At 37.5% G+C, this 576,716-nt stretch overlaps 1 long non-coding RNA gene, 1 other non-coding gene and 1 pseudogene across 2 annotated transcripts; 2 read left to right on the forward strand and 1 right to left on the reverse strand.

Moving 5' to 3' along the window:
- Positions 1–122,327: 122,327 nt before the first annotated feature.
- Positions 122,328–122,430, forward strand: LOC112441224 (U6 spliceosomal RNA). The gene has a single exon (XR_003029171.1). It is a non-coding gene; the product is annotated as a U6 spliceosomal RNA (small nuclear RNA).
- A 42,228-nt stretch (positions 122,431–164,658) lies between these two features.
- On the reverse strand, positions 164,659–164,773 carry LOC112441230 (U6 spliceosomal RNA; annotated as a pseudogene).
- Positions 164,774–199,845: 35,072 nt separating this feature from the next.
- Positions 199,846–480,024, forward strand: LOC134731202 (uncharacterized). Its single transcript, XR_010113372.1, has 3 exons — positions 199,846–199,884; positions 385,535–385,659; positions 479,829–480,024. It is a non-coding gene; the product is annotated as an uncharacterized LOC134731202 (long non-coding RNA).
- Positions 480,025–576,716: the final 96,692 nt, after the last annotated feature.

Genomic DNA, 576,716 nt, shown 5'->3' on the forward strand with positions numbered 1-576,716 from the left:
ATCTATATTTATGAAGGACACTGGTCTGTAAGTTTCTTTTTTGTTCTTGACCTCTTAAAGATGTGCTATCAAGATTATGCTAGCCTTATAAAATGAGTTGGGATGTGACTGTTTTTTAAAAGTGTATAAAACTGGTCTTATTTTATTCTTACATGTTTCATAGAAGTCACCAGGAAATTATTCAGAAATGAGAGGGCCATTTAAACACCACCACCATGATGGCTCTTTGAACCTCAGGTTTTGTTTGTGAGATTTTGTTATGAGTTTAATTTTAAAATATAGATAGGGTTATTAAGACTTTTTTGTTTCTTCTTGTTTTGGTAAGTTGTATGTTGAAGGAATTTTTCCATTTTATCTAAGCAGTCAAGTTATTTTGTATAAAGTTGTTCATAGTATATCCTTATTATCCTTTAATGACCATAGAATCTATAGAGATACAGATAATTTGTGTTCTTTCTTCTATCTCTCAATAGCATAGCCCTGGATTTATTTATTCTACTAACCTTGGTAAAAACAGTTCTGTTGTCTTACTGATTTTTTTCAATTATTTGTTACTAATTGTATTGATGTCTCCTATTATCTGTATTATTTCCACTATTTTACTTTATATTTGTTCTTTTTTCCTCTAGCTTCTTAAGATTAAAGAACAGATTACTTATTTTATGCCTTTCTTCTCATCTAATATAAGCATTAAGGATATAAATTTTCCTTTGAAGACTGCTATAGCTACCTCTCACAAATTTCATTGTATATGTTGTAGTTATCCAGTTAAAAATGCTTTCTAATTTTACTTGTGATTTCTTCTTTGATCCATGGATATTAGATAGCTATTACTTAGTTTTAAAATATTTGTTTCTTTTTCTACATTAATTATTATTATTGGTTTCCAATTTAATGTAGTTGTCGTCAGAGAAAATAATCTATGTAATTTCAATCCTTTGAATTTATTGAGGCTTTTTGTTAGTGACCCAGCATATGTTCCATTTTTCTGAATGTTTTACATGCACTTAAAAAGAGTATGCATTTTACAGTTGTTGAGGATAGATTTCTATAAATGCCCATTTTGTCAAATTGGTTGGTAATGTTCAAATCTTCTCTATTCTTACTGATATCTTTTCTGTTTCTATCGTCAGTTACTAAGATAGGGGCATTGTAATCTCTAACAGTAATTATTGCTCTATTTCTCACATGTAAACGTGTCAAGTATTGATTTGTGTAATTTAAACCTATGTTATTCATTGAAAAATCATTTAGGATTGTTATGTCTCCCAGATGAGTTGACCTTTCAATCAATATGAAAAATCCTTCTTTCCTTCTGGTGGTATTCTTGAAGCCAATATTGTTTGATTTAAGATAGCCACTACAGCTTTCTTAGGCTTAGTGTTTGCATGGTGTATTTTTTCAAATGTTTTAATTTCAATCTGAGTGTATATTTTTATTTAATTGCAATTGCTATAAACAATATATAGTTGAGTCTTGCTTTTTTTCCCTAGTCTGACAATTTCTGGTTGGTTGTGTGATTTCATGTTGTTTGGCAGAAATGACATTTTTCACATGACTTAAGCAGGAGCAGAACTCAGATTGGCTAACTGTTAATTTTTATTTAACTCTTAACTTAGACATTTTCTTCATGAGGTCAGCAATGGTGGCTCACGCCTGTAATCCCAGCATTTCCGCAAGCCAAGGTGGGTAGATTGCCTGAGCTCAGTTTGAGCCTGAGCAATATGGTGAAACACTATCTTTACAAAAAATATAAAATCATCCAGTTATGGTGGATAATTATCCAGTTATATAGCTAGGAGTACCTCTAGTCCTAGCTACTCATGAGACTGAGGTGGAAAAATCGCTGGAGCGTGGGAGGTGGAGTTTGCAGTGAGCCAAGATGGCACCACTGCACTCCAGCCTGGGTGACAGAGTGAGATGAAATCATCTTCACGTGACACCACCAATGACCCTGAGACATTGGTAGGTCTCATTTCTGTGTGTTCCAATTTCATCCTGGACCTCTTCCAACTGTAACACTGTATCACCCTACATTATAATTGTCTGTTACACATACTAGATTATAAAAATTTTGGGAAGAAACCAAATTTTGTTTATTGCTATAACTTTGATGCCTAGCACAATTCCTGGCCCAGAGTATGGGTTCAGCTTGTATTAGTTGAGTAAATCGATGAATTTTAGAATGCCTTAAGTAAGCTAACCAAGTAACATTCAGTATATATGCACGTATCTACAAGTATATCTGTGTGTGTGTGTATATGTGTATATGTAATTTTTTGAGATCTGAGATGAATGTAGATACCCTAGGCGACATTGAAGAGGAGATGAAATATGAATATTGGGTCATGTAGTATGAATAAAATATTTAATCATAGATGAAATAAGTTGCATCAAGCCATTCAACATTTTCCCTTAAAACGCAGTAGTTTCTCAGTATGGAGATGCCTAAAAATTTTCAAATAAAGCTATTTATATACCCTTATGGGGTATATATCCAAAGATATAAAATTAGTATATTGAGGTATGTGTATGTGTGCTCCCATGCACATTGCAGCACTATTCACAATAGCCAAGATATGGAATCATCTTGTATCCATCAATTGGTTGGTTGATAAAGAAAATTAAGTATATATACACAATAAAATACCATTCAACCTTAAAAAAAATTCTGTCATTTGTGACAACATGGATGAACCTGGAGGATGTTATATTTAGTAAACTATGCCAGGCATAGAAACACAAATATGGCCTGATCTCACTTATATGTGGAATCTAAAAAAGCTAAACTTGTAGAAGTAGGGAACAAAATAGTGGTTACCGTGGGCTGGGGTATGGAGGTTGGGATACAAGGGATATAAAATTTCAGTTATTTAGAAGAAATAAATTCAAGACCTCTAGTGAACAACATGGTGAATATAGTTAATAACAATATATTGTAGTCATAGATTTCAAAACACAATATATACAATAAACATATACAACTTGTCAAACAACAAATAATTTCTTTAAAAATGCAGTTTTTCAAAAACTGTTCTAGGCTTCATGAAGGTGGAACCCAAGTCTGTGTTTATTGCTGGCCTGGCACAGTGTGGGTTTATTTTTCTCTCTGTAAGTCTGTCTGTCTGCTTAAGATACATATACGTATATATATGTATGTATAAATATATATAATTTAAAAAACGAAAACATGTTAGAGATATGAGATCTACAATCGTCTTATATTTTTCAGTAGGAAAGTGATGTTTGGAGAGGTAAGGTCACTTTCCAAGGCCACACAGCTAGTTAATAGTAGGAACGGGACTTGTAGGCTCCTAGATCAGCACTTGTCTCACTTCAGCGTATATACCTCTTGTGATTAAATTTTCTAGAGTAGTTCTGCAACCCTAATGTATTAATATTGACTTTGGGTTTCACTCATGGTTTTGATGAAGTAATAGAAACTGGATTTATCCTTCCACTTGAAACAACCAGAAAAATTGGATAAAATATATATAACAATGGCTTTTGAGGTATCGAACATCAAAGAACAGGGATCCCTGTGAAATGGGAAACAAATGATGTTTGTCCTACAATTTCCCCAGCTTACTGCTATGAGAGTGCTTCCAGACCATAGTATAGAGATGAGGAAATCAGGCAGAGGCATGTGCAGGGTGATGCAAAGAGCTGAGAAGATAGTCTCGAGTATGAAGTACTTAAGATATCCAGAGTTCCCATGACAAAGGACTGAAGAGGAGAGAGATACATGGACAGCTCCAAAGTTCTACAGAGGATCACACTTGACCATTGAGCAGAGTACTGATCAAAATGTGTGTGAGGAAACCTGAGGTGGAGAAAGACCATCCAAATAATTAAAGGGAAAAAAGTACCAGGTGTCCACAAAAGTACCAGAAAAAGCGCTTGTTCCCACCAGTCAGACTGGAAAACCTACAATTCATGTAGGTTTTGAGTAGAGTATACAGATGAGATATGACTCAGTGCTGGGGAAGAATCAGCTCTACGTAGTACTGCTCCAGCCTTGCCTAGTAAATCTTGAAAGCAAGACTGAAAAGGAAGATTGATTCCAAGTAACTATCACAGAATCAATATTATAAAAATCTAGATGAATACAAAAATCTTCAATTAACAAGGCAAGTGTTAGGATCTGGCAGAAAATGACCATGCAATTGAAAAAGTAGGAAAATACAACCCATAAAAGGAGAAAAATCCATAAATCAAAACTGACCTATTCCTGACACAGATGTTAGAATTAGCAGATTGGGACATTAAAACAGTTATTATAATTGTTTTCCATACATTCAAAAATTCAGTAGAGACATGGAAGATATAAAGATTGAAATTCAATATCTAGAGATGAACATCATAATGTGTGTAGTGAAAATACACAAGAGAGAAATAGTGACAGGTTAGACATTAAAGAAGAAAAGATTAGTGAACTTGACATAGGAATAGAAACTATCCCAAATCAAAGAGTGAGGAAAATACTTTAATGAACAGAGCATCGGTAATCTGAGATGTCCTCAAGTTTCCTAATATATGGGTAATAGCAATTCTTGAAGAAAAAAGTGAGGGAGGTATAGAAAAAATTTTGAAGAAATAGTGGCCAAAAATCCCCCAAATTTAATGAAAACAATAAGCTGATCAATTCAAGAACTCCAAGCATAAAAAAACATAAAATCGCACAAATTCAGTACATGATCAGTTTGCTCAAAACCACTGATGAAGAGAAAAATCTTAAAAGCAGGCAGAGAAAATGAGACACACACCGGGCAAAGATTAAAAAAAACAGCAGACTTCTCATAAACAATGCAAGTAAGAAGATGATAGTGGAACAATATCTTCAGAGTAATAAAAGAAAAAAAACTCAATCTAGAATTCTACACTCAGAAAATATATTTAAAAAATAAAAGCGTGGCCAGGTGCAGTGGCTCATGCCTGTAATCCCAGCACTTTGAGAGGCATAGGAGGGCAGGTTGCCTGGGCTCAGGCGTTCGAGACCAGCCTGGGCAACATGGTAAAACTCCATCTTTACCAAAAAATACAAAAGTTATCCAGGCATGGTTTGCGTGTGCCTGTAGTTCCAGCTACTTGGGAGGCCGAAGCAGGAGAATCTCTTGAACCCAGGAGGTGGAGGCCATAGTGAGCCGAGATTATGCCACTGCACTCCAGCCTGGGTGTCAGTGAGACTGTCTCAAAAAAAAAAAAAAAAAAAAAAAAAGGAAGGATAATGACTTCTTCAGCTATTTAAAAGCTAAAAATAATTTATCACCAGCTGATTTGAACTATAGGAAATATTAAAGGAAGCTCTTCAGGCAGAAAGTAAATGATAATGAAAATACAGATTTACACAAAGGAATGAACATCAGATATGATAACTACAGAGAGATATAAGACTTTTTTATTTGAATCTTTTTAAAAAGTAATTAATGGTTAGAAATAAAAAATACGTAGTATGGGATTTATAATACATATCAGAGCAAAATATGTAACAATAGCACAAAAGCCTAGAGAAGAGAAATGGAAGCATACTATATATGAGGTGGTATAATATTATTTGAAGGTAGACTGTGATAAGTAAAAGATGTATGCTATTATCCTTAAAATAAATACTAACAAAAACTCTATATAAACAAAACCAAAGTTATAGCTGACAAAAAGCCAGCAACGGAGATTAAATGTAATCATAAAAATAGCCCCCAAAAGACAGAGAAAAATGTTAACAAGGAATAGATCAAACAAATAGCAAGATAACAAAATCATATCTTACCATATCGATAATCATGTTAAATATGGGTGATCTAAACATACCAATTATGTGGCAGAGATTCTCAGGAAAAACCAAGACCAAATTATATTTTGTGAATAAAAACGTGTTTTAAATATCAAGACACAAACTGGTTAATAGTAAAAGACTGAGAAAGATAATGCACTGAGGAACAAAGCTTATAAAGATAACAAATAGATCCATAGGATAGAAGTGAGTCTAAAAACAGACTCACATATACAGAGACAATTAATTTTTGACAAATGTGCAAAATAATTTCAGTGTAGAAAGGATAGCTTTTTAAACAAATAGTGATGGAAAAATTGACTATCAAAATGCAAGAGAACGAACTTTATATTTTATACCATATGCAAAAATTAATTCAAAATGCATCATAGGCATAAATGTAAAGCCTAAAGCTATACAACTTCCAGAATAAAGTTTTATAGCTTTAGGTTAGGTAAAAGTTGCTTAGATATAATACCAACAGCACTATTTATATAAAAAAAGATAAGTTGAACTTCCTCAACTTAAAACTTTTGCTTTTTGAAAGAAACTGTTAAAAAATGAAAAGACAAGCCAGAGACTGGGGAAAGATATTTGCAAATCATATATCTTACATGAATTTGTATCCAGCATATGTTAAGTACATTGAAAACTCAATGAGAATGGTTAAAATTAAAAATACTGGCCATACCAAGTGTTGGCAAGGATGTGGAGAACTAGGACTTTCATATATTGCTGGTGGTAATGTAAACCAATTTGGAAAACAGTTTGGCAGTTACTAAAAAGTTATACCCAATCTTACCTCATGATTCAATTGTTACATTTCTAAGCATTTACTCAAGAGAAGTGAAAGCATAAATCCATACAAAGACTTCTGCATGAATGTCCAGAGCAGCTTTATTTTTATTAGCCCTAAATTGGAAACAACCTAATTGTTCATCTATAACTGAATGGATAAACAACTGGTGGCATATACATACAATGGAATGCTATTCAGAAGTTAAAAGGAATTAACTCTTTCTATGCACAACATGTAACTTGAATAAGTTCCAAAATAAGTATACTGAGTAAAACAAGCCAGACCAAAAAATAGTACATAATGTATGATTCCATTTGTGTACAAATAGATAATGTAGGCTGGGCGCAGTGGCTCACGCCTGTAATTCCAGCACTTTGAGAGGCCAAGGCGGGTGGATCACCCGGTCAGGAGATTGAGACCATCCTGGCTAACATGGTGAAACACTGTCTCTACTAAAAATACAAAAAAATTAGCCGGGCGCGGTGGTGGGCACCTGTAGTCCCAGCTACTCGGGAGGCTGAGGCAGGAGAATAGCGAGAACCTGGGAGGCGGAACTTGCAGTGAGCCTAGATCGCGCCACTGCACTCCAGCCTGGGTGACAGAGCAAGACTCCGTCTCAAAAAAAAAAAAAAAAAAAAAAAAAAAAAAAACCAATTAATCTAGAGTGACAGAAAACAGATCAGTGGTTGCCAGGAATGAGGAATGGTAGAAGGTGAGATTACAAAGGTACACAAAGAGTTCATTGGGGGTAATGTTTATTAGTTTGATTGTGGCCATGGTTTCACAGGTATATACATCTATGATGAGATTTATCAAATTTTACACTGTAAATGTGTGTCATTTTTATATGCTAATTACATCTCAGTAAAACTTTTAAAGAAACTGTTGATATGGGGCAACTGTCATGAGACACTCATTAGTTATATCCCTGCTTAAGATGAGAGATTCATGCTAGGCAAAAGAGAAATGTAACCATGTCAATAAATATTTTCATTGCTTAAATATATACATGGAAATAAGGCTAAGTTATATTGCCCAAAGATGAAAAACAGAAAAATGTAGGTTCAAGAAGCTGAAACCTTGGGACCCATTGGCACTTTGTTAGTATGTAGAGTTGAAACCATGCATTTTCATGTTAGGGATGAACAAAATTGTGGAGTTGAATTTTAAGCCTTGAAACTAAAATAGCTATCACTGGGAGCTGTGTGGAGCTCAATTATAAAGGAATTGGACTGTAATTGTAAATTGCTGAATATGGTAATTATTGTGACAGATGTACAGTAATTAGTTTGTAACACTAAGACTTTTATTTTGTGATTTTTGTAATATCTTCCAAAAGAGGAGAAGTAGCTATAGCTGGGGAGACTTGGAATTGGACTCTGTTGTGTTTTTAGGATTTATTTTTCTACAGCAAGCCAGGGCTTGTATGTCAACAGGCAATGCTGGTGACAAGGCTTTGGCTCAGGAATCAAAGAGAGTGCATGATAATGAAAGAGGTAAGATGATATAATTGGGCAATAAAATTTATGATTTTTTAGTGGAGTGTCAATACACAAAGGAACAATATTGCTGATTTACTGGTAATAGCCAACACGTAAGTTATCCTTGCAATTAAGCAAAACTTTAAATCAAGTTCTCCCAGAGTGTTCATGGTCTCAAAAAATAGAATATGGAGTAGTATCAAAATGAGGAATTTGGGAGTTGGGCAAATTTTAGTTGAAATCCTTGGTTCACCACATACCAGCTATTTGATCATTGGTATGTTACTTGTATATATTTTTAACCTATAAATGAAAATGATATAATAAATACCTTTGTAGGGTAATAGAGATAACAGAGATAATATATGTGAAATTCCTAGTACTCCAGGGCATTTACTTTAAAATGGGGATTTGCTCTATGCTGTAAAAACCATCTGAAAGGTGAATAACACAACATTTTCAACCCCTACTCTGAATGGTTCCTGTAAGAATTAGAGATACTCTCTGTCAAGTGTTCTTGTATAATGTCTTGCACATAGTAGATGCTTGATAAATGGTAGCCAGCATGCATATTATTTAAGACACTTGGTTAAGAATCTTGAAGTAGGAGTCAGAAAACCTGGTCCTAGTTGCACTTCTGCCACCAAATAGTTGTATGCCCTCACACAACTCATTTGTCACTTCTCCTTTCTGAGCTAATGACCATTAATGCCCCTTCTACCTTTGCAACACTATGACTTCCTTTTTTTCTGTTCTTAACTGTTTAATTATGATAAATAAAACAATACAGACCCAGAATAAAAATTCCAACAGTGAGTTCAGAAGGAAGTATAGGTCTCTTTGATCTGCTCCACTCCTTCGTTTACTACTATGAAATATTTCTTATCTATTTCAGGAAATTTCCATGCTATCACTGTGTGTGTGTGTATGTGTGTGTGTTTACTTTTATACAATAAGATACAATATTATTGTAAACATACTGTTCTGTATCTTAATAGATTTTTCCCCAAGTACCAATTTCTCTTGAAGAGCTTTCTACATCAGCACATATACATCTGCCATATTTTGGCTCATAACAATGACAATAGTAATAGCTATAGCTGTGTTATATTCCAAATAAATAAAATAGCTGTGTTATATTCCAAATAAATGAAACTAATATTTAGTTAGCCCTTTAGTAACAGACATATAAGTTATTTTTCTTTGGTTTTAGAAAAAATGCAACAAAAATTTATGTGTGCACATTCTTTTTTTTTGTATATTGGTAAGATTATCTGTAAGATGAATTTTCAGAAGTTGAATTGATAAATCAAAGGGTGTATATAATGGCTGGGTGCAGTGGCTCATGCCTGTAATCCCAGCACTTTGGGAAGCCAAGGCAGGTGGACCACTTGAGCCTAGGGGTTTGAGACCAGTTTGGGCAAGATGGCAACGCCCTGTTTCTACAAAAATACAAACGTTAGCTGGGCATGGTAACATGCTTCTGTAGTCCCATCTACTCAGGAGGGAACACTTGAGTCCTGGAGGCGGCAGTTGCAGTGAAAAAAGAAAAAAAAGAAAAGATGTGTGTAGGAAAAGTTTGATCAAAATTCTCAAATTGTTCTCCTAAGAGGATGAACACATTAATATGGCCAGTAACTGTGGAGGTGTAATTATTTTCCCACGCACTAACACTATGGTAACTTGTTTTTTTGCAGAGAGTAATTTTTTCATTGACAGTATTCAGTTCATTCTCCATTGGTCACTTTTATTTTTTTAATAGAAATGACTTGATTCAATAAGTATTTAATCTCATATGGCTTAATTGTGTGTGAAGTATGGTACTAGATGTTTGGAGAAGTCAAAATTCATTCGATATAGTCTCTATCCCTGACTACATACTAACACTATTGAGGGAGGTTTACATACTCTGGCCTCAGATTACCTTTCCCACCTTATCTATTTATAATAATTTTTGTGACCACTGTAGAACCAAAAATGAGAAAGTTTCATGAATATTTTAAGGGAGTCCTGAAGTTTCATGAATATGTTAAGTAGGTGTGGGAATTTCCGTGAATATATTAAGTAGGAGAATTGTTAGCATGGACACTACAACCGCAGATCACAAACCCCTGCCTTGTATGCAGTCATTTGCCACCGTCTGTATTCTTTTCACTGATATGGGCTAGTGGAAGGAAATGATATTAAAAATTTATAATGCCTCTTTCACAGCTCATCCATAGTGGCTGACCCACTATTTCAGCTGTGTACAACTAGATTATAGCATTTCTGTGTCATTGTGGAAAGAGATCCCTATGGAAAACAACAGCATTACAATGAGGAGAAATGTGCTATAATTGGGACAATAAGGAAAATAGTAAACATAGATGAAGCTTCTGGAAGAGAGAAATGGATGACAGGAGGAGTGGACAGGAGGAGTGGGGAGGGGTGATAGGCACTGCGGGAGATGAGTTTGTTTGCTGAAAGCTGACATCCATGTGGGAGAGACAACAACAGTAATAATTATTTAAAAAACAAATATAAGACCAAAGAATGGCTACACAGAAGTTCCTATAGGTCGTGTGTTAGGTTTATAATGTTAATCTCTATTACTTTTGGCTTGAGTGTGCCTCATGAAGTGTTCTGGATGAGAAACGGATGCTTTATTAAACACCTCACAGTGAATAATAAGAGCACCAATCTCCCCTCTGCCCGAACCCTTGCCCCTAGGGTGACATGATGATAATCAGACCAACTGTCTTACACACGCAGCTGGATAACCCGTAGGTGAGGAAGGAGGAAAAAGGATTTTTCTCTTCTTATAACGGGGAAGCAAGAAGTTATCCCCCATTGCTCCTGAAAGAGTTTCCTCCTGACTCAACTCCTTTGGTATGCAAATACAGTCTCTGCAGGAGTTTGATAGCCCCTTGCCTTTAAGCTTCTCTGACTTAGAACTCTGGCTTGTTCCTCCTAGAAATGGAAATACTTAGGAATATTTCCCTCTCCAGTCACCTTCTGAGGTAATCCATGTCTTGGGAGGTAACAATTCAATTAATAAGAGAAGTTTTATTATTCAATTTATTCAATTTATTATTCAATTAATAAGAGAAGCAAATGGCTACAGATCTAATTTTTATGGCATGTAGAAATGTTTCCAGGAGAAGTAAAAGCAAGCTTTTGTACATCTTACAGCATGCTTTTTTAGCTCAGGAGGCTATGTGTTCTTGTAGCAGGATAAGCCGCGGGCAAAACTCCTCAGACACTGAGTTAAAGAAGGAAGGGGTTTATTCGGCTGGGGGCATCGGCAAGACTCCTGTCTCAAGAGCTGAGCTCCCTGAGTGAGCAATTCCTGTGCCTTTAAAGGGCTCACAACTCTAAGGGGGTGCCCATGAGAGGGTCGTGATCAATTGAGCAAGCAGGAGGTATGTGACTGGGGGCTGCATGCACCGGTAATTAGATCTGAACAAAACAAGATAGGGATTTTCACAGTACTTTTCTATACAGTGTCTGTAATCTATAGATAACATAACCAATTAGGTCAGGGGTCAATCTTTAACTACCAGGCCCAGGGTGTGGTGCCGGGCTGTCTGCTTGTGGATTTCATTTCTGCCTTTTAGTTTTTACTTTTTCTTTCTTTGGAAGCAGAAACTGGGCATAAGACAATATGAGGGGTGGTCTCCTCCCTTATTCTTACAAGAACACTGAGAAATCCTGGGAAGTTTTATGTCTCCACACTTTGGTAGGACTGTTCCCTGACCTGCAGTGGCTGAGGAACAATTCTGCTGTCCAAGCTATCCCTTTACGTAGGTGCACTGTTTCACCCACGTCCGTGTGAAGAGACCACCAAACAGGCTTTTTGTGAGCAATAAAGCTTTTTAATCACCTGGGTGCAGGTGGGCTGAGTCCGAAAAGAGAGTCAGCAAAGGGAGTTAGGGGTGGGGCTGTTTTATAAGATTTGGGTAGGTAAAGGAAAATTACAGTCAAAGGGGGATTGTTCTCTGGTGGGCAGGAGTGGGGGGTCACAAGGTGCTCAGTGAGGGAGCTTTTTGAGCCAGGATGAGCCAGGAAAAGGAATTTCACAAGGTAATGTCATCAGTTAAGGAAGGCACCAGCCATTTTCACTTCTTTTGTGGTGGAATGTCATTAGTTAAGGCAGGAACAGGCCATTTTCACTTCTTTTGTGATTCTTCAGTTACTTCAGGCCATCTGGGCGTATACGTGCAGGTCACAGGGGATGCGATAGTTTAGCTTGGGCTCAGAGGCCTGACACACTGTTTTGTGGATGAGCAGGGATTGAGAGTTGGCAAGCCTACCTAAGCCTAGCACCAGTTTATAGTCATTACATGCCTTGGGGTAAAGGAAGGAAGTCTGTCTAATTTGGAGGGATTTGGAAGGGTTTGTAGAAGAAATAGTTCTAGAACTGGCTGTTAAGAATGGGCAGGAATTCACGAGGTCAGGAGATCGAGACCATCCTGGCTAACACGATGAAACCCCGTCTCTACTAAAAATACAAAAAACTAGCCGGGCACGGTGGTGGGCGCCTGTAGTCCCAGCTACTCGGGAGGCTGAGGCAGGAGAATGGCGTGAACCCGGGAGGCGGAGCTTGCAGTGAGCCGAGATCGCGCCGCTGCACTCCAGCCTGGGCGACAGAGCGAGACTCTAGCTCAAAAAAAAAAAAAAAAAAAAAAAGAATGGGCAGGAATTGTCAAGCAGAAAGAGGGGTTGGGAAACTTTCCACCTAGAGCAGTACTTCTTAAAAATTTTCAATAGAGGCCTCCTGAGGGCCAAATGGAGTGACAACAAACCTTTGTGGCGGAGGGGGGGCTGCTGCTACTGGTAGCAGTGGTAGACAGAATAGTTAGAACCATGCTTACCATTTCTTTGAAGTTTCATTTGAATTTTGCATTCAACTTCCAATTTAGAAAATGAAGTTTTACCCGTATATCTTTATGATCAAAGTTAAGCTATAACCTAGTATCTCCCTCTTTCTCGTGTCCTCCAGGAAGAATACATCCTTGATTTAAGAAACTGGAACCTAGATGGATCATCAAAGCAGAGCCATGAGGATAGGAAATTTAGGACAAATTTAGAGAAATGTGACTCAGACGTTGAGTTGGGATGAAATTGGGTGTGAGGGCTTGTGTAGTTGGCAGTGATGTTGGAAAGGTAGATTGGCAGGGCAGCAACTTGGACAGGTCCTTGAATGTTTTAGTAAGGAATTGGAATTTTACTCTTTGGGCACTGAAAATCCATTAAAACTCTTGGAAAGAAAATTGTGGAATCACTTCAATCAAAGGAGGCAGAGAGTGGCTTGGAGGCAAAAGATTTCTCAGGAAGCTACTGAAGGTGAGAGAAATGTGGACATAAATTAGGACCTTGACTGTTGTGGGGAGAAAAAAGCAAGTGCAGATCCAAGATGAACTGGGAGATAGAACCCACCTTGGATATGAGAGATCAGGGCAAACTGAGTAGAAGAGAATGTCTAGGTTTCTACCCAAAGCAGCTGAGAGGATGGTAAGTCTTCAGCAGAAACAGGCAGCAGAGTAGGTTTAGAGAGATAAAGAGGTGTATTCTGGATGTGTTAGAACTGAGAAATCGGTAGAATAAGCAAATACCTGCAAGTAACCTGTGCATGTATGGAAAGGGGCACCTGAACTCAGTGGGTAGGTTGGTAGTTTCCCATCCAAGAGGCAGTCAAATGCAATGTAGTTAATGTGTATGGATTCAGAGAATGGTTTCTGTTCTTGGTATGGGGAAATGATCACCACTGACATTTATTTCATATGGCCATATGGCCACCTTCTAGTGGTGACTCTAAAATATTTATTATAGGTGAAAAATGGCTGATGGAGCTGGCTTATAGCCAAAAAGTGTTAATTTGTCCATGTTGTCACTTATAGATAGTCAACAAGTGAATAAAGAACAGAGACTATATTCCTGATAATGCTTCTCTTTCAGTAAGGACCCAAATTGAGCTGCTAGCTCCTGCCAGCTCACATGTTGGCTTCATTCCTAAGATATATCCCATCCACAGGTTATTAAAGATTTGGAAACTAGTGGGAGAAAGGGAAAACTGGAGAATACTGAAATTTTAACTTCTTGAAGACTCTTGACCTCCTACCCTTGATGGGGTATACTCCACTGCAAGAGTACTTTTTCTTTGCCCCTTTTTGCCTCCCCTCACCTTGATGTTTAAAAGTACCAAGTAGTATTACTTTAAGATCACATAAAATTATATCCATGATATATTTGCATTTCTAAATGTACCAGGTAGATCTTAAAAGATCTTAAAGGTAGAGGTAAAAATCAGCATTCCCTCCCATCCCTCTCAGATGTTTTCTCATGGGTTTGAAATCTGTAAAATATAATTTCCTTAGTAAATATTAAAAATGCCTATTCTAAAGGAGTGTTATCTTTACTTTCATTTGGCATGATTGCAATAGTAAAGTCTGCACCCTGTAATCTAAGTTGAAATTTTTATATTGAGAATTCCCCCATTCCTCATTAACAAATCTAGTCCTTATAGGTTAAGACTGTTCATAGCACTTTGGTGCTTATCTCTTCAGATCTTTTATATTTACCCACATACATTGATATGGTTTGGTTCTGTGTCCCCAGCAAATCTCTTGCTGAATTGTAATTCCCAGTGTCAGAGATGGTGCTGGTGGGAGGTGATTGGATCATGAAGGTGGATCCTTTGTGAGTGGTTTAGCACCATCCCCTTGGTGCTATTCTCATGCTAGTGACTGAGTTCTTGTGAGATCTAGTTGTTTAAAAGTGTGTAGCACAGGTGGCTGGCAAGATGGCTGAATAAGAACCGCTCCGCTCTGCAGCTTCTAGAGAGATCAATGCAGAAGGCAGGCGATTTCTGCATTTCCAACTGAGGTACCCGGCTCATCTCATTGGGACTGGTTAGACAGTGGGTGCAGCCCACGGAGGGTGAGCCAAAACAGGGTGGGGTGTCACCTCACCTGGGAAGCACAAGGGGTTGGGGAACTCCCTCCACTAGCCGAGGGAAGCCATGAGGGACCATGCCATGAGGAATGGTGCATTCTGGCCTAGATACTACACTTTTCCTGCAGTCTTCACAACCTGCAGACCAGGAGATTCCCTCAGGTGCCTACACTACCAGGGCCCTGGGTTTCAAGCACAAAACTGGGCAGCTGCTTGGGCAGACACTGAGGTAGCTGCAGGAGTTTTTTTTCATACCTCAGTGGCATCTGGAACACCAGAGACACAGAACCGTTCACTCCCCTGGAAAGGGGGCTGAAGCCAGGGAGCTGAAGCCAGGGAGCCAAGTGGTCTAGCTCAGCAGATCCTACCCCTATGGAGCCCAGGAAGCCAAGATCCACTGGCATGAAATTCTTGCTGCCTGCACAACAGTCTGAAGTTGACCTGGGATGCTCAAGCTTGGTGGGCGGAGGGGCATTTGCCATTACTGAGGCTTGAGTAGGCAGTTTTCCCCTCATAGTGTAAACAAAGTCACCGGGAAGTTCAAACTGGGTGGAGCCTACCGCAGCTTGGCAAACCCACTGTAGCCAGACTGCCTCTCTAGATTCCTCCTCTCTGGGTAGGGCATCTCTGAAAGAAAGACTGCAGCCCCAGTCAGGAACTTATAGATAAAACTCCTATCTCCCTGGGACAGAGCACCTGGGGGAAGGGGTGACTGTGGGCACAGCTTCAGCACACTCAAATGTTCCTGCCTGCCGGCTCTGAGGAGGGCAGCGGATCTCCCAGCACAGCACCCAAGCTCTGCTAAGGGACAGACTGCCTCCTCAAGTGGGTCCCTGAACCCCATGCCTCCTGACAGGGAGACACTTCCCAGCAAGGGTTGACAGATACCTCATATAGGAGAGCTCCAGCTGGCATCTGGCAGGTGCACCTCAGGGATGAAGATTCCAGAGGAAGGAATAGGCAGCAATCTTTGCTGTTCTGCAGCCTCCACTGGTGATACCCAGGCAAGTAGGGTCTGGAGTCGATCTTCAGCAAACTCCAGCAGACCTGCAGCAGAGAGGCCTGACTGTTAGAAGGAAAACTAACAAACAGAAAGGAATAGCATCAACATCAACAAAAAGGGATGTCCACAAAAAACCCCATCTGAAGGTCACCAACATCAAAGACCAAAGATAGGTAAATCCATGAAGATGAGGAAAAACCAGTGCAAAAAGGTTGAAAATTCCAAAAACCAGAATGCCTCTTCTCCTCTGAAGGATTACGACTCCTTGCCAGCAAGGGAATAAAACTGGATGGAGAATGAGTTTGACGAATTGACAGAAGTAGGCTTCAGAAGGTGGGTAATAACAAACTTCTCTGAGCTAAAGGAGCATGTTCTAACCCAATGCAAGGAAGCTAAGAGCCTTGAAAAAAGGTGAAAGGAATTGCTAACTAGAATAACCAGTTTAGAGAGGAACATAAATGACCTGATGGAGCTGAAAAATACAGTACGAGAACTTCATGAAGCATAGACAAGTATCAATGGCTGAATCGATCAAGTGGAAGAAAGGATATCAGAGATTGAAGATCAACTTAATGAAATTAAACCTGAAGATAAGATTGGAGAAAAAAGGATGAAAAGGAATGAACAAAGCCTCCAAGAAATATGGGGCTATGTGAAAAGACAAAACCTATGTTTGTTTGGTGTACCTGAAAGTGGTGGGGAGAACGGAACCAAGCTGGAAATCATTCTTCAGGATATTATCCAGGAGAACTTCTCCAACCTAGCAAGACAGGATGACATTCAAATTCAGGAAATACAGAGAACACCACAAAGATACTCCTTGAGAAGAGCAACCCCAAGACACATAATTGTCAGATTCACCAAGGTTGAAATGAAGGAAAAAATATTAAGGGAAGCCAGAGAGAAAGGTCAGGTCACCCACAAAGGGAAGCCCATCAGATTAACAGCAGATCTAATGGCAGAAGCCCTAGAAGCCAGGACAGCGTGGGGGCCAAAATTCAATATTCTTAAAAGAGTTTTCAACTCAGAATTTCATATCCAGCCAAAGTAAGCTGCATAAGCAAAGGATAAATAAAATCCTTTACAGACAAGAAAATACTGAGAGATTTTGTCACCACCTGGTCTGCCTTACAAGAGCTCCTGAAGGAAGCACTAAATATGCAAAGGAAAAACCAGTACCAGCACTGTGAAAACACACCAAATTGTAAAGACTATTGACATTATGAAGAAACTGCATTAATTAATGGGCAAAATAACCAGCCAGCATCATAATGACAGGATCAAATTCACACATAACAATATTGACCTTAAATGTAAATGGGCTAAATGCCCCAATTAAAAGATACAGACTGGCAAATTGGATACAGAGTGAAGACCCATTGGTGTGCTGTATTCAGGAGACCCATCTCATGTGCAAAGACACACATAGGCTCAAAATAAAGGGATGGAGGAATATTTACCAAGCAAATGGAAAAAAAAAAAAAAGCAGGGGTTGCAATCCTAGTCTCTGATAAAACAGACTTTAAACCAACAAAGATAAAAAAAAAAGGGGCATTACATAATGGTAAAGGGATCAATGCAACAAGAAGAGCTAACTATCCTAAATATACATGCACCAATACAGGAGCACCCAGATTCATAATGCAAGTTCTTCAAAGATCTAGAATCAGAAATGCCATTTGACCCAGCAATCCCATTACTGGGTGTATACCTAAAGGATTATAAATCATTCTACTATGAAGATATGTGCACACATATGATTGTTGCAGCACTATTTACAATAACAAAGACTTGGAACCAACCCAAATGCCCAACAGTGATAGACTGGATAAAAAAAATGTGGCACATATACATCATGGAATACTATGCAGCCATTAAAAAGGATGAGTTCATGTCCTTTGCAGGAACATGGATGAAGCTGGAAACTGTCATTCTCAGCAAACTAACACCAGAACAGAAAACCAAACACCACATGTTCTCATAAGTGGGAGTTGAACAGTGAGAACACATGCACACAGGGAGGGGAACAGCACACACCAGGGCCAGTGAGGTGTTTGGGGGCTATGAGAGGGATAGCATTAGGAGAAATACCTAATGTAGATGTTGGGTTGATGGGTGCAGCAAACCACCATGGCCCATGTATGCCTATGTAACAAACTTGCATGTTCTGAACATGTATCCTAGAACTTTAATTAAAAAAAAAACTGTGTAGCAAATCCTGCTTTGCCCTCTATTGCTCCTACTCCCACCATGTGATCTATGTATTCCCCCTTTGCTTTCTGCCGTGATTGTAAGTTTCTGGGACCTCCCCAGAAGCTGAGCAGATGCCTCCATGCTTCCTATATAGCCTGCAGAACCATGAGCCAATTAGGCCTCTTTTCTTTATAAATTACCCAGTCTCTGCTATTTCTTTATAGCAGTTTGAGAATGGACTAATACACATATATTATATGTAAAAACACATTATTTCTAAAAAGAAACATGGATAATATTATACATATTTTTCTACCTCTAGCTTTAAAAAAAATTAATACTCATGGATATTCTCCATATCAGAACATATAAATTTCCCTTAGTGTCTTTATTACTTATGTATTGTTCCGTAGTAAAGATATACTATCATTTAATTATGCACTTTTTGAAAGACATTTAGGTTGTTTACAAGTAACTGCATTTAAAACAAGCATCAGCTACTAAGATGCTAGTCATGGTGTAAATTAAGTCAGCTGGTAAGTGAAAGATGAATGTATTTTACATTTCTACTTTAAAAAATTTGCTTAGCTTTTTTGTTTAAAATATTTGTGGCCAGACTCTTTGGCTCACACCTATAAGCACAGCAAAAAGAGGACAAGGTGGGAGGATAGCTTGAGCCAAGGAGTTCAAGTCCAGCCTGGGCAACATAGTGAGACTCTGTTTCTACAAAAAATACACAAATTAGCCAGGTGTGATGGTGTGCATCTGTAGTCCCAGCTACTCAGGAGGCTAAAGTGCTTGAGCCCAGGAGGTTCAGGCTGCTATGAGCTGAGATTGCACCACTGCACTCCAGCCTGGGCAGCAGAGGGAGACTCTGTCTCATTTTTTTTTTTTTTTCTCACATCATTGTGATAGCAAAGATGAGGGGAAAACAATTACTCTTACATCCTGCTAGTAAGAGTGAAAATTAAAGCACTTTTGCTAGCACGAAATTTGGCAGTATGTACCAAGAGTTTTAAAATGATTTATTTCCTTTGATCCAGGAATTCCATTTCTAGTGATTTATCCCAAGATAATAATCAAAGTTGTAGAGAAGATTCATGGATATGGATATTTAATATTCTCTCTTATAATAGAAAACATATGGAAATAAATATTGAACAACAGAGATAAATTATGTTACATTTATATGACTGAATTATAGTTTGCAGCCAATAATGCTTTCAAAGATTTAATTGCATGAAAAATGCTTATAGTAAAATAGCAAACAAAAAAGCTGATATGTTATCTCATGAATTTTTTTTTTAAGTTAGAAACTATATCATCTTTATTTTTATACAATTTTTCAACCTTCTATCCCTTCCCCCGCTCCTCCCTCTGGTAGCCCCCAGTGTCTATTGTTGCCATCTTTGTCTATGAATACCCGATATTTAGCTCCCACTTATTAGTGAGAACATACAGTATTTGGTTTTCTTTTTCTTTTTTTTTTTTTAACTGTACTTTAAGTTCTAGGGTACATGTGCACAATGTGCAGGTTTGATACATAGGTATACATGGGCCATGATGGTTTGCTGCACCCATCAACTCATCATTTACATTCGGTATTTCTCCTCATGCTACCCCTCCCACAGCCCCCCACCCCGCACCCCCTGACAGGCCCTGGTGTGTGATGTTCCCCTCCCTGTGTCCAAGTGTTCTCATTGCTCAGTTCCCACCTATGAGTGAGATGTGGTGTTTGGTTTTCTGTTCTTGTGATAGTTTGCTGAGAATGATGGTTTCCAGCTTCATCCATGTCCCTGCAAAGAACACGAACTCATCATTTTTTATGGCTGCATAGTATTCCATGGTGTGTATGTGCCACATTTTCTTAATCCAGTCTATCATTGATGGACATTTGGGTTGGTTCCAAGTCTTTGCTATTGTGAATAGTGCAGCAGTAAACATACATGTGCATATGTCTTTACATAGCATGATTTGTAATTCTTTGGGTATATACTCAGTAATGGGATCACTGGGTCAAACGGTATTTCTAGTTTTAGATCCTTGAATTGCCACACTCTCTTCCACAATGGTTGAACTAATTTACACTCCCAGCAATAGTGTAAAAGTGTTCCTATTTCTCCACATCCTCTCCAGCACCTGTTGTTTCCTGACTTTTTAATGATTGCCATTCTAACTGGTGTGAGATGGTATCTCATTGTGGTTTTGATTTGCATTTCTCTGATGACCAGTGATGATGAACATTTTTTCATGTGTCTGTTGGCTGCATAGATGTCTTTTTTTGAGAAGTGTCTGTTGATATCCTTTGCCCACTTTTTGATGGGGTTGTTTGTTTTTTTCTTGTAAATTTAAGTTCTTTGTAGAGTCCGGATATTAGCCCTTTGTCAGATGGATAGATTGCAAAAATTTTCTCCCATTCTGTAGGTTGCCTGTTCACTCTTAAGGTAGTTTCTTTTCCTGTGCAGAAGCTCTTTAGTTTAATGAGATCCCATTTGTCTATTTTGGCTTTTGTTGCCATTGCTTTTGGTGTTTTAGTCATGCAGTCTTTGCCCATGCCTATGTCCTGAATGGTATTGCCTAGGTTTTCTACTAGGGTTTTTATGGTTTTAGCTCTAACATTTAGGTCAAAATGGTCTTTAATCCGTTTTGAATTAATTTTTGTACAAGGTGTAAGGAAGGGATCCAATTTCAGCTTTCTGCAATGTAGCTAGCCAGTTTTCCCAGCACCATTTATTAAATAGGGAATCCTTTCCCCATTGCTTGTTTTTGTCAGGTTTGTCAAAGATCAGATGGTTGTAGATGTGTGGTGTTATTTCTGAGGCCTCTGTTCTGTTCCATTTGTCTATATGTCTGTTTTGGTACCAGTACCATGCTGTTTTGGTTACTGTAGATTTGTAGTATAGTTTGAAGTCAGGAAGGATGATGCCTCCAGCTTTTTTTTTTTTTTTTTTTTTTTTGCTTAGGATTGTCTTGGCAATGTGGCTTCTTTCTTGGTTCCATATGAACTTTAAAGTAGTTTTTTTCCAATTCTGTGAAGAAAGTCGTTGGTAGCTTGATGTGGATGACATTGAATCTATAAATTACCTTCAGAAGTATGGCCATCTTCACTATATTGATTCTTCCTATCCATGAACATAGAATGTTCTTCCATTTGTTTGTGTCCTCTTTTATTTCATTGAGCAGTGGTTTGTAGTTCTCCTTGAAGAGGTCCTTCACATCCCTTGTAAGTTGGATTCCTAGGTATTTTATTCTCTTTGTAGCAATTGTGAATGGGAGTTCACTCATGATTTGGCCCTCTGTCTGTTATTGGTGTATAAGAATGCTTGTGATTTTTGCACATTGATTTTGTATCCTGAGACTTTGCTGAAGTTGCTTATCAGCTGGTGGAGATTTTGGGCTGAGATGATGGGGTTTTCTAAGTATACAATCATGTCATCTGCCAACAGGGACAACTTGACTTCCTCATTTCCTAACTGAATACCCTTTATTTCTTTCTCTTGCCTGATTGCCCTGGCCAGAACTTCCAACACTATCTTGAATAGGAGTGGTGAGAGAGGGCATCCTTGTGCCCTGGCCAGAATTTCCAACACTATCTTGAATAGGAGTGGTGAGAGAGGGCATCCTTGTCTTGTGCTGGTTTTCAAAGGGAATGCTTCCAGTTTTTGCCCATTTTCAGTATGATATTGGCTGTGGGTTTGTCATAAATAGATCTTATTATTTTGGGATACATTCCATTAATACCTAGTTTATTGAGAGTTTTTAGCATGAAGGGCTGTTGAATTTTGTCAAAGGTCTTTTCTGCATCTATTGAGATAATCATGTGGTTTTTGTCGTTGGTTCTGTTTATGTGACGGATTACGTTTATTGATTTGCATATGTTGAACCAGCCTTGAATCCCAGGGATGAAGCCAACTTGATTGTGGTGGATAAACTTTTTGATGTGCTGCTGGATTCGGTTTGCCAGTATTTTATTGAGGATTTTTGCATCAATGTTCATCAAGGATATTGGTCTAAAATTCTCATTTTTCATTGTGTCTCTGCCAGGCTTTGGTATCAGGATGATGCTGGCCTCATATAATGAGTTATGGAGGATTCCCTCTTTTTCTATTGATTGGAATAGTTTCAGAAGGAATGGTACTAGCTCCTCTTTGTACCTCTGGTAGAATTCGGCTCTGAATCCATCTGGTCCTGGACTTATTTTGGTTTGTAGGCTATTAATTATTGCCTCAATTTCAGAACCTGCTATTGGTCTATTCAGAGATTCATCTTCTTCCTGATTTAGTCTTGGGAGGATGTACGTGTACAGGAATTTATCCATTTCTTCCAGGTTTTCTAGTTTATTTGTGTAGAGGTGTTTGTAGTATTCTCTAATGGTAATTTGTATTTCTGTGGGATTGGTGGTGATATCCCCTTTATCATTTTTTATTGCATCTATTTGATTCTTCTCTTTTCTTTATTAGCCTTATTAGCAGTCTATCAATTTTGTTGATCTTTTCGAAAAACCAGCTCCTGGATTCATTGATTTTTTGAAGGGTTTTTTTGTGTCTGTATCTCCTTCAGTTCTGCTCTGATCTTAGTTATTTCTTGCCTTCTGCTCTGCTAGCTTTTAAATTTGTTTGCTCTTGCTTCTCTAGTTTTTTTTAATTGTGATGTTAGGTTGACAATTTTAGATCTTTCCTGCTTTCTCTTGTGGGCAATTAATGCTGTAAATTTCTCTCTACACACTGCCTTAAATGTGTCCCAGAGATTTTGGTACATTGTGTCTTTGTTCTCATTGGTTTCAAAGAACATCTTTATTTCTGTCTTCATTTTGTTATGTACCCAGTAGTCATTCAGGAGCAGGTTGTTCAGGTTCCCTGTAGTTGTGCAGTTTTGAGTGAGTTTCTTAATCCTGAGTTGTAATTTGATTGCACTGTGGTCTGAGAGACAGTTTGTTGTGATTTCTGTTCTTTTACATTTGCTGAGGAGTGCTCTACTTCCAATTATGTGGTCAGTTTTGGAATAAGTGTGATGTGGTGCTGAGAAGAACATATATTCTGTTGTTTTGGGGTCGAGAGTTCTGTAGATGTCTATTAGGTCTGCTTGGTGCAGAGCTGAGTTCAATTCCTGGATATCCTTGTTAGCCTTCTGTTGCGTTTATCTGTCTAATATTGAGAGTGGGGTGTTATAATCTCCCATTATTATTGTGTGGGAGTCTTAGTCTCTTTGTAGGTCTCTAAGGACTTGCTTTATGAATCTGGGTGCTCCTGTATTGGGTGCATATATATTTAGGATAGTTAGCTCTTCTTGTTGAATTGATCCCTTTACCATTATGTAATGACCTTCTTTGTCTCTTTTGATCTTCGTTGGTTTAAAGTCTGTTTTATAAGAGACTAGAATTGCAACCCCTGCTTTTTTTTCCTTTCCATTTTTTTGGTAGATCTTCCTCCATTCCTTTATTTTGAGCCTATGTGTGTCTTTGCATGTGAAATATGTCTCCTGAATACAGCACACTGATGGGTCTTGACTCTTTATCCCATTTGCCAGTGTGTGTGTTTTAATTGGGGCATTTAGCCCATTTACATTTAAAGTTAATATTGTTTTGTGTGAATTTGATCCTGTCATTATGATGTTAGCTAGTTATTTTGCCCATGAATTAATGCAGTTTTTTCATAGCATCAATGGTCTTTACAATTTGGCATGTTTTTACAGTGGCTGGTAGCAGTTGTTCCTTTCCATATTCAGTGCTTCCTTCAGGATCTCTTGTAAGGCAGGCCTTGTGGTGACAAAATCTTTCAGCATTTGTCTGTAAAGGATTTTATTTCTCCTTCACTTATGAAGCTTAGTTTGGCTGGATATGAAATTCTGGATTCTGGCTTGTAGGATTTCTGCTGAAAGATCTGCTGTTAGTCAGATGGGCTTCCTTTTGTGGGTAACCCAACCTTTGTCTATGCCTGCCCTTAACATTTTTTCCTTCATTTCAACCTTGTTGAATCTGACAATTATATGTCTTGGGGTTGCTCTTCTCGAAGATTATCTTTGTGGTGTTCTCTGTATTTCCTGAATTTGAATGTTGGCCTGCCTTGCTAGGTTGGGGAAGTTCTCCTGGATAATCTCAAGAGTGTTTTCCAACTTGGCTCCATTCTCCCCATCACTTTCACGTATGCCAATCAAATGTAGATTTGGTCTTTTCACATAGTCCCATATTTCTTGGAGGCTTTGTTCATTTCTTTTTACTCTTTTTTCTCTAACCTTGTCTTCTTGCTTTATTTCATTAATTTGATCTTCAATCACTGATACCCTTTCTTCCACTTGATCGAATTGGCTATTGAAGCTTATGCATGCATCACAAAGTTCTCATGCCATGGTTTTCAGCTCCATCAGATCATTTAAGGTCTTCTCTACACTGTTTATTCTAGTTAACCATTAGTCTAACCATTTTTCAAGGTTTTTAGCTTCCTTGCAGTAGGTTTGAATGTGCTCTTTCAGCTCGGAGAGGTTTGTTATTACCGACCTTCTGAAGCCCACTTCTGTCAACTCATCAAAGTCATTCTCCAGCCAGCTTTGTTCTGTTGTGTGTGAGAAGCTGCGATCCTTTCGAGGAGAACAGGTGCTCTGGTTTTTAGAATTTTCAGCTTTTCTCCTCTGGTTTCTCCCCATCTTTGTGATTTTTCTACCTTGGGTCTTTGATGTTCATGACCTACAGGTGGGGTTTGGTGTAGATGTCCTTTTTTTTTGATGTCTGTGCTATTCCTTTCTCTTTGTTAGTTTTCCTTCTAACAGTCAGGTACCTCAGCTGCAGGTCTGTTGGAGATTGCTGGAGACCCTGTTTGCCTGGGTATCACAGTGGAGGCTGCAGTAGAGCAAATATTGCAGAACAGCAAGTATTGCTGCCTGATCCTTCCTCTGGAAGCTTCATCCCAGAGGGGCACCCACCTATATGAGGTGTCTGTTGGCCCCTACTGGGAGGTGTCTCTCAGGCTACACGGGGGTCAGGGACCCACTTGAGGAGGCAGTCTGTCTGTTCTCAGAGCTCAAATGCTGTGCTGGGAGAACTACTGCTCTCTTCAGAGCTGTCAGACGGGGACATTTAAGTCTGCAGAAGTTGTCTGCTGCCCTTTGTTCAGCTATGCCCTGCCCACAGATGTGGAGCCTATAGAAACAGTAGGCCTTGCTGAGCTGCAGGGGGCTCCACCCACTTCAAGCTTTGCAGCCTCGTTGTTTACCTACTCAAGCCTCAGCAATGGCAGACGCCCCTCCCCCAGTCAGGCTGCCACCTCACAGCTGTATCTCAGACTGCTGCACTAGCAGTGAGCAAGGCTCCGTGGGCATGGGACCCACCGAGCCAGGCACAGGAGAGAATCCCCTTGTCCGCCAATTGGTAAGACCTTGGAAAAAGTGCGTATTTGGGCAGGAATGTCCTGTTTTTCCAGTTACAGTCTGTCATGGCTTCCCTTAGCTAGGAAAGGGAAATCCCTACACCCCTTGTGCTTCCTGGGTGAGGTGATGCCCCACCCTGCTTCAACTCACCCTCCATGGGTGGCACCCACTGTCCAACCAGTCCCAATGAGATGAACCAGGTACCTCATTTGGAAATGCAGAAATCACCTGTCTTCTGCATCGATCACACTGGGAGCTGCAGACCGGAGATGTTCCTATTCAGCCACCTTGGAACCAAGTCTTCTATCTCATGAATTTTAATATTTTCTGTGTTTTTCAGTTTTCCTTAAGAAACATACATTTTTAATATAAAGATAAGTATTATAATGATAATTTATGCTAGAAGGGAGAACAGACAGGAATGTCTTTAGCTCCTTCCTGCTGACATAGAAGTTAATAAGATGTCTAGTGGTGTCTTCAAACAGGGGTAGGATCATTTTGTTTCAGTTTTTGTGGTGAACTGGGATAGCATACACAGGATATGCCCCCTGGGGAAGGGAGATTTCACTCTAGATAGGAAGGTGAAGGATCCATTAGATGACTGTACTACATAAGGTGATGGTCAGTGAATTGGGGTTTCTTTTCTTTTCCTTTCTTCTTTCTTTCTTTCTCTCTTTTCTCTTTCTTTTTCTCTTTCTTTCTCTCTTTTTCTCTTTCTCTTTCTTTTCTTTTCTTTTCTTTTCTTTTTCTTTTCTCAGTCTCTGTTGCCAAGGCAGGAGTGTAGTGGCACGATCTCTGCTCACTGCAAACTCTGCCTACTAGGCTCAAGCATTCCTCCCACCTCAGTCTCCTGAGTAGCTGGGATTATAGCCATGCACCACCATGGCCAGCTAATTTTTGTGTTTTTAGTAGAGATGAAGTTTCACCATGTTGGCCAGGCTGGTCTTGAACTCCTGGCCTCAAGTGATCCACCTGCCTCGGCCTCCAAAAGTGCTAGGATTACAGGTTTGACCTACCATGCCCAGCCTCTTTTGCATTTTTCAAATGCAAAGGACATGCTTCTCCAATCTCCTGACAGCATTCTCAAACAACTGGGACAGACAGAAGAGAAAGCCCCGTCCACCACTTTGAAGATGGTTTTATAGATTTGTACTCTAAGTGCAAGCACATTTGAGAAAATTGCTGTTCAAACTCCAAAGTTTTGAGACTTAATAAATATGAGAGAAGCTGTTTTACTCTTTAAAATTAAAAATTCAAGGAAGGCAGAAGTCTCATAGTTGTAGCAGCTAAGAAGTAGTGAGGGGGCATAAAAGTTTACATGGGGGTTATTTTATTTGAAACATAAATTCTATATGTTATCTATATCATATTATTATTTTTTAAAGATAAGAAAATTTTGATCTGTAGTTCAAATAAAGTTGTCAATAGTTTATGTTTTTGGACTATGCAATAAAGACACCTACCATTACTGATGGCAGCATGCTCACATATCAGTGTTAACTTTTTGTGGTGGTCAAAAAGGCCTGCAAGTTGAGTAAGCAAATCTAAACATATAAATAATGCTAGTGAATTCTGATGTTAGTTATCAATAAAGTGTAAGACTGATGAATATAGTATATGTTTTTCCAATTTCCATCTCTTCATCTAGTGGTGTTATGTGTCCTAACCTCCTTCCCCCTCCCTTCTTCCTTTTCTTTTTTATTTCTCCTCCTCCTTTTCCTCCCCTCTTTCTTCACCCAAACTGTGATTTGCATGGAAAGTGAAAATCATAACACCTCAGTCTTGGGGCAGAGGAATCAGAATCCTTTCCTGGCATCTTTTGAGTAGAAGTTTGTCAGAAAGCTTTCTTGCTTTTCTGGTCGTTAGCTGAAGGATATAAGCCTAGAATTGCTTATGGCTGTATTCACAGGATTATAGAAAAAGCACCATATATTATAGGGAAGAACAGCCCTCCCAAAGTGCTGGGATTACAGGTGCGAGCCACCATAACACAGAGGAAAGCATAGATGACAGATGACACACTGTCTCTCTCAATCTCTCTCTCTCAATCTCTCTCTCTCTCTCTCTCACACACACACACACACACACACTAGGGTAAGGGGTGGGGGCTGAATTCAATTAAACCATTCCTGAGACCTCCCCTGCCACTCTTTTTCTTTCTGTAGTTTTAGTGGATTTCTATCACTTGCAGTCAGAGTTCTATTTTGATGAACATGTTAGGTTAGCAATCAGAATCAGATACAGTGGTAAGTATATGGAGTTATCCTGAATTACATTTCATTGATTTCCAAAGTAAACATGAGTATGTAAGGAGTGAAGCAGTAGGCACTCTGCAAACGAAATGCCAAACTTCAGTTTCTTTGAAATCATTTAGCTTTGGGGAAGAGCTGGAGATGATTAGGACAGGGAGTTTGACTTATAAATAAGAAATGAGAAGGGAGTAGTGGTACCCTTTTACAGCACAGAAGCTATGTCTTGAAAAGGAATAAAAAGAATTAATTTAGAATCCTAGGCATCCCACTTTTCATCTGCTGTCAGAAATGGAAATGTGATTGAATACGTTATAAAGTGATAATCCAGAATTTGCCCTTTTCATATTGTAAGCAAGATGAGTTCATGGATGGATTTCTTGTCTATCAATTTAGGTAAAGAAAAACATCTTTTTTCTGTATCTCATATCAGGAGAGTCCATCGACACTGTGGGATACCACTCTCCTTTGCTCCACAAACATCAGTTGATTTTTTTCATCTTTCTTAACAGTGTAAGAATTTTACTATACAAATAAACTCTCATACCTTGGCATCACTTAGGTAGACTTCTATATTTTAAAACTACATTGAATGTATTGGAGATTAATATGTCTCATTTCAAAATCTAAGTGCCATCGCATTTTTGCTTTTATTATTAAGTGACACATGGGAATTATCCACATTTATTGGGTACATTGTGATATTTCAATACATGTGAGTGCTGTCAGTTTGAAAGGTCAGTAATTTGCGAGCAATCAAGACAAGTGATGGTCCTGTGTGTACTCAGTGGAATTCTGAATTTTTGGAATGATCAACATCTCAGTTTCTAGTTTGAGAGCTTGGTCTAATTTTCCCCTGACTAATGTACAAGTGGTATTTTAACCATTAACTCATCTCCTGGAGGTGTATCAGCTATACCTCCTATGTGTAACTGGTATAGAATGTGGCAGCAATATTTATTACCTAATGAGTTTTCCAGATTTTACATAGAAGGAAGCAGAGATAAGGTATTTATTTTAGAGCAAAGACACCTATAATCGTACTCTAATTCCTTAACTTGTACACTGCCCCTCTTTTTGTTGGAAAGTAGATTGATAAAAATTTTAAATAATTTTGGGTCATAATGTTGGCATATATTTTTTAAAGACCCCCTCCCCACCCCCATATGGGTATGACCTAAATGGCTGCATGGAGAAAAAGCCTTTGCATAATCTGTGTCAATCAGAGGTTGGCAAATTTTCAAAGCTGTGGATACCTCTTCTTCCACCAGTGTCTGTTAATACCTGCTGTTGGCAGAGAGAGTTGCCCTAAAAATGATGGTAGTGGGTGAGGAGTACTTTCTCCTACTGCACTCCTGAGATGAAGAGAAGAGCAGTTGAGTATGACCTCGAATAAAGCAAAATTGCGTTTAGAATGAATACTCACTCGCTCCTCCTGGGAGCGGACAGTGAGAGGCACCAGGAGCCGTACAGAGTGATTGCACCTGTGCTTCTCTTCAGGCAAAGCAGTTGTGCATTGTGGGCTCTCTCATGTCACCTTTGGCTGACCTTGGCAGAGACTAGTGATTTCCTCCTGTATTTTTAAACAGTTTTATTAAGATGTATTTGATGTATGACAAACTATGTGTAAAGTGTAAAATTTGGTAAATTTTGATATAAGCACCTACCCTTGAAATTATCACCACAATCAGGATAATGAGCAAAAGTATAAGCCCTAGAAATGTTCTCACACAGCCCTCTCATTAGCTGTTCCCTGTTTCCCCTATCTCCATCCCTAAGCAACCACTGATCTACTTCCTGTTCTTATAAGATTAATTTTCATTTAATAGAATTTTATACAAATAGAATCATCCAGTATGTAGTCTGTTTTTGTCTGTCTTCTTTTACTTAAGGATGATTATGTTGACATCTATCCATATGTCAGCATGTATCCATAGTTCAGTCTTTTTCATTACTGATTAGTATTCCATTGTATGTATATGCCATAGTTTGTGTATCCATTCACCTATTGATGGATATTTAGGTTGTTTCCAGTTTTTGTTCATTACAGATAAAGCTGCTGTGAATAGTTGTGTACCAGCCTTTGTATGGACGTACATTTTCATTTCTCTTGAATAAATACGTAGGAGTGAAGTGTTGGGTCATATGGTAGGTGCATGTCTAACTTTTTCAGAGGCTGCCAACATATTTTCCACAATTGTTGTACCATTTTACATTCTCACCAATAGCATATGAGGGTTCCAGTTCCTGCACCTCTTGCCAGCTCTTAAAATGATCAATTTTATAATTTAAGCTTTCTAATAGGTGTTTAGTGGTATCTCATTGTAGTTTTAATTTGCATTTCCCAAACGCTCCGATTAAATAACTCTTTCACACTGCATTCAAGCTGAAGGTAGCCTTTGAAAGAGGCATTAAATGCCACTCTAGGGAAGGTTCCTACCTGTGGAAACTAGAGGGGTAGAGAAAAATGGTCACAGAAAGAAAGTAGGTTAAGTAGCAGATGGCCCTTGGTTATCCTAAGTGACCCTGGGCAAGTTAATTCCTAGCTTATTTCTTCTTCGTGTAAGCTGTGCTGCAAACTTCAATGGATTTATGTAGTGCTTTCTGTCTCTCTCCTTGTGCCTATCTCTGTCTCTCTCCCTCTCTTTCTTTCTCTCTTTTTGTTATAATACCAGCTTATAAAGCATAAGCAATTGTGGTAGCCTCATTACTTCCCACTTCACAGAATCACAACCAGCTGATAGCTGCATGAATGAGAATTAGAATGCTAATAAAGTTGCCATTGACTCCTCTCTGGAGAAGCAATCCTCTCCTACCCTAACACTGAGGTTCTCAAAGCTGAATTCAGAGATACATAAAGGGATGTCACTAATATGAAGTTTGGGTTCAGACTCTGCTCCAATAATGCCATTTTCTGGAATATTCTCCCTGTATCAGTGCAGTATTTAGTAAGGTATTTGGGAAACACCCTGCCAGGCTGGGGTGCTGCAGCCCAGTGATGAATCCCTTGCTGTTTGTCATCTGCCCATTGTCAATTCCACATCCTAGGAAGATGAAACACATATTCTTTTTGCCAGGTTCTTGGTAATCTAGTCTAAGCAGAAGACTTTGAAAAGCTCAATAACAGTAAACCCTTATTCATGTCATCTCAGTTAATTAGGAATCAGCCATCAGGCTGACAAAGACCTAGGCTGAAATTTACTTCTGCTTTAAAAAGGCTTTCTTCATACACAGTGAAAATTAATTGGGTAAACAGAATGTCAGGTGAATGAAGGGGGGAAAAAAGCTGAAAAAAAAAGGCATTTAATTACTCTCATGATAAAAGCAGCCTTTTACAAACAAATAAGAGCAATCTCAGAGCGTTGGAGAGTGGTAAGGACTGCCTGTTTAGAGCCCTGAGTGCCCGCTTTGGCTTTTTTCTGACAAATGTGTCGTTGAAGCACACCGATTTTCCTTCCTGGGCCTCAGTTGATTCTTCTGTAAAAGCAGAAGTTGTTTTCCATAGGCTTTTATAACTTAATACAATGATAACAATTGATGTGTTTAATTGAAATAAACCCTGGGCCTTCATTGTCAGGTAACTCATCCAAATATTGTAGTAGAAAGCCCTGTTCCCTTCTAGGATATCTCGATATAATCACTGCAACCTCAGAATGTCAGTCTGTTGGTCTCTCCCAGTTCCAGTCTGCTCTACTCACTTTGCCAGTGGTCTTTCCAAAAGTCCATTTTAACCCTGTCTCTTCCTCTTGGTAGCCCTCAGCCCGTAGGATGAAGTTCAAACATTTTAGCAAAACAAATAAGAGCTTTCACAGTATCTCCCTACTTGGCCTTGCTCATCCTCCACACAGACTGTGGGTGCCAGCCATGATGGGATATGCGGTTCCCAGGATGATTACTGCCCCATCAGACTCAGTGTGTTTGCATATGCTGTGCCTGTTTACTTGGGAACAGCTACCAGTCCTGTAAATCTGAGCTCAAGACACTGATCTTCTGTAAAGCCTCCCTTGAACTCCTGAGAATTGCTGATTCCCTCATCAGTGCTTCTGCCCATTGCAGTCACGAGGTGGCATGTTTGCCTCCTCCAATAGATTGTGGATTCCCTAAGCACAGGGATTTTTGTCATGTTCATCTTTGTATTTTTGAAATCTGGTATGGGGTTACAAAAGTGTTTATTGCATGGGTGAACGAAAACAGCATTTGAAAGTAATACAGAGGCAATTCTACAACTATTTCAAAATTGTGAAATTTCCTCATTTGAGATTGGCTTTCCACTGATAATTTGAATTACTGAAGGGTACAGACATTTTAGACTTTCTAAGAACATTTTTTTTTTGAATTTGCAAAATCTGGTTTAATTAAGATCTGTGAAGGAGAGCACATTGTGAAAATACATATGCACAGGAACCGAATCAATGCTAGACAAACAATGTATTAGTTTACAATATAATAGGATAACTACAAGTTCGAAGGCTCAAATTGAGTCCATCAGCTCTAAATACAATTTTATATTTGGCTCAAGTGGCTGTTGAATATCAAGTGGTGCTGAGTTCCTCCAAAGCACCTAATGACCCCCAAGCCTTGGAAGGAGTTTCACCACAGTCTCAGAAAAAGTCCCAGTCATGCCTTTAACTCTTTAGGCCCTTGGGAGTCATTGCAATCCCAATACAAACGCCAACCAGGGATTTCCAGTGGCCACAAATTATTGCAGAGAGATGTCTGGTCTAAACCAGACTCTTACAGCTATGGAGGTGTGAGATTAGCCCTTAAAGAGTGGTGTGGCATTAGCATGGTCTATAAAAGCATGTTAAGAAATAGCTCCTCAGTGATTATGTACCAGCTACTAGTTACTATTGATCAGGAAGAATCTGCCTTGAAAATTGCATTTAGGATAAAGAGTTTAGTTAGTGAACCTCTGAGACTGGATGTAAAGAAAAATCCTTTAGAAAATGCCATCGGCAATTTTTAAAAATTTTGTTTTTGTTGGACCATGATAATAGAGGCTGGTTTGTTTCATGTTTTATTAAGCAGAACTACAGCCATGTTCCTGTGTCCTCGTTATGAATTATAATTGAGGCTTCTAGAAGTGCATGGGCTTCTTCAGAGTCTGTAAGTTTTTGGCCTCTGATGATGTTTAGGTAGAGGCTAGAGGCCATCTGATACCATGGCTGAAAAGGGAATTTATGCATTGGGTGGGGGGTCCTTTCAAGTTAAAGATGTATTTTGATCAGATGAACTTCCGGATTTATAGATGAGAAGAGTGAGGCTAAGAAGGGTACTTCATATTTATTGAATGAATTCAGGATTTCTCAGTCTAGGCACTACTGATGTTTTGGATTGGGTAATCTTTTGTTGTCATGAGTCAGCCTGTGTATTGTAGGATGGTTAGCATGATCCCTGGCCTCTACCTAGTAGATGCCAGTAGCACCCCCATCTTCCGTTGTGACAAAGGTCTCCAGATATCAACAAATATCCCCTGGGAGGCAAAATTGCCCTAGTGAGAACTACTGAATTAAATGAAAGAATTAATAAACATGTAAGGAAAGCTGAAAGACTTGATTAATTCCATGTTTGAGTTTTTATTTTTGATTTTTGGTGTTAAAATTAATTAGATTGAATAAACATACATTGCACATCTGCCTATGAAGCAACAAATGAAACAGTGTGCTACATACTGTGGAATTACGAAAACTTGAGAAGAAATCCACTGTCTCTTTAAAACTCATACAGACATCTTGGGACAGAAAAGCAGTGTGGATAAAGTTGATGTCGCACAGTGGTAAAGAGTATAACACTAAAGAATGGAATGTAGTTAAGATCACAGAGTCTGGAACCAGAATGCCTGGGTTTCAAATACAATCCTCCATACACTCTAGTTGTTTAACAGGGGGCTAAGTTACTTAATAGCCCCATGCCTAAGTCTTCTTATCTGTAGGATGGAAATGATAATCATGACCACATCACTGTTGTAGTGAGGATTACATGAGTTAATAGGTGGAACGTGTTTGGGAATGATGCCTGCCACATAAGATGTGCTATTATTAATAAATTTTTTGGTGACTTAAAGATACTGTTCAATGAGAAATGTACCATTTTTTATAACCCAGTAAGAAAGAAAAAATATTAACAATTGCAATTAAAAAAGACATCAATTATGACTCATCTTGATTTCAGAGATGTAAAAATATGAACAAAGTGCATCTTAGATTTGATGTAATGCAAGTGTTTAGTAGTATCTTGGCTTTGTATTAAGACACTGTATTTGAATTCTTTTGGTGCCACTTTCTGAGTCACCTTGAATAAATTCTTGAACTTATTTGAGCTTGTTTTCTTATCTGTAAAATGGAAATAATAATAGCGATCTCATAGGGTTGTAGCAGATATGCAAGGAGATCGTATGTATAAACTGTCTTAGCAAAAACTAAGTACTCAATACTTGGTAGCTATCACTATGGATGTGGAGGCATGGGAAACTGGAAACCTAGTGCTTGGCATGTGAAGTGTTTAATAGGAGGTGCTCATAGATAAGAGAATGGTGTCTTCAAGAAAAGCATGAGTGTCCTCTGTCAGTTCTAGACAATAGGAAAGACTTCTCTTCCTTCACCCCATTATTTGTTGAGTTCTTACTTAATTTATGTGTTACTCTCAGTACATGGTGGTGTAGCTTTAAGACATGTGTCAACCAGGGATGGCCAAGCTGAAGACTTACCTGTTATATGGGAGAAAGACATATGTGATTGCAGAGAAAGTGAGGAAAACCAACATTTATTTAGTGCCTTGACATGTCAGAAATGATACTATGTGCATTGTTTGTTCCTCACAATAATGCTGTGAGGTGAGTCTTATTTTTGCCATTGGCAGATGAGGTAACTGAGTTTCATAGAGGTCACACATGTAGCAAGAGGCAGCGCTGGATTTTCTATTCAAGTTTTTCTGACTTTTAGTGCCCAAATCGTTCCATAGTGTGAGTAAAATATTTCCATAAGAATATAAGAGAGTAGCTAATTAAATGCTATGACATAACATAGGATGTGAGAAGAGAGAGAGAGTACTTTGAGTTGAACTGTCAGAGGATGCTACAATGAAAAGGGCACTTTGAAGAAAATATATGATTTAATTAGGCAGAAGAGAGAATCCTAACTTGTTCCCAAGCATTCCAAGTAGAGAGTGTTTTGAACGAAGGTTGAGATAAGCATGACATATTAAGTGGTAGCAAGGAGGCTAAGCTGGCTGGACCAGAGATACTGTTAGTTTAGGGAGTCCAAGGAGCATGTATCTTATGTTCTCTGTACCTCCAGCACCTAATACAATGATTAGCACATAGTAAGAACTCCATAGTGATTGGTTAGGAAATACTGTTAAATTAATAGTGGAAAATAAAGCTGAAGATATGATTTAGGAACTCAGAATGTCAAGCTTACAATTTTGGACCTAGCCTATTGGTACTGATAAGTCATTGCATGTTTTTGCATAAGGGAGTGGTAATAATATTTGTACTTACACAGTGCTAACTATTTATCAGGTGCTCTTCCAAGTTCCTTAACCATAGTACTTTATTTACTCTTCATAGCAAGCCTATGAGCTAGATACTGTTATATTCCACACCATTTTTCAGATGGGAAACTGAGGTATAGGGAAGTTAGAAAACTTGTCGAAGGTCGGGCCGGGCGTGGTGGTTCATGTCTGTAATCCCAGCGCTTTGGGAGGCCGAGGCGGGCGGATCACCTGAGGTCGGGAGTTTGAGACCAGCCTGACCAACATGGAGAAACCCCATCTCTACTAAAAATACAAAAAAAATTAGCCGGGCATGGTGGCCCATGCCTGTAATTTCAGCTACCTGGGAGGCTGAGGCAGAAGAATTGCTTGAACCCAGGAGGCAGAGGTTGCGGTGAGCCAAGATCGCACCACTGCACTCCAGCCTGCGCAACAAGAGTGAAACTCGGTCTCAAAAAAAAAGAAAACTTGTCGAAGGTCATACAGCTAGTAGGTGACAGAGCTGGGTTTTGATAAGTGGTCTGGTTTCTGTGTTCATACTCTTAACAACACACTATACATCCTTTTAGTAAAAATGGTTTCCTTAAGCTGTCTTTCTCCAGGGTCTATTTTCCAGGTTTCCTTAGCAACCTATCAATTTATAAGTCAGTGGCATGAGTGAGCACTTACATAAAGACCTGTGGCTTAAAGTTAAAAAGTTCCTGTCTTCAATGTGTTTTTCCCACTGCCTATCTCTGTCATGAGTTTTCCTTTTGCCTGACAAAAACAGGAAGAACACAGTAGTAATTACCATTTTCTTAAGCATGTTAGCACTTTGTTTGTTTGGTTTTATTTATTTATTTTTTGTTTTTTGTTTTTTGTTTTCTGTTTTTTGAAGGGAGGAAGTCTTGCTCTGTCATTCAGGCTGGAGTGCGGTGGTGCAATCTCGGCTCGCTGCAATCTCTGCCTCCCGGGTTCAAGCAATTCTCTTGCCTCCGCCTCCTGAGTCACTGGGATTAGGCACACACTACCATAGGCACACGCTACCATGCCCAGTTAATTTCTTTTTTTGTATTTTAGTAGAGATGGGGTTTCACCATGTTGCCCAGGCTGGTCTCGAACTGCAGTCTGCCCGCCTCAGCCTCCCAAAGTGCTAGGATTACAGGCGTGAGCCACTGCGCCTGGCCATGTTAGCACTTTTATTAGATAATTAGTGATCACAGATATTATCTAAAATCAGAGAAGCTTCCACCACAAATGCCAAATTTATTATCATTTCTTATACTGGTATTTAGATATCGCTAAATTTCTGAGTCCAAATGGAAACTCATTTCTGAAGTCACATGTCATCTTGAAGGTGTGGGAACTAGGCAGTGAGGCTTTACCTGAATAAAATGATATCTTAGAAAACCCAGAGCTTCCAGAAGGTATACGATGAGCAGAGCTGTGGCTGGCACGTAGCAGGGGCTTCATCATACTCATGTATTAGATGAATGAGTACTACCATAGTATAAAAGGAGCAGGAATTTAGACCTGGCTGTGGATTTCAAAACTGTCCCCTGAATCTATAGGCTGTGTGACCTTGGGCAAGTTATGTCATCTTTCTGAGTCTTGGTTTTCTCACTTGGTCAATGGAGAGAACAATAACTACCTTACAGAGTGGTGGGGGAGGATTTAATGAATCAAAATCAGATCATTGTATATGAGTCACCCAATAAACTTGTATGGAAACATTAGAATTAATTTTTTTTTAGTTCTCTGTTAGAGCAAACCTCAGTACCTCTCTTTTTTGCTGTGTAGCCAGTGCCAAAACAGTAGTTACCACTCTGTTATTGCACCTTAGTAATCTAACGTATAATATTCTACATGCCATGATAATCTGACTAGGTATGTAAGGGGTCTATACCTAATTGTTACTACTACTGTTAGTTATTCTTTGGGAAAACATTTTATTATATCAACATATGACAGAAGTTGATGACAGAAGTTTTGTTTTTATTGGTGCCTGATGAAAACGGATTCCATTTCTAATCTTTGGAAATTTTGACACATCCTGTGCTAAAACCAAAGGGAAGAGGCAGTGTGCAAAAATGGGGAATGAACAGTATTAGGAAGCAGATTCAGTCATTTCATCTATAGCTGGTAGAACCAAGACAATTGAAGAGACTGTCAAATGTAACATGGTTCAGGTGTTCAAATCCCAGCTCTGCTGTTTATTAGCCATGAAGCCCAAACTCAACCTTTTACAGAATGGATGTAAAAATTAAGCAACTAATATAATGTTTGGCACATGGTGGGAAATTCTGAATGGCGGTTCCAGTTTTCATTTAAATCAGAACACATTTATTATTTTAATCATTTACTCAACATGGAGACTCCACAGACACCTGTTAATAAAGAGGCCAACATGTTGTATGAAAGGGGCTAGAAATATAGGCAGAGGCCAGATCATGATGACCCCTGAAAAGCATGATTTCTGGGGGTAATGGGGGTAATTGAAGGATTTTAAGGGAGAAAACAATATAAATCTATTAATTTTTCAACTTATTTTCACAATAATTACCTCTATTCCTCTCTCTCCCCTCCTGTCTTAGACTTTCTCTCTTCTCACATTTTTATAATATTCTATAAATTTGTTAAACTTTAATTCTCATTAATTTGATACCCAAAGCAACATAATGGTATATGTATTATTATTACCCTAATTTTACCAATTTAAAAATAAAGGCTTGTAGTTTGCCAAGACAACAGATAGGACAAACTGTGCAAACCTATGGTTTTTGTTTTTGAAGCGGGGTCTCACTCTGTTGCCCAGGTGAAGTGCAGTGGTGCAATCTCAGTTCACTGCAACCTCTGCCTTCAAGGTTCAAGTGATTCTCCTGCCTCAGTCTCCCAAGTAGCTGGGATTACAGGCATGTGCACCACGCCCAGCTAATTTTTGTATTTTTAGTAGAGACAAGGTTTCACCATGTTGGCCAGGCTGGTTTCAAACTCCTGACATCAGGTAATATGCCTGCCTCGGCCTCCCAAAGTACCTGGGATTACAGGCATGAGCCACAGCACCCGGCCTAGCCTATGGTTTTTAATTGGTAAAATGAGGGCAACACAGCCAGACCCTGTCTCAAAAACACCACCACCACTACCACTACCACCACCACCACCAACAAAACCCTCACAAAAAAACCGAAGATGACATAGCTAGTAAGAGGCAGAATATAGACTTGAACAAAAATCATAGTATTCCAAGTTCTGTTTTTTCTGTACTCCATCACCATGATAGGAAAATAAAAACCAATATGGAAACTGTGTCATCTACTCACCAGGGAAAAATATAGAATAGCTCTAAATGCCTTGCTTCCAGGACATAAAAAGTAACCGTTAGACTTGGAATAACCTTATTTTTGAGTTTTGTTTCACTACTATTTATTCATTGATTATTCTCTGTCTTCCTGATGGCTATCATTTGATTTACAGACCCACTGAGAAAAGTCATTTCAAAATGTTATTATTTTGGAAAATATCACTGTGTTTTAACCTTGCCAATTTTGCCCCCAGCCCCAATGCCTTCAAGAATGTGTATGTTCTAGAACTATACCTTTTGTAGACTGTTTCTGCTCAGGTTAGCATCACTACTAAATCCTGGTTAGTTTTTCATAGGGTTTGTTGTACAGAAATGACTTATATCTTGGTAGCTATAGTTCAGTTTCAACTCTCCATCTATGTTATTAGAACTGGATAAAAACCTCTGGAATTGTTGAGTCCATTCACCTCATTTTACAGTTGGAGAGACTGAAGCTTAAACAGGGGAGTAGAATAACTCGGGGTGTGAGAAGAGGTTGTGGCAGAATTGAGAATCGAATGCAGATGACTTGGTCCCTGGTTGCCCTTGTTACCCTAAGTTTGGGCTCGGAGGCAGCAGCATCAGTAAAACCTGGGAGTTGTTAGAAATGCAGAATTTGAGGTCCCACTCCAGACTTCTGAATCATAATCTGAATTGTAGAACTGTAGCAAGATACCTGTTTGCACATTGAAGTTTAATAAGCACTGTTTTAAATTACATTGGGTTTTTGTTTGTGTAGGTGTTTGCAGGTGTGTGTGTGTTCCAGGCGAGGGCAAAGGACATTCAGGGAGGGAGAAGAGGAAGACAGAAGAAGGGAAAAAGAGGGAGAGAGGAGGAAGTATGGGCTGGAGGTAATGAAATGCTCATATGATCTTTAAACACTTGATAAAGGGGACTGGAATTCAGTAGTGAGCTTTAGGAGGGATAATAATCTACAGGGCATCTCTACATAGAAGATAGATAAAGCATGGAGGAGACTATCCAGAGAGTAGGAAGTAAATACTATTATCATATTTAGAAGCTGGCTGATCCAGCTTAAAGAGCCACCAAGGAAAGGCTAGAAATTAGCATGAGGACCTCAGGATCCCAGAAGCTAAGGAGAAGTGTCTTAAGTTCTTTGACTAATGCTGTTATATAACAAAGAAAGGTTAGAGAGATAAAAACTGAAAATTCCCTCTTGTGTTTGATAGCCAATAGGCCACTGAATGTTTGGCTAGGAGCCCTAGCTAAAAACTGTGTCCTCTCTATTCTTGAAATTTTCACTGGGCAGCTGTGTCAAATACAAATCTCAGGCCATTTTTGATGTTGATGGTAGAAACTTGAGCCAGCAAATGCCTCGTCTGCCATGCTTTGCGGCAGCCTGCTCTTGGCCCCTGTCCTGCCTATCTCGGTCTCTCAATTCTTAGCTCTTGACTTGTTTGTTGGTTGCTGGACTCTACTTCCCATCTGAGTCTTCACCTGTTCCTTTGTGCGTTCCCTCCTTCAGACCACCAGTGCCTCCTAGCTTAGGTATTGCTTGGACTAATTTCCACTACAAGATTGTTTCTATTCCTCTCAACTCCTAGCACATATTCCTAGAGTTGAAATTATTCTAGCTGTTAAATTACAACACAAAATAACTGGGGGCACCAAACTGTTTACATCTCAGTTTAATGTTAGAACATCTCCCTAAGAGTAAGTTTAAAATAAGCCCTGGGGAGAAGATGGGCTTCTAGAAAGAAGTCCAGATTTGCCCTTGGTGACAATGCTTAGCTGATGTATCAGGAGGGAAGTATTAAAAATTTAAGCAATTAACCCAGCACTTTGGGAGGCTGAGGTGGGTGGATCACGAGGTCAGGAGATCAAGACCATCCTGGCTAACAGGGTGAAACCCCGTCTCTACTAAAAAATACAAAAAATTAGCCAGGCATGGTGGTGGGTGCCTGTAGTCCCAGGTACTCAGGAGGCTCAGTCAGGAGAATGGCAGGAACCTGGGAGGTGGAGCTTGCAGTGAGCCGAGATGGCACCACTGCACTCCAGCCTGGGTGACAGAGCAAGACTCTGTCTCAAAAAAAAAAAAAAAAAAAAAAGCCATTTACTCCAACACAATTGTCTATGCAGAATTTTTAATGTGATTTTTCAGTATCAGCACAATTCTGGAAAGAAATAGAAAACATTTTACAACTTTTAAAAACAGTTGGTAGAATTCAGACTTCTAAAAAACAGAATTATTGAAAGTTATGGCATAAAGTTTCCAATTGCTGACTTCCTTCCCTTTTTTAGGCTAGATTGCCTGGAATTGGAGATACTAGTGATTTATTGATGTCAAAAACATTGCAGAGCTATGAAAAGTCAGGAGGGGGAAAGATATCAAAAACAGGTGATAATAACCAAATAAAGCCACATTCATTGGTGCCAGCTAAAAACAATACTTCTTTGTGGCAGGCACTTACTGGGTTCCTTTACAGGAAGGAAACCAAAATATTTCACTGAAACTACCTTTGCAAAAAGTATGACAGAGAAATCTAACATAGCTGACTCCATTTTGCTTTTAACTTCACAAGCTAACTGTCTTTGGTATCAGGTCACCTAGCTATGGGAGGAATTGAGTTTATAGTTTAACTTTAAAGCAACGATGATAGCCCCTTCTCCAAACAAGCCCCCTCTAGGGATAGAAACTGCCTTTGTAAGACTACTGAAAGGCCTTAAGGTTAGGATTATGGGAGAGGTCTGAATTCTGCCAAGATGTAGGCATAAAGATAGCCAGCCATTGTTCCCTAGCTTGCTTTTCTGTAATTCCTTACTGCTCAGGAGTCATGTACCTGGAGTTCACAAGATTTGAAACTTCTTCAATTGCTCTAATAATATCACTATGGTCAAAACCTACGATTAGTCTTTGAGATATTTTTCAGACTTTTACATTCAAGTGGACCAACTGATGTCATCCAGGCTTGGACTCATATCCAGAGGCTGACTCAGCATGCAAAAACAGTTTGGAAACTTCCATGATTTCATCCCCAACCAATCAGCAGTACCCATTTCCTAGCCCCTTCCCTGCCAAATTATCCTTAAAAGTCCTAGCCTTGGAGCTCTCAAGAAAATGGATTTGAGAAATGTGTCCTGCCCTTCTGCTCAGCTGTCTTGTAATAATTAAACTTTTTCTCTGCTGCAACATCACTGTCTCAGTGCTTTGACTATTGGTGCCCCAGGCAAGAAGAACCCAGTTTGGCAATTACATCACCCCTAAATATTTTTCTTGACATAGTTCAAGATGGCTGTTAAGAAGGGCTGTAAATAAAAGACTAGCTAAGACGCTGTTTTTTGTCAGGGGAGATTTGCATCTGTAGAGAAAATCTGCATTGATACAGCCAGGTTTTCTCTGAGGGCCTTGTTGGATCCAGGAAAGATTAACTGAGAGTCTGACACCTTTAAATATCTGAAAGAAACATTCACCATCTATTATCTCTGAGATTTCATCTACATAATAAGACCACCTTTGCTAGCTAGGCCTCCTTTTTTTGTCCCCTTCCATAACCTGTTTTTCCACCATAACTTGTTTTGCCATGATACAAGCCCCATTCTTTCTGTAACCTGTTGTCCAAAACACACCCCCAGGATGGCTAAATAGTAGAAAGGAGCGATTTACTGGTGATAATTAGTTTGCAAACTTGGAAAAGATAGCCTCCGGACTGAAGGTGCTCTTTCTTTGAAGAGGGGAAGGACAGGTTAAGTTTTATGCATCACAGGGCCTGTATCACAGTAGAGTCATAAATATTCAGCATGTTTGGGGGGAGTACTACACATATTTGTGGGAGGATGTCAAACACATTTGCAATGGGTAAACATATGTAACATACATCCCATGTTCACTTTGAGGTCGGGAGAGGGGATAGTTTAGCATTAAAATTAGATTGAATTTGCTTGTTTACATCAAAAGGTGAATTATAGAACACAAAGACAGTTTGTGCACACCCTCTATAAGCTGACCCAAACTGGCTTAAGGTTTGCAATTGCTTATCAATAAAGAATGTTTGTAGGGCTGGCCCTCAGTTCAATCATACCTGTAGTGGTCTGGGTTGTAAATCAGGTCCGATGAGTTGTCTGATAGCTCCTATTGTTAGAGAATTTAGCAGGAATGTAGTTTTTTGTGTAGCCCTAGAAATTTAAGGAGTTGCCATGCTAGCTGCCCTGAACCCTGGATCTGTAGGTAACTTTTGTTTTTTTAACCTTAGGGTCTGTCTTAGTTGACAAAGGGGCATCTATTTTTGTTTCTCAGATAACAAAACTCAAGATGGTACATAAGCTTCTAAATCCCATTGAAGAGTGGGCTAATTACTCTCTAGGTCTTCCTATACACACTAGTAAGTTTCTACGTCTTTCCTCCCGTTAATCTGCCTTTTGTCAGTTGATTTTCAGTAAACCTTCTTCTGCCAGTGAAGGGGAAGTTTTCCCTTGGTTCCTATAACACATTAAATTACCTCTTTTAGTCCTCCTGACAGCTGTATGGAGTGGATATTATTATCTCCACTTTGGAGATAAGTCTCAGCAAAATCACTATACCTAGCTCATTTGTAGCAAGAGACAAGATACAAACTCAGTATGTATTGATTCTGCATATAATGGGAAATTTAAAAACCTGGCTTACAGTTAGTGGAAGAAAGTATTATAAAGAAGTATTTTCATATTTCCTGTATAAAATTTTATAAAGCAGATGCCTATTATATTTCACCAGAGGTAACGTAATTCTAAATCTGTTATTGAAAGACAAAGCTGCAAGACTGAGCCTTGAAGCTAGATAGTTCTAGGTGACAAAAGAGAATTTCTAGTTCCTGGGCCAGCTGGGTCTGCTCTCAGTTCTGTACTTTTGCTTATGCTTAAAGAGCCGTCAGTAAACCTGAAATATTTCTCTGCCCTGCTCTCTAACTGTACATCCAGTCACCATGTGCAATGACTGCCCTCTCAAGGTTATCTGTGAGGCCACTTAGGTGCCATAAGCCTCAGCTTCTCCATCAGTCATTTAGGAGTAATAGAACTAACACATAAGGTCATTCAGTGTTTGAATGGCATAAAGCTACAAGTTATGTAGTAATTTTGATAATGAGTGAAGGAAAAATATAAAACATTGAAGATAGTGGCTGGCCTTGAAATCCCACCAGAAAACTAGCTCATATTTTTTTAAAACCAAATATTGTTTTATTAAATGAAAACACATTTATATGTATTAGGTGAATTCAAAGATAAAAAATGAAAAGAAAGTAGCTGAAACTAAAGGAAAACTGGCTTTCTGAAAGACATACAAAAATGTGTGTTTAAAACTGTTTTACAAATGACTAACAAATTCACTGAGTTTCATAACTGTTTGTCTTATTTGTGCAGATGGCTCTTAGTATAAGTGAGGCAACTCAATAATGAGGGACATTTGAGACATTTTAGGTTACCCAGCTATACTTCAGATCTTTTCATCATCTCTCTTATCCAGTTAGCTTATGTTTCTCTTGAAGCAGTGATTATAAGCATTTTAACAGAATGTCTCTCTGTGATACTGTAAAATATATGTTTGGTTTTTGAACCTATTTCCTGGCATACAACTCCTAAATCCTTAGAAACTCCAAAGTGATGTATTTTTGTATGCTAATGCTAGACTGATGGCTGACAGCCCATAGGTAGGTTCAGGATGGGGGCTGGTTACCTGAAAAATCAAGGCATGATTAGAGGGTTGGGACTTTTAGCCCCATCTCCCCCCACATCCATTGAGTGGAGAGAGTTTGAAGGTTGAATTGATCACCAATGACCAACAATTTAATCACTCTCACCTACATAATAAATCTTCCACAAAAAACCCAAAGGGCCTGGGTTAGGAGTGCTTCCTGATAGCTGAACACTTAGAGGATTTTGGAGGATAGTGCACCTTGGGAGGGCATGTAAGCTTCAAAACCCTTCCATCATACCTCACCGTATGTGTATCTTCATCTACCTCCTTTGTGATATCTTAATAATAAACCAGTAAATATGTTTCCTTGAGTTCTGTGAGCTTTAGCAAATTAATCATACCAGGAGAGGGGCTTGTGGTGTCAGAGATGTTCAAACCAGAGCAACTCCTTCTTGAATAGGGGCTGGTAAAATAAGGCTGAGACCTACTGGGCTGCATTTGCAGGACATTAGGCATTCTAAGTCACAGGATGAGATAGGAGGTCAGCAAAAAATACAGGTCATAAAGAACTTGCTGACAAAACGGGTTGTATTTAAACAGCAGCTAAAACCCACCAAAGCAAAGATGGCTATGAAAGTGAACTTTGGTTGTCCTCACTGCTTATTATATGCTAGTTATAATACATTCCCATGCTAAAAGACCTCCCACCAGTACCATGACAGTTCACAAATGCTGTGGCAATGGCAGGAAGTTACACTTTGTGGTCTAAAAGAGGGAGTGTGATAGTTAATATTGAGTGTCAACTTGACTGGATTGAAGGATGGAAAGTATTGTTCCTGAGTGTGTCTGTGAGGGTGTTGCTGTCCCAAGATCCTTGGGGTGTCTCTTCACCAGCTGAAAACCTCTGTGTCCAGAAGCACCTTCTGCCTGGGTATTGCTGGTGCCTGCTAGGCTTGTTCTGCCCATTTGTTCAGGCAGGCTGCGCTCAGCTTGTGCTACTGGTCCAGATCCCACACCTTCCAAGGGTGAGCCAGGCATGGAGCAGTGAGGGGTGTGTGTATGAGCAAGCATGGGATCTGGCCACTGTGCACAGCCAGGCATACCACCTGCTGTGGTGGAGTGGGCAGTTCCAGGCACCAGCACAGGTGCTGGCTCTGTGCAAGGTTACAGCTGGACCAGATGTACCGCATGCGGCTTCCACTGTGGGTACCTGTGTCTGGACAAGGGGAATTCAGTGGCTCCCAGAAGCTTGGAAACACCAGGAACCACAGAGCCCCAAAGAGGGTGTCACAGCCCTTGCTCAGGGAGCCCCTGGGTCTGGATTCTCTGAAAGGCTGCAGCTCTTCTTTCCTTCTCATTGCCTGCAACATAGTGAGTGGTTGGGGGTGGGGGCATGTTTCAGCTCTCTTTATGTTACAGCTCTTTCAGTCCCATCATTTGGTAGGTTCCAACTTATTGTCCTGTGTCCAGGAAGAATGTGGTACTCAGACAACTGGAGGGGTGGGCAAGATGCAGGGGAGCTTCATTGAGTGACAGAAAAGCTCTGAGGAGACCTACAGTGGGTAGCTCCTTTGTGCAGGCAGGTCATCCCAATGAGTGTCCAGCTCTCAGTAGAGAAGAGACCCGCATTGGGTAGCTCTTTCCACAGGCAGGTTTTCCTGAGGAGTCAAGGAGACCTGAAGTGGGTAGCTCCTTCCCACAGCTGGTAGTCCCAGTGTCTGCTTGAGTCTGGCTGAGTCTGGGATTTTTATGGTCTCAGAAGGGAGGAGGTGTGTGCTGATTGGTACATGGATGGCCATGGGCAGGCCTGAAAAAAGCACCATAAGTTCTTACTCCCAGCCACGAACTACACCCTGAACTGACAGCCTAGATCCCAGGCTTCAGACGGTCCTTGGTTTCACGGTGGAATTCCACCAGGCATCCACCCCTGTCTGCCTCCTGCCATCAACATGCTGTCCATGGTGCCCAGTCTGTGCTGAGAGGCACCTGTAGGCCTGTGCTGAACCACCCTCAGCCCCTCACAGCCTCCTTCCTGTGCTCTTGGGCACCCAAAGTCCAGAGGGGGCTGAGTTGTCAGGGGGCTGGCATGTCAGTGCCACCCTGAACTCACACACACGCAGCCCATGTTGTGACAGTGCCACAACTTTCCTTCATCCCAGAGCAGGCTCTGAGGGTGGGAAGAGGCCAGGGAGAAGGAGCAGGCACTTTCAAGCCTGCAGGGGCAGGGGGCTTCCTGGGTCTCCGAGAGTATAGAGATGGCAGAGTTCAGCGCCACTGCTGGGTGGCTTCAGCTGCACCTGGGAGCACAGGGCTCCTGCCCCTCCAACTAGGGACAAGACTATTGGCTCTTCCTGGCTCCTGCAGGCCAGCAGAGCATGTAGGCTTGGCCATGCCTCTCTGGCTTAGGTGGTGTCTTCACAGAGGCCACTCCAGATGCCATCATTGCCAAAGGAGATTAAAATTTGAGTCAGTGGACTGGGAGAGGCAGACTGGCCTACAATCTAGACGGGCACCATCTAATCAGCTGCCAGTATGGCTAGAATAAAGCAGGCAAAAGAAGATGGAAAGAGCAGACTTGCTGAGTCGTCTGGCCTTCATTTTCTCCCATGCTGGATGTTTCCTGTCTCAAACATCATATGACAAATTTTTCAGCTTTTCGACTCTTGGACTTACACCAGTGGTTTGCCAGGGGTGCTTGGGCCTTAAGCCATAGACTAAAGGCTGCACTGTTGGATTCCCTGGTTTTGAGATTTTGGGACTTGGACTGGCTTCCTTGCTCCTCTTATTGCAGATGGCCTATTGTGGAACTTCACCTTGTGATCATGTGAGTCAATACTCCTAATAAACTCTCCTTTATATACTCATCTATCCTATTAGTTCTGTCCCTCTAGAGAATCCTGACTAATACAGGGAGGAACCCTATAAGGTCTTAAGAAGGGGAATTCTAGGAATTGCCCAACCCTTTCCTGGAAAACTCATGAATAATCCACCCCTTATTTAGCATATAATCAAGAAATAACTGTAAGTATACTTACTTGAACAGCCTATGCTGCTCATGTTCTGCCTATGGAGTAGCGATTATTTTATTCCTTTACTTTCTTAGTAAACTTGCTCACACTTTATAGATTTGCCTTGAATTCTTTCTTGTGTATGATCCAAGAACCACCTCTTGGTGTCTGCGTTGGGACCCATTTCTGGTAACAGTGGGAACCCCAACTTGAAGCTAATATGTCAGAAGTTCCAGCAGCCTGGACTTAACAACTGATAGGGAGGGGGGTTGGTCTTATGTTACTAAGTCCTCAGCCTTTGGGATCTGAGACCATCGCCAGGTAGGTAGTGTTGGGATGGAATTGGAAGACACCTAGCTTGTGTTTGCAGAGGAATTGCTTGCTTGCTTTGTGTATGGGGACTTGTACACATTTAGTCACAGAAGTCATCTATGTTGATTGTTGTGGTGTGAGAGAAGAGAGGAAAGATTGGAGATTTTTAATCTCACTGTGCTTGATTCTCTATAATTACAATTTATTTAATAAATAGTTATTTAGTACTTTGTAAATATAGCACCTGATATTCAGAACTGCGTACACTGTGATAACTCACACTGCAAAATTAAATAATTCTAACTTTATTGAATAATTCAAACTTGAAGCATTTGGAACAAACATTAAATTATTCTGAGCCTTGGGAGGAATGCAGCTATACAGCCTGAGTTTTGTGGCATGAAGCTGCAACTTCTGCCTTTTTTTTCTTTAAATAATTAGGAAGACCAAATGGCACCAGAGGTAGAGCCTCCTTAAATTACTACCCCTCTTCATGGAGTAATAAAGTAATCTTTCTCGGAATGTGGTAATCTGTAACTAATCAAATTGCTGTAAAATATTGTGGTCTCATGTAGAAAACATAATCCTGTTACAATTTCTTTGTCTATGCCCACGTAAGTGTAATTTTAACTTCTCCACTTGGGAATGCTGACCTCATTCATTTGGAGTCAATGTTTCCTGGATGGCAATTTTCAAGCTTTGTGCTTGAATAAATTCTATATGTAATCATATTTTCTGACCTTCACTATTTAAAGTTAACAACACAAAATTTGTCTTTTGCATGGGCTCGGTTTCCTATGTAAGTCTCATGGGGATAGAGACTGTGTTTTATCCAGGTTTTTCATATTTAGACAACAGAGGGAGCAGTGGCTTAAGAGGCAAAAAATAATACATGTAATTTTGGGTTTCTTAGAGACTCTGTGTTAAGTAAGACATAGATGACAAATTAGGCAAGGCCTGAGATATTTTTGTATTCTTTTAGGTACTACGTGTCAAATGGAGAAAGTTGTTAGCACATGATGGATGTTGGAGATTTAAATTTCCCTCCAGGGCCATAGTAGGCTCTGGCTTTGATTGCTGCTAAAATAGGTGCAAGTTTTTGTAGCCATCTCACTATGTAGATACACTCTTGGTTTGGTTAAAGCTTCATAACTAGGCCATAACAAGTAGGCAATGAATAATGAAGACAGCTAAAACAGGATTTGATGGAAAGGCAGAGGAGGAAGAGTTGGTATAAGAAACAGATTTGGGAAAGTAATAGGCAGGTGCAGAGGCTCAGAAACTGACACCCCAAAGTATAGTGCTTTGACACGTGAAACTGAAGAAGTCTCAAGGTGGTCTCTGACTCCCCACCATCTCTCCCGAAGGACAGAATAAAGTTGTTCTCTGAAATTTCTTTACCTGCCTAAAGTTCAGATCCACCAAGGAGAACAATCATTTTTTTCTCCCCTTCCTATTATGTCATTGCCTGCTGCAGAAAGACCAAGAATGTAACCACACTTGAACAGACCCTTTCAGGAGATGGTGCCTCTCTCTCAGGATCATTCAAATTCCAAAGAAAAATATTTACAAGTTAATCTCTGTTCCCTTATCCATTTGTTTTCCCTACTAATTATTTGTTGGTCCTCAAGAGAATTCCTCACTTTACCCCATTCCACAACCCATTTTTTCAGGATCCAAGCCCACATTCTTTCTGTAACCTTAAGATGATATATAAGCTTCTGTTCCCCCTTGGGGATTGAGTAATCACTCTGTGATTTTTCCCCTGTATACACATTAATACATTTATTTGCCTTTTCTCTCAATCTGCCTTTTGTGACCTGATTTCTCAGCAAAACTTCAGGTGGTGAAGGGAACATTTCTCTCTTAGCCCCCACAGTTTTGGTGCTGTGAGCAGGATACCAGATCTCTACTCTTTTAGCAGCTGTAATGAAGGAAACCCAGGATCTGACTAGCCCACATAGGTATAAGACTTTCTTACCAACCGGGGTCCCGACCTCTTTCTCTGTGATACCTGGTCAAGCATATGGTAAAAATCTCTCTATTTTTCCGCCACAAGTTTTAGATAATGGGAGAAAAGGATTTATGTAAACCGGTCTTGGGTGTAGTGACACCGATGTGTTTTTTGTTACTTTTGGTATGAATATTCATATTATTTGATTCCTTTCTTCCTAGAAATACTCCTTTCCTCTGTCTTTGTGTTTCTGTGTTGTTTTGTCATGAAGAGGAATACTGAATGGGATTCCCCCTTGTCGTTTTTTATGTCCTTGAGAACTTGCCTTGTGACGAAGTGGAAGCATTCTCTCTTGGTCTCTGTCATTTGGGAAGTGTGGTTTTTATTTTTTATTTCTTATCCCTAATGGTGAGTAATTCAAGAGGTGTGATTTTTAGATCATGCCAGGTGGCCAGTCTGAAAATGCCTGGGAATCTGAGACACATAAACACACTTTTTGTTCTCAATGTATTAAGCTCTTGGGAGAGTTAGTTTTACTAAGAAGTCCCATCTGTAAAAAGTTTTTGTTGTCTCAATACTCTTGTTGTCTGGTAAGTCTGTGGCAACAGGAGTCTTGCTATCTTAGCCTATTCTTGGAGATAATTGTTTTTGGGAAAGATCTTATGAGATTGTTTCTTCTATACCCTCTCCAGGAAACACTTCTAAACCTAGAAAATTATATCCTGGCCTTTCCATGAGGACGCTAATAGATTGAGTCTCTGTTGGAAGAAGCACACCATTATAAGTTCTAATTATCAATGGCCAGAAGATAGCTCATTTAAATTAAAAATACTTCTAAACTAAGAAGAAAATAATTTAAAAAGCTGTTATTCTAAATAATTGCCTTATCTATAGTTATTAAAAAATCAAATAAAAAAAGATTACACATAACAGTGTCATGGCTAGCTTTAGAAATTCTCTTGACTAAATTAACAAAAATCTGACCTAAAACAGAGTTAAAAGTTAAAATCCTTCAGAAACTCAAGCTGCCTGCTTTCAATAGAGGTTCACAATGTGGGCTGCTCCGTCTTGTACTCACTAGTTAAATCTCTGTGCATTCACAATTGTGGCCTGGGTTTGATTCACAGTCTGGAAATTAGGTTTTTTAAGTTTTACATTTGTGTAACTTCACTTTTTGGGGCACTATAATAATTAATTCACTGATCCTTTTCTCTTCCATGGGCAGTTTTTACTTTCCTGTTCCTTCTCTGTGGGGACATAAAAGGCTTTTGGTCCTTTGTGTGTAGATGGTCAACCAAGAAGATGAGACCCTAGAAAATATGGCCAGAGAGATGTGGGCCATACCCCATTTGCAGCTAGTGAAGCTTTCCTTTCTTCAAGCTGTCTTCAGATGGTTCTATACCTTGTGAGGACTGCCTTACACTTCTTTGGCAATGACTTGTGCATCCTTGGTTAAATCATAATCTTGGTTATGACGTATTGGTTTCACTTGGGAGACCACCTTAGGTAAAACGTTCAAAAGCCAGGAATACACCTTGTTTGTCCTGACTAAAATCTGATAGTAAGAGAATTAAAGGTATTTTTTTTTCAAAGAGGTTTGTGGTCAGAAATTAGCTTAATTAAAAGCTGATATTCAAGCTATGTAGACACACACACACACACACATTTTAAAGACCTTTCTGCTTTTTTCTTTTTTACTGTTAAAATTTTTTTCAGTCAACTAAACTACTTCAACTTTTGAAAATTGTGTGCTTGATCCCTCTATTCATTTACTTTCTTAAAAATTGTTCTCCCATTTACTTCTACTTCCTACTCTTTTTTTCCTTTTTGCTGTCTTAAATATTACATGAAGGGATCTAATATTTCAGATCCTTTGCAGTGGCTCATGCCTGCAATCCCAGTGACTTAGGTGGCTGAGGCAGGAGGATTATTTGAGTCCACGAGGTCAAGAGCAGCCTGGGCAGCATAGTGAGACTGTCTCTACAAAAAAACACAAAAATTAGCCGGATGTGGTGGTGCATGCCTGTAGTCTCAGCTACTTGGGAGGCTGAGGTGGAAAAATCACTTGTAAATCACTTGCAAATTACCCAATCTCAGGTATTCTGTTATAGCAGCACAAAATGGACTAAGACAGAAGATAACAATAGAAGTTGAGGCTGTAGTGAGCTGTGATCACATCATTGCACTTAAGGCTGGGTGACAGAGTGAGATCCTATCTCCAAAAAAAACAAAACAAAACAAAACAAAAACAGGAACACAGAAAAGGGTTCCACTCACTCCCTTTTTGCAGTCTTCGGTCTTGCTGTGGAGTCTAAAATGTCATGGGCAGATTCTGCTCTGGCCTAAAACTCTGTCTTTCATGTTGCATTATGTAATCTCTGGCTTTTGGAGGTACCACATATTACTTTATACTGTGGAAAACACTTTAACTTTCTGTGTGTGATAATTGGTGAATCACTGGAAAGAGCTATGGTTTTAGAGGTGGCTGGCAACAATTGTTTACAGTAAATGGTTATTACTGCATGGGACTACTTGTTTCTTTGTGTGCTTAGATTTTAAAAGGTGCAGTTTAAACACTTAAAAATGTCTTTATAACAAAGTACACTTCATAAGCATTGCAGGACCTGTTCTCATGGCATTTCCCTCTTTTTGGGAACCTGAGATTCAGTGTAAAGTTGGACTCTTTAATTTTTAAAGATCTAGATACTCTAGATACTTTGCCTTTCAACTATACCTGCTTTTCATATATTTAAATTATTAGGCCCTAAAAACTACAAATGTTTTGTTGGCCCTTTTCCTTATTGGGCTCTGCCCTGAGCTCAATGGTCCAGTTAAAAAACAGACTAAATTAAAAGCTAACTATTTAAGTAAAATTAGTATCTTTATAAAATTCTATGGTAGATTCCTATTATTTGTAAATTACTTTAACATTCATTTTTGATCTTCCTTAACTAGCCCACCAAAGCTCCTTTAAAAAGCTAAAATCTTCTTTTTGCAGCCATGTAAGACAGATAAACTTAGCCTTTTTCATTTATGAAGACACAGTTTGACTCCCACTGTCCTTTTAAGCTAGTTAGTTTTAGTGATTATGTATCTAAAATTTTAAAATCAAAATGATGAAGTCTTTGTGTCTGTGTCTCTATGTGTACTGTATATATATGTATATGCCTGTAATGCTAACATGGTAACAAATTAACTTATGTATAAATGAATCCACATAAAACAAATAACTAGCCCAAATACTTTTCAAGTTAATGTAGCTTTAATAATTTTTGGTAAAGACAAATAGTTTTAAACATGTTAATAAAATAAAAACATCTTCAAAATTTAATGTAGACATTTTCTTTGCCTAGGTCTATTGGTCAAACAGGTTTATACTATCTCTATGAGCTTTTTAAGGTCATAAAACTGTTACTTCTATAATATTTTTGATACTTAATTTGTCTGTGAGATTATGTCATTAAACTTGAGACTTTAAATTCTGAGTTCTAGATGAGTGGCCATGGTAAGATCTGGGGATGGCATCCGGACCCTATTTTCCCTGACCCAAATGTGCCTTCTGGCCATGCTGGGAGGGGTTGGACCTGCCAGACAGTTTCTCTGTAGCCCTGTCCTTTGTTCTATACTCTACATCTAATCAAAAATTAAAATTACTTCGTAGGTTTTCACTAAAAATTAAGGCTACAAAGAGTTAACATTATAATTAACATATAAACATTAAAACTAGTAAGTATAAAAAATGCATATACAACATATATTTAAAAATTAAGATGTGTAAAAAAACTTTGTAAATTGTATGATTTTGAACTTGGTTGGAGGTATACTCTTGCTGAGTACCCTACAAGAGCAAGATGTAAGAAGGTGCTATTATTTGAATGTGTTTCTAAGAATGCATGTGTTAGAAACTTAATCCCCAATCTGATAGTGTTGGGAGTTGGAGCTTACTGGGAAATATTTAAGTCATCTGGGTGGAACTCTCATGAATAGATTAATGCCATTATGAAAAAAGCTTGTGGAAGTGGGTTCATTCTTCTACACTCTTGCCTTAGCACCTTCTGCCATTTGATGATGCAGCAGGAAGACCTTTGTGAAATGCCAGTACTTCGCTCTTACCATTGACAACCTCCAGAACAGTGATCTAATATGTTTATGTTCATTGTAAATTACCCAATCTCAGGTATTCCATTACCTGAGATTGGGTAATGTACTAAGACAGAAGATAACAGTAGAAAATATCTGCTTAGCTAACCTTTCTCATATTTGAGTTGTGATCATGCAGTTGGCATAATTCTCCTTCCTCTTGGTGCCAAAGGTCAGAAACCTGGGGAGAGGTTGCTTCAAACTCTTCTTGGTGACTGGCAGAGTCAGATGCTTGGCTTTTGTGGAATGAATGACAAAAAACATCAGTTTGAGGGACAACGGAAAGAGAATTGCCAGAAGTTGGAAAAGAGAAAACTGATTATTAGAGGCGTGACTCTCCCATTAAGTAGCTATGCGATCTTGTGGAAATAATGCTGAGCTCAGCTTCCTAGTCACTGAAATGAAGGAAGTCTTACCTGCCTAATGTAAGAATCACACAAGATGATTTCTGTGAAAGCACTCTATGAACCTAAAATTGTCCTATAAAGTTAGCCACCTCTCTTTGTGACTAGTTGGGCATCATTCTAGGGTCAGGTAGAGTGTTATTATTTCATTGCTGTTTATATTTCTTTTAAAACATGGAATTATGTCTACTAGGGATTAGGCAATGGATCGTTTTTAACATTTTCAGTTAAATGACCCTATACTTTCCTGAAGTCTTGTTTCAGTGTGGTCTCCAGAAAGTTCTTCATAAACTCTGAAGGCTAATTTGTCAGAGCTGTATTATATTTATATTTTGATGTAGTATAATTTGTTTTTCTATAATCCCACATCTTTCTTGATGTTATTATGTTGGTCAACTATTAAAAATGGATACTTCTCTTGTAATATCTATTCAGAAACAGCAAAAGGGCATCATAGAGCAAACATTAGACATCGGGGTAAGATGACAATAAACCTTCTTCCCCAGATTTCTAGGTGTCTCTGGTGGGTTAATTAAAAGTTGATCACAGTGTTAATAAGTAAGAAAAATGGAGGTTTAAGATGGAGAGATGGGGATGGGTATTTAGGTAGCTCTTAATTATAAGTTGAGCTAGAACAGTCTGTTAAGTTTTGGCAATTTGCTTAACAAGGAACTTAAAATGGAGAACTTGAAGAAGTTACCTAAGAAAGAAGTTCATTGCAGTAATACAGGATGAAAATGCCTGGTCCAGTGAAGTGAGAAATTTCTGTAACAAAATGAACTCCTCAGGAAGATATAAAGAGTGAATTTGTTGTGCTTCTAGTATTATGGGAAATGACTTATTGACAAAGCAGAATTTATAATTTAAACTGATTATACAAACCAGCTGTAAAACCAGACAAAAGTGTGCAGATTAAAAGTTAATTAGCTATACTGATCCCTGAGGTGTTGCCTGTGTCTATGTGGGGTTGTTATGAAACATTGATATTGTATAAATTTGTGAATTTACTGGTCATTGAAGTACAGAAAGTCTTCTGTCCAAGTCAGCTTTGTACTTGCAAAGAGAAAGCCAAACCATTGGAACAGGTTTTCTTCCCTATTTTGCCTCCTCTGCTTGTTTCCTGATTGGCAGATGGACAGATTTGTGAGTGTAAATGAAAACCACTCCTACAGCTACTGTAGAGAAAGAGTAGCTTATGATAGTAAAGTATTTTCTCATCTCTCTGCAGGTGTAGGGATTTTACACACAGCCATAACTTGTTCTGTAATGATATCAAGCTTTTTCTGAGGTGCAGAATCTTCTGTCTCCTACAATTATTTCCTTTCCATAACCTTTCTTATATTATCCACAGAAGTTAACCATACTTTTTCATCTCATGAACATCTTTTCTTAAAAAAATCTATTTCCACTTTTGGCAACTTTATACCACAATCATAGTTTTATGCCCTTTTGAGCAAAGAAATTGAGGAGGGGGATGCATCCCTGGATGGCCAAGGGATCATATAACAAACTGTGATCCTTTAATTACTGTTTAAATATCTGTCTGAAACCGTGGCATTTCTGGAGCCAGCAACAACGACAACAACAATGAAAGAAAAGCAGAGTACCACCTAGATTAAATGGTGCAATTTCACCTTTCTGTTCTCTCCTAGTTAATTTCAAGGTGAAACTCAAAGGGACCATGAAAAGATGGAATAAAAATAAGATACTTCAAGCCCATTTTAGTTTTGTTTACTGAACTCAATATCTCTTGAAATGGAAAGGCAGAATCCAGGTGTTAGCATCATATTGTCCTGGGGAGATGTGAGAGTGGAGGTCATGCAGTAAAAGGGCACGAAAGCATGCATACTGCATGAGGGATTAATTGCCAGGAGCATATGAGAAGAATCATGGCACTTAATACCCAGAGCCTGAACAAATACCAATATGAGAAAATGGTCACATATCTGCAAACACAGGAGGGCTCTAAATCAATAAATAAAGAAGAGATTAGCTTATTTTTTCATAAATAATACAAGATGCTGTTGGAGAAGATCATCAAAGATAAACTGCCTTGTGTAGCTTGACCTAAATGTTTTCAAGTTTAAATTCTGAACAATGTTCATAGTAATTGAGACCCTGTTACAAGAGTAGGGGAGGGGTACCTTGTGGTATTTCCAGGTTTTGCAGTATACCTTCCAGTCAAGTTTGCTTGTTTTTTGAATCTGTAGCTATAATGCTGAATATTGAAGATTTAAGTTTATTATCCAGGGCCCGAGGCTTATTAGATCCTAAGCACTAAGTGGGAATTCAATTAGGTTCTCTCCATCCTATTTACTAAAGCAGAAAATTGAAATCGTTAGTCTTAGAACAGTGTTTCTCACTTGTGGGTAGGGAGGGGGCAGAGACAGCCTTTCTTCAGGAAAACATCTCACTCTCCCAGTGGGTATATGAAAATACATATTTAAAATTATAAAATTTTAAAATTGAAATACCACAAAAAGTCATTAGTTTTGTAATGAAAACTACATCAGAAAAGCTAAAGGAAAGTTCTTGGTTGATGAGGATACATAGAAAATAAACTCTCCTTTGCCTCTCAGTAATTCCATTATGGAGATGAGAACAAGACCTCTGGACATACGCAAAGGAGCAGAATCTCTGGAGAAGAGAGGAGATGTTTATGTTTATCAAGAGAGGGCATAGGTTAAAACATATTGAGAAGCATGGTCTTATAACAGGGTCCAATGCAGCAGGTTCTGTAACAAGAATGTTACGCTTATGCTTCATTTAACTGGAAAATTCAATTTAATAGAGACCTCTTGAACATTTTGATTAATAGAAAATCAACTGTCACCCATTTGGGTTTTTTTTTCCTTTTCTTCATTAACTACTTTTGGGAATGTATAGACCCTACCTTCATGCAAAGGTCTGTTTGAAACCTGAGGGATTCCTTACAACACTTCTGAATTCTTCCAGTGCCAAGGGCATTTTGCTGGTATAGAAGAAAGAGGAATTATTGAGAACAGATGGCCCTTTTGATTTGATTTTTAGCAAAACGGGGTAATAGAGTGCTCACTAATGCATGAAATCTGTTACATCTATTCTCTTGCTTTGCTTGGAGGAAGAACACAAGTAAGAAATGTCTTTTCCTTCATTTTTTTCATTTCTCACTAAGCTTGTTAGGAGAATAAATGACATTAGGAATTCTGTGCAAGTATTACATTTGTTCCTGCTTTTTAATCTATCACTTTTTAAGGTTAAAAAACTATCAAGGGAATTTGAGAAAATGAAGAAAAGGATATAAACCATGTTATTATCAGAGAGTTTGAAGAATAGTGATTTCAACCATGTTTTTCTTATCCTCAAGATCGCCTGCCAAAATAAAAATGCAGATTCCTTAATATAGGATTAATTACTCAAGAATTGTTATCAGGCAGGTTCACAGGTAAAATGCAGCATTAACTTTAATAAGCATGTTTTTCTTTTCCATTTACCTTTTTAACTTGAGGAATATGCTTTTAATAAAAATACTTTGTAAATGCCCTTTCAATGATTGTATTTGCTGTAATTGGCAGAAATGTGGACTCTGAGGTATATGTCAACCATAGGGCATTATATATAGCAGGGACACTATACTTAGGAGGGCACTGTGCTTGTTGCTGGGTTTCCCAAGTAGAAATAATTTGGAGAAATATGGAAGAGGCCAAACATACCAATGCAGAAGTTAAGGAATCTAAATTCAAAAGCTGAGGCCAAAAAACTTATATTACACACACACTCAGGAGAGAACAAGGGGCCCAAGTTACCATATGAGAGATCTAGATCAATATTTGTTACTAGTGTCTAAGGGATGCTAATAGCTCTTTTATGAAAAAGGCCACTTCTATGAAGAGTCAAGTAATTGTTAACTTTCCTGGCCTAGAAATGGCTTCCAGGAATATTCCTAACACTTACTTTGTCAGCCATCATGACATGAAGATGCAGGAATAGATATCACATCACAGTATGAATGGGTTCTACTGGCCCTGGAATTATATGGCAAGGCTTACTGGAAGGAACTGGAAGGTACTCTGTAGAATGTTCTTCTAATCATCAGACATGTAACACTGTAAGCAGGGGAGTCAGTTCTCATTGATGTCTATTCAAAGCCATCATAATATAAAACACCATTTTATACATCATCCTAGAAAAAGGGATGTTACTATTGTTCTGTCAAGAATAATACTACAAAACTGTCATATGAAGAGGTGGTCAAAGAGTAAGCAGCAAAAAAAAAAAAAAGGCATGAAGAAAGTATTATAGAAGTGGATCAGGCATTTACTCAGTAAACATAGTGTGTTATTTCTCTGGATTTGGTGATGTTTGGGGTATCTGTCAATTTTTTAAAAATTTTCAATTTATTCTGATTTCTTTTTAAATCTAAATTTATATTGAGTTTTATGCCCAATTTTCTATTTATATATTTTTTTCATTTTTCAAAATGACCCCCCTAACTACATAAGCTTTAGGCCTCCAAAAACCTTGATTTGTAATTGTGAATATATTATCCTAGCTTATAATGACAAATCCTAGACTTTTGTCTGCTAGATGTGTATGAAAAGGTCTGAACACACCCTGAGGAGAGCATTTCTCAAGTGTCTCTGAGGCAGTCTATTCTGTCAGCATCCTCATGGTTCTCACAATTTTTTCCACATTTCCTGATTGTCTTCACTTATTTTAAAAATCTTTGATTATTGTGGGTACACAGTAGGTGTATATGTTTATGACATACATGAGATATTTTGATATAGGCATACAATGCATGATAATTACCTCAGGGTAAATAAGGTATCCATAACCTTAAGCGTTTATCCTCCTTTATGTTACAAACAATCTGTTGATCAAAGAAAATAAGAAAATTACGAGACAAGTCACAGTCATTTTAGGAAATTTACTTGCCAAAGTTAAGGATGCACCCAGGAGACATGTCTATGCCTTTGTCTGAAGAAGATTTTGAGGGCTCCAAATTTAAAGGGGAAAGGGTGGGATATTGAGAACCACACAGTTTTTACATAAATGAAAGGGGGCAGAGGAAAAATGTGGGGAATCTGCATTTTAAATAAGATAACACAGACAAAATAGGGGAATAATCAGATGTGCATTTGTGTTTGGTGGGTGGGGTGACTGCACCTGTAAAGATAAGCTGTCAATCTGCATTACCATGGTGAAGTTTTAACAGCTCACCAGGAATTTCCTTGTGGGCAAAATATCGGGGAGACATGTAGCCTTTCATCTTGTAACCATCTTTTTTAGGAACCAAAAGGGGGAGGCAGGTTTGCATGACCCAGTTCCCAGCTTGAATTTTCCCTTTGGCTAAATGAGTTTGGGGTCCCCCAATTTAATTTCCTTTCACAAATCCAATTATACTCTTAGTGTATTAGTCCATTCTCACACTGCTGTGAAGAAATACCTGAGACTGGGTAATTTATGAAACAGGTTTAATTGATTCACAATTCTGCATTTCTGATGAGGCCTCAGGAAACTTACAGTTATGGGAGAAGGCAAAGGAGAAGCAGGCACCTTCTTCACAGGGTGGCAGGTTGGAGTAAGTGCAAGCAGAGGAAATGCCAGATGCTTATAAAACTATCACATCTTGTGAGAACTCACTCACAATTATGAGAATGGCATGGGGCAAACAGCCCCTGTGATCCAATTGTCTCCACCTGATCCTACCCTTGACACATGGGGATTATGGAGATTACAATTAAAGGTGAGATTTGGGTAGGGACACAGAGCCAAACCATATCATCCTGCCCCTGGCCTTTCTCAAATCTCATGTCTTTTCACATTCCCAAACCAATCATGCCTTCCCAACAGTACCCCAAAGTCTTAACTCATTTCAGCATTAACTCAAAAGTCCATAGTCCAAAGTCTCATCTGAGACAAGGCAAGTCCCTTCCGCCTATGAGCCAGTAAAATCAATAGCAAATTAGTTACTTCCTAGATACAATGGGACTACAGGCATTGGAGAAATGCTCCCATTCCAAATGGGAGAAATTGGCTCAAACAAAGGGACTACAGGCCCCATGAAAGTCCAAAATCCAATAGAGCAGTCATAAAACCTTAAAGTTCCAAAATGATCTTCTTTGACTCCATGTCTCACATCCAGGTCAGGTTGATGATGCAAGAAGTGGGCTCCCACGACCTTGGGCAGCTCTGCCTCTATGGCTTTGCAGGGTATAGTCCACTTCCTAGCTGCTTTCACAGGCTGGTGGTTGTGGCTTTTCCAGGTGCACAGTGGAAGCTGTTGGTGGATCTACCATTCTGGGGTCTGAAAAATGGTGGCCCTCTTCTCACAGCTCCACTAGGCGGTACCCCAGTGGGGACTCTATGGGGGCTCTGATACCACATTTCCCTTCCACACTGCCCTAGCAGAGGTTCTCCCTAAGGGCCCCAGCCCTGCAACAAACTTCTGCCTGGACATCCAGGCATTTTTATACATCCTCTGAAATCTAGGCGGAAGTTCCCAAACTTCAATTCTTGATCTCTGTGCACCTGCAGTCTGAACACCACATGTAAGCCACCAAGGCGTGGGGCTTGCATCCTCTGAAGCAATGGCCTGAGCTGTACCTTGACCCCTTTTAGCCATAGGTGGAGCAATTGGGATATAGGGCACCAGGTCCCAAGGCTTCACACAGCAGAGGGGCCCTGAGTCTGGCTCACAAAACCATTTTTCCCTCCTAGGCCTCCAGGCCTGTGATGAAAGAGCTGCTGTGAAGGTCTCTGACATGCCCTGGAGACATTTTTCCTATTGTCTTGGTGATTAACCTTTGGCTTCTTGTTACTCATGCAAATTTCTTGAGCCAGCGTGAATTTCTCCCCCCAAAATGGGTTTTTCTTTTCTATTGCATCGTCAGGCTGCAAATTTTCCAAACTTTTATGCTCTGTCATCTCTTGAACGCTTCGCTGCTTAGAAATATCTTACATCAGATACCTTAAATCATTTCTCTCAAGTTCAAAGGTCTACAGATCTCTATGGCAGGGGAAAAATGCCACCAGTCTCTTTGCTAAAGCATAGCGAGTGGGACCTTTACTCCAGTTCCCACCAAGTTTCTCATCTCCATTGGAGACCAGCTCAGCCTGGACTTCATTGTCCATAGCACTATCAGCATTTTGGTCAAGGCCATTCAACAAGACTCTAGGAAGTTCCAAACGTTCCCACAGCTTCCTGTCTTCTTCTGAGTCTTCCAAACTGTCTTGACCCCTGTCCATTGCCTAGTTCCAAAGTCGCTTCCACATTCTCAGGTATCTTCTAACAATGCCCCACTACCTTGGCACCAATGTACTATATTAGTCTATTCTCATTGCTATGAAGAAATACCAGAGACTGGGTAATTTATAAAGAAAAGAGGTTTAATGGACTCACAGTTGCACATTGCTGGGGAAGTCTCAGGAAACTTACAACATGGAAGAAGGCAAAGGAGAACCAGGCACCCGTTTCACAGGGTGGCAGGTTAGAGTGAGTGCCAACAGGGGAAATGCCAGATGCTTTAAAACCATCAGCTCTTGTGAGAACTCACTTACTATCACAAGAACAGCATGGGGGAATGGCCCCCATGATCCAATTATGTCCACCTGGTCCCACCCTTGACACATGGGGATTATAAGGATTACAATCAAGGTGAGATTTGGGTGGGGACACAGAACCAAACCATATCACTTAGTTATTTTGAAATGTACAATAGATTATCTTTGACTATAGTCACCTTGTTGTGCTATCAAATGCTAGATCTTATTCTATCTAGTTATATTTTGTACCCATTAACTATCCCCCACCACCCCTCCCCCACTATCCTTCCCAGATTCAGGTAACCATCATTCTACTCTCTATCTCTGTATTAGGCTGTTCTTGCATTGCTGTAAAGAAATACCTGAGACTGGGTAATTTATAAAGGAAAGAGGTTTATTTGGCTCATGGTTCTCCAGGCTATACAGGAAACATGGCACCAACATCTGCTTGGCTTCTGGGGAAGCCTCAGGGAGCTTTTACTTATGAGGGAAGTTGAAGTGGGAACAGGCATGTCACATGGCAGGAGCATGAGCAAGAGAGTGGAAAAGGATGTGGCACACACTTAAACAACCAGATCTCATGAGAACTCACTCAATATCATGAGGATAGCACCAAACCATGAGGGATCTGTCACCATGACCCAAACACCTCCCACCAGACCCCACCTCCAATGTTGGGGGTTACAGTTCACCATGATATTTGATGGGGACATATATTCAAACTATATCAATCTCCATTAGTTCAATTGTTTCACATTTTAGCTCCCACAAATAAGTGAGAATATAAAAAGTTTGTCTTTCTGTGCTTGACTTATTTCACTTAAAGTAATGACCTCCAGTTCCATCCATGTTGCAAATGACAGGATCTCATTCGTTTTTATTGTTGAATACTACTAGGTTGTGTACATGTATCAAATTCTCTTTATCCATTTATCTGTTGAAGGACACTTAGGTTGCTTCTAGATCTTGACTGTCATGAATAGTACTGTAGTAAACATGAGAGTGCACATATCTCTTCAATATAATGGTTTGCTTTGTTTTGGGTATATACCTAGCAGTGGGATTGCTGGATCATATGGTGCTCTATTTTTAGCTTTCTGAGGAAGCTCCAAACTGTTCTCCATGGTGGTTGTACTAATTTGTATTCACAGCAACAGAATGTAGGCTTCCTTTTTCCCCACATCCTCACTGGGATTTGTTATTACCTGTCTTCTGACAATTTTTTGTTAGTAAGTCTGGGATGGATTTTGGCTCTGACAAGGCTCATGATTAAGTAGCTCATCCAATATTTGGTCCTCGGTGCAGTAGAAAAGGATTAATTCAATGTAATTTATCAACAAGGAAATAAATCTTGTTAATTCAAATGAGCCTAAGTAAATCTTTCTTGTTCTTAGAGGCAATAACTGAATAAAATAAAATGGAAAAAGATATAAGGACACCCATCCATTAATAAAAGGAGTAGTCTCGTTTGCATTGGTTACTGATGTGTTTCAGCTGAGTCTAATCTTAACTATCATTTGAAATACATTTACTACAGCAACAAAATAAGAGAGTACACAAGTCATCACTCAGCTGCCATTTGCCCTCAGAACATAGTGGAGCCATAGTACTTTGGTTCACAGTGAGTAATTTCTCTTTGGGGCTTGGTGAGAACTCAGATTCTCTTAGTACAGATATCAATCTTAATTGAATGTACATAATGACAAAACACAGACAACAGAACAAAGAAGAAGGGCAGCTAAATAGCTCTGCTTGAGTGAATTATAACTCGACATTTTCTGGAGGGGAGATGCCAGTGAAACAACTATGTTAACATTGTCATGCATCCCAGGGTGATGGGAGGTGCTCTACTTCTATTAATGACAGGCTCTGGAAGTCATAACTTCACATCAGCATTCTGAGTTCTCCCATGCTGGTGACTGTGCACACAAGGACTGAGCACCAATGAGCCCCACTGTGCTGTGAACACAATATTAAGGTAGCTGCCTCTGCTACACTTTTGTTTTCAAAGCCTATTCAGAGCTTCCATTTAGCCTCCCATACTTATGTCTCTGCTAAACAACTCCATTCTTTTGAACCATTTTTATTTTCTTGCTTGTGTTGTATTGGTTATCACAGTGCTTGGCACTGAGTAGGTACTCAAACGTTTGAATCAATGATCATGATAATTTATATTAATGATAGCAAATGAATTAAAGAAAGCAAATGTTAAATGATAGCAAACGTTATTAAAGAAAACTATGAAAATGATATAACAAGGAGCGGCAATAGCAGCTACCATATATTAAATGCCAGAACTTTTCAAGTTGTCTTTTTTGAGTCTTCACAGAAACTTTGTAAGGTAGTTGTAATTGCTTCTATTTTACAGTTCTGAAAAAATTAGAATCAAAGAATTTAAGTAATGTATCCAATATTACCCAGGTAAGATTATCTAGATATATCTTATTTTGATGGAGGAGTAGACCTAAGTACTGCTTATTTCTATATTCATTTTTTGTAGAATAAAATTATGCTTTATATATCATATAAGTAACCACATTTAATACACTATTCATATGTGCGTGTGTATATATGTATATGAATCTATTATCTGTCTCTCTTAACATATGAGCTCAAGAGGGCAGAGATGGTTCTTATTTCATATTTGTATTTCAAAATCCTTGCAGAATCTACTTAAAAATTCACCAATGGATCTTTGTTCGTTTCCTCTTTGAAAAGTCTCTCCGGGAATTTTATCTGTTGCTTGAGACTAGCAGAATGTGCAATTGCTTTGATTTAAGCCATATTAGTTCAATTGTATTTAAAGTATTTAATGCCAAGCACTTACTGTCCAGTACAGCGCAGAAAGAAATCAAATTAGAAATGGTAGGTCTCTTGTTTTTAGTACAAAAATGGGCATACATTAACTCTGTAATTGGAAAGAAATGGACTCATTAAATTGGCTACAGCTTTGAAATCGACTGTCAGTTCATGTGCCCAATGGTTAAGCTCTTGAAAAGTGTCTATCTTAGAGTAAGTTTCTCTGACAACACAATATGAGTTAAAATCTTAAAGGCAGTGGGTTTATTTAGGGATAAATCCTAGGAGCAGAAGTGAGGGGGGAAGGAAATGACTGGGGAAGAAGAGAAGCCAATACAATGATGCCAATGCAATGGCCACTGTAATGAGGGACTGGTTGCTTAATCCTGTGGGGAAAATATTAATATGTCTAATAACCATCAACCTGAGGGAAGAAAGGAGAAACATCCATCAGCTCCTCTTCTCTTTGGTCAGGGATGGCTTCGTATGGTGTTAAATCTTCTACACTTCTGGATTATGGATATGTGAGCAAGTCGAGGTAGGAAGAGGGATTCTGGGTAATAATCAAAACCTGCAGAAACCTGGTTGTTGGGGCAGTGGTTGGAATGAGAGAGGAAGCCAAGATGGCTTTCAGTGGTTTTCAAGAAGTGTTAGATACACTTGGGTAATTAAAAATGCTTTTATCAAGATAGATTTACACCTAAGAAATAAAGAAAAAAGCAGGATAAAAAGTGTTCTTTTTTTGTCATCACATTAATATGAAGGGCAAATCACCACTAGCTTTTAGGGAAGAAGAAATTACAAAAAAGTATTATGAAACAAAAAAGTTTCTGATAATGTCCAGCCTATCCAGAAGACAATAGTGTGAATCTATTAGCTATGCTATTCTCTTACCTTCTATATTAAAATAATTTTTGCATATAAAGTTTTTGTCATAATCAGTGAATAATCAGTGATGTTCTGAACATAATGCTTTTGTTAATGTTGATATTATTACCTATTCTTGTTTCACCAAGATGAGCCATTAACTTGGTGTAGGCAACATCTTTACTTTTTTCATTGAAGTAAAAGTTGACAGATATCTGCTGCTTCTTTATGCTTACAATATTAACTGTTTTCCAGTCTAGTATTTTAACTTAAAAACTAATATTTTAAACTAGTACATTAAAATAAAACACTTGACATACATGTGAGTTCATAGAGTGTAATTTCTGTACATTTGAAAAATGCAGTGATATGAAAATTGGGGTTACTTTTGAAGGTCAGGGTATTACCTTGCATCATGCTATGTGAATGTTAAATTGTTTTTATTTCATGACCTATCAGCCTTCTTGAGCAGCACTGCTTTCTAATATAGGCTAGTGATTGAAATAATCTGTCTAGAGCTTTGACTACTGGCTGTGAGATCTCTACAATATCATCTTTGGTAGGAAGCCTGAACTACCATTGTAAGATCTTAAGTATGGTTCCCTGGAGGACTGGATGAAGCTTACCACAAAACTGTTAGGCTTGGAAATGTTTTCACAGAAGGCAAGGGAAGATAAAAACCAAGAGAAAACAGTAACAAAAGAAATAGCAACCTCATATGAATGATAGAGAAGATAATTCTGAAAAATGGAAACTTGAAATTTCAGATCACAAAATATACAATACCATGTAGAATCAATAAAATTACATCAACATCTAGTCACAGTAGTGAAAATTAAAAATGTCAAGGAAAAGAAATAATATCAAAAGCTATCAAAGGGGAAGCAAAGATTGCCTTTAAAGAAACAGAAGTTAGACAAAGGATAGATGCTAGATAAGGAAGAATGGATTTGGAAAGAAAATAGGATAATATTGTCCGAGTGCTGTGGGAAATTCATTCTTAGCCTGGAATTTTATGCCTAGTTAAATTATCACACAGTGAATGAAAGTAAAGGCATTTTTAGGTGTGCAAAGACTAAACCCACAATCTCTCACTTAAATAACTATTTGAGGATAAATTTCACTAAAGAGAAGGAATATGATACTGGGGTAAGCACAGATATGTATAAAACTTAACTATTGACCATAAAAATGTTACCTACTTGAGCCTCTTTTTATGTTGAAAGATAATTATAAAACTCTAAGCAAAAATAGACTAGGAGTGTGAAAGCATGCTATTGTTCTTGTAATATTTGGAAAGAGGATAGAAATATTGAATAATTTTACCCTTTGTTAAAAAAAACTAGAGAATGTAGGTAACATATGTTATAATTGAAAGTCAATCTTGAGGATAAGGATATTTTAGTTAAGCAAACACCAGCATATATTCACTATATATCTGTGTGTTTTTACTTTGTGACCATAATTAATTTCACAATGTAATTTATCATCCAAATTGGGACATTTTTGAGAGTGACAGGTGGCATAGTGAATAATAAAGCTAGGGAACAGGCATGAACTTGTAATATCCCAAGCACATTAAGCCATATAGTTAGTTAGGCACGGTGGCTCATGACTGTAGTCCCAACACTTTGGGAGGCCAAGGCAGGTAGATCACCTGAGGTCAGGAGTTCGAGACCAGCCTGGCCAACATGGTGAAACCCCGTCTTTACTAATGATACAAAAATCAGCTGGGTGTGGTGGCTTATGCCTGTAATCCCAGCTACTCGGGAGGTTGAGGCAGGGGAATTGCTTGAACCCTGGAGGTGGAGGTTGCCGTGAGCTGAGATCGTGCCATTGCACTCCAGCCTTGGCGAACTGTGGTAAATACAATTAGTTTTCCTCCATAAAAATCATCAAATTTCTTGAGCCTTCATGCAAATTGATGCCCCCTCCTTCTCCATGCCCCAATCTTTCTGTAACATCTCTTCCTTTTTTAAAAAATGTTAAGTAACTTTATTAGAAAGACTGACTAGTTCTGTAGATAGACACGTGAATGACAATTTTCTTCAACTTTTATTTTAAGGCCAGGGTATATGTGCAGGTTTGTTATATAGGTAAACTCATGTTTTGGGGATTTGTTGTACAGATTATTTTGTGGCCCAGGTATTAAGCCTAGTACTCATTAGTTATTTTTTTTTTCCTGATTCTCTCCCTTCTCCCACTGTCCACCCTCTGTTAGGCCCCAGTGTCTGTGTTCCCTTCTATGTGTCCATGTGTTTTCATCATTTAGCTCCGATTTATAAGTGAGAACATGTAGTATTTGGCTTTCTGTTCTTGTGTTAGTTTGCTAAAGATAATAGCCTTTAGCTTCAGCCATGTTCCTGCAAAGGACATATCTGTTCCTTTTTATGGCTGCATAGTATTCCACAGTGTATATGTACCACATTTTCTTTAGCCATTCTACCACCAGTGGGCATTTAGGTTGATTCCATGCCTTTGATATTGTGACTAGTGCTGCATTAAACATATGTGTGCATGTGTCTTTATGATAGAATGATTTATATTCCTTTGGGTATATACCCAACTTTGGGATTGCTGTGTTGAATGATATTTCTGTTTTTAGGTCTTTGAGGAATCACCACACTGTTTTCTGCAATGGTTGACCTAATTTACATTTCCACCAACAGTGTATAAGCATTAACTTTTCTCTGCAACCTCACAAGCATCTGTTATTTTTTGACTTTTTAATAATAACCATTCAGACTGGTGTGAGATGGTACCTCACTGTGGTTTTGATTTGCATTTCTCTAATGATCAGTGATGTTGAGGTTTTTTTTGTATGCTTCTTGGCTACATGTTTGCCTTCTTTTGAAAGTGTCTTCATTTCTTTGGCCCACTATGAGTTCCTTATACATGCTGAATATTAAACTTTTGTCAGATGCCTAGTTTGCAAAACATTTCTCCCATTCTGTAGGTCGTCTGTTTACCCTGTTGATATTTTCTTTTGCTGTGCAGAAACCCTTTAGTTTAATTAGATCCCATTTGTCATTTTTTGTTTTTGTTTCAGTTGCTTTTGGTGTCTCCATCACGAAATCTTTGTCTGTTCTTATGTCCAGAATAGTATTGCTTTGGTTGTTTTCCAAGGTTTTTATAGTTTTCAGTTTTACATTTGAGCTTTTAATCCATCTTGAATTAATTTTTGTTTATGGTGTAAGTAACGGGTCCAGTTTCAATCTTTTGCATATGGCTAGCCAGTCATCCCAGCACCATTTATTGAAAGGGTAGTCCTTTTCCACATTGCTTATTTTTGCCTGCATTGTCTAAGATCAGATGGTTGTAGGTGTGTGGTCTCATTTCTGAATTCTCTGTTCTGTTCAATTAGTCTATGTATCTGTTTTTGTGCAAGTACCATGCTGTTTTGGTTTCTGTAGCGCTGTAGTAAGTTTGCAGTTGGATAGCATGATGCCTCCAGCTTTGTTCTTTTTGCTTAGGATTGCCTTGGCTATTTGGGCTCTTTTTTGGTTTCATATGACTTTTAAAATAGATTTTTCTAGTTCTGTGAAGAGTGTCATAGTTTAATAGGAATAGCATTGAATCTGTAAATTGCTTTGGGCAGTATGGCCATTTTTATGATATTGGTTCTTCTTATTCATGAGCATGGAATATTTTTCTATTTGTTTGTGCCATCTCTAATTTTTTTGACCAGTGTCTTTTAGTTCTCCTTGTAGAGATCTTTCACCTTCCTGGTTAGCTGCATGCCTATGTATTTTATTCTTTTTAGTCAGTTGTGAGTGGGATTGAATTCCTGATTTGACTCTTGGCTTGACCATTGTTTGTGGATAGGAATGCTAGTGATTTTTGTACATTGATTTTGTATCCTGAGACTTTGCAGAAGTTGTTTATCAGCTGAAGGAGCTTTTGGGCTTAGACTATGGGGTTTTCTAGGTATAGGATCCTGTCATCTGAAAACAGGGATCATTTTACTTCCTCTTTCCATTTAGATGCCCTTTAGTACTTTCTCTTGCCTGATTGCTGTGGTCAGGACTTCCAATACTATGTTGAATAGGAGTGGTGAGAGAGGGCATCCTGGTCTTTCTCTGGTTTTCAAGGGGAATCCTTCCAGCTTTTGCCCTTTCAGTATGATGTTGGCTGTGGGTCTGGCATAGATAGCTCTTATTATTTTGAGGTATATTCCTTCAATATCTAGTTTACTAAGAGTTTTTAACCTGAAGGTGTATTCCATTTTATTGAAGGCCTTTTCTGCATCTATTGAGATTATCATGTGTTTTTTTTCTTTAGTTCTGTTTATATGATGAATCACATTTATTGATTTGCATATGTTGAAGTAACCTTGCCACAGTGGTTTTCAAACATTTTCCAGGCAACAGCCTTATATATACAAATGAAAATGTGCTGTTTTGATGAACATAAGTTGATAAGGACCTCATGACATTTGTGTTCCTCATAGTTTCATTAGCCCCACTTTATCTCTTAATTCAAATAACAACAGAGAAGAGGATTGAACTGGTCACTGACAAGCAAATTAATTTATTGCTTTCAGTAGGTTCCTTCATGGTCAGTCAGCTTTGGTCAGATTGTGGATAGGGCCAAAGGCAGGAAAGTGAGGGTCATTAACACAGTTCATTCTCCATTCAGAAGTTGACTTACACATCTACAACCATCTTTCTGTAAAAGACTTAAACTTATTTTCTTTATTCCTGAACCTTGGATCTGGTTTACATGATACTAATTCAACTTGGAGTGAAATCTTAAGCTATTTTGCCTACTAAATATAGGGAGTTTGGAATCATTTCACACCTGATTTCTCATTTTGAACTATAAAAGTCTAATCACTTTGATTGACAATAGTGCTTGCAAAAGCATACCAGCTACTTGAATAATTTTTTCTTCCTTTCAGTGTGAGTTTAATAATAATAATCATCATCATCATCTTTATAGATAAGGATTTTGAGCCATGTGTTTTTTGTACACCGTTTTCCACTGCTGCATAAACTGGGTTAGCCTTTCATCTTCACTTGTCTTTCTTAAGTTTCCCAAGTTTCTATGGTTTAGAGAGGAGAAACATTTCTTTGTGTGAATGCAATAAAGGCAGAATTCACTTTTATATTCTACCATGTCATCATTACATAATTTAGCTTGGCAAAACCCCCAACATTCCTAGGACCTCCTGAGCCCAGTTGAGCACATATCTGTTGTGGATAATGACTATTTTCTCAGTTCAGCTGAAGGTGTTATTATTTCACATTTCTGCTGAAGTGCTTCCAAGGAATGAATGAAGCTTCTTGACCTTGCCCCTTTTTCTTTGTCTTTAGGCTCCAGTTAGTAGTTGCTGCTAGGAGATGAAGTGAATTTCACAAGAAAGACATAAGAAGCCAACAACTGGTAATTTATCATTAAGGAGGTGGCAGTAAGTTATAGTTATAATGTGAGACAAAATTAATGTGGATTCATAACATCTTAAATGTATGCACAGTGCAAAAAATTTTGCTTTTGATTATTGTATCAGTGGTCGTGTGCTCATTCTGGAGAAAATGAAGTGCTCCTTGGAAGGACATGAAGTAGAAATGTTCACCACTTTGTTTTGGTTGCTGTAAGGAGAGGCATCTTATAACAGACAGATTGTTTATAAATCAAGGTCTAGCATGAAGAAGATAATCAGATATTCTATACTCTGAGGAGGAAAGAAAGAGAAAGAAGTGCCTGAAGGTACCATTTTTCTTTCTTTGCAAATAACAGAGATACTGGATGGAGGGGCTAATGAAAATAGGGCACCCATCAGGTGCTGCTCCCTCCCAGGAGGTAAGAGTCAGAGATGATGGGCTGGGCCTGGCCTTTGATCTAGGGGTGGAGGCAAGAGGATCCTTTCTGGGAATTCAGCCCATCTCCTAATGACCTTTCAGCTCCAATGCTGCTGTGTTGGATCTAATAACACCTGGAAACTCTCTATCGTCAGAGAAGCTTCTAGGGGCTCTTCTTGCTCCAGGAGAAGTCCTGCCTGACTGAGCTAGAGCCAAAGGTGAGGGCAACAGATTCTGCTTGCCTTGAAAGCTAGGAAGCAGCATCTCAAAATACAAACTCTCATTTATTAAGTGCTCGTTATCTTTTATGACTGTTTTCAGTGCTTTAGTTATATTGACTGATTGCATCCTAATGATAACTCTGTGAGTTAGTAATTTTATGTCCATTGTATGGATGATAAAATTCAGGAGACTCAGAAATCTTTTATGCCTTATTTATGGTTTATTAGTAGAAATAAGCCAAGCTGGAATTTGTACGTTGGTCTGGTTTTACCAATGGTACAGGTTAACCACAACTCGAAACTGTTCAACCACATGTCAACTAACAGAAGGCAGGGGAGCTAGTATATTTAGGCCCCAGGGCTTGACCCTTTGTGCTTATCTCTTCTCTGCCTATACAGTCCCTAAATTTATTTTAGTCTGTTTCATGATTTGTACTTCTGGTCTGGCCTCTTCCTGGGCTCTATATTCAAATCCCATTTTACAGAGGGGTTGAATAAATTGGTCAAGTTGTTGCAGGTGTTTAGAAATGGAGCTTACACTCAAGTCTAGGTTTATCTGATATTCAAATCAGTTATGTATATATTGCTTTAAATTGCTTCCAGGTTTCAACATCACATTTTTAAAGTTGTATACAGGATCTAGCACTATGCCCAAATCTCAATTGGTAATTAAATTGTAATGGTTGAGTGAACAAAAGAAGGAGTAAATGTAGAAATAAGCTTAAGTTTGAGGAAGCTCATTAGCCAAAAAAAGGGGGACATGAGGCATGCTTTTTTCTCATGTACTCCATTATTTTGTCCATATAGCAGCCGTATCTTATGGGTAAGCCGTTGTACATATTGAGAATAGTAGCTTCTGTGCTTTTTGGGCTGAATTCACCACCAGAGCTCTGAATACATTTACTGAGTTCCAGCATCACCCATCTGGTTCTTGGTTGGCAATCTTCACATCTGTGTCTGGCCTGTGCAACGCAGTGTGTCCTAACCTGAATTCTTCATCTTCTCAAGCCCCTGCCTGTCACTATTTTTCTCCATTGACTTCAGTCCCCCAGCTTGAAGTCTTGCCTAATTTTGGGGACTTCTCCCTTTTCCTTGTCTTCCATATCAATCACTTGCTAAGCTCTGCTGAGTTCTTTCTGAATGATGTCTTCCTTTCACCGTTCTGTTCGTGTTGTCTCTTTTCTCACTCTGGTTTCATTATCTCTTACCTGAAGAACTCTCATTGATGAGCTCTTCCTTACGGAATACAGAACAAACATGTAATCTGGAACTCCAGGCCTTTCACCACTTGACTCAAACCTCTTATTGTCTGCAGTTCTGTTGTACATCCTTTGCCTTAGGGCAGCACTTTATATAAACTGCATTCCAGAGAGCAATAAGAGATTGACAGATCATTCCTCCCTGCCCCCCTGCCCCCTTGCTCTGAGGGGTTGCTGTCAAGGAGAGGAAGCTGGGTAGGTGGGCCTCTGGCCTCCTATCCCTGTTCCAAACAGAGCAGCTCCATTTTGCTTATTGGGATTCCACATAAGATTTTATTTAAACTAACTGTTTGTTATATATAAAGTTTCGGTGCTGCAAAAGAAATAGCACTTGAATATAAAATTTTCTTGCAATTCTCAGCAAGGCAAAGTACTTCTATAGAAGTGTGCGTCCTTACAGATGCAGCAATGATGAACACGCACTTGGACAAGGGAGGGGAAGTGGTTCTTATCCCTGACACATGTGGCCCTTGCTGCTGTGTCATTCCCCTGTTGGCTAGGGTTAGACTGCACAGGCTAAACTAATTCTGATTGGCTAATTTAAAGAGAGTGACAGGGTAAGTGGTTTGGCGGGAAAAATGGTTATGACAGAGCAGGTAATTGGAATGAGTCAGGGTGGAGCAGGTAATCGGAATGAATCAGGGTGGAGTAGGTAATCAGAATGAGTCAGGGTGGAGCAGGTAATCAGAATGAATCAGGGTGGAGTAGGTAATCAGAATGAGTCAGGGTGGAGCAGGCAATCGGAATGAATCAGGGTGGAGTAGGTAATCAGAATGAGTCAGGGTGGAGCAGGTAATTGAAAAAGGTTGCTTTATGAGGAAGTTAAGTTTAAAAGTAGAAGGCAAAGAATTGAGCCTACTGACATATTGATTCATTGAAAAGAAATTTAGAACTCATATCTAACAGTTTTCATGAATTTATCAAATTTGAAAACTACTGATCTTTCAGAAAAATGGAGTCTGCTGTTATTTGCAGTCCATGCTCCGCATCTTCTGATTTCTGGGTGCTTGTGTTCATGTTCCCCAGCATAGTTTCCACACATGGAGACTTTAGAACCTTTATTACTGAGGAGAAAGCAAAGCCATCAAAGCAAGGTGGGGGTGCTGTGCACAGAGGACATTAACCTAGAGAGGGATGGGGAGCATTCTGAGGGTAGAGCTGTGAAGGGCCTTCACGGCAGCCCTTGCCATCTTCTCTTAACTACTTTTCCAGCCTTATTTTTCACAACATTCTTCATGAAAACATACTTTAGCCATATAGAACTTATTTCTCTTCCAACTACATGTCCTTTCATCTCATTTATACATGTTGGCTAATGTGGTGCCCTATTCCTGGAGTGCTCAGCCTTTCATCTCCACATAGCCAAAGTGTGCTCATCCTTCCTGGCCTAGCTTAAATTACCTCCCACAGAAAGCCTTCTCAAGCCACATCTGAATGTAATCTTTCTCTCCAGCCATATCTTTTTATATATCCCTCTGTTATTTTACTTAGCACTGCCCACATGGAGTTGCCTATTTAGTTATTTATGTTCAAGGCTCAGTCTCCCGACAATACTGTGACCTCTGGAAGGCATCCCATCATTTTGAGTTTGCAGATGTGTGCCAGTTGTCATGGCCATCTTCAAATTGGCTAATTTAAATAGCCAAATTTGATAAATTCTTTCACGAGTAGCTGAACATATTGGACTGCTTACATCTATTGTGAACATAACATGGGCACAATAGCATATTTCAACCTTTCGAGAACTCCTGGAGCTGCTAATTTAATTTCCTGTGGTTAAGGGAACAACATTTTGCAGTGAGCCACACAGTCATTCAGAGGCAATAAAACTCCCTCTCCTTCCAGCTATATTTATAGCATGGTCAGGGAAGAACATTCTTCCCCTAGTGTCTAGAAGGTTTCAAGGAAGATGTGGGCATTATTAATAAGCCTTGTCAAGGTTTATGCCAGCTCCCTTTTGGAGACAATGATTTGTACTTTATTCTAAGCATGAAGTTTCTTTCTTTTCTTTTTTTGGTAAGATTTATATCTGATTCTATCTAGTAAATTATCTTTGCCAGGCATAGATTTTTCTCACTCTGCAAAGGGTTTAGAAAATTTGTAACACAACTCTTATTTTCCAATTTGAAAAAATCCTGATGTTCATGTTGGTGTTCTTGTTGGTATCTGTGAGACAGAGACTGTGTTAGAACCTGTTTGATGAACAAAAATGAACACAAGGTGTATGGCTGACAATAACTGAATAAAAATATTACCAGTGGAACATGGATGACATAAACTTTGAATAATAATGATAAAAATTTAACCTGCAGACTAAGGGAAAAATTAACTAGAAGGGTGACTTTTCTGCTTGAAACTCTAATCATTAAAGGGGAGCTAGTAAAGATTCACTATTATAATGATTGCTTTAATGATAGATATAGGGAGGTGATTTAGTTGAGGAAAATCTATTACTTATGTTGGGCTTTTACGTCTGCTATGCTTTGAAATCAGTCAGCAGATATCAAATGCATGTCCACTAAGTGTGAAGCACTGAGCAAGCCTAGAGGGTGGACCTTCGTATGAGCAGCAAAATCATGGTGGACCTTGGTATGAGCAAGCCTAGATGTTGGACCTTCGTATGAGCAGCCTGTGAGTTTCTTAATAGCAGACTATATTAATTCATGCAACAGATATTTATAAAGTATCTTCTACATGCCAAGCACTGTCTAGGTGCTAGTTGGCAGGCCTTTGTAAAAGAATAAATTACTAGATTGTGTGTTTTGGGGGGAAGACATTTTAAAATTCTTCTAATATATCTCTATGAAGTATTTACTGTGTGCTGGTGAAGGCTGGTGGGTGAAGAAGAGAAAACTGCATTCACAATAATGCTGAAGACTGAACTCTGATCTTTTTTCCATCTTGCCCAAATTCCTATTTAAGGGTCCTGGAGAGTCACACCCTACAAACAGTAAAATATCCTTAAATTTTTTTAATTAAATTTAACCTGGTATAATATGGCTTACTTTCCAAGCTGACTCTGGTATAGCATCATGTGACAAATAGCAGACCCTTTTATCTTAACTGAAGTATTTAGTCTTTAGACAAAACTTAACTCTCTTAACTAGTATCAACTAAAGGATACTTAAAATTGGCTGGGCGCAGTGGCTCATGCCTGTAATCCCAGCACTTTGGGAGGCTGAGGCAGGAGGATAACCTGAGGTCAGGAATATGAGAGCAGCCTGACCAATATGGAGAAACTCCATCTCCACTAAAAATACAAAATTAGCCGGGCGTGGTGGCACATGCCTGTAATCCCAGCTACTTGGGAGGCTGAGGCAGAACAATAGTTTGAACCCAGGAGGCGGAGGTGAGCTGAGATCACGCCATTGCACTCTATTGCACTCCAGCCTGGGCAACAAGAGTGAAACTCCGTTTCAAAAATAAAATAAAATAAAATAAAAAATCCTTAAAACCCACCAATGACTTGTAAGCTCTAACTTCAAAATGTCCTTTTTGGGCCAAACCAATGTATATCTTCCATGTGTTGGTTTATGGTTTAACCTGCAATTCCTGTCTCCCTGAAATGTATAAAACCAAACCATAGCCCAACCTCCTTGGCACACTTTCTCAGGACCTTTTGAAACTCTAACCCCTGGCCGCCATCCCTCATATTAGCTCAGAATAAACTTCTTTAAATATTTTGGCAGAATTTGGCTTTTTCCATCATCAGTGCTATAGTGCTAAGTGCTCTGTTGATTTTATTTTTTAACTCCTTAGGCTTAAGTATCTAATCAGAGCAGGCCATAGAGTAGGTACTAACCAAATGTTTGTGGGAAAAATGATAAATGAACAAACTGTTGAAAGATACTTTCCAAAAAAGAGTAAATTCTATGTGTTAAAGATTGTTGTTCAACTCATGAGGGGACCAGGCAAATGTGATAACTGATGCAAAAGAGAGTACAATCAAGGGCACACTTATATATCAGAAATATTTAAATAAATAAATGGTAGCAAAACTAATTTTTCCTCAGAATGGGAAGGAAGACAGTTGAACCTGTAATGGACAGAACAGAATTTGCATGTCTACAGACAAGAATTTATCTTGCATTGCTATCAGTTACTTACAATTTACAGTGGCAAAATAGCTCAAAGATGAAGAGAAAGTATAATAAGGTATCTTGGAGGAGTGTCCTCTAGACAATGCATATGTTCCCTTGGAACAACAAATTTTTTTTTCTACAGAATGGATTGAGTGGGGTGCGATTTCCATAGCTTCCAAAGTACAGGGAACCTGTGAGTAATCTGTCACAAATTGTTGAATACCAAATTGCTGTTCTCATGTAGTACTGTTACTGGTGGGTCTATATTCTTGGAGTCCCCAAGATGGTAGTGGGCCACTCCCAAGATGGTGGTGGGCGGCTCCCAAGATGGTGGCAAGCCTTTTGTTCTCTGATCTGGGGTTCTTGGCCTCAGGATTCCAAGGAATGAAACCTTCAACCATGCGGTGAGTGTTATAGCTCTATTAGAAGCCATGGGTCATGGAAGAGAACTGTGAACCCAGAGACTAGTGTTCAGCTTGATTAGGGTGAACCTAGGCACTTAGTCATGCAGGAACAATGGCAAGCCACTAGCCTGATTGGGAGTGGCAATGGGTGCCTCACTGGATCAGAAGTGCAGTGAACACCCTGCCGGATCTGGAGGGGTGGAAGTCAGCAGTAGGTCTGCAACGGTGGAGATCAGCAGTGGCAGACAGTGAACAAAAGCTCAGCTTGAGCCAGAACAAACATGGACCAGAAGAGTGTGCAGTTGCAAGATTTAATAGAGTGAAAACGGAGTTCCCATACAACGGGAGTGGACCCAAAGGGCATTGCCACAACTGGCTTGAATGCCTGGGTTTATATATCCTGATCATTGTCCTTCCTCCTGTGCTCTCAGGCAACAGATGATTGACTATTTCTTTACCTCCTGCTTTTAGCCTAATTGGTATTTTAGTGAGCTCTCTTTACTACCTGATTGGTAGGTGTGAGCTGAGTTACAAGCCCCATATTTAAAAGTGGGTGCAGTCACTTTCCCCAGCTAGGCTTAGGAATTCTTAGTTGGCCTAGGAAATCCAGCTAGTCCTGTCTCTCAGTACCATATTGGAACTTATTTTGATTTCTTTATAAGGAATGAATTTTACTTTCCTGTGAGATAATGTGGCAAACTAATTCACATTATTTTTGTCATTATTTTGACATTATTTTAAAGCATCTCCACGTACATTATTAAATTTGTGTAACAACTCTGTGAAGTAGTCATGGAGAGGATAATTATTTGTTTTGCAATAAGCATAATGAAAGAGGAAGTGGTGGTACTGGGACTCACACCCCCATTTTCTGATTACAAGCCTCTTGCTCTTCCTATCACAAAGATGACACCAGCAATAAAGTGTGAACAAATCCTTTATGTTTATTTATGTTGTAGACTTTGGCCTAGAATTTAATTGGGAACAGAAAATCATCACATCTCTTTATCTTATGGATAGGTATGCAAAAAAGTGCATTTCCTAATTTCTTTACTCCAAATCTTTCTTAAAATGACCATGGATAGAAAATGCTTGAATGCCATCATTCTTCCATAATTATTCTATGACATAAGCCAATAGTCATTGAGGACCTTCCAACACTGAGCACTAAATACCTTCTAATTTTATTTCCTAGTTCTAGGAACTAGGAAATGTATTTTCTAAATCAGGTCTCTCTCTAATCCTTACTATCTGGGGCTGTATTTTTCATTTTCATCATCATCATTATTAACAACATTTGTTAAGAGGCTTCTTGCCATATTTTTTTCAGACACTGCATTAACTAAAATATGTTATCTCATTCTTTACAATAATCTTAAAGAAGTGTATTAGTCCATTCTCACACTGCTATAAAGAACTACCTGAGACTGGATAATTTATGAAGAAAAGAGGTTTAATTCACTCAGGATTCTGCAGGCTTAACAGGAAGCATGACTGGCAGGCCTTAGGAAACTTACAATCATGGCAGAAGGCGAAGGGGAAGTAAGCACCTTCTTTACATGGCAGGAGGAGAGACAGAGAGTGAAGGGGGAAGTGCTACACATATTGTGAGAACTCAATTCACTATCACAAGAACAGCAAGGGGGGTCCCCATGATTCAGTCACCTTCCACCAGACCCCTCCTCCAACACATGAGGATTACAGTTTGACATGAGGTTTGGGTGGGGACACAAAGCCAAACCACGTCAAGGAGAGATACTTTTACACCCATTTTATAGATATCAAAACTAGATCTTAGGGAGGGTTATTAATTTAGTCAAGAAGACAGAAAATGAGAGGTTAGATATTAGTTATGACTATCCTAAATTATTATGTACAATGCAAATCATTGTACATTCTTTAGGCTTTGTCCGGTGATATGCTGTTACTTTGTGAATGATTATCAATGATAAGAGACATGAAATGCTAACACAGTGATAAACATCCGTTAAACTCAAACATTCACAACAAAAGGCCAGGAGACTGATGCTTGAATCACATGAGTACCATAGGAGAGAATGAGAGGAGACTGCATTGCATTTTAGACTCTGGGAAACATTAGTAGTAGAGCTGGATGATTTTTTTATCATAATAAACCTGTGCTCAGGCAAGGCTTTTTTCCTCCTTCATCATTTTTCATGAGAAAGCTTAGGATTCTCAGGTGTACATTTGTATTCTTCCTCCATCACCTCATATGTGTTCCCTATAGCATGATGTCTGTGGTTTAATTACTCAAGCAATGGGGTTCCTCTAATTTCTCCTAGAAGATAGTTTCCCAATCTAATTGTCTTCTATAGTTTGCCATTTCCCTTGATGGGCAGCCTGCATTCTCCTAGGCTTAATTTTGTTTTCTTATTTTGGCTTCTTTCTGTTATAAGTATCCCCATTTGGGCAATAGCATTTTTTGCTTAAAGTTCTTTTTTTCTTTTTTCTCCCCAAACCAGGGGTTATCAAACCATACTCTGGTCTTTGTCACTTGGCTGAACAAGTGTTGTCCTCTTTAACTTAATCTTGCCCTTTGAAGTCAGTTTTCCCATTTCTCCCTTACCCTTTCCCTACTTTCCTTTTACCCACACAGGAAAGTAAAGAGCAATTGTGTTGAAGTCCATTAGAAACAACAAAGCAGGTTGGGCATGGTGGCTCATGCCTGTAATACCAGCTACTTAGGAATGGGAGGCAAGAGGATCGGTTGAGCCCAGGAGTTCGAGACCAGACTGAGCAATGTAGTGAGAACCATGTCTCAACAAACAAACGAATAATCAAGCAGAAAGCCAACAAAACCTCCAAACTGCTAAACATTTTGAATTATGAAGTTATGAAATAAAACTCTACTTCTCTCCATCTTTTTCTCTGGGGCCCCATTCAGAAGGCAGAAGGGTCTAATTTAAAAGTCTACTGTATGCTTTGCTTTATTCTTCCTGTAAATTTTAGACTGTTAAGATGAAGACTGAAAACACTCAAAATAAGTATGTTCTGTTCCCCATGTGTTCCATTCTTTGATGAGAAATAGTTCCCTAAACCCCACTGTACCTCAGTCTTCTTATCTGAGTAATAATATGTCCTTTAACTTAACATGGAAAAACCTTGTTATCCTTGGCCTCTGGGGAGCTTCCTGTCTTCACGCAAGACATATCTTTAGCCACTTTCAGATCAGAACTTTGGTTTTCTGATTGCCCTGCACATGAACTTCTGCTCCCCTACTGATTTGAAAACAGATTCCTGGATCCATGCTCAGGCTTATACTGCTTTTCGCATAGGTTCTCCTAACCTATTCCTCTGGTGTCTATCACATTTGACCTGCTTCATCTGCTCTGGATCAATAGCAACTGGACACAAATCATCTTGTGTATGGTCCGAAATAAAATCTTTTATTAATGTGATTGCTCCTGAGGGCACTGGGAAGTTGTCTTCATTTGGAGTTGGGAGACATGGATTCAAGCTCCAGCACTGCTGTTTATGTCTTATGTTATCAAAGCAACTTTCTAGTTTCTAGGAAGCTCTGTTTCTGCGTAAGTAAAATGGGAGTTACAATAGCAACTGCTTAACATATTTAATTGGAGCATAATTCATGCCAAAATATTATCTATTAATGTGTTTGATATGGTTTGGCTGTGTCCCCACCAAAATTTCATCTTGAATGGTAGCTCCCATGATTCCCACATGTTGTGGGAGACGATTGAATCATGGGAGTGGTTTCACCCATACTGTTGTCTTGGTAGTGAATTTCTCATGAGAGCTGATACTTTTATAAGGGGAAACCCCTTTCACTTGTTTCTCATTCTCTCTCGCCTGCTACCAATAAAAGATGTGCCTTTCACCTTCCACCATGATGGTGAGGCCTCCCCAGCCACATGGAACTGTGAGTCCATTACACCTCTTTTTCTTTCTAAATTACCCAGTCTCGGGTATGTCTTTATCAGCTATGTGAAAACGGACTAATACAGTGTTAATTATTTGGAAGTTTATTTTCTGAGATAAAGACCATTAACCTATTCAAAATGTCATATAAATAATTCCTTATGATCTGGAACAAATTCTTAATACTAGGGGTTCCGCAGGGGCTTAGGGCCAAAATCACCTAAGGGTATATTAGTATTATGATCTTGGTACTTGCTAACTCAGGATTCTAGTTTTCTTTCTCAGATACTTTTCTAACAAAAAATGTGTTTTAACTACATTTCTTATTCCAGATATTTTGATTTTTCTTCCTGTCACATTGCTACACATTCTGAAATGAGACAGGTCTTCAACATGAAAATTTGTGGTTGCTTTGCCTCTCTGAAGATACACAGTTATGACAACTAAATTTTTTTCATTTCTTCATTAATGGGTATATAAACCAAACCATAGCAAATTTACTCCATTACTTTTCTATTAAAACATTGGCATTTGATAACTTGTTTTAGAGTAATTTATTTTTCTCAACAAATTTGCTCTAAAATATGCAAACAGTTGGCACATGACACTGCCATATCATTTATTATTGTAGTTGACTGTCCAGCTTTTTTTTTTTTTTTGGCTATGGTAATTCATTTGGTGTGTATCTCAGATGGATGTCTTCTTGTCTTTACATGTGACGCATATTTTCTCCAATATAATCTTTCAAAAGGATATTTCATCTCAGATTTATTTCTGTTAGAAATATGACACTTTATCCCAGAAATGTTGGTGTATTTGATTTTAATTGTTTATGCTCTCTCTGTTTTGTTACAATCACAGATGAAAGGAACTCTGGAAAGTAATTCAATCAGTTGTTCTCTCTTAGGCAAGAAGGTGCCCAGTAGAACCATTTACAGGATCTATGCAGGGAGATCTGCAAAAAGGACAATTTCACTCTTCTTTTGGGCAATCACCTTTTTAAAAGATGAAATTTGCAATTCGAATGCAGTTTTCATCCTTTTAGAAAAAAACCCAGTTTTTCCTTAAATTAAAATTAGCTGTGCCCATTGAATTGCATGTGTTGTCATAAGTGAGGTTTGGCTATCATCTAGTTTTATGTTTAAAGTGCTTTCTTACAGCTTCCACTGATTGCTGTATTTTGTTTGCTTTTATTCTGTAGTGATTTTCAAAATATCAGCCCAGTTTTAAAGTATACCTGAGGTTCTGCCTGCTTGAAATCAAGAACGAAATTGTAGCTTGTGACTCTTCCCTGTGAACTGTGTATAATTAATTTCATTTTTACCTTTCTTGTCCCTCCCTAGAATGTATTCTGCTTGGCCCTTGTTAATTTGATCTGGAGTTATAAACCAGTTTATTATCCCACTTTCATGATTGCTTACTTACTGTCCTGTGGAGTCAGCATACTCCCTATTTTTTTCCCTACTGGTCATTCTCCCCTCTGCCTACTTAATTCCTACTAAATTTATTTTTGCTGATGTTAGAGTCATGGAATGCTCTTATCTGCAAACTTCTTGATTTGTCTGCAAGTGTCATTATTGAACACTTAACATTCTGTCTTCTGGAGGACAGACAAATCTGGATGGCCCTAGAGAATAATTTTCTCTTCCCTTCCCTAATTAGGAATTTGTCCTTTACTGAGGCAATACTCTTCTGAAGATTCTGCTTGATGTGTCAGGTGATAGTGTCCTCCCCTCTACCCCGCTCCTTCATTGACTGGGGGAAACAGGAAATATTCCAAGCCATGTGTGACCTTTCTGAATTATTCTGCCTGATATTATTTGGCATTTTGTTTGTTTGTTTTTTTCCTGGTCTCAGGTATTTTCCTCAAATGCATGTGATGATTAGTACTCAGGTGAAGTTTTGAAAGGGACCCTTTGCAAATCTCCAGAAGTTGTCCTGTAACTCTCTCCTCTCTGGTTCCCTACGTTGTAAATTCTTTCCACCTTGGCCTGCCTGAGTTCTGAACTCCCTGAATATCCTCTCAACTGACAGAGATGGCTGAACTCTGTTTGAGTACACCTTCCCTGAGTACACCTTCCCTGTGCTACAGTCTGAATACTCTCTCCAGGCAGTAAATTTGATGATCATAGGGTTCACCTAGCTGGTTTCCCCTTTTAGAAATTAATATCCTGCCCAACCCATTGTCCAATGTCTAAAACAGTTGCTTCATAAATTTTGCCTTTTTTTTTTTGAGACGGAGTCTTCCTCTGTTGCCTAGGCTGGAATGCAGTGGCTTGATCTCGGCTCACTGCAAGCTCTGCCTCCCAGGTTCACGTCATTCTCCTGCCTTAGCCTCTCGAGTAGCTGGGACTACAGACGCCCGCCACCATGCCCAGCTAATTTTTTTGCATTTTTTTTTTTTTTTTTTCAGTAGAGAAGGGGTTTCACCACGTTAACCAGGATAGTCTCAATCTCCTGACCTCCTGATCCACACCCCCTCAGCCTCCCAAAGTGCTGGGATTACAGGCATGAGTCACCCTGCCCGGCCAAATTTTGCCTTTTTTAAGGAGGTGTGAGGATATAGTTAGTTGCTGTTATTCCATCACATTCAGATATGAACATGTCTGAGTTGTGACTGTCAATACTAATCCTACTACAGTAGGTACTAGGGGCAGAATGGTGGAGACAGCTCCAGTGTTATTCTTACCTGTGCCCCTTGAAGGTTCTATTTCCAAGTGTCTTCCTTCTGTGGACACTTAAATTTTTCCACATCATTGGTCTGGCTGTGTCTCTTCAGGCCCTCTTTCCTAGTTTCTACTTCTTACTACCAACTCATCCATCTTTATTTGAATAGCTTAAAGGAAACTGAAATAAAAAGCAATGCTCCAAGCTTAACTTAATCATCTTTTAGGCTTACGTTGATTTCACTTTCTCTGTTCAATAAAAGTCGTACTACTATGTTAGAGTCATCTTTATCTCTAGCCCTTCACTTTCTATATCCCATTATAACCAACTCAGTCATTCATTCAGCAACTATTTATTGAGCACTGACTATATATTAAATACCCCTTTAGGCTCTGAAGATGTTCAATGAACAATACAGATAAAATCCCTGATCTCTTGTAGTTGATCTTCTTATAGGGGAAGGCAGACCATGATGAAAACAAATTATGTAATATGCCTGAAGCTAATATCCACTGTGGAGAAAAATAAGCCTAAGGGAAGGATAAGAAATGGAAGGGACAGGAGGTTACACCTCAAGGAACTAGAGAAACAAGAACAAACCACACCCAAATCCAGCAGATGAAAAGAAATAACAAAGATTAGAGCAGAATTAAATGAAATTGAAACAACAACAACAAAAAAATACAAAACATAAATGAAACAAAAAGCTGGTTCTTTGGAAAGATAAACAAAATTGATAGACCGTTAGTGACATTACCAAGAAACGAAGAGAGAAGATCCAAATAAGCTCAATTGGAAACAGAATGGGAGGCATTACAACCGATATCACAGAAATACAAAAGATCATTCAAGGCTACTATGATCACCTTTACATGCACAAGTCTAGAGGAGATGGATAAGTTCTTGAAAATATACAACTCTCACAGATTAAATGAGAAAGAAATAGAAACTCTGACCAGAGCAGTAACAAGTAGTGAGATTGAAACAGTAATAAAAAAATTTCCAACAAAAAAAAGTCCAGGACCAGATGGATTCACAGCTGAATTCCATCAGGCATTCAAAGAAAAATTGGGACCAATCTTACTAAACTATTCCAAAAGATAAAGAGGGAATCCTCTCTAAATCATTCTATGAAGCCAGTATCACAGTAATACCAAAACCAGGAAAGGATATGACAATAAAAGGAAACTACTGACCAATATTCCTGATGAACATAGATGTAAAAATCCTCAACAAAATACTAGCTAACCAAATCCAATGGCATATTAAAAAGACTACATACCATGATCAAGTGGGTTTAATACCAAGGATGCAGGGATGATGTAACATATTAAAGTCAATAAATGTGATACATCACATAAACAGAAACAAAAATCATATAATCTCAATAGATGCAGAAAACAAAAATTATATGATCATCTCAATAGATGCAGAAAAAGCATTTGACAAAAATCTAGCATCCTTTATTATTAAAACTCTCAGCAAAATCGATATAGAAGGCACATAACTTAAGGTAATAAGAACCATCTATGACAAACCCACAGTCAACATTACACTGAAGTGGGAAAAGTTGAAAGCATTCCCCCTGAGAACTGGAAGAAGACGAGGATGCCCACTTTAGCCACTTCTATTCAACATAGTACTGGAAGTCCTAGAAAGAGCAATCAAACAAGAGAAAGAAATAAAGGGCAACAAATTGGTAAAGAAGAAGTCAAACCGTTGCTGTTCACCAATGATATAATTGTATATCTAGAAAACCCTAAGACTCATCTGAAAAATTCCTAGATCTAATAATGAATTCAGTGAAGTTTCAGGATACAAAATCAATGTACACAAATTAGTAGCACTGCTATACACCAACAATGACCAAGCTGAGAATCAAATCAAGAACTTTACCCCTTTTACAACAGCTGCAAAAAAAAAAATAAATAAAAATAAAAAAAAGAATATACCTAACCAAGGAGTACAAAACACTGCTGAAAGAAATCACAGATGACACAAACAAATGGAAACACATCCCGTGCTCATGAATGGGTAGAATTAATATTGTGAAAATGATCATACTGCCAAAAGCAATCCATAAATTCAATGCAATTCCCATCAAAATACCACCATCATTCTTCACAAAATTAGAAAACACAATCCTAAAATTCATATGGAACCAAAAAAGAGCCCACACAGCCAAAGCAAGACTAAGCAAAAAGAGCAAATCTGGAGGCATCACATTATCTGATTTCATACTACAAGGCTATAGTTATCATAACAGCATGGTATTGGTATAAAAATAGGCACATAGACCAATGCAGCAGAATGGAAAACCCAGAAATAAAGCCAAATATTTACAGCCAACTGATCTTCAACAAAACGGACACAAACATACAGTGGGGGAAGGACACCTTGTTCAACAAATGTTGCTAGAATAATTGGCAAGCCAGATGTAGAAGAATGAAGCTGGATCCTTATCTCTTGCCTTATACAAAAATCAACTCAAGATAGATCAAAAGCTTAAATCTAAGACATGAAACCATAAACATTCTGGAAGATAACAGAAAAAAACCCTTCTAGACATTGGTTTAGGCAAAGGGTTCATGACCAAGAATCCAAAAGCAAATGCAACACACAGATACATAGATAGGACCTAATTAAACTAAAAAGCTTTTGCACAGAAAAAGAAATAATCAGCAGAGTAAACAGACAACCCACAGAGTGGGAGAAAATATTTGCAAATTATACATCTGACAAAGGACTAATATCCAGAATCTACAAGGAACTGAGATCAATCAGCAAAACAAAAACAAAAACCCACAATCCCATCAAAAAGTGGGCGAAGAACTGAACAGACAATTCTCAAAAGAAAATATGCAAATGGCCAACAAACATAAAACAACGCTCAATATCACTAATTATCAGGGAAATTCAAATCAAAATCATAGTGAGATACCAGCTTACTCCTGCAAGAATGGCCATAATTTAAACATCAAAAAATAATTGATGTTGGCATGGATGTGGTGAAAAGGAACATTTTTACACTACTGGTGGGAATGTAAACCAGTAGAACCACTATGGAAAATAGTATGGAGATTCCTTAAAGAACTAAAAGTAGAACTACAATTTGATCCAGCAATCCCACTACTGGGTATCTACCCAGAGGAAAAGAAGTCATTGTATGAAAAAGATACTTGCACACACATGTTTATATCAGCACAATTCACAATTGAAAAAATATGGAACCAGTCTAGATGCCCATCAACTAACCAGTGAATAAAAAACATTATGCGCGCACACACACACACACACGCGCGCACACACACACACGCACACACACACACGCACACACACACACACACACACACACACAAACACACCATGAAATACTACTCAGCCTTAAAAAGGAATGAAATAATGGCATTTGCAGCAACCGGGGTGGAGTTGGAGACCATTATTCTAGGTGAAGTAACTCAGGAATGGAAATCCAAACATTGTATGTTCTCATTTGTAAGTGGGAGCTAAGCTGTGGGGATGCGAAGGCATAAGAATGATATAATGGACTTTGGAGACTTAGGGGGAAGGGGTGGGAGGTGGGTGAGGGTTAAAAGACTACACATTGAGTACAGTGTACACTGCTTGGTTGATAGGTGCAACAAAATCACAGATTTCAACACTAAAGAACTTTTCCATGCAACCAAACACTCACCTGTTTTCCCCAAACTATTGAAATTTAAAAAATATATATATAAAAAACCCCCAAAACAAAAAACTAACATTGAGGCTGGGTGTGGTTGCTCAGGCTTGTAATCCCAGAATTTGGGGAGGTCAAATTGGGAGGATTGCTTGAGGCCAGAAGTTCAAGACCAGCCTGGGTAATGTACGGAGACCCCCATCTCTACAAAAAATACACAAAATTAGCTGGGTGTGGTGGTGTGTGTTTGTAGTCCCAGCTACTCAGGAGGCAGAGGTGAGAGGTTTGTTTGAACCTAGGAGTTCAAGGTTGCAGTGAGCTAAGATCATACCACTGCAATCCAGCCTGGGTAACAGAGCAAGACCTTGACTCAAAAAATGAAAAACAAAAACAAAAAACCCTACAAAATCCTAACATTGATCCAGGAAGGAAAGAACAAAAAATTTCAATTTAGATATATTAAGTAAGGTCAATTTGAATCCATTTGGTTTCAAATTTTGATTGTATTATTTATAAGCTGTGTAACATAGGATAATTTTCTCATCTGAAAAATGGGGGTAAAAATATGTGCATATAAAATAGTGTATATATACCTAAATTATATATAAGTTGCATGTGTATATATATTATAGAGTTATTAATTACAACAAAACACTTATAACAGTATGTGGCACATACTAAGCACTTAAATAATGATGATGATGATCATGACACATGGTTGGAAGACAGGACGATTCTTTCTTATCAAATATAAAATCAATCTAATGTTAATTTTTTTGAGACCATCTGGCTCTTACCCAGGCTGGAATGCAGTGGTGTGATCACTACTCACTGCAGTCTCGAACTCCTGGGCTCAAGCGATTCTCCCATCTCAGCCTCCCGAATAGCTGGAACTACAGGTATGAGCCCCCACGCCTGGCTAATAATTTATTGTAGAGTTGAGGATCTTGCTATGTTGACTAGGGTGATCTTGAACTCTTGGTTTCAAGAGATCCTCCCTCTTTGGCCTCCCAAAGTGTTGAGATTTCAGGTGTGAGCCTCTGCAACTGGTCTGAAAGTGATCTGTATAAATATATTATTAAGGTCTGACCCGTTTTTGGAGGGGCTAAAAAAATCAGCAAGGGAAGGGTTACCTTTTTTGGGCAAAAGATTCAGCAAGGGAAGTGCTACCCATTCAGCAAGGAAAGGGCTATTTTGAAGGTCACTGTTTCAGCTCAAAGCCTACCTATTAGGTCTAGGGCTTGGGGCTGGGGTCATGGTGAGGAATTACCATGGGCTTGCTGATCTTTGCTTAATTGTGCCTCTAGAGTTGTCAGCTTTTTGTCATTTGGTGATTTTATGACTCCTATGAAGCGAAAGAAAGGAAAGGAGGGATAGAATAAGGGCAGGTGAGATACAGAGCTGGTCTAAAAAACACAGAAGTGAGAGTTTTATCTGAGATTTCACTGAAGCATGAACTAAGGTAAGATAGAAAATGAGTTTAGTAATATTCATGAAATATTTATGTGGTACTGAGCCTTTGCCAGCCCCCATGTTGAGCTGTAGTTACAGAGACTAATATAATGACATTCTTTTTTTCAAGAAACTCATAATCCCATAGTGAAGATAAGCACATAAACAAATAATTATAATTTGGAGGGCTGGGACTGAGCTATGGGCATGTGCACGTTGGACAAAGAACAAGGCTTGGTGTGTTCAGCTTCATTATGGTGTCAATCGAAGGTCATCAAAAGCTCTTCTCAGCTGGAACTCTCAGGCACCATTTTCACTAATGGTTTTAGTTTTGGGGGAAGAAACTCAAGTCAGAAATTTAAATAGTAAAATGTACTTGATACTTTTAGGCTTTTCAGAGTTGATGCTTCAAGAAACTTCTGGATTTACGATCTAGGTTTCAGCAAGCTTGAATCTGTGTATTTGGAAAATGGGACAAGAGCAAAGCCAGCTTCTGTCATACAAAAGGATCAGCCTCTTAGAACTGTGATTCTAAGAGTGTAAATCACTTTGCTTTCCTACATAAGTATACTAACTTCGTAGACAAAGCAACAACTTCTCGGTAAAACAAAGAGGCAACTCAGACACCCAGTTTGGCTTTGAGAATTGTATTCAGAAAGTCAGTAATTTATTTCATAAACATTTATTAAATTTTTCCTATGGTCCAGGCACAGGGTTAGATGGTGGGAACAGAATTCTTGTTGAGTTGTCTTGAGCTGTTTTATAGACAGTTGGGTTTTACTTTCCTTACTTCATGCTTCAAGCAAATTAAGCTTTCTTTACTCCAGGTATTAAAGAAAAGGAGGCAACTAACTGTAAATGTCATAAAATCAGACAGTGGCACCAACTTCTTCCTGCCAAAACCAATACTCTTGGTGTCAAGGATGAAAATATCATGACCTAGTTCTTTCCCTTGGCACACTGGGACTAGTGACAGAAATTGTCTTTTGGTTCCTATTTAGAATATGCTGCTCCTCTGGTGGAGTTAAATATCAGGCATATGTACAAACTGGGAGCTAAATTTCCCTTACATAGAAACAAATCAACTTTTCCTATTAGGATTGCTGGCAACCCCACGTTTAGGATGAACAATTAAGAGGGCATATACTCTTTTTAATTTAGAAGCTTGAACAAGTTGGCATTTTTTGCTGATGTTCTACTGGTTTAAATTTCTGTTTGGGGAAAGATTCATTATACATAATAATTTCTTTCAAGAAAATGTGTGAATTTGAGATACGGTCAAAATTTAGTTACTCTCTAATTTGTGCCTATAGTAGCCACAATCATGTCAACTAAAGCCGTGATATTTTGCAAAACCTGTATTTTGACATGACCATTGTTCTAAGGACAGTTGTACTCCTACAAAGCTACTTTTACTGAATGCTATCCTTGGGCTAGCTTTGCATTATGTTAAATTGTGTCACAACCACTGTGGTTTCAAGAATGAGGGCCTCTTTTTTTGTGTATAAAAAATACCAGATTACTATCATTAGTGGCAAGAAGCCAATATGAATATAATGCCACTTTGAAATTAATGTTTTGTTTATTATGTGTATGTCAGGCATGTGTGTGAGATATTTAAGCAGGCTATGACAATGGTTGGTGCACAGAATATGGATTATGCGGCCCCCTGCAATAATTCTGCAGCTCCTTGAAGTCCTTAGCCCGCAGGCTGGGAGCTGCAGCACCACTGCAAGACTGCTCCCCAGCTTTGTTTGATTCTCCTGTCTTTTTAGAGCTTTTTAATAACCAACTGGACCCATAATGTGATAGTTACAGATTCTATGCCAAGAAAAGCATGCCTAGCCATTAGAGGAAATAAAAAATCCAATGAAGCAAGAAATGCAACTTGACTGCTTTGGTACAAGCCAAAGCAATAACCATTTAATGTCCAGTAAATTTAATTGCGAAGATGACTTTTTTTTTTTTTCCCTAGTAGCAGTAAATGTGATGACACATTAGCTTGTGTTTTTGTGGCCAGCTGTGAAAAGCTATTTGTCGCCTGGCTGGCTGGGCTGCCTGTTCTGTTTTGCTGTCTAAGGCACTGCTGACCAGTCCAGAAGTAAGTACACTCAATTGATCCCAGTGAAGTTCTAGAAGATCACCTTCTTCGTAATTGCCTTTTAGGAAGAGGAGCACATAAAACTTATTTAAACTTTGGGTACTAAGGTTTCACTGATTTAGAAAATAATACCTGACTTAATTTAGTTTTAAATAATATGAAGTCCTGACTATAAAGTTTATTTTCAGGCTGGGATGCGGGTGGCCTCAGAGTAGCTAAGTTGACTAGACATTAGTCTCTACCCTCATGTTTAAAATCCCAGAGTAAGGATTTTGTTTTAGACAGCCTGGAGATACAGTTTTATCAAACCGTGGATCTTCTTGTTCTGGATTATGTATTCAGGGTAGCCATTCACTTCTCTTTTAGCTTGAAGGAGGTGCAGGGCTCTTTGCTGAGAGCTATGTTTAACTGGGGAAGGAGGCATGAGTACAGTAACTGTGGAGAGGTGTGGAGAGGGAGGGGAGGAGAAGACAAGGGAGCAGGGTTAACAAGGGGGTAGACTCAGCCAGTGACACCTGGGCATGTTACATTCCTATGGATTCTGCTTTACCACTGCCAGGGTCACTTGGAGATATTTTTGGGCATAGTGAATCTGTCTTCCTTTTTAGAGGAAGCAACAGGGATAATTACACCTAATTTTGAATACTGCTCTCCTACTTGATACATGTGTGAGATTCCACATAGGTACAATGATGACAGTGCTATTTCATGAGGGTATGAGTGTACAAATGGCCGTCATTTTCTGAGTTCTGAGAACTGATTATATTTAACATTTTCAAAATGTGGCAAATTAGAATTTTCTGTTGCTCTCATTCCCTTTTGTTCTTTCTCCTTCTTATCCCAGGTAGAGAGAAGCCCTTTTAGCATAATAGCACAGGGAGATTATGTGATTAGAGGCATTCAGTATAAGCAGGATAAAGGTATCCTTGTTTTGTAGATGCCCCATTATAAAGATGTTACAAGAGCTGAGCCTACCTGGGCAGGGAGTGTGGTAATTAAGGGATTGAATTTTTGTGTCAGGTTACCTGGGTTTGGGTCCTGGTTTTATCTCTTACTAGCCGAGTGACTTTGGGTCAGCTACTTACTCTCTCTAGATCTTAGCTTCCATAAAATGGAGATAACAATAGCATGCCTGTCTCCTTAAGTCAGGCCTATTTCCTTGATCAAGCCTGAAGCCATATGGAACTAGTCCTTGGAAAGAGAGAAGAGGGAGAAAGACCAAAGACAAAGGGATTCTGACTGGCCAGCTGTAGCTAATTTGATGGGAATACAAAGACATGTATATACCATCTTCTAAAGTCCGTGTGGCCACAGTTGGACCTCTTTTTGGGGTGACTTGGGCAAATGTTGATGTTGCTGGTTGAGTGCTTGTGGGGTGAGAGGCTGTCCCATGTTACTCTCCCCTCACTCCAGCAATGTGTTCTTTCTGCTCTTTGAACACAGCGTGACTCCCTCAGGTATCTGCATTGTCTGCTCTCTCTTCCAGGTATATTTTTCCATCAACTCTTTAAAATAACTTTTTCTCTCATCACTCACAACTTACCTTATGTTGGTCCCCCTCAGAAGACCTTCTCTGAATAATTGTTAGGGCAAAAACTAAGTCAATTGATTTAACAATGGGATTTTGAAACACAATGTCCCTTCATAAATAGCAGTCAAGGCCTGTGGAACATTTTGACTCCCTGAGGTCATTTAGAGACCTGGCTTCCTCCATCTTGTGTCTCTGCCATTTCTTGGACATTGTCCTCATCCACAGTCAAAGCTAGACAAGCAACTGAAGCAGAAGTTGCACACATCACTTTCACTCACACTCCTTGGCAAGAACTTAATCACATTACCACACCCAGCTGCAGGGAGGCTCCAGCTGGACAAGTGTACTTTCATTCAGATGTTTTCACGTGAGCCTCAGATGGCCATACTCCATACCAAAGGAAACTTCTGTATGTCAGAAGCATGAACTTTATCTGGTGTCTTATTTCCCCAATTCCCCAGGAATTATGCCTTACTGGGCTTCTATATTATCTAGATTTATTTTCTAATTTTAATTAACACTCACAGGTTTCTGGCTTTGCCTTTCTGGAATACTCCTTGACACGCTAGACTTCAAAGTCAAATTACCTTCATATTGTTAACCTGGAAATCTGGTCAGGCCTTATAAAATCCAGAGGGCCACTCACTTGCCTTTGTCTTCCAGATTTTTGTCTCTTTAGTCATAGCTAAAACCAAGGTTGCAATTCTACTGCCTGTGTGTTACTTTTCTGTGTTCCCTCCTACACCCAAGCACAGAAAAGGCCACACAGTCCTTCTTAATCTGCTGCTTCCAGCAGCCTTTACAAACTGATCTGAGTTGGCCGTTTGCAACCTGGCTCTAACAACTTAAGGTTTTGGTGACATTTCACCAAGAATATGTCCATTTGGGTAGGAAGATGCCTTGTTCATTCAGAAGGATTTCAGTGTCTGGAATTACAAATGTCTCTTAGGTTTGCAGGGTTTGAGATCAGCTTCAGTTATTTTAGTTAACTCACATGCAATGCACACACCACAAATAATTACATAAATACTGGCTCAGCACCTTCTATGTTGTCTGGAATACAATAGCTCTATAAATATTTGTTGAATGAATTAATACATGAACAAGCTTCATAGACACATTCCTACCAACAATCTTTTCGATGAATGTTTATATTTTACAACTGCCTTGGTCACAATGATAGGAGAGCTCTATAGTAGTCACCTGTATAACAAACTGGCTTGGCAAAAAAATCACCAAGCAACATTCAGGGCTATTTGGAACCATTAAATAATAGCCCTGTCTTCTGAACAGCAGGGTAAATAGTTTTCCTCACAAGAGGAGTCTATAATTTCTCTTCTTTTCTGCTCCTCTCTTTCATTAAAATTAAAACCTGAATATCTCCCAGTGGCATCCTAATGGTTATTGATATTTTGTGTGATTTCTTTGTTCAGTATAGAGGTTATTTCATGTCATGACTGGTGTGAATCCTCTTTTAAATAGAGTAGCATTTGGTTTAGAGTAACTTTTAATATTTCATCTGTCTTTGGATGGGAACAATTGGCTCACTTGCCTCTAGTTTCAAAATAAAACCTGAACCAATGCATGCGAAGACAGAGGCTATCTGAATCTATGATTACAATTCAAGAAATAATTGCTGAGCACTTTTAAGGGGTCACACATGAGTTACGTAGTACCAGAAACTTTCACATATGCTCTCTAGTTTATGTCACAGACAATCTCAATTTCTTTCCTCTTCTATAAATTATCTAACTTTTGTACAAAATTTGTAGTATTGACCTTTTATTTTGGTGTTGTATAAACCTGTTTAAGAACATACTTATAATTCTAGTAATTACTTGATTGCTTATTTTATAATTGATTGGTTACTTTCCATGAAGAACTTGTTGAAAACAGGATGGTCTTATTCATATCATCTATTGCTTTAGGGCCTGACACAGGGCATAAATTCAAAATGTGTCTTTTGTTCCCTCTTTTTCTATTTTTTTTTCATTATATTGATGCAAAGAAGCTCTTTTAGATAAGTCTCACTCTGTCAACCAGACTGGAGTGCAGTCACACAATCATAGCTCACTGCAGCCTTGAACTACTGGGCTGGAATGATCCTCCCACCTCAGCCTCCCAAATAGCTAGGGCTACAGGCATGTACCACCATGCCTGTTTAATTATATTATATTATATTATATTATATTATTTTATTTTATAGAGATGGGGTCTTACTATGTTGCCCAACCTGAAAAAATGTGTCTCTCGAAAGAATGAATGAGTGAAAAATACAAGAAAACATCCTATACTTCATGGTTTCTCTTTATTCTACTAAATTTAAGGTGTACCATGTGTTCCCTTATGATGCCATCTGTTAGGATTTTACTGTACTTAAATATGTTTGACAGTGGAGAAAAGATCTAGAAGCAGGGGAACTGCATAGTTTGCAAACTAGTCTCAAACAGTTGCTTGAATGATGATAGAAAACACAAAACTCCTGGGTCAGAGACAAAGGGCTTCATTATTCACTGTGAAGTCAGTAGCAGGAGTATCAGCATAGTTGCACCATTCCTAATAGCTCTAAATTCTACAGGGCAACATAGAGGACTAGGTAGGGCCTTTATGCTCATTGGTATGTACCTCATGAGAGGAGCCCTGAGATTAGGGAATCCACTGCTTTTATAACAAGCTGCAAGAAAACTTTTTTATTTTTTATTTTTTTATTTTTAGACAGGATCTCACTCTGTTGCCCAGGCTGGAGTGCAGTGGCAAAATCATGGCTCATTGCAGCCTTGATCTCCTGGGCTTAGTTGATTCTCTTGCCTCAGCCTTCCAAGTAGCTGGGACTACAGGTGCATGACACCAGGCCTGGTTAATTTTTGTATTTTTCATAGAGATGGAGTTTAGCTTGCTATGTTGCCCAGGCTCATCTCAAATGCCTGGGCTCAAGCAATCCACCCACCTCAACCTCCCAAAGTGCGGGGATTATAGACATGAGCTACTGCACCTGGCAAACTTTTTTTTTTTTTTGGACTGGAGGGAAAGCACATCACCGTACAGGTCCATGTACAGAATTCCTTACTTTTCAGAATTGCTGATTGCACAAAACATCCTAAGAAGTGGCACAATGGCACTTCCACAGAAGTAAAAGAATGGTCAAGACCTTGTAATTTGGCCTATGCAGCAAGACATGTAGGGAGTGCAAGGTGCCTATGGCAAGTTGACTTCACCACCAAGGAGCTGGAAGAAACTTTTCATTAGCATAGTTACATTGTAGAGAAGATTGAGGTTCTGAGAGGTAAAATGACTTGTCTAAGTTTACACTGATGGCTTGCCAAGGACAGAAACCCATTTTTTACACACTCCAGATCTAACATTCTTTCCACAATACCACACTTGCCTCTTTATATTACTTTTGTTAGTTATTTACTTACAGCTGTAACTCAATTTTCAACTGCTAAACAAGATTTCTTCAGTGGTTTCTTTACTTCATACCTTAAAAAATTAGTGTTATGATCCTGTGGTATACCACCTCACAAAGCATTTGTTGAACACATGCAGCAAAAAGGCTCTATGGAAAAGTGTTTAATCCTTAGATATGTCTAGGAAATTAGTGCATACTCCACTGAAGATTCACAGTGTAGGAGTTTAAGAACACAGACTCTGGAGTCAGAAGTTTGGGTTCCAGATCTGCTTGTTGGATTTATGATCCTGGGTAAGGTATTTAAATTTTATGAGCCTCAGTTTGCTCAGAAATGTAGCTGATAATAATATCTAGTTTCAAATTAGATGAAAAAATTAAGTGAATCAACATATTTAAAGTGTTAGAAATATTGTGTGACATATAAGCTTAATATGGTCCAATAATGTAGCCATAATTAATGCAGAGTAAAGGCTCTGATAACTCTAACATGAAGAAACTCACCTAACATTAAATCAGAAGGTTGTGACTATGGAACAGTAAATTAATTTTTTGCATTACTCATCTAACATTTCCTGCATCTATTACTCTGAAAGACATGCTTAAGAAAATTTACTAGAGAAACCAAAGGGCTCTGCATCACTTAGAGATTGTTAGCCCAAGGAATTGTACACACAGAGGAGCTAAATTTCATAAATAACTTCCCTAATATTCTTGAATTGTCATATTAAACACAAAGAAGAGTTTTGCTTTTGTGATGTCCTTAAACTTGGATCAGCTCTCTTCGCAGTTTCTGAGATGTGTTAAAACATCACCACTTATTGATTTAACTGTATTCCACCAAAGAGGTTGATTTCATTCTGCCACTGCAGGGGAAATTCTTCTGACAGCAGGTTCACTGACTCTTTATTAAGAGGGTGTGCAGCTGATAATCTGAGCAAATATACCACTCCAGAATGCTAAATACTCTTCCCAGACACAGGTAAACATAGGTGGAGTCAACAGTCAGGCATGTCTGCCCTCAATGACAAAACAGCACTCTGAGCTTTGGTTGGTACAGATTCCCTGCCTGGAATTTAATAAATATTGTGGGCTCTGTGTACCCCAACATTTTAGGAAAATCTTTTTGTTTAGAAAACTGTTAGTTGAAAGTCAAACACACAAGAAAGCCTTTGTTGGTGCTTCAGAGCTGTCCTTTACTAAGTCTAACTGCTTTCAGTATTGGCTTACAAGAGCTAATTATGCATACCTCTTCCCAAGACTGTGTTCAATGATGCCTTGTTGGTAGCTTGAAATCAGCCCTGATGGAAGTTGATATACCACAGAAATTAGCAAATGTGACAAATCATTTTGTTTCTCCCACCCTCATAGCTGGTTTATCAGCCCACCATGGCCTCATACCCTCAAATATGTTTGGGTGTTTTCATAGTACTTCTTATCACTGGATCACACTGGCATTATATCAATTGTTTGCCTTGCCCACTAGACTTGAGAGCAAAAACTTTATTTTCATTTCTGGCATATATTTTGCATCTAGTACATTAATTAAGTATTCAGAAGAGGTGCCTACATCCATAAATTAATTAATGATACTGTCAATCAGTCACTTGTATGGGATGATTTTTCTGCGAGAAATGGAAAAAATCATGTAGGTATATGTGCTGTGTTATTAAACAATGTGGTCAGCTCAGTTGATGTACTTATTCTTGAATTGCTTTAGAGTGTCTGGAATAACTTCAAGGATAATTAGTATGCATCTTTATCCCCAGAGTAGAATTCACCTGATTGCTAAGGCATCACCCTGTGTGGCCATTTGGTGGGAGGAAATCAGAGCTAAGCCTAATTGCTTTCCCAGGTTACTAACCCCTCTTCTTCTCTCCAGGATCTGGATGGAAATGCTTCTTCCTTAGAAAGAAATTGAGGTTACAGCTTTTGGTAGAATCACATATTGTTCATTTGGGCAGAATATCCCGTGTCAGTACAATCTAAACTAGGATCACCTATTGAAGACTTTGTGATCAAGAATTACTATTTTTAAGGTTTAAAGAGGCTGCTGTTGACATTAACTATAATTAGGAATTGGCATTTTAAACTCAAATCTGAACATAAAACCCACTGTTTGCTCTATAAATACATTACATTTATAGATTAAAAAACAAAGGTCCAAAGAAGGAAATGACTTATCCAATTATACCATTAGGATGGATGGATGACCTTATAACTGTAGTTTTATGGTCCTTTACATGCTGCATGCCAATAATTGTAGCCATTACTCTTTATGATAGTACCTTTGAAAGAAGCTTAAACAATTCTGATGACAACAGAAGAATTTCTGATAATTTACAAGTAATAAAAGCAACCTTTTATTCTGTGCTCACTGTGGTCCCAGGCCTATGCTAAGTGGTTTACATCAGCACAACAGCCCTATAAGGAATAATTGCCCTTTTTTAACATGAGAAAATTGAATCCCAGGTAGGTTGAATTAGATGTCCATAACTGCGTAGTTACTGAGAGGCAGATTGGTGTTTGCACCCAAGTGTATTTCCCTTCAAAGTTAAAGCTTTTAACCCATGTAGTATATGATTTTCCTTTTCACAAGATCTTTGAATGACAAGTTACATATGCATATATGTGCATGTTATGTTTTTATATTATTTTATATATATGCATGATATTAGATATATATTTTTATTTTTAAAAAAGATGAGGTTTAAGTTAAATAATACTAACATTATAGAGAAGTTCTTTTAGAAATTATCATTTTCTTCCAGTTTACAATTTTCCTTCTTTCTATTCTTTTTGTCAAATATCCTGAAAGTGTATATAGTATACATTTTGGACATAATGTAGGCAATAAAGGGAGCCATAAGATCACTAAAATAAAAGTTGAGATGTTGATGATCTTTCTTATCTCTATGTGACTTTGGTCTTATTACAGGAAGTATGGGCCAATTTGTATGGATTTAACATGCATAGTGAGAGCAGAGCTTTTTGGACTCAGACCTAAATTCAAATCCTAGGTCTTGTATTTACTTGCTATGTGACTTAATGCAAATTATTTAACTTCTCTGATCTATAGTTTACTCATCTATAATAAGGAAACAATGTTATCTATTTCATAGTTCATTGTACAGATTAAATGGTATAATGTACATGAATGCCAAAAGTAACAGATTAGTGTCAGTTCAAATGAACTATTTTTCCTATAAAAAATAGTTCAACATGATGTCCTTCAGGTTCATCCAGGTTGTTTCAAATGACAGGATTTCATTCTTTTTAATGGCTGAATAGTATTCTATTGTGTATATACATCCAGTTTTCTTTATCCATTCATCCATTGTTGAATGCTTAGGTTGATTTTACATATTGGCTAATGTGAATAGTACTCCAGTAAACATCGGGATGCAAATATCTCTTCAACATACTGATTTTCATTTTCTTTGGATATGTACTGAGTAGGGGATTATTGGATGGTATGAGAGTGCTATTTTTAATTTCTTGAGGAACCTCCATACTGTTTTTCAAAATGGCTGTACTTATTTACATTCCCACCAGCAGTGTGTAAGTGTTCCCTTTTCTCCACATCCATGCCAACGCTAGCTATCTTTTGATTTTTCAATCATTGCCGGTCTGACTAGAGTGAGGTAATATCTCCTTGTGGTTTTGATTTGCATTTCCCCAATGATGGGTGATATGAGCACCTTTCAAATCTCTGTTGGCCATTTTTATATCTTCTTTCAAGAAATGTCTGTTCAGGTCTTTTGCCCATTTTTTAATTGGCTCTTTTGCTGTTGTTGAGTTATATGAGTTTCTTATATATTTTGGACACTAACCCCTTATCAAATATATAGTTTGCAAGTATATTCTCCCATTCTGTAAGTTGTCTGTTTGCTCTGTTGATTGTTTCCTTTGCTGTGCAGAAGTTTTTAGTTTGATATAATCTCATTTGTCCAATTTGCTTTCACTGCTCGAGATTCTGAGGTTTCATTCAAAAAATCCTTGCCTAGACTCACGTTACGGAGCTTTTCCACTATTTTTTCTTCTAGTAGTTCTGAATCTTACGTTTAAGAATGTAACCATTTTTGGCTGGGCGTGGTGGCTCACGCCTGTAATCCCAGTATTTTGGGAAGCTGAGGTGGCGAATCACAAGGTCAGGAGATTAAGTCCATCTTGGCCAACATAGTGAAACCCCATCTCTACTAAAAATACAAAAATTAGCTGGGCGTGGTAGCGCATGCCTGTAGTCCCAGCTACTTGGGAGGCTGAGGCAGGAGAATCGCTTGAACCTGGGAGGTGGAGGTTGCAGTGAGCCAAGATTGCGCCACTGCACTCCAGCCTGGCGACAGAGCGAGACTCCACCTCAAAAAAAAAAAAAAAAAAAAAAAGAAGATGTAACTATTTTTATTTGATTTTTGTAAGTGGTGAGAGGTAGGGATCTAATTTCATTCTTCTGCATAGGATATCCAGTTTTCCCAGCATCAGTTGAAGAGGCTGTCATTTCCCCATTATGTTAAGTAAAATAAGCCAGGCACAGAAAGTCAAATATTGCATGGTCTCATTCATATGTGGAGTCTAAAATTTTGTTCTCATAGAAGTAAAGAGTAGAATAGTGGTTATAAGAGGTTGGGGAGGGTACTAAAGAGGAAGGGAGGGGGAGATATTTTGTCACTGATTACGAAGCCACAGCAAGATAGGAGGAATAAGTTATGCTGTCCTATTGCCCAATAAGATGATTAGCGTTAATAATAACATATCGTGTATTTCAATATAACTATAAGGGAGGTTTCTGAATGTTCTCATCACAAAGAAATGATAGATGTTTAAAGTGATGAATTAGCTAATTACTCTGATATGATCATTACGCAATTTATATGTGTATTGAAACGTCACATTGTACCCTATAAATATGTTTAATAATTGTCAATCATAAAAAATCAAATTCAAAGAAATTCAGAACTACACTTCTCAAAAATAACCTCTAAGTGTTAGAGTGGTGGTGAAGTATATCCTTAGAACACAGGAAAATACCTTAAAAATCCCTTTCATTGCTGATACTCTCAAAATCTACCACCTAACAAATAGCTGTTCCTCAAAATTCTCACTCTCTTAATAATAAAGAATTTTTTTTACCTTTTTCTCCTGAGAGCTTCCTCTCTTTTTTAGTGTCATATTCCTTCCTCCTTCTCCCTTGCACATTGCTTTAGTCTGAATCCTCATAACAAAACTCATTTTCCCATTATCTGGATCAGTACGGCAAGGCAGCTTAGCACAGTGGTCAACAGCCTGAACTCTGGAACTGTTAAATTAATAATTTCTGGATTTAATTTCAAATCCTGTAAGTTACCAGCTATGACTCATTTGTTCCTCTGTAAAATGGATAATAGCACCTACCTCATAGGGCTATGGTAAAAATTCATATATTAAAAGTGACTGAGACCAAAACTTATCATACAGTAGGAACCAATTAGGTATTATTTTTGTTTTCCAAAGGCACCTACTAATAACAAATGAGAAAGAAAAAATTCCAAAACATTTGCTGTGGTATGGCAATATCAAATATAGAGGAAACCAGACACGATCTCTTTACTTCTCTGGTACCCTGTGTTAGAGTGCAAAGCTTGTGATGGAGTTTGAGTAGGGTTTCTTTCTTCTTCCCCTAATATAAGAAATGACTAATGGCTTACGCCAAGGAGATGGAGGTCAGTCTTTTGTCCTGATTCTCTTACAGCAGTCACAGTATTTCAACAGTCTGTCCAACAGTTTGGCATTCCTCACACCCTTTCCTGTATTCATTTCAATAAGCCCTGACATGTCCAAGCTCTGTAATCATAGTAGAGGAAAACCAGAAAAATTTACTTCTGCCTTCTGACAAGTTATTCAACTTATTTATTAAGACATTCCACATACATTTATTGAGTACCTACCATGTGCCAGGCATTAAAGATAACTGAAAGAGCAAATTCAACACTGTTGTTACTTTATGGAGTTGATAGGGTTTAGGACACATTTCCCCCAAATATGGTACATTGGCATAGTGAGTATTTTAAGCTGAAGGAATCTGAGAAAATGGCAGAAGCAGAAAGGTCACTTAGACCTCTTCCCTGCCCTTCTTCCCAGCTGGTCATAAAACCTAGCAAGGGTTTTCTGACCCTCACCTGAAGTATGTCTTAAAATACTCACGTGAGAGGTACCCTCCCTCTTAGAATGAAGGGAGGATCCTTATCTCTGAAGACACAGGAACACAGAGTAGAATCTGAACAAAGAGTCCTTGCTAAGTTTCCCCAGTTTATTACTATTAGATCATACTTTTTGCCCTACAATATTGCTCCATGACTAGTCACTCTTCATCAAACCTACTATTAAAAACACCAAGGCTTAACAATTTCTTCAGGTGTTCATTTCCTTATGGAGGCTCCTGGGTCAAATAAAACGTAAATAAAATTGAATGCTTTTGTATTTTAAATTTATTTTTATTTTTTATTTTTCCATAGGTTATTGGGATACAGGTGGTGTTTGGTTACATGAGTAAGTTCTTTAGTGGTGACTTGTGAAATTTTGGTGCACCCATCACCTGAGCAGTATACACTGTACCTTATTTGTAGTCTTTTATCCTTCACCCCCACTTCTACCTTTCCCCCCAAGTCCCCAAAGTCCATTCTATCATTCTTATGCCTTTGTGTAGCTCCCACAAATCAGTGAGAACATACAATGTTTGGTTTTCCATTCCTGAATTACTTCACTTAGAATAATAGTCTCCAATCTCATCCAGGTCGCTGCGAATGCCATTAATTCATTCCTTTATATGGCTAAGTAGTATTCCATCGTATATCCACTCATTGATTGACGGGCATTTCGGTTGGTTCCGTGATTTTTCAATTTGCAATTTGCATTTGCAAATTTTGCTGCTATAAACATGTGCAAGTATCTTTTTTGCATAATGACTTCTTTTCCTCTGGGTAGATCCCAGTAGTGGGATTGCTGTATCAAATGGTAGTTCTACTTTTAGTTCTTTGAGGAATCTCCACATTGTTTTCCATAGTGGCTGTACTAGTTCACATTCCCACCAGCAGTGTAGAAGTATTCCCTGATCACTGCATCCACACCAACATCTATTTTTTGATGTTTTTATTATGGCCATTCTTGCAGGAGTAAGGTGGTATCACATGGTGGTTTTCTTTTGCATTTCCCTGATCATTAGTGATATTGAGCATTTTTTCATATGTTTGTTGGCCATTTGTATATCTTCTTTAGAGAATTGTCTATTCATATTATTAGCCCACTTTTTGATGGGATTGCTTGTTTTTTTTTTTTCTGGCTGATTTTTTGTTTGTTGTAGATTCTGGGTATTAGTCCTTTGTCAGATGTACAGATTGTGAAGATTTTTTTTTATCCACTCTGTGTGTCATCTGTTTACTTTGCTGACTGTTCCTTTTGCCATGCAAAGCTCTTTAGTTTAATTAAGTCCCAGATATTTATATTTGCTTTTATTGCATTTGCTTTTGGGTTCTTGGTCATGAAATCCTTGCCTAAGCTAATGTCTAGAAGGGTTTTTCCAACGTGATTTTCTAGAATTTTTATAGTTTCAGGTCTTAGATTTAAGTCCTTTATCCATCTTGAGTTGATTTTTTTTTTTTTTTTTTTTTGAGATGGATGATTCTCACTCTGTCACCCAGGCTGGAGTGCAGTGGTGTGATCTAGGCTCACTGCAACCTCCACCTCCCAGGTTCAAGCGATTCTTCTGCCTCAGCCTCCTGAATAGCTAGGATTACAGGCACCTACCACCTTGTCAGGCTAATTTTTGTATTTTTTTAGTAGAGATGGGATTTCACCATGTTGGCCAGGCTGGTCTTGAACTCCTGACTTCAGGTGATTTGCCTGCCTTGGCCTCCCAAATTCTGGGATTACAGGTGTGAGCCATGGTGCCCAGCTTGAGTTGATTTTTGTATAAGGTGAGAGATGAGGATCCAGTTTCATTCTCCTACCTATGGCTAGCCAATTATCTCAGCACCATTTGTTGAAAAGGGCCTCCTTTCCCCACTTTATGCTTTTGTATGCTTTGTTGAAGATCAGTTGGCTGTAAGTATTTGGATTCATTTCTGGGTTCTCTATTCTGTTCCATTGGTCTATGTGCCTGTTTTTATACCAATACCATGTTGTTTTGATGACTATGGCCTTATAGTATAGTTTGAAATCAGGTAGTGTGATGCCTCCAGTTTTGTTCTTTTTGCTTAGTCTTGCTTTGGCTATGTGGGCTCTTTTTTTGGTTCCATATGAATGTTAGAGTTTTTTTTTTCTAATTCTGTGGAACATGATGGTGGTATTTTGATGGGATTGTGTTGAATTTGTAGATTGCTTTTGGCAGTATGGTCATTTTCACAATATTGATTCTACCCATCCATGAGAATGGGATGTGTTTCCATTTGTGTCATCTATGATTTCTTTCAGCAGTGTTTCATAGGTTTTCTTGTAAAGGTCTTTCACTGCCTTGGTTAGGTATATTCCAAAGTATTTTACTTTATTTTACTTTTTTGCAGCTATTGTAAAAGGGGTTGAGTTCTATATTTGATTCTCAGCTTGGTAGCTGTTGCTGTATAAAAAAGCTACTGATTTGTCTACATTAATCTTGTATCTGGAAACTCTGCTGAATTCTTTTATCAGTTCTAAAAGCTTTCTGGAGAAGTCTTTAGGGTTTTCAAGGTAAACAATCATATATCATCTGCAAACAGTGACAATTTGACTTCCTCTTTACTGATTTGGATGCCCTACATTTCTTTCTCTTGTCTGATTGCTCTGGCTAAGACTTCTAGTACTACATTGAAGAGAAGTCATGAGAGTGGGCTTCCTTGTCTTGTTTCAGTTCTCAGGGGGAATGCTTTAAACTTTTTCCCAGTATTATGTTGGCTGTGGGTTTGTCATAGACAGCTTTTATCCCATTGAGGTATATCCCTTGTATGCCGATTTTGCTAAGAGTTTTAATTTTATTGAATGCTTTTTCTGCATCTGAATGCTTTTGTTTTGTATTGTTAGTCTGTCTTTTGTTGTAAGAGCCAGTTATGAGTCCAGGATAGGTAAAGGGGAAGACATTTTTTTCTCCCCTATGAGTTTATACTGTGAAGAAGGAGATAAGACATTAATTAAATTATCTCCCAAATAAATGCATATTTACAATTTTGAATAAGAGCTGATAAGAAAACTCATGATAAATGAATGTCAATATTAAGAGGACCTGAGCCACAGACATAGCAGTAGTAGAGTCTGACCTTTAAATTGAGCTGAGAAGAATGAATGGTCCTGGGTCCAAGGTGAGGTTTGGTGCTCCTTTCTGGGCTATTTTGGGGTTTCCTGCTGATAGCCCACCCTCTCCACCAAGGGACAAAGTGCTTCATTAAATGGGTCCTGCTCCCCGTGCCACCCAACTGGGTGAGACCCTTCAACATGGGTTGTCAGACACCCTATATAGGAGCAATCCTACTGGCATCAGGTTGGTGCCCCTTGAGGTCAGAGGTCCCAGAAGAAAGAGCAGGCATCCATCTTTGCTGCTCTGCAGCCTCCTTGAGTGACATCTCCAGGCATGGGAGTGAATCAGATGAATAAGGCCTTAAGTGAACCCCCAGCAAACTGCAGCAGTCCTACAGGAGAGGGACCTGACTACTGAAAGAAAAACAAACAAGCAGAAAGCAACAACAACAGCATTAGCAACAACAACAACAAAAAGGCCCCCTTAAAAAACCCCATCCAAGGGTCAGCAGTCTCAAAGACCGAAGCTAGACAAACTCAAGAAGATGAGAAAGAATCAATGAAAATATGCTGAAAACCCAAAAGGCCAGAGTGCCTCTTTTCCTCCAAATGGTTGCAACATCTCTCTATCAAGGGTGAAGAACTGGAAGGAGGATCAGATGGAAGAATTGACAGAAGTAGGCTTCAGAAGATGGGTAGAAAAAAACTATGAGGAGCTAAAGGAGCATGTTCTAACCCAACGAAAAAGAAGCTAAGAACCTTGATAAAGGGTTAGAGGGCTTGCTGACTAGAATGAACAGTTTAGAGAGGAAATAAATGACCTGATGGAGCTAAAAAATACAGCTTGAGAACTTTGTGAAACATACACACATCAATAGCCGAATTGACCAAGCTGAAGAAAGGATATCAGAGTTTGAAGAACACCTTACTGAAATAAGACATGCAGACAAGAATAGAGAGAAATGAGTGAAAAGGAATGAACAAAGCCTCCCAGAAATATGGGACTATGTGAAAAAACAACCTACAATTGATTGGTGTACCTGAAAGTGACAGGGAGAATGGAACCAAGTTGGAAAACACACTTCGGGATATTATCCAGGAGAACTTCCCCAACCTAGCAAGACAGGCCAACATGCAAATTCAGGAAATACAGAGAAAACCATTGAGATACTCCATGATAAGATAAACCCCAAGACACACAATCAGCAGATTATAAGGTTGAAATGAAGGAAATAGTGTTAAGGGCAGCCAGAGAAAAAAGTCAGACCACCTACAAAGGGAAGCCCATCAGACCTACAGCAGACCTCTGAGCAGGAACTCTACAAGCCAGAAGAGATTGGGGGCCAATATTCAACATTCTACAAGCCAGAAGAGATTGGGGGCCAATATTCAACATTCTTAAAGAAAAGAATTTTCAACTCAGAATTTCTTATCCAGCTAAACTAAGCTTCATAAGTGAAGGAGAAATAAAATCCTTTCCAGGCAAGCAAATGCTGAGGGATTTCATTACCATCAGGCCTGCCCTGCAAGAGCTCATGAAAGAAGCACTAAATATGGAAAGGAAAAATTGGTACCAGCCACAGCAAAAACACACCAAAATATAAGACTAATGACACTATGAAGAAATTGTATCAACTAGTGTGCAAAATAACCAAATAGCATCATGATGACAGGATCACATTTGTACATAACAATATGAACCTTAAATGTAAATGGGCTAAATGCCCCCATTAAAAGACACAGTCTGGCAAATTGGATAAGGTGTCAAGACCCACCAGTGTGCCATATTCAGGAGATCCATTGTACATGCAAAGACACACCCAGGCTCAAAATAAAGGGATGGAGGAATATTTACCAAGCAAAGTGAAAGAAAAAAAAAAAAAAAAAAAAAAAAAAAGCAGGGGTTGCAATCCTAGTCTCTGACAAATTTAAACCAACAAAGATAAAAAAAGACAAAGAAGGGCATTACATAAAGGTAAAGGGACAATTCAACAAGAAGAGCTAACTATTCTGAAGATATATATATGCACCCAATACAGGAGCACCCAGATTTATAAAACAAGTTCTTAGAGACCTTCAAAGAGACTTAGACTCCCACACAATAATAGTGGGGGACATTAACACCTCACTGTCAATATTAGATCAATGAGACAGAAAATTAACAAGGATATTCAGGACTTGAACTCATCTCTGGATCAAGTGGACCTAGTAGATATCTACAGAACTCTCCCAAATAAACAGAATATACATTCTTCTCAGTGCCACATGGCACTTATTTTACAATTGACCACATAGTTGAAAGGAAAACACTACTCAGCAAATGCAAAAAAACTGAAATAATGACAACCAGTCACTCAGACCACAGTGCAATCAAATTAGAACTCAGGATTAAGAAACTCACTCAAAACTACACAATTTCATGGAAATTGAACAACCTGCTCCTGAATAACTCCTGGGTAAATAATGAAATTAAGGCAGAAATAAAGAAGTTCTTTGAAACCAATGAGAAGAGACAAGGTACCATAATCTTTGGGAGACAGCTAAAGCAGTGTTAAGAGGGAAATTTATAGCACTAAATGCCCACATCAGAAAGCTAGAAAAATCAACACCCTAACATCACAATTAAGAGAGCTAGAGAGGCAAGAGTAAACTAATCCAAAGGATAGCAGAAGACAAGAAATAACTAAGATCAGAGAAGAGTTGAAGGAGATAGAGACATGAAAAACCCTCCAAAAAATTAATGAATCAAGGATCTGTTTTGTTTTTGAAAAATTAACAAAATAGACCACTAGATAGATGAATAAGGAAGAAGAGGTATATAATAATCAAATAGACACAATAAAAATAATAAAGGGGATATCACTACTGACCCCACAGAAATAAAAACTACCATCAGAGAATACTATAAACACCTCTATGCAAATAAACTAGAAAATCTAGAAGAAATAGATAAATTCCTGGAAACATACACCCTACCAAGACTAAACCAGGAAGAAATTGAATCCCTGAATGGACCAATGACAAGCCCTGAAATTGAGGCAGTAATTAATAGTGTACGAACAAAAAAAAGCCCAGGACCAGATGGATTCACAGCTGAATTATACCAGAAACACAAAGAAGAGTTGATACCATCCCTTCTGAAACTATTCCAAATAATTGAAAAGGAGGAACTCCTCCCTAACCCATTTTATGAAGCTAGCATCATCCTGATACCAAAACCAAGAAGAGACACAACAAAAAAGAAAACTTCAGGCCAATATCCCTGATGAACATCAAAGTGAAAATCCTTAACAAATAAAATACTGGCAAACCGAATCCAGCAGCACATCAAAAAGCTTATCCACCACGATCAAGTCAGCTTCATCCCTGGGATGCAAGGCTGGTTCAACATATGCAAATCAATAAACATAATCCATCACATAAACAGAACCAAAGAGAAAAACCACATGATTATCTCAATAGACACAGAAAAGGCCTTCAATAAAATTCAACATCTCTTCATGTTAAAAACTCTCAATAAACTAGATATTGATGGAATGTATCTCAAAATAATCAGAGCTATTTATGACAAACCCACAGCCAATATCATATTGAATGGGCAAAAGATGGAATCACTCCTTTTGAAAACCAGCACAAGACAAGGATGCCCTCTCTCACCACTCTTATTCAAAATAATATTGGAAGTTCTGTCCAGGGCAATCAGGCAAGAAAAAGAAAGGGTATTCAAATAGGAATACAGGAAGTCAAGTTGTCTCTATTAGCAGATGACATGATTTTATATTTAGAAAACCCCATCATCTCAGCCCAAAAACTTCCTGAACTGATAAGCTACTTCAGCAAAGTCTCAGGATACAAAATTAATGTGCAAAAACCACAAGCATTCCTTTATGCCAACAATGGGCAAGAAGAGAGCCAAATCATGAATGAACTCCCATTCACAATTACTACAAAGAGAGTGAAATACCTAGGAATACAGCTAACAAGGGATGTGAAGGATCTCTTCAAGGAGAACTACAAACCACTGCTGAAGAAAGTAAGAGAGGACACAAACAAATGGAAAAACATTCCATCCTCATGGATAGGAAGAATCGATATTATGAAAACAGCCATACTTCCCAAAGTAATTTATAGATTCAATGCTATTCCCATCAAACTATCATTGACATTCTTCACAGAATTAGAAAAAAAAATTTAAATTTCATATGGAATCAAGACCCCATATAGCCAAGACAATCCTAAGCAAAAAGAACAAAGCTGGAGGCATCATGCTATCTGACTTCAAACTATACTACAAGGCTACAGTAACCAAAACAGCAAGGCACTGGTACCAAAACAGACATATAGACCAACGGAGCAGAACAGAGACCTCAGAAATAGCATCACACATCTACAACCATCTGATCTTTGGCAAACCTGACAAAAACAAGCAATGGGGAAAGGATCTCCTATTTAGTAAATGGTGCTGGGAAAACTGGCTAGCTATATGCAGAGAACAGAAACTGGACTCTTTCCTTACACCTTATACGAAAATTAAATCAAAATGGATTAAAGAGTTAAATGTAAAACCCCAAACCATAAAAACCCGAGAAGAAAACCTAGGCAATACCATTCAGGACATAGGCATAGGCAAAGACTTCATGACAAAAACTCCAAAAGCAATTGCAACAAAAGTTAAAATTGACAAATGGGATCTAATTAAACTAAAGAGCTTCTGCACAACAAAAGAAACTATCATCAGAGTGAACAGGCAGCCTACAGAATGGGAGAAAATTTTTGTAATCTGCCCATCTGACAAGGGTCTAATATCCAGAATTTACAAGGAACTTAAACATATTTACAAGAAAAAGACAGCTCCATCAAAATGTTTACTGACACTTCTCAAAAGAAGACATTTACACACCTAACAAACATGAAAAAAAAAGCTCAACATCATTGAGCATCAGAGAAATGTAAATTAAAACCACAATGAGATACCATCTCACACCAGTCAGAATGGCAATTATTAAAAAGCAAACAATAGATGCTGGCGAGGCTGTGGAGAAATAGGAGCACTTTTACACTGTTGGTAGGAATGTAAATTAGTTCAACTATTGTGGAAAACAGTGTGGTGATTCCTCGAGGATTTAGAACCAGAAATACCATTTGACTCAGCAATCCCATTACTGGTTATATACCCAAAGGAATATAAATCATTCTAATATAAAGACACGTGCACACGTATGTTTATTGCAGCACTATTTACAATAGTGAAGACATGCAACCGACCCAAATGCCCATCAATAATAGACTGGATAAAGAAAATGTGGTACATGTACACCATGGAATACTATTCGGCTATAAAAAGGAATGAGATCATGTCCTTTGCAAGGACATGGATGAAGCTGGAAGCCATCCTTCTCAGCAAACTAACACAGGAACAGAAAACCAAACAATGCATGTTCTCACTCATAAGTGGGATTTCAACATTGAGAACACATGGACACAGAAAGGGGAACAATACACACCAGGGCCTGTTGTAGGGTGAAGAGTGAGGGGAGGGAACTTAGAGGACGCATCAATAGGTGCACCAAACCACCATGGCATATGTATACCTATGTAGCATGTTTTGCACATGTATCCCATTTTTTTGTTTTTAGAAGAAATGAAAAAGGCAATAGAGCTAGGATGACCACATGTCCTGGTTTGCCTGCGAACAGTCAAAGTTTCTGCCCATTTTCCTAGCTTGAAAATACCTTGGTTTGGATGGTAAATTATGTGGCCACTACATGTGCCTCAGTGTAGTGATTGAAAAAGCCTTTTAGATTTGTGGCCTTTAGATCTGGAACTACATTGACTGAGTCAGTATCCAACTCTGACATTTCTTATTGGTGTGACCTTGGGCAACCATTCTGTTCCTTAGTTATATCATCTCTAAAATGAGTTAATACTATACCAACATTTAAATTGTATAAGAATTGAATTATTGATATATATATAAAACAGTGCCTGGAACACCATAGATGTTTAATAAATGCTATCATTGTTGCACATTTATTTACTTTCTCTTATTCTAATGGTGTTTTGAATAAGCATTTAGAAAATTATTATTGCATTCCAGTGAGTTTGCATTTTACAATGGGAAGGCAGGGTTAGTTCAGATGCCCCACGGTTATAATGTGGAATGTCAGTTAATAGAAGCCATCACCACTTCAGTGCATGCTGGGTGTCAGGCTCTGTGCTAAGTAGTTTACAGATGGTTTTTTCCTTACTCTTCCCCAACAATCTCTGAGGGGTATGCATCATGGGTCTGGTTTACAGATGGGAAACTGGGTTTGAGGAGGTTAAGAATTTCTCCAGTTGAACAAAGTAGCAAAGTAGAGATTTGATTCCATCTTCCAGATCCATGATCCAGTCTCGAAACCGTTATATTCCATGCCCCTCTGATGCCAACCTTAGAGACAAGGCAGTGTTAAGCTCTTCTTAGGAGCCAGCCAACACTTCTAATCCATTTGTCCAAACTTCCCCTCATTCAGACATATTTGTATTTTTAGTCTGTAGCATTCCCGGGGGCAAGAAGGGAGAAATACATTCTTTAAGTCTCCTATTCACTGTTTTACAGTAGGAAAGGCCTAGCTTAACTGACTTAAAACTACTTACTCTTACTTTCCTAAGGGGTTGTCTTGTCCTTTTTAATGAGAATTTTGGGTTCTGTTTATGCAGAATGGTCACAATATGATTGGTTTTGAGCATGTCCTCTGTCGACCTCTTCTTTTTCTTACTGAAGAGCTGAACCTTTTCCTTCTGTCCTTACATGTCAGTCCCAGATTCTCAGCCCTATTTCTGTTCATGTTGGGAGTATAAAGTGTGTGGTTTATAAAGTACAAGACTGAACAGATGCACTTTGTTTTATACCTGAAAGATTATGTACGTGAGACTATTAAAAGGTTATGTCTTATGAACTCAGCTGGAGAATCACAAAATCGCATTTCTTTTGCAGTGGCTCTTTAATCTATTTCCACTGAATAATGGTGTCATTGTCCTTGGATCCAAGCAGGCCTCGGGTGAATTCTTAGTTCTACCATTTACTTACTGTGTGTACTTCGGCAAGCCCTTCTACTCTCAGAGCCCTGGTTTCCCCATCTGGACACCCACAGATGGGAAAGGGATGGCTTGTACCTGTGAAGTATCATTTAAAGTCACTTCACGGCCACTCTCTCAGTAGCCCTGAGCTGTTGGGTAGGAAAACTGGGAAGCTAACTCAGAGTTTCTGTTTCCACGTCCAGAACCAGCTGGTACAAAGAGCATGGGTTTGACAAGACCAACCTAAATTTGGAACCCACCTCTAGCATATTTAGCTTTTTGTAACCACTCCAAGTCAGCTCCTCAGTGTAAAATCTCCATACAAATATATTAGTCTTTGAAATAATGTTCACCAAAATATGTCTACATCTTCATTCCTAGGACCTATGAATATGTTAACTTACATGGCAAAAGCAACTTTGCAGATGTTACTAAGGGAAGGATCTTGAGCTGGGAAGATCATTGTGAATTATTCTCTTGGTCTGATATAATCACAAAGGTTCTTATAAGAATGGGGTAGGCAGGTCAGAGTCAGAAAAGAAGATGTGATAATGGAAGCAGAAATTGGAGGGATGCAAGGAAGAGGCATGAGCCAAAGAATGCAGGTGGAAAAGACAAGGAAACAAATCCTCCCTGGGGCTTCCTGAAGGAAAACAACTCTGCTGATACCTTAAGACTTCTGACTCCAGAGCTGTAAGATAATCAGTCTGTGCTGTTTGAAGCCACTAAGTTACGGCAACAACAGGAAACTAATACAGGACATTTATAATCATGATAATGTTGATAATGACAGTCATAACTGATAATAATACTTCACATGTTATATATGTCCCAGGAATTTTTCTAAGTTTTATAGATGTATGTTTTACATATTATACACTATATATTATATATATTTATATTTTGTACATTTCTATTTTACTTTGATACATATTTCATATGTGTATATATATGTATATATATTTATGCAATTCTCAGAACAATTTTCACAAAATAAACATTTTGCAGATGAGGAAACAGGCATAGAGAGGCTAAGTAACATTCTCAAGGCCACATAGCCAGGAATGGACAAAGCTGACATTTGAATCTCGTCAATTTATAAAGCACCTACAGAAGGCCTGGCACATAGTGCTTCCCAATAAATGGAGGGCACTATTATTGATATTCCTACTACATGACATTTCTTCTAAATCTGTAAGAATGCTCATATTGCAGCAATGACTGGCTATGCTAAAGCTTTCTTCTCATGCTTACAGACACAGACTCCAGAGCTATGGGCCCTTCTAATCCCAGGCTCAGGTGAAACCAGTCCTGCCCTTTCTCTGTGAGGGCTCACCCAGGATAGAGGAGATGTGGGAAGGTAGTTGTTATCATCCTATGTCAGCTATTGTATTGCACTTGCATTCCTACCTCTGCATTCTTCCTCCTTTGGAAACCACAAATTACCCAGCAGAGTCCTAGTGACAGAATGATGGAACTGGGCTGGTGCCTGCAGCTGGGCTAAGTCAATAAAGGTGATAATGAACAGTAAGCAGAATTTGAAGAATGACTTGGAAAATTGCTGCTATTGATATTTCTGGCAGCCATCTGCTGTAAAACCAGACTGAAGTGGGTTGTTCCACAAGGCAAATCCTTTTGAGACAAATGATGGCAGTAATGATGAGAGTTCATATTTGTGCAACTTCTAAAAGTGTTTTTAGGTAATATATATATTTAGGTAATATATATTTTTAGGTAATATATATTACCTAATTTTAGTTCTCAAAAACCCAGTGACGTAGGACCCATTTCATAGATTAAAAAAAAAAAAAAAAAAAGACAATCAGAGGGGTTAATTTCATTGACCCTGACTGCCTGGCTTGGTTGTGGCTGCAGAAATAAAGTAATTTTTGAATTTTTAAGTAAGGACATACTTGGGGTAACCTTTGTCAATGCGCTTGACTTGGGACTGTATGGCCAGCAGATGTTCTCTTTACCCCTCACCAGGATAGAGGTCAGGATGGCTTTGGCTCCACTTCTGACAACCCCAGGTCAGAGCAGAACAGAGCTGTGTTTGTTGGGAATTGTTCCTTCTCATAAAATGAGATACCAACATCCTACTCTGCACCTTTAACCTCCTCTCACTGCTCAGCTTACTCATGCTGGCTCCAAGTTCAAGTCCTCTGCTGCACACAGCTGTGGATGCCCTACACTCTTCGCAGTTCCCCCACTGCTGCCTTTGTACCTCACCAGCTTCCAGACCTGTGTGCCACAGGTAGTGGGACACATGATAAACATTTTTTGAATGACCAAATGGTCTGGAAGAAAAAGGCTCCAGAGGCACAATTTTCTATTTATGATCCTGTTTAACATTTTTATGGAGAGCTATTTTCAAATCACTGCCCCTTTGTTTTAGTCCTGATTTGTAAGTTTTATTTCACAGTTACATAAGAAACTTGAATTAGTTATCAACCTCGTGATGCAGCCACGATGTTCATCCTTTTAAAATCATAGCTTGTTATAAGAGAAGGAAATCATAGCACTCAGCTTAGAAAACAAGCTCAGAAAAGGCAAGTTCAAGGTCATGCAATTAGTTATTGGTAGAGCCAGGATAGGAAATAATACATATTTCTTATACAAAAAAGAAACTACCTTCACAGATCATATACACATACGTGATTTTGTTTAATCCTCAACAAGCCTGTGAAGCTTAGAAAGATTAAGTAACTTGTCTACAATACACGGTTCATAAGAGGAAGACAAAATGGGGGCTAGACTTGGGTCTTTGTGAGCTGAGTCTCATTTGTTGGGGAACAAGCTCTCCTGACTTTTCCTCATACTTTTATTTATAATTTGTTCTAGTTTCCCCCTACATCTTCAGTAATCAGTCTTTAATTTACACATCCTGTTGTCACAGAACCACTCTCTTACCGTTTTGTTAAATATGATTTCTAGCTAGCTAATACGATTTTGAGCTACTTACCCCCTGCCCTGTATACTCAGAAGTTTAAAATTTGCTAAATTATTTGTCTGAGGTAATAAATAGAAAGAGTGAGGAAGATTGAGGTTTTTTTTTTTTTCTTGAGACAGAGTCTCAGCCACCCAGGCTGGAGTTCAGTGGCCTGATCCTGGCTAACTGCAACCTCCGCCTCCCAGCTTCAAGTGATTCTCCCATCTCAGCCTCCTGAGTAGCTGGGATTACAGGCACCTGCCATCATGCCCGGCTAATTTTTGTAGAGACAGGGTTTCACCATGTTGGCCAGGCTGGTCTTGAATGAAAGAGCAAGTTTTATAACCTTCTATCAGAGTGTTGCTACACTTGTTGTTACTTGCTAGTTTATCTGTCTGTTTTATAGATAACACTTTCATATATATTGCTCTCTTGGATCCTTGTAACAACCCTTAGAGGTAGGTATTGAATTATTATTCGTATTGTCCAGATAATAACACTGAGGTCCAAAGAACTTCACTGGCCAAGGTCACAGTGCCTGAGGTCATGATGCTAAGAAAGTGCAGGGCCAGGGCCTGCTATACCAGAGTTCCACTCTCCATCCTTCCTTGTAATGCCTGTGTTTCCACATTGGCTCCTGATGCAGGTGTGTGCAAGGGAGGGCGGCAAGTGTACATTCTAGGTATGCAGAAATGGTATGTGCATGCCAAGAATATGCATCTTGGTGCCTCGATTTACCCCGATGCTGATAGAGGAGAAGCTGTATTCTCTTTAAGCCTTTGGGAAACACCAAGCACAGTAATCCACAAAGGGTACTGGGTGGGTGGGTATATTCGTCACAGCTTGGATTGTCATAACAAAATTCCACAGACTGGATAACTTAACAGAAATGTATTTTCTTATAGTTCTGGAGGCTGGAAGTCCTAGATCAAAGTGTTGGCAAGTTTAATTTTTCCTGAGGCCTCTCTCCTTCACTTGAAGATGACTGTCTTCTCATTGTGTCTTTACATGGTCTTTTCTCTGTGCATGCACAACACTTTTGTCTCTTCTTCTTATAAGGACATCAATGCTAGCTCCAAATACAGGAACATTCGGGGTTAGGGCTCACCATATGAATTTTGAGGGGACACAAGTCATAACAGTGGCCACACATGGTTGAAATGCATAAGGTTCAGAAAGGGTACATCCTTCTTTGTCAATGCCTGTTTAGGCTGCCAAATTTATGGGCTTGGATGAGTTGTTTTTGAAGCCTCTAAGTCACTTTGCTTTTCCTCCCCAAATATTGTGCTTAAAAGCATGCTATTTTCAAATTGAAATGAGAGAGCAAGAAGAAAGAAATGCTGCCATAAATCTCCAAGCAAAGGAAAAAAATTAGTCTATGGAGAAATGAAAATAAGTAAACTGAGAATTCTCTCAGACCTGGAAAAATCAATTGTTACCACATCGTCCCTGACAGTGATCTAGTTGAGATCAATTCAGTTAAAGTTAATAAAACCTGCATGAGTTCCACTGTAGCAGATTGTCAATTTTCTTACTAGTCCTGTGAGCTATGGGTGCCAGCTTCCAAGACGAATATAAATGAATGCTGGGATTTCAACCATTACAAGGGGATTTGTTAAAAAAAAAAAATTCTCAAGTTCTTTCAACTGCTCAAGACAGTAGTCAGCTTCATGAGTCAAATTGCTCCCAGAGGCAGCTTATTAGAGTCCACATGGAATGTACTGCTTCCCCAGAGGTTAAACACACAGCACAGAAGGAGGCCGCATGGGCACTGTCTGACTTTGATGAATGATTGCAGCATGGTTTCACTGTCGTCGTCTTATTTTATTTTTGTAGTTTACTGAGGACACATTCCAAGTGGCAGAACTTTTGTTGAGCCTATTTGGGCAGGTGTTTGAGTTGTGCTCTTGTACCTAAAGTTTAAGGCCAGTGTTCCAGGTCAGGCTCCCACACATATCAGAAAAAGAAGGGTCCTAACTTTTATTCATTTCTTACTATACATAGACTGCTAGTTGCTTAAAAAAATTCTTACTCTCTTCTTCTTGGGAAACAGCTGGACTACACTTTCCACCTTCCTTTGTAGTTTAATTATATGTAGGCCTGTAATTGAATTTTAGCCAATGGGTTGTACTCGTAGAGTTGCCAGATAAAATACAGAGTACCCAGTTAAATTTAAGTTTTAGATAAAAAACATATTTCTAGTATAAATATGTCCCAAGTACTGCATGAGGCATGCTTATATTAAAAGAAATTGTGTTGTTTATCTGGAATTCAAGTTTAACTGGACAAAGTACAGGATACCTGTACTGCATGTCTATTTGCTAAATCTGACAGTCCCAAATAGGAGTGAAAGTAACAGGCTCTACTCCCAGGCATGGCCCATGCAAACCTTCTCTATGTGCTCCCCCTCGTCCTTCTCCATTTAACCTGGCTGGATGGAGACAATATTCAGGAAAACTTCGTAAGTCATATATTTGAAGATGGGAGGACCACTATCAATCAGTTTGGGTTTCTTCTGGAATGGGATCCTTTAGTTTGGTGCATTCATGACTACCTGAAGGACAGGCACCCACTAACTCATTCACTCTCTCTGTTCTATTATGTGGGCAAGAAAGAAACACTTACTGTATCTGAGTGATAAATGTTGGATTCTGTCTTCTTCAGCAGCTAGCCTACCCAGCTGATACATTTAGTATATGACAAGAGCCACATGTATAAAGCAGCAATTAATCCTCCCCACAACTTCCTCAAGCTGGTATTGTCCTTGTTTTATCCATGGGGTTAATAAGGCCCAGAGATATTAAGCAACTCACCAATTTATCAATTGGTTTATTATCAGTTATCAATTTATCATTGATTTATTCTAAATATAATTATAAAACAGGTTACCTTTAGAGATTATTTGTGATTATTTATGAATTTGAATAAATATTCCTTATAATCTGTAAGTCTTCACATTTAAGTGAGCCTCTAATTTTATTTTTAAATTAATTATTTGATCTTAGAGGACCATTCAAAAGACTCAAAAGGGAATACATTGAAAAATCAATCTCACTGTTACCCCTTTTCCCCAGCCAACCAACTTTCTATCTAGGAAGTGACATTTCTGGTGTGTGTGTGTGTGTGTGTGTGTGTGTGTGTGTGTATTTTCATAGTCTGTGCATATATAAACATTTACACACACACACACAGACACACACACTTCTATTTCAACCCAAATGATTGCATCCTATTGTGGAAATAATGAAAAAAAAATCCCACTACGTTAGAAAAAACAGAAGCTATTTATTCAGAGCTTGGAACTTGGTCACCATGACTGTGTTTGACAGAGGCTCAAAGGCAGGCAGGGCAGTGAGAAAACTTTATAGTGAAAAAAGGGTAAGGCTTCAGGTGTGCCCTGAATGGAGGCTGTTGACATGAGAAAGTTGGAGGTTAGCTAACTAGAGGCAGGGTATCATCTGTGATTGGTTTGGAGAGCATATTTGACCTACTCTGGTCCTAAGTTGGAAGTCAGGCTAAAAGTTTCGGAAGCTGGTAGTCATTGAGCAAGCTATGACTGTTCTAGGACTATTGCTACAGAAATTGTGGTTTGACTTCCTGGGATGAAGCTTGTAGGTAAGGGTTTTAATTGTCATATGTAGTGTGGCCATTGTCTATTTGTATATTCAGTATCTTGCTATGCATATTATCTGGATGTTGATTTTTAAAAATTAGGCAGTAATATTGACCTTGTTGGTGTATAATTCTATCAATTTTAATACAAGGATTGATTCATGTAACTATTATCTCAATCAGCATACAGAACAGTTCTGTCACCCAGAAAGACTCCCTCTTGCTAGTATAAACAAACTGTTACTGAATTTTCTAGCTCAACTACCTACTGAATCTGTTACACCATATGATGTCAGTATCAATTTATTTCAATTCAACAATGAACATATTTTTCTATCTGATTACATAGTTTGATAAATGAAAAACATATGTTACTAAATAGTACCAAATAGAGATAAAAATATTAAATGTTGTGACTCTGGAAGCTTGGGAGGGGAAGAAGCTCTCATGGTCACTATAAAGGTGTAAGGAGGGATGAATGGGTGTAATCTGAAGAGAATCAAGTGCCTTCAAATATACATCTCATTGCGTGAATATAAATAGATCTGTGTGATTCTGTTTATTTTGCAATGATATCAAAACTGTGTGTCATGCCTTGCGCTAATGATGGCATATGGAAGTTAAGGTAACATTTTTACCTTCTACAATTTACATTACTGGAGAAGCTTACCAACCAACCACCTAACCAACCAACCAAACAGTGTGTTCAATGCTATGACAGACACATGAAAACAGTGTACTGAATCTAGAAGATGGACACAGGTGGAGCAGGGAAGACTTTATCTAAACCAAGGGGATCCCCCTCTCTTATCTCCTCATAGCAACTATAATTTGGCAATCATCCACAGATAAAAGTGCCATTGTGGGAACTTTGAAAGTCAGATAGGAGATTGTAAAACCTCCATGGAGCCCAAGACAGAGGAGGGCTGGCCAACTGTGGTTCTGACTATCACTAGCTATGGCCTTGTTCCCCTGTAGACTCAGCTATATCCTTGTTAGGCCTTGGTCTTATCACTAGAATCATGTGGCAAAGGCTCTGGGAAAAGTCGCACCCACCTGTGCCAAGGGAAACAGACCCCCTGACCTCATTCCCGGCTGTAGATCCTGAAGCAGCCCTGTAACTTGGCTTCAGCTCCTCTCAGCTGTGATCTGAGAGCAATCCTGTCCATGGGGACCTGATGAGAAACACTCCTGTTCATTCCCCCAGGAACAGGCCAGCCCACCTTGATTCCACGGTAAATCTTGAAGTGATCTTGCAACCTAGCTCCATCTTCTTCCAGCTATACTCCAGGAGCAGTCCTGCCCACTCAGTGACCCTCTGGGAGACATGCTCATCTGTGCCTCCAGAGTCAGGCCTGCTGAATTTAGTCTGACCATATATCTTGAAGCAGCCTTATTTTTCAGCTTCAGTCATACTTTGCCTCAGTCCAGGGAGAGTTCAGCCTTCCAAGGAACCTGGCAAGAGGCATGTCCATTCATGTCCCTGGAAGTAGGTCTGCCGACTCTAGTCTCAGTTGTGGACCCTGATGCAGCCCTGTGACTCAATTCCAACCCCTCTCAGTCTGGAGCCAGTCCTGCCTGCCCAGATATCTACCCAGTGACCCAGAAGGAGACCTTCCAGTGACTTGGAGGAAGTCACATTTATCCACAATAACAGCTCTTTCAGCTGTGGACCCCACTGCAGAACAGGCTAAAGTGCTACTTGATCATGATCCTAAAGGCAATCCCATCACATGAGGACCCACCAGGAGAAAGTTTTTACTTATTGAAATCAGTTCTATAAAGACTGAAGGAGATATTTGTTCCTTCAAATGTACAGGCACCAACACAAGGCTACATGTACAATCCAGAATCAGGCAAGCATGACACCACCAAAGGAAACTAATAGAGCTTGAGCAACCAACCCCGAGGAAATGGATAACTATGAGTTGGATGAAAAATAATTCAAAGTAGTCATGTTAAGGAAGCTCAATGAGATGCAAGAGAACACAGATAGAAAACAAAATCAGGGAAACAATGCATTAATAAAATGAGTAGTTTAATAAAGAAATAACAAGTATAAAAACAACCAAATGGAAATCTTGAAGCAGAATGATAAAATGACAGAATAGAAAATACAATACAGATCTTTAGCAGCATAGTCAATCATGCAGAAGAAAGAACCAGTGAACTCAAGGCAGGACATTTGAAATTAGCCAATTAGAGAAACAAAAAGAAAAAAAAAACGAGTAAAAAAGTGAAGAAAGCATAAGTGACCTATGAGACACCATTAAGTGAATAAATTATGAGTTTTGGGAATTCGAGAAGAGAGAGAAAGGGGCAGAAATCTTATTTAAAGCTACAAACTTCCCAAATTTTGGAAGAGATATGGATATTCAGATTCATAAAGCTTAACCCAAGCCAATCAAGCTCAACCTAAAGAATAATACCCCAAGACACAGTTTAATTAAATTGTCAAAAGTGAAAACCAGAAAAAGTTTGAAAGCATCAAGAGAAGAAATCATCGCACACAATGGAACCCCCATAAGTCTATCAGCGAACTTGTTAGCACAAATTTTACAGGCCAGAAGGGAGTGGGTTGATATATTCAAAGTGGCAAAAGACTCAAACTAACTGCCAAGAATAATATATCTGGCAAAACTGTCATTCAGAAATAAAGGTGAGTTAAAGATATTTCCAGATAAATAAGAGCTAAGGGATTTCATCACTACTAGATTTGACTTACAAAAATGATAGAGTTTTTTCATTGAAATGAAAGTTTGCTAAGTAACAACATGAAACACAAGAAAGTGGAAAATTTACTGGTAAAGGTAAATATATAGTTAAAATCAGAATATTCTGATGCTGTAATGATGATATGTAAGTCACTTTTAACTCTAGAATAAAAGTTAAAAGGCCAAAGTATTAAAAATGACTATAGTTCCAATAATTTTTAATAGATACACAATATAAAAAATGCAAAGTATGACATCAATAGCATAAAATATGTGAGGGAGAGGAAAAAGTGAAGCTTTAAGTGCAGTTGAATTCAAGGTGTTATCAGTTTTAAGTAGAATGTTATAACTATAAGATGTTTTATGTAAGGTCTATGCCAACTACAAAGAAAAAGAAACTCTGGTAGATACACAAAAGACAGAGGAAAGAAATGAAAGCATACCACCACAAAGTGTCAACAAATCACAAGGGAAGATAACAAGAGTGAAAGAAAGAAATAAAGACATTGCAAAACAATCAGAAAACAATTAAAAATGACAATAATAAATTATTTCTCTCAATAATTACATTAAATGTAAATAAATTAAATTCTTTAATCAGAAGACACAGAGTGACTACATGGATTAAAAAGCAAGCTCCAACAATATACTGCCTAGAAGCAACTCACTTTAGTCTTAAGGAGACAAATAGGATGATAGCAAAGGGATAGAAAAAAAAATATTTCATACAAAAAAAAAAAAACCCAAGAGAGCAGAGGTACCTATTCTTGTATAATTCAAAATAGACTTTAAATCAAAAACTGTCATAAGAGACAAAGAAGGTCATTATATAATGATGAAGGCATCAATTTACTAAAAGGATACAATTGTAACTACATATACACCCAACATGAAAACACTTAAATATATCAGGAAAATATTAACATAACTAAAGGAAGAAATAGACAATAGTAAGAATACAATAATAGTAGCAGATGTCAACATCCCACTTTCAACAATGAATGGATCATACAGACAGAAAATCCATAAGGAAACGGCAGTGCTCACTTTGGCATCACATATATTAAAATTGAATGATACAGAGACTAGCATGGACCCTGCACAAAGATGACATGCAAACTCATGAAGCATTCCACATTTTTTTTGACCATCAGAGGAATGCAAATCAAAACTACAGTGAGATATTATCTCACCCCAGTTAAAATGGCTTATATCCAAAAGATAGGCAATAACAAATGCTGTCAAGAATGTGGAGAAAAGGGAACCGCTGTACATTGTTTGTGGGAAAGTAAATTACCACAACCACTATGAAGAATATTTCAGAGGTTCCTTAAAAAACTAAAAATAGAGATATCATACTATCCAGTCATCCCACTGCTGGGTATATACTCCAAGAAAGGAAATCAAGATATCAAAGAGATATCTGCACTCCCAAATTTGTTGTAGCTCTGTTCACAATAGCCAAGAATTGGAAGCAACCTAAGTGTCCATCAACAGATGGGTGGATAAGGAAAATGTGGTACTTATATACAATGGAGTACTATTCAGCCATAAAAAGAATGATATTCACTCATTTGCAACAACACAGATAGAACTAGAGGATATTATGTTAAATGAAACAAGCCAAGGACAGAAAAACATATTCTGCATGTTCTCACTTGTTTATGAGATCTAAAAATCAAAACAATTGAATCCATGAAGATAGATAATAGAAGGTTGATTACCAGAGGCTGAGAAGGGTAGTTGCGGGATGGTGTATATGTGGGAGGAGGGGATGGTTAATGGGTATGAAAGTTAAAATTAGTGAATAAGGCCTAGTATCATATAGCACAATAGGGTGACTATAGTTAATAATAATTTAATTGTATATTTTCAGATAACTAAAATATGCCAGGTGCAGTGGCTCACACCTGTATTCTCAGCACTTTGGGAGGCTGAGGCTGGCAGATCACTTGAGGTCAGGAGTTTGAGACCAGCCTGGCCAACATGGCAAAATCCCGTCTCTACTAAAAGTACAAAAATTAGCTGGGGTTGGTGGCACATGCCTGTAGTCCCAGCTGCTCGGGAGGCTGAAGCAGGCGGATCACTTGAACCCGGGAAGTGGAGGTTGCAGTGAGCTGAGATCGCACCACTGCACTCCAGCTTAGGCAACAGAGTGAGACTGTCTCAAAAAATTAATTAATTAAATAACTCAAAGAGTATAATTGGATTGTTTGTAACACAAAGAATGCTTGAGGGGATGGATACCCCATCTTCCATGGTGTTAGTATTATGCAATGCATTAAGTGTGTATATAAAAACATTTCATTTACCCCATAAATATATACACCTACTATGTACTCATAAAAGTTAAAAAATCCAAATTATGATGAAAATAAAATATAAGGAAACAGCAGACTTGAATAACAATACAGGCTAAATGGGCCTAACAGACATACACAGAACATTCCATCTAACAGCAGCAGAGTACACATTTTTTTCAAGCACACATGAAAAAATTATCCAGGATAGAGATCATCTGTTGGGACACAAAACAAGTCTTAAAAAAGATAAGAAGATTAAAATCATATCAAGTATTTTTTTCTATCCACAATGGTATGAAACTAGAAATAAATACCAAAGAATCTTAGAACATTTACAAATATCTGGAAATTAAATAATACACTCTTGAACAACCAATGGGTCAAAGAAGAAATCAAAAGGGAAACAAAAATTATCTTGAGACAAATTAAGAGGGAACCACAACATATCAAAACTTACGAGAAATGTGCAAAAATAAAATACTAGCAAGCTGTCTTCAACAGCACATTAAAAAGATCAAATGCCACAATCAAGTGGCATTCATTGCTAGGGTGTAAGGAAGTTTCAATATATGCAAATTGATCAATGTGACAGCACATAAACAGAACAAATTATAAAAATCATATAATTATCTCAATAGATGCAGAATAAGTATTTGACAAAATTCAACATCTTTTTTTATGATAAAAAAATTAGGTATAGAAAGACTCTACTTCACATAAGAAAGGTCATATATGACAAGCCCTTAGCTAACATCATGGTCAATGGTGAAAACTGAAAAGCTTTTCCTCTAAGATCAGGAACAAGATAAGGATGCCCAGTCTCAGAACTTCTCTTCAACATAGTATTGGAAGTCTTAGCCAGAGCTAGCTTATAAAAGAAAAAAGAAATAAAAGTCATCCAAATCAGAAAGAAGCTAAATTATCTCTGTTTAAGATAACATAATTGTATATACAGAAAACCCTAAAAACTCTACCAAAGCCTGTTAGAATTGATAAACAAATTTAGTAAAGTAGCAGAATACAAAATCAACATACAAATATCAGTTGCATTTCTATACACTAACAACACACTATCCAAAAAAAGAAATTAAGAACATAATTCAATTTTCAGTAGAATTAAAAACAATAAGATACTTAGGAATAAGTTTAACCAAAGAAGTGAAATATATATAATATATATACTGAAAATATATACACTGAAAACTATGACATTGATGAAAGAAATTGAAGTCACAAATAAATGAAAAGATATCCTGCATTCATGGAGTGGGATAAGTAATATTGTTAAAATGTGCATACTACTCAAAGCAACCCACAAATTCAATTCAATACAATACCTATAAAAATTCTGGTGAAGTTTTTCACAGAAATAGAAAAAAACAATTCTGAAATTCATATGGAATCATAAAAGGCCATGAATATCCAAAGTAGTCTTGAGAAAGAAGAGCAAAGCTGGAAGGCATCACACTACTTGATTTCAAAATCTACTACAAAGGCATAGTAATAAAACAGTATGGCACTGGCATGAAAATAGATACACAGAATAACGAATAAGCCCAGAAATTAACTCACACATATACAACATATATGTGAGTTATAATATATGTAATATAATTTTTGACAAGGGTGACAAGAATGCACAATGGGGAAAGGATAGTTTCTTCAATAAGTTGCATTGTGAAAACTGGATATCGACATGTAAAAGAGTGAAATTGGATCCTTATCTTACACCATATACAAAAATTTACTAGAAATGGATTAAAGACTTAAACATAAGACCTGAAACTGTAAAACTTCTAGAAGAAAACATGGGAAAATCTGTTTGACATTGATCTTGGCAATGATTTTTTTTTGGATATAACACCAAAAGCACAGGCAACAAACACACGGATACATAAATGGGAACACATCAAACTAAAAAGCTTCTACATAGCAAATGAAATAATAAAATGAAAAGGCAATCTACAGATTGGGAGAAAATATTTGCACACTATCTGACCTATTAACCTCTTATCTGTTAAGAGATTAACATCCAAAATGTATAAAGAACTCATACAAATGAATAACAAAAAAGGTGACCTAATTAAATTGCTGGCCGGGCACGATGGCTCACTCCTGTAATCCCAGCACTCTGGGAGGTGGGTGGATAACCTGAGGTCTGGAGTTGGAGACCAGCCTGACCTACATGGCAAAACCCTGTCTCTACTAGAAATCCAAAATTAGCTGGGTGTGTTGGCAGGTGCCTGTAATCCCAGCTACTGGAGAGGCTGAGGCAGGAGAATTGCTTGAGCTCAGGAGGCAGAGGTTGCAGTGAGCCAAGATCGTGCCACTGCATTCCAGCCTGGGCAACAAGAGTGAAATGTCTCAATAATAATAATAATAATAATAATATGATAAAAAATCGCCAAAGGACCAGAATAGGTGTTTTTACAAGGAAGACATACAAATGACCAAGAAGTATGTGAAAAGTGACTCAATGTCACTAATCTTCAGGGAAATGCATATCTCAACCACAGCGAGATTTCACCTTACATTTGTTAGGATGTCTACTATCAAAAAAAAAAAAAAAAGCAAGGAGTGCTGGTGAGGGTGTGGAGAAAAGGAGCCCTTGTACACTGTTGGTGGGAATGTAAATTAGTACAGCCATTATGGAAAACAGTATTCTTCAAAAAATTAAAATGAGAACTAATCACAGGATCCAAGAATCCTTCTTTTAAGTATACATCCAAAGAAAATAAAATCAGTATCTGAAAGAGATACATACCCTCCATGTTTATTGCAGCATTATTCATAATAGCTGAGTAATGGAAACAATTTAAGTGTTCATGAATGAATGAATGGATAAGGAAAATGTTGTATATACAGTGGAACACTATTCAGCCTTAAAAAGAAGTCCTGCCATTTTGACAATATGAATCAATTTCAAGGACATTATACTAAGTGAAATAAGCCAGATACAGAAAGACTACATGATCTTACTTAAATGTAGAATCTAAAACATTTGAACTAACAGAAGCAGAAAGTAGAATGGTGGTTACCAGAAGATGCAGGGTGAGGAAAATGGGGAGATGTTTATAGAATCCAAACTTTCAGTTATAAGATGTATAAACTTTGGGGACCTAATGTATAGCATGGGGACTGTATTATTTACTTGACATTTGCTAATAGAGCAGATCTTAAGTGTCTTTTTCACCCTTCATCCACAAGTGGCAACTATGTGTGTTGAAAGATGTATTATTTAATTTGATTGTGGTAATCATTGCATAGTGTATACATATATCAAGTGTATATCTTGAATATATGCAAATTTTATCAGTTATACCTCACCAAAGCCAGAACACAATAACGCTGTAGAAAAAAATAGAATTTTGCCAAAGAGAAAAGTGGTGTGTGGAGAAAGATGTGCAAAGGATACCAGGAAAGGAAGTGTAGAATGTTCAACACAAAGCATAGAGTGAACAGGACTATCAGGCAGTATGTGAGGTGTTTTGCTAATTAATATTCTGGATGCTTTTTCCTCTTTGAAGGCCATAATGATTTCAAACAGAAGATCATCATGACCATTGTGAAGCCATCTCTGACTTAGCCAGGCAGAGTTAGGGATGCCTTTTCCTGTCCTCACTGAATGTTCTACAAATCGTTTCTACAGCAACTATCTTACAGGGTTGTCTTTGTTTGTAACCAGAAGGCAGAGGAGCACATGGGAATTGATGTCAGACAGACAAGGGTTTAAATGCCCATTCCAGCATTTAGTAGCCTTTGTTTCCTTGGGCAAACCACTTAATCTGCAGAATTTACTTGTTGCCACATTGTAAAGTCAGAGTGAAGATTAAATGACATAATTAATGCAGAGTGCTTGACACTTAGTAGGGCTTCAGTAAATAGGAGCTATTCTGGTTTGCAATCTCATCTCCCTAGCTGACTAAATTCCCTGGGGCAAGTACAGACTCATTGCATGTTAGTAGCCCACCTCTATCAAGTATCTGTCACAAAGGATGTGCTCAGTAGTATTTGTGGAATGACTCCATAAATCAGATTCAGAGTTTAGAAAGATCAATTTTGGCTTTGGTTAATAGATTTTAGGGATGTAAGTTTAGAAGTTAGTTTACCCAGCAAAAAAATAATCATACTTTATTTTAAGCAAAAAGACTAGTTTGTTAATTTTATGTGTCAACTTGGCTAAACTATGATGCCCAGATACTCGGTCAAATACAAGTCTAGATGTTGCTGTGAAGAAATTTTTTAGATGTGATTAACATTTAAATCAGTAGATATTGAATAAAGCAGATTATCCTTCATAATGTGGGTGGACCTCACCCCATTAGTTGAAGGTGTTAAGAGAGAAAGACTGAGGTCCCTCAAGGAAGAAGACAATCTGCCTCTAGACCACCTTCAGACTTGAGCTGCAACATCAAGTCTTCTTTGGGTCTCCAGCCCATCTACCTGCCCTGCATATTTTAGACTTGCTAGCCCATACAATCACATGAGCCAATTCCTTAAAATATTTCTATCTGTATATATGCACATCACCTATGTACATCCTACTTGTTCTGTTCCTCTGAAGAACTCTGGCTAATGTAGATACTATTATCCCATTTATAGATGAGGAAACTGAAGCTTTGGATCCCTTTCCTAATAAAGAGTAGAGCTTATGTCTCAAAATTATTTCTTTCTGATTTCAAATCTGGGTCATATCACTGATTTCTGTATGATGCTCCCTTCCCTCCTCCACTTATTTTTGGAAGAAAAAGAAAGAAGAGTGAAGCTAATAAAGGAACATTATGAAGGGAAGAGGCCGGCAAGACTCATTCTCTGGACTAGACTGAAGACAGACCAAAATCGGCAAGCAGCACTGAAGGCAGCTTCCAGTTGCCCTTGCTCCTCATCTGTGCGGGATGCTCCCACCAGTGCTGATATGGTTTGGTTATGTGTCCCCATCCAAATCTCATCTCAAATTGTAATCCCCACGTGTTGGGGGCAGACTTCCCTCTTGCTGTTCTCGTGATAGTGGGTGAGTTCTCATAAGATCTGGTTGTTTAAAAGTGCATGGCACTTCCTCCTTCGTCCTCTCTCTCCAGCTCCACCATGGTAAGACATGGTTGCTTCACCTTGGCCTTCTACTGTGATTGAAAGTTTCCTGCAGCCTCCCAGTCATGCTTTCTGTTAAGCCTGCAGAACTGTGAGTCATTTAAACCTTTTTTATTCATAAATTACCCAGTCTCAGGTAGCTCTTTATAGCAGCGTGAAAACGGATTAATACAAGCACCATGACAGTTTACAAATGTCATGGCAATGCCTAGAAATTACTACCCATTTCCATGGTAACAACCAGAAGTTACCATACATTTTCCACCAATTTCTGAATATCCTGCCCCTTTATTTGCGTGTCATCAAACGTGTATTTAAATACAACTGCCAACCACCCATAGGCTGCTACTCTCAGCACACTGCCTATGGATTAGCCCTGCTCTGCAAGGAGCAGTCACAGAGCTGTAACACTGCCACTTCAATAAAGCTGCTTTCTTCCACCACCTGCTCACTGTTGAATTATTTCCTAAACAAAGCCAAGAACTTGCCTTGCATTGTTAGTAGAGAAGGGGAAAGAATCATGAGGTAAAAGAAAAAGGATAGGGAGTATAGACAGCCTTAAAATGAGCAACCTCAGTTTCATAAGATGTCAAAGTCATCTGCCTGGCTTTCTAGGGTAATTGCAATTTGACATGTCCATTGCTATAGAACCACACTACATAGAAATCCATAGGTCCTCTTTAATCCTATCAGACATATCTCCTTCCAGCCCACATTCTAGTTTTTCCCCATTATAGCACCTTGCTTATTTTCTTTATATTGTTTATAATGTCTTCTTATGATCTTACTTAATTATTTAGTTTATTTGTTTTATTGTCTTCCTCCCCACCAAAATGTACATTCCATGAAGGCAGGAATCTTTTCTATTTTCACCCACTGCTTATCTTCAGCATCTAGCACATTGCAGAAGCTGAATGAATGAATGAATGCTATGTTCATCCTTATTTTCCTATCTTCAACCCCTGTTTTTTTCCTTCCCTTCCTAATCTTACCCATTCTTCAAAACCCACCCTAAGCTCCCATATCGCTGAAAGCCTTCCTTGATTATGCTCTGTACCAGCCACACCTGCCTTCTTTTGGTGCCTGCAGCATACATTGCTCTTCATGATTCTGAGCTTTTATTAACACTCTTCCCTTTACCTAGAATGCTCTCCAGCTTCTGTCCTCTCCTTGTTAATCTGAATCAACTTGAACATCCCTTATTTTCCAGGAACCTTTTCCTGACTTTTAATATTAAGTTAATGGCCCCGGTTACACACTGTAGTAGATAGCTTCCCATCCCTTTCTATGTCTCCCTGATCCTTTCTTCTTCACAATAGCTGATACACTTAAAATAACTTTCTATTACTCATCACTTTGAAATAACTTGTTCATTGTACACCTCACCCACTATATTTTAAATTCTATAAAGTAGTTCAGTTTCTTTTCTTTTGCTGCTATATCTACAGTAACAATTCTCAGTGCTTGAAACAAAGATGACTTAAAGAAATATCTATTGGTTGAATAACTGGAAAATGTTCATTGATGTGACCATTACAGAACTCTAAGAACTGCTATGTGCATGGTGATTCAAAGTAAAAATAGCTATCAATTAGTAAGCGGTTTCCCTGTACCAGGCACTTTCTACATGTTTTTGTGTCCCAATTTATTTTATTATCACAAATATTGTTGTCATCCTTATCTCACAAAGGGGGAAACTGAGGGACAAGAAGTTGTGGAGCTTACGTTGTATAGATGGTGAATGGCAGAGACAGGATTCCAGCATAGGCATCCGCTCCAGACCTTAACTGTAACCCCATGCACTAGTGCTTACAATCTTGCTGGGAGGCAGGCAAGAGATTAAGGAGATAATTTACAGTCTGAAGACTCATTATCTTAGTTCATATATTCGCTCAACAAATATTTGTTAAATGCCAAGTTTTGTGTTAAGCACCAGAGATACAGCGGTAAAACAATCTGATATGGTCCCTACCCACACCAGTATACTTCATTACCACTTGCTGTGGTTCTCATTGGCTCACATTAGAACCACCTGGGGAGCTCTAATTGACTTTATTTAATTAGCTGGCCTGGAGCCTAAGTCCCTATGTTTTATAAACTTTGTGATGGATTCTAATATGCAGCCTGTGCTGAGAACCACCTCTTTAGTACTTTGTGCCAAACAAAACCAATATCATAATCATCCGGGAAAGTTTTTAAAATCCAGAATCCTGTCCTGCCCCTACCTCCTCCTACTTTCCTGACCAAATGACCCCATAGCCACTGAGATTAGGACCCAGGAATCTGTATTTTTAAAAGCTCCCTTTGTGATTCTGGTGCAGCTGGCCAGCAGACCCACATTTCAGGAATATTAGAACAGTTGCCAACATATAAAACAAAGGTTTTTAGAAGAAAGAGCTTACAAAGGGCTATGGTGGTCAGGGCTGTATTTATAAACCATATCACTTGAACATGTCTTGAAGGGAAGGTAGGATTTAGGTATGTGGAAAGAAATAGAAGCTTTCACTCGCGGTAAATATCACACATAGAACTATCATATGGTGTTTTATTTTAAACGTTTATTTTATAGCCTTTCTACTCAAAGTATTATCTGAGGACCAGTAGCATCTGCTTTGAATTCTACCCCAGAAACTGCATTTTTAACAAGATACCCAGGTGATTTGTATGTATATTAAAATTTGAGAATCACAGTTCTCTATGTCAGCATTGGTCTTTCCCACTCAAACAATAAGCTGTATGGTCCTTGAGGGCTGGAGCATGACTTATTAGAAGATTTATAGAAATAGTATCCTGTGAAGTACATTATTATTATATCCATTTTTAAGGAATGGAAACTGAGGCTTACAGAAGTCAAATGATACTTGTTGCTTCCTGGTGCTCTTTCTACTATAAGCTATGGATTTTTCTTCTTCTTCGCTATTCTCCCTAACATCCACCATTATGATAAACATAAGATTTCAGGTTCAGAAAATTCCTGAAAATCATAGATTCTTGAAATAAGTTGGAAGTAACCTTAGAAGTAATATTGCCATACCTTGTCACTTAAAATTGAAGACATTATGGACTAGAAGTTTAAGGACCCTGCTTGAGCTCACAGAGCTAGTTTGTGAATGATACAATGAAACTAGTGTTCATATCTCTGACTCTGCACCTTGGTGCCTACCATCTCATTTTTACTCCTGCTGATGCTTCGTATTTCCCGTTAAAAAGGTAGTTTTTTAGAATAGCCTGTTTTTCAAACCCATTCTGACACAGAGTGAAATAAGCACTTTGGGTGGAAAACAGTTTTAAAATATACCTGGGTGGAAAATTACCTTCAATGAACTGTACTTAGAGTCACTGTATGGTTTCTAGTTATTCCACAAATGCAAAAAGAGAGGGGCCTCCCTTATATAAGTATGTCCTATTCTGAGCTTCCTTGTTAGCCCATCTGTTTGATGAGCTCAGCCACCTGGATTCTTTCTGGCCTTTTCACTTTTCATCAGAATGTCTTCCAGCCTTAAACATGTGGTGAGTCTTTGGCCTCTTGCTAGCATGTAGAAAATTGTGGTAATGACTATTTTTTTGGAGAACAGACAGTGCTCTCATTTGTGCTCACCTTTGAATCTGACCTGTCAGCATCACATGTGCATCAAAGAGGGTAAATTGCCTGTTATAACAAAGGCTGCTCCAGCTGGCTCTACAAAACCAAGTGTCAGACCCAGTCTTCAAAAATGTTAAAGGAATTGTCCTTCAAATCAGAGCCTGATTCTCAGCCTGTAAGAACTCTTTCATTCCAAATTTGTTTCTCCATCTTCCTTGCTTTTCCTTAATGCATTTTGAAAGCATGCGATCAACTTGAAAGGTCAAAGTGCTCAAATTCAAGACAGAAATGAGAGCTGTTGCTCTCTCATTTGCTTTGTACTTGTGAAATTTCCTATACAAGTCTCTTATTTGCTTTGGTGTTCCTCAACAGCCAGCAAAACTCTTTCTAGGTTTACAATGAGTAGTTTGACTCCCCACTGCTTCCCTTTAACCAAAAGTGGAAACAATTAATATTATTCTAATTGGATAAAATTTTTAAAAGGGGGAGAATATCTTTGTGAGTAAACAAGGAAGAAGGTCATTACCACAATCAAGTCAGTACCCAGGATTGATTGATCTGCTAGCAGTGCCATTCAACTGCTTGATGCCTTTGGTATCAGTCTTTTTAGAATAAAACTCCATTTATCCAAGGAAGTCTCCTCTAGTTCTCCTATTCTTCTGTATAGAACACGGAGAGAAGTAGATTCTTGCATATATTACTGAATACCTAAAAATAGTGAAAATTAAAAAGGATGTTGAAACCCTAAGGATTAGGTCCACCATTTTGGTGGGTTTGCTGCTCAAGGGGAGGAAGGAAAATTCCTCTTAGCTGGCAAGTCCATAGAATACCAGTCTTCACAAATAAAAATGATGGAGAAAGAAAAGGAAAAAAAATAAAGAAGCAAAGCAGTGGGCAGAAGTGGGACGACGGTGGCTAGTCTCAGGGTACTAGAGGTCATTTGTTCTAACTTAGAAGAATCCTCTGAGGCTCACTTGGCACATGTCAGTCTGACTTGACACTCAATCCAAATAGCTTGGTTATCTAGTTTCCCAGTCTTCAGGAGATTTAAAGCAACAAATGGGAGAGCATGAAAGAGGCTGTTAGAGGCAGGAACACTGACAGTAGCCAGAAAGGACACTGCCAACTCTAAAGGCAGAAAGTGGAAATCTGTGACATGCAGGCTGAGGAATTTAAAAAGCACAGAAGTTGAAACTCAGCCAGCATTAGAAGAAAGTACAATAACTAAGGTTCCCAATAATGACCCACAGTCTTCTATAAATATTGAATAATTTCTAGTACACTTTAAGACAGAGAAAATGTAATATCTTAAGAAATGTTTAAAAATGAAGTATTTTGAGGCATAATGAAAGCTTCTTTATTGATTTGGAGAAGTCACTGCCATTTTTTTTTTATTATGCTTTAAGTTTTAGGGTACATGTGCACAATGTGCAGGTTAGTTACATATGTATACATGTGCCATGCTGGTGCGCTGCACCCACTAACTCGTCATCTAGCATTAGGTATATCTCCCAATGCTATCCCTCCCCACTCCCCCCACCCCACAACAGTCCCCAGAGTGTGATATTCCCCTTCGTGTGTCCATGTGAACTCATTGTTCAATTCCCACCTATGAGTGAGAATATGCGGTGTTTGGTTTTTTGTTCTTGCGATAGTTTGCTGAGAATGATGATTTCCAATTTCATCCATGTCCCTACAAAGGACATGAACTCATCATTTTTTATGGCTGCATAGTATTCCATGGTGTATATGTGCCACATTTTCTTAATCCAGTCTATCATTGTTGGACATTTGGGTTGGTTCCAAGTCTTTGCTATCGTGAATAGTGCCGCAATAAACATACGTGTGCATGTGTCTTTATAGCAGCATGATTTATAGTCCTTTGGGTATATACCCAGTAATGGGATGGCTGGGTCAAATGGTATCTCCAGTTCTAGATCCCTGAGGAATGGCCACACTGACTTCCACAATGGTTGAACTAGTTTACAGTCCCACCAACAGTGTAAAAGTGTTCCTATTTCTCCACATCCTCTCCAGTACCTGTTGTTTCCTGACTTTTGAATGATCGCCATTCTAACTGGTGTGAGATGGTATCTCATTGTGGTTTTGATTTGCATTTCTCTGATGGCCAGTGATGGTGAGCATTTTTTCATGTGTTTTTTGGCTGCATAAATGTCTTCTTTTGAGAAGTGTCTGTTCATGTCCTTTGCCCACTTTTTGATGGGGTTGTTTGTTTTTTTCTTGTAAATTTGTTTGAGTTCATTGTAGATTCTGGATATTAGCCCTTTGTCAGATGAGTAGATTGCGAAAACTTTCTCCCATTTTGTAGGTTGCCTGTTCACTCTGATGGTAGTTTCTTTTGCTGTGCAGAAGCTCTTTAGTTTAACTAGATCCCATTTGTCAATTTTGGCTTTTGTTGCCATTGCTTTTGGTGTTTTAGACATGAAGTCCTTGCCCATGCCTATGTCCTGAATGGTAATGCCTAGGTTTTCTTCTAGGGTTGTTATGGTTTTAGGTCTAACGTTTAAGTCTTTAATCCATCTTGAATTGATTTTTGTATAAGGTGTAAGGAAGAGATCCAGTTTCAGCTTTCTTCATATGGCTAGCCAGTTTTCCCAGCACCATTTATTAAGTAGAGAATCCTTTCCCCATTGCTTGTTTTTCTCAGGTTTGTCAAAGATCAGATAGTTGTAGATATGTGGTGTTATTTCTGAGGGCTCTTTTCTGTTCCATTGATCTATATCTCTCTTTTGGTACCAGTACCATGCTGTTTTGGTTACTGTAGCCTTGTAGTATAGTTTGAAGTCAGGTAGTGTGGTGCCTCCAGCTTTGTTCTTTTGGCTTAGGATTGACTTGGCGATGCAGGCTCTTTTTTGGTTCCATATGAACTTTAAAGTAGTTTTTTCCAATTCTGTGAAGAAAGGCATTGGTAGCTTGATGGGGATGGCATTGAATCTGTAAATTACCTTGGGCAGTATGGCCATTTTCACGGTATTGATTCTTCCTACCCATGAGCATGGAATGTTCTTCCATTTGTTTGTATCCTCTTTTATTTCCTTGAGCAGTGGTTTGTAGTTCTCCTTGAAGAGGTCCTTCACATCCCTTGTAAGTTGGATTCCTAGGTATTTTATTCTCTTTGAAGCAATTGTGAATGGGAGTTCACTCATGATTTGGCTCTCTGTTTGTCTGTTATTGGTGTATAAGAATGCTTGTGATTTTTGTACATTGATTTTGTATCCTGAGACTTTGCTGAAGTTGTTTATCAGCTTAAGGAGATTTTGGGCTGAGACAGTGGGGTTTTCTAGATATACAATCATGTTATCTGCAAACAGGGACAATTTGACTTCCTCTTTTCCTAACTGAATACCCTTTATTTCCTTCTCCTGCCTAATTGCCCTGGCCAGAACTTCCAACACTATGTTGAATAGGAGTGGTGAGAGAGGGCATCACTGTCTTGTGCCAGTTTTCAAAGGAAATGCTTCCAGTTTTTGCCCATTCAGTATGATATTGGCTGTGGGTTTGTCATAGATAGCTCTTATTATTTTGAAATACGTCCCATCAATACCTAATTTATTGAGAGTTTATAGCATGAAGGGTTGTTGAATTTTGTCAAAGGCTTTTTCTGCATCTATTGAGATAATCATGTGGTTTTTGTCTTTGGCTCTGTTTATATGCTGGATTACATTTATTGATTTTCGTATATTGAACCAGCCTTGCATCCCAGGGATGAAGCCCACTTGATCATGGTGGATAAGCTTTTTGATGTGCTGCTGGATTTGTTTTGCCAGTATTTTATTGAGGATTTTTGCATCAATGTTCATCAAGGATATTGGTCTAAAATTCTCTTTTTTTGTTGTGTCTCTGCCTGGCTTTGGTATCAGAATGATGCTGGCCTCATAAAATGAGTTAGGGAGGATTCCCTCTTTTTCTATTGATTGGAATAGTTTCAGAAGGAATGGTACCAGTTCCTCCTTGTACCTCTGGTAGAATTCGGCTGTGAATCCATCTGGTCCTGGACTCTTTTTGGTTGGTAAGCTATTGATTATTGCCACCATTTCAGAGCCTGTTATTGGTCTATTCAGAGATTCAATTTCTTCCTGGTTTAGTCTTGGGAGCATGTATGTGTCGAGGAATTTATCCATTTCTTCTAGATTTTCTAGTTTATTTGCGTAGAAGTGTTCGTAGTATTCTCTGATGGTAGTTTGTATTTCTGTGGGATTGGTGTTGATATCCCCTTTATCATTTTTTATTGCATCTATTTGATTCTTCTCTCTTTTTTTCTTTATTAGTCTTGCTAGTGGTCTATCAATTTTGTTGCTCCTTTCAAAAAACCAGCTCCTTGATTCATTAATTTTTTGAAGGGTTTTTGTGTCTCTATTTCCTTCAGTTCTGCTCTGATTTTAGTTATTTCTTGCTTTTCTGCTAGCTTTTGAATGTGTTTGCTCTTGCTTTTCTAGTTCTTTTAATTGTGATGTTAGGGTGTCAATTTTGGATCTTTCCTGCTTTCTCTTGTGGGCATTTAGTGCTATGAATTTCCCTCTACACACTGCTTTGAATGCGTCCCAGAAGTTCTGGTATGTTGTGTCTTTGTTCTCGTTGGTTTCAAAGAACATCTTTATTTCTGCCTTCATTTCGTTATGTACCCAGTAGTCGTTCAGGAGCAGGTTGCTCAGTTTCCATGTAGTTGAGTGGTTTTGAGTGAGATTCTTAATCCTGAGTTCTAGTTTGATTGCACTGTGGTCTGAGAGATAGTTTGTTATAATTTCTGTTCATTTACATTTGCTGAGGAGAGCTTTACTTCCCACTATGTGGTCAATTTTGGAATAGGTGTGGTGTGATGCTGAAAAAAATGTATATTCTGTTGATGTGGGGTGGAGACTTCTGTAGATGTCTATTAGGTCTGCTTGGTGCAGAGCTGAGTTCAATTCCTGGGTATCCTTGTTGACTTTCTGTCTCATTGATCTGTCTAATATTGACAGTGGAGTGTTAAAGTCTTCCATTATTAATGTGTGGGAGTCTAAGTCTCTTTGTAGGTCACTCAGGACTTGCTTTATGAATCTGGGTGCTCCTGTATTGGGTGCATATATATTTAGGATAGTTAGCTCTTCTTGTTCAATTGATCCCTTTACCATTATGTAATGGCCTTTTTTGTCTCTTTTGATCTTTGTTGGTTTAAAGTCTGTTTTATCAGAGACTAGGATTGCAACCCCTGCCTTTTTTTGTTTAACATTTGCTTGGTAGATCTTCCTCCATCCTTTTATTTTGAGCCTATGTGTGTCTCTGCAGGTGAGATGGGTTTCCTGAATACAGCACACTGATGGGTCTTGACTCTTTATCCAATTTGCCAGTCTGTGTCTTTTAATTGGAGCATTTAGTCCATTTACATTTAAAGTTAATATTGTTATGTGTGAATTTGATCCTGTCATTATGATGTTAGCTGGTTATTTTGCTCGTTAGTTGATGCAGTTTCTTCCTAGTCTCGATGGTCTTTACATTTTGGCATGATTTTGCAGTGGCTGGTACCGGTTGTTCCTTTCCCTATTTAGTGCTTCCTTCAGGAGCTCTTTTAGGGCAGGCCTGGTGGTGACAAAATCTCTCGGCATTTGCTTGTCTGTAAAGTATTTTATTTCTCCTTCACTTATGAAGCTTAGTTTGGCTGGATATGAAATTCTGGGTTGAAAATTCTTTTCTTTAAGAATGTTGAATATTGGCCCCCACTCTCTTCTGGCTTGTGGGGTTTCTGCCAAGAGATCTGCTATTAGTCTGATGGGCTTCCCTTTGTGGGTAACCCGAGCTTTCTCTCTGGCTGCCCTTAACATTTTTTCCTTCATTTCAACTTTGGTGAATCTGACAATTACGTGTCTTGGAGTTGCTCTTCTCGAGGAGTATCTTTGTGGCGTTCTCTGTATTTCCTGAATCTGAACATTGGCCTGCCTAGCTAGATTGGGGAAGTTCTCCTGGATAATATCCTGCAGTGTGTTTTCCAACTTGGTTCCATTCTCCCCATCACTTTCAGGTATACCAATCAGATGTAGATTTGGTCTTTTCACATAGTCCCATATTTCTTGGAGGCTTTGCTCATTTCTTTTTATTCTTTTTTCTCTAAACTTCCCTTCTTGCTTCATTTCATTCATTTCATCTTCCATTGCTGATACCCTTTCTTCCAGTTGATCGCATCGGCTCCTGAGGCTTCTGCATTCTTCACGTAGTTCTCGAGCCTTGATTTTCAGCTCCATCAGCTCCTTTAAGCACTTCTGTGTATTGGTTATTCTAGTTATACATTCTCTAAATTTTTTTCAAAGTTTTCAACTTCTTTACCTTTGGTTTGAATGTCCTCCCGTAGCTCAGAGTAATTTGATCATCTGAAGCCTTCTTCTCTCAGCTCGTCAAAGTCATTCTCCATCCTGCTTTGTTACCTTGCTGGTGAGGAACTGTGTTCCTTTGGAGGAGGAGAGGCGCTCTGCTTTTTAGAGTTTCCAGTTTTTCTGTTCTGTTTTTTCCCCATCTTTGTGGTTTTTTTCTACTTTTGGTCTTTGATGATGGTGATGTACAGATGGGTTTTTGGTGTGGATGTCCTTTCTGTTTGTTAGTTTTCCTTCTAACAGACAGGACCCTCAGCTGCAGGTCTGTTGGAATACCCTGCCGTGTCAGGTGTCAGTGTGCCCCTGCTGGGGGGTGCCTCCCAGTTAGGCTGCTCGGGGGTCAGGGGTCAGGGACCCACTTGAGGAGGCAGTCTGCCGGTTCTCACATCTCCAGCTGCGTGCTGGGAGAACCACTGCTCTCTTCAAAGCTGTCAGACAGGGACATTTAAGTCTGCAGAGGTTACTGCTGTCTTTTTGTTTGTCTGTGCCCTGCCCCCAGAGTTGGAGCCTACAGAGGCAGGCAGGCCTCCTTGAGCTGTGGTGGGCTCCACTGAGTTCGAGCTTCCCTGCTGCTTTGTTTACTTAATCAAGCCTGGGCAGTTGTGGGCGCCCCTCCCCCAGCCTCGCTGCCGCCTTGCAGTTTGATCTCAGACTGCTGTGCTAGCAATCAGCGAGACTCCATGGGCGTAGGACCCTCCGAGCCAGGTGCGGGATATAGTCTCGTGGTGCACCGTTTTTTAAGGCCGTTGGAAAAGCGCAGTATTCGGGTGGGAGTGACCCAATTTTCCAGGTGCTGTCCGTCACCCCTTTCTTTGACTAGGAAAGGGAACTCCCTGGTCCCTTGCACTTCCCAAGTGAGGCAATGTCTTGCCCTGCTTCAGCTCGTGCACTGTGTGCTGCACCCACTGACCTGCGCCCACTGTCTGGCACTCCCTAGTGAGATGAACCTGGTACCTCAGATGGAAATGCAGAAATTGCCCGTCTTCTGTGTCGCTCATGCTGGGAGCTGTAGACCGGAGCCTCATGCTGGGAGCTGTAGACCGGAGCTGTTCCTATTCGGCCATCTTGGCTCCTCCCACTGTCATTTTTTCTTCCTGACATTTTATTTCTGTATTTAACACATATTTTTTGAGCTCATAGTCTGTGCCAGGTGGTGAGCAAGTGAATGTGTAGAGAGACATTGTAATTCAAGTGAGCGATGGTAGTAATTTGTACTAGATCATGGGTAAGACTGAAAGAACTGGACAGATTTTAAGGATACCATACAAGGAAAATGTGTGATTGATTTTGTATGGGGAATAAGGGTGGGAGAGAGCCTAAGGATGACTCCTAGGTTTCAGTTCTGCCCAAGGAGGAACTCTTGGAAGGCCAAGTTTGGAGATTCGAGCCTCTTGAGTTTGAGAGGTCTTTGAGACACCCTTTTCAGCCCTCAGGTCTCAGATCATTTGTCACCAGTTTGTCTTCTTTTCATTTTCAGACTTTAAGTATAAGAATTTATATATATATACATATATATATTATTAAAAAATGATTTCAACTTTTAGATTCAGAGAGCAGTGACCACTTCTTGAATTCTTTCTCTAAGTGCTCATCATCCTTATTCTGGCCCAAATGTTGCCAAGTCCCTAGACCCTTATCTCTATTTTTTACATGATGTGAGGCATGTTAGACTTTTTTTTTTCTGCACAAAGTGGAGGCTTAACAATTATGCCATGAATGCATAATGAGGAACAAATAACTCCTGGTGAGCTCTTCTAGTGATGTTTCAGAGGTGAGGTTCTGATAACCCCTCTTGGGATGGCCTTAGGATTTGAACATCAGGTCTATCAAATCTACTGTAACAGTCTTGTTCAAATTCACAGGCAGGGCTGTATAATCCAGGGTCCAAACAGGAGAGGAACACATTTAAATCGGGTTTAAATAGGGACTATTTACAAAGATGTGGGAGAATGTAGGAAAACACAAGGGACAGTTCAGTGAAGCAGCAAGCAGCAGCAGAGCTGTTTCCTCTCTCAGCTCTGAAGGGTGGTGGAGAGTCTAGCAGAGATGCTCGCCTTGAGGGGAATCCTGATCTTTGTTGGTGGGAATAACTGGCCTGAGGTGACCTTACAGCAAGGGAGCCAGGTGCCCTGCCTCACTCTTTCTTCTCCCTCTTCTCCCTCTGCTTCCCTATTGGGGCTCCCCACTTAGCTAAATCCAACAGGAAGCCAGAGGGACTTCTTTATGTAATCCCTACACGTTGGCCTTCAGGGTGGAGAAGGCTGGAGAGTGACTTAGAGGGGAAATGGAGGATGTCTAGTTCAGCACAAAAGATAACATTTAGGCTTGACCTGAAGGACTGAATATAGTGTTGCCCAGTGAGTCCAGGCAAGAAATAGAGTTTAATAAGCTTATATTAATAGACAATACTATGGAGTTTTGATGAATAATTCCTAGATGAGAGACAACAAGTTGTTAAGGATAGAGCACTAGAGAAAGAAATTTTTTTTTGGTCATTCGGTGGCTACGGACTGCAATCTGTTTTCACAGCAAATGGGAATATTATTTTCTTACTTCGTATGGCTGGGGAAAGGATCAAAGTAGAAAATATGCATAAAATTCTCTTCTAAGTTGTAAAGCATTATGTACAATTCATTATGTAAAGCAGAAAAGACACTGGAAGTGCCAGTTACTAGCTGATCATGCCGGTCAATTTTCTTTGCCCCAGTTTGCTTATCAGCAAAATAAGATGATAATACATACATCATGAAGCTTTTTATGAAGATTAAGTAATATACATATAACACAAACTCTAACACATAATACTCACACAATAAAAGATTATTATTTTGTACCCATTTCTCTTTTTCGCCACTTATGTCACTAAGTTCCCTGAATGTAACTGTAATATACACATCTCTGCATTTCCCCTAGAACCTATTGTAAGGCTCCCTCCACCCCATCATGGCCTTTAGAAAAAAAGTGACCTTATTTGGCACTTACAAAATGTAGGGACCTAGGGGACACTTGGATTGCACTTGTAAGCACCATAGACATCGTGGAAATATTTTATAGAAAACTTCTAGGACCTCCTACTGCTCAAGTCAACTGGGGCAAGACCATTAAGATTTGAGATATTCCTGTAAATGTCATCATGTCTGTAATTAATGAATTATATAGCTAGGGGTAAGAATTCTTCATGCTAAGTAGATAACAAGGTAGCAGAGGAGTTTGACAGGGGTAAAGAGGAGAGAGATCTGCATTTCTCTGATAGTCAGCAATGGTGAGCATTTTTTCATGTGTTTTTTGGCTGCATAAATGTCTTATTTTGAGAAGTGTCTGTTCATGTCCTTTGCCCACTTTTTGATGGGGTTGTTTGTTTTTTTCTTGTAAATTTGTTTGAGTTCATTGTAGAATCTGGATATTAGTCCTTTGTCAGATGAGTAGGTTGTGAAAATTTTCTCCCATTCTGTAGGTTGCCTGTTCACTCTGATGATAGTTTCTTTTGCTGTGCAGAAGCTCTTTAGTTTAATTAGATTCTATTACCATCTCACATCAGTTAGAATGGCAATCATTAAAAAGTCAGGAAACAACAGGTGCTGGAGAGGATGTGGAGAAATAAGAACACTTTTACACTGTTGGTGGGACTGTAAACTAGTTCAACCATTGTGGAAGTCAGTGTGGCCATTCCTCAGGGATCTACAACTAGAAATACCATTTGACCCAGCCATCCCATTACTGGGTATATACCCAAAGGACTATAAATCATGCTGCTATAAAGACACATGCACACGTATGTTTATTGCGGCACTATTCACGATAGCAAAGACTTGGAACTAACCCAAATGTCCAACAATGATAGACTGGATTAAGAAAATGTAGCACATATACACCATGGAATACTATGCAGCCATAAAAAATGATGAGTTCATGTCCTTTGTAGGGACATGGATGAAATTGGAAATCATCTTTCTCAGTAAACTATCGCAAGAACAAAAAACCAAACACCGCATATTCTCACTCATAGGTGGGAATTGAACAATGAGAACACATGGACACAGGAAGGGGAACATCACACTCTGGGGACTGTTGTGGGGTGGGGGGAGGGGGGAGGCATAGCATTAGGAGATATACCTAATGCTAAATGATGAGTTAATGGGTGCAGCACACCAGCATGGCACATGTATACATATGTAACTAACCTGCACATTGTGCACATGTACCCTAAAGCCTAAAGTATAATAATAATAAAATAAAATAAAGTAAAATAAAAAAGAGGAGAGAGATCACATGGATTTTTCTCACTGAAATTGAAAAAGGCAAGTAATACATTGCTAAGAAATAATGAAGCAGAACCAGAACCTGGCCCACATGAGGTGAGTAAGGAATTCATTTAAGGTGCAAAATTTAATGTGCCAAAAAACTAAGTAATAAATATAAATAATATTTAATGCAATATTTTAAAGAATGAAGTCAACACATTATGACCCAGTGGCTAGCTCCTGTGTTTGTAAGTAAAATTCTTCTGTAAACGGGGCCGGGATTAGGATGAGACAAGTGATCCAGGGTTATAAAGTACAGGGCAGATTCTGCCTTTATTTAAAATTTTGATATTTTGTCCATCATATAGCTGTTTGCATTAATTTTAATAATTTTTAAAGTATTATATTAAGGTATTATTTATCTTGATTGCTAAGTTTTTGGTGGGCCTTAAATTTTGTACCCATGGTGAGTGCCTCCCATGCTTCACCCTAGTTCTGGTCCAGAGCAGAACAGAACTGTCCTTTACTGAGTGTCTTTTATATGCCAGGAATTTAACATGCACTATCTTATTTAGTCCTCTCTATACCCCATGAAATAACTATTGCTATCTTAATTCTCTACATGAGAAAACAAGCCATGAGACTTCTCATGTGAGTTGCTTGCCAAAGGCCTCACAGCTAAAATGGCACGTCTGTCTCCAAAGCTCATTCTCTCCCCACTCCTAAAGCATGATTGCCTCTAACTGCTTCTCTTACATTGAAGCCACTCACACCCGAGCTTGGGTCTCTGCATAGGTGGTATCTGTAACTGACAACTTTCACTCTTTTCCATGTGTGCCTTTGCCAGACAATACCACATGGCCAGAGAAGACTTTATATGCTTTATACTGCTTCCTACTTTTCAGCAGCTAGAAGGAAAATACCAGATCCTTTTAGCTGCAATATCCTGCCTGCCAAAGGGGGAAAAGCGAGGCAGCTGTTCCTGCAAGTACATGCTGTGCCTGTTATCCAAATGGGCATCAGCAGGCTGTGTGCTGGAGCTCAACAGGAATGTGGGTTTTATGGTTTGAAAGCAGATTAGACTCTGAGGAGGCCTATCTTATAGCTGGTCCATTTAACTTTTTCAGAGTTCAATGGTGCTTCAGTGCCCACATTAGTCCCAGTGGTTAGAATATGGCTGAAGGATCTGCCTTTGCCCAAGGATATACCAAACTCCCTGCAGTGGCAATAGTAAGAAAAGCGTGGATGGCTTCCAGTTTAAAATTTTATTATCCCCTTTAAAAAAAGGCACTGGAAAAACAAAGTGTCTGAGAGAGTTAGAGACATCTTATGGCAAGAATATAGGAGCATTTTTAATTTTTACTACTTTTAAGATTGATAAACTGATTAATAATTGTCATAATTATGTGTCACCTTATAAAGCAGAACAGTGCCAGTGATTTGAAAGAGGTGGAATCCAACCTTATTTTCTGTTTCACTGTAGATCACAGACCCAGGTCTCTATGAACCATAAAACTATGTTCTGCCCTTCTTCTGTATCTTCTATATGGGTGCTATTTTGAGATGGTACAAAGACTGTCCCCTTCTGCTCTCATTTTTTGATCACTCTTTCTAAACTAACAATATTCAAAAAACATTGTCTTAGAAAATAAGAACAGACTGATGCTGAAAGCAGTGTACACATTAGGTATCCAGTAAATATTTACTGAATGAATGAATAAGTGATTCCAAGAGAGGATGTTAGCCCTGCAGTAAAGCACAACAGATGGAGGCACGGACTGGCAGAACACTCATGGTAACACAAGTTGAATGTGTATATACATATATATATATGTATATATATATATGAATATGTACATATATATATATATTTTCTAAGTTATGGGTATAGAAGGAATGCAGATTTGATCCCATCTTAGTTCAGCAGAAGACTAGAATTAAGCAGACCAGAAACAAGAACTGTGATTGGATCTGTGGTCCTGATGATAATGTAAGAAGTAGATTCCACTGGCACTTGGTTACGAATGAAGCCAAGCACCACTCAGGCATCTTGTCCGAAGATAAACACAAATCTGTGTAAAAAGCAACAACAAAAACCAAGCAACAAACAAGCAACCCTCCATCCATGTTTATAAAAACAGGGAAAGAGGAAATTAACCTAAATACTCAGAGGAAGCGCATATCACTGTAAATGACTTATTACAGAAATCCCTAAAACATTTGGAAAACTTGAAAAGGTCGGTGTGATGTAGTAAGACAAGACCTTTATGAAACAGAAGCAGAAAGCTGAAAGGAAGAATCTGTTAAGATGCCATATAAGATGAGAATGACTTGTAATGGCAATGGAGAGGGATGAAGAAGATAAAGAATAAAAATAAAAGTAAAATTAGGTCGGAAAATTAAAGTGCACACTGGAGGGATGTGTATTTCTTTTTTTCTTTAATTTTATTTATTTTATCATTATTATACTTTAAGTTTTAGGGTACATGTGCACAATGTGCCAGTTAGTTACATATGTATACATGTGCCATGCTGGTGTGCTGCAACCATTAACTCGTCATTTAGCATTAGGTATATTTCCTACTGCTATCCCTCCCCCCTCCCCCCACCCCACAACAGTCCCCGGAGTGTGATGTTCCCCTTCCTGTGTCCATGTGTTCTCATTGTTCAATTCCTATCTATGAGTGAGAACATGCGGTGTTTGGTTTTTTGTCCTTGCGATAGTTTACTGAGAAAGATGATTTCCAATTTCATCCATGTCCCTACAAAGGACATGAACTCATCATTTTTTATGGCTGCATAGTATTCCATGGTGTATATGTGCCACATTTTCTTAATCCAGTCTATCATTGTTGGACATTTGGGTTGGTTCCAAGTCTTTGCTATCGTGAATAGTGCCACAGCAAACATACATGTGCATGTGTCTTTATAGCAGCATGATTTATAGTCCTTTGGGTATATACCCAGTAATGGGATGGCTGGGTCAAATGGTATTTCTAGTTGTAGATCCCTGAGGAATGGCCACACTGACTTCCACAATGGTTGAACTAGTTTACAGTCCCACCAACAGTGTAAAAGTGTTCCTATTTCTTCACATCCTCTCCAGCACCTGTTGTTTCCTGACTTTTCAATGATTGCCATTCTAACTGGTGTGAGATGGTATCTCATTGTGGTTTTGATTTGCATTTCTCTGATGGCCAGTGATGATGAGCATTTTTTCATGTGTTTTTTGGCTGCATAAATGTCTTCTTTTGAGAAGTGTCTGTTCATGTCCTTTGCCCACTTTTTGATGGGGTTGTTTGTTTTTTTCTTGTAAATTTGTTTGAGTTCATTGTAGATTCTGGATATTAGCCCTTTGTCAGATGAGTAGGTTGCAAAATTTTTCTCCCATTCTGTAGGTTGCCTGTTCACTCTGATGGTAGTTTCTTTTGCTGTGCAGAAGCTCTTTAGTTTAATTAGATCCCATTTGTCAATTTTGTCTTTTGTTGCCATTGCTTTTGGTTTTTTAGACATGAAGTCCTTGCCCATGCCTATGTCCTGAATGGTAATGTCTAGGTTTTCTTCTAGGGTTGTTACGGTTTTAGGTCTAACATTTAAGTCTTTAATCCATTTTGAATTAATTTTTGTATAAGGTGTAAGGAGGGGATCCAGTTTCAGCTTTCTACATATGGCCAGCCAGTTTTCCCAGCACCATTTATTAAATAGGGAATCCTTTCCCCATTGCTTGTTTTTCTCAGGTTTGTCAAGGATCAGATAGTTGTAGATATGCAGTGTTATTTCTGAGGGCTCTGTTCTGTTCCATTGATCTATACCTCTCTTTTGGTACCAGTACCATGCTGTTTTGGTTACTGTAGCCTTGTAGTATAGTTTGAAGTCAGGTAGTGTGATGCCTCCAGCTTTGTTCTTTTGGCTTAGGATTGAGTTCACAATGCGGGCTCTTTTTTTGTTCCATATGAAGTTTAGGGTAGTTTTTCCCAAATCTGTGAAGAAAGTCATTGGTAGCTTGATGGGGATGGCATTGAATCTATAAATTACCTTGGGCATTGTGGCCATTTTCATGATATTGATTCTTCCTACCCATGAGCATGGAATGTTCTTCCATTTGTTTGTATCCTCTTTTATTTCATTGAGCAGTGGTTTGTAGTTCTCCTTGAAGAGGTCCTTCACGTCCCTTGTAAGTTGGATTCCTAGGTATTTTATTCTCTTTGAAGCAAGTGTGAATGGGAGTTCACTCATGATTTTGCTCTCTGTTTGTCTGTTTCTTAAAGAAATATGAAAGAAAGACACAAGCAAAAATTAAGGAATTGCATGAGAGAACAGAATTGAGCCTATGAAGTATTTTAAAAATACTTAAAGTTCAACTTTTCAAAGCCTGAAAAGCAAAAGGGAAAACCGAAATGGACAAGTTTTTAATGAAAAAGACAGAAGGTTTCAAATTTTAGAAAAAAAAACACTCTATGTGACTTCATGACAATAAATTGGAAAGCATCGGTGAAACGGATGAATTTTGCCTGAGAAAAATGTATTGTCTTGGCTCAAAAACAAGTAGAAAACTCAAGTAGATCATTAACCAAGATCTAAATGAATAAAAGTTATCAAAAAATTATATCCAAAAAGGTTTATTCAGCTTAAAACTTTGAAAAAATACTCTTTTGCAATATACTTTTATTAGATAAACTGTTTAAAAGCTTAGAAAAATATGACAAAATATCCAAATCATTTTATAAAGGTCCATATGCTTATTCACAAGTCTGGCAAACATAGCACATGCAAAAAAGAGAAAAACTTTTTTGAAAGAACTTTATAAAAACTAACAGGTTGAATTTGAATGCATGTTTAGCAAATAATCTGTCAGTCGCATTATCTCAAAAATACAAGATGATTTAATTGCTGATCACTTATAAGTAAATTCTTCATATTAATATTTGATAGAACAAAGTAGGTGATAATTTCAATAAATGAAGAGATGGCACTGATAAAATTTAACATCTAAAACTTTTAGAAAACAGAGGATATAAGAAAGCTATCAGCAATAGACAAAAATTACCTACCTTAAACCAACAATATGTTTCACTCTTTGATGATTTATTAAGCAAATATTTATTGAGCACCTACTGTGTACCAGGTACTTTTTAGCTTCTGGGGATATACCAGTGAAAATAACAGATAAACACTCTGTCTTAAATTGAAACCTAAATTGGAATGAGATGACATTCAATACAAAAGAAAAATCAGTAAAATATTTAGCATGTTTATATCTTAAGTGTAACAGTAAAAGTAAGACATGAAAGGTGAAATTGGGAATGTCTGGACACTGCAATTTTAGATTTGGTGGCCGAGGAAGACCTCATTGAAAGGTTTATTGGAGTAAAACTTACAGGAGGTGAGGGAGTGAGCCTTTTGGGCATCTGTACAAAATGCATTTGAGGCAGAAGGAATCAAATATGTGATAACTGGAGCTGAGCAAGCTGGGGTGAGAGCAGAATGAAATGACGTCAGAAAAGTAATGGAGATAGTAGGGAACAGATCATGTGTGGACTCGTAGACCATTGGAATGATTTTGACTCCTACTTCCAGTTAAATAGACTACTGCAGAAGGCTGAGATAGGATAACTCTGACAGCTGTGTGGAGATTAGACTAATATGGGCATGGGCAAAAACAGGACAACTCATAGGGACTTTTGCAGAGATCCAAGCATTGTATGACATGGACTTGGACCGGGTGGTAGCAATGGTGATGGTGAGAAGCCATTAGATTTGAGATATATTTTGAACGGAAAGCCAAAAAGAATTTCTGAAGGATGGGGTATGGGGTAGGAGAAGAGACATTGATAATGATTGTAAAGTTTGTAGAACTAGAGGGCTGGAATTAATTGCTGTTTTCTAAGATGAGGAAAGAAATGGGTGGAGCTTGTTTAGGGGATAATATCCAGAACTCCGTTTTGGAAACCTTAGGTATGCTATAGTTATTAGACCTCAAGAAGAGACATGTGTAGTTGATCATACACATCTGGAGTTCAGAAGAGAGGTCTGGGTTAGAGGTTAAAAATATTGAATTATCAGCATATTGGTGTCACTTAAACAATGACATGATATAGTCAAAATAGGATGAAACTTTAGAGAAATATCCACTTCAATTCTGGTTTTACAGAGACAAAATAAGCATGTCCTCACAACTTTATTAGTAGGATTTTGGAAGTAGTCTCGAAAGACATTAAAGGTATAACTATCGGTTAGCAGTAAAAAATTCTAAACAATACTATTTGTTTCTGTCACAGCGTATACTCTTGGACTCTTTTTTTTAAACCTCTCTGTCTCTTCAATCTCCTTTGAGACTCATCTCATCGGTGTATTGAATATATATACAAGGGTTTCTCAGGATTATCTTTCAATTTTCTTTGTTTTCAGAGATGTGTAGTAGGGTTGCATTGAGGTGGTGGAGTCATCACTACTGTTTCCACACAAGGAACTATGAGCTTTAAAATTAGGCAGTTCCAGGTCAAAAGTCCGACTCTGCAATTTGTGAGTTTTTAGCTTAGTTATTCTCTTAGCCCTATGTTCCTGATCTGAACCATAATATATCTGTAGTGGCAGTAATGCTATATATCTCTCAGGGGTGTTTTGAAGATTAAACGAGACAGTGTATGGAAAGTAAATGGGTAGGCTCTGGGTAAAAGATCTGTACATGTTTATTAAGTAAGTGTATAAATGACAAATTGTCCCAAACTTGAAGGAGATAGTCCTGTTGATAAATACTTACATGTTCACTGGATGATAACAGAGTATATTACTTAAGATATAATATGGAAAATCTCCAACCTGTGTTCTCTATTTAAAATAGAGTCTTTTTTCTTTCTCCTAGAGGATCTGCCTTCCTTTTTTGAATTTTAGAGCTTACATTCTTAGTGAGGATGTCCTAGACATCTCCCTCTGCTGGGACATAGTCAGAGCTTGAAAACAAAAGAAGAAATCTATGGAGAGAAAAGGAGCTGTCGAGCCTGCTGCCTGAGGGAAACCTTGCCTTTTTCTTGACATGTTATGGTTAACAATGCCTGTGAGTCTCATTTCATATTGTGAGTCTCCTGAGCAGTAGCAGTTTCTCCCAGTGTTTCAGGATTTAAATTGGGCTGTCTGTACCACATGGTTTATAGATGAGTCCATGGTTTATAACACAAAGACATAATTGGAAACAGAACAATTTGAATCTTATTGGTTGGCTTTTTGCCCAGGCTCTGATAGTGTTGAGGATGAAGGGAGGTAGCAAAGTCTCACTGGAAATAGAGGCTGCACATTCATTTATTCATTCAACAAACACCATCTGGCCAAGAGCAGGTTACCAAACTATTACTCTCAATACAGCTTGTGGCTTCAAGGGCTTTAGAAGACAGATTTCCTTTGGCACATTCAACCTGAGGCTTATGGTTGGGGATAGCAGAAGTATTTGCTATTCTCTGGCATTGCTGTCCCATTCCTGCCTGAGCGCTGACAATGGCATAGTCGGTGCTTGCCCTTTGCCCTCATTCCTGTAACTCTAAGTAGAGACATTAGCAAGTTCATCAGTATATAATATGCTTGCTATTCAGCCCAAATTACAAACTGCATAGTGATGTCTCTTAATACTCATTCCACGTGCTAATATTAGTGACTTGGATTTGGAGCAGTGATGAATTTGCAGTGATGAATTTGAAGTAGTGATGAAGAAAAATGGGCACTTAGCTTCATATGTATGAATCTGTGTGCATAATTTTGCTTGTTTCTTTCTTTTTAGATTTCACATATGAATGTCTGTGTAATCTCAAGTAGACAGATGCTTTTCATGAACCTGAGTCATTTCCTTAAAATTTTTGGTACTTCCTATTGTTACCTACTGTGTTTGAGTACCTTCAGCTGCATGCTTCATACATGGTATATACAGAAATACCAATTTAATGAACATTGTCAATGTTTAAGATCAAATATTGATTAAATAAGAAAAGAGAGAAGGGAAAGAGAAGGAAATAAGATGTGTATAGGGAATTAGGTGGATAGGATGGGAGGAAGTGATGGCAGAAACTCTCAAGTAGTCTGTGAGTGGGTGGAGAAGGAGATTGATTCTCCTAGTGTTTCTCAGTCATATCTCAGACTGCTAAGCTTATGAAACTCAGTACTATGGAAGAGAAGTATATTTCTCAAGGAGCTGAGATTCGTATACATCTATCATTTCTGCTCAAAGTTTAGGATTCTAAGATTCTTAGATATTAAGAGGCCACGTCACATAATTTTAAGATGAGACTTTCAAGAGGACATTTTCCCCATTAATGTTCCAATAATGGCATTCTGAGCATCTAAAAAGATCTACAGCCCCTATGGAGTTTTGAGCATCTGGAATGGTCTATATCCCCTCATGCATAAATGGTGTTCAGTAGTTCTTTTTGGATGGGTGGTCAGGGGTTCTGAAGGGGTTGTGGCAGATGTTAGAATGCTATAAAACAACTTTAAGTGTTACATTGAACCAGGTGACTTAGGTAGTTACCAGTACTTAATGATAGCCCACCACTATTTGCTGAACACCCACCACTGTGTGCCAAACACTACCTATCACACAAGTGTTCCATGTAAATGCTACAGCAACCTGATCAGTTAAGACAGTTTCTAGATGAGGAATATGAGGTTTAGTAAAGTTAAGTGGCCATTGTCAGAAATGCAGTAAATTATAGAGCTAGGAAGACTCTCTCTTCTGCATTGTGCCATCTCTTATATTTACTTAGCCTGGGAATCACATCAAGCTGCCTCTGTGCTTGTTAATGAACCAGAATGGACTGTTGGTTAGGGGCAGATTTAAAGACATTTCCATGCACACTTCCATCGTCATTCTGCTGCATTAAACTAGCTATCATTGATGTACTAGACAGTGTGCTAAGGACTTAATATGAATTATTGCATTTTATCCTTATAAGTGCTACTTCTACATTCATTATATGGGGAAGAAAAACCTACAACTTTATGCTGAGAGGGAAGTAAAATTTGATTTTTAATTATAGCTAAAAAGTGAACAAAAACCTGTTGGAAGACAGTTTTCCATGGAGCTTATGTTTCTGTTCATGTAGTCAGCAGAGGCATGGCTGCCTTTGTTCTGGACGATCTTGTCAAGGATGTTTGTATAGTGAACAGCTTTGGAAGATAGAGACAGTATTTACCTCTGGAGCAAAGGCAAGAATACTTAATGTTTAGGATAATAAAAGAAGATAGAGTCTTCCTTTGGAGCATAGAGCAGGCATGCTTACTATGTAAAAGATTTGGGTTCCCCAAGCTCAGAGTTCCTCTCCTGTAACACAACCCACTGTATGTACAGGTGTCAACAGACCTCAGCCCTTGAGCATTGTCACTTGGAAAACTGACAAAAGATGTTCTGTCTACTGCTATAGCTGTAAAAAACTCTACTTGGTCTCTGATACTTTGTCTTATAGATTATGCCAGCATCCATACAACTGGCAAGCGAACTTACTAGCTTGCAAGTAGAGTAAAAATCTTAGCTCCTTTATAGCTCCTGACAGAACCTGGACTCAAATTCAAGTCAGGCTTCCAAACCCATATTATTTACCACTGTACTTTTGTGCTAGAAGTTATGTGTTTGGAGGTAAAGTTACAGAAGTGGAATAAAATCATCTTGCCTCCTCCCTCCTCATGGAACCATCTTTAAAGTCAAATTGTTTTTTTGGCTGGGGTTGGGGAGAAGGCAGTTTAAACTTTATCTTAAAGCCATCTCTGTTTCTGTTTTTCTGTCCTTATGCCATTTTTAATTGTTTTGGACTCTGACAGTGAGCTCGCCCTTCAATAACTCGATGAGGTGTGGAGAAAGGAGTCTATGTGTCTGCTGGCTCTGTATGGATAAGATAGGGACTTTATCTGGGGTCAGGGCAGAAAAAATAATAGATAAGCTTTCACTTTGTTGTCAATTTCACTTTTCTGCATAACACAAATGGAGGGATGGGTCTAAATTAAAGTCATTGGCTTCTCATGCCCATTACTTTACAGTCTGATAAACCAGTAGTTAAAGTCTGAACTTGTCCTGTTAGCTGAATTTACCAGTGATACCTTCCATATGTATACTTTTTTTTTACAATTTGCAAATTACAAAAAAGCAATAGTTGTCTACTTAATCATAGTAATCATTTTGAGAGATAGAAAAATTATGCTCTAAGGTTAAGTAACTTGCCCAGAGTTACACAGTGCCAGAATTAGAACTTACGTCTAAATCTACTGAATTTCTGCTCAGTGTCTTCTCTGTAACAATCTCTCTTACTGAATTCTTTAATACTAGCCCTCATGCCCTTTATAAGGTTGTCCATGCTTTACTAAGAAATCAGCCCTCTGCTAACCTCAAATGAGCAGCTATGAAGATAATTTTATTCTAAAGGGAATTGATTGAAACCTCATCTCTTCAATGGCCCAAACTAAAGGAGAGCATGGAGGTAGAATTTGGATGTCAGGGACCCCACAGTAAGCATTGCATATATACTGATGGAAGCACATATTAATTACATTTCTCTCTATAGAGTTATGTATACCATCTCTGTCTCCTATCTTTGTATTGTTAAGATTGGCACGTATTTTATTGGCAATTTTATTCCCGCCACATTAGAATGTTGTCAGATAATTTTCAGAACAAATTATCTCTAGATGTATATCTTGAGAAGCTTTCTTTTTTCATCTTTCTTTAATTTCCTCAAAAATTTACTATATATGATGTGAAAAGTACTGTGCTAGTTGTTGAGGGAACTGTAATGATAAATAACAAGTAATCCCTTTCCTTGAGTACTTTACATTTCAAAGGCAATTTCAGATATATACTCAACCAGCAACAACTCAAAGAAGAATGAAATAGTGTTGTAGAGAAAAGTGTAAATCACTGTATCAGTGCAGAGAAATGTTAAATGATGTCCAATTAGTGTTACTGGTAACAGCTTTGTGAAGCAGATGCTTCTGAACTGAGTTTTCTTGGATGAGTAGAATTTTGGTAATTACAGAAAGAAAAGAGCCTATTCCTGGCAGAAGAAACAGGATAGATGTGTGGATGGAAAATGAAAGTGAATGTCATGTTTCAGGGAAAGGCAGAAGTACAGGATTCCTGGGCAAATATAATGGGTAATGAAGATGGAGGAGTAGGATAGGGCTAGAGTGAAGAGCTTTGTTGTTGTTGCTCTTTGTTTGTTTTGAGACAGAGTCTTGCTCTGTCACCCAGGTTGGAGTGCAGTGGCGTGATGATGGCTCACAGCAGCTTCAACCTCTTGGATTCAAGTGATCCTCTCACCTCAGCCTCCCAAGTAGTTGGGACTACAGGTGTGCCCTACCACACCTAACTTTTTTTTTTTTTTTTTGTAGATGCAGGGTCTCCTTATGATGCCCAAGCAATTCTCCTGCATTGGCCTCCCAAAGTGCTGGGATTACAGGTGTGAGGCATCATGTCTGGCGTTAAAGAGTGAAGAGCTTTGAATGCTGTTTAAAGACACTAGATATTAACTTGTAGGCTATGAGGAGTCATTGAAATTTTTTTGGGAAGAGGTATAGCATGATTCATACTCTTTATTTTATGTTCCCTGTTAACACTGTGACACTACTAATTACATGAATTGGCCTCATTTTGCAGAAGCAGAAACTAAAATTTAGAAAACATAAGTTATTTTTCTCATGTCATAATAGTGGTGACAAAGTAAAGACCTAGCCAAGTCATCTTCCTCCTACCCTGCAGTTACCCAACATAGAAAATGACAACTTTAGTAGGACTTTTCATTACTATTAAAACATAAAAACAGAGTGTTGAAATAAATTACTTAGTATAATTGCGGAAAGAATTATTAGCAGTCTCTTTTCATTTTCTAATACAGGGTTTCTCACATTTTAGGGTTCAAATAAAACCTTGGAATTTTGATTCAGTAGGTCTGGAAAGGCACCTGAGATTCTGAATTTCTAATAAGATTCCTAGTGATCGTGATGCCTTTGATCTTTGAACCAAGTTTTTGTAGCAGTTTTATAAAACGTTTCTTGTCCGTTAGCCCTACTTTAAAGATACACACGAACTTAAATTCAACATGCTGTCCTCAAATACACTCAATATCCTTTCCCTTTCATGTGTTACTCCAGCTGGTTTGTGTCTCTGAATTGTGAAGGACAATCGAAGTTGAATATTTTGGAAAAGCAACTAACAGCGTCTGACCCATTTTAGGGACACAGGATTTCTTATTTATGATCATTCTTTTTCTCTACAACTTATATAACCCACTCTCTTCTTTCACTGACTCTTTCCCATTGGAAATATGAGTTAAGTGTTTTAGGAATGAAAGCAGTAAAAAATTAGGATATCTTTTTCTTCAAAGAAAGTTAAAATTTAAAGAGCCTTATGAATTGCCATTTCTAAGCTAAGCTCAGTTGGTGATTTGGAAGTTCAGAAATTAAGCTATGATGCTTCAGGCAGCTTCTACCTTGTAATATCTATGCCCTCTCAAAGCAGCCCTCAGCCCTCTGCAGGTTTCTTCTCCCTGTATCATCTCTATGAATTCTGATGGGCAGGGCTGTCCGCTGACTGTGCTGACAACATCATAGCTCTCAGCCTAGTGTTCTCTTTACCACTAGCTTTCAGTTGTTATGCATCCCCCTTTCTCCTCCTTTTTCTCTTTATGCTTTGAAGCCTGCCTCATTATTTTTCTTTGATCTCTTGTTTCCCTAACTTCTTTCTATTGCCTTTTTGTTAGTTGTCATGGGAATAGTATTAGCTGGGAGGGCTGAGTCGGTGAGGCTATAGGCAGACCTAGTTAGTATTCACAGACCTATAGAATGTCTGTTGGACCTGAAGAAATCTGAGTGATCTCTTGGTCAATCTCTCATGAGACATAGAACAAAAAATCCTGAGACTCAGAGAGAAGCAGACTTTTCCAGAGAATCCAAGCCTCCTGATTTTATTAGACACATAAACTCTTCCCTCCTCATAGCCACTTTTACTCACTGATGTGGAAAAGGGAATGAACCCATGGCCTTAGAGCCCTTATTGTGGTTCACAAAACTAGATACTTTACATTTGCCATTCTAAGCCTAACAAAAATCCTATTAATTACTGCCTCTGTTTCACAGGTGAAGAAACTAAGTTTCAGAGAGGGCAAATAAATTTTTAAAGCCCATTCAGCTAATCAGTGGAGAACCAAAATTAAATACAATATTTTTAATAGAAAAAATAAAACCTATGAATGCAAGCATTAAAAAAAAAAAGAGAAAACCCATGTCCTTTCCACCATGGTGGACTATAAAGCAGGTTATAATACTATTTTCAGTAGCCTAATCTTTTTTGCTTAATATATTAAATAATTCTCTTGAATTCTGTATTCTTTTGGGAAATTGGGCCAAAGATTTTGATGTGTTTCATTTTTGGCACCTGTCAAGATGTATGGATACTCAAATCCATAGAACATATTACTTTCATCCCTCTGTCACATTACTGCCCAAGCCAACACATTGTGGCAAGGCAAACTTATTCTGAGCCTAGCAGGTGGTGTTGTGTTGAACAAGGACTTCGTGTTTGTTAGAGAAGGCCTCTGCCCTCAAACATTATATACTCCAGTTGAGTCAAGAAAATTAAAACACAAGAAAATATATGTTGGTGTGCACTCTCCTATAACCCTTATATAGTTTGATGAGGAAACTTTGTGCCTGGGAAGCAATGATATCTGTGTGTTTGGCCTATAATGATCTCCTATTTGGTCTTTCTCCTGCTCAGCATAAGACTGTGAGGCCTGACAGAGAACTAGTACTAGGGAGCCTAACAGCCAAATGAAGGTTCTGTAGATCAAACAGGGCTGGTAGGGTTCCTGCCAGGTATTCAGCTGTGACGCTACAGAAGGTACACCTTACAAATAGACTTTAAACAAGAACTACTATATATCTGCCCTAACAAAGCCTAAAAACAAGACTTTCCAGGACAAAACTGATCAGGCAGTGAAATAACTACTTTCTAAAACAAAATTCAACACTTTACAGGAAGACAAATAAACAAAGTGCAGATTCTTAGCATTGCAGTATCAATGTCCTGCAAACAACAAATTACTATCTATATGAAGAATAAGGAAATGTGTCCCAAGATTAGGAGAAAAAAGTTAATATAAAGAGACTCAGATATAACACAGACATTTAAAAGAGTAAACATAACTTTAAAATAACTATTATAAATATATTAAAGGACCCCATAGACAAAGTGTGTGAATTGTAGGACTGTCCACAGAGACATATATGGAAATTGAAAATTGAGTGAAATAGTCTGAATACTACCAAAGGATGAAAAAAAAGTATTAAAGAGCAAACTAATCCAAAATGTGTGAAGGAGGAAAATGGCAAAGATAAGAGTAGAGATTAATGAAGAAGAAAATGAATGAACTGTAGAAAATATCAACAAAAGCAAAAGTTGAGCCATTAAAAAGATCAACAAAATTGACAAGTTTCCAGCTAGCTGAATCATGAAAAAATGAGAAAACAAACAAATTTGGTAATTTAGTGCATCTAAATGAAAGTGTTGGCATCACTAGAAATTCTATACAGGCAATGAGTAGATAGTAAGGTACTAGCATAAATAGAATGAACAACTGTAGGCCAATAATTGGATAACTTGGATAAAATTGATGAATCCTTGAAAGATACAAATTCCATAACTGGCATGAAAACAAATTTAAAACTTGCCCTACATATCATTAAATAAGTTGATTTATAGTTAATAAACTTCCCACCAAGATAATGCTAGGGTAATATAGATTCACTAGTAAATTCTATCAAATGTATTAGAAAAAATAACACCAATCTTTAATATTAATCAATTATTTAAAATATTCAGCATCCAGTAATGATAAAACTAGCAAACTAGAAACTAAAGGAAGCTTCCTTAACTAGATAAAAGTTATGTATGTAAAACCTACAGCTAATATAATATTTAATGATGAAATATATAAAACTTTGAAAATGTAAGGATGTTTACTATTTTTATTGATATACAATTATACATATTTTGATACATGCATATAATGCATAATGTTTAAATCAGGATAATTAGGATATCCATCATCTCAAACATTTATCATCTCATGTTGGGAACATTTCAAATATTCTGATCTAGCTATTTTGAAATATACACTAGATTATCATTAACTATAGTCACCCTACTGTGCTATCGAACACTAGAACTTACTCCTTCTAATTAACTGTATGCTTGTACCCATTAACCAATCTTCATTTCCACTCCTCTTTCTCAGCCCCTCGTAGCTATCATTCTAATCTCTACCTGCATGAGACCAAGTTTTTTATATTCCTCATGTGAGCAAGAACATGTGATATTTGTCTTTCTGTGCCTGACTTATTTCACTTAATGTAATGACCTCCAGTTCCATCCATGTTGCTGCAAATGACAGGATTTCATTCTTTATTTTGTGATTGAATAGTATTCCATTGTGCATATCTACCAAATTTTCTTTATTCATTTATCTCTTGATGGATGCTTAAGTTGATTCCATATCTTGGCAAAAGTGCTATACTATAATAAACGTGGGCATGCAAATATCTCTTTGATATATCGGTTTTCTTTCTTTTGGATATGTACCAAGCAGGGGGATTGGTAGATCATATGGTGGACCCACTTTTAGTTTTTAGAAGACTCTCCATACTGTTTTTCATAGTAGCTGTACTAATTTACTTTCCTACTAGCAGTGTACTAGTGTTCCCCTTTCTTTGCATATTCACTAGCATCTGTTATTTGTCTTTTTAATGGTAGCATTTAACTGAGGTGAGATATTTCATTGTGCCTTTCATTTGTGTTTCTTTGATGATTAGTGATGTTGAACATTTTTTTCATATGACTGTTGACAATCTGTATGTCTTCTTCTGAGAAATGTCTATTCAGATACTTGCTCATTTTAAATTCAGATTATTATTATTTGCCATTGAGTTTGAATTCCTTATATATTCTGGTTATTAACTCCTTGTCAGATGGTTAGTTTACAAATATTTTCTCCCATTCTGTAGGATATCTTTTCACTCTGTTGATTGTCTCTTTTGTTGTATAGAAGATTTTTGGCTTGATATTATCTCATTTGTCTATTTTTTTGTTGTTGTTGCCTGTGCTTTTGAAGTTTTACCTCAAAAATCTTTGCCCAGATCAATATCCTGTACTATTTCTCCATTTACTTTTCAGTAGTTTCATAGTTTCAGGTGGTATGTTTTTATTTGATTTTTAGATATTGTGAAAGATAGGGACCTAGTTTCATTATTTTGTATATGGATATCCAGTTTTACCAGAACTATTTATTGAAGAGACTGTTCTTTCCCCACTGAATTTTTTTTTTTTTTGGTCAAAAATCAGTTTGCTGTAAATACATAGATTTATTTCTGGGTTCTCTATTCTGTTCTATTAGTCTATGTGTCTGTTTTTGTACCAGTATTATGCTGTTTTAGTTAGAGGGTGAGGATGTATATTTTAGGGTCAGGTAGTATAATGCCTCTAGCTTTGTCCTTTTGCTCAGGGTTGCTTTGGCTATTTGGGTCTTCTGTGGTTCTATATAAATTTAGAATTGTTTTTCTATTTCTTTGAAGAATGTCATTGGTATTCTGTTAGGGATTGCATTGGATCTGTAGATTGCTTTGGGTAGTATAATCATTTTCCCAATATCAGCTCTTTAATTTATGAATGTGGGATGTCTTTTCATTTTTTGGTGACCTCTTCAGTTTCTTTAATCAATGTTTTATAGTTTTCCTTGTAGAGATGTTTCACTTCCTTGGTTAAATTTATTTCTAGGTATTTTTTCTGTAGCTGTTGTAAATGGGATTGCTTTCTTGATTTCCTTTTCACCTAGTCATTGTTGGTGTATAGAAATGCTACTGATTTTAGCATGTTAATTTTGTATTTTGCAATTTTACTGAATTTGTTTATCAGTTCTAAGAGTTTTTTGGTGGGGCTTTCAGGGTATATATAAGATCATGTCTGGTAACAGAACAATTTAACTTATTCCTTTCCCATTTGGATGTCATTTATTTTATCCTTTTGCTTTATTGCCCTAGCTAGGACTTACCATATTATGTTCTATGTTGAATACATGTGGTGAGAGTGGGCATTCTTATTTTATTCCATTTCTTAGAAAACAACCGTTTTCTGTTCAGTATAATGTTAGCTGTAGGTTTGTCACATATGGCCTTTATTGTGTTGATGTACACTCCTTCTATACTTAGTTTTTTGAAGATTTTTTAAATTATGAGTGCATGTGAAATTTCATCACATGCCTTTTCTGCATCTATTGAGATGATCATATGGTTTTTATTCTTTGTTTTGTTGATATGATACATTACATTTATTGATTTGCATATACCAAATTCTTGTATCCTTGGCTTAAATCCCACTTGATCATGGTGAATAATCTCTTTAATTTGCTGATAGATTCAGTTTGCTAGTATTTTGCTGAGAATTTTTAGATCTGTGTTCATCTGGGATATTGGCCTATAGTTTTTTTTGTTTTGTTTTGTTTTCTTTTCTGGTTTTGGTATCAGGGTAACATGGGCCTTTTAGAATGAGTTAGAAGAATTCCCTCCTTTTCTGCATTCTGGAAGAGTTTGTGAAGAATTGGTACTCATTTTCCTTTAAGTGTTTAGTAGAATTCAGTAGTGAACTCATCACGTTCCACACTTTTCTTTGATGGAAGGCTTTATTTCTTTTCCTTTTTTGTTCTTTTTCTTTTCTTTTTAAGACAGGGTCTCATTCTGTTGTCTAGGCTGGAGTTCAGTGGTGTGATCATCGTTCACTCTAACCTCAAACTCCTGGGCTAAAGCGATTCTCCTGCTCTGGCCTCCCAAAGTGCTGGGGTTACATATGTGAGAAACTGCACCTGGCTGGGAGACTTCTTATTACTGATTCAATCTCATTACTCATAATTGTTTTGTTAAGATGTTCTATTACTTCTTGGTTTAATTTTGGTAGATTGTATGTGACCAGGAATTTGTCCATTTTTACTAGGCTTTCCTATCTGTTATTGTTATCCATAGTACTCTCTAATGATCCGTTGTATATCTGTGGTATTAGTTGTAAGGTCTCTTGTTTATTTATAATTTTATTGATTTGGATACATTCTCTTTTTTTCTTGGTTAGTCTGGCTAAGGGTTTGTCAAGTTGGTTTACCTTTTCATAAAACCACCTTTTCACTTTGTTGTTATTTTGTATTTTTTTTATGTCTCACTTTTGTTTATTTCTACTCTGATCTTTATTATTTCTTTCCTACTATTAATTTTGGTTTAGGCTTGTTCTTGTTTTTCTTGCTTTTTGAGAGGAATTATTAGGTTTTTTATGTAAATCTTTTTACTTTTTTGATATAGGCATTTGTTGCTATAAACTTTCCCCTTGATACCACTTTTGCTGTATCCTACGGGTTTTGGTATGTTGTGTTTCTATTTTCTCCCTTCCCCCTTCCCTTCCCCCTTCCCTTCCCCCTTCCCTTCCCCCTTCCCTTCCCCCTTCCCTTCCCCCTTCCCTTCCCCCTTCCCTTCCCCCTTCCCTTCCCTTCCCCCTTCCCTTCCCTTCTCCCTTCCCTTCCCTTCCTTCCCTTCTCCCTTCCCTTCTCCCTTCTCTCTTCCCCTTTCCCTTCCCTTCCCTCTTTCTCCTTTCCTTCCCTTCCACCTTCCCTTCTCTTCTCCCTTCCCTTCACCCTTCTCTTCCTTTCCGCCTTCCCTTCCCCCTTCCCTCCCCCTTCCCTCCCCCTTCCTTCCCCCTTACCCCCCTTCCCTCCCCCTTCCCTCCCCCTTCCCTCCCCCTTCCCTCCCCCTTCCCTCCCCCTTCCCTCCCCCTTCCCTTCCCCCTTCCCTCTCCCTTCCCTTCCCCCTTCCCTCCCCTTCCCTCCCCCTTCCCTTCCCTTCTCCCTTCCCTTCTCCCTTCCCTTCTCCCTTCCCTTCTCCCTTCCCTTCTCCCTTCCCTTCTCCCTTCCCTTCCCTTCTCCCTTCCCTTCCCTTCTCCCTTCCCTTCTCCCTTCCCTTCCCTTCTCCCTTCCCTTTTCCCTTCCCTTCTCCCTTCCCCTCCCTTCTCCCTTCCCCTCCCTTCTCCCTTCCCCTCCCTTCTCCCTTCCCTTCTCCCTTCCCTTCCCTTCTCCCTTCCCTTCCCTTCTCCCTTCCCTTCCCCCTTGCCTTCCCTACTCCCTTCCCTTCCCCCCTCCCCCTTTCCCCTTTTACCCCTTTCCCCTTTCCTTCCCTTCCCCCTTTCCTTCCCTTCCCCCTTCCCTTCCCTTCCTGTCCTTTCCCTTCCCTTTCCTTTACTTCCCTTCACTTCCCTTCCTTTCCCTTCTCCCTTCCCCCTTCCCCCTTCCTCCCCTTCCCTTCCCCCTTCCCTTCCCCCTTCCTTCCCCTCCCCTTCCCTTCCCTTCCTTTCCCTTCCCCCTTCCCTTTCCCCCTTCCCTTTCCCCCTTCCCCCTTCCCTTCCCTTCCCCCTTCCCTTCCTTTCCCTTCCCCCTTTCCTTCCTTTCCCTTCCCCATTCACTTCCACCTTCCCTTCCCTCCCCTCCCCTCCCCCTCCTCCCCTCCACTTCCCTTCCTCCTTCCCTTCCCTACCCTTCACTTCCCTTCCCCCTTCCCTTCCCTACCCTTCCCTACCCTTCGCTTCCCTTCCTCCTTCCCTTCCCTTCATGTCCCCCTTCACGTTTTTCCCACTTCACTTCCCCTTCCCCTCCCCTCCCCTCCGTTCTCCTCTCCTTTCCTCCTCCTTCTTTCTTCTTTGATACAGCTTCTCACTTTGTCATCCAGGCTGGAGTGTAGTGGCACAATCATGGCTCACTGTAGCCTCAACTTCCTGGGATCAAGTGATCCTCCTAGCTCAGCCTCCCTAGTAGCTAGGACTACAGGTGTGTGCCACCATGCCCAGCTACTTTTTGTATTTTTTTGTAACAGGGGTTTGCCATGTTGCCCAGGCTGGTCTCAAACTCCTGGGCTTAAGCAATCTGCTCATCTTAGCCTCCCAAGGTGCTGGGATTACAGGCTTGAGCCACTGCAGTCAGTCTATTGTCATTATTTCAAGAAAATTAAAATTTTCTTCTTAATTTCTTCATTGACCAACTAATTGTTCAGGAGGCTGATGTTTAATTTCCATGTATTTGTACAGATTCCAAAGTTCATTTGTTACTGATTTCTAGTTTTATTCCATTATGGTCAGAAAAGATACTTGATATAATTTCAATTATTTTAAATTTCTTGAGATTTGTTTTGTGACCTAACACATGGTGTATCCTGGAGAATATTCCATGTGCTGAAGAGAGAAATGTATATTCTGCAGCTGTTGGATAAAATGTTCTGTAAATGTCTGTTAGATTTATTTTGTCTAAAGTGCAGTTTAAATCTAATATTTCTGTGTTGATTTTCTGTGTAGGGTATCTGTTCAATGCCGAGAAAGTGGTGTTTAGGTCCCTAACTATTACTGTATTGGAGTCTAGCCCTCTCTTTTTATCTAATAATATTTGCTTTACATATCTGGGTGCTTTGACGTTGAATATATGTTTATAATTGTTATATTATCTTGCTGAATTGATCCATTTATTTTTATATAATAACAATTTATTTGTCTCTTTTTATAGTTATTGACTTAAAATCTGTTTTATCTGATATAAGTATAGCCACTCTTGCTTGCTTTTGATTTCCATTTGTGTGGAATATCTTTTCCTATCCCTTCAATTTCAGTCTATATGTCTTTAAAGGTGAAGTGAGCTTCCTGTAGGCAGCATACAGTTGGATTATTTAAAAAATGTATTCAGCCAGTCTATATCTTTTATTGAGGAATGTAATCTGTTTATACTGTTTATTGAGGGTGAGGATGTACTCTTGTTATTTTGTTAATTGTTTTCTTGTTGTTTCTATCTTCTCATTTATTTTTTAATCTCGTTTATCTTTTTGGTTTGCCGGTTTTCTGTAGTGACAAACTTTGATTCTTTCCTCTTTATCATTTGTATATCTGCTCTACCAGTGAGTTTTATACTTTTGTGTGTTATTATGATAGTGATTATCATCTTTTTGGTTCCAGATGCAGAACTTTCTTAAGCATTTTTTATACTGCCAGTCTAGTGGTGACAATTTTCCTCAGTTTTTGCTTGCCTGAGAAAGAGTTTATTTCTTCCTCATTTTTGGAGGATAGCTTTTCTAGGTATGGTGTTCTTGGCTTGCAATTGTTTTCTTTTAGTATTTTTAATATATCATCCCATTCTCTTCTTGCCTGTAAGGTTTCTACTGAGAAATCTATCATTAGTCTAACGAGGATTCCTTTATATTGACTTAATACCTTTCTCTTGATGTTTTTTTTTTTTTTTTAATTCTCTTTGCCTTTGAGTTTTGACAGTTTGACTATAATGTGCCTCAGGGAGGACCTTTTTGGGTTGAATCTACTTGGGGCTTTTCAGCTTCCTGGATCTGGATATCCATATTTCTTCTCAGAATTGGAAAGTTTTCAGCTATTATTGCAGTAAATAGATCTTCTATGCCTTTGCCTATCTCTTTTCCTTCTGGCATTACTATTATATGAATGTTTTTTACTTAATGGTGTACCATAATTCTTGTAGGTTTTCTTTACTCTTTTTTATTTTTATTTTTTTATCTAACTGGATAATTTTAAATGACATATCTTCAAGTTCAGAGATTCTTTCTTCTGCTTTATCAAGTCTGCTTTCGATGGTCTTGATTGCATTTTTAATTTTATTCATTGAATTCTTTAACTGCAGGATTTCTGTTTGGTTCTTCATTATGGTATCTATCTTTTTGTGGAATTTCACATTTATGTAAAAATATGGAATGCTTTACAAATTTGCATGTCATTCTCATGCAGGATACATGCTAATCTGCTAATCTCCTCTTTATCATTCCAGTTTTAATATATGTGCTGCTGAAGTGAGCATAAGATGTTTACTCTTATCATGACAATTCAGTATTTTACTAAAGGTAGTAGCCAGTGCAATAAGTCACAGAAAATAAATAAAAGGCATATGTAGGAAAAAGGCAAACAAAAATTTGGGCAACATGCTTGTGTGTATTAAAAATTCTAAGAGTTTAAAAAATGTGCACTAGAACTAATAAAGAAATTCAGCAAAGTCACAGTATGCAAAATGAATAGACAAAATCAATTGTTTTATAAACTATCAATAATTTGAATATGAAATTAAATAAAAATAATACAATGTGTAATAAAAATATGAAAAATTTAGTAAATGATATGTAGTAACTCTACATTTAAAACTATAGAACACTGCTTAAAAGTTAAGAAAGACCTAAAAATGTGGAACAATGTGCTATACTAGGATTGGGAGACTTAGTACTGCATTGTTAATTTGGTAATTCTTCCTAAACTGATGTATAGATTCACTGTGACCACAATCAAAAGCTCATGTGGCTGTTTTGGTAGAGATTGCTGATTCTATTTTGAAATTTATAGGCAATGCAAATAATCCAGAATAGACAAAACAATTTTGAAAAAGAAGAACAAAGTTGGGTAACTTAAGTTTATTGACTTTAAGACTAATCATAGAGTTACAGTAATCAGAGTTTAGAAATATATGATTCACACTTATGTGGTTATATAATTTTTGACAAAGTTACCAAGGTAATTCAATGGGGGTAGAGGTAGTCTTTTTAACAAATGGTGCTGAAATAACTGGATATTTATATAGATAAAATAAATCTTATCTTTTACTTTGTATAGCACATAATAATTTATATAAAATTAATTATGGACTTCAATGTAAATATTAAAATTATGAAATGTCTAGAAGAAAACATAGAAAAATGTTATTATTACCTAGGAATCAGCAGACATTTCTTGTCTAGTACTCAAGAAACATAAAAAAGTAAATAATTTTAGCAAATTTTACTTTATCAAAATTAAAACTTCTATTCTTAAACAGCACGAGTAGGTAAACAAAAACACAAGTTTCAGGCAGGTGGAGTATATTCGTAGTTCATACTATTGAAAAATGACTTATCTCCAGAATGTACAAAGATTCCTATAAAAATAATAATTTAAAAATTAAAGTCAAGAAAACTGGATGAAAAACTTAAATATTTCACATAGGAATATTTTTAAATGGCAAATACACTCATGAAAATGTGTTTGACATTAATTGTCATCTGAGATATGCAAAGAGAAAATATAATGAGAAACCAGTAAACATCTACTATAATGGCTAAAATTACAAGGGATGATAGCACCAGATGTTAATGGTGATATAGAGCAACCAGAACTTTCATACATTGCTATTTGGAAGTGTATTAGTCTATTTTCATGCTGTTGGTAAAGACATACCTGAGACTGGGCACTTTACAAAAGAAAGAGGTTTAATTGCACTTACAGTTCCACATGGCTGGGGAAGCCTCAAAATCATAGCAGAAGGCAAGGAGGAGCAAGTCATGTATTATGTGGATGGTGGCAGGCACTTGTGCAGGGAAACTCCCCTTTTTATAACCATCCGATCTCATGAGACTTATTCACTATTACGAGAACAGCATGGGGAAGACCTGCCCCCATGATTCAATTACCTCCCACTGGGTCCCTTCCACAAAACATGGGAATTCAAGATGAGATTTGGATGTGGACACAGCCAAACCATATCATTCTGCCCCTAGCCCCTCCCAAATCTCATGTCCTTATATTTCAAAATCAATCATGCCTTCCCAACAGTCCCTCAAAGTCTTAACTCATTTCAGAATAACTCAGAAGTCCACAATCCAAAGTCCCATTCGAGATGAGGCAAGTCCCTTCCACCTATGAGCCTGTAAAACCAAAAGCTGGTTCAGTTACTTCATAGGTACAATGGGGGTACAGGCAATGGGTAAATACAGCCATTCCAAATGGGAGAAATTGGCCAAAACAAAGGGGCTACAGGACCCATGTGAGTATGAAGTCTTGCAGGGCAGTCAAAGCTTAAAGCTCCAAAGTGATCTTCTTTGACTCCATGTCTCACATCCAGGTCATGCTGATGCAAGAGGTGGGTTCCCATGGTCTTGGGCAGCTCTGACCCTGTGGCTTTGCAGGGTACAGCCTCCTTCCCAGCTGATTTCATGGGCTGGCATTGTCTGTGGCTTTTCCAGACACATGGTGCATGCTGTCAGTGGATCTACCATTTTGGGGCCTGGAGGACAGCAGCCCTCTTCTCATAGCTCCCCTAGGCAGTGTCCCAGTAGGGACTCTGTGTGGGGATTCTGACCCCACAATTCCCTTCTGCACTGCCTGAGCAGAAGTTCTCCATGAGAGCCCCACCCCTGCAGCAAACTTCTCTCTGGACATCCAGGCATTTCCCTACATAGTCTGAAATTTAGGTGGAGGTTCCCAAACCTCAATTCTTGACTTCTGTGCATCTGCAGGCTCAACACCACATGGAAACTGCGAAGGCTTGAGGCTCGCATCCTCCAAAGCCATGGCCCGAGCTGTACATTGGCCCCTTTTAGCTATGGCTGGAGCAGCTGGGATACAAGGCACCAAGTCCCTAGGCTGCACACAGGACTGGAACCCTGGGCCTGGCCCAAGAAACCACTTTTTCCTCCTAGAACTCTGGGCTTGTGATGGGAGGAGCTGCTGTGAAGACCTCTGACATGCCTTGGAGATATTTTCCCCATTGTCTTGGGGATTAACATTTGGCTCCTCATTACTTATGCACATTTCTACAGCCAGCTTGAATTTCTCCTCAGAAAATGTGTTTCTCTTTTCTATTGCATTGTCAGGCTGAAAATTTTCTGAACTTTTATGCTGTGCTTCCCTTATAAAACTGAATGCCTTTAACAGCACCCAAAACATCTCTTGAATGCTTTGTTGCTTAGAAATTTCTTCTGCCAGATACCCTAAATCATCTCTCTCAAGTTTGAAGTTCCACAAATCTCTAGGGCAGGGGCAAAATGCCACCAGTCTTTTTGCTAAAACATAACAAGAGTAACTTTTACTCCATTTCCCAACAAGTTATTTGTCTTCATCTGAGAACACCTCAGCCTGGATTTCATTGTCGATATCATTATCAGTATTTTTGTCAAAGCCATTCAACAAGTCTCTAGGAAATTACAAACTTTACCACATTTTCCTGTCTTCTTCTGAGCCCCCCAAAACCTCTACTGTTACCCAGTTCCAAAGTCACTTCCACATTTTTGGGTATCTTTTCAGCAGTGCCCCACTGTACTGCTACCAATTTACTGTATTCATTTTCATGCTGTTGATGAAGACCTACCCGAGACTGGGCAATTTACAAAAGAAAGAGGTTTGGTTGGACTAACAGTTCCACATGGCTGAGGAAGCCTCACAATCACGGAAGAAGGCAAGGAGGAACAAGTCATGTCTTACATGGTTGGTGGCAGGCAAACGGAGAAGCATTTGTGCAGGGAAACTCACCTTTTTATAACCATCAGATCTTGTGAGACTTATTCAGTGTCACCAGAACAGCATGGGAAAGGCGTGCTCACATGATACAGTTACCTCCCACTGGGTCCTTTCCACAACATGTGGGAATTGAAGATGAGATTTGTGTGGGGACACAGCCAAACCTTATCAGGAGGGTAAAATAATTCAGTTACTTTGGAAAAGTTAGGCAAATTCTTATAAAATTAGACCTAGACATGCTCTATCACTCTGCAATTCCACTCCTAGGTGTTTACCCAAGAAAAATAAAAGCACATAAGACCCCTCTCCCCACACAAAAGACAAAAGACTTGCATACACACAAAATATTTGCATATATGTGTTAAAAATAGCTTTATTCATAATAGCTGAAATCTGAAAAGTATCTAAATGTTCATCAATAAGTGAATGGAGAAGCAAATTATGGCATATTCTTTTTGTTTTGTTTTGTTTTTCTTTTTTTTAAATTTTTTTATTTTTTATTTTTTATTATACTTTAAGTTTTAGGGTACATGTGCACAATGTGCAGGTTAGTTACATATGTATACATATGCCATGCTGCTGCGCTGCACCCATTAACTCGTCATCTAGCATTAGGTATATCTCCCAATGCTATCCCTCCCCACTCCTGCCACCCCACAACAGTCCCCAGAGTGTGATGTTCCCCTTCCTGTGTCCATGTGTTCTCATTGTTCAATTCCCACCTATGAATGAGAATATGCAGTGTTTGGTTTTTTATTCTTGTGATAGTTTACTGAGAATGATGATTTCCAATTTCATCCATGTCCCTATAAAGGACATGAACTCATCATTTTTTATGGCTGCATAGTATTCCATGGTGTATATGTGCCACATTTTCTTAATCCAGTCTATCATTGTTGGACATTTGGGTTGGTTCCAAGTCTTTGCTATTGTGAATAGTGCCGCAATAAACATACACGTGCATGTGTCTTTATAGCAGCATGATTTATAGTCCTTTGGGTATATACCCAGTAATGGGATGGCTGGGTCAAATGGTATTTCTAGTTCTAGATCCCTGAGGAATCGCCACACTGACTTCCACAATGGTTGAACTAGTTTACAGTGCCACCAACAGTGTAAAAGTGTTCCTATTTCTCCACATCCTCTCCAGCACCTGTTGTTTCCTGACTTTTTAATGATTGCCATTCTAACTGGGGTGAGAAGATATCTCACTGTGGTTTTGATTTGCATTTCTCTGATGGCCAGTGATAGTGAGCATTTTTTCACGTGTCTTTTGGCTGCATAAATGTCTTCTTTTGAGAAGTGTCTGTTCATATCCTTCGCCCACTTTTTGATGGGGTTGTTTGTTTTTTTCTTGTAAATTTGTTTGAGTTCATTGTAGATTCTGGATATTAGCCCTTTGTCAGATGAGTAGGTTGCGAAAATTTTCTCCCATTTTGTAGGTTGCCTGTTCACTCTGATGGTAGTTTCTTTTGCTGTGCAGAAGCTCTTTAGTTTAATTAGATCCCATTTGTCAATTTTGGCTTTTGTTGCCATTGCTTTTGGTGTTTTAGACATGAAGTCCTTGCCCATGCCTATGTCCTGAATGGTAATGCCTAGGTTTTCTTCTAGGGTTTTTATGGTTTTAGGTCTAACGTTTAAGTCTTTAATCCATCTTGAATTAATTTTTGTATAAGGTGTAAGGAAGGGATCCAGTTTCAGCTTTCTACATATGGCTAGCCAGTTTTCCCAGGACCATTTATTAAGTAGAGAATCCTTTCCCCATTGCTTGTTTTTCTCAGGTTTGTGAAAGATCAGATAGTTGTAGATATGTGGTGTTATTTCTGAGGGCTCTGTTCCGTTCCATTGATCTATATTTCTGTTTTGGTACCAGTACCATGCTGTTTTGGTTACTGTAGCCTTGTAGTATAGTTTGAAATCAGGTAGCGTGATGCCTCCAGCTTTGTTCTTTTGCCTTAGGATTGACTTGGCGATGCGGGCTCTTTTTTGGTTCCATATGAAGTTTAAAGTAGTTTTTTCCAATTCTGTGAAGAAAGTCATTGGTAGCTTGATGGGGATGGCATTGAATCTATAAATTACCTTGGGCAGTATGGTCATTTTCACGATATTAATTTTTCCTACCCATGAGCATGGAATGTTCTTCCATTTGTTTGTATCCTCTTTTATTTCCTTGAGCAGTGGTTTGTAGTTCTCCTTGAAGAGGTCCTTCACATCCCTTGTAAGGTGGATTCATAGGTAGTTTATTCTCTTTGAAGCAATTGTGAATGGGAGTTCACTCATGATTTGGCTCTCTGTTTGTTATTGGTGTATAAGAATGCTTGTGATTTTTGTACATTGATTTTGTATCCTGAGACTTTGCTGAAGTTGCTTATCAGCCTAAGGAGATTTGGGGCTGAGACTATGGGGTTTTCTAGATATACAATCATGTCGTCTGCAAACAGGGACAATTTGACTTCCTTTTTTTCCTAATTGAATACCCTTTATTTCCTTCTCCTGCCTAATTGCCCTGGCCAGAACTTCCAACACTATGTTGAATAGGAGTGGTGAGAGAGGGCATCCCTGTCTTATACCGGTTTTCAAAGGGAATGCTTCCAGTTTTTGCCCATGCAGTATGATATTGGCTGTGGGTTTGTCATAGATAGCTTTTATTATTTTGAGATACGTCCCATCAATACCTAATTTATTGAGAGTTTTTAGCATGAAGGGTTGTTGAATTTTGTCAAAGGCCTTTTCTGCATCTATTGAGATAATCATGTGGTTTTTGTCTTTGTTTCTGTTTATATGCTGAATTACATTTATTGATTTGCGTATATTGAACCAGCCTTGCATCCCAGGGATGAAGCCCACTTGATCATGGTGGATAAGCTTTTTGATGTGCTGCTGGATTTGGTTTGCCAGTATTTTATTGAGGATTTTTGCATCAGTGTTCCTCAAGGATATTGGTCTAAAATTCTCTTTTTTGGTTGTGTCTCTGCGTGACTTTGGTATCAGGATGATGCTGGCCTCATAAAATGAGTTAGGGAGGATTCCCTCTTTTTGTATTGATTGGAATAGTTTCAGAAGGAATGGTACAAGTCCCTCCTTGTATCTCTGGTAGAATTCGGCTATGAATCCATCTGGTACTGGACTCTTTTTGGTTGGTAAGCTATTGATTATTGCCACAATTTCAGCTCCTGTTATTGGTCTATTCAGAGATTCAACTTCTTCCTGGTTTAGTCTTGGGAGGGTGTATGTGTCAAGGAATTTATCCATTTCTTCTAGATTTTCCAGTTTATTTGCATAGAGGTGTTTGTAGTAATCTCTGATGGTAGTTTGTATTTCTGTGGGATTGGTGTTGATATCCCCTTTATCATTTTTTATTGCATCTATTTGATTCTTCCCTCTTTTTTTCTTTATTAGTCTTGCTAGCAGTCTATCAATTTTGTTGATCCTTTCAAAAAACCAGCTTCTGGATTCATTAATTTTTTGAAGGGTTTTTGTGTCTCTATTTCCTTCAGTTCTGCTCTGATTGTAGTTATTTCTTGCCTTCTGCTACCTTTTCAATGTGTTTGCTCTTGCTTTTCTAGTTCTTTTAATTGTGATGTTAGGGTGTCAATTTTGGATCTTTCCTGCTTTCTCTTGTGGACATTTAGTGCTATAAATTTCCCTCTACACACTGCTTTGAATGTGTCCCAGAGATTCTGGTATGTTGTGTCTTTGTTCTCCTTGGTTTCAGAGAACATCTTTATTTCTGCCTTCATTTCATTATGTACCCCGTAGTCATTCAGGAGCAGGTTGTTCAGTTTCCATCTAGTTGAGCGGTTTTGAGTGAGTTTCTTAATCCTGAGTTCTAGTTTGATTGCACTGTGGTCTGAGAGAGAGTTTGTTATAATTTCTCTTCTTTTACACTTGCTGAGGAGAGCTTTACTTCCAAGTATGTGGTCAATTTTGGAATAGTTGTGATGTGGTGTTGAAAAAAATGTATATTCTGTTGATTTGGGTTGGAGAGTTCTGTAGATGTCTATTAGGTCCGCTTGGTGCAGAGCTGAGTTCAATTCCTGGATATCCTTGTTAACTTTCTGTCTTATTGATCTGTCTAATGTTGACAGTGGGGTGTTAACATCCCCCATTATTAATGTGTGGGAGTCCAAGTCTCTTTGTAGGTCACTCAGGACTTGCTTTATGAATCTGGGTGCTCCTGTATTGGGTGCATATATGTTTAGGGCAGTTAGCTCTTCTTATTGAATTGATCCCTTTACCATTATGTAATGATCTTCTTTGTCTCTTTTGATCTTTGTTGGTTTAAAGTCTGTTTTATCAGAGACTAGGATTGTAACCCCTGCCTTTTTTTATTTTCCATTTGCTTGGTAGATCTTCCTCCATCCTTTTATTTTGAGCCTATGTGTGTCTCTGCAGGTGAGATGGGTTTCCTGAATACAGCACACTGATGGGTCTTGACTCTTTATCCAATTTGCCAGTCTGTGTCTTTTAATTGGAGCATTTAGTCCATTTACATTTAAAGTTAATATTGTCATGTGTGAATTTGATCCTGTCATTATGACATTAGCTGGTTATTTTGCTCGTTAGTTGATGCAGTTTCTTCCTAGTCTCAATGATCTTTACATTTTGGCATGATTTTGCAGTGGCTGATACCGGTTGTTCCTTTTCATGTTTAGTGCTTCCTTCAGGAGCTCTTTTAGGGCAGGCCTGGTGGTGACAAAATCTCTCAGCATTTGCTTGTCTGTAAAGTATTTTATTTCTCCTTCACTTATGAAGCTTAGTTTGGCTGGATATGAAATTCTGGGTTGAAAATTCTTTTCTTTAAGAATGTTGAATATTGGCCCCCACTCTCTTCTGGCTTGTAGAGTTTCTGCCAAGAGATCCGCTGTTAGTCTGATGGGCTTCCCTTTGTGGGTAACCCGACCTTCCTCTCTGGCTGCCGTTAACATTTTTTCCTTCATTTCAACTTTGGTGAATCTGACAATTATGTATTTTGGAGTTGCTCTTCTCGGGGAGTATCTTTGTGGTGTTCTCTGTATTTCCTGAATCTGAATGTTGGCCTGCCTTGCTAGATTGGGGAGGTTCTCCTGGATAATACGCTGCAGAGTGTTTTACAACTTGGTTACATTCTCCCCGTCACGTTCAGGTACACCAATCAGATGTAGATTTGGTCTTTTCACATAGTCCCATATTTCTTGGAGGCTTTGTTTATTTCTTTTTATTCTTTTTTCTCTAAACTTCCATTCTCGCTTCATTTCTTTCATTTCATCTTCCATCACTGATACCCTTTCTTCCAGTTGATTGCATGGGCTCCTGAGGCTTCTGTATTCCTCACGTAGTTCTCGAGCCTTGGCTTTCAGCTCCATCATCTCCTTTAAGCACTTCTCTGTATTGGTTATTCTAGTCATACATTCGTCTAAATTTTTTTCAATGTTTTTAGCTTCTTTGCCTTTGGTTTGAATTTCCTCCTGTAGCTTGTAGTTCGATCATCTGAAGCCTTCTTCTCTCAGCTTGTCAAATTCATTCTCCGTCCAGGTTTGTTCCATTGCTGGTGAGGAACTGCGTTCCTTTGGAGGAGGAGAGGTGCTCTCCTTTTTAGAGTTTCCAGTTTTTCTCCTCTGTTTTTTCCCCATCTTTGTGGTTTTATCTACTTTTGGTCTTTGACGATGGTGATGTACAGATGGGTTTTTGGTGTGTATGTCCTTTCTTTTTGTTAGTTTTCCTTCTAACAGACAGGACCCTCAGCTGCAGGTCTGTTGGAGTTTGCTAGAGGTCCACTCCAGACCCTGTTTGCCTGGGTATCAGCAGTGGTGTCTGCAGAAGAGCGGTTTTTCATGAACCGCGAATGCTGCTGTCTGATCGTTCCTCTGGAAGTTTTGTCTCAAAGGAGTACCCGGCCGTGTGAGGTGTCCATCTGCCCCTACTGGGGGGTGCCTCCCAGTTAGGCTGCTCAGGGGTCAGGGGTCAGGGACCCACTTGAGGAGGCAGTCTGCCCATTCTCAGATCTCCAGCTGCGTGATGGGAGAACCACTACTGTCTTCAAAGCTGTCAGACTGGGACATTTATGTTTGCAGAGGTTACTCCTGTCTTTTTGTTTGTCTGTGCCCTGCCCCCAGAGGTGGAGCCTACAGAGGCAGGCAGGCCTCCTTGAGCTGTGGTGGGCTCCACCCAGTTGGAGCTTCCCAGCTGCTTTGTTTACCTAAGCAAGCCTGGGCAATGGCGGGCGCCCCTCCTCCAGCCTCGCTGCCACTTTGAAGTTTAATCTCAGACTGCTGTGCTAGCAATCAGCAAGACTCTGTCGGCATAGGACCCTCTGAGCCAGGTGCGGGATATAATCTCGTGGTGCGCCGTTTTTTAAGGCCGTCAGAAAAGCGCAGTATTAGGGTGGGAGTGACCCGATTTTCCAGGTGCCATCTGTCACCCCTTTCTTTGACTAGGAAAGGGAACTCCCTGACCCCTTCTGCTTCCCAGGTGAGGCAATGCCTCGCCCTGCTTCGGCTCACGCACACCATGCGCTGCACCCACTGACCTGCGCCCACTCTCTGGCACTCCCTAGTGAGATGAACCTGGTACCTCAGATGGAAATGCAGAAATCACCCGTCTTCTGTGTTGCTCAAATTGGGAGCTGTAGACCGGAGCTGTTCCTGTTTGGCCATCTTGGTTCCTCCATGGCATATTCTTACAATGAAATACTACTCAGCAATAGAATAAAGTAAGTTTTGATAAATTAAATGATGAGTGAATCTCAAAGTATCCTGATCATGAAGAGCCAGGCAAAATATGCAAAAATTGTACATTAGTGTAAAATTCCTGAATAGACAAAAACAATAAATGTTGATAGAAACAAGATCAGTGCTTGCTTCTGGAAAAGTTTAGTGATTTGCTTACAAGGGATCATTCTGAGGTAATGAAAATGTTCTGTCTTGATGGGTGTGTATGTCACACAAATGTATATTTCTATCAAAACCTTCTATGCATATATTTCAGATCAGTATATTTTACTATATGTAATTTATACCTCAATAAAAAAAAAATCATGCTAGTGTCAGCTAAAACATCTTACTAGTTAAGCAGAAAGTTTCAAGCCTGCTAGAGAATTCTTTACTTGCTTCAGGGATGAAATATGAATTATAATCATTTTTACACCAGTCAATTGAGACTACTACTTCCAAAGTTATAAATAATGTAGATGGAATGAAAGAATTAAGGGGGTAAGGAAGAGATAGACATGGACAGAGGGAGATGAAAAGGTGGTAAATGTGGTTTAGTGAGGGTAAACACAGCTCTGGTGGAATTTAATATTCCTCCTGACATGTGTTTATTTTCTTCTCTTTAGGGATCTGTGGCCTTTCTATAAAAACAGAATGCTAAAGCGGGTGAACTTTCTGTCTCTCCCATCTATCTCATGGTGAGGAAGGAAAGGGATGATTCATGGAATGCCTCTTACTCTTTAGGCTTGGAGGATCCTTTCCCCACATTTTGCTCAGTTGTCAATGCATATTATTTAGGAGAACATTTATTAATGTATTAGATATCTGTTGTGCTGCTGTTACAGGCATCAGCTCATTTGTTATACTAAGGATACAACAAATCAGACAAAGTCCTTGTTCTTTTGAAGCTTAAACTCCATTGCAAATCAAAGGACAACAGTGAGCAAACATGCTAACATGTACTATGTATGTGGTGTTAGTGCTTGCAGAAAATAAACCAGAATGAGGAGAACAGGAAGTGCTGGGATGGGGCAAGTAGCTTTTTATACAAGGTGGTCGGGATGCCTTTGTTTCACATGTCTTTTGAGAAGAGGTCTTAAGTAAATGATGGAGTATGTGGTATGGCCTCTAATGGGAAGAATACCAGGCAGAGAGAACAACAAGTACAAAAACCATGAGGTGGGAATATGTTTGGTGGTTTGAAGAATACCAAAGTGATAAGTGTGGCTGGGGAAGAGTGAATAGAAGAAAGAGTGGTAGGAGATGAGGTCATTGGAAGGACTTTGGAGGAGTCTTTGTTTTGTTTTTCAGCAGATAAGATTTTTCTTGGGGTTTAATGAATAACTCTGGCTACTGTGTGAATAATATATGATACAAAACAAGGATAGAATTAGGGAGACCAGTTAGAAGATTACTGCTTCTCTAGACGACGACGATGGTGTCTTGGGCCAGGCTGGGACTTGGGTATGTGAGGGATATCTAAAGTATACTTGCCTATATGATGGGTCATCGTCTTCTAGGCACCTTGTTGAGAGCCATCTTGCTCCAACTATTTCCCTTCCCAAAGCAATCTCTCCTTCTCATAGCTTACGTCTAGCAAGAGAAATTTCCATTGCAGGTGGACTCCTGAGAACCTAGCTCAGTTTCTCCAGAGGGTTCACAATGTAATGGCCATACACAGCACAAGGATGATTCAGGAGCTGGGGAAGACAGCAAGACACCAGGACACATGCCTTCCCTGGTCTATCCTTTCTCCCACTAGCCCGGGTTTCTGCTTTGTCACTTGATGGCACTCACACTGTTCAAATTTCTTAATTTTGTGTGAAATAAATGTGATGAACTCTCATTATGAAAGTTCAGCCTTATTTCTCTGAAGGAGGATGGTTAGCATGAAAGAAAGATAAAAAGATCCACAAAAGATTCATTGCTTCTCTGGAATGTAATAGATGAGGAGCTCCTGAGGGGGCCTGTGGGATTGAAATATAACATGAATGTTAAACAGTCCAAGCTTGATGAGATTCAAGCAGAGAATGGTTTTATGTTTCACTGCTGTCTTTAGTATACTCTGACTCATCTTTCTCTCAAAGTTCTTGATACCATCGTTAGAGGTTATGAAGTTTCTTGATCACATTCAACTTCAAGAGTAGGCTCACTTTGGTTATTAAGCCTCATTCTGTTGTAAAGAGATCCTAGTCTAAATAAAAATTTCAGTCTCATACCCAGTTCAGATCTTCCCCTGTCGTTCTACCCCCTTCCCTTTCCCACTCCAGCTCAGGCCTGATCTGTGGCTCAGCTGTAGCAGTGTGTTGGAGATGGATCAAAGTCTCAGCAAGAGCCAACTGTTAGCATCTCTTTGCAATTCCAAGTTCAGTGTTGTCAGGTTGGTGGATTAAATCAGCCATGGTGGGAGTATTTGCACCATGGAAATTGGCAACCACTACAAACCAGGGTGTTTTCCGCCAAGAGGGCCAGCAGCATACCACTGCTCAGAGGCGAGTAGTGGGGAAAGAACATTTAAAAAAATTGTCCTTTCCATCCTTCTCATCCTTTTCTGGCTCTTTCTTGTTCTGGGTAGGGGAGCGGATGAGATTTAAAACACAAAGAATATGTCGTTTAACTGGTGCTATTGCAGTCTGGCTGTTGATGCTGTCTGAGTGGCAGACATACATTGCTGGCTTTCGCTTGGAGAACCAGTGTGGGCTGCTAGAAAGAACTTGCAGGATCTCCACATACACAGTTCTCTGGCATGGGTGATGGGTTCCTTGGCTGACGTTTTGAGACTCTCCTTAGTTTTTGACCCCCTGCCGTAAAAAATGTAGCCTCTTTCTAACAGAGTTTCTTCATCTAAAAGGCCTTCTTAAGTGTATAGATTACATGTAAGATAGTCTAAATTCTACTTCCCTTTATAGCACCAGTCTGGTCTGTAAGAAACACATGCCTCCCGGTTACAAGGCAGGACAGGAGCCAAGGCTACCTCACTGCTGCCTTCTCTATTTTCTTCCTGACATCCAGGACCACCCCCACCACCATCTTCCTATGCTTAAGATTCTCCAGGTCACAAGTAGGTACCATCTCTATGTTCCCATATATCCCAGGTGATGGGGCTTTGTTGTGCTCCTGTGACCTTCCTCACTGTGATCCTGTCTGCTTTGAGGGCAGCCCCAGGCTGAGCCCACAAATCCTGTATCTCAGCAGGCCTCTAGCCAGGCAGTGAAGGTGGTCTCCCCTCTTTAGGAACCTCGGTGTCTATAGATGATTGTCTGAGAGCTGACCTCACACTTGGCCTGGGACATATGGAATGTCACTGCTTTCACAACCCTCTAGTCCAGCATCACACACTCAAACTTCTTTTCTATTTTTATTCTTCTGCTTATATATTGGCTCTAGAAGCTTTCTGCATGTTCACCATGCAAGGACTATATTTCAAACCAAAAAACAAAAACAGAATAAATCTACCATTCCAAAAGTAAATTTAAGAGTTATCTACAGTCAGTGAAATGGGGGCTCCAGAGGTAAGTTTGGCTGACCCCAAGTGCATGCTTGCTCTTTAGGCAGCCTTGCATCTCAGTCTGACTTTGCAGCAGCTGTGCTTGAGGTGAGCAGAACAGCTTGTCATAACTTAACCCAGACAGGTTTTTAGGCAACCTGGGACTTCAGGGGTCCAGGCTAGGGGAAAAGAAGAAAGGCTGAACAAGGGCAGGAGGAACACATTCCTTCTGGAGTGTGCCCAGGGATGTCTGGCAGCAGTCCCTGGTGTGCTGGCAATAGTAGCAACAGCAGATTCATCTGTCACCCACAGCTTTAGGGAATACCTTGCCATGCTTCAGGCAGTGGATTAAGCTCTTTTCTGCACTATATCATTTACCTTTCTCACAATCTCCATGAGTCAGGTACTATTACTTTCTCTGTTATACAGATGAGGAAACAAATGGGCAGAACATTTAGGTAATGTGCACAAGGTTGCACAGCTATTATGTGGCACTACTGTGGTTCAGTCCAATGTGGGCTGCCTCCACTGTTCGTGCTCTTACCCACTCCCCTTGACTGCTCCTCTGGGTTAGTGGTTAGAAACATATGTTTTGAGTTCAGGTGAGATTTGAGTTTCTGTGTGATTACAGGTGAGTTGCTTAAAGTATAAATGTTAGTAATAATTATTAACTGCACAGGGGAAAAGGGAGTGGTAACTCACCTCAGGTCCTATGCTATATTGTTCATTTATCCATTCATTTATCTATTTATCTTGGTATTTATTTACATATCAGGTTATTTACTCATTCATTAATATTTATTGAGCACTAACTGTGGCCCAGGCCCAGCACTGAGCACTTTGCATATCATGTAATTAGTAATCACACTTTTACACTACAGCATCTATTGCTCACCCAATTTTATAGCTAAGAAAATTGCAGTGGTTAAATTTTTATCTTTGTTCAATTCCAAAGCCAATGTGCTTTTTTATGATAGTAAGATGTTCAAATGCAAAACTTCAATTTGTTTGTTCATTTTTGTTCCTGTTATTATTCTAAGGGGTTGTGTTGGACAGAGAGCAGAAAGAGGAAGGGATCTCTAACAGATAAGGGCTCCATTAGCACACAGAAAAGATAGGAAAATACCCAGTGAGGCTGTCCAGAATACAAAAGGTGAGTATGAAAGATGACAAGCTCCCAAGCCTTTGCCAAGCACTGTTGAGAGGTGGCTGCAGAAGTCAGGGGAAGGTGAGTTCCCCAAGCCATCCCTGTCTTTGCTAAATCACTATCTGTCAGGGCCCAGCAAGAGGGAGAGAAATGCTTCAAGGAGGTCAGACTTCTCAAGGTTCCCTGATGTCTGCAGGCAGAGCTCTCAACTGGCAGGGATGCATTTTGCAAGGCTCTGTGGATGCTGAGAAGTGGGCATCAGACAGAATTATAACTCCTTTTCTACTTTCACATGGGATTTAAGTGGAAAGAAATGGGAAAAGTGTCCAGGACAATCGCCCTTCCAGCACCTAGTGTCCAGACAGGAAACTTGATTGGAGACTAGAGGTTTATGTTGCTGTGAGGACATTTCTCAAAGTCACAGGGGTTCTCAGGCAAGGTGAGGAGGCTTTATCATAGCACAGGAGAATACATCAGCTAAACCCCTCATCAGAGAAGCCGGGCCCCTCAGCCACAGTGCCACATGAGAAAACAACTCCTCTGCTGCCTTCCCACCTCCTTTCATTCAGTTTTCTCCTGTGGTGCCTAGCCCGCCAAGGCCTTCTCAATAGGGCACTGTTTTTCCAACTGTGCTCTGGGCATTTCCCAAAGTTGTCTCCATGGCCACAGGAGTGACAGTTGAAGGCAGAGAGGAGCCAACAGGGCCCAGCCAACACCTATAGCTCAACAGAGACACTCCATTCCTTTGGTTTACATATTATGGGCTTTGGTCTAAGGTTTTGTTGGAGAAAAGCCTTTTATTATCCAACTTTCCCCACCAACAGTAAATCTAGACCAATAATGTGTGTTTTTTGTGCCTTTCTTAGGGCCTGATACATAGCAGATACAGTCATGCACCGCATAATGATGTTTTAGTCAAAAATGGACCACATATACAATGGTGGTCCCGTAAGATTATAATGCCATGCTTTTACTGAATGTTTTCTATGTTTAGATACACAAATACTTACCATTGTGTTACAATTGCGTACAGTATTCAGTTAAGTAACATGCTTGTAGTCTAGGAGCAGTAGACTATCCCATGTAGCCTGGGTGTGTAGTAGGCTATACCATCTACATTTGTGTAAGTACAGTGTATGATGTTCACACAATGATGAAGTCACCTAATGATGCATCTCTTGGAATGTATCCTGGTTGTTAACTGACATGACTGTACTTGCTAAATAGTAGCCATCATTAATAGTAGTGCTGCATGACATCTACCCTCAAGGAGCTTACAAATGTCAGAGGGTACAGATGTATTCCTCTTGTTCTTTCATGAGAAGCCATGCTAGGCTTTGTTTGCTCCTCTCACTCTTTATTCTCCTTCCAGAAGCTGTAATTCATCTCTGCTTGCCCTCTGTAATCTGGAATCCAAATGGAGGCTCTCCTATTCAAGTAACAGCCTGTGATAAGATAATGAGACCATGGATGGTAAAGTGCTTGGTTAATTGTAAAAGGCTGTAAAAGTATTTGATGTTGGCCCAGCGCCATGGCTCATGCCTGTAATCCCAGCACTTTGGGAGGTGGAAGCAGGCAGATCATGAGGTCGGGAGTTCGAGACCAGCCTGATCAACACGATGAAACCCTGTCTCTACTAAAAGTACAAAAATTAGCCGGGCATGGTGGTGTGCACCTGTAATCCCAGCTACTCAGGAGGCTGAGGCAGGAGAATTGCTTGACCCTGGGAAGCGGAGGCTGCATTGAGCCAAAATTGCACCGCTGCATTCCAGTCTGGGCAACAGGGCAAGACTCCATCTCAAAAACAAAAAAACAAAAATTGATGTCGTTACCCTTATTGTATTTTCAAGAGGAAACTGAGTCACAGTGAACACTCCTAGTGGAAATTTGGAAGAATTCCTTGGAACAGATGGACTGTAGTCCTCAAAAGCAGCACCTGTTCCTCAAGCATTTAGTCTGGGACACTGATGAGAAGTCGGTGTGGTGAGGTCTTTTCCTAAAGGGGGTGTATTAGTTTGTTCTTGCATTGCTGTAAAAAATACCTGAGACTGGATGATTAATAAAGAAAAAAGGTTTAACTGGCTCATGATACTGCAGGATCTAAAGGAAGCATAGTTGCTTCTGCTTCTGGAGAGGCTTCAGGAGGCTTCCAATCATGGCAGAAGGCAAAGGGGGAGCAAGTGTCTTACATGGCAGGAGGAGGAGCAAGAGAGAGAGAGCAGGAGGGAGGAAGTACTACACAGGTTTACATGACCAGTTCTTATAAGAACTCACTCACCATCACAAGAAGAGCACCAAGGGGATGGTGCTAAACCATTCATGAGAATCCACTCCCGTGATCCGGTCACCTCCCACCAGGCCCCATCTTCAACACTGGGGATTATAATTTGACATGAGATTTGGGGGGGGCACAGATCCAAATCATATCAGGGAGCTTGCCATGAAGCCTTAAATCACCCAACCCTACTTGCTCATGGCTTCAACTCAATAGAATGACTTCTTTTTCTTCCCTCTCATACTTCTATGAGAAAGATAAATGGCAAAAGACAAGATTGTATCAAATATTTATGTATTATTTTCATTTTTGCAAGCATTAATTTTCAAGGGTAGTTTTAGGATATACCTCATGATAGTTCATTCAGTGCACATTTATGAGATGGTGCCAGCTTCTCTCCAGGCCATAGGATGGATGCTGGAGGAAGATGAAAGGGGAAAGTCAACTCAGACCCAGGCACTGTTGTAGGAGCAACCACAAACATATAGGAAGATGAATCCAGTGCAAAGGGATGGCCAGGGACACATGCGAAGTACAGAGCTCCCAGGGAAGCTGGAGGAAGCGGCTGACTGAAACATATTTTCGCTAGTACCAGTTGCAGCCCCAGGCAAAATTGTGAGATGAGATAAGTTTTTGTTTTTTTTTTAAATCCCTTTCCCTTCCCTCTTTTTCATTTCTTACAAATGCCAGTGCCCTTGTGCTTTTTGTACATTCCCCTGTAACTCAAAGATACTCTGAGGTCCTTTGGGCACATGCCATTTATTTATTAATTAAATCAACAACCATCAAGGGCCTGCTCTGTGCTGGGTATTGGGCACTGTTCTCACCCACCATGTAGGAAACAGCAGTGAATGTGATAAACAGGTTTCTCTGCCTACTTGAAATGTATCCCCCAGGAGAGTGAGATAGAAAATAAACTAATAAAAAAAAACAAATTAAATTGCATGCTAAACATTTTTAAGTAGGAGTAAAGGCCATGCTGAGCATGACTGCAGGATGTTGTAGCATTGAGAGATGAAATGGCCACCTCAGACAGAATGGTCAGGAAAGGCCTCTCTGAAGAGGGAACATTTGAGCAAACACCTGAATACAAGGATCTAGGAACCCAGTGTTCTAGAAACAGAAAATGTATAAGGACTCCGAGGCAGAAGTGAGTTTTGTGTTTGAGGAATAGAAAAAAAGACAATGTGTTACAGAGAGAGGAAGCACAAAGGGATGAAGTTAGAGAGGTAGACAGTAATTTGAATGTGATAAAGTGCAGTGAAAAGCCATTGGAGGGTTCAATGCCTGCAGCAGTGCAGTGTTTCCCCTTTTAGGACATTTGCCTTTATGTATTTTACTTGCTAAACAAAGTGTGCCTGAGTACTTTTTGAATGCTACCGCAGATTCCCGTACAGTGCCAGGCAGATAGCAAATGCTCAGTGAATAGTTGTTCATCGATTGAGCAAGGATCAAACCAAAAACTAAAGCCACAGATGCCTGATGGTAGAATATCAGACATTTCACCCAAGATAGAATACCTGGGGGGATTGTAGTCCTTCAGGCTTCAGTAGTACAGTAGCCTGTACTACTTCAGATTGTACTCTCAGGGGGCACACTGTGAACGGCCATTGCCCATGGATCACAAAAGCCTGGCTCTCATTTCCTTTTTCACAGGCCTTAGGCATTCAGCCTTCTCTTTGTTCTCTTTCTAGCTTCCCCCCATCATTTGGGCCCCCCTCTCCCGGCATCCCTGGCTACAGAGTCTCCCCTGCTCCTCGTAATTCTGCTGACCCCATAGAAAGACATAGGCCTGCCTCATTGAATAGTAGAACTATTAAGAACTGAAAGGAAAACAACACAAACAGCAAAGATGGGAACATGTTGTGAGGAGTCTTTCCAAAATGTTTCTTCTCTTTTCTTTTGGTAGATTTGGGGAGCCTGTCTTCATTTATTCCTTTTGCAATTGTCCTGGTTACACAAGGGTAATAAACTGGGGAAACCTTCATCTTTTTAATTCAAATGCTATTTTTCATTAAATTGTCCCTGAAGGAGATTGACAAAGGGCTTAGGCTGTTCTTGACCCTGTGTTCTGCAGACGTTGGCTAAATATGCTGCAAAAGCTTGCCTGCCATGTGATTACATGAGAACAATTCATTCTTTCCTTCCTCAAAACCGGAGAAAGCTCAACCTTCCATCTGGATTCTAAACAGTTGTCAAAGATTCACTCTTCAATTCTCCTGTTTTTGTCAGCAGGAAAATGGTGGGAAGTATTGAAGAAATATTAAAAACACAATCTGAACCCAACACAGAAAACACTTTTCACAAAAGTAGAAGATAAATAAAAGTTTTATTATTGAATAAGCATTAGCACAAAAAGTGATGCACACCACAGGCAATCTGCTGAAGAGATTACAGAGGCAGAAAGAAATCTCACTGTTTTATACAGCCAAATGGGTACAACCATTCCATTTATGTTTTTAAGATAAATGTGCTAATTTTCTCCTATGTTTATAACTGCAGGTAGGTTGTGCGATTAGGAGTCAGTTGACAACTGAAGTTAGGTCTATCTTCTTCCAGAAAAACTGAGACATAGGGCATTTTTCTTGATGATTATATTTCAAAGAGATGGCTGTCATGTCTTTGAAGAAACGTGTCTGAGTTGTAAGATTGGCAAGAACTTTATTTAACATTTGCCTTATAATAGGCATTTGGGATCCTTTTGAGGCCAGTTTTGCTAGGTTAAAGAGTAGGTCTCTTAGACATATTCCAGAATTGGGTGCTAGCTCAAACATGTGACCTTTCTACCTTGCCAGAAGTTCAAAATTTTAGTGCTTTCACAGAGTTCTTACTACAAGTATTCCAGTCAGTCACACACAATCCCTTTTAGAACTATTTCTAGAAAATATATTGAAAAGCAATATTTGCTCAATTTGCTGAAATAAAGATGACAAAATCTCTTTCCTTATCATTTCTCTCCTCCAACTTAGGAGAGTAATCCGAGGACAGTTTCTCCCAGGAAGTTTCCTTCTTCCAACTATACAGGACTAAACAGATAAACAGGACTCTGAATCTCAGATGGGAATCCCTGAGTGCTTGGACTTCCGAGGATGAAGATCTGGATCTGAATCCCGACTCTTCCCTCACCATTAGAATAATTAATATGTTGGGGCTTCACTTGTATCATCTGTCAAAGGAGGATAATAATTGTTGTGCCCCTCACACGTTTTCCATCTTTGCACAGACAATTTCCCTTCTTTGTATGGGTTTCCACTGAATGCTTTCTTTTATAATACTTTACACTTCATTTTAAGCTCATTGTGCCTATAGCTGTTAATTTGCCTGTCTTGCCATACTGTTAGGACAGGGGACTTATTTATTGCTTATTTTTCAGGGCTCCTTATAAATGGGATTTAAAGAACTTGTGAAAGCTTGAATGAATCTGCTTGTTTGTGTGGTCATAAGGTGGAACATTATACCCAAGTAAAGTTCCTGGCACACATGGTGCCTCCTCTGCCTTTCTTTGGAGCTAAGACCTTTTGAGCTGTGCTTCTTTCCTCTACAAAAACATCTTTGAGCATTTCCTTACCCACCACTGGTGCTCTTATTCCTTAGACTACAAATACCCTAAGATGAAGTAGATTCTTCCAAAACAGTCATTATTGATTCAAATGCCATTTGCAGCCAGGAAATTAGCCTATCCTCTTCCAGAAGGTTTTCTTTCAGCCAGGAGCTTGAATAAATAGGTTTTCCTGCTTATTCATCTATTAACAAAACAATCAAATTAATATCTTATTTCAGGAACATTTCATTTAGTCAAAATATTAAGTTAATTTTGAAAAGGAGAAAAAAAGAACACGAGGAGAGAGAGTTTGGGTAAGTTATTTTCTCAGCCTGCAAGCTTTCCCTGGATGGTATTTTTCCATATCACTGGCTTGCTGGGGCAGTGGAGAGGAAGGCTCAGTGAGGTGATGCTGACACTTGCAAGGCCCAAGAGAACGATATTTCCACCATGAGATTTGCTGTTTGGAAATACAGTTACTGATCATTCTGATATTGTAAATACTGTTTGCTAGCTTCTTCCTGAACTACAGGTAAGTGCACACTTACTTTAAAGATTAGTAGGAATATTTAAGAGGTTCTGGTCCCACAGGATGTTCAAGAATTCAAAGGAACAGATGAGCATTTGCATAATCTTCCATGTAGAAGACAGCAGTCAGAGTTAATTTTTAATTTATTTCCCTCCAGAGAAAATATCTCCTGATAACTCTTGATTAGCAGACAATGAGGTTCAGTAAAATCATTTAGAAGTTTGGAGCAAAAAAAAAAAAAAAAAAAAAAATCCAAAGTTTCTGATGATAAAGGGAAAGTAAACATCCAAGAAAGGACCTTTTTAAAAAAATTCCAAACTTGGGTGAATGAATGGTATAGAAATACAAGGTTTGCATTGTAGACATCACCAAATAGCGCATTTGAATTTGCGGAGCTGTCTCTCCTGCTTTGGTATAACCCTGTTCTACAGCTCATTAAATTAAAAAATGCAAGAATAGGTCTTTAATTACTTGAGAAGATATTGCTGGTGATTTTTTCCTATCTCTAGTTATAGAAATTCTTTCATGTTTTAAAAATAGAATAAATTAATCTTAAGACTATTCCACAATTTTGGCTGCTGTGTCTGTGCAAATGACTATTTTGGAGAAGAGCAATTAAACTCTAGCCTTTTTCTTTCTTTTAAAAATATTTTTTGTGTGTATATTTGAGATTTACCAACATGATGTTACAGGATACATACAGTCAAATGGTTACTATAGAGAAGCAAATTAACATATCCATCATCTCACATAGTTACTTTTTGTTGTGGCGAGAACAGCTAAAATCTACTCATTTAACAAAAATTCCTAATATGATGTGATATTTATTAGCCCTCTTCCTCATGTTGTACATTAAATCTCTAGACTTGTTCATCTAAACAGAGATAGCAGATAAATCGGTGGTTACCAGGGGTGAGGAAATGAGTGGACAGGAAATGGGAAGATGTAGTTCAAAGGATATCATAGCTTTTATCCTAGAAAATTTCAGTCTCCTATTACCTCACTCCCTATAGAAGAACAAGCCTTGTCAACAGGACCATGCAAATATTAGCAACTAATACTTGCAGAATGTTTTATCATTTAGAATATATATTTATATGCTTATCTTACCTAGCCCTCTCAGCAGCACTGTAAGAAATATATTATTACATATTGAGGGATTAATAATAGTAATGATAATAACAACGAGAAGAAAATAAGAAGATAATAATTTGCCCAAAGTCACATACCCATGGGGAGAGCTGGGCTGTAAACCCCTTCTTAATGTTCTTTCCATTGTATGTATTTTTTTTAGAGTTAAAGACAAATGGGTGAGACTAATCCAATGGGAAAACTTTCAGAATTCTGAATTTCAGAGTTGTAAGGAAATTTAGAGATCACTATCCAAAACTCCCTTAGAAAGCTAAAGATAAAAATAATTGCTACATCCACATAGACTGTTAATGGAATAGCCTGGCCTTTAAGCAAAAAGTCCTGTCATCTGATTTCCTGTTGTTTCTTAATATACCGATTCTCCTGCTCCAAATTTATGTGCGTAGTAACATGTGGTGCATCTGTATGTGTTTGTTATTTATTTATTTATTTATTTATTTATTTTTGAGACAGAGTCTCGCTCTGTCGCTCAGGCTGGAGTGCAGTGGCGCGATCTCGGCTCACTGCAAGCTCTGCCTCCTGGGTTCGCGCCATTCTCCTGCCTCAACCTCCCTAGTAGCTGGGACTACAGGCGCCCGCCACCACGCCCGGCTAATTTTTGGTATTTTTAGTAGAGACGGGGTTTCACCGTGTTAGCCAGGATAATCTCTATCTCCTGACCTCGTGATCCGCCCGCCTCGGCCTCCCAAAGTGTTTAATATTTATTTTTAATCTTGCAGTTTTACTTCTCCATCAGGAATATTCTAGGAAGCCAAAAGGACATTTTCCATTAGAAGAGAAAGCCTAGAAAATTTGCACCTTACCTACTTAGAATGCTACAAACTTAAGTTTTATATTGATACAGACATCATTTTCCTATTTTGGCTAAAGAAATGAGGTGTCTGGGTTCTCAATATATTATACACACACTTTTCTCCTCTGTCTTTGTTCCTGTTGCATCACTTCTCAACTTTTTAACTTGATTCTGCTGATGTTTTCAGTATTTTCACATAAATTGTGCTGAGTGTCAGATGTGGGTCAGTGGATATTACTGTAAAAATAATATCTATATGAAAACTCCAATTTGTGGGGTAAACAAACAATGAAATGCTCTCATTTTTTTTTCCTTTTTTTGGTGGTTGAGTCAGCTTGTATCCACTCCAATACTGTCCCTGACCTTTTCCTAGCCAAGTGAATCCATAAATTAGTCAAGGGGGGAACACTGATTTACTGGGAGTGGATATGCTTCACAATCAGTTTGAATTTAGAAGGTGTTGCTGTCCTGTACTGTCACAAAACACACAGTATAAATTATTAAGCTGGGTCCTCCAGAGGTTTGAAAGAGGCATAAGATGAGGCAGTGGCTTCTCCTAAAGGCCGTGGACCCTTGAGGTGCTGAAGAGTGATACAATCCTTAACATTTTCACAGACCGAAAAAAAAAAAAACAGTAGCCACACATTTCAGAATGAACTCAAAATATATGCCTGCAGCTTTCCCCTACCCCAGCCTTTTCAAGTAAGAATTCTTTTATTTCAGGCAATTGCTAACCCTGGGCCTCTGTGGTGCTGGTCAGAAAAGTGGGTAGAGCTATAGTCTGGAAGGGGGCAATTCAGAGAATGGGTGGAGGAAGGGAGACAGACAAAGACAGTGACAGTGATCCAGGGACAAAGAGAGAAACAGAAAGAGCACCTCAAGCTGAGTTTGGAGCAAGTGCAGGGGAGTTTACACAAGATTATATATAGAGTTAAGACCACAGCAGGATATGAGGACACAAGCAGGACATGTTTTCTTCGGTGTGGAAAAAACTGAGGGGAATTTTAAGAAAGGCTTGCTGAGTGTTATCAATGACTTCTTTTACTCCACTTATGGAAATTTCATATAATATTTAAATTGTTTACAACATATTTTGGCTTTTTCCAGATATAATACTTATGTTTTGAATCTGGCATTGTTCTTAGATAGGCCACTAAATATATAGGTGATGAAACACCCAATCTGTTTTCAAAAGTATGTAGATACTTTTGAAATTAATAAAATAAAATCCATGTAAAAGTGGTATTAAAATCATCACAGTTTTACATTATTATGTATCTGCTAAATTAATATATAATGTATTTCTATCACGAGGAAAACTCAACAGTTTTTATTTTTAAAAATCTTTTTAAATTTTTATTTTAAGTTCTGGGGTACATGTGCAGGATGTGCAGGTTGGTTACATAGGTAAACGTGTGCCATGGTGGTTTGCTGCACCTATCAATCCATCATCTAGGTATTAAGCCCAACATACATCTGCTATTTTTCCTAATGCTCTCCCTCCCTCCATCACAACCTCCGACAGGCCCCAGTGTGTGTTCCCCTCCCTGTGTCCATGTGTTCTCATTGTTCAGCTCCCACTTATAAGTGAGAACATGTGGTGTTTGGTTTTCTATTCCTGTATTAGTTTGCTAAGGATAATGGCTTCCAGCTTCATTTATGTCCCTGCAAAGGATGTGATCTCTTTCCTTTTTATGGCTGCATAGTAGTCCATGGTGTATCTGTAACACATTTTCTTTATTCAGTCTATCATTAATGGGCATCTGGGTGGATTCCATGTCTTTGCTATTGTGAATAGTGCTGCTATGAGCTTACGTGTGCATGTATCTTTGTAATAGAATGATTTATATTCCTTTGGGCATGTATATACCCAGTAATTGGATTGCTGGGTCAAATGTTATTTCTGGTTCTAGATCTTTGAGGAATCATCACACGGTCTTCCACAATGGTTGAACTAATTTACATTCCCACTAACAGTGTAAAAGTGTTCTTATTTCTCTGCAACCTTGCCAGCATCTGTTGCTTCTTGACTTTAATAATTGCAATTTTGACTGGCATGAGATGGTATCTCATTGTGGCTTTGGTTTGCATTTCTCTGATGATCATTAATGTTGAGCTTTTTTTTCATATGTTTGTTGGCCGCATGAATGTCTTCTTTTGAGAAGTGTCTGTTTATGTCCTTAGCTCAGTTTTTAATGGGGTCGTTTTTTTTTTTTCTTGTAAATTTGTTTAAGTTCTTTGTAGATTCTGGATATCAGACCTTTGTCAGATGGATAGATTGCAAAAATTTTCTCCTGCTCTGTAGGTTACCTACAGAGTGGCGGAAAATGATGATAGTTTTTTTTTTTTTTTTTTTTTTTTTGCTGTGCAGAGGTTTTTATTTATGTTTGAAAAGAGCCCTCATACTCAAAAAGGGCTAAAAGCAACTGTGATATTGATTATGAAAAGTCTGTAAATCTGCAAAGCCCTGTGTAAATGCAAAGGCTTCTTACTATCAGTCTTGACAACATGAGGCTTGCTTAGAGTAAATTCAAGTGACAGGATCTGTACTTAAGAAAAGTGGTCTCATTAATCCTAGAAAGCAAACAATAATTACGGAATGGGAATAGAGTCCTAAGGAAGGAAACAATATTTCTGTGACAGGTGGTCAGGGCTGCCTTTGGAGAGGATATGAGCATGGAGTTTGGTCTTCAAGTATGTGGCAGACAGAGTGGGGCAGTCTAGGAAGACAGGTGTGAGCAAAGGTGGAGAAATTTACACAGAAGGAACATCGTTATTGCCATTTGGGTTACTTGTGCCTGAATAAAGATGCAACATCCTCAGCAGAAGTGATTGTCATAATGAGACCAACGTGGGTCTTTGCTCCTGAAAAATTGCAGCTCTCTGAAGTATAGCTTGGAGTTTTGGTGAGGATTGGAATAACTGGAACTCATTCACTTCTTGGAGAAGGCGTGAGTTGGTGAAATCACTGAAATACTCATCTGGTCATATCTAGTAAAGTGTAAACTATTCAGGTCTTGTGCTGTGTAATTCCACCCCACCTTTTCAAGAGGAAATGTACAAAAATGTTTGTTGTATTGATGGTAATACTGAAAAGCTGGAAACAATTACAATGCCCACCAACAAGGAGACGAATATGTAAATTGCATTATCCTTTTTCAGTGGAATATATGCAACAGTTAATGAACAAAAGTTACTCATCAGCATGATTAATTAAATTTCAGGAACACAATGTGCAATTAAAAAAGCAAATGCAAAATGACATATACAATATGAGGCTATTTCTATAAAGTTTGAAAGTGTGGAAACAGGGCAACATTGTTTATAGAGGTAAACCTAGAAAGTCAGGGTCTAAAAGCATGCAAGTGCTTGAAACACAGAAACTTCTTTATTTTAATTTTTTTTCTTTTTGAGACGGAATCTTGCTCTGTCGCCCAGGCTGGAGTGCAGTGGTGCGATCTCGGCTCACTGCAAGCTCCGCCTCCCGAGTTCACGCCATTCTCCTGCCTCAGCCTCCCAAGTAGCTGGGACTACAGGCGCCCGCCACCACGCCCAGCTAATTTTTTGCATTTTTAGTAGAGACGGGGTTTCACCGTGTTAGCCAGGATGGTCTCTATCTCCTGACCTCATGATCCGCCCGCCTCGGGAAACAGAGCAACTTCTCCAGGGACAGTAGGAATGAGATCAGGAAGGAATACCAAAAAAACTATTCTTTAAAAAAGTCTACTGCAGGTATGTGAATTTGATATATGGATTTTCTATACGTTTATGTATAGTTTAAGTAATTTGCATACAAAGTTATAAAGTAAATAATATCAAATGATTATTAAAAATAAGTGGTCTTTTGTTTCTCAGTTTCACACATCTTTGTTTCTATTCCCTAGAGGCAACTGTGCTGAAATTATTCTGGTATTTGTGTCCATATTTTTAGATAACATGCTTTTACTACTTTTTTTTTTTTAATAAATTTAGACATTGTCTATTGTCATCCTAACTTTAGCCTCCAAGAGCAGCCTCCCACCCCATGTCTGCTCTCCCCATCCTTTTAAAATAGATCTCGCAATTTGGGATTAAATAAATATTGTGTTTGCTTTATTATGACCATATAAATATGTTTTATGACTGAGTCCAGTACTATTTCTTGTGGAATACTATCTTTTTATTTCCCTATTTTTTATTTTCTCTGTAGTTACTCATTGCATTACGTTTTCATTTACTGATTTTCTATATACCTATTGGTAATTTTCTCAGGTTTATAGAATGCCTGTTCAGAATTTTTTTTTTAAATGCTCTGACAGACAAAATAATCAGTTTCTTTATTTCCCTGGAGACCCCCTCCTGCAAATCTATATCTTCCTGCTCCCATACAACTTACTGCCTCTTTAAGTCTGGTTTGTACTTCTCTTACGGGGGCCTTCCTCTGCCAAAAGTTTGTATTAGAACTTTTGTTTCCTGGATTCTCTGCCTTCCTTCCTCTATAATTATACTCCTGATTTGGTAGAACAAATCTTTAATAGCTTCCTGAGAAAAGACACTTTGGAAGTAAAATTGCTGAGATCTTAGTCATTTGATTGATAGGTTGGCTGGATAGAGAATTCTAGTGGGAAATCATTTCCCTTTGAGTTTTTGAACTCATAGCTCAATAATATTAAAGTTTCCATGTTTATTGCTGAAATATCTGTTGCAATTTTGATTTCTGATTTGTGTCAGTATGAATTGTTTTTCTCTTCTGAAAGTTTTTAGGATCTGTTCCTTAGCCTTGGAGCTCTGAACTTTCTTAGTGATGTGAGTTAATGGGAACACTTTTCCTTTATGTGTTGGGTGCTTTGGAACTCCTTCTGTTGTAGACAAGGAAAACTTTCTTGTATTAATTTTTTTTGATAAGTTTTTTTTCTTCATTTTTCTTGCCTTACTTTCTGGAACTCCTGTTGTTTGGATATTGGACAGCCTGGATAAATGCTCTGATTTTCTTTTTATTTCTATTGTATATTACTTTTAATTTTTTATGTATTTAGTTTTTTATAAATTATTTTATATATATATTTTTTCTATTGTATATTCCTTTTACTTTTTTCTATTGTATATTACCTTTACTTGTTTCTTCCAGGAGATTGTCTCAATTTTAATCTTCCAATACTTTTGTTGAATTGTTATTTCTGATATTATTATTATCATTTTAGTTCCATGAGGTGTCTTTTGTTCTCTGACAATTGTGGTATCTTTTACTTGAGGTAAAAGATGTAGTGTCTTATATCTCTGAGGAAAGCAATTTTTTCCATTCTTCCCATATTATTTTCTTTTCCTATGACTTCACTATATTTTTCTTTTTTCCATTTAATTTTCATTTTAATGACTGCTGGTATCAGTGTTAATGTTTCTATTTTAGTGTGAGGTGTTCAAAGGCTAACAGTTCTCTGATGGAAGACTTGTTAACCAGAAGGCTTCACAAATGCAATGGTTGGATAGCAAGGCAGCCAGCTCAGTTGGAGGTCCCCAAATATAACTCTCTAGAGATCTTTTCCTTGGGATTGCACAGTTTCTGCACTCTCTTGCTTAGATGATATAGTCTGGTTTCAAACACCTGGGATGAGGACATTGGAGGGAGCCATGTGTAGACTCTCATTTAATCCTCTCTTTCAGTCAATTGCTTCTTGCTTATGCCTGCAAGTCGAGTCACTGCGGTCCAGTTTCTCTGGACCCTAAGACCTGTTCCCCTTCTTGGTCTGGGATACTTACGTGCCTAGCTGAGTAAAGGTAGGAAGGGGTCCTATGTGTCTTGTTTTTAGGTTTATGCCCTACCACAGGCCTTTGTTGGGATTTCTGGAGGGAAGGAGAGATCAATTCACATGTTGAATAGTAGATGTGAGTAGGGGTAGAGCAAGTTACCTAACCTCTCTTTCCCTCACTTTCCTCATCTGCAGGATAGGAGTAATAATGGTACCTGCCTCATAGAGTTATTGTGAGCATTAAATGAGTTATTATGTGTAAAGTGCTTATAACAGTGTTAGACTATGGGGAGTTCTCAGTAAGTGTTCCCCATTGTTATTTATTAATATTACTGTTCAGAATGCCAACAACTTTCTACTTGGCTTTTTGTACATCTCTTGATTAAAAAATACAAAACAAAACAATACACTTTGGATCAGAGCACTGAACAAGAAACTAGAACCATGTAAGACACAGAGTAGGTTCTCAATAAATGTTTCCTAATTTTTATTGTGTCCATATTTTCTTTCCCCAAGTAGATTCCAAGCACCTCTGTATACCCTGAGGTTCTGATTTAGTGCTTATACGTACTAGCTATTCTCACAAGTATATGGATTGAACCAAACTGAATTTGTAGTGGGACTTCTTTTGGAAAACAGAGATACACTGCAAATCTTGATTTAAATGTCAATAAATTCAGTTAAAATATGTAATTATTGACCAAAATTTTAGCAGTGGTTCTTCAAGATAAAAATATTTTGAAGGATCTTTTCTTTTTATTACTTTTTTCCCCTTCTGTGAATGCCATAAAAGAGTTCAGTGAGCAAATATTGCATTGTGTATGCTGTGGTTCTTCAGGTTTCATGCATTTCTTGGGATGAATTTGTTTTAGTGGTGCCTGCTCATCAGGATGCTGAATTTTCTTTCTTATATTTAACCTCCCTAGCAAATTTGAGTCTGTGACAATGTCAGAATGTTTAAGTTTTCCCAATTTGAGATATTAAGTGAGAATTCATTCTTCATTTACTCTTAGGAAATTGATACTGTTTTCAATCCTGGCTCAGCACCTAGAAAGATGGTTATTTTGTTTTGAGTGTTTTGCAGACTAAGCCATGTAGGTATGTACGTAGAACTCAGCACTGGTAGGTAGGTTGATGCAGCCCAGGGGCAAGGTGGATCCTACTTTGAAGACTCCTACCAGGAACCCTGTGACATAAGATTAGACAGCTCAAGGATATGGGCTCTGTAGTCTCAAGAACCCACAAAGGAATGGAATCTGAGACTGTGTGCCAGTGCATGTGGGGGTCTCCCTAGGGGAATCAGGGGAAGATCCTGGACTGAACACCGTGCATGATTTGCCTTTTGCTTTCTCGTTCCAATGTATGTAAAACATAAATCGAGAAATATAATTATATTTCTATAGTCAATTTCAAAACATTTGGACAAACTTGCACAGATAACCTTTCTCCCCTCAGCCCCCTGTTATCTTGTGGAACTGTATTTGGAGGTTATTTTAAATTACTTTAGGACATAATGTTCTTGTCTTGACTGCTTTTCATGTCAAGTAAGGTTCAGGGCAGCTCAACTGATACTGCGAGGGCTCATATTTGGGAGAGAATTAAAGATTCTAGAGGCTAAATTTATTTAAATATCTCAATCCAGTCCTTATCCCACCATCACTTGAAAGTTTTACCAAGCTATGTGTTCTCTACTTTGTAGATGCTCTGTTTCTGTGCTTAAATCTGCCTGAGCAAACTGTCTGCATGAAATGAGAAACCAAGCCATCCTAGATAATTTTGGAACATATCTTTACGTGAATCCCCCTTTCTTCTACTCTAAGAGTACCTTTTGGCATGGAGCAAATAAATCTTGAAATTATTTAAAACTTTGATCATTAGACTCTTTGGTCTAGGCAAGCCCATTCTTAGTTTAATAAAATAACTTAGGCTGATTTTACGTTAGAGGAGCTTAATTTTTCTCTCAAGTCCATAACACTTACCCACCCTGAATCGTAAACACTAGAAACTTCTTTCTTTGGCTTTGAGTTTCTGGAACCAATCTTGACTTTAGGACATGGTATCTGCTTTGTAGAGAGCTGGCAAAGAGTTAATGTGCTTGTAATTTTCTGGGCCTTTCCCTGGTGACTTGGCTGGCAACTTTAAGAAAGTAAACTAAAAACCTGAACAACGAAGCTAAATGGACGAACTCACAAAGTTATAAATGTTTATAGGTGTTGGCAGTTATGCAAATGTTTGACACATACTTTTTCTACAATAGACATAAACAATAAGTCATGCCACTTCTAAAAAGCCATGCTTCCATATGACACTAACAATGGGGTGGAGATGGCACGCAAGAAGACACTTCTATCCATCATGAAGGCAACTGACTATAAGTGGCAGAGCTCATATGCCCAAAGGAAAGGCTGTCCTACTTTATTTTTGCTGAGAGTAAAAGATTATTACCTTTTGCAGATGCAAGTTTGAAGGGAGTAATAGGCCTAGTTATGGAGGCAGAGGCAACATTTCCCAACCTCAGTAAAGGACAAAGCCAAATGTACCCTCATTTATTTTCTGACTTTGCTTTCTCCAAAGATTAGATGTCCTTAAAATTACAAATTAACTTAATAGTCTTAAACGAAGGTAAGAATTACTGGAATGCGAGACTTACATATATTTTCTTATCATCTAAAGGAGTTGAGCACTCCATGTTAAGTACAAACTACTAAAAAATAAGAGAATTATCCAAACAATATAATGTCTAAGGGGGAATATCCACTGCATTTCAGATTAAAATTGAGGTCTGTGCAACCAATTTATAGGCCTGCAATATTTTAGAGTCCCTTTCAATGCTAAGTAATTCCCCACTCTCTAGAATGTCTGAACTTTCTTCTTATTTACCATGTTTTCAGTAAGAAGTACTTTATTCATGCTTCAAAAAATCATTGATGGTTATGGAAAAAAAAAGACATTCTTTGGATTTCTATTGATGAGAAGTTTAATCTGTAACTCAAACAAAGGCAAGCCACATTGTTCTTCCTCTGAAAAGGTTTTTTAATGCCAATGTCCAAAGATTACTCAGTGATTCCGTGGGCACTCCAAGCACTAGAAGCATATGTACATCCGCTCAATATCCCTAATCAATGTGGCACTTGAATTAAGCTAATTTATTCAGTGCGAACTTGACCTTGAATTGTAGAGTACTGTTTTAAAGTTGTATTAAGGAACTTTACCTACTAGGAAGAATTCTAATTAGTGTATGATGAGAAAAGGCGCTTAATTTGGCTCATCGACTTGTCATTGTTCAGAAAATGATGATATTGTTTGGAAGTCATATAGAGGGTTTCACACTAAATACTCATTTGGATAAATGGATAACCAGGTATACTTTGCAGTGGGAGTATTGAGGGCTGGAATTCCTAGTTGTCTTGCTCATCCATGAATGAAATTAAACAATGCTGAAGATTTAAATACACCCTATACTTGAAAGCACATCTTTGATAGAAGTCCAAATTATTTCCATTTTTTTTCCTCTGTCATCTAGACATTTGCATGCAATAAGCAGCTATTTAAAAAGAAGTCCAATAGTCTCACTGTTAATTTTCATCCATCCATCTATACATTCAAAAACATTTATTTAGAATCTACCAATGGCTTGGTGGGGTTTGGTGTTTGAAACACAGAAGTTAATAGGGCATACTTCTGTTTTCTAGAGGCTCTTAGACTGACATATAAACAGGAAATTAAAATGTAGTGTTGCAACTGGGATGACAGGTAAGCCAGAGTTCTGTGGTCATCTCAGTGCATCCCAAATGAGGTAAAGTAGTGTATCCAAGGTTATTACAAATATCTCATTTATTGCATTTTTTATAATTGTAAAGCTATGTTTATTATAGGATATAATGTAAATATAAGAACATATTGGCACTATTATAACTATAGATAACTTATATAAATTCAACTGTCTATTTTTAACATTCCTATTAATAGTCACAGATATTTTCTTTGACTTCTAATCTAAGGAGAGAGAAGAAAGACCCTCTTCAAAGAGTCCCACTTGCAACACTCATGACTCTTCTTCAGAGTTCTTGTTACTAAGACAATTCCACATTAGTCTGTGAGATTATTTGATTAATGTTTGTCCCCACACTATGTTATAAACTCTTATCAGGTCAGAGACCTAGTCTCTTTCTAATTCATTTTTGCATCCAGAGCACCTTGCAGTGTGCTCTTCTCACAGCAGATACTTAATACATTTTTGTTGGATGGATGGATGGATGGATGGGTAAATGAAAGGATGAATACAGAAAAACTGGAATACTAGGAGGTAGAACTCTCTTGCAGAAGTGATGTGGCCTGGATAGGGAATGACACTGGGGCTACAGAAATAAGAGATAGGAAAGTAAAGCAGGACTTGCTTTTGATGAAGTTTCTGAAGTGAGGGAGAAAAAGGCGACAAGGATGACACCGAGATATATGGTCTCAAGAATGGTAATGCCCTTCCTTGAGACGGACTGATAAATTGTATCCTAGTACAATAAAAGGACTTACAGAGGTAAAGAGCAATGGTCAGTAACTGGCAAGAAATGAAAGAGAATGAGAAAGGCTCTAAAACATGGGGATCAGATGTGTTCCAAAGAGCCTTCAGGAGAATTACTAAGAAACTGCACCTTGATTTAGTGAGGCATTTAGCAAATCCATTTGTATTAGTTTCCTATGATTGTTATAACACATTTCCAGAAACTTAGTGGCTTAAAACAACAACTCTTTCCAACGTTCTAGAGGCTAGAAGTCTGAAATCAAGGTGTTGGCAGGACCACACTCACTCTGATGGCTCTAAGAAAGAATACTTCCTTACCCCTTCCCGCTCCTGGTGCCTCCTTGTATTCCTTGACCATGGCAGAATAAGTCCAGTCTTTGCTTCCATCTTTATATACAGATAATCTTTGACTTAAAATGAAATTACTTTAAAATAATCTCATTACAAATGGAAAATATTGTCAGTTAAAATGCATTTTATACATTTAACCTACTGAATATCATAGCTTAGTCTTGCCTACCTTAAATGTGCTCAGAGTACTTACGGTGGCCTACAGTTGGGCAAAATAATCTATCAAAAACATGTATTATAGTAAAGTATTGAATGTTTCATGTAATTTGTTGAATACCATTCTCAAAGTGAAAAACAGAGTGGTTGTATGGGTACACAAAGTACAATTTCTACTGAATGTGTATTGCTTTTCCATCCCTGTAAAGTTGAAAACTTGTTAAGTTGAACCATTTTGAGTCGGAGACCATCTGTAAAGTCTCCTTTTATTGCTGTGTCATCTTCTTATAAGGACACCAGTCATTGGATTTTGTGCCGATCCTAATTCAGTATGACTTTATTTTAACATAATTACATCTGCAAAGACCCTACTTCCAAATAAGGTCACATTCAGAGGTTTTGGGTGGAAATGAATTTTTTTGGGGGGACCTTGTTGAACCCACTATACTATTTACCGTATTCTTGTGAACAAGACGGAAAAGTATGAGCTGAATGAAAAGCTTTACCAAAAGTTTTGACTGATGGATGTGTGTCAGGTGTTTTGTAATGAAATTTTGAAGAGCTTTTGGACCACTACTGTACATATTTCATCTTTGACTTGGATGTGGAGAAATAATTCATATGGCAGAAAGTAAGGAAACACCTTTAGAGTCCTGACTCAGCCAGTTACTGGCTATGTGGCTTGAGCAATACACACATCCATGTTTCAGACTAGGCAATTCTAAATCTCTGGGTTCAAATACCAAGTGATTCTGACTTAAATGTAAGATACTTCCTTTTAACTACATAGTTGAATTAATAAACAGAGTAAGTTGTGAGGGGCCAAAAATGAAGAGGGAAGTTCATAGAGGTTTAACATGTGAACCTAGGAGTCCAAGATATGACTGACTGGGGATTGAGTGAAACAGGTATCAGTCTTGGTAACTGGAGGGCTTGGAGACAAGATGAGGTACCGTGAGACAGAGCATTGGAACTGAGTCCTTTCCCTAGCCACACACATCTCAGGCCATCAGAGCTATTACACCTTAAGTAAAAAGATGGATCAAAAAAATCTCCCAACAAGGAAGCTGGTCTCATACCCTTAGGGAGCCCACTCCCCTGTACATATCAATCAGCCCCCACACAGCAGAGTGCAGCATGAAGGATTCAGCATGGCTCAGTGCTGGACTAGAAGTGTGAGTTCTCTCACCTAAGTCTCTGGTGAGAAAGAAACCTTCCTCTGAATTCACAATAATGACCCTTAATCTTTTACAGATTTGGAATCATCTGAGAGACTGACACAAAAATGGTGAGTGACTTCTCTGAGCTACCTAGAAGAAGCAATGTAAAAACCATTCTGGAGTGACACTATTTCAACACAGGCTGTAAAAAAGACCCTGATATAAAGTCTTAGTGAAAATAAACTCATAATAAAAAATGTAAAGCTCCCCCCAAAACAATCTACTATGAACAAGAATTAATAGGCAAACATACACACACAAATGGCAGTATTAGATTCCTAAACCCTTTAGATAATGACACAATGCAATGGAAGCTATAAAATATGTAGTTTATAAATAGTGTTTTTATTTAAAAACAATATTAGATTTACAGAAAAATTGTAACTATAGTACAGAGAGTTTATCTAAACCCACACTCAGTTTCTTCTATTATTAACAATTTGCTATAATTAATGAACCAATCTCTCTGTATTATTACTATTAGCATTATTAAGTAAAGTTGATACTTTGTTCAGATTTTCTTAGTTTTTACCTAATGTCTTTTTGTGTTCGAGGATCCCACCCAAGATACCACATTACATTTGGTTGTCATATCTCCTTAACCTCCTCTTGGCTGTGACAGTTTCTCAGGCTTTCCTTGTTTTTGATGACCTTGACAGGTTTTTAGATATACTGGTCAGGTATTTTATAGAATGTCCCTAGGATTTGTCAGATGTTTGTCTCATGATTAGATTGGGCTCATGTTTTTGGGGAGAACACTACAGAGGTAAAGTACATTTTCATCACATCATACCAGGGGCACATATTATCGTCAACATCACTTATCAGTATTAATATTGACATTAATCACTGGGCTGAAGTAATGTTTGTCAGATTTGTACAACCTTTTTTTTTTTTTTTTTTTTTACCCTTTTCATACTGTACTCCCTGAAGCACATCTGTATGCACAGACTGCATTAAGGAGTGGAAAGGTATATTCCACTTCCCTAAGGACAGAGTATGTATAAAAACATGTTGAGTTCATCTGCATGGAAAAATATGCCTATTCTCCATTTATTTATTTAATCATTTATTCATATCAGCAACAATACATGGATATTTAATTTATATGATAGATTACAAACCAGTACTGCTTTATTAATTTTGTTGCTGAAATTGTTCTAGCTTAGGCAATCAAAAGCTTTTTCAGCTGGCTTCTGTGTCTCTTTCTCATGCCCTCATCATGTAGTTTTATTTGTTTTAATTTTTCTTAGCGTATTTTTACTTTTTGGCATTGCAAGATGCTCCAGGCTTATCTTGTACATTTTCTGTTCTAGTTCTAAAATCACTCATTTCTCCAAGGGGCCATGGTTCTTTCTATTGCAAATGGCATTAGAAACCAAGATCTTGGCACTAGGTGTGCTCATTGCTACATGGTTATTATTGCTTCTTGTTCTTTCAGCTGACAGAGAAAAGAAATATATGTATCCACACTTACCCATGTATATAAATATTAATATAGCTATTTACATATGTAACATCTATATTTATATTAACCTAAGCATGAGTTTATACTAATGTCTACAACTCTAGTCCATTACCATATAGATCATTCTAGCCACCTCCTTTTGTTTGTAAGTAATTTCCATCTTCAACAATAAGAAACCTGGCTCCCACTATCCACCATCTTTAATCTTTCAATATATGGTGATATCAGGATTGTTAGCTATGGGAAACAACTTTATCAAATAAAGTACAGTGCTTACATAGGTTCTAGTAAAATACATATTGTTAAGTGATTGCATAAATAAATGACATTAAATATAGTAAAAGAACCCATTGAGTGGGCTAAAATGCATATTAAACTCAGAGAATTGGAATTTAAAAAACTGATCTCAGCAAATTTCTCAGAACATGTCTATCAGGGAGAAAGAAATGGAAAATGAAAGAAGATACATGACATCAAGGATAGAATAAGAAGGCTCAATATTTGTTTAATAGGGATTTCAGAAATAGAATAAAGTGAGAATGGGAAAGAAGAAATATTTTAAATCATGGTAAAGACTTTGTCCAGAATTTATAAAATAGATGAATTCTCAGAAAATATAAGAAAAATTTCCAAGCAAAAGTCAGAGAAAGATATCCTCACCTTGATGTGTATTGTCAAACTGACAAATACTGACAAATCCTAAATGCAATCAGAGAAAGATTGATTACCTAAGAAAGAATTAAAGTTTGTTTGTCAGCCAGCTTTTTCAACAGCAGTGTTAGAAATTAAGACTGCAAAAGATTTTCTATGTGCTGAGATAAATAACCATCAGCCTAAAACTCTACACTTTAAGTGCAAGGTCAAAATAAACACATTTTCAGATAAACACAAACTGAATTAGTTTACCACTAATAGATACTCACTGGAAATGATTCTACAGAGTTTACTTCATGTGATAAATTTACAAAAATGCATACTTTTCCTCTTTCAGGAAGGAGAAAATTAAACTCAAAATGAAAAATTGTGAAGCAAAAATATTGACAAACATGGAAATTTATAAAATAAGCATTAACTGTTTAAACATTAATAATGAATAAAGTTTAGAATAAGTAAGTTATAAAACATTAAACTACTGGATAACAATAAGCTGTAAGGTGGAGGGTGATTGCAGTAAAGCATTCTAAGAACCTTAAATTTAGGGGAAGTGAATTTGATTTTTTTAAAGTTGAGAATACATGTTAAACAGAAAAATAGATTATCTAACTTTCAAACAGTGAGAGGACAAAAGAGGAATAAAATACATGTGATCAATAAAACAGATGAATAAGAAATAATAAGTAAAAAGGCACAAAATAAAAACCTAGAATTAAATCCAAGTACACAATGATAATACTATGATTAATCATACTTAAAATACCAATTAAAAGACATGCAGACCTTTCAGCAGAATCCCTACAAGCCAGAAGAGATTGGGGGCCAATTTTCAACATTCTTAAAAGAATTTTTTTTTAACCTAGAATTTCATATCTGGCCAAACTAAGCTTCATAAGTGAAGAAGAAATAAAATCTTTTTCAGATAAGCAAATGCTAAGGGAATTTGTCATCTCCAGGCCTTGCAAGAGCTCCTGAAGGAAGCACTAAATATGGAAAAGAAAAAACTGTTACCAGCCACTACAAAAAACACACTGAAATATACAGATCAGTGAAACTATGAAGCAAATTCATAAACAAGTCTGCAAAATAACCAACTAGCATCACGATGTCAGGATCAAATTCACACATAACAATATTAACCTTAAACGTAAATGGGCTAAATGCCCCAATTAAAAGACACAGAGTGGCAAGCTAGATAAAGAGTCAAAATCCATTGCTGTACTGTATTCAAGAGACCTATCTCACATGCAAGGACACACATAAGATCAAAATAAAAGGATGGAGGAAATTTTACCAAGCAAATTTAAAACAGAAAAAAGTAGGGGTTGTAATCCTAGTTTCTGACAAGATAGACTTTTGTTGGGAATAGGCCCCCAAAATCTGGCTGTAAACTGGCCCCCAAACTGGCCATAAACAAAATCTCTGCAGCACGGTGACATGTTCATGATGGCCATGACGCCCACACTGGAAGGTTGTGGGTTTGCCAGAATGAGGGCAAGGAACACCTGGCCCACCCAGGGAGGAAGACTGCTTAGAGGCGTTCTTAAACCACAAACAAAAGCATGAGCGATCCGTGCCTTAAGGACATGCTCCTGCTGCGGATAACTAGTCAAACCCATCCCTTTATTTCACCCCATCCTTTTGTTTCCCATAAGGAATACTTTTAGTTATACTTTTAGTTAATCTGTAATCTGTAGAAACAATGCTTATCATTGGTTTGCTGTCAATAAATATGTGGGTAAATCTCTGTTCGAGGCTCTCAGCTCTGAAGGCTGTGAGACCCCTGATTTCCCACTCCACACCTATATATTTCTGTGTGTGTGTCTTTAATTCCTCTAGTGCCACCAGATCAGGGTCTTCTTGACCGAGCTTGTCTTGGCAGACTTTAAATCAACAAAGATCAAAAAAGACAAAGAAAGGCATTACATATTGGTAAAAGGGTCTATTCAACAAGAAGAGCTAACTATCCTAAATATATATGCATCCAATACAGGAGCACCCAGATTCACAAAACAAGTTCTTAATGACCTACAAAGAGGCTTATACTCCCACACAATAATAGTGAGAGATTTTAACACCCCACTGTCAATATTAGATCATTGAGACAGAAAATTAACAAAGATATACAGGACTTGAACTCAGCTCTGGACCAAGCTGATCCAACAGATACCTACAGATCTTTCCACCCCCAAACAACAGAATATACATTCTTCTCAGTGCCACATGGCACTTACTCTAAAACTGATTACATAATTGGAAGTAAATCAGTCCTCAGCAAAGGCAAAAGAACTGAAATCATAACAGTTTCTCAGACCACAGCACAATCAAATTAGAACTCAAGAGTAAGAAACTCACTCAAAATTACACAAATACATAGAAATTGATGAAAGTGACCCTGGGTAAATCATGAAATTAAGAGAGAAATAAGAAGTTCCTTGAAACCAGTGAAAACAGACAGGGTACCAGAAACTCTGGAATGCAGCTAAAGTGGTGTTAAGAGGAAATTTGACAGCACTAAAATGCCCAAATTAAAAAGCTCGCAAGATCTCAAATTGACATCCCAGCATGACAACTAAAAGAACTAGAGAACCAAGAGCAAGCAAACCCCAAAGCTACAGAAGACAAGAAATAACCAAGATCAGAGCAGAACTGAAGGAGATAGAGACACAAAAAACCTTTCAAATAGCAATCCAAGAGCTGGTTTTTTGAAAAAATTAATAAAAAAGATGGACTGCTAGCTAGACTAATAAGAAAAGAGAAAAATCAAATAGACAAAAATGGTCAAGGGGATATCACCACTGACTGCACAGAAATACAAACAACCATCATAGAATACTTTAAACAGGTCTATGCAAAAATAAACTAGAAAATCTAGAAGAAATGAATCCATTCCTGGACACATACATCCCCTCAAGACTGAACCAGGAAGAAGTTAAATCCCTGAATAGAACAATGACAGCTTCTGAAATGGAGGCAGTAATAAATAGCCTACCAGCCAAAAAAAGCCCAGGACCAGATGGATTTACAACTGAATTCTACCAGAAATACAAAGAGGAGCTGATACCATTTCTTCTGAAACTATTTCAAACAATTGAAAACGAGGGACTCCTCCCTAACTATGAGGACAGTATCATCTTGATACCAAAACCAGGCAGAGATACAACAACAACAAAAAAGAAAACTTGAGGCCAATATTCCTGATGAACATCAATGCAAAAATTCTCACTGGCAAACCAAATCCAGCTGCACATCAAAAAGCTTATCCACCACTATCAAGTTGGCTTCATTCCTGGGATGCAAAGCTGGTTCAACATACGTAAATCAATAAACGTAATTCATCACCTAAACAGAACCAAAGACAAAAACCACATGATTATCTCAATAGATGCAGAAAAGGTCTTTGATAAAATTCAACATCACTTCATGTTAAAAACTCCCAACAAATTAGGTATTGAAGGAACATACCTCAAAATAATAAGAGACATCTATGACAAACCCACAGCCAATATCATACTGAATGGGCAAAAGCTAGAAGCAATCCGCTTGAAAACTGGCATAAGACAAGAATGCCCTCTCTCACCACTCCTATTCAACATAGCATTGGAAGTTCTGGCCAGGACAATCAGGCAAGAGGAAGAAATTAAAGGTATTCAAATAGGAAGGGAGGAAGTCAAATGTCTTTTTTCGCAGATGATATGATTCTATATCTGGAAAGCCCCAGCATCTCAACCCAAAAGCTTCTTAAGCTTATAAACAACTTCAGCAAAGTCTCATGATACAAAATCAATGTGCAGAAGTCACAAGCACTCCTATACATTAACAGCAGGCAAGCAGAGAGCCAAATCATGAATGAATTCCCATTCACAATTGCTGCAAAGAGAATAAAAAGAGTTAACAGCTGGGGTAACAGGGATGTGAGGGACCTCTTCAAAGAGAACTACAAAACTCTTCTTAAGGGAGCCAGAGAGGAAGGACACAAACAAATGAAAACTATTCTATGCTAATGGATAAGAAGAATCAATATCCATGAAAATGGCCATGCTGCCCAAAGTAATTTATAGATTCAATGCTATTCCCATTAAACTACCATTGACATTCATCACAGAATTAGAAAAAAACAATTTTAAAATTCATATGGAACCAAAAAAGGGCCTGTATAGCCAAGACAATCCTCAGCAAAAAGAACAAAGTTGGAGGTATCACCCTACCAGTATTCAAACTATACTGTAAGGCTACAATAACCAAAACAGTATAGAACTCACAGACCAATGGAACAGAATAGAGAACTCAGAAGTAACATCGCACATCTACAACCATCTGATCTTTGACAAACCTGACCAAAAAAAGCAATGGGGGAAAGAATTCATTTAATTTTAATTTTAATTTTATTTTATTTTATTTTATTTTTGTGAGATAGTCTTGCTCTGTTGCCCAGGCTGGAATGCAGTGGCTCAATCCTGGCTCACTGCAACTTTTGCCTCCCAGGTTGAAGCAATTCTGCTGCCTGAGTCTCCCAAGTAGCTGGGATTACTGGTGTCCGCCACCATCCCTGGCTATTTTTTGTATTTTTAGTAGAGACAAGGTTTCACCATGTTGACCAAGCTGGTCTCAAACTCCTGACTTCAGGTGATCTGCCCACCTTGGCCTCCCAAAGTGCTGGAATTACAGGTGTGAACAACCATGTCTGACCAGGATTTAATAAATGGTGCTGGGAGAACTTGCTATTCATTTGCTGAAAATTGAAACTGCACCCCTTCCACACACCTTACACAAAAATTAACTCAAGATGGATTAAAGACTTAAATGTAAAACCAAAAACTATAAAAACCCTAGAAGAAAATTTAGGTACACACAAAGATTTCATGATGAAATCACTAAAAGCAATTGTGACAAAGGCAAAAATTGACAAACAGGATCTAATTAAAGAGCTTCTGCACAGCAAAAGAAACCAACATCAGAGTGAACAGGCAACCTACAGAGTAGGAGAAATATCTTTGCAATTTATCCATCTGACAAAGTTCTAATATCCGGAATATACAAGGAACACAAATTTACAAGAAAAAAAAAAACAACCCCATTAAAAAGTGGGCAAAGGACATGAACAGACATTTCTCAAAAGAAGACATTCATGCAGCCAACAAACATATGAAAAAAAGCTCAACATCACTGATCGTTAGAGAAATGCAAATCAAAACCACAGTGAGATACCATCTCATGCCAGCCAGAATGGCCATTATTAAAAAGTCAAGAAACAACAGATGATAGTGAGATTGCAGAGAAACAGGAGTGCTTTTACACTGTTGGTGAGAATGTAAATTAGTTTAACCATTGTGGAAGATGGTATGGCGATTCCTCAAAGATCTAGAACCAGAAATAGCATTTGACCCAGCAATCCCATTACTGGTATATACCCAAAGGAATATAAATCGTTCTATTACAAAGATACATGCATGTGTATGTTCATTGTAGCATAATTCACAACTGCAAGGACACAGAATCAACCCAAATGTCCATCAGTGGTAGACTGGATAAAGAAAATGTGGTATGTGGTACATATACACCATAGAATACTATGCAGCAATGAAAAGGAATGAGATAATGTCCTTTGCAGGGACATGGATGAAGCTGGAAGCCATTATCTTCAGAAAACTAATGCAAGAACAGAAAACCAAACACTGCATGTTCTCACTTATGAGTGAGAGCTGAACAATGAGATCACGTGGACACAGGGAGGGGAAAAACACACACTGGGGCCTGTTTGGGGTGGGGTGTGGGGAGGGAGAGTATCAGGAAAAATAGCTAATGCATGCTGGGCTTAATACCTAGGTGATAGGTTGATAGGTACAGCAAACCACTATGGCACACATCTACCTATGTAACAAACCTGCACATCCTGCACATGTACCCTAAAACTAAAACTAAAGATTAAAAAATACATAAATTATCAAAGTGAAATTAAAATACTGCTACATGCAGATTATAAGAGATTCATGTAATTATAATGACACAGAAAAAATTTTAAAGGATAGAAAATTATACTAGACAAATACTATCCCAAAGAAAGCTGATACAACTATATAAATATGACACAAAATAGTGTTTACAGGAAAAAGAGAATATTCAGGATAAGGAATGATAACATATCCCTTATCCTGTGCATAAGGAACACATCACTGGGAAGATAAAAACATTCCGATGTTATGTGTAGCTAATTAAAAAGAGTTAAATTTAGTAAATACACTATAACATTCATAGATTTTACTCATAATTTTTAAAAACAGGTAACACTTATTGAGATTTTACTATAAGGTATACACGGTTTTAGTTGCTTAATATGCATCAACGTATTTAACTGTCATAACAACTTTATAGATAGATTTTATTATAATTGCCCCTTATATGTATCAACTACTTTAAAATAAATAACAACTTTATACAATATATTATTATTTGCTTCACTTTGCAGATAAGGAAACTGAAGTATATAAGGGCTAAAAAGATTGCTCAAGGTCTCAGCTTGCATATGGTAGAACCAGGCTTGGAATGCAGCAAGTCTATACTGTAAACTACTATAGAATAATGCTTCTCAGTAAAAAAAGCAAACAAAAAATGATAAGGTTAAGGTTATATACATTTTGAGTAACATAGTCAATAGTTTGTTCTAATGAACATTTACTAACTTTGTACTCTAAAGAAAGATTATTTCCAATTACACATGGTTCATTGATAAATATTGACTGTGTGTTAGGGCATAAAGTAAAACTTAATGAAAACCAGACATCAATATCTTATAAACCATGTTTTATGATTGCAGTATATTTAAGTTAGAAATCAATAATTAAAAGCTAACTACCCTCAATAAAATAGATTTTTCAAATACATGTTGCTAAATAATAAGTTGATTAAATAATGATTATTAAATTTAAAAATATTTAGATTGTAATGAAAATAAAATACTATAAAAATGTATACAGATACATTATATTTACTATTATATTTACAATCTAATCCTCAAAACTAAATGCCATGTATACATATCACATTTTCTTTATCCACTCATTGGTTGATTTCATATCTTTGCAATTGTGAATTGTGCTGTGATAAACATGCACATGCAGGTATCTTTTTGATATAATAATTTTTTTCCTTTGGATAGATACCCAGTAGTGTGTTTCTGAATCAAATGATGAATCTATTTTTAATTCTTTGAGAAATTTCCGTATTGTTTTCCATGAGATTGCACTAATTTACATGCCCTCCAGTAGTGTGTAAGTGTTCCCTTTTGACCATATCTGTGCCAGTATCTATTTGTTTCCTGACTTTTAAGTAATGACCATTCCGGCTGAGGTAAGGTGGTATCTCACTGTGGTTTTAATTTGCATTTCCCTGATGATTAGTTATGATGAGCATTTTTCATATGTTTTTTGGTCATTTGTGTATCTTCTTTTAAGAAATGTCTGTTCATGTCATTTGTCCACTTTTTAATGGGATTTGTTTTTCTTGCTCATTTGTTTGAGTTCCTTGTAGGTTCTGAACACTAGTCCTTTGTCAGAGGCATAGTTTGCAAGTATCTTTTTCCATTCTGTAGATTGTGTATTCATTGATTATTTGTTTTGCTGTGCAAAAGGTTTCTTTTTTTAAAATTAGGTCCCATTTACTTGTTTTTGTTACACTTGGTTTTGGGGTCTTAGTCGTAAATTTATTCCTAGGCCAATGTCTAGAATAGTTTTTCCTAGGGTTTCTTCTGGAATTTTTATGGTTTCAGGTATTAGGCTAAATCTTTAATCCATCTTGAATTAATTTTGTATATGGTGAAACTTATGGATCTAGTTTCATTCTTCTACATACAGCTAGCCAGTTATCCCAGTACCATTTATTGAATAGGGAATCCTTTCCTCATGCTTGTTTTTGTCAAGAATCAGATGCTTGACAAAAACATCTGTCAAAGATCAGATAACCTGTCAAAGATCAGATGGTTATAGGTGTGCAGCTTTATTTCTTGGTTCTCTGTGCTATTCTGTTGGTATATGGGCCTGTTTTGTACCAGTACCATGCTGTTTTGGTTACTGTAGCCTTATAGTATAGTTTGAAGTTGGATAGTGTGATGGCTTTGACTTTGCTCTTTTTGCTTAGGGTTGCTCTGGCTATTAAGGCTCATTTTTGGTTCCATATGAATTTTAGAATAGTTTTTTCTAATTCTGCGAAGAATGACACTGGTAGCTTGGTAGGAATAACATTGAATCTGTAAGTTGCTTTGCACAGTATGCTTATTTTAATAATATTGATTCTTCCAATACATGAGCATGGAATATTTTTCCATTTATTTGTGTCATTTCTGATTTTTACAGCAATTTTTTGTAGTTCTCTTTATAGTGATCTTTCACTTACTTGGTTAGATGTAGTCCTACATATTTCATTTTTTGGTGTGTCTGTTTTAAATGGGATTGTGTTCTTAATTGACTTTCAGCTTGAACATTATTGGTGTATAGAAATGCTACTGATTTTCGTACATTGATTTTGTATACTGAAACTTTACTAAAGTTGTTAATAAGTTCTAGGAGCTTTTTGGCAGTGTCTTTAGGATTTTCTAAGTATAGAATCATATTGTCAGCAAAGACAGATAGTTTGTTTTTGTTTTGTTATGTGCATGCCTTTTATTTATTTCTCTTGCTTGATTGCTCTGGGTAGGACTTCCAGTGCTATGTTGAATAAGAGTGGTGAGAGTTGCCATCTTTGTATTGTTCCAGTTCTCAAGGGGAATGGTTCCAGCTTTTGCCTATTCAGTATGATGTCAGCTGTGGGTTCTTCATAGATGGCTTTCATTGTTTTGGGGTGTATTCCCTTGGTGCTTAGTCTTTTGAGGCTTTTTATCATAAAGGGATGTTGTATTTTTATCAAAGGCTTTTTCTGCATTGAGATGATCATATAGTTCTGCTTTTAGTTCTGTTCTTGTGGTGAATCATATTTATTGACTTGCATATGTTGAACCAGGCTTGGATCCCAGGAATGAAACCAATTTGATTGAAGTGAATTAACTTTTCTATGTGCTGCTGGATTCAGTTTGCTAGTATTTTGTTGAGGATGGTTGCCTCTATGTTCATCAGGGATATTGGACTAAAGTTTCTTTTTTTTATTGTGTCTTTGCTAGATTTTGTTATCAGTCTGATGCTGGCTTCATAGAAGCTGTTAGGGAGGAGGCCCTCCTCCTCAATATTTTGGAATAGTTTCAGTAGAATTAGTACCAGTACTTCTGTATAGATCTTGTGGAATTTGGCTGTGATTCCATCTGGTTCAGAGCTTTTTTTGTTTTCTAGGTTTTTTTTTTAAATTTATTACTGCTTCAGTTTTTAACTTATAATTGGTCTGTTCAAGTTTTCACTTTCTTCCTGTTCCAATATTGGGAGGTCAAATGTTTCCAGGAATTTATCCATTTCCTCTAGATTTTCTAACTTGTGTGCATACAGTTGTTCATAATGGCCTCTGATGATATTTTGTATTGCTGTGCAGTCTGTTGTTATATCATTTTTGTAATTTCTGATTGTACTTATTTGGATAGTCTCTTTTTTTTCTGTGTTAATCTAGCTAATGGTCTATCAATTTTACTTATTATTTTGAAAAACAAAATTTTTGGTTTTATTGATCTTTTGTATGTATTTTTGTGTCTCAGTTTTATTTAGTTATTTATCTAATTTTAGTTAATTATTTTCTTCTGCTAGCTTTAGGGTTTATTTGTTCTTTTTTTTTCTCTAGATTGTACAGGTGCAACATTAGCTTGTTAATTTTAGATCTTCCTAACTTCTTGATGAGGCATTTAGCATTACAAAACTTTCCTCTTAACACTGCTTTAGATGTATCCCCAATATTTTGTAAACTGTATCCTTATTTTCATTAATTTCAATTTAAAATAATTTCTGCTTAAATTTTATTGTTCACTCAGCAGCAAATTGTTTAATTTCCATGTATTTGTGTAGTTTTGAGAGAACTTTTTGATGTTGACTTTTATATTTAATATGCTGTGGTCTGAGAGTGTGCTTGGTATGATTTGAACTTTTTAGAATTTATTGAGCCTTGCTTTATGACTGAGCATATGGTCATTCTTAGACAACGTTCCATGTGCAGGTGAGAAGAATGTATACTCTGTGGTTGTTGGGTGTAGTATTCTGTAGATGTCTATTAGGTCCGATTGGTCAAGTGTTGTGTTTAATTCCAGAATCTCTTTGTTAGTTTTCTTCTTTGATGACATGTCAAATGCTGTCAGGAGGTGTTAAAGTCTTCCACTATTATTGTGTGGCAGGCTAAATGTTTTCATAGGTGGAGAGGACTTGTTTTATGAATTGGGTGCCACATTGCTTGCACATTTTTATTTAGGATAGCCAAGCCTTCTTGTGAATGGAGCCCTTTATCATTATGTCATGTTCTTCTTTGTCCCTTCTGATTGTTGTTTTAAAGGCTGTTTTTTATCTGATATACTTCCAGTTGCATTATATAGTTCTTGTAATGAAGTTTTCAGTTCCAGAAGTTCAGCTGGGTTATTTCTTAAAAAGGCTATTTTGTGTTTGGCTTCAGATCATTTTGCTAGATTTTTTGGATTGGGTTTTAACTTTCTCCCTAATCTTGATGAGCTTTCTTACCATCCAGATTCTGATTTCTATGGCTATTATTTCAATCATTTCAGTCTCATTAAGGATCTTTGCTGGGGAGCTAGTGGGTGCATTTGAAGGTAAGGGAACACTGGCATTTTGAATAGCTGGGGTTCTTGTGCTGAGTCTTTCTCATCTAGGAGGGCTGGTGTTCTTTTAATTGTGGTGTAATTTGAGTACAGTCAGTTGTATTCAATTCTAGATGCTTCCAGAGGGTCAAGGGTCTGTACAGGATTTTTATTCGTTACTGGATTCTTGCCCTTGGTTATCACAGGGTGCATATTAGCAGAGTATTTTCTGGTGGTGTAGTTTGAGCTTCCTTCCAGTAGATGGCACTTAGGACTAATGGCCAATAGATAGGCTCTTAGCTTGGTGACTCTTGTATTTCCTCACATTCACAGGCATGCTTTGCATTTGAGGTGGGAGTGAGTTGACCCTCTCACCAGTCTCCTGGGCCTTGGAGGAGAGCACACTGATTACTCGTGCTGCACCACATTTATTTTGTTAGGTGCTTTAGGCTGTGTGCTCCCTCAGATGGAGGCCCTGGCAGAGAGATAGGGTACATCCTTTCTGGGCTGGCCCTGTGGATGGAGAAATGCCCACTCCCATCATGAGCCATGAACCCATTTATCTTACCCCTCTCAGTACTCTGAGAATGAGGGCTCCTCCTCTGCTCAAGTGTCAGCCGCAGATCTTGGCTTGGCACCCTTGAGCTGTACAACATAGCCCTGGGGTGCTGGGTCTGGCCTGCAGCTTGGGGTTGAGCTCCAGCTGTGCTGGGGCATCTAAAGTGCTCCCAGGTCACCAGGAAAGTACTCAGATGGAGCAAAGCATTCAGGCTGGGCAATGGAGGCTGCACTGTGCACAATGCTCCTGTGACGGCCAAGAGGGGGCCCCGGGATGGGCTGACAGGCAGAAGGGCCTATAGAACAGACATGCTTCAGTCCCATGGGGATGCTGATCCCACTGTCTCCTGGCCTGGCAGTCAGTTGGGGCTAGAGCTTCTTAGAGGGAGGGGGAAGCTCTGGGGGATGGGTGCTAATGATCGTACTTCCCCGAAGCTGTCCACATGCAAAAGTCCATGGGCTCTTTGCTGCCTGAAGCCTTGTCTCTGCCTACTCTCTGGGAAGATCTCCCTGCCAGCTCAGATGCCCATGGGGCATGTGGGGTCCCCCGTAGGTAGGATCTCAGAGGTCTGCAGTGATAGTAGGCTGTGCCTCAGTTCCTTCACTCACCCCTTCCCCAGGAGCCATTCAGCTACCCTGTGCAGGATTCCCAGCTTCCTCTCTCTCTATTTTTAGAATCTGCATCATCTCACCATCCAATAAGTATTTTCTCTCTGAAGATCCGCTCAAGTAATTTTGGTTTACCTGATATTTTGTTCTCTCTCAGTGGGAGTGGCACTTCTTGGCTGTGTCTAGTTGGCCATCTTGTCCCCCTCTTCCATATATGGCTTTCATTATTTTGACGTGTTTTCCTTCTGTGCCTAGTTTGTTGAGGGTTTTTATCATAAAAGGATGCTGGATTTTATCGAATACTTATTCTGCATCTATTGAAAATGATCATATGATTTTTGTTTTTAATTCTGTTTATGTTGTGAATCACATTTATTGACTTGTGTATGTTGAACCATCCCTGTATCTCGGATGAAAGCCACTTGATTATGGTGAATTACCTTTTTAATGTGAAGTTGGATTTGGTTTGCCAGTATTTTGTTGAGGATTTTTGCATCTATGTTCATCAGGCATATTGGCCTATAGTTTTCTTTTTTTGCTGTGTCCCTTCCTGGCTTTAAAAAAAAAAAAAATCAGGATGATATTGGCTTTGTAGAATGAGTTAGGGAGGATTCTCTTCTTCTCAATCTTTTGGAGTAGTTTCAGCAGGATTGATACCAATTCTTCTTGGAATATCTGGTAGAATTTGACTGTGAATCCATCTGGTAGGACTATATTTTGGTTTAGAATAATTTGCGTGTGTGCAAATGGGTACCTGCATGAGGATATTCATTGCATAAACATTTGTAAGAACAAAATATTGGAAGCAATTTAAGTGTCTGTTACAAAAAAATAAACAAATTGAGGTATCACATAAAATGTTATACTATTAAAAATTAAATATACTAGAGTTACATATATTAACATAGAAAAATGTATTTCAAAAATCCAATGTTTAGTGAATAAAAGTTGCTGAATGATATGATTATACATAGTTTGAAATGTTTAAAACTCACTCTATATTGTCCATTATACATTATAAATTATATAAACTTGCCTAGCAATAATAAAAACCACATTTAAGATATTGACTCTGAGATAGGAGGAAAGAGAAGAGTGGATTTAGGGGGCCTGAACAGAACCTGTTACATTTTATTTTGAATGATTATATCTCAGGCAAATATGTCAACCTGTTAAGTTTTGACAGAGCTATTAGGTTGGGGCAAAAGTAACTGCAGTTTTTGCCATTGAGAGTTTGTGTTTATTAAGTGAATGTAAAAATGAATAATACAAGTGTGGATGGAATTTTAAAAGGTTGAGAGACGAAAATAATTCCAGATTAGAACTTGGACAAGGGCAGAGGCATGAGGCAGTGATGTGTAAGGCAGGTTGAGATGTCAGGGAGTAAACTACATGCTCTCAGAGACAGTGTAGTTCAGAGAAAACCAGTCAGAGAGAAGGCTTAGTTCTAGGTTCAGCTTTGCTTTTTCTTAACAGTAATTAACCTCAGTCCTCATGGTCCTCATCTTTGAAATGATGATAGTAAAAGTGTTTACCTTTCAGCGTTGTTTGAAAATTTAATAAGAAGTGCAGGGAAAGTCTCAGCACAGTACTCATTACTTGAACTTCCTCCACAAGTGCCTGCCCTTAGTGCTGAGTAGTGGCCATGGGCAGGAGAGGGAGTATGGAGGAGGGGCAAAGGTAACCTGGCACCAGATCTTTGCAGATCTTGAAAGTCTTCAGACTCTATTCTGAAGACAGTGAAAAACCATTGATGATATTTTAGTAAGAAAATAACCTGAGGAGGCCCCAGTGAAGTGGCAGGTGTGAGGGCTAAGGGTCTATGTGAGAGACCTTTCTAGAGGAACCCAGTCAGAGTTTGATGGCAAATTATACAAAGGGAGGGAGATGACAAAGTGAGCAGATGACATTGGAATTTCAAGTATAAGTGAATTTAAGAGAAAGGTGCCAATAGCATAAATAGAAAAGGGAGCATACAGTTGTTTTAGACATAAAATTGGTTCTATAAGAAACTTCAAAAATTGGCACCATTGGTCCAAATTTCCTCTCCCCCACCTTAAATCCATCAACACTGTAGGAATCTTCACTGAAGCCTTGTAAACACTCTTTCTCTGCAAGCACTGTAATGATTTGTGTCCAGAACACCTCACTTTAAATCCTGGCTCTGCTAACATACTTCCAGTATCAGTTTGCTCATCTGTTAAATGGGTATAATAACACCTAATTCATAGGGTTCTTGTGAAGATGAAATGCACTGTGTTCCAGATCCATAATTCTGCATAGGAATGTGCCCTGCGGCTTTAACAAGAGAAGAGGATGAAGTGTTGCCAAGAACTCTAAAGTGAATGCACTTCTAGTTTATTACAGGTTTACAGAAAGATGATGAAATTTTGTGGTTGAGACAGTAATGAAGAGGTTCAAAACAGCAATTCTCCTTTTATACACCATAGCTATTTAGCTTGAGCAAGTTAAAGCACCAGTGAATAATTTATTGCAAAATATGCTTTACAATGTGTACAATTTAATCAAAGAAAAGCTCAAAAAGGATCCACTTCAGAAAGAGATGTACTAACTCAGGCTATAGGTATAGTGTTTCTATTTAGAACATCCCTTGAAACATTGAAACATAGATGAATTAAGGACAATTGATAGTCACTTATTTGACAAGCAGCACTTTTAGTTTCTGATGGGTCAAGAGTTAATTGCTCAGCAGGGTTTTGGTGTTCACTGGCTTTAATCCTAAGAGCTGAGTAAGAAGCCACTGTAGCCCTGCATTAGGAATGGATGTGCAGGCTGAACAATCCATGTCTGGAAGGCCAGGGCTCTTCTGGCTGGGATTCAGATGGGCACATACAGATATGGCAACGTGCAGTTTGTTTTCTAGATGTTGGGTAGGTATAAAAGCTCAAATGATCATGATTTTTATGAGTTGGTAAATGCTAAGGGTCTGTGATGGTAAGCAGTACTTTCCAGGTTTATTGTAATTGACTTAATATCACAAAAACATCGCCTCAAACTTTTTCACTCTCCTCTGAGCACCTACTGGTCAGACATTTCAGCACTGCAATACATGAATAATTACACATTTGTGTGTTTGCTTGTATTTTATAATTTTTTATTTTAATTTTTCGGGGTACATTTTAGGTGTATATATTTATGGCATACATGAGATGTTTTGATACAGGCAGGTAATGCATAATAACTACATAATGGAAAATGGGGTGTCCATTCCCTCAAGCATTTATTATTTGTGTTACAAACAATCCAATTATATCCTTTTAAAAAATATATTTCCAACTTTTAAGTTCAGGGGTACATGTGCAGGATGTGCCAGTTTGTTACATAGGTAAACGTGTACCATGGTGGTTTGCTACACAGATCATCCCATCACCCAGGTATTAACCCAGCAGCCATTAGCTATTCTTCCTGACCCTCTCCCTCCTCCCACCCCCACCCTCCAACAGGCCCCAGTATGTGTTGTTTTCAAATGTGCAATGAAGTTATCATTGACTACAGTCACCCCGTTCATCTATAAAGTACTAGGCCTTATTCATTCATTGTTTCTTTGCACTTGTTAACCATCCCCACTTCTCACCCACCTCTCTACTACCCTTCCCAGCCTCTGGTAACATTCCTTCTACTCTCTATCTTCATGGGTTCATTGTTTTGATTTTTAGATTCCACAAATAAGTGAGAACATGTAATGTTTGTCTTTGTTTCTTTTCTTTTTAATTATATTTTAAGTTTTAGGGTACATGTGCACAACATGCAGGTTTGTTACATATGTATACATGTGCCATATTGGTGTGCTGCACCCATTAACTCGTCATTTAACATTAGGTATATCTCCTAATGCTATCCCTCCCCCCTCCCCCCACCCCATAACAGGCCCCAGTGTGTGATGTTCCCCTTCCTGTGTCCATGTGTTCTCATTGTTCAATTCCCACCTATAAGTGAGAACATGTGGTGTCTGGCTTTTTGTCCTTGTGATAGTTTGCTGAGAATGATGGTTTCCAGCTTCATCCATGTCCCTACAAAGGACATGAACTCATCATTTTTTATGGCTGCATAGTATTCCATGGTGTATATGTGCCGCATTTTCTTAATCCAGTCTATCATTGTTGGACATTTGGGTTGGTTCCAAGTCTTTGCTATTGTGAATAGTGCCACAATAAATATACATGTGCATGTGTCTTTACAGCAGCATGATTCATAATCCTTTGGGTATATACCCAGTAATGGGATGGCTGGGTCAAATGGTATTTCTAGTTCTAGATCCCTGAGGAATCGCCACACTGACTTCCACAATGGTTGAACTAGTTTACAGTCCCACCAACAGTGTAAAAGTGTTCCTATTTCTCCACATCCTCTCCAGCACCTGTTGTTTCCTGACTTTTTAATGATCTGCCATTCTAACTGGTGTGAGATGATATCTCATTGTGGTTTTGATTTGCATTTCTCTGGTGGCCATTGATGATGAGCATTTGTTCATGTGTCTGTTGGCTGCATGTATGTCTTCTTTTGAGAAGTGTCTGTTCATATCCTTTGCCCACTTGTTGATGTTTTTTTCTTGTTTGTTTTTTTCTTGTAAATTTGTTTGAGTTCATTGTACATTCTGGATATTAGCCCTTTGTCAGATGAGTAGATTGCAAAATTTTTCTCCCATTCTGTAGGTTGCCTGTTCACTCTGATGGTAGGTTGTTTTGCTGTGCAGAAGCTCTTTAGTTTAATTAGCTCCCATTTGTCAATTTTGGCTTTTGTTGCCATTGCTTTTGATGTTTTAGACATGAAGTCCTTGGCCATGCCTATGTCCTGAATGGTATTGCCTAGGTTTTCTTCTAGGGTTTTTATGGTTTTAGGCCTAACGTTTAAGTCTTTAATCCATCTTGAATTGATTTTAGTATAAGGTGCAAGAAGGGATCCAGTTTCAGCTTTCTACATATGGCTAGCCAGTTTCCCCAGCACCATTTATTAAATATTCAATCCTTTACCCATTGCTTGTTTTTGTCAGGTTTGTCAAAGATCAGATGGCTGTAGATGTGTGGTATTTTTTCTGAGGGCTCTGTTCTGTTCCATTCGTGTATATCTCTGTTTTGGTACCAGTACCATGCTGTTTTCGTTACTGTAGCCTTGTAGTATAGTTTGAAATCAGGTAGCATGATGCCTCCTGCTTTGTTCTTTTGGCTTAGGATTGACTTAGCAATGCGGGCTCTTTTTTGGTTCCATGTGAACTTTAAAGTAGTTTTTTCCAGTTCGCGTGAAGAAAGTCATTGGTGGCTTGATGGGGATGGCATTGAATCTATAAATTACCTTGGGCAGTATGGCCATTTTCACGATATTGATTCTTTCTATCCATGTGCATGGAATGTTCTTCCATTTGTTTGTATCCTCTTTTATTTCATTGAGCAGTGGTTTGTAGTTCTCCTTGAAGAGGTCCTTCACATCACTTGTAAGTTGGATTCCTAGGTATTTTATTCTCTTTGAAACAATTGTGAATGGGAGTTCACTCATTATTTGGCTGTCTGTTTGTCTGTTATTGGTGTATAAGAATGCTTGTGATTTTTGTACATTGATTTTGTATCCTGAGACTTTCCTGAAGTTGCTTATCAGCTTAAGGAGATTTTGGGCTGAGATGATGGGGTTTTCTAAATATACAATCATGTCATCTGCAAACAGGGACAATTTGACTTCCTCTTTTCCTAATTGAATACCCTTTATTTCCTTCTCCTGCCTAATTGCCCTGGCCAGAACTTCCAACACTATGTTGAATAGGAGTGGTGAGAGAGGGCATCCCTGTCTTGTGCCAGTTTTCCAAGAGAATGCTTCCAGTTTTTGCACATTCAGTATTATATTGGCTGTGGAATTGCAATAGATAGCTCTTATTATTTTGAGATACATCCCATCAATACCTAATTTATTGAGAGTTTTTAGCATGAAAGGCTGTTGAATTTTGTGAAAGGCCTTTTCTGCATCTATTGAGATAATCATGTGGTTTTTGTCATTGGTTCTGTTTATATGCTGGATTATGTTTATTGATTTGCGTATGTTGAACCAGCCTTGCATCCCAGGGATGAAGCCCACTTGATCATGGTGGATAAGCTTTTTGATGTGCTGCTGGATTCGGTTTGTCAGTATTTTATTGAGGATTTTTGCATCGATGTTCATCAGGGATATTGGTCTAAAATTTTCTTCTTTTGTTGTGTCTCTGCCAGGCTTTGTATCAGGATGATGCAAGCCTCATAAAATGAGTTAGGAAGGATTCCTTCTTTTTCTATTGATTGGAATAGTTTCCAAGGGAATGGTACTAGCTCCTCCTTATACCTCTGGTAGAATTCAGCTGTGAATCCATCTGGTCCTGGACTTTTTTTGGTTGGTAAGCTATTAATTATTGTCTCAATTTCAGAGCCTGTTATTGGTCTATTCAGAGATTCAACTTCTTCCTGGTTTAGTCTTGGGAGGGTGTATGTGTCCAGGAATTTATCCATTTCTTCTAGATTTTCTAGTTTATTTGCATAGAGGTGTTTATAGTATTCTCTGATGGTAATTTGTATTTCTGTGGGATCGGTGGTGATATCCCCTTTATCATTTTTTATTGCGTCTATTTGATTCTTCTCTCTTTTCTTCTGTATTAGTCTTACTAGTGGTCTAACAATTTTGATGATCTTTTCAAAAACCAGCTCCTGGATTCATTGATTTTTTGAAGAGTTTTTTGTGTCTCTGTCTCCTTCAGTTCTGCTCTGATCTTAGTTATTTCTTGCCTTCTGCTACCTTTTGAATGTGTTTGCTCTTGCTTTTCTAGTTCTTTTAATTGTGATGTTAGGGTGTCAATTTTAGATCTCTCCTGCTTTCTGTTGTGGGCATTTAGTGCTATAAATTTACCTCTGCACACTGCTTTGAATGTGTCTCAGAGATTCTGGTATGTTGTGTCTTTGTTCTCATTGGTTTCAAGAACATCTTTATTTCTGCCTTCATTTTCTTATGTACCCAGTAGTCATTCAGGAGCAGGTTGTTCAGTTTCCATGTAGTTGAGCGGTTTTGAGTGAGTTTCTTAATCCTGAGTTCTAGTTTGATTGCACTGTAGTCTGAGAGACAGTTTGTTATAATTTCTGTTTTTTACATTTGCTGAGGAGAGCTTTACTTCCAAATACGTGGTCAATTTTGGAATAGGTGTGGTGCTGAAAGGAATGTATATTCTGTTGATCTGGGGTGGAGAGTTCTGTAGATGTCTATTAGGTCTGCTTGGTGCAGAGCTGAGTTCAGTTTCTGGATATCCTTGTTAACTTTCTGTCTCATTGATCTGTCTAATGTTGACAGTGGGAAGTTAAAGACTCCCAGTATGATTGTGTGGGAGTCTGAGTCTCTTTCTAGTCTCTAAGGACTTGCTTTATGAATCTGGGTGCTTCTGTATTGGGTGCATGTATATTTAGGCTAGTTAGCTCTTCCTGTTGAATTGATCCCTTTACTATTATGTAATGGCCTTCTTTGTCTCTTTTGATCTCTGTTGTTTTAAAGTCTGTTTTATCAGAGACTAGGATTGCAACCCCTGCCTTTTTTTGTTTTCCATTTGCCTGGTAGATCTCCCTCCATCCCTTTATTTTGAGCCTATGTGTGTCTCTGCACATGACATGGGTTTCCTGAATACAGGACACTGATGGGTCTTGCCTCTTTATCCAATTTGCCAGTCTGTGTCTTTTAATTGGAGCATTTAGTCCATTTACATTTAAGGTTAATATTGTTATGTGTGAATTTGATCCTGTCATTATGATGTTAGCTGGTTATTTTGCTTGTTAGTTGATGCAGTTTCTTCCTAGCATGGATGGTCTTTACTATTTGGCATGTTTTTGCAGTGGCTGGTACTGGTTGTTCCTTCAGGAGCTCTTTTAGGGCAGGCCTGGTGGTGACAAAATCTCTCAGCATTTGCTTGTTCTATAAGGTATTTTATTTCTCCTTCACTTGTGAAGCTTAGTTTGGCTGGATATGAAATTCTGGGTTGAAAATTCTTTTCTTTAGGAATGTTGAATATTGGCCCCCACTCTTTTCTTGCTTGTAGAGTTTCTGCAAAAAGATCTTCTGTTAGTCTGATGGGCTTCCCTTTGTGGGTAACCCGACCTTTCTCTCTGGCTGCCCTTAACATTTTTTCCTTCATTTCAACTTTGGTGGATCTGACAATTATGTGTCTTGGAGTTGCTCTTCTCAAGGAGTATCTTTGTGGAGTTCTCTGTATTTCCTGAATTTGAATGTTGGCCTGCCTTGCTAGACTGGGGAAGTTCTCCTGGATAATAACCTGCAGAGTGTTTTCCAGCTTGATTCCACTCTCCCTGTCACTTTCAGGTACGCCAATCAGATGTAGATTTGGTCTTTTCACATAGTCCCATATTTCTTGGAGACTTTATTCATTTCTTTTTATTCTTTTTTATCTAAACTTCTCTTCTTGCGTCATTTCTTTCATTTCATCTTCCATCACTGATACCCTTTCTTCCAGTTGATCAAATCGGCTACTGAGGCTTGTGCATTCGTCACGTAGTTCTCATGCTGTGGTTTTCAGCTCCATCAGGTCCTTTAAGGACTTCTCTGCATTGGTTATTCTACTTAGCCATTCGTCTAATTTTTTTCAAGGTTTTTACCTTCTTTACCATGGGTTTGAACTTTCTCCTTTAGCTCAGAGTAGTTTGATCCTCTGACGCCTTCTTCTCTCAACTTGTCAAAGTCGTCCTCCATCCAGCTTTGTTCTGTTGCTGGTGAGGAGCTGTGTTCCTTTGGAGGAGGATAGGCGCTGTGATTTTTAGAGTTTCCAGTTTTTCTGCCGTGTTTTTTCCCCAAGTTTGTGGTTTTATCTACCTTTGGTCTTTGACGATGGTGGTGTACAGACAGGGTTTTGGTGTCAATGTCCTTTCTGTTTGTTAGTTTTCCTTCTAACAGGCAGGACACTCAGCTGCAGGTCTGTTGGAGTTTGCTGGAGGTCTACTCCAGACCCTGTGTGCCTGGGTATCAGCAGCGGAGGCTGCAGAATAGCAGATATTGGTGAACAGCAAATGTTGCTGCCTGATCGTTCCTCTGGAAGTTTTGTCTCAGAGGAGTACCCAGCCATGTGAGGTATCAGTCTGCCCCTACTGGGGAGTGCCTCCCGGTTAGGCTACTCAGGTGTCAGGGACCCACTTGAGTAGGCAGTCTGTCCATTCTCAGATCTCCAGCTGAGTGCTGGGAGAACCACTACTCTCTTCAAAGCTGTCAGACAGGGTCATTTAAGTCTGCAGAGGTTTCTGCTGCCTTTTGTTTGGCTATGCCCTGCCACCAGAGGTGGAGTCTACAGAGGCAGGCAGGCCTCCTTGCGCTGCAGTGGGCTCCACCCAGTTTGAGCTTCCCGACCGCTTTGTTTACCTACTAAAGCCTCGGAAATGGCGGGCGCCCGTCTTGCAGCCTCGCTGCCCCTTGCAGTTTGATCTCAGACTGCTGTGCTAGCAATGAGCGAGGCTCCGTGGGTGTAGAACCCTCCGAGCCATGTGCGGGATATAATCTCCTGGTGTGCCGTTTGCTAAGACCATTGGAAAAGTGCAGTATTAGGGTGGGAGTGACCCAATTTTCCAGGTGGCATCTGTCACCTCTTTCTTTGACTAGGAAAGGGAATTTCCTGACCCCTTATGCTTCCTTGGTGAGGTGATGCCTCGCCCTGCTTCAGCTCACACTCGGTGCACTGCACCCACTGTCCTGCACCCACTGTCTGACACTCCTCTGTGAGATGAACCCAGTTCCTCAGTTGGAAATGCAGAAATCACCCATCTTCTGTGTCGCTGATGCTGGGAGCTGTAGACTGGAGCTGTTCATATTCGGCCATCTTGGCTCCACCCATAATGTTTGTCTTTCTGCACCTGGCTTATTTCACTTAGCATACTGACCTCCATTTCCCCCCATGTTGTTGCAAATGACTGAGTGTTCTTTTTAAAATATTTTTTATGGTTGGTTGGTACTCTATTCTGTGTAAGTACCATGTTTTCTTTATCCATTTATCTGTTTTTGGACACATAGTTTGCTTCCAAATCTTGGCCATTGTGAACAGGGGTACAATAAACATGGGAGTGCAGATATCTCTTTGATGTACTGATTTCCTTTCTTTGGGGTATACCCAGCAATAGGATTCCTGGATCATATGGTAGCTCTATGTTTAGCTTTTTAAGGAACCTCCAAACTGTTCTCCATAGTAGTTGTACTAACTTGCATTCCCACCAATAGTGTATGAGGGTCCCCTTTTCTCCACATTCTCACCAGCATTTGTTAAGCCATTTTAACTGGGGTGAGATTATATTTTATTGTAGTTTTGGTTTGTGTTTCTTTTATTATTAATGATGTTGAGCAGATTTTTATAAGTCTATTTGCCATTTGTATGTCTTCTTTTGAGAAATGTCTATTGAAATTTTCTGTTCATTTTTTGATCAGATGATTAGATTTTTTCCTATAGAGCTATTTGAGCTCCTTATACATTCTAGTTGTTAATCCCTTGTCAGAGGGATAGTTAGCAAATATTGTATCCTATTCTGTGGGTTGTCTCTTCACTTTTTTGGTTGTTTCCTTTTCTGTGCAGAAGCTGTTTAATTTGAGGTGATCCCGTTTGTTCATTTTTGCTTTTGTTGCCTGTGATTGTGGGGTATTACTCAAGAAATCTTTGGCCAAACCAATATCCTGGAGAGTTTCCTCAATGTTTTATTGTAGTAGTTTCATAGTTTGAAATCAGATTTATGTCTTTCATTCATTTTGATTTGATTTTTGTATATGGCAAGAGGTAGGGGTCTAGTCTCATTCTTTTTACCACTGTATGTTCTTGGTACCTTTGTTAAAAATAAGTTCATTGTAGGTGTGTGGATTTGTTTCTGGATTTTCTGTTCTATTCCATTGTTCTATGTGTCTGTTTCTATGCCAGGACCAAGCTGCTTTTGTTATTATAGATTTGTAGCATAATTTGAAGTCAGGTAATGCAATTCCTCCAGTTTTGTTCTTTTTGCTTAGGATAGCTTTGGCTATTCTGGGTCTCCTGTGGTTCCATATAAATTTTAGGATAGGTTTTTCTATTTTTGTGAGGAATGTTATTGGTATTTTGATAGGGATTGCATTGAATCTGTAGATTGCTGTGGGTACTATGGGCGTTTTAACCATGTTAATTATTCCAATCCATAAACATAAAATATCTATTTTTGGGTGTCATCTTCAATTTCTTTCATAGTTTTTTTTTTTTTTTTGAGACAGTCTCACTCTGTCACCCAGGCTGGAGTATGGTGGTGCAATCTCAGCTTACTGTAACCTCTGCCTCCTGGATTCAAGTGATTCTCCTGCCTCAACCTCCTGAGTAGCTAAGATTACAGGTGCTTGTCACCACCTCTGGCTAGTTTTTGTATTTTTAGTAGACATAGGATTTTACCATGTTGGCCAGGCTGGTCTTGAACCCCTGACCTCAAGTGATCCACCTGCCTCAGCTTCCCAAAGTGCTGGGATTACAGGCATGAGCCACCATGCCCAGCCAGTGTTTTTATTGTAGAAATTTTTAGTTTATTTATTTATAGTTTTTATTGTAGAAATTTTTTACTTCTTCAGTTAATTCCTAGATATATAATTTTATCGGTGGCTATTGTAAATGGGATTACTTTTTTTTTTTTACTTTTGTTTCAGATTGTTCACTGCTGGCATATATTAGGTTGGTGCAAAAATAATTGTGGTTTTTGCCATTAACAGCAAAAATAGCAATTACTTTTGGAACAACCTAATAGAAATGCTAATGATTTTTGTATGTTGATTTTGTATCCTGCAACTATACTGAGTTTATTATTAGTTCTAACAATTTATTTGTGGAGTATTTAGTTTTTCCTAAATGTAAGATTATATCATTTTAAAAATGGGTAATTTAACTTCTTCCTTTTCAGTTTGGATGCTCTTTACATCATTCTATTGTCAGTTTGCTCTAGCTAGGATTTTCAGTACTATGTTGAATAACAGTGGTGAAACTGGGCATCCTTGTCCTGTTCCATATCTTAAAGGAAAGGCTTTCAGGTCTTCTCCCTATTCAGCATGATGGCAGCTGTGGGTCTGTCATATATGGCTTTTATCATGTTGAAGTATGTTCCTTCTAGCCCCAGTTTTTTGAGAGTTGTTATTATGAAAGGATGTTGAATTTTATCAAATGACTTTTCAGCATCAATTGAAATGATCATATGGTTTTTGTCCTTCATTCTGTTGACATGATGTATTCCATTGAGTTTTGTATGTTGAACCATCCTTGCATCACAGGGATGAATCCCATTTGGCCATGATGAATGATTTTTTTAATGTATTGTGGAATTTGGTTGGCTAATATTTTATGGAGAATGTTTGCATCAATATTCATCAGGGTTATTGGCTGATAGTTTTCTTTTTTTGATGTGTTTTTGCTTGGTGTTGTTATCAGGGTATTACTGGCCACATAGAATGAGTTTGGAAGTATTCACTCCTCTTTGAGTTTTTTTTTTTTAGAATAGTTTGAGTAGGATTTGTATTAGTTTTTAACTGGTAGAATAATCAGCAGTGAAGCCATCAGGTCTCAGGCTTTTCTTTACTGGTATAAGGTTTTTATTTATGGCTTCAATCTCATTACTTGTTATTAGTCTGTTCAGATTTTGTATTTCATCATGGTTCAATATTGGTACATTGTATGTATATAGAAATTTGTCCATCTTTTCTAGATTTTCCAATTTATTGGCATATAGTTGCTCACAGTAGCCACTAATGATCATTGGAATTTTTGTGGTGTCAATTTTAATGTTTCCTTTTTTATCTCTGATTGTATTTCTTTGGATTTTCTCTCTCTTTTTCTTAGTTAATATGGCTAAAAGTTTGTCTATTTAGTTTAACTTTTGAAAAAACTGACTTTGTTTCACTGACATTTTGTATTGTTTTCTTTATTTTAACTTCATTTATTTCTTCTCCAATCTTTACTATTTCTTTTCTTCTTCAAATTATGGGTTTGGTTTGCTCTTGCTTTTCTAGTTCCTTAAGATGCATTGTTAGGTTGTTTATTTGATGTTTTTCTTTTTTTTTGATGTAGGCATTAATAGCTATAAACTTTCCTGTTAATACTGCTTTTGCTGTATCCGGTAGCTTTGGTACGTTTTGTTTCCATTATTCGTTTCAAGGAATTTTTCAATTTTCTTCTTAGTTTCTTTATTGACCCATTGGTCATTCAGGAGCATATTATTTAATTTCCAAATATTTGTATAGCTTCAAAAATTCCTCTTATTATTGATTTCTAGTTTTAATCAATTGTGGTCAGAGGACATGCTTGTTATTGTTATTATTGAAATTTTTTCAATGTTTTAAGACTCATTTGTGACCTAACACATAGTCTATTCTTGAGAACGATCCATATGCAAAGAAGAAAGCTGTGTATTCTGCAGCTGTTGGATGAAATTCTCCATAAATATCTATTAGATCCATTTAGTCTATAGTGCAGATTAATTCCAATGTTTCTTTGTTGATTTTCTCTCTGGGAGATCTTTCCAATGCTGAAAGTGGAATGTTGAAGTCTCCAGCTGTTATTGTATTGGAGTCTACCTCTCTCTTTAGCTCTAATAATATTTGTTTTATATATCTGAGTGCTCCAGTGTTGGGTGCATATTTAAAATTGTTTTATCCTCTTGCTGAATTGGCCCCTTTATAATTGTATAGTGACTTTCCTTGTCTCCTCTTATGGTTTTTTGTCTTAAAGTCTATTTTGTCTAAGTATAGCTGCTCTTGTTCTTTTTTGGTTTCCATTGGCATGGAATATCTTTTTCCATCCCTTTATTTTTCATCCGTTTATTTTCCATCTGTGTGTGTTTATAGGTGAAGTGTTTCTTGTAAGCCACAGATCAATGGGCGTTTTTTTTTTTTTAATTTTATCTATGCAGCCACTCTGTGTCTTTTGATTGGAGAGTTCAGTTTCCAACTGATCTGTTGTAGGCAACGGATCAATGGGTCTTGTGTTTTTTTCATCCTTTTAGCCACTCTATGTCTTTTAAATGAAGAGTTCAGTCCATTTATATTCAATGTTATTGTTGATAAGTGAAGACTTACTCCTGCCATATTGTTATTTGTTTTCTGGTTGTTTTGTGGTCTTCTCTTCCTCCTTTCTTTCCTTCTTGTCTTCCTTTCAGTGAAGGTGATATTCTTTGGTAATATGATTTAGTTTCTTGCTTTTTATTTTTCATGTATCTGTTGTATGTTTTTTGGTTTGAAGTTACCATGAGGCTTCCAGATACTATCTTATAAGTCATTATTTTAAGCTGATAACAACTTAACACTGTTTGCATAAAAAAATAAACTAATAAAGACCCTATTTCTTTTTTCTTTTTTTTTTGATGGAGTCTTGCCCTGTTGCCCAGGCTGAAGTACAGTGATGCGATCTCAGCTCACTTCAAGTTCCGCCTCCCGGGTTCATGCCATTCTCCTGCCTCAGCCTCCCAAGTAGCTGGGACTACAGGTGCCTGCCCCCACACCCCACTAATTTTTTGTATTTTAATAGAGATGGGGTTTCACAAGACTCTATTTCTTAACTTTTCCACTCCTCAATATTTTAACTATTTGTTGTTACTATTTATATCTGAATGTACTGGCTATGTCTTGAAAAGTTATAGTTATTATTTTTGTTTGGTTCATCATTTCATCTTTCTTCTTAAGTCACAGTATTATAATATTTTGTGTTTTTCTGTGTACTTACTGTTAACAGTGAGTTTTGTACCTTCACATGATTTCTTACTGCTCATTAATGTCCTTTTTTCTGATTGAAGTACTCTGTTTAGCATTTCTTGTAGGACAGGTCTGGTGCTGATGAAATCCCTCAGCTTTTGTTTGTCTAACGAAGTCTTTATTTCTCCATCATGTTTGAAGGACGATTTAGCCAGATATACCATTCTAGGGTAAAATAATTTTTTTTTCCTTTAGCACTTTAAATGTGTCATGCCACTCTCTCTTGTACTTTAAGGTTTTCACTGAAGGTCTGCTACCAGATGTTTGGGATCTCCATTATATGCTATTTATTTATTTTCTCTTGCTGCTTTTAGGATCCTTTCTTTATCCTTGACTTTTGGATGTTTGATTATTAAATGCCTTGAGGTACTCTTCTTTGGGTTACATCTGATTAGTGTTCTATAACCATTCTGTACTTGGATATTTATATCTTTCTCTATGTTTGGGAAGTCCTGTGTTATTATTCCTTTGAATAAATATTTTTACCTCTGTCTCTCTCTCTCCTCTCTCTTTAAAGGCAATAACTCTTACATTTGCCATTTTGAGGCTATTTTCTATATCCTGTAAGCATGCTTCATTGTTTTTTATTCTGTTTTCTTTTGTCTACTCTGACTGTGTGTTTTCAAATAGCCTGTCTTCATGCTCACTAATTCTTTCTTCTGCTTAATCAATTCTGCTATTAAGAAACTCTGATGCATCTTTCAGTATGCCAATTGCATTTCTCAACTTCAGAATTTCTGCTTGAGTATTTTTACTTATTTCAATGTCTTTGCTAAATTTATCTCATAAATTTCTGAACCCCTTCTCTCTTCTCTGAATTTCTTTGAATTTCCTCAAAACAACTAGTTTGAATTCTCTGTTTGAAGTCACATATCTCTGTTTCTCCAGGATCGGTCCCTGATGTCTTATTTAATTCATTTGGTGAAGTCATGTTTTCATGGATTATCTTGATACTTGTAGATGTTCTTCAGAATTTGGGCATTGAAGAGTTAGGTATTCATTTTAGTTTTCACAGTCTGGGTTTGTTTTTGTCTACGCTTCTTGGGAAGGCTTTCCAGATATTTGAAAGGATTTTGATGTTGTGATCTAAGCTGTATCTGCTTTAAGAGGGTCACCAAGCCCAGCAATGCTGTATTTTTTGTAGATTCTCAGAGGTACCACCTTCATGGTCTTAGACAAGATACGAAAGCATTCTCTGGATTACTAGGCAGAGATTCTTGTGCTCGTCCCTTACTTTCTTCCAAACAAATAGAGTATCTCTCTCTGTTCTAAGCAACCTAAGCTGGGGGTGAAATGATGCAAAAATTCCTGTGGCCACCACTTCTAGAACTGCACTAGATTAGATCTGGAGCCAGCACAGCACTGGGTCTCACCAAAGGCCTGCTGTAATCACTCCCTGGCTACTGCATATGTTTGCTCAAAACCTGGGAGCTCTACAATTAGCAGAGGGCAAAGCCAGCCAGGCCTATGCTTTTTCCTTTAGGGTGGCAAGTTCTCTCATGACCTGAGCAGATCCTAGTGCCCAGATGACATTTCTAAACATACCCTGGGCCAAAAGGGAACCTGCTGCCTTGAACAGAAGGATCCAGTCCTGGCAGGATTTATCACCTGCTAACTGAAGAGCCCTTGGGCCCTGAAAAACCAGCATCAATACCCAGGCATCATGTTAAGAGCCTTGGGTGAGCCTCTCAGACTTGCTGGTTTCGGGTGAGACTCAGCACATTCCCAGTTATGATGGCTATGGGACGAGACTACTTCTGCTTGAGAAAAGTGGAGGGAAAAGTAAAGGGAATTTGTCTTGCACCTTAGGTACCAGCCTGGGCACAGAAAGGTAGAGCAACAAGCAGGCTCTTGAGGTTCCCAATTCCAGGACTTGGTTCTTGCACAGCATTTTTGGACCGAGTGTAGTGTAAATGTTTCTTGTGCACACTGGGGAGTCATGAATAGATTTGTAAATGAGGATCACAGAAAATGAACTTCAGATTCTTCAGTGCTATCCCAGGCTGGAGGGCCAAATGGGAGCCTACTGCCCTGAAGGGTATGTCCCAGGCCAGGCAGCATTCACAAGCTGACTGAAGAGCCCTTGGGCCTTAATGGAATATCAGTAGTAGTCTGACAGTACTCCCCATGAGCCTGGAGTGGCAGTGGCAATAGAGTGAGGTTCTCCTTCCTTTGGAAAGGGGAGGGAAGATTGGGAAGGGTTGCAATTTGTTGTTTGAGTGCCATCTCAGTGGCAATACAACAGAACACCGGGTAGACTTCTAAGGCTTTTGACTATAGTCCCTGACTCCCTCTGGACATGCTCAGGACATGACAGAAATTGCCACCCTGAAGGGAAGGGTGTAGGCCTGGCTGACTTTACCATCTGCTAAGAGCAATAAGCAGGCTCTTAAGGTCCCCAATTCCAGAACTTGGCTCTTGGAGAGCATTTCTGACCGAGTCTAGTGTGAATGTTTCCTGCACACAGTGGGGAGTCATGAATACCTTTGTGAATGAGGATCAGAGAAACTGAACTATAGTTTTTCCAGTGCTGTTCCAGGGTGGCGATCAGTCTGCCATTACATGTACTCCCTAGTCTGACACCAAATATGCAGACAGTCCTGTACAGTTGCACCATTACGATCAGTAGATCCAAATAAGCAAAGCCATAGAAAGGGGCTGCCTGCAACCCTGACATTTCCTATAAAGCTGTGGCATCCTGTGGGGCCTTGGAAAGTAATCACACTGATGTTAATTGATGTCAAGTGGAGAGCATTTTTAGTGATTTTGAAGATCAAAAGAAAATCCTTTAATAGTAATTTTCAAGATCAGACCACGTGGCAGCTGTAAGGAATGAAGAAGCCAGTGCCAGTGAACTCACTTATTACTGTAGGGGTCTACTGGTCACCAAGGTCATCTCCACTTGGATGTGCCCAGTCAGCAGGCAGACATAGCTTAATCATTGTCCCTCCAAGGGCAACTCCAAGTCTGAAGCCTGTCATAGGGAGTCAGAGAATCAGAGAAGGCTAGTGCTGATGAGTGCTCAGAAGCCATTATCTGTCCCTGCTTCTGGCAAATAGAGGATCAGAGCCACAGACTGCAAAGCAGAGAAGACTTAATCATGGAGCCCAGGAACCAATGAAGACAGCTGAGCACTGTAAGGGACAGAGAATTGTAGCCTAAGGCTCTACGCTCTGTCACCATATTTTCCAAATAAAAAAGCCAAGGCATGTACTCTGACAAAGGATATATTCCTACTTGTGATTAATTTTCATGGAAAGGCAAAGGGAGAAAACATTTACAGTATAAACTGTCCTGGAAAATTCACATGGAAAATGGATGCACAGTCTTACAGACAAACTGTAGGAGGACAGGGAATCAATTGGCTGCAGTGGTTTGGGAGGAAACCGTTCCAAGTTGCAGTTCTGTGTTTGAAAGGATAAAAGTGCCAGCCACAGCAGGAAAAAAGAGAGAAAGTGTGACATCTCCTAAAGTATGCCTGTCATAGAGTATGCATTCAATAAATATTTATTACTGAATAAATGAATAAATAAATTGATAGCTACGAACTGCACAAGGAATATCAGCTGTACTAGAGGCAGATAAGCAATGATGTTCCCAGGCTATAGAAAGAATTGCAGCCATTCCCCAGGCCTTCCTGTTCAAAGTATGGTCACTGAGCAGCAGCAGTGGCATCACCTGGGAACTTGTCAGAAATGCAAAAATTTGGAATCCACTGTGACCTACTGAGTTAGAGCTTACATTTTAATCAGCTCTCCAGGTGATCAAGTCCACTTTAAAATTTGAGAAGCACTGCTTTAAAGGCATGCCCAGTGCAGGAAGTAAGAAAGACAGATGCATAGGAACCCGCCGTGTGTGGGAACAGTCTGAGTACTGGGTAATCCGAGACCTAAACAATCGTAGTTTAAGAGCTGTGAGGAAAGGTAGTTAAAAATCACAGGTTTCCTTAAGGACAAACCCACAGAATGAAGTATAAACAGAAACAACCACAAGTTGAGAGAGGTGATTATAGTCAGATGTTGTGTAAGAAACAGACCAGGCACAGGAACAGAATAAATGAGAACTGTCTAATGTGAGGGTCTACACACATCTAAATAAATCAATAAAAATTGAATTTAAAAATTTCCCTGGTGCCAAACATAAAAGAGAACTCCCTGCCGCCCTTTTTTTTTTTTTTAGCATTCCTTTGGAGAACTTGGAATTATAAATGCTTTCTGTGACTGTTTGAGCTGCATGTAAATCTTTTTAAAAGCTAAATAAGCATCTTAACAGTTTTGCTTCCCAGGAATGCCTTTCTTGTGGGCATTAAAATGTGACCATCAGGGAGGGTGCTGCCCTGTCTCCCTTCCTCTGAGGGAGTTTATCTTAGGTGCCAGCTCCAAGCTGGAACTAACTGCTCACCATAAAATTAAAGTCTTACTTTTCCATGGTTAGAAACAATTAACATGTATGTAATAGATTGTATCTGTCTAGAAACATAATTGGTGAGATTTCTTTGTGTTTTGCAATCTCTTCAGTGGACTGTCTGTGACCCACATCGCAGTCTGGTTTAATGCTTGATTATTAATAAGACTTCATTCATTTTTGCATTTTGTGATGATGATCATTTTGAGTTAGCAGGATGTTTTACTTTTAATTATTTCCCCAGCAGCAATAATGGGGGTAAGAATTGGACAGTCTGTTATTGACTCTGTGTAGGTAAAATGATTCTCATTATAACTGTTGAAGGACAGCAGAGTCAAAGAGAATGGTGGTTTGATTTGTATCTGAGAGTTCATGATATATAGTAATAGGTATTCATTATATCTCTTAAAATGGAATTAAAACTGTTTGATGGTATAAAAGCAGGAATTGCTTTTTAGGTAGAAGAGACACAGTTCTGAGAGTCTAAATCTCTTGAGATCCCTCCCTTCTGTGGGAGCCAAGGTCCTAAAGGTTTGCTGAAGAAACACTGACATGATGCAGATTGATTAATAGGAGAAAAAGCATACAAATCTATTTAATGTGTATGCATGGGAACCTTCAGAATAAAGACCAAAAGACACAGAGGAAATTGTAAATTTTTATGCTTAGGTTCAAGAAAGCACGGACAGCCATGTGGGAAGCATGGTTGGGCAAAGAGGGTGTGATCTAATGTTAATAGACAGAGTGGGGAAACTCAGCAAGGCCTGTATGTCTAGATTCTTCTTTGCCTTTCTGAGCATGTGTTCCTTCTTTCTGGGTATGGGGCAGGACCCTCTCTAGAATGGGGGCTTTATGACCTGCAGTCAAACAAGGTAGGTCAGATAATTTCCTTATGGCCAGTTTTTACACAGAAAGGCAGAAGAAAACTTAGAGCAATATTTTTAGGTTTTATGACTAGCTTTGGGAAAAAGGAGTTCCAGTTTCTATGACCTGCCTTAGGGATGAGGGATTCTGGTTTCTATAGCTGCTTTAGGGGAGAATGGGACTGAGAGACAGAAGGCCAGAAGAAGGTCAGAGATAAACTTTTGCATCTGAGATTTTCATTTTGAGATTTTGTTTTCTGAGCCCCAACATCTCAAACTGGCAAGAATAGTGGTCTGTCTGGTTCTCAAAGTCATGATGATGGCCCTGTGGAAAGCAAGCCTGAGCACCCTACCCTTGCCACCACAGGAACCCTGCCTCTGAGGGCCTGGACACAATCAGATGCCCTGGCTTACTGATTTTGCCTGAAGGGATTTTAGCCCAGAGCAGCAGGATTATCTATGAAGCTGGTACCTCTCCTCCAGAAGATCCCCACAAGTGTTTGTTCGTCCCCTCAAATAGTTATTAAACATCCTGTGGTACCAGGGTCAGCACTAGGTACTGGTGTTCAGGTCTTACTCTCAAAGAGCTCCTAGTTTCTCAAGGAAGAAGAACCTATCAATGATTATGGCAGAGGATGGTAAGTGCCATTATGAGTTCTGCACAAAAAAATGGTAAAAGTTCTGAGGGAAACTGACAGCTTGGGGAAGGGTCAGGGAAGCCTTCTAAAAGGGAAGACAGCTGATCCCTGTCTTGAAGCTGGAAATCCAATCTCTCTAGCCTTGGCTCTCACATTTCTTCTCTGTGGCCTGGCTAGTTCCTAAGATCTAAACTTTCTAAGTCTCAGCTTATGTAACCTCCACCAGGATGCCTTCAGTGGCCCTGTGAAGCTAGGATAGATGATGATGCTTTTGTATGCCTCATGAAGCCCTGCCAGTCAGCCTCACAATACACTGTGAGCTCCTTTAGGGCAGGGACGTTTTTGTACTCGCCTCTGTATCTTCTGCGCCTAGCATGGTGCCTGGCATACAGGTAGTAAGTACTTAATACATACCTGTGAAATGACAGAATGTTAGGTGAAAAGCAGTTATTGAGGTGTGTGAAAGAGGAGGTTTGGGAGGAAAGGGGCATTATTGACATTATCAATAGAGGAAACAGCATGAACGTATGAAGGCAAAAAGCAGTTAAGTATTCTATGTAATGAATGACAAATACTTCCAAGTTGCCAGAGCATACATTGCAAGGGAGAAAGTGGCAGGAGATACAATTGGGAAATTAAGCAGACAGTGTGCTTCAGTCTAATGGTAAATGGAGTCAAGTGCCCTCCTCCATTGATCTCTGTTTCCCTTTGACAGTTTCTGGGAGGATTGTCCATTAAAATTGACATCTGCTTAATGTGTACATAGTACAGATGAGTCTCCCATGTGACCCACAGGGTTGCAATATTTCCAGAAGTGGAATTAGAAAACAAATATGCTGGTCTTAAGTGCAGCCCATTGTGAACCGCTGGGCGACCTTCCCCAGAAAGAGAGTATTCATCTCAGAGGGGATCCTCATGCAAATTAGATTCAGGAATTTGGCACAACATGCAACCACAAATATATAATTAGCACCTAATATGTTGCAGAATGTCTGACAAGACCCTGCTTGGCTAATAGGAGTTTTCATCACAAGTGTGTTTATGGACAAGGTCCATGGTGATGGAAGATACACAGACATTAAATCATTTACAGCTTAGTGTCTTTGTATCCTGATCTAACCCAGTTTTGAGACTTAGTACAGTATAATCATTAGTGGGACAAGAGCTGACCTCAGTAGTGATATTGGGAGGAACCATGGAAATCAGGCAGGGTGGTGCATTGAGATAGATCTGGATGAGGTGTCAGAGGATCTGAATTCTGTTCCTTGCTCTGTCTGAAATGAGTTCTGTGTTCACTGACAAGCCATATACCTGTCTGACTCCCACATGCCTTAACACGAAACAAGTTTTCACTGAGTTGTTTTGAGAATAAAATGAGATCATGGATGTAGAACTCTAAAATAATAAACAATTGTGGCATTTTCTTACTAATAAAAATCAGTGCTGAAACTGACGAAGCAGTCACTATGAGAGTAGCCCAATGCTAGGGGAAGTAGAGGATACAGAGAAGTAAAGCTTCCTATTCCCACCTTCAAGATTTTGTTTTGTTTTACGTTGACAGTAAAGACAAAACCAACATGTACATCTAATAGAGAGCAATTAAGCACTGACATTTAATGAAATCTGAGTTCAAATAAGAGAGTAATTATTGAGAGATGGAGTTGCTAAGGAAGGCTGCAAGCTGAATGAGTTTACCTTTTCTTTTTTCCTCCCTTATCTTTCTCTAATCTCACTTTGAGAAAAAAACCATCACAAGTCTCCACACTTAATCGTCATAAAAACTCCCAGCAAACCAGGACTAGAAGGGAACGACCTTAATTTGACAAAATGTACTTATGGAAAAACCTACAACAAATGTAATATTTAATGATTACATTCAAGGCTGTCTGATCTCACACATTAATTTAACACTCTACTGGAGGCTCTGACAATCCAGTTTGGCATGAAAGGTTAATAAATGTCATTAAGTTCGGGAAAAAAATGTGCAGCTCTCTTATTGCAGGAAACATTATTGTCTATAGAAAATGCTAAGGAAACCACAAAGAAATTAATAGAACTAATAGGTGAGTGTATCAAGGTTGCAAGATACAAAGTCAATATACAAAATTAATTGTAGTTTTGTATATTAGCAGAAAATTTCAAAAATAAAAATATTTACAGTGTCTTCAAAAGATAAGCAGAGAACACTTCGGTATAAATTCAATAAAATATGCTCAATACCTGTACACTTAAAACTACTAAAGTTTGCTAAGAGAAATTAAGAAGACCTCCTGAATAAATGCAAGATACACTATGTTCATGAGTTGCAAGACTCAATAGAAAATTATCTTCAGATTATATAAAATTCTAGAGTAAGCCAAAGCAATCTAGAATTGAAAAAATTTATGACACTCCAGAGAAACAGAATTACTGATTGATCAAGGAATGAGCAGATACATGCATTTACCAAAACTCATGAAGTTTTATATCTAAGAATTTTATGTTTCATTGAATGTAAATTTTATCTAAGTAAAGAATATAAATCATATTGATCATCTATCTACGCCTCTATCTCTCCTCTCTATCCATACATACATTTGTATGGTTGTGTTTTAAATATACATATATTTTTTAGACATAATCATTGAGAGGGTCTAAAAGCTACGACATACTAGCAGCAAAGAGCACACTTTGAGCCTAGATTTTGATTTCTAAATATCATTCTCTGGTATAAAGAACTAAATCTCCTTGGAGAAACGAATGACTCCAGAGCTGAGGCAGAGGAACTATGAGCTGATCTTGGGGCATTTTATTGTTCTAGAAAGTAAGGACTACACACACACATTCATAATAAAGCAAATGATCAAAATGTACATAAATGGTAAATCTGGGTAAAAGTTACGTAAGATTTTCTTGTACTTTTCTTGCAATTTTTGCGTAAATTTGAAATTATATTACATTAAAAATTATCAAAAAAGTTGAGGGATAATTAAAACAAAATCAGAATAATGATAACACCTTTAAGGAAGAAAAGACAGAGGCTATGGGGAAAGGGCATATAGGAGCATATGAAGACTTCTGAGGTGCTTGGAAATTTTTATTACTTAATCTCAGTATTAAATACCTGATTATCTTATAATTATTACTGACACTCTCAATTTATACCTATTTCTATAGATATGATTACTTTCATAAAACAAAAAGAGACACCAATGGGACAATAAGTTAGCATCCAAGATGACACTGTTTATTTGTGATGAAGTCAGGGCTAAAGCCCAAATCCATCAAGTCTGTTTCTCTGTCAGGTGATAATATTGGCGATGATAACAAAGTTAATATGCAGTTAGCCAGAGAACTCCAAATCCTGACCTCAACCATCCATCTTTCTCTACATAGTCCTAAAGGGAAACACATGCACAGAAAAATGCCCTGTTGACTGAGAAGGCAAAACTTTAATGCTGACCAGGTTCTTGATCCCTAAATGAGTAAGCTAGGCAAAGTGTAGACTTTTTCTAGACTAGAGACGGGCAGGTCTGACAAACATAGAAAGCTAAATGGACTTCTCCATCCCAGTCTCCCTAACTATACCAAATTTTTGGATTGTGTGTGATCCTAATGATGAAAAAACATTTTCACCAGAGCTGCCCACTTGGCAAGAGAAACAAAAAGTCTCCGTCTGTCTAGGCTTATTTATATTCTGCTAAAGTTTTTTTCATTCCTTAGTAAAAGCTGCCCAATTAGGGTTCTTGCCCTCAACCAAGTAAAAATGATACTTATACTTGAGAATGGAGTAGAAAGTGAGTTGTGAGCTTGTTCTGGCCAGTAGACAGTATCATCTGTTTTTATTTATAAGCTATCCTAGGGACCAACAATGAGACCACAGAGGCAGGTATACAACTAGAGATTCACCAGTAGTGTAAATATGAAAATCTTCATATATTAGAGTCTGTGGTATCTCATGAATAAGTCCAATCATAACATTTCTTTGCCTGCTTTCTTATTATGTGACTATAAAAAGATGTCAACAGTGCATTTAAATTTTCCTGCAGAGAGGAAATATGCAGATCACAATGAAGGTAAGAATATGCTCACAACCATATGTTTGTTCTCACAAAAATATGTGCCAATATAAGAAATGTTCCATTTTGAAGTTTTTGGCACCATGTGGTGGTGGTGGGTTGAAACTTCCATGGTGGGTTCTTTTGTTGTTTTTTTTCTCCTTTCATATTGTACCTTTACATTTTTCAGTCTAAAGGTTTCTTTACTACCACCTCCTCCCTTACCTCCTCCCTGCTCCCCAACCTTGATCCTTTGTATTAAGCACATTCCAAACAATGTCATATTTCATGTACTTAGAGACAAAGAAAATGGTTGCTTAGCAACAAGGTCCTGGTAAAAATTTTAAGCATTCTTTTACTTTTACTTTCCATTTAGGGCAATGCTCAGGAAGCTGTTTTCAAGGAGATCCAGGACTAGGAGAAAAAGTCTTCAAAAAATATCTACCTAAAACAGAGGGAGGAGGGAGGAGGACATTAATTAAGGGCTTGTTGTCACAATGCAAGAGGCATTCTCAGTAACAATGAGAATGGAGAGAAAGGATTGGAGAGACTTGGTCTAGGGTGGGACAGAGAGCTTCATCTTTCCATTTTCCATCTAGTTCCTCTGACTTCTCCAAAGCTTAACGTGGGATTCAAATCAATTAGCTGAGAATGAAAGGCACAAAGAGAAGCCGGCCCACACTGTATCAGCCACTCAAAGTGATTTTGTTTTGAGAGTTTTAGGTATAGACTGGGAATGGCAGAAACTGAAAGCTTATTTTGTCTGTTATGAGACCTCCTTAAAATATCTATCTCACCTCTATAGGATGACTATTATTATATTTCAACTGATTTTCTATCAGGGACATTTTCCCACATTATTAAATATTACATGAAAATGTGTTTTTTCAGAAACTTATGCTATGGGTATCACAGGACTGACTTACCTATCCCTGATTGTACGTTTAGTTTATTCTGAGAAACTTGCTTCTCTTAATGTTACTTCTATTAATGTTACTTCTATGAATTTACTCTTATACAACTCTCAGAAAATTTCCATAGAAGAGGCAGCCAATAGCAGAATTGATAGATCTGAAAAAGTCTTTTGTTTCCAACTTTTACAATATTCTTGATATATGTAGGCTAATTGCTTCCAGAAAACTTGTACTAATACACAAGTGAATATTTTCTGATTTGGTGGGAAATAACATGATGATTTATTTAGATATTATTTGGTTACTAGTAAGATTGTATATATATTTGTTTGAGTCCATTTATTTTTTAATGAAGTTTCTGATCATGTTATTGCCCATTTAGTTTCCATTTGAGTATTGTATTTTTGTTGATTTATAAAGCGATTACACAAACACACATTCACACGCACACTCAGGAAGTATTCTTTATACAATGACAAATGAAGTAAGAAGGTGGGGTCCCAAGAGGAGGAACTAATATAAAGGATATACATTTGTGGTGATATTTGTTGAAAATATTTTTCTCAATTTGTTATTTGCCTTTTACTTTATGGCTTTTATTCCATTTTATTTTTGATGTGCAGATGTTTTGTGTGTTTTTATAGCAGATTAAAGAGCACAGTAGTGAGGAACAGAGACTCTGGCCTCTATGATGCCTTTGACTCTTGGCTCTGACATCTCTGTGATGTGTGATTTTCATCAAATTACTTTAACTTTTTTCTGCCTTAGTTTTCTTCTCTATAAGATGAGCATCTTAATAGCTTATGGGGGATGATGAGATTTCATCAAATTAAGACATATAGAAAGCATATAGCATGATGCCTGGCACACCACCACTGATACCTGGCGCAACACACCAACCACTCAATAAGTTAAAGTAACTAGCATCATGTAGCAAATATACCAATCTATTCCATTGTGATTTCTCCCATAGCTTTTATGTTCAGAAAGTCCAAATCTCGAGAAAAACTATAAAGTGTCTGTTAATCTCTTATTTTATTCATAATCTACTTATTTACTTAGTTTATTTCTTTAATGCACCAGAATTAATGTTGGTCTATGGTAAGAAGTGAGTTAACTTTATTTTTCCCCAAAATGTAAAAAAAAAAAAATTTTTGTTAATTAAACTTCCACTTATCATTTGTTTGTATAATTTCTTTATCTTTTACAAGTTTTTACATACACTTGGATCTGTTTCTGAATTATCTGTTCTATTCTATTGTTTTGCCTTTTGATTTCTATTCTAGTGGCATATTGGAAAAAATTAGTACAAGTTTTAATATTTAGCAGGTGAATTCTGATCTCATCGTTTTTAATATTCTCTTAGCTATTTTTAACTGTGAAATAGTTCAGGTGGTTACTTGAACCATTTTAATGTACTAAAAATATTATTGAGATTTTGAATAGGATTATTCTTATCTATTAATTGATTTAGGGAGACAGTTTTAAAATATTTTTTTAAAATTTAATTTTTTAGTTGCAAAATCCTCACTTATATCTCCCAATGGATTTTTTTAGTGTTTTCACAAAGCTTCCCACACATTTCTTGATATTATTAAAAGTTAATATTTTTTGCTAATTGTAAAAATAATTTTCTTTCTTTGTATATCTAACTAGATGTAGGAGGAAACAAGTTAAAAAGTTCTCTACTCAATCTGAGTTTTCTTCACTTACAGTGCCTTTGTGTGTTATTTTTGCAAGATGTTTGGATTCTGAATCAGGGAATACTTGCCAAATATCATTTAAACTTGAAATGAGGATACTCTTTCTAAAAAGTTATTTTTACTAATTAAACACATTTTTATTCTGTCTCAACTAAATGCTAGGCTTGCTTGTGAAGATATAAATGGTTCCTGCTCTACAGAGCTTACATTAGAGAACTGATTTAATGACAGCTGTGGTAAATATTAGGGAGAATGGCTGGTGCACAAGTTGAGGGTCTAACTAGGGATCCAACCTCATGTAAGGTTAGAGCAGGTCTTCTCTAGGAAGATTTGACATTCAAAGTGAGCTCTGAGGGATTAATAGGAATTAACTAGGCAACCTATGGATGTTCCTGACAGTGCAGTTGTTCAGAACGCAGGATGTTGAAGGAATCAAGACAGGGCCTTTGCAGCTGTAATGCAAAAATGGGGAGTGAGGAGGGATGTGGCATTGGGTGAGACAAGTCATTGGTGGGAGGGTCGTAGTAGGGTTTTTATCCTTAAAAGGAAAACAAAAGTCACCTTGAAAAAAGTTAAAAATAGAGAAACTATCAAAGTATCTAGTACCATTTATATATACGTATTTTGGTTTTCTTGGGAACTGGGATGGTTCCCATGGTTATTTTGCCATGGTTCTTGAAGAAATAGTTCTGTGATAGCTAACTTTCTTTAGCCTAGAGGGAGGAAAGTCTAACTTCTCCAGATTTCTTGAAAGAGGAGTTTGCTGCACTAATCAAAGCCCAACCAGGCTGGTATCTGCCACGAGATGGAAAAGTATTGAAGGTACTACTGACTTACAGCCCTGTTTGCTCTTCTCTAGTCAGTACTATCGGGGGCAAATCACGGCTCCTTTTGTAAAAGTAGCTGTGAAACACAGTTCTTTCTGTAAGTTCATGGGTGATGAATCCCAAAAGGGCTTATAGAATGTCAAATCGCCAGCACAGCCCAAGGGACAGCACATTCTCTAATTGAGGCAAGAGAATTAGTTAGGGTAAGGTTTCCCAACTTTGGCTTTTCGGGCCAAGTTATTCTTTATTGCGGGAGGCTGTCCCGTGCCTTGAAGGATGTTTAGCAGCAGCAGGTCTGGCCTATACCCACTAGATGGCAGTAGCACCCTCGCCCGGTTGTGGCAATCAACTTGCCCCCCAGGGAGAAAAATCACCATCGGCTGAGAAAAGCTGAGTTACAGATATTATAAAAGTTCTTTCTTTCACAATTAAAACAATTATACTCATTTTTTTTGCCATAAATTCACTTACACGCTGCAACATTTAACAAATCAGATTCCTAATTATCAAGGCTAACTCTCCTACAGTGTACAAAGCACTGCCGTATGTGTCTGCTATCCATTTATTTATGTAAACATTTATTAAACCACCTGTTTTATGTAGGCACTATGCTAGTTGCTAGGGTTACAGTCAAATGAGACAATATTGCAATATCTTCCCCTAAGCTACAGGGGGAGATAAAAACATGAGTATATTATAGGGGTCTGATAGAAGTCTACTGAGAGGTGAAAGGAAGAAGAATGATTAGAATCTTAGGGGTGGAGCTCCCAGGAAGTACAAGGTCCAAGTGAAGCTTGGTGTGGAAACCTGAAACACAGCCAAGTATTTTTCAGGCTGATAGATTTGGGGAGTGGTCAGGAAGCTTAAGACTTACAACCATATATACATATGCGTATACATATACATACGCATATACATATACATACGCATATACATGTACATATACATATGCATATATATATATATAATTATTTTCGGGGGCAGGGGACGGAGTCTCGCTCTGTCGCTCAGGCCGGAGTGCAATGGCGCCATCTTGGCTCACTGCAACCTCCGCCTCCCAGGTTCAAGTGATTATCCTGCCTCAGCCTTCATAGTAGCTGGGATTACAGGCGTGCGCCACCACGCCCAGCTAATTTTTGTATTTTTGGTAGAGATGAGGTTTCACCATGTTGGCCAGGCTACTCTCGAACTCCTGGGCTCCAGTGATCCACCTGCCTCGGCCTCCCAAAGTGTTGGGATTACAGGCGTGAGCCACTGTGCCCGGCCACAACCCATGTATTATAATCACTGTTTCAAGGATGAGAAAATCGAAAGGTTAAACATTTAGCTTAGAGTCGCTTAACAAATACCAAAATTAACCTGTCAATTTAACTATTCCTTGGCTTAACATAGTTTGTCTTTTCCAGTGAAACTTAGTAGTAGAATAAGAAAAACTCAGGGAGTACTCTTAACAAATAATTTTAAAAGACAACCTCCAATGATAAAAAAAATTGCTTTCTTATATTTGTATATTTCAAAAGGCACATTCACAGACATTCTCTCTTGTGATTCTTCTACAAACCCTATCAGGTAGAAAGGGGATACATTAACATCTCTGCTCCATGGAGAGAAAGAGCACTCTCAGGGAGTGTGTTTAGGTACAGTGCTCACAAGACACGCCTGCCTTTCTCAGCATGGATATATAGTTCCCAGAGGGCAATGCAATGGTTCCTTGTATTTTAGCTTGTCATTGTATTTTAGCCCAGGGTACTGCCATGATTTTCGTATCCTTGAAAGCAGTTCAATTTCTGCATTTAGAACTGAAATTATAGTGTCTCAAAGCTGAATTTAAAAGAACAATTTACTGCTGTCCCCATGAAGACACAGAACCAATCAATGTAATAAAAAAAATTTAAGATCATTCTGTACTTTGTACAGTTGCTCTTGTAGTCATGTGACTCATGGGGAGCAGCAAACCGCCTGTCATTATGGAATATTTAGAAAGCAGAACAGTAGTTAGTCTTAGGTAAGTATGCAAGAAATGCATGCTGGTTAGATGAATGGATAGAAAAGTGAGTGGAAGGATGGGAAGGAGGATGGAAGGTTGGTTGCCTCTAGGAATGACAGACAGTGACCTGTTTCTCAGCATCCTGCACCTTATTGCTTTCCTGTTTTCTGTCAAAAACAAGTTCCTTGTTATTGATTTCAACAGGGTTTCTAATTCCATTTATTACCTGAAAGAAGGACAAAAGCAGGTGGAAAATGCTGAAATGAACATTTTAGTTTAGAAATCTTCTTCCCGAGAGAGAGGTGCTCAAAACCCAATGTGTTTGCCATGGATACTCTTAATGATCAGAGTCACACTTGGCCTCTCCCCCTTACTCTCATATTTATTTCTGCATAAATACAACTAAAAGCTGAATGATCTCTTCACTTTACCAAGAACAGATTTTACACATCACAATATCACGTCCACCACTTATTCTTATGTCCAATATTTATTGAGCACCTATTATGAAGGCTATAAGCCAGAGCGTGAGCATCAGAAAAAGACAGAATAGGAAAAGACAAACTCCTTTCCTCAGGGAGCTCAGTTTCCCAGAATCTACAGATAAGCTCTTTTATTACAGAGTAAATGTGCTGCAGCTGGATAAGAAAAAGATACGGGAGGAGCTCAACAGAGGGCACCCCCAGACTAAATTGAGTGCTTTCTTCCTTGGGTCACCTTTGTATCTCTAGCTCAGTACTACCTGTATTATAATTTTACACCTATCCTGTTTTGTAATTATTGATTAACCCTGAAGTCAGAGGTGGAGTCTTACTCAACTTTGGCTGTTAAAAGCCCAGTTCAATGCCAGACCAACACCCATCGACAGAGTGACACAGACCAACAGTGAGCAGTTGCTGGTTACTTACTGTATGAGAAGCGCCATGCTAAATGTTTATGTGCATTTTCCCAATTGATTTCCACAATGCAGTGGGCCTTATTAATGTATTATTAGTAATATCTCTATTTTACATAGTGATATAAAATACCTTGACCAACAACTATTAAGTGGAAGAGCTAGGATTAGAAATCAGGTCAGTGTGATGCCAAAAATTGAATTCCTTCTATGAACATACAAATCATTTAGTGACAAATGAATGAAGTTTCTCTTTCTCTGTGGGTGCATTCTCTTTCCCTAGAACTTCATAAAGCCTTGGAAGAAGTCAGACACATTCAAAATTTATTTTTGCTTTAAAATGACATTTGTTCAAGCTGAATTGATAGAAATGAAAATTAGTTATTTCAGAGAAGCCACAAGCTCCAGGCACATGCAAGGTGTTCGGACAGATAAGTGTGATGAGTACTGTATGTTGGTGTTGAAAGGGTTGGGAAGGGAGCCCACACAGCTATGTAGAGGGAATCACACTATGTGTCTGGCTTCATGTGGCTGATAAAATAATGGAGCCAGGGGAAGGAGATAGTTCTTTTTTAAAGGGCTTCACCAAATTTCCTTCCTTCCCCCACTAGCCAATCAAGCTGCTTCTCTTTGTCCTCTGCTTAGAGGTGACTTTTCATTCTTCTCCAGGTGCAAGGCGTCAAAGAAATGGAATCATAGGGGAAGAAGCTTGCCCCTGTAGAGGGAAAATGAGCTGCACTGGGTTTGGCAGGATTTGGTGGCTGTTTCATGTTGGCTATTGCAATAAGTTAAGGGAATGGGAATTATGCTAATGAACAATACTAGTCAGTTGCCTCATTCCTTTCCCCTCATCTGAATAAATTCTTGGGCTCAGGAAAGGTTTTGTAGCCTTGAGGGCTTTTTAAATCCTCTTACGATCCTGGCTCGGCTGAAGTAAACCTTGAAGATATGCTCGAGGTCAGAACTTTTCAGAAGAAGGAGCTATGATAAAGTGGAAAGAACATGGAATTTGACTACAGGACGTTCAGGTTCTGACTGTGGCTTGGCCTCTTACCAACTATGTGAACCTTCCTGAGATTTAGCTTATTGTTTGTAAATGGAGATAAAATACCTGCAAAGGGGTTTTGAGGATTCAAAACAATTTTACTTGTGAAGGAGTCTAAAACATGAGAGACATTTCATATGTTTTCTTGTCTAAATGTCCAAGGTGAAGACTCTTTCCACCCTCATTCCCGCCCCAGTGGATTTTAGTGAAAACTGATCTTTGCTGATTCATTGGAATAAGTGATTAGGGCTAAGACCCAAAACTAAATAGTTGTGTAAGAGAGGCCCAAACCATAAATGTGTAAATAATCTCTAGCTTCTTTCCTTGGGCACCAAAATAAATTCTGGCATTTGCTGCTCTTCCGAGATTTGCTTGGTCAAATCTCTTTATAGGTCTGCAGATCTCCTGGAACTGACCAAATATTTAACATTTTTTTCTCTTTCTCTCATAACTCTATAATTGTTATCTATTGTACTTATTTAACATACACTAAGAGCTGAAATCTTGTCTCAAACTAATAAGGGATATATAATGTATTATCAAAATACTATGAGAATGGCCTCTGTCCAAAAACTGTTGGCTTTCTGTTTGAATAGAAGAAACTTGCGCATAGAATCTGCCTCAAATCAGCCAAGACATTTGCCATCTTATTTTACCACAGTCCACCACTTGTGCCTAGGTGATATAATAAAAGACGGGGACTAAGCTTGCCTGAAGGCACATTTGTGCAGGTTACTAACTCTGGATGGAAGCAGCCTAGTGACCTGATGAGTAGAGTACAGGCCTGTACAAACAAATATCAGGGCAGAATTTTAACTTGAAGTCTTTCTCCAGTCATGTCCTCTTTTATAGAATTACGCTGCCTTAAAACGTTCTATGTGTGTGATGTCAAATTCCCTTTATTCCAAGGCTTCTCACACATTACATTGTAGTTGGTCTATAGATATCCCTCTAAGGCAAATATATGGGAGATTAGGCTGTACAGCATGGTTTTAATTTGGATAACTTCTTTTTTATTTTCTTGATTTATTATATCTTTGCTTGTCAGTGAAGTTAACTGGTCAGAAAAAATAAACACTGATCCATTTGACCTATCAGCAACCATTAGGCAATGTGCCTAATAAGAAATTTATTTGTTTATTAGTTCGGTCATTCATTCAACACATAAACATTTATTGATGCCTTATTAGACTTGGCTGGGCACCATTGAAAGTTACAAAGATAAAAAATGGGACTCCAAAAAAGAATTAAGCTCAAGTGGAGGAATAAAATCAGGTAAACACATAATTATGATACTCGTCCTTCAAAACTCTGCAAAGGGGTGTTGTTATCTCTAGAATACATCTTGGGTTTTACTAGACTCTCATCTTTTGTGTTACCACAGCACACCGAGCATGCTGCTTTGTTAGCATTTAGCAGTATAATATTGAAATTTTCGTGCTATTTTTCATCTTCCAAATGGAAGGTGTGCTACTCATGGGTAGAGACTTTCTTTTATCTTTATAATTCCATCCTTTATCCCATGTCTGCCAAATATTTGTGTTTACAAATATTTGGGGAATAGGTTGTGTACTACTAAAACAGAGTAATGTACCAGCTTCAATGGGAGAATAATCAATTAAGATCTGCCTAAAGAGTTGGGGAAAATTCTCAGAGGAGGAGAAAAGGATAGTCAACAAGTATCAAAATGGATAGGATAGTTGAAAATAACTATGAAGGAGAAAAAAGACAAAAGAGATGTAGTCACAGGGTACAGAATGAGCAAAGAGAGTCATGACTTATAAATGTGCCTGGTGTGCTAAGGAAATAGTGAATGATCTGAGAGCTGGGAATGAGATGTAATTAAGCACAAATAGGAAAGAGATGGCATAGTGTAGGTACACTGAGAATAGATTTTGTTAAAGGTGTTGTATAGAAGGATTAGAGTTTGAGTCATGTTGCACTGGGCAATGTGGGGCTATACAAGACTTGCTAGGAAGGGGCCTGACACACTGGATAGATATTACTATTTTTGAAATATCTCTGAGGTTTCAGTAAACCCCTTTTATGTACATTTTCTTGTCCTTTGGATTTTCTTGATAGAATGCAAGGATGATACTAAGGAACTTAGGTGGCAAGGAGGCAGCCATGATAGGGATATTGGAAGGATCACCGTCTAAGCTTACACTTTTATTCTCTCTGTTTAAGAGTATTTCTCTGCTCCCCTGACTTCCTAAATAATTTTTGGAAAAATAACAACCAAACGCACACACACAAAACCTGTCTTCATTGTACACCCAGTAGTTTGGGTTAGGCAATTCTGCCCCCTCCTCTTCCCTTGTCTCTGGACCTTGCTATATAACTCTGCACACTTATCAGATTCATTTTCCTGTGAGTTTGCTTGCTTGTGTCACGTGTCAAATCACTGTATAATTATTGGGTCATATCCCCTTCTTGGCAGCATTACATTATAAAAATAGTATAGACTTGGCTTATACACAATATACAGTTTTATGAAGTTGTGCCTATTTTACTGGAACTGGGCACTGCTATCATTAGAGCTTAGCATTAGGTACAGCAGGATAATGCTGTGCAACAAGTCTTAATGAAAGTTAGAACATGTGTATTTGAGTTCCGGCTCTACCAGTTCATCTATAAAATGGAAATTATGCTAACTTCACTTTCTATTTCACAGTATTTCTGTGTGAAACACATGAACAGATGAAAAAGCCCTTTTAATTTCAAAGCAGCACATCATTATCTTAGCATTTAATGAGTAAGTGCATAGGCTTTGGACTCAGAAAATGGATTCAAATCCTTGTTCTGCCATCTACTAGCTAAGTGATTTCAGGCAAGTTCCTTAATGTCTTTGTGTATGACTTTCTATATATGCAAAACTTCTTTAGCCCATCTCACAGGGTTGTTGTCAACATTAAATATAATAATGTGTGGTGGTTATATAACATATCTGCATATTCTTTGACGTATCTGCATACTCCCCATTGTGATATATGCTCTTTGCCCCCTTACCTTGAATCTGAATGGGCTTATGACTGTTTAACCAACAGAACTTCAGCCAGTAGAGTACAGTGGAAATTATACTATGTGATTTCAGAGGCTGGGTCATAAAAGGCCATATGGAGTCTTCCTTGATCCCAGATATTAGAATTATCTGGTAAGGATTTTAAAGCAGCATCACAAAAAAAAAAATCCCCAATGAATGATTATGTATACATTTGAAACAAATAAAAGAGTAGATACTTTACATTTTCTGTAAGATTAGATTTTTAATGTTCTTACCACACACACACACACACACACACACACCACTAAGCTATATAAGGTGGAGGATATGTTAATTAGCTTGAGTATGCTAATTATTTCACAATGTATACATGTATCAAAACATCACATTGTACAACTTAAATATATACCATTTTTATTTGTCAATTTTATCTTAGTGATGTTGAAAGAAAAAGAAAAAATAGAAAGTTTTAGGAATGAAATGAAAGATATAAAGGATATCTAACTAGAAATTTTAGAACTGAAAAATAGAATAACTACTATAGAAAACTCAGTAGGTAAGCTCAACAGCAGAATGAAAAGGCCAGAAGAAAATAGTAGAGAATTTGAATATAGAACAATAGAAATTACCCAATCTGTAAAACAGAGACAATAGATTTTAAAAATACAGAATTTCTGGAAACTGTGGGACTATAACACAAGATTTAATGTTTGAATCATCAGAGTCAGAGGAGAGGAGAAAGAGTGTAGAGCTGAAAAAAGTATATGAAGAAGTAATGGGCTGAAATTTTCCCAAATTTGGCAAATGACACAAATGTAAAGATTTAAGAAGTTAAATGAGTTTCACATGGGATAAATCCCCCAAAATCCATGTAAGGTACATCATAATCAAACTGCAAAAACAAAACAAAAAATATTGAGAGCAGCAAGAGAGAAATTACTACCCATAGGAAAAAATAATTCAAACTATAGCAGAAAAGTAAAGGCCAGAAGGAAATGACATACCATTTTCTAGTGCTAAAAGAAAAGAACTGTCAACCTAGAATTTTATATTTAGCAAAAATATCATTCAGAAATGAAGAAAAAATTGAGTGAGTCTCAGATGAAGGAAAATTAAGAAAACCTGTCACAAGTAGTTTTGCCATAAAAGACTTGCTAACAGAAGCTCAGTGCGTAGAAAATAAATTATAGAAGAAGGACTTTTTGAACATAAGAAAGGAAGAAAAAATGTGAAGAGTGAAAAGATATGGGTAAATACAATAAGCTTTCCTTCTCTTGAATTTTTCAAATTCTACCTGATAGTTGAAGCAAAAATTATTACAACATTTAATATGATTATCAACGTATGTAGAAGAAATATTTCAGAAAATAATATAAATATGGAAGAGTAATAAGGCATAAAGACAGGTAAGTTTTTTTTGTACTTGAATTAGTAAAATGTCAAATAGTAGATTGATAAGTTATATACGTATAATACTTAAAAGCAACCACTAAAAAAGCTATGTGAAGTGATATACTCAAAAAACTATAGACAAGTCAAAATAAAATTTTAAAATATGTGTAAATAACTCACAGAAAAGCAAGGAAAGGGAAAAAATAAACAGAACACACAAAAAAATGAAATGAGTTTCATTTATATACCCCCTTCTCAAAATGACAACATTATAGAGATGAACACATTAGTAGTTGACAGTATTTAGGGATGGCTGGAGGGAGTGGCATGAAGGAAGTCTTGGTGGTGTGATAGAGTAGTTCTGTATCTTGATTGAGGTGATAATTACACAAATCTACACACGTGATAAAATGGCAAAGAACTATACACAGTTGGGGGAACTGGATAAAGAATGCATGGAATCTCTTGGTAAAATCTCTGCAATTTCCTAAGAATCTATAATTATTTCAAATTTAAAAGTTTTAAAAACCAGTAAATATTAGAATGAAAATTAGACATTAGGTTTTTAGCTCTCTTTCCCTGTGTTACATGGCTAGTGAAACATGTAGTAGTAAAATGTTAAGGATATAGAGAAAGTACCATACATCTTAAATACTAATTTATTTTTTTTTTGAAATTACCTGACAATTTTGTCAGCATTCCTGTACCTATTAACATCTGTGGTTGCAACATTAGAACTCTCCTTGTTTCAACTATTCTATGAATATTTTCCTAATTCTACCAACCTCACTCTTGCATTAAGAATTTTTTTTTTAACTTTTATTTTAGGTTTAGGGGTTCATGTAAGGGATTGTTATATAGGTAAACTGTATGTCATGGGAACTTGGTATACAGATTATTTAGTCATCCAGGTAATAAGCATAGTACTCTATAGGTATTTTTAAAAAATTTTCTCCCCCCTCCCACCCTCCACCCTCAAGTAGGCCCCAGTGTCTGGTGTTCCCCTCTATGTGTCCATGTGTTCTCATTGTTTAGCTCCCATTCATAAGTGAGAACATAAGATATTTGGTTTTCTGTTCCTGGATTAGTTTGCTTAGGATAATGGTCTCTAGCTTCATCCATGTTGCTGCAAAGGACATGATCTCACTCTTTTTAATGGCTGTGTATTATTCCATAGTGGGCCATTCCATATATGTGCCACATTTTAAAATCCTTTCTACTGTTGATGGGCATTTAGGTTGATTCCATGTCTTTGCTATTGTGAATAGTGCTGCAATGAACAGATGCATACAGGGTCTTTATGGTAGAATGATTTATATTCCTTTAGGTATATACTCAGTAGTGGAATTGGTGGGACCAATAGTAGTTCTGTTTTAAGTTCTTCGAAAAACTGCTACACTGCTTTTCACAATGGCTGAACAAATTTACACTCCCACCAACAGTGTATAAGTGTTCCTTTTTTCTGCAACCTTGCCAGCATCTGTTTTTTTTTTGTTTTTTGACTTTTTAATAGGCATTCTGACTAATGTGAGATGGTATCTCATTGTGGTTTTGATTTGCATTTCTCTTATGATCTGTTATATTGAGAATTTTTTTCATATGCTTGCGGACCACGTGTATGTCTTCTTTTGAAAAGTGCCTTCATGTCTTTTGACCACTTTTTAATGTTTTTTTTTTCTTGTAAATGTGTTTTCCTTATAGATGCTGGGTATTAAACCTTTGTCAGATGCATAGTTTGCAAATTATTTTCTCCAATTCTGTAGGTTGTCCGCTTGCTCTGCTGATAGTTTCTTTTGCTGTGCAGAATCACTTTAGTTTAACTAGGTCTCATTTGTCAGTTTTTGTTCTGTTGCAGTTGCTTTTGGCATTTTCATGATGAAATCTTTGCCAGATCCTATGTCAAGAAAGGCATTTCTTAGGTTTTCTTCCAGGGTTTTTACAGTTTAGGTTTTATATTTAAGTCTGTAATCCATCTTGAGTTGATTTTGTATATGATGTTAGGAAAGGGTCCGGTTTCAATCTTCTGCATATGGCTAAGGAGTTACCCTAGCACCATTTCTTGAACAGATTGTTTTTGTTGACTTTGTCAAAGATCAGATGGTTGTAGGTGTGCATCATTATTTCTGGGCTCTCTATTCTGTTCCATTGGTCTATGTGTCTGTTTTTGTATCATTACCATCCTGTTTGGGTTACTGTAATCTTGTAATATAGTTTGAAGTTGAGTAACATGAAGCCTCCATTTTTGTTCTTTTTACTTAGGATTGCCTTGGCTATTTGGTTCTATACGAATTATAAAATAGTTTTTTTCTAATTTTATGAAGAATATAATTGGTAGTTTGATAGGAGGAAACTTGCTTTCAATTCTTCCCATCCAAGAGCATGAATGTTTTTTCATTTGTGTCATCTCTGATTTCCTTGAGCAGTGTTTTGTAATTCTCATTGTGGAGATCTTTCACCTCTTAGTTATCTGTATTCCTAGATATTTTATTCTTTTTGTGGCAATTGTGAATGGGATTGCATTCCTGATTTGCCTCTCTTCTTAGATGTTGTTGGTGTGTAGGAATGTTACTAATTTTTGTACATTGATTTTGTATACTGAAACTTTGCTGAAGTTGTTTATCAGCTGAAGGAGCTTTTGGGCAGAGACTATGGGGTTTTCTAGGTATAGAATTATGTCATCTGCAAACAGAGATAGTTTTACTTCCTCTCTTCCTATTTGGATGCCTCTTTTTTCTCTTGTCTGATGGCTCTGGCTGGGACTTCCAGTATTATGTTGAATAGGAGTGTTGCGACAGGACATCTTTGTCTTGTTCTGGTTTTCAAGGGGAATGCTTTCAGCTTTTGCCCATTCAGTATAATATTATGTGTGGGTTTGTCCTAGAGGGGTCTTTTTATTTTGATGTATGTTCCTCCAATGCCCAGTTTACTGAGAGTTTTTAACATGAAGCGATATTGAATTTAATTGGAAGCCTTTTCTGCATCTATTGAAATAATCATGCGGTGTTTGTTTTTAGTTCTATTTAAGTGATCACATCTATTAATTTGCAAGTGTTGAACCAATCTTGCACCCCTGTGATAAAGCCTACTTGATAATGGTGGATTAGCTTTTTGATGTGCTGCTGAATTTGGTTTGGTATTTTGCTGAGGATTTTTCCATCTGTGTTCATCAATAATGTTGGCCTCAAGTTTTCTTTTTTGTTGTGTCTCTGCCAGGTTTTGATATCAAGATGATGCTGGTCTCACAGAATGAGTTAGGGAGGAGTCCCTTCTCTTCACATTTTTGGAATAATTTCAGTAGGAATAGTACCAGCTCTTCTTTGTACATCTGGAGAATTCAGCTGTGAATTATCTGATCCTATGGTTTTTTGTTTTTTCAGTTTTTTATGTGTGTTTTTTTGGATGGTAGGCTTTTTATTACTGATTCAATTTCAGAACTTGGCATTGGTCGTGCAGTGATTCAATGTCTTTCTGTTTCAGTCTTTGGAGGTTATATGTGTCCAGAAATGTATCTATTTCTTCTAGGTTTTCTAGTTTGTGTGTAGACCCTCACATTTCCCCTATATCACTTAACATAATCATATAATCTAGTACTTTTCACTATATCCCATATGCTAGCCCTACTCACTTAACCAGTTTATAAGCTCCTCAAGATCAGGCATAAGTTTTATGTTTTTTACTTCCATAGCCTGATTCAAAATTTTGTTAAATCCTTCATAGGTTGATGGAGTGATAGTCAGGTGCATTCATTAGAAGGTTGTTTGCAAAGTTTTGAAAAGCAAACCCTTTTCAAAATTGACTCAAAATGGCATTTTAGAGGCATATTTCTCCAGGGTTTCAAATGTTGATCTCAAAAAGTATCTATTTCCTACTGCCAAAAGTTTAGCCACAGCAATTAACATAGCTTTTTATGTTTCAAGAAAAGAAAATCCAATTCACATTGGCTTGAACAATAAAGAGAATTCATTAGTGAATGTAACTGATAGTTTAGTGATAATTCAATACCAGCCTGATTCAGGGCCAATGGTGCCAACAAGGATCTGACTTTCCAATCTCTGCAAATGGCTGCTCCAGTTCTAGTCCTGACATATGTATGCCACACCCTCTGGAGGAAGAGAGTTTTCAAAAAGACAAACAAAAAGAGGAATCTGTGCTTTCTCAGATTACTCAGCAAAAGTCACTTTGCTTTTCTTTGAATCTGACTGGGTCCTGTGCCTGTTTCTAAAATCTATTCTTCAAGTCGTGGGGATTAAATACATGAATTATTTTGGACCAGTCTGACACTACTTTGTACCTGAGGTGCATCAATAGTACTCAAAATGGCTGAGAATATGTGATTAATGATTCCCCCAATGCAAAACTTTGGGTACTGCTGATGGATAGAAGGGGATGTGGATGTTGAAAACATAACCAATAATGTCCACCAAACAAAACAAAACAAATCTGGAGAAAAGCATTTATAGACAGCAGAGACTCTGAATGAGAAAGCCTTCGGAATCTCTTTCATTTGGAACTGGGTCTAGACCCAGAAGGCTAGGTTTTCAGGTTTGACTTTGTCTTTTGCAGCATTGGTCAAATGAATTAATTTTCTGTTTCAGCTTTAAAATTTTATTTAGATAGAGATAATGCTGCTTTTCTCAATGATACTGAGGATCAAATAAAATAATCATTGCAGAAATGCTTTAAAATCTGTAATTAGAGTTGCATAAAGATGACTTTGTATATCTTCCATATATATGTTTGCATGTGGTATACTTATATCTGTATTTATTCTATCACATGTTGTTTTCTATTTCCTAGAGTTTGTATATTAAAATTTTTACCTTAGAATACAGAAAATAATATTTGTATTAATAAAACGTACTATATTCTCTTCAGCTATAAATACAGAATCATTTTACTGTTTGTCAGTAAAGAAAGGTGTTTGTAGGGAGTGAATATCTGTAAGTTATTTTATATGTGCTATCTCACTAAATTTTCCCCTATGTCCCATAAAGCAAGTGCTATTAACCCACCTTTACAGATGAGGAAACTGAGTTGAAATATCTTATCATACATTAGAAAACAGCAAAGCCAAATTCAAACTTAGGTCAGCCTGACACCAAGCCAATTCACAATGGAATGTATTTGTTTTAAGGAAAACCAAAATTCCTGGAGCAAAAAATATATGAGTTTTGAACAAATATCACCCCCAAATTCAGAATTTATGAAAGGATATTTTCAGTGTCCTTAGCTGTTGGACAGGTGTTTATATTCTAGTATTTAAGATTTCAGAGTTTAGCCTAATCATCTTGCCAACTGCTATGAAATGATAAGCCCATCTGTCATAATATTCAAGAAAGTATCAGATTCCATTTGTTCTATGAGAAGACAATGACTTTTGAAATACCAAATTTGAATGTGTCTGATTACAACATTGTGTTATGGAGAAATTTCAAAGCTAGTTCCACACAGTTGTGAATGATAGCTAAAGTCCTAGCATTGATACAGTGGTGATGAGGGCAGCCAAACTAGGAAAATGCAGACTCCTAAAAGCTGATTTGGAGATTTTTCAGATCTGGTATAATGGTCCCTGTCTTAGTGATTCCTGCATTATGTTCAATAATACACATTATCTAGAGGTTTTGGAAGTGGTATTTTTATTCTTAATTATATAGCATTTTATAAAGTGCGTTTAATTCCATTACTAATATAGTTCTTATTTAATTATTATTTATCATCTCACCTTTATCCTTATTCTATTTTGTTTATGCTCTTCCATTCTATGAATATTTTTCTATTTATTTTAGAAATAAGCAGGCTATGTTTTAGGTGGAGTTGCCAATCATGTGTTTCTAAAAGGGAAACACGTGGACAATAGGAATGCCCAGGCTGGGGACCAAACATTAGATATTACAGAGGAAAAATAGGTGGTGGATCTTCTTTATTGTTGTTGCTATTTTTGGTCAAATGTGTGTAAATAAATGGGTTCTTGGGTTTTGAGATGAGTTGACTCATTAATGTATTTTAGGCTGGATTGATAGCACCAGTCTTCCTTTATTTTAGTCAACTCTAGGGTCATCTAGGTTATAAATAAAAGTTAAAATCCCCCAAATGATACCTCCTCAGTTTTCAACATAAATTCTTCAACTCCCCAAATAAGTACAAAACATCTCCCATTTCCCGGCCCTCATTTTCTTATATTCTGTCCCATTTTAGAAAAGTACTAAGTTCTCAGTAACTATTGTCAAGTAAGTTTGACTCTGTGTTGTAGTAACTTAGGATCTCAGGGCACCAAATATATGTTAGTGTACAGGTACATGGCCTAAGTGTTGGAATTCAGACCAATTACAGGGTTATAACTGGCCTAAGTTATAAGGTTCATGGCCTAAGTATAGGAATTCAGTCCAGTTACAAGGTTTAGTTTAACAGACAAGTCTGGCTATCTTGCATTTACCTTTCTTCTACTCTTATCCCCACTCCTGCAAAGACTCCTTAGTCCAGGAAGGGCTCTTTCTTAGCCCTCAGATGCTAAACACCAAGCTGACTCACTGTGACCTATATTCCCAGATAGATCCTGGCATTCTGTGCAAGAAGCTTTATGTTTTACTCCTTTACCTGTGTGGCACCTATATTTGTGTTATCTCAACCCTTGTCTTTTTTTCCAATAGCTTTTGTTAGTTCTTGCTAAAAGAGTCAACCTAAATATCTGTATTTGTACCAGCTCCCCTCTGCTCTGGCCAAAGATGATTGACCCTAATGTGGAGAATGACTCAAGTTGAACCAGATGAACTCCTCTTCCCTCCTTCCCTCCCTTCCTCTCTTCCTCTCTTCCTCTTTCCTCTCTTTTTGTCTTTATTTCCTTTTTTTCTTTCTTGTCTCACTTGCATTTAAAATAAGAGCAGGCCAGGCGTGGTGGCTCACGCTGGTAATCCCAGCACTTTGGGAGGCCGAGGTGGGTGGATCACAAGGTCAGAAGATCGAGACAATCCTGGCGAACATGATGAAACCCTGTCTCTACTAAAAATACAAAAAAAAAAAAAAAAAAAGATTTAGCCAGGCGTGTTGGTGGGCACCTGTAGTCCCAGCTACTCGGGAGTCGGGAGTCGGGAGGCTGAGGCAGGAGAATGGTGTGAACCCAGGAGGCTGAGCTTGCAGGGAGCCGAGATTGCGCCACTGCACTCTAGCCTGGGCGACAGAGAGAAACTCCGTCTCAATAAATAAATAAGAAAAACAAAAATAAATAAATAAAATAAAATAAGAGCAACAAATTGTTCCTATGTGGCTTTGGACACTAAATGAGTCAAATTCAATTAGATCCTTGGGCGAGAAAATGAGCAGAAGGGCTCTGGGTTTAACATCTTTACTCTTGTAGGAAAGGCACAGCACTGATTGAGGCGAGTTTGTAGCCAAAACTTCCAGCTCCTGACAACTTTTCAAAGGTGGAAAATAATAAACTAGACATGAGCTGTAATCAGTTTTCAACCCAGAGAATTGGGCTTCCCATTCCTCTTTTGTTGTCCCTCCTTTCCTTCCTCAACTCATAAGAAAAATTGAGAAGTGTCGAGGATAGAGCACAAATTAGAAAAACTTGTAGTAATAGTAGTGTTTGTGGCATAGGTGGGGAGAGGTTTGTGAGTTTTGCATCCTTCCAGAAATAAACTTTATTACAAAGGGCATCTTGTAGTTGAGAAGAAAATATGAAGCAAGAGATGATGCTATTACACCAATGATGTAACCCTAAACACTTAGTGAGGTGGACCTGGAGTTTAGAGCCAGACACTTAGGGACCATGGTCCTGTCCACACCCAGCCAGCACTTGCTGTTATAATGGACCAAGTCTTGCCCTTGGAGATCCTAGGTTGAGCATAGGTATTATGTAGTATTGGGTAGAGTCACTTGACTTGTAAAATTATCAGTTTCATTCTCTGTAAGTGTGAGTTATAACATCTGTCTCTTTTTCATGATGAAATTTGTGTCAGTAGAAATAGTGCAAAGTAAATAAAATGTCCTAATTGGTAGAGTAATGTAAACTTTTGAACTGTTAACCTTCAGAAACAAACAAACAAAAAACAACTGGAAGGCAAAAGGAGAATATGTGAGGCTGCATTCTGAGGAAATAGGCTGCTGTGCCTAAGAACACAGGAAAACCTGACAGGAAGATGAAAAGATATTAAATGCACCCCCATGCTTTGCACCACGAATCACCACAGAGGCCATTAAAACCCCAGAGTAGTGACTGCTAAATAACTAGGGGCCGCTCTTTTGTCTTCATTTCATAGAATGAGTTTCTTTTGTAAGTCCTCAATCCAAAAGGAAGGCATGGCAACAAAACATAGGATTTTTACCTTGAATGATTCTACTGCAAATTAAAGTCTTCAGTATTTTATGCTTAAAATGCTGATCCGTTTAGATATAGTTGCTATTCAAAAAGGAAAAGAGAGGAGGGAAGAAGGGAGTGTGAGAGAGGTATATGATATATATATGAGAGAGAGAGAACTAGACTCACCCCAAAACTGAAATTTTTCTTATTCCTCCAGCACCAGTTTCAAAGGTTAGTATTATTCTTTCAAGTTTCATGTCCTAAATTCTTTTCCTTTGAGCTCAAGTACTTTTTTCATTGAGTCACTCTCCAAAGGAGATGAACGCTCTACTTCTGGATCTGATTTAAAAATCTTAAGATTGCATTTTGGATTTCCTCAAGTTTCACATTAAGGGTAAGAATCTTTGCCAAGTGCACACAATTTCATCCTTTTGTATTTCACAGTAAAAGAGCAAGGTAGTCAGAAAAAGTTTGTATGACTCATTTCTTTCTGTAACTCCAAAGTTTGAAAAAATTCTCTTTTAATAAATTCTTTCTGTTAACACACTTCTACCTCCAGCATCCTGATGACCTTCATCTTCAACTCTAGCTCAGAGTTGTACATTTATAGCAGTCCTGCCATGTGTCACATACTTAATAAAAATGACCTCACATAAGCCTAAGAAAAAACTTAAAATGCAAATATTTTCCCCTGTTTTACAGATGAGGAAGCTGAGGATCTAAGGAGTTTAGAATTATACATTTCCAGGTAGTAAATGACAGAGTTAGAATTTGAGCCCAAATACTTCTTCCTTGAAAAACAATTAATAATGCAATAATCTCTCTTTACCTGGTAATAAAAATAAGGGAGAGTAAATTATATTCTAACTGATGACAATGCTGGTGAGAAAGTGCTGGGAGTACAAAGATAAACACTTTACATTCCTTTCCCGTACAGCATTTTCCTAGTCTAGAAGTGAAGATAAGGCAGTAATAGAGTGATAATTGCAAAATTCTATGACAAAACATTATATCATATAACATTCATTGAATGTACTCTATTTGCAAAGCACTGTTCTAAGTGCTTTACTTATGGCAATTCATATGTTACATGATAAAGGAATTTATGAGGAGCATGTTGGCCACAGAAAGGGAGGAAGCAGTTCTGTTGAGGTGATTTATGTCATTATAAGAGGAGGATACATCAGAGCAGGCATTGAAGGGTGGGTAAGAATCCCCACCCCACCACCACCATAGGTATGTTTGGGTGGGAATATTGCAAGCAAAGTGAATTATATATGCAAAGGGAAAGAGATATGTAAAAGTTTGGGCACACAGTTTGCCCAAGTATAGGGCATAGATGAAGGAGCAGGATTGGATCAGTTTGAACATATAGGCAGGGCTCAGATCCACAAAGGCCATGGGTCGGTGAATGGCATGAAACCTCGACTCTCTAATTACACCAAAGGGGGAAGTGTCTTTTCCAACCACAAATGCAGAGGTCATAAAATGGGGCTAAAGGCCAAAGTTCTTTTCAGGTCATGATGCTGAAACTACAAGACTTGGACTCCAGCCCTTGATTATATCCGTTTAAGAGTTGGTGCTTCTATAGTCATGCAACCTAAAAGTCCCAAGGACCAAGGGTCATGGTCTACCTCCAAGAGTCTGTCAGGCCAGCTAGATGCCTGTGTGCTGCCCCAGATTGTGATGGGTAGCAGAAAATCCACACATTTGCAACTTTTCCTGTCTTCAGAATTTCCCCCAGTAAATGGAGGGAAAAGCGTGGCACTCACTCTTATTTGCCTATCAGGTAAATATTTGTATAAACCATTGCCTAGAAGGCTTAGTGGAACTCCTTTGCTGTAAGTTAGGCATAGCCTAACTTTCACCTGTGTTGGATTAGGTGTCATTCTTCCGGAAAGTAAGGGGCTAGAACAAAGGAGCTTTTGATAGTCCCTCTTGACCCTGTTTCTACAGTAGGCTGCTCTCTATTCTGAGGTACACTCATCACTTAATTCAAAGCAAAATTGTTTATCTGGCTCCAATTTACTCTTATCATTTTTTCCAACTTCAATCAGCATCTCTTCAGAGCTTACAGTCTCAAGCAGATGTGGGATCCTGGTGTCATGCACAAAAGTGGCTTGATTATAATCACGTTCCTCTAATGATCTCATTCTAACTAGGCAGCAGCTTGATGCCCCTTATTCCCTTCACAGATCTGCCTTGGGAGCTCAGTTCTAACTTCATGGATGCTTCTCTATTTTTGCTTCCATGCTATTCAATAAAGCTATGGTTTCCTAGTTATTTAGCATCCACTACTTATGAAGCACCCAGCCCATCAAGGAAGAAAGTGAATCCTCCATTCCTTTCTTCTAGAAATAATTGATTGGTTAGCTCTTCTTGCCTCCAACCCAATTTGTTACTGAGCTCTCTAAGGCACAGCATGTCCTATAAGAGTTCTTTCTGCCAGGCACTTTCTTTTCTCTGCACCATTGACACTGAAAATTTGTCTCCTTCATTCCTTCTGAAGCCCATCTCATGGTGTTATCACCAACCTCAATTTCCAAGCCAATTATGATCCCATTATCTCCACTAACTTACTATTTTATACACATGTAGATTGTTGATGAAGAGATTATGATCTTAATGTTTAATTGCTTCTTTATGATGTGGTATTTGTTTGAAAATGAAATTCTGATGTGGCATTTCTCTATTATACACTATCCAATGACAGTCACTTAACTGCAAAACAAAGCAAAACAAAATCTTCATTGTGATTTTCAGGAGGAAAGGGCATTTCTGTTTAAAGCCAGACTGCTGATATTCAGCTCCTTAAAATAAAAAGTAGAACATGAGGACCTTAAAGAGAAGCATTACCTCAGAGCAGTAGTAAACAGTCTTTCTCTGTTGAGAATAAAGTGAAAGTGAGGGGAAAAATTCATTCTTATCAATATAGATATTATAGATATGTAGGTCACAATCATATATTCAGGTCACTCATTTATTGTCATTTATCCCATCCAGGCAGAAATTGATTTACTCATATAGTCATCCACTAAAATATTTATTGAGCATCACACTTGTATGCTACGCACTGGAAGTTCAGGTTAAATAACACATAGCCAACTGCTCTGCCTTTAAGATCTCACATAGCAATAGAGGTAGCAGAATAATGAAGAAGGGACACTTTAGGAGAGAGCTTATCCAAAATGAGAAGGCCTGTGGTCAGAGGAAGCAATGACTAAATTGAGTGGGGTAGCTCCCCTTATCCGCAGTTTTGATTTCCACTGTTTCAGTTACCTGTGGTCAGTCATAGTCTAAAATAGGTGAGTACAGTCAGATATTTGGAGAGAGAATGAGAGAGCCCACATTCACACTTTTATTACAGTATATTGTTATAGTTGTTCTATTTTATTATTATTGTTGTTAATCTACTGTGCCTAATTTATAAATTAAACTTTATCATGGGTATGTATGTATAGGAAAAGAACATAGTGAACATAGAGTTCTGTACTATCTGTGGCTTCAGCCATCCACTGAGGGGCTTGGCTTGCATCGCTTGCAGATAGGGGGCACTACTGCATTGAAGAATTAGTTGGAATGAGTGAGACGAAGAAGGGAATAGAGATACTGCTGATAGATGAAACAGTATATAGGGAGGAACACAATCAAGGGTTATAATCTCTCTGCTTGCAATTGGAATAGTTCTTCAAAGCAGTCTGTTCGAGTTCAGCATAGTGTTTTAAATCTGAATTTAAATGCTTTTCATGCGCTGATCCCTATTACCTTACACGTAGGATGTTATACATGCTTATGTTATCTGCTTGACCTATAAATATATTTGAGTTTTTGAACCTTGGCATAGAGATAGGAAATAGAATGAGGCATTAGAGAAGCTTTAAGTAGCTCATTATGGACAGAACAAAGGGTGAATGCAGGGAAAGAGAAGAAAGAAATCTGCAGAAGTGTATGGGAATACAAAAATGAAAAGCCTTGCATGCAATGATAAAGAATGTAAATTTCATTCAGAAAATTAAAGGAAGCAATTAAAGTAGCTCAAGCAGAAACTGCCAGGGTCAGATTTGTCTTACAGAAAGATCATGTGGCAGTGGTGTGCAGAATGAATTGGAGGAGAGAAAAAATAGAGACGAAGATAAAAGTTATAAAGGTATTGATTAAATCAGGCTGTATATTATAAAGGTCTAATCACAAATAATAAAAATAAAGGGGTGAGGCATATTTATTTGAAATTGGAAAGAGGTTAAAAGAAGATAACTTGGCAAATAATTGAGTGGGGAAATTTGAAGAGAAATGTCTTGGGTGAAGACAGTTTTTCTGTCTTAGATGGCTGGATTCATGGTGATGCCATTTGCCAAAACAAGGAAGGAAGACTAATTTGCAGGAATTTAAAATCCTCTTTTGTCTTCACTCATTATCCCTTTGCTTAGAGATGAGTGCTCTGCTTATGTCTATTGTCCTGCATTTTTAAACAGGATACTAAGGATTAGATCATAGTTTAGTGAGCAGAGCATTAGACTTATAGTCAGGAGTTGCAGTTTTGCATCATCTCTTTCTTTATGCAATCTTGGATGTATTATTTTCACTGTGCTTCAGGTATCTCATGTGTAAATAAGAGATACCAAAAATTTTCTGCTTAACTCAAGATTTGTTTGAAGATAAAAATGTGCTGTAAAAAGTGAATGTACTTTGGGAACTGCAATGTGTAAGGAAATATCTAAGTGGTTAATTAAGTCTCCTGGCACACTCATGTCAAGAGAGTCAGCATTGATCCAGAGAGTAAGGCAAGGGCAGATTAAAAAGCATTGAAAGCTCTAACAAGCTCACTGTGTCAAAACCAGAAGCAAAGGAAACTGAAATAAACAAAATGTAAACTGGTGAGATGGAATGAAACTTTCAGAGTCAGGTCAGATTGAGAGGAAAATGATCTCTCTGGGGAGTCAGGAAAGATAACAGTAAGGAGGGAGGTCCAGTTGGTTTGATAGTTCTTCCTCTGGAGACGTGCAGGCTGAGAGGCTCACTATGAAGGTCCAGCTGCCAACTCTATAACTTTTCCACACCTGGGATGTAATATCGATGAGGATGCTTGTGAGCCATACAGGGTACCTGGGGCTGTGGTCTACCCTGTGTAGCTCTCAGAGCTGCTGCCTCATTTTGGGGCTGAAAGTTCCTTTGTGGGTGCTAAGGATTTTGTGTGACAATGACCTCTACATCAGATTTTTCTGTAATCTTCTCAGGCAGATGTTAGAGGATTCCCAAGCAAGGTCCTACAGAAGCTGCATATGGTGGTTGTATTAATTAGGATGTAGACTAGAAGACTATAACAAAAAAGACTCCCCAGATACAGTAGTGTAAATGAGAGAATTTTATTTCTTTCTCCTTTAGAAGTTTTGGTAGGTGGTCTGTGCCTGTGTTGGTGGCTTGACAGGGTAAGAACCCAATCTCCCTTTATCTTAAGGCTCCATCCTTGTCAAATCCACATGTTTGAAGTTGGCTGAACATCACATCTGCTAGGAGTACGTCTTGGTCGCAGAGAAGAGAAAAGGGGAGAACAAAGCACTCTCCTTGCCTGTTAAGGATATAATCTAGAAGTTGCACACATTACTTACTGTCAATTAGACAGAACTTACTCATATATCCACATCTAGCTTCAAGAAAGGTTGGGGAGTGTGGTCTTCAGCTGGTGGTCCATTTGCCCAGCTAAACTTGGGAGTTACAGAAACAGAGGAATGATTGGATATTGGAGAGTAATTATTACCAGTATCTGCCATAGAGGTAAAAGCAGCTGGGGCTGGAACTTTAGCAATAAAAATAATGTTAGAATTGTTTTTTATGGCTATTCATAAAACTAATCATCCATCTAAAGAGATAAAGTGAAATGCTAGTCTGACCAAAAAACTTAATTACAGCCCCTGCTCTGTTTTCTTTTTTATCGGTCGGTGTAATTTATATACAGTATAATGTACAGATTGTAATTGTTGTAATTAATGAGATTTGACAATACCCATCTAACCCACACTGTATTTAAACAGCGAGCATTTCCATCACCCTGGAACATTTCTTTATGTCTCTTCTCAGTTAATCCCCTAAACTGAGGCAACCACCTTTTTGAATACCATCACCATAGAACAGGTGTGCCTATTCTAGAGCTTTATGGGAATGAAACCAGAGCATATACTGTTTTACTTCTCTCACTCAGAAAAATGAGTTTTAGGATTTCCACTATACAAGTTTATCCCAGCTTGTTTAGTCCATTCTTCTATTTATGAACGTTTGAATTGTTTGTATTTGGACTGCTATGAATAAAGTGATGATGAATATTCACACACACACATTTTTTCTGGACATTTATTTTTACTTCTTTTGGGTAAATGCCTAGAAGTGGAATTACTGGGTCACAGGATTGATAAATATTCACAAGAAATTGCTAGTTTCCCTACTAGCAATTTATGAGAGTTTCAGTTGCTCTAAATCCTCACCAATATATGCTGTTGGCAGAATTTTCCATAGAAGCTATTCTAATGGATTTGTTGGGTTTTGAAAGAAGAAGAACAAAATTTTGTCTCTGACTACTAACTTATTGTCATGTTTTTCAATAAATTCCTTTCTTAAGGTAGTAAATAAACATTAAAAATGCGTATAACATTTTGAAATATAAAATCTTATTCAGAAAAAATGAGCCTATGTCGATTTTTTAATAAGAAGGACTCTTGAGAAGAGTTTATAGTGTAATGGAATGCTTGGAATTAGAAGACCATGGTATCGCCTCTGACATCTGACATTTTTCATCTGCAAAGAGGAGATAGCAATAGCCTTTTCAAGGTTTTTGTGAAATCTATTTAGTCTATTAAAGTGCCTAACTATAGCACAGTGCCTAACATAGAGTAAATGTACAATGTGTTTAAATGGAATTTAAGATGCGGTAGTCATTCCAATAATCATGACAGTGAACATTATAATCACCATCGTCATCATCATCACTACTATCATCATTAAGTCATATCACTAACTTTAACCGAAATCATACTATCCTTCAGGAACTGCTGAACGCTTATATTTTCTAATTCTCAAAACAAGCCTTAACTTCAGTATTGATATTTAAAATTTTCATGCAACTTCTGAACCTTCTATCAACAAGTTATAGCTTGCAGCAAGAAATGCTTGCTGCACTGGGCCATTTGCTTGCTAGAGGAGTTGCTGTCAGGAGCTTGGACTAACATGGAGGCATAACCTAGGGCAGACTAGAACTAATGGGAAGAATGCCGCTGTGGAACAGGTGCTCCATTTCCTCAGCACCCTGTGGAGAGGGGACCTTCTCCCAGTGCCTAACTCCATGGTGTGTTTAGCTGTAGCTCATACCATGCATGCTGTCTGCAGTATTCTAAGGGAATTAGTGACTTGTGCATCTGCTTACTCTCTGGCTGCAGTTTTCTGGCCTATTCGAAGGGACACTGTAAATGTTTGTTTAAATACATTTCATGTACCATATAATATATGATGAACTGGGACTCAGAAAAGATACATGATTTGCCCAAGATTGTAAAGTTAGCAAGTTGAAGAACAAAATTTAAATCTGAGCTGTGTGACTCAAAGCTTCTATTCTAAATTGCTGTGTTATATGAACTTAAGTGGAGTTTTATTCATCCTTTATTTTAAAACCTAACTCCAAGTTTCTTTTTAGTATACAATCCAAAACATCCCCCATGCTGCACAAATGAGAAATCAAACACATAATAAATTTGTACATGCAGTGACATGGCAACAGAAAATGATAACATTAATCCAGTTATGACCATTTGGCTATCTAAGTCATTTCAAAGCAAATGTCTGGAACACAATTTTGTCTCAAAGACTGTAGAGAACAAAAACCTGAGTCAGAATTTTAATTCTCCATTTAATAGCCCTGTAACTTGAGACATGTTACTTCACATTTTAAGACCGTTTCATTATGTGTAAAATAAAGATACTGGACTGGAATTAATTCAAGAGCTATATTGTACAATGTAGTGACTATAGTTAATAACAATAACAATGTATTGCATTTTTTTTTGAGACAGGGTCTTGCTCTGTTGGCCAGGCTGGAGTGCAGTGGCACGATCTTGGCTCACTGCAACCTCTGCCTCCCGGGTTCAAGTGATTCTCATGCCTCATGCCTCAGTCTCCCGAGTAGCTGGAATTACAGGCATGTTCCACCACACTTGGCTAATTTTTGTATTTTTCGTAGAGATGAGGTTTTACCCTGTTGGCCAGGCTGGCCTTGAACTCTTGACATCAAACAATCTGCCCACCTTGGCCTCCCAAAGTGCTGGGATTTAGGTGTGGCCACCACGTCCCGCCTAAATGTATTGTATTCTTGAAAATTTCTAAGAGAGTACATTGTGTTTCTAACACAAATAAATGATTACTATGTGAGGGAATGCATAAATTAATTTGCTCAACTTAGCCTTTCCACAATGTATACATATTTAAGAACAACAGGTTGTAAAACATATACAATTTTTGTTTGTCAGATAAAAAATTATATTAGAATTTCCTCACAGGTTTGTGTGAAGACTAAACAAAATTTATGTTGCATATTTTGTTGATTCTAAGAAATCATTGATTATAAATAGCATGGATTATTTTATTTTCAGTTAAGAAAAAATACAAAAAATTGTAAATTGTCATCGATTATGAGACACATCTGGATTTCAGCAGATGTATGTCTTAAACATAAATAAAATGCTTAAGTGCTGCTGCATAGGCTCCCACTAAATGATTATCTACCCTTGGGATTTTTGTTATTATCACTGTTCTTATCACCATGCAAACCCATAAAAAACTGGCACAGAGAGAAGTTCCTAGAATAAGATGTCTGAAAACATAATAGAAAAATGACTCCCTGAGGCCTCCAGGTGTTCACAACTCTCTCCATTGGTATATCAATCACTGTGATACCAGGAACTCACTCATTTGCCAACTAGAATATCTGCTTTATTTTATTTAAATTGTGTTAGCTTTAAATCATTACTGGTGAGAGGGCTTTCCAGAAGGAATTCTGAAAAAGACAGGAGAAAAATTCTCCTAGTGATACAAATAAAACCTAGTCCCTCTTGGTTATGTGTACTGAGCAATACAAATCTCATGTTTGAAAGTAAGGTATTTTCTTCTATTATCATCCATAAATGTGGAGAAAAAAAATCCCTGAGACAGAAAAGTATCTCTTTTTTTTAAAAGGTAATATACTGATGATGGATGGATAGAGCTCCTTTTATATGTTCTATAAGGAAGATAACTCCTTAGGAAAAAGGATGATTTGAATTCAAATCTGGAGATTCAGTATTTGTTCATGTGTGATCTTAAGCAAGCTACTCACCTCTCTGAGCCTAAGTGTTCTTAGCTGTAAAATGGCACAACAACACTTGCCTTTCAGGGTTGTTTAAATGTCCTTCCCATGTGCAATTCCTTCTGTTCTTTTTGCTTTCTCCTGGTAACCTCCACTTGTACTTTACATCTTAGTTCAAGTATCTTCTCCAGAGAAAATTATAGCAGTACCCCAAGTAACTCTCTTTTTTGTACATTATAAGTTTAATTTGAAAAATTGCTTTTGACAGATATGTTTTAATTTTGTCTCTTCCACTAGATTATGGCTTCTGTGTTGTTAGAAACCATGTATATCATTGTTTTATTCGAAGCCCCTACTACAGCACCTGGCACACTGTAGGTGCTTCATCATTTTTTTTCAAATGAATGCATGAATAAATGGATAGATAAAAAAATGAGGTAGAATGCCTAGCTTAACTCTTGGCATTGAACAAGCCCTTAAATGGTAGCTATTGTAATTTCTCCAACAGCTCAATGTCATTTTTATGAAAACCTTTGGAAATTCCATTTTATCTTCCTCCTGTGATGCTGTGTTGCAATCATTTTAGCTGCATTAAGCCTTCCTGTCTGGGACCTAGCTCTATTTTCAGAGATTGTTTGGATCCACATGTCTGAAGGAAGGTTTCTGAACATGTTTGTCATTGCATGGTTGGTTGCAACAATCTATATCCATCTGATCGGACTTCAGTGAAGATTTGTTTCTTTACAAATTATGGCATTTCCTCTTACTGTGGGTGAGGGCAAATCAACAGCTGCTGTAGAATTTCCAGCACCTACAGAGGCTTTCCAATTATCCATGAAGCTCAGGTGACAGAAAGAGCAACAGTCTTTGTTTGAGAAGTTGCCTTGGGGAGAAGCATAGCCATTTTCATGTGCGCTGAGCAAGTGGATTGGAAAGAATAAATGAGATCACCTGAAAAGACCCTCAGTAAGGCACAATGTTTTCATCATGATAATTTCTGCCAGGTCCAGTACATTATTCTTAGGGTACAAACAGCCCTATTTCCATATGGCAAAGATGTACAGAATGAGTTGGGTAAATATTCTTAGAGATTGCTGAAAAATAATGCAGCTTATTTCCATGTATATAAATTGGGCATGCAGAGACCATTGACCAAAGCTGTAACATCAATCTGGTTTTAATCTAACAATGGAGTTTTTTCTCCTTCACCTGGATTCTGAAGTCAGGCTGTGTGGGTTTGAATCCCCATTCCATCACTTATTGGATGGGTCTAATGCTATGTCCATTACCAGTGTTATTTTAGTGGTTCTAATAATCATGTAATGCAACCCCACTTTAAAGAAATGTCACAGGTAGTAATGCTAAGAATAGAATTTTAACTCAGTTATACCTGGTTGGAAAGTTCATGTTCTTTCCACTATACAAGGATATTCACTCTAATAATATTATTAACTAAAGTTAATAATATTAACTTTAAGTGCCACCCATCACAAACAAAATGTCATGAGGTATTTTGACATAGCTTTTACTATTTAAATCCACAGTATTTGGATTCTGAGGATGAGTGATTGGAAGCCCCAGGGGCTAGGGTCAGAGACCAGGCCCTAATAAATAACCCTTATTTCTCCAGTGCCCATCACAAGGCATGGTAGATAATGAGACTTACTGTATGTTATAGTGATACTGTCAGAGGAGGAAATGAGACGTCAGAAAGAAGAACAAACTGGGTGGGAAAATGGCCAATGGTCTTGAAAATCCCTAGCTGCTTTTATTGTTTTTTGATACGTTTTCCAAGTCACTAAGTATTTTTCTCATCCCCCACTTTGTGTACGCTCTATTTATCCAACACTTCAGATGTGAACACACCTTCCAGGTATTATGTGCTAATTGACATGTGATTGATGCCACATATAAAATGACTATTGTTTCTTCTGTTAATGCAACCTAAGACTAAGAGTTTTTTTGGCAATTGCATCCCATTTACCCAGGTCTCTTCTAAGTTTGTTGTTAACTGAAACCTAAGAACTTTTTGTCTTAAACTCCAACTCTTGCAAATATATAATTGATGTTTTTGAGCTAAAACTCAGGACTTGACAACTAGTTCTGTTGGGCTACTCATTGGAAGGTGGTTTTTTTTTTAAAGAAGTAGAGTTGTAGGAATTGTTTAAATGATGGAAGTGGGTAGGTTGAATTTAAATGCAGATAGAAAAGACTTGTCTGGTTGAGGGTATATTCTGGAGTTGCTAAAGAGATTGACAGCTCTAAGGTCCAAGGGATGACCTGGCAGAGGAAGGAAGATGGCTTGAGAGAACATCCTGCAGCAGAGGATGAAGGATCTAGAGACAACATGTGCTGTAATGAAAAAATAATGTAAAGCCTGGTGAGGCTGTAAAGCCTGGTGAGGGCTAGGAAAATGTGAGCTTTGGGGAACTTGGAGTCTTTTGTCTTTCCCATTTCCTTGAACCCCTTAGAGAAGACTTCCTGTACTTCAAAATACCAAACAGTGGCTAAAGCAATACCTTTTCTATGCTCAGTAAATTGGAATGTCTACCTCCATTGGTTAAAATAAGGGTAAAAATAGCTTGAACAATGCAAGCTTGATTTGAGGGCAACATTTCTTCTATAAGTCCCATATATTGAGGATGATTCATAATTACAGTGGACGCTAGAAATAGGAATTCCATTGTGGCACTGCAGAATATTCGAACATTCAATTATTGCCTTTTGCATACTATGCCTAATGACTCTCAGCAGTTAATAGCTAATATGAAAAGCATAAAGCCATTTGTCACATTTTAAAAATATTCAATTTCTGGCTGCTTTTGTGGTCTTCTACTCTGAAAGCAAAGATTTATCTTCACAGCCTTTCATTCCTTTCCTTTTTACCCATTCTAAAGAACTAATTTTCTTCGTGCCCTGACATCATTTCTGCTTGAACTTCTTTCTGGAAAGAGTTTACAAAGTATTTGTTTTATAGCCTTAAGATTTGGGTAGAGACATAGTGATAAGTGAATTAAAGGTAGGAGCACAACCTAAAATGTATTTAAAAGAATAATTATGGAGCCCATCTGGCTTCAGCCATCACAGGCAGAAGCTAGTCTTGCTTTCAACGGCTTAGAGTATTATTACTAAAAAATATAATAAAGACAAAAAATTTACTAACTTAAGAAAGATTAAAGAAATGGAGTTCCTAGCATGCTGCCATTAACAGATCTTTTGAGAACAACAAACCTTTGGTAAAGCTACCCTGGACAACAAAAAAATGAAAGTATTCAGATCTTATCAATCATTGGTCTCTGCAGCAGTGGGTGAGGAGGAGGATACTGGCATACTCACAAACGGATACACCCCCCAGGGGCCACACAGGGCTTTGTCCCAGTTACCTGTAAGATTGTCTTTAGAATAGGGTTGCCTTTAGATTATAGCATTGCTCCATTAACCTCAAGAAGCCTAAGATCCTCATCTCAAAGATAATCAAAGTATATAGAATATCTTCTTGGACGCCATAGCTTACTCTTTCAACAAAGGTGCCAGTTTGTGTATTATTCTCTCCTTTTGCCCTAATTTCTCCATCTCCCTAAGTTGTTGTTGTTCTTTTTTTGTGAGACAGGGTCTTGATATGTTGCATAGGCTGGCAGGCTGCTCTTGAACTTCTGGGCTCATGCTATCCTCCTGCCTTGGCCTCCCAAATCATTGGGATTACAAACATGAGCCACCGTGCTAGCCTTTTCCTTCTTTCTTTCTTGCAGGAAATAACCTGCATTTTCCCATCTGCAAAACATGGTGGATAACCATTACATCACCTACTTCACAATGTAGATGGATTTTCATAGAAAGTGGTAATCACACATGACATGTGCCATTTGTACTTTCTGTATGAGTCAAGGGCAACATCTTATTTGTGTAGATGCAAAGGAGTTCCTTCTGTCACACAGCTCCTTTTTGACCATAGCAGCCCATCTCAGATTGTCTGTCACCTAGAATAAGTTTTCAGCTCTGCTGTTCCGTAACTGTACCTCTTAGCTCCAGTGACAGTGAAATTAAGATCTTTGGAGGCTGAAAATTGGCCTAGTCAACATACTGGGCAGATTTGTACCTGTGATGAAGAAAGTAGGTTTTCTTTATATCGTCTCATCCAGAAGTGTGAGTGTAGAGACATATAGCATCAAAAAGGCTATGCAGATGAATCCTGGGATATATGCAATATTTTAGCTAAAATCCTGCCGCTAGAATTCAGCAAATTTTGGAAGAAGTTTAGGTGTTAGGAGGAAGGTACGTCTTGATCTGGTAGTTGGAGAGGGCCTGTTTTGTAATCCAACATTGGAGGCCATCCTGAGAGATTGAAGGGCCACTTGAGAAGGCTGAAAGATCTGGAGAGGGGCAGGTAATATTTTACTTACACACGAGTTTAACTGTTCTGCTTCTCTCAAAAAGATTTTTAATAATGATGTGTGCATTAGAACACACTCTTTTCATTAGTAGAGCCATGGCTATAAATAGAAAAGATAAAGAATAAAATCCATATATCACAAACAAGGGAAGAGTAGTACATATGACTAGGTGAAGATTATTCTCAATGACATCTGGTATAAGGTCCAAAAGGAATACATTTATACTACCCAAAGAAGTTTAGGTTAGACTTAAGAAAGCATCTTTTCTGGGATAATGATATGATACTAGAAAATGTCAGTGGTTGTGGAATCTCTGGTGAAATGTCCAGTCATTTCCATTTATGTTCCTCATTTTCTTTCCCTTAAACTTTCTTTGGAGACTATTTGAACTAGAAAACTGATTTACCTTGTTTGATTTATTGTTGAGACTAACTAGACTTTGGTCAATAAGTAAAGACTCTTGATTAGTTTAATTTTAGATTTGAGAAAGAATTAGAAAGACATTTCTATTCTTGTTAAAATCTTTTCATGGTCTCCTTGAACCCACTGCCTCTGCCTAACCAAGTCAAATATAGTGAATATTGGTGAAACTGTTTATTTCAGATAATTACTGTAGTGATATACTTTTCACTCTGGTCAACTGAGCATTCACAAGTGGGCCCAGTGATGCACTAATGCCTGGTCACAAGTGAGATGGGTAAACAGATTATAAACATAAAGACTCAGACTCTGCCATTAGAGTTGTTACATGTTATATAATATATATTTAATATATAATACTATATATTATATATTATATTTGTATAACATGGATATATATATATAAAACTTAGTGCAAACTTTTGTGAGAAGAGACAATGCCCAAATGAAAGAAGAGTGATGTCATGCTCAAGGTGGGGGAATAAGGATAACGATAAATGTAGGGCCTAGTCCTAGAAATGAAATTGTACTAACTACCAACTAACCCAAGGGAAACTGGTAGGAGTTGCTATTTAAGTGATCCTTCATTAGTTTTTCTGTTTCAAAATGAGAATAAAATGTTAACAAACAAATGCTGAAAACTACCTGGTATTCTTGGGTATGTACTGCTATGGGGAAACTAGTTGAGTGCAGTTTGGATTTAATTCGGGCACATTTTATTATTTAAATTTTCAACTTTTATCTGACTAGCAAAGATGAAACAATTTAGCATATTTTATATTCCTCAAGTTTTCAATTATTAAGGTTTTAAAAAATGTTCTATATCCTGCTCATTTTTTCTGTGAGAGAGCTTCATTGTTAGGATAACTGCTGATATGAATTTAAGAGTCATGAATCAGGACGCTGCTTAGAAAATTATTCTCTCTTTATGGGGCAAATTTTTATTAGTTCACATGCATTGCCAACACCTCTTCTCTATTTATTCCTTAAGGTTATATCTGGGAGATGTTGTGTCACTCTGACCTGATTCATTAAAGTAACTCACAGGAACAATTTCTTTGAGGTATTGGCTTCATGCCTGATTCCTGAAAGGCTTGTGTAATCACTGAGCTACTAAAGCTCTCTTGAAGCCATGTTCAAGAGAAGCCTTCAGAAAAGAAGGTGCTGGCTTTCATTACTTTTTTCTAAGATAATTTATTTCCTTTCTTCCTTCTTTCCTTCCTTCCTTCCTTCTTTCCTTCCTTCCTTCTTTCCTTCCTTCCTTCCTTCTTTCCTTCCTTCCTTCCTTCTTTCCTTCCTTCCTTCCTTCTTCCCTTCCCTCCCTCCCTCCCTCCCTCCCTCCCTCCCTCCCTCCCTCCCTCCCTCCCTCCCTCCCTCCCTCCCTCCCTTCCTTCCTTCCTTCCTTCCTTCCTCTTAGAGAAAGGCAGATAAATGGACACTGGCTAAATAAATTTAACTAAGAAAACCTAGAATGAGTTAAGTGCTGTGCATCTTATGGCTCCTGGTAACTCCTGGCATGAAAGGAAATTGAAGTGGAAGCTAAACACAGAGATCGACTAGCAGAAATTAATTTCTTTTCTCTTCCTCCTTCAGTCCAGACACACCTATCTTCTCTACTCTGCACACTTATGATATCTTTTCTGAACCTTGGTGGAGAAAAAGTTGGGAGATGCTCGTTCTCAAAACCTTTTATTTCATATTCGACTTCATCCTTGTGGCTCACACCCATCATCTATCACCAGAACACTTGACAATTTTCCCCACAAGGCCAGTTTGAGAGCTTCACCTTTGGTATCTTCAATGCACAGACCAATCTTATATTAAGGCTACTTTATAGAAAATAACATGTCTCATTCATATTTGTATCCCCAGTGACTAGCAGAATATCTAAACATAGTAGGTTCTCATGAACTGCAAATGAATATCTAATTCATGGACAACTGCATGGATGGATAGATGGATGGGTAGATGATGTATGGATAAATAGATGGATAGATGGATGGATGGACATCTGAGTTTTGAACTCCTATTGTCTAGAACCTTAATATTTCTCCTCTAAAAAAATGAAGATTTCATGAATACCTCTAACAATTTTCCTAACATTCTGTGACTCATTGGTTAAAGCTCCTGCTTCAAAACATGCCTTCGGATTCTGGCCTTTTTGTTTTGTTCTCCTGGTCAGAGTTCCTGAGTCCTGTTGCCTTAACTATCTGGAGTCTGAATCCTCTTCTGCCTACTGCATTTTCCTGTTTATCCCTAGCCTTGTGACTTGACTGAGTTTGGACATCCTGTGTTTAAGCCTACTGTCTCTTCCTGGTTTCTCTCCTATAAAAGAAAGCCCTTGTCCTGTGAAATGCTGCACTAGACCTGCTTAATAATCCAGTATGTCACAGAGGTCCCAATGTACATGCTAGGGGAAGGCATGGTTATAGTGCTTGTATCTGTCTAGTCACTTACTTATCCACCTTTTTCATTTCATTTTTGAGTGGATATTTTTTTACTTGCTCTTTCCACAGGACTTTAGACCTCCTCATAGTATATATGTATATACAAGTGCACATATGTTCCAGATACACTATGTGTATTTGTATGCTTAGGATAAATGCTGAATAAACTGAGTGCCTGATTTCAAGAAGCTTAACATTTACTAGAAATAGGCATGTCAGTCATTAAGTATAATAAAGTGTTACAATTCGGATGTGATGATAGAAGAGGGCATAGTCAATATGGCCTAAAGGAGAAGGCAGGAAAGCTTGAGCTGAGCTGATGAGTAACTGCACATAGATCAATATGATTGGAGGTTAGAACACTAGAGAAAGGAAATAAGCTGAGGCTGATACAGGGCCCACATATCATAGCTTCACCTTCCTCTGCTCACTCCTGCTTCCTTCTTCCTTCAACTGGGGTTGACTCCAAAGGCACTCCTTAATAAACACCCTATATGCTTAATTCTTAGAGTCTGCTTTACTAAGAAGACAAACTTCTACCGAAGGAGGCTTTCTGTAAATAATGAAGGAAATAAAACGGGAGAGTCACATGATGACATCTGTGCTTTAGGAAGATCCATTTAGTAACTGTTTTTAGATCACATTTAATAGATGAGCTATTAGGCTATTGTCATAGCCCACATAAGAGCTGATAAGCACTTGAGGTTAGAAAGAACAGGCATGGAGATGCAGGAAATAGAAGAGGTGCTGTAAATACAGATTAGGGAGAAATGGGTCACAGATGTAATATGGAGAAAGAGGTAACATAAGTTGGAAGAATGAGGCTCACTGAGCTAGGGAACTCAGAAAGAGAAAAACTTGTTTGGGGGTGGGAGACATACACAGGGAAAAAGGGAGTCCATATTGGCTATGTTGAAGATGAGTGACTGTACGGTATCTGGATAAAGATGGCCAGGACATGCAGGGTGGGTCTGAATTTCAGCAGTGAGGTTTGGACTGGGAAAAAGGAATGTGGCTTTCAGTATCCTCTGTGTGGAAGCAAATGAAGGGAAGGAGATGAGCTCATTCAGGGAAAATATTTAGCAAGAAGAGAAGAAGGGTACGGACAGAACTCTGGAGAACAACACTTAAGAAGTAGGCAGAAGGGAACCAATGAAAGAAACTGAGGAGGAATCCTCAGAGTTATAGCCAAAGGACAGGCATTTGCAAAGGGATGGTGCACAACAGCATAGGATAAACTTTAAAGTTACTTGGGTTTGATATACGATGATCAACCATGTATTCATCATTTATCATGTTGCAGGTAGTCTGCAGTCTGTGAAGTACAGGATATTTAAGACAGAATAATGCTAGGTCCTGCCTTACATTAACAGCAGTACACTCAAGGATAAATACAAATAAAAAATTCCTGGGAAGTGGGATAAGAGCTTTGATGAGAGTACTTACACATTGCTAGGGAGAAACCGAGTGAGTGGGGAGAGTTGCTGAGCCAATCTAGTCTTTCTGGAGCAATAAATAGATGAAAACGTTTGGGGAAGTGAATAGGCTTCACTAGGAGAAAAGTAGAGATGCATTCAGTGAAGGATCAAGGGTATGAAAAGGTCTATTTTAACATCAATGGCTCATTGTTTATCTAATGGCCAAAAATGAAAGAATGACATTGAGTATTTAAAGCACGTTCCAACGTTCCAGCAAGCTAGACACAACTCCCTGCACTTTCCCTTCATTCTCCTTTGAAGAATTACATGCAGTGCCATTTCTTTCCAAAATCAAATCACATGAGTCACGTCTCATGCAAGAGAGAGGTACAAAGAGTAGAAGGCTTTTCAAAGTTTTTTGGCTGAAACTCACTTGCTCTGGGGCCCCATAAGTAAAGTCTTATTTCTAACAAATGTAGCCTTTAGTTTTCTGCAGCCCAGGGAACAGAATTTTGAACTTGGGAAATAATGCTCTTTCTCTGATTAGATTTTCCTTTTTTTAAATTTTTTTTTTATTATACTTTAAGTTCTAGGGTACATGTGCACAACGTGCAGGTTTGTTACATATGTATACATGCACCATGTTGGTATGCTGCACCCATTAACTCATCATTTACATTAGGTATATCTCCTAATGCTTTCCGTCCCCCCTCCACCCACCCCATGACAGGCCCCAGTGTGTGATATTCCCCTTCCTGTGTCCAAGTGTTCTCACTGATCAACTCCGACCTATGAGTGAGAACATGCAGTGTTTGGTTTTTTGTCCTTGCAATAGTTTGCTGAGAATGATGCTTTCCAGCTTCATCCATGTCCCTACAAAGGACATGAACTTACCATTTTTATGGCTGCATAGTACTCCATGGTGTATATGTGCCAAATTTTCTTAATCCAGTCCATCATTGATGAACATTTGGGTTGGTTCCAAGTCTTTGCTATTGTGAATAGTGCCACAATAAACATACATGTGCATGTGTCTTTATAGCATGATTTATAGTCCTTTGGGTATATACCCAGTAATGGGATTGCTGGGTCAAATGGTATTTCTAGTTCTAGATCCTTGAGGAATCACCACACTGTCTTCCGCAATGGTTGAACTAGTTTACATTCCCACCAACAGTGTAAAAGTGTTCCTTTTTCTCCACACCCTCTCCAGCACCTGTTGTTTCCTGACTTTTTAATGGTCACCATTCTAACTGGTGTGGGATGGTATCTCACTGTGGTTTTGATTTGCATTTCTCTGATGGCCAGTGATGATGAGCATTTTTTCATGCATCTGTTGGCTGCATAAATGTCTTCTTTTGAGAAGTGTCTGTTCATATCCTTTGCCCACTTTTTGATGGGGTTGTTTGTTTTTTTTCTTGTAAATTTGTTTGAGTTCTTTGTAGATTCTGGATATTAGCCCTTTGTCAGATGAGTAGATTGCAAAAATTTTCTCCCATTCTGTAGGTTGCCTGTTCACTCTTGATAGTAGTTTCTTTTGCTGTGCAGAAGCTCTTTAGTTTAATTAGATCCCATTTGTCAATTTTGGCTTTTGTTGCCATGGCTTTTGGTGTTTTAGACATGAAGTCCTTGCCCATGCCTATGTCCTGAATGGTATTGCCTAGGTTTTCTTCTATGGTTTGAGGTCTAACATTTAAGTCTTTAATCCATCTTGAATTAATTTTAGTATAAGGTGTAAGAAGGGATCCAGTTTCAGCTTTCTACATATGGCTAGCCAGTTTTCCTAGCACCATTTATTAAATAGGGAATCCTTTCCCCATTTCGTGTTTTTGTCAGATTTGTCAAAGATCAGATGGTTGTAGATGTGTGGTATTATTTCTGAGGGCTCTGTTCTGTTCCATTGGTCTATATCTCTGTTTTGGTACCAGTACCATGCTGTTTTGGTTATTACAGCCTTGTAGTGTAGTTTGAAGTTTGGTAGCGTGATGCCTCCAGATTTGTTCTTTTGGCTTAGGATTGTCTTGGCAATGGGGGCTCTTTTTTGGTTCCATCTGAACGTTAAAGTAGTTTTTTCCAATTCTGTGAAGAAAGTATTTGGTAATTTGATGGGGATGGCATTGAATCTTGGGCAGTACCTTGGGCAGTATGGCCATTTTCACGATATTGATTCTTCCTACCCATGAGCATGGAATGTTCTTCCATTTGTTTGTATTCTCTTTTATTTCGTTGAGCAGTTGTTTATAGTTCTCCTTGAAGAGGTCTTTCACATCCCTTGTAACTTGGATTCCTAGGTACTTTATTTTCTGTGAAGCAATTGTGAATGGGTGTTCACTCATGATTTGGCTCTCTGTTTGTCTGTTATTGGTGTATAAGAATGCTTGTGATTTTTGTACATTGATTTTGTATCCTGAGACTTTGCTGAAGTTGCTTATCAGCTTAAGGAAATTTTGGGCTGAGAAGATGGGGTTTTCTAAATATACAATCATGTCATCTGCAAAAAGGGACAATTTGACTTCCTCTTTTCCTAATTGAATACCCTTTATTTCCTTCTCCTGCCTGATTGCCCTGACCAGAACTTCCAACACTATGTTGAATAGGAGTGGTGAGAGAGGGCATCCCTGTCTTGTGCCAGTTTTCAAAGAGAATGCTTCCAGTTTTTGCCCATTCAGTATTATATTGGCTGTGGGTTTGTCATAAATAGCTCTTATTATTTTGAGATAAGTCCCATCAATACCTAATTTATTGAGAGTTTTTAGCATGAAGGGCTGTTGAATTTTGTCAAAGGCCTTTTCTGCATCTATTGAGATAATCATGTGGTTTTTGTCTTTGGTTCTGTTTATATGCTGGATTACGTTTATTGATTTGCGTATATTGAACCAGCCTTGCATCCCAGGGATGAAGCCCACTTGATCATGGTGGATAAGCTTTTCAATGTGCTGCTGGATTCGGTTTGTCAGTATTTTATTGAGGATTTTCGCATCAATGTTCATCAGGGATATTGGTCTAAAATTTTCCTTCTTTGTTATGTATCTGTCAGGCTTTGGTATCAGGATGATGCTGGCCTCATGAAATGAGTTAGGGAGGATTCCCTCTTTTTCTGTTCATTGGAATAGTTTCAGAATGAAAGGTACCAGCTCCTCCTTGTACCTCTGATAGAATTCGGTTGTGAATCCATCTGGTCCTGGACTTTTTTTGGTTGGTAGGATATTCATTATTGCCTCAATTTCAGAGCCTGTTATTGGTCTATTCAAAGATTCAACTTCTTCCTGGTTTAGTCTTGGGAGGGTGTATGTGTCCAAGAATTTATCCATTTCTTCTAGATTTTCCAGTTTATTTGTGTAGAGGTGTTTATACTATTCTCTGATGGTAGTTTGTATTTCTGTGGGATCGGTAGTGATATCCCCTTTATCATTTTTTATTGCGTCTATTTGATTCTTCTCTCTTTTCCTCTTTATTAGTCTTGCTAGCAGTCTAGCAATTTTGTTGATCTTTTCAAAAAACTAGCTCCTGGATTCATTGATTTTTTTAAGGGTTTTTTGTGTCTGCATCTCCTTCAGTTCTGCTCTGATCTTAGTTATTTCTTGCCTTCTGCTAGCTTTTCAGTGTGTCTGCTCTTGCTTCTCTAGTTATTTTTATTGTGATGTTAGGGTGTCAATTTTAGATCTTTCCTGCTTTCTCTTATGGGCATTTAGTGCTATAAATTTCCCTCTACGCACTGCTTTGAATATGTCCCAGAGATTCTGGTATGTTGTGTCTTTGTCCTCGTTGGTTTCAAAGAGCATCTTTATTTCTGCCTTTATTTCATTATGTACCCAGTAGTCATTCAGGAGCAGGTTGTTCAGTTTCCATGTAGTTGAGTGGTTTTGAGTGAGTTTCTTAATCCTGAGTTCTAGTTTGATCGCACTGTGGTCTGAGAGACAGTTTGTTATAATTTCTGTTCTTTTACATTTGCTGAGGAGTGCTTTACTTCCAACTATGTGGTCACAACTATGTGTGATGTAGTGCTGAGAAGAATGTATATTCTGTTGATTTGGGGTAGAGAGTTCTGTAGATGTCTATTAGGTCTCCTTGGTGCAGAGCTGAGTTCAATTCGTGGATATCCTTGTTAACTTTCTGTCTCGTTGATCTGTCTAATGTTGACAGTGGGGTGTTAAAGTCTCCCACTTTTACTGTGTGGGAGTCTAAGTCTCTTTGTAGGTCTCTAAGGACTTGCTTTATGAATCCGGGTCCTCCTGTATTGGGTGCATATATATTTAGGATAGTTAGCTCTTCTTGTTGAATTGATCCCTTTACCATTATGTAATGGCCTTCTTTGTCTCTTTTAATCTTTGTTGGTTTAAAGTCTGTTTTATCAGAGACTAAGATTACAACCCCTGCCTTTTTTTTTTTTCTTCCGTTTGCTTGGTAGATCTTCCTCCATCCCTTTATTTTGAGCCTATATGTGTCTCTGCACATGAAATGGGTCTCCTGAATACAGCACACTGATGGGACTTGACTCTTTATCCAATTTGCCAGTCTCTGTCTTTTAATTGGAGCATTTAGCCCATTTACATTTAAGTTTAATATTGTTATATGTGAATTTGATCCTGTCATTATGATGTTAGCTGGTTATTTTGCTCGTTAGTTGATGTAGTTTCTTCCTGGCATCTATGGTCTTTACTATTTGACATGTTTTTGCAGTAGCTGGTACCGATCGTTCCTTTACATGTTTAGTGCTTCCTTCAGGAGCTCTTGTAGGGCAGGCCTGGTGGTGACAGAATCTCTCAGCATTTGCTTGTCTGTAAAGGATTTTATCTCTCTTTCACTTATGAAGCTTAGTTTGGCTGGATATGAAATTCTAGGTTGAGAATTCTTTTCTTTAAGAATGTTGAATATTGGCCCCACTGTCTTCTGGCTTGTAGAGTTTCTGTCAAGAGATCTGCTGTTAGTCTGATGGGATTCCCTTTGTGGGTAACCCGACCTTTCTCTCTGGCTGCCCTTTACATTTTTTCCTTCATTTCAACTTTGGTGAATCTGACAATTATGTGTCTTGGAGTTGCTCTTCTCAAGGAATATCTTTGTGGTGTTCTCTGTATTTCCTGAATTTGAATGTTGGTCTGCCCTGCTAGATTAGGGAAGTTCTCCTGGATAATATCCTGCGGAGTGTTTTCCAACTTGGTTCCATTCTCCCCATCACTTTCAGGTACACCAATCAGACGTAGATTTGGTCTTTTCACATAGTCCCGTATTTGTTGGAGCCTTTTTTGTTTCTTTTAATTCTTTTTTGTCTAAACTTCTCTTCTCACTTCATTTCATTCGTTTGATCTTCAATCACTGGTACTCTTTCTTCCAGTTGATCGAATCAGCTACTGAAGCTTGTCTATTCATCACATAGTTCTCGTACCATGGTTTTCAGCTCCATCAGGTCCTTTAAGGACTTCTCTGCATTGGTTATTCTAGTTAGCCATTCATCTAATCTTTTTTCAAGGTTTTTAGCTTCTTTGCGTTGGGTTTGAACTTCCTTCTTTAGCTCAGAGAAGTTTGATCATCTGAAGCCTTCTTCGCTCAACTCATCAAAGTCATTCTCCATCCAGCTTTGTTCCGTTGCTGGCGAGGAGCTGCATTCCTTTGGAGAGGGAGAGGTGCTCTGATTTTTAGAGTTTCCAGTTTTTCTGCTCTGTTTTTCCCCCCATCTTTGTGGTTTTATCTACCTTTGTTCTTTGATGATGGTGACGTACAGATGAGGTTTTGGTGTGGATGTCCTGTCTCTTTGTTAGTTTTCCTTCTAACAGTCAGGACCCTCAGCTGCAGGTCTGTTGGAGTGTGCTGGAGGTCCACTCCAGACCCTGTTTGCCTAGGTATCAGCAGTGGAGGCTGCAGAACAGCGAATATTGCTGAACAGGGAATGTTGCTGTCTGATCGTTCCTCTGGAAGCTTTGTCTCAGAGGGGTACCCGGCCATGTGAGGTATCAGTCTTCCCCTACTGGAAGGTGCCTCCCAGTTAGGCTACTCGAGGGTCAGGGACCCACTTGTGGGGGCAGTCTGTCTATTCTCAGATCTCAAACTCCATGCTGGGATAGCCACTACTCACTTCAAAGCTGTCAGACAGGGACATTTAAGTCTGCAGAGGTTTCTGCTGTCTTTTGTTTGACTATGCCCTGCCCCCAGAGGTGGAGTCTACAGAGGCAAGCAGGCCTCCTTGAGCTGTGGTGGGTTCCACCCAGTTCGAGCTTCCTGGCCGCTTTGTTTACCTACTCAAGCCTCAGCAATGGTGGGTGCCCCTCCCCCAGCCTTGCTGCCGCCTTGCAGATGGATCTCAGACTGCTTTGCTAGCTATAAGTGAGGCTCCATGGGTGTGGGATCTTCTGAACCAGGCGTGGGAGATAATCTCCTGTTTTGCTGTTTGCTAAGACCCTTGGAAAAGCTCCGTATTAGGGTGGGAGTGACCCGGTTTTCCAGGTGTTGTCCGTCACTGCTTCCCTTGGCTAGGAAAGGGAATTCCCTGACCCCTTGTGCTTCCCGGGTGAGGCGATGCCTCGCCCTGCTTTGGCTGATGCTGGTGGACTGCACCCACTGTCCTGCCCCCACTGTCTGACAAGCCCCAGTGAGATGAACGTGGTACCTCAGTTGGAAATGCAGAAATCACCCGTCTTCTGTGTCATTTATGCTGGGAGCTGTAGACTGGTGCTGTTCCAATTTGGCCATCTTGGAACCATCCTCTCTGATTAGATTTTCAATGCTATTTGTCCACCTTCCTTTTAAAAAACAGCATTCCTTTCCTTTTTTTTTTTTTTTTTTTTTTTTGTTGTTGTTGAGACAGGGCCTTGCTCTGTCACCCAGGCTGGAGTGCAGTGACCTCATCACAGCTCACTGCAGCCTTGACCTCCCTAGGCTCAGGTGATCATCCCACCTCAGCCTCCCAAGTAGCCAAAAGCGTGTGCCACCACACCCAGCTAATTTTTATAAAGAGAAGATTTTGCTAGGTTGCCCAGGAGCATTTTGTTTCTGATTTTATAGTCATGCCTTTTGGCACATATAGAGGAAAAAACAACAACAACTGTATTTCCAGCACCTAGAGATGACTAGTTTTAACAATTTGAAGAATTCCTTCCAGTATTTATGTGTATGTTCTGTCATATTAAAATTCTGTTTACTGTTTTGTGTCTTGCTTTTTTCTTTATGGAAGCATTCTCCTGTGATATTAATCTTCTGGCTTCTCAGTAATTGACATGATTCTTCCATCCAGTGATGTCTCTACATAGCATATACCCCTGTATTTCATCTGTTATCTTTTTTTAGAAACCTTTTCTGAATGGCCTCCTTCCCTGTGGAATTGAAGGTTGCCACTGGGTGTCCTGCCCTGTATTTTTTATTGGCTCTTTTCCCAGGACATTAGACCTCCTCATAGTGTATATGTTTGTTGGTGAGGTGCTGTAGGGCAAAAGTTATGTCTCATTCATTTTTGTCTCTTGATATATGGTAGACTTTTATTGTATATCTGTTGACTTAATAATGACTCTAATGATATAAAAATAAGTCGCATTTTTGAAAGCCTAGGTGGAATGCATTGAACCTGGGATTTTATCTATTTTATTGCTAATTTGCATCACAGTTTTCAGTATCACAAGTAAGTATTATGCCATTTTTCAGATGAGGAACCCCATGTTAAATTTAATTGATTCTAAGTTATGAATTAGAAATCTTAATTAAGGAGAGTAACTGGAACCAGGCAAATTATATGGGAAGACCCTAGACCCACTCCTCTCACTTAATCATAAGGTTAATGCCAGTATCCATGAAAGCTGCAAATTTAAACAAGATATGGAATTGGTCCTCTAAAAGTTAATAATGAAACAGAAAAGTTGAGAAAGACACACTTATAAGATAAATAAGTAAGGAGAAAAGGAGAGGGAGCTTTCTACTGTTTGATTAGTATGTCAACCTAAAATAATCAAAAAGATCAGAATCCAGTTTAAAAGAGTTTAGTCAAACACAAAGCTGAGAAGAGTTGTTTGGGTAACGCAGATTCGAAAGGAATGGTGTCAGTGCTTTGAACTTAAAAGTTAAGGCTTTGCTTATATAGGCAGAAAACAGTGAAATTTTGTGGGATTATAACATTTTCTATACAAGGCTGGTTTATGAGTTACAGCAATTTAGTTAGTTATAGTTTGTTTTCTTTTCCGTACAGCTTCTTTTTTTTTTTCCTACACAGTTTAAAGGATTGTAGTTAGTATTTTGTCTTAGATATGATAATCATGAAGTCTTGTGTGAGAGAAGAAAGAGGGAAGTTAATTTATAATGAAGATCAACAAACAGTTAAGAGAGAAGGGGGTCTTCACTGGGACCCTTACAACATTTTACAAAGCAATGTAGGTAAGGAAAAGGCTAATCTATAATCAGAGAACAAAGATTATGGCTGCCAGGTTATAGCTGCCTGATTGCACGACTCAGGTTCCATAATCACATTGCCTTAAGGCTGAAAATATCTTAAAATTTCAACAGCTTAAATTTCAAATTACTTATTTTCACAAAGACTATTTTATCACTGACATTGTTTAGAAATGCCAGTATCTAGTGATAATAAAAAGCAGGTCATCTTTAGTTGGTTTTAATATTTTTTAAATTGTGTACAGGCAATATACTGATTGCCTGCACCAGTACAGACTGCTCCAGCCCATCACAAACCTTAGTATACTTTGCATATATAAAAATATTATTGGTTATGATAGACTGATTTGGCAAATATCAAATGAATACAGTGAGAATGGATGACATATAGCTCATAGTTTAATCAAACATAACAATTTTCTCCTCATGTTCCATTATTTAAACATTGTCTCTTTAAGCCAAAGTTAATAAAAAGAAGAGGCTAGATCTGCAATGAGGGCACAGCAGTAGGCACTTCTAAGATTAATTTCAGATAGTGACTTTTGCAGTCAGATATCTGGAAACATGCACAGATCCTGGGGCTGCCTTCTGATTGTCTCTCAGCTGTGTCTTCTCAGGGACATTCAAAGCCTTAACAGTAACATGTCATTATATGTTTGCATTCTTGTCCCCAAATACCTTGAACACATTTATTCTTTGGTGATAATATGAATAATAGCTTCAATTTAGTAAGTACTCACTTTGAGCTAGACATGAATTTGTATAGATTACTTCATTTATTCTAAGAGCAACTCTCTGAGTAAATAAAAATACTCTCCATACAATAGCTACTAAGTAGGGGGCCAAGTCATTTAATGCCAAAATCTTTTTTTAACCCCAGGCATTTAACACAAAAGTCTTTGCTCTTTCTATTTTGTCAAGCCTGTTTTTTTGGATCTCCCGAGTTTTTGCTTGAGGCAAGCATTCTGCTTGTTGAACATCTATTCTCATTTTTTCTACTAAAATCATCTGTTTCTTTCCATTGGAAAATTGCGTTTTTCCCATTAGATACATTCATAGCAATTCTGTAAAGTGCATCATTCCTATCCCAGTTTTCCTGAAACAAGAGTGACCCAAGCTAGACTAATCAAGTGCTCTGTCTTTAGATTCTGTATTCTGAGAAGCATGTCATAGTATCTGGTCATTGATATAATTTATTCATCTCTGAGCAAAGCCCTGAGGAGATTCTTCATTAGTTTCTGCTGTCTAAATCCCAGAGTTTCCTAGGTCTGATCCTCTCTGAGCCTTGTTATTCAATTTTTTTCCTTAATTCTGTGAGTGAACCCACAGTTTTCCAATAAATTACTTTTTGCCATAAATTAACCAAAGTTGATTACTGGATGTCTGTTGCCTGCAACTAAACCACACCCCCACCCCCACCCCCAACCCAACCAAAAAAAAGGGTCATGTCCTGTGCTTTGTCAGTTAAAAACCAAACAAGACACAAATAAAGAATTAACAATCCCTATGGACACTTTGTTTTATGTTGTACCCTTATTCTGATTTCTTGTTTCGGAACAAGCCACTGGTGAGGACTGGAAGTTTCATTTGGTTTATGTAGAGATAGAAAGAGAGCAGAATAACATGGGCACTCTCAGATACATTGCAGACTTACAGAAGCTCATTCTGCAGATGGAGAAACTGAGAAATAGATGAGTAAAAGATCTGATCAATCATCTTTCAGCGTGAGTTAATGGGCAACCTAGAGCCAAGCATTACCCATCTGCCATAAGAATGACTTTTCATATATGCTTTGGCCACGTAATTATGCCATTTTAAATGTCTCTTTACAATATAAAGATTTCCAAACTTTAGCCAATTACCCAGAAAATTGTTTTATTGTCAAATCCCACTTTGAAAAGTAATTTATAAAGCTAGTAGTTTTGTAGTTGTTTTTGTTGTTTATTTTAGGAATTGGAGAGACATCTTCATTTGTGAGATTATAGAACACAGAAAAATTGGCTAAGGGAGTTTCTCTCTTTCAAGATACCTAAGCATTAAATGACTCAGATGCCTGGTTCTAAGGAGTAGTTTATGATTCTAATCCATGTGCTGAAGGTGACTTAGTTTTCGGCCAGATTCCCAGTATTGTTAAGGTGTTAGTTTGTTACCTTGAGAGTATTTCACTTATTATTGTGCAACAGACTTCCTTTCTAATGGATTGAAAATAAAACTGCATAGAAAAATTCATTTATTCAGCTATTCAGATATGTGCATATTCATTCATTCAGGACAGAATTATTGAGTGTTTTGAAGAAGATTAAAGATGACAAAGGTAATAGCATTTATCACCTCAAGGAGCTATAATGAAGACAAGACATGTGAAACAAGTCATTTCCCAAAGTAGAATATGCTGTTTGTAGTTGAAAAAGATATCAAAAGTTCACTTCCCAACCAAAAATAGTTTTATATATCCTGATCTATTATTCGTAATACACTCTTCACTACTTTGAATTGTATATTATATATTTATTATTTTTGTTATATTGACCTACACTAGAATGTAAAATAAATGAGGGTAGAAACTTTGTCTAGTTCATCTGTATTCCTGGCAGTGAGAACAATACCTGACATATAGAAGTTACTTAATAGGTATTGATGGAAAGAATGAATGAACAATGAATCTTTCAAGAAATTCTTGAGAAGGTTTCAAAGGGAAAGAAATGATCGAATTGCATCTTAAAGCCTCAATTTAAGTTCCACAGTAATGTGAGTAGGGGAAAAAGAACATTTCGGGAGCAACATATTTCAGAGAATAACCTATGCAAATGCATGGCAGAGAGAGATGGAGTTCAATTTAATGAAGAAACACTAAATAGTAGTTCAGGTTAGTAGAAAATTAGAGTGTGTGGATGAGTGTAACAGGTGATGAGACTTGAAAGCCTTCTTGGTTCTGATTCATGAATTTCAAATTTTAATCTCTCAAAAACAGGATTGTCCATGAAAGGCATTAATATGGTTTGGCTGTGCTGTCACCCAAATCTCATCTGGAATTCCCACGTGTTGTAGAAGGGACCCAGTGGGAGGTAACTGAATCACGGGGGCAGGTCTTTCCCATGCTATTCTGGCAATAGTAAGTAAGTCTCACGAGATCTGATGGTTATAAAAAGGAGGGTTTCCCTGCACAAGCGCTCTTTTCTTTGCCTACTGCCATCCACATAAGATGTGACTTGTTCTTCTTTGCCTTCTGCCATGATTGTGAGGCTTCCCCCGCCATGTGGAACTGTTAAGTCCAATTAAACTTCTTCCTTTCGTAAATTGCCCAGTCTCTGATACGTCTTTATCAGCAGTGTGAAAACAGACTAATACACGTGTTAAGAAAGGGAGTGACAGGATTGTGTTTGTTGTGGAATCACTTCTGCGGCACTGAAAAAGTTGACTGGAAAAGCATTTGAGTTAGGTCAGAGAAACCAGTTAGGAGGCTATTGCAAACATAAAGGAAAGAGATTATAAAAGTTTAAGTCATGGCCCCTTTGAAAGTGAGGAAGAAAAAATAAAAATTAATGTTTTTGCATTCACTGAAGCTCGCTTTACATGGGCTATCTCATTTGCAGCACTTTATTCACTGAAGGCGTTAAATACTACCAGGCACACCTGCTTCTTAACTTGAGCATCACTCAAGAATAGAACTCAAGCCAAGTAAAACACAATTTTCTCAGTATGGAACTTCAGCTAAAAACAAGTGAGCACAGCAGTTTCTAATTGCTAAGCTGGTGACTTTTTACCAAGGTGGGGAGATCAATTGGAAACAACAACAACAAAACAGGATGTATTCTGTAGCAAACATCTCTCCAAAGACAATCTGGCCAAGGGGTGGTCTGCAAAATCCAAACCTCCTCCAAATAGGAAGTTCCGAAAGAAAGCTTCCAAGTGCTTAGGAATGGAACAAGAATTCATAGTATGAATGACCTTATATTTCCAATGTTTCAGAAATTCTCTGACTTGGGAATGAGATGGTAATTGCTGGCTTTTACTAAGGTCCTAAAATACATAACTGACTATATGACTCCACTGTTAGGGATACTATAAACTCCCCAGAATCAGAGTTCAAACATGATGTTGAGATGTAACAGTTTGGGGAGGGGAAGCTGTAAGGGTTATCACAATGATAAATTCCCCAGAACAGTTCAATCATGATATTGAGACATAACAGTTTGGGGAGTGGAGGCTGTAAGAGTTGTCACAGATCATTATAAAAAAAACATTGAAGTATGGAAGCTTGAGAATACTTATTTTTTCTTACTATGGCTGATTCAAGAATATGTCTAAAATAAGACCACACTCACCCACCCAATGTCATTACTCCATGCTTTTTTTTCTTTCTTTCTTTCTGAGACAGAGTTTTGCTCTGTCTCCTAGGCTGGAGTGCAGTGGCATGATCTCAGCTCATTGCAACCTCTGCCTCCCAGGTTCAAGGGACTCTCCTGTCTCAGCCTCCCGAGTAGCTGGGACTACAGGCGTGCACCACTACACCTGGCTAATTTTTGTATTTTTAGTAGAGATGGGGTTTCAACATGTTAGCCAGGCTGGTCTTGAACTTCTCACCTCAAGTGATCTGCCCAGCTTGGCCTCTGAAAGTGCTGGGATTACAGGTGTTAGCCGCCATGCCTGGCCCTCACACCATGCTTTCTTGACTGTAAAGGAAGGGGCTGAAATGCCATGTCATTAGGAATTTGCATTATCTTGGGTGTGCCTATGGGAGGAAGATGCAAATGTGAGATTGCAGTTTAAAAAAAAAAAAAAAGTTGTTAATCACTGACTGCAAGAAGCCACTCTTTAAATGATATTCAAAATCTTTATGGCCCCAGCCTTCTCTACTTCCTCCATGATCTCTGCCTAGGACATACTTGATATTTGCCATTCTTAGAACATGTTGCCTCTCTTTACCTCTATTTCTTTTGCCTGGAGTGTTCTTCTTCCACTCTCCAGTCTCTTTGAAGTACTTTCCAACTCTCCAACTGAGAGTCACACACCTCTAATTGCAGTATCTACCTTGCTTTATAAGACTGATGTGTTAATGGGCTGTCTCCCTTAAATAACTGCCAATCTTTAAGGGCAGATACTCTGTCTTAGTCAGTCTGCAACATGTTTGACTCATAGCAGTGCACAATGTTTAGGGAATGTTTAGTAAATATTGAGGCAGTAACATCAGGAAGTGTTAGATTTGTAGTGTTTTTCTATATCACAAGCCTAACGAAAATTTTAAAACATCTATTTTGACATGTGTCTTTTTTTTCTGTGGGAAAGAGAATTACTTTACATCTTGGTTATGTTAATTTAGTAAATATTCCTTGAACGTTTCTGAGGCTCAATTTTGTGGCAATGTCATGATCAAAGGTTAGAAAACATTGTCCTTCCCCTTATGTTGCTCACAAGATAATGAGACACATGTTTAACCCCAGCCTTACCTTTGAATGTGTGTATGTGAACATAAATGCACATCACAATGAAAGGCAGAATAATTATAAGACATTAGGTTGCACTAAAATGAGGCCATAGGGTCAATACTATCTTCATAGAGCAGAGCTGAAGGAAGTGGACATTAATTCTGATATTATTTATGCTTACAAAGTAGAATCTGGGGGCTCTCTGATTTAAGTACCTAGTGGCTTAAACTCACTTCCTTATAGACTTGAGTCATACTCTATTACAGACTTGAAAAGATCCCCAAGTTCTCTGAAAAATAAAAAATGGAAGTCCTCAATTCTGTATAGTCTTCTCTTTCCTTCCCAATTAAATTGAAACACTTGACAGCCCAGCCTTCAGGAGACTGCTTGCAAGGCTGAGCTTTTTCATCCTGAATCTGATGCTCAATATTTGGGATTTAGTCAGCAGTAGGAGATGGGCTCTTAAGAAAGTGAGTGAATGTTATCTAATGATTGCCCTAGAGAAGTGAAATGCATGATGGAAAGGGGGAGAAATAAATGGCACAGACAAGAACATTATTTAGAGTCCCAAAGCCTTGGTCTGAGATGCTTGTCCTAAATACAGCCAGTTTCCAGATACCCTTACAGGGTAGCAGGAGGGACAGCTGTGTCTAGTGATGCCACAGCATGAGATATGATTTCCAAATACTGGTTTGGAATACAGGCAGAAACTGGGTGCATTAATCAGAATGTTTCAAATATTCAAGCATGAAGCATATTGCAGGATTCTGAGATTTGTTCTTTGACCCTGGTCAACCTACTATGGATTCAACAGGGGAGGCTCTCTATGGAGCAAAGGGAAAAGCATTGGCTTTGGAATCTGCAGACGTGGGTTAGTTTCTAACTACACCACTGTGTACCTTTGGATGAGTCATTTAATTTCCCTGAAGCTCAATTTTCCTATCAATAAAATGGATATAATAGTAATTCATCATGTTGTTGTCTAAATACTACTTACTTTAAGCTCAATAAATGGTGATTGTTATTGTTAATATCATAGTAGTAGAGGTTAAGGTCAAGTTTTGAACCAGATACACCCAGGACCAAAACTTGGTCTTCAGTCATTTAAAAAAATGTGATCTTGGAGTAGTTCTTTAATCTCTTTTGTGATTCAGTTTCTTAATTTGTAAATGGGTATAATAATAATTACAAGAATTTAAGCCTCATAGGTTTATGGTGAAGATCAAATTAGATGATACACCTAACCCTCTTACAATACTTACCACCTAGAAAGTGTTCAATAAGCTATCATCATCATCATCACCAAGGGCATGCATCAGCAGCCTCATTATAATGGAAATCACATTTACTGACCAGTGTCTATGTGCCATACACTGTGTACTTCCTATGCATCATCTGATATTGTTAATATGCACTCTTGTGGGGCATAGCAGGAGGAAATGAGCAAAAAAATGGCACAGAGTCCTGGGACCTGCGAAGAAGGCCTTGATCTTGGAATATGCTCTACATTTTATCTCTTGCATGGTTTTGTTCCAGTGGTTTCTTCCTCTTTCAGAAATTCCTTCTGCACCTAGAAATATCCCAACTGTGCTTCAAGACCCCACCTAAACAGCATTTTATCCATATTTTTGGGCACTAACCATCCTCAATGAGTTAGCTTCTCTCCTCTGTGCAATCCAGAGGAGATGTGCTGTGCAATCCCAGCAACTACCCATGGTGTTTTCGTAGAGGTTACCACCGGTATCGTACCACAGTATTGTTCATTAAGTTGCTTACCTTCCCCACGAGGCAGAACTTCATGAGAAGAAAGGATGCCTTAGTCAGCTGATTCATGTTTGTATCCTCAGTAACCAACACAGTGCTAGGCACATAGTAAGTGCAAATAATATATTATTTTTTAAAGTAAGCAAGTTTGTCTTTGAGACATTTCTACCAACTGTATCTGTACCCTTTCCTGGTACAAAGACTCCAGTATCGCAGACTTGAGTCTCTTTGGCAAAAAACCAACTACAGTAAATCCTCACTTAATGTCATCAATAGGTTCTTGGAAACTGTCATTTTAAACAAAGCAATATATAACAAAACCAATAGGTTAATTGATGTAAACAAGAGTTAAGCTCCTATGGCATACTTTTAGTCACAAAAACATCACCAAACTTCTAAATAAAGAACCAAAACTCTTCTAATATGAAACATTGTAACAAATGTGTCCTATACATACATTTTTAAAAGATTAATAAAAACAAGTAGAATAATTATTTACCTATTTTTGGGGGAATCAGTGAGTGATGGCAGTTGTAGCGGTGGTGGATTAAATCAAGGAATAAACGTTTGCAAAGCAAAAATTATCAGAAGCATCTCCTATCACCATGCAATTGAAACACAAGCAATTAGAAATACCGTGGGCTCCCTGAGGGCTTTTGTACCACGTTGTTTATTGTTGTGCATTCGTATGATACTCTTATACTTTAAGAATTTTTATTTGGCAATCATTTGTATTTATTCATTCATCTTTCAACATGCTTATTCCAGTATATTGCCTCTGGTATCCAGAGCCTATCCCAGCAGGACAAGGCAGAAGGTGGAACTAGACAGGACACCTTAGTCCATCGCAGGGTGTACTCACACACACCCATCCTCACTCAAATGGGGACCGTTTAGACACACCAATTCACCTAACGTGCACATTTTTGAGATGTGAGAGAAAGCTGGAGAACCCGAAGAAAACCCACACAGACATGAGGAGAATGTGCAAACTCCACACAGACAGTGGCCCTGGCTGGGAATTGGTTTTTTTCCTCTTCAAGGTTATAACAAAACTAGGTTGAATAAAATAACATTATTCAAGGACTTACTGTCCTTTTTAAGCTGCAAAAATCCTCCCTTTGTATACAGACAAATAGCAAGAACTGCTGAGGTTTATGAAATAGTATTTTGTTGAATTATTTAAATAAAAACTGGACATGTGATTGATGGATTTGATCTGTGAGTGGGAAAGAAGTCTGATGGTTTATGATCTCTATTATCCAAACTTATTTCTTATATGAAGCTAAACTCACCTCAATGTCCATCAGATACCAGTGCCCAGCCAACAAAAACCACCACAGAGGTCCCTGGGGGAGATGGCTCTTGGTCTTGAAACTGGAGAAAAGGTTGTTTTTCTTATAACAGACTGGTAGTTTATTCTCCTTTCCCTTTTGATGTAGTGTGTCCCTCAGATCTGGCTGTTCCCCATATGACTAGCAGTGTGTTTGTAATGTAAGGAAAGGAAACTGTGAGGCAGACCAAAGACATAGAGTCAGAGGTAACTGAATTCCAAGATACCCTGTGCTGCGGCCATGCTTCCTCCACATTGTCAAAAGAAATAAGCAATTATCTACAAACAAAGGGCATCACTGCAAGCAAGGCTTAACTTTATTCCTGAGCACTGCAGATGTTTGCTAGAACAGATAAATAGAAGGAGTGAATACCACCTTGAAAGCTGCTCTCAGGCTCCAAGAGCATGGCACTGGCATCTGGTCAGGGTTATCCCACTTCAGAAAGTCTGAACACTGCAATGAGCACAAAAAAGCTGGCTGCACAAACCCAGACACTTAGAAATTGTTATCTGAAACCAAGGCAGCCAGGGCCTGTGGCTTATGGAACAATTACTATATGCTAGTGTTTATGATTCTTTATCTCAACCCTCGTGACAGCCCACTGAGATAAGCACTATTACTATAACTCCTTCACATGTGTGGATGAAATTTAGCCTTTCTCATATATGCTGTAGCCTTGATTCCCCAGACTTTAGAATTTCATAGAGTGCAAAATTTCCTTAAAAGTTTTGAATATTTTAATTTTACCAAAAATTGGGTATTTAAAAAAAATCAGTAACCACCATTTATAATGAGTATTATTTAATTAAAAAGGACATTTATTACTCTCCCATAATCTAAGAATAAAAGGGAATCCTTTAAATTTATTTATCTACATGGAAAACTTGCATACCCTACCATCCAGCAATCCTACCTCTAGATTTTTATTTGAGAATGACTTTTGTCAATGTACATCAGAATACATGTACAAAAGTGTCCACAGCAGCCCTGTTCATATCAGAAGTAACCAGGAAACCATCCAAATGGCCATCTACAGGAAAGGGGATAAATAAATGCTTGTGCTTTGCCATGTTTAAATATTGAAATAATATATAGCAGTTAGGAAAGTGAATGACAGCTGCATGCAAAAATATAAATCTTAATAAAAGACTGAACGGTAAAAATGTCCAAAAGATTACCTCGAGCAAAATATGTTCTACATCAGGTTAAAACTTAAGAATATACTTTTTAGGAACATACAGAAATATCTGCGTATATATATGTGTATGTGTGTATAATCTTTTAAAAGTTGAGAATAACACAAAATTTAAAATAAGAGATACCTCAAGTGACAGAAGTATGATAATGAGATGAATGCGAACTGCATACATAGATTTAAATTACAGTCAATGTTCTAGTTTTTGTGTTAGGTAGGCGATATACCTGTGTTGATTACAGTCTGTTGTTTCAAAGTAACAAATAAATAACGGTTATTCATAGACCAATGATAGAAATGTATCAAGAACCAAGAATTATTAATTCATTTTTCTTAAGATCCAAATGCAAACCTAATACAATGAAAAAAAAAAACAATGCAACAATTCCCTCAGTGTATTGTCTTTTTTTTTCAAGAAGCAGTTTTAAAATATATTTTAGAATAGTACTATTAAGTGTGGAGATCCATGTTTTGAAACAGTGATCTAAACCAACCAACTTATTTTTTTTCAAGAACTTGAGTTGTAAAGAGTTCTAGCGCCTTAGAACTCGGCTTGGTTCTAAAACTTCTACGAGGGAGTATGAATGAGAGAGAGAGAAAGAAAAGATCAGGTAAATGCACAAAAGAAAAGGGACAGACTATTGGGTTGAGAAACGTGTAGCCAGAGTGTATGGAAGACAGACAGAGACACTAGGTAAGAAATAGATTCAGTGAAGTTGGAAAGGATATAACCATCTGTGAAAAGTGCTCCTACTATAATTTCTTATTAACTCACATTTGCTTCCTGTCTGAAATAATAGAAAATTTACTCTGATGTAGATGGAAAACTTAATGGGGATAAATAGTTCTCACAGCATTCTCTTTAGTGGTATAGTAGGGAAAGGTGCCACTTATTCTACTAACCAGCAGAACTTGTTTTTGTATACCAGAAGATTATGATCCAGTTTACAAAAATGCTACAATAATTAATCTGCCTAACTCTTCAGTGATTAATCTCAAAATCTCACTACCCTACTTAAATTGCTTCTGTCAACCTCCATAGATTATAAAGTTTAAGCTTCTTGTAAAACATTCTATGACTTGGCCTTTTCTTTCTGGCCAGATTTATCAACCATACCTCCCTAGTGGGCACTTTACATCAGTGTCTTAGTCCATTTTATAATGCTATAACAGAATACCACAGACTAGGTAATTTACAAAGAAAAGAAATGTATTCCTGACAGTTCTGGGAGCAGGAAAGTCCAAGAACATAGCACTGGCATCTGTTGAGGGTCATCTCATGGTGGAAGATGGAAGATGGAATATGGAAGCAAGCACATGAGACAGAGAGATAAATGGGATGATTTCATCCTTTTTTAAGGAATCTACTCCCACAATAATGAATCCCCTCCTACTGATATGGGTTGGATATGTGCCCCTGCCCAAATCTCATGTTCAGTTGTAATCCCCAGTGTTGGAAGTGGGGCCTGGTGGGTGGTACTTGGATCATGGGAGTGGTTTCTCATGGTTTAACACCATCCCCCTAGTGCCGTTCTTGTGATAGAGTTCTCATGAGATCTGGTTGTTTAAAAGTGTGGATATCCCCCATCCCTCCCTTCCTCCTGCTCTGGCCACGTGAAGTGATTCTCTCACTCTTTGCCTTCCACCATGATATTATGTTTCCTGAGGCCTCCCCAGAAACTGAGCAGATGGCCAGAATCATGCTTTCTGTGCAATTTGTGGAACTGTGCAGCAATTAAACCTCTTTTCTTTATAAATTACCCAGTCTCATGTATTTCTTTGTAGCAGTGTGAGAATGGACTAATACAACTACAATAATAGCACTAATCCATTCATGAGGGTGGAGCCTATATGATCTAATTACATCTTAAAGGCCTTACATTGTAATATTGTACACTGTAATACTTAATACTGGTAACACTGGCAAGTTTCCAACATATGAAGTTTGGAGGACACATTCAAACCATTAGCAGCCAGTCTTCCTGGTTTGGTTGCCATTTCTTGACTGTATCCTGCATTCCCCATCTTACACATATTGCTCTGCCTGGAAGGCTGTTTCCCCCTTTCTAGGTAATACCTGTAAATCCTCCTGTACTCAACTCATGGATTTCATCTCCAGGAAGACTTTCTAAATCACCCAGCTGAATAGGTTCTCCCTCTATGTATCTCTATCATAATATTTATAGTAACCATTCATTTACATTTGGTTCTCTACTCCATACTGAGAGTTTTTTGAAGGAGAGAGTTATGTTATTTAGTTCCATAAGGCTCAAATACTGTAAGGAATGAGGCAAGATATATATAAGCATATAGTCATCTTTATATTCCCACTGTCTGAGACCAACATACATTGTTTTCAACACGTATTTGTTGAATGGATAAAATATCAAAGGTAATGCTATACCCAAAAGTAATGTTCAGCAATCAAGGGAGGTTCACTTTAATTGGGACACAGCAGATTCAGTATTTAATTCAGCTAGGAGGTGAGTTCAGAGAGGGCCTAGGTGTCAATGTGTCGGGAAGGCTGTGGAAGGGATTCAGGCATTAGATTTTTAATGGGGAGATTGTATTGTGCCTCATGCTTTCTAGCTGTCCTTCTGATTCAGAGCTTCCAGGACCTTTCAACAGTGGGTTCTTTTGTTCAGCTCTGAGTCACACTGGCATGCTCCTAGACCCTGGAGCAAGGCTAGCATAAGGCATGCTCCTAGACCCTGAAGCATAGGCATATCTATCACAGCTCAGTCTCTGAAGTCACTGACACAGCTTGCCACAATTCCATTCCATGTGGACCCTTTCACGTGCTGCAAAGGGGCTTGTCATTAGATAATTGATATGTTTTCAATACACAGCAGTTTTAAGCATCCTTTTCGACTTTCTTCTGGGGAACAGTTGCAACAGTGCCTTTAAAATGCCAGTGAATCATTTCTAACTACAGCCTAAAATTGTATGATGAAGCCATCTGTATCACACTGGGAAAATATCATGTGGCATAATTAATTCATTGGATGTGATGACTACTTAGAATTATAGAAATACAGTATTGGAAGGACTCTCATGAGGTTTCGTAAAAAATTTTCAGACTCCTCCATAGACCTGTATTTAAACTTACCAGAAACATAATTACTCCATTCTTTGGATAATCTAGTAAAAACTTAAATATTTGCCACTAATGAGCTTGCAAAATTGGTTAAATAACTTAATCTCTCCAGGCCTCAGTGTCTCATATTTAAAAGTCAGGGCAGGAATGCATCGTCTTTATTCGAACTCTACCACTGTGATACTGAAGGTCTATGTAGAGCTTCTTCAGGGTTACTGGGGAATAAAGGGCTTCCTAGAGTAGATAGCATTCCCCTTCCACATTATTGTTTTTGTAGAACAATCTGTTATCTTTTTATGTTTCTGCCTTTGATTTTACTAGGAAAAAAAAGAAAGAGATATGACAAACAAAAAGTCATGGTCACTAGGACAGACAGTGTCCAAGCTCTTCCTGCATTAATAGGCAATGAATTTACCAACTTCACTGAGAAGAAATCCAGTGTAGAGAGTACAGGGTTTTGAGTCAGAAGATAAGATTAAGATGATGGCTCAGACCATCACTATCTGTGAGACTCCAGGTAAGTTACTGAGTTATTTAGCATCTGGGCTGCAGACTACAGTGCACTTAACTTGGGCTCCCTAGAAATCAGAGCCTGAAACAAAGGCTTTTATGGAACTACTTTATATGGGAGTGTGATTCCAGTAACAGCCTTGAGCAATGGGGAGCTCAGTACAGGAGAAAGAACCAGTACAAAATGTGTTATTGACTTGTTGCTTGATCCCAAAAGATCATCTGAGAAGTGTATAATGTGTTAGGGTGACAGAGGAGAAAACCTTTGTCTATTGGTTTCCATTCCCCATTGGTAAACTATTTACCCTGTAGCTGTAGCTATTTTATATTTCTAATTTGTACATGTGTGGGTATCAAGTGACTCTCACAAGTGACCTACTTCCCGATTTCAAACAGGAAACTATGGGGTGAGGCAAGAGATGAGCAGTATTAGCCTGACTTGTCTATTTATAACTGCATGAAGCTGCTTGGAACCTATGCCAAACTGGTTAAGCAACTGTGGATGGAATAAGAAGTGCATCTGAAGAAATTTTTGTTATATGTCACCCCTTGTACCACTCTGATCAACTTGTTTCCTCATTTAAGTTCCATCTATTATAGAGGTCCCTTTTAGGTGATGAATGGATTAGGTAAATCACCTATATTCCCAATGGCTGCAACAGCTCACATGGCTCTAACTAGTATTCACCATTTCCCTCTTAATCATTATTCTAAAAATTGCTCACCTTTGGTTAGCACTTTAGTTAGTCTGCATAATTGTCTGGTGGGGTGACCCAGTTTTATATTCCCAAGTGATCTGAGTCCTTAATTGCTTTGCCTTTGTCCGGATTTGTTTGCAACAACTTCCCTTTGATCACTAGGCACAGAAGATAAATAAGCACCTCAGTAAACCCCCTGGACTCCATTGTCATTCCTGCTCCATTTTATTTTGTGGCAGCAGCTCCAGCTCATCGTGGTAATCAGCCTTGGTTATCCCTAACATGAGTAATTTTATTTGCCTGTGAGTTCTTGGATATTAAGAGACCAAAGTGACCACATTGTAGTCATAGCTTCAAGTTCAGAGAAGCCATTACTGTCTCTCTAGTAGAATCATTTAGTTATTGGGAACAATGCCTCTAATCTAGCAGACCTAATATTTGGGAAATAGCAAACTTTGGCAAGTGGATCACTTGAAATGATGGTGACCAAAGCCAATGCCACTTTCACTCCTTGATTCCTGGAACCATGTATCCTAGCCATTAGAGACATAGCACCATGGTTATAGGTTTACTGTATGCACTGTATCCTAAAGTACAATCTCCAATCCTGAGATGACGCATTAACTGGGAATTAACAGACTGTCTACTTATGGGTTTAGTCTACATGATAAAAGGAGCAGATGCTATGGTCAGACACCAATTGTTTCACATCCTTTGCTTACTACGATGATATATAAAACCCTCAGATAGTCATTCTGGCAGAGGTACTGTGGGCAAGAAAAGATAATACATAGCCAGAGGTTTCCATGCTGGTAAGATTAAATCACTTACCAGGTCTCAATTCAGGTAAAGTTAAATTAAAGTTGAAAAAGTCTGATGTACTTAATCTTCCACTTGACTGGCTAGTCTCTTCAAGAAACTGTTCCATAAGTGAAGGAGAAATGAAATCCTTTACAGACAAGTAAATGCTGAGATACTTTGTCACCACCAGACCTGCCTTAGAAGAGCTCCTGAAGGAAGCACTAAACATGGAAAGGAACAACTGGTACCAGCCACTGCAAAAACATGCCAAATGGTAAAGACTGTCAATGCTATGAAGAAACTGCATCAATTAACGGGCAAAATAACCAGCTAACACCATAATGACAGGATCAAATTCAAACATTAACAATATTAACCTTAAAAGTAAATGGGCCAAATGCCCCAATTAAAAGTTATAGACTGGCAAATTGGATAAAGAGTCAAGACCCATCGATGTGATGTTGTATTCAGGAGACCCACTCATGTGCAAAGACGCACATAGGCTCAAAATAAAGAAATGGAGGAAGATTTACCAAGCAAATGGAAAGCAAAAAAAAGCAGGGGTTGTAATCTAGTCTCTGATAAAACAGACTTTAAACCAACAAAGATCAAAAGAGACAAAGAAGGCCACTACATAATGGTAAAGGAATCAATTCATCAAGAAGAACTAACTATTCTAAATATATATGCACCCAACACAGGAGCACCCAGATTCATAAAGTAAGTCCTTGGAGACGTAAAAAGAGACTTAGACTCCCACACAATAATAATGGGAGACTTTAACACCCCACTGTCAATATTAGATCAGTGAGACAGAAGGTTAACAACTTCTTGAAGTTGTTGGACTTGAACTTTTTGGACTTGAACTCAGCTCTGGACCAAACAGACCTAATAGACATCTACAGAACTCTCCACCCCAAATCAACACAATACACATTCTTCTGAGCACCATATCGCACTTGTTCTAAAATTAACCACATAATTGGAAGTAAAACACTCCTCAGCAAACGTAAAAGAAGAGAAATCACAATAAACTGTGTCTCAAACCACAGTGCAATCAAATTAGAACTCAGGATTAAGAACTTTCTCAAAACCACACAACTACATGGAAACTGAACAACCTGCTCCTGAATGACTACTGGGTAAATAACAAAATGAAGGAAGAAATAAAGATGTTCTTTGAAATCAATGAGCACAAAGACACAACATACCAGAATCTCTGGGCCACATTTAAAGCAGTGTGTAGAGGGAAATTTATAGCACTAAATGCCCACAAGAGAAAGCAGGAAAGATCTGAAATCAACACCCTAACATCACAATTAAAATAACTAGAGAAGCAAGAGAAAAAAAAATTCAAAAGCTAGCAGAAGGCAAGAAATAACTAAGAACAGAGCAGAACTGAAGGAGATAGAGACACAAAAAAAAACCCTTCAAAAAAATCAATGAATCCAGGAGCTGGTTTTTTGAAAATATCAACAAAATAGACTGCTAGCAAGATTAATAAAGAAGAAAAGAGAGAAGAATCAAATAGATACAATACAAAATTATTAAGGGGATCACCACCGATCCCACAGAAATACAAACTACCATCAGAGAATACTAATTCTATAAACACCTCTACACAAATAAACTAGAAAATCTAGAAGAAAAGGATAAATTCCAGGACACATACACCCTCCCAAGACTAAACCAGGAAGAAGTTGAATCTCTGAATAGACTAATAACAGGTTCTGAAATTGAAGCAATAATTATTAGCCTACCAACAAAAAAAAGTCCAGGACCAGATGGATTCAGAGCTGAATTCTACAAGAGGCATAAAGAGGAGCTGGTACCATCCTTCTGAAACTATTCCAATCAATAGAAAAAGAGGGAGTCCTCCCTAACTCATTTTATGATGCTTGCATCATCCTGATACCAAAGCCTGGTAGAGACACAACAAAAAAAGAGAATTTTAGACCTATATCCCTGATGAACATCAATGCAAAAATCCTCAATAAAATACTGGCAAACTGATTCCAGCAGCACATAAAAGAGCTTATCCTCCACAATCAAGTCGGCTTCATCCCTGGGATGCAAGGCTGGTTCAATATATGCAAATCAATAAATGTAATCCATCACATAAACGGAACCAAAGACAAAAACCACATGATTATCTCAATAGATGCAGAAAAGGCCTTTGACAAAATTCAAAAGCCCCTTCATGCTAAAAATTCTCAATAAACTAGGTATTGATCGGAGTATCTCAAAATAATAAGAGCTATTTGTGACAAACCCACAGCCAATATCACACTGAATGGCCAAAATCTGGAAGCATTCTCTTTGAAAACTGGCACAAGACAAGGATGCCCTCTCTCACCACTCCTATTCAACATAGTGTTGGAAGTTCTGGCTAGGGCAATCAGGCAAGAGAAAGAATAAAGGGTATTCAATTAGTAAAAGAGGAAGTCAAATTGTCCCTGTTTGCAGATGACATGATTGTATATTTAGAAAATCCCATCATCTCAGCCCAAAATCTCCTTAAGCTGATAGGCAACTTCAGTAAAGTCTCAGGATACAAAATCAATGTGCAAAAATCACAAGCATTCTTATACACCAATAACAGACAAACAGAGAGCCAAATCATGAGTGAACTCCCATTCACAATTGCTTCAAAGAGAATAAAATACCTAGGAATCCAACTTACAAGGGATGTGAAGGACCTCTTCAAGGAGAACTGCAAACCACTGCTCAACGAAATAAAAGAGGACACAAACAAATAGAAGAACATTCCATGCTCATGGATAGGAAGACTCAATATCATGAAAATGGCCATACTGCCCAAGATAAGTTATAGATCCAATGCTATCCCCATAAGGCTACCAATGATTTTCTTCACAAAATTGGAAAAACTACTTTAAAGTTCATATGGAACGAAAAAAGAGCCCACCTAGCCAAGACAGTCATGAGCCAAAAGAACAAAGCTGGAGGCATCATGCTACCTGACTTCGAACTATACTACAAGGCTACAGTAACCAAAACAGCATGGTACTGGTACCAAAACAGAGATATAGGCCAATGGAATAGAACAGAGGCCTCAGAAATAACACCACACATCTACAACCATGTGATCTTTGACAAACCTGACAAAAACAAGCAATGGGGAAAGGATTTCTTGTTTAATAAATGGTGTTGGCAAAACTGGCTAGCCATATGTAGAAAGCTGAAACTGGATCCCTTCCTTACACTGTATACAACAATTAACTCAAAATGGATTAAAGACTTAAATGTAAGATGTAACACCATAAAACCCCTAGAAGAAAACCTAGGCAGTATCATTCAGGACATAGGCATGGGCAAAAACTTCATGACTAAAATACCAAAAGCAATGGCAACAAAAACCAAAATTGACAAATGGGTTCTAATTAAACTAAAGAGCTTCTGCACAGTAAACAAAACGATCAGAGTGAACAGGCAAACTACATAATGGAGAAAATCTTTGCAATCTATCTATCTGACAAAGGGCTAATATCCAGAGTCTACAAAGAACTTAAAGAAATTTACAAGATAAAACCACCCCATCAAAAAGTAGGCAAAGGATATGAACAGACACTTCTCAAAAGAAGACATTTATAAGGCCAACAAACATATGAAAAAATGTTCACCATCACTGGTCATCAGGGAAATGCAAATCAAAACCACAATGAGATACCATGTTATGCCAGTTAGAATGGTGATCATTAAAAAGTCAGGAAACAACAGATGCTGGAGGGGATGTGGAGAAATAGGAACACTTTTACACTATTGGTAGGAGTGTAAATTAGTTCAACTATTGTGGAAGACAGTGTAGTGATTCCTCAAGGATCTAGAACTAGAAATACTATTTGACCCAGCGATCCCATTACTGGGTATATACCCAAAGAATTATAAATCATGCTGCTATAAAGACACATGCACACGTATGTTTATTGTGGCACTATTCACAATAGTGAAGACTTGGAACCAACCCAAATATCCATCAATGATAAACTGGCTTAAAGAAATATGGCACATATACACCACGGAATACTATGCAGCCATGAAAAAGGATGAATTCATGTTCTTTGCAGGGCCATGGGTGAAGCTGGAAATCATCATTCTAAGCAAACTATTACAAGGACAGAAAACCAAACACCACATGTTCTCACTCATAGGTGGGAGCTGAACAATGAGAACACATGGACACAGGGTGGGGAATATCACACACCGGGGCCTGTCAGGGGGTGGGGAGCTGGTGGAGGGATAGCATTAGGAGAAATACATAATGTCAATGACTAGTTGATGGTGCTGCAAACCAACATGGCATGTGTATGCCTATGTAACAAACCTGCACGTTGTGCACATGTACCCTAGAACTTAAATATATATATAGAACTTTATATATATATATTATATATATATATATTATATATATAAAGAAACTGTTCCATAATAAGATTTAACATTGGCCTCTGCTCTGGTATGTTTCTGATTTCCTGGTGACAGAAGCTAAATGAGTCTCCTTCCTGCTGATGGAGTTTCAAGATGAGCACATTTGCCATATAAATAGGTGCGCGTCAAGTGCCAGAGGCTGTGTTACTCTGTGTTAGTACACAGACCACATCTCGTCAGCAGTTGAGACTGGCCTGCTACTTGTTTAGGTTTATAGTAGCCCTCCATCATCACTGTATGACCCCTGAGTTTCAGGGGTCATACAAGTCAACTAAATAGAGACGGCCACCTCTTCAAGTCTTTGATGATGTTGGTAATCTCTGCTATTTCTTCTTGAATAAAGTATTGTTTCTAACTTCCTATCTTAGTTGGTGACAGGTGAACAGTTTCAGAGGTTTTCACATGACCCTTCTTACAATAATAATTTTTGTTCCACAGGTAAGTAGATCAAAGAGAGAATTATGTGAGCCCTTCTACTAACTATTAATTGAGGGACTGGGTTAATAACTAAAGGGTAGAACCTTGGGCTCATTGGATCCACTGTGAGTTAGAACTGTGCAAGAATTCTAGCTAATACAAACCACCAATGTAACAAAACTTCCTGAATTCACCCAATTTCTGATCTTTGGCATATTTCTGTTTCTAAATTCCTGCATCTCACAGCTTACCAATCTGAAAAACTGACTGCTTTCTGGATTAGATAGTCTGAAATTAAATCTTACAATGATTTTATCTAAATGTTTTTATATCTCTTGTCTTCAGCCTAAAAATGTTTTGGAGAGTTACTGATAATGAACACTTTCTGTTCTTATTTGCCTACCCACCAGGAGTAATGTATTTTACTCACATTTTTCACACTAACAATGGGTATAGGTGAGCCCCCCTTGTATTAAGTCTTTATTTTAATACTATATTTTTTCTTTTCAATATCTACTTTAAAGAGAACATTGGGAAGGGGAAACATAATGATCTAGGGTTTGTTTGACAAATATAATAGCTCATGGTGGAGATGATATACACACAAATGTTCCTTCCAGCTGAAAAATCAGAATCACCTGCAGGGAGGAAAGATTTCTTTTCCTTACCCATTGCTAGATTCATGACTGAAGCAACTACAACAAAAGACAGATTACTAAGAGAAAAGCATGCACATTTATTTTATATAAGTTTTATGTAATGGGAGGCTTCAGAAATGAATAAACAGGTACACTTGTATATTTTTCTGCTTAGGTTTGATAAAGAATGGATAGCTGTGGGGAAGTATGATTGGAAAAAAGGAGTATTATGTAATGGTGATAAATTGGGAGGAAGGGGTCAACTAAGTAATGCCTGTTTGTGCAGATTCTTCTTGGCATCTCTGGGTCTTTGGCTTAGTATAGGAATAGTAACTCTCAACTGAGGAAACTACGACCTACTTCAGAAGAATGCCAGAAAATTCTTCCTAGGTTTTGTGACTTGCTTCAGGGAAGAAGGGCAAGGGGAAGGTGAGAGCGAGCATCCTGCTTCTGCTGTTTTCTCACTGCCAGGGTTTTATACTTTGGGGTGGCATGATCTGAACTCCATCACACCTCAAGCCAGCTAGAGTTGTTGAGTATTGGTCTTGGGAAATTAAGTGAGTTTCTGGCCTTGAGCAAATCATTTTATTCTAAGTGTTTCTTCACCTTTCTCTATGTGACTACAATAATAATTGGCATTTACATAGTAAATTAGAATTAACAATAAACTTTCATACATATGGTCACATTTCATCTTTTCCAAAAAACCGCTAGGAAGATTGTCTGCACTTTAGTTATAAGAGCTAATATTAAAAATTGGTATCTCTCTTCCGCTCACAAAGCCATCAAGTGCCATCCATACATAAACCTACATCTTTTTCCTCCATCTCCAATTATTTTTATATTTTTCCATACTATCTTTGAAATCTTATGGTGGATGTATTAATACAACAGTATAGTGAATAAAAATAACATTGAGAGTCAAGAGAGTCACTTAAGTACATACAGGTGTTGTGAGATGCAATTAAGAAATGTGTGGGCTTTAAAGACATTACAGGGGTATAAGAAAATGTTATTAAAAAGGTTAAGTGAAGGTGGCTGTGAGAATGGAGGTAGACTGATTTAAGTTAAATAATATTTCTAGGTTGCGATTGTAAATACCTGGCACCTTGAAATACTTAAGACAACACAGAGATGTCAGATTATACATGCTCTAGAACTGAGAAATATTTATTAAATAGATGTATACATGATTTAATTTTTCTATAATGTCAGAAATTTCCAACTTGAGATTATATCTAGTTGGCATTAAGAAATACAAATCTCTCATGCAAATTCCACAAACATTTATTGAATATTATTTACGTATCTGGTGTTATGCTAGGTTATGCTAGGTCCAATTGCTATCTTCTTGGATCTAGAAGTTCAATGGTGTAGATGGACATTGATTAAATCATCACCAGGAAGTATAAATCTCCAACTGCAGGAATACTGTGAAAGAGATATACATGGTGATATAAGTGTTTGAAATCAAAATTTGACCTCATCAGTGAGTCAAAGTATTACAAGGAAAAGGACAAAAGATTTGATATGTAGAGGAGAGAATAAGACTTACCCAAATGAAGAAGGAAGAGTAGCTAAGGCCAAAAGGGAGCCCATTAAAGATAACCTATTGCAAAATTTAGCACTGTAAACAGGAAGGCTGAAAGAAAGAAAATGTGGCTCAAGTACAGTGTATAAGGGTATCGAGTTTGAGAGAATGCTAGACATAGTAGTGGTCACACTGTGCCAGGCCTTGCAGGCCATGTAAATGAGTTTTACTGTTATCTTAGGGCAATGGTCAGTTACTGAAGATTTTTAAGAGGGATAGGGAGTGACTTGAGCAGTTTTTTGTTTCAATAAGACTGATTTGGCTGCAGTTTTGGGTGAGCCAGGTAAGAGCAGATTTGGATAGATCAGTCAGTAGGATATTCTAGCAAACCAGTGATAGATGATACTAATGAGACTGGTGGTGAGAATGAAGAGGAGGGAAGCAAAATTGTGAGGCATTAAAGTAATTAGGTCAATAGGACTGTAACTTGCATAATAAGGCTATGTCATTCACCCAAGGAGGGAGCTGTACAAGAAGACCATGTTTTGAAAGGCAGATCATTAACTTAGCTTTGAAAATATTGTGTGGGATGAATATTTGATCCTCAAGATCAGAGGAAAGAACTGTGCTGAAGATATAAGTTTGGAAATTATAAAAACATGGTGATTGAAGTCTTGGGTATTAAATAGATTGCTTATGGGGGGAGTATAGGGTGAAAGAAGAGGGTCTTGTAATGAGTCTTAGAAAGCTCTAATAATTAAGGGCAAGAACTATCCTGTAAAGAAGACCAACAAAACCAGACCGAAAATAAAAAAGGACTGGACAAATATATCTAACAATGAATCCCCAAAATGCTGAAGAAAAACAGGCATAACTGAAAGGAGAAACAAATAATTCAACACAAATTATTGCTAAGGTTAATATGCTACTCTGAATAATTGATAAAATAACTAGATATAAAATCAGCAAGAGTGTAGAAGACTTGAAAAACACTAATTTAGACTTAAAAAGTAAACAATTTGAGAAATCTCTAAATATTCTAAATTAATTATTACATGTATAAATAATCCATGTGTCAAAGAAAAAACCACAGGGGAAATTAGAAAATATTTTAAAACAAAGAAAAGCAAATAAAAAAACCCACATATCAAAGAATATAGTATTTGTTAAAACAGTGGTTAGAGGAAAATTGATAGCTTTAATAGCTGTATTAGAAAAAGAAGAAATGTCTTAAAACAATAATGTGAATTTATACTTTAAGGAATTAGAAAAATAGTATATGATAGCACAACAGGGTGATAATAGACAGTAATACAAAAAATCTAAGAGGCTCGGCATGGTAGCTCACGCCTGTAATCCTAGCACTTTGGGTGGCTGAGGCTGGTGGATTGCCTGAGCTCAGGAATTCCAGACCAGCCTGGGCAACACGGTGAGACCCTGTCTCTACTAAAATACAAAAGAAATTAGCGGGGCATGGTGGGACATGCCTGTAGTCCCAGCTACTCAGGAGGCTGAGACAGGAGAATTGCTTGAAACTTGGAGGCAGAGGTTGCAGTGAGCCGAGATCACGCTACTGCACTCCAGCCTGGGCAACAAAGTGAGACTCTGACTCTAAAAAAAGAAAAGAAAACAAAAGAAAATCTAAGCAATCCACACACAAAAAAGTTCTAGAATTAATAAGTTTAGCAAGATTGCAGAGTAACAGATAATTAACAGAGCAACAAATAATTCAAAAATGAAATCAAGGCAGTGACTCCACTTAAAATAACATCAAAAGAAATAAAATACTGGGAATAATTTTTTAAAAAGAAATGCAAAATGTATATGCTTCATATTATAAAATACTGCTGAGAGAAATTTAAAAAGGTCTAAACCAGAAAGGTAAATAAAGAATACTCAATAGAATCAACTGAAACATAAATAAGAAAAAAACAGACTTTAACAAGATATATGGATACAGTATAAAAACAGAAAACCAAATTTTTTCTCATATTCCAGAAATAAGTAATTCAGAAATACAAAAGAAAATATTTGATTGACTATAGCAAAACCAAATAGTACCGAAAATAAGCTTTCTTCTACAAAGTTTAAAGAAGGCCAAAAATAAGATTTAACTAGATGGAGGAAAAATCTTTTTTAAACTACTTAAAACACCAATTTTCCAAAATTAATTTGCAATTTTGATGTAAGTTAATCAACATTTAAAGAATTTTGGGTGAGATTGTCAAAGCAATTCTAAAACTCCTCTGGAGAAATGAATAAATGAAAAGTACTAAACTATTTCAAAAAGTGAGGAGAGGAGCTATTGCTTTACCAGATATAAATGTTTCCTATAACATCTCAATAATTGAACTAAAATAGTCAACAATAGCCAACAGGTAGATCAATGGGGCAGAAAATGTAGTTCCAAAATGGATTATGAATGTATATAATAATTACCAATATTATTTGTGATAATTTAAGCAGGGTTATAATGGTTGCACCCTTGGCAAACAATTTTAGATATGCATTCTATAGAACAAAGTCCATTTCAGATGAAACAAAGAGTTGAATGTCAAAAACATCGCCAAACCAAAACAAGCCAAATGAAAAAACGTAAAACCATACAAATAGAAGGAATATGAGTGAATATTTATCTGATATGGAGGGCAAAGAACTTTATGACAAATAGTGAAAGATATCTTCAAGGAAGAAGTGAAATTAAGCTCATTAGTTAACAATAAAAGAATTCTTCAAAAATCTTAGACAAAAATAAAACAGAGTAGACTGATAAAATGTTCGCTGGAAATATGACAAATGAAACTTGACACAAGCACATAAACTCAATTGAGGGAAAAAAACAACAACAACCCAGAATCTGTCACCCTGCCAAAGAGAGTATGTATGAACAAATAACAGCATAAGAATATTAAACAAAAATTAAGATGAATATAGTTGATGAATGTAGTTGTACTTAGGAATACATCTAACTAGGGCCATCTATGATCTCTACAAGGAGAATTACAACATTCTGTTGAAAAAAAATCAAATGCCTGATACAAAGAAATGGAAAAACTTCCCATGTTCATGAATCTGAAGCAGCAATATCACTAAAATGACCATACTACCCAAAGCAATCTACAGATTCAATGCTATTTCTATTAAACTGTAAATGTCATTTTTTACAGAATTAAAATAATGTATTCTAAAATTCATAGGGAAATAAAAAGGAGCCCAATAGCCAAACCAAATCTAAGCAAAAAGAAAAAAGTCAGAGGCATCACACTATCTAACTTAAACTATACTGCAAGGCTATAGTAACCAAAAGAGCACACTATGGGTACAAAAACAGACACACAGCCCAATCGAAAAGGATAGAAAACTCAGAAATAGAACCACACACCTACATACTCAACAAAGTTGACAAGCAATGCAGAAAGGATTCCTTATTTAATAAATGGTGCTGGGATCTTCAACAAAGTTGAGGTGCTGATCCTCAACAAAGTTGACAAGCAATGTGGAAAGGACTCCTTATTTAATAAATGGTGCTGGGATACTTGGCTAACCATATGCTAGCCATATATAGAAGAAGGAAATTGGACTCCTACCTTTCACCATGTACACAAATTAACTCAAGATGGCTTAAGGAATTAAATGTAAGATGTAAAACTAAAAATCCTAGCAGAAAACCTGGGAATCACAATTCTGGACATTGATCTTGGTAAAGACGTTATAACTAAGTCCCCAAAATTAACTGTAATGAAACAAAAATTGACAAGTCAGACCTAATTAAGCTAAAGAGGTTCTCCACAGCAAAAGAAACTATCAACAAAGTAAATATATAAACCACAGAATGGGAGAAAATATTCTCTTTTTAAAAAAATTATACTTTAAGGTCTGGGATACATGGGTAGAATATGCAGGTTTATTACATAGGTATACACATGCCATGGTTTTTTGCTGCACCCATCCACCCATCATCTACATTAGGTATTTCTCCTATTGCTCTCCCTCTTCTAGCCCCCCATCCCTTGACAGGCCCCTGGTGTGTGATGTTCGCCTCCCTGTGTCCATGTGTTCTCATTGTTCAACTCCCATTTATGAGTGAGAACGTGCGGTGTTTGGTTTTCTGTTCCTGTGTTAGTTTGCTGAGAATGATGGTTTCCACCTTCAACCATGTCTCTGCAAAGGACATGAACTCATCCTTTTTTATGGCTGCATATAATTCCATGGTGTATATGTGCCACATTTTCTTTATCCAGTCTATCATTGATGGGCATTTGGGTTGGTTCCAAGTCTTGGCTATTGTGAATAGTGCTGCAATAAACATACATGTGCATGTGTCTTTACAGTAGGATGATTTATAATCTTTTGGGTATATACCCAGTAATGGGATTGATGGGACAAATGGTATTTCTGGTTCTAGATCCTTGAGGAATCACCACACTGTCTTCCACAATAGTTGAACTAATTTACACTCCCACCGACGGTGTAAAAGTGTTCCTATTTCTCCACATTCTCTCCAGTATCTGTTGTTTCCTGACTTTTTAATGATCGCCATTCTAACTGGTGTGAGATGGTATCTCACTGTGGTTTTGATTTGCATTTCTCTAATGAGCAGTGCTGATGAGCTTTTTTTAAATATGTTTGTTGGCCTTATAAATGTCTTCTTTTGAGAAGTGTCTGCTCATATCCTTCGCCCATTTTTTAGTTGTTTTTTTCTTGTAAATTTGTTTAAGTTCTTCATAGATTCTGGATATTAGCCCTTTGTCAGATGGATAGATTGCAAAAATTTTCTCCCATTCAGTAGGTTGCCTGTTCACTCTGATGATAGTTTCTTTTGCTGTGCAGAAGATCTTTAGTTTAATTAGATCCCATTTGTCAATTTTGGCTTTTGTGGCCATTGTTTTTGGTGTTTTAGTCATGAAGTCCTTCCCCATGCCTATGTCCTGAATGGTATTGCCTAGGTTTTCTTCTTGGGGTTTTATTGTTTTAGGTCTTACATTTAAGTCTTTAATGCATCTTGAGTTATTTTTTGTATAAGGTGTAAGGAAGGGGTTCAGTTTCAGTTTCCTGCCCATGGCTAGCCAGTTTTCCCAACACCATTTATTGAATAGGGAATCCTTTCTCCATTGCTTGTTTTTGTCAGGTTTGTAAAGATCTGATGGTTGTAGATGTGTAGTGTTATTTATGAGATCTCTGTTCTGTTCCATTGGTCTATACATCTGTTTTGGTACCAGTACCATGCTGTTTTGGTCACTGTAGCCTTGTACTATAGTTTGAAGTCAGATAGCTTGGTGCCCCCAGCTTTGTTCTTTTTGCTTAGAATTGTCTTGGCTGCATGGGCTCTTGTTTGGTTTCATATGAAATTTAAAGTAGTTTTTTCTAATTCTGTGAAGAAAGTCAATGGTAGCTTGATGGGAATAGCATTGAATCTGTAAATTACTTTGGGCAGTATGACCATTTTCACCATATTGATTCTTTCTATTCATGGGCATGGAATGTTTTTCCATTTGTTTGTGTCCTCTCTTGTTTCCTTGAGCAGTGGTTTGCAGTTATCCTCGAAAAGTTTCTTTATGTCCCTTGTAAGTTGTCTTTCAAGATATTTTATTCTCTTTGTAGCAATTGTGAGTGGGAGTTCACTTATGATTTGGCTCTTTGTTAGTCTATTATTGGTGTATAGGAATGCTTGTGATTTTTGCACATTGACTGTATCCTGAGACTTTGCTGAAGTTGCTTAATAGCTTAAGGAGATTTTGGGAAGAGACGATGAGGTTTTCTAAATATACAATCATGTCATCTGCAACCAGAGACAATTTGACTTCCTCTCTTCCTATTTGAATAACCTTTATATTTCTCTCTCTTGCCAGGTTGCCCTGACCAGAATTTCCAATACTGTGTTGAGTAGGAGTGGTGAGAGAGGACATCCTTGTCTTGTGCCAGTTTTCAAAGGGAGTGCGTCCAGCTTTTGACTATTCAGTATGATATTGGCTGTGGGTTTGTCATAAATAGCTCTTATTATTTTGAGATACAGTCCATCAATACCTATTTTATTGAGATTTTTTAACATGAATGGTTTTAAATTTTATTGAAGGCCTTTTCTGCATCTGTTGAGATAATCATGTGGTTTTTGTCTTTGGTTCTGTTTATTTGATGGATTACATTTATTGGTTTTCATATGTTGAACCAGCCTTGCATCCCAGGGATGAAGCAGATTTGATCATGGTGGATAAGCTTTTTTATGTGCTGCTGGATTCAGTTTGCCAGTATTTTATTGAGGATTTTCACATTGATGTTCAACAGGGATATTGGCCTGACATTTTCTTCTTTTGTTTTCTATGCCAGGTTTTTAATATCAGGATGATGCTGGTCTCATAAACAGAGTTACGGAGGAGTCCCTCTTTTTCTGTTGTTTGGAATAGTTTCAGAAGGAACGATACTAGCTCCTCTTTGGTTTTGGTTTTGTTTTTTCTCTTTTATTCTTTGTTTCTTTTAAATTATACTTTAAGTTCTAGGGTACATGTGCACAACGTGCAGGTTTGTTACATATGTATACGTGTGCCATGTTGGTGTGCTGCACCCATTAACTCCTCATTTACATTAGGTATATCTCCCGATGCTATCCCTCCCCTCTGCTACCACCCCACATCTGCCCCAGTGTGTGATGTTCCCCTTCCTGTGTACAAGTCTTCTCATTGTTCAACGCCCACCTATGAGTGAAAACATGCAGTGTTTGGTTTTCTGTCCCTGCAATAGTTTGATGAGAATGATGGTTTCCAGCTTCATCCATGTCCCTACAAAGGACATGAACTCATTCTTTTTTATGGCTGCATAGTATTCCATGGTGTATATGTACCACATTTTCTTAATCCAGTCTATCATTGTTGGACATTTGGGTTGGTTCCAAGTCTTTGCTATTGTGAATAGTGCCACAATAAACATAGTGCGCATGTGTCTTTATAGCAGCATGATTTATAATCCTTTGGGTATATACCCACTAATGTGATGGCTGGGTCAAATAGTATTTCTAGGTCCAGATCCTTGAGAATCACCACACTGTCCTTCACAATGGTTGAACCAGTTTACAGTCCCACCAATAGTGTAAAAGTGTTCCTATTTCTCCACATCCTCTCCAGCACCTGTTGTTTCCTGACTTTTTAATGATCGCCTTTCTAACTGGTGTGAGATGGTATCTCACTGTGGTTTTGATTTGCATTTCTCTGATGGCCAGTGATGATGAGCATTTTTTCACGTGTCTTTTGGCTGCATAAATGTCTTCTTTTGAGAAGTGTCTGTTCATATCCATTGCCCACTTTTTGATGGGGTTGTTTGTTTTTTTCTTGTAAATTTGTGTTCTTTGTAGATTCTGGATATTAGCCCTTTGTCACATGAGTAGATTGCAAAAATTTTCTCCCGTTTTGTAGGTTGCCTGTTCACTCTGATAGTAGTTTCTTTTGCTGTGCAGAAGCTCTTTAGTTTAATTAGATCAAATTTGTCAATTTTGGCTTTTGTTGCCATTGCTTTTGGTGTTTTAGACATGACATCCTTGCCCATGCCTATGTCCTGAATGGTATTGCCTAGGTTTTCTTCTAGGGTTTTTATGGTTTTAGGTCTAACATTTAAGTCTTTAATCCATCTTGAATTAATTTTTGTATAAGATGTAAGGAAGGGATCCAGTTTCAGCTTTCTATATATGGCTAGCCAGTTTTCCCAGTACCATTTATTAAATAGGGAATCATTTCCCTATTGCTTGTTTTTGTCAGGTTTGTCAAAGATCAGATGGTTGTAGATGTGTGGTACTTTTTCTGAGGGCTCTGTTCTGTTCTACTGGTCTATATCTCTGTTTTGGTAGCAGTACCATGCTGTTTTGGTTACTGTAGCCTTGTAGTATAGTTCAAAGTCAGGTAGCATCATGTCTGCAGCTTTGTTCTTTTTGCTTAGGATTGTCTTGGCAATGCGGGCTCTTTTTTGGTTCCATATGAACTTTAAAGTATTTTTTCCAATTCTGTGAAGAAAGTCATTGGTAGCTTGATGAGGATGGCATTAAATCTATAAATTACCTTGGGCAGTATGGCCATTTTCATGATATTGATTCTTCCTATCCATGAGCATGGAATGTTCTTCCATTTGTTTGTATCCTCTTTTATTTCATTGAGCAGTGGTTTGTAGTTCTCCTTGAAGAGGTCCTTCACATCCCTTGTAAGTTGGATTCCTAGGTATTTTATTCTCTTTGAAGCAATTGTGAATGGGAGTTCACTCATGATTTGGCTCTCTGTTTGTCTGTTATTGGTGTATAAGAATGCTTGTGATTTTTGCACATTGATTTTGTATCCTGAGACTTTGCTGAAGTTGCTTATCAGCTTAAGGAGATTTGGGGCTAAGAAGATGGGGTTTTCTAAATATGCAATCATGTCATCTGCAAACAGAGACAATTTGACTTCCTCTTTTCTTAATTGAATACCCTTTCTTTCTTTCTCCTGCCTGATTGCCCTGGCCAGAACTTCCAACACTATGTTGAATAGGAGTGGTGAGAGAGGGCATCCCTGTCTTGTGCCAGTTTTCAAAGGGAATGCTTCTAGTTTTTGCGCATTCAGTATTATATTGGCTGTGGGTCTGTCATAAATAGCTCTGATTATTTTGAGATACGTCCCATCAATGCCGAATTTATTGAGAGTTTTTTAGCATGAAGGGCTGTTGAATTTTGTCAAAGGCCTTTTCTGCAACCCTCTCCTGAATGACTACTTGGTACATAATTAAATGAAGGCAGAAATAAAGATGTTCTTTGAAACAAACGAGAACAAAGACACCATATACCAGAATCTCTGGGACACATTTAGAGCAGTGCGTAGAGGGAAATTTATAGCAGTAAATGCCCACAAGAGAAAGCAAAAAAGATCTAAAATTGACACCCTTACATCACAATTGAAAGAACTAGAGAAGCAAGAGCAAACACATTCAAAAGGTAGCAGAAAGCAAGAAGTAACTAAGATCAGAGCAGAATTGAAGGAGATAGAGACACAAAAAACCCTTCAAAAAATCAATGAATCCAGGAGCTGGTTTGTTAAAAAGATCAACAAAATTGATAAACTGCTAGCAAGACTAATAAAGAACAAAAGAGAGAAGAATCAAATACACGGAATAAAAAATGATGAAGGGGATATCACCACCGATCTCACAGAAATACAAACTACCATCAGAGAATACTATAAACACCTCTACACAAATAAACTGGAAAATCTAGAAGAAATGGATAAATTCCTGGACACATACTCCCTCCCAAGACTAAGCCAGAAAAAAGTTGAATCCCTGAATAGACCAATAACAGGCTTTGAAACTGAGGCAATAATCAATAGCCTACCAACCAAAAAAAGTCCAGGACCAGACGGATTCACAGCCAAATTCTACCAGAGCTACAAGGAGGAGCTGGTACCATTCTCCTGAAACTATTCCAATCAATAGAAAAAGAGGGAAATCTTCCTAACTCATTTTATGAGGCCAGCATCATCCTGATACCAAAGCCTGGCAGAGACACAACAAATAAAGAGAATTTTAGAGCGATATCCCTCATGAACACCAATGCAAAAATCCTCAATAAAATACTGGCAAACCGAACCCAGTAGCACATCAAAAAGTGTATCCACCAAGATCAAGTGGGCTTCATCCGTGGGATGCAAGGCTTGTTCAACGTAAGCAAATCAATAAACATAATCCAGCATATAAACAGAACCAAAGACAAAAACCACATGATTATCTCAATAGATGCAGGTACCAGCTCCTCTTTGTACCTCTGATGGAATTCAGCTGTGAATCTATCTGGTCCTGGGTATTTTTTGCTCAGGAGGCTATTAATTACTGTCTAAATTTCAGAACCTGTTATTGGTGTTCTCAGGGATTTGATTTCTTCCTGGCTTAGTCTTGGGAGGGTGTATGTGTCCAGGAATTTATCCATTTCTTCTAGATTTTCCAGTTTATTTGTGTAGTGGTGTTTACAGTATTCTCTTATGGTAATTTGTATTTCTGTGGGATCAGTGGTGATATTGCCTTTATCATTTTTATTGTGTCTATTTGATTCTGCTCTCTTTTCTTTATTAGTCTGGCTAGGGGTCTGTTTTGTTAATCTTTTCTAAAAAACACCTTCTGGATTCATTGATGTTTTGAAAGGTTTTACGTGTCTCTATTTCCTTTGGTTCTTCTCTGATTTCAGTTTTTTCTTATCTTGTGCTGGCTTTTGAATTCGTTTGCTCTTCCTTCTCTAGTTCTTTTAATTGTGATGTTAGGGTGTAGATTTTAGATCTTTCCCACTTTATCCTGTGGTCATTTAGTGCCATAAATTTCCCTCTAAAGACTTCTTTAGCTGTGTCCCAGAGATGCTGGTACATTGTATCTTTGTTTTCATTGGTTTCAAAGAACTTATTTATTTCTGCCCTAATTTCTTTATTTACCCAGTAGTCATTCAGAAGTAGGTGGTTCCGTTTCCATGTAGTTGTGCAGCTTCGAGAAAGTTTCTTAATCCTGAGTAAAGTTTCTTAATCCTTAATAAAGGCTGCATGGTGAATCAAAAATTTGGTGTCTTAAAACAACAGACATTTATTATATTACATTCTAACCTTGAAATCAAGGTGTCAGCAAAGTTGAAGGCTCTAGGGAAGAATCCTTCCCTGCTTCTTCCTAGCTTCTGGTGGTTGCCAGCAATCCCTGGCTTTCCTTTGCTTTCAGCTGCATCTTTCCAATTTTTGCCTTTGCCTTCACACATCCATCTTCCCTCTGAGTATGTGTGTCAGTGTTTCTGCCCCTCCTCCTTTTATAAGGGCACCAATCACATTGGATTTAGGGCCATCCTATCCCAGTACAACCCCCTCTTAACTTGTCACATCCATAAAGACTTTATTTCCAAATAAAGTCACATTCTGAAGTTCTAGATGGGCATAAGATTTTGTGGGACACTATTTGACACACTGCAGTTTACCATCTGTCCCCCAGATTCTCATTCATCCCACATGCAAGTTATATTCACCCCAGTCCTATGTCATCCAAAGTATGGATCCATTCTAGTATTAATGGTGAGTTTCAAATTTTCTGTAAATGTCAGCTCAAAAAGTTTCAATTTAATTATCTCAATTATTAGAATCAGAAATGAGTGAAACTCAGGATATGGTCCATTATGAGGCAAAATTGCTCTTCATTCACAGACCTGTGAAACTACAAAACAAGTATCTGCTTCCAAGATACAATGGTAGGGCAGGCATAGGATAGACACTGACATCGTGAAAAGGAGAAGATGGAAGGAATAAAGGGTCATTTGTCCCAAGCAAGTTCAAAACTCAGCAAAGCAAATTCCGTTAGGCCCCAAGGCCTGAGAATAACTTTCTGTGGCCCATGCCCTGCCCTTGAGAACCATACTTTCTCTTTCTCTTTGATCTGATAGTTACTTTGCACACTGTGACTGAGTGAATGTGTGTACTTCCACATATGCATATGCCAGGTCTGAATTTTTCACTCTGATGCAACTTGGGTGACCAAAACCGTGATTCTATTGTTTTGTAACTGAACCAACTAGGTTTAACTCTTCCTTTTGGTAAATAGCAAATTTCTTGGTATATTTACATCCAGGTAAATTGAGTCATTTGCAGACATTTCTTTGTCTTCTTTAGGAAAATAGTCTAATTGAGGGGTTTCCCCTTTTGTTTTTACTTTCCTTACTTTCTACCTCTCTCCAGTGAGTGATCTAAATGCTGAGTCTGGTAGAGGCAGTGGGTGTATGCATTGTCCTAGCATTAACTAGATCAAGGTATCTGGCCCATCATTGTCCTCTGTTCTCTGTGGGTGTCTGCAGCACTAGTCTTAGGGCATTTGCCTGCATACACTGACACCTGCTGAGGTATCTTGTTTTCACCATGATCACTGGTCAACAGGCCCACATTTTGCCTCTTCAGCCTTTGTGCTTCTCCCTGGGACATAGGACAGGAACATTTTATACAACCCTGTGAGGACTTAAATTTTGCTGATGGTCTTAGGCCCATCTGCCTAGGTATTCCACTCAGATTTTTTTTTTTATCTTATTGTGCATAACCTCACCAGACAGTTAGCTTCTCTACAGGGTTTTCAGTCTCGGAAGTAAGGCAAGAAATACCTTTCTTATGGTTCCCTCCAAAACTTATCTGGGAATTCCACCATCTCCTTCTGCTAGGATATCTGCTCTATACTTCAAAGTTGAAGGCCATGAATTATTTCTACATAATCCATAAGTCACTTACTATATTGCTCCATTTTCTGTTTACATGATAAAAATACTCCTCTAATGATGAAATGATTTTATTTCTTCATTCCATGTAAACAAAACTGTTACAATTGTCATGATTTTTCTCAATGTTATCATTTTTAGCTTAAACTTTCTGCCTTTGAATTTGAATTCAAAAAAAGTCGTTTGTCTCTCAATATCTCAGCCTTGTGAAAACCTCTGCTTTCAAGGTTGTTGCTTCTTCAATGAATTTTAAAAGCCTGTTTTGGAACTTAATGCCAACATTTTGACTCTGTGTTCTAAGCAATATATGCCCTCCCTCAGAGGGCACTGAAAAGCTACTTTTCACTTTCTGCCTAAATGGTGTTAAAAGGGTAGTACAAAGAAGCATTGGTGTATCTGGAGTGTGAAAGAGCCTGCTTGGTAACATTTTAAAAATCTTCCTTTTTATTTAATAATATCCTTTTCTTTTGTTCTTACTTCCATCCATATGTGCAACTATCTATGGACATCTATGTTTATACACACACACAAACACCTATGCATATACACATATTCACAGGTACACACACACATATTATATTTTTATTCTCTTTATCATTTTCATGTTAGAAGATATTATATATGTCATTTTTTTCCTGATGGCTAAATGCTCAGGCATCTTAATAGCTATCCTTTGTTAATTTGCTTGACAAATATTATTGAGCTCTCTCTAGATGTCAGAATTGTAGCAGACACTGGAGAAGATATCATCTCTGCTCACAAAAGAACCATAGGATAGAGGGAGGGAGTGATTGGCAAGCATTTTAGTCAGGGTTCCACAGAGAAAACACTAGACACACACACACACTCACACATACATGTATACACATTTATGTATGTGTATATATACATGCATGTGTGTATATACATATACACATACATATGTGTGTATACACACACATATATACACACACATACATATATACACATACATATATGTGTGTGTATATATACAGATATACACATACATATATCCTTCATTATACAGATACATATCTCTCATAGATGTCTGTATATATACATACACATATACACACACGTATATATGTATATATACATACATATATACACATATAAATTCCTCTGTATATATACAAATTGGCTTACACATTTGTAGGCATAAGTTAGTCTGAAATCTGCAGGGTAGGCTAGCAGGTTGGAGACCCAGGATAGAGACCAGGAAAGAGTTGATGCTGCAGCTCAGGTCAAAAGGCAGCCTAGAGGTAGAATTTCTTGTTTCTTAAGGACCTCAGTCTTTTTCTCTTAAAGCCTTCAACTGGTTTAGTGGGGCCTCCCCACGTTATTGGAGATAATTTACTTCACTCAAAGTCTACTAATTTAAATGTTATTCAAATCTAAAAAAATAACCCTCACAGCAACATCTAGACTGAAGTTTGACCAAAAACTGGCTACTGTAGCCTAGCCAGGTTGATACATAAAATTAGCCATCAGAGCAAGTAAACAGAAAATTAAAGTGTGATAACTGATAAATTTGTAGAGAGTTATGAATATGTTTTTTTGACAGAAAGGATCTTCTCTTAAAAGATAGAAACTTCATGATATACAGCTTAGTCCATTCAGGCTGCTCTAAAAAATGCCATAAACTTCATGGCTTGTAAATGGGAGAAACTTAATCTCTTACAGTTCTAGAGGCGAAGCAATCCAAGATCAGGGCACCAGCAGATTCAGTGTCTGGTGAGGGTCTGTTTTTGCTTCATAGATGGCACCTTCTTACCACATCCTCATACGATGAAAGAACTCTCTGAGGTCTCTTTTATAAGGGCATTACTCTTATTAACGAGGGCAGAGCTCTTGTGACCTAATCATCTCTCAAAGGCTCCATTCTCTAATACTGTTACCTTGGGAATATCTGGTTCAACATATGAATTTTGGGGGCCTACAAACATTCAGAGTATAGAAGCATGCTATTATATCAATGCCAGAAATTAGGGGAAAAAAATCCTAAGCATTTATATCCTGTTTCATTTGTATTCTTAATTTTTTTGTTTTCCTTTTTGAAATATTTTAAAATACTACCAGATATAACTGAAAAAAATATTTATGACAGTGGCAGAATAAGGTAAAATATTTAAATCAAGACAATAAGTATTTTATTGTTTATTAATCAATGTTGCACTGAGCTTATCAAAGATTTAAAGAGAAAACAAGTGAGTGAAGAATGTATTGCTAACAATGAAATGTTTTTAGTCCTGAAATCTTACAAGGCATTTAGTCAGGTGTTCCATTTCCCCTGATGACTGGCTAGATATTTGAGACAAATGAAATTCTGGGTCTGGACTGGTACAAGACCATAGCCTGTTAGGAACCAGGCTGCACACCAGGAGGTGAGTGGCAAGTGAGTGAGCACCACTGCCTGAGCTCCACCTCTTGTCAGATCAGTGGGGTATTAGATTCTCATAGGAGTGCGAACTCTATTGTGAACTGTGTATGCAAGAGATCTAGATTGCATAGTCCGTTTGAGAATCTAATGCCTGATGATCTCAGGTGGAACGATTTCATCCCAAGACCATCCCCCACAAAAATCTGTGGAAAAATTGTCTTCCATGAAACCAGTCCCTGGTGCCGAAAAGGTTGGGAACTGCTGATGCATAGAAAACATTTTCTTCAAAACTCCAAAATGCTAATACAAACAAAGTTTGAGGTTTAAAGTTTTCCACATGACACAGATGACCTAATGCAAGGAGTAACTTACTTACAGGACATCCCTAAGTCCCAGATTAAAGTGGATTATTTTACCAGAGTTCCAAAGTTTGACGGGCCTATGGCTTTGTTCTTTATGGCTGGAAAAAGCATAGCACAGCTATGCTGTCTTCACTGGATCTATAAATATCTCAAGGGTAAAAGTAGTTCTGTTTCAGTCAGGGACCATTCAAGACATAAACCATGCTGACTATTTTAACACATAAAATTTAATATAAAAATTGTTTTTGTTAACTAGGTAGAGAGAACACAAAAAGCAAAAGGGACATGAATATCATAATGGTAGGTGGTAGAACATAAATATCTACCAGTCCTAGTCCTGAGGGAAAAATGAATGAGAATGGAATTATTAAATCTTAGAGACTTGAAAAAGAGGAATCACAAAGGTGTGACGAAGACCTTTGGGAAGGAGTAATGTATGGCTGGTGCTGTTATCTCTGAGGAGAGTAGTTCTGATAGTATAGAAAAGCTGCAATGGGGACCAAACAGCTGCTCTCACTAGGGTCAAGAACAAAGTCACTGCTATGATTACACCAGTAGGAACAGGAAGAAAAATAACAGGAAGAAACAAGTCTGTTTTTCCTATCTATCTATCTCCCTCTGGCATGTCCTATTGGCAGAGCCAGTTGACAGAGAGGAACTGTGTGTTGCAGAGTCTCAGCTACAGAGTGTACATATACCTCCCCAGTCTCTCATCCTTTCATGGACAAACCTTAATTTGGTATTTTCACACTTGCACATTATTGGTAGGAATATAAAGTGGTACAGTTATTACAGAAAAAGTATGAAGATTCCTAAAAATAAATAAATATAGAACTACCATATGATCGAGGAATCTCACTATTGGGTATATATCCAAAGGAAATGAAGCTAGAATATTGAAGAGATATCTACGCTCCCATGTTTAGTGCAGTGTTTTTCACAATAGCCATGATATGAAATCAACCTAAGTGTCCACTAACAGATGAATGGATAAAGAAAATGTGATGTATATATACAATGAAATACTATTCCACCATAAAAAAGAAAATATCCTGTTATTTGTGACAAAATGGATGAACCTCAAGGATATTATGTTAGGCTTAGGAAGACAAATACCTCACGATCTCACTCATATGTGACATGTAAAAATGTTGATCTCATAGAAGAAGGAAGAAGAATGGTGGTCACCAGGAGTGGAGGTGATGGTGATTAAGGGAGTTGGGAAGATGTTACTCAAAGATTACAAAATTTGAGTTTGCTAGGAGGAATAATTTCAAGAGATCTGAGGTAGAACACGGTGTCTAAGAGAGTAGATTTTAAGTGTTTTCATTGCATGAAATAAAGCATATGTTAATTAGCTTACTTTAGCCATAATACAATGTAATGTACATTTCAGTAAACTATATATTTCAAACATCATGTTTTACTTGATAAATACATACAATTTTGTCTATAAAGCTAAAAAGATAAAAAATAAAATACAAAACTATATATATCAGGAGGGATGATAAAGTATTCTAATTCCTTTGCATTTTCATGGGTAAAAATAAAGGTATCAATATTCGATTTTATAAATTAAAAATGCATGTTAAAAAGTAACCATGGAAATATTAGAAATAGAGCACATAGCCTCTAAATTGGTAGAGGGGAAAGAATTGGAATTGCCAAAAGTCAGTTTAATAGAAGGAAATATGAGAGAGAAAAAGGAACATAGAGTTGGCATGACAAACAGAAAGCACAGAATAAGATCCTAGGTTTAAATCCACATATATAAGTAATTTCATTTAATATAAATGAAGAAAATGATCTAATTTAAAGAAAAACATTGCCAGTTTGGATAAAACAATGACAAAATTCAGCTATATGTTGTTCACAAGAGCCACATCTAAAATATAAGGATATAGAAGTTTTGAAAGAAAGGATACAAAAGATTTGCCAAGAAATCCTAACAAAAGATGGCACAACTACTGATTTGTCCAGACTACAAAAGAATCTACATGCCCAGTCCTAGATGTGAAAAAAGACTTTCAAATGTGATAGACAGGAAACTTTTGCTTGATCTTGCCAGGGCTGCAACCTGTGGCTCTGCCAACTTGCGCTTCCAGCAACACAAGGCCAAGTCACGGTCTCTGACTTCTGCTTATCACCACTTTGTGTAGCCTGAGGAAAAATTGATATGAATCTGGACTTTTGATACTAAATCAAGACATACATTCACATGGGAAAAGACAGAAAATCTTACTTCAACCTGGGCAACCTTTCCATTTCCTGAATCTCAAAGACAGTAGTTCTATTTTTAAAAGAATAATCAGAGGAAGCAGAAATTACCTACAGTTGAAAGCTCTGAAAAAAAATAAGTTTTGGGAAGGTAAATGGTTTATTCACAAAGCTAGTTTTATTTTTCTGTCATTTTATCCTCAATTTGTTTTTGCTTAACAATTTGGAGGCCATTAAATCCAGAAAATAAAATAACTTCAATTATAATGTTGATAGTTTCTTTTTTCAAGTTCTTTCCTATTCTTTATAACCTAGAAAAGATTGACATTAGATTTATCCAGTTTCAAAATATTATATCTCTTTTGAATTTAAAAGTAATAAAAAGCAGATATTAATTGAAATTGCTGTCTGAATAAGCTACTCTTAAATTCTATGAATTTCATTATCTGTCAGTTCTCAAACATGTAAAATAACTAAGGGAAACATTTTTCCAATAATACTTAAAAATTTCTGAAAAAATTAGATTGTCTATTATCATACAGACACAGAGGAGATAGGAGATATAAGGGGAAAGTAGACTTTACTCTTTCTTTTTTTACTTCTATTTTCCTATTTTTTGTTGAAAATATCCCCAGACACCTACTGTTACTCTTTCTGTCACTGTAAACTTGCTTCAATTATCTAGATTTTTATTATTTTTCTTTTGAGATGGGGTCTTATTATGTTGCCCGGGCTTGACTTGAATTCCTGGGCATAAGTGATCTTCTCACCTCAGCTTCCTGAGTAGCGGGGACTATAGGCATGCACCACCATGTCTAGCTCTAGAGCTTTTATAAAATGGAATCATACAGTGTGAACTTGTCTTTGGCATCTTTCATTAAGGATAATTATTTTGAGATTCATCTATGTTGTATGTACCAATAATCCCTATTATTTTGTGTTATTCAACATGTCATATACATGGTATCATGCAGTAAAAAAATAAGAAAGAATATGTACCGTATATTTTAAGTTAGCCAGTAATCAAAAAGTGGAGGAAAACTGGTCCTAACGGTGTGACTTTGTTGTTAATAATTCTATGAGCCAATGGTTACATTCTTTCCACTGTGGTAGGGGCAAAGTTCTATTAGCATACATGTAGATAGCAAATAGAGTCTACTCATAAATCTTTCTTTCTGAAATGTAAATAGGGTCATACACCTACTTGCTTTAAATTTTCAACAGCACAACAATGAATAGAGGGGAAAAAAAAAAAAACTTTTTACCGGTGGATACAGCAGTGTATCCGTACATGTCTGCAGCAACTTCAATTCTTGTGTCCTCAGAAGAAAGAATTCAGCTGAGGGGCGTAAGGCAGAAGAGATTGAGGCGAGTTTCAGACCAGGAGTGGAAGTTTATTTTAAAAAGGCTTTAGAACAGGAAAGAAAGGAAAAGCTGCCTGAAGAGACACAAGTGGGCACCTGAATGTCAAAAAGAGGGCGTTTAACTCTGATCCTAAGACTTTGTAGGCTCTCCTCTTTCCCAAGATTCTCCCTTAGGCTGGGTTTCCTGCATGTGCAATGCCCTCCTTACCCTTGGGAACTGAGCACACGCAGCGTGTCTACGAAATTGTACACATGCCCATCTGAGGCTTTTTCTAGTGGAGTGTCCCTGGAAGTCACACTTCACCATTTTTCCTCTTAGAGCACATGCCCAGGAATTTTATTCTCCCTGGCCTCTGCATTCAGTTAACACTAAAATGTCAGTAGCTGTGGATCATCAAGAGAGTGTCTCTCCCAGGTGCCCTGGTGCCAGCTGCCGAATTATCATTGTTAGAAAGGCAGTGTCATAATTGTGGAACCACGCTCATGCCTATCTAACTACCTGTAACAAATTCATGAATATAAAATACCTACACAATTGGCCTCTTCTTACCTCTTCAGGCCTGATTTCCATCCCTATTTTTAAGAACCACGTTATGGTCTGTACCTCTTTTGCTTGCAGGGCCCTCTATTTGGAATATTTACTCCTTTACCCACTTTCTTTGCTGTAGAATCTTTCAGGGGCTGCTGCTCTCAGTTGTACGGTGAACATTTATTTTTCCTCTTTTCTCTTCATAATTGTTCCCTCATTGTGGTTGTCTTAAACGTTTTATTGTGTTGCTTTTTAAATTCCAGGGGAAAGAAAAAGTCACCAGGGATTATATTTATTATTTGAAAAATTCTAAAAACTTCCCTTAAATACATATTACTCATATTTTATATATTAAGTACATAAGAGTTATAAAAATGTAAGAAATTTGCTGGTGATCTTTTATGGTTGAAAACTGATTGAAATTGGGGAGAAATTGAAATGTGTACAATTTCAAATAGTAGCTTTTTCAGGTAGTAATTTTAGTGAGCCATCTGAATTTCTGTTGTTTATTTCACTTACATAATGAATACATTTTGTATCTTTGTGGAAATTCAGATCAATCTGGCTCCAAAAAGCTTTGCCAGGGGTCATACTATGAGCCTGGAGGTTTCTAGAGAACTTCAAATAGGTTAAGATGCTGTTAACTATGAAGCAGAGAAAAACTCAACATTTAGGAATTAGTGTCTCAACTTTACCACCATTGACCTTGGGCAAATAACTTCATTTCATCATTTGTAAAATGAATAGATATGACCTGATTAGTGTCATTCTTTTTTTCAAGCCTCTTTTTGTTTTGCTAAATACAAAACCTTCCTTGTCATTCTTGGGGATGCTCTGATTGCCCTTAGGCCAACCTTACTCTTCTGTTACTGATGATTAAGTCACTTCTGAAGCCATGTTGGACACTGGGCTGAGTCCACTTTCATCTTATTGGCTCTATAAATATACAAAACTTGAGGCTAGGAAAAAAAGTCCACACATTCAGTTTCTAAGGCTGAAGGAGACATGTAGTCATATGTTTGGGTTGGGGAAATAGGGTTTGTATACATATTGTTGATATTCAATCTGAATATTATGAAGAGTCTTTTGGGATTTCTTAGTAAATGGGGCCCTGTGTGATGGTTTCCCAAAGGAGACAAGCACGGTCCTGACTGCAGGCGCAGGCTGTATGCTTGACTCTTAAGCAGCTTTACTGGTCTTGCAGAGGTCCCACACTGCTCATCATGTATCTTCTATTCAACTGATCAGCAGAATAGACTTCTTGGCTTTTGTGTAAAACGCCGAAAGATTGAATCCTCACGTCAGTAATTTCTGGTTGCTTGGAAACAATTCTCCTTTTGCCACTGTGAAGGAATTTAGGTCAGCAGTGAATTAATCCCTTACAAATTATAGAAATATAGCCTATCATAAATTCTAAATTGGCCTGTTGAAGATGGGAACTATAACACTGATTCCACCTTTTTTAATGAATGAGAAACAAATTGAAAGGCAACATTCCAAAGAAATTCTCTGAAAATGAACAGTGTTATTTTACAGCAAGAAATGCCTGTTTTTATCAAGAAAGATCCAGTGATTCTTATGACCCACAGCCAAATAGGATTTTTTACCACTTCACATTAGTAGTATATAGCAATGAGGAGACAGAGGGAATAAAATGAAATGCGTCTCTGGGAGGGACCCTAATTCTAAGAGAATGCAGATGGTATTTTATATCCTTCAGTCTGATAAGAACCACAGAAATAACCATTTGAGAAACCTCACAGGATTTATTTCAAGTGATGAATTTTGGAAGGAGATAAGGAGGAAGAAGATTCCCCAGCTCTTTTCGTATTGTACCCAGGCATTAAGATAATACAGTGTGTTGATAAAGAACTGTTCCAGGGCGAAATCAATTGGGCATGTTCAAGGTTAAGATTACTTTCTCTCCTTTCAGGAGGTAGATAACCAAGACAGGGAAAGTAGAGAAAAATAAGCAGATAAAAAGCCCTAGTTCATCTTCTGTGACCCAGAAAATAAAGGCATGCATACATACACATCATACACATCACACACACACACACACACACATCTCTGTCAGATGTTTTATGCTGTTGCTTATAGTATTCTGGTGAATGATTTTGTTAATTTATTAGAGTTTAGGACTAAGCATAGTGGGGTATCTAACCCCAGTTTGGGTCTTACCTATTGTCTCTTCAGGGTATTAAAGCAACTTTCGTACCATATTTTATTTCAGCTGGAGTTTTTTTACAACTTAGACAGAGTTTAGCTTTATGGAGGGTAGATCTTAAACACTCTTTATGCCAAGTTCTGTTAGCCTGGGTTAATCGTATGACGGTGGTGGCTGGCACAAAATTAACCAATGCTAAATATTAGTATAGCTTAGTTAAACTTTCGTTTATTGCTAAAGATTTATCACTGCTGTTTCCCGTGGGGGTGTGGTTGAACAAAGTGTTTTGAGCTGCATTTGTGCATACTTGATACTTGCTCCTTTTGATTCAGGTGATCTAGAGGGTATTTCCACTGGGCAGGGATGCTTGCATGTGTAATCTTACTAAGAGTCAATAGAAAGGCCAGGAGCAAACCTATTTGTTTATGGGGTTGTGCAGACCCATCTAGACATTTTCAGGGTCTTGCTTTGAATAATTGACAACACCCCCAAGTGTTATGGGCCCAGAGCAAGGAGGGTAGTACTCCCGAGTGGGATGATGATTTCACGGAGAATGGTAGGTTAAGAGACTAAAGCTTGGTAGGGGATATCCATGTTGACGAGGATTAACTTGTCTATAATGTGCTATGTCCGATGAATGATTTTATGTACTATGTAACACTAGGGATTTTTAGTATGAGTCAATGTCCATGTTAGCTAGGTTTGTTATATGGATGTTCATCATGAATGTATTATAGTTGATCAAGAGATTTTCAGTATGTGCTTATATGCATGTGGATTAAGCTTTTAATGCACTTTTATATGTAAATATACTATGTACAATTAAGCAATTACAGTACAACTAGCAGTAATGCATGAAGTACATAAAAGCACTAATGTATCAGTGCTAGTTGGTTAATACTGACATGGTAAAGTGTGTGCTGAAGAAAGTACAGGGAATAGTTTAAATAGAATTTCAGCTTTGGGTGTTGATGGTGAAGCAGGAATGCTTTTTCCCTGAGTTGTCCTGGGGAGGAATTCTTCATTTCTGGTTTACAAGACCAGAGCATTGAATTATACTACAAGGGCAGTTTCATTTAAGTAGCTTATTTTCTTTTTCTTTTTCTTTTTTTTTTTTTTTTTTTGAGACAGAGTCTCGCTCTTTCACCCAAGCCTGACTGCAGTGGCACTATCTCGGCTCACTGCAAGCTCTGCCTCCGGGGTTCATGCCATTCTCCTGCCTCAGCCTCCCGAGTAGCTGGGGCTATAGGCACCTGCCACCGAGCCCAGCTAATTTTTTGTATTTTTAGTAGAGACAGGGTTTCACCATATTAGCCAGGATGGTCTGGATCTCCTGACCTCGTGATCCGCCTGCCTTGGCCTCTGAAAGTGCTGGGATTACAGGCATGAGCCACTGTGCCTGGCCTTAAGTAGCTTATTTTCAATTAGGGCAGTGAGTGGTATAGGGTGAGGATGGTAGAGAAGTTCATAATGGATGCTGTCTGTCAAATAGTAACAAAAGGTTATTTGACAGGCTATCCTCCAATTCATGTGAGTGTGACCGGTCAGCCACTAAGATCCAGAATAGGCATTGACTTAATGGATAGAATATTATGCTTTGTTGTTGAGACATGTAGAGTACAGAGATAACTGTTAAGATGAGAATGGGAGATCAAAGGGCTAGTATACCTCCTAGTTTGTTAGGGATGGATTGTAAGATTGCGTATGCAAACAAAAAGTATCACTCTGGCTTAATGTGGGGTGGGGTATTGAGGGGGCTGGCTAAACTGTAATTATCTGGGTCATTCAGGAGATCAGGCGAAAATAGTACTAAAATTATTAAGAGGAGGAGGAGAAAAATTAAGCCTAGAATATCTTTGGATTGTATAATGGGGTGGAAAGTGATTTTGTCCGAGATCCGTGAAGGATTGTAAGATCCTGTTTCATGTAAGAATAAAAGCTGAATAGTTGCTAGAGCTGTGATGATGAAGGGTAAAATGAAATGGAAGGCGTAAAAATCATGTAAGGGTGACTTTATCAACTGAGAATCCACCTCAGATTCATTGTACAAGGTCAGTTCCAATATATGGGATGGCTGATAGTAGGTTTGTAATTACTGTAGCACCTCAGGATAATATTTGGCCTCATGGGAGCATGTAGCCTATGAATGCGGTTCCTATAGTTGTGAGTAGGAGGATAATGCCAATGTTTCAGGTTTCTAGGAATATAAATGACCTGTAGTATAAGCCTTGGCCAAATGTGTAGGAAGAGGCAGATGAAGAATATTGAAGCACCGTTAGCATGAAAATAGCGGACTATCCAGTCATACTTTACATCTCAGCTAATATGAGTGACTGAAGAGAAGGCAGTTGAGGTATCTGATATATAGTGTATGGCCAGGAATAGTCCTGTAATGATTTGGAGAATTAAGCAAGCACCAAGAAGTGAGCCAAAGCTGCATCATGTAGAGATGTTAGATGGTGTGGGAAGATCAATAAATGAGTAGTTGATCATTTTTATTAGCGGATGCGTTTTGCATATTTTGGTCATTAGTGTTCTTGAAGTACAATGATGGTTTTTCTTACCATTAGTCATGGTTATAGTCCATGTAGCAATAATGGCATATCCTTTATTTTTATTAAGTATTCTTTTCGTTATAAGGTTTGTAGGTTTTTCTTCAAAACCTTCTATTTGTGGGGGTCTAGTGTTAACTGTGGTGCTGTGGGTTGTGGTATTGTGTTACATTTTGGTGGGGCTTTTGTGGGGCTAATAGTCTTTTTAATTTATTTGGGAGGTATAATGGTTGATTGGCTATACTGTGGCAATGGCTGTTGAGGAATATCCTGAAACATGAGGATCAAGTGTTGACATTTGAGGGGCTTTATTATTAGGATTATTAATAGAGCTGGTGTTAATTTGGTGAATAATTGAATATGATCAGGTGGTAATATATATGATCTATAGGATCTCTCTCTCTCCTCATTGTTATATGATACTAATGCAAGGTGGTAAAAAACTCTCTCTATATATATCATTCTCCTTTTGCCACTGTGAAATAATTCGGTCTAGATATATACATACGTGTGTGTGTATAGAGAGAGAAAGAGAGAGAAAGAGAGATCCTGTATCCTATAGACTTTATTTTTCTGAAGAACCCTTAATAATACATAAAATATGCTGTATTTTAAATATCCTGGGAGCTTGTAAAAATGCAGATATGGGTGACCCACTTTATTTCTGGGATGGAAGCTAAGAATCTATATTTTTACCAGGTACCCCTTCCAGATGATTCTATTACATACAAAGTTTGAAGACCACTGTGCTAGAACAATAACAGCATTTTGTGGAGCTCATTCTATATGAATCAATTATTAGGTTTATTATCATTCATAAGCTTATGTCATCCTTAGATTAATTTTATGAGGTAGGCAATATTAATAGACCTTAAATCACATGAAGATATTTAGGTAGATAAGCTAACACCTTCAACCTAATTAGGATTTTCCAACTGTTCAAATCAGGAGCTTCTACATAACTGCTAAATGTCAGAGCTTCCTGGAACTGCTATAAGGTATACAAATCGGTAGTTTTCCCACAAGACCTTGCTGAAAAGTTTTAAACTTTTACCTAGTCAGAGCTGGTTCCACTCCAGAAAGACTCCTGAAGGATTTAAACATTTTATTACTCAATGTAAATGATAATTTTCAATGTATTCATTGTACCATATTTTTTTCTTACAGTTAGAAGAATCCTAACAGATCAATTGAAACAATCCTGTAGTTTTATAGATTAAAGAAAGACTTAGGTTAAAACTCATTTAAGTCATTTAAGCAGCATCATTTGTTTAAAATATTGATAAATCGATACTAACTTAATTTTTTTGTCTTGAAATAGTTTAACATACATTCTTATGAGCTTGCTTCCTGGATTGAAGCTGCCTTATCTGAAAGCTTGGTAGTATGTCATTTTCTACTTATGAACCTTAATAAACATTGTAAAACTTAGGATAAATAAAGCCTTTAAAAGTTGGTTCACATATTCCTCAATTGGAAAAACTTCATTAATTGTTATTATTTTTATGCAAAATAGAGACTAGTCTGCTTTTAGGGACACTTTAAATATTCTGTCTGCATCAACTCTGAAAAATTCCAGTAATATCTTCTAATGGCTGTGATAATCACAGTGTTTCATGTCATTCCACACAAGAGGAAATTATTATGAAGTAATTGATCATCTCAAATGCAGTCGAGGCAAAAAGATGAACTATTAATCAAGAATCTTAGTGATTAGATGGGCTCAAAGGAACAAAGTGATTGCAACATCCATTCGAAGTGTGAGAAGTGATACTAGAAAAATCACAGCACCCCAGGATTGGTTCTAAAAGCATCCCTTGGGCACAGCTGGCCTTGTGTAAAACTAGGAAAGATACAAAATCTTTTATCCCAGACTATTTCTCAAGCTTTGCATTTGTCAGAATCACCTGAAGGTCTTGTTAAAATACAGATAGCCGGGAGCTCCATTTCCAGAGTTTCTTACTTAGTAGATCTGGGATAAGGCTTGATAATTTGCTTTTCTAAAAAATTCCTAGCTGGTGATGCTGCTACTAGTTTGGGAACTACTGCCCTAGTAAACATGCTGCCCTAAAAGAAAGGGAAAACAATTCATAATTTTTATATTCCTCAAACTAGTATGCCATATTTTAAAACAAATGAATGAACACGATGATAATAACACTATTGAGATTTACTTGGCACTTATTCCTGGTCCTGTGCAATAGGTCATTTAATTTTCTCAAGAATCCTCCCAGGTAAGTATTTTTATTACCTCCATTTTAGAGGTGAGAAAACTGAACAGAAGAGTGGTTAAGTAAATACCCTGAAGTTACATGGATAATCAAAGACAGAGCTAAAATTTGGATACAGGCACTCTGACTCCAGAGCATAGGCTTGACACATGATCTATGCATACACCTCTCAAATAGAAATTTTTAATTGTGGCAATAAAATAAGCATTAGGGTCAGATAGACTTGAATGAAACCCAAATTTCACAACACTTACAAACTATAAGTGACAGACTTACTAGTTTTTTAAAAAAAATTTATTTTCTTTATCAGTCAAATGGGGCTAATAACACTTATTTTTGTAGGAATGTTAAAAAATAAAATCAAATAATGTATATAAATACTTAGATAAAGGTATAGCATATATGGGTGGTCTACAAATTGGAACCATTATCTGCTCATATCAACTGTAACTCCAGACACATCAAGAATTAACTTCTCAATTTCTGATTTACCATTCATCCATTGAATTTTCACAAGTTAAATAATTCTTATGAAACAAGCCTTCATATTTTTCAAGAGCTAAAGGAAAAAATTATAAATTTATAAACTAGTAGCATTCTATAACACTGGTGATGAACTGGATTCAAATGAAGACCAGACGACTCTGATAGGTAGACTGTGTTTGCCAATTCAGGTTTGCGGATTTCTGTTGGAGTTCTATTTACAGCAGCCCCTTTGCCTACCCACTTCAAGTGACAGCTCAGGACCTGTGTATCTAGTCTTTTAGGACAAATGCCTTTTTGAATTTTGGTATTGCTGAGAAATAGGCAGTGTAACCTATTGAACAGTTGCCTCAACCTTTGAAGTGCTGAATCCATCTGTGGAGAGAGTTTTTACTTGACTCCTTTGGCTGCAGTAAATTCTCCATATGGTTCACTGCAGCACTGCAGATGTCGTGCTACCAAGTGTGTGATTCATATCTGCAGATAGTGTGGAGAGATTTCCATAGCAACAGGCCACTGAAAAACGAGAAAATGAGAAGTCAAAGTTACATAACAGGATTTTTTTTAATTGTTTTTTGTTCTTTTGCTGAAAGGGCAACTGCTTTGTATTTCTCAAGAATTTCAATAAGGTAATATACTGGATTTAATAATTACATTAAAAATTAATTTCCCCTGTAGATCATGCCACAAAAAAGGAACACAGACTCTCAAAAGTACCTGAACTTTTCTTTCTCAGTTAATTGAATTTCAAGTTAGCATCTCTATCCTGTCCACGTTATAAGTGTAGCAATTTGCTTTATAAGTAATCTATAAAGGACAATAAAATGTGATTTGATATAGAATCTACTAAGATTATATATATACATATCTATATATCTATATATCTATATATATATATATATCCATCCATATTAGCATCCAGGCACTGAAATGAAAAACAGTCTCTATCTTCGAGAAGCTCTAAGCCTATTAAGGAAGAAAGAAACACAAGCAAATATATTCAACATTGATAGATACTGTGTTATGGGCAGCAGCAGGACTGCTCCTATTGGTTGGTTATACAGGAGGCCAATTTTATGGATCAACCCTCCTGCTGAAATATCCTAAAAAATTCTGAATAAGATATTAAAAATAAGTTTACAGTATTAATAAGCTCTCAGGGAAGTAAGCAGTTCTCAGATCAGGCACTGATAAAGAATGGAAACTCAACTAATTGCTATTCTTAGTGGTCTGCAGCTGGCGTTCACTCTAAGGACAATTGCCAAACCATGTAAGCTTGCATTTCGGTTTTCATGGACTGATGGAGTGGAAGAGACAGGAAACCAAGCCTGATGTCTGCCAAAGGCAGGAAACCAAGTAGATTTCTCTGGCAAAACTAGGTCCTCGGGAGTGTAAGGACCTCTTCAATATACAGATGAGCCAAAACAAACCAATAAAATCTTTCTTAGTGTCCTGAAGAAACAATTGTCTTTTAATAACAATAAAATGAGCTCCAAATGAAAAATGACAGTGTGAAAATTGAGAAACCTAACATAGTACTTGCCCAGATTTTCAATCTATAATCTCAGCATCTGGTTCAAAAGAAACACAGCCACATATTTAAATCAGAGTGGTCAAGAATTGGCAACATTTGGCAAATCAAAGGCAAATCAAACTCGGCAGTATTCACCTTTTCCCAGGTCTCAAATGATTTTCATGCATGTAACTCTAAGAAAAATAAGCTTATGAAAATGAACTAAATTCACTAGGAAATGAGGTACTGTGAATAAGAACCAGCATTAAAGAACAGCAAACAAAATTTTATAAAATCATCACATAATAAAACAATCAGATCCAAATTATAAAATAACTCTCTAATATGCTTAAAGAAAAAAAGTTTAAAAACATGTATAGTGAATAAGGAATAAAATCAGTGACCATACTGGGAATAGTTTAAATAGCACAGGTAGCTTTGTAGCATATTAGAGAGAGAAGAATAAAAAATTAGTAAAGTAGAATATGGTTCTAAAGAAATTATCTGAAACTAGTATGAAGCAATGAGATGGAATATTTAAAAGGGAAGCAAGGATACATGGATGTTGGAGTAAGACAATCCAACATACATATCATCAGGGTTCCAAGAGGAGAAAAGGGAGGAACAGAAGCAATATTGGAATGAGTTTAGGCTGAGAATTTTCCAGCAGAAATAAAAGTCCAATCCACATTTTTTAAGTCCAATAAATCACAAGTAGGACTTTTAAAAATCCGGGCACATTATATTTAAACCAAGGGAAATAAAGAACAAAGAACATTTTAAAAGCAGGCAGGCAGAAATGATAGACTACTTCCAAAGTAGTAATACAAGAAGAGTTGATTTTGCAGAAGCAACCACAGATGCTAGAATAATATGTTCAATGTATTGAGAGAAAATAACTGTTGGCCTAGAATTCTACACTCATTAGAAGTATGTCTGAAAAACAAGAGTGGAACAAAGGAATTTTCAGACGAACAAAACTTAAGTTTACCAGCAATGACTCTCTATAAAAAAATTCTTAAGGATATTTTTAAGGCAGAAGAAAATTCTCAAATGTAACTGCAAGAAGCCAAAGCAAAGTAGTAAATTTGTGACTAAGTCTAAACAAGCACTGCTTATAAAGTATAATGAAGGCTGGGCACAGTGGCTCAGGCCTGTAATCCTAGCACTTTGGGAGGCCGAGGCGGGTAGATCACCTGAGGTCAGGAGTTTGAGACCAGCCTGGCCAACATGACAAAACCCCGTCTCTACTCAAAATACAAAAAATTATCTGGGCATGGTGGTGGGTACCTGTAATCTCAGCTACTTGGGAGACTAAGGCAGGAGAATCGCTTGCACCTGGGGGGCAGAGATTGCAGTGAGCCGAGATCCCGCCACTTCACTCCACCCTGGGCGAAAGAGCGACACTCCATCTTAAAAAAAAAAAAAAAAAGTATAATACAATATTGGGGATTCAAAAATAAAGGTGAAGTACATTATAATAATATTATATAAGTTGGAGAAATTGTGAATGGAATTAAGGTGTTTTATGGCTTTTGTATTTCTCAGCAGGTGAAAAAAACTGATTAATTTTAAACTTTGAGAAGTATGCCTCTTCTAATTACTGCAGTAACCATTTCAAACACAAAGTTGAAATAAAACACATTACTTCCAAATTAAAACAGGGACTAAAATAAGAAAAAAATACCAGAACAATTCAAGAGAAACCAAAAAGTGTAAGAAAAAAAAATGTCATCCAGGTGAGATAAGTAGAAAGCACAAAATAGAATAGTAGAAATAAATCCAAAATACATAAGAAATTGTTATTCTCTATAATTTAACAAAATATTACAGTTCAAAGCAAAAAATTGTCAGAGTGGATTAAAACAATCCAAGTACAAGCATGTATTAGATAATGATTGCTACATAAAAACTGCCCAAAAACGTAGTGTCTAAAAGCAACATACATTTTTACTTTACAGTTTCTGTGGGCCAAGAATCTGTGAATGTCTTTGCAGATGGTTCTTGGTCAGGGTCTCACAAGACTTCAAACCATGTGTTGACAGGTATAGTCATCTCAATGCTCAACTGTGAATGAATCCTTTTTGAAGGACCTCAGAAGGACTTACTAGCCTCAGAAGATTTTCCAGCTTACTCAAGTGAAACTCTCACAGTGCTATCTTACCATAGACAGCTGGCTTTCCCCAGGGCAAGCAATCCAAAAGAGAGTAAGAGAGAACACTTAAAGCACAAGCCACAGTCTTTTTATAACCTAATCACTTCCTTCATATTTAGTTCATTAGAAGTGAGTCAGTTTAAGTCCAGTCTATATTCAAGGGAAGGATATTACATAAGAGAAGTAAATCCGGAGGCAGAGATCATTGGAGGTTGCCTACCCACATGATTTTTTAACAGGACACATCTAAAACATAAGGAAATAGAAAGAATGAAAAATGACAAACCAGAAAGGAAACTAATGCAATTATAGTAGAATCAGGTAAAATAGACATTAATACAAAAAGCATTACCAAAATTAGGGAATTACTTTATAATGATAAAAAGTTAATTATAACAGGGAGATGAAAAATATTAAAGTCTTGTTAAATGACATCACAGCCTCAAAGTATATAATCCAAAACTTGATGAACCTACAAAGAAAAACAGACAAATCTCCAATCATTATAGACAAAAGAGTTAATAGATAGATTTGAGTCATGTAATTAAGAAACTTGATTAGCAGACATACATAAAAACTGTAAATAGCTGCCTTAAACTCATGTGAAAGATTTACAAAATATGTGATACTTGTATACTGAAAACCAGAAAACATTGGTCAATTAAATTTTTGAAAAATCTAATTAAATAGAGGGATATACCAGGTTCGTAGATTAAAAAACTGAATATTGTTAAAATAATAATTCTCCCCAAATTCAGTTATAGATTAAATATAAGCCCAGTTAAAATCCCAGCATTTTTTTTTTTGGTAAAAGTTGAGTTGTTTCTAAAATATATATGAAAATTCAATGGATGTAGAACTGCTAAAACACATTTTTAAAAGAAAAAATTTCCTTTTACACTAATCTATTTCAAGGATTAGTAGAAAGCTTCAGTAATTGAGATAGTGTGGCATTATCTAACATAAGAATAGAAATATGGATCAATGGAACAGAATAGGAAGTTCAGAAATATATCCACATGTCAATTGATTTTCGACAAAGTTGCTAATGTCATTCAATTTGGAAAGTAAAGTTTTTTTTCAACAAATGGAACGCAAATGGTCGTAGCAATTTTATTCATAGTAGCCAAATTAAACACTGAAAACCACCCAAATGCTCATCAATAGATGAACCGACAAATAAAATATGATATGTTCATACAATGGAATACTATTCAGCAATAAAAAGGAACACAGATGATTTTTAAGAAGAATATACAGAGTGAAAGAGGCTAGACTCAGATAAGTACATATTATATAATATCATAGAAAGCTAGTACACAATGTCTGTGAAGATATGCCAACAAGACACATTCAATTTCACATTGCTATATTTAAACAGCTCATGAAATTAAAGGCTTTAGTTTTTGTTTTATTTTGGAAAAAATATTGAAGTTTTTGTTGAAAGATGAGGATTAGTTAAAAGCATGTAAAAAGAGCAATTTGCCTCCAAAATCCTCCTCCCCATCTCTGTGCAGACAGATTGCCATCCCTTCCCCAGCATGGTGAGAGGGATGTTTATAACTGCATAGGTGAAGATGAATCACTGCACTAGGATTAAGAGAAAAGTCTACATGTTGAGCAGTGAGACTATCAACTGCCTTCCCTCTGAACAGTAAGAGAAATTGGCCCACTAGAAAATATCTACAGATGCTAATATTTGGAGGCTTTCCAGAAAACATTTGGGTCTCTGCCTTATTACCCCACATATCACATACCCCAAGGTGCAAATCAATTATATAAGGCCTCCTTCTAAATCTAAATCAATGATCAAGAAACCCTATACATGTGTATAATTACAGGTACTAAAATAAAAGTCAGAAAAATGAACATAAAATGTACTTGGAGGAAACATACAAAGTTAGAAGAACAAGAAAGCTTAAAATAAAAAACTGTAATTGACAGTTCGGAGACAGAAGGAAGCTATCGAATCCACTAAAAAATCATATCAGTATCCAAAAAGACACTAAGAGATTAAGAGAGAGCTTCTGGAAATTTAAAATGAAGCAAATAAAATAATTACATAGAAGAATTGAAAGAGAAAGCTGAATAAATGTCCAAGAAAGAATTAACAAATAGATGGAAAACAGGTGGAAAAAATAGAAGTAAATTGGAGGATCATTCTAGGAGGTCCAAAATGCAGGAGATTTCTATGCAGAAGCCTAGAGACACTAGAGGTGAGGACTGTGAAAAAAGAAAGTTAAACTTTCCCAGTAATCAAGAACATGTATTTCCAGATTAAAAGAGCCTATCAAGTACCTAACACTGCAAAAGATGAAGGACCACCAGTAAGGCACATATATCATTGTGAAATTTCAGAACACCTGGAATGAAGAACACTTTTGAAAGAGAGAGAGTGAGTGTGTGTGTGTGTATGTGTGTGTGTGTGTGTGAGAGAGAGAGAGAGAATGAATCAAGAATAGCATCGAACTTCCCAACACCAACAACTCTGGAAGCTAGAAGGCAATGGAGCCTTCTGGAAGACCAATTATTTCCATCAAGAATCCTACATCTAGTCATTCAGTTAAATTATATAGTAAAATAAAGGAATTATCAGATATGCATTATCTCCTGTGCACCTGTTATAAAACAATCAGAATATTAGTAAAAATGAAGGAACAAATTAAGAAAGGAAGGAGTTCAGAAAAAAGAGTCCTCATTGACTATTAGGGATGCTGTGTTAGTTTGCTAGGGCTGCCATAACAAAATAACACACACTGGGTAACTTAAACAACAGAAATATCTTTTCTCACAGTTTTGGAGGTGGGAAGTCCTTAAGGTGCCAGCAGGGTTGGCTTCCTCGAAATCCCTCTTCTTGTCTCTTCACTTGGCTGTCCCTTTAAGCACACATAGCCCTGGTGTCTGCTTGTATGTGGTTATCTCCTTCTCTTGGAAGGAAACCAGTGCAGTTGGACTAGGGCCACCCTTATGGTCTCATTTTAATTTAACTACCTCTGGAAAGATGCTATCTCAAAATAATGTCATATATTGAAGAATCTGGGGTTAGGGCTTCAACATATGAATTTTTGGTGAACACAACTCAGTCTATAACAAAGGCCTAAAGAGGGAAGCAGTCCTGGGTAAGGCTGGAGGACAAGGAGTTTGGAAGGATGTAGAGAAAAAGTGGAGAGATTATTGATTGTATATGCTGTCAAGAGGTGATTGACTCTTTCATGGGAGATTTTGAGAAAAAGCAGTAATAGGGACATCATTTTTAAACAAATCATTAAACAGTTAACTTCAGAGGACTAAATGTGTACAAAATAGTCATACTAAACTACATAGTTTAGCTATAAATTATATTTACATTGTTACAATAATAAAAAATAAATGGTGGTTTAATTAAAAATTGTATAATATAACTGTTTTGGGAAGATGAAGAAAAATATTGGGAAATTGGGTAGTAGTGCAAGAATGAAGTCTCTATCCTCCATAGTAGAAAGACAATAGATGTTTAAAATGGTAAAAGTGAGTGATAACATAGTCATGTTATTTAGAAATATGAAGGCATATAATACGAGAATCAATGAAAAGTTTTGAAAATGATATCCCCTAGGGATGAGGATTCAGTGGTAGGAGTAACAGGAAATAGGACTATGTACATATCTTTGTTTGATAAAATGAATTTAATGTGGATGGTCAGAACAATATTACATTGCTTTCTTTATTTTAGATTATAAGATTATGCATATTTATTGTAAAAAATTTGAAAAATAAAGGTGCCAAAAGAAAATATTTCATCATTAATGTAGTTAATGCACACACATGCTGCACTAGCTATTTTATAATCTTTTATTACTTAAAAGCATATGGTGATTTTACTGTGACATTGCTTTTTATATATTTTTTTAAAAAATAAAAATGCAAAGAAATCCAAAGAAGAAAAATACTAACTCTCCTTGGAAAAGACAGGAAGTGACATTTAACTGGGTCTTAACATATAATAATAAAATGATTGAGCTCTTTCTGAGTCAGTCAATTTGCTAACTGCTTTACATACATCATATTATTTAGTTCTCCTAATAACTCTTAAATTTCCATTATAAATCTCAATTATACAGAGTAGGAAACTACGGCTTGGCAAGAATTTTGTTCAAGTTCATTTGGCTAATAAATGACAGTGCTAGAACTTTAAATACCACAACCACCAGGTAAAAAGTGCTGTGGGTGTTGGTCTAGAACACACCCAGATAACCACCCTCCCTGACTCCAAGGCCTGGGTCATTAACCTCTTCACCATACTCAGTAGCTGGGTAAGTGAAGGAATTGGGGAGGACACTGTTGACAGAATAACTATATATAGAATAGAAGAGTGAGGACTTCAGGCCTGGTTTGAGCCTGACATTTCTTTTTCCTGTGTGGATATCATGGTATTTGTGGACAGGGATTTGGCTGAAAAGTTTAATTGAGGTAACAATAAGGAATACCTTGCCTAACATGGACTTCTATCAACAAGCCTCTGGTCGTCAAACAGGGACATCCATATCAGTGATGAACATCAATGTGAAAGGAGTCATCAGTCTTAACTGGTTAGAGAGTAATTTAAAACATTAATTCTATATGATAACAAATATAAATATATCATGGAGTAGAATGGAAAACTTATGAATTTTTAAGTTGAAGCTGAAGACTTCAAAGTTTTTATTTTTATTTTTATTATTTTTTTTTCTTTTGGCTGGCTTTTATGACAATCTTGTGGATCTCAAGGGTCTAGGTTTGATTCTCTCTCATTAGGAGCTCTTTATTGGAAAGTTTTAAAGTAGTACTCTATGAACAATAAGAATCTGATTGAGAATAACATAATTGATCAGATTTGTTTAAAATGTTATTTCCCCCTAAGGAAATATCATAATGCATAACCATAGTAACAACAAAAATGTAATCATGGCTTTTCTTTTACTGAACCTAGACTGAAAATATATTAATTTTCACTGATAGTGTTGATTTAGGAAGAATATTAATGAGTGAGAGCCATAGAAATTAAAAAATCTCCAAATCCATATTACTATAATATAAACTGACCTGTCTCAGAATATTTCTTGACACGGTTAGCCTGTTTTCCCAATGCTAAAATAATCATTTCACCTGGAGACCAGAATTACATGGAGAACTTCAGACAAAACTCATCAGCACACTGAATTTATCTCTTCTCAAACAGAGATTCTGGCAACCTATAGAAACTGCTCTAAACTGTACCTTACGAAATAGCGAAGGAAGTTGTCTGTTGTAGTTAGATTTCTAGAGGGAAAAAGATAAGATTAAAAACTGACAGCTTCTAAATGCAGTGTAGTATTCTGGATTGGATCTTAGAACACAAAAAGAACATTAGTGGAAAACTGGTGAAATTCAAATACAGCCAGGAGTTTAACTAATAGTAATTTACCAGTGTTGGTTTCTTAGTTTTGACAAATGTATATGGTAATATTAGTGTTAGCTGAAAGTGGGTGAAAGGTATATGGAAACTCTGTGCTCTATCTTTGCAACATTTTTGTGAATAAAATTATTCCAAAATAAAACATTTATTAAAAATATTTAAAAACCATTGACTTCAATGTTATGAAAACAGAAATATTTGTTGATTTGATACCAAGTCCTCAAATAATTTTTAAAACTATTGCGTTATGTTTAAAATTTCAAAAATTTTCACCTTCTTGCTTAGACTATCAAGAATGCCTTGTTCCTTCAACATTAAGAACTTTGTCATGTTTACTAGATAGATGATCTATTTCCATCAAGATATTTTAAGTTTGATACTCATTTTTAAATCCCCATTCTACTACATTTGGCAGTTAAGAATGTTTAAAAGGTATGAGTATCTCTAATCTGTACTGCAGACAATGGGTTTGCATCCTTTCCTCCTGCCATGAAACACATGCAATTATGATAGGAAAGCAGTGGTGAGAAGAGGTGTTTTCTGCCTGTTGCATATTGCCAGTGAGTAAGGATGCTAGGGAAGGTAACTAGGTTCTTCTTGCTCAGAGGGCAAGTGCTGGACAGTGACACTGCAGAGGCTCATCCTGTGCACAAAGGTATGGTCTCCATGCTGTACTTTCTAATCTACCTTTTTTGGGTAATTTATTCTTCAGTAATTGCTTATTCACTGACTTTTTCTGTAATTACTTTTTTTCAATTTGTTCATCAGCTTTTCTGATTGCCAAACAATGTGCTTTAAATTTGGTGAGCTGACTCTGTGATGAATGATTATAAATGCACATATTATTTTTTCTTAAACATTTTTAAAAGCTAATTTATCCACAACTTCCTGTTTGAATATTGCAGTCATTTAAATAGATTTAGGAAAAGGCAAACTCTATAACAGTCTTTAGTGAAAGATACATTTGGGACTTAAAAACTTGAAGGGAATTAATCTCTGATTCACCTTGAAAGTACTCTGACAAATATCCTCTCTTTTGCTTCCATGACTACAAAATTCTGATGTTTTCAGATTAACCTAGGATAAAATTATTGTATGCTTTATACATTTTAGAACACTCCTGCAAAGGAGTTGGTATTTCTTAAGATGAGGAAATGGAGGATTAGAAAGGCAAGTAACTACACACATAGAAAATTTAGGGAAGATCATAAACTATTGGGTAGTATGATCACCACCTGGGTGATGGGATTAATCGTACTCCAAACCTTAGCATTAAGCAATATACCCATGAAACAAACCTGCACATGTACCCTGTTGTATCAGTTCATTTTCTCACTGCTAGAAAGGCATTTCTAGCTATAAATTACCTGAGACTGGGTAATTTATAAAGAAAAGAGGTTTAATTGATTCACAGTTCCCCATGGCTGGAGAGGGCTCAGGAACCTTACAATCATGGCAGAAGGGGAAGAGGCAAGTCTTACATGGTGGTAGGGGAGAGAGAGTGACCAAGAGCAGGGAGAACTGCCTCATAAAACCATCGGATCTTGTGAGAACTCACTCACCATCACGAGAACAGCATGGGGGAAAATGCTCCCAGGATCCAATCACCTCAACACCTAGGGATTACAATTCAGTATGAGATTTGGGTGGAGACACAGGCTTAACCGTATCGGCTCTGAATCTAAAATAAAATACAAGTTTAAATTATTTTAAAAAACAAATAAATTTAGGGAAGATCAGGCAAGAAATTGTGCATAGGAGGTAACTCTCAGCAGTGTGGATAGTGAGGTATAAGGACAGAGGTGATATTATCTCTCCCTACTTCTGAAATTTCAACTTTACTAATAGCACATATTAATTTAACAATCAAATATTTTCATCAAGCAAAATTACCTAATGATTGCGAATTTCTTGTTTCTTATGATGTTTGATCTATATACAATGGAATAATTTGTGGGTGTCTTTGCTTCCCAAATTATTTCCTGATTTCTGTCAATTGAATATTCAGTTCAGTCAGTACTTCTTTGAATCAATTTTCTGATTTTCCTCTACCAGATTAGCCATCTAATATATTATTATTTTTCAATAATATTCAGACAAGAATACTTATTAAATACTTACTCTGTGCCCAGAATTGTATTAGACATTGTGGAAGGTGCAGGATGGTGGTAGAAATAAAAACTAACAATCGGCCAGGTGAAGTGACTCATGCCTATAATCCCAGAACTTAGGAGGCTGAGGCAGGAGGATCTCTTGAGCTCAGGAGTTTGAGACCAGTCTGGGCAACATAGTGTAACCCCCCATCTCTACAAAAAATTAAAAATTAGCTGAACATGGTGCCGTGTACCTGTGGTCCCAGCTACTTGGGAGGCTGAGGTGGAAGAATAGTTTGAGCTCCAGAGTTTGAGGCTGTAATGAGCCATGATTGTGCCACCGCACTGCAGCTTGGGTGACAGACCAAGGCACTGTCTCAAAAAAAAAACTGCTCGAAGCCTAATAATGGATAATGTTTATTGAGCCCTTGTATGCTAGAGAGCATTTTTAAAGCCTTACATGAATTACCTTATTTTATTTCCCACAACAACCCAATGAAGTAAACTATTATAACCCACCATTACATATTATACATTGTACACTATTTATTATATTGTAATATGATGTAGCATAAAATTTAATATAGGATTGATAGATTATAATGATATGCTCTAATATCAAATATATTAGATATTACACACCATTTTATAGATAAGGAAATTAAATTTTAATAAATTAAATAAAATTTAATTTCCTTATCTATGAAATTTTGAGACAGGGTCTCTCTCTGTTGCCCAGGCTGGGGTGCAGTGGTGTGATCTCGGCTCACTGCAACCTCCATCTCCATGGCTCAAGTGATCTTCCCACCTCAGCCTCCCAAGTAGCTGGGACTATAGGCATGTGCCAATCTGCCTGGCTAATTTTTGTATGCACATATTTTTGATAGAGATGGGCCTTTGCCATGTTACCCAGGCTGGTCTCAAACTCCTGAGCTCAAGTGATCCACCAGCCTTGACCTCCCAAAGTGCTGGGACTACAGGTGTGAGCTACCGTGCCTGGCTGGAAATTAAGTTTTAGAGAAATTAAGGAAATTGCCCAAGGTCAAATTGCTGATAATTGACAGGATTTGAATCCAGCATATTAGACGCCAGAGCTTAACTGCTTATTTTTTTAGATGGCTTTTTGAGGGGTTTACTATGTAGCTGGAGAGAGACAAGATGCACACACCGTACCCCAAAACCCCACCAAAAGCCATACAAAATAGTATTAGACAAAAGCCATAGTTTATGCTTAGCCCCATGTCTGTCACTTCAGAGGCATGCATTTTAGGGTTGTGGAATAGACTAAATAAGTGCCAAAGAGCATGGATCAGGGCCTCAGTGCTGTAGGAATTCAGATGAGATCAATGAGACGTACTGTCGCTAAGAAAGGCTTTGTGAAAAAGGTGGACTTTCAAGTTGGGGCATGGCATTGTTTAGATAGGAAAGCCCAAAAAAGCATGAGCAAAGCCCAAAGGTAACAGTGAGTTGTGGATGTATCTCCATCAGATAGGAGACCATTTGGCTTACACAATGAGTACATGCTGAGAAAGGTGAGAAATAAGTCAGAGAGGACAGGGAAGCCCTGAGACTGGTAACTTGGAAGCTTGGCTCAGCAGTCTAGATTTAATGTGAGTGATGGTAATAATGGTGACAATAACAGTAAATAATAAACAAGCTTTACAGTTGGCCCTATGCTTTCAAAGACATAATCTTAATGTATGTGTTTGTAGAATATTAATGTGGCAGAAAATGGATTGCAGTAGAGAATGCTTAGATTCAGTGAGGCTCATTAGGACATTACTATTAGCCAGAAGTGCAAAAAGGAGTTTGAGCTAGGTTCAGGGTAATTAAGGGGACCTGGAGGATGTAATAGCTATTAAATGTCTACTATGTGCCAAAGACATTAAATATGCTGTGTTAATGTTCAAAAGAAATGTTATATATGACATCTGACATGAGCTGAAGGCCTGGTTCCAACACTTACTAATTGTGTGATATTAGGTAAGCTATTTAAATGTTCACTGCCTCATTTTTGCAATAAAATACTTGTTGAGCATCTATCAAATGCCAGCATTGGACTAAGTCTAGGAAAAGAATGGTGAAATAAACAGACACTGTCCTTGTGCTTATGAAGCTTACACTCTATGAGGAAGACTGATATTAATATGTAAATATATTTGTTTTCTATTGCTGCATTAAAAGTTATCACCAATTTAGTGGCTTAAAACAATCAATCAGTCACTTAAAAAAATCCCACTAGTTTATTTCTCACAGTTGTGTAGTTCTGAAGTCCGGACCGGCTCAACTGGTTTCTGTGCTCCTGGTTTCACAAGACAGAAATCAAGGTATCTGTTACCTGGGCTCTTATTGGATGGCTTTGGGAAGAATTGGCTTCTGAGCTCATTGAGATTATTGGCAGAATCTAGTTCCTTGTAGTTGTGGGACTGAGGCCCCTGTTTTCTTATTCGCTGTCCACTGGGGGCCTCCCTTAACTCTCGCAGAACTCTCTCCAGTCCAAGCACCCAGGCCCCTAAATCTCAGAGGCAGCATGGCGTGCCAAATCCTTCTCACACTTGGAATCTCTGACTTCTCTTTGTTCCCCAGCTCTCTGACATCCTCTTTTACTTCCATGTAGAGAGTGTTCTCTCCTTTTAAGAACTCCTGACTAGATTGGATCCACCTAGATCACTCAGGATACGCTTTGTATTTTAAAGTCCCTAACCTTAATTCCAACTACTAAGTCCCTTTTACCATGTAACATAACGTATCACAAGTTCCTGAGATTAGAACATCTCACAGTGGGGGATGGAAGGTGGCGGCGGGTGGGGGGTGGGGGGACGGAGGACATTATTCAGCTTAGCAAAACTTCCAAAACATATCACAATTATGCTTAGTTCTCTTTATTTCCACAGCCCCAAACCAGTCTTTCACACAGACTGTTACCATAGACCCAGTTAGTCTTCCATTTAGACTGTTCCCGTGGACTTCTAAACAGTTTATCTGCTTTTGTTCTTGCCCCTTTCTAATCCCTTCTCACAGGGCAGCCAGAGTGATCCTCTAAAATGTGTTGCTCAGTTCCTATCTCTCTACAACTTCCATTGTTCTGACAGCCAAGTTCCTCATTCTGACCACACAGATTTGTGGGACTGACATCTTTTTTCTTCTTTAGCCTTTTTTTGTTTCACTCTACCTTCACTTCATCAGCCTGAAGTAACAATAACCTACTTGTAGTTTCTTGTATAGAACAGTATTTTCTCACTCCTGAGTCTTTGCCCATCTAGAATTCTATGTCCATGGTGCTTCCTCCACTATCCTACCTCCTCCCAACAACCTGGTTTTAGCTTTCTCCTTTCTTTTTCCATCAGTTCTGATCTTAAAAATCTTTCTGTCGACATCTCATTAGAAACTAGTCCCCATGTGTTTCATATAGCATAGTCTCCCCCTTCATAATGTCGATTTGTAATGATAACAGATAATTAAACACAGCACTTACTTTATACCAGGCATTGTTCTAAAAACTTTAAATATAGTAACTCATTTAATTTTCTCAAGAATCTTGTAAGTACTGTTATCACCTTCATTTTACAGGTGAAGAAACTGAAGTACAGAGTTGTTAAATAACTTGTCCTAAATGATAGCTAATAGGTAGAAGAACCCAAAGAATCCAGCTCCATAGTCTACCCTTCTAACTAATAAGTAACATTGCTATTATCTCTAATGAGGTATGCATGTGTTTTCTTATTGTGGTTGGTAGAATAATGTCCTCCCAAAGAAGTCCGTGCTCCAATCCCAAAACCTGTGAATATGTCACAAAGCATGACAAAGTGAATTTTGCAGTTGCAATTAAGGTTATTACTCAGCTGGCTTCAAGGAAAAGTATAATTAATTATCCAGGCAAGTCCAGTCTAATTACATAGGCCCTTAAAAAGCAGAGAACTGTGTCCAGCTGGAAGCTAAGAGATGCAAGGGAAAAGGAAATCAGAGAGATTCAAGGCTTGAGGGAGATTGGAGTCGTGGTTGTTGGAGGGTCCATTTGGAAAGCATATGAAGAAGGAATGCTGTGGTCGGGAGCAAAGACCAGCCACCAAAGCTAACAAGGAAACTGTGACTTCAGTCCTACAACCACAAGGAACTGAACTCAGCCAGCACTTTAAATGAACTTAGAAAAGGATTCATCCCCAAAGCCTCCAGAAGAAAACACATCCCTGCCAACACCTTCATTTTAGTCTTATGAGACTCTAAGCTGAGAACTAGCAGAGTCGTGTTGTATCCGGACTTCTGACCTTCAAAACTGTAAGGTAATAATTGGGTATTGTTTTAAGCTACAGCGTTTGTTTTGATTTGCTATATTAGCCATAGAAAACTAATACAGAGATTAAATAATCAGGGCTTAGTTATGACTGGAAATGGCAGAGATGAAGAAATGGGGAGTGCTAATAATAAAGGGTTTAGGATTGAGAAACTTGGATATCATTATTTAGTCAACAGAATTTGGGGGGAAATTCAGTTGAGGGAAGAATTTAGAGCTCAAAAGTTCTTTGTTAAATATATTGTTTGAAATATGTAAACCTGGTAGTCAGATATATCAGTTTAGAGCTCATAGACAGGTCCTGGGTTTAGAATATGCATTTAGGAGTCATTGACATGCAGCATCATTGCTTAATCTATAAACTTGACAGTAGTACTAGTTATGGTGAAGGGTTGCTATGAGACACAAATGGCATAATACTAGAGCAGTGCCTGGAATTTGATAAATGCCCAATAAATGTTTGGTATTATGATTTCAAATTTATGAGGAAACTGATGCTCAGAAAGTTCCAGAAACTTGTCAATGTGTCTGGAAAATGGAGGAGCCAAGGCTTCAACCTAGATCTGCCCGTTACGCAGTTTGTTCTCTTTCTCCTGTGCCATAGGAGATAGTAAAAAGTCTTAATTCAAACATGTAGAAGCATCCCTAGGTGTTTTCTTTAGTTGTCAGGTTTAGAAACATGAGAAACCAAATCTGACTAATAGAATTGGAGAAACGAATGTATTGGGTGCCTTATAGAATCCTAGAAAAGCTGGGGAACTACCCTAAGTAAATGAGCAGAAACCAAGGGAAGCCAAGGGGCAGGAACCAGCCAGAACTATTGGATGAGTACACCTCTGCCACCAACTGGAACTAGGCTGTGTGGTGGGTACTGTCACCACCAAAGGCACCAGATGCTGGCTATACTTGTGGTCACTGCCAGTCTGGATCTCGGATGTTGTAGCAATCATCTCTGAAGTGTTTGGAATAAATTCCCTACTGTCTCTATTTCTTTTTTCTCCATATTAAGCCCTGGCTTAGGGCATTTTAGCAAATATTCTGTTATGGGCCAAATTGTGTGTCCTCGCTTCCCCCCATTGAAGTTCTAACCCCTAGTATGTCATAATGTGACCTGTTTTAGACATAGGATCTTTAAAGAAGTAATTAAGTTAAAGTTGTTAGGGTTGGTCTTAATTCAGTATGACTGCTACCCTTATAAGAAATAAAATTTAGTCACAGTCATATACAGAGGGAATACCATGTGAAGACAGAGGGAGATGTCCATCTACAAGCTGAAGAAACAGACCTGGAGCTGGTCCTTCCCTCACAGCCTCAGAAGGAACCAAAACCTCTGCCAACACCTTTATCTTAGACTTCCATTTTCTACAACTGTGGGAAAATAAATTTCTGCTGTTTAAGCCACCCAGTCTATGGTATTCATTATGGCAGCTCCTAGCAAACTAATACAAATATGGAGATTCACATAGTAATCCCTTGCTTTGCCTGATTCTTCAATTTTACCCATTGACATCCAGGACATCTTTTCTTCTCAGCATTAGAATCAGGTCCAGGACACCAAATACAGCTTTTAACCTATACTTTTTCTTCAATAAGTCTCAAAATATCTACATAATATACAGCCATAATAATGTGGGGGAAGCTTTCTAGAATAATGCAATTTCCCCTATGTAAGGAATTCTAATGAGCAGATTCTTCATACTAGAAAACTGACTATAAAACTGATAATTGTACTAGTTATGGTAGAGTTGTCATGGTAAAGTCTTTATGAAAGACTTGAGCCCTTCAGACAATTTCACCTCTGAAACCCTCCACTGAAAACTAACTTCGGGTTTTGTACAAACAACTGTGCAGTTAGATGACTAAATATATATCTCTTTAATCTGTCCTTTCTCTGGCATTCCTTTTTCCGGCAAATAAAAGTTCTATCTACCTGATTTCTCAGTCCAGAAACCTGAGTATTTTTTTTAAATAATTTCTGATTCACCTTCCCCGTTCAATTAATCATGGTGTGCTGTTGACTCAAATACCTAAAGCAGTAGTCTACCCCGTCCATTTTTCTCATGCCCTTTGCTACTATCTGAGCTCAGCATACCATCGTCTCTCCCCAAAGTTACCACCACAAAATCTCAATTGTTTTCCTTGATTCCAGGGATCATTCCTACAATCTCTTCTGCATACTCTAGTTAGAGTCTTCTATGTGCAGGTTGGTTCTGGAGAGCATTTAAATCCTTCACTGGTTTTCCATGGCCTTCAGGATAAAGCACAGGAATTTTGTGGCATAGTTTACTCAGTTCTTGACTATCTCTCTAGTCTTTGCCTCCTTCTGTGATCTTACCTCTTCTCTTTCCCCCAGTCCTATGCTCTGCTCTGGCCATAACACCAACATTAAATTTCTTTTTGTACTCATTGTCTCCAGGATTTTGTACTTTAAATTCCCACTGTCTGGAAGTTGTCACCCACTCTTTCTTCCTAGAACCCCCATTTTAATGAAAGGTTTTTATTTAGATGTCAGATCTCAGTGCCTCACTTACTAGGTGAATCACACCATGCAAATTACTTAGTCTTATGCTTCAGCTTTCTCATCTGTAAAATGGGGATATCAAGTAATCCTCTTCAATGAGCCATTGTGCAGAATAACAGAGTTAAGTTTTATAAAATGCTTATGATAGCCAAGTGACCACTGTGAGCACTCAATAAATGGTAGTTATTACTATTTTTTAATGCCATTCTCTTTAAGATTTCCTTATTATACCACTCCTGAACTCAAAACTGAGTTTGGAATGCTTCCTATATATTTACATAGCTCCCTACATTTTCCCCATGTTAGCACATATATGTTGTTTAAAGTGTTGGGTGCTTGTGTGTGAGCTCCATGAGGGTACATCTGTATTCCTTATGTAAAGAACAATGTGGATACCTAATGCATTTTTTTAAATGAATGAGATTCTTCTATTATCAGTTCTTCCAGAAGAGGCATCAAGTTTGATCTATAATCTACTCTGGTAGGCAACATCTAGAGCTCTCGAATGTTTTTCTAAGCTTCTAGACCTTCATAAGCCATGAGTATTAAGCGAGAGATTAGAGAGATACAGCAGTGGTATGGTATAAGTGTCATAAACAATGGCTTAACTATTGGGCAAAATTAAACTAATGTTTACTGAGAATCAGTTTGGTGCTAGTCAGTTATTATCACTCAGTCTTCACAAATATCAAATGAGTCAAGCATCATTTTGCTTATTTTATAATAGGCTATCTATGTAACTGATCTATGTAACTAAGGATCAAGCAAACTAAGGGACTTTTGCTCCAAGTCACACAGATAGTGTTCCTTTGCAGCTAATTCTTGACTAAAGTCTTTGCATTTTCCATCTTACCAGGATGGATAGCCATTCACCTAAGGGAAAGGCAGTGATGACAAAATGAAATATTAAACATATATATAATAATATTTGAAGATTTTGTTGACATATAAGATTCCAAATTATTAGTTTCTTGTCTTCTTGTGAATTGATCTTTCTGAAAATTACCTGCTCTTAAGCAATCAGAGTTTAACTCTTAGTAAGTTTTTAATAAATACTTGGTTACTCTTTCATGTGTGAATGTTGCTTAATACCTTGTGATACGTGTGCAGCACTTCCCAATAATACAGGAAGAAATGCTTATATTCTTTTTTTATTTTTATTTTTATTTTTATTTTTTTTGAGATGGAGTCTCGCTCTGTCTCCCAGGTTGGAGTGCAGTGGCGTGATCTCGGCTCACTGCAAGCTCTGACTCCTGGGTTCATGCCATTCTTCTGCCTCAACCTCCCGAGTAGCTGGGACTACAGGTGCCCGCCACCACGCCCGGCTAATTTTTTGTATTTTTAGTAGAGACGGAGTTTCACCGTGTTAGCCAGGATGGTCTCGATCTCCTGACCTCATGATCCGCCCACCTTGGCCTCCCAAAGTGCTGGGATTATAGGTGTGAGCCACTGTGCCTGGTCTACTTACATTCATTTTTATGCAACAACCAGCCTCAGGAATTAGCAGCTACTTTTTAACAGAAATCATTCTTAACTAATGAGTTCAGTCTTTCTCCAGTTGGTATTGAGGTGGTTTTGTGAGATCTGTCTCTTTTGGAGAGGGAATTATACCTAACAGTAATTGAGCTCTCTGGAGAAAGCTGGGTGGTCTTGTTGCCTTTATCAAGGAGAAGCATTCAGCTTGCACAAATCTTTTCTGGGATAAATAAAACGCCAGTGATGTGGGTGTATCTGAACCCCATGGTGGGCATTCATCACTTCGTATTTCTATGTTTTAATTCAAATCCTACACTGTGGAAACAACATATGACATCCTGAAATAGTTCTGCCAGCTCATCCTCTGTTAACCTTAAAAATATCTAACATTTACTGAATGCTTACTATGTGCTGACACTGTGTAAAACTCATTACTGTCATCATCTTACTTAATGCTCATAACAACCCTGGTGAATTTGAATATATTCTCCATTTCACAGGTAACTTGTTCAAACTTCCTCAGCCAGTAAGAGGCATGGCTGAGAATCTAATCCAGGCTGTATCACTGCAAAGCCCATGTTCCTAATGACTATGCTATGTTACTTTAGTAAAGTGTGCTACTATCCATTGGACACAAGAGAAATGTTAGACTGGAGTAATTTTATCCTAGTCAGGAGCCTAGCGAAAGATCCTTTATTTAATGGTTTTTATACATTTTGCTGTTAGAAAGTAAACTCCTAGTGCTTTTATTGTCTCTACCTGTTGCTTATAAATGTGTTAATAGAATTTAGTCTTGTGTTCTTTGATCAGGGACAATCTTTTACACTTTATGGGTATCTCCAACTATGCAATACATTGCTTTGAAGTTGAAAACATACAATAATACTTTGTTAATTAAAGTAAATGACCAGAGATGTTGCAGAAAGTCAAGACTCAGACAGATAGTGGTCTACATGTATCTGGGTTTTGACCTGTGTTTATCAAATGCACAGGAGTATACATAGGCTATATTTGGCTGCTTTCTAATTATAGGTCACCTGACTTTTCAGTTGTTCTTTTTCAGTGACATAGGATCAACAAATCAATCAAGCTATGCTTCTTTAATTACAGTGTACCAAGACCAACTTGGGTAGAGTGAGCAAAATTACACGATTTAAGTTACTTTGTAACACATCAAAGAAAAAACCATCTGTATTACATTTTTAACTGTCAATCTTATCAGCAGAAGCAGAAGTATTTTTATGTACTTGAGAAATAGCTGAAGAAACTCTTAATATGATGTATTGGAAAAGCAATGAAGTAGAAGATAGAGATTTATCTGACTTGGATGCTAAGAAATTAAGAGAAAATTTCTTCAGCACCATCCATTCATATTAACTTACTGACAATTTGGATACCATAAACTGGACCAAACTCTGAGTATAATAAGAATTAACCTTCATTTGGCCAGTAAAGAGAAATCTTTGTCCTGCATATCAGTAGGTTTCTCTCAGGTTGATTGTGGCAATGTATGTGATACTGGCCTCAAAAGTACAGAGGATGAAAACAAAAGAACAAGACTAGATCTCATTATGTAAACCAGTGAGCCCATGTAATGTCATTAGTGAAACTGGGCCTTAGGCAACAGGAAAATAATGCAAATTCTCTTACACAAAGAAGGCTCTATTTGTGGCTATTTGGTGGAAAGGAGAGAGAAAGGAGACATAGAAAAAGAAGAGAGGGAAGAGAAGTGATAACAAATGAAAGGAAGAGTTGGGAAGGTGTTGAAGTTACAAATGAAAATTAATGTCACTGCCAGATGGCTTACTGAAGTTTTTTGGCATTTGAGCTAGAGAAGAGAAATAAATCCCCTATTTGCTTCATGAAATTAAGAAACATGGGAAGTCATGATGGGTCTTGGATTTCAGAGTAAGCAAATAGCATAAAACTAAGGTGGCCAAGTGGTAACTAATTTGGCCTCTGGTTCTCTGAAAGTTGGCGATTGGATTTCGCTAAGTGATCATTCAAGAAAATGACCTCTCTACAAAGTCCAGTGGAATGTCGGACTACCTTTTCATCCAGGGTAACACAGGCCCTACAAACATGGAATCAATAGCTCAGCATCCTTGTAGGAAAGTTTTTTTGCAACATTTTATACTAATGCTAAACCAAGGTAGTATTTGTTATAGTTTAACCCAGTGATATAAGTCTATTTTAAGAGTTTCTGTCTCATACTACTGAACTTTGTAAGAGTTCCCAAAGACAGAAATGTGTTGAAATGACATTACCATAAAAAGTAATGTAAAATTACTGATGAATATGGATGTTTCTAATTTGTAAGACATATAGAAATCTGACTTTTAGCTTTATAGACACACCTCTATATAGGGTGGTTCAAATTAAAGCACTACTCTTTGTATACATTTTCATTTTATTACACTTTATTATTTTTTTAACCCATATTAATAACATCTTTTGCCTACTCACCAAGGAACAGCTGTAGAGCATAGTGATTAAGGTTCTTGTTACAGGTATTAAGCATGACAACTCTTGAAACCAGCCTGTCTAGGTCAAATCCAAATTCCATCATTCCTGGCCCCTTAGTCACTCTGAGCCTCATGTTCATTGCATGTGAAATAGTAACAAAACAGTTGATTATCTTTTTGTTGTTCCTGTGAGGACTAAATGAGTTAATATGAAGTATTTAGAATAGTGCCTGGTACATATATTATAAAAATATCAGTGCTATGGTTTGGCTGTGTCCCCACCCAAATCTCACCTTGAATTGTAGTTCCCATAATTCTCATGTGTCATGAGAGGGACCCAGTGAGAAGTAATTTAATCATGAGGCGGTTACCCACATGCTGTTCTTATGACAGTGAGGGAGCTTTCACGAGATCTGATGGTTTCATAAGAGACTTTTCCCCCTTTGCTTGACACTTCATCTTCCTGCTGACATGTGAAGAAGGACATGTTTGCTTCCCCTTCTACCATGACTTAGCATGAAAATGGACTAATACAATCAGCTATCTTTACTATTGTGCTCAAGTGATTATATTTCATACTTAATCACTATAATTTCTGAAAGGTTCAGATTTTTATCTCAATTTTATTTGCCTACCACTTATCTGCTGGTATCCCTTCCAGCAGAAGAGTGTGTATTCTCTGTTTATTACACATTTTCTTAATGAATTTTTCTGAGTTTGGATGTGTGTCTGAAGACCAGTCCACCCACACACCAGAAACAGTCTTGAGTTTCAGATATCTGTGCCTGTTTCTCAGAATGTACAACCTGATCTGGACATGAAAAAACTCATTGTTTATAGGTGAACACATCTAGATACTTTGGAGGATAAAAAGGGGTGCTAACTGATTGGATATAAAGACAAGAAGTATAAACCAAAATATCTGGGCAACATGGGGTGTATAGTCACTCCACCTGTAGTTTACTCCTGTTTTCTGTTAAGGGACATTTGGAGAATATGAACATTTTGGAGTAGTTTTATATTCTCTGAGATTCACTTGACTGAGTGTTATCTTTTTCTTCCTTTCTTTTATTTTCCTCTCCTTCTTGCTATTTTTTCTTCTATTTTTCTTCAAAACACTTTGTCACAGAAAGGGAAGGGTATAAGATTCCGAGACTGAAAATGCAATTATCTTCGTATAACCTGACATTTTTGCCATCAAAGTAGAATTTGAGAAGTGTTATGGATGAATAAAGAAGAACATGTCAGAGAGGCTGCTTAGAAAAAGAAAAGGAAATTTTAGCAGCTTACTAGACCAGAATAAATAATGTGAAGGGAGAAGATGACATGGAAGGCCACAACACTAGTGAAGGTCAAGAATTTCCCTAGGGAAGAGACAATGGAGCATCATTAAGCTGTGTCACTGAGAGACAAAAGGATAAAGAAGAAAAAATAAGATTTTAAAATGTATGTGCTGAGTTTGGGAGGGGGGTTTCAGGAGACAAGTTGAAATTCTGGAGTCCAAGTAAAGTTCTGCAAATGGCTCCAAGGCCTACCTCATTTGATATCATCAAAAGCCTGAAGGTGCCTCTTGCGCAGTCGGAGAGGGGCCTTCGTTGTACTTGAGCATCTCAACAACTACTAATTAGTATCTGGGAAATTAATTTGTGCCATAAATACTTTTAAAATTGTGCTTATCCAAAATCTCTAATGATCTGTGAACTACACAAATAAATGTGCTCTTTAATCACCGCTTAACAAAAATTAACTTGTTTGTTATTTTCTACTTGATGTTTGCGTATTATCTCTATTTTAACCTGACTTTCCTGGAAAGACTACCTCAGAATACACAAGTGCTCCTCACTAGCCAAAATAAATCCCCACCCCATGCGCACACATACACACATGCATGCGCATGCACACACACACACACACACGCACACACACACACACAAATCCCCTTTTATAAAAAATGTTTGAGAAACAAAAAACATTTTTTATAAAAGATGTGAAATTTGTCTCAATGAGAAGTGCAGAATTGGCCAGGTTGGGCTTTGCAGCCATGGAAACAAGCTGTAAGGGAAAGTGTTGGCTGAAATAAGCAGAATGGGGGCTCTAGTGAGGGGCTATATTAATTCAATCCCTCCCACAGGATCTAGACATATTTTATTTTCTCAGCTCCCAGACTCATTCTTTAGACAGTTCTTTGGGCCCTGTTGAGAAGCACTGAGAGGTGGGCGCACAAACCATGTGTTGATGCACACGTTTTGTTTGCATCCGCTTATGTCTACCTCTCTGAATACCATGCTGGTCAGAGGTGAGGTGAGCATCTTTCAATAGAAGCCTAGTCTACATATGTTCCAAACAGCCACAGCCTGCCACTTTTATCCTTATATAGACTTTTACTGGCTAATCTTCTGACAGAATTACTTTGGTTCCTTTTTTCTTCAGTTTTTCTTGTTGGAGGTTACGATGTGCAGGTTAAGTACTAAGAAGTTTTACATATCTGCCCAGATAATCAGGAACCATGTGTTAGTGTTGCTGCATAGTTACCTATAAATTACTCAGAAGTTGAACATTCACTGTCTCTGCTACCTCACCAAGGCCAGGGGGTTGCACTTTAAGTGCCTCTAATTGACTAATATGTACATTAATACTTCATGCTAATAAAAAGGAAGCACTATTCTTGGAATCAAAGGACCCGATTTGAAATCTCAGCTCCATAGCTTACTTATGAGATAATTTTATATGTGTTACTTAAACACTTCAAGCCTAAATTTGCTTGTACAAGTAAAGTAACCTCTGTACTACTTTGCAAGGCTGTTGTGAGGATTAAATGAGAAAATATTTTAGTAACTGCAAAACATGATATGAAAATCAAGTATAGTTCTAAGCAAGGGTTCTAAGTCAAAGATTTATATGACTGAAAAAGAAAATCTATTATAGGGTTCTGGGTAATGTAAATTCTCTGTCTTTTCTCTCATGAAATGTTCAATTTGTTGTAAGTGACTCCTTCATTGCACTCACTGCCTTTTAACTTAAAAAACTAGACAATCCTGGAGATACTATCATGTTTTCAATTCATGTAGACTTTTGATAACATATTTCCTCATCTCTTAGTTTTAATCTACCTTGGATGCTTTAATTAACTATATTTTCTATTTTCTGCTCATGACCTTCATATAACGTCTCATCAGATTCAAAGCTACAGCTACTCCTTTGCATTTTGCATTATGCTCTGTAGTTAAAAAAAACCAAACCTTTTCCCATGGGTTATTGTATTGGATCCCCAAAATAATCCTATGAAATAAATAGAGATTACTCTTTTTAACATCTGCTTGTGTGAAAACTGAAACATATAAGGATAGTAATTCATTTATAACTCAAGGTTTTTGTTTAACCCACGAGAATGCCATTATTTCAAGTTGTTTCAGGCATGCCTTAAGTATCTTCTTCTTATATATTGAAATCTCAGTATATGCCAGGCCTATGCTAAGCAGTTTGCGCCATTACATAGAATTATTACGAGAACTTTATGACAGAGGAATCATTTTTCCTGCTGCAGTTGAGTAAATTGAGGCACAGGTAGATTAAGTAATTTCCATGAAGGTACAGAGCTAGATAGTAGGAGGTCTAAAACTTGCTTCTGGTTTGGTCTGATTCCAAAGTCTATACTACTAACCACTATGTTCCATTCCCTGTCTAATTTATCTCAGGTTTCTTACTTTTCTCAAAGTAGGCCTTATTAACTTTCTTTGGCCAGTCTTGCACTGAGCCTGCTACAACTCTGCATCTATAATGACTAATTTATAACCAAGTCCGAAGCAAAAGTTCACTTTCACCCTAATCAATCTGACTTGTACATATGGGAAAACTTAAAGTTAATAGGCAAGCCTTAACATAAACCCTGAGCAAATATGCATGGGACAGACCCAAACCAACATTGTACAGGCCTACAAGACTGAACTGAGATTTGAATCACTAGCACAAGATTGAGCCTAACCTCTGAGACGCACATGTGTGGGCACATTCAAACTAGCATAGCAAAGGTTTAGAAAACTAAAATCAGATCTGAATTACCTGTATGTATCTCAACATAATTTCCAAATCATGCATATTTATAATAGTCATTATCAAGAATAGCAATAATTTAGAGAACTGAACTGAAATTTGAACCATCATCCACAGAAAGTAAAATAGAATTTGTTGATTTCTTGCTAATACAAAAGTAACAACATCCTGCAGACTGTAATAGATAACAAAGTTTAAGATACAACCCAAAATTACTTGACATACAAAGAACCAGGCAAATGTAGCCCAACTCAAAGAAAATAAAAGCAAAAGATAGTAACACTAGGATGACACAGATGGAATAGGTCTTTCAAAAACTTTAAGGAAGCTATATTTAATTAGCTCTTTTATAAATTGTAAAAAATAAAACAGAAAAACATAAAAAATCAAAAACAGAAGCCTCACACATGTGAGGTGAATTAGAAGATAAGAAAAACTCAACAAGAAATAAAAACAATAAAGAACTAAATTACAATTTTAGAACTGAAAATGCAACATCCAAAACGAAGAATGCACTGGATAGACTCAAAAGCAAAATGGATATGATAGTGAAAATAACAGGAGAGATATAAAAAATGACCAGCCTCTGGTACGTAGGGGATGATATCAAAGATTGAATACATGTATATTTGAAGCTCCAAAAAAGGGGTGGGGTGGGAGAGATTGCTGTAGGAAAAAATTCAACGTATATGGCTGAATGCTTTCAAGCTTTCATAAAAGTCTTACATCTATAAATTCAAAATGCTTGGTGAATCCTAAAAATAATAAACTCAAAGACAGCAACACTAGACACAGACAAACTGCTCAATTCAAACATAAAAAAAGGTCTTGAAAGCATTTAGAGAAAATGACATATTACTTATAGGAAGAAAACAATTAGACTGTTGATTTCTCATCAGAAACTGCCAAAGCCAAAGACTACATCTTTAAAGTACCGAAAGTCAAAAAATTCTTGCAAACCATAATTCTATATCCAATGCAAATATCCTTCAGTATTGAAGGTGAGATAAAGAAATTTTGACATGATATAAAACTGAGAGCATGTGTCACTAACAGATATTTACTATAGGAACGATAAAAGAAATTCTAAGCAGACTGGGAAAAGTTAGGTGTATATATTGTAATCCCTAAAGAACCACTTAAATCAAATCAAAACACAAAGCACTAAAAAGCCAGATAATAAATCAAAATGGAATACTAAAAGTATTCAAAGGAAAATCAGGAAGGGGAGGATATGCAAACAAAAACCAAAGAAGAGAAACAGAAAACAAGAGAATGGTAGGTCTAGATCCAACTATAACAATAATTACATAAAACATTATGGGTTTCGTTACTCCAATTTACAGACAGAAATGAACAAAGTGGATAAAAACAAGACAACTATATGCTGCTACAACAGCTAAACTTAATATATAAAGACACAAATAAATTTAAAGTAAATGAATGGGAAGAATCGATATGAAATACAAATAGTAAGCATAAGAAGGCTATTAGTGGCTATGCTAATATCAGAGACAATAAGCTTTAACAAAAGTAAGATTACAAAGAATGCATTTTATAATAACAATAGAAATAATTCATTAGGAAAAGCTTTGCTATGCAGTACATAAATAAAAAATGTACAGAATTAAAGAAATATAATTTTTTTATCATAGGAGATTTCAACAACTCTCAGTAATTGATAGACCAATGAGACAAAAAGTCAGTAAAGACAAAGAAGATCTCAATAATTATAATGAACCACTTTAATTATATTTGTAGAGCAGTCTATCCAATGACTGAAGAATATATATTGGTCTCAAGTACATAAAATACATACACTGAGACTACAATCTGGAGTACAAAACAATGCAGTTAATTTTTTAAAATCTGAGTAAGACAAAGTGCATTCTCTCATCAGGGGAATTACATTAGAACCAAATAGCAGTAACTATAGAGTTAAACTTCATTTAAATAAAAATTAAACTGTACACATAAATAATTCATGGGTCAATGCCCAATTACAAGAAAATCTATAGAATATTTTAAACGAATAATTAAAATACAATATATCAAAATTTTTCTGAGTAGCTAAAGCACAGGTAAGTAGAAAACATAACTTCAAATGCATATATCAGGAAAAAAGAAAGATCTAAAGTTCATAATTTAAGGCCTATCCTAAGAAACTAGAAAAGGAATAACAAAGTAAGTAGAAGAAAGATTTTATAAAGAAAACCCAGAAATCATTGATATTGAAAAGAACAGATGGTAGAAGAAAGTAAGTAAAAATCTGTTTTTTAAAAAAATGAAAATTGGCAAACCTATGGCTAGAATATCATGAGTAAAAGAGAATACAAATCAACAGTATCAGTAATGAATGCTTAATGTGTAGGATTTGTTACAATAGACTCTATACATTAAAAGAACAAAGAATATTATAAACCTCTTTGGACTAACAAATTTGATCCTTTACATGAAACAGACAGATTTCTTAAGACATAACTTATAAAAATTGATACAAAATGAAACAAAAAAAGCTGAATAGTCTTATGTAAATTAAATAAACTGAATCTGTTACCAAAATTCTCCCTCTCTTTCAAAACAAAACAAAATAACTCCTCTAGGCCTTGGGTTTCACTGTGGGGTTGGCATTGACTTCTGTGAATATGCTTCCCTTGGGGACATCACTGCATGCTCCCTGTGTGGAGTGAATAGGGGTGAGATGGTGGGAAGGTACAGCAGGTACACAGGAGGCTGCAGCAGAACAAGACTCATGCACAGGATGCTTTGTTTTCATGACCAAAGACATTCTTCTTTCTTGTTGTGACGATCAATTTAACGTCAGCAGCCACAAATCAAGTGGGAGAAAGGAAGAATCAAAGGACAGAAAGACGGGACAGGTCCTTTCACCGACCCTCAATAAATAATGTCAGTGTCCTGGGCCAAACATGTCTATAGACCTCCCTGTAAGGAATATAGTATGGGGCAGAATAAAAGAGCTAAGAGAATACAAACCTTGAAATTCTTAACTAGAGGCCAACAATTACCAATTAAATAACTTTCCAAACATCAGAGTATACAATGAAAGTCTACTAGTAGAGTTTTATTCTATTAAACCATTCCCTAGTTGTGCCATATTATTTCTACATTTTTTAAAAGGGTAGCCAATTAATTCTCATTTATGCCTACCTCTAGTTCTAATCTAACTTTGCTCCATCACCTTCCTACCTCATCCCTGATTTGCAGCTTTCAGAAAATTCTTTTACCATACAGGGAAATAAATCGTCATCTACTTAGCAAGCTCTTCAGAGAAACGGGTAGAGGATGTTCCAAAGGACAGCCAGCATCCATTTTCCTCTGCCAGAAGTTTCTTAGTAACTCACAGCTTTGGACATTAAGCATATCCTTTCATGCTGGCTTGCAGTCTGTCTTTAACCCTTTCCCCCACCTTCCAGGTCTAATGATTTATAGTAAGAATGAAAGCATATTGTTCCTCCTCCTAAAATACTGGAAGTTGACATTCTGTCTTTCTTTGAGCAAATTAAGCTTAAGCCTAATTAAGTGATGTCTCAAAATAATCTGTTTGATAATTTATGATTTTATTTTTTATTTATAACTTAATCTATTTCGCTCTCATTGGAAGTAACAAAATATGTTCACATGCCTGTATATTCCACAACAAAATCCAGCCAGTAAAAAGACCCAGTAAACACCAAATTTAAAGATGTCTTTCTTCTGTATTCTAGTAATGCCCAATACATAATAACATTTTGTGTTCATACAGCTTTGAAGTTCCTTATCTCTCTGAGCTGTCAGATAAACAGTAAAGCTTTCCAAAAGCACCAGCCCATCAGGTCCACACCTGAAAATTTTAAAAAACTGAGACTTAATTAACAAATTAACTACCGGAAAATCAGTACATACATGAGGGAGAAAATTAGTTATTAATTTATTGTATTATAACATGTAATTATTAATTCTTTATTCACATAGTCACATATTAATGCCAACCCCAATGTGGCCACATTTTTAGTGTTTAGGTCCCATTTTATACTAATAAAAATGGCCTTTTGTCCATAGCCTGCTTGTTACAAGACACATATTTTTCCCTCCCCAGGCTTAGTAATAAGTTCCAGATTCTCACAGGACTTACTTCAGTTGAAACAGTACTATGGATTCCTCCCAGCAAACCAAAGGGCCCTGATAAACATGACTTTCGCCACCATAGAACGTTGTTTCTGAAATCAGAAGTTGGTACATTGGTACAAAACTTTGCACCACAGGAAGTGCTACAGCAGTAAGGGCACAATACCCCACTCATCTGACCCAAGTTTCTTGGGGTTTGTACCCCAGTTTGCCCAGGACAATGCTAGTTTATGCCTCTTTTTCTGGTTTCATTATTAATCGTCACCTTCCCTCATCCTTCTACTTTTAAACTGCTCTTCATCTGGGCTATGAGTTATATGGTCGCCATATATAGAATTGGCAGCTGAGATCTCTTTGCTCAGCGCTGACTGCTCCATTCACAAGTACTCCGTATAAAAAGAGATTAGAGCTTTTGGTGGGTATCTTGTCACACAGACAGAACTGTTCCCTCAGGTCATGCCAATAGTGTCAGTGTGGCAGCATCAGAGAGACAGTTTCAGCATCAGTCACACACTCTGTACCTCCCTAAAATAATACAGGTTTTGATGTTGAGCCTAGATATCTCACCCCTCCTTCCTGTGAATATCTTTGGGTGTTGTCCTTTTCTGCCAGCTGGACATAGTGTTTAATAACTTTAATCTTCAAAGGGAAATAATCATTGTTTTGCCATCTTTTCATCCAGAAACTTCCCTGAATAAAATTAATGAGTCAAGTAATAGGTAAGTGTCATAGAACTTGACTTGCAAACAAAATTTAACTTTGGGCTCCCACAGAGCAAAACAATGATCTTGTTTCTTGCCTTCTTGAACAACATATAGGTATTTTCTTTGACTTTTATAATTGAGGGATCATTATGATGAGCTCAAACTAGTTGTATTCTGGTTCAAGGAGGCTTGATCATATTTTAATCAGCAACAAAATTAGCAAGCAGCTTTTAAATGGCTGTTCTGTTAGCCTAATAATAATAATAATAAAAGTTACACCTTATGGGGCACTTCACTATAAGTACACATACTCTCTCACACGTGTCCACATACATACACACTCTACATTAAAATCTTTAAAAGCACAAAGACTCACTCAACCTATCAGTTTAGTTGTTTTGTCTGTAGAGGTACCAAGTCTTCATAAAATAACCATTACTAAAGTACCAAAACATTGATTCAACAAAATAATATCAGTTCTTCTGCAGCCTCTTCCCCAGGAACATCATTTTTTTCTAGAAATGAAAAAGGTCGTTCTTCTCTCTTCTTCTCCTTTTAACATACACACATATGTACACTTCATAACCGTAGAGGTTACAATTTGAAAACTAATCTTTCCCTCCCTCATTCCCCTATAACTGACAGTGTTGCTTTTTGTAATACTTCCCACCTCCACAAATAATCAAAATCATTTTCCTTGTAAAGCAGAGAGCGTGTGTGTGTGTGTGTGTGCGTCCGTGTGCACGCGCGTGCACTCTTATGTTTTGAGAGGTGGTGATGGGTACATAAAACCCTTTTGGGAACTACTCTCTTGTGTTGGCTCATGGTTTTATTGAGTTTTTTAGTCTTTATATAGCTACTCAATATATTTTAGGCACAATATCTGTACCTTCTTCGTCTTTTCTTCCCAAGTATATGCACCCAAGACTGATTGAAGAATTAGCTTTTGGGGGGATCCAATCCCACAACACTGCCACACACACACACACACACACACACAGACACACACCAGTATACACACAAAGAATGCCTCAGTCTGAGACCCATCAAAGTGTTAGAAGTTCTTTATATTTAATCTGAGGAATTTTAGCTTAGTGCTACACCTTTCTTTAACTCACTTACTTAGCAGATCCCATTGAATGGAAAATCAAAGTGCATGTCCTTTTCATTGACCAGTGTGGCAATTTATCAGTATTGTAAAATTCCAACATACACACAAAGACTGATTCAGCTGTGACAGCCTGCATTTCATGGTTATGCCAATTAGCTTCAAGCCTGGGGGCGGTCCCCCGTTCCCCTCAGGGAGAGAGGCATTCACACAGAATGCTGTCCCTTGGCCTTCCCTTTGAAAAAAAGTATAGACAGTCTTTTACAGGAGTTACCTACACCTCCTTCAAATGAGTATAATAATTAGACACCTCTTACTGAGCCTGACTTTAGCATTTGTTACCCCAAAGGACATTTATTTGATAGCCTTTCTTCCCTGACCCCTTCCCCAACTAACTTGTAGACCCCTTAAAAACAGAAGCTGTGTCTGGTTCACTTCAGTATCTTCAGCATGTGACATGGCAGTTAATAAAAATGGATTAAACTGATTTCCACATCATAGAAGTCATACCACTTAAAATAAAAATGAGTCACAAGTTATTTTTTCCCCACCATTTTCAGAGCCTTTAGACTACTTAAAGGCAGTATTTAGAATGGCATTTCATGCCTAAATGAGTGGGAATGTTGAAAGATAAACTGTTTTCATTGTTGTTTGTTTGGTCTGAATCATCTGGGAAACATGCTAATTCTACTTTTTCCCCAGCTATTACCCCTGTATGCACACAAGTTGAACCTAACGGCATTAAAAGAAAAGGTAAGAAAAACAGATAGTATATAGCTGGGGAGGGAGGGTAGTTTCCACTTACTGAATTTTAAAAACTCATATGAGGTTGAAGTTGTTGTATCTCTTTGATCCTAAGATTAAACCCTGCCATGTGTAGCTTTGCAGAGAGCCTGGGTCTTTCTGGGAACTCTACTACCTGGAAGTGGTTGGCTGAGCTCTGAAATTCACTGAAGTACCCTTGTAGGGGAGAAGAGGTTTTCCTAGACACTTTTAGGGTCTCTAGCTGGGTCTGAAAATCAAACTAACAAAAACAGATTAACAGGAGAAGAACATACAAATTTATTTAATAAGTCTTAGATGAGACAGGAAACTTCATAAGGAAATGAAGACCTAAAGAAACAGTTAAACTATATTTTTTATGCTAAGTTTGATGAAAAAGTGAACAGTCATGGAGAATTATAATTGGATAAAAATGTACAATGGAATGGTAATAAACCGGAGAGAACTTAGCAGGGTCTTTTTGTTCAGCTTCTTCTCTGTGTCCCTGTGTCTTTAGAGACAAGGATATTCCTTTCCTCTGGGTATAGAGAGAGCACCTGTCACATGAAGGTTTTATGACCTACTTCAGGGAAAGGTCAGAAAATTATTCTGAGGTTGTATGACCTACTCTATGGGAGAAGGTCAGAGGAAAGGTGAAAAGGATCTTTCTGCTTCGGCTGCTTCTCCAAATGCCAAGCTGTCAAGATTTTGGAGTAGTAAGTCCTGAACCCCATCACCCTTCTAGTCATTTCATTGTTCTTCCCGCTTCACAACTGACTGTTGAAAACATTAGCAAAGCAACATTTCTTGCTGCAAAGACATTCTGTTTGAAAATATTGTGAGCAAAATATTTTTAAGAAAATGGTGTTTGTTTCTGGCCATAATGTATCTTTCTCGATACTGATCTAGTAAAAGGCCCCGAATTGAGAAATTAATGGCACACCACGGTTCAAATGCTAGGCAACAGATTCAAATTTTAATAGTAAGTTTCAACATAACAATAAAATGTTATTTTCTCATCTCCGCATTAAATATCATTTATATCTTCATCACAGGATTAAAATTGAATGACGCTAGAAATACGATGGTTTACATATCCAGACAGTAACCACTGAGGGCTAAGAGAACTAGTATACAACAACACAGAACACAATCTTGCTTTGCTTCCCTCTCCTTCTCCTGCCCTCGTCTTTTCTCACCTCTTTTCAAATTCCTATGGGTGTCTCAGAATTGTTTCCTACATTATGAAAATAAGCCTTTTCTTTTCTCTAAAATCTTGACACTAGCTGAAACCCAGATCCTGGTGGCTTAACATCTATCTTAAGTTGACTAAGCAAGACATATTTCACTACAAAATGGGATGCCTCCTAACAAAAATATATGTGATAATTGCTAGGGAAAATTTTAAAGTCTGAATCCTATTACAAATTATGTGTTATAGTTGTGATATCACAGATGGAGTAGAATGTCTATTTGGGTTAAAAGAGAGGATATGGTCAGCGACATCTGGAAAGGTTTATGAAGTCCCTACAAAGCACGTGGCATTTCATTCAAGGCAGAAAGAACATGGGCCAATGAGTGAGTTATAGACAGAATGTTCGTATCCTCCAAATTTCAGCCCTAACTCCTAAGATTATGGTATGTAGAGGTGGGGCCTTTGGGAGGCAATTAGGTTTAGATGAGTTCATGAGGGTGAGGCCTCCATATTAAGATTAGTGTTTTTATGAGAATAGGAAGAGGTAAGAGCTCTCTGTTTCTCCACCATGGGAGAACACGGTGAGAAGGTGGCTTTCTGAAAGCCAGGAGGAAGGTCTTCAAAAGGAACTAAATGTGCTGGCATCTTGGTCTTGAGCTTCCCAGCCCCTAGAACTGTGAGAAATGTCTATTGTTTAGGCTACACAGTCTATGGTACTTGGTTATGGGACAGCCCAAGCTGACAAATACAAGGTAGAAGCAGTGGAAAAAAATACTATGTTCTGGGAAGTGAAAGCTTAACTGGAGCAGATGTTTGTGATATGGCAGTAGTGGAAGATTGGGCTAAAGAGAAAACCAAAATTCTAATCTTCAGTTCAGAAAAGTCTTGAATTTGATAGAAATTCTGATGTATTCATTTTCTGTTGCCACTATGACAAATCACCATAAACTTAATGGTTTTAAATTACACAACTTTCTCTTACAGTTTTGTAGGCCAGAAATCTGACATGTTTCACCAGCTTATAATCAAGGTGTTGGCAAGGCTATATGTTTTTCTGGAGGGGCTAAAGGAAGATTTAATTCTGATTATTCAGCTACTGACCATCAGCTGAGGGTCTTTCCAGTTTCTGGAGGCCATCTGGGATTCATGTCCCTCTCCTCTATCTTCATAGCCAGCAATGACAGGTCTAGTTCTTCTATTGCATCTATCTAAAGGTTTATTTGTTAGATTGGGCCCACCTGGATGATCTAGTCTAAATGACCTATCTCCAAGTCCTCGACCTTAATCAATCACACCTACAAAGGTTTTTTTGTTTTGTTTTGTTTTGTTTTGTTTGCCATATAAGGTGATATATTCATAGGTTCTATGAGTAGGGCATGGACATCTTTAGACCACCATTCTCCCTGCCAAAGCTGGCAAATGAAGAACTTCTAGTGATGTGATATCAGATAAATTAGCTAATATTCTATACAATTTAACTAGAAATGTGGTAGTCTATTAATATTTGAGCCTATTTTGTTCATTGTGCACACAAAGAATGAAGACTATGAGACTCTCCAAAAGTGTATAGATCTTTTTATTTCTCTTCTCATGTTCTCTTACATTCTCTTTTCCTTAGAACAAACTTAACATTTGGTAGTGAATAGGAAAATGATCCACTCTTAACACATAAAGATTTAGAATGTGGATTTTGAGAGAACTAAATATCTAGTAGGAAGTCATTTATGTTTCCTTTTAACCACAAGTAAAGACATGGTAAATGAAATGTTTTCCTCCTAGAAACCAAAATTTAGAATTGGAGCTCTGTTCATAAAAATACATTTTTCTACCATGAAAAACACCAGAATTAATAAAAATGTTTAAAATAAAACATATTTAAGAAAACATTTCTTAATTATGTAAAAACCAGACAGTACAGAAAGCTATAGGGTAAATTTTATTCTGAAGACATTTCATGCATTTGGGGGAATATTTATAATTCCTTTTTTTTTTTTTTTTGAGATGGAGTCTGGCTCTGTGGCCCAGGCTGGAGTGCAGTGGCGCGATCTTGGCTCACTGCAAGCTCTGCCTCCCGGGTTCATGCCATTCTCCTGCCTCAGCCTCCCGAGTAGCTGGGACTACAGGTGCCCGCCACCATGCCTGGCTAATTTTTTGTATTTTTTACTAGAGACCGGGTTTCACTGTGTTAGCCAGGATGGTCTCGACCTCCTGACCTCGTGATCCGCATGCCTCGGCCTCTCAAAGTGCTGGGGTTACAGGCGTGAGCCACCGCGCCTAGCCTATTTATGATTCCTTAATACATGAGCCTATTGAAGTTCTGAAGAAAGTTTCCCTCATTTTTTTCTAAGAACATTTCTCTATTAGTAAGCTAAGGAAATTTATTTTCCTGCATTTCTCTGAGCACTGTCAGATTTCTTAAAAATTAAAGTCAATGCTTTTCAAACTTTTCATGATTTGTTCAGTGTATATAAATGCTTCCATAGAGTCTTCAGATATCATACCCGGGAAAAAAACATAGTTTCCATGGTGATCTCCTTTTCTTCAATAATCTCTTGATCTTACATTTCAACAAGACCCCTGTGGACCTCTATTGGCTTACTGAGGTTGTATATCAACTCAGAACAGTGGCGATGTAAGAATTATGGAGAGTTGCTGGGGAATAAAAGACATTTTTTGGTCATTATATTGGAAGTTGTATTTAATCTAAATCATTGTTTCAAGTTGATCATTCTATTATTAAAGTTAGGGTGGAGAATAGAAAAAAAATACAGTGAAGTATAAAATTTAAAATAAACTTTGCAAATAATGTTTTATAATTATTTTTAAAGATGATAAGATAAAAGAAATTACGTAAAGCTGTCTTATAGAATAAACACCTAATCTATGGCATACAAATCAGAATGAAAGGGTTAGAATTTAGTCTTTTCCTACATAAAAATATCCTATGCCTTCCAATTGTAAAATATTTTTGTATCATTTTTATATTAATCCTTTAAATAAACATAAATAATTCTGACAGTTCTCTCAGTTGATTAGGATAGCCTTGGTATTTTTTTAAAAGCTCTCTCTTTGTATTTGTTTGTGTATCTTTTTATGCTTCCTATAGGGCAACATGTAATCTTGGGGGTACAACACTCACAGAACTTACCAACATTTAGTTCGGTGTTCCTTAAACTTTTTTAAACTAATGGATTTCTTAAAAGTCACAATAATTTTGGAATACACCACAATTTACTAATTTCAAACTTAAAACAATTAAAGGTACATGTTGTGGTAAGGGATCATCTGTGGTAGAGACGGTGCTACAAATTCTCCAAATTTATATCATTTTCCTCCTGGACATATGGGAGGGTTATACGTCCTGATCTTTACAAATAAATTTGGAGAAATGAACTGCATTCTGACCAATGTAATTGAGTGGAAGCGTGTGGTCCACTTCCATGACTGGCACATAAAACCATTTGAGTGATTCTCATATACTCTCTTCATATACTCTTACAAACCCTCTGTCCTGTAGGAATCTTTAGTTAAAGATGGAGGCAACACAAGATGGAAAGATTCTGAGTCTCTGAGTAACTGTGTAGAGCACAATCCCAGCTAACGCACATTGGATTGTGACATGAGAAAAAGGTAAATATTTATTAACGTAAGCCACAAAAATCTGTTCTTTATTGCAGCAACCAACCCTACTTATCTCAATACAATATTTTATATAGATTTTAGTATGTGAACATAACAAACACCAAAAGTTTTAGATAAATGTATTATTAAAAAAAATTTCTCATCATTTCCCATCAAACCTGAGAATAGCAGAAATAATTCAAATTTATCATCAAGGTGCCTTGGTCCCACTAGAGCGTAGCTTGAGAACCACTGCTGCTTCTTCTTCTCCTTCTCCTCCTTCTTCTTCTTTTTAATTTTAATTTTACTTTAAGTTCTGGGATACATGTGCAGAATATGAACCAGTACTTGTAAATGAAATAAAGTATGTCATGAAACCTAGATCATCAAGGCTTATCTGTACTTGATTGAGGCAGGTGACTTCTTTAAAATTTTCTTTTTTAAAAAAATTATACTTTAAGTTCTAGAGTACATGTGCACAATGTGCAGGTTTGTTACATATGTATACATGTGCCATGTTGGTGTGCTGCACCCATTAACTCATCATTTACATTAGGTATATCTCCTAATGCTATCCCTCCCCACTCCCCCCACCCCACGACAGGCCCCAGTGTGTAATGTTCCCCTTCCCGTGTCCAAGTGTTCTCATTGTTCAATTCCCACCTATGAGTGAGAACATGCGGTGTTTGGTTTTTTGTCCTTGTGATAGTTTGCTGAGAATGATGGTTTCCAGCTTCATCCATGTCCCTACAAAGGACATGAACTCATCATTTTTTATGGCTGCATAGTATTCTGTGATGCATATATGCCACATTTTCTTAATCCAGTCTATCACTGATGGACATTTGGGTTGGTTCCAAGTCTTTGCTATTGTGAATAGTGCCGCAATGAACATTTGTGTGCATGTGTCTTTATAGCAGCATGATTTATAATCCTTTGGATATATACCCAGTAACGGGATGGCTGGGTCAAATGGTATTTCTAGTTCTAGATCCCTGAGGAATCACCACACTGTCTTCCACAATCATTGAACTAGTTTACAGTCCCACCAACACTGTAAAAGTGTTCCTATTTCTCCACATCCTCTCCAGCACCTGTTGTTTCCTGACTTTTTAATGGTCACCATTCTAACTGGTGTGAGATGGTATCTCATTGTGGTTTTGATTTGAATTTCTCTGATGGCCAGTGATGATGAGAATTTTTTCATGTGTCTGTTGGCTGCATAAATGTCTTCTTTTGAGAAGTGTCTGTTCATATCCTTCACCTACTTTTTGATGGGGTTGTTTGTTTTTTTCTTGTAAGTTTGTTTGAGTTCTTTGTAGATTCTGGATATTAGCCTTTGTCAGATGAGTAGATTGCAAAAATTTTCTCCCATTCTGTAGGTTGCCTGTTCACTCTGATGGTGGTTTCTTTTGCTGTGCAGAAGCTCTTTAGTTTAATTAGATCCCATTTGTCAATTTTGGCTTTTGTTGCCACTGCTTTTGGTGTTTTAGACATGAAGTCCTTGTCCATGCCTATGTCCTGAATGCTATTGCCTAGGTTTTCTTCTAGGGTTTTTATGGTTTTAGGTCTAACATTTAAGTCTTTAATCCACCTTGAATTATTTTTTGTTTAAGGTGTAAGGAAGGGATCCAGTTTCAGCTTTCTACATATGGCTAGCCAGTTTTCCCAGCACCATTTATTAAATAGGGAATCGTTTCCCCATTTCTTGTTTTTGTCAGGTTTGTCAAGGATCAGATGGTTGTAGGTGTGTCATATTATTTCTGAGGGTTCTGTTCTGTTCCATTGGTCTATATCTCTCTTTTGGTACCAGTATGCCTGGAATCAGCATTGGCCTACAATGCCGGGTGGAGCTCTCTGATCCCAGACCCGAACCTTTGGACTCACGTTGTCATTTCTTTTCTTTGGGGCCCTCTTTAATCCTCTACTCTGTGGTAGAGTTAACCAAATGCCCCAAGGAACTCCGGACTCATGCCTATGTGTTCTTCCAAGAACCCAGTGGTTCCAGGAGGGTAGCCTGTCAAGCAGATTGTTCCTGAAGACCAGAAAGGTATTTCATTCATGGGATCACATTAAATTGGAAAGCCATTATGGTTCTAGCATCCTTATTTGGGATAACTCAAATTATTTACAGACAGGTGCTCCACACAAAAAATTTATTCAAGACCCTAAAAACCTTAAGGAAATCTCAAATGCCATTGTATTAAGGTTAACAAATGAAATATAAAATATTTAATTTTAGGAAGACGCATAGTATTTACAAGGGACATATAGTATTTATAAAGAAAACAGGAAATGATGGACTGGTAGAAATGGCATAGGAAGAAGGGATGTGGTTATATGTAGGTCATTGTCAAGGTCCTAACTTTAGTTTGCAGTGATGGATTTGCAGGTATTTATTAAATTGTCAAAAAAAAATGACAATTCATTCATAAACCAATGGTGACAGTATATCATAAACAAGAAATATGATTAATAAAATTGTGTCCACCTGAGTCCAAAAAACAAAAATAAAAAGTAAAAAAAAAATAAGCAAAACAGAATAAAGCCAAGCAACAGACTTAGAATAAATAAAAATATAAAGAAGAACATAACAAATAATAAAAATAGCCTTTTGAATTACTGGAAAAGAATAGACTCTTTAATAAATAGTTTTAGCACAATTATTCATCACAATACCTCACAATATACACTTGAATAAACTCTAAATGTTTTAAAAGAAAATAGTAAAATAAAATTTTAAAAATAGGAAAAATAAAAATTTAAGAATGTTTATATGCCATTGAGAAGACAAAAAATTAATCTGTCAATTACAAAGAAATAATTAGCAGATGTCCCTAGATTTTAACAATTTAAAATTTGACTTAAAACCTTCGTATGACTACTTATAAATAATGTTTCAAGAAAAAGGGTGGTTTGTAAAAAAATGTATGCACTCTAATAATAAGGGAACATTTATAGGATATATGAAGATAATCAGAAAAATCATAAATGACCTAATAGAAAAATAGGAGAAATGTGTGCACAATTAAGACACCTTGATGGTTGGAGGTTTGTGATTGTTTAAATTGGTAGCATTGATGGAAGCGCAATTTGCCAATATATATAATAATTTTAATCGCACATACCTTTAAATGGCCTGACAATTATATTCCTATCAGCATTAGTAAGATATCTTTTGGTTGTGATTGAGAGAAAAGCTAACAAAGTGGCTTAAGCAGCAAAAGGAAATTTATTGGCTCGCATCATTGTAAAGTCCAGAGCTAGTTCTTGTTGGCATCAGAAACATCTTGTTTCAGGGATTAACAATAGGTCAACAGGACTTACTTCTTTTTCTGCTTCTTGGCTCTGCTTCCACTATTTTGGCTCCATTCCCAGACAGGTTCATTCATGGTAGTGGCAGAAAGATTTTAGTGCTTTCAACATTGTATTGTAACAAGCTTACAGTCAGCAGAAAATATTGTTTCTCTTTCTTCCAAATTAAGAGAAAGCCATGGTGCTTATGGGCCAGATGTGTCATGTGCCCTATCTGCAAACCAAACTATGTGTCTGTGGTATAGAATACTTCAAGTGGCATCAGCTTAAAAGCTCATGCTCCTCCCTAACTGGGTAGGATCTTCCCTGAATTACTTAGCAGGGCGATGGAGGAGATTCTAAGAAAGGTGATTTAGATTCCATTACTAAAAAATAGATGCTTGATGGGCCAGTGTCTTAAAGTGCTCACTATACTAGAGAAAGGAATCATAAGGATGTTCATCATATAATTATAGTAACTATAAATAAGAGCAATACTAAATATGCATCAATAAAGCAACATGACTTTAGTTTAACCCAGTGAAATCTAATTGTATTGGCTTAGGAAAAAAATCTCTTAACTTACAGAATTAAGTGAAATGATAATATTGCCAAATAACATAAACAGAATGGCCCTATTTCTGTAAAAATTAAATTATAACTTGTAAAGTTACATTTATATGCAATGTATATAAAGTTAACAGAATAATTGATATCAAACTTTAACACTAATGACTTTTAGAGAAGAGAGTGGACAATTAAGAGGATAAGATAAAATGAGACATTTACTTTCATTGCGAATACTTTTTTATTGTATCTAATTTTATAAGGAAGTATATAAATAAAATTCATACATAAATATTAAAATGAATTCAAACCTTTGTAAATAGAAAGAATATGGAGTTATCTGCTGAGTGACCGATTGTTTCACTAAGCTGATTGTTTCACTAAGCTGATTTAAAATAATGCTAGGGAAATAATACAAATGAAAAAAACTCCAAATTGTTTTGATAGAGATAATAAAACAAGTAACATCTGGACTTTTTATTTTCGGAGTCAAATGTGAAAGCTAATTTTTATTATTTTTATTTTACAAGTCAGAGCTGTTTCCATAATGAGTTGGAGATTTTTGGAGAAAGGAGCTGTATGTTATAATTTAAAGTAAGGATTCCACTTTATATGTCATATATGTTTTATAAGGCCGAGATATCAGTTCAAAAGGAGCCCCCATCTCAGCAACATAAATTCTGCTAAAATTAAAGCTAGAACAAAAATCAAATTTATGGTGAAACTTTGCTGGAAGAAAGGTGAAATTATTCACGCTTTATAAAATCTTTAGGAGAAAAACGTCCCAAAGAAATCAGCAGTTTACAAATGGATAACTTGTTGTAAGAAGGGACAAGACAATATTGAAAATAAAGCCCACAGCTGCAGACTGTCCACATTAATTTGCATGGAAAAAGGCCATCTTGTTCATGCCCTAATTGAAGAAGATGGGTGCTTAACAGCACAAACAATAGCCAACACCATACACATCTCAGTTGGTTCAGGTTACACAATTCCTACTGAAAAATTAAAGTTGAACAATGGGTGCCAAAATAGTTTCACTCAGATCAGCTGCAGACAAAAGCAGAGCTTTCAATGGAAGTTTTAAACATGTGAAAAATCAAGATACAGAAGCATTTTTTTCAGACTTATAATCAGGGATGAAACATAGCTTTACCAGTACAATCCTGAAGACAAAGCACAATCAAAGCAATGGCTACCAACAGGTGAAAGTGGGCTAGTCAAAGCAAACAAAAGCCACTCAAGAGCAAAGGTCAGGGCAACAGTTTTTTGAGATGCTCAGGGCATTTTGCTTGTTGACTTTCTAGAGGGCCAAAAAGTGATACTATCTAATTATTATAAGAGTGTTTTGAGAAAGCCAAAATTTTAGCAGAAAAGGACCCAGGACACCCTCATATAGAGTCCTCCACCACAACAATACTGCTGCTTATTCTTCTCATCAAACATAGGACATTTTGCAAAAATTTCAATGGGAAATCATTAGACACCCAACTTACATTCCTGATTTGGCTCCTTTTGACTTATTTTTTGTTTCCTAGTCTTAAAAAAGCATCAATTTTTCCTCAGTTAATAATGTACAACAGACTGCATTTATATGGTTATATTCCCAGGACCCTCATCATATGAAAACAAGCTCAGCATCACTAATCATTAGAGAAATGCAAATCAAAACCACAGTGAGATACCATCTCACACCAGTTAGGATGGCTACTATTAAAAAGACAAAAAATAACAGTGGCTGGCAAGGTTGTGGAGCAAAAGTAATGCTTACATACTGTTGATGGGAATGTAAATCAGTTAAACTATTGTGGAAGACAGTGTGGTGATTCCTCAAAAAGCTAAAGACAAATACCATTTGACCCAGCAATACCATTACTGGGTATGTACAGAAAGGAATATAAATTGTCTATATACAGACACATGCACAGATATGTTCATTGCAGCACTATTCACAATAGCAAAGACATAGAATCAACCTAAATGCCCATGAACAATAGACTGGATAAAGAAAATGTGGTACGTATACACCATGGAATACTATGCAGTCATAAAAAGGAAGGAGATCATGTCCTTTACTGGGACATGGATGGGGGTGGAGGCCGTTATCCTTAGCAAATTAACACAGCACAGCAAACCAGATATGGAATGTTCTCACTTACAAGTGGAAGCTAAATTATGAGAACACATGGACACATAGAAAGGAACAACACACACTGGGGCCTATCAGAGGGTAGAGGGTGGGAGGAGGGAGAGGATCAGGAAAAACAACTAATAGGTACTGGGCTTAATATCTGGGTGATGAAATAATCTGTACAACAAACCCCCACAACACAAGTTTACCTATGTAACAAACCTGCACTTGTACCCCTGAACTTAAACAAAAGTTAAATAAAAACTAAAAAATAAGATTAATAATGCTGATCTTTAAATAAATGTGCAAGGATTCAGTATATCACATATAAACCTTGACCCAATATACTAAGTAAATATTTACAATTTTTTTTAAAAAGATAGACTAAATGGCTGGTATTATCACTTACAAAAGTGTCTTGAACTTGAAGGAACTAATGTTGATAAATAAAGTTTACATTAAAATAAATAAATAAAGCCTTTATCTTGATTAATGAATAAACCATTACCTGTAAAGCACATATTTTTAAATAGCACTCACTCTAATTTAGTAATTCATTTATATGCAGTCCATCTGCATTAATCACTGAACTTCTCTAGGACACAGGCTGAATGTTATTTAATATACTTCTCTAGTGTCTTGAACACAGCCTGGTGTATAGAAAATGTTTAATGTTGATGGGTGGATGAATGAATAGAAAGAAGTGAGAAAAGAATGACTAGTAGATGAGCGGGACTAGAATGGTCTTCCAATGTTAAAAAGATCTGAATTCAAATATCAGTTCTGCAAAATAAAAGCTTTGTGACTTTAGGTAAATTATTTCTCTGATTCTTATTTCCTCATCTTTAAAATAGAAAATAATCTTGCTTTTATAAGGGGGAGAGAAGGATTAAAGATAATAACATACTGAAAGTGTCAAGTACCCCAAAAGTACCCAACTTATGGCAAATGACAATAGCTGTTAGTTTTCTTTCTTCCTTCTGTACTCTTTTCATAAGACAACCACAGGGTATTGTGTCTCACACTTCACCAGCAAGCATGAAGTGGGTAGTGGGCTGGAGAGGGAGGTTACAACCACTGGGTGGTGAAAAGTCCCAGTTTCAGACCTAGGACAGAATTTGCAGAAATACATGAAAACAGAAACAGAAGGCAGGACTCTGTTTGGCGCATGATAGTGTAAATAAGACAGTGCTCTAAATAAAAACCTGGAGACCTAAAGCTAGACTTTTAGGCCTCCTCAAAGTTTATAATTCATTGCTTGATAGAATCACTTTCTGCTTGATCCCGTATTTTTAAACCATCTTTCTATCTATATTAAAGACACTCGTAATAAAGTGTACAGCTCTTAAATCTTTAGATAAGCATAGTTTACTATGCAACCTAGCCTCACTGACTTCACTCACCTAAAATCCTTGTAGAATTTATTAAAAATGTCTAAGCATAATGTGAAAACCCTTTAAATTAAATAATACAGTGCTTTTTCCTATAAATGAGTGCTGCCCCGTGGGCTAATATGTATCTTCCTATTCAGTGCAAAGCGGTTACCACCCCCTCTACTACCAAGGCTGAGCAGATGAACCTAGTAGAGCTTTGCTGGGTGTGGTGGTCGTGATCACGGTAAAAATCTACCCTTTATCTTTCCCACATGCCACAATACATGTGGGCTTTGAAAGAGTAACTCTTGCTCCAAAGATGAAGCTAATTATTCTTAACCAGGGCTTCTACAAAAGTCCCTCATAGGTAGATATGTGGACATTTTGGAAATGACACCCTACGAGAAAACATTACCAAAACTTCTTTCTTAGTTGTGTCAGTCCCCTCATTATTCCACTCTCAAGGCTGGTGAAATCACAATGCTCATATAATTAATAAACTATACTATAATATGCTGTACTATATTATAATTATTTATATTAATATGTTATATATTATATCATATAATGTTGATACAATTCTCCCTCTACTGGGCCTACTCAATACATGTACATTATTACTAATATTATTAGCAGTAGTAGTAGCAGTATTTTACCTCATAATTTACATACATCATTTAATTTAGCCTTTGCAACAATCTTGTCAGAAAGCCTCAAACATAATATTCTTGTTTCATGTTTTCTTGGAATATCATGGTTTTCAGGTATAATATGAATTATCTTACTTTTTTGACAGCAAATGTAATATTTTATCCTTTAATTAGGTGAGGGGACTGAGGCTCAAAAAAATAAAATAATTTTCCCAAAGCCACATAGCTAGTGAGTGTCAGACTAGAATATGATACCAGTTATTTGGAATTCTAATTTATATTCTTCCCTCAACACTACATGGGTGAAAGAATAATGGAAGACTTTCAAATATTGAAAGAAACGAGTTAGACAAAGTATAAAATATTGTTAGATGGTGGTAAGAGAAAAATAGAGTTTAACTTAATATCACAGACGAGCAGTTCTCAGTGTGGTTGCTCATCACCTAAACAAACTTCCAGAGATAACTTAGCAGAACATCTATCCAGCTTGTGTATTTGAAAGGTTAGATTTTCTACCTTATAATTTGATTGAGTAAACAGGACCATTCTCTTGTCATCTACGCTTTGCAATTTGTTTGACAAAATGAGAGTCACTTATTTTTACTGCACGTAATATGAGGAGAGACTGATGTGTTCCTGTAAGAGGGTCACCAGAAAGGAAGACCAAGGACAGGGAAGGATGGAGGAAATGGGGGAAAAGGGAAGATGAACTTGAAGAAATGGGGTATAATGGACTGAATAACATCCCCCAAAGATGTCCATGTACTCATGCCTGGAACCTGTGAATATGCTACTTAATGAAAGGATTTTGTAAATATGATTAAAGTAAGGATCTTGAAGTGTCAAAATTATGCTGGATTATCCAGGTGGTCTCAAGGTAATCACAAGGGTCTTTATAAAAGGGAAGCAGAAGAATCAGAAGGAAAAAATATAAGGAACTAAACAAAGGTCATAGAGGAGAGAAGATGCTATACTCCTGGCTTTGAAGATGCAGGAAGTGGTCACAATCAAAGAATTCTGGCTCATGCGTTCCTAGAAGTTTGAAAAGGTGAAGTAAGGGTGTCTCCCTCCCTAGAGTCTCCCATAGGAACCCAGACGCTTAATTTTAGCCCAGTGAAACTGATTTTGGACTTCTGACTTCAAAACCGTGAGATGAAATATGTTGCCTGAAGCCACTAAGTTTGTGGTGATTTGTTAGATCAGCAATGGGAAGCTAATACATGATCAAGAAAGGAGGACATGAAGAGAAGGGAAGGTAGAGAAAAAAAGAAGGAAAAGAGAAGGAAGGAAGAAAAGAAGAGAGAGATTAAGAAATTGTTAGAGTCAGCAGACTTGGAAAACCAATCAGGGTAAATATACGACAGAAAGAGGAAGGGGATTTGTAGTCACTAGAATTTCTCTCAGGAGAATATTGCATGTGTCAGGTTATATCTCAGGGAGTATGTTGGTGCAACAGCAGATGGCCCCTAATCTTTATCTTTTCAGTCTTGGAAAGAAGGAAACAGAGAGGCATTTACATATACACTGAATAAATATTCACAATAAATTATTTGTTAGCCTTTGCAATAGAAAATATTCTCAATTTTATAGAAGAGAACTCGGAGTCTCAGAAAGTATGAATGAACAATGGAGTCAGTATTCCAAACCAGATTGATCTTCCTCGAGAATGAGGAGTTAAAGTAACTGAAAAGGAGAAAAGTAGGAAGGACAAGGATATCCAGAGCAGGGGGAGTGTGGGGCATAGGGGATCAGGGTGGGAAGACAGAGAATAAATGGCTTAGAGTTACTGATGTGCTTGCTAGAATTTTGAGGACAGAGTTAAGCAGCAAACAAATATCAAGATTTCTGGGCCTCTATATGTACATTAATTTGTGGCAAGTTCTCTGGCAAGCACTAATACTACTCCATGGGCAATATCTTTCCAATAGAGACTCTTCGGTACCATTGCTTTCCATGGCATTGCTTTATTCTTCATTCACTTCTCTTTGTAAACATGTTTATCAGGCACAAATAAGTCAATCCTACTTTGACTCTATTTTTACCTTTCTATCATAACTGAAATGAGCTGAATTCTATTATTGATTTTAGCTGCTTTCTGGAGTCTTGGCTCTGCCTCTGTGATGTATACTTATCGACAGAACTACCTTTTACCAAACCTGCTTTTCATTTTTTCTTGTCTCTGTTCATTCCATTTCAATAAATGTATATTGAACTCCTACCGTGTGCCATATAGTGGGCAAGGTGGTGGAACTTAAACTAATTGGGATAATAGGTAGTTATGGAAGCTCCTCTGATCCCCAAGCCAAAATATGAAGAGCTTATTTGTGCTCACAGAATGACTTCGACATGCCCAGAATGGAAGAGGGTCACAGCAAGGAGCATTCAACTGAACATAGAGAGTCAGGAAAGCTTCTGGCATGGGCTGGATTTTGCTGTGGCGACTTGGTCAAGTTGGAGGCTATGTTTTACCAAACACCTTTCCCTATAGAGTTCTAGGGTAGAGTTGGATAAATGAGAAACATGCAAAATATTTGGGAGGCAGAAGTAAATATGTGGCCATTGCCTTGGAAGGTATTTGAAATCAGTTATGATGATGGTTGAATGCAGACATGACTGGGTGGAGCCAACCTGTTCTTGCTCTTCTCTGGTTTGCATCCAGCTCAGCTTTCTGAATGCTGGTTGTCCAGATGAACAGAAATCCAGGCCCACTACCACATGCTTGGCAGCAGACCAGAAGATATTTTAGCTCTGTAGCGAATTGGGATAATACCTCTCAGGGTAAATTTTAGAGTTCAGTGGGCACCATAGTAGCCAAACAGTGATCCAAATTGTTATTTCATTTTTAAAGACTAACATTTTGTCTCCACGAGGCAGTTTTAATCTCAGTGTTTAGATCTTGGGGGACATTAGATACAAGACAGAAAAATTAAAATGCCATAAAGAAGGAAAGAATCCATTGTAATGGGAGAGTCTTCTAGGCAAAACTTAATCTAAAAGTCATTTAACCTTTAGCTAAAAACCAAATCTACTTTAGGATAGTCACAACGACTATTCATAGGCTTTTCTGGAAATTGTAGGTAGAAGACATTGGTGGAGCTTCCTGACATTCAAGAATTGGACTTTATGATTATCCCAAAATTGCACAGATGTGGGTAATAAATAACAATTGGGAGATTTGGTAATAACCAGAAAACTAGAACCATAATTGAAAGTCTGAAATTGAGAAAGACAGCCTCTGCATTTTATGACTATGAACACTTAATATTTAACTAGTGCTTACCCTGTATCAGATACTATTCTGTGTGTTTTAAATGTATCAATTAATCGAATTACCATGGACTCTTAACAGGTAAGTGAAATTTTTACGTTTATACCACAGATGAAGAAACTAAGATCCAGAGAGTTAAATCACTTGCCTCAACTCAGTGAGCTAGTAAACGGCAGAGATAAGATCCAAACCCAAGTCACCTGGCCCTAATCTGAGTGACACTATGTATTGTCTCACACTTTATGAAACAGAATACTTAAGAGTTATAAACAAAGATGCTGAAACCCTTCACAGTTGATATGTCAAGACTGATACATGGAAATGATCAGTCTCACATAGAATATCTTGAAATGTGGAACATTATGTGCTATAGCTTGGATATGAGTGTCCCTGAAAATCTCATGTTGGAGTTTGATCCCCAATGCTGGAGTTGAAGCCTAATGGGAGGTGTTTGGGTCATGGGGGCAAATCCTTCATGAATGACTTGATTCCATCTTTGAGGTAGTGAGTGAGTTCTCATTCTATTGGTTCCCACAAGAGCTGTTGTTAAAATGAGCCTGGCACCTCTTTCCTCTTTCTCTTGCTTCCTCTCTCACCATGTGATCTGTGCACATCAGCTCCTGTTCACCTTCCAGCATGAGTGGAAGCAGCCTGAAGCCCTCAACAGAAGCAGATGTTAGTGCTATGCTTCTTGTCAAGCCTGAAAAACCATGAGCCAATACACTTCTTTTCTTTATGAATTACCCAGCTTCAAGTATTCTTTTATAGCAACACAAATGGACTAAGACATTATGTGACAAAGAATGTGGCAACAGAAATGAAAATGAAAGAGTGATCCAGATCAGGGCTAAAATGATAAGGAGTGAGGGGGAGAGATAGAGAGAGAGAAAGAGAGAGAGAGAATGAGAATAAACAAATAAGGGATAATTTAATTTGGAGGATAGACACACAACTAGGCCATATACTCCTAGCACAGGATTTCCCTGCTACTCAGTAGATCCAACTGAGGAAGGATGCTAGTTGCTGGGGACATAATTGTTGGTACCATGCCCACATCCTCTCTTCTGGCTGGTGTACCATCCCAGCTGCTTTGAGTGTTGCCTCCTTCTCAGGAGAATTGCCTCCCACAAGACAGGAAGGCCTGTTTCATTCCTACCTTCTTCAGGTCCATATGCTGTCACCAATGTCTAACTGCCTAGACGGTAACAAAGGCCACTCCCTGGCCCAAAGGTGAAACCAAGACTGGAACTGTTTGTGCTCCAGAGATTCCCACAAAAAACAGACTGCCGTGACTTTCTAGCTGAGAACTTGCTCTTGATTCACTTTTTCCACTGCCTTATCCTGTTATCTTATTCTGGTATTAGAATCTAGGGAGCAAAACCATAAAACAAACCATTTTAAATGTCACTATCATCATCACTTATATTTTTGTGGCAAACTGTCCTTTACTGCTGTCTGCTGAATGATCATCTGCTCTCTCATCAACCAAATCACAAGGTCAGCTATTACTTTTCAGATGACTTATTATACTCCAGGCACTGGGATAAGCGTTTAACATCTATCTCATTTAATCTTCCTAACACTCATGTGGTGAGTATTATTATCCTAAACTTAAATATTAGAAAACTGAGATTCAGAGAAATTAAATGAGCACTCATAGTTTCTTGGTCAGTATTCCTTGAGAGCCTGAATAAGAACCCAGCTCACTCACCCCAAATTACTGCTCTGCTTACTCTACTATAGTGCATCTGTATCCTGTAAACAGGTCTGCATTAACACAAGTATCAAATCATTTTGGAAAATGCAATAATTTTATAGTTATTGGATAAATCACAGCAGCAGGTGGAGTGCTATTGTTGAAAAAGTATATTTTAGGTCTGTAGTCCTCGTTTTTACTATATTCAAGTATTTGTGAAGTTTTGAACTGAAAAAAATAACTTTAGGGTTCTTTCAAGAGTATCCCAATAATAACATTGTAATTGTTTGTTTGTATTCCCTTATGTTTTCTTCAGTTGGAGACATCCCATCTACACAACACAGCCCAAATGATCAGCTGCATTCCTGCAGAGCCATCTCTTCAGTATATATAAATGAAGGAGATGAGCAGTATTATTTTATTACCACATTCACAAAAGGGTATGCCTGTTGCCAATCAAAGCAACTCAACTAAGCTAACACTTATAAAAGTTCTATAGATATGTTAAAAGTCAGAAAATTATAAAATTCATTATAATGTGTCTAATTTATAAAACCCATTATAACTCTTACAATAAAATAAATTATATTCATACTTATGCCTAAATTATGTAATATTGTTCATCTTAATATTACCTGTAGAATAGAAGTCTGGAAACATATAAGACGTTTTTAAAATTAATACTATTTAGTTTAGTCATAATATTATCTAGCCTTTTAAAGTAAATAGTTGGGACTGATTTTATTATTCACATGCTCACAAAAAATCTTTTTTGTGAGCACCTCATTAAAGAGAAAATATTTTTGTGGGGCTGTTTACTGTACTTCCTTTCAAAAGCTTTCTGTGAAAATATCTGTATATGCCCACAATGTCAGACACACAGATATCATCCACTGTGAATCATCGTGAAAATGGCTCAGAATCACTGGAACAGACTTAAACAAAACTAATATAGGTCTTATGTTTGTGATGCAGATATTCATGTCCATTTTCATTCTTAATTCAAATTTTAAGAAATTCTTTTTGTCAAATAAAAAAAAATCATTTCAGAGTCTACACACATTTGTCATCAGGGGTCCGTGACTTTTCCTTACTGTGGCCTTTGGCTTTTCTTGCCATACTGAATTTGTTTCTTTATTCTTGCTTTTAGTTTGGTGTTTCTAAGCTAAGATAGCTCCTATTTGTATTATCAACTAATGTGTGACATTAAGAAGATGCCCACATAAATTGGAGCAGGAAAGTGATAACTCAAGCAAGGATAGAACACAATTGCTTCTGTCCTCTGCCCAAGCGAGTTTTTAATAGAAATAGACTTATATTCTGGGATTGGAAGAGGAAAGAGGGGGTTGAAAGTGACAACCTTATCATCATATGGGACTTAGTCTGGTGTTTGTGTATGGAATAACTATCATTGTATATTTGTGCGTATGAAAACCATATTTTTTCATTTGCAATGCAATTATTTAATCCTGCATCTTATGCAATTGAATTTTTTATATCACACATAGCATTATGTTGTGTTTTAGTATGTCACGCAAAATGTTAAAATATTTTTATAGCCATATTTTATGTACAAACTATTCCATTTGTTTCAAACTTTAATCTGGATGCAAACACTGGGTTTAATATGTAATATGTAAAAATTAAAGCAAACAAATTTTAGAAAAATTATTTTTATGTTTAGTTGATTTCACCTGAGGGTCTAAACATGATTCAAGTTTGTTGTTAGTCTGTTTGTCAAAGCATGTCATTGTATATTCTGATTGCCTCCAGGACAAGCTGTGAAACGCCTAGATTCCAGAGCAACAGACTGTGTGATCCATTCCCAACAACCCCTCCCTACCGTCTGCCACCAGTTCCCTTAAAGCAGGAATCAGAGCTAGACTGACTCAACTAAGGTAAGAAGTGAGGCTTCATGTGAAAAAGACTACAGCTACAAAACAAATTCTCAAATATATGTAACGTGCTAAGATTTTGAACTTGACCCAGAAGTTTGTGGTGTACACACAAATAGAAATAACATGCACACAGTCATATAGCTATGTTTAAAATTCTTTTTAGTGCTTTCCAATTAAAAGCATAAATTAGTCCATAAAAAGCTTGCATATTTTAAAGTATAATTTTATAAAAATATAAATATAGAAAAGTAGTGTGTCATAAGTATGTAGATAAATGATTTTCCACAAAATATAATGGAACATTATCAATATCCTGGAAAAATGCTTTATTCTCTCTCCTAGCTACTACATTTTCCCTGTGGCTAACAAATATTCTAACTGCTAACACCATGAATTAGGGTTGACTGTTTTTGAAATTTATATAAGTAGAAACATATAATATATGCTGCATTTTTGTTGCCTAACATTTTGTGAATTTTTTCTATGACTTCTGTGTAGCAATGGTTTACCTATTTTCATTACATTCCATTGAATGAACATACCCCATATTAACCATTCTATTACTGATACTGATTATTGTTTCCGCCGTTGACTATTACAAATAATGCTACCTGTATTTTAGTGAATATATGTACATATTTTTGTTGGATATATATACATCAAAGAACAGAACTCCAGAGTCATAGGCTCAGCTTTATAATATAGTGCTTAATACTTTATCAAATTGGTTGTATGAATTTACATTTCTACCAACAGTATCTGAGAGTTCTATTTACCTGCTGTCTTCACTGACACTTGTTTGTCATTCATTTTTGCCATTCTGGTGTGCATTTAGTAGTAAGCCATTGAATACCTTATCATATGCATATTGGCCACTGAAATATCCTTTTCCGTCTCCCATGAAGAGACTATTCAGCTTTTTGTCCATTTTTAAATTGGATTTTTTCCTATAGACTATATTTTTAGAGCAATTTTAGGTACACAACAATTGAGTGGAAAGTATGAATAGTTCCCATATGCTTCCTCATCTCACATACGCACAGCCTCCCCCACCATCAACATCCTGCACCTGGGTAGTACATTTGTTACAACTGACACCAACACTGACATGTCATTATAAATTAAAGTCCAAAGTTTACATTAGCGTTCACTCTTAATTTACGTTCTGTGGGTTTTGACAAATGTGTAGTGATATATATCCACTATTATGGTATCAGAAAAGTTTCACTGCCCTAAAAATCCCCTGTGCTATACCTATTCATTCCTCCCTGCCCTCTAACCCTGGAAATCACTGATTACTGTCTCCATAGTTTTGCCTTTTCTAGGATATCATATGGTTGGAATCTTTTATTTCATTTTACTTAATAGTATTTAGCCTTTTCAGATTTGCTTCTTTCATTTAGTAATATGCATTTAAGGTTGTTTCACAACTCTTTGTGGTTTGATAGCTCAGAACTTTTAATGCTGGATAATATTCTGTTGCATGAATGTGTCCCAGATTATTTATCCATTCACCCTCTAAAGGATGTATTGTTTACTTCCAAGTTTTGGCAATTATGAATGAGGCTGCTATAAACATTTATGTGTGGCTTGTGTATGGATGTAAGTTTTCAACTCATTTCCACAAATAATTTGAACACAATTACTGAATCGCATAGTAAAAATATGATTAGTTTTGTAAGAACCTCCAGATTGTCTTCCATCATAGTTGTGCAACTTTGCATTCCCACAAAAAATGAGAGTTCCTGTTCCTCCACATTCTCATTAGCACCTGGTGTCAGTGTTTTCAATTTTTGACAGTCTAACAGGTACGTAATAATATCTGATGGTTGTGTCAATTTGCAATCCCTTAGTAATATATGATGTTGAGCATCTTTTCATATGCTTACTTGTTATCTGTATATCTTCTTTGATAAGGTATCTATTCAGATATTTTACCCAGTTTTAATATTTGTTTTCTTATTATTGGGTTAAAACTTAAGGCTTCTTTGCATATTTTGGATAACAGTCCTTCATCAAATATGTCTTTCGCAAATATTTTCTTTCAGTCTCTGGCTTGTTTTCTCATTCTCTTGACAGTATTTTTTGCAGAGCAGAAGTTGTTATTATTTAGTGATGAGGTTCAACTTATCAATGATTTCATTCATGGATTATGACACTGGTGTTGTATCTAAAAAGTAATCACCAAACCCAACCCAAAGTCATCTAGATTTTCTCCTATGTTATGTTCTGGGAGTTTCATAACTTTGCATTTACATTTAAGACTATAATCCATTTTGAATTAATTTTCTGCAGTGGGAATAAAGTCTGTGTCTAGATTTTGTTTTGCATGAGGACATCCAGTTGTCCCGGCACCATTTATGGAAAAAAATATCCTTTTTCCATTGAATTGTTTTTGCTTCTTTGTCGAAGATCAGTTGACTCAATTTGTATTATATTTCTTTCTTAACTCTCTGTTATAAATTTGATTTAAAATTGGATATGTTTACTTTTCTTTCTTATTGATTTGCCAGTGTATAGGGGTGTGTGTGTGTGTGTATATATGTGTGTGTGTATATATATATGTATATGTGTGTGTGTATATATATATATATATTCTGCATAATAATTCTTTGTCAGGTCTACATATGGCAGATATCTCAATCTGTGGTTTCCCTTTTTATTTTCTTTGTGTTACTTTTTGATGAACAGAAGTTACAAATATGATTAAGTCCAATTTGACAATATTCTTTATGTTAATGCTTCTTGGTCCTGTTAAATGAATCTTTCCCTACTCCTTGTTCATAGAGAAATTTTTCTATGTTTACTTCTATTTTTTCACCATTTACATTATGATCTATGACCCATCTAGAATTAATTATTGCATATTGTTCATATTGTGTGAAGTACCATTGTTTCACTTATTAAAATACTGATATCAACAACAAAGGAAACAACAAAGTGAAGAGAAAATCACAGAATGGGAGAAAATATTTGCAAGCCATACATCTGATAATACCCCAAATATATAAAGCACCGAAACAATTCAGTATCAAGAAAACAAATAACTCAATTAAAAAATGGGCAAAGGACCTGAACAGATACCTTTTAAAGACATAGAAATGGCTTACAGGAAGGGGAACATCACACACCGGGGCCTGTCGTGGGGTGGGGGGAGAGGGGAGGGATAGCATTAGGAGGTATACCTAATGTAAATGACGAGTTAATGGGTGCAGCACACCAACATGGCATATGTATACATATGTAACAAACCTGCACGTTGTGCACATGTACCCTAGAACTTAAAGTATAATAAAATATATATATATATAAAATAATAAAATAAAATAAATTTAAAAATGCTCAGCATCCATAATCGTTAGGGAAATGCAAATTAAATCCACAAAGAGATATCACCTTACATCTGTTAAAAATACCTTTTATCAAAAAGATAAAAGATAAGCATTAGTGAAGATGAGGAGAAAAGGGGGAACCCTTGCAGGTTGCTGGTGGGAATGTAAATTAGTACAACCATTGTGGGAAATGGTATGGGGGTTCCTCAAAAAATTAAAAATAGAACTACCATATGGTCCAGTCATCCCACTTCTGGGTATATATTCAAAGGAGTTGAAATCAATATGTTGAAGGGATACTTATACTGCCATACTCATTTCAGCATTATTCACAATAACCAAGATATGGATCTGTTGTTGATCAAAGATTACAAAGTTTCAGATAGACAGGAGGAATAATCTTTTAGATCTTGTGCACTGTAGGGTGACTCTAGTCAATAATAATGTATATTTTAAAATAATTCAGAGAGTAAATTTTAAATGTCTTAGAATAAAAAATGATAGGTAAGTTAAGTGGTGGATTGGTTAATTAGCTTGATTCAATCATTCCACATTATATACATATATACAATATATAAAACATTATATTGCAGTCCACAAATGTATGCAATTATGATTTATCAATTAAAAATAAAATTAATTATAAGTAAAGCTGAGAAAAATAAAATAAAATATTGATATCCAATCAACCAAACACCATTTATTGAAAAAAATATTTTCTCCATTGCACTTTAATGTCATAAATAAAGAGACTGTAGATGTTGATTATTTATCTTTGGTATGTCCATACACATTTTAGATTTAGGGTATCAATTCACCCAAAATTGCTACTGGAGTTTTGATTCAGACTTAGTGAAATCTATAGGTCAATTGGGGATAATTTATATCTTTGTAGTACTGAGTATTATAGTTGATGAATATAGCATTTTTCGTTATATTTTCTTAAATTTTTCTAGTAATTTAATAATTTTCATTGCAGTTTTAAGTTTTAATTTCCTTAGTTAGATTTTTTCTCTAGAAATGTAATGTTTTTGATATTATCTTAAGCATTAGCTCAATAACATTTTATTTTTAAAATTTTTGTTGTTGGCTATAGTAGTACAGTACAGTTGATTTTTTGCATATTGACCTTCTATTCAACAACCTTGCTAAAATTTACAGATTAGTTCTAATAATTTGTGGATTCTTTTAGATGTTCTATATCTACAATCCTGTTATTTGTGAATTATAACAGATTTTACTTTTTCCTCCCCATTCTTTACATTTATTTTCTATATTGCTTTTGCCAAGGTCTTCAATACACTGTTGAATAGTGATATCAGGAATCTTTGTCTTTATCCAGCCAAGTGATGAAGTTAAGAATTGAACTTAGGAAGTTTGTCTCCAAACTCTACGTTTAATTATTACTCTATAATTTCCTCTAATATTTCAATATAGATCTCTGGGGATAGAATTAGAAACTGCCGTGAAAACATGCTGCTAAGATCTCTAGCTGCAGGTAGCAGAATTGAGTGATGATCTTAGCTGATGCCCTTCTGATCAACTACCACATTCATGCCAATGACTGAACAAAGTGGGTGTAATCTAGAGATAGAAACCTTCTCTAGTGGGTATCTGGGCATGATGATGACTCCTTACCAGCAATTTTTCTACCATAGTCCTTTTTCCTTCTCTTCTTTCACAGATGTTAGACAAGTGTCATGGTCCAAAAGCTCTCTCTATCTCCTCTTTCTTTCTCCCCCAATAAATTTTTGTATATCTAGTTCTGTCTTGGCTTCTCCTCAGCAAATCCAAACTAACACAGCTTTGAAAGAGTAACAAATATTAATTCTCACCTAATAAAAATGTTAGAATGAAGGGATTATGAAGACAGGAGACTTTAGAAAGCTTCTAGGACTTTGGAGTTGGTGGGAGCCTAGTTTGAGTCTATGTCTCTTCTTGATAGGTGGTTTCTTTAGGGCTCATGCACATCTTTGACTTTCCATTGTCTTTAAGTTTGAAAATTTTTTCTTAGAAGTCACTCTGGATTATGAAATTCTAGTGAGGCCTGTATGAGACTACTCTTCAAACAAGACTTTGGTGAAAGAGAGAAGGAAACGGTGTTCTTCCATGCTATTTAGACCTGCTCACCTGGTAGCAGATGAGCAGTGATACCGGGCACAATTTTCTCCTTTGCCATTCAGCTGAAGTGTTCTTATAGTATCTCTCAGGAAATTAAACACATAATATAGTTTCAGTAGAGAATCCCAAAACAGCAAATGGGCTTTAGAAGAAATCTTAAATCAACTGTGAAATCAATGTGCATTTTCACCATCAACAAAAGTGAAATACTCATCAACAGTAAATATCATGAGAATATTCATGAGTGGTCTTGTGTATAAAGAGTATAAACAGGACAGATAGGTGTCATCTTTTTATACCTAAGGAAAACAGTATCATGCATGGAAGTACCATAAGTGCTGAGGACCTCCTCCATGGAACCAGGACCTCTTTATACACTGCTTCTTTTGCACTGATTCTGTAAAGCCATAGTGGAAAGGGCCTAGAATTTGGAAAGTACATAAAATTGTTTGAATCCTAGCTTATTTATGTTCTGATGGGTGTCATTAAGTGTCATTAACAAGATACTTACTTTTCTGGGACCCAATTTTCTCATCTGAAATATGGGAATAATAAAGTATACATTGCAGAATTATTGTGAGGAATAAAGGAAAATTATTTCTATTAGTTGATGCCAAGTAACTATGAATTTCCTCCCTCCCCCCACACCCATGCTATCTCCTTTTTTTGCTAATTCTGACTGCTGTTCATCCATGGAATATGCCCTCTATCATCCTTCCAACATATCCAGAATCCAATTTTCTTTCCTTTGTGTCCTGTATCCAATCTATTACAAAATTATTCATATTCAGCCTCCACCATGACTGTTGACTGTGTCTATCTTCCTCTTAGTAATGGTGCCTCCATAGTTATGCCCACCTTACATTTCATCCCCAGGTATAACACTAGCCCTCCTAGCTATTGTTTCTTTTTCCAGTCTCTGTCCCCTTAATTGAATGGTCTCCACTTGGTTACTAAAGCAGTATCATTTTCATGGCTGAAATTCTCATTTAAGCCCACTTTACTATCTGGTTTTCTACAATAGCCATCAAATCAATCCCTCCTTGTGTTACATAATTGCCAGATTCCCCACTTGCCTTATCTTCTTGTAGAGTGCATGACTAATTTATATTATAATAGCTTCATACCATGGTGTCTTCTCTGTTTTAGGCACTAAGCGTGCCTGACTTATCCTTGTAACATGATGCAAATAAGTATTAATATTCCTATTTTGTATGTAGGGAAACTGAGCCTTGAGCCAGAGAGAATTTAAATTATCTACAGTCTCACAACTGAAAATGTTGGTGGGGCTAGGATCAGAACTCATTTTGCCTAACTGTAAAATCTATGCTTTGACCATTTACTGCTTTTTTAAAAAATTGCTCTTTTATCTTGGATGCCTAATATGTGCTAAACATATATATATACACACACATATATATACACACACATCTATCTATCTATCTATCTATCTATCTATCTATCTATCTATCTATCTGTCTGTCTGTCTGTCTGTCTATCTATCTATCTATCATCTGTCTACCTATCGAGAGAGAATTAAATGAACTCAGTATTTTACTTGTGAACACCCTGGTTATGCAGCTCAGAAAACAGCAGAGGGCAGTGCAAGAGCTTCACAACATTAAATGAAAGTAGACAATAAAATGCTATAAAACTGCAAAATAAAGAGGGAGTGTTCTATGGTTTCTGGAAGAATTCATCCCAAGGCAATGTTGAGAATGTCGGAGGATGTTTTTATCAAAGCTACTCCCAGTTTTAAAAAAGCAATTTCCATTGCTGACAGTGAGGCTGTGCTAAAAATTGCATTTCCCCTCCCTAGTTTCAGCTTCTCTTTATTTCATGTAATACCACATATGGGTAAGCAAATCATAGCTTTTAAAGCCAGCTGTGTGCCACTTACATCTGCAAAAGCAATGTGCTCACCAGGTGAATTTCTTGCTCAATCCACCTCTTTAATTCATCCTGTGGAGAGAAAAATGTGACTTTGGCTCAAGGATGAAATTTTTATCCTACCTCATTATACCATTCTTATGCATTCTGTTATTTCCATGTTATCACAGTGGAAAATATCCAAGTTAAGTACTCTATCCTAGCTGGCTTCTCTAATTTTCAGAGCAATTACTGATTTTTTTTTTTTTTTTGCCTCAGTGGAAAATATGTATTGCCTAGGAATTTGAATTCTGACAGAAATGTTGAGGAGAGGGGTAAATCATATTAAAGCTAGGCAACACTCTAGTCGTTTGCTTTGCTTTTTCATTGTGGAAATATAATTACTTTTATATTAGGCATATCATAAATATAAATTTCATTGTTTACCAATTCCTACATCAATTACCAAAACAATAAATGGCTTAAGTTGAGCATAAAAATTTTCATTTACATGGATACGGACTGTATACACTCAAAATATTTTCTTATGTGTTTATATGAATATGTAACCACATTGCGAGAACATGATTCATCTTAGCACCAGGCATAAGGGACAAATTTGGAAGGGACCGCCTACTTTTCAACATGTGGGGGATGGGGGTGGGGAGAGTATTCCAGTAAGTGAGAAGATATTTTTTTTTCAGTTGGGACTATGAAAAGACAACAACAACAAAAATATTTAAAAAGGCAAGACCCACCCTCTGGAATGGGATCTCTGAGCTTTACTCTAAGAGCTTATGCAGTGGACTAGGGTTGTGGAGTGGTTCTGCTGTCACCTCTGGTTTTTCTTCCCTAGGAATCTAGTGAGAACCTCTGTGTGCTCATGGAGCAACCTCTATGCTCATCTCATGTGGGCTTTCTTCTGGAGATTTTACATTCTTTTCATTCTACATTATCTAATCTGGGGTAAAACTACCAGTTCTTGTTTTAGTAACTTTCATGAACAACGTTAATCATTGCTTATTCAGGTACTTAAAGTGCATTAATTATTGTGAGACCTTGAGCGAGTGGCTGTTTTAACCGTAAACAACAACAGTAATAGTATCTCCTCACTTTGTAAAGAAATAAATGCAATAATATCTATAAAGTACCTAATACTCAAAATATTAGTAATTATATTTCAAATATTATTATAGATCTCCTATAATATGCTGTACTTTATCAAAGCACTCATCTTCATTTAATGGTTCATTTGTCCTCCTGTCTAGACTGTAAGTTCTAAGAGACTGAGAATAGCGGTACATAGTAATAAGTTCAGATATAAAATGAATGAATGAATGAATATCTGATTCTTAGATATTTATTGAGGGATTTCCATAGATTATTTTGCTTCCTATCCGTATTTTCTATACTTGTTGACTATTACTAGAAATACTATTTTTTTTTTATTTTAAACCTAATGTTGAAAGTGTAACATTGAGACAATGCCATGTGTTCACCAAACCGCTTCATTTTCTTTCTTGGCATACAAAATGACTATGTTTTGTAGCCCTCTTACAACTCAGTGAGACTCTGCAAATGGAATATGGTTGGAAATAATGTATATCCCTTTGAGTCCTGGCCACAACATGCTCCAGATATCTTTCCTGCTCTTCTATCACAATTTTAAAGCCTTGAAAACAAAAAGTTCAAGATGGTAGAGCCACAGTATGGTAACAGCCTAGATCTCCAAGTTACAGCTTATAGAAGAGCCACTCTCAAAGGACAGTAATATGAAAAAGAAATCACATTGTGCTATGTTACTGAAATTGTAGGGTTTGTTTTTTTGCCACATTCAGCCTAGAATACACTGACTAATACACTGTTTCCAGTTGAGGCAGTTTATATTCAGTTTTGGGGAGAAGAGTCACTTTGTATTTTCAGTGAGAACAGAAAGAATACATAGGGTCCCACAACATTGCTTTTTCTACATTATACACTTGAAAAAGTACCTTCCAAGATAATAGTTCAAAAGAAACTACTTTTCTGTTTAATCATTTAATGGCCAATATTATTCACTCAGTCAATTATTAATTCATTTATTCATTTATTCCACAAATAGTTAATGAGTGGGGCCTATAAATGGCATTGGGCATAGAGAGGTGACAAGGACAAGCCCTTTACTTCATGAACTATATTCACATGTGGAATAGATATTACAGAACTTTAAAAATAAATTTGTAATTAAGTATCAACTAGTGCTGAGTGCTATGGTGAAAAATAAAGAAGGTACTTTGTTTTGTTTTAGCAACAGGGTCTTGCTCTGTCACCCAGGCTGAAGTGAAGTGGCGTGATCATAACCCACTGTAGCCTTGAGCTCCTGGGCTCAAGCAATCCTCCCACCTTGGACTCTCAAATTGCTGGGATTAAGTCATGAGACATCATGCCCAGACTGCTTTGCTTTGTTGTAATAGCATCTCCAGTGCCTAACAGCACCTGGCACATAGAAGATACTAAAGAGAATGGAATAACGTAGGTTGTTTGGATAATACACTGCCCCTGCTGCCCTCATGTTCAGAGCCCAGGATATTTGTTGATTCATGTTTTATCCGTGGGTTATTGACTTAAAAGAAAGATTCTAGATTAGGCACTAGGGTATTGAATGCCTATCCAATTGTTAATAAAGCAGTTCTGACTCTTCCTTTGTCTTCTCTTTTCTTTCTACTTTTATTTTTTATTAGGTTCACATGATTTTAATTTTTACCCATATCTTCTGGGTATGAACTCATAAATGTGGAGACTGCATCATGTCACATAGTGATCTGTTATTTTCTCTACATTCATTTGTTATTCTCAGTGTTTCATTATTATAAAACTAATGTATTATTTGCCACACTACACTAGTCTGTGAGTAAGCATAGGACTGTAATGACAATATGATCTTTCTCTAGTTCCAGCTACTTAAGATTATTATGGGTTTGTCTAATATGAGCTTCATAATTTAGTTCTTTTTAGCCACTAAGTGTTTTTTTTCTCAGGTTTCCCTCACTTTCTGCTTTGGCTTTATAGTCACATTCTTATACCTTCAAAACCAAAAGTTAGAGCCATATTCTTTATCCTGCTAAAAGCACAACAGAAAAACCTGTGAACCATGTTGCTGGCCATGCCTCAGTGTCCATGCCAAGACCACTGATGCTCAATGAGCAAAGGGCTGGTTGGTGTCTGGCAGAGAGTCCTGTATTCAGTAGTAACCAGTGCCATTCTTCCTTTCCTGCTACAGTTATACATTGTCCTTGATGCAAATTAATGCCACTCTAATCTCCCCCTTTAGCACAGTTATTGTCAGAAGCTTCCTTAGCTCCTTACCGGTCCCCCAAACTATCCCAGACCAACCTGAAATTTAAAAATATCCTTGGTTTTCTAATAGAATTTTATATTTTGTGGGGATAAAACTCCTCATTCTTATATCCTTGATTGCTTCTGGCCCAGATTTGGCCACATTAATAGGCCCATCATTAGCAAAATAAGTTCTTTCTATGCTTTTGCATAGAGGGGTGTTAATTCAAGGTTGGCTTTTGGCAAATGTGAATCTAGCATATTGCCTATAAATTTGTATATAAGGCTAAGTAGTGGTTCTAAACTTTGGTGTATATCAGAAGCCCCTAAAGGGCTTTAAAGAAATGCAAATATCTGCGCCCCATCAGTTCTTATACTTGACAATCTCTATGATATAGAGAACCTATATTTTCATTTCTCCTCAGATGATTCTAGGACTATCAATCTGCAGATTGTTTGAGAACCACTCTAGTAGGTAATGTAATATTCAATTTTATCTACCAATTTTTATGAATCATTTGCTTCCTGCTAGACACTGTGTTAAATAATGTGGATACAAACTGAATAAGTTAGTTCCTGTCCTCAAAATATAATAGGGAGTGATGTCTGACATGTAAAGAAACAATTAGAATAGGGTGTGATAATGAAACAAGCAGTCTCTATAGCTACACTCATTTTGGTCTCTCTGCCATTGTCACTTTTTGTTGTCGGCAGTAAAATTTTGGCATTAGAAACCATTCCCATGGAAACTGAGGTAACCTATTTTCTTAAGGAGAATTTCAGTTATTTTTCAGGAAATGGCTTATGAGGCATGGTCTTTGTGAGCTTTCTCCTCTCTCCCCAAGAAAAAAAAATAAGTTTGGCTGAGATTAAAATAGAATGTACTATGTTTTCCCCATTTTTATTGCTCTAAAAGACAGCTCTGAGTTCCAACACAGCTATGTTGCAGAGGATTCATTGAATTTTCACTGATTTATTTTTACATTTTTTTAGTCCTGTATGTTACTTGTGATTGTGGTTGACAAGGCTTGGTGGAATCAGCCTAGCTAAAGTATAGAAATACTCTGTAGATTTTTCTCTGGTTACTGCAGGAGGTCACTGTTGACAGCACATGCCACGCAGAGCAAATTTGATTTGCATCATCAACTCTAGATCACTTGATATTTCTCCAAATAAACCTCCATCCATCACCACTACAGCAAGCCAACTGTTGCCTTGGAAATTTTCTGTTAAACCAAGGAATTGGCTCACAGAATCCTTGATAAGGGAAATAGCAGAAGGAGGTGAATATGGACATAGGCTTGAGAATTATAGGACTTCAGTTCAAACCTCACCTTTGAAATTTCCCAGCTAGGTCACCTTACCAAATTCATTGCGCTGAGCCATAGTTTCTTTATCTGCAAAATGCAGATAAGAATCTCTACATAATGGTGTTGTTGAGAAAATGAAGTAATGCATGAAAAGCATTATAAATGGCAGCCAGTTGTGTATTTGGATAATACACAAATCATCTGCAAAAGATGGGACCTGTGAATATGTTGCCTTACATGGCAAAGGGAACTTTGCAGAAGTGATTAAAATTAAGGACCTTGAGATGAGAAAGAGTCGCCTGGATTTTCTAGGTGTGCCCAACTTAATCACTTGTATTCTTAACAACAGAGACCCTTTCCAGGTTATGAAGAGAGGTGTGCCAATGGAAGACAGGTCAGAGACATGCATTGTTGCTGGCTTTGAAACTAGTAGAAGGTGTCATGACCTAAGAAATGTAGATGGCTTACAGAAGCTGAAAAAGTCAAGAGAACTGTTTCTTTCTTAGATCTTCCAGAAAAGAACTCTTCATTTTAAAGAACTGACACCTTAATTTCAGACCAGTGAAACTCATTTTAGACTTCTAATATTCCAAGCTGTAGGATAATAATTTTATGTTGTTTTAAGCCACTGAGTGTGTGGTGATCGGTTATGGCAGAAATAGAAAACTCATACGCTACTCTTATTATTAAGCATGCAGGCCACACTTGAAAAAGGAATGCTTTACTCTCTTAGATGATTGAGCTAAAGATGATGACCTTGAATTTCTGACATAAATGGTCTCTATAAACCATCATCTATCCTTATCTTTAGATTAGATACCTGTAGGTCACCTATAAATAAAATGGTAATAACTAATGGGACAAAACCCCTAGTATTAACATCTGATGACATTATTTGTGGTTGCTTCTGCTCGTAAGAGTGGGGATATGTGTCAGAATGAAGAAAAGAAATGCTCCCTGAAGTAAAGGAAGGCAGGATTCCTTGAGGAGGAAGATAATAGTTATTTCCTTGAAGTGGGGCAAATTAACAAAGGAAAGATCAACTGTTAGTCAAATGGCCTGGCCTCAGCCTGGGAGATGGGGCAATGCCTCACCTGGAGCAGCACCATGAAAATGACAAGATGGTTTGTAGCAGAGAAAGATGTGCCCTGTCCTGAAGAAAGAATGCTCCCATAGCAATGGGATGGGACTGGTACATTACTTCCTTAGTAAGCAGGAAAACACTGTGTTCACAGGTTAACAACAGCGAGGTAATTTGGGAGGTTGTGAGTTATTACTGTAGGAAACTGAGCACTAAAATAAATGGAAGCCAAAGACAATGTCCCTGATACTCCTACTTTAGTCTCTATGACTAGATGGGCAAAAAAGGGATATCAAAATCAGTTGAGGGACTCCCCTTTTAATTCCCACAACTAAGGCCCTGCACTTCCATTTTATCATGACATTACCTGGATGTCATTCGGAATGCAGATTTTCCTACCTCTGACCTACTGTATCAAGAATCTACAGTTCGGCGAAATCCCCAGATGATTCCAATGTTGATTATCTGATCATTATGGCCCTGGATCAGGTAGAACATTTAACTGTGGGTTTGCTGTAAGTCAGTGGTTCCCAAACCTACCTTTACATTAGATACATCTGAAAAACTTCAAAAAATAGAGACCCACAGGTCTCATCTCAGAACAATCAAATCATCTGCATGCAAGTGTGTTTTCAAAATTTCTTCATGATGATTTCAATATGTAATCAGAATTGAGAACTACTAATTTAAGAGAAGACATTCAACCTGCTATGTAATCAAAATGATACTTGATACTTCAGATGTACTGGGTGTGTCAGGTGTGATCCTTAGTTGCTCTGTTGCTACACTTACCACCCTGAATATTCCTGCTTCTGCTCTCTCTGCTTTGGAGTTATCCTATCTGACAACTGAACCATGTAGCCTAGGCAGGAAATGAGAGACAGGACTGGCAGTGTACTGCGGGTAAACACATGCAATGCCTGACACTGGAACCCTGCCCATTCCTGTGTAAAATTCAGGGCTATAAGTTCTCCTGTACTGAAGTTACTCTTCAAAATACTTCTGTACCTCGCCTTGATATTGGCTGATGTGAGCAGATGTCATGATTATGTCTCTAATCATCAGGAAATGAGTTTGGGGTAATGAACCTCATTTTTGTTTCTTCTTAAAGCAGTGTTACCTAAAAGGTAAAACTGGGGACCAGTTACCTTGTGGCCTTGGCCTCTAGCATGGGAATTTTTTAAAAAATGAGGTACCAGGAATTTGCAATTACTTGTATCAATCAAAGAATAAATAGGGATGGGGGCAAAAATTACACTAAAATTTATAAACATCTATTGAAGTATTGTTTCATAGTTCTTTTCTTTTCTGGTATTCTGTTGCGAGAAATGCTGAGTGTTGGGAGAGAAGCTGAGGCAGGGCTTGCATGTCTGCTAGACTTGCTGGCTCCTTGCTTCTAGCACTCCCATTATCTCAAGTAGCCATATGTTTCTCATTCACTTGATACACCGTTTCAACTCCCACATCCTCACCACCTGTTTCTTTGTTCGATCACCAATAAATAGCGTGGGCTCCCAGATCTAAGCGCCTTTGCAGCCTCCACACTCGCGGTGGCCCTCTGGCTGGTCCCACTTTCTCTCAAACTTTTTCTCATTCCTTTGACTCCGCCGGACTTTGTCGTCCCCATGACCTGGTGTTGGGTTTGATCACCCCAACAGTATTCAGGGGGAAAAAACGGACTGTGTTGTGAGTGTGTGTGTGTGTGTGTGTGTGCATGCACATGTGCAGGAGAGAGAGATCTAACTTTCCAGATGATTCCAGTCTCTCCCCTGGTGAGCCTGCACGTTGTTAGAGTAAGAAAAATAGCTACCAGGGTTGGGCTTGAATTTCTTGGAAGAATTTACACCATGGAAATCATCAAGTGCTGCAAACGGGATTGTTTTCCCCCAGAAAACCTGTGGTTAAGGATTTACCAGCACACTAGCAGTTGGTTGGTTAATTTGCAACTAATCAAGGATCCTGATTCTACCCGTGGCTATCAAGGTCAGGGGAAATGGCTATTACATTAACTCCTTCTTAGTACAAACACTTTTATTTAAATTATCTCCTCTAATCATCACAGCTGCCCTGGAAAAGAGACACTATTATTCACTTTCAATAAACAAAGTAAGGTTGAGAAAGAAAGATGAGCTGATTATCCAAGTTGATACCACTTGATCAAGCCGGGTTTCATGAAGATGTCCTGATGCCGAAGCACTTGTTTTTTTTTTTTTTTCTTTTACACTGATGCCAGCCCATCTTCTGATACATCACTATCTATGTTCAATGGATATATATTGCATCAATGAAAGGTTATATCTGTCACTCAAACAGAAAACCATTTTCATCAGCCAGCATAGCTTTAATGAAGTAAAAGCCCGAGAGTAAAATGAGACTTATATATTCAGCCCCAAACCCCATGAAATGGGAAAACAACTCTCTTCCCATGGGGGCCTTTGTGCTAGGTGGTGTGCTAAGTGTGACAAAATCACCTTCATTATTTCCTTTAAGGCAACCGAAAGCCAAGCAGGCTTGAGACTATCATCCTCTTACATGCAAATGAGTCTCTGAGAGGCTAAGTAACTTTTCCAATTCTTGCAGTGAGTGGTTTATTTGAAACTAAAACTCAGTTATGTTTTACTCCAAAGTCTGCCTGACCTCACTGTGCTGTAGCAAGAAAAGGCTAGACCTCTTTAGCAACTTACTGCTGCCCTGAGCATCCTTGCCCTCTTCTTCCTTCAGTGGCCAAAACAGGAATTTGTTACTTAATTTTCCAGAAACTGACGAATACTTAGCATATGCTCCGCAGAGTGCTGGATCTCTGGTGTGATGTGCAGAAAATATTTGAAAAGTAATACAATATGATATTCCACACCAAGATGGTAAAGTCTGACCACGCTGGGTTAAAACCCTCTCTTTCTAGTAGTATGAATTTGGGCAAATTATTTAATGTCTTTAAGCCTCATTTCCTTATCTGTAAGATGAGAAAAGTAATAGCTACTTGACAAGATTGTTGTTTGAAATAAAAGATATATGTCATAACATAAAATTTGGAAGATGATAGGATCTCAAAAACATGATGTTATTCATGTCATGGCCAGACCTTGCTCTTTGAAACATACATCTAGCTAAAGGAAAAGCAAATTCATGAATAATCCCAGGATTATGTGGGACATTTTAAACTTGAATTTTTAAAATCACCTATCAATCTTACATAAAAATAAAATGTAAACAGAATTAATACAGCAAAATGTAATAACAATATAAGAAAAACCAGTTTGACTATTCTGAGTAAGCTTTGCTATAAGAATCTTCTAGTTGGTACATTTTTTATACAACATTCTCGCCTGTACCATCAAGGGCATTAGTGATGCAGCATTTCTGAAAAGTGTTCTACTCTTTTCCTGAAGATTTTTTTTCCAAGCCCCAGACTCTTGTTCTGTATATTTTAGTGGTGGTGCTTTCTTGATCTTACCGTGTACCAAAGGAAGATTTTTCAGAAGACTACTAGGACACATAATCCTCTTCAAATGTTTCCTAAGTGGTTTGTTGACAAAGACATCGAGTGACTGCAGTTATCAAATCATGACTTCAAGAATAACACCCAAGTTTATGCATACAGAGGCAATGACTAGTAGTTACAATTCTGTCTTGGCTAATAGCAGTTGTAAAATACTATGTATTTCCATTTCAGATATGCTCACAATGCGGAAAAAAATGTGTCTTGGAATTGATGCAATGCAGTAAGTTGTGAACAGCCAGAAAAAGTGAAAGCATGTGATAATGAAAAGAGCACCAGCTTTTGAGTTAGACAAACATGGGTCTAAATCCTAGTTCTATCACTCTTTATCTGTGAGATCTGGAACATTCATACTCTCACTCTCTGAGCCTCAGTTCTCTCATTCTAGGATAAAAATAATAATCTGTGCCTTGAAAGAATGCTGGAAATCAGATTATACATGTACAAGCATCATTTATGTACTAATCTGTACCTTTCCTTCTTCTTCAGCTGCTCTTCTGGTAAACGTTCAAGAACAAGGGGGTTAGAAGGGACCTCCCTGCCTGCTCCTTCCACACTGCTGGAAACATGCAAGAAACCAGGTTTAGCGCTGCTCTTAGGGGATGAGGAGCAATAAGCTGTGGTTTACATCAAGGATTATTTTATCTTTCTTGTAATATATCAGAGCCAATTTCTCACACACGTAGCCCAATGGATTGGTTGTCTAAAAGGTGAAATGAAGTACTGTACTGTTGAACTCCAAAGGGACAATGGAGGCATAGGCTACTTCCAAGGAGACACCACTAGCAATTGGTGCTGTCTGCAAGTGGTTCATTGTGATGCTTAGACAAAACATTTAATACTGCTTCAAGGAAAAGGTTTTTCCCTAATTAGCGCTCATGTGACTCTAAAGGGAAAAACATACAGAACAGAACACTCACTAATAACTTTGTTTTCCTCTTATCAGCAATAGTTTTTAAAGTTTGAAAATATGAGTGTGAAAAAAGTATGACCTTATGTTTTCCTCTAAATGGAAGAACTCCTTGATTATTAGGCCAGGAAACTGCTGATGTGCCTGCCCTCTGCCCAGGAAGTACAGACAAAGGAAAGAAGGTGGGAGCAGAGGGCCCCTTACTTCCCACCCTTCTCCTCCCTGTGACTGATTCTACAGCAGAGTTTGCTGGGGCCAAACAAGAATGCTTGCAATGAGCACACATGACCTCCCAAATCCAAACCACATGTGCTGTTCTTCCCTGTGCCCAGGATGGGGCCTAGTTTATTTCTTCTCATCTTTCAAGAATCTGCTCAAGATCACCTCATTGAAAAAGCCTTTCCTAACTTGTTGGCTGGACTACTTTTTCCTGTGTGTATGCAGTAATAATTATAATAGTTATCAATAATAATGATAATAATTATGATCAGTAATAATAATGATAGTTATAATTTTTGAGTAGCTACTATATGTGAGGTTGTTTACGTATATTATGTATTATAATCCTCTTAACATCTCTACAACAAAGGCATTTTCTCCAATTTTGTAAAAGAAGCACACAGAAGCCAAGTTAGCTTCCCAAACTGATAGAGTAGCTAAATAGAAGTGTCAGGTTTGAATCCAGAGTTTTTCTGACTTCAAAGCCCATATTCTTTCTCTTACATCACACTTTCCTTATACATGACACTTACTGTTCTATATAACATGTAGATGTGTGTGTGTTTCTGTGTGTTTTTTTGTTGTTGTTGTTATTTTTGCAACTAGAATGTGTCCTTAAGGGCAGATATCGTACCTCTCCTCTGTATTCTCTGTATCTAATAGAACTTCATTATATTAGAGGCACACTAAATGTTCGTTGATGATATTAACAGTATAAAAATTATATACATTATAAATGATAGAATATTGTATGTATTATTTATTTAATAAATGTTTGTGAAAAACCTTCTATGTACAGGACACTACTCCAGTAATTAGATATAAAGAGGTGAAGAAGAAAAAGTATCTGCTTTCTAGGAGCACCAATCTAGTGAAGTTATAGAATTACCTCTGTGTATTTTTATAAAATTTTAATAAAATCTGAAAAACTATAAAATCACACAAATTTTAAGGCGGGAAAACAATTCAGTGATCATGTGATCCAGACTATTTATAATATGTATGAAGAAGTATGTCTGGGGAGATTAAGTATGTTGCCTAAGATTAAAAGTATTTTAAAGTTCAAACACATTCACTTTGGTATTACTTTCAACCTCTGTTTCCTTCCAGAAGAGACATGTCTTCCCTCCTCCCAGCAGCCAGCTCCTCCTATGTTCTTGGCTGCTGCTTAAGTATCCCATGACCCATACCAAGCCCTTGGTTCATCCCTCACCTGCCAGAGTGACCATCTAAAATTCATATCCGATCCTTGTTACTTTCATGTTTCATGGACTTCTATGGATTTCTTTATGCTATGGAATAAAGCCTAAGCTGTTTAGAATGGCATCTAAAGCTTTCAAAATTTTTATCAACTGTTGTATTTTTTTTTCCAATTTCATCTCTCCCATAACTGACTTCAAACAGGCCGGTCTCTAGCCATAATCGAAACTTCCTGCCACTCCCTGAATCGTAGAGGTTCTCTTTATCCTCTGTGTTTTTGCATAAGTTTTTCTTGTACTAATTCTTTCCCACTTCAACTTGGAAATCTCTAACTTATTTTTCAAGAAAAATTTGATTCATTTATGAATTCATTCACTTACTGAGTAGTCATTATGTGCTAGATATTGCACTAGTATATCCATTTCAGGAGGACTAGCCTAGTGCAGACTGAAAACATGGGAACCCTTGTTAAAAAAAATATTCATAAGAATGTCAAGATAGCAACAGCAGAGCATTAAACCAAGAGTAAGACCCTTCTAAGTATAAGGCCATGTGTACCTGCATAGGTCACACTCTCATGAAACCAGCTCTGACCCACCCTCTCTCATCTAGATTAGGTTGGTTCACAATACATTCCATGAGAAAGAGCAAAACCCCTCAACTTTTACTATCCTTAAAGAAAAATAATTACACAGGAATGCGAAGAGTATTAGTAAAGACAAGTCTTCATTTGGGGTGGCCTTAGCAAGTCTGCTTTTCATTTGTTCCTCCATTTTCTTGCTTTTCATCATTGCTAAAACACCAGACATCGAACAGACATCCTAAAGAATGTGACAAAAAAGGAACTTTACAATCTTCTGCTTTAGTATCAAGGAAAAAAATATAGATATAATCCCTGACCCTGAATCTAATGTTTTGTGTATGTCATATTTATCATTACACACAGAGGAAGAATGACTACCACTTAATGAGATTGCTTACCACTTGTTCATTGATCAGTCAGATTTTGTGATTGGATTGTGTTTCCAATGGTGGGCAGGCTGAAATGGGTTTTGCTCTGTCCTCCATTTACTGGCAGAAAGTAGGTGAGATTTAAGGATCATCTAAAGAACCGAGTTTCTGGGCATCAGAATGACCTTTTTCATTAGAAATATATTTAAACTATGAGTTAGAAACATTTTTCTGGCTACAAAATTCTTCTCATCCCAGTGAATAGGCTACCCAGTAGTTCAAATGAATTACACCAAGATTTGGAATATGTATTTTGAATATGTTATGTGTATCAAGAATTTGAAATGTGTTGTAGAACACTATAGATAGGCCACTAGGAATCAGGAGTAAACAGAAAGAATACAGGTCTTGCCCTCCAGGAGCTTTGAATGTAGGTGATCAAATATCCTTTCATTTCCATGGCCTTTATAAGACAATAATGCATTTAGTTTCTCTTTTGTTTTTTCTCCTCCCACAGCCCTGTGTACACAACTGAATGAAACCCTGCATCATGTGATATAGTAATTGTTTGACTGCCTGTTTACCTTACTTGAGCCTTTTAATGATAAGAGGCATAATTTATACATCTTTTATCCCTGGTACCTAGCACAATACATGTTCAATGTCTCTTTGTTGAGGAAAGTGTGAGTGAAGGAAAAGCAGTAGAAATGGGCATGGAAGAGATGCTCAAACTGCCATGTGCAGTCTGACAGCCCTATTAGCCCATGTGCAGTCTGACAGCCTGGAAATAAAAAGACTCAAGTTCTGGTCCAAGCTCACTCACCAAGGAGGTAGCAGAATCTGTGCTAAAACTTGGCAACATCTTGAACGTTACTTTTCTATTTCCTTGGTATTTACTCCCCAAACACATCTAACTAATTACTGAGTCCTAAAAAATTTTGCCTGAAAAATATAGATCCTTTCAATCTCCACTATCACTGTGTTATTTACACGGCTGTCCATCTTTCTCCTGGGTGGTTGTAATAGCTGTATAACTGGATTTCCTTTCCATTTCCTTCAGATTCATCCTCCACAATGATGCTAGTGTAATCTAGTTAAAATGCAAATCCAACATGTCATTCTCCTGCTCAAAGCTTTTCAGGGATTGTGGTTACTAGCAGGATGTAGGCAGAGCATAGCCAATCAAGCTCTAGCTGACTAGCCCTTTTCTACTTCAGCTCCTACTACTGTCACTCCCCACTGCAATTTCTACTCATCCTAAACACCTGAGGAATTGATTTTTGACTTCTTACTTTGTCTAATGGCATGATATATCCCCATTTCTTTGGTTAGCTCAATTCTACCCAGTCTTTAAGATTCAGCTCAGGTACTGTTTCTTTCAAGAAAGTCTTGTGTATTCTCTTCACTAGGATTAGCCCAATATTTCTCATTTTTGATCAGTATTATATAGCTTATATTCAAAGTATTCAATTATTGGAATTGTTAGACCTTATTCATTATTAAAATTATCATATTACCTTTTTCATATTGTTGAAATTGTCTGTTTGTGTACTTGATCATCCTGGTAGACTATACGCTTTACAGATGTTAGAGACCCTGGTATAAGATTTGTAAACTTACAACATAAGACAATAAATATAAAACATTTAGTATGTTGCTCCACAGATACTCCATGTATAAATTGTTGTTTCCACGATGTTGATGGTAATATTAGGGGCTTAGTTACAGCTAACACTTAGATGCTGGGATACTTTCTCTTCGTCTTTCATTGGTACTTTTCTCTCACCAAAGACCAGTTCTCTCATAAGGCAGGAAATATCACACTGGCAGCTTCCAAACTTTGTAACTCAGAGTTTTAGTTATCAAAGATGACTCATGTCCTTTTTTTCCAGATTTTGTGTGTGTGTGTGTATATACACACACACATACATATATATATTTTACACACACACATATATATACCTATATATTTTACATATATATATATATATATATATATATTTTTTTTTACATAGCTATTTGACTGGCTGAGCTTAGGTCAAGAGCCCACTGCCTGACCAATCAACTATGGTCAGGAGGAAGGAAGATGCTTTGTTTTATTTTTCCTTTTTAAAAAATTGTAGTAAAAAAGCAAAACATTAAATTTACCATTTTAACTATTTTTAAGCGTATGGTTCAGTAGTGTTAAGTATATTTGCATTGTTGTGCAATAGAGCTCTAAAACTTTTTCATCTTATAAAACTGAAGCTATATATCCACTAAAAACTAATTTTTCCAATCCTCTTCCTCTCGTGATCTCACCACCTCTAGCCACCAACTTCCTACTTATTTTCTCTATGATTTTGGCTACTTTAGCTACTTTGCCTGAGTGGAATCATACAGTATTTGTCCTTTCGTGACCAGTTTATTTGCTTAGAAAAACTTTGGGGTAGTATATGAAATCAAGAAGTGTGAAGTCTGCAACTTGTTCTTTTTATTCAGGGTTGTTTGGCTATCCAGTGGTCCCTTGAGATTCCATATGAATCTTAGGATTTTTTTGCTATTTGTGAAAATAAAATGCCATTGGGATCTTGATAGGGACTGCATTGAACCTGCAGATAACTTTGGGTAGTAGGGACATTTTAACAACATTGAGTCTTCCAATCCATAAACATGGAATGTTTTACCATTTATTTCTATCTTATTTGATTTCTTTCAGCAACATTTCATAGTTGTCAATGTGTAAATCTTTCATTTCTTTAGTTAGATTCATTCCTAAGTATTTTATCCAGTTTGATGCTATCGTAAATGGGATTGTTTTCTTTTTTTTTTTTCTTTTTTTATATTTTTATTTATTTTTATTTTTTTTATTTTTTATTTTTTTATTATACTTTAAGTTTTAGGGTACATGTGCACATTGTGCAGGTTAGTTACATATGTATACATGTGCCGTGCTGGTGTGCTGCACCCACTAACTCATCGTCTAGCATTAGGTATATCTCCCAATGCTATCCATCCCCCCTCCCCCCTCCCCACCACAGTCCCCAGAGTATGATATTCCCCTTCCTGTGTCCATGTGATCTCATTGTTCAATTCCCACCTATGAGTGAGAATATGCGGTGTTTGGTTTTTTGTTCTTGCGATAGTTTACTGAGAATGATGGTTTCCAATTTCATCCATGTCCCTACAAAGGATATGAACTCATCATTTTTTATGGCTGCATAGTATTCCATGGTGTATATGTGCCACATTTTCTTAATCCAGTCTATCATTGTTGGACATTTGGGTTGGTTCCAAGTCTTTGCTATTGTGAATAATGCCGCAATAAACATACGTGTGCATGTGTCTTTATAGCAGCATGATTTATAGTCATTCGGGTATATACCCAGTAATGGGATGGCTGGGTCAAATGGTATTTCTAGTTCTAGATCCCTGAGGAATCGCCACACTGACTTCCACAATGGTTGAACTAGTTTACAGTCCCACCAACAGTGTAAAAGTGTTCCTATTTCTCCACATCCTCTCCAGCACCTGTTGTTTCCTGACTTTTGAATGATTGCCATTCTAACTGGTGTGAGATGATATCTCATAGTGGTTTTGATTTGCATTTCTCTGATGGCCAGTGATGATGAGCATTTTTTCATGTGTTTTTTGGCTGCATAAATGTCTTCTTTTGAGAAGTGCCTGTTCATGTCCTTCGCCCACTGGTTGATGGGGTTGTTTGTTTTTTTCTTGTAAATTTGTTTGAGTTCACTGTAGATTCTGGATATTAGCCCTTTGTCAGATGAGTAGGTTGCAAAAATTTTCTCCCATGTTGTAGGTTGCCTATTCACTCTGATGGTAGTTTCTTTTGCTGTGCAGAAGCTCTTTAGTTTAATTAGATCCCATTTGTCAATTTTGGCTTTTGTTGCCATTGCTTTTGGTGTTTTGGACATGAAGTCCTTGCCCACGCCTATGTCCTGAATGGTAATGCCTAGGTTTTCTTCTAGGGTTTTTATGGTTTTAGGTCTAACGTTTAAATCTTTAATCCATCTTGAATTGATTTTTGTATAAGGTGTAAGGAAGGGATCCAGTTTCAGCTTTCTAGATATGGCTAGCCAGTTTTCCCAGCACCATTTATTAAATAGGGAATCCTTTCCCCATTGCTTGTTTTTCTCAGGTTTGTCAAAGATCAGATAGTTGTAGGTAAGCGGCGTTATTTCTGAGGGCTCTGTTCTGTTCCATTGATCTATATTTCTGTTTTGGTACCAGTACCATGCTGTTTTGGTTACTGTAGCCTTGTAGTATAGTTTGAAGTCAGGTAGTGTGATGCCTCCAGCTTTGTTCTTTTGGCTTAGGATTGACTTGGCGATGCGGGCTCTCTTTTGGTTCCATATGAACTTTAAAGTAGTTTTTTCCAATTCTGTGAAGAAAGTCATTGGTAGCTTGATGGGGATGGCATTGAATCTGTAAATTACCTTGGGCAGTATGGCCATTTTCACGATATTGATTCTTCCTACCCATGAGCAAGGAATGTTCTTCCATTTGTTTGTATTCTCTTTTATTTCCTTGAGCAGTGGTTTGTAGTTCTCCTTGAAGAGGTGCTTCACATCCCTTGTAAGTTGGATTCCTAGGTATTTTATTCTCTTTGAAGCAATTGTGAATGGGAGTTCACTCATGATTTGGCGCTCTGTTTGTCTGTTGTTGGTGTATAAGAATGCTTGTGATTTTTGTACATTGATTTTGTATCCTGAGACTTTGCTGAAGTTGCTTATCAGCTTAAGGAGATTTTGGGCTGAGACGATGGGGTTTTCTAGACAAACAATCATGTCGTCTGCAAACAGGGACAATTTGACTTCCTCTTTTCCTAATTGAATACCCTTTATTTCCTTCTCCTGCCTGATTGCCCTGGCCAGAACTTCCAACACTATGTTGAATAGGAGCGGTGAGAGAGGGCATCCCTGTCTTGTGCCAGTTTTCAAAGGGAATGCTTCCAGTTTTTGCCCATTCAGTATGATATTGGCTGTGGGTTTGTCATAGATAGCTCTTATTATTTTGAAATATGTCCCATCAATACCTAATTTATTGAGAGTTTTTAGCATGAAGGGTTGTTGAATTTTGTCAAAGGCTTTTTCTGCATCTATTGAGATAATCATGTGGTTTTTGTCTTTGGCTCTGTTTATATGCTGGATTACATTTATTGATTTGCGTATGTTGAACCAGCCTTGCATCCCAGGGATGAAGCCCACTTGATCATGGTGGATAAGCTTTTTGATGTGCTGCTGGATTCGGTTTGCCAGTATTTTATTGAGGATTTTTGCATCAATGTTCATCAAGGATATTGGTCTAAAATTCTCTTTTTTGGTTGTGTCTCTGCCAGGCTTTGGTATCAGAATGATGCTGGCCTCATAAAATGAGTTAGGGAGGATTCCCTCTTTTTCTATTGATTGGAATAGTTTCAGAAGGAATGGTACCAGTTCCTCCTTGTACCTCTGGTAGAATTCGGCTGTGAATCCATCTGGTCCTGGACTCTTTTTGGTTGGTAAACTATTGATTATTGCCACAATTTCAGCTCCTGTTATTGGTCTATTCAGAGATTCAACTTCTTCCTGGTTTAGTCTTGGGAGAGTGTATGTGTCGAGGAATGTATCCATTTCTTCTAGATTTTCTAGTTTATTTGCGTAGAGGTGTTTGTAGTATTCTCTGATGGTAGTTTGTATTTCTGTGGGATCGGTGGTGATATCCCCTTTATCATTTTTTATTGCGTCTATTTGATTCTTCTCTCTTTTTTTCTTTATTAGTCTTGCTAGCGGTCTATCAATTTTGTTGATCCTTTCAAAAAACCAGCTCCTGGATTCATTAATTTTTGAAGGGTTTTTTGTGTCTCTATTTCCTTCAGTTCTGCTCTGATTTTAGTTATTTCTTGCCTTCTGCTAGCTTTTGAATGTGTTTGCTCTTGCTTTTCTAGTTCTTTTAATTGTGATGTTAGGGTGTCAATTTTGGATCTTTCCTGCTTTCTCTTGTGGGCATTTAGTGCTATAAATTTCCCTCTGCACACTGCTTTGAATGCGTCCCAGAGATTCTGGTATGTTGTGTCTTTGTTCTCGTTGGTTTCAAAGAACATCTTTATTTCTGCCTTCATTTCGTTATGTACCCAGCAGTCATTCAGGAGCAGGTTGTTCAGTTTCCATGTAGTTGAGCGGCTTTGAGTGAGATTCTTAATCCTGAGTTCTAGTTTGATTGCACTGTGGTCTGAGAGATAGTTTGTTATAATTTTTGTTCTTTTACATTTGCTGAGGAGAGCTTTACTTCCAACTATGTGGTCAATTTTGGAATAGGTGTGGTGTGGTGCTGAAAAAAATGTATATTCTGTTGATGTGGGGTGGAGACTTCTGTAGATGTCTATTAGGTCCGCTTGGTGCAGAGCTGAGTTCAATTCCTGGGTATCCTTGTTGACTTTCTGTCTCGTTGATCTGTCTAATGTTGACAGTGGGGTGTTAAAGTCTCCCATTATTAATGTGTGGGAGTCTAAGTCTCTTTGTAGGTCACTCAGGACTTGCTTTATGAATCTGGGTGCTCCTGTATTGGGTGCATAAATATTTAGGATAGTTATCTCTTCTTGTTGAATTGATCCCTTTACCATTATGTAATGGCCTTCTTTGTCTCTTTTGATCTTTGTTGGTTTAAAGTCTGTTTTATCAGAGACTAGGATTGCAACCCCTGCCTTTTTTTGTTTTCCATTTGCTTGGTAGATCTTCCTCCATCCTTTTATTTTGAGCCTATGTGTGTCTCTGCAGGTGAGATGGGTTTCCTGAATACAGCACACTGATGGGTCTTGACTGTTTATCCAACTTGCCAGTCTGTGTCTTTTAATTGGAGAATTTAGTCCATTTACATTTAAAGTTAATATTGTTATGTGTGAATTTGATCCTGTCATTATGATGTTAGCTGGTGATTTTGCTCGTTAGTTGATGCAGTTTCTTCCTGGTCTTGATGGTCTTTACATTTTGGCATGATTTTGCAGCGGCTGGTACCGGTTGTTCCTTTCCATATTTAGCGCTTCCTTCAGGAGCTCTTTTAGGGCAGGCCTGGTGGTGACAAAATCTCTCAGCATTTGCTTGTCTGTAAAGTATTTTATTTCTCCTTCACTTATGAAGCTTAGTGTGGCTGGATATGAAATTCTGGGTTGAAAATTCTTTTCTTTAAGAATGTTGAATATTGGCCCCCACTCTCTTCTGGCTTGTAGGGTTTCTGCCGAGAGATCCGCTGTTAGTCTGATGGGCTTCCCTTTGAGGGTAACCCGACCTTTCTGTCTGGCTGCCCTTAACATTTTTTCCTTCATTTCAACTTTGGTGAATCTGACAATTATGTGTCTTGGAGTTGCTCTTCTCGAGGAGTATCTTTGTGGCATTCTCTGTATTTCCTGAATCTGAATGTTGGCCTGCCTTGCTAGATTGGGGAAGTTCTCCTGGATAATATCCTGCAGAGTGTTTTCCAACTTGGTTTCATTCTCCGCATCACTTTCAGGTACACCAATCAGACGTAGATTTGGTCTTTTCACATAGTCCCATATTTCTTGGAGGCTTTGCTCATTTCTTTTTATTCTTTTTTCTCTAGACTTCCCTTCTCGCTTCGTTTCATTCATTTCATCTTCCATTGCTGATACCCTTTCTTCCAGTTGATCGCATCGGCTCCTGAGGCTTCTGCATTCTTCACGTAGTTCTCGAGCCTTGGTTTTCAGCTCCATCAGCTTCTTTAAGCACTTCTCTGTATTGGTTATGCTAGTTATACATTCTTCTAAATTTTTTTCAAAGTTTTCAACTTCTTTGCCTTTGGTTTGAATGTCCTCCCGTAGCTCAGAGTAATTTGATCGTCTGAAGCCTTCTTCTCTCAGCTCGTCAAAATCATTCTCCATCCAGCTTTGTTCCGTTGCTGGTGAGGAACTGCGTTCCTTTGGAGGAGGAGAGGCGCTCTGCATTCTAGCGTTTCCTGTTTTTCTGTTCTGTTTTCTCCCCATCTTTGTGGTTTTATCTACTTTTGGTCTTAGATGATGGTGATGTACAGATGGGTTTTCGGTGTGGATGTCCTTTCTGTTTGTTAGTTTTCCTTCTAACAGACAGGACCCTCAGCTGTAGGTCTGTTGGAATACCCTGCCGTGTGAGGTGTCAGTGTGCCCCTGCTGGGGGGTGCCTCCCAGTTAGGCTGCTCGGGGGTCAGGGGTTAGGGACCCACTTGAGGAGGCAGTCTGCCCGTTCTCAGATCTCCAGCTGTGTGCTGGGAGAACCACTGCTCTCTTCAAAGCTGTCAGACAGGGACATTTAAGTCTGCAGAGGTTACTGCTGTCTTTTTGTTTGTCTGTGCCCTGCCCCCAGAGGTGGAGCCTACAGAGGCAGGCAGGCCTCCTTGAGCTGTGGTGGGCTCCACCCAGTTCGAGCTTCCTGGCTGCTTTGTTTACCTAAGCAAGCCTGGGCAATGGCGGGCGCCCCTCCCCCAGCCTCGCTGCCGCCTTGCAGTTTGATCTCAGACCGCTGTGCTAGCAATCAGCGAGATTCCGAGGGCGTAGGACCCTCCGAGCCAGGTGTGGGATATAGTCTCGTGGTGCGCTGTTTTTTAAGCCGGTCTGAAACGCGCAATATTCGGGTGGGAGTGACCCGAGTTTTCCAGGTGTGTCCGTCACCCCTTTCTTTGACTGGGAAAGGGAACTCCCTGACCCCTTGCGCTTCCCAGGTGAGGCAATGCCTCGCCCTGCTTCGGCTCGCGCACGGTGCGCGCACCCACTGGCCTGCGCCCACTGTCTGGCACTCCCTAGTGAGATGAACCCGGTACCTCAGATGGAAATGCAGAAATCACCGTCTTCTGCGTCGCTCACGCTGGGAGCTGTAGACCGGAGCTGTTCCTATTCGGCCATCTTGGCTCCTCACTCATGATCGGGATTGTTTTCTTTAGGAGGTAGAATTTTGATAATAGGACAGCCCCAGAACTAAATAAGAGGGCCAATCAGTAATTGAGAGGCAAGGTATGAGGGAGGAATAAATAATTCTACAGAGAAAGGATATGCTATTCCCCAGTGTAAAGGAGTTTTGTTAGACAGCCAGAAACAATATATATTTACTATAGTAGCCTTTTTAAGGATAATGATGATTGATGAGGATAATCATGTTAATAATATGTCACATGCCACAGATTCCCTGGGAGCAGTTCCGACATACTTTGGACTAATGGCAAAAATATGACACTAAATGTGCTTCCTTTTAGAGAGATCATTTTGAGATAGTTGTATTAAAATCATCTGAACATATGTAATCCTCTGTGTTATTAAAGAAAACACATTTGGCATTTTATAGTCTTAGCTGATAGTGATGATATTCATTCCTAAATTTGAGAAAATAGAATTGAAATAACATCAAGTATGCCTACTGGTGTGTGGGACATATGCTGAGTGCATTGCATATGAAATAGTATGTACACATTATATATATATATAAAATGTATGTATACATTATATATCATATATGTACACATTATATATCATATATATATATGAAACTAACATACCATAATATCTCTATGACATGAGGTGATAATATAGGCAAAATGTATAGTATTGTGGGGGAGCTAGAACTACAGATATATTGAATTTATTTTCACTGGGAAGAAGAAAGGATTAAGTAGCTCTGATTACAGCTGAGACTCCTGGAACAGCTACAAGCTATCAAAGTATTAAGTCATTTCAATTTCTGTAAAAGAAATGTGCTGTTGTTCCAGTACCCTCTGGCCCCATTTTGTAGGGTTGATGGAGTTCAACTGAAATGCTTACTTGAAGATCAGCTTGAATTTGTTTAAAAGGAAGAAGAAAAGCACCCCCAGGTGTGAAATGAGGGTGAATTGCTCTAGCGGGGCCTCTGGAAAGAAAGCAGCTTGTCTGGCTGATGAGGGTGTTTGCTAAGTTGAATGCCATTAAACATTCTTGCCCATATCATATGTGAGTCAAACACAGCACAGATGATGGGGAAAATAAACACTTAAAAATAGCTTTTCTCTTGGTGTCAAATACAGTACATAAATTGGAAAAATGAACAAGAGTTGTAGGAATACAGGATTGAGATCCTTGTGTCGGGTACCGAGGGAGGGCGATTTGGCTCACTAACAGCCAGGCTCCTTAAGCCTTTGCTTTGGAGAGCAAGAGAAGAAAGAATAGCAGAGTCCTGAAATTTGTTTCATTTCAAGCATGGGATGGGCAACTTAACTAAGCATTTTAATTTAGTTCTCTTATCTTCCCAACTAAGTATTATTAGCCTCATTTTACAGATGAGCAACTAAGGCAAATTTATAGTTAATTAAGCTAGACAATGGAGAGTCTCTTTGGCTCCAAAGATTATACTACTTCCACTGCACCGGCTGCTTTAAGGGGAGGAGAAGCTGCACTATCTCTGCTTTGGGATATGTTTATAATTCCATGCCAATAAGTAAGCAAAATTTGAAAACCCACTTCGTGCTGGCCACTGAGCCACAAAAAATGAGACACAGGCTATGTCTCATTGACATAGTTAATGTAGCTGAGAAGATAGACATATTATTCTAAATGCAAAGCTGATTGTGGTGAGTGCTATAGAGGAGGATAAAAACCAAGTCTTCAAAAGGAACATTTCCTGAAACTATTTCTTCACATATACTTGTGCCTTTGTACATGTTATTTTCTTCCCCTATTTCTTCTAAATTATTTAAGCCTGCGTATTATTCTGAATCAGTTAATAATTCAGATGCTCTTTAAAATGTTATTTATTTGGATAGATATCATGTAATCAAAACTGTACCAGGTACTGATGAAGATACAGCAATGTATAAGAGTGAACTCTACTCATTAGTAACGTAAAAGGGAATGATAGACAGAAGTCAGACAGAGCTGAATTAAAATTCTTCAGTTGTTCAGCAGCTGTCTGACCATAGCCAAATTGCAAGCCCCCGACCCTCCATTTCCACTCATACATTTAGAAGGAGACCATGCCAAGGGGCCATTCAACCCTTCCCCAGCCATCTGTGGTAAGAATCTCCCACATTCTAGACAACAAGATGTCTGTACCAAAAGTGGTACATTATAGGGAGGTGAACCATCCAATTTGAAATCTGGAGAGACCATGCTTGCTGGAATCTAGGGCAACACATCTAGGAGAAAGAAAACTGTTTCGAATTTGGGTGCAGACACATCACAACAAATACATTGCTCTCTGCTGAGATTTATGAGAGAAAAGTCAGAAACTCCAACTCTCCATTAATTTCAAAACACGACTGCTGAAAATTTTCCAAAGCAACCATCTCCTGTAGTTGTTGGGCTAGGGAACAGAAAAAAGAAAAAAAAAAAAAAAAACAGAGAATTGATTGTCTTTTAGACCAATATTTCCAGGCAGAGGAAAACAGAGGAGGCATCTCTGAGTCAGACATGGGTTCAGGTCCCGAATGTGCTTGTTGTGCAAGTTACTAATCGTATTGACCCTCAATTTCCTCCTTTGTAATCCTGGCTGGTCTTACCTATGATAAGTTTCGTTGTGAATATTACAGGGCCTCATATGTGTGAAGTGTGTATAAAGGATCCCAGCACATATTAGGCACTCAAAAGAGCTAGTATCTTCTTCCACTCTGCATTCAGATTAGTTTTATCCTATTCTAATTTCTTCAGGCACTGGAGTGTTTCATTAATAGTTTACTTGTTTGTAGAAAGATTCCTTATACATTTTTCACTAAAGCCAATCTTACTGATCTTTTTGCCTTTTAAGTGTAGACATCTGAGAAACTCTATAGCTTAGAAGTCTACATTTTTTTCTCATTAATTGGGAAGTTAGGTACTTTTAAAGTGAATAGAATAAGAACATGTAAACATGAGTTTAAAATAATTCTTCAGATTTAACCCCCCCCAAACCAATGTGAACCATAAATGAAAATCTGCATCCTTCTTGGTAACCTCTCCTATATTCCTAAAATCATGAATCAGCCAGTATGTTTACAGAGTTGGTGCCAAAGTCCTACCTGCTGATACTTTTATTAACATTCCTATTTGAAAAATTGTAAATATTTCACTATTGTAGGTTTTGCAAACACTGGTATTTTTATACCTCCAGCAATCCCTAGCTTCTAAATATTTTATCTTGGGTAGCATGCAGTATGTGAAATGACATTCTTGGGAAATACCCTATTTCCCAGATCTTAGAAACCTAAAGGTCTTGAAGTTAATATTGAACAGTGTTAAGAAGGGTATTTTTAAATTTCTTTCGTAGATTTGTTGTTGTTCTTTTTAAATAAAACTGAAAAGCAGCAGAAATATTTGTAAACGGAAGGATTTTCCCCAAAATTTCTAGAGCAGATACACATATTTGCCTAAATTTTGCTTGGATTTAAAAAACACCAGCCCATACGAAATTGTGTTTAAGAACTGAGAAAGAAAGAATGGCTTTAGAATCCATTTAAAGGCAAAACCACCATTACAGGATAAATGAGATGAATAGTTTCCTCTTCCACTTTTAATGCTCAATGTACTTTTCAGCTCCAGGATAAAATAGCTTTTCTTACTTTCTGAGACAAAGACAGGCAAGTGGAATGACCAGAACACTCGAATTGAGCTAAAGACTAACCACAGGAGAAGGAGCAGATGGGCTTAAGCAAAGACATGACTCAGAATCCTTGTCATCATATAATTATAGGCAGCTATCATGAATCTGTAAGAATCTGTAAGGATGGGCTCTATAAATATCTATTTTTCATCTCAAGATTGGAAGTCTTTACCTTATTTAATGGATCTATGCTATATTTCCCAAAAATAAAAAGAGAAATATCCCAACTCTTCAGGTGAATAAACTAATAACCTCCAAAAGTTGCCTACTCAGCACATCATAGGGACAGTAAAAATTGCAACATGATAAAATGAATACCTGACCTTCACCAGGGAAAGTCATTATTAGGCAGCATGATCTCCAGTCTCTGTTCTTCAAAGGCATTACTCTTCTATCATTCCCCAAATGTAACATGTCCTCACCAACCACAGAGCGTGGGTAAAACCTTTCCCTCACCCTCTGCACTCTACTTTTTCCCTAGTATGCTGTAGCCTTCCTCAGATCCCAAACCAATCATCTCCTCAGAGCCACTTTCCATGAATCTTCTCAATGTATATGAAATCACTCAGAGAGTGTAAATCTCAGGTGCAATTTCACATTTGCTTTTGCTTTTTAAAATTAGTATCTGCTCCCCTCCTAGACTGTGGATTCCACAACAGCAGGAGCATGTCTGGTTTTGTTCATCATTGTATTCTCAGTGCTGAGCCTAACACCTGGCACATACTAGGTGCCTAATAAATATGTATTGAAGGACTACATTAATGAATACAACATTGTGCATTATTTCTAGGGTTCTAAAAATGAACATTGTCAGAATCTCAATGCTTATTTAAAAATTTAATTGAGATGGGAATGGGGAAGAACATCAGTTTCTCACTGGTTCCCAACTGTGCTTTCAGGTTTTTAAAGGGCCCTTATCATACTTCCAGTTACTGTAATCCACCACAGCAAGAGTGTAACTAAGACAACATGGCAGGAACAGGTGCCAAAAATGTGTCCATAAGACAAACTAGGATTCCCCCATGTAGGAAGGACCAAGATGCCTGTTATCACACTTTTAGAGCTTCACTGCTTCTTGTTAAGGTATGTTGTCTTCTGACAGCCTGTTTCTTAATGCAAATACTCTCAGGAGTAGTGCCATTGTCACCAACACTTAGGCAGGACTTTTGTTACTGGTGCACAATCGCTAATAGTAGACTTCCTATGGAGACAGATAATAATTAGAGCCCTCAATAGTGGAATGGGCTGCCCAAGGAAACAATAAAATGTCCATTACTGTGGATATTCAAGTAAAGCTGGGTATCTACTTATGAAGAATGCAGTCCAGAGGTTTACTGCACCGGGTGCAAAGACGGAAGGTGTGGCTCCCAAGGTTCTTTCTGCCTGTAAGATGCTATGCGCTAGTGCTCAGTTTCTAATGAACTGGAAGGAAATGGCTTTCAAATGCAGATGAAAGGCACAGGGGCAACGGTACTGTCTGGTACTAGTCTGAAAAATGTCATTTATTAGCTGAGTGATTTTGGCAAAAACTTAACTCCTCTAAGCTGTTTTTATTTCTTTATAATGGCTATTTGAATGGTTTTGGAACAATGAAAGGAGAGAGAAGCTGTACTTTTTAAATGTAAGCTATACAGTGCTAAGCACATTTTTTGGCCATTGTTATATCAAGAAAAGCTCCTTTTACCTTAATTGCTAAATAGGTCCCACAGTTGGGAAGAAAGTTTCTAGACAAAAAGAATCAGGGAAGGGGCACCATTATTCCTCTCTACCCCAATGTCCTAAAGATAGAAATATGATTAAATTGTCCAGGGAACTTAGATTCCCCTATAAGCTCAGGAATGGCATCTTTCTTGGGACATCAGAGCATATAATCTCTCCATCCTAACGTTTTATGGGCTAAAAAAATAAACAGTTCTTTAAGTGTAAATAAGATACAACTGCCAAAAGTCATGGAATTACCTGGATGGTTTGTTCAGGCTTTCTTCTTATAGAAACAGTGATTATTTGAAAACAGTGCCAAAGCAAAACTGTCTTACCCTTGGAAAATCTTATTTGCTTTACCTCCGCAACAGGTAGCCAGCTTGTCTCTCTCTACTCCTTCCGTTTTTTTTTCCCCATAGTCATTCCATCATTCATTCATTCAACAAATATTTACTGACTTATCTCTGAACGAGACACTGACGGGCGTGCTGGAGATATGATGAAAAACTCAAGTGGTCCTTACACCATGGAGCTTACATCCTATGCAGAAAGATATGTAACTATAAGAAACTCTTTAAAAAATTGAAATACACAAGTGAGTAAAATATGAACGAGGGGTTTACAGGAGATTGACACTACATAATAGAATAATTTATCTTATCAGGAAGATCAGAGATGACCTAACTGAAGATAAGAAGACTGAGCCAAGATCTGAGAGAAAAACTAAATTGAGAGTATCAGCTAACAAACACTCCCATAGTATAGAAATCAACAGAGATGAAGTGAAACTCCACAGGCTTTCCAATACCTCTCAGGTGGATAGGGAAGTGAATTGTAAGAACATTTATTGTTTGGTGAGATCTTAATGCATGAAGTCCATAAATCTGTGCAAAAAGCAGATGCAACAAATTAACAAAGTATTTGGCAAGCAAATGTCTGAAGATAGCACTGTTTCTTCTTTAAATACTTATATTCACCAGCTAGACACTTGTTCCCAAGTTTACCTCCCAACTGACACACCAACTAGAACTCAATGTTCCCAATATTAATCTAATGTTCATCTCTCCTTATGTCCTCAGACCCTCTGTCACAGAAAGAAAGGTAGGAAGGAAGGAAGGAAGGAAGGAAGGTAGGAAGGAAGGAAGGAAAAAGGAAGAGAGGTAGGGAAGAAGGAAGAGGGAGGGAGGGAAGAAGGAAGATGGAGGGAGGGAGGAAGAGAGAGAAAAAGAATACAAAAAGATAAGAAATAAAGCAAGAAAGGAAAGAAATGAAGGAAGGAAAGGAAGGAAGCAAGGAAGAAAGGGTGGAAAAAAAGGCACCTAGTGTTTCCTTTTCTTACCCATGCATCATCTTTTCTCATGCATGTTTTACTCTTGTTTTTTAATATATATGTTTATTCCAATCCAAAGTCTTTCAGCTATGCTCTCTGGAACTCTCATTCCATTTTTAACTCCTCAAACTTTATGCAGAATTTTTCTTTACATCCAGCATCAGCTAAATCATCACATTTTTGGGAGGGACCCAGTTCTGCTTTCTCTGGCTGCACATTGGAATCAATGGAAGTGATGTTAAAATTATAGATACTAGTTGTCCTGGTGTATGCCTCCTTTATAAACATTTATTAAATGCTTCCCAAGTGATAAATAGGCATTGAGGGTTGAAAAATCCCTGCAGACTAGTTCCAGAGCAAGGCTTTTATCTTCTGTATCTGTGTTTCCCTTATCCTTACATAGGGCAGGCATACAATATGATAACAATAATAGACTGAATTAAACTACACGCCAAACCTATTTTATTCACTGACTCCATAAAAAATCACAGGACTCTCATTTTCTTTTCCAGAATTGTTTTGGAGAACTTGAAACTCAACATTCCATAAAGTAAGTGTAATATTTTTTCTAAAGAATTTTATCCTCCTTTCACTAACGTCATTCAAGTTTTATCACCAATAGCTCTATAAACATCAGCCTGAAGGCACATGGAAGCATATTTCCTAAGGCTGCTAAAGCATTCATTCTCAACCCTAACTGAACAGTAGTATATGCTGCCTTGCAATGAGGTTAATAAACAGGGCATAGAAGGTCAAGGATTCTAAGCCAGGAGCAAATCCCACACCGTTCAACTTAAGCAGTACATTATTCCAGAATAATGCAATCACTGGAGCTGTGCTTACACTACAAATCTTAAAAGTGTCATTCCATTATAAAAAGGGCTTTGAGAGCATTAATAATCATAGTCCATCAGGAAAGTCCTTCATTCAACTCATGGTCCAATCAAAACTGCCTTAATGTTATAGACTTTGGTATGGCCTATGTAGCATCTAAAATTATTTGCTACATTGAATTTATTACTGTGTTTGGCTGACTTTTTTTTTTTTAACTCAAGACATGCTGATAACTTTTATGCTAAGGAAGGAGAAGGCAAAACAAAAGCATGATGGAAAGTGTAAAGATTGGACTGCAGGAGAAGATATGTGAATACTTTGATTATCCTGTTTGATATTGCCTTACTTTTGGGAGAAGAAAAGGATGAGTATTAATAAGTCCATCTTACAGAGAAAGAAATGAAGGGTTGAAAAAGAGCTCATACGGCTAGTTAAGTGGTGGAGTGAAACCCAAATGCCAGTGTTTTAAAAGGATATAGCCAATATTCCAGAGAAAAGGAAATTTCTATAATAAGGCCACCAAACTTTTAGTATATTAAGTAAGGCACTGCTATATTTTCTAGAAATTATCCTTTTACAAATACTTTTCATATAGATATCTAATTATTGTATCTGCAATTGTCGAAAAGACTCAACTCTCTCCCATTGAATTGTTTTGGTGCCAAAGTAGAAATAGATCAACTGTATGTGGGTGGTCTATTTCTGGACTCTTTTTGATATATTGATTTTTTGTTCTTATTTTGTCAGTACTGTTTTGGTCCTTCCAGGTTATTTGCATTACCACACAAACACATAAAGCTTATTTATTTCTACAAGAAAAGTCTGTTGGGGTTTTGATTAGTATTGTTTGGAATCTAAACATGCGTTTGAGTAGAAGTCACTTATCAACAATACCTGTGTTGAATAATTCTAAATTATGAATGCAGCGTATCTTTCTATTTATTTAGGTTCTCTTTAAATTCTCTCAGCAATATGTTATTGTTTTCAGTGTACTTGTATCTATGCATTTTGCTAAATTTATGTCTAAGCGTTTTGCATATTGTGATGCTTTCAAATGATATTTTAAAAATTTTATAACAGCTAACTGACAATATATATTTATATTTAGATAGATTTATATGTATATTTTATATATTTTAAATTGATCATATATATGTATGTGCATATATATGCATATATATATAATGCTTGTATCTTTTAGTCTTTCTAAATTTATTTAATAATTTCGATGGAAATTTTTTGCAGATTGCTTAGACTATTCTACATACATAATGATGTTGTCTGTGAATAGAAATTTTTACTCATCCTTTCCTATCATTAAATTGATGTATTCCCATTATTTATTTCTTTTTTTGCCTAATTACATTAACTAGAATGTCTAATATGATGTTTAATGAACGTGGTGAGAATAGACATTCTTGCTTTGTTCCCAGGCTTAAAAGAAAAGCATTCAGTCTCTCAACATTAAGAAATGATGTTAGCTCTGTGTTTTTGGTAGATGCCTTTTATTAGTTTATGAGTCTACTTTCTACTCCTATTGTTCTAGGCATGTTTTTATAAATAAATACAATTTTTTTCTTCTTTTCCCTTTTTGAAATGGTTATATAATTATTTTATTCATTTGATAAGTTGAATTATATTGATGGATTTTTTTAGTAAGAATCAAACTTTCAATATTGGGGAAAACCTGATTTCTTCTTAAGATATTATCTTTCTATGTATCTTTGCATTTGACTTATTCATGTTTTGTAAAGAACTTCTGAACCTTTACTCTTGAAGGATATTGGTCTCTTGTGTGTTTGTATTGTAAATGTTTTGTTTGGTTTTGGCATTAGGCAATGCAGCCTCATAAAATGAGATAGAAAATATTTCTTCTTCTTGCATTTTCTGAAATATTTTGTGTAAGCTTATTTTATTTCTTTCTTAATTGTTTGTTAGCATTCTCCAGTGAATCCATCTGGGCCTATACATTTCTTGGTGGGACGTTTATTCATAACTGTGAAATCATTTCTTTAGTAGATAAAAGCTCTTTAATTTTTCTATTCCATTTGGGTTGAATGAAAGAGCTTTTTTCCATTTCCCTTATTAAGTTTATTCATATTAAGTTGTATATTAATTTTATTATTTGCCTTTTATTGTCAGTAGCATATAGAAGGAAGTACTTTGTATTATTCCTGATATTGGTATTTCATTTTCTTTTTTCTTTGTCTGGGAGTTTATTATTTCACTAATATTTTCAAAAAATTATCTCTTGGTTTTGTGAATTCTATGTATTATTTGTTTTCTATTTATTTTATGGAATTGTGGTTTTATTTTTATTATATCCTTTTTCTTGTTAAAATGCTTTTTAAAATTATTGGTTTACAGTTTTAAATTTCAACTTTGATTTTATATTCAGGAGGTACATATGCAGGTTTGTTATTGGGTATACTGTATGATGCTGATGTTTGGGGTATAATTGGTCTCATCACCCAGGCACTAAGCATAGTACCCAACAGTAGTTTTCAACCATTGCTATCCTCTCCCCCTCAGTAGTTCCCAGTTTCTGTTATTGGCATCTTTATGTCTATGAGTACCCAATGTTTAGCAGCCACTTAAAGTGAGAGCATGTGGTATTTGGTTTTCTATTCCAGCATTAATATGCTTAGGATAATGGCCTCCAGCTGCATCCATGTTGCTGCAAAGGACATGATTTTGTTATTTTTTAATGGCTGCATAGTATTCTATTGTGTATTTTTACCGCATTTTCCTTATCCAATACACCACTGATGGGTGCCTTGGTTGTTTCCATGCCTTTGCCACTATGAATAGTATTATAATGAATATATGAGCACATGTATCTCTTTGGTAAAATGATTTTTTTTAATATCCAGTAATGAGATTCCTGGGTCAAATGATAGTTCTGTTTTAAGTTCTTTGAGAATTCTCCAAACTGCTTTCCACAGTGGCTGAACTAATTTACATTCCCTCCAACAGTGTGTAAGTGTTCCCTTTTGTCTGCAACATGCCAGCATCTGTTGTTTTTTTGACTTTTTAATAACAGCCATTCTGACTAGTGTGAAATGGTGTCTCACTGTAGTTTTGATAAGGTTGTAACATTTTGATTATGATGTATATTGGTGTGATTTTCTTTGCGTTTTTACTACTCAGAGCTTATTAAACTTCTTGGGTTTCTACGATTATATTTTCCATGAGTTTGAAAACTTTTTACCATTATTTCTTTACATATTTTTCCACCATCCCTCTCCCATCCCTAAGTCTCTTTTGGCCTCTTCTGGGACTCCAATTTTAGGTATATTTTACTAGTTGATATCATTTCACAGTTTATTGAGTCTCTTCATTTTTTTCCTCCTATTTCAGTTTGAGTACCTTCTATTTCCCCGTATTCAAAGTTACTGATACTTTTCTGTAGTTTATAATATACTGAAAAGCCAACTGATGAATTTGTTATTTTAGATATTATATTTTCAATATAAAAATTTTGTCTTTCTCATAATTTGTATTTTTCTATTGAAATCTTGTATCTTTTCCCTCCTTATGTTCATTTAGTCCTTTTAAGTCCTTGAACATATTTATAATAGCTATTTTGTGTCCTGGTTAGCTCTTTCCATCATTTCTGCATCTCTTTATTTTGATTGATTTTTCTCATACTTACAGGGCATATATTCCTGTGTCTTTGCATGTCTACTCATGTTTTATTTAATCCTAAACCTTATAAGTGGTGTATTTTCCTCTTATTTAAAGAAGATTGGATTTGATACTTGCAGACTTAATTTACTTGTACTTCAGCTTTTTTATATTAAGAATTGTTCATAAGAGTCATTACATTTGGACTAGAGTAGCCTTATTCCTGAGATGTGAGATTTCTGAAGTGTCATTTAATTATCTGAAGTTTCAACAAGGTCTCTCTATTCTGGCTGGTTGGAACTCAGATTTTTCCAATGGACATACAAGCTTTGGAATCTTCACTGAGTTCTCAGCAACTTGGTAGGTATCCTTTGCCCAGCATTTTCAAGTATCATCCTGTGCATGCATACTTTAATAATCAGCCAAAGACTAAATAGGAGTCTTATGTAGCAAGCAATCTAGAGCTCCTTTTCTTCACAGTTATTGATTCTCTTGTACTCTGACTGCAAATTAGATTCTGTAGTACTCTGACTGCAAATTCCAGTCCCTTACATTATGTCCAAAACATTATGTCCAAACTTTGATTTCTGTCTCCTCAGCTCAGATACCTGTGTGCCTCTTGGTCTTCAGCTCCAAGTGCCTCAGAGCTGAAAGCTGGGCAATCATGAGGCTCACCACATTTGTTATCCTTATCTTGGGGATCATGGTTGTGTTCTGAAAATATATTTTTCTTTTCACATACTTTTCATATACATATTTGTTTAGTTTTATAGTTATTTATAACAGAATGGCTAGATTATTACCAGCTACTGTAACATGTGAGAATCAGGAGTCCTCTCCCACTCATGAGCATTAAAAATCAAATGAACAAATAAAGCTTCAAGAAGACAGTCAATTATTCCCATTTTCACCAATGTGCTAAGTGCTGGCATTGGTCCTTAAGAACCCAAACTTATAACCATTTGATTAGTGAAACTTTTGGATGGAGTAAATGTAACACTCATTAGTTATGTGAATTTTTACAAGTTATTTAATGTTTCTGAGTTTTGCTGTCATCTTTAAAATGGAGATAGAAATACTCTTTATAATTGTTGTGAGATTTAGAAGAATGCTTTGAAGACACATAACACAGTGTTTGACACATATTAAGCACCCTACCAAATATTATTATTCTGAAGTTAAAAGCTAAAATCTTTATTACAGTGATGCTTAGAAAGTATTTTCATTATAAAAACAGGGTATAAATATAATTTTAAAATCCAAGTAGTACAAGAGATTACACAATAAGAATTTTCTGCCTATCACCTCAGAGCTAGAATCTTACTTCTGAGAGGTAACATGATCAATTTTCATATGTACTCTTCCAAAATTTTGCCATGGCTGTACAAACCTCAGTTTCTGTAGCTTCTTCGTGTTTATGGAAATGGGAGTATTTTATACACAATTTTCTCTAGCTTGCTTTTATTCACCCATTGATATATCTTCAGTTTTGTTCCTTTTTACACCTACTAATACAATTCATCCTTTAATAACTGCATCATATTCATTGGTATAAATGTAACAAAATTTGTTATGTTTATTGACATATTATAATAACATTTATTTATTGACAGTATTAAGATATTTTCAGGTTTTTGCTTTTATTAATAAGGCTGTAAGAATCATCTTTGTACATATATGTTTGTGTATGTGTGAACATGACTAGGTAAGTTTCTACAACAAAGATTGTTAGAGTAAATAGTTATGTATGGTATGACATTTTGGTCAATATAGCTGCATTTTCTTCCAAAGAGTTTCTCAATTGGTGTTCCCACAAACAACACTGATTTCTTAGCACAGTTTCTAATACTGTATATTGTCAAACAAAAATTTTGTGATTTGATACGTGAAACACAGAAATTTAATATTTTATTTTGCATTGCTTTTGCTGTGGAACTAGATGGAACATTTTTATTTGGTTATGAGCTATTTGTATTTCTATCTAAATATCTATTCTAAATATGTGCCCCTTTCCTATTTCTTTTAAATTGGTTTGTCTTTTTTGCAAGATGTTTAAAGTAGAATCAAGAGATTAGTTCTTTGACCCATATTACAAAAAAAATATATTTTTTTCACATTGAGGTTTAATTTATTTTTGTTCAGTTTGTTGTTTTTAGTTTTAAAAGTTTTATATAAACAATATTTTTAATTATTTCCATCATAGTTTTTACTTTTTCTGTTCTTTCTTTCCTATTCCAATATATAAAAATTAAACCATGGATATTTTTGACATTTCTTTCAAAATTTCTAGTATTTAAATATTTTAGTCACATGCAATAGATTTTTAAAATTAGAACTGAATAATCTGGTTTTTTAAAAAATAAATTGCTAGTCATTTGTTGAATAATATTATTTCCTTAGTAACTCATTGGAAATTCAATCCAATAATATGTTTTCATTTTTCACTTTACATGTGATATTTCTCTTTTGCTATAATCCTGGGAGCCTTTACAAATTTTACAGAGAGGGATAAATTTTCTATACTTATTTTTTGGTAGCAATTCTAATATATATAAGCACACATACATTTTATATATAGTATAAATATACTATTAGAAAATGATGTCTGATTTACTGATTCTAATGATCAATCAAAACTGATCTCAATATTTATAATACTGATAATATTTTTTCTTCTCTCCTTTTAAGACTAAAATGCATTTTGTAATGATTAGTCCCGGTCATAAGACTTAACATAATTCTCTCAGAGAGTTTTGGTCTGGCCATATAGCAGTTCGGAGGGATGCCTAGCTCATAAGAGAGAATGAAATCTGTGTGCTCAACTGCAAGTGTGATTGGATTTACAGATTAGCAAAATGGGAAAGATCAAAGCCCTGTTATGAAGCAGACCTACAAGCCTAGAGCTTGCTCTTGTAAGAAAAATTATTCTTTCCCACTAATCTTTCTAATCTTGACCTCACAGAAGGGGTTTGTACTTAAGACAATGTTATCAGGATGCCAAATTCAATCTCAGACCACATTTCACTTTCTCTTAATGTGGGTGAACACTCCTTTGGTGAATAAATTGGTATCTCTATGGAAATTTAAGGCTTCAAGCAGAATTATAATTCCATTAAATTGATGTTCAACAGAACACACTGAATTTTGTGGAAACTATGGAGGTCTGCATACTTACTCTGAATTAATCACAGTCTAATTTTTCCCAAGTGGTAGAACTTCATTGTTCTTATGTTTGTGACTTCAGTGTCTAGCACTGTGCCTGTCACACATCAATTTGCAGGTTGAGTCATTTTTTTTAAGAATCAAAGGTAAATTTGCAGTTTATGCAATTTTAAAATTCTAAACCATAAACCTATATTATTTACAGCTGAACAGGAATGTTTGGGAAGTTTTGAAATTGACTATATGTGGGCAGATAATGAGTTTCTTACCTTCCTGTTTCCTGCATTCAGTAACAACATAATCTTAAGGTGGTGAGCTTTTTCTTATCCTGAATGTTAGGAATATTGGAGCATTTCAAAATGCTTGTTTTATTAAAAATTTTTCTGCATATTGATTTCTATCTTGGAACAAAATGGAATGCATCAAAAATAGTCACAACTGAAACTGTAATGGAAACAATTTAATATTATTGAAGCAGAGGATGCTTCAGTGTATTTCAGTTCCTCAGGGTCATGATAATATTATCATGGATCTGTGTACTCACATATATCCTCTTGCCTCTACCATTATATGCCTCTTAAGAATCATTTATAGTATCTCAAATTCCTGAAATGAATCATTTGCTTCTTTACCTCTGGGTCTTTCCTTAGGCAAGATCCCTATTGGGAAAATTTCTTGAACTTTTTTTCTCTTTTCATTTAGCTACTTGTATTAGCATTTACTAGTCAATGTAAGTACAATATCTCTAGGATAACATCTTGACTTGCTAAAGCGTGGTTATATGCCCTTCCTATGTGCCACAGCACCTTTCTTACTTCTCATATTTTGCAGGAGTTAAGAAGGGCATTCCTCATCTGTGACGCAAATTCATTGCATTCTTTCTCAACTGAGTTTAGGTGGAGCCCCAGAATATTCTTTCTCTCTCTCTGTCTCTCTTTCTCTCTCCTTTTAAACAATCTTGTTAAGGTATAATTGACATACTATATATAGTTAAAGTGGATAATTTTATATGTTTCCACAAATGTGTACATCCATAAAATCACAATCAAAATCAATATAATAAACATATCTATCAAACTCAAATGTTTCTCCATGCCCCTTGTAGTCCTTCTCTTTTGTGCCTCCCTACCCCTACTTTACCCAGCATTCATACAGTATATGCTCTTTTTATTCTTCTGGTTTCTTTTATTCATCACACTTATTTTAAGATGCATCCTTATTGTTGGGTGTTACCAATTGTTCCTTACTTTTTGTTGCTAAGTAAATTGGCTTATTCATTACACTGTTGATAGACATTTGAGTTGTTTTTAGTTTTGGGCTACTGAAAATAAAGTTTCTATGAACATTCATTTACAAATCTTTATATAAACATATGCATTAATTTATCTTAAATAACACGGAGTGGAATAGCTGATTTATACGGTAGGTATACATTAAGCTTTCTAAGAAACTGCCAAAGTGTTTTTCAGCGTGGTTAGACCCTTTTATGTTTCTGCCAGTAATATATAAAAGTTTCATTTACTCAGCACCCTTGCCAACACTTAATATGGTTATTTCTGTTGAATTTTAGACATTCTAATAGATGTGTAGTGGTATCTTACTATAGTTTCAATGTTAATTTTTCTACTAACTAATTATGTTGAGCAAGTTTTCATATGATGAATCCACCTATATGTCTTTTTTAGTGGAATGTATTATCAAATCTTTTGCCCATGTTTTTCATTGGGGTTGCATGTTTTCTTTTGGTTGAATGTTAAGATTTCTTTATATATTCTTGATAGTCTTTATCAGATATATTACTTGAAAATAGTTTTCCTAGTCTGCCTTTTTTTTCATTCTTTTAGCAGCAACTTTTGAAGATCATTCATTTCTTCTTTAGATAAAGTCAAATTTTTTAATTCATTCTTTTATGAATTCCGCTTTTGATAAAATATCCAAATAATATTTGTCTATCCCAAAGTTACAAACATTTTGTCCTATGTTTACCTCTAGAAATTATGTGGTGTTAGGTCTTACATATAGATCTATGATCCACTTCAAAGTTCATCTTCTTTTTTTTTTTTTTTTTTTTGAGATGGAGTCTCGTTCTGTCGCCAGGTTGGAGTGCAGTGGCACTATCTTGGCTTACTGCAATCTTCGACTCCCTGGTTCAAGTGATTCTCCTGCCTCAGTCTCCCGAGTAGCTGGGATTACAGGCATGCACCACCACACCCAGCTAATGTATTTTTAGCAGAGACGGGGTTTCACCATGTTGGCCAGGATGGTCTCGATCTCCTGACCTTGTGATCCAGCCCACCTCATCCTCCCAAAGTGCTGGGATTACAGGTATGAGCCACAGTGCGCAGCCTCAAAGTTCACTTTTACGTGGTATGGGTTCAAGTTCAATATTTTGTTTTTTTATTTTTTTGCATGTGGATATCTGTTTCAGTATTAATTGTTGAAAAGACTATCTTTTCTCATCTGCTTGCATTTGTGTCTTTGTCTAAAGTCAACTGACTATATATGTGTAGATTATGTATAAATTTGTATTCTATTCCACTGAAGGTTGTTTATCTTGATGTCAGTACCATAGAGACTTGACTATAGTAACTACACTATAGTCTTAAAAGTTGGTTGGTGAATTAAAGTCAATATTCAAATGTGTTTCTTCTTCACAAAGTTGTTTTGACTCTTCTAGGACCTTTGAATTTCCATATTAATTTTCGATTCAACTTGTCAAGCTCTATAAAAAGCCTATGGAGATTTTGAAGGAATTGAATCTATAGATCAATTTAGAGAGAAATAACATCTTAACCTTTTTGAGTCTCCGAGTCCTTGATCATGATACATAGCATCATATATTAGGTCTTTGTAAGTTTGCTTCACAAAGTTTTTATTGTCTTTATTTTATAAGACTTGTACATCTTTTGCCAGATTTATACATATTTTATATTTTTGATGGTTCTGATTCTTTATTTAATTTCAACTTCCAGTTGTTCTTTGCTAGTATATAGAAACATGATTGATTTTTATACATAAATTATAGAATTTTCTGAAGATTCCATAGGATTTTCAATGTAAAGGATCATACTATCTGGTAATAGATATCTTTACATCTTTCTTTCTAATATGGATGTCATTTATTTCTTTTTCTTGATTTGTGGTACTGGCTAGTATCATAATTATAGTAGTTAGTGTAAGTGATGAGAATATGCATGCTTGCTGTGTTTCTTATATTAAAGATACAGCATTCAGTTTCATTAATAACTGTAATGTTAGGGGAAAGTTGTTTACAGATGCCATTTGTCAATTGGAAGAAATTCTCTTCTATGTCTAGTATGCTGAGAAGCTTTATTGGGAATGGATATGGATTTTGGCAAAATTTTTTTATATTTATTGAGATGATCTTTTTTTCTGTTTTAGTCTCTTATTGTAATGAATTAAATGGATTGATTTTCAAATATTAAAACCCACCTCACATTTCTGGGATAAACTTGGTCATGATGAATTAACTATATTATATATCATTTGATTCAATTTTCTAAAATGTTAAGAAGTTTTGCATTTATTTTCATAAGGGATAGTGGTCTGTAATTTTCATTTTATTTAATATATTAGTCTGGTTTTAGTGTCAGTGTAATACTGGTCTCATAGAATAAATTGGGAGGCATTTGCTCCTTTTTGATTTTCTGAAATAGTTTGTTTAGAAGTTGTATTATTTTTTCTCTTTGTTTAGTAGAATTCCCCAGTGAAGACATTTCAGACTGGAGTTTTCCTTGTGTGAAGATTTTTAACAAACTAAATTCCTTTAATTGATATAGGGCTATTCAGGTCACCTATTTCTTTTTGCATGAGCTTTTTATAGTTTGTGTCTCAAAGGACTAGTCCATTTCATCTAAGTGTCCAATGTATTGCATAAAGTTATTCATAATATTCACTTATTACTCTTTTAATATTTGTAGAATCTGTAGTTGTCACTTATTTTATTCTTGATATTGGTAATTTATGTTGTTTTTTGCTTTCTCTCTTTTTTACCCTAATCCTTCCTGCTAGATGTGTGTCAGACTCATTGATCTCTTTAAAGAACCAGCTTTTGGATTTGATGATTTTCTCTATTGCTTTGTTTTCTATTTAATTGATATCCACTTTGATATTCATTATTTCCTTTTTTCTACTTACTTTGGGTTTAATTTTCTTTCTTTTTTTTTTTTTTTAGTTCCTTCAGGTAGAAGTTTTTTCTTTTATACTAGACATATTCAGCACTATAGTATTTTTCTTTATCTGCTACTTTAGGCACATCTATTTATTTTATTTTATTTTACTTTAAGTTCTGGGATACATGTAGGCACATCTCTTAAATGTTGATATGCAGTGTTTTCATTTTCGTCCAGTTCACAATGTTTTGAAATCCCACTTTAGATTTCTTCTTTTCCTTATAGTTTCTTTACAAGTGTGATATTTAGTTTCCAAATATTTGGGGATTTTCCAGCTATCTTTCTATTACTGAATTTATTAAAACTTGCTTTTTGGCCAGAATACAGTCTAACTTGGTAAATGTTTCATGTGTACTTGAAAATAATGCATTTTCTACTATGGTTGGGTGGAGTGTTCTATAAATGTCAAGTAGTTCAAGTTGGTTTATGTTTTTTCAAGTCTTCTGTATCTTTACTGAAGATACAGATTTTCTGTCTACTTTTTCTATCAGTTATCATGGAGGAATGTTAAAATCTTTCATTTTAATTGTGAATTTGCTTATTACCCCTTGAAGTTTTGTCAAGGGTTTTCTTTCTGGTATTTTGAAGTTCTGTTATTAGGTGTAGAAATATTTTGAATTTTGTAATGCCATTTGATTAAGTAACCCCTGAACATTAAAAAATGACCCTCTATATCTTTGGTAATATTTCTTTCCATGAATTGTCTAATATGAATATAGTCATTCTAGCTTTCTTTGATAGCCTGGCGCTGGAGTTTGAATATGACTTGTCTCCACCAAAAGTCACATTGAAATTTGATCCCTAATGTGGTGGTATTGGGAGGTGGGCCCTAGTGGGAGATATGTGGGTCATGAGGGTGAATCTCTTGTGAATGGTTTGTTGCTGTTCTCACGGTAGTGAGTTCTCACTCTTGCAAGACTGAATTCATTCTTGTGGGACTGACACTGAGAGCAGGTTGTTATAAAGCCTGGATGCCCCCTCAGGTTTTGCCTCTTCGCATATATCTACTTCCCCTTGACTTTCCCCACCATGTTGTGATGTAGCATGCTCAGCCCCTTCTGTGTGACACTCTGTGCCACCTCAGGACTCTACAGAGAGTTCCGCTGGCAAGAGGACCTCAGTCTTGGAACTCTCAGCCTCCATAACTGTAAGAAATTTTTTTTTTCTTTAGAGATAACCTAGTTTTGGATATTCTGTTATAAGAAACAGAAAACAGACTAAGGTAGAAAACTGGTACCAGGAATGGAGTGTTGCTGTAAAAATACCTTAAAGTGTGGAAGTGGATTTCAAATTGGGTAATGAGCAAAGGTTGAAAGAATTTGGAGGATTAGGCTTGAAAAAGGCTCTATTTCTGTGAACAGATCATTAAGGGTGATTGTGATGAGGACTCGGAAGAACACAAAAAAAAGAGGGAAAATTTGAAGCTTTTTAGAGATTAAATGGCTGTGACCAAAACATTGATAGAAACATAGACAGTAAAGGCCATTTTGATAAAGTCTTAGGTAGAAATGGAGAGTATTTATTTGAAAACTGAAGCAAAGGTCACCCTTGTTACATTGTAGCAAAATTTTTGGCTGCCTTGTGTTCACGCTGTAGGGCCCTGTGGAGGACTGAACTTAAGAGTGATGGACTAGGATATCTGGTGGAAGAAATTTCCAATAGCAAAGTCTCCAAGAAGTGGTATGGTTACTTTTCACTGCTCATGCTCAGTTATGGGAGCAAAGAAATGACCTAGAGGTAGAATTTATAATTAAAAGGGAAGCAGAGCATAAAAATTGGAGAAACGTTTAGCCTACCTATGGGGTAGAGAATGAAAAAGTGTTTTCAGAAGAGGAATCCAAGGGTGCAGTCAAGTGACTGCTTGTTACGTAATAGTGAAAACAGTGAGAAAAAGGCCCTGACACCATTTCAAAGATTTTCCAGGCTGCCCCTCCCATCCAGGTCCTGATAAAATAGTTTTAGAGGACAAGCCTGAGGGACTGCTGCCCTGCATTGTTTCAGGACACTGCTTCTTGCATCCTAGCTGCTCTGGCTGAAGCAGCCATGTCTCCAGTGGCCCCAAGTGTGACCCAGGCTTCCACTTTGGAGTGGTCAGGTGGTAAGCTTTGGCAGCTTCTACAAGGTGTTAGGGCTGCAGGTGCCCAGAATGCAAAAGCCATAGAGGCTTGGCAGCCTCCACCTAGATTTCAGAGGTTGTATCAGAAAACTTGGGATAGTAGGCCGAAACCTGCCTGAGGGGCAGAGCCACTACAGAGAATCCCCACTAGGACAATACCTAGGGGATCCATAGGTGTAGGCCACTACCAGACCCCAGAATGGTAGAGCCAGTGGCAGTATGTAACCACAAATTGAAAAGTTATAGGCATTTGATTCCAATCTATGACAGCAGGCATGTGAGCTGTGCCTAGCAAAGCTGTCAGAGGCATTTGAACCAGAGTGACTCCATCTTAAATAGGGTAAAATAAGGCTGAGACCTACTGGGTTACATCCCTTGGAAGTTAAGGCATTTTCAGTCACACAATGAGATAGGAGGATGGCATGAGATACAGACTTTGCTGATAAAACAGGTTGCAGTAAAGAAGCTGGCTAAAGCCCACCAAAACCAAGATGGCAACAAAACTGACCTCTGGTCATTCTCACTGCTCATTACATGTATAATTATAATTCATGTAAATTGTAATCCATTAGCATGCTAAAAGACACTCCCACCAGTGCCATGACAGTTTACAGATGCCATGGCAATGTCAGGAAGTTACCCTATATGGTCTAAAAAGGGGAGGAATCCTCAGTTCTGGGAATTGCCCACCCCTTTCCTGGAAAACTCACAAATAATCCACCCCTTGTTTAGTATGTAATCAAGAAGGAACCATGAAAATGGACAACCAGCGGCATGCTTATGGAATAGCCATTTTTTAATTGCTTTACTCTCTTAATAAACTTGCTTTCACTTTACTCTATGGACTCCCCTTGAATTCTTTCTTGTGTGAGATCCAAGAACCTTGTCTTGGGGTCTGAATCAAGACTGCTTTCTGGTAACAAAGCCATGAGGTGGGACTGACTGCTTGAGGCCTTGGGAGTCCACCCCTCACACCAGTGCACCAAGGATGTGGGACGTGGAGTCAAAGATTATTTATGATCTTTAAGATTTAATGTCTGCTCCATCAGGTTTTTTATTTGCTTGGGGCCTGTTGTTATTTTCTTTTGGATGACTTTTCCCTTTTGGAATGGGAATATTTACCAAATGTCTGTCTCACAATTGTGTCTTGGAAGTAAATAACTTTTATTTTACACTCAAAACTGGAAGGAGCTTGACCTGAGTCTCAGATGGGACTGATTTTGGCTTTTGTTTTGGTGCTAACACAAATTAGGACTTTGGGAGACTATTGGGAAGGAATGACTGTATTTTATATGAGAGACGGACATCAGTATTGAGGGGCCAGGAGTGGAATGCACTGGTTTATATATGGTTTTTCGCCATCAAACTCAGGTTGAAATTTGATCCCCAATGTGAAGGTGTTGAGAGGTGGGGCCTAGTGGGAGGTATTTGAATCATGGGGGCAGATACTTCATAAATGTCTGGGTACAGTTCTTGTGGTAATGACTGAATTCTTGCTCTGGGAGATTGATTAGTTCTTACAGAAATGGATTAGTTCCACTGAGCATGTTTTGTTATAAAGTGAGGGTGCCCCTTAATTTTGCTTCTTCACATGTGTCCACTTCCTCTTTGACCTCCTCTGCCATGGCTTGACCCAGCACATGGACCTCACTAGATACCAACACTGTGCTTCTCATACTTCCCAGCCTGCAGAACTGTGATCTAAATAGACCTCTTTTCTTTATAAATTACCCAGTCTCAAGTATTCTGTTATAGCAATACAGAACAGACTGAGACAATTATTATGTCTTTCTCTCCTTCTTACTTTAAATCTGTTTTTGTCTTTATATTTAAATTGGGTTTCTTGTAGGCAATGTATAGTTGAATTTTGCTTATTTTGTTGTTGTTTTCAAAATCCAGTCTATTGACTTCTAACTTTTTTGAACTGATGATAAAAATCTACATATTTATTGTATTCAGCATGATGTTTTGTATACATAGTGGACTGACTAAATGAAGCTATTTAACATATGTATTATCTCACATACTTATGATTTTTTTTAGTGTATTACTTACAAATCCCAGAGAGAAGGGGTTAGCATACCTCACAGGATCAATGGGAAGTGGAGAGTCATCCAGGACATATGCATATTTAACCAGTGGCAGGGAAGCAGGGGAGAGAGACAGCAAGGGACATGAGGGCCAAAACCTTTACTGGGGTCTGGGGCATTGCCCAAGCGGGTTTCTTATGGGGAAGTCTAATTGGTGGGTTCAGAGAAAGTAGGCACAAGTTCCATGGAGGGATGCTGAGACTTAGAGGTGGTCACTGTGGCATACCTGCACCGTGCGTGGGGTATTGTGGGGGTCACCAAAGTGAGTCAAGGATGAGTCTATATGACTCGTAGAGAGATGGTCATCAGGAAATGGTGGTATAAGGCAGATATCTGGTTCTAGCACACTGAAAAACTGGGAGGAGGTGGAGAACAGGAAAATGTGTCAAGAATGACTAATTCTTGCTTCTGGTTTGAGAAAGCTCAACTTATGTTCAAAATGTATATAGAATAAATTATGGTGATACATTATTATTGACTATATCACCACCATGTCATACAGTAGATCTATTGAACTTATTTCACTTGTCTCTCTGAAGTGTTTTTTTTTTTTTTTCCAGGGAGGGAAAGACAAAACATATTTATTCCAGGCCAGGTCTTAAAATGCATGCTGCATTGTTCCCTATTGTTATCGGCACCAACAACGAGAGAACATGCCTTAATGGCACCTCCACCTGGAGCTTGCCATGTGGCTGCTGTGAGGCTCCCTGTGAGTCCATGCACTCTTCTTCCTCATTGGTGCAGTCAGTGAGGTTTTCTACCCTCATAGCAAAGGGATCCTTAACTATAAATTCACTGTGTGCAGAGAAGAGGACAGAATCTGATGCATTGATTGTTCCTCATTTAAACCATGACTTAATCCCTATCTCAGGATTTAACTATCCTTATTTTCTGGTTAAAATTTTTTTTAATAAAAGGAAGGGGGAGATTGGTAAGGGGCAAAAACAATAGAAATTACACCGTACTGACACAGAGACTTTAAGTTCTAGTCAGAGTGAAGACCCATATAAAGGGCCAACTGAAGTTTTGTGTCCTCTGACAAACACCTGCCCACTCCTCATGCCCCCGCCAGCCTCAGGATGCCACCATTTTACTATCAGTTCAACTTTTTTACACTCCGTATATAAGTGAGATCATGTGGTACTTTTCTTTTTATGCTTGGCTTACCTCACTTAACAATCCTCCAGGTTCATTCATGTTGTCACAATGACAGAATTTCCTTCTTTGTATAGCTGAATAGTACTTCATCATGTATATATGCCACATATTCTTTATCCATTCATTCACTGATGAACACTTAGATTTATTTCATATCATGGCTATTATGAATAATGCTGAGATGAACGTGGGAATGCAGATCTCTCTTCTACATACTGATTTCAAATTATTTGGATTTATAACCAGTAGTGAAATTACTGGATCATATAGTAGTTCTAATTTTTGAGGAACTTCCAAACTGTTTCCCATAATGATGTATTAATTTACATTCCCACCAACAGTGTACAAGGATTCTCTTTTCTCCACATCTTTGCCAATACTTCTTATCATTTGTCACATAAGATCAAAGCCATTTTACAGGTATTAGATGAATTTCACTGTGGTTTTCATATGTATTTCCCTGATGATTACTGGTGATCATTTTTTTCCATATACTTGTTGGCTGTTTCTACACCTTTTAAGAAATGTCTATTGAGGTATTTTTCCCATTTTTAAATCAAGTTCTTGTTTTCTTTTTATGAGTTGTTTAAGTTCCAAATATGTTTAGAATATCAAGTCTTTATCAGATGTATGTTTTGCAAATATTTACTTCCATTCCATAGGTTGTCTCCTTACTGTAGTAATTGTTTCTTTTCCTGTGCAAGAGCTTTTGAGTTTGGCGTGATCCCATTTGTCTGTGTTTGCTTTCGTTGCTTGTGCTTTTTGGGTCACAGTAAAAAAAAACATCATTGCCCAAAAACATGACATGAAGCTTTCCACATGTTTTCTTATACTGTATTTACAGTTTAGGTCTTTAATCAATTTTGATTTTTATAAGTGGTGAGGGATAAGGGTCTAATTTCATTCTTCTGTGTGTAGATATCCAGTTTTCCAACACCATTTATTAAATAGACTGCCTTTCCTCCAGTGCATTTTCTTGACATCATTGTCAAAAATGAAGTAGCTGTAAATGTGTGGATTTATTTCTCAGCTCTCTATTCAATTTTATTGGTCTATGCATCTGTTGAGTATGAGTTTAGCTATTAATTTTTTATATGGCCTTTATTGTGTTGTGGAACAGTTCTACTTAATTTGTTGTGAGTTTTTATGATGAAAGCATGTTAAATTTTATTGAATTTCTTTTCTTCATCTGTTGAGATTATCATAGTTTTTTTATTTTATTAATGTGACATATGGAATTTATTGATTTGCCTATATTAAACTGTTCTTGAATTCCAGGAATTAACCCCACTTGCTCATAGTGAATTATCCTTTTAATAAGCTGTTGAATTTGGTTTGCTATTATTATGTTAAGAATTTTTAATCCATCATTCATCAGGGATGTTGGCCTATAATTTTTTTTTTCCTTGTGGTGTCCTTGTCTGGCTTAGGTATTAGAGTAATGCTGGCTTTCTAAAATGAGTTGTGAAGCGTTCTTTCCTCTTCTGTTTTTCAGAAAAGTTTGAGAAAGACTGGTATTAGTTACTTAAATATTTGGTAGAATTCAGCATTGAAGCCATCTGGTCCTGAGATTTTTCTGTGATGGGAGAATTTTTATTATTGATTTACTATGCTCTTAACCATTATTGGTCTGTTCAGATTTTCTGTTTCTTTATGATTCAGTCATGGTGGATTTTATATATCTAGGAATTTATTCATTTCATTTAACTTAAATTTGTTGGCATATAATTGTTTTAGTAGTCTCTTATGATACTTTAATAAAATTCACCTACCCTAAGTAAGTCTGACAAATGTATTTCTGTGGCATGGGTTGTTATGTCATTTCTTTCATTTCTCTTTTTATTTATTTGAGTCTTCTCCCTTTATTTGAGACTTCTTCCATAGTCTAGCTGTAGGTTTGTCAATTTTGCTTGTCTTTTCAAGGAAACAATCCTTAGTTTTGTTGATCTTTTCTATTGTTTTTATAATCTCTATTTTATTTATTTCTGCTCTGATCTTTATTATTTTCTTCCTTCTGCTAATTTTCAGCTCAGTTTATTCTTCTTTTTCTGTTTCTCTAAGGTTTAATGTTAGCTTATTTGGGATCTTTCTTCTTTTTTGATGTAGGAATTTATTATTATAATCTTCCCTCTTAGGACTGTTATTTTTATGCATCCCATAAGTTTTAAATGTTGTGTTTCCATTTTCTGCTCAAGATTAAAAAAAATTCTCTTTTGATTTATTCATTGACCAATTGGTTGTTTAGGAACACATTGATCAATTTTCACATATTTGTGACTTTTTCTGATATTTTCCCTATTATTGAATTCTAATTTTAGACCATTGTGGTCAGAAAAGATACTTGATATGATTTCAATCTTCTTCAATTTGATAGGGCTTATTTTGTGGTTTAATATATGATCTATTCTGGAGAATCGTTTGTGTGCAGTTGAATAGAATGTGTATTTTTGCAGGTGTTGAATGCAGTATTTGTATATGTCTATTAGGTCCATTTGGTCTAAAGTACAGTTTAAGTTTAACATTTTCCTACAGATTTTCTCTCTGGATGATCTGTCCATTACTGAACATGGGGTATTGAATTACTGCATATTATTGTATTGTAGTCTATTTCTCCCTTCAGATCTATTAATCATTGCTTTTTATATTTTGGTACTTCCATGTTGGGTGAATATGTATTTGCAGTTGTTGCATTTCCTTGATGAATTGATTCCTTTATCATTGTTTTAGTACATATTATATAAATATAGCAGAACACCACATATTGGGTAATCTATAATTAGAGATTTACTGGCTCGCAGTTCTGGTGGCTGTAAAGTCCAAGACCAAGGGGCTGGCATCTGGCAAGGGCCTTCTTGCTGCATCATAACAGGATAGAAGGCATCACATGGTGAAAAGACAGAGAGAACAAGAGGGGGTAAACCCACTCTGAACAATAGGGAACCCATTCCTGTGATAATGGCATTAATGTATTCATGAGGACTGCTATGTATAACTACAGACAGTTTCTGACTTATGATGGTTTGACTTTAAAATGTGTAAACTTTATGATGGTGTGAAAGCAATCCATATTAAGTAGAAACGATACTTTGAATTTCGATCATTTCCTGGGCTAGTGATACTCTCCTGTGTTCCTGGGGAGTGGCAATAAGCCCTAGCTCCCAGTCATTCAGCCATGGGATAAGGGTAAACAGCCAATACACTACAGTGTACTGTGTTACCAGATGATTTCACCCAACCGTAGGCTTATATGACTGTTCTGAGCATGTTCAAGGTAGGCTTGGCTAAGCTATGATGTTTAGTAAGTTAGGCATATTAAATGGATTTTTGACATGATATTTTCAACTTATGGGTTTATTGAGAAATAATTTCATTGTAAATCTCTCTCTATATATAAAATATTATATATAATATATATTATATATATACACATTTAGATATGACAACATTACTCTCTCTGTACTTCAGGTACCTTTTGACTCTTTTCCCTTTTACCAGCGGTAAGCTTCTTGAGCTTAGATATTGGTATTATTCATCCTTGCATCCCCAGGTCCTAGTATGTGCCTGGCACATAGTAAGCACTCAGGAAAAGTTTTAAATGAATAACTGAGTAAAAATATTGGTTGGTAGAGCCTTCTTTTTCTCAGATAGCAGCTAGTTTATTTCAACAAAACTGTAAGTCCCATTTTGAAGCAGCACATTGGATAAAAATGATTAAAGAGATGATCTAGTCTTCTAAGCAATGAAGCACATGAGCATAGGACTGTACTTGAGCAAAATCAGGATTCTGCCAACCACAAGGAAGGAGAAAAATGGTAGGCAGGTAGACAGATAAGTAATAAGTATTCTCAAAAGCACCTGTACCCTTTGTTCTGAAGAGAATGTTTTAAACATATACTAAGTGAGAATTTTAAATAGTGTTTTAGACTGGTTTCATGACAGCATCTAACTTATATGACTGTAAATATTTCCAGAACACAATAAACTCCACTTCCATCCCAAGATGCTTCATGCAGTGTGTCACTTTGGATGGTAATTATATTGCATTAGGGAGACAGATTGTGCAGCCTCAAAATGGAAAGACTATACTGGTAAATCTGTCATCCACCCCCACAATGCACACCCTCTAACGAGGAGAATTCTATTATTTCTGGACCATCTTTATTTCACATTTATTAATTAAAAAATACAAGCTACTGGAGCAGAGTAACTCCTAAGTAGAAAGCACTGTTTTTGTTTCAATCATGGAGATCTAGTTTTTTTTTCCTCTGTGGGAATATTTTTAAATACAGAATTTTCCTACTTATTTCTTTTCACCCTTTTAAGACAGGGCAATGCTTAATTACCTGTCATATTCATATTTGACAAGTCATTCAAATTTTCCAAGCCTCATTTTTCTCACCTGAAAAAAAATATATAATTGAGTCATCTTACGGAGATTTTCACTCTTAAAATAAAGGAGCCAAATTATTTTTACACTGCAAAACACTGAGCAAATTTTCAGTATGAGGTTTGTGGTACGTGGAAATGTGGTTGTTATTTATTTTTTTTATGCCAACAACTTTATACAGTGGCTGGAATATGTTCACACTCAGTACATATTTTAAAGGAATAAAATAAATAAGAAAGGAGTAAAGATGGAAGCAAGAGTAAGGGAAAAGGGAGGGAGGGGAGGAAAAGAGAGCGGAAACAGAGAGGAGGAATAAAGGAAGAAAAATGGATGGGAGATGGAAGGGGGAAAGGGAGGAAGGGAGGGAGGAAGAAAGAAAAGGGAATCAGAAGGAGAGAGAGAAGGAAAAAGTAAAGGAAGGAAGGAGAAAATAAAAGAATAGGGGAAGAAGAAAAGGGAGGAATAACTATGACTGTTATGTAATTAATTGATTAATTTTGACTTTGACCTGTATATAACAACAACTGACTTAATCATGGTAGCTGTTCTGTTCTCCTCCAAATAAGGTAAGTATATTTTTCAAAGTGATTAATGTTACATGAAGTTTAAACATGGTGGTCCTGCGTTGGGGTGGTTGAAGTAGTTATATTTGCTACTTTGTTAGTATTAGTATTAATATTACCACCTTTGAAAATGAAACCGGAAAGAGACGGTTTCATTTCCAAATGCAATAGCTAAGTGGAAATGCTAGAGGAGATGCATTCATTAAAGGGATTGCCCTTTTTTTTCTACTTTTTAGAGAATTTATTCAAAAAACAGCAGGATACTTTTTAAATATTCTTAGATTCTTAGTCTTAAATTGGAAATAATTTATTTATTTATTTTGTCCTTAAGCATAAACTTCATTCATTAGTAGGGACACACAAACAAACATAATTAGTACTAGAGAATAGAAGGTATTTGTATCTTGCTCCAATGTAAGAGTCAATTAATTCTGTGTGTGTGTGTGCATGTGTGCATGTGTGTATGTGTGGCAGCTTTTTGACAACCTAATGCAGATACATTTTTTAAAAGATGGTGATATTATTCCTCATGTAAACCAATAATTCTGAGGTTGTTTCAGGAAAGAAGTGAGTCGGTGCTTTGGATGCATTTAATGATAGCATTACTAATCTTCACTACCATTAATTAAGCACCTGCTCTGAGCAAGGCACTGCACAGATGCTGGCTCATTTAATTCTTATGGGAACACTGTGAAGGTAGCATTTGCATCACAGTTTTGTAGTTGAGGAATCATTGACCCAGAGAGAATAGTTAACTTTTCAAAAATACTAGCTGATGGCTTTCCTCATTATGTCCACCTCTCCAAGGTCAGAGAGTGACTGAAGATCAAAGAGAAAATTAAAAAGAAAAAAAAAACACATTTCTAAGCCTTCTTTCGTCTCAGAGAAACAACAAAAATCTAAAGTAAATACAGACACACACACACACACACACACACACACACCATTTTAAATAAGACACTTGGCATTGTTCTCAGTTCTTTGCTAAAGTATTTCTGCAAATCCCCTAACACACCTGTAAGAAGGACACTATTTTCCTTATGTGACTGATGAGAGAAGGAAAGTCTGGGGTTAACTTGCTTCCCCAATTTGGCAAGTAATGGAATCTGTATTTGAACTCAAAATGCACACACATGCCTTGGAAGTCGGTAAGTAAGGCTGTGCCCCTTTCCCAGGTCACACTGACCTTCACCTACAGTGCAAAAACACTTTACAAGCACAGGATACTTAAAGTGATACAAAGACAAACAAGACATAGCCTTGAACTCAGAGAACAAAATCTCAGAAAATATCTCAGCTGATGCAACATGAGGAAGTGTGAGATGGTTTGCAAAATAGTCCTTGGAGGTCATAAACTGAAATATTAACTGGTGACCTTTTTTCTGTTGAGTAAATTTTTGATGGAGAAAGGGCCTTCTAGCACCTTGGTGGGAGACGACCTTATTATGATGGAGGAGACCCTCACTCTACTTCACCAGGCAACAGATTTTGAAAGGTGAAAGTAAGCCTTTCTCTACTTTGCAGGAAAGGTGGCATGTTGCATACACACTTTCAGATAACTCTTATAACAGCTCTGTGGGATGGTAACTCTTTTTTTCCCTTTTACAAGTGAGAAAACTGAGGCTTGAGAAGATGAAGGGTTCACCTTGGGTCATACAGGTAGGAAGTGGTGGAGGCAAGGCTCAAACCAATGCCTACCTTATTCCAAAGATCCAGTTTTTCCACTGCATCTCATTGCCTCTCATTGTGTATACAAATGTGTGTTGTGTGTATGTGTGTGAGTGCGCATGTGCAAACAAATGGACATATCTTGTGGCTCCTGAAGCCTGCTTTTATATTTGCATTTCTTTTCTCCTTTTCCTCTTCCAGGATAGCATGTGCACACTAGGTAAATGAAGGAGGTTGGTGTGCTCAGTGGTAGGGATGGTGATGTCTTGAACCAGGGAGAGTAAAGAAGGCCTGTGGCTAGTAGAAGCTCTTCTCTCTCACTGGCAATACTAGAAAACCAGAACAAGGGTTATAGTTCCTGCCTTGAGCATCCACCAAACCTGACTTCACTATTTCCTAGATCTGAGTATACTGAGAAGTTAAAATGGAGTTCAGCTTAGAACCTCTTACTTGGTGTAAGTCATAAATACTTAGTTTTCAAAGACTTAATTCAAATGCCAATTCTTCTAAAAAGTTTCTCTTATCACCTGCCCAATTAATGCTAACTTAAGGAATTTATTTTTCTACGGATATTTACCAAGTAGCTACCATGTACCAGGCATTGTGCTAAGCATCTGTGTTAGGGTTAGGGTTAGGGTTAGACACATCAACGATCATTTTACACTATAATTGTTTTTCTAAGGATCTGTACCATAAACTAACAAGGACAGTTGTTTATCTGCTCAATATTCTTAGCTTTTGGCGTGGTTTGCACATAGAGTAAGTATATAATAAAGGTATGTTTAATGAAGGTATTCAGGGAAGAACTGATTATTTCAAATGGAAATCATCTTGGCTGGTTATAGGGTGAGGGAAATCAAAGGTTGAGCTGATCATTTTACAAGTCCCAAGAGGTGATCTCACACTTCCTTGAGGGGACCAGTGGGCAAATGTTATAGAAGGCAGATGACTGCAAAAATAAAGGTAGTACTTTCTTTCTATGAAGTTATCCAATTATAGGATGGGCTGTCTGTTGAGGTAATGTGCTTCTTATAAGTGGCATTTAAGCAAACTATAAAGCCTTTGTCTATCTGGAGTGATCTGGAAGGGTTTTCCACATTGATTTTGACACGAACTCATCTAAGGCTTCTTCTAACATTGACACCTGCCACGCTACGATCAGGAAGTCTTTACGGAGGGAACAGCAATGTCTTAGTGAAGCAGGAGAGGATGGTTCATGTCAGAATGCCCCTCTACCTCTACCAATTCAAATCCTACTCATTTACCCTTTGTGCAGCACCGAGAGACAGCCACTCTCTTAATGGCCTATGCTTGAGTGTTAGCACGGAGTTAATTCATCATTCATGGATAATGAGCAGAGAGGTCTGACCAATGAAAGAATCGCCACTACCCTCTTTGACTGTCATGATTGTCAACCTTATGATTTTACCCTCAGGTCCTTTTTGGCCTAGTTTCTCTTTCACATCTCTGTTTCAAAAGCTTCAAACCTATGTTCCTGACTGAATTTCAGAAAAGTTATTACCTTCCCTAAAATTAAAAAAAATAATAAAAATTACCAAACTATTGTCAATTAAAATGTAGTAGTAAAGTTCTGACCCTGAAGCTAGATCACTTCACTCAGCCATCGACTTCCAGAAAGTGAGCTCACCTTTCTGTGCCTCATCTGTAAAATGAGAACACTGAATCACTCAGGAATTTCCTTACTCTAATTCTAAATAAGTAAAATGGTGGTTTTTTGTTTGTTTGTTTGTTTGCATTCTCAGTCCCAAAGAATTTACCTATTGAGAATGGTAATATATGGAAGCTTGAGTCCCCAAGAGAGTTGCTATGTCATTGTAGATAATTCTAAATGAAGAGGAAGAGAGGCCAACTAAGCTGGCAGGTGACGGTCTGGGGCTGGTGCTGCTAAGGAGTTGAGCTTTATTACTCAAGGATGGGCAAGAGCAGACTTTCCTCACAGGACCTGACCGGCTAATCTGTGAAGGATGACTCATTCATCAATGCTGAAGATGACCGCAGCACTGAGCTGCAGCTCTGTCTTCCACCAGGCTTCTTTTGCACAACGTCACCCAATTTCCCAGGAAACCCTGGCTAGGCTAGTTTGTTTTGATGCATTCTAGAATAGCAACAGTGGTAGAAACAGTGGAGGAGATGGATCCAACAGTTCAGAGAGTCAACTCAGAAGAGAGGAGACAAGGAACATGATGACATGTGGACTTGCATCTGTATGATAAAGTAAAGATTTTGGTTGTACTGTTTCAACTGCTATTCTTCATACTCATTTATCGCAGGAGGCTTATAAAGAATAACTGCAGGTGGTGATTGCTCAGAAAGAGGCGTCCCACTAAAAATACAATTTGGGATGTGAATCTACTTGTCAGTATAAATAGACTTGCAGTGTTTTCAATGATCCATACCTGGCTGTGAGCTACCTGCAGGTAAGGATTATATTAAATATATTCCTACACCCCAGTATTCAGAAGGGAGCATTAACAGAGCTGGTGCTCAATATAGGCTTGATAAATAAAAGAAAAATTTAGAATCATTTTTGTTTTAAGGCAGTTGGATTATAAATGAGTTTCTTTCTTTTCAGAAGTACCCATAATATTGTATACTGCTTTTCACCTGGAGGTGAGTTACCTTCAGTTGACTTAGCTCCTGAACAGAGTTCTCTAAACAGAACCTTCTCCTTTGTTAAATTGCCAATCCACATACTTGTCTCTTAACCATACTGTATACATGACATAGTACTCATACCATCCAATCTAAGAAGCCTTCCTCCTATCCCTGGGGAAATCACCCTCTCTCTTTCTTAATTTCTAGTATAACCTAGTATACTAGTATAACTAGTATACTAGAAATTAAGGAAGAATACTAGATTTAAAATTGTCTTCAAATCCCTTTCTGCCTCTCACTTGTTGTCAGCCTTAGGCAAGTTACTTAACTTTTCTCTGCTTGTTTTCTGATCTGCAACATAGGGATACTAACAAAGGCTATTGGCGGAGCAAGATGGCTCATGCCTATAATCCCAGCACTTTAGGAGGCTGAGGCAGGAGGATCATTTGAGCCCAGGAGTTCCAGACTGGCCTGGGCAACATAGTGAGACCTGTCTCTACACAACATAAACAATTTGAAAAAAGAAATACCTAGGTGTGGTTGTGCAAACCTTTAGTTTCAGGTACTCAGGAGGCTGAGGTGGGAGGATTGCTTGAGCCCAGGAGGTTGAGGCTGCAGTGAGCTATGATTGTATCACTGCGTTCCAGCCTATGCAACAGAGCAAGACCCTGAAAAAAAAAAAAAAGAAAAAAGAAAAGAAAAGAAAGAAAGAAAGAAGGAAGAGAGAGAAACTATCATGGTTTTCTAGTTGGGCTAAATGAGTCAGTACATGTACTTATCAAATGGTAAGTGTTCAATAACTTTTAACTATTAGTAGTATTTTCCCTCTTTCATGTTGTACTTTTAATAACAAATTACTTCTTGTATTTTAATAAAACTAATTTATCAGTTTATTCTAAGATGAGTTATATAAAATGAAAACCCTGGGGAGAGTCTCCACATCTGATAATGTGTTCTTAAAATAAATGAAAAAATGGAAAGTTCTTTTAATTCAGTCTCCGCATGATATATACCTCTTATAACAAGATGATATTGAGTCATCCTTATTGTGTATGATTTTCATAACTATTAAAGGTATCTTAAAATGCATTTAAATGTAAATAATTAAAATTTTAAGTAAAATGTTGAGACAAACTGCCGAGGTTTTTTTTTTAAGTGAACAAAAGTAGATCAAAGGGTAAAAATACATAACGATACAAAAAAATTCCACTGTTTGTTAAAACACTGTCAACACGATAGTTAATAGAAACATAAAAATGAGCAGGATGAATTTTAGATGAATTTGCTTTCAAAAAGCAAATGGTCCTATTTTCAAATAGAACCACAAAGAATTGTAGAAACACTCAGTTTCTTAATATGAAAATAAAAAGAATAAGTAACACTAAATCACTCATTACTCTACTATTTTTTGAATTATATAAGAAAAAAGTAGGCCAGGTGCAGTGGCTCACACCTGTAATCCCAACACTTTGGGAGGCCAACGCGGGCGGATCATTTGAGATCAGGAGTTCAAGACCAGCCTGACCAACATGGTGAAACCCTATCTCTACTAAAAATACAAAAAATAGCTGTGTGTGGTCGTGTATACCTGTAATTTCAGCTACTCAAGAGATTGAAGCATGAGAATCTCTTGAATTCAGGAAGTAGAGGTGGCAGTGAGCCAAGATCACAACACTGCCCTCCAGCCTGGGCAACAAAGCGAGACTCTGTCTCAAAAAAACAACAAAAAAAGTAAAAGCTCTTCATCCCTATTCATTCAAGTCTATCCTGTAGAGGTAAATACTGTTAACAATTTGGTAGGCTTCCTTCCTGATCTTTTTCTCATTCATATTAATCTGTCGTATTCAGTTAACTAGTTAGTAAAAACAGAGTGCTATACTTATTGTAACCCCCTCTTTCCTTTTAACAGTTTAGCATGGGCATATTTTCATGTACATATGTTTATCTCATTCCTTTTTTTTTTCCAGCCCAATATTCCCATAGAAAGTAAATTTCATTCTTATTAAAGGCTTCACCCTATTTCCTGGTGTGGATATACCTAATTATTTAAGTCAGTCTGAATGGGAGTTGAATTTTAGGTGAATTTTAGGGTTGTATTTCAAATAATCATTTGGAAAATTATTTTAGCTACAGTTTATTTTAGCTACATTAATTTTGATTCTTTTTTTGGTTTTGTTTTCTTTTTTTTAAGTTATACTTTAAGTTTTAGGGTACATGTGTACAACGTGCAGGTTAGTTACATATGTATACATGTGCCATGTTGGTGTGCTGCACCCATTAACTCGTCATTTAACATTAGGTATATCTCCTAATGCTATCCTTCCCCCCTCCCCCCACCCCACAACAGACCCCGGTGTGTGACGTTCCCCTTCCTGTGTCCATGTGTTCTCATTGTTCAATTCCCACCTATGAGTGAGAACATGCAGTGTTTGGTTTTTTGTCCTTGCGATAGTTTGCTGAGAATGATGGTTTCCAGCTTCATCCATGTCCCTACAAAGGACATGAACTCATCATTTTTTATGGCTGCATAGTATTCCATGGTGTATATATGCCACATTTTCTTAATCCAGTCTATCATTGTTGGACATTTGGCTAGGTTCCAAGTCTTTGCTATTGTGAATAGTGCCGCAGTAAACATATGTGTGCACGTGTCTTTATAGCAGCATGATTTATAATCCTTTGGGTATATACCCAGTAATGGGATGGCTGGGTCAAATGGTATTTCTAGTTCTAGATCCCTGAGGAATCGCCACACTGACTTCCACAATGGTTGAACTAGTTTACAGTCCCACCAACAGTGTAAAAGTGTTCCTATTTCTCCACATCCTCTCCAGCATCTGTTGTTTCCCGACTTTTTAATGATCGCCATTCTAACTGGTGTGAGATGGTATCTCATTGTGGTTTTGATTTGCATTTCTCTGTTGGCCCGTGATGATGAGTATTTTTTCATGTGTCTTTTGGTTGCATAAATGTCTTCTTTTGAGAAGTGTCTGTTCATATCCTTCGCCCACTGGTTGATGGGGTTGTTTGTTTTTTTCTTGTAAATTTGTTTGAGTTCATTGTAGATTCTGGATATTAGCCCTTTGTCAGATGAGTAGATTGCAAAAATTTTCTCCCATTCTCTAGGTTGCCTGTTCACTCTGATGGTACTTTCTTTTGCTGTGCAGAAACTCTTTAGTTTAATTAGATCCCATTTGTCAATTTTGGCTTTTGTTGCCATTGCTTTTGGTGATTTAGACATGAAGCATTTGACCATGCCTATGTCCTGAATGGTATTGCCTAGGTTTTCTTCTAGGGTTTTAATGGTTTTAGGTCCAATGTTTAAGTCTTTAATCCATCTTGAATTAATTTTTGTATAAGGTGTAAGGAAGGGATCCAGTTTCAGCTTTCTACATATGGCTAGCCAGTTTTCCCAGCACCATTTATTAAATAGGGAATCCTTTCCCCATTTCTTGTTTTTGTCAGGTTTGTCAAAGGTCAGATGGTTGTAGACATGTGGCATTATTTCTGAGGGCTCTGTTCTGTTCCATTGATCTATATCTCTGTTTTGGTACCAGTACCATGCTGTTTTGGTTACTGTAGCCCTGTAGCATAGTTTGAAGTCAGGTAGCGTGATGCCTCCAGCTTTGTTCTTTTGGCTTAGGATTGACTTGGCAATGCGGGTTCTTTTTCGGTCCCATACGAACTTTAAAGTAGTTGTTTCCAATTCTGTGAAGAAAGTCATTGTTAGCTTGATGGGGATGGCATTGAATCTATAAATTACCTTGGGTAATATGGCCATTTTCACGATATTGATTCTTCCTACCCATGAGCATGGAATGTTCTTCCATTTTGGATAATAAACTCAAGATAATCTTTAAAGGCAGAAATAATACTAAAAGATAAGCTATTATGGAAGGAAGGAAGATAGATGCAAGTTGGTTTGGGTTGTCTATTTTTGTTTGAGGCCCTTTCATCATACCTACTGTCATCCTTATTGCAAGTACGAGAAGAAAGAATTCCATATAAGATGAGAAGGTGTAGACAACTCCACTCAGGCTGATGCTTTGCACTAGGTTGGGAAATGTGTCTACTTTTGCTTGGGAGAGATCCAGAGCAGGGAGGCAATTACCAGGAGTAGGACTGAGAAATCACTTGTTCTTTCAGAGGCCACTGGACACCAGGTACCATATGGCTGCTTCCATGTTGTGAATTCCCTGAACACCAGGCACACTGGCATTCAAATGTCAGAACAGAAGAATTTTCAAAACCAAGCAAATTATATTTGGATTACCCATAATATCAGTTCCTTCTGTTAGCTTTGATGATTCAGAGAGAATATATGTGTTAAATTAACAAGTGTATTAAGAACTTTTGACATCTGTAAACTTTTCCTTAGCTGGTACACCAAATGCCTCTATAATTCTTGCCTACAATCTGTGTGTTTAAGTGTGGACAAGAACAAAATGAGATGTGTGTGTGTTCTCTGACTAACGAAGCAGCACCTCCATTTACTGTAAGCAGAAGGGGCCAGGAAGTAAAGGAGAAAGGAGGATATTTGGACAATGCACAGGAGGGGTGGGGTGGGGCGGTGAGGGAGAATGGCAGCCTCCTGGATCATCATGATCCAGGATTTTGGTGCTGCTTCTGAGGGTGAAATTGTTTGCTCTCTCCATGTCCCAGTTCCAGGTCCCTAGGTTTGAACACCATGTCCACCCCAAGCCTACCAGCTATAGCCAGGGAGATTAGCTAAATAAGAGATTCAAGAGGGGCAAGGGGAGGGAGAACATTAGGACAAATACCTAATGCATGCTGGGCTTGAAACCTACATGACAGGTTGATAGGTACAGCAAACCACCATGGCACATGTATACCTATGTAACAAACCTGCACATTCTGCACATGTATCCCAGAACTTAAAGTAAAATTTTTTTAAAAAAAGAGAGAGATTCAGGCTGAGAAGCAACAACTTAAGAGTTGTTGAGGACAGAGTTTGGTGCCACCAGAAGGGAGAGAAAAACCTGGAACATGGCAGAAAGGCATCATGAAGAGAAGTTTGTGCAGGAGTTTCTAACATGTCTGGGTAGCGTGGTGACTCTGCATGCTTAGTTCTCTATAAGCATAACCAAGCTGTCACAACAGTTTCCTTCTATCATCTCACCAAATCTCTTCTGAACTTCCTTTAGTTCTTCTAATGGATTTTTGCCCAGAAAAATAAGATACATCTCACTTAGATCCTAGTGTAATCAGCCTCCCATGAAAAACCCAACAAAACAATTTCTCAAAGCTTGCTCTCTGCTGTGTTAGATAAGCATTTAGATCCCATCTACAAGCATCCTCTTCTCCCCATCCTTTTGTGTAAGTACAGCTACAGCTAGTTGTCCAGTGTGTAGGCAAAAACCACCTGACTCATCTACTCATACCTTAATGGCAGCTGTGTCCCAGGCTTCAAACTGTACTGGTTACTCAGATCTTCTAAATTGGGCATTCCTAATTCTAGAATCAGCAGCAAAGGGACCTAGGGACAGGTCATATTATTGAAATTTTATTTTCTTAATTTAGAGTCAAGTCATCTTGGTTGCAGTTATGAGAACACAGAATCCACAGTCTGCTAAGTTATATTTTCTCAAGAGCCCTATCAATGACCTTAAAAAGACAACAGCACCATCTGTTATGCACCACCCACAGTATCACGTATGGAGGTTCATCTTAGAACAAAGATGAATCCTCAGTGAATACAGCAAGAAATAAACTGACTCAAGTTCCAGATTAGCCAGGCAACTGCTAGGTGTTTTGAAAGCAGAGAAGCCAAATCAGAGATATGAAAAGAAATTAGTACTCAGGTAGAGATGCTACAACACGGCTTTATAACAGAAATAACATATAGTGGGCTTTTTGTTGTTGTTGTTTCCCCAGATCCATTCCTTTTTGTAGCACTGGTATCCTCATTTTCCTCTGAGCCATTCCTTGCCCACTCCCATCTCATATTTTTCAGGTAAAGTTGATTTCACTCACAGAATACATGAGTAGAACATGTGTTCTGGTCCAGCTTAGTTACCTCATTCTATCCTGTTTGACTCAGTGCAGTTTAAAAATGGGCACATGTCTCAAAGTAGGTCTGCCAGAGAAGGCACAACCTGAAGACTTAAGCTTTCAGAAAAACAAACTCTCAACTGCTAGACAGGAATGAGATTCTGTAAATGTGAAGCTTCCTTGGTGTCTCTGGGCGGAATTGAGAACTGAAGTAGCTCTGAGGAAACAGCCAAGAGGTGGATAACATTTTTTGAGCTGGGAATCAATTCATACTTAAAAAGAAGCCTAGATTTTTCAGTTTGCATGGAGCCAAAAAAAAAAAAAATTCCCTTTAGCATAAGCAAATCCACCAATGGCAAGACAGGAAGTCCTACCTACATTGGCATTTTCCAATTTAGGAAATATTAGCTGAAACACCTTTCTCTACCCAAGCTTCTCTGCCTTGTTGAGAAGTTGAGAGGCAACAACTTAAGAGTTCTTGAGGACGGAGTTTGCTGCCACCAGAAGGCAGAGAAAAACCTGGAACATGGCAGAAAGGCATCATGAAGAGAAGTTTGTGCAGGGGTTTCTACCAGGTCTGGGTAGGGTGGTCCTTTCTTAGTCTGGGGTTTCTACCATGTCTGGGTAGGGTGGTCCTTTCTTAGTCTGGGGTTTCTACCATGTCTGGGTAGGGTGGTCCTTTCAAGTCCTGTCTTACACAGCCAGTAACCTTCTAGCATCTCCCTGAATTAATTCGTGATTGTCCTGGACCACTCAGTGAAGCACTTCAGTATAATCAGCCTTTTTATAGAGGTCTTCCAAGTTAAACTGAAATCTGGATGTGTATCTCAATTACAAATAACATGCCTGTGTGCTTGAAACAGACACTGTAATGACTAAAGGGTAAATCCATGAAATAGGGGCCTATTTATTACCTACAGAAGCACCATTTAAGACACAATTGAGGTTTCAACTTGATTTTTTCTAACTTTCGATTCCCTTTGGTATGATAATTATACATTTTCTAGTAAAATTATTTCTGCCATGTCATCATAACGGATTGGATTAAAGACAAATAAATGAATTATATGCTAACCTCATAGGTAGCCTGGCAGAAAATCCACCCAAAAGTGTTATTTTATACCTAGTGGCAAAAAGTTGACCCAGTTGAATTTATTATTTGGGAAAACATAAATATCATATTAACATAAAAGGCTGTTGATTTGAGGCAGTACTCTCATGCAATGCTAAATTACTTTCCTAGTTCTGCCTGTGGTCAGTCTCAAAGGAAGTGAAGCTTTCAGTCTGTACATCTTCCAAGTCTACCACTTGTCTCCATCTGTGCTTATAAAAATCTTGCACTCATGAATATTATTTATATGAGTATAATATTAAAGTCTGATCAGGAAAAAAGAAACCATCTGAGGTATTTAACAGAAAAAAAATACAAAGGTTTGGTTTAAAATACATTAGGGAATAGACAAGATGAAAAAGGAATGTTAAGGTAACACTGAGGTAGCAGTTGCAGCAAACAGCTACAATGGGAAGAGATGGGGCAGCGATGAGATGGGATAACAAAGAGAAGAGTTTGGAGATATTGGAATGTAGAAGCTTGAGGAGGAGACTGTGTGGAGCCTGGAAACAGTGTCCTGTGGCCACGGTGTAGAGCCCTTGCCAGGCTAATGCTGGTAGAAACTGCAAGCACTTCGGGAAGGGCGGGTCTCTCCTCCCTCCTTCTTGTCTTCCAGTCTCCTTCAAGGGGACACAAACCAAAAAGCTGTTCTAGAAGATTTGGAGAAATTAAGGGTTGTTATATGACAAGTTACTAATAGTTAAATATTAGATATCCTTTTAAAAAACATCTCCTCAGTCATTTCATCCATGTGAAAATCCTCTTTGGCCTTATTTTGAGGGGGCTCTTCCAATATGCTCCTGATCCTTTGGTTTTGAACTTCCACACATCTTCCCCCTTTTCTTTATTTCCTGATCCCTTTTTCTGTTTCTCTCCTGGGATTCCCCTAATGATTCAAAATTATTATTTTCTATAATTCAACCCTCTTCACCCCCATCCTTTCTCATTTCAGACCATGCCCTTCAGAAGACTTCTTTTTCACACAGATTTCTGTAGAGTTTGTTATTCTGTCCTGAGATTAATTTTGTTCCTTTTTTGGAATAAGAACCAGTTACAGTTAATTATTATTTTTATTATTATTTTATTTTGAATTAATTATAGATTCACATGAAGTTGTAAGAAATAATGCAGATAGGTCCAGTGTAGCCTTACTGTTTTCCCCAGTGGTAACCTCTTGAAAAATTATAGTACAATACAATCAAGATGTTGACATGGATATAGCCAAGATTTAGAACATTTCCATTACCATAAGGATCTCTCTTGTCCTTTTATAGTCACACCCACTCCCCACCCCTACTGCCTGCATCCATGAACCTGTTCTTCATTTTATAATTTTGTCATTTGAAGAATGATATGTAAATAGAATGAAACATTATGCACGCCACTTAGAATTGATTTTTGTTCACTCAGAGTGGTTTTAATTTACACTTTAATGGCTAATGATGTTTTATATCATTCATGTGCTTATTTGCTATCTGTATCTTGGTGAAATGTCTCTTTATGTCTTGTGCCCATGTTCTAATTGAATTGTTTGCTATTTGTTTTATTTGCTGTTGAGTTTTGAGAATTCTTTATTATAAATACTAGTTCTTTGTAGGTTGCAAATATATTTTCCTCTGTAGTTTCTCTTTTCATCTTCTCAGTAGGTTCTTTTGTAGAACAAATTTTAAAAATATTCATGAAGTCCAAATTATCAATTTTTTTCTTTTATGGATCGTGCTTTTGGTGTCAAGTCTATAAACTCTTTGCCTAGTTAGACTTACAAGATTTTTTCTTATGTTTTTATTCTAAAAGTTGATAGTTACATATTTTATATGTAAGCCCATGTTCCATTTTGAATTAATGTAGAAAGTGTGAGACAGGCCAAGCTTTATTTTTATTTATTTATTATTTATTGGATGTCCAATTGTTCCAACATCATTTATTGAAAAAGTAATCTTTCCTCCATTAAATTGCTTTTGCACCTTTGTCAAAATATCAGTTGGGTACATTTGTATGGAAATACTTCTGGGTTCTTCTGTTCCATTGATTTATGTGCCTACCCCTCCAGCCCTGACACACTCCATCCATACCACACCATCAGTACCACAGACACAGTCTTAATGATTGTACCTAAAAAGCAAGTTTTGAAATTTGGGTAGATGGATTCCTTCCACTTTATTCCTCTTTGTTAAAATACTTTGAGATATTCTAGCTCATTAGCCTTCCAATTTTAGAATAGTTTTGTCTATAACCACAAAAAATCTTGGTGGGATTGTGGTAGAAATTACATTAAACCTGATTATCAGTTTGGGGAGAACTGAAGTATATACTGTATGGGATTATAATTGATTGTTGTATGTTTATTTTGTGTTATGCAACCTTCCTAAACTTGGTTATTATTTCTAGGAGGTTTTGTGTTTTGTTTTTGTAAATTGCTTGGTAATTTCTATGTATACAACCATGCCGTTTGCATTTATTTCTTCCTTTTAGATTTGTATGCATTTTCATTTCTTTCCTTGCCTTACTACAATGGCTAGAACTTTTAGCAAAATGTTGAATAAGAGTGGTTAGAATGGATATCCTTGCCTTATTCTTGCTTTTAGGGGAAAAATATTCAGTCTTTAATCATGAAGTATAATTATAGATATAAGCTTTGTTGTAGATGTTCTTTCTTAACTAACTACTTTTCTGACATTATTATCTGAATGAGTATTGAGTTAGGTCAAATGCCTTTTCTGCTTTCATTGATATGATCAGGTAACTGCTCTTCTTTAGCTTATTAATATGGTAATTGCATTAATTGATTTAGAATACAGAACCAGCCTTGCATTCCTCAAATAACTTTTACTTGGTCATTACATATATATATATATAAAACATAATTCTATTTGCTAGTATTTTGTTAAGTATATTATGAGGATATTGGTTTGTAGATTGTTTTGTACTGTCTTTGGTTGGTTTTTATATTGGAGCATTATCAGTTTCATAAAATGTACTGAGAAGTATTTCATCCCCTTCTAGTTTCTGGAAGACATTGTGTCAAATTGGCTTTAATTCTTCTAGAATTATCTAGTGCAACCATCTGGTCCTGGAGATATTTTAGAGGGAGTTTTAAAATTATAAATCCAATTTCATGAATAGTTATGACTATTGAAATAATCTATTTTGTATTAGGCGAGTGGTGGTAGTTTATGTTTTCAAAGAATTGATCCATTTGGAAAAATTCTGCTGTTAAGCCCGTCTACTGAGTGTTTTACTTATTTTAGGTTTAGATCTAAAATCTCCATTTGGTTCTTCATAATATCTTCTATTACTTCACTGGCAGTTTCTATTGCTTGGCTGGCGCTTTCTATTTTCTTCATTTGTTTCAGGTATGTTTGTAATTGCTCATTGAAGTGTTTTTTTTTTTTTTTTAATCATGTATGCTTTACAATCTTGTCAGGTAATTCTAACATTTCTGGAATTTTGGTGTTTGTATCTGTTGAATATCTTTTTTATTCACTTTCAGATCTTTCTGGCTTTACATATAATAAGTGACTTGAATTGAAAACTGGATGTTTTCACATTATATACTGAGATTCTGGGACTTATTTAACCCTTCCGTTTTAGCTCGCTTTCTCTGTCATCTTGTTACCTGTAAGTGAAGGTAAAAGTTCAGATTCCCCATTTGGCCTCTTTAACACCTGAGATGGGGACTCCCTGTTATTGCTTTTTGGGGGTGGGAATTCCAGCTTTTCATGGGATCTTTCCTGACACTATGGTGGGGGTGGACTCATTACTGCTGGGCAGGGGTTAAAATCTTGACTTTCTACTAGGTTGTCTTTGACACCATCTTGGTGTGAGGTTGGAAGCTCAGCCTCCCCATATGGTATACACTGACACCATAAGGGGAAGGGGAAGACTCACCACTGGCTGGTGGGATGAACGTCTTAGCTTCCTTAGCCCTCTCTGGCACTACCCCAGCAGGGTTGTTGTGGTGCTTCTTTACAGCCTCACAAAGGGAGAAGTCCAGTCTCCCACTTGCGTTAACTGCTATGCGTAGGGGAGAGGACACAGTTCTTTTCAGTGCCATTAGGTTGCAGTAGAGGGGTTATTGTTTGAAAGGTTTTTTTTTCTTTCTTTCTTCTCTGTTGCTCTTTTCCTTTTTTTTTTTTTTTTTGATTTTGTTGTTGTTGTTGTTGTTATTGTTTGTTTGCCAGAAAAAAAAAAAAACACAAAATTTTGTTGGGGTTTTAAAATTGTTTGTGACCATGGGAATTTCCAGATTGATGGGTTCTTCAACTCCAAGGCAAGTATACGTAAGGCGAAAAGTAAACCCTATAATTCACCACTTTGTAGCTCCTTGGGTCCTGAGGTCCCTAGCCGGTCTGCCTTCTTTTCTCTACCTTTCAGAGCATTACTATATTTATTTTATATAAAATATAAGGTTTCAATTGTACTTAGTGGGATGAATAGGGAAATGTACTTCTACACCATGCTCCCAGAAACAGAAGTCCTTCATTTTTTTTTAACGTTGCACTTTACTAAATGAGTTTATTTTTAGTACCTGCCAGATAACGAATACTATCCATTTTAGAGTATTTGGCATTGCTTTTTGTGATCAAATGTGTATTTGTCACTCAGTTCCCAATCAAACCTAGCTTAAAATGTATTTCTTTCAGGAACTCCCCCATTAGAGCTCCCATTAAGTTGCTAGTTTTTCATTAGATATTTAGAATGTTGGCTATAGGATGAGTATAGTTCTCATTGGTGTCTCTTCAATTATGAGTGCTGTGAATCCAGAGTTATGGGTAGATAAAATCCATTGATACATACACACACACACATTCACATACAAAATAATCCAAAAGTATGTGACCTTCAGGGATCTGCAGCAATTACTTCATTGGGGTAACACACACATACATACATACACACACACACACACACACACACACACACACACTCTCCTTGACATCAATATAGAAATAAAGAAGTTGAAACAAACTAAGGCAACATAAAGACTGTTTGATATTTTTCAACTTAAATGACTACAATTGTTTAGTGGCATACTTTGTCCTTCTCAAATCTTAAAACAGAATTAAAATGATCTTAAAGAGCAGCACAGTTGGCCAGGCATGGTGACTCACGCCTGTAATCTCAGAACTTTGGGAGGCCGAGGAGCTAGGATAGCTTGAGCCCAGGAGTGCGAGACCAGCCTGGGCAACATGGTGAGACCCCCTCTGTACCAACAAGAGAAAGAAAAAGAAAAGAAAAAAAGAAAAGAAATATGAAAATTAGTTAGGCATGGTGGCTCACGCCTGTATTCCCAGCTACTCAGGAGGCTGAGGTGGGAGGATCACTTGAGCCTGGGAGGCAGAGGCTACAGTGAGCTACGAGCGTGCCACTATACCCCAGCTACACCTCAGCCTGAGTGACATAGCCAGACCTTATCTCAAAAAATCAAAGTTGTCAAATCAATAATCTATAGTTTCACCTTAATAAACTAGAAAAAGAAGAGCAAATTAAATCCAAAAAAGAAATATTAAAGAGAAGAGCAAAAGGGAATAAAATAAATTTAAAAAAACCCAGAAAAACAGTAGAAAAGATCAAACAAAAAATCCGGTGATTTGAAAAGATAAATAATATTGATAAATCTCTAGTCATACTAATAAGAAAAAAATGTAACAGGAAAGAAAGATTGGACATTTACCCAGATAATATAAAAAAAAAAAAAAGAGAGAGAGAGAGGGAGAAAAGCAGCATAGTTGGTTGGAGTTAATGTCAGATTGAGGCTCTGTTCACAAATTAGCCAGCATAAATTGTGACATGGTCTTAGTCTAATCTGCTGCCTAGTTTACCTTATATGAAGAATGAGAAAGACACTCATCTCTCTTTGCCCAGACACAGTGAGATAATGAGTGAAATAATACAAGTGCTAATTTCCCTCAATATCTGTTACTAAAATGATCATTGGAAATAGGTCTTGTACAGAATATTGCTAGACAACTCCATAGAACAGGAAAGCAAGAGAGTTAATAGGATATGGAAATTGATATGTGTCTGCCTGTGTTTGATGCTAAAAGCAAAAGAGTTCCTGCTTGTCAAAAGGGTTTTATACACACACACACAGAAATAGATATATGTACATATATCTATATCTATATATGTGTGTGTGTATATATATGACAGAGAGAGAAAGAAAGAGAAAGAGATGGAGTCTCACTCTGTTGCCCAGACTAGAGTGTAGTGGTGAAATCTTGGCTCACTGAAACCTCTGCCTCCTGGGATCAACTGATTCTCCTGCGAGTAGCTGGGATTACAGGTGCACACCACTACGTCTGGCTAATTTTTATATTTTTAGTAGAGGCGAGATTTCACCATATTGCCAGGCTTGTCTCAAACTCCTGAACTCAAGTGATTCTCCCGCCTTGGCCTCCCAAAGTGCTGAGATTACAGGCATAAGCCACCACGCCCAGCCCAGAAGGGTTATACATACTTACTTGGTAAATGAAAATTTGCTGAACACTCCTTTGGTTTGATCAGCAGATATTTCTTTAGTAACTGTTTTGCATGTACCTGTCACTGTGATAGCTGTCATGGTGAACCTAGAACTAAAGACAGATTCTTGCTCTTAAAAGAACCTGAAGTTTAGATGTGAAGGTATATTAGACGCTAATTATTTGCTGGATATAGCACCTACCAACACTCTTTATCATATGTATTTTATATATATAAGATATATATTTTTATAAATATATGAGATATATATATATATATATATATATATATATATATATAAAACTTCTATTTTCTCACTCCAAATACAGAAATGGCCTGGTAGCCCAAACTGTCCCAGAGTTTCTCATCCTCTAACCACATGGATAGGTGTGCAACTTACACTCATCGCAGTCTGTCTGGATTTTATCTGGCTGGAGCTAGTTGGAACATTTTCTTTTCTCCCCATTCAGGAAATGTTGAGTTGAGTTTCTCAAAAAATCAAAAGGCACATCCCCTCCTGAGGTAACATGAAATAAGATGGTATGATTTTACTAAAATTACCCCTCTACTTGATTCTCTTCCTCATTGCACCAGAATGACAGAATCTATGTCCTTCATTTTCATTTCCCAAGCACTGAGCATCCAGAAAATACTCAGCAAGTACTTGTGGAATAAAGGAATGAAGAAAGGCATGGACACTTCTGAAATCAAGTATTTTCAATAAGTTACAGCTATCAGGAAAAGGTATGAGATTAACAGGGAAGATTTCAAGTGTTCTCTTTTTAAAAAATTACTGAGGCTTATCAAGACCAACTAAAGAACATGATTAATTATAGGTTGGGTGATGTCACATTTCCAGTTTTCCCCTTCTCTTCTTCCCTTCTGTTTCTCTGTAGGAATAAAACTCAAGGTCAGACCTGAAAGACACACAGACTCCCTCACCTGTCAGCAGAAAGAAGCTCTCCTCTCAGGATCATCCCTGAAGGGAGTGCTTCATTACCTCTGCCCCTCTCTCTTGCTCCTTGTCTGGGTATTTGGTGATGAGGCTGCTGACAGCCCTGACTTCTTGCCTGTGGCCTGTAACTTTCTCACAAGAAAATGGTGCCCAACCTGACTGTTGATTTACTGGCTGCAACCATATTTCTCCTTATAAATGATCTCTTCATTTTCTGATGGTTTTGCTCACCATGAGCTGTGCCTGATGCAGGAGTTTTGGAAAATCACATTATTGAATGCTTCTCAAATGTAAAAGAAAATCACCCAGGGATCTTGTTAAATTCCAGATTTTGTCCAATAGGACTAGCATGAACCTGAAATTCTGCATTTCTAAAAATTTCCCAGCTGATGTTGCTGGTTTACTCACCAAACTGTGAAGGAGAAAAGACACGGCCATTTTGAGTCTCAAAATTTTTCATTGTAAACCTGAAACAATAACCTCTCCTCCCTGATGAATTCTAGGGTAATAAAGAGGATCAAATCATATAATAAAAATAAAAGGCTTTAAGAATTAGCAACTCGCTGTATAAACCTAAGTTTATGCTTAGGTTGCCTGCTCTCATGCTCACCTTAGTTCAGCCATTCTCAACATCAAGAGTTATTCCCACGGTGGAAATGTAAAGATTAAGACTTGACTTGAGGGGCACTGTCTCAAAATAAACTTCCCTGCTGGTATCTGGAGCTGAAATTCTCAATTGTATTATCATTTATAATAGACTAGAAGGAACACTAGGGAGTACCTACAGGAGTGAGTGGATTTCAGACCTGGCTGAAAGTCTAAATTGTCCGATGACTGCTGAAGATAACAGGACGAACCCTGGGCACACCCACAATTCTCACTTAGAGGAATGTCCACAAGTCTGTGTGTGAAGTATGTCCTCCAGATGATTCTGTCGTAATCATTCTCGCTTTTCATAGAAAAGAATTTATATCCATTGAGCTCTAACTCTGTAATTTTGTAAATGAGAGGACCATGACTTGCTGAGTTGGCTGCATCTTTGTTTTATTCCTTTAATGCAGGGAACCTGGGAACTAGTCCAATAGCGGGGCTCTAAAATCCAGAAAATTGGAATGGGTAATTCTCGCATAAGCCAAAAGAAAGTCGTAAAAATGAATGAAGTGAAAAAGTCAAATAGATTCAAGAAATCAGGATAAGGGAAATTTACAATACCCCATGGGAACAGAATAAGAGATAACCTACAATTGTCAGAATTCAGCATTTTTCCTATTTTGGAGATGTCTCTAAATTTAATTAGGGAAATGGAAAGTCCAGATACTGGCTCTTCTTTGGGAGAAGATTTGTTCACTGTAGACCATTGAGTGAAGCAAAGACAAATAGATAATTTAAATTATTTTTATTGTTATTATAACTGGATTTGTGGGTTGATGATACATGGCTAGGTTGCTTTTTAAAAAACAAGATGACTTGCACTCTATAACATCTTTCTACTCATCATTGCCTCTCTGGTTCTTCCCCTCTGGTATCATCCTCAGGTTACCACCCTTCTATTCATTTATTCAACAAAGATACATAGAGGTCTGCAAGATGCCATGGTTTTGTGCTAAGCTATGAGAAACAAATGATAGAAGATAAGGTCTCATTTTCTCGCCCATCTTGGTTTAGTGAAATACACGTAATAATAATGGTTATGAAAATAACTGCTTTATTGGGAGTTTGTGTAGTGTAAGAGGATTCACCATACTTAGGGGATTTGGGAGAGGCCTGTGAAAGGGTAAATGATTTTATTTAGAGAGGTCTTAAAGATGGAGCAGATATTTTTAATTGGAGAAATGAAGGATGTGGCAGTATTTCAGACAGAGGCAACTGAACGTGTCCTACATTAAAGGCATGATCATTTTAGAGACCAGTAAGTCTAAGGAAAAGAACTATAGTTCTACAATTCTGTGAATCTCAGTTCACAAAGTTGAGTATGCAAAAATGTAACTTATTTTTCCATTTATAAACCCATTTTCTGTTTTGATTTCCTGCTTGGCCAATTGGTAGAAATGAAATTTCATTCAATTCAAAAAGTTTTTCCCTCATATACAGACATACCTTGAAAATATTGCAGGTTAGGTTTCAGAACACAATAATAAAGCAAATGTCACAATAAGTTACATGAATTCTTTGGTGTCCCAGTGCATATGCAAGTTATGTTTATACTATAGTCTGTTAAGTATGCAATAGCATTATTCTAAAAAGAAACATAGATATATTAATTAAAAAGTACTTTATTGCTAAAAATGCTAACAAAGTGAACACATCCTATTAGAAAAGTGGTATGCTAGTCCTGCTTGATGCAGGCTTGCTACAAACCTTCAATTGCAAACAAACAAAAAAACAAAAAGCATTATCTGCAAAGCCCAATAAAGCAAACCACAATAAAATGAAGCATGTTTGTATTTGGGTTAGGTGCAAATTCTGTGAGATTTACACAATGCCAACCCATAGTGAGGAGAGGCACTTGGTCTGTGGTCATTGTCTCTTGTCCATGTTGGCATCTGTGAAACACCCTGTTCCCCTGTAGTCTTCCATTTTTGGTCCCTACAGCTCTGTGCTGAATCCTCTTCCTCCCAGAAGGTTCTCTGTGCCTACTCTTCTCTCAGCTGCTTCTGCTCCCATCTCTAGTTCACAGCAAATGGTGGTCACCTCCAGACCACTCTTGGGCCTTAGGAACCTCTGAGAGATTCTAGAAATGCTTCTATCTGGATATCTTAAACAGTCATTTCTACTCTATACCTTCCATGAAATGGAGGATGGTGGATATTTAGAGTCTTTCTGGGTCCCCAGTTTCTACTTTAACGTGTGACATATGGGACTTCTCACACTTACGCAGCCAAACCCATTTGAGCATCCTATCATCCCCTATGCCTCAGGACTTCTAGTAGGGTTTGGGGGTGTTTTTGTTTGTTTGTTTTTGAAGGAAGGGCATTGGAGCAGAACAGAGAGGTAGAAAATCTGACAAATCACTCACTTCTAAATAATGTTAGTTCATATGCTTAATTATTTAAACCTTTGTTTTCTGTTTGCATTCTGCTTTAATGACTCTCTTCTTTTGGAGCAATGGATGCCTCTGAACTAGCTAGACAAATGTAAGAGAGTTACAAGGTATCTTGAAAAGACATATGGGTAAATTTTAAATTTTTCATCTGACCACAAGTATGAATGGATGTAAAACTAGAATAATACACACCACGTTGCTGGTTTTCTTTCGAGAGTAGAATTAAGAATGATTTTTAACTTTCTGATTTTGTATTGTATCTGATTATGACCTGAATTTTCTACAATTTTGCAATTAGCATTACTTTTATTTTGGCTTAAAGTCATAGGCATTAAAATATTAGTCTAAAGAAGTACATTTACAAATGTGGTCAGAGGCTGACTACAGAACTTTAAATCTCACTCTAACAAATAAAGGGTTTAGTCTGCAAATGGGAAAAAGGGATTGAGACTTAAAGCAATTCAGATTTTACTGAAATGGAGCAATTTAACAAATTGGAGCTTCCAAAAATTCCTTTTGACAACGGGGTTATCAGTGGGTTGGAAGGGTAGAAAACAGAGTAAAAGAGAATAGGAATGAAGTCAGTGCTGTGGTTGATTAAGGAAGGAGCAGTAAGGATGTAGAAGAGTGAAGGAAAAGAAAAAGAGAGGTTCCTACTAAAGCCCATGCCAATTAATTCATTCATAGTATCATAAAAATAGGATGTCAGAGCTTAAAATGCCTTGGAAATCAACCAGCATAAGCTGATCATATTTCAGATGAAATAATGGTGGTAGAAGGAAACAGTCATTCACCTAAGGTTATGAAAATATCCATGAACCTAAACCAAATTTTGTGCTCGTAAATGTAAAAGCTGCCCTGCTACACTTGGCGTCTGGCATCTTTCCTGACATAATGAATATAACTGAGTAAAGATATTAAGTTAGCTTTTATTGGAAATCTTTGATGTGGCAGGCACTATGACAGGCTCTTCAGATTTATTATTTCTAATTTTCACAATTACCCTTCATTGTAAGTGAGATAATGCACTGTGATGGCCCTTTTCACAGATGCAGAAGCTGAGGCCCAGAGAAAGTAAATAACTTGCCCAAGTTCACACATGCCAAAGCTAGAATTTAAACCTTGATTTCTCTGATTTTATTAGCAATCTCAGTTCAATAGTAGGGGAATATATACAAACTATGGTTACAGAACTTACCAAATATCTTAAAGGGTTAATCTCTCTTCCTTCAAGTCTTCAGCAGTGACCTGCCACTTGAAGGCTGAGACTGGGAAAGAATGTTTTAGTCCCTTTAGAATAATGGTCAGTTATTTAGCTCTTTGATGATACGTTGTCACCTCTAAGCCACATGGGCTAGTCTTAGGTCTTCTTTGATGTATGAGAACATTTGGAATTCAGTCTTTGATTTGAAAACCATGGTTCTTCTCATAGAGCCTCTAATTCCGATTTTTTAAAATTATACTTTAAGTTTTAGGGTACATGTGCACAACGTGCAGGTTTGTTACATATATATACATGTGCCATGTTGGTGTGCTGCACCCATTAACTCATCATTTAGCATTAGGTGTATCTCCTAATGCTATCCCTCCCCCCTCACCCCACCCCACAACAGTCCCTGGTGTGTGATGTTCCCCTTCCTGTGTCCATGTGTTCTCATTGTTCAATTCCCAGGTATAAGTGAGAACATGCGGTGTTTGGTTTTTTGTCCTTGCAATAGTTTGCTGAGAATGATGGTTTCCAGTTTCATCCACGTCCCTACAAAGGACATGAACTCATCATTTTCTGTGACTGCATAGTATTCCATGGTGTATATGTGCCACATTTTCTTAATCCAGTCTATCATTGTTGGACATTTAGGTTGGTTCCAAGTCTTTGCTATTGTGAATAGTGCCGCTATAAACATATGTGTGCGTGTGTCTTTATAGCAGCATGATTTATAATCCTTTGGGTATATACCCAGTAATGGGATGGCTGGGTCAAACGGTATTTCTAGTTCTAGATCCCTGAGGAATCGCCACACTGACTTCCACAATGGTTGAACTAGTTTACAGTCCCACCAACAGTGTAAAAGTGTTTCTATTTCTCCACATCGTCTCCAGCACCTGTTGTTTCCTGACTTTTTAATGATGGCCATTCTAACTGGTGTAAGATGGTATCTCATTGTGGTTTTGATTTGCATTTCTCTGATGGCCAGTGATGATGAGTATTTTTTCATGTGTTTTTTGGCTGCATAAATGTCTTCTTTTGAGAAGTGTCTGTTCATATCCTTCACCCACTTTTTGATGGGGTTGTTTTTTTCTTTCTTGTAAATTTGTTTGAGTTCATTGTAGATTCTGGATATTAGCTCTTTGTCAGATGAGTAGGTTGCAAAAATTTTCTCCCATTCTGTAGGTTGCCTGTTCACTCTGATGGTGGTTTCTTTTGCTGTGCAGAGCTCTTTAGTTTAATTAGATCCCATTTGTCAATTTTGGCTTTTGTTGCCATTGCTTTTGGTGTTTTAGACATGAAGTCCTTCCCCATGCCTATGTCCTGAATGGTATTGCCTAGGGTTTCTTCTAGGGTTTTTATGGTTTCAGGTCTAACATTTAAGTCTTTAATCCATCTTGAATTAATTTTTGTATAAAGTGTAAGGAAGGCATCCAGTTTCAGCTTTCTACATATGGCTAGCCAGTTTTCCCAGCACCATTTATTAAATAGGGAATCCTTTCCCCATATCTTGTTTTTGTCAGGTTTGTCAAAGATCAGATGGTTGTAGATGTGTGGTATTATTTGAGGGCTCTGTTCTGTTCCATTGGTCTATATCTCTGTTTTGGTACCAGTACCATGCTGTTTTGGTTACTGTGGCCTTGTAGCATAGTCTGAAGTCAGGTAGCGTGATGCCTCCAGCTTTTGTTCTTTTGGCTTAGGATTGACTTGGCAATGCAGTCTCTTTTTTGGTTCCGTATGAACTTTAAAGTAGTTTTTTTCCAATTCTGTGAAGAAAGTCATTGGTAGCTTGATGGGTATGGCATTGAATCTATAAATTACCTTGGGCAGTATGGCCATTTTCACGATATTGATTCTTTGTACCCATGAGCATGGAATGTTCTTCCATTTGTTCGTATCCTCTTTTATTTCATTGAGCAGTGGTTTGTAGTTCTCCTTGAAGAGGTCCTTCATGTCCCTTTTAAGTTGGATTCCTAGGTATTTTATTCTCTTTGAAGCAATTGTGAATGGGAGTTCACTCATGATTTGGCTCTCTGTTTGTCTGTTATTGGTGTATAAGAATCCTTGTGATTTTTGTACATTGATTTTGTATCCTGAGACTTTGCTGAAGTTGCTTATCAGCTTAAGGAGATTTGGGGCTGAGACAATGGGGTTTTCTAGATATACAACCATGTCATCTGCAAACAGGGACAATTTGACTTCCTCTTTTCCTAACTGAATACCCTTTATTTCCTTCTCCTGCCTGATTGCCCTGGCCAGAACTTCCAACACTATGTTGAATAGGAGTGGTGAGAGAGGGCATCCCTGTCTTGTGTGTTTTTTCAAAGAGAATGCTTCCAGTTTTTGCCCATTCAGTATGATATTGGCTGTGGGTTTGTCATAGATAGCTCTTATTATTTTGAGATATGTCCCATCAATACCTAATTTATTGAGAGTTTTTAGCATGAAGGGTTGTTGAATTTTGTCAAAGGCCTTTTCTGCATCTATTGAGATAATCATGTGGTTTTTGTCTTTGGTTCTGTTTATATGCTGGGTTACATTTATTGATTTGCACATATTGAACCAGCCTTGCATCCCAGGGATGAAGCCCACTTGATCATGGTGGATAAGCTTTTTGATGTGCTGCTGGATTTGGTTTGCCAGTATTTTATTGAGGATTTTTGCATCAATGTTCATCAAGGATATTGGTCTAAAATTCTTTTTTTGTTGTGTCTCTGCCCGGCTTTGGTATCAGGATGATGCTGGCCTTATAAAATGAGTTAAGGAGGATTCCCTCTTTTTCTATTGACTGGAATAGTTTCAGAAGGAATGGTACCAGCTCCTCCTTGTACCTCTGGTAGAATTCGGCTGTGAATCCATCTGGTCCTCGACTTTTTTTGGTTGGTAAGCTATTGATTATTACCTCACTTTCAGAGCCTGTTATTGGTCTATTCAGAGATTCAACTTCTTCCTGGTTTAGTCTTGGGAGGGTGTATGTGTCGAGGAATTTATCCATTTCTTCTAGATTTTCTAGTTTATTTGCATAGAGGTGTTTATAGTATTCTCTGATGGTAGTTTGTATTTCTGTGGGATTGGTGGTGATAGCCCCTTTATCATTTTTTATTGCGTCTATTTGATTCTTCTCTCTTTTCTTCTTTGTTAGTTTTTCTAGCGGTCTATCAGTTTTGTTGATCCTTTCAAAAAACCAGCTCCTGGATTCATTAATTTTTTGAAGGGTTTTTTGTGTCTCTATTTCCTTCAGTTCTGCTCTGATCTTAGTTATTTCTTGCCTTCTGCTAGCTTTTGAATGTGTTTGCTCTTGCTTTTCTAGTTCTTTTATTTGTGATGTTAGGGTGTCAATTTTAGATCTTTCCTGCTTTCTCTTGTGGGCATTTAGTGCTATAAATATCCCTCTACACACTGCTTTGAATGTGTCCCAGAGATTGTGTTATGTTGTATCTTTGTTCTCATTGGTTTCAAAGAACATCTTTATTTCTGCCTTCATTTCATTATGTACCCACTAGTCATTCAGGAGCAGGTTGTTCAGTTTCCATGTAGTTGAGTGGTTTTGAGTGAGTTTCTTAATCCTGAGTTCTAGTTTGATTGCACTGTGATCTGAGAGACAGTTTGTTATAATTTTTGTTCTTTTACATTTGCTAAGGAGTGCTTTACTTCCAACTATGTGGTCAGTTTTGGAGTAGGTGTGGTGTGGTGCTGAGAAGAATGTATATTCTGTTGATTTGGGGTGGAGAGTTCTGTAGATGTCTATTAGGTCCGCTTGGTGCAGAGCTGAGTTCAATTCCTGGATATCCTTGTTAACTTTCTGTCTCGTTGATCTGTCTAATGTTGACAGTGGGGTGTTAAAGTCTCCCATTATTAATGTGTGGGAGTCTAAGTTTCTTTGTAGGTCACTCAGTACTTGCTTTATGAATCTGGGTGTTCCTGTATTGGGTGCATATATATTTAGGATAGTTAGCTCTTCTTGTTGAATTGATCCCTTTACCATTATGTAATGGCCTTCTTTGTCTCTTTTGATCTTTGTTGGTTTAAAGTCTGTTTTATCAGAGACTAGGATTGCAACCCCTGCCTTTTTTTATTTTCCATTTGCTTGGTAGATCTTCCTCCATCCCTTTATTTTGAGCCTATGTGTGTCTCTGCATGTGAGATGGGTTTCCTGAATACAGCACACTGATGGGTCTTGACTCTATCCAATTTGCCAGTCTGTGTCTTTTAATTGGAGCATTTAGCCCCTTTACATTTAAGGTTAATATTGTTATGTGTGAATTTGATCCTGTCATTATGATGTTAGCTGGTTATTTTGTGCATTAATTAATGCAGTTTCTTCCTAGCCTCAATGGTCTTTACAATTTGGCATGTTTTTGCAGTGGCTGGTACCAGTCGTTCCTTTCCATGTTTAGTGCTTCCTTCAGGAGCTCTTTTAAGGCAGGCCTGGTAGTGACAAAATCTCTCAGCATTTGCTTGTCTGTAAAGGATTTTATTTCTCCTTCACTTATGAAGCTTAGTTTGGCTGGATATGAAATTCTGGGTTGAAAATTCTTTTCTTTAATAATCTTGAATATTGGCCCCCACTCTCTTCTGGCTTGTAGAGTTTCTGCTGAGAGATCAGCTGTTAGTCTGATGGCCTTCCCTTTGTGGGTTACCCGACCTTTCTCTCTGGCTGCCCTTGACATTTTTTCCTTCATTTCAACCTTGGTGAATCAGGTTATTCCAAGACACAATTATGTGTCTTGGAGTTGCTCTTCTCAGGGAGTATCTTTGTGGCATTCTCTGTATTTCCTGAATCTGAATGTTGGCCTGCCTTGCTAGATTGGGGAAGTTCTCCTGGATAATAAATATCCTGCAGAGTGTTTTCCAACTTGGTTCCATTCTCCCTGTCACTTTCAGGTACACCAATCAGACATAGATTTGGTCTTTTCACATAGTCCAATATTTCTTGGAGGCTTTGTTTATTTCTTTCTATTCTTTTATCTCTAAACTTCTCTTCTTGCTTCATTTCATTCATTTCATCTTCCATCACTGATACCCTTTCTTCCAGTTGATTGCATCGGCTCCTGAGGCTTCTGCATTCGTCACATAGCTCTCGTGCCTTGGTTTCCAGCTCCATCAGGTCCTTTAAGGACTTCTTCTCTGCATTGGTTATTCTAGTTATCCATTCTTCTAATTTTTTTTCAAAGCTTTTAACTTCTTTGCCATTGGTTTGAATTTCCTCCTGTAGCTCAGAGTAGTTTGATCATCTGAAGCCTTCTTGTCTCAACTCGTCAGTCATTCTCCATCCAGCTTTGTTCTGTTGCTGGTGAGGAGCTGCGTTCCTTTGGAGGAGGAGAGGCGCTCTGCTTTTTAGAGTTTCCAGTTTTTCTGCTCTGTTTTTTTTTTCCCATCTTTGTGGTTTTATCTACCTTTGGTCTTTGATGATGGTCATGTACAGATGGGGTTTTGGTGTGGATGCCCTTTCTGTTTGTTAGTTTTCCTTCTAACAGACAGGACCCTCAGCTGCAGGTCTGTTGGAGTTTGCTAGAGGTCCACTCCAGACCCTGTTTGCCTGGGTATCAGCAGCAGAGGCTGCAGAACAGCGGATATTGGTGAACTGCAAATGCTGCTCCCTGATCGTTCCTCTAGAAGTTTTGTGTCAGAGGAGTACCTGGCTGTGTGAGGTGTCAGTCTGCCCCTACTGGGGGGTGCCTCCCAGTTAGGCTACTCGGGTGTCAGGGACCCACTTGAGGAGGCAGTCTGCCCGTTCTCAGATCTCAAGCTGCATGCTAGGAGAACCACTACTCTCTTCAAAGCTCAGTTGGAAATGCAGAAATCACCTGTCTTCTGTGTCGCTCACGCTGGGAGCTGTAGACAGGAGCTGTTCCTATTCGGCCATCCTTGGCTCCTCCCCTACCGGCCTGGAGCTGAGTCAATTTGGGGAGCCGAGTGAAATACCTGGGTAGAGGAAGCAGTGGGTAAGGTCCTGGGAGCTCGCTGCATCCCCAAGCAGGTCATTCCTGCCTGGCACCACAGGGATCCATTGGGAGGGTGGCCAGAGGAGCTGGGGGGTAGGGAACACTCTCATCTCTTATTTCTTTACCTGTGTTACCTTTCCATAGGCCTCTTTTGTATCTCTCAAAGTCTTGAGCTTCATCCTGGGAATTTATGGAACTCATTTAAAGGTGGGCCTCAATGACCTCAAATGCCCCCAGCAGTAAATTTTACGACATTCTCTCGAAGCTAAAGGTTGCACTGTTTTCAAGTGAAAAATACCTTTTTGGAGTCATTTTTAGGAACTGAACAGGATCTTGTTTCTTATTTTCTGTTGATATATTGGTATATCCACATTCTCCTCTTAACTTCCTCCCTGTTTAACTTCCTATTGCTCCACCTTTTTCAGAATACCATATTCCTTCACCCTGCATTGGGCAGGGCAATGGGAGCTAAAGCTGTTGGTCCAAGAGGAACACAGCTAAATGACACAAATGGGTTGTACCCACAAATCCAACATCACAGTATTGTAATCAGTATAGGGTTCAGTACTATGCATGGTTTCGGACATGGTCACTATGTCCTGAGGATTGTAGAGGCCAAGATCACCAGGGATTGGAGAGTTCAGGAAATATTTAATAGAAGAGGTTGCATTTGAGCTGGACTTCCAGGACTTTTTGTCTTTTACATGTTTGTCTGATTATAACAATAGCACATGCTTATTGATAAGTATTTAGAAAATGCAGATGTATATAAAAAGGAAAACTATCAATCATAAGCTCATCAGTCTGAGATAACCACTGTGTTTGTGTCTTTATTATAGACAATAAGTATTTTTCATGTTTTTAATTTTAAAACATTTAAACATAAAACATTGAAAACATTAAAATTAAAATTTTAATAACTTTTAAAAAATTCTATAAAGTTGATCATTATGTAAATATGTCATTATTTATTTACACAGACTCCTGATGATCATTTCATATATTCATCTAATAAATATTTACTATGTGACCACCTATGTGTTAGACATTCTAGGACTGGAGGTATAATAATATACAAGCTAGATAAAGTCATTGTCCTTGTGGAGCTTACATTCTCTGGGGAGAACAATAGCAAGCAAAGAAAGAGTTCGTGTGTGTGTAAAGGGGGTTGTAGGCATGCACACATGTATATCAAGTAGTGATGAATGTATAAGGAATAGGGGTTAGAGAGTGATGGGAGATACTTCAATTCTTTCCAGCTTTTTAGTCATAAAAAAGTGCCTGGATAGCAACTCTTAGCAATAGTACAGTAGTCCCCTCTTACTGGCGGTTTCACTTTCTAAGGTTTTAGCTACTTATATTTAACTGTGGTCTGAAAATAGGTGAGTACACCACAAAAATATATTTTAAAGGACAAAGAGAGCCCACATTCACATAAATTTTATTATAGCACAGTTATAATTGTTTACATTATTATTATTTATTGTTGTTAATCTGTTATTGTGCCTAATTTATAAATTGAATTTTATCAAAGGTATGTATGCATAGGAAAAAACATACTAACATGGTCTACATAGGGTTCAGTACTATCTGCAGTTTCAGGCATCCAGTGAGAGTCTTGCAACATATTACCTGAAGATAAGGGGAAACTACTGTAAATGAAAATATCTGTATTGCTTCCCCCTGAACAATATTGTATGTTTCTCTTTAAATCCTTGCCTTTTTTAGGCCCAAGATGGAATCTCTGTTTTAGTGTTTTTTTTTTCCATTTACTATTTGTCAGGTTGAACAATTTCGTTAGCTATTTGTATTTATTTATTTTTGAATTTCCTATTCCTGTTTTGATGTAAATCTACAAAATTTGAACATGGAGGAAAGACATTCCAGCAGGAGGAAATGATATGAGCAAAGACACAGAGGTGGGACCCCCTAAAGTGTGCTGTGGAATGCTGTTGATCCTAGATGAGGGTGGCCATGTTCATGTAAATGTGCACACAAGCTGAGATACACAAGAACATCCAATGATTTTGAGTTAAAATGTAGTCTTGTGTCTGGTGGTTGATCAGTAGCATTGATGATTGCTAAATATTCTGGATCCCCTTCCTTTGATTGTCCTTCTTGTGAGAGGACGATGCATCCACCCTGCTGAACTCAGGGGTGAGCATGTGAACTCCTACCAATGGCATCATGGTGGGAACAACAGCCAGAACTTTGAGACTCATCACATAATTCCCCATCTCCTCTCTGTCTCTCCCTTGAGTTTGGAAATGTTCCAGATAAAGACTACTTTTTCAGCCTAAATTTCTGAATAAAGGTGACTAATTGGTCTTCAGGGAGTTTGTGTGCTGTGTTGTCACAGAAAGATAGAAAAAGAAAGATTTTCTACATATTCAAGTCTCAATACCTACTGAAAGACCTGCATAAATGCACGCTAGAGAAGGAACAGCCTTGTTGAGAAATTTCTGTGCCTTATCTGAAGAATTTTTCCTCAGTTTCCTGTGAGCATTCACAAAGCCACCACTAGCTTTCAGGAAGTGACCACACACCATCAAGAGGATCAGCTGCTCAGGAAGGCAGGACCAGAAAAGGTATAGACGAGCCCGGGAGCAGGCTTCAACCACAGTGGCAGGAGGAAGTGGATTTGGTGCATTGCAGAAAGCAAGGACACTTTTAGCTAAAATGTGATGGGCACCTACTGTGCTATACACATTATCTCATTAAAGACTCACCCTTTCATCTGGAATGAAAAGCATTATCCCGTGTTTATGAAAGAAGAAACAAGTGTCAGCTCCACCTCCAGAACCTGTAAAGGCAATATTCAAAATAAGCAGAGGAAAGAATTTCTGATAATTAGTAATATTGCATCATATATACTAAGTAGCGGGTTGGAGTAAATTTGGTGAAAAGATTGTTGTTGAACAGACTGCAAAAGGAGCACAGCAGAAGAAAAGAGCAGGAGCATAGTGGGAGCTGCAAAGCAGCTGTGCATGCAGTAGTGTTCACTGGCCCATGGGTGCCCCATCTGACTCCCACAAGAAGTCCATGAAAGCCACATTGGCACACACTCTTCCACATTGGTGCACTCTTCCACATGCTTTCATTTATTTTTTCCTCTTCTTGCTCTTCTCTTATTCTTTAATCCAGCAAATCCAAATTATAAAGGAAATATATTTCCTCTCTAGTCTCAAGCGAGAATATTTATCAAAATTTCAGTTCCCGTTACAAAATAAAATAAAATCATATGTCAACAATGGACACTGGGGGCTGCTGGAAGCGGGAGGGGTAAGCATTGAAAAACTGTTAGGTACCATGCTCACTACTGGGGTGACAGGATCATCCGTATTCCAAACCTAGTATCGTGTAATATAACCACATAACGAACCTGCACATGTAGTTCCTGAATCTAAAATAAAAGTTAAAATTATTTAAAGTATCAGTAGGCAATATGACTTATCCTATAGACTCTTTTGTTTAACGAAGCCTAAAGCTATTGCATAAAGCCCGTAGCTAACTATAAGCCAAACTTAAATGAATAAAATAAGCACTACATTTAGCTCTTATATCTATCAATCATCTATCTATCAATCAATCTTTCTATCATCTGTCAATCATCCATTGAGCTAGGCATTCATGAGGCTTCAGATGACCCCTGTCATCCGAAAGTGAATATTTTCTATAAAATATTGGTTTTCTAGGTCACCGTTTTCACACTGTGGGGTCATGCCTCATAACTCATTAGTGAGTGATAAAATCAATATAATGGGTAGCAAAGAGTATGCACACACACACACACACAAATAGGACAGAATAGAAAATATTGTATTTTCTCTTTTAACAACACATGTCAAAAGAGAAAATGCAATTTTATAAAACTCTTGCTTCAGTACATTAGCAGACATAAAAAACTAAGTGCTAAACCAAAAATGTTTAAAAGTCTCCATTCTACAGTATGGTTCATATATTTTCTGAGCTAATAAAATAAATAATTTTTAAAAACATACATACATACATGCATATACCTTGTAACTGTAAGTAAATTATTTAACTTATCTGAAAATATTTACTCGTAAGTAAATATCAACGATACAAAGTCATGATAAAGGACTATTATAAAGGATAAAATGAGAACATGTTGCACAAGTCCCTCAAACTGCATCCAGCAAATAGCAAATAAATTGTAGCTATTGTTCTTATTATAAAATTACACACAGCATAACACTAGAATCAAAAAGTTGTGAGAAGAGAAAAAATATCCTTTAGTCATCTGCATTGGAGACCACTCATATGCAAGCTTAAATTCTTGGGTCCTCGCCTCTTCACTATTCTCTGCTGCAGAGATTTGCTTAGCACAGGCCTGTATCAGCTGCACCATGGCCTCCCACTCCTGCCCCATGGTCTCTCAGATGCCATAGTAGGAGATGTCTGTACAAACCAAACGGCAGGATAATTAACCCCTACGTGTCCAACCTTGTCCACTGGGGTCTGGGAACTAATTAATAATTTGTGGGAGCTCAGAACATGATATGTGAAAACATGGCACTCAGCAATTGAAAAAGCTACAGGAGCTAGGTCACTCTGACCACCCCCACTTTTCTGTATAAAGCATAGTTATAAAACATTTTTTTAATCTACCTTAACTGAAAGTAAGTCATAAGACCCGCATTCCAGAGGAGTACTGCACCAAACCTGGAGAGAAGGAATGATACACAGAGAAGCCAAGAAGAATTTGAACCTTTCAGGGCCTTTCTGGGTTCCCTCCCCCAACCTTCAGTTTATTATCATGAAGTTTCACCCTGTTTTTTGTACACTGACATTTCTACAGGACTGTCCATTCTTCATTGAACTGAAGTATAAAAATGCAGTTTTTTGGGGGGGGTCCTTGAGTCCTCATTTCTGAACGCTCTCATGTCACATAAAACATTGTTAAATCAATTGGCTGTGCTTTTCTCTTATGAATCTGTCTATTGTTATAGCACTGTAAGTAATAACTTACAGTGGGTGAGGAAAAATATTTACTTTTTCACTCCCACAAATTGATTCCCCCTTTGTCCCTTAGGTGGTCAGTTCCAAGATTCATGTCACAAGTTTCCTTAAAAGTTCTCTCTGAATCAAGCTTCTTTGCCTGTCACAGTAGACAATGGGATCATACATATTTGGATTGCCTTTCTCTCCTTCCTGCTTCTCTCCCCTCACCCCCCATAGGGGCAATAAGGTAATAACTTTTTCTCATCCGTCATAAGGGTCACGGATGACAGTCCTGTAACAAAAGACAGATTAACAGAAAAAAAAACCATAAGTTTATTTAACCAGGGTTTTATGTGACCCCCATACCCAGGGAAAACTGTGTGCTTTTATTCTAAGTCTGATGAAAAACGTGAAAAGTTGTGAAGAAGCATGATTGGACAAAGAAAGTAGAATCTAATAGTAATCAACTGCGAGGAGACCAAGCAAGGCCTATTTGTTCAGATTATTCTTGGGCTCTCTATGTGGCATTCCTCTCTCAGCATATGGGGCAGGAACTCTAGAACAAGACCCTCATGACCTACTTTCAGGGAAGGTAGGCCAGAGAGTGATGTTTCTAGGTTTTATGGTTCACTTTGGGGGAGAGGAGTTCTAACTTCTATAATCTGAGGTGGGGAGAAAAATTCTTGACACATCTTGGGGGAGTGTGGGGAAAAGAAGAAGGGAGAGCATGAGAAGGTCAGAGTGACCTTTCTTCTAAGGCCTTCCAATCTCCTTCCTAACGAAATACTCAGCATGCCATGACACCATATTTTGGGATATCGTGTTCTGATCCCTGATATGCTCATTTCTCTTCCCTAGAATCACTTTCCAAATAAAGCACAGCTGGTCCCAGACTTACAATGATTCGACTTACGATTTTTGACTTTATGATGCTTTGAAAGCCATATGCATTCTGTAAAAACTGTACTTCAAATTTTGAATTTTGATCTCTTCCCAGGCTAGCAATATACTGTACTCTACTCTTTCTCACTGGCAGCCACTGCCCCCAGTCAGTCAAGCAATTACAAGGGCAAACAACCAGCACTCTACGGGGCTCTATGTTGTTAGATGATTTTGCCCGGCTGTAGGCCAATGTAAATGCTGTGAGCACATGTAAGTAGGCTCGGCTAAGCTACAATGTTCTGTAGGTTAGGTGTATAAGATGCATTTCTTAGCTACATATTTTCAACATATGATGGGTTTATCTAGAGGTAACCCAAGTTAAGAAGCATCTAGCCCTGCATGCAAGCGTCTGTCTTGGGCTCTGCTCTTAAGGAGATCCAAGCTAAGAAAGTCTCCAACCTCCTTTTTTCATACCTATTTTATTCTTTCCACTGCTAGTGTTGTTCTTAGTAATTAGAGAAAATGAACCCCAGGAAGCGAGGCTCTTAGCAATGTTATGATACACCTAGAACACTCTGGTCTCCATTTCCAGCTTCTAGTGTCTTTTGTGAGGGAAGGAAGTAGACAGCAAGAAACCTAAAGATGTCCTTGACTTTATTAATTTGGAGATTTCAGGAATCATTGCTTTTTTCTAAAAGAGAAAACTGACAAGTATCAAAAGGAATTTTTGATGTCAAGACAAATAGGACTAGCTCCAATAATAAGCACTATTCTTGAACAGGGCATACGTTTGCCTTGTTTGTAAATACATGGCTGCATTTCTGCTCCACCAGAGTAAGTGACATATGCAAATCCTGTATAATACTCCCTTTCTAAGAAGGCTGCTTATTTGCTTTTTATGTTTGTTTCTGTAAATTGATTAGAGAGGAATTTGTTTATACCCCAAATAAGACAATAGAGAATTGTAATTATATTTCACCACAGGCCTCCAATTTCTGCCCTAGAGAATATAATGAAATGATGGAAACACCTCCTCCTTCTGCGGAACTGAAAGCTGTGCTTTAGGCTGTTGGCACAATTTCTGCCATGTACACCCCACCAATCATCAAATGGGCCCTAGGATTAAGATCCCTACCTTCAGGCTGTGGGCCCATAGCTGCACAGTAATTGCAGTGTTGCTTGCAGTTGTGTTTGATAAGGAATTAATGACATGTGAAACATTCCGACACATTTAGGATATCTCCTGCCTCATTGTAATTAAGGGAATCAAAACGCATTCTGATCTAGAATTGGAGGTAGCCTAAACCCTCCATCATTCTAAAACCTACACAGTAAGCTAAGACTATTACCTTATGTAATTTGTACTTTAGAAAATAAGGACATTGAATCTCAAAGAAGAAATAATCTTCTCAAAGTCAAATACTAAGTAGGTACAAGAACGCATATTCATACTCATATCTATCTGACTCTTCAAGACCACACTATTCCATCTCACATTAGCATTTGTGGAATAATTCCTATGTGCTGAGCATTGTGCTATGTGTTTCTATAAGTATCTATTTTACTAGCATCAGAATACCAACAACTCCTGAATTTGTATAAGGTAGCTGGCCAGCCAGCTCATACACGCATTCTCCAGCCTCCCACCAGTTATAGCCAAATATCCAGGTTCTCACCAAGGGAATATGAGCAAAAGTAATATGAGCAACTTTTGCATCACTTCTTTAAAATAAAATTACTTGTTTTCCTTTCTCTCTCTTTCTATTTTCCCTCAGGCAAGAAGCTTGACATAGCATCGATGAGCCCAAGTCAACTATATGAACAAAACAATGTCTCAGGAGGGGCAGGGAATCACGTCAGAAGAATCCTGAGTCCTTAGATGACCTTGTAGAAAAGAGCCACAAACTTACTCTGGGCTACCTTCGTACCTCTGAACTATTATGCAGAGAGAAATAAATGTATTCAAATCACTGTTTTTTGGGTTTCTTCATTCATGTAGCTTAGCCTATAACCTAAGTAATGAAACTCCAGAGAACACTGTACACATTACAAAGGAAAATCTAGAGTCAATTTGCCAAAGTTTATGTAGCCCATGAGTGTCAAAGCTGGGATATGAACCCAAATCTTGTCTCCATTTTCAGGGCTTTTAAATCAAACAGTGTAATTGACTTAGAAAAGTGCTTCTCAAAGTTTAGCAAGCATCAGAACCACCTGGAAAGCTTATTACAATGCAGATTCCTGAGCCCCTTCCCTAGAGACTCTGATCAAGGAGGTCTTGGGCCAAACCTAAGAATTGGCAGTTCTAACACGCCCCCATATGATGCTGAGATTACCTGTCTAGTGACCACAGTTTGAGTATCACTGACAGTAACTCCTTAAACAGAGATGGAAGACAACAACAACAACAAAAAAGAGAGAAATAAGACTTTAACGTTCAAAGGACAGAAGCCCTGGGCATGACTGAAGCAAAGGGAGCAAGAACTGAATCAGGACAATGCTGATAACAATGATGATAAAACCCAGCAATTATTGTGTGTCATGCCCTGTTTTCATTATCAGATTTGATCCTCACACTCTATGAGGTAATTTAAACAATGCTTTTCATATATGAGGAAACTGAGGTTACTTTCTTTATACCAGACGCCATTCTTGTTACTTGTACTCTGTACAAGGTGAGCGACTAACCTGCATTTCGGTTACATAACTTCAGAATAATAGCTCTTTGATATTTTTATAAAGTAAACACTGTTCATAAAGGAGTGCCTAAAAGATATTCACTAACTCCTTTCCCTAGATGTGCTAAAATCTAACCTCCTATTGAGCTAGACCAGCCAAAATCTACCCAGACGTCCCTAAGCCTGTTTTGCCCATTTGTAGCATAGTAATGCCTTACAGACACATTGTAAAAACTAAAGATGTCACGTGGAGGATGGACTCAGTAAATAGGAGAAATTACTCATGTTAAGAAGGAAGGGAATGAAGACAAATCATTCCTGAACAGAGAATTCACAGCATATTGAAGGGAAGTAAAAGGCAACTTTAAACCTAGCATTTTTAATTATTCCATTTCAATGTCTCTTTTCATGCTGTGCCTATTAGAATAAAATAAAATTTTCAAGTCTTTCTGGCCCCCTTCTGCCTGCTCCAAAACCTAATGGCACTTGTGGTGCTGGACCTCCTTTCAGCTAGAATGCTGGGCTGAAGCAGTTGTGGAGAACACTTTGATCCCAGCCAGAGTAAAAGCTGAGGACATTCAGTAATAATTTGTCTTGCCTAATAATTTGAAAGTGCCTAAGGACTAACCTCAGAACATCATGACCCCAATGAATGCTTAAAAATAACAAGTTTAAGGAGAGATTGTGTGATCCATATAATGCTGTGATGAAGTGATTGACATCAGTGTCCTGAGCTGGCTGGGGGACATGTGGAGGTGCCAGAGTATTTTCTACAGAGTATCACAGCCGTGCAAGTGGCCAGCCATGGCATTCTGCATGTTGGAACAACCCAGTGTGCTGACAGTATTCATCCCCCAACATCAGGATCTCAATAAACCCATCTGAGACCCAAATCTAAAAATCAAAGACAACTCCAACTAGATTTGATTTTCTCCCCAAAAGTCAATCCCTCCTTTTTACATAAAAGCTGACTCTGGTACATCCTGAAAAGAGGAATGGTTCTGTACCCAGGAACTAAAGTCCTAGAAACCAAGCCTGGATGCCAACAGTAGCAGGGACATCACGCCATGAGCTGAAGAAGCACTGTTGGGTAGCCACAGACCAAATACTACACTCTTGGGAATTGTCTTTAGCTCTAAGAGAAAATGTGTCATGGGCTGTCTAAATAGTAGGGCTGCATTATTTATGTCATATTTATGCCTTGATTTTTTTCCAAGAAGACTTGAGGTTTACTAAAATATGTGCAAAATGAGATACTGAGGATAAAAGAGGATCAAGACTTTAGTGAGAAAGAACCAACTCCCCATTCAGAAAGCTTTCATATTGGTCATGGTTTGATCTTAGGACTGCTACCTGTGTCTATTTCCTTATCTGTAACAAAAAGCTACCTAATTACCAATTTTACGTTTGTTACTAGCACTACATTATAAAGTAAGGATGGAAGTTCTCTATAAATTGATTTATCCTCCCTTCCTCTCTCAGAAAAGGAATGCCTTAAGATTTCCAGTCTTGCCCTTTTCCGAAAGAAGCCATCTTGGTGTGAAGGAGTAGGAAAAAAAGCATCTTTTAAAAAAATCCCCGATTTGACATGTACTACCTGGAGCACTAAACCGAGTCCACTTTCCTTTTCCTCATCTGTACAATGGAATTCAAAGAGGGAAACTTGGTCATATGTGACTGCATGAATGAACCTGCAGGACATTATGCTAAGTAAAATTAGCCAGGCACAAAAGGACAAATACCACATGATCTCACTTATATGAAGTGGAATCTAAAAAAACTGAAGTGAACCTGACCTCAGGCAAGGAGTGGAGTGGTGGTTACCAGAGGCTTGGCGGGGGCAGGGGGCGGGGGGGAAGAAGGATATGCTGGTCAAGAGATATGAAGATGGAAGTTCACTATAAATTAATATATCCTCAGTTTCTCTCTTAGAAAAGAAATGCCTTAAGTTTTCAACTAATATATAGTAATCCAAGTCACGCAAACATATTGAAATACAAGTGAATGGGAATGCAGTTAATATATGGATAGCACTGAAACTTCCCTGAAAATTTTTTCAGACGGAGGAAATAAATGTTTTGAGATTTATTGCACAGCGTGCTGACTATTGTAATGTATATTTCAAAATTGCTAAGAGTAAATTTTAGATGTTTTCACCACAAAAAAATAAGTATTTGAAGTGATGGACATATTAACTAGCTTGATTTAAACATTCTACATTATATACATATATCATAACATCACTTTGTGCCCCCAAAATGTGTACAATTATTTGTTGATTTACAATCAAATTTTTAAAAATTAAAAAATATTACCTGTATCTCAGGGGTTCCATGAGGACTAAAGATGAGACTATTGATATGAAAGTCCTTGATAAAATGCAGAGCTATTTATGAATCACAGTGTTTATTATTTTAACTGTTTATAATAATTTGATATAAGTTGCATTAAACATCCTGGGAACATATTAGTGTTATAAAAACCGTAACAGTATATTAATTCTCTGAATTTTCTACCAACTCACACATATAATACACACATACATACAAACACTCACATGTTGACACACACCCAAAACAGAAATAAACATATCCACAGAGCCCTCTGTTTAGGTGCTTCTTTGATCCCCCAGAGTGGCCTGAGCAAAATTCCTAACCTTATGTCTTGGTACACAAGTGATTAAGAATCAGTTGTGAGTAAGGCATAAATAATATGATTCTCAAAAAATGTGGGCATTTCTGTTGCCTATAATGCAACGTATACATACAGTTCTAAGATACCTTAAATTCTACAAAATCACAAATTAAAATAATAGGACTATAGAAAACCTAGGAGTGGGACAGAACACTCAAAAGTCTATGCAATCATGAGGTCAGGAGATCGAGGCCATCCTGGCTAACACAGTGAAACCCCGCCTCTACTAAAAATACAAAAAATTAGCCGGGGGTGGTGGCGGGCGCCTGTAGTCCCAGCTACTCGGGAGGCTGAGGCAGGAGAATGGCGTGAACCCGGGAGGCGGAGCTTGCAGTGAGCCGAGATCGCGCCACTGCACTCCAGCCTGGGCGACAGAGCGAGACTCCATCTCAAAAAAAAAAAAAAAAAAAAAAAAAAAAAGTCTATGCAACATTTTAACCACAGCACTAACAAAAATAATAATGAAATATGTAATCAAAATACAAGCAGAGTTAAAACATCATGTTAAATTCCTAATACGTAGAGATAGCTAAATATGGCTGTATATTTCTTTTTTTCTTTCTTTTTTTTTTTTTTGAGACGGATTCTTGCTCTGTTGCCCAGGCTGGAGTGCAGTGGTATGGTCTCGGTTCCCTGCAACTTCTGCCTCCCGGGTTCAAGTGATTCTCCTGCCTCAGCCTCCCAAGTAGCTGGGATTATAGGCACCTGTCACCATGCCTGGCTAATTTTTTGTATTTTTAGTAGAGACAGGGTTTCACCATGTTGGCCAGGCTGGTCTCGAACTCCTGACCTCGTGATCCACGCACATCGGCCTCCCAAAGTGCTGGGATTACAGGCGTGAGCCACCGCTCACTAAAGGTGATCTGATGGAATAAAGTTTAAGCAATGGTAGATTCTACTAAGTTTGGAGATAAGGGAAAAACACACAAAAATCAAAGGTAACTGTGCAATAAGTCCTCCAAAAATGGAGCATGTGGCAAAAATAAGCCAAGAAGAAATTATGGCTTGTATATCAGTTATCTATTGCTGCATATCAAACCTCCCCAAATGTAGTAACTTAAAACACCACCATTTATTAGTGTGTCTATAGGTCAGCTGACTGGTTTTACTGACCTGGGCCAGCCTTGACTGATCTCAGCAGGAGATGCAAGGACCGTTGCATCTGTGATCAGTTAGCAGGTCAGCAGTAGCCTGGCTAATCAAGAAGGAACTCCAGTGTGATATTCTCTGCTTGAAGGAATTTTTAAATCTTTAGCAGGTTAGTCTGGACTTATTCATGTAATGGTCATACAGTTCCAATGGAACAAATGGAATTGTGGAAGGTCTCTTGAGGCCTAGGCTTGAAACTGGTAGGCCATTAATTCTGCCCCTGTTGACTGGCCAGAACAAGTCACAGAGCCAATTCATATTCAAGGGGTGTGGAAATAGACTTCAGTTCATCATGATAGGAGCTACAAAGTGCAAAACGACATTGCAAATAGGTATAAATAGACGATGGGAGAAGAGAATTGAGCCCATTTGACAACCAATTAATCAATGAGAAATACATCTTGCATATGGTATTACCTGCTTCCTCCTTCTGGGTCCCGCTGTGGCCACTTGGTGGTATAAAACACTAACGAGCTAGGAAAAAAAATTTAAAAAAATTGCTTCCACATTTTCCTGGCATTATTCCTCTATTTACAATCACACATGGACTAATTTAATTCAGATTACAAAAACATATGTTGTAGCAGAACAGACCACCATAATTTATAAATTACTTATTTCACTAAAAAAATTTTCAGGAGAGTTTCAATGTTATCTATATATTAACAGCTTTCTCGCTCACTTGCATCCCAATATGTTTCTTGACTTGGAAACAAACAACTGAAGTTATATCTACAGCAGAGTTTCTCCGCCTTAGTTAGCACTGTTAACATATTGAGCCAGATAATTCTTTGTTGTATGGGATTGTTTTGTGCATTATAGGATGTTTAGCAGCATCTTTGCCCTCTACCTGCTAGCATGGGCCTCAGGTTGTAACAACCAAAAATGTCTCCAGACACATCCAATGTCCCCTAGAAGGAGGCACAATCACCCTCAGTTGAGAACCACTGTACCAGAGAATCAGCAGTGTGCATAACCTACAGCCTATTGCAACTATGCCACAACTATTAGTCAATTTCAAGATCTCAGGTAAACATCATCTGTTAATGTCTCAATAAAAAAAAAAAGGATTACTGTGCTTGGGAAGGGCAGACTGTTTTTAGAGGAGAATGATAATTCTCCACTCTGGAGATTGCCTTTCATAAAAAGGGAACACTCCTGAAACCCTTGGCCTTTGTTCATGCTATCGCTCTTCGATGACGACTGAATTTGAGAGAGGAATCATGTACATGTTCCAAGTTCATGTTCATTTACTTTTCCCTCAAAAGAAAACTGCTCACACACTCCGCTCAACTCCTTCACTCTTTAGGGTTTATAGGGTCAGGCTCTATTCCTGTAGGGTATGGCGGGGTGAAAGAAAGTTTTTACCAAGAAGTATTATAATATACTACACTGATCAGGACAATTGGGACATAGACGGTGAAATGTGGTTTGGGGCAAAACACATGCGAACTACCTGAGCATTTTGATATGTCCAAGGCAAAGACTTCAGTAGCCTGCAGGAAACAATGAAGCCAGTTTTTATAGGTATTAGTTTAACTTTTAACTGTTTTAACCAGGACAGAGGGAGTTAGGCCTAAGGTAAATGGAAGTGGGAATTTGTCCATTATGGGTTAAGACAGTTTAAGGCAGCTTCGACCTCAAGCAAGTGGTTTATGCTTTTACAGAGGGAACTAAACATGCTCTGCCTTAAGAAAACAATGTTATCTATCTGCTTATTTTAAGGAAAAGCAAGTGCCCAGCAAAGGTGTGTGTTGTGGGCCTCAGTAACTCTCGAAATGGATAGACATCAAGCCCAGGAAAGGTACAGGCAAAGGACCTCAAGAAAAAGTTTTAGGTCTCAGGTTCAGCAAAGACAGAGGATAAGGGCACTCAGACATCCACAAAGGCACCAGCCACAATTACCAAAGATATGGGCTGGAGGAACCTCAACCAGATGATAGTAGCCTGAGAAAATGTGGATCAGGATAGGTTAATTTCATATAAAGAAGAACCCCTCCCCTTCATAGGGGGAGGGCTTTTAAGCCTAAGCAATTTTGTGCCACAAGAACATTGGATCAAGTCTGAAACTATTATATTTACATGTAGAGGAGTATTGGTGCTATATCACTAGACACAGCCCATACTCATTTCAGCACTAGGAGATGGAAACACTGGGCTCCAAGGGAAAAGAGAAATGGCAATAAAGAGGTTTTCCAAGGTACTCAGATGGTAGGGAAAATGCATCTCCATTATGACAGGGGATATAAATATATATTTCTAAATTTCCAAGAAGGCAGCAATGCCTTAAATGCAACATGCAAGAGAGGAGACAGTTTGTCTCAGTGATTTCCTCCCACCCCATATAGTAAATCAATAATGCTAAAATTAACCTCATTTTTGAGTTTACAAAGCATAGGTCATAGATTTTTGGACAAGGTACCAGATGACTGGCATTGTCTCTAGCCCAAAACAAAAAACCTTTTCTCCATTTCTCCTCCTTTATATAGACTCCATCAAGTCCCTGCTGTAATTCTTGGCAACATTAAGTACATAATTTTATCTGAGATAGTTTCTCTAGGGTCTGGGAATTGCATCATTTTCAAAATTTATTGGGTGTGAGCCAGTGCTGTGATGATCATGCATGTTCTGTTACCTCTTTGGATTTCTCAAAAGAGAGGCTTATAAGAGCTTTGCATTGAACAAATAAAGCTTCTAAGTTCCCAAAGGACTCACAATCATTCCTGTGGAAGCCTGCCTGGCTTCAGCTACTGAAGGAATCCTAACTCCAGCCAGGCATGGATAATCCCTCTGGCTGAGATTAAGCTGAATATTAATTTGGAGAGGAAATAATGAAGGCAGTCAAATAATTTGATTTTCAAATTTAATTCCTTTGAACTTCAATGTCATTGGACTTCAACCTACAAAGAGATTTATATTTCCACCTTTATTTGTCACCCTATTTTGAGAAGCATTTGTATCTAAATTTGCAGCACTTCTAGCTTGGCATTTTATTATTAAATTATTGTAATATTGTTACTTTATCTCTTTAAATAACCCATGAATTGACTATGCTGAGCAAAATAGCTGAATAAATTTGAGTGGAAAATAATTGCCTTGAAATGAAATCAATTAATGTGTGGTTTGGACCAATTTCAGAGCCTTCTGGGGTCAATAGCTGTACTGCCCACTGGTGGGTCTAGGATAATATATTTTTTTAAAATAGTGGTTAATAATTTTAAAATATCTTCATGACAGTGAAAAAACAAGACTATCCTTAGAGATGGTGGATCTGCTTACATGAAGGAGATAGTGATCCCACAGATTGGTCATAAGCCTAATGGTTAAGCCCAATGCAATACATTAAGAGAACAAAAAGCTGGGCAATGTGAGGGGTGAGGCATGCCTCTTCTCCACTTCCAGTGTTTCCTTCCAGGTGGAGGGCGTTGTTAATGTAACACTACTGACCTTCCTGCCTATCAAGCAATCCTCTCCAAAGAAGAAGTGACTGATTTCACTGGAAAGCTAAGAAGGAATAAAATGAGTGAGCTCATCTCAGTTTCTTCTTTTCTCTTTCAAAAATAATGTTGTCTTCAGAGATCATGTGCTGAAGTCTGCCCAGTCTTTCAATAGGCATAATAGGAAATGCCCTGCGGTGGGTAGGAGGGTTGGGGATGGCATGTGGGAGGTGTTGGGTGTGTATGGGACACTACCTTTAACAGTCCAGCCATGCCTCTCACTGGATGGATATGTCTTCTTATTCTGAGATTATCTGTTGAAAGTACATTTGCCTACAAATAAAGCCACATTCTCCAATATATTCTTTTTCAGTAATAAAGTTGATATATGGCCTCTTGTTTGTATTATTTGGCTTATTTTCCAATGGTTTATAACTTTAGAAAAATACAGAGAGATGTTATTTATTGTACCTTCTTAATTTCCCCAAAAGAGACATTTTTTTCTATTGCATATTTTCATTTTACTTATGTTATAAATTTGGTTTCCAGGACCTTACTGGTTTCAGCCATTTCATGGCCCAACGGTAAGGGAGTAAAATGTGGTGTCTCAGAGGCCGTTAATTGTCCTCCATATCCATTTTTCTTTATTCCTTTTAGTATTAGGACTCAAGGTTTGGCTGGGCACATAGCACCTAGCTAGAGACTACATTTTCCAGCTTCCTTTGCTTCTAGGTGTTGCAGTGTGACTAAATTGTGGTCAAAGAGAAGTGATCAGAAGTAATATGGACACTTCTGGGGCTCTTAGAAGGAAGTTGTATGCCATAAACATCTTTCCATAGAATGGAACACAGAAATAGTGGTGGTGAGTCAGCTTCAAGTGTACAGATACAGACAATAATTCTATCAATATTACTCAAAGTTGTAGTACACAAGGAGATAAGGAGCTTGCACCACGGTGGAGTTCAAAATACTGCTTTCTTCACTGAGAATGTCTAGCTAAGAAAAATAACCATCTGGACAAAGCAGTGTGCTTAGTTATGTTATTGACTTACATACTAACACAAGTTTCTTATTTTATTGCAGACTTGTAACAAAGAGTTGATATTTTGAACAGAATTGCTTAAGAAAATGGCATAGTAATTTAACCAAAAAATATGGGCCCCCTAAGCTAAATAATGTGTATACCTGGACATAGAGTGTGGAATAATAAGACATTGGAGATTCAGAACAGTAGGAGGATGGGGGGCAGGTGAGGAATGGGAAATTAATTAATGGGTACAATGCACATTATTTGGGTGATCGTTACACTAAAAGATTAGACTTCATCACTATGCAGTATATCCTGTGTACCTTGTCTTTAGGCTCTGATTAATCAGTATCTAAGGGTATGTGTTAAACAGGCTCTTTGACTCACTCTTGATCTTTTTCCTATGGTCATTGACATGAGTCTTTGGGGACAAGGAAGAAGACAAAAACTTACATTGCCTTCAAATTACATTAACAATAAAAAATTATGATGTAAGGGCCTTTTCCAACTTGATATTACTCAATTCCAGTAGAAGATCCTCATCTTACACAACCATCATCACCCTTTGGCACAGTTGGCCAATCCTTCTCCAGATAACCACACATATCCCCCCCCAACAGAGTATGTGAATGAAAACTTCCATATCCAAACATATCCTGAATTCCTAAAGTAAATATTTGTTAACAACATAAATTATCACGACGAAGGTGGCAGTAGGTTGACTATTTAAAAAATGTATTCTTCAAATGCTACATGGTATAATAGCTGTATTACCTAAAGGAATGTTAGACGTGAAGAATGAAGTCTAGAGCATTGAGCAAAAATGATTTCAAAACCTCCTTAATTTAACTACTATTATTCAATTATCAAAATTTTGGAACATCCAAATAGGCAAGCCAAAATAATGCAACGTGAAGATCAAGGAGCCTGGAAATAGACCTCATCAGGTCTGTGTCGGGAAATTATATTTATCTAAAATAAACTAGAATTTTAGTACAGAACAGATGCATTTCTAACACATATCTTAGTTTCCGTGTTTGGTTTTCTGGTTCTTTACCCCATTCCATTAGTTAGCATGGCCTAGCAAAAAGGTAACAGCTTTTAGAATTGGCAATTTTGTTTTTCTTTCTGTGGTGACACAACAATGGATTCTGGAGATTTTAAGCTCCTATATATACAGCAGTAACCAGAGAAGCAGAAACAGCCCCATATTTGAGGAGAGGTAGGGTTCAGTAAGCAGGTAGCCAAGCCATATAGAAACCTGTATAACCAAGGTCCAAATAAACAAGTAAGTCAGGTTCAGTGGGAAGAGTAAAAGTTGTGAGACCAATGACGGCAGAATCAAGAGATTCAAAGTGAGAAGATTGACATGGAAAAGTCAGGCAAAATGGGCTCAGAAGTAGAACTAGTTTGAGAATCAGAAACAGAGCTGGGGCTAATGTAAAGCAAGTAAGCACTCAACTGGGGAGCAAAATTGAAGGGGACACAATGTCAGTAATCTAGAAAATAATACTTTAATGTGGTATTTTAAAAATTAAAATGCAAAATAAGTCCATAAAGAACAAAATATCAAAATTTTAAGTAAAATCAGGGTCCAGCCCTGTGCTTGTGCAGGCCTGCCTCACTCACCTCCCCCCAATCTTAGCCCTGTTAGACTCTGCCTTTATTTCATATTATGATATTTTGTTCTTCAAGGAGTGTTTTGTACTAATTTTGCTTTTTAAAAAATATTGCATTAAAATATTAGTTATCTTAATTTCTGGGTTTATTTGTTCTCTCTTACATTTTGTGCCCGAGTGCCTCACATACCTCACCCAAGTTCCCGCCCTAGGCATGGGGTGCACATTCCTACCTTAGCCAGAGCATAGACTTTCTATGTTATCCTAGAAAAGTCATTTCTTGTGTTTTCTCTAATTCTTTAAAATGAAAGACTTAAACTGATGATCTACAATATCCATTTCACTTCTGACATTCTCCAGGTAGTTGGAGAAGGGCACTAGGGTGAAGGAGTGATAGTTGGGGCATTGTATAAATATGAAAATATAATTAAGCTGGGACTTGCAGAGGAAGCAGAGCTGACGGGTGAAGAGTTAGGGAGCTGCAAGCTGACAGCTGACTTCAGACGTTATCACTGAGCCTTACATTTGGGGCTTTTGTTACTCCTTTTCCTCTTGGATGCTGAGACAAACATTTACACAATTCTGGTGTGAGATGGCAAGGGACAAAAGGAGTCCCTGAGCAGCAGCTAAATGTTACTCTAGAGCTCTGGGATTTAAAAATCAAAGAGAGCACCTGAGGATAGGAAGTCATGACTGCTCTCACATGGGTACTAAAAAGGCTCATTTTACATCTAGGGCCACATTCCAATGGGGCAGTCTTCAGCGTTGCACGGTTCTTCAATAATTTCTCACTCCAGTGATGATTCCTGCCTGATTATCAGTTTGGTTTTTCAGCTGAGTAGATTTCAAGCTATTGAAAAGCAATAAGGGAGCAAAGACTAGGCCTCAGAGCTGAGCTACAGTGGATTTAATTGGCTATGAGACGCTCTGGCAGAGAAGGGGGAGGCAAGCAGGGCAGTCCCAGAATGCTGAAGTGTTGATGTAGCTGTAATGAGGCAGGAAGAACATTGCTTCAAGGGTGTTTCCAGATGGGTTTATCTTGTTGAAATAAAGTCAGGAAAGACAAGAGAGAGCCCTGCAAATTGTGTTTTAATGTTTGGAAATGGCAAGGCTGCCACTAATATGTCTGCAAATTGGAGGGAGCCTGGACTAATGTGCAGCTCAGAATGTACAGGGAAAATGACCTCCCTTCCCATCACACCTGTTCACTTTTTCTCTCCTTGCCACTCCCACTCTTGCCTTTATGACCTGGTAACAGGGATACAATGTGTTTGTTTAAGGCCATTGGACGCTAACAGCTTATTTTCACTAAAGTTCTATAGATACAGAGTGAAAGGCAAGAGATGCTGATGCTAGACAGAGGCATAACCAGGTTCTAGTATATGGAGGAGTGAGTGTGGGAACAAGATATTGTTGGAAGAATAAGCTTAAATAAAAATTTTAAAGAACCACCTTTGATTACATCCTTCTCTGTCTATGCCTCACAGTCTTACTTTCACTCTACTCTAAAACAATAATGTTGTTTTTGCTGAATGTGGTAGACAGAATGCACATGTTCATTGCTATGCCCTCTTGAAATTTCACTAAAATATGTGTAAAAGGGCGTTTTTTTTTAAGCTATTTAAAAAGGAGGCAACCTCCTTTCACCTGAACTGACTCCACCATTCTGGTGGATGGAGTGTAGACACATTAACAGTTGTTGATGTAGCTGTACACAGAAGATGGAAACTTTCCTTCAGAGAAAATTCAGTAAGAAAGACGATTCACCTCTCTGCATTACAGAGTGCCATGGAAATAGGAAGAGCCAGTTATGTCTTAAGGCTTGAAAATAGTATGGCGCCAAAAATAAAAGAAATGATTGAAAATATTTATAAGGTGCCCCACACTTCAGGACGCCTTCCTTAGCCCACATAGCAAGGTGATTACACCTCCTCTACCTTTGCCAAAAATAGTTTGTTATCTAAACAATTTGAACACAGGAGTATCTGTCAGTTATAGCTGATTGCAGAAGTGAAACACAGTATTGAACATGGGAAGAAACAAGTGAAATCTTTCAGTCAAACAGTGGGGATAATCAGAATATACTCACTCACTTTACAGAGCACTGACACCCACGCTTATAAGCCCTGGTATTAGGTATGATAGAGACTATACTGAATGAACAGAGATATAAAACATATGCTTGCTCCAATTAGATAGCAGTTCTTGTTTTTTTCCACATTAACAGATTTAAAGGAATCCTCTCTGAAGTACAATAGACCCACACCTACTGACCTCTGGAAGTTCATCAATAAGCAGCTAATTCCCCTAGTCAATCACTTTATAGTGAGTTATATCACTGAACAACTTCTGTCTTTGCAACAAAGTTTCCAGACAGCTTTTTTGAATATTTTTTACCTATATATTTGAGGTAACCTCTTAAATCAGAAACCAAAATAAATATATTTTTTAAAAAAAGAGAAAAGGAAATACCAACGTAATATGGTTTGGACTTGTGTCCCCACTCAAACCTCATGTCAAATTGTAGTCCCCAGTGTTGGAGGATGGGCCTGGTAAGCAGTGATTGGATCATGGGGGCAGGTTTCCCCCTTGCTGTTCTTATGATAATGAATGAATTCTTATGAGATCTGATTGTTTAAAAGTGTGTAGCACCTCCCCCTTTCCTCTCTTCCTCCTGCTCTGCCCATGTAAGACCTGCCTATTTCCCTTCCACCATGATTGTAAGTTTCCTGAGACCTCCCCAGCCGTGCTTCCTGTACAGCCCACGGAACTGTGATCCAATTAAACTTCTTTTCTTTATAAATTACCCAGTCTCAGGTATTTCTTTATAGCAGTGTGAGAATGGACTAATACACAAGGAAAGAAAGAAAATGTAGGGAGCTAAATAAACAAGCAAATGATCATTTATACCTCCACAGAAGTAAGAGAACATATTTTGTCCATTAAATAAAAGACTACTATAATAATTATCAGAGAAAAAAATAAGAATTTTAGTTCTCTAGATTCTTGCCATGAAAGAATAGCTGCATAAGACTTGCCCACCTGATGCAAATAACTCTGAAGTGGACACAACACATGAAGCAGTTGTCTTCAAGAATTGGACCATAGGCAGCTCAGTCTTGTGAGCTTTGAAATGAGAGAAGCAGAGAGAGAGAGCACATGTGCCAATGTTCTAGGTCTGGGGGTACACCCCTGTCTACGGTGCTGGAGACCAGGCAGAGTATGGCAGTCTTGCTAGCCAAAGAATCAGTTAGTGAAGAGAGCTTCTGAAATGGCTGAAATTTTGGTGTAGGTTACTAGACAGGACAAAGCTGCAGTGTGGAGGGTACTCAGAAGCCTGTTTACCCCACGAGACCTCATCAAAGACTGGCTACACACGTGAAAAATGAGACATGTGAAAAATGAGACCCTGTGAATCCCAAAAGAGAGAAGCTGATGCAGGGCAGAGACCTAAATGAAAATGCCATAGGTCATTCAATGCTGGAATATACTGGAGGACCAATCCAGGTTAGAGTGAAGAAGTCTTGGTGAACACCTTGCTCATTCATTTGAGATCTCAGGAAGGCTCCACATTAAGAGTAAACCCATGCCCTATTTTGAGGGATTTTCCCTATGTCTAAAATTAAAATAGATCATCCAAACAAAGAATAAACCCAAGCCTGACATGATCAATAAAATCCATCATTCTTTACCTGTATTCTGAAAGAAAAAAAAGCACTTTTTAAAAACATAACTCAATACCCCTACCATGTATCATCAACAATTGTCCAAAATAAAATAAAAATTTGTGAGATAGTCAAAGAAGGAGGCAAATGAGATCCATAATCAAGCAAAAGAAGTCAGGAGACACAGATATCAAAATGATCCAGTTATTAGAATTTGCAGAAAATGAAACAAGCTGATGTAAATATGTTCTCAAGTACTAATGGAAGCTACAATGAGAGAACATATGGCAAAGCTCCACAGAAAAAATAGAAACTATAATAACAAAAGAACCAAATGGAAATGAAAACTACAAGTTTGAAAGAATTGAAAACCATAACCCTGAAAGAAAAAAAACCATAGGTTGGGCTTAACAGCAGATTTGATATTGAAAAATAAAGGATCATGAATTGGAAGTATCCAATCTCAAGAAGAGGCAAAATAAGACTTTTTAGAAAACAAAAACCTCAGTGACCTGTGAGGTGTTAAAATAGTGTAATATATTGCAATAAAACCTCAGGAAAAATTAGAGCATAATTCAGGAGAAAAAAATTTGGAGAAATAATTTCTGAATTTTCCCTCAAATATAGCAAAAATTGTAAACCTACACACCCATGAAGCTCAGAAAATACCTAAAAATATAAATGCAAAAAATCATAGTAGGATTTTTTTTTAAATCTGCTGAAAACCAAGCCTGCTGAAAAGCAGCCAAAGGGAAATGATACTTTATATACAGAGGGATTATTATATAAATTACAGCTGTCTTCAAACCAGAAAAAATGGTAATCAGAAAAAAAAAGGTTTAACCATTTAAAAGCACTCAGAGATAAAACAAACAAACAAACAAAACTCTTTAGAGCAACGAATTCATTTCCTAGGCCTACCGTAACAAACTACCACAAACTGGGTGGCTTAACACAACAGATGGCCACAGTTCTGGAAGCAGAAATCTCAAACCAAGGTGTTGGCAGGGTTGCTTCCTTTTGGAAGGAATAATGGAAAAGCCGTTCTATGCCTCTCTCCTAGCTCCAGGTGATTGCCAGCAATCCTTGGCATTCCTTAGCTTATAGACACCTCACTCCAATGTCTGCCTCCATCTTCCCATGGTGTTCTCTGTGTATTTCTCTGCATCCCCTCCTCTTCTGATAAGGAAGTCAGTCATAGGATTTGGGGCTTATCTTAAATCCAAGATGATTTTATCTGCACATCCCCAATTAGTTGCATCTGCGAAGAAACTACTCCCGAAGAAAGTCACATTCTGAGGTTCCAGGTCACATGAATTTGGGGAGGATACGACTCAGCCCACTACAATCCAGAATTCTACATTCAGCCAAAATGGTTTTCAAAGATGAGACAAAATTAAAGACATTTTCAGGTAACGAAGCTGAAATAATTCTTTGCCAGCAAACTTGTACTACGAGAAATAAGGAAAACTCTTCAGATAGAATGAAAATAATACCAGATAAAAAATCAGAACTACAACGCGAAATGGAGATGACTAACATGGTAAATATGCGGGTAACTCTGCAAGACTCTGTATGTTTTTTCTTCTCCTAACAGTCTTTATTGGACAACTGACTGCTTAGTAACATTTTATTGTGAAGTTAATAACATATGGAGAAGTAAAATACATGACAAAAGTATGGATTAAATGAAATTATTGAGAGATTCCTTCATTTTCTATAAATCTTTAATTCTAAGTATGCTGTAATAAATTAAGGAAGTATGTTATAATTCTTAGAGCAGCCACTAAAAATGTAGTAAGAGGTATAACAAAAAAGCCAACAGCTCCTCAAAAGAATAATAAATTGATACACCCATATCAAGACTGATCAAAGAAAAAAAGAGAAACAACACAAATTAGCAATGTCATCAATAAAATAGGGTATCTCACTAGAGATTAAAAGGGCATTTAAAAGATTAAAACAAATGTTACAAGAACAATCAGTCTCTTAAATAAAATTAATCAATTGTTTGAAAAATACACATACTAAAGTCAACACAAAACATAAAACTCGAAATAACCCTATTGCTGTGAAAGAAATAGAATTAAGAAAAAATTTCCCCCCCCAAAAAAGTCTGGTATATGTACATATACATGTGTGTTTATATATATATATGTGTGTGTGTGTGTGTGTGTGTATGTATATATATACATTTATATATATAGATATATAGGTATATTTATATATATTTCATGTATATTTTTATGTATATACCTATATATATACACCTTCATATATATTATATATATATGTAAGAGGAGGTGTGTGTATATATATACACATACACATATATATACACATATAACAGACTTTTTTATATATAGGTATATATATAAAATATAAATATGAAAAATATATACAAATACATATATTTATATACAAATAGATATTTATATATTTTCATATATATTTATATATTATATATTTATATATTTCATATTTATAAATATATATTTTTATATATAGTTATATATATTTTTACATTTATATATTTGTAATATATTTATATTTTTATATATTTTCACATTTATAGTTTAAATATACTTATATAACTATATAATATGTAAATATATATATTTTATATAATGTATATGAATATATTTACACATATTTTATATAATTTATAAATATATATGATTTTATATAATATATAAATATATATAATTTTATATAACATATATATGTTTATGATATATAAATATTTATATATTTATAATATATAAATATATTTTTACATATTTATATAATATATTTATATATTTATAATATATAAATATATTTTTACATATTATATTATATATTTATATATTTTCTATAACATATATTTATATATTTCACATAATATATAAATGTTTATATAGTATATTATATATGTATAATATATTATATATTATACATATATAATATGATATAAATATATATTATATAACATATATTATATAATATGAATATATTATACAATATATTTATATATTATATAATCTATCATATATTATACAATATATTATATAATCTATCATATATTATACAATATATTATATAATCTATCATATATTATACAATATATTATATAATCTATCATATATTATACAATATATTATATAATCTATCATATATTATACAATATATTATATAATCTATCATATATTATACAATATATTATATAATCTATCATATATTATACAATATATTATATAATCTATCATATATTATACAATATATTATATAATCTATCATATATTATACAATATATTATATAATCTATCATATATTATACAATATATTATATAATCTATCATATATTATACAATATATTATATAATCTATCATATATTATACAATATATTATATAATCTATCATATATTATACAATATATTATATAATCTATCATATATTATACAATATATTATATAATCTATCATATATTATACAATATATTATATAATCTATCATATATTATACAATATATTATATAATCTATCATATATTATACAATATATTATATAATCTATCATATATTATACAATATATTATATAATCTATCATACATTATACAATATATTATACAATATATAATAGATGATACAATATATTATATAATATATAATATACAATGTATTATATATTATATAATTATATATACAATTATATATAAGAAAATAATATATATATTATATTTATATATGTATTATAATATAATTGTATTCTATATAGTTATATATTATATTCTATATTTATATATTATGTGATATATGTTTTATATCATATAATATAATTATATTACATAATATATAAGTATATATAATATAATATGTAGTTATATATTATATTATAGTTATATGTTAAACATATAAATATATATAATTATATATTAAATATAAGTTTATATATAATTATATATCAATATATAGTTATATATTGATATGTAGTTATATATATTAATATGTAATTATATATTTATATAATAATATACTAATATAATATTTAAATAATATATATTATATAAATATATATTTTATAAAATATTTCATTATATAAATATTTATATATTATTTCTACCTAAATAATATGAATATATATTTTTATTATATATACCTATATGAATATATAAGTATATATTTATGTATAAATTATATGTAAATATATAGGTATATATATTTATGTATAAACTATATGTAAATATATAGGTATATATATTTATGTATGATTATATATAAATATATATAGGTATATATATTTATATATAATTATACATAAATATATAGGTATATATATTTATGTATAAATTATATATAAATATATAGGTATATGTATTTATGTATAAAATATATAAATATATAAAAATTATCTATATAAATATATAAATATCTATATATATTTATATATAAATATATATAAATATCTATATATATTTATATATAAATATATATAAATATCTATATATATTTATATATAAATATATATAAATTATCTATATATATTTATATATAAATATATATAAATTATCCATATATATTTATATATAAATATACATAAATTATCTCTATATATTTATATATAAATACATATAAATTATCTATATAAATATATATAAATTATCTAAATAAAGATATATGTTTCTATATAAATGTATATAAATTATATATAAATATATAAAAATAATATATAAATATATATAAATGATATATAAATATACATAAATAATATAGAAATATATAAATAATATACAAATATAATTTATATTTATATAATTTATATATATAATTTATATATACATATAATTTATATATATAATTTATATATATAATTTATATATACATATAAATTATATATATTAATTTATATATACATATAAATTATATATATTAATTTATATATAAATTATATATAAATATATATAATTTAATATATCATTTATATATAAATATATAATTTATATATATAATTTATATATATAATTTATATTTATATAATTATATATAAATATATATGATTATATATATGATTTATATATGAATATATAATTATATATAATATATAAATATATATAATTTATATATATGTTATATATAAATATATATAAAGTATATATATAATTTATAAATAATATATAAATATATATAAATTATATGTATAAATATATATAAATTATATATAATATAAATATATATAATATATTTGAAATATATGTATTTAAAATATATATAATTTATATATAATTTATATATAATTTAAAATATTTATACATACATAATATATAAATTATATATAATATATATAATTTATATACATTATATATGTAAATTATGTATATAATATATATAAATTATATATATCATATATTATATGTAATATATATACTTTATGTATAATATATAATTATATATATTATATATGATTATATATTATATAAAGTATATATAATATGTAAATATTTAATATATATAATTATATATAATATAAATGATACATAATATATATTACATTTAACATAATATATATAATATATAACAAATTATATGTATAATATATAATATAGATTATATATAATATATTGTATATTATACAATACATATTATATAAGATATAATATATAATGTTATATATTACATATTATAGAAATCATATATATGATGTATAATATATATTATATATTGTATAGATAATATATTGTATATAGTATATATATTACATATATTATATAGATAATATATTGTATATAGTATATATAATATATATAAAGTATATATAATTATATAAATATAATTATATATTTATATAAAGACATAAAATATATATACTTATATAGAGATATATATATATACACCTATATATAAAGGTATACACATATAGGTATATATATATGAAAATGTATATGTACCTTCTCTTCTATTTTATATATATATGGGAGAAGGTGTACATATACCTTCTCAGAAAAGAAAGAAAATCAGGTCCTTTACTAATTTTATGAAACCTCATTTTATCAATTATTAAAATACTGATAAAATATTACTTATAGAACAATTGCCTCATAGTTACAGACACACATCCTTCATGAATACAGATGAAAAGACATACATTCTTCGTGAATACAGATTTTAAAAGTCTGTATTAAAACAGCAAATTCATTACAGCAATTTGCAAAAGGTATGATACATTTCGAGCAAGTGAGATTTATCCTAGGAATGCAAGTTTGATATAACTTTTGGAAATCAATCAGTGTAATTTACCACAATAACAAAATCAAGAGCAACAGGATCACCACACAGAAAAAAAGCATTTTACAAATTCAGTAACAATTCTATCAAAAACTATCAGAAAACTAGAAATATAAGGAAAGTTCCTCAATATCATAAAGGACAACTATGAAAAACCTACAAGAAACATTACACTTAGATCACACTTAATGGTGAAGGATCAAATGCTATCCATCTATGAGCAGGGCAAGCATTGTCAGTACTCACTCCTTCCAGAAAACATGGTTGAAGGTCCTAGTTAGTCATTGCATAAAAGAAGAAGAAAAATATGTGAAAAGTACAGAGCCTGAACACAAAGAAACAAAATTATCTTTATTTACATATGACACGATTATTCACATAAAAATTTTCAAGTAAACTCAAAGGAAATAAAACTACTAAAACCAGGAAGTGCATTTAGTCAGGTCTCAGGATAAGGGTTAATATACAAAAGTCTATTTCATTTCTATATTCCTGCACCAAACAATTGGAAAAATAAATTTTGTAAAGTTTTATTTTGAATATGATCAAAAATACTAAACCTACAGGGATAGATTGAACAAAAATGTTCAAGAGCTTTGCAGACAAAACAAAATATTCCAGAGAAATTATAGTATACCTAAATAAAGAGGGATTTGTACAATTTTCATGAATTGGAAGGGATAATTTTATAAAATGTAAATTTTCCCCAAAGCAATTGATGAATCTAATGTAATCCTAAACAAGATTCAATAAGCTTCTTTTTGGTAGAAATCAACAACTTACTCAAAGTCAAGAAAATAAAAACTCAGAATAACAAAACGTTCTTGGAAAATAAGAATAAACTCAGAGAATTCACACTACCAGATTACATAGATTACTATAAAGCCAATGAAGACAGTGGGAATTTGGTACAAGGTAGACATACAGATTAGTGGAAAGAAACAGAATAGACTCCAGAAATAAAGTCACATATATGTGGTCAATAGCTTTTCAACAAAAGTGACAAGGCAATTCAATGAAGGAAATAAAAACCATTAAAAAAAAGATCCTACAACTGGAAACCCATTTTAAAAATAAATGAGCAATGATCTTCACTCCTATGTCAAACTACATATAGAAATTGTTTTTATTAAAATTACATCATAATTTGTGCATATATTCACCTATTTTTTAGGTTGTCTCTTTGCTCTGTTCATTGCTGTCTTTGCTGTGCAGAAGTTTTTTTTTAAATTTGATATGATACTATTTGTCTGTATTTGCTTATCTTGCCCATGCTTTTGAGGTTTTATTTTATTTTATTTTATTTATTTATTTATTTTAATTATACTTTAAGTTTTAGGGTACATGTGCACATTGTGCAGGTTAGTCACATATGTATACATGTGCCATGCTGGTGCGCTGCACCCACTAACTCGTCATCTAGCATTAGGTATATCTCCCAATGCTATCCCTCCCCCCTCCCCCCTCCCCACCACAGTCCCCAGAGTATGATATTCCCCTTCCTGTGTCCATGTGATCTCATTGTTCAATCGCCAAGTCAATCCTAAGCCAAAAGAACAAAGCTGGAGGCATCACGCTACCTGACTTCAAACTATACTACAAGGCTACAGTAACCAAAACAGCATGGTACTGGTACCAAAACAGAAATATAGATCAATGGAACAGAACAGAGCCCTCAGAAATAACACCGCTTACCTACAACTATCTGATCTTTGACAAACCTGAGAAAAACAAGCAATGGGGAAAGGATTCCCTATTTAATAAATGGTGCTGGGAAAACTGGCTAGCCATATGTAGAAAGCTGAAACTGGATCCCTTCCTTACACCTTATACAAAAATCAATTCAAGATGGATTAAAGATTTAAACGTTAGACCTAAAACCATAAAAACCCTAGAAGAAAACCTAGGCATTACCATTCAGGACATAGGCGTGGGCAAGGACTTCATGTCCAAAACACCAAAAGCAATGGCAACAAAAGCCAAAATTGACAAATGGGATCTAATTAAACTAAAGAGCTTCTGCACAGCAAAAGAAACTACCATCAGAGTGAATAGGCAACCTACAACATGGGAGAAAATTTTTGCAACCTACTCATCTGACAAAGGGCTAATATCCAGAATCTACAGTGAACTCAAACAAATTTACAAGAAAAAAACAAACAACCCCATCAAAAAGTGGGCGAAGGACATGAACAGACACTTCTCAAAAGAAGACATTTATGCAGCCAAAAAACACATGAAAAAATGCTCATCATCACTGGCCATCAGAGAAATGCAAATCAAAACCCATATGAGATATCATCTCACACCAGTTAGAATGGCAATCATTAAAAAGTCAGGAAACAACAGGTGCTGGAGAGGATGTGGAGAAATAGGAACACTTTTACACTGTTGGTGGGACTGTAAACTAGTTCAACCATTGTGGAAGTCAGTGTGGCGATTCCTCAGGGATCTAGAACTAGAAATACCATTTGACCCAGCCATCCCATTACTGGGTATATACCCAAATGACTATAAATCATGCTGCTATAAAGACACATGCACACGTATGTTTATTGCGGCATTATTCACAATAGCAAAGACTTGGAACCAACCCAAATGTCCAACAATGATAGACTGGATTAAGAAAATGTGGCACATATACACCATGGAATACTATGCAGCCATAAAAAATGATGAGTTCATATCCTTTGTAGGAACATGGATGGAATTGGAAACCATCATTCTCAGTAAACTATCGCGAGGTTTTATTTTAAAAATCCTTGCCTAGAGCAATGTCTTGGAGCTTTTCCCTGTTTTTTGCAAGTAGTTTTGTAGTTTGGGGTCTTATGTTTAAGTCTTTAATACATTTTTAGTAGTTAATTTCTGTATATGGTGAGAGATAAGGGTCTAGTTTTGTTCTTCTGTATGTGAATATCCAGTTTTCCCAGCATTGTTTATTGAGGAAACTGTCCTTTCCCCATTGCATGTACTTGACATCTTTGCTGTATATCAGTTGTCTATAGATGCTTGGGTTTAATTCCAGTTTTATATTCTGTTTCATTGGTCTATGTTTCTGTTTCTATGACAGAGCCATGCTGTTTTAGAGACAACTGACAGAATAGAAGAACATATTTGCAAACTATACATCTGATAAGAGGCTAACATCTAAAATATATAAAAAACTCAAACAGCTCAACAACAAAACATTCAACAAAAAATGTGCAAAGGACCTGAGTAGACATTTTTCCAGAGAAGACATACAGGTGACCAACAGAAATTTAAAAAAAAAATCCTTGACATTATTAATCTCCAGGGAAATGCAAATCAAAACTACAATATCACCTGACTCCAGTCAGAATGACAATTTTTAAAAAATCGAAAGATGACAAGTGTTAGCAACAATGTGGTGAAAAGGGAATCCTTACACGCTGATGGTGAAAATGTAAATTAGCACAGCCATTATGAAAAACAGTATGGAGTTTCTTCAAAAAATTAAAAATGGAACCACCATATGATCCAGAAATCTCATTACATTTGGGTATATATTCAAAGACAATGAAATCAGTATGCTGAAGAGATATTGGCACATCCATGTTTATTGCTGCAGTATTCACAATAGCCAAGATATGTAATCAACCTAAATATCCATCAACAGATTAATGGATAAAGAATACATTATATATATACACATTATATATATGTATGTAATATATATATACACATTATATATGTATATAATATATATATACACATTATATATGTATATAATATATATATATACACACACATATACACACACAGTGGAATACTATTCAGCCATAAAAAATGAAATCCTGTCATTTGTGGCAACATGGATAAACCTGAATAACATTATGTTAAGTTAAACAACCCAGTCACAGAAAGACAAATATCACATGATCTCAATAATATGTGGAATCTAAAAAGTTGTCCTCACAGAAGCAGAGAGTAGAATAGTGGTTATCAGAGGATGGGGAGGGCTAGGGTGAGGGTGGGTGATGGTTAGAGATTGGTCAATGGGTACAAAGCTACAATAAGATACGAAAAATAAGTTCTTTCAGTCTATTGCATAGTCTGATGTATTGTATATTTCAAAATACCTAAAGGAGAGGTTTTTGAATCTCACAAAGAAATAATAAATTTCTCACAAAGAAATAATAAATGTTTAATGTGATGGATATGCTAATTACCCTGATGTGATGATTACACAATTTATACGTGTATCAAAACATCCTGTTGTTCCTCATAAATATGTACAATTATATAAAAATTATAAATAAAAAGATAAAATTACACTATAGAACTAAATATGAGGATCAGAATTATAAACCGTCCAGATAAAAATTTGGGAGAATGTCTACAATTTGGGTGCAAAGATTTCTTAGTAGACAAAAAGCAATACACGTAAGAATTAATTTTTCTCATTCTGTCATAATTTAAAACTTTCATGAAAAACACTGTTAACAATTAAAAGACAATTCATAGTCTGAGAAAAAGTACATATAATACTTATATTTGAAAGATAATTTGTATCCTAAATAGCTAAATAATTTCTGCAAATCAATAATAAGTTGCCACAAGTTTTGACAGATACTTCATCAAACAAGATATTTAAATGATCAAAAATTACACGAGAAAATCTTAAATTAAAATTATTAGCCAAATGCAAATTAGAATAACAATGCAATACCACTTCACAATAACTAGAAATGCTAAAAATAAAAATAACGAAAACATCAAGTGTCAGATACATAACAACAAGAATTCCTATAGATTGCTGGTGAAAGCATAAGGTGATACTATTTTAGGAAACCCTTTGGCAGTTTCTTATAAGTTTGAATATACTCCTAACCCAACAAGACTGAAATTCTACTCTAAGGAGAAATAAAAACATATGTCCACAACATATATGTACAATATTGCTTATAAAAGCCCTGTTTACAATAGCCAAAAACTAGGGGTAGGGGTAAGATCTCAAATGTATCAACTGGAAAAATAGATAAGTTGTATTGTATTTAAATAATGGAATACTACTCAGCAATACAAAGGAATGAACCACTGTAAATGAAACAATATGGATGAACCTCAAAAATACGTTGAGTAAAGAAGTCAGACACAAAAGAGATCATAACGTATGTTTCCATGTATATAAAATTCACATACAAACAAATCTATGGTTATGTAAATCAGGAGAGTTGTGACATGTGGGCAGGAAGAATGACTGGCAGTGGGCACGGAAACTTTCAGGAGAAAAAAAATTCTATGTTGTGATCAGGATGTTGGTTAGATATATATATAATCGTCAGATCTCATGAAATTATACATTTGATATCTATATTTACTGTATGTAAATTATACTTCTATTTTTAAAAATATTATATCCTTAACCATAAAACACAAAAGAACTTTAGAAAATTAAATATATTATAGCTAAAATTAAAATCTGACCAAAAATTGAGACAATAATGAGTAGGTATTAATTCCGAGAAGGGAACAAAAAAGAAAATGATGTGAAAAACAAAAGTTACCAGAAGAAGAGAATTAGAACAGTGGTTCTCAAAGGATATCTAGCAGCAGTAAGCCATACACTTGTTAGAAAAGGAAATTCTCAACCATCATCCCAACTTAATCAGTGACTGGAAGTGAAGCCAGCAATCTGTATGAAGAAGCCTCCAGGTGATTCTAATGCATGACAAAATTTGAAAAATACTGAATTTGAGGTTCAATCTATGAAATCTGACTAATATACTCTCCAGAAAGAAAACAGAGAGATTATTGGGAAGGAAATTGTCAAGGAATGATATAACAGTTTCTTTTCTTTTTTCTTTTGAGATGGAGTCTCGCTCTGTCGCCCAGGCTGGAGTGCAGTGGCGCCATCTCGGCTCACTGCAAGCTCCGCCTCGCGGATTCACGCCATTCTCCAGCCTCAGCCTCCCAAGTAGCTGGGACTACAGGCACCTGCCACCACGCCCGGCTAATTTTTGTATTTTTAGTAGAGACGGGGTTTCACCATGTTGGCCAGGATGATCTGAAACTCTTGACCTCGTGATCCGCCCGCCTCGGCCTCCCAAAGTGCTGGGATTACAGGCGCGAACCACTGTGCCCGGCGGAAATAACAGTTGCTGAGTAAACAAACGTGGTCTCTAACAAAAATGCAAAACAATAAAAATACAAAAACAAAAACCCAGGCCAAGACATATCATCATGAAAATTTTGAACATCAAATATTAAGGAAATATGTACAACCTTCCAGAGAGAAGAATCAGCACTGAAACTGAAATTAGATAATTTTAAATGCTCAATATTAATGCCAAAGCTTGACAGAAATGGAACAATACTATAAGATTCTAAGGGAAAATAATTTCTTATCTATGGTTCTATACCTCACCTCCTAAAAAATCAAGCATAAGCATATAATAGAGGCACTGCTATTCAAGCAGTCTCAGAAGTGTCATTCCTTCATCTCTCTTTCTCAATATGTTATTAGAAGATATGCTTCTCATGAAGGAAAACATAAGCTGGCACAAAGGAAAATATCCCATCTATAAACAAGAGATATAAAAAGAAAGGGACAGATAATCCTCAGGAGGATTCTGGAGAGAAGTTTCAGGGTACATCTTCCACTTATCCTGCATAGAAGCTGTGTGAAAGGCATAGACAGAAACCACTTAAGATTGTAACATGATGATAGAGGATTCCAGAAGGAGTTATGCGGTGAGTTTACCAATATGATAAATAGTACTGAGAGATTTCAATGATTCTGTTGAAGTGCTTGGGAAAAATTAATAAAGGAGATCAAAATACCAAAGGAATAAAACAATTAGGCAATTGTCAACTCTAGGAAAATAATCAAAATTTATAGCTTTGTGGGTGCCACAGTGCCAGTGAGATTAGCTCTTTGGGGTTTCATTGTGGCTGACACATTTTGGACTATAATAGAGCATTTTGTCTGTGCTCTTTATATATATTCAGGTTGAGTATCCCTTATTAGAAATGCATAGAACCATAAGTATCTTGGATTTCAGATCTTTTTGGACTTTGAAATATTTACATATACATAAGTGAGATATCTTTGAAATGAGACCCAAATCTAAACATAGGATTCACTTATGTTTCAAATACACCTTATACAGACAGCCTGAAGGTAATTTTATATAATATTTTTAATAATTTTGTGTATGAAACAAGGTTCTGACTGTGTTTTGACTGTAACTCATCACATAAGGTTAGGTGTGAAATTATCCACTTGTGACATCATGTTGCCATCAAAGAGTTTTGAATTTTGGTGCAGTATGGATTTCAAATTTTTAGACTAGGGATGCTTTATATGTAATACACATTTGACTTATGCTGTATGTTGTCTACCAAATAATTGGCAACATATTTCATTCTCAGTTCAAAATATTTATTTGTTCTTTCAACAGTCATTTAATGAGAGTTTCTTAAAGCACTAGAATTCCAGCTCAAGTTCTATAAGAGAGGACAAATAACAAATGTAATCAAGAGGAAAGAGAAGTTCAAGGTGATGTGGTTGCCAGATGTATGAATAACTGACTGCCAGGGTGGTCAGGGAGGGTTTCAGATAATTTAAAAAGTACTTTGTTCAAAACATATAAAATCAATATTTACTGTATTGATATGAATTCTATTTTTTCCCATAAAATCCAGAGAACACTCATGATATAAGATGGAAACCTAATTAGGTTTGGTCAACTTGGACTCAGTCAGGATTTCGAGTTGAATAGAATCATGGAGTAAGCAAAGTTCCATCCTGGAGGGATGACTCCTTATTTTGGTTCAGTATTTTACAAATCACTTTTATATCCACTCTCTCATTTAATTCTCACGATAATCCTGCAAAATACTGTTATTCCTGTTTTATAAATGGGGCAGTTGAGAGCAAAACTATGTGATTTTTCCAGGTTTCAAGGCAGGATTTAAGGCCAGGTATTCATAATCTCAACCCTTTTACCTTCCTCGTAGTCACCTGTTTCATGCAAGCTCCCAACCTTCAGTATCATCCCTTCCCACCTACCCACCTAGCATTCCCAAATGTCAGAACTTATTCTGCCAGTCTGGAGGTCTCTACAAGAGAGCCCAGAATCAGCTGTTAACCCCTTCTGCCTCCACCTTCTCTGAAATTTGTCTCCCTGGCATTTATTTATTAAGAAAAAAGTAGTCAGAGTCATTTACAGAGACATCTTGGTAGTCTGAGAGGCTATTCCAGATGGGTATCTACTAAGAGAAATATTAAATGGCCCTGCAATTCTGTTTCTCCGCATATATTTTAACTGGTGTATGACAGATATAGTTCCCACTTAATATGTGTAAGACACTGTATTAAAAGCTGTATTCATGCATTATTAATTTTTTCCTTTAACAACTATTTATTGAGCACTAATTATATGCAAGGCACATTGCCAGATGCAAGGAACACCATGTTGTATAAGATAGGGTTTCTGTTTTTATTAAAATTTATAGTCTCATTTAATCTAACTTAATCTTTTAACTAGGCCCATCTCTATCAAGATGTATGCGTATTATTCCTATTTTACAAGTCCAAAAACTGAGCTTTGTAAAGGTAGACTGACCTGCATAGAGTAACATAAATAGTAAATAAATGTTGTAGTCCAAACTCAAACATAGCTGTATCTGATACAAAGCCATGTGCTCTTAAGAGCCAATCCTTGATAAGCATCTCAAAAAGATGACTGAAATAGCAAGATTTCCAGAAAATTAAAAAGAGTAAATAAGGGTGAGAATGCAGCAGGGCTCATCTTGACAGTAATAGTTACCATCTTGGCCTGCACATATTAGATATTCATCTAAGTCTTTTTTATAAATTATGTCATCTAGTTCTTCAAGACAACCTCATGGTGTAGGTATCATAGATTTCATCCACAGGGTAGAAAATTAAGGTTCAGTGGGGTTAAACAATGTTTCCAAGTCAGACAGTAGGTAAGCAGCACATCAGGGACTCAGGTATAGGCCTCCATAACTCCAAATCCTTTGTTCTTAATTAGTAAGGCACACTGTCTTTTGAGTGAGAGATTTTGCTTTGAGACTTTTGCTCCATTCATGTTGTTCTGCTTGGCCAGATTAAAGCTACCATAGGACACACTCACTCTCTCTATATCCCTTCCTTAAGTTGTCTCAAACAGTGTGACATTCACCTGAGAGATGGGACAGGAGATTCCCACCTTAATCCTGGCCTGCCATGAGTGGGGTCCAGTCACTGGTAGAGTCACTTTTGCTCTCTGGGCCTCATCAGATTTTCAATCTGGTCACCAAGAGTCATGGCACCGGTGAGGAGAAATGTTTAGACTGTGACCTACTGATTAATGAAGCTGACGATCACACAGCCACCAGAAGCTTCTCACTCTTCAATTGAAGCAGGTAAAGACAGAGTCACCGTACTGTTCAGATACTTGGAAGGACACTGGAGGAAGTAACTTTCAGCATTTGTGTCATGACATAAGGCCAGCAGCAGGAGAAGACACTACACTGGAAGGGAAGACACTGGGACCAGGATTGTTGGTAAGTAACGGGGAGGAAGACGGTGGGAACCAAGCATGGAAGGAGTATATGGAACTTACTGGATTATTTTTCCTAATAAAGTTTCTATTAAAAAATAGTTTTAAGCTTGAACAGCTAGCATACCCGGTAGCATATTTTTCTGGCTTCTGGGTGGGGACTAGAGTGAAGAAGAATTATCAACAATTAACAAGGTTCCCAAAAGCAATCTGTGCCCTTTGTCTTGTGAACAGCTCTTAACACAGAAATTACATGCTCAGCAAATTACAACCAACCAGGTAGGACAGCAATAAGCCTCTGAAAAGCTCCTTTGTACTGGGGAAAGAGGATTATTCCTCAATTATATTTAGTCAAACTCCTCCACTATACTTCCTGTCCTTCCTCAATGTCCCAGTGGGTGCTTGAACAAATAAACCGAATCTGATAATAGTAGTGTTCCTTTACTACACTAGTGGAAAAAATTGATTTTTAAAAAAGCTCAAAGGTAACTTCTTACTCAGCACACACAATTTAAAAAGAATTTCAAACAAAGGACTACGTGTACAGAAAGTACTGTGTTACAAAGAGGGTCCACTCTGAACTCCCAAAGCACACACATCTCAGGGTGCTCTGGGCCTGTTTTCTCATGTGCAAAATGAGATGGTTGTCCCAGAAAAATCTCATCCTTATGGTTCTTTCCAGGTCTGACATTCTGTAGGGATAGTAATACATTAAAGTTTATTTATCTCAAAAGGCCTGTAGGTAATAAACTTTCACTAAATACCAAAAATAATACAGAATGAAACTTTAATAGTTATCTAATCTCAGATACCTTGGAGAATATAAATTATGAACAGCCATAGAAAATTGGAACAAAGAAATAACAGCCTTGATATTAATTGTCTTGCTTATCTGTCTAAAGCAAGGCTGAGGAACATATTTTGTTTTAGTTCATCAATTTCTTTTGTTCAGAGTAAGTATATGTTCAACAGAATAGAAGTGAATGCCATTTTATTTTCTACTAATAACATCCAAGGATGTGACTTCATGATTGCTTTTTTGTTTTTGTTGTTTTTTGCCATTTAGAATGACTGGAACAAAAGGAAAAGAACCAATTGAGAATGACTAATAGCATAAAAAGCAATGCTGAGATTTTGTTCTAGCTGATTCAAAATCTGAAGATTTGGAGATTTATGCTTGCCTGAAAAATGCTGCAGTGAAACACTAAGAGCCCAGAACAGTTAGGATGACAAACTGTGAAATCACTCAAAGAAGGACTCATCAGCAGGTGCTAGGACCGAGATGGATAAAAAGAAAGATGCATAGGCCAAGTCCTATTATTCACACCTTCTAGAGTTTATGGTTTACTAATGAAAGCTTCTTGCATTAGTCCTGGCCTGCAAAAACCCAGGACTGGAATGAAATGGCTATTTTTCAAGGCCATGCAATATAATTGATTGAAAGCAGACATACTGAGATTAAAATCAATAGCACAGTAAAGAGCACATCGCAGTACCCTTTACATATTGCTACATAGTTCCTGCTCAATAAATAATACCAGAAAACAGCAGCAGCAGCAGCACTAGTGGTAAAAGCAGTCATATTAGAAGTGGTGACCGTAGCAGTAGTTATTATTATGGTATTAAGTGGGAGATAGAAGACAAGTGCACTACTAGGGACAATCTCCTCTTCCCCTCTTGCTCTCCAGTATCAAATAGTCAAGAATAATGGGAACTTTAGTAGGAGAAATAAGGGGATTTATAATCTGTATGCCAGGTCTTAATGCAGGGACAATCTCCTCTTCCCCTCTTGCTCTCCAGTATCAAATAGTCAAGAATAATGGGAACTTTAGTAGGAGAAATAAAGGGATTTATAATCTGTATGCCAGGTCTTAATGCAGTTACTTATATATACTGTCTTATTTCTATACTCCATATGGTAGGTAGTTTCAACTGCATGTTACGGATGAGGAAACAGGGTCAGGGAGTTGAAAAAATTTCTGCAAATTCACACAGTTGCTAAGTGGAGCAAGTTAGGATGCAAAGCCTGATATGCCTGGTCTCAACCCATCATAGTGTCCCTTATCTGTATATCCTAAAATTTCAAGGACAGAATGACCCCGGTCTGTTACTTGTTTTACAATACAACAAGGCTATTTGGTAGGTATTATTATCCTAATTTAAGAGACCAGAAAAATGAAGTTCTGACTGGCAAAATGACTTTCTCAAAGTCACACAGTTCAGAAGTGGCAGAGTTGAGATTAGAAGACAGATTTATCCTCCATGATTGTTACAACAGCCACAATCTGGATGTAACAAGTCATATTAATGGTGGTGGTCATTGCCAATTTCTCCCATCACCCATACCTACCCTGCTGGCAAGGCCTGGTTTGTACCCTGACAACCATGTGTTTTGGGGAGGATCCTTCCTCAATCCTTTTTACTGATGGGCCTTATTACATGCATATTGATTGGCTTAAGAATGGGTGGGGACAAATTTGAGCCTCTCTTGATGTGCAATAAGGCCAGGTGGCAGGGACCAGGGCAACAAGAGGTACAACCCTCAGGGCACTACTGGAAATGTTATTAGAAATAGTACTGAGCAGTGAAGGACGGCAGGGCTTCTGTGGGAAACAAGACAGATATGGATGTGGCAACCTCTGGAAAGTTGTGGAGACACAACATCCAGGAATTTCTGAAAGTGAAATTGACAATCAAAGCAAATTAGTAACCAATAATAGATCGACCTTAAAATCAAAGTACCAAACACACCCAGTTGCCTGTATTTTTTTTTTTTACAAATTTTTTCAGTTATAAAATCTCTCTACAATGTTGAATCTTGGTGATAATTTAATTGCCATTATTTTTCTTAAGAAGTACGTGGCTGGCTAGATCATGGGCTAGTACTCATCTATCTACTCATCTATCTAACCAGCTATACAGTGAGAGAAATGAGAAGCTTTAGCTTTTTTCTATGGTTCTCAAATGTGCTGAGTAAACTAAGTGAGCAGTCTTACAGGTGGAGACTTAGTTCCTCAGATACTCTTTTTATTTTTAGTTCATTAGGTAATGTAGTGTGGAGTCAGATTGTTTACTTTTAGTCTCAGATCCACTGACTACTCATTGTAACCTTGGGCAAGTTTTCTGAATCTGTCTTGGTCACTACAATATGGTTTGCTATAAGGATTGAATGAGATCATCATGAAGGTAAAGCACCTATCACATAATAAGTGATCGATAGGTATCAGCTACTATTTTGATCATTGCCTTGCAGGGGTTCAGCATATGGAAATGTGTTAATCATACTCTTGTGGTGATTTAGATGCTTGTTAGATCTACTAAGGGGGATAAGACTCCAGGAGAGGAAAGTGTGTTACGAAAACATTACAAATCAAAGCTAATATTTGACTCTGCCAGTAAAGACAGCACCCAGTCATCCTAAAAGCTCCCTATCAGCTGTTGCATGTTCCTAAGCTCCTGGCTCGGTTAAAAAAATGTCTTGAGTCTTAGAGAAGAAAAATGTTTCCGGTTGGGCTTTGGAGCCTTTGCATGAGGACAGTCTGAAGGCTTTTCCTTTCTCCTCCAGCCTCTGTTCCAAGTAAAATGTTAAGACTTTAACACTGGCCACTTGGGAGGTCTGGGCTTGTGCATCAGAGATAGAGATCCTTGTACTTTCAGCCATCCTTCCACCATATCCACCACCTCCCAATGGGGTAGCCCTTGTCTTCAGCTAATATTTCGGCAATGTGCAATCTCCATATAGAAAAAAGCAGCAGGGAAAAAAAGCAGCTTTGATTTCTGCACCTGAGCTGTCCACTGAATGCCAGCTTCCTTTGCCTACTTGGTAGCTAACAGAATTCTGGCAACAACAATAGCTAGCTTGTTTTGCAGCAATCCAAACTTTTATTGTCTAAACAGGCAGAGTATGGTAGAAAGTGTGCTACATAGAGGACTTCAAAGACAAGCGCTCCAGGCTGTCCACCCTTGCAATGATTACTTTAACATCCTAACCTCAGTTGTCTCACCTGGTAACATTAGAATGAGACAACCTATTTCAATAGGTTATAATGAGGACTTATATTCTCAATAATGTAAGTCAGAATATCTGCCTAAAGAACCTACTCAGATGCCTGTGGAATCTAATGAAAATGATTGAAGACTTGAAATAAAGATAATTTTTGCTTGTGGTGAAAGGAAACATCTTCTGATTAACTTCTTCCTGGGGGAATGCAGGCCGGGGCACAGATGTTCTCTCCCAGCTAAAGATCCATCTTGCTTCCTAACAGACCTTGATAAGTCCATGGTCACTTTCACCTCCATGTTCCTGAGATGCCACAAGGGGGAGCACTAATACTTATAGATGACCTATCAATGTGCACTTTAGTCCATTTTTGCCCCATCAGCTATTTCCTGGTGTAAAAATGTTTTCTTCCTTAAAAGCAGGTAGATGCAAGCAGAATAAAGAGAAACTTAAACTCAGCAAAGAAAACACCATAGTTTTGGCCTAGTTCTGACACTGACTTGCTTAAGTCCCCTAACCCCTTTGAGGACTCACTTTTCTTTATTTGCAAAATTTATTCAAAACTTGCCGGGCACTAATCTGGGTAATAATGATTCAGAAATGAAGAGATTTAATCCTGCCTTCAAAGAATCCACAGCAGGATGGATTAAGCAGACTTGCAAACCAACAGTTACAAAGCAAAATGATAAATGTTAATAGGGAAAGATCAGACACTTGGAAGCAGGTGCCCCTAGGGTTTCTTAAGAGTCATAAAAAGCTTCACAGACAAGGCAAAGCTTAACTTAGAATTTGAAGGAGGAGCAGCAGCTTGGTAGGTGAGAAAATGAAGATAAGCACTGCAAGCAGAGAGGATGAAATACACAACCATGGACATGAGAGAGGAAAGGTCAGTTTACTCAGAATACATTTAGGGGTAGGATCAGAATTCTTATCCATTGGTCTGTGAATACTTCATGTATGACATTGTACCTATGTGCATAAATGTACTTTTCAGTGGAGAAAATCCATTTAGTGATCTCATCATATTCTCAAATTGGTTGGTAATAAAGGATATATAATATATAGACACATACACACACACACACAAACGCAAAGAGAGAGAGAGAGAGGAGTTATATAATTTCTAAGGTCGTATAATCCACTTCGTCATTATATTTATTCACAATTTTAAAAATGTGCATATAAAGCTACTATTCATGGGTCTCAAGGACATCTGTCTCTAGTTCTTTTCTTATTATGCTATGATTCATATTTTGCTGATTAACTATTACGTACCCTAGTCTTACACTGGCTCCTTTATAACTCCCTTGAAATCTGCATTTGTTTTAAGACCCCTGCTTTGAACAGCCTTGGACAATTTCAGCTCTGTCTCTATATGTTACCCAGATCTTTTGTTAAATTGTATTTTATATATATATAAAATATATATTATATATATATATAATATATATTTTATAAAGAGGAAGGTCACCGCAATTCCCTGTGATTTCCTCTTTTTCAGACTGATATGGTTTGGCTATGTCCCCATCCAAATCTCATCTTGAATCATAGCCCTGGTAATTCCCACTTGTGGGAGGGACCTGGTAGGAGGTAATTGAAACATGGGGACATGTCTTTCCCATGCTATTCTTGTCATAGTGAATAAGTCTCATGAGATCTGATGGTTTTGTAAAGGGGAGTTTCCCTGCACAAGCTCTCTTCTCTTGTCTGCTGCCGTATGAGACATGCCTTTCACCTTCCTCCATGATTGTGTGGCCTCCCCAGCCACATAGAACTGTGAGTCCATTACACCTCTTTCTTTTGTAAATTGCCTAGTCTTCGGTATATCTTTACCAGCAGCGTAAAAATGGAGTAATGCACAGACCTTCACCTTCCCCTATCAACTTTTTTCTGCCAGCTAATAACCCTGCTTCTTATTTCACTGAGCCAGTCTGTACCCGTATACACTTACTGCTAGACCTGTTATTATCAAAAGTCAACTCTTAAATTTAGTACTGCAGCACGTGTTTCTCATTTAAGGATATTTCTCTAGCATTGTCCACCCTTTTCCCATATCATCTTTTCTCTCTACTGAATTCCCCCCACTACCATTCAAACATAGTGCAATAGCTCTGATTTTAAAAGAAAATCCTCCCTTTATCCTTCCATCTCTCTTCTACAATAACCCCATTTATCTATTTTCCTTTATGGCAAAACACCTCAAAAGAGTTTTCTCTATCCATTGTCTCCATTTCTCATTTTGAACCTACTCCTGACATGTCTCTGTCCCTAGCAGAAAGCAGGGACAATAGCAAATTCTCAGTTCTCGTATTAGAGCCATCCCTTGGTATCCATGGGGGATTGGTTCCAGGACCCCTGCAGCTACCAAAATCTATCATGTTCAAGTTTCTTATATAAAATTGTGTAATATTTGCATATAACCTCCATATACATACTTTAAATCATCTCTAGCTTACTTATAATATCTAATACAATGTAAATGCTAAATAGTTGTTACATCTTTAGAATTTGTATTTTTAAATTGTTATTGTTTATTTAAATATTTCAATCAGAGATTGGTTGGTTGAATCTGAAGATGAGGAACCCCCACAGATGAAGAACTGACTGCATTTCACTCAACAGCAACATTGATATACTCAATTATTCCCATTTTTAAAACAATTTTTTTTATTTTTGGAAGGACATTTCATTTTTTTCCATTTCCCTCCTACCTCACTGACCACTTCTTTTCTATTTTCTTTGATGAATTATTTTTATCTTCTAAAAAATGAAGTACTCTGCAATTCATATTTTTTTCCTCTTCTCTTCTCTAACCACACTATACTCTTTTCCTAACTGATTTCCATAAACTGGAAATACACCTTCACTTGGATGATTAACAGGTAACTCAGTTTTTAAAATTTTTCCACCTATACCACAAACCTGCTCCATCCCTAGTTTCTCTATCTTTGTAAATGGTACCATAATTGACCAAGTTCCACAGATCAAATATCTTAGAGTCATCTATGACTTTTTTTCTTTCATAGAAATGCACATCCAATCTGCCAGCACATCCTCTCAGCTTTCTCTGTGAAATACACCCAGAGTCCAATTCATTCTCACCATTTCTGCTACCACCACACTGCTCTAAGGCATAATGGTCGCCAGGACCCCTGCAACTTGCAATAGCCTTCTAGCTATTCTGTTTCCACCTTTTCTCCTTAATCCCAAGCAATAAATGGAATCCTTTAAAATGTAAATCATATAATATCATTCCCTGCTATCAACACTCAAAATGCCTCCCATCTAAAGTTCTTACAATGGCTCACAAGGAAAAATACAGCCCCTGTGTACTTCTCTGAACTCATATGCTATCAGCCTCCCTGTTTCTCCTACTCTTTGAATACCTCCCAGATGCACTCCTACTTCAGTCTCTTTATGTTACAGCCTTCTCTACTAAGATGATATTTAACAGAAAATTTATGACACTCATTTTCACTTCATTCAGTCTCTGCCCAAATATAACCTTCCCTATGAGTCTTGTATGACCTATCTAAAATATCACCTCAATTTTCTCTTTTTTCAGTCCTAGAATTATCCATATGATAGTACTTAATATAAATGTTTGTGGTCTATCTCCTCCAAACACACAGGTCTTTGAATCATGAACTTCTCTCTAATTCAGCACTGTAGACATATACATAGACCAGTGCCTGGTGTATGGCTCTCATTTAATGAGTATATATGAAATGGGTTAGAGAGAGCAGAGGTAAATGAGTCTTTGAGACAACTTGAATGTAGGCCTTACCCTCAAAGGGTCTCTAACTGAAGATATTGACAAGTAACTTTGGCCATTTGTATCAGCGTATATAAAATGAAAAGACATAGAGGAGCTGAATAGATAAAATCAAGACCCAATGATCTCTTGTCTACAAGAAACACACTTCACCAATAGAGACACACATAGACTGAAAATAAAGACATGGAAAAAGAGCCAATGAAAACCAAAAAAGAGCAGAAGTAGCTCTACATATATCAGACAAAATAGATTTCCAGACAAAAAATGTAAGAAGAGACAAAGAAGGTCATTATATAATGATAAAGGGGTCAATTCAGCAAGATGATATGATAATTATACATTTATATGCTCCCAACACTGAGCACCCAGGTATATAAACCATTTATTATTAGAGCTAAAGAGAAATAGACTCCAATACAATAATACCTGGAGACTTCAGCACCCCACTTTCATCACCAGACAGGTCTCCCAGACAGAAACACAACAAAGAAACATCGGACTTAATCTGCACTACAGAACAGATGGACTTAATAGATATTTACAGAACATTTCATCCAATGGCTGCAGAACACACGTTTTTCTCCTCAGCACATTGATTATTCCCTTGAACAGACCATATATTAGGTCACAAATGTGTTAAAACATTAAAAAATTGAAATAATATAAAGCATCTTCTCTGAACACAATCAAATGAAACTAGAAATCAATAACAAGAGGACTTTTGGAAATGATAAAAACATAAGGAAATTAAACAATATGCTCCCAAACGACCAGTGCGCCAATGAAGAAATTAAGAAGGAAATTGATAAAAATTTCTTGAAACAAATGATAATGAAAACAGAACATATGAAAACCAAAGAGATACAACAAAAGCAGTATTAAGAGGGAAATTTATAGCGACAAGTGCCTACATCAAAAAAGAGGAAAAATTTCAAAGAAATAACCTAATGATGCGTCTTAAAGAACTAGAAAACCAAGAGCAAACCAAACCCAAAATTAGTAGAAGGAAATAAATAATAAAGATCAGAGCAGAAATAAATGAATTTGAAAAGAAGAAAGTAATACAAAAGATCAACAAAACAAAAAGTTGGTTTATTGAAAAGATAAAATTGACAAAACTTTAGCCACACTAAGCAAGAGAGAAGACCCAAATAAGTAAAATCAGATGAAAATGGAGACATTACAACTGGTACCACAGAAATTCAAAGGATCATTAGTGGCTGCTGTCAGCAACTATATGCCAATAAATTGAAAAGTCTAGAAGAAATAGATAAATTCCTAGACACATACAGCCTACCAAGATTGAACCACGAAGAAATTAAAAACCAAACAGACCAATAATAAGTAATAAAATCTAGGCCACAATAAAAAGTCTTCCAGTAAAGGAAAGCCTAGGACCCATTGGCTTCACTGCTGAATTTTACAAAACATTTAAAGAAGAACTAATACTAATCCTACTCAAACTGTTCCTAAAAATAGAGAAAGATAATTTATTTATTTATTTATTTATTTATTTATTTATTTATTTTGAGACAGAGTTTTGCTCCGTCACTCAGGCTGAGGTGCAGTGGCACGATCTTGGCTCACTGCAACCTCTGCCTCTCGGGTTCAAGCGATCCTCATGCCTCAGCCTTTCAAGAGCTGAGACTACAGACCTATGCTCAACTAATTTTTGTATTTTTAGTAGAGGCAGGGTTTCACGCTGCTGAGGTTGCAGTGAGCTGAGATCATGCCACTGCACTCCAGCCTGGGTGACAGAGCAAAACTCCATCTCAAAAAAAAAAAAAAAAAAAAGTATTCTTTTTTTATTTTCAAATTCCTGACCTAAAGTGATCCACCCACCTTGGGCTCCCAAAGTACTGGGATTACAGGCATGAGCCACTGCACCTGGCCAAGAAAGAGAGAATACTTTCAAACTCATTCTATAAAGCCAGTATTAAATGGATATCAAAACCAGATAAAGACACATCAAAAAAGGAAAACTACAGGCCAATATCTCTGATGAATGATGGTGCAAAAATCCTTAACAAATACTAGCAAACAGAATTCAACAACACATTGGAAAGATCATTCTCCATGACCAAGTGGTATCCCAGGGATGTAAGAATGGCTCGACATGCAAATCAATCAATGTGATAGATCATATCAACAGAATGAAGGATAAAAATCACAAGATTATTTCAACTGATGCTGAAAAAGCATTTGAACTAATTTAACATCATTTTATGATTTTAAAAACCCTCAAAAAAAAGAGTACAGAAGGAACATATCTGAATGTAATAAAAGCTGTATATGACAGCCCCACAGCTAGTATTGTACTGAATGGGGAAAAACTGAAAATCTTTCCTCTTAGATCTGGACACTATAAGATGCCCACTTTCACCACTGTTATTCAATATAGTACTGGAAATTCTAGCTAGAGCAATCACACAAGAAAAAGAAATAAACGGCATCCAAATTGGAAAGGAAGAAGCCAAACTATTCTTATTTGCAGATGACATGATTCTATATTTGGAAAAACCTAAAGACCCCCCCCCCACACAAAAAAAACTATTAGAACTGATAACCAAATTCAGTAAAGTTTGCTAAGGATAATGGCCTCCAGCTCCACTCATCTCCCTGCAAAGAACATGATATCATTCTTTTTTATGGCCATACAGTATTCCATGGTGTATGTGTACCACATTTTCTTTACCCAGTCTATAGTTGATGGGCATTTAGGTTGATTCCATGTCTTTACTATTGTGAACAGTGCTGCAATGAACATATACATGCATGTGTCTTTATAATACAATTATTTATATTTTGGGGGGAACAGAAAAACAAATACTTCATGTCCTCACTTATAAGTGGGAGTTAAGTGATGAGAACACAGGGACACACAGAGGGGCACAACACACACTGGACCTCTTGGAGGGTATAGAGTGAGAGGAAGGAGAGGATCAGGAAAAATAACTAATGGGTGTTAGGCTTAATAACTGAGTGTGACAAAATACTCTGTACAACAAACCCTGATGACATAAGCCTACCTATGTAATAAACCTGAGCTTGTACCCCTAAACATAAAATAAAAGTTAAAAAAATTAGAGAAAAATGTTAGTTAATATTTTAAAAAATTAAGTACAGTTGTAAGGATACAAAAACAACATACAAAATCAGTAATATTTCTATATGCCAAAGGCAAAAATCTGAAAAGTAATAAAAAATGTTTTTCCATTTATAATAGTAACAAATAAAATTAAATATCTAGGAATTAATGAAAGAAGTGAAAGATCTCTACAAAAAAAAAAAACCTACAAAACACTGATAAAAATCTAAAAGAATACTAAAAAAGTAAATATATTCCATGTTAATGGATTGGAAGAATCAATGTTGTTAAACTGTCCATATTACCCATAGCAATATACAGATTCAATTAATTCCCTATCAAAATACTAATGACATTCGTCGCAGAAATAGAAAAAAAATACTAAAATTTCTATAGAATCACAAAAAGACCAGAATAGCCAAAACTATCCTAAGCACCAAGAACAAAACTGGAGGAATTACATTACCTGACTTCAAATTGTGCTACAGAGCTATACCAAAACAGCATGGTCCTGGCTTAAAAACAGACCCATAGACCAAAGGAACAGAATAGAGAACCCAGAAACAAATCTAAACACCTACAGTAAACTCATTTTTGACAAAGGTGCCAAGAACATACATCAGAAAAAATACAATCTCTTCAATAAATGATGCTGGGAAAACTGGACATCCCTATATAAAAGAATGAAACTTGATCCATATCTCTCACCTTATACAAAAATCAAATCAAAATGAATTAAATACTGAAATCTAAGACCTCAAACTATGAAACTACTGTGAGAAAACATTGAGGAAACTCTCCAGGACATTGATCTGGGCAAAAATTTCTTGAGCAATACCCCACAAGCACAGGCTACTAAAGCAAACATGAACAAATGGGATCACATCAACCTAAAAAGCTTTTACATAGTGAAGGAAACACTCAAAAAAGTGAAGAGACAACCAACAGAATGGGAGAAAATATTTACCTATTACCCATCTGACAAGGGATTAATAATAACCAGAATATAAAGGAGCTCAAACCACTCTAATAATTTGATAAAATAAATGGGCAAAAGATTTGAATAGACGTTTCTGAAAAGAAGATATACAAATGGTAAACAGGGATATGAAAAGGTGCTCAACATTATTAATCATCAGAGAAATGGAAATCAAAACTATAATGAACTATCACCTCACCCCAGTTAAAATGGCTTTTATTCAAAAGCCAGGCAATAGCAAATGCTGGGGAAGATATGGAGAAAAAGAAACTCATATACTTCTGATAAGAATGTATATTAGTACAACCACTATGAAGAACACTTTAGAGGTTCCTCATAAAACTGAAAACAGGGCTACCATGTGATCCAGCAATTCCATTGCTGGGTATATACCCAAAAGGAAGGAAATCATTTTATCAAAGAGATATCTACATTTCCATGTTTGTGGTAGCTCTGTTCATAATAGCCAAGATTTGGAAGCACCCTAAGAGTCCATTAGCAGATGAATGAATAAAGAAAATGTGGTACCTATACACAATGTAGTACTATTCAGCTATAAAAAAGAATGAAATTCTGTCATTTGCAACAACATGGAAAGAACTGGAGGTCATTATGTAAAATGAAATAAACCAGGCACAGAAAGACAAACATCTCATGTTCTCACTTACTTATGGGATCTAAAAATCAAAACGATTGAACTCATGGAGATATAGAATAGAAGGATGGTTGGCAGAGGCTGGGAAAGGTAGTGTGGGGTGGGGTGGAGATGGAGATGATTAATGGGCACAAAAAAATAGTTAGAAAGAATGAATAGATCCTAGTATTTGACAGCACAATGGAGAGACTAGAGTCAATGACGACTTAATCATACATTTAGAAATAATTAAAAGAGTATAAATGGATTGTTTATAACACAAAGTATAAATGCTTCAGGGGATGAATATCCAATTTTCCATTATGTGATTACTACATATTGTATGCCTCAACCAAAATATTGCATATACCTCATATTTACACCTACTATGTAGGTGGCTGTGTAGTATTCCATCATATATGTGATATACATATGAGATATATATTATATATAATTATATTCTGTATATAACTTATGTATATAACTATATATATCATATATAATCACATTTTTTAATCCAATCCATCATTGATGGGCACCTAGCTTGATTACATGTCTTTGCTACTGTGAATAGTACAGCGATGAACACATGAGTGCATGTGTCTTTTTGGTAGAATGATGTAGTTTCCTTTGGGTATATACCGAGTAACGGGATTGCTAGGTCAAATGGTAGCTCTGCTTTACGTTCTTTGAGAAATCTCTAACCTACTTTCCACAGTGGCTGAACTCATTTATATTCTCACCAACAGTGTATGTGTTCCCTTTTCTCTGCAGCCTTGCCAAATCTGTTGTTTTTTGACTTTTTAATAATAGCCATTCTGACTGGTGTGAGATGCCTCATTGTGGTATTGATTTGGATTTTTCTGATAATAAGTGATATGGAGCATTTTTTTCATATGTATGTTGGCTACTTATATGTCTTCTTTTGAAAAGTGTTCAGTCTTTTGCCCACTTTTTAATAGGGCTGTGTGTTTTTTGCTTGTTCAATTATTTAAGTTCCTTATAGAGTCTGGATATTAGACATTTGTCAGATGCATAGTTTACTAATATTTTTTCCCATTCTGTAGGCTGTCTGTTTACTCTATTGACAGTTTATTTTGCTGTGTGGAAGCTCTTTCATTTAATTAGGTCCCATTTGTCAATTTTTTTGTTGCAGGTGATTTTGAGGACTTACTCATAAATCATTTCCAAAGGCCAATCTACAGAATGGTGTTTCCTATGTTTTCTTCTAAAGACGGAGTCTCGCTGTGTCGCAAGGCTGGAGTGCAATGGCGTGATTTTGGCTCACTGCAACCTCTGCCTCCTGGGTTCAAGCTATTCTCCTGCCTCAGCCTCCTGAGTAGCTGGGATTACAGGCACGCACCACCACGTCTGGCTAATTTTTGTATTTTTAGTAGAGACGGGGTTTCACCATGTTGGTCAGACTGGTCTTAAACTCCTGACAAAATTAAAGATATGGAAAATAGATTAGTGGTTGCCAGGTGTTGGGGATGTGGAAGGTAGATGTGGTTATAAAAATGCAACACAATGGCCAGGTGCGCTGGCTCACGCCTGTAATCCCAGCACTTTGAGAGGCCGAAGCTGGCGGATCACGAGGTCAGGAGATCGAGACCATCCTGGCTAACACAGTGAAATCCCGTCTCCACTAAAAAAACAAAAAATTAGCTGGGCGTGGTGGAGGGCACCTGTAATCCCACCTACTCAGGAGTCTGAGGCAGGAGAATGGCGTGAACCCGGGAGGAGGAGGTTGCAGTGAGCCAAGATCGCTCCACTGCACTCCAGCCTGGGCTACAGAGCGAGACTCTGTCACAAAAACAAAAAAAAAAAAAAAAAAAAAGGGAAAAGAAATGAAACTCCTGACCTCATGATCCGCCAGCCTCAGCCTCCCAAAGTGCTGGGATTACAGACATGAGCCACTGCACCCGGCCGTTTTCTTCTAAAATTCTTATAGGAAAAGTGTTGTTTATAGAAGAATGACAACTAGTAAATGCAGAAGTTTTCAAAAGCCATTTTACAACCATCACAGTAAAAATTGATTCAGAGAAATCATTAATTGGTACTAAAATCAACAGGTGAAAGTTAATTGGAGAATAGGATATTCAGGTGGTTGTCAAAAATATATAATCTGAATCAAATCTCGAGATAACAAAGCTGGCAAATCTAAATTGTGAGACATTTTACATAATTGGCTTGGATACTCATTTTTCAGTTCAATGTTTATATATAAAAATACAATTGATTTTTGCGCAATGACCTCACACTTTTTAAATTGACATTGAGTTTGCTAAATTCATGCATTAATTCAAAAATATTTTTGATAACAATCAGACCATTAAAATAAAATAAATGAAGATTTTATAGATATTCTTTACTAGCTTGAGAAAGTTTCCTTTCTATTTCTAGTTTTCTGAGTTTTTTTTAAATTGTGGTGCATATTAACTTTTGTCAAAGTTTTTTTTTGCATCCATTAAGAAAGTATTTGAGATAACGATCTCAAAATGGCTGAATAGGAACAGCTCCAGTCTACAGCTCCCAGCGTGAGCGACGCAGAAGACGGGTGATTTCTGCATTTCCATCTGAGGTACCGGGTTCATCTCACTAGGGAGTGCCAGACAGTGGGCGCAGGTCAGCGGGTGTGTGCACTGTGTGCCAGCCTAAGCAGGGTGAGGCATTGCCTCACTTGGGAAGCACAAGGGGTCAGGGAGTTCCCTTTCCTAGTCAAAGAAAGGGGTGACAGATGGCACCTGGAAAATTGGGTCACTCCCACCCGAATACTGCACTTTTCTGACGGCCTTAAAAAACAGCGCACCAGGAGATTATATCCCGCAACTGGCTGGGAGGGTCCTACGCCCATGGAGTCTCGCTGATTGCTAGCACAGCAATCTGAGATCAAACTGCAAGGTGGCAGCGAGGCTGGGGGAGGGGCGCCCGCCATTGTCCAGGCTTGCTTAGGTAAACAAAGGCAGCTGGGAAGCTCCAACTGGGTGGAGCCCACCACAGCTCAAGGAGGCCTGCCTGCCTGCCTCTGTAGGCTCCACCTCTGGGGGCAGGGCACAGACAAACAAAAAGACAGCAGTAACCTCTGCAGACTTAAATGTCCCTGTCTGACAGCTTTGAAGAGAGCAGTGGTTCTCCCAGCATGCAGCTGGAGATCTGAGAATGGGCAGAGTGCCTCCTCAAGTGGGTCCCTGACCCCTGACCCCTGAGCAGCCTAACTGGGAGGCACCACCCAGCAGGGGCAGACTGACACCTCACTCGGCCTGGTACTCCTCTGAGACAAAACTTCCAGAAGAACGATCAGACAGCAGCATTCGCGGTTCAAGAAAAACCACTGTTCTGCAGACACCGCTGCTGATACCCAGGCAAACAGGGTCTGGAGTGGACCTCTAGCAAACTCCAACAGACCTGCAGCTGAGGGTCCTGTCTGTTAGAAGGAAAACTAACAAACAGAAAGGACATCCACACCAAAAACCCATCTGTTCATCACCATCATCAAAGACCAAAAGTAGATAAAACCACAAAGATGGGGAAAAAACAGAACAGAAAAACTGGAAACTCTAAAAAGCAGAGCGCCTCTCCTCCTCCAAAGGAATGCAGTTCCTCACCAGCAACGGAACAAAGCTGGAAAGAGAATGAATTTGACAAGCTGAGAGAAGAAGGCTTCAGACGATCAAACTACTCTGAGCTACAGGAGGAAATTCAAACCAAAGGCAAGGAAGTTGGAAACTTTGAAAAAAATTTAGAAGAATGTATAACTAGCATAACCAATACAGAGAAGTGCTTAAAGGGGATAATGGAGCTGAAAGCCAAGACTCGAAAACTACATGAAGAATGCAGAAGCCTCAGGAGCCGATGCGATCAACTGGAAGAAAGGGTATCAGCAATGGAAGATGAAATGAATGAAATGAAGCGAGAGGAGAAGTTTAGAGAAAAAACAATAAAAAGAAATGAACAAAGCCTCCAAGAAATATGGGACTATGTGAAAAGACCAAATCTACGTCTGATTGGTGTACATGAAAGTGACGGGGAGAATGGAACCAAGTTGGAAAACACTCTGCAGTATATTATCCAGGAGAACTTCCCCAATCTAGCAAGGCAGGCCAACATTCAGATTCAGGAAATATAGAGAATGCCACAAAGATACTGCTTGAGAAGAGCAACTCCAAGATACATAATTGTCAGATTCGCCAAAGTTGAAATGAAGGAAAAAATGTTAAGGGCAGCCAGAGAGAAAGGTCGGGTTACCCTCAAAGGGAAGCCCATCAGACTAACAGCGGATCTCTCGGCAGAAACTCTACAAGCCAGAAGAGAGTGGGGGCCAATATTCAACATTCTTAAAGAAAAGAATTTTCAACCCAGAATTTCATATCCAGCCAAACTAAGCTTCATAAGTGAAGGAGAAATAAAATACTTTACAGACAAGCAAATGCTGAGAGATTTTGTCACCACCAGGCCTGCCCTAAAAGAGCTCCTGAAGGAAGTGTTAAACATTGAAAGGAACAACTGGTACCAGCCCCTACAAAATCATGCCAAAATGTAAAGACCATCGAGACTAGGAAGAAACTGCATCAACCAACGAGCAAAATAACCAGCAAACATCATAATGACAGGATCAAATTCACACATAACAATATTGACTTTAAATGTAAATGGGCTAAATGCTCCAATTAAAAGACACAGACTGGCAAATTGGATAAAGAGTCAAGACCCATCAGTGTGCTATATTCAGGAAACCCATCTCACCTGCAGAGACACACATAGGCTCAAAATAAAAGGATGGAGGAAGATCTACCAAGCAAATGGAAAACAAAAAAAGGCAGGGTATGCTGTCCTAGTCTCTGATAAAACAGACTTTAAACCAACAAAGATCAAAAGAGACAAAGAAGGCCATTACATAATGGTAAAGGCATCAATTCAACAAGAAGAGCTAACTATCCTAAATATATATGCACCCAATACAGGAGCACCCAGATTCATAAAGCAAGTCCTGAGTGACCTACAAAGAGACCTAGACTCCCACACATTAATAATGGGAGACTTTAACACCCCACTGTCAACATTAGACAGATCAACGAGACAAAAAGTCAACAAGGATACCAGGAATTGAACTCAGCTCTGCACCAAGCAGACCTAATAGACATCTACAGAACTCTCTACCCCAAATCAACAGAATATACATTTTTTTCAGCACCACACCACACCTATTCCAAAATTGACCACATACATGGAGGTAAAGCTCTCCTCAGCAAATGTAAAAGAACAGAAGTTATAACAAACTATCTCTCAGACCACAGTGCAATCAAACTAGAACTCAGGATTAAGAATCTCACTCAAAACCACTCAACTACATGGAAACTGAACAACCTGCTCCTGAATGACTACTGGGTACATAACGAAATGAAGGCAGAAATAAAGATGTTCTTTGAAACCAATGAGAAAAAGACACAATGTACCAAAATCTCTGGGACACATTTAAGGCAGTGTGTAGAGAGAAATTTACAGCACTAAATGCCCACAAGAGAAAGCAGGAGAGATCTAAAATTGTCAACCTAACATCACAATTAAAAGAACTAGAAAAGCAAGAGCAAACACATTCAAAAGCTAGAAGGCAAGAAATAACTAAAATCAGAGCAGAACTGAAGGAAATAGAGACACAAAAAACTCTTCAAAAAATTATTGAATCCAGAAGCTGGTTTTTTTAAAGGATCAACAAAATTGATAGACTGCTAGCAAGACTAATAAAGAAAAAAAGAGAGAAGAATCAAATAGACGCAATAAAAAATGATAAAGAGGATATCACCACCGATTCCACAGAAATACAAACTACCATCAGAGAATACAAAAACACCTCTACGCAAATAAACTAGAAAATCTAGATGAAATGGATAAATTCCTCAACATATACACTCTCCCAAGCCTAAACCAGGAAGAAGTTGAATCTCTGAATAGACCAATAACAGGAGCTGATATTGTGGCAATAATCTATAGCTTACCAACCAAAAAGAGTCCAGGGCAAGATGGATTCACAGCCCAATTCTACCAGAGGTACAAGGAGGAACTGGTACCATTCCTTCTGAAACTATTCCAATAAATAGAAAGAGAAGGAATCCTTCCTAACTCATTTTATGAGGCCAGCATCATCCTGATACCAAAGCCGGGCAGAGACACAACCAAAAAAGAGAATTTTAGACCAATATCCTTGATGAACATTGATGCAAAAATCCTCAATAAAATACTGGCAAACCGAATCCAGCAGCACATCAAAAAGCTTATCCACCATGATCAAGTGGGCTTCATCCCTGGGATGCAAGGCTGGTTCAATATACACAAATCAATAAATGTAATCCAGCATATAAACAGAACCAAAGACAAAAACCACATGATTATCTCAATAGATGCAGAAAAGGCCTTTGAAAAAATTCAAAAACGCTTCATGCTAAAAACTCTCAGCAAATTAGGTATTGATGGGATGTATCTCAAAATAATAAGAGCTATCTATGACAAACCCACAGCCAACATCATACTGAATGGGCAAAAACTGGAAGCATTCCCTTTGAAAACTGGCACAAGACAGGGATGTCCTCTCTCACCACTCCTATTCAACATAGTGTTGGAAGTTCTGGCCAGGGCAATTAGGCAGGAGAAGGAAATAAAGGGTATTCAATAAGGAAAAGAGGAAGTCAAATTGTCCCTGTTTGCAGATGACATGACTGTATATCAAGAAAACCCCATTGTCTCAGCCCAAAATCTCCTTAAGCTGATAAGCAACTTCAGCAAAGTCTCAGGATACAAAATCAATGTACAAAAAAAACAAGCATTCTTATACACCAATAACAGACAAACAGAGAGCCAAATCATGAGTGAACTCCCATTCACAATTGCTTCAAAGAGAATAAAATACCTAGGAATCCAACTTACAAGGGATGTGAAGGACCTCTTCAAGGAGAACTACAAACCACTGCTCAAGGAAATAAAAGAGGATACAAACAAATGGAAGAACATTCCATGCTCATGGGTAGGAAGAATCAATATCGTGAAAATGGCCATACTGCCCAAGGTAATTTACAGATTCAATACCATTCCCATGAAGCTACCAATGACTTTCTTCACAGAATTGGAAAAAACTACTTTGAAGTTCATATGGAAGCAAAAAAGAGCCCGCATCGCCAAGTCAATCCTAAGCCAAAAGAACAAAGCTGGAGGCATCACACTACCTGACTTCAAACTATCCTACAAGGCTACAGTAACCAAAAGAGCATGGTACTGGTACCAAAACAGAGATATAGATCAATGGAACAGAACAGAGCCCTCAGAAATAATGCCGCATATCTACAACTATCTGATCTTTGACAAACCTGAGAAAAACAAGCAATGGGGAAATGATTCCCTATTTAATAAATGGTGTTGGGAAAACTGGCTAGCCATATGTAGAAAGCCAAAACTGGATCCCTTCCTTACACCTTATACAAAAATCAATTCAAGATGGATGAAAGACTTAAATGTTAGACCTAAAACCATAACAACCCTAGAAGAAAACCTAGGCATTACTATTCACGACATAGGCATGGGCAAGGACTTCATGTCTAAAACACCAAAAGCAATGGCAACCAAAGCCAAAATTGACAAATGGGATCTAATTAAACTAAAGAGCTTCTGCACAGCAAAATAAAGTACCATCAGAGTGAACAGGCAACCTACAAAATGGGAGAAAATTTTTGCAACCTACTCATCTGACAAAGGGCTAATATCCAGAATCTACAATGAACTCAAACAAATTTACAAGAAAAAAACAAACAACCCCATCAAAAAGTGGGCGAAGGAAATGGACAGACATTTCTCAGAAGAAGACATTTATGCAGCCAAAAAACACATGAAAAAATGCTCATCATCACTGGCCATCAGAGAAATGCAAATCAAAACCACAATGACATACCATCTCACACCAGTTAGAATGGCAATCATTAAAAAGTCAGGAAACAACAGGTGCTGGAGAGGATGTGAAGAAATAGGAACATTTTTACGCTGTTGGTGGGACTGTAAACTAGTTCAATGATTGTGGAAGTCAGTGTGGCCATTCCTCAGGGATCTAGAACTAGAAATACCATTTGACCCAGCCATCCCATTACTGGGTATATACCCAAAGGATTATAAATCATGCTGCTGTAAAGACACATGCACACATATGTTTATTGTGACATTATTCACAATAGCAAAGACTTGGAACCTAGCCAAATGTCCAACAATGACAGACTGGATTAAGAAAATGTGGCACATACACACCATGGAATACTATGCAGCCATAAAAAATGATGAGTTCATGTCCTTCGTAGGGACATGGATGAAATTGGAAATCATCATTCTCAGCAAACTATCGCAAGAACAAAAAACCAAACACTGCATATTCTCACTCATAGGTGGGAATTGAACAATGAGAACACATGGACACAGGAAGGGGCACATGACACTCTGGGGACTGTTGTGGGGTGGGAGAAGGGGGGAGGGATAGCATTGGGAGATATACCTAATGCTAGATGAAGAGTTAGTGGGTGCAGTGCACCAGCATGGCACATGTATACATATGTAACTAACCTGCACGTTGTGTACATGTACCCTAAAACTTAAAGTACAATAATAATAAAAAAAAGAAAAAAAAAGAAAGTATTTGATTAACATGGTGAAACACATTGATGAAACTTTGATTCCTGGTATAAAACCCAAATTTTCATGATTCATTATCTATTTTATATATCATTGGCTTTGATTTGCCCTTGTAAAAAGTAATAGAGAGAGATCCTGTGTACCTTTTACCAGGTTTCTCCATGAAAAATTGATATTGAAATAATCCACCAATCTTAATCAACGTTTCCAGTTGTGTTTCTGTGTGTGTCTTTAGTTCTTGCAATTTTATTATGTTAAGTTTGTGTATCCATCATTATAGTAAAGAACATTTCTCTCACCTCAAGGATCTGTTGTGTTGCCTGTTATTTATTTATTTTTTTTTGAGATGGAGTCTCGCTCTGTCGTCCAGGCTGGAGTACAGCGTCGCAATCTCAGCTGACTGCAAGCTCCGCCTCCCGGGTTCATGCCATTCTCTTGCCTCAGCCTCCCAAGTAGCTGGGACTACAGGCACCCGCCACTATGCCCGGTTAATTTTTTGTATTTTTAGTAGAGACAGAGTTTCAACGTGTTAGCCAGGATGGTCGCGATCTCCTGACCTCGTGATCTGCCCACCTCGGCCTCCCAAAGTGCTGGGATTACTAGCATGAGCCACCGCGCCCTGCGGTTGTGTTGCACTTTTATAACCACATCTACCTTCCACATCCACAACACCTGGCAACCACTAATCTGTTTTCCTTATCTTTAATTTTTTATAACCACATCTACCTTCCACATCCACAACACCTGGCAACCACTAATCTGTTTTCCTTATCTTTAATTTTGTCAATTCAATAATGTTACATAAATGGAGTTATACTGTATGTAACCATTTGGGATTTGCTTTTCTTCACTCAGTATATTTCCCTTTTAATTGCTGAGTAATATTCCATGGTAAGAATGTATCACTGTCTGTTAGCCATTTGCCCATTGACAATTTGCAGTTTGTTTACAGTTTTGGGTTATTACACATAAGTGTTATGAATATTTATGTATTGGTTTTTGTGTGAGCATAAGCTTTTATTCTATGGCATAAATGCCCAAGAACACAAATGCTGGGTTTACAGTGGTTCTATGTTTTATTTTATAAGAAATTGCCTACTATTTTCAAGAGTGGCTGTAACAGTTTACATTCCCAACAGCAATGTTTGATTCCAGTTTTTCTGAATTCTTGTCAGTATTTGATGACATCATAAACAAATTTTATCCATTATGACAGATATGTTATGACATCTTATTGTAGTTTAAATTTGCATGTCACTAGTGGCTACTGATGTTGAACATATTATCACGTGCTTATTTGCCATCTGTATATCCTCTTTGGTGGAATGTCTCTATTCATGCCTTCTGTTCGTTTCCTAATTGGATTTTTTTCTTTTACTGTTGAGTTTCAAGAGTTCTTTGACCTTACACCTTTACTGTGATTGGATACCTACGATATTTCTGGTGTGAGGCAATATTGCCTTATTCTTCTATGAACATTCTTATTCATGTCTTTGTTGAGTTTAAATTTACATTTATGTTAGTATACACATAAGAGTAGAATTGTGAGTCATAGATCTGCATGTGTTTATTATTGGTAAATATTGACAAATAGTTTCAAAGTGGTTGCACTGACTTTATACTTTCATCAGCTGCATATGAGAGCTCCTTGACAACATTTGTTAATGTCATTTTTTAAGTATAACACTTTCTCTGGATGTGTAGTGGACCTCACTAGGTTTTAATTTTTATTTCTCTGCTGATTAACAATGTTGAGGACATTTCTCTTTTTTTGATCAGATGGATCGTCATCTTGTAAACTCTCTCAAAGACGTTTGCTTATTTATTTTTAAAAAAGTGGTATCTTCTCTACTGTATGAGTAATTTCTTCATCCTTTTAATGATGTCTTTTGATGAATAAAGTTTTTAAATTTTAATGAAGTAAATTTTATTAATCTTTTTATACAGTTAATGCTTTTTCTTCACAGCCAGTCTTGTACCTGCTTCTTTGAAAGTAATGTGTTTTTATTCTCTAACAACTTTTAAGATTTTTTTTCTCAGAAACATTGACTAATACCAAAATCTGTATTAGTCAGAGTTCTCTAGAGGGACATAACTAATAGGATAGATGTATACATAAAGGGGAGTTTATTAAGGAGTACTGACTCACACAATCACAAGGCGAGGTCCCACAATAGGCCATCTGCCAGCTGAAGAGCAAGGAAGCCAGTCTGAGTCTCAAGGCTGACAAACTTGGAGTCCAATATTCAAGGGCAAGAAGAGTCCAGCATGGGAGAAAGACATAGACCAGAAGTCTAAACCAGTCTAAATGACATTAGACATTTTCTTGAGTTTTCTTTCTGCAATTTTCTTTACGTAAGGATCTGAATACCTCAAATTTGGTTGACAAAGCGTCTTGAACTCCAATTTTTGGGGACATCCCATTCTAGCAAGACTACTTAAATTTCTCCTCCTGCTTTATGCACTGAAGCAAACTGACAAATTTCAGGAGGAAAAATGGCGGTGCTGATCTACAACTAACCTCAATGCCCTTTTTTTTTTTTCTTTTGGGATCATGGCTCCTTAAATCCTGTTTGCCTTGATTTCTCTCTAATGATTTCAAACCACTGCTTTTAAAAATCCAGGTTTTATAGTTGTCAGTCCCCATATGAGCAAAAATTAATAAAATTAAATTAAAATTAAAATCCAGGTTTTATAGTTGTTCTCAGTTGTAATACTAGTCAGATGCAAACTACTCCTTCATAGCTAGAAGCAAGATTATGATTATTGTTAATAATCAAATCATCTCAAATTTTGATAATGGGAGTCCAGTTAAGCTGGATTCTGGATCATTTTGATATGTACCCTCAATTCATGATACTCCTTTACTCTCTGCCACAACAAAATGTTTCAAGGTCACTTTGTACTTACTCTGCCAAAGACATAGATTCAGTTATATCTCTAAGGATTCCAGTTATTTGCAGTGAAAAATGATGTTTAGAAGCCAAGATCTGGGGAAAAAGTATACTTATCGCTACCAGGGTAACATTTCTTCTGAATCTTTCCATGGCTTAATTGCATGTATTTAATCATTAATGCTAACAAAAATTCAAATACAATACCATAGCATTTGTCCTTGCCTTTTCCTATTCCATATTTACCCTTTCTTTCATCCTACAGTGCAAAAACCAGTGTTAAAATGTCTATACCAATGCCATCACCAATAAAACTTAATAAAGCTCACAATTTCTGTGCATTTCCTTTTTTCTTAGAACATTTTATTGAGTGTACATTCAAAATATTATTTTCTCAGATTAAGTTTTTCTATATAAATATGTTATCAATCAACATAGAGGTAGGGTCACTTGTTTCTCTTTTGTGTTGAACTTTGTGGAACATATCAATGGAATCAAATGATTATTTACTTGAGAACTATTAATATAAGGATTTATATTAATATATTTCCTAATATTAACATAAGGATTTATATTAATAGATTTCTTAATATGAGTCTTTAATCTCCAGAACAAATATGATTTGGTGATGATGTATTATTTCCTTGACACCTTGTTGGCAGGTTTCATTTGCAAATACTTAGGATTCTTGAATCAATATTCATAAGGAAACATGATTTCCTAGTTTTGTGTGTGTGTCTTTGTCAAGCTTAGTTATCAATATTACATTTATTTCAAACTTTTTCTTATTTTATTTCTATGCTTTGGAACAATTTAAAAAAGAATGGTCTTTGAAGAATTGGTCAAATTTCCTACATAATCATCTAGTTTGAGTGATTTTTGAGCAGGTAGTTGTTTGAATTCTTTATCATTTTATACGTCAATCAGTTTGTTGAAACATTCTAGGGTTACAACCAGGGTCAATTATGATAAATAGTATTTTTGCATAGGATTTCAAATACATTTCCATAGGTTTACCTGTAATAATCTCATAAGTTTGTTCATTTCATTTTTAAGTTATTTCCCCTCTGCAGCATTTCATTTTGTAGATAATTAAATACTTTCACCTTTTATTCTTTGAATAATTACATAATAGTGGTTTGTTCATTTGGTAGTTTTACCCAAAGAGCCCTAATTGTATTACTTTGACTTTTTAATATATTTTATTAATTTATAATTTTAGTACAATAAAGTGTACCCATTCTAAGTGTACAGTTTGAGCACTCTTGGAAGTGCACTTTTATAAACACATCATAATCAAGACATAGAACATTCTCACCTCCACAAAAACTCTTTTAGGCACATTTGTAATAAATCGCCACTACCATTTCTGTCATTAATCTAAAGAAAACTACTAATCTGCTTTCTATCACAACAGGTTTGTTTTGCTATTCTAGAATATCATATAAATAAAATGATACAGTATGGGTCTTTTGTGTCTGCCTTCTTTCACTTAATATAATGCTTTTGACATTCATCAAGTTGCTCTATCAGTTCATATCTTATTATTAATAGCTCAATATTCCATTGTAAAGATATAATAACTTGCATATACTTTTACTGTGTATCTTATATATCTTCTTTGGGAAGTATCTGTTTCAATCTTCTGTTATTGTTATTGAGTTGTTTGCCTTATTAATGTAAGAATACTCATTCCAAAAGGTATAAACAATCATAAAGATATATAAAATATATGGTTAGAGTATAAATTGTCTTATAGTTATGTAATATAGTATTGTGTGTGTATTGTCTATGTATATAGAGAAAATACAAAATACTTTTTGCTCATCTGTGAGTTGCCTTTTTATTATATTAATGGCATTTTTTGAAGAGTCTTGCCTGATACTCTACCTCTGTATCCCATTGTCTCTAGCTTTTTCAGTTACATGACCCAAGATATTTCCCTGCAAAAACCAGCATGAGCTGGGGTTTTCCCCAGCAGAAAGACTCCTGAGCAATGCCTAGTGAGCTCAAGGCAATTTATCAGCAGCTTTCCTAGTGTCCAGATGTTAAATCAATAAAAATATTAATTACCATTTCAGAACCCAAGCTCAGAGCAATGGAGCAGTTGGTTCCAGACCACATCGCAATTGCAATGTTGATTTTTATTTTCCTCTGGGAGGTAGATGGTATATTTTTCTCCATAATGTTTGCTTATCATCATTTATCAATTCGATATTTTTTCTAAGCCATTTAACAGTTTTATTTATCAATTTACATGCATGTCTTCACTTCCAACTAGACTGAGTTCTTTAATGGCAAAGCATATTTCCTCACACTTAGTAGGTACTAAAAATAATCTGAGCACACTAAACTTACTGGTTTTCTTATGTTCTATCAGAAATAGAACACACAACTTTACCTCAATTTTCTGTAAACTCATTTGGTAATCATTTTTTCTTCTTCATACTACCTTTCACCCAATCAAATACCAAGTCTTACGAATTATATATCTGCAAAAGCTGTAGTTCTTCATCTTCACTATTATTCCCTTAGTCCAGACACATCATTTCTTGCTTAAATGCCTTATTATTTTTACTTTGATTCTCTGCTTTTTGGGGAATGAAACTTTAAAGACTCATCTAAGATATAATCCACATTGCAATCAGCAATACTTTACAAATATCTATTCCATTTATTTATTTATTTGCTATGTGCCAACACTATGCTATGCTTTGTGGTTGTTAAGATGAAAAAAGAAGAGCTCCTGGCTTTCCTTTTATAAGTAGAGTAGACAAACTTCAGAAAAATAATGAGGAATCAAAGAAGCAAGTATGAGTCAATTTATTTGGGAGCATATAAATGGCAGTGAATACTTGAGCTGAACCTTGAAAGAGGAGTAGAAATTTGTTTGTCGTGTTCCTTTGTTTTTAGTTGGAGCCGAGTTGAGAAATAATTTAGATTGTGTCCTGTAAGCAATGAAAAAGGAAATTGCCATTATTTTTATTTTTAAAAGATAGTGGCAATTTAGAGACTGCTTGGAATTAGGAAGTTTTGATCATGTGAGTCTTTTTTGTATGACTATATTGAGTATTTGGAATTTAATCAAGAAAACTTGCCATTTAAAAAAAACTTCAGCTACTTTTTTTAATGATAGAACAGCAAAGCACCATAAACCAGACCTATTTATGAGGCAGAGATTTGCTTAACAGGTTCCTTAGGCCAATGTAAAGCAGCTAGGCACCTAATACCCTGGATAAGCAGAACTGTGGTATGAGGAAAAATGCAGAAAAGTGTGCACAGGGACTTAGGAGCCTCTGGAGAGGGAGGGATTAAGAGCTGTCTCCTTTCTTCTTGAGGTTCAAGTTTTACTCATGAATTGATTAGTTTTCACAAAAGATCCACTGACCCAGAAAGGACTGAAGGGGAGTGTACCAAGAGGGGAAGGAGAGCCTGACTGGCGAGGTAGGCTCAACAATAGGACCTAAATAGGCATGAGAATGGGCATGTGGCTGACATTATCAACTCCTCCTTAGCCTAGAAGAGAACTTCAGGCACAGTGACTGGGCCTTAAATGTACAGTAAAGAACTATGACCTTTAAAGTCCAATCTAGAGCATCTTTAAATGAAGGGAATGCTCGTGGGAGTGGGATTCAGACCAGTAAAGATGTCTTTGCTGCATCTGATCAGGAAATGTTCACTAGTGCAGCACTAGTCCTCAATTGCACCATTGATAGTAAAAGAAACAAGGTAAACAAAAAACTGGCATTTGCTCATGGCCAGATCTGATTCTTAAGTTCTTGTTTAGCCTAGAAGCAGTTGCAGCTGTTTTGAACTGAATAATTCCCAGGGGTTCTTAGACAATTTGCTAGGTATTGAGAAAGCCCCAAGAGAGACACTCTACAACCTTTGCTATGTTAATTTTCTTGGGCTGCCATAACAAAGTGCAACAGACTAGGTGGCTTAAACAATAGAAATTTATGTTCTCACAGTTCTGGGGGTTAGAAGTTAGAGATCAGAGTATCAACAGGACTAGTTCATTCTGCATCCTCTCTCCTTCACTTGTAGATGGCCGTCCTCTCCCTGTGTCCTCACATGGCCTCTGCAGATATCTGTGTCCTCATATCCTCCTCTTCTAAAGTCACCAGTCATATTGGATTATGGTTCACCCTACTGACCTCATTCTACCTTAATTACCCCCTTTAAACAGCTTATTTTCAGGCCAGGTGAGGTGGCTAACACCTGTAAACCCAGCACTTTGGGAGGGCCAGGCAGGCAGCCCAGGAATTTGAGATCAGCCTGGGTAACATGGTGAAAACCCATCTCTACAGAAAGTACAAAAATTAGCTGGGTATGGTGGCTCATGCCTGTAGTCCTGCATAGTCTAAGCTACTTGGGAGGATCACCTGAACTCTGGGATGCTGAGGCTTCAGTGAGCCGTGACTGCACCACGGTACTCCAGCCTGGACAACAGGGGGAGACCCTGTCTCAAACAACAACAACAACGAGCCTATCTCCAAATACAGTCACATTCTTAGGTACCAGGCATTAGGGCTTCAATACATGAATTTTGGTGAGATGATAAAACTCAGCCTATAACACTTGCCATGTTGCACGAATGGAGACTTGAGTGAATTTGAATGTTAAAAAGATACAGCCCCTTAAAATTATTTTATTGTCAAATCTTTACTCATCACCAGTTTAATCAAATCTAATGCTGTACTAACTTGCTTCAGAACTTTGTGTTAAACAACCAAATAAATATAGAAGACACTGCTGGATTCCCTGTGTGTTCCTCTCCATTCCCATTCATGTCTGTCCCTCCAGAGAAGTTTCCAGTATGTATCCTAAAACATTGCTAGGATATTTTTATTCTTTTGTTGCAATCTTATCTGTACTCCAAGATAGTGAAATATATCAAACCAGTTACATCTGCTTACTATTCTTATATAAATGTTAACTTCAGAATAAATCCATACTCTGTAGCATGACATGTTCCTTAAATATCTGTCCTCACCTGCGTTTTCAGTCCCACTCACTGCCCTTCCGCTCTGTAATAGTGAGCGGAACATGCCATTTGCACATAGGTATCTCCATTCCTTTCCACGTGCTCCTCTCTTTGCCCGGAAAGACCTTGCCTCCTTGCATCTGTTTTGTTAAATAATAATTAGATAACACTTCTGTCACAATACACATTATATCAATTACAATAAGTTTTGTTACACGTTTTACCCAAACGATTCAGAGTTTTACCCAAATGATTCAGAGTACCTTGAATGTAACGAGTAAACTTTTTATAGGTCAATGTCTAGAGTTTGGCATATAGAATGTTATTAGCTCAACTAAAGCTAGTTAAAAAAATGATTAATGCATAGATCAGTTGGTTGTTGATGCTGCTTGGCCGCACGTGCCTAGCCCGTGAAATTGAGAAAAATTTTAATTACTTACTAAATCTGAAAATCATGTGTCTCGGAGTCTCTGCTTCAACAACAGAAAAAGCACCTAGATAAGGGGAAAATATAAATACGTTTTCTAAAAGTTGTTTCTCCCACTGAGACTTGCATACCACTGCTGACTTCCCTCTGCGACTGTGGTATGTATGACTGACAGGCTTCAGGATACCTAAGCGCAGCCCACATTTGAAACCTGGCAGCTCAGCCTCCCCTCATCCTGCTGGGAGCTGTTACAAGCTATGAGGTGCCAGTGGGTTTTATTCCTGCCTTATTAAAATGGAGAACTAGACCCCAAAAATTAAAGCTCCCAAAACCCACAACTCAGAAAAGGAAATTGGGGTTTAGGGAGGCATATAATAGATTTCTTCACACAAATTCTAAAATTTAAAGGCCATTTTATTACAGCCGCATTCAAAATCTACTGTAAACTCAACTCCTTCCTCTGAAGAAAAAAAAATACCATTTCTAAGAAATCATAGGTCATAGACTTCCTAGGAAAAGGTAGAAGTCTGTTTCTCTCCAGGTAACGATTCTCCCAAATACAGCTATCTCTGCATGGGAGATAGCCCCCACCTCTCATTTGCTAAATCGGGCAGCCGGTTCCTGCACACAGCCTTGCTTCTCCATCACCTCCCAGTGCTAATTGCTTCTCTAGAATGTGTTGAGAAGCTGGAGTGGGAGGAGCTGGGCAGCATCCTGAGGTAATTCCTGAGGGCTCTTTTCCTGTACTCATTATTCCTGTCTGACACTGTCAGCCTCCAGGTTTCTTCAGAGCACCTCAGGTCAGTCATGCTAGAAGACGGCATCATGAGCCACCTGCCTTCTGAATGATATAATGGGAGGTTAATTCCCAGGCACAGTGCCTGGGGAAGCCAGAGAGTGTGCAAGGGAGACTGGTAATTCCCAGGTAGATCTGTGTCAGCTGTCTTGCCCTAATTACTGAAAGCAGACAGAAGCCCTCTAGGTGAGTAGACCCAGTAGGACGCAGGCTGCCTAGGAAGTTTTCACTAGAGATCAAGCCAGAGGAGAGTGCAGAGACCTCATGGGAAGCTTTGCCTGGAATGAACCAAGGGTTCATAAAATAGGCCACTGGGTAGGTTTTCTTTTGTGAACCTCAGAATGCCTGACCCAAGGCTCAAGGCTTATTCAGCAATCATTCAGTGTCACATGACTTGGCTCATAGGCTGAGAACAGAAATGTCTTTACAGAGGGTAATATAAGAAAATTTGACTTGCTAAAGCAATAGCTAAGTTAAGGGTAGCAACAAGTACCTGAAACACCCCTAATATATGCATTTTTAAATAAAAGCTCTCTCACCACACACACACACAGCAATAAACTAATTTCCTTTTTTTTACTGGAAAAGAGCCTATGCAAATGTAACAAGTATGAGACACACTGACTCTCTAAAGAGATCAGAAATCATCTAGAAGGACCATCTCTGCGAGACATTTCTACACTGGAATGCACATTGTTCCAAGACTGTTTTAACTCTTCCATGTGATCATGCCTGTTTCCTCAAATAAATGGCAACACTCTCAGCTAGATCGTTATTTGTCTCATCTACTTTTGCAAAGTCCGCAGGGTCTAGTAAAGTGACAGGCAAAATAAGGTGCTAAGTCAGCGTTCCTGGAGAGAAAGGAAATAAGGGGGTGAAGAAAACAAAGGCAGGATGGAGGCAGGGAAGGAGATAGGGAGGAAAATTAGAAGGGGATTGTCAGACCTCTGAGCCCAAGCTAAGCCATCCCCTGTGACCTGCACGTATACATCCAGATGGCCTGAAGTAACAGAAGAATGACAAAAGAAGTGAAAATGGCCTGTTCCTGCCTTAACTGAGGACATTACCTTGTGAAATTCCTTTGCCTGGCTCATCCTGGCTCAAAAGCTCCCCCAATGAGCACCTTGTGACCCCCCCACCCTGCCCACCGAGAACAACCCCCTTTGACTGTAATTTTCCTTTACCTACCCAAATCTTATAAAACGTCCCCACCCCTATCTCCCTTTGCTGACTCTTTTCAGACTCAGCCCGCCTGCGCTCAGGTGAAATAAACAGCCTTGTTGCTCACACAAAGCCTGTTTGGTGGTCTCTTCACATGGACACAAGTGAAATTTTGGTGCCATGGCTGGATCAGGGGACCTCCCTTGGGAGATCAATCCCCTCTCCTCCTACTCTTTGCTCTGAGAGAAAGATCCACCTACGACCTCTGGTCCTCAGACTAACCAGCCCAAGGAACATCTCACCAATTTTAAATCTAGTAAGCGACCTTTTTTTTACTCTCTTCTCCAACCTCTCTCACTATCCCTCAACCTCTTTCTCCTTTTAATCTTAGTGCCACACTTCAATCTCTCCCTTCTCTTAATTTCAGTTCCTTTCCTTTTCGGGTAGAGACAAAGGAGATGCATTTTATCCATGGACTCAAAACTCTGGTGCCGGTCATGGACTCCAGAAGGCAGCCTTCCCTTGGTGTTTAATCATTGCAGGGACACCTGCCTGATTATTTACCCACGTTTCAGAGGTGTCTGACCATGTGGAGACACCTGCCTTGGTCCTTCACCCTTAGCAGAAAGTACTGCTTCTCTGGTGGGGAGGAACCCCCTGACCCCTTCTCTCCGTGTCTCTACCCCTTCTCCACTTTCCTGGGGGGCAAGCACCCCCCAACCCCTTCTCTCCGTGTCTCTACTCTCTTTTCTCTGGGCTTGCCTCCTTCACTATGGGCAGCCTTCCACCCTCCATTCCTCCTTCTCCCTTAGCCTGTGTTCTCAAGAACTTAAAACCTCTTCAACTCACATCTGACCTAAAACCTGAACACCTTATTTTCTTCTACAATGCTGCTTGACCCCAATACAAACTCGACAGTGGTTCCAAATAGCCAGAAAATGGCACTTTCAATTTTTCCATCCTACAAGATCTAGATAATTATTGCCGTAAAATGGGCAAACGGTCTGAGGTGCCTGACGTCCAGGCATTCTTTTACACATTGTTCCCTCTGTAGTCTCTGTTCCCAATGCGACTCATCCCAAATCCTCCTTCTTTCCCTCCCACCTGTCCTCTCAGTCCCAACCCCAAGTGTGGCTGAGTCTTTCTAATCTTCCTTTTCTACAGACCCATCTGACCTCTCCCCTCCTCCCCAGGCTGCTCCCCGCCAGGCCGAGCCAGGTCCCAATTCTTCCCCAGCCTCTGCTCCACCACCCTATAATCCTTTAATCACCTCCCCTCCTCACACCCGGTCTGGCTTACAGTTTCGTTCTCCGACTAGCCCTCCCCCACCTGCCCAGCAATTTCCTCTTAAAAAGATGGCTGGAGCTAAAGGCATAGTCAAGGCTAATGCTTCTGTTTCTTTATCTGACCTCTCCCAAAATCAGTCAGCATTTAGGCTCTTTTTCATCGAATATAAAAACCCAGCCCAGTTTGTGGCTCGTTTGGCAGCAACCCTGAGACGCTTTACAGCCCTACACCCTGAAAGGTCAGAAGGCCGTCTTATTCTCAATATGCATTTTATTTTATTACCCAATCTGCTCCCCACATTAAATAAAGCTCCAAAAATTAAATTCCGGCCCCCAAACCCCACAACAGGACTTAATTAAACTCACCTTAAAGGTGTACAATGATAGGGTAGAGGCAGCCAAGTAGCAACATATTTCTGAGTTGCAATTCCTTGCCTCCACTGTGAGACAAACCCCAGCCATATCTCTAGCACAGAAGAACTTCCAAATGCCTGAACTGCAGCGGCCAGGCATTCCTCCAGGCCTGCGTCCCCCAGGAGCTTGCTACAAGTGCCGGAAATCTGGCCACTGGGCCAAGGAATGCCCACAGCCCGGGATTCCTCCTAAGCCATGTCCCATCTGTGCAGGACCCCACTGGAAATTGGACGGTTCAACTCACCTGGCAGCCACTCCCAGAGCCCCTGGAACGCTGGCCCAAGGCTCTCTGACTCCTTCCCAGATCTTCTTGGCTTAGCGGCTGACGATCGACGCTGCCTGATTGCCTCGGAAGCTTCCTGGACCATCACAGATGCTTTAGGTGACTCTCACAGTGGAGGTCAAGTCCGTCCCCTTCTTAATCAATATGAAGGCTACCCACTCCACATTACCTTCTTTTCAAGGGCCTGTTTCCTTTGCCTCCATAACTGTTGTGGGTATTGATGGCCAGGCTTCTAAACCTCTTAAAACTCCCCAACTCTGGTGTCAACTTAGACAATACTCTTTTAAGCACTCCTTTTAGTTATCCCCACCTGCCCAGTTCCCTTATTAGGCCGAGACACTTTAACTAAATTATCTGCTTCCCTGATTATTCCTGGGCTACAGCCACACCTCACTGCCACCTTTTCCCCCAGTTCAAAGCCTCCTTTACATTCTCCCCTTGTATCTCCCCACCTTAACCCACAAGTATAGGACACCTCTATTCCCTCCCTGGTGACCGATCATGCACCCTTTACCATCTCATTAAAACCTAACCACCCTTACCCCACTCAAGGCCAATATCCCATCCCACAGCACGCTTTAAAAGGATTAAAGCTTTGTTATCACTGGCCTGCTACAGCATGGTCTTTTAAAGCCTAAAACTCTCCTTACAATTCCCCCATTTTACCTGTCCTAAAACCAGACAAGCCTTACAGGTTAGTTCAGGATCTGTGCCTTATCAACCAAATTGTTTTGCCTATCCACCCCATGGTGCCAAACCCATATACTCTCCTATCCTCAATACCTCTCTCCACAACCCGTTATTCTGTTCTGGATCTCAAACATGCTTTCTTTACTATTCTTTTGCACCCTTCATCCCAGCCACTCTTTGCTTTCACTTGGACTGACCCTGACACCCATCAGGCTTAGCAAATTACCTAGGCTGTACTGCTGCAAGGCTACACAGACAGCTCCCATTACTTCAGTCAAGCCCAAATTTCTTCCTCATCTGTTACCTATCTCGGCATAATTCTCATAAAAACACATGTGCTCTCCCTGCAGATCATGTCTGACTGATCTCTCAAACCCCAACACCTTCTACAAAACACAACTCCTTTCCTTCCTAGGCATGGTTGGATACTTTCGACTTTAGATACCTGGTTTTGCCATCATAATAAAACCATTACATAAACTCACAAAAGGAAACCCAGCTGACCCCATAGATCCTAAATCCTTTCCCCACTCCTCTTTCTGTTGCTTGAAAACAGCTTTAGAGACTGCCCTCACCGTAGCTCTCCCTGACTTATCCCAACACTTCATTACCCACAGCTGAAGTGCAGGGCTGTGCAGGCAGAATTCTTACACAAGGACCGGGACCGCGCCCTGTAGCCTTTTTATCCTAGGCAAAACTTGACCTTACTCTTTTGCCTAGCCCTCAAGTCTGGGTGCAGCCGCTGCCGCCCTAATACTTTTAGAGGCCCTTAAAATCACAAACTGTGCTCAACTTACTCTCTACAGTTCTCGTAACTTCCAAAATCTATTTTCTTCCTCACACCTGACACATATACTGTCTGCTCCTCTGGCTCCTTCAGCTGTACTCACTCTTTGTTGAGTCTCCCACAATTACCATTGTTCCTGGACCGGACTTCAATCCGGCCTCCCACATTATTCCTGATACCACACCTGACCCCCATGACTGTATCTCTCTGATCCACCTGACATTCCTTCCATATCCCCATATTCTTTCATGTTCCTTACCCTGAACACACTTGGTTTATTGATGGCAGTTCCACCAGGCCTAATCGCCACTCACCAGCAAAGGCAGGCTATGCTATAGTATCTTCCACATCTATCATTGAAGCTACCACTCTGCCCCACTCCACTACCTCTCAGCAAGCCGAACTCATTGCCTTAAGTCAAGCCCTCACTCTTGCAAAAGGACTACACATCAATATTTATACTGACTCTAAATATGCTTTCCATAACCTGCACCACCATGCAAGAGGTTTCCTCACTACAGAAGGGTCCTCTATCATTAATGCCTCTTTAATAAAAACACTTCTCAAAGCCACTTTACTTCCAAAGGAAGCTAGAGTCATTCACAGCAAAGGCCATCAAAAGGCACCAGATCCCATCACTCAGGACAATGCTTATGCCGGTAAGATAGCTAAAAAAGCAGCTAGTGTTCCAACTTATATCCCTCACTTTCAGTTTTTCTCCTTCTCATCTGGCCACTCCCACCTACTCCCCCACTGAAACTTCCACCTATCAATCTCTTCCCACACAAGGCAAATGGTTCTCAGACCAAGGAAAATATCTCCTTCCAGCCTCACAGGCCCATTCTATTCTGTCGTCATTTCATAACCTCTTCCATGTAGGTTACAAGCCACTAGTCCGTCTCTTAGAATCTCTCATTTCCTTTCCATCATGAAAATCTGTCCTCAAGGAAATCACTTCTCAGTGTTCCATCTGCAATTCTACTACTCCTCAGGGATTATTCAGGCCCCCTCCCTTCCCTACACATCAAGCTCTGGGATTTGCCCCCACCCAGGACTGGCAAATTGACTTTATGCAACATACCCTGAGTCAGGAAACTAAAATACCTCTTGGTCTGGGTAGACACTTTCACTGGATAGGTAGAGGCCTTTCCCACAGGGTCTGAAAAGGCCACCACGGTCATTTCTTCCCTTCTGTCTGACATAATTCCTCGGTTTGGCCTTCTCACTTCTATACAGTCCTATAACAGACTGGCCTTTACTAGTCAAATCACCCAAGCAGTTTCTCAGGCTCTTGGTATTCAGTGGAAACTTCCTACCCCTTACCATCCTCAATCTTCAGGAAAGGCAGAACGGACTAATGGTCTTTTAAAGACACACCTCACCAAGCCCAGTCTCCAACTTAAAAAGGACTGGACAGTACTTTTACCTCTTTCCCATCTCATAATTCAGGCCTGTCCTCGGAATGCTACAAAGTACAGCCCATTTAAGCTCCTGTATAGACGCTCCTTTTTATTAGGCCCCAACCCCATTCCAGACACCAGACCAACTTGGACTGTGCCCCAAAAAACTTGTCATCCCTACTGTCTTCTGTCTAGTCATACTTCTATTCACTGTTCTCAACTACTCATAAATGCCCTGCTCTTGTTTACACTGCCCATTTACACTGTTTCTCCAAGCCTTCACAGCTGACATCTCCTGGTCCTATCCCCAAACCGCCACTCTTAAGTCCCTCTTAAAGTAAATAATCTTTGCTGGCAGGGCTATGCTGAACCTCCTTAGGCACTCTGGTTAGATGTCCTAGGTCCTCCCAATTCTTAGTCCTTTAATACCTGTTTTTCTCCTTGTCTTATTCTGTTTAGTTTTTCAATTCATACAAAACCGCATCCAGGCCATCACCAATAATTCTATACGACAAATATTTCTTCTAACAACCCCACAATATCACCCCTTATCACAAAATCTTCCTTCAGCTTAATCTCTCCCACTCTAGGTTCCCACGCCGCCCCTAATCCCGCTTGAAGCAGCCCTGAGAAAAATCGCCCATTATCTCTCCATACCACCCCAAAAAAATTTTCGCCGCCCCAACACTTCGCCATTTTATTTTTCTTATTAATAGAAGACAGGAATGTCAGGTGTCTGAGCCAAAGCTAAGCTATCACATCCCCTGTGACCTGCACATAAACATCCAGATGGCCAGTTCCTGCCTTAACTGATGACATTCCACCACAAAAGGAGTGAAAATGGCCTATTCCTGCCTAAACTGATGACATTACCTTGTGAAATTCCTTTTCCTGGCTCATCCTGGCTCAAAAGCTCCCCCACTGAGCACCTTGTGACCCGCACCCCTGCCAGCCAGAGAATAACCCCCCCGATTTGACTGTAATTTTCCTTTACCTACCTAAATCTTATAAAACGGCCCCACCCCTGTCTCCCTTCGCTGACTCTCTTTTCGGACTTAGCCCGCCTGCACCCAGGTGAAATAAACAGCCTTGTTGCTCACACAAAGCCTGTTTGGTGGTCTCTTCACATGGACGCGTGTGAAATTTGGTGCTGTGACTTGGATCGAGGGGACCTCCCTTGGGAGATCAATCCCCTCTCCTCCTGCTCTTTGCTCCGTGAGAAAGATCCACCTATGACCTTGTTGCTCACATAAATCCTGTTTGGTGGTCTCTTCACATGGATGCAAGTGAAAGGGATATTTTAGAGTTTTCCATATTTATAGAAAAATTCACCGTCTGGGCCAAATGTAGGTTAAAATTTGGTTTTTACTACAGTGAATTCAAAGGTCCAGAGACCACAAAGGTAAAAAGCAGTCAACAGCTTTTTCACACAGTTCTCTTTCTACAGTCAAATTCAAATAATATTTAAATACATTCTGTCCTGCGTTTTACAACCTTCCATCTAACACTTTGTTCAATGAACAAAACAGTTCTGGGTCCAGCAGCAAATAAGCAAAAATCCTGAGCTACATTCTTCAAATAGTACATGTGAATATGTTTTTCATATGTTTAATGTACTGATGCAGACAGCTAAAGGAATGCCAGCACTGAACTTGACCTACCTTGCTTATAACAATGAATTACCCTTTATGTAAGTATCCTTCCTTTTATAAATAGAAAAAACTGTGACATTGTCAATGGTAGCAAATACTGTACCCATGAGAGAGGTTTGTCCCTCTGATGATTTCCTCAAAATAGGAAGAGGAAATCCATATAACCTTATAAGTTATTTATTCTAACATTTTAATCTTTCCCTAATGGTAAAAGGAACACTGGAGAAACTCAACCTAAATCTACAAGATCCTTATCTAAGTCCTTCCCACTTTGCTTCTATTTCTGTTTCTGTTTTTCTCTGGGGCATGATTGTACATATGCCTACTCATGCACTCATGCACCTACGTACACATGCACTTTCCACTGGAAGGTGAAGGAAAGGAAGAGTGTATTGTATAATTCCTAGAAAGCTAATTTTATTTTTAAGGATAAAAAGTTTTACTAGAAAGAATAAGGTGACAGAATTGCTTTTTGAAATATGTATTGCTTTTTCCCCTAGAATTTACTATTTTGTCAGTCTTCCATCTAGCTCCTTGTAGCAATCTAAGAATATTCTTCTCTGGTTCTTGTTCCAGTTAAAATGAAATAACCACCCTCTACTCTGTTTTTCTCATGGAGTATAGCTGCAAAACCTGGATAAAATGCATAGATCAACTAGTTGAAGGCTCTGAAATATAATTAGTAACAGGAAGTTTGAGGAAGAAGACCAGAATTCAAAGTTCCACCAAACTGGTTACATTTTTTTTCTGCCTGTCTTCCTGCTGCCTGGCTCCAGATGGAGGTGCAGTTGTAGAAATATACAGCAAAGGAGGGCTGGAATTAGGTTGAGGAAGTGAGGCTGGGTAGTAAAGTGCAGAGCTGGATCCTGTCTTTACTTAAATTGCAACATTTTGTTCATTATAAATTTTCACATTGATTTTGATTTTTTTAAATATCGCATTACAATTTTATTTATCTATTGAATGTTTTGGTACCCTCTTAATTTCTGTACCCAAGAAATGTGCCTCACTTTTTTCACCCTGGTCTTGGCCCTGCAATGGAGTAGGATAACTAAAGCCCCATCTTTCCTGCTGGAGGGCCAAAAAAGTGATCCCCAGGGAACTGGAAACTGACAAAGAGATTAAGGATAAAAAGTAGCTGAGAAATGTGAGCCCATGCAAATTGCACATGAAGTGCTAGGCAGTACATGCATAGATCTGATTCTAATCAGCACCTCCAAATCCTTGACAACTGAGTGGTGACATACATCACCACCTAGGTCCACCATACTAGGTGGAGCACAAGCAGGATGGATAGAAGCAAAGGCTTTGAAAACTCAACTGACATTGGAACCATAGATAACCCCCACAGAAGGTGAAACTGAACTTGCAGCCAGAACCTAACCAAAAAAAAAAAAAAGTCAACATTTTGTATGCTGTTTAAACAGGATACAGTCAAAAATTAGTCATCATGTGAAAAACAAGGAGAATCTCAACTTACATGGGAAAAAGCAATCAACAGATGCCAAGACTGAGATAGCACAGATGTTGAAATTATCTGACAAAGTCTATAAAGCAGGCATTATAAAATTGTCCTAATATGGAATTTTGAAACCTTTTGAAACAAAAAATAGAAAGTTTCAGCAAAGTATTAGAACCATAGGAATAACTAAATGACAGTTTAGAGATAAAAATATAATAACTAAATAAAGGGCTGGGTGCGGTGGCTCATGCCTGTAATCCTAGCACTTTGGGAGGCCGAGGCTGGTAGATCACCTGAGGTCAGGAGTTTGAGACCAGCCTGACCCACATGGCGAAACACCTTCTCTACTAAATACAAAAAATTAGCTGGGCATGGTGACTCATGCCTGTAATCCCAGCTACTTGGGAGGCTAAAGCAGGAGAATTGCTTGAACCAGGGAGGTGGAGGTTGCAGTGAGCTGAGATTGCACCATTGCACCCCAGCCTGGGCAGCAAGAGCGAAACTCCGCCTCAAAATAAATAAATAATAAAAGAATAAATAAACAACTCACCTGTTGGGGTTGACAGTGAAATGGAGACGAATAGAGGAGAATAGAAGAAAGAGTCAAAAAACTTTTAGATAGATCAGTAGAACTTCTCCAGCCTGAATAACAGAAAAAAAAAGAGATTAAAATATGTAACGGTCTCAGAGATCTATAGGTCAAAAGCAAGATGTCTAATATTTATGCTGTCAGTCCCAAAAAGTGAAGAGGAAGAGTTTGGTGCTGAAAATATAGTTGAATAAATAATGCCTGAAAACCTTCCAAATTTTTTGGTATACGGCCCTATGAAATTTAATGTATGTATTGAATCATATAAAAACCACTACAAAAAGGTAACTGTAGAACTGGATTTCAACCCTAGGTCTTTTTTACTCAAAAGCTTACTTAGGTCCTGTTCATATGCTTCCTTAGGTCTGTATTTGAATTTTACCAAATAGATACTCTCTTTTTTAAAATGTGAAGAAAAAAGTATCTCATAATTTCCTCCATTCTCAAAAGTTCCTGACACTGAACTATCAATGCTACATTAATGACTATGCTCCTGGCAGTTTCCCTCAAAGCTGTTTTCTAATAGATGAAAATCTTCAGTGACCTAGAAGAAATTGAGGCCACCTTTGACAGCAAGGAATCTTTCAGTTTGTGGGGTCTCTTTACTTGCTAGGCATATGGCTGACCAAAAATAAAAAGTGGGGTGGAGGTTAATACAAATTTTTATACCTCCCATTACTGCCTCCCAGGGCAGAAGGAAAAAATTTCATATATATATATGTGTGTGTATATATATATACGATATATATGTTATATATATGTCGTGTGTGTGTATATATATCATATATGTATACATATATATATATGGAATATATACATATATTCCATGCCTTCTGTTCATGTCCTGGAAAATTATCAGATGAACATGAAAGTCATCAGACAGCTGTGCGTCCAGTGAGAAAGATGCATTTATAAAAACCAATAGGAGCTTCTCTCACACTGGGAAATAAAAGTTAAAACCAAATAAAATCAGGAGGTTGGGGCCATGAGACAAAAGCAGAAAATTTAAATGAATTTTATCAAAAGCCTTAATACGCAGTGACTTGCCAAGGACAAATAGCTACTTTAGTTCTCAACCAGGTGCACTGTTAGGAGAAAGGACTTAAGCTTTTTTTTTTTTATTTTTTCCTCATAGCAAAGTCACTGGCCAGGTGGAAAAGAAAATGTTTGAATGAATAAGATGAGAAAGGCATTCTTACTTATGTCATTGCTGCTCATACAGCAAGAAAAGATCATGCAGCATGTAGTGTAAAGAGTACACATTTTGAAACCAGATAGAATTTTTTGCACATCTCACATTTTCCTTTTAACTTGTATGTGAACTTGCCAAGTCATTAAACCTGCCTTGATCTCATGTTCACGAACTGCGAAGAATGAAGATGTTATGCCTGCATCACCTGACTGTTGTAAGGATTAATGCATATAAAGCACACACCCAGCCACATCTCTAAGAACTTAGCTATTATGAAGAATAAGAGATAGAAACTCAAGTCTGAATGACAGATAACATTTTTCTTGCATGTAGAGTAACAGTCCCTCTAACTGGCCTTCCATCTTCATCTTGTTTTTTTGAGGCTTGAAGAACCAGGCTAGGATGAACCAGGTCTCCTTGACTTGACAACATTTCTGGGTAGTTTTCTGCATTCTAACAGCCTCAAGTTTTATGTGTAAGATGGAAAAATAAAACATGTAATACTTCAATTAACTTTGACACACCTCAGTGAAGCAATTAAATAACTTGGAGTATTAGTTTTAATTTTAGCAAAAAACCCAAAGGGAAGCAAACATTAACCTGGGAATGCGCCCAACATGGTTTTAATGCTGAGAACTGTATAGCTGATTCAGCTCATCTGGGATTTAGTAAGCTTCTACTGGATGTGACATAATCTCTGTCTTCCAACTGCCTAAACCAAATCCAAGGAGTCAGAAATCTCACTAGATATTCCAGTGTGATAAATCCAGGAATGGAAAGATATACAAGGGACATAAAGGAGGCCACTAACTTTGTTCAGGGTGATAGATGTGCTTCACAGGGAAAGTGACATCTGAACACAAAGATATATATGGTTTTCACATTTGAGGTGGGAACAGGTTTCCCAAGAAAGTACAGCTTGCACAAAGATACAGAACCCAGTAATTGCACAGCGTTATCAGGAGATCTCCTTAAGTCTACCATGGTCCTAAGACAAAGCCTTGGGCATGAGAATTCATTTCCCTAGAGTCAGAGTTGTCTGGTTCTAAATTTCACACAAGTGGATATAATGTAGGGAATAATATGTAGACAAAAAAAATCTAGGTAGACTATTTGATCTTGGGCAAACCACCCAGAACATTAGTTTCCTCATCTGTAAGTAACCACTTAACACTGGCTATTGAGAATTTACTGATATTAAGATACCTGCTAGCATGATACAGTGGCATGTGACTGCAGTACCAGCTACTCAAGAGGCTGAAGTAAGAGGCTGGCTTGAGCCCAGGAGTTCAAGGCTCTAGTGCACTATCATCATGCCTGTGAACAGCTACTGCACTCCAGCACAGGCAACATAGTGAGATGCCCATCTCTTTAAAAAGATAATTAAATAAATAGTATTTAAACTGTAAAACATACAGATGTCAATTATTATTACAGATATTTCTTTTGATATTATAATTTGTAAATCATCAACATTAGATTAACCTTAAGTAGCAATATTCATAAAGCAACAGATACACAGTGCCATGAATAATATGAGTATGTAATGCATGGCTGCCACTAAAATGTTCTTAGAGTTGAGATAGGTATGAAGAGATCTGGGGACTTTTGAATCACTTTCAAAATGTTTAGTGACTAGGAAGAGAAAATCAATCACATATTATTACATTCTATCTGCAAAGTGTAGAGGAAAAGCTTTATCATGAAAGAGGTACTGTGATAGAAAAACTAAAACAAGTCAACAAAGAGTATGGTGCTTGAATACATGGACTATTAAAAAAACATGAAAATATAAAGCAGTTTTCAAGCTGGGAAAACTTGGCCAAAGGATTGTGTGGAATAAGAAGTAAAAACCATGCAGCTACGCAGGAAGAATGAAGGAAAACGAAAGATGAACAAGGCAGCAAATCTTCAGCATGAGAAATTTAACACTTAAACTGCAGCAACTCAGAGTAGGAGGCACCGGAAACTTTGAAAGAAAGAACTACTGCAATGAGACAATTAAAAGGAGGCCCTGGTGATCTAATGATGAATACAACTTGTTTAGTTTAGTTTAGTTGAGCTTTGTTTTGCTTTGCTTTTGAGGGCCCTCATACTGCTGCTTAGGTGCCATTTTAGAATGCATGTATTTTTTTCTTTCGTGTGTGTGTGTGTGGTGGGGGCAGTTTATACATAATAATTTTGCTTTTGTGTAATTATTTTTAGCTCTCCTCTGGATTATGACTCCCTGTAAAAGCTTGTTCATCATCTGATTAGTATGGTAATGAAGAACAGCAAATTATTGTATTCATTGATTTATTTGTTCTTTCATTCTATTAACCAATCAAGCCTACTTTATGCCAGGCTGGATATTACAGATACAAAGGTGACTAAGGGAGCCACACTGTTTGTCTTCAGGATGCCTATATGGGAATGGAAGAAGATGTCTAACTGAGAAGACAATACCAGGAATGTTAATAGCTGCTCTGGCAGGAGATGTAGAGTGTTATAGAAATCATGTGCTGGTATTTCTTGTGTGGTATGGAGTAGGAGTAGGTCAAAATGAGGATTGTCAGGGAAGTCTTCGGGAACTAAATGCAGTTCTAAATGGTGGGGAGTTTTTTCATTCGAAACGTTTATTGAGGACTTAAATTGTCATGAGGGGCCCGGCGCAGTGGCTCACGCCTGTAATCCCAGCACTTTGGGAGGCTGAGGCGGGCAGATCACGAGGTCAGGAGTTTGAGACCATCCTGGCTAATACGGTGAAACCGCGTCTCTACTAAATACACAAAAAATTAGCCGGGCGAGGTGGTGGGCGCCTGTAGTCCCAGCTACTCGGAAGGCTGAGGCAGGAGAATGGCGTGAACATGGGAGGCGGAGCTTGCAGTGAGCCAAGATCGCGCCACTGCACTCCAGCCTAGACAACAGAGCGAGACTCCGTCTCAAAAAATAAATAAATAAATAAATATATACATACATACATAAAATTGTCATGAGGACTTAGGGGATATAGAAACTACCAAATCACCAAACCTAATATATTAATGTTTATCTCCCAGTTTCTTCAGTGATTCCTGTGTTCACTCAGTGAATATATAATGAGTATCAATGGCTTCTATGGCCAGGTACTAGGTATGAGTCCTAAACAAGACTGACCTGATCCCTTCCTTCATCCAGTTTAAATGCAGCTGATCTAAAAACTTCACTGTACCACTGGAGAGACACTTACACTAAGAGGAACACTGATCAAAAGTTAGAAGTGGAGACGTTTTCTTCCCTGAGACAAGCATGCACAGAAAGTGAGCTAAAAACATCCTGAGAAATCATTTTGCTCTTTCCTCTGCCTGCACAAAGGACACAGGCATTCAAGCAGATATTCGTGGGTGGAATTTGCCCTCCCAATTCCCAGAACCATGCATCCTTATTTGAAGGCCTCATTAGACCTGAATAGTCCTAATACATGAAGGCAAGAGCATGGTTGAAGACAAGCAGATCTAGGTTGAAATCCCAGCCCTGAAGCTCCATACCTGTGCCATCCTGAATAAATGCTTGATTTTCCTGGGCCTTACTTTCATTAGTCTATCAAAAAAAAAATGAGGGAAAATGCAGCTATCTTGTGAAGTTGCCGTGATTCAATTAGCTAATCGAAATAAAGAAGCACACAGCATGTAGTGTTCAATAAATGTTGTTTCCTTATGCTGCAAGGTCCTGTCCAAATGTTAACTCCTGTATTAAAGCATTGTTAATTTCCCTTGGCAGAGTAGGGAGCTCGGAGGTCTTGTCTAGTGTTCTCATCTTCACATGAATACAATTTTTAAAAACTGTGTGTTACAAAAGTTTTTAGCCTGTGTGTTTCCTCCATTAAGCTACAAACTCTTTGAGGGTGGGGAATTTGTTATCTGTACCTGTGCAGCCCCAGCCCTAGTTCATTGCTTAGAATCTTTTATCTGTTCTTCTTCATCTCTACCCCCTGCAAAATTACCCTGACTTTCCCCATTAACAGGAGGTAAAAATAACAGGGGGTTAGGGAATTCCTTGGAGCATCCTCACAAATGAAAAAAAATTGCTTGGAAAATCCCTGCATCAGCTAGAGGTACTTACCCGCAGCGCAAGTTCCTATAAATCTGCAGGTGAGTGGCCATGTATTTTTGACAGCCAAAACAAGAAGGAAATGTGAATATTTACATGACCTGATGTGCAAAAGGAAAAGATAAACCAGAGGCATTAGGGAAGCACAATTATCTTTGGTATTAAAACCAGAGAATCATTTCTCTGGGGCCTCACACAGAGGATACTTTAATTTAATTAACAATACCTCCAAGAGCATCTTTACAATACATATGACCCACAACAAAAAGACCATAACCATGAAATCTAGGGACATTCCTGCTGGTTATTTGCAATGTAGAGATAGATTTTATAATACCTAGAGGAACAAATGAACAGTATAATCTTCAGACAGTCCTCCTTAAACATTGTTTTCTCAGAGCCAGTTCAACATGTATAGAGGGAGCATCTGCGACTTTGAGAATCTACTTCCTGAAGAGTAGAGCTTAGTGGTGGTTTCTTCCTACGACAAACATGTGGCCTGCGTGGAGGTTTTTGATCTGCATAATTGATGACTATTTAGAAACATTCCTGAAGAATAATACCTTCTCTAAGAAGTGAGGTTTAAGACATTACATAAAAGGGATGACTGCAGAACCAAGCGGATCCCATCCCTCACATTAGCAAGAGGTATTGAAATAATTTCAAGGTATTCAAATAATTTCAGTAATTTCATGGTCCTGGCCTTTTTGTTGTGCATGATATTTACAGTAAAGATGCTCTTGTAGGCATTGTTAATTATATTAACATTATCCTCTGTTAGTCCCCAGAGAAATGATTCTCTGGTTTTAATACCAAGAGATAATTGTGCTTCTCTAATGTGTCTGGTTTGCCTTTTTCTTTTGCACATCAAGACATTAAATATTCACATTTCCTTCTTGCTTTGGGCTTCCAAAAATACGTGGCCACTCACCTGCAGATTTATAGGACTTGGCACTGCAGGTAAGTACCTCTAGCTGAGACAGAGATTTTCCAAGCAATTTTTTCCATTTGTGAGGATGCTCCAAGGGATTCCTTAAGAGTATTGCTTAATGTTTAAGAACTCAGGATCTGGACTCATACTGACCTTAACTACTATTAATTCTGTGACCTTGGGAAAATCACTTAACCTCTCTAAGCCTCAGCGTTCTTGTCTGTAGAATGTGGATAACAACAGAAACTATATCATAAAGTGTTGTGGGCATAAAATAAGAACATGTGTGAGAAGTGCTTAGTTCAGTGGATGGGAAGCGGCAAGCATTCAATAAAATGCTAATTATTAACCCACGTTTTGAATGGCAAACTCATTAACTCTCCTAAGTAGTTATTTCTTTCAATTGAATTATATTATACTTCCCTCTGGCTTATAATCTCTATTCATTCTTAATAGGGGTATAATTCAATACCTCTTGCTAATGTGAGGGATGGGATCCACTGGATTCTGCAGTTATGCCTTTTATGTAAGGTTTTATGCCTCCCTCTTTAGAGAAGGTATTATTCTTCAGGAATGTTTCTAAATGATCATGAATCATGCAGCTCAAAGACCTCCACACAGGCCACATGCTCCTTGTAAGAGGAAACTACTTTGGCTTCTGCCCAGAGTGTTTCCCTCAGGTTTCAGAGTCAAATGTTACTGTTTCACTATTTCTGTGAGACTATTCAATAATCATTATTAAACACCTACCGTGTTCCAGGCACAGTGTTTGGTCCTGAGTCTGTTACACTGAACAAGATGAGATCCCTGCTTGCATGGTCTCAGGACAGGCTCTCCTGGAGCTCCCTGACACCTATCTACCAGCACTTCAACACAAAGATGGTCAACATTGGAGCCTTCTAAGACCCTGGTCTGGCTCACTGTCAGCCTTGGGCCCAGGCCAGGAGGAAGGCCAGCTGGTTGCAGCAGGTGCAGATGAATTTTCCTGCCCACTGTCCTGGTACCCAATTCTCTGGATGCTCATAGTCTCCTTTGGAGGCTCTAGACTCTTTAAAACAATCTTGATAAAAGTAAGTCTTTGTGATTCAACTTTATGAACATTCAATTTTATGAGCACTGACTGAGCTCAGGAAGCAAGTGGAATCCACATGTCTGTTAGGGCCTTGGCATGTTCAGCTGCTCTTAAAGTGGTCTGTGCTTGAGAAGCAAAGACAAAAGTAACCCAGAGTGGCCACCAACAGGAGACATGAGATTTATTTTCATTCTCTTTCTGTAAGCACACTTTTGATCAGAACTGCTCCTCTTTGTGTCTCCAGAGAACAGCCTGTGTCTTACTCAGATCCCTTATTAAAATCCTGACATCCCTGGGTCTTATTAAGGTAAGAATTCTTGTTTGCATCTATCTCTCTGTGTCTAGATTCTTGTAACATTTTATGTCAGACAGACTTTTAAGAGTGCAAGGAAAATATATATGTGTTTGAGTAACTTCTATGTATCAAGCACTGAATACAATTATTATTTTACTTAATTCCCAAAGTAAAAGGAAGTGATAGCTTTATTTTATATAGAGAGGTTTATTTTATATAGGAGGAAGTGCTGGTAGATAGGTGTCAGGGAGCTCCAGGAGATGTAGAGAGGTCAAGCAACTTGCCCAAGATCATAAAGCACGTGAACAACTGAGTTGGGACAGGAGCCTAGGTCTAACTCCAAAGCTACATTTTCAACTCTACTAGAGTTTCTCAATCTTGGCACATTTGGGGCCAGATAATTTTTTGTTGTTTGTATACCCTATATATTTAAGGATATTTAGCAGCATCCCTGGCTTATACCAACTAGCTGCCAGTAGCACCACCCCCAGTAGTAACAGCCAAAATTTTCTCCAAATATTGTTCCATTAAAAACTACTGACTAATGCTAGGCTAAGGAAAAATCTAGCAGGTTATCTAAGCTATCTGTTCCAAAAACTTCCAAAAATGCCAAATTATGTAAGGTGATATGTTAGGAACTGTGGGGATGCAAACGTATATAAAACATTGTACCTTTAAGGAGTTTAATAAAAAGACTTTGGAATCGGGGGAAAGATGTCTAGATTGCCTGTGAGGACAATAATTTATTTTTTTAGGTGAGGAAATTATTAATGAACTGCTGTCCATTTGCTAATCTGAACAACATTATCCGTGCCCTACAATGATATAATGAAAATGTGAACAGTAATCATCACAGATATAACAACAATCATGTGATATTGACAGACTCTTACTGATATTGCCAGTGAGGAAATTGAGACTGAGAGAAATAATGTATTCTACTTTGAGTCATACAGCTGTGAAGAGGAAAGGCCAGGATGAGCATCATTTCTGTCTAGTTCCAACAGTGTTCAAGGGGATCACAAATGGTGAACAGTCACAGATGCTGCAAAAGACCCAAGTGCAAGCAATTGGCAGAAACCTCAGAAGTAAAGAGAAAAATAGCAAATTAGTCATGAGTTTCAGTGCTGAGCAAAATGAGAATATTAATCAAACAAATTTGGAAAAGACATCCCAGATGTCTAGAGCCATTAGACTGTTTACGTAACATAGATGAAGACGTCACTTTGTTCAATGATCATTTAAGAATCAAACTGCAATATGTATTTGCCTCAAAAATAGACAACTGATTCTAACTGGTGATAGATTATAATAGAGGAAATAAGAAACATTGAGGCAATGGAAAGAAATTTTTTAAATAACCTTTATTGCCTATAGGAAGAGAAATTCAAATGACTTTTTTTTTTCCATAGGCCCTAGAGAAGTGCCTGGAACTCGGTTCAGCACAGGTGTGAGGCCTGATTTCCTCTTGTGATCAACTCACAGTGTGCTGGCAAGACCTGCCAATCCACTCCTCTGGGAGCCCATCTGTCACTATGCGGAGGTGTCACTACAAGAAAATGGTCAGGGTCACTTTGCTGTTGTCTTCATATGGCTGCAAGTCTTTTCTTTAGTGAGTGCAAGAAGACTTGATTCAGTCTACCCTGAAATAGGGTCTTTGGTTCTTTTGTCTTCAATTTTGCTGTTCAATAATTTTTTATTTCAAATTGCAACTTCCTTGGATTTTGCAGATACATATATCATCTTTTTTTTTACTAGCTATAGTAGAGAAATGAAAACATTTAATGAAGAAAAGGAAAGTATGAATATTTGAAGAAATAGATTTGGCAGTTAAATACTGATATGGTTTGGCTCTGTGTCCCCACCGAAATCTCATCTTAAATTGTAATCCCTGTAATCCCCACATGTTAAGGGAGGGACCTAGTGGGAAGTGATTCGATCACAGGGGTGGTTTCCCCCACACTATTCTCATGATAGCGAGTTCTCACCGAGATCCGATGGTTTTTATAAGTTTTTGACAGTTCCTCCTTCACATACACTCCTCTCTCTCACCTGGCACCATGTAAGACATGCCTGCTTCCCCTTCCACCATGATTCTAAGTTTCCTGAGGCCTCCCCAGCCATGCAGAAATGTTAGTCAATTAAACCTCTTTTCTTTATAAATTACCAGTCTTGGGTATTCCTTTATAGCAGTGTGAGAATGGACTAATAAAAATACTGTCTTAACAATGCTCTAGTTTTCTACTTTCTAATTATTTCTGTTTTGTAAATTTTATCACTTAAGAAGTATCTCTAAGCTCCTCATGAAAGGTAGCACTTGTTTTTTCCTAAAAAGTGATAAGCACAGTAGCTGCTTAAAGTATTCTGACTGTCTTTAATTAATCTGAAGAAGACAAAAGAGCAACATGGAAGAATTAAATTAAGAGTCAAGAGACTTAGTTTCTAGTCCAGGTTTCCCACAAACTAATTTTGCAACCTTCAGCAAGTCTTGGAGTTTCTTCGGGTAGCATTTGCCTCAATTTTACAACCCCATGCATAATCTATTTCTCCTGTCTACAGTAATGTAAGAACTATATAGTCACAGAGATTTGTCAAACCCCAGCTGTTAAACTTTATTTAAATTTATTTAACTTCATGCACTGAAAGTTGTTGAACCTGGATGATGGGATTAGGGTGGTTTACTACGCACTCTAACTTTTTATATGTTGGAAATTCTCCAAAATAATTTTTAAGACTTTGAGTGAAAAATATTCTGTAAAATGTTTCAATCGAATAAACTGTCTCAAGGGATAGATCCATTTATGCCCTGCCTAAAGGTGACACCACTTATATCAAGAGAGAGTCATGGTGGGGGTAGCAAGAAAACAAAACAATAAAACAGAATTTACAACTATATCTATAATATAACTTTATGATTAAAAGAAAATGGAATAATTTGGAACCTAATATATCAGGATCACTAAGTTTTTGAGGTAATTGTATTGCCACAAAAACTACCTCTTTTACTTCCCCTATGCACATCCCCACACACAAAACATTGTTTAAGCTTTGAAATTACCCTTTAGGTTTCCAATTTTCCACAAATAGAAAGTTGTTTTTGAAGTTTCTACAGCCTTCAAGGAAGGTACCATTCCTACACTCACTTTAGAATGGCCAAGGAGAAAAATGCATGAAGAGAAACTTCTTTTTCAGTAGGGACATGGAGAATAGTGGGCAAAGGAGCAAAAGAGCCCCTGTCAGACAGTAAAGCCAGGGCTTAAGCAAGAACCTTTCGCTACACCTAAGATAGGGTGTCGATATGGTTTGGCTCTGTCCCCACCCAAATCTCATCTTGAACTGTAGTAATCCCCAAGTGTCAAGGGCAGGGCCAGGTGGAGATAATTGAATCATGGGGGCGGTTTCACCCATACTGTTCTCATGGTAGTGAATAAGTCCCATGAGGTTTATTGGTTTTAAAAAGGGGAGTTCCCCAGCACATGCTCTCTTGCCTGCCATCATGTAAGATGTGCCTTTGCTTCTCATTTGCCTTCTGCCATGAGTGTGAGGCCTCCCCAGCCACGTGGAACTGTGAGTCAATTAAACCTCTTTCCTTTATAAATTACCCAGTCTCAGGTATGTCTTTATCAGCAGCATGAGAACAGATTAATACCAGGGTCTTCCCAAGCATATGCTTAGTGGGATTTCACATTTGCTACGAACCAGTGTCCCGTTTGAAATGAGATTTTCTATTCCAGTTATTCTGGGCATGTTCGACCATTGTAAATGTCTATATTGACAACCAGATAACTAGAAGGAACCACAACAGGGACTCAGAGAGGAAACTGTCATCAATGGAGATTCCAAATTTTGAGATGGGTGGAGTGCAATGAGTCACTATATGGGAGCTTGGGTTATCATCTTATGGAGATGGTGAATGTGTTCAAGGTATGAGAGAGACTATAATAAAAATGTGATGCTCAAAAAGATGGAATGGAGTAGAGAGTAGCTAAATGTTCACAAGTTCCACTTCCTCTTACTGGACAAACAGGAAGATAACATTTCCAACTCCTCTTCTAGTTAAGTTGAAACCATATTTCTGGCTTCTGATTAATGGCATGTGGATGGAAGTGATGAATGCCATTCCCAAGACTGGTCTGCTGTTACCCATGTGATCTTGTATAGGGTCTGTCTCTCTCACCCACACAATCGCAAGTGAAATATGATACTCTGAGATGAAAGGAGCCTGGATCCTTGAGTTGCCTCATGGGAGACAGCTGCACAAATGAACACTCTCCCCACGTCAGAGTATAACATGTGATAAATAGGCCTTATTCTCTTAAGCCACTGAGATTTAAAGGTTGTTGAAGCAACTAGCATTAATTACCTTAGATTTATGTTTTGGATAAAAGCATACATCTCCAAACAGCTTTCCAAGTAATAACACAACAATGTCATATAATATGAGCTATTATGTACATGAAATTTTCTTTGTATTGACAGTTTGGGGAATTCATTAATTATATTCCTTTGCCTTTTTTCTCCACTTTTTATTCCTTAGATATTTAATGAATGTTTTGTGAATGCCTACTGTTTGTCAAATATTATTCTTCTTGCTAGGAATTCCTTAGGAAATAAACAGTGTTTCTGGTCACATGGTGCTTACAATCTTGTGAAAAAAATCTTCTGGTTCTTGTAAATAATCATTTTCAGAGATCTGTATCTGGAAAAAGATCTTTGGCCTTATGCTATGTCTTTTTCAGAGCCCCATGATTCTTGACTTTTCATTTTATCATCTCTTTAGTGGTCTTTATATGGGCAGACCTCTGTCAGGACCAGCATTTAACAGGCTTGCAGCATTTCCCTCACAGATCCAAATATGAAGGGAAAGCTTGGTGTTCATCTTCTAGCACCAAGTGCACCTGAACACTTGGTGTTCAGGTGCAGGTTTGCTTTACAAATATTCACTCTCTTCTAACCAATGCCACAATAATGAGCTTTGTAATTTCAGTAGAAACTAATATTTTATTTATAATTCTTTGATCATTCAGTACAGGAGAAACCATACATCCTGGCATCTAATATTCATAACATTCTTCCTCCCTTAAACCCCAATTTTAATATAGTCGCTTCCATTTGCAATGCCCCAAGATGCTGAGCTTTGAAAAGGTTTTTAAAGGTGAAGAAGTGCTGAAAGCAACAGAGAAAATGTCTAGCTGTAATTCCAAAATTAGTTGACCTAGGTTAGTGCATCCCCTAGATATAGGCAGTAAAGCAGATCAACATGTTTTAATATTTTCTTTCGGGAAGAGTTAGAGCATTTCATAGTAGGGAACAGAAGTAGCTAAAGAGGCCTGAATATTGGCTCTCCCACTCAAAATTATGGGATGTATGTCCTCGGACAAATCAATTAACCCAGCTAACATGTTTTATTACTCTACAAATGCACATATTAATATTGAAGTCCTCATAGGGTTGCTGTAAGGATTAAATGAGTATATGAAATGCTTCACATTAATATTGAGTTTCAGAAGGTGAACTCATAGTTTATAGCACAAGAAGGCATTTCTCAGTTTATGTTCATCATGGCACAGAGGAAAATGTCCCTTCGATTTGGTCAATTGTCCTTTTCAAATTTAGATTTCAGATTCAGTTTTCTGAATTTGTATGGGCTTTTCGATGGGAAGTTGGGAGAGGACATATCAGGCAAGGCTTTGATAAGTTTAGAAACTCCTGCCTCATTTAAGGCAGAAATAACCTTAAAGTGAACCCAACTCTGCAAAGGCACTGCAGACTGCTTTGTTTTATAATCACCAAAGTTTCAAGGGATCTTTGCTGACATATTTGACTTGAAATTTAAATGTATGCTTTGTAACAGAAGGTTAGATAACAAGTTTACTTGGTTGTCAAAACCTTGTCTTAAAAATACTCCTAACTCCTTGGTGGTTCATTGCATGGCAGACATTGGTAGCGATTTTGCTACCAGAGGACTTATTGAGGTACTGTTTGTATATGCTGCCTGAGGTTATTGCAGCTGAAACATGATCTCCAAATATTTCCAGTGTTCTTGGAAATGCACAGTGGTTCCAAGGATAGAATATATCCTGGGTCTCATCACCCTAGCTAAACATTTTGGGATAGATATGTTTTCTGCGTAGAGTTTTGTCCAAAATACACAACTCTATCTCCAATTAAATAAGAATATTTCAATAATGGAAAGATAATATAAACAATAATATAAATGTAAATATGCTGCTCTGCCTCAATCTATGTGATACAGTTACTAAGGATAAAATAACAAAGTATAAATATAAAAACATGGGTCAGGATGCACAGATCTCACTAGAGGCAGTGGAGCCTAGTGGTTAGGTGTAGGGGCCATGCACTAAAATATATCTGGATTTGACTGGCATGGCCACCAGTAAGTGTGGGCTTGAATATATCATCTGAACATTCTGGTCCTTAATTTTCGTCTCTAAAAACTAGACATAAAACATTCCACTCCAAGGATATTTTTAACATTAGGTTTTTCCTCTCAATTTCTCAGCGAGGTATAATTTACCAACAGCGAAATACCCATATTTTATGTGTAAAGTTTGATAAGTTTTTCAAATGCTTACAAACCCCTATCATGATTTAGCACATTTTCATTACTTCAGAAAGTTCCTTGAGGCCCTCTTCCAGCTAATCCCTGCTGGTTCCACTCTAGTGATGTCTTTCATTATAAATTAGTTTTCCTTTTAAAAAAGACGGAGTTTTCAAATGAAATAATGTACCTAAAGTGTTTAGAATATTTCTTGGTATTTAATAAGTACTAAAAATGACTGGTTATTATTAGTATTTGTGCACAGAGTTACAGGCTCAGATGACAGATGCACTGCAGCCACTAGAGATGAATATGAGGGAAAATTCAAACTGACAGGAAATGAGTTGCATATAACACATTAAGAAGGTAAAGAGGAAGATTAGAATATTTAAGTTAAAGCAAGATATTTTTTTAAAGCTCATTGAATGCCTTCTAGATGTTAGCATTATGCAAGAAGTTTATGTTATTTTATCTTCATAATACTCTAAGATATGTATTATCCCCTCTCCACCCATTTAGCAAATGAAAAAAAAAAAAAAAAAAAAAGACCAGAGAAGTTAGGTAGCTTTCTAATGTCACATAGCACCATTAAGTAATAAAGCTGAGATTCAAGTATCTTTCCAACTCTGAAGCTCCATCCATTCTAATAGACCATCATGAGCTCTACATTAAAAAGCACATAAGGGAAAGGAAAATAACATTGATTGGGTCTTAAAATGGAAAGACATTAAGCTTGGTGCTTTTTGCACATTATTTCATTCAATTATCAGTGATGTTATTTTTTTTCCCCCATTTTACTCTTGTGGAATATGCAATATAGAGAAGTTGAGCATCAGAGTTAACATGTTAGTCTAACTTCAAATGGCAATACTTCCCACTGTCTATCAAAAAAAATGAGAACACATGGACACAGTGAGGGGAACAACACAGGGTGTGGGTGGCAAGGGGAGGGAAAGCATTAGGACAAGTACCTAATGTATGTGGAGCTTAAAATCTAGATGATGGGTTGATAGGTACAGCAAACCACCATGGCACATGTATACCTATGTAACAAACCTGCACGTTCTACACACGTATCCCAGAACTTAAGGTAAAATTATATATTTTTATATATATATATATGTATATATATATACACACACACATATATACATATATATTATATATATACACATATATATACACATATCTATACATATATTATATATATATATAACAAAAAGAACATTTAGCTTAACCCATAATTCAGTTTACAAAAACTCAAATTCTACAAAACACTCCTCAAAAAGACCTACTGAAATCTCAGTATTTAGACTTGAGGTTAAAAGATGTGATGAAGGACTAAAGTTGAAAAACATGCATGGTGTGAATCAGGACTAGACCAGTGGACCCTTACTCCTTGCATACACATTTTAAATAATGTGTGGATTTATGTAAAATATCTCGTTGGTAATTGAGTTATATTTACTTTAGCTAATATATCAGCTACAATCTGAGTTTTTTGTTAACCACTTTCAAAATTCCTTTATTTCTTTCATATAAGAAGACATAGCCTAATCTTAGGTAATAGAAATAAAACAATAATATGAATTTATGCTATCTTTAAAAATAAACTCATTAAAACACAGTAAATTTCCTGGCAATTGTGCAAGCTGAGAATTGAAATTGAGAAAATTTAGGATTTCTGACCCCTATGAGAAGTCATTGCATTTATACTATACATTTCTTTTCATTCAACTAATATTTGATTAAAACCAAATACCATGGCACTTTTTATAATAAAAATCAATACTTTATGAAGCTATTATAAAAATTAAACGACACAAATAAGCATTTTATATTATTAAGAGCTCACGCTTGCCCTAACATGACAAGTCAACTTTCTCAGTAAGGCTGTTCTAAATAAACTATTGCTGTTTGTGCAAGAGAATTGTGAAGTCAAAGTTTTTTCAACCAGTTAACATGAAAGGATCTTTGATTCAAGCACCAATATATCTTCATTTGATGAAAATAAATATTTTAAGGCAATTTGCTAAGTTCACATCAAGCTCTCCTGGGTATGGTACTAAGAGGTGACAACATGCTGGCAGCCCTTGCTCGCTCTCAGCACCTCCTCGGCCTCGGTGTCCACTCTGGCCACGCTTGAGGAGCCCTTCAGCCTGCCGCTGCACTGTGGGAGCCCCTCTCTGGGCTGGCCAAGGCCAGAGCTGGCTCCCTCTGCTTGCAGGGAGGTGTGGAGGGAGAGATGCAGGCAGGAACCGGGGCTGTGCGCTGCGATTGCGGGCCAGGGTGAACTCCCGGTGGGCGCGAGCTCGGCGGGCCCACAATTGGAGTGGCCCGCCAGCACCGCTGGCTCTGGGGAAGTGAGGGGCTTAGCACCTAGGCCAGCAGGTGCGGAGGGGGTGCCGGGTCCCCCAGCACTGCCAGCCCACCCGTGCTGTGCTCGAATTCTTGCTGGGCCTCAGCCACCTCCCCACGGGGCAGGGCTCAGGACCTGCAGCCCGCCATGCCCAAGGGCCCCCCAGGGTGGGCTCCCACATGGCCCGAGCCTCCCCGACGGGCACCAACCCCTGCTCAGTGGTGCCCAGTCGCATCACTGCCCAAGGGCTGAGGAGTGCAGGTGCATGGCGCATGACTGGCGGGCAGCTCCAACCGCGGCCCTGGTGCGGGATCCACTAGGTGAAGCCAGCTGGGCTCCTGAGTCGGGTGGGGACTTGGAGAACTTTTATGTCTAGCCGGAGGATTGTATATGCACCAGTCAGCACTCTGTGTCTAGCTCAGGGTTCACGGATGCACCAATCAGCACTCTGTATCTAGCTAATCTGGTGGGGACTTGGAGAACTTTTATGTCTGGCTAAAAGATTGTAAGTACACCAATCAGCACTCTGTGTCTAGCTCAAGGTTTGTAAACACACCAATCAGCACTCTGTGTCTAGCTCAAGGTTTGTAAATGCACCAATCAGCACCCTGTGTCTAGCTCAAGGTTTGTAAATGCACCGGTCAGTGCTCTGTGTCTAGTTAATCTAGTGGGGACTTGGAGAACTTATACCTCTAGCTAGAGGATTGTAAATACACCAATCAGCACTCTGTGTCTAGCTCAGGGATTGTAAACGCACCAATCAGCACCCTGTCAAAATGGACCAATCAGTGCTCTGTAAAATGGGCCAATTAGCAGGATGTGGGTGGGGTCGGATAAGGGAATAAAAGCAGGCTGTAGGAGTCAGCAGAGGCAACCTGCTCTGGGTCCCCTTCCACACTGTGGAAGCTTTGTTCTTTTGCTCTTTGCAATAAATCTTGCTGCTGCTCACTCTTTGGGTCCACACTGCTTTATGAGCTGTAACACTCACCACGAAGGTCTGCAGCTTCACTCCTGAGGCCAGTGAGACCACGAACCCACTAGGAGGAATGAACAACTCTGGACGGGAGGAGTGAACAACTCCAGACACGCCGCCTTAAGAGCTGTAACACTCACTGCGAAGGTCTGCAGCTTCACTCCTGAAGCCAGCGAGACCACGAACCCACCAGAAGGAAGAAACTCTGAACACGTTTGAACATCAGAAGGAACAAACTCCAGACACTCCACCTTCAAGAACTCTAACACTCACCGCGAGGGTCCGTGGCTTCATTCTTGAAGTCAGTGAGACCAAGAACCCACCAATTCCACACACGGTGTCAGGAAGCAGAATGAGTCTAAACCATTTTCAGAATTTCCCCAGGAATTAAAAACATAAATGCCTTCAACATGGCAGGCAATGTTTCCTAAGTTTTAATTTCATGCACATGTGAGAAAGAGAAAATGGTCAGAGAACTTAGGTCAAGAATGCTATTCTAATATCTCTGGTTGCCAGACATCAGAATATTAAGATAAGCATAGTGAAAAAAAATTCCACTTACACAAAGGATGAAGAATGCTGAAAGACAATGTTGTTCCCACCCAAACAACAAGGCAACAACAAGCAGTCCACAAAATGTAACTTATTTTGATCCCATCAGATAACTGAGGTTGCAAGACAGCAAGAACTACACTGAATTACAAAGAGCGATAAGCTCCTTCAAGGAGAAAGAGGACACATGAACTGTTTATAGAACATGAAAGAAGGAAATGGCTGCCATAATATTTGGTAATAGAATATCAGCTAAAATGTTAAATTTTTAAAAGCCAAGCATGGGCTAATATGAATGTTTAAAATGACTGGGAGCTTAAGACTTAAAAGGAGTTCACAAATATATACTCAAAAACCCTTTATCATGAGCTTCAACTAGATGCTCAAAAGAAAGACTAGAGTCAGGGAAACAGTAGCAACAGCACTACCAGGTGGTGCAAGCATGCAGGTTCTGATCAGTGCCACTGTGGGACGAGCAGGAAACCTTACCTGCTTTCCAGGACACTTCTCTCATAGAAAATAAAAGCTTTTAATCCACTGGGGGAGGACACACACACACACACACAGGTGCAAGCAGAGATATACCACTTCTGGGAAGGAACAGAAACAAAATCCACCTGCCTATGATGTACAGTGGAGGAATGGAAAACTCTCATATGCACAAGGCCCAGCAAGATCTACTGTTTCTGGGAGAGTGACAGAAGCAATAGCTATCTAACTCTGGAATAAAAGGAGGAAATTCTCTGGGGCTTCAAATGCTGCACCAATGCAAAACAGAGTTCTGCTCTCAGTAGAGGAGCATCAGGAAACCCTCTGCCACCTAAGACACACCATAAATTAAAGGCAATGTTTTACTGCCATATAAAGAGGGCAAAATTCAGAGAAAGACCCCACCCACACCCAGAGGCTCAAGAATTACCTAAATCTGACACTGGCTAAGGAGACTTGATAATGACCAATCAAATCCACCACAAGCTAAGCGGCAAGTAATAAACAATAGCAATTGATTGGTAATAGGGGCAAGGGCATGGAGAAAGAATCCCTTTATGATACACAAATGCAGCAACTGATGAAAGCTGAGGATGAATTCAGGAACACCAGAAACAAGCCTCTGATACTCCAGGCCCCATACTAAACACACACTGGAGGATTTGAAAGCTCTGGTGTATTGAGACTAATGGTACCAACAAAACAGCTCAATTCCTGGCTAGAATCACTCAACCTCTGACATTACAGCCTCACAGAAGAGGCATGCCCATTGTAAGTCATAAGTACAATTTACCTACAAGTCTACCTTTCATACATACACAATGTCCAATATTCAGTAAAAAATTGCAGAACCCACCAAAATGCAAGAAACAAATCTCATTGTCATGAGATAAACAGTCTACCTTACCAGAATCAGAAATCAGCAATGATTCATATGCTGGAAATACCAGACAGTGACTTCAAAATAATATGTTAAAAAATCTATGGGGGAATTTTGAAAAAAGAGGAAGCTTGTAGAAAGAGTCAAGTGGAATTTGCTAGAAATAATAAACGCAATACCAAGAGAAACAGGTCCTCACTGTGTTCATCAGCAGACTGGACACAGCTGAGGAAACAATCAGCACACCTAAGGATAGGTTGACAGTTTTCTAATCTGAAACAACAAAGAGAAAAATGATCTACAATAAAGGAACAAAAAACCCTAAACAAACGAAAGGAGAATAAAGCATCACAGAACTGTGAGATACTATCAATGGTTTTATGCACATGTAATTGAAATGACAGAAGGAGAAGAGAGAGAAAATGGCACAGAAAAAATAAATATTTAAAATTTAGTGGCTGAGAATTTCCAAAATTAATGGAAGACAAGCCAAAGTTTCAAGAATCTCTGAGAGCCCCAAGCAGATTGCATGAATTTAAATAATAAGAATCCACTGAATAAACTACGGATAAAAAATAAATCACAAGGAAAAATACAAACATTTTAAACTGAATATTTATGACTGAGCGAAAGCAGGGCTTAAAAGGAAAAATTATAGCAGTATACACTTACATTACCAAAGAAAAAAATATTTAAATCAGTAACATATGCTTCTACTTTCAAAAAGTAGAAAAAAAAAGACTTCTGGTTCCAAAATGCTGGTGTAGAATCTAGCTGGCTTCACTGCCTCCCCACTCTTCAAAATACAGCACTGTTATAGTCAGGAACATCCCAGAACTCAAGTCTGAGGAAAAGACAATTCCTGGGACCATAAAAAACTGAGAAAACTCAGAGCGAACAATAAGAGAATTGGGCTTGTATATCTGTGATACCACTCCCTCCAATCTGCTTGGCACCAAACACAGAAAATCTCCCTTTGACTCCTGGTTTATACACTACAAAAAGTGAGGTCAGGGTGGACAATCAACTTCCCCACTATCTTGTGTTTCTTGGCAAGATACCTTTCAACACACCATAAGAAGTGTTGAAAGTGCCTGGAGAGAGATATATCCCTGAACATGGCCAGAGACAAAGTGGGGACATCCATCTGCAGCCCTGGAAACTCTGCTCTGTAACTCAGCCAAAGGAGACATTGAAGTGGATGTTCAACAGAACCATGCTACAGGAAGTTTGTTCCACAGTTCCCCTGGGCACAAACTCCTAGCTAGTCTTCCCACACTACTGGGTTATCCCCTTTGGAACCCCCCTCTTTTGGAACTGGAGGCACTATGATTGTTTACTAGAACTGAGGCAAACCTTGGCTTAGGTTGCCATCTAATACCAAAAAGAAGACAGTGACCTAGCAGGGAAAAAGAAAAGAAAGAGAGAGAAAATCAACAGGTAAATTACGAAGAACCTCTAAGCAAACGTATCTAATAAAAAACAAAACAAGCCAGACAGAGATTACTGGAATAAATAATCCTTCAATGAAAAGACATAGACATACATCCACAAGAAACAACAGCAAGCAAGAAATTGTGATTTTCTCAAATGCACAAAGTAAGGAACCAATGACTGACCCTAACAAGACAGTGATATGTGAGTTTTCTGACAAAAAATTCAAAATAGTAGTTAAAAAAAAAAAACAACTCAGTGATCTCCAAGATAACACAGAAAAGGAATTCAGTAGTTTATCAGATAATTTATTGAAGAGATTGAATAATTTTTTAAAAAATCAAGCAGAAATTTTAGAACTGAGGAATATATTTGTTGAACTGGAAAATTCACTAGAGAGTCTTGACAGCAGAATGGATACAGCAGAGAGAAAAATCAGTGAGCTTGAATAGACTATTTGACAATACACAGTCAAAGGAGAAAACAAGAAACATAGTTAAAAGAAATGAAGATCGCCTACAATATATAGAAAATTCCCTAAAAAAAAATCTAAGAATTACTGGTGTTTAAGAGAGAGTTGAGCAAGAGATATAAAGCTTATTAAAAAAAAGTAACAGAAATGTTTCCAAAGCTTAAATAATGAAAATCCACTGGTAAAAGGAAATGCTAAAAGGAGATAAAATTCTGAAGATATAAAGCTCACTGTTAAAATAAGTGGACAAACCCAGAATACTGTAATACTGTACCTGTGATGTGCAATACACTCATAACTCTACTGTGAAACCCAAAAGACTAATGTATCAGAAACAACAATAGCTACAGCAGCTTGTTAAGTATAGACAATATAAAAATATGTAAATGAAGACAACATAAAGACTAAATATGGGGAAATGGAGTTACAGAGTTTTAAAATTATTTCTTTGTTGATATTCTTTTCTTTTTGATCTAAAATAAGTTGTCATCTCTTTAAATAACTTGTTATAACTGTAAGATCCTTTTTGTAAGCCTCATAGTAACCATAATGCAAATACCTATAATAGATTTATTAAAAATAAAAAGCAACAAATTAAAACATACTACCAGAGAAAATCACTTGACCACAAAGGATGACAGTAAGAAAGGAAGGAAGGGAGAGAAGAGTTAAAAACAATGAGAAAACAAACAACAAAATGGCAGTAACAACTTTTACTTATCAATAATAACAGTGAATCTAAATTGATTCAATTCTCCAATTAAAAGGCACAGGATAGCTGAATGAATTTTTAAGAAGACTCAATTATAAGCTGCCTACAAGAAACTCATTTCACTTATAAAGACTCATATAGACTGAAAGTAAAGAGGTGGAAAAGGTATTCCATGCAACCAGAAAACAAATATAAGCAGGAATAGCTAGACTTATATCAAATAAAATAGACTGCAAATCATAAACTATAAGAAGAGACAAAGAATGACACTATATAATGATAAAGGAGTCAATTCAGAAAAAGGATATACCAATTGTAAATATCTATGTACTCAACCCTGGAGCACCCAAATACACAAATTAATTATTATTAAAGAGAAAGTTAGACACCAATACAATAATAACTGGAGACTTCAACACCGTTCTCAGCAATGGACAGCTCATTCAGACAGGACATCAACGAAGAAACATTGGAGTTAAACTACACACCAGACCAAATAGACCTAACTGACATTTATAGAACATTTTACTCCACTCCTGCAAAATACACATTCTTTTCATAAGCACATAGAACATTCTACAAAATACAATATCTTAGGCCACAACACAAGTCTCAACAAATTTTAAAAAGTAGAAATCATATCAAGTATCTTTTCTGACAAAAATGGAATAAAATCAGAAATCAATAAAAAAGAGGAGCCTCAGAAGATATACAAAAACATGGAAATTAAACAACATGCTCCTGAATGATCAATGAAGAAATTAAGAAGAAAATGTAAACGTTTCTGAAACAAATGAAAATGGAAATACAACATACCAAGGTCTTTGGGATATAGCAAACGTAGTACTAAGAGGGACATTTATAGAAATAAACACCTATATCAAAAAGATAGAAAAACTTCCAGCCAGGCACAGTGGCTCAAGCCTGTTACCCTAACACTTTGGAAAGTCAAGCTGGGCAGATCACTTGAGCTGAGGGGTTCAAGGCTAGCCTGGGCAACATGGTTAAACCCTGACTCTACAAAGAATACAAAAATTAGCCAGGCATGGTGGTGCATGCCTGTAGTACCAGCTACTCGGGAGGCTGAGGTTGGAGGATGGCTTGAGCGCAGGAGTCGGAGGTTGCAGTGAGCCAAGATTGCACCGTTGTACTCCAGCCTGAGTGATAGAGCGAGATTTTGTCTCAAAAAAAAGAAAACAAAAAAAAAGCAGAAAAACTTCAAACAACTTAATGATGTACCTCAAGGAACTAGAAGGGAAGAAACCAAACTCAAAAACAGTAGAAGGAATGAAATAGTAAATATCAGAGAAAAAATATTAGAATTGAAAATAATAAAATAAAATAAAAAGATCAAAAAAACTGAAAAGTTTTGTTCCAGACTGACTAAAAAAGAGAGAAAAGATACAAATAAATAAAATCAGAAATGAGAAAAGAGATAGAAGAATCTGACCACAAAAATAGAAAGCATCATTAAAGACTACTATGAACAACTATATACCAATAAATTAGAAAACCTATAAGAAATGAATAAATTCCTGGATTCATACAACAAACAGGCATAGAAAAAAACATACCTCAAATAATAAAGACCATACATAACAAACCTACAGCTAATATTGTACCAAATGGAAAAAATTTAATGGCATTTCCTCTAAGACCTGAAACAAGACAAAGATACCTACTTTCACCATTGTTATTCAGTGTAATACTAGGAGTCCTGGCCAGAGCAACTAGTCAAGAGAAATAAATAAAGGGCATCCAAATTGGAAAAGAAGTCAAATTAGCTATGTTCACAGATGACATGATCTTAAACTTAGAAAAACTTAAAGACTCCATCAGAAAACTGATAGAACTGATAAATGAATTCTGTAACATTGCAGGATATAAAATCAACATACATGCATGCCAACAGCAAACAATTTTTTTTAAAAGCAAGAAATAAATTCTATTTATAATAGCTATAAAGAATATAGGCTGCGTGCAGTGGCTTACGCCTGCAATCCCAGCATTTTGGGAGGCTGAGGTGGGTGGATCACCTGAGATCAGCAGTTCAAGACTGGCCAACATGGTGAAACCTCATCTCTACTTAAAATATGAAAAAAAAAAAATTAGCCGGGAGTGGTTGTGCAAGCCTATAATCCCAGCTACTCAGGAGGCTGAGGCAGGAAAATCACTTGAACCTGGGAGGCAGAGGTTGCAGTGAGCCAGGATTGTACCACTGCACTCCAGCCTGGGCAACAGAGAGAGACGCCATCAAAAAAAAAAAAAAAAAAAAAAAAGAAAGAAAAAAGAAAAGAAAAGAAAGAAAGCAAGCAAGAAAAGAAAAAGAATATAAAATATCTAGGAATCAATTTAACCTAAGAAACAAAAGATCTATACAAAGAAAACTATAAAACACAATGAGAGAAATTGAAGAGGACATAAAAATGGAAAGATATTACATATTCATGGATTAGAAGAACAAATATTTAATAATTAAAATGACAATATGACCAAATGCACTTTAAAGATTCAATCCTGGTCCTTTCAAATTACCAATGACATTCTTCACAGGAACAAACATACTAAAAATCCTAAAATTTATATGGAATTACTAAAGAGCCCAAATAGCCAAAGCAATCCTGATTAAAAAAACAACAAAGCTGGAGGAATCACACTACCTGACTTCAGAATATACTACAAAGCTACAATAACCAAATCAGCATGGTACTGCCATAAATGCAGACACCTAGACAAATAGAACAGAATACAGAACCTAGATATAAGTCAATGCATTTACCCCTAACTCATTTCAACAAGGGAGCCAAGAACATGCAATAGGGAAAAGACAGAATCTTCAATGAAAAGTGCTAGGAAAACTGGATATGCAGAAGAATGAAACTAGACTTGTATAGTTCCCCCTATACAAAAGTCAAATAAAAATAGATTAAAGACTTTAAAATAAGACCAAAAATTATGAAACTACCAGAAGAAAATATTGGGAAAATACTTCAGGACATAGATATTGGCAAATATATTTTGTGTAAGGTCTCAAAAGCATAGGCAACCAAGGCAAAAATAGAAAAATGGGATTACATCAAACTGAAAAGCTTTTGCATAGCTTTGTATCCATTGTTGACGGGAAACTATCAACAAAGAGAGGTGATAACCCACTGAATGGGGGAAAATATTTGCAACTATCCATCTGCCAAGGAGTTAATAACCAGAATATACAGAACATTGAGTTGTTGAGCTCAAACAACTCAATAGCAAATTCATCATCATCATCATCATCATCCAATTTTTAAAATTGGCAAAAGATATGAATATACATTACTCAAAAGAAGACCTGCAAATAGTCAACAGGTATATTAAAAAATCCTCAACATCACTAATCAGAAAAATGTAAATCAAAACCACAATGAGACAATTCACTCCAGCTAAAATGGCTTTTATCAAAAAGATGAGATAAAGATGCTTGCAAGGATGTAGAGAAAAAGGAACCCTCATACGTCGTTGGTGGGGATGTAAATTAGTACAGCAACTAATGGAAACTGTGTGGAGGTTCCTCAGAAAACTAAAAATAAAATTACCATATGATCCATCAGTTCCACTACTGGTTATATATCCAAAAGAAAGAAATTCAATCTATTGAAGATATATCTGTACTCCCATATTTATCACAATATCTTATTTTACAATATGAATCACCATTCAGAATAGCCAAAATATGAAATCAACCTAATTGCCCATCAAGGGATAAAAGGATAAAGAAAATATCATGTATATATATATGTATATATGTGTGTATATATGTGTGTGTGTGTGTGTGTGTACAGTGGAATATTATTAGGCCATAAAACAGAAGAAAATCTTATCATTTGCAGCAACATGGGTGGAACTGGAGGTCATTATTTTAAGTGAAATAAAGCCAAGTACAGAAAGACAGATGCTGTATGTTCTCACTCATATTTGGGAGCTTAAAAAGTGGATCCCATTAAGGTAGAGAGTAGACTGGTGATCAACAGAGGTGGGGAAAAGTAGGGGGAAGAGAGTTATGAAGAGAGATTGCAATCAGTACAAATATACAAATTTGATAGAAGAAATAAGACTTCGTGTTTGATATAGCAGTAGGGCAACTATAATTTACAAGGATCTATTGCATATTTTAAAATAGCCAGAAGGAAATAAATAAAATACTTCTAGCATAAAGAAAAGACAAATACTTAAGGTAATGAATTTCATAGTTACATTGATTTTATCTTTCCATTTTATATGAACATGTTAAATTATCACATGTACCCTGAAAATATGTACATCTATTATGTATCAATTAAAAAACTTTTAAAAGAAAGTAGGAAAAAATAGAGCAAACGAAACCTAAAGTGAGCCAATGGGAAAAATTAATCAAGATAAAAATTCAATGAATAGTCAACTAAAAAACATTAGAGAAAACAAATGAGACCAAAACTTCTTTGAAAATATCAATAAAACAGATAAATCTCTGGTTAAACTGGAAGAGAGAAGAAACAAAACAGTAATATCTGAACCAAAGGAGGAAACAGCATTATAAGTCCTACAGACATTATCAGAATAATAAGCAATTATTATTTTAAAATGTCAAAAAGATGATAGCTAGATGAAATGGACAGATTGCTTGAATCATAC

The sequence above is a fragment of the Pan paniscus genome, chromosome 9 (genome assembly GCF_029289425.2).
Source record: "Pan paniscus chromosome 9, NHGRI_mPanPan1-v2.0_pri, whole genome shotgun sequence".
In the NCBI taxonomy this organism is placed as follows: Eukaryota; Metazoa; Chordata; class Mammalia; order Primates; family Hominidae; genus Pan; species Pan paniscus.